Source organism: Bufo bufo, chromosome 1, assembly GCF_905171765.1.
Source record: "Bufo bufo chromosome 1, aBufBuf1.1, whole genome shotgun sequence".
NCBI classification, from domain to species: Eukaryota; Metazoa; Chordata; class Amphibia; order Anura; family Bufonidae; genus Bufo; species Bufo bufo.
The window spans coordinates 347,299,961-347,841,374 of NC_053389.1; the positions used below are offsets into that span (position 1 = coordinate 347,299,961).

At 43.5% G+C, this 541,414-nt stretch overlaps 1 protein-coding gene, 1 long non-coding RNA gene and 2 pseudogenes across 2 annotated transcripts; all 4 read right to left on the reverse strand.

Annotated features, from left to right (window-relative positions):
• Positions 1-2,429: 2,429 nt before the first annotated feature.
• LOC121009545 (ankyrin repeat and KH domain-containing protein 1-like) lies at positions 2,430-309,539 on the reverse strand. Its single transcript, XM_040442755.1, has 33 exons — positions 308,919-309,539; positions 271,151-271,298; positions 270,019-270,172; positions 257,351-257,498; positions 251,710-251,857; positions 251,379-251,612; positions 250,590-250,684; positions 227,592-227,829; positions 225,115-225,306; positions 218,079-218,188; positions 187,798-187,885; positions 180,531-180,658; positions 166,265-166,411; positions 161,459-161,546; positions 152,433-153,134; positions 120,421-120,560; positions 111,156-111,267; positions 106,321-106,466; positions 97,748-97,890; positions 97,422-97,635; positions 81,503-81,678; positions 66,845-67,007; positions 60,848-60,943; positions 52,166-52,282; positions 51,043-51,199; positions 31,144-31,570; positions 28,169-28,309; positions 27,934-28,083; positions 21,727-23,171; positions 20,453-20,626; positions 20,101-20,319; positions 15,853-16,028; positions 2,430-3,582 (listed from the first exon to the last, which is right to left on the reverse strand). Exons 1-33 carry the CDS (start codon positions 309,129-309,131, stop codon positions 3,523-3,525), a joined length of 7,089 nt encoding a protein of 2,362 aa, XP_040298689.1. The 5' UTR covers positions 309,132-309,539; the 3' UTR covers positions 2,430-3,522.
• LOC120987344 lies at positions 247,293-247,375 on the reverse strand (annotated as a pseudogene).
• LOC120987345 lies at positions 248,816-248,898 on the reverse strand (annotated as a pseudogene).
• A 98,242-nt stretch (positions 309,540-407,781) lies between the features above and the next one.
• LOC120987006 lies at positions 407,782-425,808 on the reverse strand. The gene is made up of 4 exons (XR_005775875.1): positions 425,775-425,808; positions 414,073-414,077; positions 409,278-409,284; positions 407,782-407,883 (listed from the first exon to the last, which is right to left on the reverse strand). It is a non-coding gene; the product is annotated as an uncharacterized LOC120987006 (long non-coding RNA).
• Positions 425,809-541,414: the final 115,606 nt, after the last annotated feature.

The window sequence follows — 541,414 nt, forward strand, 5'->3', positions numbered from 1 at the left end:
TAGCCCCAATGCATTCTGAATGGATAAGGATCCGTTCAGAATGCATCATATTGCCTCCGTTCAGCCTCTATTCCGCGTTTTGATGTCCACCTGACGATGCAGAGCCAAACGGATCCCTCCTGACTTACAATGTAAGTCAATGGGGATGGATCCGTTTTCACTGACACAATATGGTGCAATTGAAAACGGATCCGCCTCCCATTGACTTTTAATGTAAGTCAAAACGGATCCGTTTTCATTATCATGAACAAAAAATATATATTTTTTTGTTCATGGTAATGCAAACTGATCTGTTCTGAAAGGATACAAGCGTTTGCATTATAGGTGCGGATCCGTCTGTGCAGATAACAGACGGATCCGCACCTAACGCAGGTGTGAAAGTAGCCTTACATGGAAAAAAAAATAATTTATGAAAATGGAAAATCAGCAAAAAATAAATAAAGTGAAATTTTCAAATGTTATCTCCATTTTCTTTTAATACTTGCAGTGTAGTTTTTAAAATGTAATAATTTGGCAATTTATATTATGTAAACCCCCAAAATTGATTTCAAACCTGAATTGGTCCTTTAAAAAAAAAAAAATAAGTGTTTTGGAAAATTTCTGCAAAATCTAAAAATGTCATCTAAATTTCGAAGCAGTCCGAAATCCTAATAAAATACCATTTAGAAAATGATGCCAACATAAAGTAGACTTATGGGGAGTGTTAATTAATAACAATTTTATGATGTATTTCTGTGTGTGTTAAAAGTAGAGATCTTCAAAAATGCGATTTTTCCAAGTTTTCTGTAAATTTTAGTATTTCTTTTGTATTGACCCAAATTTACCGCTAACAAAGTACAATGTGTTACCAGAAAACAATCTTAAAATCGGTTAGATAAGTAAAACCATTCCAGAGCTATTACCACACAGATTTGCAAACATAGGCCTGGGCAGGAAGCTGAAAACAGGCCTGGGGTAGAAGGGGTTAAATCTATCTTGGAAGTTTTGGGAACCCTATAAACTAGATAAAACTGCCTACCTTAACAATATTAAAGGGGTATATTCCAGTTATCAGGATAGGGGATAACTTTTAGATTGTGGGGGTCCTACTGCTGGGACCCCCACTGATCATGAGAACGGGGGCCCCTGTACCCCTTGCAGCCTCCTGAAATGAGCAGAGTGGTGGGTCGCACATGTGCGTGGCTGCTCCTTTCATTTCTATGGGAGATAGCCAAGATACAGTGCTCTGCTATCCCCAGAATTTCCAAAGAAATGAATGGAGCAGCCTCAATTTTAGCTCGGCTAAATCTGTACATAAAACAGATGTCCAATCACTTCAGAGGACTTTGACATTTATCTGGGGTAGGGCAATACATGAGTTCAGTAAAGTTAAAGTTACCAAAAGTGATGAGTGGGCCCCATTTCCCTGCTGAATTCACATATGTCCTGGATTGGCGTCATAGTTCTTTTCATTTTAGTAATGTCGACTTGGGAGAGGCAGTCCCCCCCCCACCGCACACTGCATTGGAGGCATTGCTGCATCTTCCTACTGAATCCTTGCCCTCTTCCATTCAAGATTTTCCAATCTTATGGTCTACTATACAAGCTTGGAGAATAATTAGGAAATCATGTCAGCTGGATAGATAACATACTACTTTCCAATCCTTAGGCAATCCAGGATTTCTGGAGGGTAAACCCCTTAGGATTTATTACACTGGCTGCTAAGGGTTGTTCATCAGTTTTGGGAAACATTGGATAACTATTCAATGTTTTCTTACCAAGCCGTTGCTGAAAATATGCTGCTTTTATTAGTAATGTTTTTATCTTTTTTTTGCAAACCCTTACTTTTGTTAGAAACTGCCTGCAAGTGGTCACCCTATACTTTGAAAGGGTGTGCTTAAACGTATTCCTCAAACGTGCGAGATCTCATACCTCATCCACTAGTAATATTTACCGTTTCATTAGGCCCTGTGGTCCTGGGACTCCGTATCTACTAGATCAGAGACAATGGACTAGGTATCCCCCTGATTATGAAGGCCAAACCCTCCTTGACGCCACATTGAAAATCCATAAGCATAAGGGCTCATGCACACGACCGTATGCCGTCCGAGACATACGGTTGGTGAGCGGACCATATGTCCCCGAGCGGCATACATCGTGCACACGGGAGCGCACAGCATCATAGGTTACTATGATACTGTGCGCATCGGGCCGCCTGCAAGACTACTGTCCTGCACTCATATGATCATATGAGTGCAGGACAATAGTCCCGCGGGCGGCCCGATACGCACATAGTAACCTATGATGCTCGGGGACATATGGCCCGCTCACCGACTATGTCTCTGAGGGCATACGGTCGTGTGCCTGAGCCCTAACCCAGTTAGTAGTTGCAGACATACTGTAGCATTATTAATATTCCATAGAGCATATATTACTCCTTATACGCAACATAAAATGTCACTGGGGGATTACTTGGGTTGCTCCAAATGTAGTGAGCCGAATACAGATAGGGTGATGTTCATGTTCCCCTCTATTCCTTTGCACATGGCGGGATGTGCTATTTTTAAGCGTGCTCTTAACACAGTTGCTTAGCACTCTTTCCAGTACCTCCTTCTCTCTCAGGTGGCAATAGGTAAGCATCTGGTTCTGGATTTCTTTTCCTGATACTTTTTGAGAATATTTTTATAGTATACAGTATACTGTTCATAATCTTAAATTCTACTAGATTCAGAGCTCTGTTGTGATAACCTATGATGCCTATAATCAGCTTACAGGTTCCACCAGATCCTATGAAGCATTATCCTAGATTATGAATGTTTATACACATATGTAGATTTGTCCAGGCACCATTACAGCAAAACTCAAACTCATACTGATTGTACCAGTTTTATTTATCATAACATCTTGGGATATTTATACTTACATTAATCATTTTCTTTTTCCTTATGTATCTGGCTGCACAATTTTCAATTGTTTCATAATAAATGTTGTAACTTAGATACCTTTATGTTTATCTCCATACGTTGTTGAAACTCAATTACAGTTTGAAAAAGGTAAAACTGACCGAAACGTCACATTTATGTAACCACTCTTTAATAAAACCACCTTTCATTGAATCGTAAAGAGGCCCGAGTGCTGGAATTCTTTCAGTTTCTATACCATAATGAGTATATGTATTCAAATGATATTGGTAGTTCACTGAATTTATTGACATTTACAACAAAAACTATGAAGAAATGCTTTAATAAATATTTGGGATGGATGGTCATTTTGTCACGTGGTACATGACAGAACAAGAAAGTAAATATCACTGTATGTCATAGACCATAGTATATGTAAAAATGGAAGGCTGGATGAAGGATTGTATAAAGTGATTTATAAACCAACAAACAGCAAATCTGAAATTCGCTTTAAATATTAAGTACGTAACTCCTTAACAGAAGTGAAATTTAAGGAAACAAATAACCGTAACTGAGAAAACCTCAAATTCTTCTGGACATCCCAAATGCAATTCTTAAATTGTGCTCAACAGTATCTTCTAAATCAGTTAACATATTTCAGATGTGTAGTTCCATAAGGTGATGTCCATGTTCCTGGTAAGGCCTAGATCACAAGGAAACAAGGAAAAAACATTAAACTGACTGATATATATCCTTTCTGAACAGTCATCTAAAATAAACATTGCTGTGCTATTCTGCCTGGGAAGAAAGTGTGCGTTAAAGCAACGGTTTTAATGGTGATTTTGTTTTAGAGTAAAAGGGTAAAAACCTTGCTAATAGCATCCATTACCAGAGTATAATGGAAGTTAACTAAACCATTTGTTAGAAATGGGCACACACTATGGTATTGTAGCTTAGCCCCTTTTCAAGTAATGGTAGGTTCACATATGTATTTAGATTCTCGGGAGGTCTGTTTTGGCAGAGGAGCAGACTAACGGAGCACCATTCACTATAATGAGGATCTGGCTGTGCGTGGTTATGCCAGATACAGTAACTACAGTAGTCTGTTCTTCTGCCGGAACAGACTACCAGAGTTACCGAACACAGATTTGAACCTACTTTAAATGGGGCTGAGCCGCAATACCAGATTACCCATGGACAACAGCGTTCTCTGTGGGGAGTAAGAGGAAAAAAGCAAGAAACAAAATCCCAGCAAATCGTAATTGTGTAGGCTATGAACTGTATGTCGTAGGATAAGGGATGCAGCATACAATCCTCTGCAGCTGGTCCAACCAACGTACTGCTCAGTCAGCAGGTGGGTAACTTGGAAATATTTGCATTTGGAAGTATATGGGTTTTCCAACTATGTTTGTATTTGTTATCTAACCTCTGCCAGACAAGACTTAGAATTCCAGGGAATGCAATGACAGAATATTGACAGTTCTCTTCCTCCTCTGAAACTGATTGATCCTGTTATGCTGGCGAGGTGACACTTAACTCCCTTTATACTTCTTTCTCCTCTTCTCATGCTCATGAGTGTTTTATGTGTTTATTATGCATGTTTGCACTGTCATATGGGCCTTTTGCACAACTCAGGAGGTACATTTGTTTATATATAGTAAGTCTCTACGGCCTGTGTGTCGCAGACATTGTTGTTTTCTTCTGTTAAATAAATAGCAAATAAATTGTCATTATTTCTTAACCCCTTGCCACAAATTGGTGTAACTGTACATCCATACTGCATGTAACTTACCAATACAGTTAGTTATGTCCGAACTGTTAACTGGCATAGCCAGTTGTAAGCGATCGCTCTAATAAGTTAGTCCTCAGACTACTCAATCAGAGCATAGTATGGTTAAAAATGTCAGTTTCAAGCTCTGATCTCCACCATTCATGAATGTGAAGATAAGAGCCTGTATCCACGTATACTTTTTGTCCAGTCCCCCAGACCCTCCAGTGCCCCCTCTGTGGTCATGCCATCCCTGCCCTCTGCAGAATGTAGATTGGCAGCAGTTGCCTACTCAAACAGCTGATCTGTGGGTGTCTGTTGTCGGACCCTCACTGATCAGATACTGATTACCTATCCTGAGAATAGGCCAAAAGTATCAAAATCAGGAAACCCTTTTAAGGATGATAGCTACAGTTGTGTTCAAAATTATTCAACCCCCACTGAAATTGAGTGTTTTGGCCAGTTTGACATTGATTTTGATCATTTCAGTCATCTTGTTTACAATTAAATCAAAGAGGCACTTGTAAGTCAGACAAATATAACATAACATTTATAATGAAATAACCACAAATCTATTTTCTGTGCTCACATCATTATCAGTTTTATTCAACCCCCAAGTGACATTCAATCTTAGTACTTAGTACAACATCCTTTTCCAGTTATAACAGCTTTTAAACGTGAAGCATAGCTTGACACAAGTGTCTTGCAGCGATCTACGGGTATCTTCGCCCATTCTTCATGGGCAAAAGCCTCCAGTTCAGTCACATTCTTAGGCTTGCGCTCTGCAACTGCTTTCTTTAAGTCCCACCAGAGGTTCTCAATCGGATTTAAGTCTGGTGGCTACGATTGCCACTTCAAAATGTTCCAGCCTTTAATCTGCAACCATGCTCTAGTGGACTTGGAGGTATGCTTGGGATCATTGTCCTGTTGAAAGGTCCAACGTCTCCCAAGCCTCAGGTTTGTGATGGACTGCATCACATTTTCATCCAATATCTCCTGGTACTGAAGAGAATTCATGGTACCTTGCACACGCTGAAGCTTCCCTGTACCTGTAGAAGCAAAACAGCCCCAAAGCATGATGGCCCCCCCGCCATGCTTCACAGTAGGCAAGGTGTTCTTTTCTTCATAGGCCTTGTTCTTCCTCCTCCAAACATAGCGTTGTCCATGGGCCCAAACAGTTCTAATTTTGTTTCATCAGTCCACAGAACACTATCCCAAAACTTTTGTGGTTTGTCCACATGACTTTTGGCATACTGCAGTCGACTCTTCTTATTCTTTGGAGACAGCAAGGGGGTGCGCCTGGGTGTTCTGGCATGGAGGCCTTCATTACGCAGTGTGCGCCTTATTGTCTGAGCTGAAACTTCAGTACCCACATTTGACAAATCTTTTTTCAGTTCCTCAGCAGTCACACAAAGACTTTTCTCCACTTTGCGCTTCAGGTAGCGCACAGCAGTCGAAGTCAGCATCTTCTTTCTGCCACGACCAGGTAGCGTTTCAACAGTGCCCTTTGCCTTGAATTTGCGAATGATGCTTCCTATGGTGTCTCTTGGTATGTTTAACATCTTTGCAATCTTCTTATAGACATTGCCCTTCCTGTGAAGAGAAATCACCTCTTCTCTTGTCTTCCTGGACCATTCTCTTGACTTCACCATGTTTGTAAACACACCAGTAAATGTCTAGAAGGAGCTGAGTATCACAGTCCTTTGAAATCTGCCTAATTGGTGCTTATTATGCTTGATTGCTGCTCCTTGACATCCACAGGTGTTTTCAATACCTGATCGAAAACACTTGAATGAACCTCTTTAAGGGGTTGAATAATTGTGTCAATGAAGAAATCACAAAAAAAACCATTTAATACTGTATTACAAAAACAATTGATGTCATTTTAGTTGCATTTGGTTCTTTAAAAAGTCCTTGTAAGATTTCATTCTGAACACAATTACAAATGTACACTAAATTCCCTAAAACCCTTTACAGCATTGGGGGTTGAATAATTTTGCACACAACTGTATACATATAGTCACCAGGGCTGTGGAGTCAGAGGCAAAGCAAACATTCTGACTCAAACGTAAAAAAATAAATATTTAATTAATAGTGCAGAATTAACTGTTCTTATATAAAAAATAAATAAAAAAAAAACAGCAGTAAACCCTTCCTGAACAAGGAAGACCTGTATACGTCTGTCTAAAATTTTGGCACAATTTTACATCACAGTTTAGGAGTCAAATAGGGCGGTAGCAGCTACATAACTAAATCCTTTCCTACTTTTGGTAGCACTGCGATATGTGCCTTCAGAGCCTGTCTGCCTGCCTTTTAATAGTGCCTGACAAAGGGATTGAAAATGAGGTGATAAAATGCGCTGAAAGTTCCTATAGTAGATCATGTGAAGGCCATCGGGGCCTGGACTTTTACCTACTGGAGTTGAAGACAGTGCCTGCTGAATTTCCGTCATAGTTATTGGCTCTAATAACAGGGAGGAGTCCCCCGGTGAAGGGGTAGGGAGATGTAGAGATTCCAAGAATTCTCAGATGTCTTTTGTTAGTGTATCCCTCTCCCCCAGGGACTCACCCGCATTCAGGTTATAATTGGCCATAGAAATTTGCAAATTGAGAAGCAATCTCATCATATTGGCGCAGCAGGGCATTTGTGGACGATCTGATAGAGGAGATGTGTGAACGGGCAACGGGACCTTTAAGAAGAGTAGACATCATTCTCCCCCCCCTATTCCCATGAGCATATATCCGTTGCTTGGAATACATTAGCCCTTTCGCGAATCTGGAGCCTAATAGGTACTTAAGTTGGCCCCTTAGGTCAGTTAACTCAGTGAGTTGCGAAATTGCAGTGCTTATGCGTTTTTTCTAATGACGAGATCTGGGATAGCAAAGAGTCGACATCTTTTTTACTGCTGTGCCTAACGCAATAAATTCTCCCCTAATGAAGGCTTTATGAGCCTCCCACACTGGGAAATGGCACATCTGGGGTAGTATTGGTGTTGAAATAAGCAGATAGTTTCAATCGTGGAGTCATCCCTCAAGAGGGTTTCATTAAGTCTCCATGACCAGGCTTTCCGACCTGGTATTGGCAAGTATAAGGCTATATGAATAGGTACATGGTCTGAAACTGAGATGGACTCTATGCCAGCGGACCCCACCACTGATAGCGATGCCTGTGAAATAAATAAGTAATCAATACGTTTATAAGAATGGTGTACATGCGAGAAAAAAGAAAAATCTTTAGCTTCAGGATGGAGCGATCTCCTAGTACCCAACAGGTGGAGACTTTCTAAGGAGGCCTTCAGTTTGCTCAAGCCAGCGAAGAAGATAGAGTGTGCGGTAGATGAAGCCAATAAAGGATTAAAAGTGACATTAAAATCTCCACCGAGCACTACCATTCCCTCTGCAAATCGTTGCAACCATTGAATAGTGTTAACTAGCCATTTCACCTGACCTTTGTTAGGGGCATATACATTCCCCAGGGTAATAGGAGTATCATCTAGTCTCCCCTTTACAAATATAAATCTGCCGCTCAGGTCCACTCTGGATTGAAGGCAGATGAAAGCCAGACTTTTATTTTTATAGGGTGATGCTTACGCCCCTGGAGGCCTGAGACCCATTACAACTATGAAAGCAATGGTCAAAAGGGGAGTATTTTATGAGCCTTAAAATGTGTCTCTTGTAAAAAGATTATTGAATGAGAGCTCCTGCATGTCAGAGCAAAAACCTGAAACCTTTTTTGTGGCACATTTACATTAAAGGAGTAAATCACATGCTTTGTCATGTCACAAGGAGAAAAAAGAGAAAGGGCACAAAGGTGGTGTGCCCCCTCGTCGTCCCGGAGGATCCCCGCATACATAGGAAATGGGGGGGGGGGGGGGGAGGAGGGGGGGGGGGGAGTTGGTGTGTATAAAACACCATTATTTAAGCTTGCCCCACACAGGCAGCCAAACCCAATATTCACGGAGAAACATTGAAAGAAGGGATAAGAAAAATGGAACAGGGAAAGAAGGAAAGTGAGGTATGGAAATGGGGAGAAAGTAAGACTATCAGGGCCTGTCATCGGGTGGATCAGGTGATATCCAGTCACAGTAAGCCCTTATTTCTCTCTATGTAGAGTAGCCACTGAAAGTGAGTAATGCTTGCAAGAGTCCCCTAGGTTCAGGAAGCAGAGTGCTTTATCAGGGCCCTCTTCGTCCTCTGTAGCCATTTCCTTTTGCCTCGGTGGACCATGGCGGAGAAGGAAGTGTTGGCAAGTCATCTTCCGTCGGGACTTGCATCCTGCACAGGAGGAATTTCTAGCTTGTGCCATGCAACTTGTAGGCATCACATTCCCTCAGGTGACTGATGTCAGGAAATCAAGGAGATTGGCTGAGTGTGGAATTATCGATCAGCCTCCTTGATTTCTCTTGATTCAGTGTTGATAGGGTTAATGACCACATCCCTTTTCTCAGCTGTTGCTCAGTGGTCATCACTTCTACCCTTTATAGTCTGACCCCCACCCTTCTGACTACGCGGTAGATATCTTTATTTGGTTTCGGCTGAGCTGGTGTGAGGTCATCTCTGGTGTTCCTGCTCCTCTGTCTCTACAGAAGTTAAGTGTCGCGTTTGTTATATTCTCTGTTTGTATCTGGGCCTGAGACAGAGACTTCCATTCATCCATCTGGGGAGGAATGGGTTGTCTCTGGTCCTAACCTTTTTCAGGGCCTAATAGGGATATAAAGGCCTAGGTATCCAGCATATGAATATTCCTACCTTCAGGGTCTATTCATATTGATTGATAGATAGATAGTTAGGGCCCGTATTAGGGATGTCTAGGAGGTGACCTGTTTCTTCCCTAGTTTGCAGGCCCAGTTACTGTTCCCCTTCCCTCCAGTGTCCATGTCCCATTTGAAGCCCCCCCGATGCACCCCTAGAGTAGAAACTACAGGATAGAGTGGCAGTTTTGTTGGTACTATTTTAGGGTACATATGATTTTTGATTGCTCTATATTACACTTTTTGTGAGGCAAGGTAACAAAAAATGGCTGTTTTGGCACAGTTTTTATTTTTTTTGTTATTTACAACGTTTATCTGACAGGTTAGATTATGTGCTATTTTTATAGGGCCGGTTGTTATGGATGCGAAAATACCAAACATGTTTCAGTTTTACATAATAAAGAGTTTTAAAAAAAAAAAAAAGATTTTTTAGTGTCACCACATTCTGAAAGCCGTAGTTTTTTGATAGGTGCTTATTTTTTTCCAGTATGAGAACCGTTTGATTGGTAACATTTTAGGGTGCATATGACTTTTTGATCGGTTGGTATTACATTTTTTGTGATGTAAGGTGACAAAAAATTGCTTTTTTGACAATTCCATTTTTTTTTTTTTACGGTGTTCACCTGAGGGGTTAGGTCAAGTGATATTTTTATAGAGCCGGTCGACACAGACGCAGCGATACCTAATATGTCTACTTTTCTTTTTTTCCCTATTTTGTTTATTTTTTACAAATTTTTACTCTATTTTGGGAAAAGGATGCTTAATTTTTTTATAACACTTTATTTTTTTACATTTTTTGTCACTTTATTTTTTTTCCCACTCAGACAAACTTTTGGGGGTCTGATCCCCTTTACAATACTTCTGTATTGTAAAGCATTGGCTGTAAGTGTATTACTGAATGTAATACACTTACAGCTTCCTGCCTGTGAGATCCAGGGGGCTGGATCTCACAGGCTGTCACGGAAGGCAGCCACGATGCCTAAGGAAGGCAGCCCGATGCCTTCCCTGCCATCAGGTCCCCATTACAGCAGCGTGGGGACCCAATGGCTGCTTCCACCCTGCACGGACATCGCACGTGCCGCGGTTAGCGCTGACCGTGGCACATAAAGGGTTAATGCTCCGGCATCGGTGATTTCATGCAGCAGGGGTCCAGCTATCAGTGACCGCCGGACCCTTGCCGTTGAGCGGGCGCATCTCCTGCACCCGCCCGATCACCGCGCAATACATGTACGATCACAGATAGTGATACGTCATAAAATAGTTATTACTTAACATTCCCCATATGTCTACTTTATGTTGGCATAATTTTGAAAAGGTCATTTTATTTTTTAGGACGTTAGAAGGCTAAGAATTTTAAAAGCAAATCTTAAAACTTTGAAGAAAATCTCCAAAACCCACTTTTTAAAGGATTGGTTCAGTTATGAAGTCATTTTGTGGTGCTTACATAATTGAAACCACCCATAAATGACCCAATTTTAGAAACTACAAGTTACGCAAAACTAATTTTTAAACTTTGTTAACCCTTTAGGTATTCCACAAGAATTAAAGGAACATGGAGATGAAATTTCCAAATTTGACTTTTTTGGCAGATTTTCTATTTTAATAAAAAAATTTCTGTAACACAAGTGTAAACAGCCAACCAAAACCCTATATCTATTACCCCGATTCTGCAATTTACATTAACACCCCACATGTGGCGGTAAACTTATGTAAGGGCACACGGCAAGGCGCAAAAGAAAAGGAGCGCCCTGTGTTTTTTGGAAGGCAAATTTTGCTGGACTGGTTTTTAGACACCATGTCCCATTTGAAGCCCCCCTGATGCACCTTACAGTGGAAACTCCCAAAAAGTGACCCATTTTGGAAACTTCGGGATAAGATGACAGTTTTAGTGGTATTTTGGGGTACATATATTTTTGATCGCGCTATATTGCGCTTTTTGTGAGGCAAGGTAACCAAAATATGGCTGTTCTGGCACAGTTTTTATATATTTTTTTTTCACAATGATCATCTGACAGGTTAGATCATGTGCTATTTTCATAGAACAGGTTGTTACGGACACGAGAATATCAAATATGTTTTTTTGTTAGAGTTTAACAAAGCATTTAAAAAAAAAAAATGTTTTTTGTGTCTTTATTTTCTGAATGCCATTTTATTTTTTTTTCCCTGCTGATAGTCTTGTGCAGGGGCTCGTATTTTGCAGAAAGCATTGAAGTTTGTATTGGTACCACCGGTACTATCATTCAATATTACATTTTATGGGGCACAATTTTTATTGTTTTACAGCATTCACTTCTGGGGCTAGGTCATGTGATATTTTTATAAGCAGGTATTTACGGACGTGGCAATACCTAATAAGTTTTACACAATAAAAGCATTTTTGAAACAAAAAATTATATATTTTGGTGTCTCCATATTATGAGAGCCATTTTTATTTTATTTTTGGCCGACTGTCATGTATGGGTTCATTTTTTACAGGATGAGGTGAAGGTTTGATTGGTACCATGTTGGGGTGCATATGACTGATCGCTTGGTATTACACTTTGTGATGTAAGTTTTTATTTTTTATCGTGTTCACTTGAGGGGTTAGGTCATGTGATATTTTTATACAACTGTTTGTTATGGACGCAGCGATACCGAATATGTCTAACTTTTATTTATTTATTTCACTTTAACAAAATAAAAGCATTTTCGATCGGCTATGTACTATAAGAAGTATCTCTCTATTTTCTCCCGCATATCTGCGCTCTTTGTAACTATATTTTGCAGGGCCGGGAGGTGCCGGCTGAGTATTTGGATGCCCTAATAACGGTTTTACCCAAACCTAAGAAAAAAAAACGTTTCGCCAGCTAATTACCGCCCCATTTCCTTAGTAAATATTGATACTAAGATCTTCACAGCCATATTAGTTTGTCGCCTGAACCAATTGCTCCCTGATCTGGTTCACACTGATCAGGTGGGTTTCATCACTGGGCACGAGGCCCCAGATAACATATGTAAACTTCTTGATGCACCCTAATAGGTGGTATAAACGCCTGGGTCCACAACCAGTATCTGCGGGTCACACCACTGCCTCCTCATCCCCTGTGTTACGTGCTGGCCAATCCCCTGTCCAAGATACCTTGGATGCAAGTCCCGACGGAAGATGACTTGCCAACACTTCCTTCTCCGCCATGGTCCTACCAGTAAGAGTAATTGAAGTATTTTTGCTTCCCTGTCATATCCTCAGAGGAGGAATCTGAGTCTGCAATAGTGCCCTCCTCGGACCCAGAGTCCATAGTATCCTCCACTATCGCCTGAGCCCTCTTATGTCTGGATGAGCTAGGCAGGAATTTTTTAAGCTCCTCCACAGAAGAACGGACTTCATTTTTAACTAAATCTTGGATACTTTGCAACAAAGATGGCGACTCCTCTGCCACTAACTTATCCAGACATGGTTGACAACATGTTTTGGGGTAAGACGGATTCAACTTTCGTTTGCAAATTCCACACTCCTTAGCTCTCGTTTTGTGGAAAGCTTTTGTTGGGGCTTTTTTAACCTGCATATAATAAAAAACAGCCCAATCAGTCTAATCTGACCATAATAATAAACTCCCCAAAGGGAGATGGTGGGGGTTAACCCCTCTTACCCCCAGGAGTACCATGCTGGATTCTGAAAGCTGCTCCTGTCTGTCAGTGCGCTGTTGTACTTCCCCCTCTTCTTGCATGATAATGCTGCTTCAAGGGGGGCCAATGGAGGGCTGCAGGTGCCGCCTGGCATCCGGTCAGTATCTGCCTGCTGCTGCTCCCTCCACGTTGGCTGGCCGGCGTTCCCTTTTTCAAATGGGCCGCGCAGCGCCCGCCATGTTAAGCTCCTCCCCCTCCAGCCGGTGGAACGCACGCGTCACTGCGGTGCGACATGCACGCCCAGCTCAGCCAGCCTCAATGAGAGGAGAAGACGTACCTCCCCCCTCACGCCGCAACTTCGCCGGCAGGCAGGGTCACAAGGCAGCTACAGGCATCCCCCCCATGGCTACCGAAGCAGGGAAAAAACAGCAGACGCCGGGCTTCTCAGCGGCTCCTAGTGGAGAGACTTCACTTCACTTTCTCTTTAACCCTAGAGGTCCTGCAGCCGGAAAATAGACCTGGAAAGAAATCTTCCTGTCCCTGGACAGGAAACAGGAAAGAACTGAGCGGTGGAAGGCAAGGGACCAATTTAAAGATCTTGGAAGTTCCTGTTTCCTGTCCGGAAGGGGGAGGATCTCTCTCACAGGTGCTGTCATGGGGCGTAATGGAAAAAATATTAAACTGTGAGGTAGAAGCCAATTTTCCTCACTTTGGAGTCGGAAAGGAATTTTTTGCCCTAATCAGGCAATCAGAATAACTCCCTGGATCAACAACCCTTCTCCAGAAATCTAAATTCTATAGCCTGTAATATTATTACACTCCAGAAATACATCCAGACCCCTCTGGAACTCTCTTAGTTTTCCATCACCACCTCCTCAGGCAGAGAGTTCAATAGTCTCACTGCTTCTACAGTAAAGAATCCTTTTCTATGTTTGTGTACAAACCTTTTTTCCTCCAGACGCAGAGGATGTCTCCTCGTCACAGTCACTGTCCTGGGGATAGATGATGGGAGAGATCTCTGTACTGACCCCTAATATGTATACATAGTTATTAGATCTCCCCATAGGTTTATTCAGTTTTGAAAAAAGATGACTAATTTTGATGATCTTCCTGCTAGAATTTTATGGATAAAGGAACAAATGCTTGGTACCAGTTACGGCTGTGTCCCTGCACAGTCTGCCACTAGCAACACTGATTGTACAATGCCAGACTTTGCAGGGACACACTCCAACTGGTATCTCCCTTCTGTACCTTTATCCATAAGCTTCTAGCAAGAATAAGAGTGGCAAAACTAACATTCATAAGAATAAATGTTCCAGAATTGCCATTTCATGTGGCACACTATTATTTTTATAAAACAGATATGTGAGGAGAGGTGACAGGTCCTCTTTTAATGCATAGTGCATTCAGGGCTCCAGATGGCGACCAAAATGGTCGCCAATGCGACTTAGAATTGCAAAATGGCGACAAGAATTTGCGCCTAGAGCCTCCGCTGCTCTGCCGCTTTAAGAAGAACGGGATTTCATCCAGCAGGCAGGCGGCAATCCAATAACAGAGCTCCGCACAGTATAGAGCTCTGTTATTAGAGAGGAGGCTGCTGATTTGCCGAGTTAAAACAACCCCTTTCAAAGGAATCTGTCACCAGCAACTTCCCTGTCCAATAGTTTGAATAGACACATAGCTGTGGTTCTCCTTGCACCCAAGCTCTGCTCCTTTCTGTTGCCAGTCCCTCCATCACTGCTTTTCCACTACCTGGACCTGTCAAAGCAGCCAGGGAGAAGATGGCCGAAGAAATGAGTGGCGCTTGGAAGCAACAAGAGCAATGGTAATGCTCTCGTTGCACCAAACGCCTTCCAGGAACAAAAGAAAAAGAGCATTTCAATCAGGTGAATTATAGTTATATCTATGCAAACTGCGTGATAGAGAGGTTGCTGGTGATGGATGATTCCTTTTAAATTCTATCCAAGTAGCCCGATTACTTATATGATAGTAAGAAAAAGTCTGATATTACCACTTTACTACAGTAAATATATTAGTAAAATGTTTAGCCATTTATTTAGGAGTCAAAGCCGGAGTCCAAGTGTGAGAAAATGCAGGATTCAGAGTCAGAACTTTGGCTTAGCAACTCCACAGCCCTGACCGTCACAATGTCAATTTTAAGGACTCAGCTTGCTTGATAATGCAGCAAAGAGAAACTTAAAACTCCCTCAAGTCCGGGTTTTAAGTGTGAATAGTCTCTTGTGAGACCTTTCCATAGATGCTAGGTCCATTCAGAGCCTGACTGATTAGCTCCCCACATTCCATCAGTTTTATTTGATCCTTTTTGACTTACCCATTCATTATCCACATACAAAATGTTAAAGGATTCATCTCAAGAAAAACTATTTCCCACCTATCCACAGGATAACCGAGAATTAACAGATCACTGTGGAGTCTGATCATGGGGACCCTTGTGATCCTGAGAATGAGGAGTCCAAGAGTCCCTGATGTGAATGGAGCGGTGTGCTGATGTAGACAGAGCTCAGTCAGCACCATACACACTGGTTACATAACTGTAGCTGAACGGGCCAGCTAAGGGAATACAAGCTGGTACGCAATAGAACACATCATTGAGCCTTGAAAAAAACCAAATCAATTAAATGGTTTTCAGCATCTAAATAATGTCTTAACATGTAAACAGAGATCATATAACATGTTATACCCTCCCATTTAATATTATTGATTTGGACACTAAACTATTTTTTACTCTTTATACAGGAAAATCTCCTGTCACTTGAACATGATTTATTGCTTTCTATATACTGTTTTATAATAGACATGCTTTTCTACTACAACTTACAAAAAACACTTACTTTGGAAGAGTCAATAACTGTGCTAGAAGTTGGTCGATGAAGTCCATTGGAAGGATGAAGCACACCATATTCATCTCTTTCCAAATACTGGTGTTGTGAAAACACAGTGTTGTCTGGTTGAGGATGATGGTAAACATGAGTATTCATGACTGGCTGAGACCAGCCTGAAAACCCATCTGCATAAAAAAATTAGACATTTCAACAAATCATATTTGATGCACATGAGTAACACTATATCAGGGCATTATCTGACTTTTTAGCAGTTTCCCTCTATAGTCTCTAATTCTTACTTTTCCCTAGGCTAGTGGGTGGAGATTAGCTGTCATGATGTGTGTCCATAGAAAGCACAAACAAAAAAAACAATAGATTGTGTTTCCCACTCTGTAGTGCCCCCACAGAAGAAGCAATATTAATAGGACAGTATGCAGCAGAACTAAGCAATTTAGATGTAAATCCAGGTGTGCAATGACACAGAAAAACATTTACTAGCCACCAGCATGATCTGGGTCTGTCTCTCTATCTGCCCCTCCCTCCTTCTCATTCCCTAGCCACAGACTTCGATGTATTCTAACCATTCAGAAAGCTGCTAACTTGTCTTCACATAAGCATCAGTGAGGCGGGGGAGAAGAAAAAAGGGTTTTCTCTAATGAGATATTTTACAAAGTTTCTTAGTTCTAAATGTATTAAGAAAAAAATGTAGGCATCGTTCAGATTTCCTTTAGAGATCATCAGGACAAATACCGCTGCATGGCACTCAGGCGAATCCAGTTATTTATGATGGAAATTGGCCGGATCACCGCTGGATCACATTATAGTCAATAAGGATCCGGCAAGGTCACATCTAGTGAACACATCTCTGCTGGAAACATTCACTGAGATGTGAATGTAGCCTTAAACAGTTACTTCTTAAAAGAGACATCTACAAAAACTGAGCAGCTAAGCAGATTGATATGTACACTTCTGAAAATTGAAATTACAACACCAAGAAGGACAAGCCATAAGGTGACACAAAGAGTAAGCAGCAAGTGTCGCCAAGATCTGCAGATGATCAAATTTTCAAGCACCTAGCCTCAATATTTGGCATCTTGGATGTTGAAAGTAGTATTTTTTTAGCCACATGAAACCTCAAATATTGGATCAATCATGTGGGATGATTGTTTAATGCCTCCTGTTCGTCAACATGCCAATTATTGCTACGTGTCAAACTAAGAGGGAGACCTTGGTTTATCACTCTGGCAGATCACTACGTGCCTAGGCCAAGATGTCAGCACTGGGCAACATTGTGTGTCCTGGAGGTTGGAGGAACGACGACAAACTGGAATGACAGCAAAAGGTGCACAGAGGCGAAACTCTGCACGGACGGACTGCCCGATTAGAAAAATTGCATGCAGTGATCCATTCTGTACAACAAGGGAAACATGCCAAGTCTAGGGTGGGAAACTGTCTACACAAGCTATCAAAATGCATTTGCATGACATTGGGCTATGAGCCAGACATCCAGCCACAGGTTTTCCACTGACCTCATGCCACCGCTCTCAAAGGCTATGATAGTGCATAGCAAGATGGCGATGGAGGTCTATCCTCTTCAGTTGTGTCCCACCACTTTTGTCTCTGATGCAATGACAACTGGAGATTGGTCCGGAGACCATGTGGCTAACAACATGAAGAGGCCTTCACAAGGTAACATCACACCGGTCTTACTCCGGAATTATGGTATAAACTGGCATAACATACAGCCAGGACCATAAATATTGGGACATCAACACAATTCTAACATTTCTGGCTTTATACACCACCACAATGGATTTGGAATGAAACGAACAAGATGTGATTTAACTGCAGACTCAGTATTTACATCCAAATCAGGTGAACGGTGTAGGAATTACAACAGTTTGCATATGTGCCTCCCACTTGTTAATAGACCAAAAGTGATTGGACAGAATAACAATCATAAATCAAACTTTCACTTTTTCATACTTTGTTGCAAATACTTTACTTCACCAGGGAAAGAATTCCTCGGCCATCCACCACAACTGTTTTCCGTGGTCTTCCCGTTCTTTTGGTGTTGCTGAGCTCACCGGTGTGTTCCTTCTTTTTAAGGAGGTTCCAAACAGTTGTTTTAGCCACGCCTAATCTTTTTGCTATCTGTCTGATGGGTTTGTTTTGTTTTTTCAGCCTAATGATGGCTTCCTTTGCTGATAGTGACAGCTCTTTGGATCTCATCTTGAGAGTTGACAGCAAACAGATTCCAAATGCAAATAGCACACTTGAAATGAACTCTGGACCTTTTATCTGCTCATTGTAATTGGGATAAGGAGGGAATAACACACACCTGGCCATGGAACAGCTGAGAAGCCAATTGTCCCATTACTTTTGGTTCCTTAACAAGTGGGAGGCACATATGTAAACTGTTGTAATTCCTACACCGTTCACCAGATTTGGATGTAAATACCCTCAAATTAAAGCTGACGGTCTGCAGTTAAAGCACATCTTGTTTGTTTCATTTCAAATCCATTGTGGTAGTGTATAGAGCCAAAAATGTTAGAATTGTGTCGATGTCCCAACATTTATAGACCTGACTGTACAGTAGCTGGTCGTCTCCTATTAATGGAACCAGTGGTATGTCCCAGGAGCACTTATTTAACAGAATAAAGTCAGGCCGCATGTTGCTCATGCAGCCTGTGTGGCCTAAATAGACTCATAGGCCTGCAGCAACTCTGGACTTTTTTTTTTTTTTTTTTTTTTACAATTGGGCACATCTGGGACATCATATGTAGGCATCTTAAGCTAATGCCAGCAGCTGATCTTGAGGATTTACATGCCCAGGTGCATTCAGTGCGGCAGAACAATCCTCAGAAACCAATTAATAACCTCATTACTAGAATGCCAAGGTGTCCAAGTGCATATCATTAATATGTCTATTGATCTTGCAATTTCCACAATGTCATGACTTTTCCTTCTTGGTGTCACAATTTCAATGTTGTAGAGAGTAGTTTTGTGGGTAAGGATTAAAACTTGTAATTTAGAAATTGAAACCTCTGCTCTTTCTAAACTTCAGACCACCCTGTGAACAGCTATCAGTGACTGCCATCTATCTATATACATAAACTTACACAGAAAATACAATCTATCACAGACAGATAATTAATGCACCATACAGTCCCTGGAGCAGACTGTACTAAGAAGGGGTAGCTCTTCATGTAAGAAGTCACTGGCAATGAACGTTGAGGAGCAGGAGAACGGAAAGGACGGATTCTGCAGATAACTGAGCGTAACGGAGCCTAAAGACCCCATAGACTATAATGGGGTGCGTTCAGTGTCCGCTCAGAATATGATTTTTGAGCGGAGACGAAAGTTCTGCATGACTTTAGTCTCCGCTCAAAAATCATCATATTCTGAGCGGACACGGAACGGACCCCATTATAGTCTATGGGGTCTTTACTCTCAGTTAGGTCTCAGTTATCTGCAGAATCCGTCCTTTCCGTTCTCTTGGTCCTCAATGGAGCTGGAGAACGGAAAGGAGAAACAGTGATGTGAAAGGAGCCTTATGTATTCATAAAGTATTTGAATGCATTAACTAATGTGGTTGAACTTATGTAGTGCAGTCTGACAACAACCAATATAAGGATTCAATTTACGTGTCAGTCCTTTAACCACTAGATCCCAGTAGAGGATTTTTTTATTAATATCCTGATAGACAACCCTGATGTGAATTTAGTCTTGGATTTTAGTTATTTCATACTGACCATCAGTTGTGTGCCATTTTACAGTGACCCAATATTAGTATATATGTTTTCTATCACTCAGCCAGTTACTTACCCACATACAGACATCTTCCCCCAGTCCAAGCATTCTCATTTTATCTACTAACCTTTTATGTGGTACAGTGTCAAATGCTTTGGAGAAGTCAAGATACATGACATCCATTGACTCACCCTGGTCCAGTCTAAAATTTACCCCCCGATAGAAACTTATCAGTTTGACAAGACCGATTCTTCATAAACCCATGCAGACAGGGAATTATACATTTTTTATTATTATTTTTTTTACATACTATAGACAGAAATCCTTCATTTTAACCACAACAGATTTTTAACTTCTAGGCCTATAGTTTCTGGGCATGCTTTTTCAAAATACTGGCACCATATTTGCTATGCGTCAGTAATCTAGTCAGACACTGTCATTATAGATTGCCAGTCAGTCAGTGTTAACAATGTGAAATTGAAGGATTTAAAATTGCATTACTACCTGGTCCACTGTTGACGCCAAATGACCATATGCCATTTTGTCCACCAGAAGGTGAGTAGGTGTTCCCAAACGCACAGCCACTTTGTCGAATTCGTGCTAGCCTCTCTGTTCCGATAGGAGGTGGCATTTTGCGATCACCTGTAAAGTTCATTGGCTGCATGAGGCCTGATAACTGAGAATCAGTTGATGGTGGTGGTGGTGAAGTCGATCCAGATAGTGCTAATGGACCAAGAAATGTAAACAGTGTGTAACTATGGAATGTATCTAGATGTGGAAAGCAAACCTTACTAATGACATAAATAAAACGCCCCACCAATAACAGTTCACAAAAAACATGCAGATAAATACATACACAGATTTGAAGAATTAGTCCAAGGATGCGGTGAAAAGTGTTGTCTACTAAAACTAGGAGAACAAACATTAGGACCTTGCAAAAACATCGGACTTGGATACAGATTTTTTTCAAAACTGGTCATCGCTGGTACAGATATACCCAGTAAACAGTTGTCAGAATCGTCAAAGGGTGCTGGTAAATAAAAGAAAAGAGAATAAACTCACAAACTACATTTACAGCAAAACCACCACTGAATAACTGGCTATAGAGCCAGGAACAAGCTACTATTCTTATGTGCTATGAAGATTTCAACAGCTGGAATCTGCCAACACCATAGTTGTTGTGTACAGATTTATTATTTATTGTTAAACATACAACCTCTTCCCCAAAATACAAGTTGGCCCATGTAGGACATTGACAGCATGTGACTAGGATATGCCATCAATTCCAGATAGGTGTGGGTCCCAGATGTGAAACCCACTCCTATCTCCAGAACATGACTACTGAAATTAACAGAGCAGCGGGGCACTCTGTTCACTGCTATGGGAGTTCAAAAAATACCCGAGCACTGGCTCAGCCATTTCCAGCAGGCCCCGAGCAGTGAATGGAGATAAAGATGCAATTACATGGGATGCTCTTAATTCACTCTCAAGATATGGGACTTCCAAAAACAGTCGGGTGTGCTTGCTTGGCTATTTTCGTAACTTCCATAGAGATGAAGGGAGAGCATGCCGCACATGCGCAGTGTGCCATCCTACAATTCGGGGATCCCTTTCTCTAGATAGGAGCAGGACCCAGAGGTGGGGCTCGAACCTATGTGACAATGATTTCATATCCTAGCGACAGGCCAACTCCTTTATAAGGATACTGGAATTTACATCTGCTGACTAGCCAATATCTAGGTTGAGTCACCACTTTAACTATAACCATATCATCCATTACAAAATAACATTGCCATAAGTTTCTAATAATGTCATTAGCAGTACTGCCCTCAGACTGGGTAGTCACTGAACTGCCACTCCACTATACTGTGTTCACAATGCAGTCTGTTTTGGCATGTGTTGGGAGTGTCTTTTAGGCATTCATCAGATGCACCCAGCAGTCTGCTGTGATTAGCTTTTTGCCAACCTCAAAAAGTTGACTTTTTTTTTTATGGACAAAATCTGAGAACTACAGTGAGCCACAACCAACTTTCATGTGACGGTCGCAAAACATCCATCTAAGACAAACAAGACTGCTGTCAAACCTTTATGACAATTCTGTGCTTTATGTCAGCTGTTATAAAATCTTACCCACTGATCCAGATAAACTGCCCTCGGTTGGTCTGAAGCCAGGAGGATTAGATACTGTTGAGGAACGGAAATTCTCTACTTCTCCAAGAATGCAGTTATCTGGACCACTTAGAAACTGGTTATTTGTTTCAGCAGATGGAAAACATGCTCCCCAACCTTGACTGCATGACATCTGATTAAGCGGAGTAGAAAAGTGATTGAGAAGTGCAGGTCCAAATGACAGAGGCAACTGTTTACTTGTCAAATTCAAGTGTACTTGAGAATTGTTAATAGGTGGCGTTGAAAGAGGAGACTGTGCATTTCCTTTCTGGAGTGAATCTTGAGTAGTACTGGCCTGTGAATCTGTAAAAAAGCGAGTGTGTTCATCTTGCTGCATTTGTTTCGTAGATATCATTGAGTTTACTGGGTTTCTATACTGCATATTGTGTAATGCATACTGGTTCGCATGAGCCATGTGTGGAAATCTGCAATTACTGTCAGGTTCTGCACCAGCCTCATTCACATAAACAGCAACCTTGGGTTCATTTCGTTCTGATGTACCCCCTGACAGTTCCTCCTCCTTTATACTTTTGTATGCTGATGGACTTGAAGAACAAAATGATTTTTGGTCACTAGTAAATGAGGAATTAGCAGACCAATTCATCCCAGATGAAAAGCGCATTTCTGCTGTCTGATCTAGAGGACGCACTGTTCTCGCTTTTGTGGCCAAGTGGTGTTCTGTTTGCCCATCACTAGGAAGTGTGCTAGAATTTAACGCATTACTTATGGTTGTAAATGACACAGAAGACACTGTAGCACACTTGCTTGTAGTATCAGAACACACAGCCGTCCCACTGCTGCTTTTCACATTGCAAGGGAATAACTGTTTTCCAATGGACGAAGGGCTGTTGGATTCACTTAAATGTTGAGAAACATCATTTAACTTCGAGGTAAAGATTGAACTGCCGAATAAGGATGCATCTGTCTGTGCGGTACTACTTGTTTCTTGCAATGTATGTTTTGGAGAAATATTTTTGCCACTCGATATCACAGAAAACGGCCCCCATGTACAGGTAGGTGGTCTTAAAGAACCTCCAAGCTGGGCCAATGGTAAGTGAGTATGTCTGACTGGCTGCATTGGTTGGGCTGTTAAATGTGCAAATCGTGGATGGCTAGTAGGCATAGGAAGTATTCCTTGCAAAGGAGGATGAATATTTTCCTGGATATTTTTGGTCTGTTTGGAAGACTTGAAAGATGTCAAAACTCTAGTCATTGATGATGTCGCAGTGTTTGTTACAAAAGAAGGGCTTTTGCTGGTAGATACAATGCCTGCTCCAGATGGTGCATTTAGTGTCTTGGGACTACGAATGTGTCCCTTAGGTATTAAGTCTTCTAGTTCTTTGGCAGGATCTTGAATCAAGGCATTTATCAGTTGTACCACATATCTAGTGGATTCTGGTCCACCCCTGAAAGCAAAAAATGAAAGAAAAATTGAACGTAAAGGTGATCAGTGAGGAGGCGGTTTCAAAACAACATCCACAGCAGAAATCGGACGCTGTAAGGGAATGAGTGACTGCTACTGCTATCGCTCATCCTCATTAGTGTTGAGTTAATGGGTTTGGATTGCTGTATACGACTACAATACAGCCTTCTTCCGACTGTAAAATGTATGGGCTCCTTGGAGGTCTCTTGTGAACTTGCGGCAAATATTGTAAGACTTTCTTAGTCTCGCGTCTATGACATGACACTTTGTTTATTCGCAAAAATTAGTGTCAAAATACAAAGCTGAACTCTGCTTCCTGCCTCATTAATGAAGCAGAGTTCAGCTTCAGATTTTAACCCTCATTTATGCGAATAACCGAAATGTCACTTAATAGATATGAGGCGAAGCAAGTCTAGTGATATTTGCCGCAAGTTCGCAAAGACCTCCACAGAGCCCATACATTTTACGGTGGGACGGAGGGTATATGGTTGATGAAGGTTTCAAAAGAATTGGGTTCGGATACAGCAGCCCAAAGACAATTTGCTCAACACTAATCCTTATACAGATTCATTGTTTGTGGGCAGCAAATCACTGTTCAAACAGCATGATCTGCTACTGCCCAGTGTGCTGCAAGGAAGATCATTTCACCCGATGGAGTGTTTCGCTCATTCATCTGGTGATCTGGAGCACCTTTACATGGGCCTATTATCGTTCCCTATATTTGGCCTGAGTTGTAAACCGGCCTTTTGACTTCTGCCGCAGACGTGGCAGGGGGTTCACAGATCTGATGAGGATTTAAGCACAGAATCCGCACCCAATCCTCAATGTGTCAACTTAGCCTTTGACTACTGTTTCCCAACATACATACACAGGAGGAAAACCAGTATGAAAGTCATTGTGACATAATTTGCCTTGACAACTGACATGTTCATGTTGGATTTAACAGAGCCTGCTGTTTATTTTATTTTATAGAGCACTATGACATTATCCTAGTGCTTAAAGGGGTTGTTTACCACCTGGGGCCTTATGAGCAGGACCCCCCCCCCCCCACTGTGGCTAGGCCACCGCCGCTGGATTTCAACTCCCTCTTTCACAAGCAGCAGTCTCTGGTTTTCCTGTGTTTTGACAAGGGTAATCTGGCTGCTGCAGCCATTGACTGGAAGTAGCGATGATGTGTCCCCCATGCGTCATGTCACTGGGTAACAAGAGGGGGGACATGTCACAGCCATGGCTACTCACTGGCTGTGGCGGCCATAGGACCTGCATAAAACAGGATGTTGATGTGGGGACAGGGCCGTCTTTACCAAGGGGCAAAAGGGGCAGCTGCCCCGGGCCCAGTTGCTCCTGGGGGGCCCAAGGCAGCTGCCTCTTGAGCCCTGCTAGCCACTGCCCCGGGTGTCAGGCTGTCAGCTCTACCAGGATTCCAGGCATCATGATCGTACTGTGTTAAAGTTGTGATTTAGGACCTTAATGACATCATCACCATGTGACCAGTAACCTAGCAATTACTGGTCACATGGCTATGAGGTCATCACAGGTCCTGTGGAGTGTTGCAGAAGTTAACTGTGGAGTTTTTTTGTGTGAAGATTACATCAGAAAAAGGTGACAGGGGCTGTTATGTTAATATACTGTAAACTACTGTATAGTGGGGTGCTGTATACTGTGGGGGCCTGTATACTGTGTGGGGGCCTGTATACTGTGTGGGGGCCTGTATACTGTGTGGGGGGCTGTATACTGTGTGGTGGGCTGTATACTGTGTGGTGGGCTGTATACTGTGTGGTGGGCTGTATACTGTGTGGGGGGCTGTATACTGTGTGGGGGGCTGTATACTGTGTGGGGGGCTGTATACTGTGTGGGGGGCTGTATACTGTGTGGGGGGGGGGCCTGTATGCTGTGTGTGGGGGGGGGGGCCTGTATGCTGTGTGGGGGGGGGGGGGCTGTATGCTGTGTGGGGGGGGGCCTGTATGCTGTGTGGGGGGGGGGGGCCTGTATGCTGTGTGGGGGGGGGGCCTGTATGCTGTGTGGGGGGGGGGGGGGGGCCTGTATGCTGTGTGGGGGGGGCTGTATGCTGTGTGGGGGGGCCTGTATAGTGTGGGGGGCTATACTGCTGTACTGTATACTGTGGGGGTCTGTATACTGCTCTACTATATACTGTGGGGGTCTGTATACTGCTCTACTATATACTGTGGGGTACTGTATAGTGTGGGGTGCTAAACTGCATACTGTGTGGTGCTGTATACTATAGGGTGCTATACTGCATACTGTGGGTTGCTGTATACTATAGGGTGCTATACTGCATACTGTGGGGTGCTGGGGTGCACTGGAACACTAGGGTGAGCCGAGCCCCGGCCTCCTTCCTGCAGAGCGGTGCCCACTTCCAGCCTGAGCCCAGCTGCCCAGAGCACTGATCCTGAGCCGCTGGAGTCTTCAGAACTGGAAGTATTTACAGTCATTCACTGGACTCTACCAGGGGTGTGGATTTTTTGTGTGTGTGTTGTGGTGGAGGGCGTGATTGCCTGCTAAGGTGTGGGAAAGCGGGATCCAGGGGCCCAAGTAAATTTTTGCCCAGGGTCCAATCAATATTAAAGACGGCCCTGTGTGGGGAGACTGGAGATCTGTTGTGGCGGGTGAGAGAAGTACTCGATCCCACTGGGGTTTCTCTCTGCAGATCTAGCCACACTGGAGGGTTCTGCCCAGAAGGCCCCCAGAGTTGAACAACCACTTTAAACCTAAAATTCAGCCGCAGAATTCAACCATGCAACAGAATTTATAGAATTATGTCCAGTAGATTCATATATATACACTGCTCAAAAAAATAAAGGGAACACAAAAATAACATCCTAGTTCTGAATTAAATATTCTTCTGAAATACTTTGTTCTTTACATAGTTGAATGTGCTGACAACAAAATCACACAAAAATAAAAAAATGGAAATCAAATTTTTCAACCCATGGAGGTCTGGATTTGGAGTCACACTCAAAATTAAAGTGGAAAAACACACTACAGGCTGATCCAACTTTGATGTAATGTCCTTAAAACAAGTCAAAATGAGGCTCAGTAGTGTGTGTGGCCTCCACGTGCCTGTATCACCTCCCTACAACGCCTGTGCATGCTCCTGATGAGGTGGCGGACGGTCTCCTGAGGGATCTCCTCCCAGACCTGGACTAAAGCATCTGCCAACTCCTGGACAGTCTGTGGTGCAACATGACGTTTGTGGATAGAGCGAGACATGATGTCCCAGATGTGCTCAATTGGATTCAGGTCTGGGGAACGGGCGGGCCAGTCCATAGCATCAATGCCTTCGTCTTGCAGGAACTGCTGACACACTCCAGCCACATGAGGTCTAACATTGTCTTGCATTAGGAGGAACCCAGGGCCAATCGCACCAGCATATGGTCTCACAAGAGGTCTGAGGATCTCATCTCGGTACCTAATGGCAGTCAGGCTACCTCTGGCGAGCACATGGAGGGCTGTGCGGCCCTCCAAAGAAATGCCACCCCACACCATTACTGACCCAATGCCAAACCGGTCATGCTGGAGGATGTTGCAGGCAGCAGAACGTTCTCCACGGCGTCTCAAGACTCTGTCACGTCTGTCACATGTGCTCAGTGTGAACCTGCTTTCATCTGTGAAGAGCACAGGGCGCCAGTGGCGAATTTGCCAATCTTGGTGTTCTCTGGCAAATGCCAAACGTCCTGCACGGTGTTGGGCTGTAAGCACAACCCCCACCTGTGGACGTCGGGCCCTCATATCACCCTCATGGAGTCTGTTTCTGACCGTTTGAGCAGACACATGCACATTTGTGGCCTGCTGGAGGTCATTTTGCAGGGCTCTGGCAGTGCTCCTCCTGTTCCTCCTTGCACAAAGGCGAAGGTAGCGGTCCTGCTGCTGGGTTGTTGCCCTCCTACGGCCTCCTCCACGTCTCCCGATCTACTGGCCTGTCTCTTGGTAGCACCTCCATGCTCTGGACACTACGCTGACAGACACAGCAAACCTTCTTTCCACAGCTCGAATTGATGTGCCATCCTGGATAAGCTGCACTACCTGAGCCACTTGTGTGGGTTGTAGACTCAGTCTCATGCTACCACTAGAGTGAAAGCACCGCCAGCATTCAAAAGTGACCAAAACATCAGCCAGGAAGCATAGGAACTGAGAAGTGGTCTGTGGGCACCACCTGCAGAACCACTCCTTTATTGGGGGTGTCTTGTTAATTGCCTATAATTTCCACCTGTTGTCTATCCAATTTGCACAACAGCATGTGAAATTGATTGTAACTCAGTGTTGCTTCCTAGGTGGACAGTTTGATTTCACAGAAGTGTTATTGACTTGGAGTTACATTGTGTTGTTTAAGTGTTCCCTTTATTTTTTTGAGCAGTGTATATATTTTTTTATAAAGGCTCAGAGCTGTATAGTCATACCACTCTTGTTCTGGCCCCTCCACCAGTCTGCTTCACGATACCTCTTGAAACATAGGAAATGATCACTTGGCAAAATTACTGGATGCAACAATGAGCTCCTCTAGCCAGTGACTGGCTCAATGGTAATTTCCTGTGTGTCAAGGAGGGACAAGAAGCAGCAAACAAGATAACGGGAGAAGTGGAGGATCGGTATGGAGAGTATGATTAAATTTATAAAAATAGTTTTTTTGTTATAATACAGATGAGCAAATGACTGTACGATATTATATATCTCAATGTACATCACCTCACACATACAAACATATGGTAACATACCACTACAAATACCTTATAGTAATCATTCTTTCTCCATTCTTATCTTTTTGTTTATCAACATCAATATGGGCACCAGTAACATCTTGAATTGCAGTGATATTACATCCACCTCTCCCCATTATTCGAGATACTACAGATGCAGGAACCGACAGCTTCTTTGATCTACAAACAGATAACAATACCAATAAGTGAAGATTAAAATGTAAGTCACCATTTAAAAACAAAAAAAACAAACAAAAACACTAACCTCCTAACAACTTCTTTCCATCCTTCTTCTCTCTTTTGGCCTCTTTTTGGGCTACATATATTCAGCTTTGGATTCGGCAATGTAAAAGGAGTGGCTTTAAAACTGGATAAAGGTTGCTTGTTACTCGTATCGTTTTCAATTCTATATTTGTATGCAAGTTACAAAAAAAAAAAGTTAATGGTAAATTATTTTTACAATTAAACCAAAGAAAATGTGTTGCTAATATCTTATCAATTCCAAACAATACAATCTACAATACACAACACCATAAATAAGGCTTTTACCGATTATTACACTATGAACTAACTATACAGACATGTAGAGCGGCACCCGGGGATCTCACTGCAATTACTATTATCCCTGGGCGCCGCTCCGTTCTCCTGCTATGTCCTCCGGTATCTCCGTTCACTAAGTTATGGTAGGCGGAGTCTGCCCTTGTTCTTCTGTAGTGCTGGCCAATCGCATTGCAGAGTTCACAGCCTCGGAGAAAATAACCTCCCAGGCTATGAGCTCTGCGCTGCGATTGGCCAGCGCTAGATCAGAACAAGGGCAGACTCCGCCTACCATAACTTAGTGACTGGAATCTCCGCCTACTATAACTTAGTGAGCGGAGATACCGGAGGGCATAACGGGAGAAAGGAGCGGCGCCCGGGGATAATATTAAGTGCAGTGAGATCGCCGGGCGCCGCTCTACATGTCTGTATAGTTAGTTCATAGTGTAATAATCGGTGAAAGGTCCTCTTTAAAGGGACACTGACAGGGCCAAAAAGCATATTAAGGTATATATATGACCGTACAGGTCTTAAAGTGTATAAGAATCATGTAAGTATCCCCCCTGTCCACCTTATAACTACAGTAATGTGAAGTTTTATCACCTGCTGGAATCGGGTTCAATCTGCCCAAGGGGCGGTGTTTCACCTCAGCTTGCGCCCAGCCAGCCTCGCCACAACTGCCGTTTGAAGCGCCGCCCAGCTCATCAATATGCACTTCGCTGGGCGGCTACTAGTGTCCCCGGCTATCTTCGGCGCATGCGCCCGGCACCCTCACTGGCCGGGATCGCATCGCGCCTGCGCACAGTCTCATTTTCAGAGGCTGCCTCTGAGAATGAGACTGTGCGCAGGCGCGATGCGATCCCGGCCAGTGAGGGTGCCGGGCGCATGCGCCGAAGATAGCCGGGGACACTAGTAGCCGCCCAGCGAAGTGCATATTGATGAGCTGGGCGGCGCTTCAAACGGCAGTTGTGGCGAGGCTGGCTGGGCGCAAGCTGAGGTAAAACACCGCCCCTTGGGCAGATTGGACTCGATTCCAGCAGGTGATAAAACTTCACATTACTGTAGTTATAAGGTGGACAGGGGGGATACTTACATGATTCTTATATACTTTATAAGACCTGTACGGTCATATATATACCTTAATATGCTTTTTGGGCCTGTCAGTGTCCCTTTAAGAACCTTATCTTAATGTAAAATTGGTAATTTAAATTCTGCACCATGACATCAAATGTGTCGCTGTTGACATAACACTGTCAGTGTAATACCAAAGATTACTCTAAGGCCTCATTCAGAAAAACGTGTCCAGATACGCTGTGAATTCGTTCAGTGAAAATGCGCCATTTCGCAGGCAAAGTCATTCAGTTTTGCCCGTGATCGCGTTCAGTTTTTATTGTGCGGGTGCAATGCATTTTGCAATGTGTGCGATAAAAAACTGAATGCATACAAACAACTCTTAGCAACCATTCATAAAAAACGCATCGCATCCGCACTTGCTTGCGGATGCGATTTTCACACCGCTCCATTCACTTCTATGGGTCAAGCGTTGCGTGAAAGTTGCAGAATATAGAACATGCTGTGATTTTCACGCAATGCACAAGTGATGCGTGAAAACAAACACACATGTACACAGCCCCATTGACATGAATGAGTCCGATTCCGTGCGGGCGCAATGCGTTTGCATCACGCATTGCACCCGTGCGGAATGCTCGCTTGTCTGCAAGGGGCCTAAGGGTTAAATACAGCATTATAAAATCAGTATAATGCTGTGCAGATCTGGAGCAAGGTCAGAACAGGACCATTTACTGACACGTTGTAAGTTTATTGAACTCGCTATTGTGTCGCTACCAAAGGGGTATGTATTATGGTGGTTAGAAGTTACTCTCAATCCCCAGGATAGGGAATAACTATTAGGGAGGGGGGGGGGGGGTCCTACCACTGGAACCCCCACCGATCATGAGAAAGGAGGCCTTGGACCCTCTGCAGCCCTCACCATGTACCCCCTGCTGTGGTGTACTCTGCTATCTATGGAACTCCAACAGAAATTAATGGAGTGGCAGGGCACATGCTAAATCGGCCGCTTAGTTCATTACAGGGGGCTGCAGAGGGTACGAAGCCTCCAATCTCAAGACCGGTGGGGGACCTACCGCTAATAGTTATCCCCTATCCTGTGGATCAGGGATAACTTCTAAAAACCAGAATATCCATTTAAAGTGGCTTCACATTATATTTTATTTTTTTTACAAAAAATAGTCAATATGGAACAAATAATTCACATCCATAGTAATAAGGGATTGATAGAGTTTAATGGGCTCCCAACTGTGCCACTGTATGCTTGATTTCACACAGCATCCTAGGGACCTTTCATTTTTTGAACACTATATAATCGGCCTGGAATATTTTATTTTTTGCTATAAGTCATAGAAATGATGCATTATAAAAGCATTACGCAATGCTTCAAGGAAAAAATCTCCAGTATACAGCTATGAAAACCGACCACCATCTGGTAGGGAGTGTTCAGCATCTCTATACCATGGAGCCATAACTGCACAGCCTCCTTGCATATGACTATGCCACTTATAGAAGTCTAGAATAAAGTTCTAGAATAAATCTCATCAAGCCACCTTTCTCATTACCCACCCAAAGTGCATAAGTGTGCGTTGCAAAAAATAAATAAATCACATTTCAAGATTTCAAAAAACTAACCTTGTGGAAATCTTCGATGTTAAGATCTTGGGCTTTTCTTCCCATTTGTGGAGAAGTAAAGAACATGTTTTAGTTCTAGATGTGCTATCATGTTTATTACATTCTTGGTTCTTGTGAACGGGAATTTCACTGTTGCATTCATCACTATCCAAAATTACAAAATCACAAACAACACCACTAGCATCTTCACTATGTCCATTATTCATTTTTTTATCAGAATTCTTAGAGACATCCGAGTCCGGTGCAATAAGCTGCAGGTTTTCTTCGGTTTTGCCTTTTTTATTTTTCTGATTAGTGCTAGGCGTTATGATTATACCACTCCTTTTTCCAAACACATTTGTAAATGTTGTAGATGTTGCAGAGATGCCAATTGTAGTCATTATTGTTGCACTTGGTGGCTCTAGAGGGACATCTTCCTCCTCTACATCTAGAAAAATAATGCGTAGGCAACAATTAAGAAACATTTTAAAAAGATTATGTCATGTTCCCAAAAGGATTAAAGGTATTTTAGACGATTTTGATACTGATGGCTAATAACCAGGATAGGTCGTCAATATCAGATGAGCGGGGGCCCAACTCGCCGCCCCACTGCCAATCAGCTGTATGGAGAGGCTGCAATACTCTATGAGCTCCTTTGCATCTTGCTATGCCATATGACATGTTCATCAGTCACATGGTCTAGGCGCTGTTCAGTTGTAGTAAACTGAATGGGCCTGAGCTTTAAAAGGGATTCTGTCACCTGGATTCTACCTATAGAGCGGCGGACATGCACTGCTAGATCGCTGCTAGCACGTCCACAATATACAGGGTGGGCCATTTATATGGATACACCTTAATAAAATGGGAATGGTTAGTGATATTAACTTCCTGTTTGTGGCACATTAGTATATGTGAGGGGGGAAACTTTTCAAGATGGGTGGTGACCATGGCGGCCATTTTGAATCCAACTTTAGTTTTTTCACTAGGAAGAGGGTCATTTGACACAAACTTATTGGGAATTTCACAAGAAAAACAATGGTGTGCTTGGTTTTAACGTAACTTTATTCTTTCATGAGTTATTTACAAGTTTCTGACCACTTACAAAATGTGTTCAATGTGCTGCCCATTGTGTTGGATTGTCAATGCAACCCTCTTCTCCTCCTCTTCACACACTGATAGCAACACCGCAGGAGAAATGCTAGCACAGGCTTCCAGTATCCGTAGTTTCAGGTGCTGCACATCTCGTATCATCTGAAGGCAATTGTCTATGCTGTGAAGATACGAGATGTGCAGCACCTGAAACTACGGATACTGGATGCCTGTGCTAGCATTTCTCCTGTGGTGTTGCTATCAGTGTGTGAAGAGTGGGAGAAAAGGGTTGCATTGACAATCCAACACAATGGGCAGCACATTGAACACATTTTATAAGTGGTCAGAAACTTGTAAATAACTCATGAAAGAATAAAGTTACGTTAAAACCAAGCACACCATTGTTTTTCTTGTGAAATTCCCAATAAGTTTGATGTGTCAAATGACCCTCTTCCTATTGAAAAAATAAAAGTTGGATTCAAAATGGCCGCCATGGTCACCACCCATCTTGAAAAGTTTCCCCCCCTCACATATACTAATGTGCCACAAACAGGAAGTTAATATCACCAACCATTCCCATTTTATTAAGGTGTATCCATATAAATGGCCCACCCTGTACATTCCCCATAGCTGTGAGTGCTTTTATTGTGTCTTATATATACATACACACACACACAAATAAAAAAAAAAGTAAGGCAGCACCAACCTATAAACAATACTGCGGGTGCAAGCTCAAAAGGGCAAGCTTACCCACAAATCCAGTCCAAAAAAGAGCAGAACTCCAGGATAATGTGGAAAATGGTGGTTTATTCACCCATTGGTGACGCAACGTTTCGGCTCCAACATGAAGCCTTTCTCAAGCGCTTGAGAAAGGCTTCATCTTGGAGCCGAAACTTTGCGTCACCAATGGGTGAATAAACCACCATTTTCCACATTATCCTGGAGTGCTGCTCTATTTGTTGGACTATATAATGTAAATTAGGCAAGAAAGGTGCCCAGGTTAAAGGAGATTCAAGTCAGAGACCAGACTTCTCTTGCTAGTTTGGACATTGAGGCACTATACACCAATATTAAGCACGATTTGGGAATAAAGGCAGTAAGTTCTTTTTTGTACACAAAGGGCACCCAATTTCACGCTCATAATGAGCTGGTACTCACATTATTACGTTTCCTCCTCACACACAATTATTTTCTATTTAATAGCAATTTTTATTTACAGCAAATTGGTACAGCAATGGGTAGTAAATGTGCACCAAATTACGCAATTTTTTTTTAGGGTGGTGGGAAAACGCTATCGTTTATGGAGCACTTTCAACAGTATATTGAGCACGTTTTGTTTTGGGGGCGGTTTATAAATGTTTTGATTTTACTGGATGGCACCATTGCATTATTTCATGAATTTGTGAAGAGTCTCAATAATAATGATATAGGTATGAAATTTACCTCAGATACATCAAAATACCCTTACGTTCCTTGATCTTAGAATCTCCATTGACCCTGGTGGCCTCATCAATACGGAAGTCTACCGTAAACCCACGTCCACAAATAACCAGCTACATTGGCAGAGCCATCATCCTCTACCTCTGAGAAGAATACCCACTGGACAGTATATAAGGGCACGTCGTAACTGCTCAAGTGACTCTGCGTTCCTCAGGGAATGTGATCTGTTTGGAAGATTCCACCAAAGAGGATATCCGAAAAAGACCTTGTATAAAGCCTTCTATAGGGCAAGAAAATACCCACCGTCCTGACTTACTAAGTAAAAATGAAAAAAATGATACCCCTGCTACTATTAGGTACATTGGCACAAATTCTGCAAAAGCATTGGCATATTTTATAAACTGACAATGATTTGAGCGAGGTTTTATTGACCAAACCTAGTATTACCTATCGTAGAGGTAAAAACCTCAAAGACCATCTAGTGCACAGTTTTCACAGTAAGGATCCCCCAAACACAAAGTGGTTGAGATGTAATGTAGTGGGTAATTACCCATGTGGGAGATGTAGCTTCTGTCCCTACATTAAGATCAAAGACTTTACTAATACTGTAGGCAATAAATATTAAAATCAGGCAATTTTTTAATTGTCAAAATCTGGGCATAGTGTACGTGGCCCAGTGCCCTTGTCTAAAATTGTATGTTAGTAAAACATCACAAGAGTTCCGACAGCAGATCTGCCAACACATAAGCAGTATTAATACCAAATCTGACACCACAATATCTAGGCATGTTAAGACTTTTCACAAGGGAGATCCTAGCTGTCTAAAATGTTGAGGCCTGTGTAAAAAGACACTTGGTGCACGTAGAGGAGGGTTGGATAGAGTTCTTCTTCTAGAAGAAACAAGATGGATTTACAGTCTTGATAGCCTCAGCCCAAAAGGCTTCACTTTTTCTTCTTTTTTAGAATAATCATCTGCACGTTCTGTTCAATCAAACATGATCTAGAGTCAGGTCCATAAATATTGGGACATCGACAATTCTACGATTTTTGGCTCTATACACCACCACAATGGATTTGAAATTAAACAAACTAGATGTGCTTTAACTGCAGACGGTCAGCTTTAATTTGAGGGTATTTACATCCAAATCAGGTGAACGGTGTAGGAATTACAACAGTTTGCATATGTGCCTCCCATTTGTTAAGGGACCAAAAGTAAAGGGACAGAATAATAATCATCATAAATCAAACTTTCACTTTTTAATACTTGGTTGCAAATCCTTTGCAGTCAATTACAGCCTGAAGTCTGGAACGCATAGACATCACCAGATGCTGGGTTTCATCCCTGGTGATGCTCTGTCAGGCCTCTACTGCAACTGTCTTCAGCATTTTCCCTTCAGTTTTGTCTTCAGCAAGTGAAATGCATGCTCAATCGGATTCAGGTCAGGTGATTGACTTGGCCATTGCACAACATTCCACTTCTTTCCCTTAAAAAAAACTTTTTTTCAGTATGCTTTGGGTCATTGTCCATCCAATGAGTTCTGAAGCATTTGGCTGAATATGAGCACATAATATTGCCCGAAACACTTCAGAATTCATACTGCTGCTTTTGTCAGCAGTCACATCATCAATAAATACAAGAGAACCAGTTCCATTGGCAGCCATACATGCCCACGCCATGACACAACCACCACCATGCTTCACTGATGAGGTAGTATGCTTAGGATCATGAGCAGTTCCTTTCCTTCTCCATACTCTTCTCTTCCCATCACTCTGGAACAAGTTGATCTTGGTCTCATATGTCCATAGGATGTTGTTTCTGAACTGTGAAGGCTTTTTTAGATGTCATTTGGCAAACTCTAATCTGGCCTTCCTGTTTTTGAGGCTCACCAATGGTTTACATCTTGTGGTGAACCTTCTGTATTCACTCTGACTTTGACACACATATCATTAAAAATAAAAAGCTAGCATTTTGTAATTATAAAAAAACCCAGAGCAATGAAAATAAGGAAATCTACAAGATTAGGCAGAGAGAGGCCAAGCAAGTTATAAGAACTTCTAAAGCGCAGGCAGAAGAAAAACTAGCTCAGTCTATGAAAAAAGGGGATAAGACATTCTTCAGATATATAAATGAAAAAAGGAAATTAAAACAAGGAATAACTAAATTAAAAACAAAGGACGGAAGGTATGTAGAAGAGAATAAAGGGCTAGCCGACTGCCTTAATGAATACTTCTGTTCAGTTTTTACAAAAGAAAAAGGAGAAGGACCTCCACTAGAAAGAATGACACTTAAATCGTTTGATGCATGTATCTTTACAGAGGAAGATGTTCTAAGTTTGCTGTCTAAGGTGAAGACAGATAAGTCACAGGGGCCTGATGAGATACACCCAAAATTATTAAAAGAGCTTAGTGGTGAGCTGGCAAAACCGTTAACAGATTTATTTAACCAATCATTAGTAACAGGAGTCGTCCCGGAAGATTGGAAATTGGCAAATGTCGTGCCCATTCACAAGAAAGGTAGTAGGGAGGAATCGAGCAACTATAGACCAGTGAGTCTGACATCAATAGTAGGCAAATTAATGGAAACCCTATTAAAGGATAGGATTGTGGAACATCTAAAATCCCATGGATTGCAAGATGAAAAACAACATGGGTTTACTTCAGGGAGATCATGTCAAACAAATCTTATAGATTTTTTTGACTGGGTGAATAAAATAATAGACGGTGGAGGTGCAGTAGACATCGCATATCTAGATTTTAGTAAGGCTTTTGACACTGTCCCACATAGAAGACTTATCAATAAACTGCAGTCATTGAGCATGGACTCCCATATTGTTGAGTGGATTAGGCAGTGGCTGAGTGACAGACAACAGAGGGTTGTAGTCAATGGAGAACATTCAAAACAAGGTAATGTTACCAGTGGGGTTCCACAGGGATCTGTACTGGGACCGATTTTGTTTAATATCTTCATAAGTGATATTGCAAAAGGCCTCGCTGGTAAGGTTTGTCTTTTTGCTGATGACACAAAGATATGTAACAGGGTTGATGTTCCTGGAGGGAAACGCCAAATGGAAAAGGATTTAGGAAAACTAGAAGAATGGTCAGAACTCTGGAAACTGAAATTTAATGTGGATAAGTGCAAGATAATGCACCTGGGGCGTAAAAACCCAAGGGCAGAATATAGAATATTTGACACAGTCCTGACCTCAGTATCTGAGGAAAGGGATTTAGGAGTAATTATTTCAGAAGACTTAAAGGTGGGAAGACAATGTAATAGAGCAGCACGAAATGCCAGCAGAATGCTTGGATGTATAGGGAGAGGTATAAGCAGTAGAAAGAGTGAAGTGCTTATGCCGCTGTACAGAACACTGGTGAGACATCACTTGGAGTATTATGCGCAGTACTGGAGGCCATATCTCCAGAAGGATATAGATACTCTAGAGAGAGTTCAGAGAAGAGCTACTAAACCAGGGCTCGACAAATCCCAGGCGCCAGGTCGCCATGGCGACCAGGAATTTAGTCCTGGCGCTTGGGTATTTGTCAGCCCGTTTTCAAAGGTGCCCGGGCGATGGGTGCGGAGCTGCCGTTCTGTCCGGAGGCAGTACCGTGTGAAACAGCTCCGTCACAGCACACAATAGCAGAGACGCTGGCAGCAGGGAGGGGAGGGGCTCGGGAGGAGTGTAATCTGATCCTAGAGTGGAAGCTGCTTCTGCCAGCCCCTCCCCTCCCCGCCCACCAACCAATCAGAGCTGAGGCAAGGCAAGCACTAGCAGCTCTGAGTCACTGACACAAGTACAGGGAATCGAATGAGTCACAGGTTAAGAATCTAAAGATCCTACAGTCAGTGACTCATTCGATTCTTTGAGTTAAAAGAACAGTCAGTCAGACTCTAGAACAGGTTACACTGAGGCTGTCGCTGATGCTTTCGCAGCAGTGATAAGATTAAGGGACAGGAGCAGAGATATGAGAGAAGTGACAGGACACAGTTTAGATTACAGTTTAAATTAACCCTTTAGGATCAAATTGGCTTCTCAAGGAGATCTATATGTTAAAGAAAGGCATCCCCCCTTCTGTCTCATTCAGTAGCTATAGAACTAAGGGGCCTTTCACACTTGCGGCAGGATGGATCCGGCAGGCTGTTCACCCTGTCGGCTCCGTCCTTCCGCTGTTTCGCCGGACCGCAGCTCTGTCCCCATTGACTATAATGGGGGCAGAGCTCCGGCGCAGCACGGCAGTGCATGGTGAAAGGCCGCCGGACTAAAAGTACTGCATGTCCAACTTTAGTCTGGCGGCCTCTCACCGCGAACTGCCGTGCTGCGTCGGAGCTCCGCCCCCATTATAGTCAATAGGGGACGGAGCGGCGGTATATGTAACATGGTATACAGCATTATTGGGGGGGCTCTATGGAGAAGTGGGGGGGGGGGGGCACTATGGGGGCACCTACTAGGGGCTTTATGATGCGGCTCCGCCTGGCTCCTAACTTTTTTAGCTGGCTCCTAGATTCCAAGGAAATTTGTCAAGCCCTGTACTAAACTAGTACATGGATTGCAGGATAAAACTTACCAGGAAAGGTTAAAGGACCTTAATATGTATAGCTTGGAAGAAAGAAGAGACAGAGGGGATATGATAGAAACTTTTAAATACATAAAGGGAATCAACTCGGTAAAGGAAGAGAGCATATTTAAAAGAAGAAAAACTACCACAAGAGGACACAGTTTTAAATTAGAGGGGCAAAGGTTTAAAAGTAATATAAGGAAGTATTACTTTACTGAGAGAGTAGTGGATGCATGGAATAGCCTTCCTGCAGAAGTGGTAGCTGCAAATACAGTGAAGGGGTTTAAGCATGCATGGGATAGGTATAAGGCCATCCTTCATATAAGATAGGGCCGGGGGCTATCCATAGTATTCAGTATATTGGGCAGACTAGATGGGCCAAATGGTTCTTATCTGCCGACACATTCTATGTTTCTATATACCTACCTTCCTGGAGAGTTCTTGATCTGGCCAACTTTTTACCAGGGAAATAATTATTCAGTCATCCACCACAGTCGTTTTCCGTGGTCTTCCGGGTCTTTTGGTGTTGCTGAGCTCACCGATGCGTACCTTCTTTTTAAGAATGTTCCAAACTTTTTTTGGCCACGCCAAATCTTTTTGCTATTTCTCTGATGGGTTTGTTTTGTTTTTTTCAGCCTAATGATGGCTTGCTTCACTGATAGTGACAGCTCTTTGGATCTCATCTTGAGAGAGTTGACAGCAACAGATTCCAAATGCAAATAGCACACTTGAAATTAACTCTGGACCTTTTATCTGCTCATTGTAATTGGGATAATGAGGAAATAACACACACATGGCCATGGAACAGCTGAGAAGCCAATTGTCCCATTAATTTTGGTCCCTTATGGGAGGCACATATGCAAACTGTTGCAATTCCTACACCGTTCACCTGATTTGGATGTAAATACCCTCAAATTAAAGCTGACAGTCTGCAGTTAAAGCACATCTTGTTTGTTTCATTTCAAATCCATTGTGGTGGTGTATAGAGCCAAAAATGTTAGAATTGTGTCGATGTCCCAATATTTATGGACCTGACTGTATATCTATTAACTTGTGAGCAGGTCTAGACGCTGTTATGATTATTTACATTTATCACTATAAATACGCTACATCTATCGAGATCACTTTTTTGTGTGACTAATGTGCCATAGGTATGACACCATTCTTGGTCGAGATATTTATAAAAAATAAATAACTATTCCTATGAGTGGAAATCCTGTACTTCATATCTATATGGGGATTATAGATGACCCCAGAGGTATGGGAACATCCCCCTGAGGTGGGGGCATCACATTTTCACTGTTACAATAGTATTTGCATGTGTTGCGCAAAAGGATAACCTGCGAGTTAAGTAGTGTTGCGGTTATGCTAATGTAATAGCCAAGTTAATACAAATTTCGCATGCAAACATAATTCGGTTGCTGTGGGGTTAAGCTATAAGAAAGGAATTTGTAATGAAAACAAGAGTCTCCGAGACAAAGTAACAGTGTAGGCGAGTTATTGGCTATGGTGCTCGCTTATACCTTCTAGGGCCTGAATAACCGTAACAGCATAGATGGCGAGAATACCTGTCAAGATGCAGCACTGTGAGACAGTCTCAGTGAGGCAGAGAAACGAACTCTGAGACTAAGTGTATGCGCAGTCGCAGTGAGGCAGAACAATGATTTCTGAGTCTAAGTGAACATGTAGGCGCAGTAAGGCAGAGCGATGCGCCTGAAGACTAAGTGGACGCGCAGGCGCACAGAGAAGAGGCACTCCGGGTACTTTAAGGTTCCTGCGCAGCCGTAGTGCCCTGCAGTGGCGCTCTAAGGAGGTAAGTCCTGGCGCAGGTACCGGATGCGCATCTGACTCACCTGAACACTCCCACCTGGATGACGGTGGTGCAGTGTCATCGCTACTTGCAGGTTGTCTATTGGTGACAGGGTTTAATTGATACTTAACCACTCGTATTCTTCGTAACTATTGGCCCATTTAGTCTGTTCCCAATGTGGAGACAGCCCTTATAAAAGGTCCTCAAACAGCGTCTTTATTTAATTCTGTCCGTTACCCCTGATTAGCTGGCAAAACATGTTGGGGGGACAGTTTAGTGTTTTAGACTCTGAAGTCCGTTGTCAGTTCCAGCCACAAGTATTAACAGCAGAGCATGTCCAAGTTTGAACAGTGTTTGCACATAGAATCATCTATAGCGATACAGATAGGACAGTGCTGTATAGGTCTGCTAATACAGTATTCAAGTGTGTGAAGGCACAGGGAGTGCACCCCCGGCTCACATTGTAGATAGGATACACATGCTGAAGTACTGACAGGGCATCAGATAGTTTTAACTCTTTCCTTAGCCTACTTTCTTTTCACTCAGCAATTTTTAGCAGATTCAATGGGACAAGTGAGGTCAATAGCCTAAATAGGCTTTAACTGTTGTGCCCAAGGGGCTGTTACTAACGTTTCTGGAGCCCAGCCACACCCACTAAGAAGGAGACCAGCACCTCCTGCATCCTCTAAATCTCCTCCTTGCTCCTCGCCATCACAAAGTTGGAGCGCTGTGCTAGCGGCGATCTAGCAGCGCATGTCCGCAGTTCTATAGGCAAAATCCAGGTGACAGAATCCCTTTAATACCAAGTGCTGCTGCAATGAGATAGATGGCGCTGAGCTTGGTAAACTGAAAGGAGGCCGCAGCGCTCACCAGAGCTCTGGTCTGCGCATCGGCTTTCTCAAACAGCTGATCAGCGGGGATGTCGGGAGTGAGACCCCTGCTCATCTCACATTGATGACCTATCCTAAGGATAGTCCATCAATATCAAAGTCCTGGAGAATCCCTTTATGTGCAGTACTTCATGACTACTACAGCTGTCTCCAGATCGCTAATTTGTATGTCCATACTAACTTGTTCCTACACAGACTGAAATACATTAAGAGGACTTCTTCCGAATGTATGCTAGAGCCAATAAGCAGGCACGCAGAAGGAGAACTAGGGTGAGCACTGGCACAAAATTATCAAATCGGGAGGCAGCTGGAGAAGTAAGATTTATGTAGCACTTCCCCTACCAGGCCTTGGGAGAGGAGACTACCTTTAGTGAAGTTTGGTACTTCACAAAATTCCTTAACAGAAGATTAAGTTTTTTTTTTCTAATTAAGTACTTTAGTTTCACAAGGACAGAAACCAACAATCCCCAAACAAGGAAAATAAAATACTGTCAACTTGGAACTACACCATTCACACACTGCAATTTCATAGGAATAAATCAGCATCCAACAACCAGACAGCTATCTGTACAAGAATGGTGCTCTGTACTTCCACCTACTAGCAGTCATGTAATCTGGTGACCAGAATAAAATAAGCATGGCACTCATCGAATCAAGACAAGGTGAGGGTCCAGGATAGTGGGACTAACAGAGTTGGCATGATGGCTGTATCGCGTCTCACATGATGCTTTGTTAAAGCACCTCCTGCTGGGAACTCTGGATGCCCCAAAAGGGTAAGTGTTTAGACAGCAGAAACCAAAGTTTAAAGCACTTTCACATTTGTTTCGAGGAAATTAGTGTCCTTCACTGAAGAATAAAGAAGTTCTGATCAGGTGACTGCCATATTGATTATAACTAACAAACATCAAAAAAGTATTAAAATGACATCACATTAAATCCAGAATTAATACATATCATAAAAGTATGTTTCGTTCATCAGTCATTAGTACAATATTCACCAACATCCAGAAGCTCCCAGGAGGACCCAATACTCATGTACAGCCCTGAGAAAAATTACAACTTCTTTGAATTCTATTGTTTTATGGATCAGGACTAAAAACATGTGTCTGTTTAGAAAGGATCGTCAAAACCGGAAAGGGGGAGGGGTCTGCCTTTATGTAAAGTCCTGTCTAAAGCCCACATTCAGGTAAGATATAAGTGGATTCACTGTGGGTAGAAATACATGGAAGAAAAAAAATAAAATGAGGTCGTTATTATGGGGGACTTCAACTACCCAGATATAGACTGGGAAACTGAAACCTGTACATCTCAAAGAAAATAGATTCTTGGCAATAACCAAAGACAATTACCTTTCCCAACTGGTTCAGGACCCGACAAGAGGGACAGCCATAGGCCTCTTTCACACAGGTGTCGCATGTGAGGGCCGGATAGGATGCTGGCACGTTGCGGGAAAATGCGTTTTAATGCGTTTTGCATGCGCGTGAGAAAAATAGTCATGTTTGGTTAGGTATTCTGTAAGATTTTATTATTTTCCCTTATAACATGGTTATAAGGGAAAATAATAGCATTCTTAATACAGAATGCTTAGTAAAATAGGGATGGAAGAGTTAAAAAAAATAAAATTTAAATTAAACTCACCTCATCCACTTGTTCACGCAGCCCCGCTTCTCTTTCTTCTTCTTTGATGACCCGGGAGGAAAAGGACCTTTGATGACGTCACTGTGCTCACCACATGGTACATCACCATGGTGATGGACCATGTGATGAGCGCAGTGATGTCACCAAAGGTCCTTTTCTCCCAGGTCCTCTAAGAAGAGGAGAAGAGAAGCCGAGAAGCCAGGCTGCGCGAACAAGTGGATTAGGCGAGTTAAATTATTATTTTTTTAACCCCTCCATCCCTAATTTACTTCGCATTCTGTATTAGGAATGCTATTATTTTCCCTTATAACCATGTTATGAGGAAAAATAATAAAGATCGGGTGCCCATCCCGATCACCTAGCAACCATGCGTGAAAATCGCACCGCATCCGCAATTGCTTGTGATTTTCACGCAGCACCATCCACTTCTATGGGGCCTGCGTTGCATGAAAAACGCACAATATAGAGCATGCTGCGATTTTCACGCAACGCACAAGTGATGCGTGAAAATCACCGCTCATGTGCACAGCCCCATAGAAATGAATGGGTCCGGATTCAGTGCGGGTGTAATGCGTTCACCTCACACATTACACCCGCGCGGAAAACTCACCTGTGTGAAAGGGGCCATACTGGATTAAGTATTAACCAATAGACCTGACAGAACAACAGATGTGCAGGTTGGGGGACACCTGGAAAATTGTGACCATAAAGTCAGGGCCGGCGTTGGGGGGGGGAATTAAGTCATGTCATAGCCAGACCCTTATTTCTGATATTTAAGGACTCTATACTGACAGGATTGGCACAGAGCAAATGTAGTGCCAATATTCAAAAAGGGTCCAAAAACACAGAACCAGAAACTATAGGCCGGTAAGGTTAACATCTGTCATGGGTAAACTGTTTGAAGTTTTACTAAGAGATGCTATCTTTGAGTACCTCAATAAAAATAAGCAAATAACGCCATATCAGCATGGCTTCGTGAGGGATCGGTCATGTCAGACTAATTTAATCAGTTTCTATGAGGAGGTAAGTTCTAGACTTGACAGCGGCGAATCAATGGATGTCGTATATCTGGACTTCTCCAAAGCATTTGACACTGTACCACATAAAAGGTTAGTATATAAAATGAGAATGCTCGGACTGGGAGAAAACATCTGTATGTGGGTAAGTAACTGGCTCAATGATAGAAAACAGAGGGTGGTTATTAACGGTACACAGTCAGATTGGGCCACTGTCACTAGCGGAGTACCTCAGGGGTCAGTATTAGGCCCTATGCTCTTCAATATATTTATTAATGATCTTGTAGAAGCAGAGACCCACGGCACATGAAGGCGATCAGCCATAAGGCTGATCGCATACATTTCACCTTTCAGATGCAGATCACGGCATCTGATCAGTCCGGAAGTAGAAATCACGTGCTTCTGCTCCGTTAACAGCGTTCCCAGATTGAGATCAGCGAACCTGGTATATCTCAGAAATACACTGAAGCCTCAAACAGGCAGCATTGTATTGGTATAGTGCAAATGAAGTCTTCAATAATGGTTATTTAGCCATCAATGAACACAATGGGAAATCTAATGATTGCCAGTTATTGTCACCCAAGGTGACCTAAAAAAAAGTAAAACAAAAAGTTTTTACAAAAAACTAAATAAAAACTAAAAAAACTAAGTTCAAATCCCCCCTTTTTTAAAAATAAACAAACATTATGGGTATTGCCGCGTGTGAAAATTCCCAAACAATTGAAATGTAACAATATTAATGGCATACAGCAAATGGTGTAATGGGAAAAAAAAAAATAAAAACAGCCAATTTGGCATTTTTTTGTCACTTCAATTACCCCAAATTTTTTTTTTATAAAAAGGTGATCAAAAAGTCACACACACTTCAAATTGGTATCACTTAAAAGAACTGATCGCCTCGCAAAAAAATTAGCCCTCACACAGCCCCGTACACAACTACAAAAAAGTTATAGGGGGTCAGAATATGGTTATAAAATATTTTTTTGAGTCTTAAAGTGCAAGAAAAATTATACAAGTGTGGTATCGTTGTAACCGTACTGAACTGGAGAAAGATAACAGGTTAATTTTACCACATAGTGTACAGTGTAAAAAAATAAAAACCTTTATCAGAATTGCGTTTTCCCCCAATTCTATCACATTTGGAATTTTTTTCCGCTTCCTACTACATGGTATGCATCTGTAAATGGTGCTATTAGAAAGTACAACTTGACCGGCAAAAAATTTAATAACAAAATAAGCCCTCATAAGGCTATGTGAACAGAAAAATAAAGTTAGGACTATGGGAAGGCGGGGAGTGAAAAACGAAAACATAAAAAAGGGAAAATCTCAGGTTAAACACTTCCTTTTCAATATAACAATACAGTGTGCCACCTAGTGGCCTGTATCGGTATATTATCTAATACTCAGCGGGGGACCTCTGTTACTGGATTGGGAGCGTGCGGCTTCCGGACTGCTCAGATGCTGTGGTCCCATTTGACCACAGCATGTAAGGGGGGAAATGTATGCGATCAGCCTTGGGTGTCTGCTGTTTAACCCCTTAGTGACAACGCACTTCTTTTTTTTTTATTGCATTCCATGAGCTATAACTTTTTTGCTTTTTCATCAAAGTACTTGTAGGAGGTCTAATTTTTTTTGCAGGATAAGTTATAGTTTTTAATGCATCATCTTGGGAACATGTAATGATTGATTAAAGCCAGCTGTTTAGCTAAAACCCCTCCAGAAATTTGGTAAATACAGCCTCAGATGAACAAAACATGACAAATTTAATAGACGCGGTCTCCTCCGCTGAGAAGCAGGCGACAGCTGGGAAACAATGCTTCCCCCCCCTGACAATCTCCCTGCTTTATCTGCCTGTCTAATACAGCCTTCAGTTATATAACAGAGGTCAAAGGGGGCACCACTGTATCATACCCTTGGTTAATATAAAAGGATTGCATAAAAAGCCTTAGGTATATGCGCACCATGGGACCACAGTGCAACCCAGCAAGCAACTTTCTGTGACCCCCATGCTATCCAGTACCATCCTCCGCCAGCTTAATTTGACATAAAAATTGTTAAATCACCAATTTGAGATGATACCAGACTATCTAAAGCCATCCAGACATTGCATATGTTAGTCGTCATCATCACCCCACACTTCACAAAACCCACCTGTGTAGTGGGCAATTAACCACCTCAGCCCCCAGTGCTTAAACACCCTGAAAGACCAGGCCACTTTTTACACTTCTGACCTACACTACTTTCACCGTTTATTGTTCGGTCATGCAACTTACCACCCAAATGAATTTTACCTCCTTTTCTTCTCACTAATAGAGCTTTCATTTGGTGGTATTTCATTGCTGCTGACATTTTTACTTTTTTTGTTATTAATCGAAATTTAACGATTTTTTTGCAAAAAAATGACATTTTTCACTTTCAGTTGTAAAATTTTGCAAAAAAAAAAAAGACATCCATATATAAATTTTGCTCTAAATTTATTGTTCTACATGTCTTTGATAAAAAAAAAAATGTTTGGGTAAAAAAAAAATGGTTTGGGTAAAAGTTATAGCGTTTACAAATTATGGTACAAAAATGTGAATTTCCGCTTTTTGAAGCAGCTCTGACTTTCTGAGCACCTGTCATGTTTCCTGAGGTTCTACAATGCCCAGACAGTACAAACACCCCACAAATGACCCCATTTCGGAAAGTACACACCCTAAGGTATTCGCTGATGGGCATAGTGAGTTCATAGAACTTTTTATTTTTTGTCACAAGTTAGCGGAAAATGATGATTTTTTTCCATTTTTTTTTTTTTTCTTACAAAGTCTCATATTCCACTAACTTGTGACAAAAAATAAAAAAAGTTCTATGAACTCACTATGCCCATCAGCGAATACCTTGGGGTCTCTTCTTTCCAAAATGGGGTCACTTGTGGGGTGGTTATACTGCCCTGGCATTCTAGGGGCCCAAATGTGTGGTAAGGAGTTTGAAATCAAATTCTGTAAAAAATGACCTGTGAAATCCGAAAGGTGCTCTTTGGAATATGGGCCCCTTTGCCCACCTAGGCTGCAAAAAAGTGTCACACATCTGGTATCTCCGTACTCAGGAGAAGGTGGGGAATGTGTTTTGGGGTGTCATTTTATATATACCCATGCTGGGTGAGAGAAATATCTTGGTCAAATGCCAACTTTGTATAAAAAAAATGGGAAAAGTTGTCTTTTGCCAAGATATTTCTCTCACCCAGCATGGGTATATGTAAAATGACACCCCAAAACACATTCCCCAACTTCTCCTGAGTACGGAGATACCAGATGTGTGACACTTTTTTGCAGCCTAGGTGGGCAAAGGGGCCCATATTCCAAAGAGCACCTTTAGGATTTCACAGGTCATTTTTTACAGAATTTGATTTCAAACTCCTTACCACACATTTGGGCCCCTAGAATGCCAGGGCAGTATAACTACCCCACAAGTGACACCATTTTGGAAAGAAGACAACCCAAGGTATTCCGTGAGGGGAATGGCAAGTTCCTAGAATTTTTTATTTTTTGTCACAAGTTAGTAGAAAATGATGATTATTTATTTATTTTATTTTTTTCATACAAAGTCTCATATTCCACTAACTTGTGACAAAAAATAAAAACTTCCATGAACTCACTATGCCCATCAGCGAATACCTTGGGGTCTCTTCTTTCCAAAATGGGGTCACTTGTGGGGTAGTTATACTGCCCTGGCATTCTAGGGGCCCAAATGTGTGGTAAGGAGTTTGAAATCAAATTCTGTAAAAAATGACCTGTGAAATCCGAAAGGTGCTCTTTGGAATATGGGCCCCTTTGCCCACCTAGGCTGCAAAAAAGTGTCACACATCTGGTATCTCCGTACTCAGGAGAAGGTGGGGAATGTGTTTTGGGGTGTCATTTTATATATACCCATGCTGGGTGAGATAAATATCTTGGTCAAATGCCAACTTTGTATAAAAAAATGGGAAAAGTTGTCTTTTGCCAAGATATTTCTCTCACCCAGCATGGGTATATGTAAAATGACACCCCAAAACACATTCCCCAACTTCTCCTGAGTACGGAGATACCAGATGTGTGACACTTTTTTGCAGCCTAGATGCGCAAAGGTGCCCAAATTCCTTTTAGGGGGGCATTTTTAGACATTTGGATACCAGACTTCTTCTCACGCTTTGGGGCCCCTAGAATGCCAGGGCAGTATAAATACCCCACATGTGACCCCATTTTGGAAAGAAGACACCCCAAGGTATTCAATGAGGGGCATGGCGAGTTCATAGAATTTTTTTTTTTTTTGGCACAAGTTAGCGGAAATTGATATTTTTAATTTTTTTCTCACAAAGTCTCCCTTTCCGCTAACTTGGGACAAAAATTTCAATCTTTCATGGACTCAATATGCCCCTCACGGAATACCTGGGGGTGTCTTCTTTCCGAAATGGGGTCACATGTGGGGTATTTATACTGCCCTGGCATTCTAGGGGCCCTAAAGCGTGAGAAGAAGTCTGGAATATAAATGTCTAAAAAATTTTACGCATTTGGATTCCGTGAGGGGTATGGGGAGTTCATGTGAGATTTTATTTTTTGACACAAGTTAGTGGAATATGAGACTTTGTAAGAAAAAAAAAAAATAATTCCGCTAACTTGGGCCAAAAAAATGTCTGAATGGAGCCTTACAGGGGGGTGATCAATGACAGGGGGGTGATCAGGGAGTCTATATGGGGTGATCGCCACAGTCATTCATCATGCCCCTGTAAGGCTTCATTCAGACGTCCGGATGCGTTTTGCGGATCCGATCCATCTATCAGTGGATCCGTAAAAATCATGCGGACGTCTGAATGGAGCTTTACAGGGGGGTAATCAATGACAGGGGGGTGATCAGGGAGTCTATATGGGGTGATCACCACAGTCATTGATCATGCCCCTGTAAGGCTTCATTCAGACGTCCGGATGCGTTTTGCGGATCCGATCCATCTATCAGTGGATCCGTAAAAATCATGCGGACGTCTGAATGGAGCTTTACAGGGGGGTAATCAATGACAGGGGGGTAATCAATGACAGTGGGGTGATCAGGGAGTCTATATGGGGTGATCACCACAGTCATTGATCACGCCCCTGTAAGGCTTCATTCAGACGTCCGGATGCGTTTTGCGGATCCGATCCATCTATCAGTGCATCCGTAAAAATCATGCAGACATCTGAATGGAGCTTTACAGGGGGGTGATCAATGACAGGGGTGTAATCAATGACAGGGGGGTGATCAGGGAGTCTATATGGGGTGATCACCACAGTCATTCATCATGCCCCTGTAAGGCTTCATTCAGACGTCCGGATGCGTTTTGCGGATCCGATCCATCTATCAGTGGATCCGTAAAAATCATGCGGACGTCTGAATGGAGCTTTACAGGGGGGTGATCAATGACAGGGGGGGTGATCAATGACAGGGGGGTGATCAATGACAGGGGGGAGATCAGGGAGTCTATATGGGGTGATCAGGGGCCTAATAAGGGGTTAATAAGTGACGGGGGGGGGTGTAGTGTAGTGTAGTGGTGCTTGGTGCTACTTTACTGAGCTACCTGTGTCCTCTGGTGGTCGATCCAAACAAAGGGGACCACCAGAGGACCAGGTAGCTGGTATATTAGACGCTGTTATCAAAACAGCGTCTAATATACCTGTTAGGGGTTAAAAAAAACACATCTCCAGCCTGCCAGCGAACGATCGCCGCTGGCAGGCTGGAGATCAACTCTCTTACCTTCCGTTCCTGTGAGCGCGCGCGCCTGTGTGCGCGCGTTCACAGGAAGTCTCGCGAGATGACGCGTATATGCGTCCAGGCGGAATGAATCAACCACCTCCAGGACGCGTCTGTGCGTACAGCGGTCCGGAGGTGGTTAAAGGGGTTGTTTCCGAAAGTTTTTTTCTTTTAACCAATAATCTATCCTCATGATAGGTCACCAGTATATGATTGGTGGGGGGGTCTCACACCCGAGACCCCTGCCAACCAGCTGTTTGAGAAGGCACCTGCTCTCGCAATAGCTACGTGGCCTTATCTCTGCCCACCAAGCAGCTGCCCCCATTCACTTTCATGGGGCAACAAACAGGATGTCACATGGCCAAGGAAAGCTGGAGAAGGTCTACTACTGAGAGCACCGATGTCATCTTAAAACAACCGATCAGTGATGGTCCCGGGTGTCAGACCCCCACCGAGGAGATACTGATGACCAGATATCAAGAGGATAAGTCATCAGTATATTTATAAAAAATAATAATAATAATAGATATTCGTATATAACGCCAGATTATCTTTATGACACATGACAAACAATCACTCGCAGGCATGGAGAAATAATTAATCATTCAAACTTAGAACATGTTACGGTAGAATACTTTATAGCACCAAGAAAAACAGCAGTCATGGGTCACAAGAATGCCAAGCATCTTCATTCCAGTGCACTAATAGAAAGATTCTAACAAAGGACAGAAACTGGTACAAGGTTGGAAAAATAGGCAAATGTTCCATAAGGTTTAACTAAAAAAGGAGAGGATATACCGTATTTATCGGCGTATAACACGCACTTTTTCCCCCTGAAAATAGGGGGCAAATCATGTATGCGTGTTATACGCCGATATTCATTGCGCTGTATGAGCCGGGAGAGAGGAGGGGCTGGAGTCCGTAACTAGGGGCGGGGCCCGGTGCAGTCACTGTACTCTTACACCGGGCCCCGCCGCTCACCAAAGTATTTATAAACGTGAATCCTTATCCTGTTATTAAGCTGCCCTCTCCCATGTTCCCATGTCCCCCCTGTATCCCCATAGCACTTACTTAAGCTTCAATAGCAGGCAGAGCGGACGGCAGCAGTAACGTCACTCACTGACGTCGAGCGCCTGCTCCGCCCCCTTTATGAATGAAGCAGGCGGAGCAGACGCGCGACGTCAGTGAGTGACGTTACTGCTGCCGTCCGCTCTGCCTGCTATGGAAGCGTGTGAATCGTAAGTGCTGTGGGGATACAGGGGGGACATGGGAACATGGGAGAGGGCAGCTTAATAACAGGATAAGGATTCACGTTTATAAATACTTCGGTGAGCGGCGGGGCCCGGTGTATTGGGGGACACTGTTATGAGGGGGATCTGTGGATGACATATAGCAGTGTCATCCACAGATCCCCCCCATAACAGTTCCATCCACAGATCCCCCCACCCCATAGCAGTACAATTTGAAATGGACACTGTTATGAGGGGGATCTGTGGATGACATATAGCAGTGTCATCCACAGATCCCCCCCATAACAGTTCCATCCACAGATCCCCCCACCCCATAGCAGTACAATTTGAAATTTAATTTTTTTCCTGAAATTTCCCTTAAAATGAAGGGTGCGTGTTATACGCCAGTGCGTGTTATACGCCGATAAATACGGTAGATGAAAAACAGCAGAGGGCTAAATGAATGGTAGAGAAAGATTGCAACTGGAAATGAAGACTGTTGACTGAAAACTAAACCTTACCACTGTGTTCATCTTCAGCATCCAGGTCACATGTCCTGGAAAGTTTACAGTCATCATCTTCAAGTTTCTTTTTCTGCTCTTCCTTCTTTTTCTTTCTTTTTTCTTTTCGTTTCTCTCTTTTAGCTGCAAGAGCTTGTTTGCGACTTTCTTCTCTAGACTATTTAATGGTTTTAAAATAAAGTTTAATGTATATTATATTACATTTTGCACAGCAAAAGATGTATTGAAGTAATTGTAATGTGCATGCCTACAGAACTATTGAATGTGGGTCTCAGGAGATATGGAAGTCTATGGGAATTATTAAATGCAGAACAAGCATTTATCTAGTACCTTTTTGACAACTGAAGTGTGTTTTTGGGTCAATGGTATTTTATTTGAACATTACAGCATGATCTGGGTGTTGCTTTTACCCATCATTTCTAGCATTTTTGTACCCCAGACATCCATTGTTCTCTTTTCTCCGCTTGGGAAAAAAAACCTGCAGTGCCAATATGTGTTGCACTTTCAGGGCTTATGCACACGAATGTGTGCGCCTGTACCATGCATTGGGGACCGCATTTTTTTTTAAAATCAATGCTTTTCATCTTTTTTTTTTACTTTCCTACATAAAAACACAAGGCATTCTCAGTTTGTAGTGCAAAGAATTTTCCTCTGCAGATGCAATACTTGCCAGCAGGCGTAAATTTCCTTCCAATCTGTTCTATCTTCAGTATGGTGGAACATGCAAAACAGCATGCTGAAATATAAATTCTCTGCATATATATATAGTACCCCCTTGTAGAGCAAAAGGCATCAGAGTGAGTGTTGATCTAGCCTTTTTAGATGCAAGGGAATATGACCAATAAAAGACATGTGGAGTGCAAACAAATAGTTTTCTCCACCTGCTTATAATGGAGTGGAAGCAATGGCAGCCATAGTGACCTGGCAGAAGTAGTAATGAAAGCAATCTACGTGTAAGTAATCATAGCTGTAGCGATGAAAACCACCAGTACTGGTGGTACTGGCAATCATATTGGAATGGTCGTACAAACAATGGAGGACACGAGGTGAAATAGATGTAGCAGCAGAATGTAGATCAAACACATTGAGGCAGAAACAATATAAATGACAGTAAACCCTTTACCTTTTCAAGGTCAAGCTCCTTAAGCAGGATACTGGCATTTTTGTTAGCTTCTGCGGCCTGCTGGTCTTTTGCCTTCACTATTGTTTCCATGCACTGATGGCATTTCTTCAACAGATCCTGACACATAGAATGAACAGATTTTACAAGCAGGAAAATGGGAAAAACTGAAACCGGCTTTTAAAATTTCACCCACTAAAGCACAATACTATGAATAACCTGCAGATTCTCTATTGCAGGTTAAAATATTTCCTTTCATATCACTTGAACTATGGTTTTCCCACAGAAGTCAGTGGGGGGAAAAAATAGAACAAGCCCAAAAAATGTGTACAGGGGTTTCTGGACAATTTGCCCCCTTTTGATTTGTACAAATAAAGCCTGAACTGAATTAAAAACGCATGTTATTTATCTAAACCCACATATATTTTTAAAAAATAAACCACTGGCACATTTTAAAAAAGGCCATCCAACACGTTATACTAATTGTAATATTTTGCAAAAAAATAAAAAATTCATAGAAAACTTGTTCAAAATGTGCACTATTCATCCAAGCTACTTACTCACATATCTTTACAAAGTATTCACAACATGAGACCAAAAATCAAAGCAATTCGGATGCTATTACTAGAGATGAGCAAATTTCGACTTATAAAATTTGTTCACACTTTGGTGGTAAAAGGTGAGTTGTGTTATGGATTCTGTTACCGCGGACCATAATGCATTTCTATGACTGAATGCATAACTGAATACCTTTAGAGGCATTCCGTTATTCATTCAGTCATAATAGAAGTCTAAGGGCGGCAAAACTGATCCGTCCCTTTTCCGTTATTCAGGAGAGTCCTCACTTGTATAATGGAAACGTGACGGATCCATTTTGCAGCCCATAGACTTCTATTATGACGGAATACCTCTAAAGGCATTCTGTTATGAATTGCGTTACGGTCCGTGGTAAAGGAATCCATAACGCAATTCACCTTTTACCACCAAACGAAGTATGAACGAATTTCAAAATATGAAATTCGCTCATCTCTAGTTATTACACATTCAAGTCACAGCAGAGGGGAAAATGGCACAAAGTAGGATTAGATTAAAACAAAATATCTTCTCCCATTAGTAACAGAGGTGACAAGAAGAAAGAAATCTTTAAAAATCATCCTGCTGGAATCAATGGAAAGCTGTACAGGAAGAGACAGTACAGTAGCAGGACGCTTATCATCTTTTGGTCATTCATTCGCTTGCAGCTCTCAAACATCCTCTTACAAGGAAGGCTTTTCATCCAGCATCTTGACTTCAAAAGAGTTCTGCTCACCTAATATTACACCTCACCAAATCCAAAAGACCACACACAAAATAAAAATACACTGAACTACATAATACTAAATTAGACAATTTCATGAAACAAATTACCGTGCAAATTCCAGCATAAGTCAATACAAGTTACAAATTCCAGCACAAGTCAGCACCGTGAATGAACTCTCTCACTAGCAGGCTCGGGGTCTGTACTAGCCCCTGAACACAAGCTGCCCCTATAATAATAAATACCTAGCAGTTAATACTTCTAGCTCTAATTCTGCTCCTTTTAATATTAGGCTCGGGCCCATGTAATGGCCATACCTCAATGTATTAACCCCTTAAGGACTCAGCCCTATTTCACCTTAAGGACTTGGCCATTTTTTGCAAATCTGACCAGTGTCACTTTAAGTGCTGATAACTTTAAAACGCTTTGACTTATCCAGGCCATTCTGAGATTGTTTTTTCGTCACATATTGTACTTCATGACACTGCTAAAATTGGGTCAAAAAAGTTAATTTTTTTGCATAAAAAAATACCATATTTACCAAAAATTTTGAAAAATTTGCAAATTTCAAAGTTTCAGTTTCTCTACTTCTGTAATACATAGTAATACCCCCAAAAATTTTGATGACTTTACATTCCCCATATGTCTACTTCATGTTTGTAGCATTTTGGGATTGATATTTTATTTTTTGGGGATGTTATAAGGCTTAGAAGTTTAGAAGCAAATCTTGAAATTTTTCAGAAATTTACAAAAACCAAATTTTTAGGGACCACTACAGGTCTGAAGTCACTTTGCGAGGCTTACATAATAGAAACCGCCCAAAAATGACCCCATTCTATAAACTACACCCCTCAAGGTATTCAAAACTGATTTTACAAGCTTCGTTAACCCTTTAGGTATTGCACAAGAGTTATTGGCAAATGGGGATGAAATTTGAGAATTTCATTTTTTTGCCTAATTTTCCATTTTAACCCATTTTTTCCACTAACAAAGCAAGGGTTAACAGCTAAACAAGACTGTATCTTTATTGCCCTGACTCTGCCGTTTACAGAAACACCCCATATGTGGCCGTAAACTACTGTACGGGCACACAGTAGGGCGTAGAGTGAAACGTGCGCCGTTTGGTTTTTGGAGGGCTGATTTTGCTGGACTGTTTTTTTGACACCATGTCCCATTTGAAGCCCCCTGATGCACCCCTGGAGTAGAAACTCCATAAAAGTGACCCCATCTAAGAAACTACACCCCTCAAGGTATTCAAAACTGATTTTACAAACTTTGTTAACCCTTTAGGTGTTGCACAAGATTTAATGGAAAATAGAGATACAATTTCAAAATTTCACTTTTTTGGCAGATTTTCCATTTTAATATTTTTTTTCCAGTAACAAAGCAAGGGTTAACAGCCAAACAAAACTCATTATTTATGGCCCTTATTCTGTAGTTTACAGAAACACCCCATATGTGGTCGTAAACCGCTTTACGGGCACACGGCAGGGCGCAGAAGGAAAGGAATGCCATACGGTTTTTGGAAGGCAGGTTTTGCTGGACTGGTTTTTTTGACACCATGTCCCATTTGAAGCCCCCCTGATGCACCCCTAGAGTAGAAACTCCAAAAAAGTGACCCCATTTTAGAAAGTACGGAATAAGGTGGCAGCTTTGTTGGTACTAGTTTAGGGTACATATGATTTTTGGTTGCTCTATATTACACTTTTTGTGCGGCAAGGTAACAAGAAATAGCACGTTTGGCACGTTTTTTTTTTTTTTTGTTATTTACAACATTCATCTGACAGGTTAGATCATGTGGTAATTTTATAGAGCAGGTTGTCACGGACGCGGTGATACCTAATATGTATACCTTTTTTTTATTTATGTAAGTTTTATACAATAACTTCATTTTTAAAACCAAAAAAAGTTTTAGTGTCTCCATAGTCTAAGAGCCATAGTTTTTTCAGTTTTTGGGCGATTATCTTGAGTAGGGTCTCATTTTTTGCGGGATGAGATGACGGTTTAATTGGCACTATTTTGGGGTGCATATGACTTTTTGATCGCTTGTTATTACACTTTTTGTGACGTAAGATGACAAAAAATGGCTTTTTTTACACCGTTTTTATTTTTTATGGTGGTCACCTGAGGGGTTAGATCATGTGATATTCTTATAGAGCCGGTCGATACGGACGCGGCGATACCTAATATGTATACTTTATTTTTATTTATGTAAGTTTTACACAATGATTTCATTTTTGAAACAAAAAAAATCATGTTTTAGTGTTTCTTTAGTCTGAGAGCCATAGTTTTTTCAGTTTTTGGGCGATTATCTTGGGTAAGGTATGATTTTTGCGGGATGAGATGACGGTTTGATTGGTACTATTTTGGCGTACATGTGACTTTTTTGATCACTTTTATTACCTTTTTTGGGAAGTAAGGTGGGCAAAATTTCAATTTTCTCATAGTTTTTATTTTTTTATTTTTATGGTGTTCACCGTGCGGGGAAAGTAACATGACCGTTTTATAGATCAGGTCGTTACGGACGCGGCGATACCCAATATGTGTAGTGTATTTTATTTTTATTCAGTGATGAATGTTTTTTTTTTTATCTTAACTTTTTTAACTTTTTTTTTGACCCAGACCCACTTGGTTCTGGAAGATCCAGTGGGTCTGATGTCTGTATAATACAGTACAGTACAATATATATTGTTCTATACTGTATTTTACTTACACTGAACAGATCTATGCTTTCAGCACAGATCTGTTCAGCACCATGGACAGCAGGACGCCTGAGCAGGCGTCCTGTTGCCATGGGAACCCTCCCCGTCTGCTCAGAACTTCGCAGACGGGGAAGGGTAAGCACAGGGCTGAGGGGGGCTCTCTCCCTCTCCATCGGGGGGCTGCAAAGGCACAGCAGCCCCCCGATGGAGAGGGAGGGAGCTCCCTGACCGACGACAGTTAACTTTTTCCATACAGCGGTCCGTACGGACCGCGGTATGGAAAGGGTTAAACGGCTGACATCTGCACAGATGTCAGCCGTTTATACCAGGGTGCCAGCAATGTGCTGGCACCCTGGTATAACCACTAGAAGCCAACGATCATTCATGGGGAGGCGGGCGGGGGATCGCGATCCCGCCTGCCGCACCGCCCGCCTCCCGCACCGCCCCCACCGCATGCGACACCCCCCCCGCACCACCCGCCGGCATAAAATCGTGCAGGGGTGCAGGGGGGGGGTGAAAAATATTGATTATAGGCACTCAAAAGTTTCTGATCCCCGCGGTCAGGGACCGCGGGCATCAGAAACTGCAAAAAGCGCAGCAAACCGCAGGTCTGAATTGACCTGCGGTTTGCTGCGATCGCCGACACGGGGGGGTCACATGACCCCCCCTGGCGTTGTCACAGGATGCCGGCTGAAGGATTTCAGCCGAAATCCCGTTCCGTTTAACCCCTCGGGCGCCGGAATACTGAGTTCAAGTTAGGACGTACCGGTACGCCCTGAGTCCTTAAGGACTCGGGAAATAGGGCGTACCGATACGCCCTGCGTCCTTAAGGGGTTAAATAAAGTATTCTGAAAAGAAAAAACCTCTCCTTTAATAATATACCTATCAGGTGCAGTCCTACAGAGGCATAAGAGTGCTCAAACAAAGAGTATGTATATCAAACAAGGAAAAAGGAACAAAATTCAGCTGGATAAAGAGGTACAGACCCAGCGCTTGGGAGGGTAAACAGCCCCCGACGTACATTTTGCCTTGCTTCCTCTTCCCCCACGACCTCCAAGAGGAAGCAAGGCAAAACGAATGTGTGTGTTGGGGTGTAGGGAGAGAGATCATTCACGGTGCTGACTAGAACTGCAATTTGTTCCATGAAATTATTTTATGTCTAATTTTGTATTATGTACTAAAGTATTTGTATTTTGTGTGTGGTCTTTTGGATTTGGTGAGGTGTACATGGTTGCCACACTTTATTATGTGTGTCTGTTGGGTTGTCACCTAATATTAGTGAATACAGTAGCAGCTTTGCTAATGGCACCCAGCTCCATTCCTTAAAGGGGTTGCGTCACTAATATAATTGCATCCCACTCAACAGATCTAGCTATTGCACTGTATCTCTTTTCCCAAGTAACATTTTATTTTTTTAAACTGCCTTATTCCAAAGTTATTATCCCATCATTGCGTCCTGTGGCAAATCTATTTTGATATTCAGTTGCTGTAGGTTACGTCCTGAATTGCAGCCTTGTAATTTAGAAAATGTTGATATCAGGACACATCTCACTGCCCTAAGGCATAATAATAATAATAATAAAAAAAAAAATCCATGATAGAATGGGAGCTAAAGTAATTGATGAAATTATAACAAACTTAAAGTAAACTTTTGCATACATTTTTGTTAACATTTCCCTAATGCCCTAATAGTTTTTGGAATACAATTTATTAATTTTTTTGTATTTTTAATACACTTTTCCCTCCCTAAAGCGCACGTTTAGCTGTACACTTAAAATCTACTTTTCTGTAAACCGCTGACTTCTCAGCGGAGTAAGGACTACACATTTAATCAATGGGGCTGCAGGGTAGGAAGTACGGGCAGGAGCGCACATTTCTGCTCCTGCCTGTGGCCCCCGAAGGTTTACCAAATTCTGGCATAGCACATGGGTACCCTGTAACCATGTTCTATGCCAGGATTAGCTAAGTGGAGCGGGCTCCTGCTTCTGCCCACTTCGCTAAGCTAAGAGTCCGGCATATCAGCTCTTAGCTTAGCGAAGCAGGAGCCGCTCTGCTCAGCTAATCCTGCCATACTCCATGCGCTGTGGCCCCATTGATAAAATGTGTACTCCATACACTGGTGAGAAGTCAGCGGTGTACTGAATAGTAGATTTTAAGTGCACTGCAAAACGTGTGCTTTAGCGAGGCAAAAGTGTATTAAAAATACAAAATACATAAAGTAGATTACAAAAACTGTTACTAGGGCATTAGGAACAAAAATTTATAGAAAAGTTTAGTTACTCTTTAAACTATGGCAATTGTTTAAAGTCTTTGGCAGTGAAGGAGTTTGATAGCAAAAACGTGATATCTCTCCTACACAAAAGTTGGGGCATTGCAATTCTATTAGATTCTAAAGATGCGGGTGCGTTGCGGGAACATGCGTGACTTTTGTGCACGAGTGCAAAACATTGTGAGAAAATCGGCATGTTTGGTACCCAAACCCGAACTTCTTCACAGAAGTTCGGGTTTGGGTTCGATGTTGTGTAGACTATTATTTTCCCTTATGACATGGTTATAAGGGAAAATAATAGCATTCTGAATACAGAATGCATAGTACAATAGGGCTGGAGGGGTTAAAAAATATATATATTTAACTCGCCTTAATCCACTTGCTCGCGCAGCCCCGGCTTCTCTTCTGTCTTCTTTGAAGAATAGGACCTTTGATGACTTCACTGCTCTCATCGCATGGTCCATCACATGATCCATCACCATGGTGATGGATCATGTGATGGACCATGTGAAGAACACAGTGACGTCATCAAAGGTCTTTTCGCTGTGCACAGCAAAGATGAAGACAGAAGAGAAGCCAGGCTGCGCGAGCAAGTGGATTAAGGGGAGTTAAATTTTTATATATTTTTTTTAAACCCCTCCAACCCTATTGAATGCTATTATTTTCCCTTATAACCATGTTATAAGGGAAAAAAATAATGATCGTGTCTCCATACCGATCGTCTCCTAGCAACCGTGCGTGAAAATCGCACCGCTTCCGCACTTGCTTGCGATTTTCACGCAGCCCCATTCACTTCTATGGGGCCTGCGTTGAGTGAAAAACACTGAACATAGAACATGCTGCGATTTTCATGCAACGCACAAGTGATGCGTGAAAACCAACGCTCAAGTGTAAAATTGGGAAAGGGGGTGATTTATACTTAATATATATATTTTTTTTACTTAGAAAAAAACAAAAAAACTTTAATAACTATTAGCCCCCTTAGGGGCTAGAACCTGGGATCTTTTCATCCCTTGTCCTATACACCCTAATAGAGCTCTATTAGGGTAAATAGGACTTTTCCCAGGGCAGCAGGAAGAGTGTATAGTACACACAGCAACAGGGAGCTGACCACGGCAGCTAGGGCTTCAGTAGCGCCCAGGCTGCCATGGTAACTGATCGGAGCCCCAGGATTACACTGCTGGGGATCAGAAGCTGCCACTGCACCACCAATGAATGAAAAGGAGGGGAAGGGACCCTGTGGCCACTGCCACCAATAATTATAATACTGGGGGGAGGGCACACTGCGCCACCAATGTTTTTAGTACTGGAGGAAGCGCGCACTGCTCCACCAATGAAGATGAGTAACTTTTTAATACAAATACAGGAGGCAGGTGCCGGCGACAATCACATAGCTGGCACCCGACCTCTATGACAGGGCTCTGTGATCCGTGGCAGTTAACCCCTCAGGTGCCGCACCTGAGGTGTTAACTTCTGCATATTGCAGCGCCCTGTAATAGAGGTCAGGTGCCAGCTATGTGATTCTGCCGCCGGCACCCGCCTCCTCTATTTTTATTAATGGGCGAGTTATCATCATTGGTGGCGCAGTGACCATAGCACCACTTTTTTTTAACTGCATTCAATAGTAATTAATAGAAACAATATACACTGCTCAAAAAAAATAAAAAACATTTATCACAATGTAACTCCAAGTTAATCACACTTCTGTGAAATCAACCTGTCCAGTTATAAAGCAACACTGATTGTGAATCAATTTCTCCTGCTGTTGTGCAAATTGAACAGAAAACCGGTACAAATGATACACAATTTGCAAGACAACCCCTATAAAAGGAGTGGTTCAGCAGTTAGTGACCACAGACCATCTCTCTGTTTTCATCCTTTTTGGCTGTTTTGGTCACTTTTGCATTTCATCATTGGTCTCACCCCTAGATGTAGCATTGCAATTCTCAGTAAAGCATGTGTGGCACACTACTGCTATATGTAGTGTGCCTCAGCAATTTGTGGTACAATGCAAGTACTACCAGCAGACACAAATTTCCAAGTAATAGCATTAATAGGGTGCTGGCACACAGTACAGTTGTGGGATGCATTTAGACAATTTCTGCTATGCAAAACACCAGTGTTTTTAGGCTAAACTGGCTAAATTCTATAACCGCATTGTGAATGCGTGTTTGTTGATGCACTAACTGGACACAGTCAACTGGGCTGTGTGTCGGCACCATAAAGTGTTCAACCTTAGGGTTAGTCTACTAAACTGAGGCGCAGACGGCCATAACCACTTTTTGTTTAACAATGCTGCTTAACTAGCAGCTCTATTCCGCATATATGAAAAACAATACAGGTAATGATTAGAAAACAAAGTTCAAACACTAAGTTAACAATCACTGATTCCTAAAGTGTATCACTGAAATACTTACCTTATCAGTTATTGTTGCAATGTATCTCATACACTCAATATCTGATGGAAACTGATTCACTTCCTTTACCAGGAACTGTACAACTTTTAGATGACCCTTTAAAAGATGGGGGAAGGGGGGGAAAGGAAAACTGTAAATAATCATGAAATTCTCAGTGTACTCCTGAGGGCAGACATGGTACACATTTTGACCTTAAACTACAATTAAAAAAAAAAAAAAAAAACATTGTTGGAATCAAATAAATTTTTTGTGTGTGAACGTAATGATCTAAGTGATTCTAATACTAAAGTGAAAGGATACGTTTATTTGGGAAAACTGTACAACTGAAAAAAGGCTATATTATCCTTTGGGCTGCCTCTAGCATGGAAACAAGATGAGATACAGTTGGGCATGTAGGCATATATATTTTGTATGAAACCCTGCTGCACATTTCCCATAGATATTGCAGCTCGGCCTGTAGATCCTGCACAATCATAGGCTGCTGAAGCTGATGTCCCAGCTGACCCGATTTTCAAAATTTTCAATCTGGTGGTGACATTCCTGGGAACCTCTTGCTGTGTGTGGGCGAGCATTATCCTGCTGAAAAATGCCAGCTAGAAGCCCTGCCATGAAAGGCAACACATGACCTGCACATTTCTCAGAGCTCATAATATCTTTCAAACCACTACTAGGGGTCGTATGTAATGGCACCCCAGATACGGTTACAGTCCGTTTAATAATCCAGGTTTCTTGTTCACAACACCACTGCAAATGAAGATGACCGTGACTGGCTAGGAATGACACAAGACCAAAAGTCATTTTGTTAAGTGCCTGGAAATGGTCCTGGCAGAGACAGGGGTATGTATTCAATGTGCCACCTGCTTCTGGATGGTGGACAACGAAACCGTGAGAGCTGCTCAGCATTGTCAACATATCAAATGATTCTTTCTACTGGTGGTCCGTCAGGGCTGTCTGGACCCTGTATGCTGTGTGTACATGCCCTCACACAACCACTTCTCCCAACACTTCGTAACAGCTAGGTCAGAAGGGCGTAGAAAATAGATGGTGGGGAATTCATTGAAATGACCATCCAATGATGTGACCTCTCTCAAAGTATCAAACTGAGCAATTATCTCTGTCCAAGAGGTACACTACCCAAAAGTAGCCTATGAGAGCTACTTCTTTAAGGCAATGGGTGATGGAGATTTAAGTCCTTGCAGCAAGATTCAGTGTGTAATCAGACGTGTATTAATTTATATATTTACATAACTGCATGGTAAGTTTTGAAGTAATCTGACATTGTCTGGTTGTGTTCTTTGAGTGTATATGAGTGTATAATTGAGGGGCTCTTTCTATTTTACGGGTTTATGTATGTATCTAGTAAACCTTTAGTTGAGATGTCTCTATGCATAAGGTTAACCATCGCATACGCCACTCATTGCACACATGACTTGGATGTGACTGGAAGGTGTTACTCAGCTTACCAAGCCCTTAACCCTTAGGATAACAAAGGTTTTTTTATTTTCATTTTTCTTCCCCCTTTTCCTTGAGCCATAACTTTTTTATTTTTCTATTCACAAAGCCCTATGAGGGCTTATTTTTTGCAGGACAACTTGTACTTTCTAATGACACCATTTAATATTGCATACAATATACAATGGGAACAGAAAAAAATTCCAAATGGGGTGGAATTGTAAAAAAAGCAGCAATTCCTCCACCATTTTACGGGTTTTGTCCCTACCGTGTTCCCTTTGCTGCAAAACTGACCTGTGCCCTCCATTCTCTGGGTCAGTAGGATTACAACGATAACACATATGTATAGGTTTTTTATGTCTAAATAGTGTAAACATAAATTTAAACTTTGAAGATATTTTTTTTTTATATTACCATATTCTGAACACCATAACTTTTTTTTATAGTTATATTAAATGAGCTTTTGTGGGATGATCTGTAGTTTTTATTGATACTATTTTGGAGTGTGTGGCTTTTTAGTCACATTTTATTACATTTTTTGGGTTAAGAGAAGTGATGAAAAAAATCAAAAAAATCTGCCATTTTGACCCTTACGGCATTCACCGTATTTGAAAAATATTTTTATATTTTAATAGTACGGGCGTTTTCGGATGCGATGATGCCCATGTTTATATTTTTTGTTATTTATGTATTTATTTATTTTTATTCTAGGGAAAGGGGGGGATTTAAACATCTTTTTATTGTTTCATAGCTTGTGTTTGAGGCTACAAAATGCTATATTTTTTTTTTTATTCTATATCAATATGTTTATCATATATATCCATAGTGGTACAGAATTGCTAATTTCTTATGTTGGCCTGCCACCTGCTGGCCAAAATAAGAATTGCAGCATCAATACCCTGGGTCTCTTCAGAAAGACCCAGCATATTGAAGTCAATTACTGGCATATTCATTGGCCGCTGAAGATACCGGTAAGAAGCCCGGATCGTGACATTTAGGTCTACTTTTTGTTTTAGCTGGGATAACTACTGGTATAAAGTACTAGCCCAATACAGACTATGTGAAAGTATCAAAGCAGCAAGATCAATGTTCTCCTATGTGCCTTTTTCCTCTGATCATGGTTTTTAACATGTCCAGCTAATGTTCTATTGGCCCATTTCATTTTGTAATTGCATACAGTCCACAGAGACTTTATGCTATGATTAAGTACATACCTATCCAAAATGCATAAACGGTTGGGACTTATCATACCTATTGCTTTTTATGGATTTCAATTAATTATTGATTTTTAGAAGATAGGATCTATTTTTCTGCTTTGTACGGTTGTGCATGCCAAGTCAGGCGTTGGATCCTGATACTTCATAATATCAGCAGCCATGCCTACGATACACAGACCAGTGACCCATACACTCCTTATGTCTCCATGTCAAAGTAATCTTAATCTATGAGATCCTGGTGTCTGATTGCACGTTTTTTGGCCATATACACTGCCTGTCACCACCAAAAAAAAAAGATCTTGCATTGATGATGGTAGAGTCTGACTGCTGTGCAAAACCTTCTCCAGCACATCCCAAAGATTCTCAATAGAGTTAAGGTCTGGATTCTGTGGTGGCCAATCCATGTGTGAAAATTATGTCTCATGCTCCCTGAACCACTCTTTCACAATCTGAGCCTGATTAATTCTGGCATTGTCATCTTGAAATATGCCCGTGCCATCAGGGAAGAAAAAAAATCCATTGATGGAATAACCTGGTCATTCAGTATGTTCAGCTGACCTCATTCTTGGAGCACATACTGTTGCTGAACCTAGACCTGACCAACTGCAGCAACCCCAGATCACAGTACTGCCCCATAGGCTTGTACAGTAGGCACTAGGGATGATGGGTGCATCGCTTCATCTGCCTCTCTTATTACCCTGATGCGCCCATCACTCTGGAACAGGGTAAATATGGATTCATCAGACCACATGACCTTCTTCGATTGCTCCAGAGTCCAATCGTTATGCTCCCTAGAAAACTCAAGCCTTTTTTTCTGGTTTGCCTCACTGATTAGTGGTTTTCTTACGGCTACACAGCTGTTCAGGCCCAATCCCTTGAGTTCCCTTCACATTGTGCATGTGGAAATGCTCTTACTTTCACTATTAAACATAGCCCTGAGTTCTACTGTTTTCTTCGATTTGATTTCACCAAACGTTTAAGTGATCGCCCATTCAGGATTTTTCCCCGCCACATTTCTTCTTTGAATATGATGGGTCCCCACTATCCTTCCAGTTTTTAATAATGCGTTGGACAGTTCTTAACCCAATTTTAGTAGTTTCTGCAATCTCCTTAGATGTTTTTTCTGCTTGATGCATGCCAATGATTTGACCCTTCTTAAACAGACTAACATCTTTTCCACGACCACGAGATGTGTATTTCGACATGGTTGTTTAAGAAATGAGAAGCAACTCATTGCACCAGTTGGGGTTAAATAACTTATTGCCAGCTGAAAGATAATCGCCCATGCAGTAATTAATTATCCAATAGGAGGCTCATAACTATTTGCTTAGTTAAATCCAGGTGGCGACTTTTTTTGGACAGGCAGTGTATATAGCAGATTTCCTAACTGCTTACCATTCTTGCTCTGCTAACTGGAGCAGCACCTGATGGAGTCATAAATCTTTTCACCTTGAGGAAGGTACCAACTGTAGAAACTCTTGTGAGCACTTAGTGAGTGAAGAGACACAAAGGGTGGGTTCACATCACGTTTTTGTTTAATGTGCACCAAAAATCTTAAAACGTTAATTGATGCTTCAGACAGATGCCATAAAGTGGCATCTGTTCACCATGAAATTCCATTTACTGGACTTTGCAGGATGGAAAAACATGGTACACTACGCTTTCCCACCCTGCACAAAAAAAACCCCCAAAAAAACACTAACATTTAACACTTTTTTGGGTACATTAAACGTATGTCAAAAAAAGTGATGTGAACCACCCTAAGCTGAACTGCTGCCTCACAACACCTGTAAACTTTAAATGAAATCTGCCTTGTGACCAGCCGATTTCCATGAGTATGGCTTTTAAAACCCTGATGATCTGCTGTTTTGGCAGGGAAGAGCCCAAACACTAGGGCAATCATGGTCCAACTGGGCAAATAGACACTGGTTGCTATCCTCTGATGCCCTTTAACAAATATTTTAATACCTGCAGCGCACACAAAAAAAAAAAGCACATCTGCAATACCCAGTCCCCATAGCTCTGTGTGCTTTTATTGTGTAAAAAAAACTATTTGATACATATGCAAATTTACCTGAGATGAGTCCTGTATGTGAGATGAGTCAGGGACAGGACTCATCTCAGGTTAATTTGCATATGTATCAAATCGGTTTTTTTTTTTGACACAATAAAAGCACACAGAGCTATGGGGACTGGATATTGCGGATGTGCTAGCGGCCATCTAGCAACCCATGTCCTCAGCTCTATACACAAAATCCCAGGGACAGGTTCCCTTTAATACAAAATACTCACAAAAATGTGGATTAAGGGGTTAAAAAAACAAAAACACTCACCTTATCCAATTGATCGCGCAGCTGGCATAGTCTTCTTGCTTTTTCTTTCAGGACCTGCAAAAGGACCTTCGACATAATCGCAATCACTACGTGGTGAGCGCGGTGACGTCAGCACAGGTCCTGCTGAATGAAGATAGAAATCTTTATCTTCATTCAGCAGGACCTGCGCTGACGTCACCACGCTCACCACGTGGTGAGTGCGATTACGTCAAAGGTCCTTTTGCAGGTCCTGAAAGAAGCAACAAGACTATGCCAACTGCGCGATCAATTGGATGAGGGGAGTTTTTTTTTAACCCCTTAATCCACATTTTTGTGAGCATTCTGTATTAAGAATGCTATTATTTTCCCTTATAACCATGTTATAAAGGGAAAATAATAAAATGAATAGGCCATGTAACCCAAACCCGAACTTCAGTGAAGAAGTCCGGGTTCGGGTCAGGGTACCACATTCAGTTTTTTCTCACGCACATGCAAAACGCATTGCACTCACGCGGAAAAAAAACGGAACATCGGAACACAATCGCAGTCAAAACTGACTGCAATTGCGAGCCTACTCGTGCGCGTTTCCCGCAATGCACACGCGACGCATAAAGAGCAAATCATGAACGCACGTGTGAAAGAGGCCTCATTATTCTTACCCAAGGGGGCCTCATTATGTGCACTGTCCAATATGTGGAGTCTCTACAATATGGCTTCAAAAAGGACTGATGAGCTGTATTGATTTTCAAAAATAAATCTTCATTAGTATTTTGGAAAACTTTTGCTAGCTGATACTAGGAAATGAATTTAAAAATGCAGTTTTGCAATGTAATAAATGAGTTTGCATTTTACCCTTCAAATATGTGGAGAACCTACAACCTAAAAAACACACACACACACACAAACAAAAAAACTAAAGTGAAGCTCCAACCCATCCACCTACAAAAAAATAAATGGAAACCTTGCCGTCTGTTACCATCACTTGAAACACATCTCAGCATTAAAAATAATGTTACCTTCCGAAACGCTGACAGTAAAGGAGTTATTTTACGATTGTCAGCAGCGTCAACATCACCGCCAGCATGTACAAGTAGTTGAACTATGTCAAAATGGCCCCCATTAGCTGCTAGCCACATAGGTGTGTTCCCCTTCTTATTTTTCACATCAATATGGGCACCCCTGAAACAAAGAAAGGGAAAATGTTAACAATTGGTACTGCTATCTAGCGCTGTACTTGGCTATCTCCAGAACGCCCATAGAAATGAACGAAGCAGCAGTGCATATTTCTGACCAGCCGATCTGTCTAATTCAGGGGGCTCCATGAGGTATAGGGCACCCGTTCTCGTGATCGTGGGGGTCCCAGCAGTAGGACTCTCACCAATCTATTAGTAGGATGGGGAAAGTTAGCCCCTGTGGTCGGTGGCTAACTTTCTGTAACCAGAATACCTATAAGTAAAGATGGCCACACATTAGCTTAACCACCTCAGCCCCCAGTGCTTAAACACCCTGAAAGACCAGGCCACTTTTTACACTTCTGACCTACACTACTTTCACCGTTTATTGCTCGGTCATGCAACTTACCACCCAAATGAATTTTACCTCCTTTTCTTCTCACTAATAGAGCTTTCATTTGGTGGTATTTCTTTGCTGCTGACATTTTTACTTTTTTTGTTATTAATCGAAATTTAACGATTTTTTTGCAAAAAAATGACATTTTTCACTTTCAGGTGTAAAATTTTGCAAAAAAAACGACATCCATATAGAAATTTTGCTCTAAATTTATAGTTCTACATGTCTTTGATAAAAAAAAAATGTTTGGGTAAAAAAAAAATGGTTTGGGTAAAAGTTATAGCGTTTACAAACTATGGTACAAAAATGTGAATTTCCGCTTTTTGAAGCAGCTCTGACTTTCTGAGCACCTGTCATGTTTCCTGAGGTTCTACAATGCCCAGACAGTACAAACACCCCACAAATGACCCCATTTCTGAAAGTAGACACCCTAAGGTATTCACTGATGGGCATAGTGAGTTCATAGAACTTTTTATTTTTTGTCACAAGTTAGCGGAAAATGATGATTTTTTTTTTTTTTTTTTTCTTACAAAGTCTCATATTCCACTAACTTGTGACAAAAAATAAAAAGTTCTATGAACTCACTATGCCCATCAGCGAATACCTTGGGGTCTCTTCTTTCCAAAATGGGGTCACTTGTGGGGTAGTTATACTGCCCTGGCATTCTAGGGGCCCAAATGTGTGGTAAGGAGTTTGAAATCAAATTCTGTAAAAATTGACCTGTGAAATCCGAAAGGTGCTCTTTGGAATATGGGCCCCTTTGCCCACCTAGGCTGCAAAAAAGTGTCACACATCTGGTATCTCCGTACTCAGGAGAAGGTGGGGAATGTGTTTTGGGGTGTCATTTTATATATACCCATGCTGGGTGAGAGAAATATCTTGGCAAAAGACAACTTTTCCCATTTTTTTATACAAAGTTGGCATTTGACCAAGATATTTATCTCACCCAGCATGAGTATATGTAAAAAGACACCCCAAAACACATTCCTCAACTTCTCCTGAGTACGGAGATACCAGATGTGTGACACTTTTTTGCAGCCTAGGTGGGCAAAGGGGCCCATATTCCAAAGAGCACCTTTCGGATTTCACAGGTCAATTTTTACAGAATTTGATTTCAAACTCCTTACCACACATTTGGGCCCCTAGAATGCCAGGGCAGTATAACTACCCCACAAGTGACCCCATTTTGGAAAGAAGAGACCCCAAGGTATTCGCTGATGGGCATAGTGAGTTCATGGAAGTTTTTATTTTTTGTCACAAGTTAGTGGAATATGAGACTTTGTATGAAAAAAAAAAAAAAAAAAAAAAATCATCATTTTCCACTAACTTGTGACAAAAAATAAAAAATTCTAGGAACTAACCATGCCCCTCACGGAATACCTTGGGGTGTCTTCTTTCCAAAATGGGGTCACTTGTGGGGTAGTTATACTGCCCTGGCATTCTAGGGGCCCAAATGTGTGGTAAGGAGTTTGAAATCAAATTCAGTAAAAAATGACCTGTGAAATCCGAAAGGTGCTCTTTGGAATGTGGGCAAAAAAGTGTCACACATCTGGTATCTCCGTACTCAGGAGAAGGTGGGGAATGTGTTTTGGGGTGTCATTTTACATATACCCATGCTGGGTGAGAGAAATATCTTGGCAAAGACAACTTTTCCCATTTTTTTTATACAAAGTTTGCATTTGACCAAGATATTTATCTCACCCAGCATGGGTATATGTAAAAAGACACCCCAAAACACATTCCTCAACTTCTCCTGAGTACGGAGATACCAGATGTGTGACACTTTTTTGCAGCCTAGGTGGGCAAAGGGGCCCAAATTCCTTTTAGCAGGGCATTTTTAGACATTTGGATACCAGACTTCTTCTCACGCTTTGGGGCCCCTAAAATGCCAGGGCAGTATAAATACCCCACATGTGACCCCATTTTGGAAAGAAGACACCCCAAGGTATTCAATGAGGGGCATGGCGAGTTCATTGAAAAAAAAAAATTTTGGCACAAGTTAGCGGAAATTGATTTTTTTGATTTTGTTCTCACAAAGTCTCCCTTTCCGCTAACTTGGGACAAAAATTTCAATCTTTCATGGACTCAATATGCCCCTCAGCGAATACCTTGGGGTGTCTTCTTTCCAAAATGGTGTTATTTGTGGGGTGTTTGTACTGCCCTGGCATTTGAGGGTCTCCGCAATCATTACATGTATGCCCAGCATTAGGAGTTTCTGCTATTCTCCTTATATTGAGCATACGGGTAATGAGATTTTTTTTTTCCGTTCAGCCTCTGGGCTGAAAGAAAAAAATGAACGGCACAGATTTCTTCATTCGCATCGATCAATGTGGATGAAAAAATCTCGGCCAAAAAAAGAAAAAAAGGAGGGGAAAGGCGTCTGCCAGGACATAGGAGCTCCGCCCAACATCCATACCCACTTCAGCTCGTATGCCCTGGCAAACCAGATTTCTCCATTCACATCAATCGATGTGGATGAATAAATCATTGCCGGGATTTTTTTTTTTATATATACAAAGTGTTTGCCAAAGTATATGAACACCGCCACCTCCTCAGCTCATATGCCTTGGCAAACATATCTTTTACTGCAGAGGAGAAATCTCGTCTTGCAGCGCCGCATACACCGACTTGCGTGTAATCTGACAGCAGCGCAATGCTTCTGTCCGAATGCACATCAGTGCTGCAGCTGGTCGATCGGATGGTCCACCTGGAAGGTAAAAAAAACAAAACAAAAAAGAAAAAACCAGGCCGCAAAGCAATAACTTTATTAACTTTAGAACAGAACATATTAACTTTTTTAAACTTTTTTAACTTTTTTACTTACCGGTAATTTTTTTTTTGTTTTGTTTTTTTTACCTTTATAGAACAAACCTCTCCTTCCCCATGGGACAATGTGCAAAGCGCAAATCGCCCAAAGATGTGGCGAAGTACGTTATGCACTTTATCCCAGGTGAAAGGAGAGGTTTGCAGCAGCTGTGAGAGAAAGGGCCCTAATAGCCCTGTGTGCCTGTCCTGGTGAGATGTGATCCCTATGCTAGGTGTACCTGTGTGTGGTACTTCCGGAAACACTCTCCTAAGCATAGGGCAGGGTGGTCCGGACAGTCAGGACAGAAATAGCGGGTGTCACGCCTTATTCCACTCCTGCTACAGACACGACATTTTTTTCGGGGTGGCGGTTGGGTTGAGGTACCAGCAACGACACTGGGGAAATGTCGCTCGTGTAGACGGCTAACTACACTGGTGGATGGGGCCACGGAACCTCCTGGGTAAAGGAGGTTCTCGATGATCTCTTCCTGGAATTTGAGGAAGGATCGTGTTCTCCCAGCCTTACTGTAGAGAACAAAACTATTGTAGAGCGCCAATTGAATTAAATATACAGACACCTTCTTATACCAGCGTCTGGTTCTGCGGGAAACTAAATAGGGAGCCAACATCTGGTCATTGAAGTCCACCCCTCCCATGAGCGCATTATAGTCGTGGACTGAGAGGGGCTTTTCAATGACACGGGTTGCCCTTTGAATTTGTATTGTCGTGTCTGCGTGAATGGAGGAGAGCATGTAAACGTCACGCTTGTCTCTCCATTTCACCGCGAGCAGTTCTTCGTTACACAAGGCAGCCCTCTCCCCCCTTGCAAGACGGGTGGTTACAAGCCGTTGGGGGAAGCCCACGCGACTAGTTCGCGCGGTGCCACAGGCGCAAATCCGTTCTAGAAACAAATGCCTAAAGAGGGCCACACTTGTGTAAAAATTGTCCACATAAAGATGGTACCCCTTGCCGAATAAGGGTGACACCAAGTCCCAGACTGTCTTCCCACTGCTCCCCAGGTAGTCAGGGCAACCGACCGGCTCCAGGGTCTGATCTTTTCCCTCATAGATCCGAAATTTGTGGGTATAGCCTGTGGCCCTTTCACAGAGCTTATACAATTTGACCCCATACCGGGCACGCTTGCTTGGGATGTACTGTTTGAAGCCAAGGCGCCCGGTAAAATGTATTAGGGACTCGTCTACGCAGATGTTTTGCTCAGGGGTATACAAATCTGCAAATTTCTGGTTGAAATGGTCTATGAGGGGCCGAATTTTGTGGAGCCGGTCAAAAGCTGGGTGGCCTCTGGGACGGGAGGTGGTGTTGTCGCTAAAGTGCAGGAAACGCAGGATGGCCTCAAATCGTGTCCTGGACATAGCAGCAGAGAACATGGGCATGTGATGAATTGGGTGCGTTGACCAATATGACCGCAATTCATGCTTTTTTGTCAGGCCCATGTTGAGGAGAAGGCCCAGAAAAATTTTAAGTTCGGAAACTTGGACTGGTTTCCACCGGAAAGGCTGGGCATAAAAGCTTCCCGGGTTTGCGGTTATAAATTGTCTGGCATATTGGTTGGTCTCTGCCACGACTAAGTCCAAGAGCTCCGCAGTCAAGAACAGCTCAAAAAATCCCAGGGCCGTACTGATCTGAGCCGTCTCAACCCGAACTCCAGACTGGGCGGTGAAAGGGGGAACTACTGGTGCGGCTGAAGTTGGTGACTGCCAATCAGGGTTTGCCAGCACCTCAGGGATTCTAGGGGCTCTACGGGCCTGTCTGTGCGGTGGCTGCGACGGGGTAACTAGTGCACGTGCCACCGTACCAGCTTCAACTGCCCTTCTGGTGCTCGCTACTTCACCATGTTGTACGGCAGTGCTGGTACTAGGTCCAGGAAGGGCTGCGCTGCTGGTGTATGCCTCACCACGTGATCCGGCAGCGACAGCCCCACTCTGCTGCTCTTGAAGCGGATCCTGCATAACCTGTGGTCTAGCGACACGGGGCCGGGTACGCCTGGTGCTGCCAGGGACCTCAACCTCCTCGTCCGAACTTTGGGTCAGAGAGCCACTGCTTTCTACAGGTTCATATTCTGACCCGCTAGATTCATCAGATGAGGGTTCCCACTCCTCATCCGACTGGGTCAGAATCCTGTAGGCCTCTTCAGAAGAATACCCCCTGTTTGACATTTGGACTACTAAATTTAGGGGTATTCCCTGAGACTACCCAAGAAAAAAAGCAAGCCTGTCTTACAAAGGGGAGGCTAGCGAAGTACCGGAGGCCGCTGCGGTTGATAAAAAATATCAAAACTGATTTTTTTATCGCCGCAGAGCGTGTAAAGTGAATGTGCAGTGATCAAAAAAAAAAATTTTTTTGTCACTGCGGTGGGGCGGGCGTGGGTGAACGCACGTGTGGGCGACCGATCAGGCCTGATCGGGCAAACACTGCGTTTTGGGTGGAGGGCGAACTAAAGTGACACTAATACTATTATAGATCTGACCGTGATCAGTTTTGATCACTTACAGATACTATAAAAGTACAAATGCTGATTAGCGATACGCTAAACAGCGAATAAAAGTGACTGCGGTGCGGTGGGGTGGGCGCTAACTGACGCTAACTACCTAACCAAGGGGCCTAAACTATCCCTAAAACCTAACAGCCAATACTAGTGAAAAAAAAAAGTGTCAGTTTACACTGATCACTTTTTGTCTTTCACTAAGTGATTGACAGGGGGCGATCAAGGGGTTAATTTGGATGATGGGGGTGATGGATGGTGATCAGGGGCTAAGGGCAGTGTTTGGTGTGTACTCACAGTGATGTCTGCTTCTCTGCTGGATCCAACCGACGAAAAGGACCAGCAGAGAAGCAGAGAAGCCATATAACAGATCATATTTACTAATATGATCTGTTATCTGGCTTGTGATTCGATTTTTTAAAAATCAGCAACCTGCCAGCGACGATCATTGGCTGGCAGGTTGCTGATGAAATACTCCTCTAACTTTTGCCGGCCCGCGATGCGCATGCGCGGGCCGGCTGTGACCGAAATCTCGCGTCTCGCGAGATGACGCGCCGGCGCGTCCAGGAGGAATGAATCAACCACCTCCAGGACGCGTCTGTGCGTACAGCGGTCCGGAGGTGGTTAAGGGGTTGTCCACTTTCTGGCTACTGTTGATCAATTTGTTTGTAAGATGATTATATGGCACTTACTAATATAGCCTTTGTTGAAATTATGCACCATTCGGTAAATTTCATAATGTATGTCCCCTTATTTACAAAGTCTTTTGTACAGTGTTCATTTTAGGACATGGTCAGATATCATTGTCAAGTATCAGAATAATGCCCGTGTGACACCTGACTTTGATATTTGACTGACATCTGAGTTTGACTCAACGTCTTCATAGGTCAAGTAAAAATGAGTTATATGAAGAAAATCCTTCAGTTTGCTGTCTGAAGCTATAGCTCAGTGGTTTAGACGCTTGCCTTCCATGCAGTGTTCTTGAGTTCAAAATCCCTTTCAGTGTTTAAAAAAAAAAACTAAAAACATTTTATTGAGCCCTATTAAAGAGACAAATTCAAGTGATGTGTGACCCTGATGTCTGACTTTCCACTTCTCACTAATCAGCATCGCATTGACTTTTAGCTTCATTGTACTTTTAATATGCTCCATCACATAAAGAAAATCCTTCAGTTTGCTGTCTGAAGCTATAGCTCAGTGGTTTAGACACTTGCCTTGCATGCAGGGTTCTTGTTTAAAGAAAATTTACATTTTATTGGGCCCTAGAAAAGAGACTTTGGTTTACTGTGTATTTGTCTTTTGAATCACATAGCTAGAGAAAATCACTACCAAACAATAGGTAGGCCTGTAGCTTACTGGTGGGTTGTCTGACATGTATCTACTAATGGACAAGGGGGAAAAAAATATATATATATATATTTTTTTACATAAAACATGACAGTACTACAAGTAGTCTTTTTTTTTTTTTTTTTAAAGAGTACATGGGCAGTACTATAGTAAGGGGGGGGGGGGGCAATAATTTACTGTATCTTCATCTAATTACAGGTGACTGAAGGCTATTTTGTTTTCTGTTGTCTTGAAAGAGCCACTGTACAATACAATAATGTATTTTTATTTTTTAGTAAGGGGTCTAATTATCAGATATGTAAATCCCTTTATTGAAATTATTTGTCGGCATCCAAACATAAGCTGCAAAGATATGACCACTAGGGGTCTCACTAGTCCACTGTGGTTAGGCATGGTCCAGCTCTCCCAGCAAATACAAGCAGGAGGAAGTGTGGGCGTGTTCTGGAGTAGCTGATGAGACTTGCCAGATTCACTGACTCTTCACAGCAAACCAAATTATCTTACTGTAAGTCTGCTCTCCCTCCGCTATCTTACATGGCTTATACATTGATTCACCTCTCTCAAGTGTATATGCAATTCCATATTAGCAAGAATCACTATTTTTCTGGGACCCCTGAAAAAGAGCTGTGTCCTGGATTATACATATCTACTCTATATATGTGTATTATACACACAGTGTGCTATAGCTTCACCACACTGAGATTTGCTCAGAAAGATGATATACATTTTACTGATTTATCCACAGACACAATATATGAACATACAGATAGAAGCTATCACATAGTAATGCTAAGTATAGAAAAACCATGTGGTAATGTCCCTATGAGCTTAAAGGTTACACTAATGGCTTTGCATGTAGACATCACAGATTGAAATCCCCAGAAAGACATATGTTTTCTTTCTATTCTCTTTTATTAAAGACCATATTAATAGCATATACTATAATAAATGTTATTAACCTGTAGGATACCAGCGCTGTACATGTACGTAGCTGGAAACATCAGAGCGCCGTACAGCTACAGCTCTCTAATCGGGCAGCCACATGAGCTACTCCCGCCCAATCAGCTGCAGGGGTCCGGCAGTCACTGATAGTCAGATTCCTGCTGTATGAATCGGTGAAAACCGTGATGCCGGCGCATTAACCATTGCACTGCCGCAGTCAGCGCTGACCGCGGCACGTGCAGTATCCTGCCGGGTGTCCATCGGGTACCCGTGCTGCTGTGACAGGGACATGATGCCTTAATTAGGCATCGTGGCTGCCATCCCTGTGAGTCTGAGATCCAGCACCCTGTGTCCTTTTCCCGATGTTAAAAAAAAAAAAAAAAAAAAAAAAAAAAAAGGGATAAAGAGAAAAGTAGACATATTAGGTTTTGCCGCATCCGTATCGACCGGCTCTATTAAAAATGGTACCAATTAGGCCTTCATCTCATTCCTCAAAAAATGAGACCCTATTTAATACAATCGGCCAAAAATAAAATAAAAAAAATGGCTCAGAAAATGGCAACACAAAAAAAGATTTTATTCTGTTCAAAAAGGCTTTGTGCAAAACTTAGCAAAAATAAAAATGATACACATTGGGTATCGCCACGTCCGTAACAACCTGCTCTATAAAAATATCACATTATATGCCCCCTCAGGTGAATGCTGTAAAATAAAAATTTAAAAAACTATGCCAAAAAACACGATTTTTCTTCACCTTACCGTATAAAACGTCTAATAGCCCCCACATAAGACATTCACTTAAAAAATGAAATCCAATGGCACCCATAAACCAATCCATCAAAATCTGTGCTGCAAATGCCATGTGCCCCCACAGCAGTTTACCACCACATATGGGGTGTTACTGTATTCAGGAGAAAATGGCTAACACATGATGGGGTGCTTTTATTCCTGCTACCCCTGTGAATATGAAAAATTCTGGGATAAAGCAACACTTTATTGGAAGAAATTAAACTTTTCATTATCACAACCAAGTGTTTTAAAAATCGGTAAAACACTACGGGGGTCAAAGTGGTCAGTACCCCACTAAATATATTCTTTAAGGGTTGTAGTTTCCAAAATGGGGTCACTTTTTGAGGGTTTCCACTGTAGGGGTACGTCAGGGTCTCTTCAATTACAAAATGGTGCCTAAAAACATTGTAGCAAAATCTGCCTCCAAAATCCATATGGCGCGCCTTTCCTTCTGACCAATGCCACCTGCCCATAGAGCAGTTTACCGCCACATATATATATTTCTGTAAACTGCAGAATCAGAGTAATATTTTGCTTTTAACCCTTGCTGTGTTGCAAGAAAAAAAAGTGTAGTTTCTAAAATGAAAGAATGTCATTTATGGGTGGTTTCCATCACTTAAGCCCTACTAAATTACTTTATAACTGAATTGTTGCTCAAAAAAATGGGGTTGGAAATTTTGTCAAAATTTGAAAACATTTCTCTAAACCTCTAAGCCTTCTAACGTCCTAATAAAATAAAATGACATTTACAAAATGATGCCAACATAAAGCAGACATATGGGGAATGTTAAGTAAGAAATATTTTATGATGTTTCACTTTCTGTTTTAAAAGCAGAGAAAATGAAATTTAGAAAATTGAGAATTTTTCATAAAAAATTTGGGATTGTTCATAAATAAAAGGTTAAATATATTGACTCAAATTTATGACTCATGAAGTACAATGCAAATGAAAGTATAGATCGGCACTCAAATATGGGAAAAAGCCGGATTTATTAATACAAAAAATAGTAAAATTGGTGGTACATAGACCAAGTATGGGTAAGTCCAGAGTGTGCAATGAGAACTAAAAATCACACCAGGATAGTATGATGGAGGCAAAGGGATTATATATTAAAAAAAATGGATTATATAATAAAAAAAAGTTAAAACAGAGTAAAAATAAAATAGGGATAAGGTGACCCTATGTGGGTGGTCTCGGCTCTGTTACAGCCGTGAGGAGTAGCTCAAAATACTGATATACTGTAAATGACAGTTAATATTCATAAAGATCACAGGGTATAGCTGTTAGTGTGTAGGGCATTCTTGGCTACTTTGTTGCAGTCACTGTTATTAGCCAAAGGCTCGTCCCGGTGGGTTCATTCAGCAGACAGCTGCACAATAGGTGAATAGTGCTGCGATCTAAAACAAATGGTTCTAGCCAGTCGCGGATGGAAAAAAAAAAAACAACAAAATACACAGACCATCGTGTTGTACAAAAATTGGGATATAGATGACAGGCCAGGTTCGATGTACTGGCCTGTTACCTTACTCTATGTCCGTGTGTTCTACTGGGTCGGGCCGGCCTTTCTAGGGACGGCATCCCACGTATATGGCGCTGGATGCACGCCAGTATTCTGGCGTTCGCGGTCTAGTGGGTGCTCCTGGGAGATCCTTCTTTGCTGGAAGCACTTCCAAGGCAATATTGGTTAATTGTCTGTATGCAGATTTCCCCAAGCGCTTCCAGCAAAGAAGGATCTCCCAGGAGCACCCACTCAACCACAAACACCAGAAGCCCGAGCAATACCGCGCGCATCCAGCGCCATACACGTGGGACGCCGTCCAGAGAAAGGCTGGCCCGACCAAGTAGAACACACGGGAACATCCACTCCAGCATCGGCCACATTCTTTGCAAAGAGAAAGAAGACCGGTGAGAAACAAGATACAGAGCAGACATCGAGTAAGGTAACACAGGCCAGTACATCGAACCCGGGAAGGACACCACCCGACCCTGGCCTGTCATCAATATCCCAATTATTGTACAATACGATGGTCTGTGTATATTTTGTTGATTTTTTTCATTCGTGACCAGCTAGAACCATTTGTTTAAGGCCTCATGCACACGACCGTATTTTGTGTCCGTTCCGTTTATTTTGCGGATAGGATGCGGACCCATTCATTTCAATGGGTCCGCAAAAAACGCGGACAGCACACCATGTGCTGTCCGCATCAGTATGTCCGTTTCGTTGCCCCGCAAAAAATTTGTGCATGTCCTATTTTTTTCTAGTTTGCGGACAATGATAGGCATTATTACAATGGGTCCGCAAAAAAAAACGGATCCGCAAAAGGCTCTGGCTAATAACAGTGACTGCAACAAAGTAGCCAGGAATGCTCTACACACTAACAGCTATACCCTGTGATCTTTATGAATATTATTAACTACATTAATTATTTATTTACAGTATATCAGTATTTTGAGCTACTCCTCACGCTGTAACAGAGCCGAGACCACCCACATAGGGTCACCTTATCCCTATTTTATTTGTACTCTGTTTTAACTTTTTTATTATATAATACATTTCTTTATTATATAATCCCTTTACCTCCATCATACTATCCTGTGTGATTTTAAGTTCTCATCACACTCTGGACTGACCCATACTAGGTCTATTTACCACCAATTTTACTATTTTTAATATTAATAAATCCTGTTTTCCTATATTTGAGTGCCAGTCTATACGTTCATTTGCATTTTACTCCTTCTGACTGGGTGAGTCAGGCCAGATCCAGAGCAACTCTCATATTGCAACACTAGGTGAGCCATCCCTTCCACACAGTCCTTATGAAGTACAACGTGTCACAAGAAAACTGTCTCAGAATGGCTTGGAAAATAAAATCGGTCAAAAGTTATTACCACATAAAGTGACAGATTTTCAAAAACCGGCCTGCGATTTAAGATAAAGTGGCTCGGTACTGAAGGGGTTAATAAGGCATTATATTAAGGCTACTTTCATACTCGCGTCATGGGCGGATCCGTTCAGATAATACAACCGTCTGCATCCGTTCAGAACGGATCAGTTTGTATTATCTTTAACATAGCCAAGACGGATCCATCTTGAACACCATTGAAAGTCAATGGAGGACGGATCAGTTTTCTATTGTGCCAGATTGTGTCATAGAAAATGGATCCGTCCCCATTGACTTACACTGTGTGCCAGGACGGATCAGTTCGGCTCAGTTTTATCAGACGGACACCAAAACGCTGCAAGACTTTACTGATGCAAACTGATGCATTCTGAGCGGATCCTTTTCCATTCAGAATGCATTAGAATGCAAACTGATCCGTTCTGGACCGCTTGTGAGAGCCCTAAACGGATCTCACAAACGGAAAGCCAAAACGCCAGGGTGAAAGTAGACCAAGAATAGTGTGTTTTTTCGTTTTTTGTTTGCCAAGACCTATTACTAGTTTATCCACAGACACAAACTATGATCATAAAGAAACTAGTGATATTTATTAGCTTTCTAAAAAACATTATTCTCACTATAATGAGGAAATAGGCCCTGATTTATCATACAGTCACTCCAGAATTCTGGCATCAAAAAGTTGCAAAATACATCTTTTGCCACTTTTGCCAAACTTAACCACTCGCGCAAATATTTGTAACTTTTTACAGCCGTGCAAAATTTTGCTGCTTTTTGCATTTTTACACCACTCACTCCAGTTTTGTAATATGGGTGGAAAAGTGGGTGTGGTTAGCTATGTTAATGAGTTTTACTCCAGATTTATCACAGACTTTTTAAAAAGTCGCAATCTCACTCCAGGAGGACGATTGAGTAGGAAAACTGGAGGAGCTTCTCTAGACAGAAGTGTTAGGTTTAAAGGGGTTATCAGTTATGGGAAAAAAATAAAAATAAAAAAACACCTCATAAAACTCATCAGGACTTACATATACATTAGTTAAGCTTGATTTCTTAATTGAAAAAGCCACACTTACACCTTTTCATGGTTCTGTTATTGCTGTGTTTACATGCTGAAGTACATGCTGAGGCGGTGTATAACAACAATGTCTGTCTGAGCTCTCCCTCATTAATATTTGTGGGCGTGAACAATCTGACCTTCCCCTCACCCTGCTCTGCACATCCTAACTTTGAATAAAAAACTGTCACAATATCATCTCCTAGCTCACACAGGCAGATCTTCCCGTCACAATATCATCTCCTAGCTCACACAGGCAGCTCTTCCTGTCGCATGATCATCTCCTAGCTCACACAGGCAGCTCTTCCTGTCGCATGATCATCTCCTAGCTCACACAGGCAGATCTTCCTGTCACAATATCATCTCCTAGCTCACACAGGCAGATCTTCCCATCACAATATCATCTCCTAGCTCACACAGGCAGCTCTTCCTGTCGCATGATCATCTCCTAGCTCACACAGGCAGATCTTCCTGTCACAATATCATCTCCTAGCTCACACAGGCAGATCTTCCTGTCACAATATCATCTCCTAGCTCACACAGGCAGATCTTCCTGTCACAATATCATCTCCTAGCTCACACAGGCATATCTTCCCATCACAATATCATCTCCTAGCTCACACAGGCAGATCTTCCCGTCACAATATCATCTCCTAGCTCACACAGGCAGATCTTCCCATCACAATATCATCTCCTAGCTCACACAGGCAGATCTTCCTGTCACAATATCATCTCCCAGCTCACACAGGCAGCTCTTCCTGTCACATGATCATCTCCTAGCTCACACAGGCAGCTCTTCCTGTCACATGATCATCTCCTAGCTCACACAGGCAGCTCTTCCTGTCACATGATCATCTCCTAGATCACACAGGCAGATCTTCCTGTCACATGATCATCTCCTAGCTCACACAGGCAGCTCTTCCTGTCACATGATCATCTCCTAGCTCACACAGGCAGATTTTCCTGTCACAATATCATCTCCTAGCTCACACAGGCAGATCTTCCTGTCACATGATCATCTCCTAGCTCACACAGGCAGATCTTCCTGTCACATGATCATCTCCTAGCTCACACAGGCAGATCTTCCTGTCACATTGCAGATACGCAGCTCTACGCATCGCAGCTCAATGTATCTAATATGTGGGTGTCACACTGGCATTATTCTGATACTTGACAATGATATCTGACCATGTCCTAAAATAAACACTGTATTTTTGTACTGTCCACACAAGTCCTGTCCATAAGTTGGCCGCCGATGCAGGGTCATGTGACCAGGTAAATCACCTCCTTGTGAGGTGTTCCTTCAAACACACTGCACCTGCAGTAAACTCTGAACAGAACAAGTGCAGATGGCAGGTGCGACGTATTTGAATGGATGAGACATCACACAAAGGCGATTTGCCTTATCATGTGACCCTCCATCAGCGGCCATCTTATGGACAGGAGCTCTATGTGGGTAGCACAAAAGACTTTGTAAAGGCGGCATATCTTACGAAATATAGAAAAGGAAAGAAAAAGGAAAGAAAAAAAAAACAAAAACACCACAACACAGTCCCCCTAAAAAGTCTGTTATTGCTCCTAGAAATTAAAGAATAAACTGACAACTGGGGGTTACTATACTCTGACACTATCCAATCTAGAAAGAAGTAACAAAAATGGCACAACACAGTTAAAAAAAAAAAAAAAAAAAAAAAAAAAACAAAACATGACCCAGAATTGTTATGTCATAGGGAATAGTACACAGTTTACCATCATTTAATAGCTCACCTATTAATAAGAAGCTCACAGAATTTGTAATGTCCTTTATCTGCAGCAATAGTTAAAGCAGTATCTCTTGATGAAGGCACTGGTGGAGAGTTGACATCAGCTCCTTTGTCTAACAGCACTCTTCCCACCTCTGCATAACCTCCAGAAGCAGCTTCCATCAAAGGAGTCAAGCCAGTCTGTTAAAATAATAAGATGGTGTAAAAGGGACCTGTCAAAGCAATTATGAACCTTAACCCCTTAGTGACCACACACTTTTTTCAAAATTGCATTCCAAGAGCTATAACTTTTTTTGTTTTTCATCAATATACCTTTATAAGGCCTTATTTTTTGCAGAACAAGTTATAGTTTTTAATGCACCATTTTGGGTACATATAATCATTGATTAACACTAGCCATCTGTCTTAACACCTTAGAGGCCACCGATACGTTTTTACAGCGGTCACTAAAAGGGGTTTAGGCTGGGCCGCTGCTTTTTATGGCGGCCCAGTCTAAGCGCTGCATGGGTTCCCGGCTCTCACATGAGAAGCGGCCCTGTTCTAACAGCCTGGACCGGCAGGAGTGCCGATCCGGGCTGTTTAACACTTTACATGCCGTGGGCAATGGCACCTGCCGCATGTAAAGCGGTGACAGAGGGAGCGGACTCCCTCTGTCTCCAAATGGCACCCCACAAACGCGATCACAGGGTGCCGATGTGTTTGAAGGCTACCTGCCTTCCGATGTAGGCCATGGTCCCGGCTGTAGTAATTTTCAGCAGGCTGCGCCTCTCTGGCACAGCCTGCTGGTCAATGTTAAAATAGCATTGCTAATAAAATGGAATGCATTATAGGGATAATGGATTGCATTTTAAAAGCAATCAAAATACTGTCCCGGACTACATAAATATCACATAAATTATCCCCTATAGTGAACGCCGTAAAAAAATAAAAAATTAAACTAAATTATGAATAGCTAATTTATTCTTAGTTGCCACCGAAAAAAACTTAACAAGTGATCAAAAACCGCCATTTACGCCAAAATGATACCAATCAAAAATACAAGTCGTCCCGCAAAAATCAAGCCCTCATGCAACTCCATAGAATAAAAATAAAAAAGTTATAAAGTTATGGGTCTTGGGAAGCGGCAATGTAAAAACATTTTTTTCTTTTAAAAAAGGGGTTTTATTGCAAAAAAGTAGTAAAACCTAAAAAAAAAAACTATGTATTTGGTATCACTGTAATCGTACTGAACCAGAGAATAAAGATATTATGTTATATTTATACCAAAAAATGAATGCTGTACAATTTAGAGCGTAACAATGCAGTGGCAGTATTGCTGTTTTTTCCCATCTCCCTCCCAGGAAGAGTTAATAAAAGTTAATCAGAAAGTTATGTGTATCCCAAAATGGCGCCATTAAAAAATTCAACTTGTCCCGCAAAAAAAGCCCTCATAAAGCTATATAGATGGAAAAATAAAAGTTAAAGCTCTTGGAGCGCGACGATGAAAAAAGGAAGACAAATGCTTGGTCATGAAGGCCCAAAACTACCTAACTAAATAGTGAAAGGAGACATCTTCACTTCATGGAGTTTGCCAATATTCAAACTCAAATATTTGTAGGAGCATAATTACAATTACTGAAAGGGTTTCTCCAGAGTGATAGAATAAGCTATAAATGTTATATCAGTGGCATGAATCCCATGAATAGGGGCCCTAGGTTCCCCAAGTAAAAAAAATAATAAAAATCTATGACTGGAGCAAGGAACCCCATCTAAAGCCCCATTGATGTGAAACATTGACTACCACAGGTGGCAAGTTTAAAATCAGATACCTCAGCAGAATTATTTTTTTCAGACTGGTAAATAATTTTTTCAGACTGATCACATTTGTATGATACACTATATGATCAAAAGTAAGTGAACATTTGAGCATTACACCAACCATATATGAACTTACTGGACATCCTATTCCAAAACCATTGCCCAGATTTTCTATTCATATTAATGGCGTAAAATTAGACCAGCTGTCAAGACCTTACACCACATTTATCACATTGGTTCAGGCTGGATGGTATATCTGGTGAAGGTCTAGACACTTGTCTAACTCTATACCAAACTATTGGTTGGCTTAGTCTGAGAAAATGCACCGACTGTCTAGATGCACTGACATTAATAAATCTGGGCCCATGAGGGTTATTATGAAGTTATCCCTCTTTGTAGAGTTAAACTCCACAAGATTTTGAAGCAAGTCTATGCAAATTTCTGCACATTCAAACAAAAAAAATAAAATTTGTGAGGTCAGGCACTGATGTGGGATAGGAACGTATGGGGCACAATTAGGATTCACAAGGTTTACTAAAGGGGTTAATGTTTAGGCTCTGTGCAGAACACTTGCATGCTTCCATGCCAAAGTCATCAAACCCTATCTGTATGCACCTCACGTTGTGAAAACTGTTGCAGCACTAGCACAATCTTTCCTTAGAAATAAGGAACATCGCCCAAAACCATCCAGCAATTAAGAGTGACTTCTAAGTTATAAGCTTATATTACACTGGCATATAATGATAATGGCAGGGATAATGGCATGGGCTGCTCAGTGGTTAACACTGGTGCCTTGCAGCGCTGGGGTCCTGGGTTGGAACCATACCAAGAACAACAATAGAGTTTGCATGTCCTCCCCGTGTTTGCGTGGGTTTACTCTGGGTATTCAAGTTTCCTTCCACACTCCAAAGACATACTGATAGGGAACAGATTGTTTGCCCCATTGGGGACAGTTGGGTTCTAATGTCTGTAAAGCGCTAGAGAATATAGCAGTGCTATATAAGTGCATAAAATAAATAAAAAATAAATAAATAGATAATCTTGAAGATCGTGGCTAACAAGCGTTCGTATGATTACTCGAACGTGGTGTCTAATCATGATCTGCTGCCGGCAAACAGTGATTCAGCAAGAGGACTAGTGATGGCATTAACGATCACTCATCCCCATACTAAGAAGATCACAGCAGGTAATAGCAGTGGTCACCTTCACTGACAAGCAGGCGATTGCCAGGAAGGAACGCTTCCCTCACAACAATCACTTGTGTGATCTGCCAGCATAATATAAGCTTAGGACAGCACCAATTTTATAATCACTGAGGCAGCACAGTGGCTCAGCAGTTACTACTGTTGCATTGAAGCACTGGGGTCCCAGGTTTGAATCCGATCAAAGACAAGACATACTAATAGAGAATTTAGATTGTGACCCCTCATGGGGGCAACAAGTGATGATAATGTCTATATAAGTGCAGCACGGTGGCTCAATCGTTAGCAATGGTGCCTTGCAGCACTGGGGTCATAGCATCTAGTTTTAAATCTGTCCAAGGACAACATAATCTGCACAGAGTTTGTATGTTCTCTCCATGTTTGAGTGGGCTTCCTCTTGGAGCTCCAGTTTCCTCTTACACTCCAAAGACATGCAGATAGGGAATGGTTTTACTCACTTATATAGCACTTAGACAATCGGCAGAACTTTACAGATTAGCATCATGCTGTTTGCCCAATGAGGCTTGGAGGAATCGGAGGAAACTGGGGTATACAGAGGAATCCTATGCAAACACGGGGAGAACATATAAACACCAGGCAGATGTTGTCCTTGGTTAGATTTGAAACGAGGACCCTAGTGTTGCAAGGCACCAGTGCTAACCACTGAGCCATCATGCTGCCTAGGGAGCCTTGTTCAAATTTTTGTTTGTCCGTGTTTAAGCCGTCAAGGGTCCATGTGTATTTTTTGCCCTTTTTGTGTTCATTGAAACTGATCAGCTAAAGATTAATTTCCAGAGTATCTAATACCAGCGGTCAGTGAAAAACAGAAACAACATTTTCCTTAAGAAACTCTTAGGCTCAGTTCACATCAACGTTCAGCCTTTCTTTTCTTCTGTTCCATTATGGGAGCAGAAGAACGGAAAGGATTGTTTCGGCACATAACTGAGCTGAATGGAGTCTACGGACTATAATGGGGTCCGTTAGGTTTCCAGCATGTAAGACTTGTCTCAGCTTCAAAAATCTTCCTCTGAGTGAAAAGTCTATGGGGTCCATAGGCTCCACCCGGATCAGTTACAGTGGATATAAAAAGCTTACACATCCCTGTTAAAATGTCAGGTTTCTGTGATGTAAAAAAATGAGACAAAGATAAATCATTTCAGAACTTTTTCCACCTTTAATGTGACCTATAAACTGTACAACTCAATTGAAAAAGAAACTGAAATCTTTTAGGTGGAGGGAAGAAAAAATATAAAATAATAATAATATGGTTGCATAAGTGTGCACACCCTTAAACTGATACTTTGTTGAAGCACCTTTTGATTTTATTACAGCACTCAGTCTTTTTGGGTATGAGTCTATCAGCATGGCGCATTTTGACTTGGCAAGATTTTGCAAAATGTAGCCTGGCTTGGATGTTTTTCTTCGTAAGAAAAGGCTTTCGTCTTGCCCCTCTACCCCATAGCCCAGACATATGAAGAATATGGGATATTGCTGTCACATGTACCACACAGCCAGTACTTGCCAGATATTCCTGCAGCTCCTTTAATGTTGCTGTAGGGCTCTTGGTAGCCTCCCAGACCAGTTTTCTTCTAGTCTTTTCACCAAGTCAGTTCTTGGTAATGTCACTGTTGTGCCATATTTTCTCCACTTGATGATGACTGTCTTCACTGTGTTCCATAGTATATCTAATGCCTTGGAAATTCTTTTGTACCCTTCTCCTGACTGATACCTTTTAACAATGAGATCCCTCTGATGCTTTGGAAGCTCTCTATGGACCATGGCTTTTGCTGTGGGATGCGACTAAGAAAATTTCAGGAAAAACCAACTAGAGCAGCTGAACTTTATTTGGGGTTAATCAGAGGCACTTTAAATGGTGGCAGGTGTATGCCGACTCCTATTTAATATGATTTTGAATGTGTGGTACAGTTTATAGGTCACATTTAGGGTCCATTCACACGTCCGTTTTTTCTTTCCTGATCTGTTCCGTTTTTTCAGGAACAGATCTGGACCAGATCTGGACCCATTCATTTTCAATGGGTCCTGAAAAAAATCAGACATTGAGCTGTCCGTTTTTTTCCAGGACCCATTGAAAATGAATGGGTCCAGATCTGTTCCTGAAAAAACGGAACAGATCAGGAAAGAAAAAACGGACGTGTGAATGGACCCTAAAAGGTGGAAAAAGTTCTGAAATGATTTATCTTGGTCTCATTTTTTTACAGCACAGAAACCTGACATTTTAACAGGGGTCTGTAGACTTTTTATATCCACTGTATGTGCCAAATCTGTCCTTACTGTCCTCCTTTAATTTAGCTAAACTTGCTAAATTCTATAACGGTGTTGTGAATGCATGTTTGCTGATGCAGTAGTTGTATCACAAGTGCACTGTCATAGCACCCTCCTGCATATTCTAGCACAGGGATCAGCACCCTTCGGCACTCCAATCGTTGTGAAACTAAAATTCCCAGCATGCTTCATTCATTTCTATGCAAGTTCTTAGAATATAAGGGCAAGTATGCGTGCTGAGAGTTGTAATTTCACAACAGCTGGAGTACTAAGAGGTTGCCTATCCCTGTTCTAGCAGCTCTCACTCTCAAACCAACTTCTAAAGGCTATTTCTCTGGATATAGGGTAGCTAGCACTCTATCTTGTTTTAAACCTTAATCTCAGCTATAAAACAAGATATGGCTTACTTCTCTAGCTGCTACGCAGTCTGAGATATTACACTTTACAGATGCCCTTCCGTCATCAGCCCACCTGATCTCAGCAAGTCTGGAGGAGGAGAGGGGGGCAGTGGGGGACAGGCTGTATGAGGAGATGCAAAAATTCTTCTCTCTCCCCCCATCTAATTGTACATGACACCAGAGTAACATGGACTTCCGTGCGTGTTATCAACCCCTTCAGAGAGCATACTTGCACTCTGATTGTCCTAAACAGGTGATTTTTTCCCCTCAAAAAAGTAGATTCAGCACTTCATAGAGGAAACACGTAAAAAAAAAGCCATACATTACAAAGCAACAAGCAAATCCACAATTAAAACAAACAAAGTGAGGGCCTGCTATTTAAAGGGATTGTTCACTAATTTGTACACCTCTCAGACTGGCAGGATCCGCATTGGTAATCAAAGGGGTCCAAGTTCGTTCACTCCCTTGACACCACTGCGTGTCTCTGGTTCCTTCATGTAAACTTCCTGTTTGGCTGAAGCTGCGCCAAACCGGAAGTTTACATGGAGGCACGCGAGACAAGCATTGGTGGCAAGGGAATGAACAAACCTGGACCCAGGACAAGGAATCAAGGAAGTATGATCACCAACACATGTCCCGCTAGGTCTGGAAATTAGTGCACAACTCCTTTACATTGCACCAAACACAACACAAAAACATCAATAAGGTTTAAGTTTTATACTGTCCCTACCCTGTCTATACCTGATCCTTACAAAAAACATGTGGACTGCTGCTCCAGCAATAACAATTACACGCTGCAGTAACAGCAATAACGTATGAAGAAAAAGTAGAAATCAAATATATTTCAGACCGATAGAAAAGACATTCATCAGTCAAAAAAATACATTTTCGCACACTGTCACTATAAATAATATTTTCAATTACAGTATTTTTTGCCCTTTAAGAAGCATCCCCCCAAAGCTACATAGGAAACTTAAAACTCATCACAGGTGCTTCATTCAAATAAATACAGGTCAGTACTTCACTGTAATGTCCTCCATTATCCAGGAGATTTTTCTCTTAGTGTGAGTAGTGGAAAGCAGCTAGTCTCCCACCCACCAGTCAGACCTGCAAACCTGCAAGCACATAGGAAAAGAGCTAAAAAAAAAACCCCACATATCCAAAGGGGTATTGTGAGAATTTTGACCATAGAGGTGTCTTGCAAAAAAATAACGTACAGCAGAGCGCAAAGTGAAACTGGCAGTTTTCCACAGATATGGCACTTGAGTGCTCAATATGTTGTGCCCATTGTGTGCTAGTGTGAAAAGCAAGTCTTATTCTAATGCTGTGTGTCCTGGTTTTATAATCACCCCACTTGTGGTCATAATCCTTTGCCCGGACATACAACAGGGTTTAGGATTAAAAGAGAACATGCGCATTTGAGGCCCAAAGAGGGGAATTATACTGCTTGTGCTGACAACTGAAGAGGCTCTGGAGTGAAACAATAAATGAAACCCCTGAGAAGTTACCCCACTTTGGAAACTACACCCCTCAAGGTATTTATAAGGGGCGGAGGGAGCATTTTTAACACACAGGTGTAGATGGTGTAATGCAAAACTGGCAATTTTTCTACAGATACAGCATTTTAGTGCCCAATATGTTGTGCCCAGCATGAAAAGTAAGCCCTCTTATTATTATGCTGTATTTCTTACAAATGGCACTGAACGTATAACAAGGCTCACTATTAAAAGAGCACCATGCACATTTTGAGGCCCAATGTGGTGATTTACAACTCTTGTGCTGACAATTGTAGAGGCTCGGAGGAAAAATTATAAATAGAAACTTGAAAAGTTACCCTATTTTGGAAACCTCGCCCCTCTAGTTATTAAGGGGTGAAGTAGATATTGTGACACCATTGGTATTTTGCAGAAATGAATGCGCAGCAGACTGTGCAAAATTAAAATGGTCATTTTTACACAGATTTGATTGCTCAATAATAGCGGTATGTTGTGCCCAGCTGTTGCCATCTAAGACTCACAACACACTTCTTGAATTGATAGGCGGGTTCTTATGGGTACGGAAATGCCATGAATGTGGATGCAAGCTGAAATAAGGGCACACAACTTAAGCAGTGTCATTTGGCTTTAGGCGGGCAGATTTTACAGCATGGTTTTTGGGTGCTACATTTGCAGATAGCTTGATGTAAGCTTACAGTGGAAACCCCCATTAAGTGACCCCATTTTTATAACTACAGATATTACATTTCATTGCCCAGTATGTTGTGCCCAGCTTGTGCCATCTGAGGCACACCATGTCCCTTAAATTGTTAGGTGATTCTACTGGGTGCTTAAATGCCATAAACGTGGATGTAAATAGGGAAAGACCGTCTTGTGGCTTTTGCAATGCAGATTTTGATGGATAGCTTTGTGTGTGCCGTGTAGCTTTCAAACAGCCACAAAGTACCAGTAAAGCCATTTTCTGACAACCATAAGTTTGTTGGTTTTTTTTTATATCGAGGGAGTCGGGTGAGGGCTTATTTTTTGCGGTATGAGTTGCCAGCATCATTGGTACTATTGTGGGGTATACACAACATTTGGATCACTTTTTATTTCGCTTTTTCGCAACATATTGTGCAGGAAAAATGACAACTTTATTCTGCTGGTCAGTACGAATACAAAGATACCGATTTTATATAATTTGCTATTTATACACCGCATTTAAAAAAAAAAAAAAAAAAATTATATATATATATATATATATATATATATATTTTTACATATATACAAATTACATACATACACTATATATATATATATATATATATATATATATGTGTATGTATGTAATTTGTATATATGTAAAAAAAAAAAATATATATATATATATATATATATATATATATATATATATATATATATATATATATATATATATATATATAATTTCTGTGTTGCCTTATTTTAAAAGCCACTTTTTCTGGCAAAGGTCTTATGGGAGGGTTTGTTTTGGTGGAATGAGCCCTCATTTCCATTGGTATCATTTTTGGTATATAAGATTTTTTGAATCGCATATGTTTTTTGGTAGGCAAGGAGACCTAACATAGTAACACAGTTTATAAGGCTGAAAAAAGACATTTGTCCATCCAGTTTGGCCCGTTATCCTGCAAATTAATCCAGAGGAAGTCATGAAAAACTAACAAAAAAAAACACCCAGTGAGATAGAAGCCAATTCCCGACTCTAATCAGGCAATCAGAATAACTCCCTGGATCAATGACTCATCTCTAGTAGCCAATAGTAACATATTAGACAAAGTAAAAGTAAAAAAAATACCTCATATGTCTTTGTTTTTCTATTTTTACAACAGTAAATAGCTTGATGAGGGGAACAGTTAGTTATTTTTTTTACAGCTTAAACTGTTATATTATTTTCAAAAAACACTTTTTATTCCTCACTAGGGGACTTGAAGTTTTAGTGGATGATTGCTGCTTCAATGCATGTATTATGCTGTATTGTACTACACTGAAACAGAGTTCCACATTGACAGCTTCCTATAAGAGCCAGCCTTGGCCTCATAGGGAGCCGTTGATGACAGACCTGGAAGTCTTATAAAAGTTTCAGGTGCCATGGCAAAGTTTGGCACCCCGGGATCGCATCGCAGGGAGACGATGGGATGAGCCCACTCCCTTTGTAAACGCCATATATGAGACTGTAAGCACTTACCGTGGCATCTAAGCGGTTAATCTGCTAGCATCACTGAACACCGCAGGGGCCTAGCTGTCAATAACCGCTTCTGTGCCTGCCCGATCCCAGTGCAGTAATATTATGGCAATCAACCTTAACTCTCTTCCCTACATGTATGGCTCATGTTCTACAGGGGTTAAAACTAGTCTTTCTAGTTCTGACTAATTTATTTTAGGTGGTGTGATGCATATAACTTAAACTTGTGACACACCCACTAATATAGAGTTTTATGCAATTTTTTTTACATTTTGACACAAACTTGCATAAAAGTATCTGTTGCTGTATAAAGTACTTTTTGACAATGAGGGGTCTACTTTCAGAAAATCAGAGCTGTGTGGCCCATTTATTCTCACCAATAGTTGGGGTCCCAAATGTCAGACCTCCACCAATCATATCCCATCACTTTGTGAGATCGGAATAGCCCTTTAATAAAATATATGATCAATGGTTACTTGTTCACCTGACTGCCACGTCATTGGTAGTTCACATTAATGTCTCCTAGAGTTATTCCTAAAGCTTCACTAAAGCTGCCATAATGGGAGTACATTTGAGAGCAACAAGCAACCTTTGGCACTCCAGCTGCTGTGGAACTACAGCTGCCAGCATGCACTCACTTGGCTATTCTTGTAACTCCCATAAAAGGAGGATTCTGGGAGTAGTAGTTTTAGGACAGCTGGAGTGCTAGAGGTTGCTGATCCCTGTTTTAGAGTATATATTAAGACCCCAAGACGTGGACCTCCTGCAGTCCCATGGAAATTAGCTTACATGTCTATTTTAAATCTCTGCATTTGACATTTCATTATCCAACAGCATTTACAGAAATATAATTTGAACAAACCCATATTATATGCCACAAGTCTGGCACTATGCTATTGCAAGCACGCTGCAAAAGGAATGTAGTCCAATCTGAATATAAATGAATCAGTTTCCTGGAGTATTCTATACAGAGCAATCCATAAAATAACTTTTAAACAAGAACCTATAGGTGATGGATGCCTCTGTATATCTATGCTGAGACATCTGTTGGAGGTATACATAAAAAAAACCTCTGTCTTCCATATAGCTTCTATTTTTAAAGGGTAATTAGCATTTTTTTTAAATCATGATTAGGTGGGTACTTTAAAGCGGTTGTCTACCTTCAGCAAATGGCATTGCTCATGTAGACAAAGTTTATACAAGGCATTTACTAATGTATTGTGATTCTCCATATTACTTCCTTTCCTGGCTTGATTCATTTTTGCATCGCATTATACACTGCTCATATCCACGGGTTACAACCATCCTGCAATCCAGCAGTGGTGGTCGTGCTTGCACACTGTAAGAAATAGTGTCAGCCTCTCCAGTGGCCAGGACCACGGAGGAGTCCATAGGCCGGGGCTTTTTCCTACAGTGTGCAAGCACGCCACTACTGCTGGATTGCAGGGTGGTTGTAACCCCTATATATGACAGTGTATAATGTGATGGAATAATGAGTCAAACCAGCAAAGGAGGCAACTTGGACAATCACAATACTTATGCAAGTGGCTTGTATTAAAGAGGACCTTTCACCACTCCTGATATGCCTGTTTTGATAGCTACATGCATTCCCCATTCAACAACAATTCTGGAACATCTATTCTCATGACTAGGATGTGCCATTCCTGTCTTATTTCCACTAGAAGTTTAGGAATGAATTACTAGCAATCTGCAGTGATGGTACAGATGGTTACTACTATTTGGGGAGTTGCCCATGCATAGTTTGACAATATCCAATCAGTGATGCCATTGTCAGATTATGCAGGGACACACCTCCTACTGGTAACACCCTTCTGTACACTTACTGCAGACTGCTAGTAATTCATTAATAAACTGCTGCAGACTGCTAGCAATTTATTTGTAAGCTTCTAGTAGGAATAATAAAGGATTGGTACAACCTAGAATTAAGAACAGATGCTTCAGACTTGCTCTGTTACTTAGACCTGTCAGGAGAGGTGACAGGTCCTCTTTACCTTTATTATACAAGATAAATGCAGTTTGCTGAAGTAAGACAAACCCATTTAATATTCCCATAACTGAGTATAGTGGGGTAACTGGTATAAAACCGAGTCCAATAGGCAGGCTGGAGGTGAAAATAGTAGGTTACTCAATGAAGGCCCTAACTGTAGTGCTCCAGACTTATAAAAAAACAAAACAAAAAAAAATAGCATCCAATTGGTTTCTAAACTGAAAAACTTACGAGCCAATTACAATTTTAGTTGCCAAATTGAAAATGCATATATGCAAAAAAAAATATCCCCTATTTTACCGCCAGTAAATATGTCATTATAGTACCTCCAGTATTAATAACCAGTGATGGCCAGTTCGCAGTGTTCGCCCGCGAACACATGCGGGCTGCCATCTTAACTCGCAAGTCCGGTGAGGCACAGGTAAGCCCTTGCCTGTGCCGCGAGCCTGTCTGAAACAAATGCGGTCACCGGGAGCAGGCAGTTCCGAGAACAGCCCGATGAAGGCCCCCCTATAGTGCCGCCCAGTAGTAATGCACCTGTATAAAAAAAAAAAATCCTGCTATAGTGCTCCAGTATTTAAAATACCCTCAACACCTCCTGTAATGTCCTATATAGTGCCCTCATAAAAAATGCCCTGGTAATGCCATCTATAGTGCCTCAGTATTAAAAGTCCTCAGTGCTACTAGTAATGGCCCTTACTGTCCCCTGTATTAAAAATTCCCCTAGAGCGCCCAATAAAGCTGCCAGTTATGTCCCCTACGGTGCATCCCCAGTATTAACGTCCCCACAGTTCCCCTCCATTAGTAATGTCCCCCACAGTGCCCCTCCAGTAATGAACCGCACAGTGCTCTCCTTCTCTCTCCTTAGTAGTATCCTCCCACATTGCGATCAGTAATATCCTTCGTAGCGCTCATCCCAACTCTTGTGTAATGTCCCCCAAAGTACACCTTCAATATTATGTCCCCTAATGCCCCCACATTGATCTCCGCCCTGTCAGTAATGTCCCCAAGTGGGCATTGAAAAAAAGGCCAAAAACTAATACTCACCTGCGTCCTTGCACCAGAGTTCACGATGCAGGCTACAACCTCTTCTGGTCTACAGCCTGGGACAGTGGGATGCAGGCAGGCAAGTGAAAGCACACTGCTTCGCTGTATCCCAGCACAGGCGGGGGCGATTATGTCATCCCACACGCCTGTGCGGGTATTTAATACCTCATAGGCTTCAGGACTACTAAGCCTGAGACCTATGAGGGTGATCAGCGGGCCAGAAACTATAGGTTCCTGTGACACATCACTGTATTCAAATGCAGAGTGGCAGAGGTTCTTATCGCTATCTGCAAATTCGAAGTCGCATTGGCGACAATTTTCCCCATCCTGAGCACTGTAACTGAATCCAATGCATCCACCACAGGTCCCGTTAGGCGACTGAGAAATAGGTCACAGGTAAGTGAACACTAATGTGCCCCCTCGTAGCCAGTTGTGTTGCAATACGTAAAATTATCAATGACGCTGTTCTGAACAATGGTTGTGGAACCACCACTCTATTTCCATTTTGGGCTATTCCTGATGATGTTGTCCTAGTGGTCCCATGGTTTTCACAATTTAACCCCTATACAGGGATCTGGTCTTCACTACCTCTTGGAAAAGTTCTGGTTTTATTTGGCAACTGAACCATGGGGGTAAGAGATTCCGGTGTGAGGCACCAGAGGATCAGGAAATATTAAGAAGCACAGAGTCGGCTGTGGTCAGACAGGCAGAGTACATGCAAATCTGAGAAACAGTCCCAGGGTGAGATGTGACTATAAAACCACCGACTGGAGAGACTACCCATCACTTTGGAGCTCTTACGGTCACCGTCTATAGACCTATGGGTGACCCATCACATGTGTGCTTGGCAGCGGAAGACATCTGTTTGTCCCATGTTCATATGTTTTACTATATGCAAATGAGCCTCTAGGAGAAATGGGGGCATTGCCATTGCAGAGAGAGCTGAGCCCATTTCTCCTAGAGGCTCACTTGCATATATTAAATCATCAATGTGGGCACATATGAACATGGGACCAACACAGATGCCTTCAGCTGCCTTCGCACATGCAACAGGTTACCCAGTTTTATAGGTACTAATCTGCTAACAGATACCCTTTAACGGCTGTGGCCCCCACTGTGGTAGAATTACTGCAGGCAGTTGGAATTACTCCCAATGAACATGGGACTTGGAGCATATATACGTATATCCTGCAATATTTTTGGGGAACTGAACCCTTTGAAGGTCTGATATTTCACAATGGATTTCAAACAAGTATGATGAAGCTCTAAGGCGGACTTTGTTTCTGCATAATTCACACAATGTGGTTGCCATAAGAAAAAGAGAATATACTTTTGTTGGGGTTACTAGCAGGGACTGGTGGGGAGGTTGTCTTCCACAAGGGGTAAAGCTGAGCTTGACAGGTGCCATCATGCGAGAAGCAGCAAAAGACTGAGGTAGAAGGTGGGCACAGATGTAGACTAGTGTGAGGGTCTTTGCACAGGCTCCCAATGGTGCCTTGCTGGGGATGGAGGAGGTTTGTGTGGCTTGAAGTGCCAAGTCTATGTCCGCTAAATTCTTGCTTGCTTGTTGTACGGTTTGATGGGTCTAGTGGTGTGGTGGTCACCGCATAAAATTATTTCAAGCTCAAGGAGGGCGGACAGTTTTTTTTTTCTTTTCCGCCTTTCTCTGGATCAACTTGCAGGATAACAGGCTGAACTGGATGGACAAATGTCTTTTTTCGGCCTTATATACTATGTTACTATGTGTCTGGATGTAAAGTATTCATAGCAGTTGCAGAAAATAAAATTACCCCAGAGATGGCTCAGGAGTTATCCCGATGGAGGGTCACAAATGGGAAACACAGACTAAACAGAGAAAGCCATAACCCCATTCCCAGGACATTTATAAAATATCTATTACAAAACAAATGTGATTACAGAAGAATTCAGGCCTTATTTACTATACAACTGTTGTCCTGCTGATTTGCAGCACCGTCTGCCATGCTCTAACAGCTCTACAACAAATAGAACATTCTGAACCTCATAGAATGCCTGAACATATATACGCGTTTCTTAAAAGGAAAAAATAAAAAAATAAATCACCAATTGAACACACTCTCCTCAGAACGGTATAGCTACATTTTCTGTACATCTGAGAGGTTACCACTGAACTGAGAAAATAACCAGTTAAAGGGGTTTTGCAGGAATGATTTAATATGGCTGCAAACAACCTTTCGAAGAAAGTGAGCAGGACTGGTTGCCTAGGGGGTGGGGCCTCACTACATTGCTCTACAATAGATGGTAATTAAGCGATCCTGCCTATGATATGCCATCTTGGATGAGCAGCCCGAAAGGAATGCTCACCAATATGTAGTATATGCCAGTGCTAGAGTGTAGGGAGGCCATGCCCACTTCCTCAAGCAGATTCGGAAGTGGATGCAACCCGTCTTGAGTATATTCTAGCACAGATTGCTTATGGCCATATTAAATCAGTCCTGGAAAAGGTCATCTGTCAGCAGATTTCTATCTATTACACCGACTGATCTATGGCATGAATACTTGACAGTTGAAGCTTCATATGTACCTGCATTACTGAGAAAAATGTTTTAATATATGCAAATGAGCCGCAAGGAGCACTTTGACAGGGACAGGAAGTAAAATCATCATCATGCCTGGCCCTATCCATCATAGTAGAGAGGGCGCAGCAGATACAGAGAGAGCCGAGACTCTAGGAAACACCCCCGTTGCTCCTAGCACCTAATTGGATACATTTAAACTTTATTTTTCTCAGCAATGCGGGCATATATGAACATGGGACACAGATGTCTTCAACTGCTAGGCACACATATGCAACAGGTCAGCCAGTTTCCTAGGTACAAATCTGCTGTCAGATGCCCTTTAAGTGAGGCCTTTCTTCATAGTCACATTTCACCTGCAAGTTCTCTAGTCTTATGAACAGTAAAAAAAAAAAAAAAAATGTGGACTGTTCAGAATTAATGCTGAAAAGGTTTGTGAATTGGCTAGTGCTGGAATGTGTAAATTTTGTATTTCTTCCTCATTCGTTCTTAGAACACTTGATTATCCCACAGTCTAAAGAACTTTTACTATTCTAGGAAGCTACTAGTAAGTTAATTTATCAAGAAAGTCTTAGTTTTATGCTGCCATAAATCCTAACCGATGAAGCCTGATATTCATGAGCTCCAAGCTCTCCCCACCCACCGCTGTTGATTGACTCTTTTCTTTCTGCAGTCAGCGGCAAGTGGATGGGGAGAGCCATGAGCTCATGAGTATCAGTACACATTGGCATCTGTACAGAAAGTGACCCAGCATTTTGCCAAGCTAATCTGTCAGTTTTTGCTGCCCTTAGTTAGGACAGCATAAAACTGGTGACAGATTCCCTTTGGTTTAGGAAGATATTTAATGTTTTTAAATAGAAATACTACAAGAATGGGTTAAAGCAAAAAACATTTGTGACTTAATAAAAATACATGTGCCAGAGGACATGAGACATACCTTAGCTCTGTGTTCAACATTAGCTTTCCTGTCCAGGAGGAGACTTACAACTTCGGCTCTACCCTGGAAGCATGCCAAAGTCAGAGCTGTATTGCGATTTGTCTCAATCTGAGCATTTATGTCAGATCCCATATCGAGAAGCAGTTTAACAGCAGGAACATGACCATTCATGGAAGCCAACATTAGAGGGGAGATGCCCAGTTTGCTACCAGTCCTGTAAAGAAACAAATCGCACCATGTGACATTTGCCGAACATTAAAATGAGAATATAAACACGTAGAAAAAGGGCAGCTTTGCAGCACTTCTGTGATTCTTGCCATTATTACCTAGAATTAATTTCTGCCCCTGCATTTAACAGGATCTTGATAATGTTGACATATCCACCAGATGCAGCCAAACTGAGAGGTGTATAGTCCGAAACATTTCGATGCTCTTTATTGGCTCCTCGAGACAAAAGCAGCTCTACAACCTGTGATTTGCAACAGAAAGAACATTTGTCTTGGATGATTGTAACTAAGTCAATGAAACACATTGAAAAAAAAAAAAAGAAGAAAACTTCCAGAGGGTATAGCCTGTGTGATGCTCTGAGAAATCTCTTCGCTTCTAGTGGAGGATGGCAAGACCTCTGGCATGCAATATATACCACTCTTACCTCTCTACCTGCACTTGCTGATATAAAACACAATGTTAGACAGATTAGTCTCCGGGCGGAACAACTAAAATATATTCAGTCTGTTTTAAAATGACCATGGAGAAGCTGTCGCTTCAGTCCTTACTAAATGCAAAAAACATCTGAACTTTCTTCATACTTCTCTTGAAGATAAAGACAACAGAGCATGATGTAACAACCTCCATATTCGAGGGTTGCCTGAAACCTATTCTACATCTGAAACTATAAGGCTGCGTTCACACGGGCGAGATTTCCGCGCGGGTGCAATGCGGTAGGTGAACGTATTGCACCCGCACTGAATACCGACCCATTCATTTCAATGGGGCTGTTCAGATGAGCGATGATTTTCACGCATCACTTGTGCATTGCGCGAAAATCGCAGCATGCTCTATATTCTGCGTTTTTCACGCAACGCAGGCCCCATAGAAGTGAATGGGGTTGCGTGAAAATCGCAAGCATCCGCAAGCAAGTGCGGATGCGGTGCGATTTTCACGCACGGTTGCTAGGAGACGATCGGGATGGAGATCCAATCATTATTATTTATCCTTATAACATGGTTATAAGGGAAAATAATAGCATTCTGAATACAGAATGCATAGTAAAACAGCGCTGGAGGGGTTAAAAAAATAAATAAAAAGTTAACTCACCTTAGTCCACTTGATCGCGGCCCGGCATCTCCTTCTGTCTCCTTTGCTAAACAGGACCTGTGGTGAGCATTAATTACAGGTAAAGGACCTTTGGTGACATCACTCCGGTCATCACATGATCCATCACATGATCTTTTACCATGGTGATGGATCATGTGATGACCGGAGTGACATTACCAAAGGTCCTTTACCTGTAATTAATGCTCACCACAGGTTTTGTTCAGCAAAGGAGTCAGAAGGAGATGCCGGGCTACGCGATCAAGTGGACTAAGGTGAGTTACATTATTATTATATTTTTTTAACCCTCCAGCGCTAGTTTACTATGCATTCTGTATTAAGAATGCTATTATTTTCACTTATAACTATGTTATAAGGGGAAATAATACAATCTACAGAACACCTAACCCAAGCGGTTTGGGTAACAAACATGCGTGATTTTTCTCATGCGAGTGCAAAACGCCTTACAATGTTTTGCACTCGTGCGGAAAAATCGCGGGTGTTCCCGCAAAGCACCCGCACATTTTCCCGCAATGCCCGTGTGAACCCAGCCTTAAAGTTACCAGGGAGATCTTGGAACTTGTCCTTGCTCCGGATCACCCAATGGATCTCCAGATCAAGAGGACTCATAGGGCACTCAGACCTAAACCTTAAAGGGGTTGTCCAGGTTCAGAGCTGAACCCGGACATCCCTCCATTTTCCCCCCGGCAGCCCCCCTGACAGGAGCATTGGAGCAGTTCATGCTCCGATGCTCTCCTTTGCCCTGCGCTAAATCGCGCAGGGCAAAGGCATTTTTTGGAGTTCCGGTGACGTACCGGGGCTCTCCAGTGCGCCTGCGCTGATGACGTCTTCTCTTTCGGTGACGTCATCGGCGCAGGCGCACTGAGGGAGTGCTGAGGAGGTGAGCCTCCTTATCTCAGAGCGCCTGCGCCGAATCAACACAGGCGCGCGATTTTTGAATAATGACAGGGCTGGCCGGAGGAGGAGATCGCGGCTGGCCCTGTCAATCAACAAGAGGAGCGGGCGGTTTTCTGCGGCTGCTACCAGCAAGTAGATGCCCTACTTGCTGGTAGAAAGGTAATTAGCATATCATAAAAGTACGTTTTTTGCTAAATCTACTGAACGAAAATTATTAATAACAATGTATGGCAATATGGCAGGATAGGGATTATAAGTACACAAAAAAAATAATAATGAGTTTAGTGGGGTGACAGAAGCCCTTTAAACTATTACATTTGTGATGTTGTCCCAAAATGACCAACTTCGGGCAGTACCAAAATATGTGGCTCAGTGAGCCCTCTCAGAGTTGACATCTCCAACATTTGTCAAAGTCCTGTAGGCCCCTTAAAAACATCTGTTTAGGTGTTCTGTACCATTGTGTCAGGACCTTGTAGGAATGTTCCTGTAGCTTGACACATCTTGAAAAACAATGAGCATACATGCGCATAATATCTGTATCTGAGAAAACTCTACCTAATTCAGATGCCCATGTATGTATGTACTGTGGGACAACTCTGTTCCTTGGTGTCAAGATAGTTGTGAGATCAACTTTCTTGGGGTATACTCCATATACATCAGTTTTTAAAACCACGTTTTATTTCTTTCTTCCCCTATTCTTTTTGTCAGCAATGTTCCTGTGTTACTTATTTCAGCTTCTTCTAAGAAATAGTTACTCTTAAGTGTGAGATATATAGGGTGGGACTCCCCTATTGTTTTATTTATCCCCCGCTATGAATTTCTCAACTGTAAAGTTCTTGAATTTGTCCCAAACTGGGGCAAGATCTTTTACGTTAGTTCTCGTCAGGAAAGGGACAAGATTAGCCGGCATTTTCAGCAATCGGTTGCTTAGCAAGTCATGGTAAACGTTTAAGATTTTTAGGACGGAGGTCGTTCACTTAAAGAAGGGGTTATCTTTTGGTACGGTGGGGTCGATGTCCCACAATCCGGCCCTCTGTCTATGGGTGAGGTGCATTAATTCCATCTCTGCCCAGAGGGCTGTGTTTGGGTGTGTGTATTTGCAACCATCTTTTGAGGTGGATCGCTCTATAGTAGGACAAAGCGTCAGGGAGGCCAAAACCCCCGTGTTCTTTCCTAAGTATTAATCTATGATGTGCTATCCTGGGTCCCCTTTCCCTCCAAAGGAAGGCAGTAAAAATCATTCTTGTCCGAATAAAAAAGGAAGCAGGGAGAAAGATAGGGAACATTTGCATCACAAAGTAGTTTGGGAATATTAAAAAGGTTAATACGTTTTTGCGCCCCATCCAAGAGGCGTATGGAATTTTGTAGAAGTTTAGCTGGGTCTGGATATCTTTGAGCAGGGGTAGGTAGTTCAGGTGGTACAGTTTTCCTAAGTGAGATGGGATTTTGACCCCCCAAGTATGTAATATGAGAGCATTGCCACTTGAATGGTGTAGAGGCTCTAAGAGCAGTAACCATGCTTTGGGGGGCAGAGATGTTCATCGCCTCAGATTTAGAGTGGTTGATTTTGAAGTTCGACATATTCCCATACAATTCCAGAAGCTCCAGAAGACACGGGAAGGCCTTGACAGGTTCGTTACCATAATGAGCAGATCGTCTGCAAAGGCTGCATTAACAAACATACGTAGGGCCCTTGTCCCCAACTTGTACCCCCCTTATTCCCGGGTGTTCACTAATGGCTTGAAGCAGAGTTTCCATAAGAAGGATATAAAGGGTGGGGGACAAGGGGCATCCCTATCACGGGCCGTTCTTAATATGGAAGGCGGGGGGGGGGGGGATAGTGTCCCATTAATCCTAATCCTAGCACTCGGTTCGGAATATTAAGTCATGATCGCTTGTTGGAACTCCTTTTGTAAGGCTTTTTGCAAAAATTCCCAATTGACCCTGTCAAAGGCCTTCTCCGCATCAATTCCTAGCAGCACCAATGGGAGGCCCAACTTCTTTGCTAAGCGGATTATTGTGACCAGCCTACAAGAATTGTGGTTACCCTCCCGACCTGGAACAAAACCTGACTGATCGGGGTGTATGAGTTTAGGTAGATGGGCACTCAATCTCGTTGCCAACAGCTTTGCCCAAATCTTCATATCTAAATGGAGTGAAATAGCTCCCACAAACCTAGGGGTCCTTCCCCTCCTTCGGCAGGATTGTAGGTATGGCTTCTAGGGATTGTTTGTGTAGACAAGTTCCCGTCCTCAGGGAGTTGCACCATTTAGTGAGCTGGGGCAATAAAATGGGCATACATTTTTAAAAATAGGAAAGCCATCCAGACCCGGGCTTTTTCCTAGGGGCATCGAGAAAATCCCTTTCGCTATTTGTTCCTTGTCTATAGGTTTTAGTAAAGACTCTGATTCACTAGTAGACAACCAGGGAAGATTCAGGCCAGTAAGGAATCTATCCATAATTTCGCTCCCTGCCCTGTTAGGTATCTCACCAGCCTCCTCCATCCCATAGAGGACCTGATATAACTTTTGGAACTCCTCTGCTATTTCTTTTGTCCTGGAGACCAGCCTGTTATTTTTAGTTCTAATGGTAGCAATATGAGTGGAGTGTCTCTTGTTTTATTAATCTAGTCATTAGTTTGGTTCCCTTATCCCCATGCGCATAAAAGCGAAATTTAGAATATTGAAAGGCTTTTGTATTATATATTGAGGTGATTCCTATAGTTCCCCTCGCAGCCTCAACAGGTCTCTTTGTGCCTAAACATCTTTTGAGCGTTTGTGGAGAGATATTGTATGGTTGCAATTTGTGTGAACAGAGAGTGTAAGACCTGTGTCTGTGACTCTGCAACCTAGCGCAATGAGTTCCCCTCTAATTACCGTTTTGTGGGTCTCCCATACTGTTGTCAATGATTTATCTTCAGGTTTAATTTTCATGGAAAAATTGTTGGAGCTTAGTTTGGAGAGACCTTTTGCAGTTAAATCACATCTTCGTTCGTTTCATTTCAAATCCATTGTGGTGGTGTATAGAGCCAAAAATGTTAAAATTGAGTTGATGTCCCAATATTTGTGGACCTGACTGTATACTCACTCCTCTGGATGCTTTCATGTAAGGGCTGTTATACCATAAGTGGAAAAGTGATTTGGGCAGGTTGGGAATGCGACCCTCTTTAAAATGGGTCTCTTGTAGGAAGCAAATATTTGTTCGGATTTTTTTATTTTTTATGCGGAGTGCCTGTGATCTCTTTTGAGGGGTATTTAGACCGCGCAAGTTGAATGATGCGCACTTAATTGAGGACATCATGTCATATAATATATCTGTTGTACATGAAACTAGAATAAAGTATGCTACCAGTGATAGGGAAGAGGGGAACTGACATATATACATTGCAGTTGATATAGGTTATATCTTTCGATATAACCACTATCTCAGCAATATGATAAGGAGGCATGAAGATGCTTAATAGAAGCCATAAGAGACTGATGCATGCCTTCCCCAGAATGCAATACAGGGGGGGGGGGGGGGAATTTAGATTTCTGTAGCCCGACATATAACAACAGACCCTGCAAACATCTGTTATCTGTTTGAGCTGAAGAAGCATATTCATGCCACTGTGTTTAATAGGGAAGCCTTCGATCAAACTCTAGGTAACTATTTTCTTTACATATGGTTGCTGACACGTGTTAATTCTATTAGGGTTTGTATCCCAGTGTCATGTTGCATAAATATAACCAACAGTGGAACAGTAATGGAACTGAGAACTAATTAGGGTTTCTACCACACAGCTCCCCTCCACCATCATGGTCTTGGAGAGGAGGTGCAGTCTCTCTCTAATTAATAGAATATACTGTATAAGTTGTATACCCTAGTGCTCCACCATCAAGCATCTCTGGTTCTGGGGTGTGCTTTCTTCTTCTGAGCGACTTTCTCCTATCCAAGTCCCTCTGGCAGCTCTGGTAAGGATACAGTTGATAACGGCACCAGGCAGCCATGAAGGAATGTCTATTGGTGAAGACTGCAGGAGCTCCTAAATAGCCACTTAAAATGTATTTGCTGGGACCGGAGACTGTTTTTTAGCAATATTCTTCTCTTGTTCAGCGTTGAAGGTACAAGGTCCTGGAACAGGAGGATCTTCACTCCCTCATGGAGAGCATGCTTCATTTCTCTGGCTGACTTGAGCAGAGCTGCAGTATCTATGTACCTGAGCAGACCACGTCTCTCAGCTGTTCTCCCTCTTTGGGCTTAGGTCTCACGGATCTGTGAATGCTCTCTATTGTGATTTCTGCTGCTCGTTCTTGTCCCAGTATTTGCGGAAAAATGGCGCCTGCGGCCTCAGTTAAGGCTGAGGGGTATCCCTGAAAGCGTGCTACACGAAGCCTTATGTTCTTGCGCCTACTCCTATTCTCCTGGTCCATCCTCGATTAAAGCGAGGGTGGTGTTGAGAGAGTCTGTATGGGAGATGCCGTTTTCTCCCAGAGCCCGGCAGCATAAGAGCACGCACTCCCAGAGGCAGCCAAAGTTTTCGTGGAGGTATTTCTACATATCCGAGGGGCCTCGGTCTTGCTTATGTTGATCGGCCCTTTCTCTCGCCTTATCTCTGCCTATTTTCACCATTATATGGCTTGTGGAGCTGTGGAATAAGCTAGTTTGCAGAGTTGTGTGAAGGACTGTCACACACATGTCCATCTCGTTGAGTAGTCAGACTCCGCCCCCTGACTCTCTCCACTTCTATTCAAGCTTGGTTTCTCCAATTGAACATAAACAGCCTCTTTCACACCTATTTTGAAGCAGTCCACCTCTGTGTTTAAGATGCAAACCTCACAGTCATCAAGCGAGCGTTCTTTGTTCTAAAAAATGAACTAGCTTTATTAGGGAAGTGTACATATCTTGGATTTGGAGAATTAATCTTCTCAAAATAGCTATTTTGCCTAAGGTTTAGTATTTCCTTCAAGCTTTCCCAAACTCTCTGCCTCCTTCCTTTTTTTTTTTTTTTTTACAAATATCAAAAGCATTTTCTCTTCATATGTTTGGGAAGATGGGAGATCAAAAATTGCTAACTCCACCCTTACTCTTTCAGGGAGATCCAGGGGAACTGGGCTGTGAGATACTTGGAACTACTATAAAGCTATGCAACTTTCTTTGCTGTCGAACTGGTTTGACACATCCACCCCCAGGATCCTAGGTGCCAGTGGAGGAAGAGATTCTGAATATAGCCCTTTCCTTGCTACACTGGATTAACTGAAACATGCCAGACCTTTCTTGAATAATGTCCTCACGCTAGCCTCCGTCACCTCATAGTTTAAGTTTTGTTCCACTGTTGGTGGTCATTCCTCTCCCTCTTCCCTTCTGTTAAAGGCTTAATTATTTTTGCAGAACGGAAGTACAGGACGAAACCCCACGGAAGCACTCTGTAGTGCTTCCGAGGGGTCCCGTTCTTCCATTCCGAATCTCCGGATTTGCAGACCCATTGAAGTGAATAGGTCCGCATCCGTGATGCGGAATGCCCACGGAACGGTGCCCGTGTATTGCAGATCCGCAAATGCGTTTGTGTGCAGGAGGTCTAAGTCAATTTATTTTTATATGTCAAAAGTGTGAAAATTGTACAGGCCACTAGAGGTGCAAAAGTTCCAAATAACCTTGCAGGTGAAAGAGTTAAAGGCTATAGAGATCTTCTGAACCCTAGTTTTAATTAACAATTTAGGCCTCATGCACACAACTGTATATATTTTGCGATTAAGGGTTCTTTCACACTTGCGTTGTTTTGTTCCGGCATAGAGTTCCGTCGTCGGGGCTCTATGCCGGAAGAATCCTGATCAGGATTATCCCCATGCATTTTGAATGGAGAGAAATCCGTTCAGGATGCATCAGGATGCCTTCAGTTCCGGACCGGAACGTTTTTGGGCCGGAGAAAATACCGCAGCATGCTGCGCTTTTTGCTCCGGCCAAAAATCCTGAACACTTGCCGCAAGGCCGGATCCGGAATTAATGCCCATTGAAAGACATTAATCCGGATCCTGCCTTAAGCTAAACGTCGTTTCGGCGCATTACCGGATCCGACGTTTAGCTTTTACTGAATGGTTACCATGGCTGCCAGGACGCTAAAGCCTGTTTGCCATGGTAAAGTGTAGTGGGGAGCAGTATACTTACCGTCCGTGCAGCTCCCGGGGCGCTTCAGAGTGACGTCAGGGCGTCCCACGCGCATGGAGGATGACGTGATCGCATGGATCACGTCATCCATGCGCATGGGGCGCTCTGACGTCATTCTGGAGCGCCCCGGGAGCCGCACGGACGGTAAGTATACTGCTCCCCCTTACTACTACGGCAACCAGGACTTTAATAGCGTCCTGGCTGCCATAGTAACACTGAACACATTTTGAAGACGGATCCGTCTTCAAATGCTTTCAGTTCACTTGCGGTGTTACGGATCCGGCGGGCACCTCCGGCAAATGGAGTACACGACGGATCCGGACAACGCAAGTGTGAAAGAGGTCTAACAAAACACAGAACCACAAAATATGGATAGCATCTGTGTGGCATACGTTGTTTTATTTTTTTTCCTGCGGACCCGCTGATTTTGTAGAAGATCTACCTTTTTGCAAAACATCCATACAGATGCGGAAAGCACATGGATCATCAACTCTCCCCCAAGGAGAGAGAGACATTTGCTCACCTCTTGACGACCCCCAGAGCATGCCAGGGACAAAGGAGTATCTTTAGTGCGTTCAGACTGTGCCTCAATATCTGCTCCCTTATCTAAAAGAATTTCAACTACTCCAGCATGTCCCGCTGTAGCTGCCAAAATCAGAGGAGTGAAACCTAAAGAAAGCACAATATACATATTACATATGAAATGTCAAAACAAATGTTTACGTCTTTTAAATGCATCTATCAAACAGCTCCACAAGCGCAGGGTGTACCTGCCCTTTTTACTCCTCATTGAACAGCGTAGCTCACTATTCTACCCATATCTAGGTTATTAAATGGGAAAGAGACCTGATCAGGTGGCAGTTGCCTCGTCATAAATGAGACTCGGCATCCAGCAGTCATTGCGCTTATACAGCTATCTAAGCCAGCCCCTAATTTCAGTGTTATTTAATAAAAGAAAAATTGCACAAAAGATGATAGAAGTGGCAGGGCTGCTGGCACCACCTGCTCCCCGTCCCCTTTTTAGGGGAAACTGATAAGGCTGGCGGAGAAATGCATGTGTGCAAAAATTTTGCACCAATGGCATAAAAAAATAAAAAAAGGTCACAAGAACGCAATTTCACTTTTTCATGCCACTTTTCTAGTTTTTAATAAATGGTAAATCTGCCCATAATCTTTTTGCTCCATAAACACCAATAAGGTCGGTTCTATCTACAAAATTCTTAGACAATGGTAACTACATGTATACATATTGTTTCTGCTATACAGCTAATTATTTAATCAAATCCAATACGGACATGCTCATGTGTGGTGGACTTGTCCACATGTATGCTTTTGGTCCTGTGTATATGGCCTGGCACGTACCATGTTCTATGCATCTCAATACAAACCCATGGGAAGCTCTGATACACCATAAAGCCTCTAACCTTTGCGCCAAGTTTACCAGTTAAACTGACTCCTGCCTGTAAGAAATAATCTATCCCATACTCAGATTCCTTACTCTATTAGTTACAGTAATGACTAATGAGCAACTCAGTAGTAGCCTTTCTGATACACTGGCAACATTTTTCAAGATCTGGAGCTTGTGGACAGCCTATGCAGATTCTTAAACTGTCCACAGAGACCATGCTTTTTCACTATTTGGTTGCAGCAGCAATTCCCACAACAAAAATTATTCCCCATATGTCTACTTCATGTTTGGATCATTTTGGGAATTACATTTTATTTTTGGGGATGTTAGAAGGCTTAGAAGTTTAGAAGCAAATCTTGAAATTTTTCATAAATTTTCAAAAACCCACTTTTTAAGGACCAGTTCAGATCTGAAGTCACTTTGTGAGGCTTACATAATAGAAACCACCCAAAAATAACCCCATTCTAGAAACTACACCCCTCAAGGTATTCAAAACTGATTTTACAAACTTTGTTAACCCTTTAGGTGTTCCACAAGAATTAATGGAAAATAGAGATAAAATTTCAAAATTTCACTTTTTTGGCAGATTAATAATTTTTTCCCCAGTTACAAAGCAAGGGTCAACAAAACTCAATATTTATGGCTCTGATGCTGTAGTTTACAGAAACACCCCATATGTGGTCGTAAACTGCTGTACGGGCACACGGCAGGGCGCAGAAGGAAAGAAATGCCATACGGTTTTTGGAAGGCAGATTTTGCTGGACTGGTTTTTCGACACCATGTCCCATTTGAAGTCCCCCTGATGCACCCCTAGAGTAGAAACTCCAAAAAAGTGACCCCATTTTAGAAACTACGTGATAGGGTGGCAGTTTTGTTGGTACTATTTTAGGGTACATATGATTTTTGGTTGCTCTATATTACACTTTTTGTGAGGCAAGGTAACAAGAAATAGCTCTTTTGGCACCGTTTTTTTTGTTATTTACAACATTCATCTGACAGGTTAGATCATGTGGTATTTTTATAGACCAGGTTGTCACGGACGCGGCGATACCTAATATGTATACTTTTTATATTTATGTAAGTTTTACACAATGATTTCATTTTTGAAACAAAAAAAATCATGTTTTAGTGTTTCCATAGTCAGAGCCATAGTTTTTTCAGTTTTTGGGCGATTATCTTGGGTAGGGTATGATTTTTGCTGGATGAGATGACTGTTTGATTGGCACTATTTTGGGCTGCGTATGACTTTTTGATCGCTTGCTATTACACTTTTTGTGATGTAAGGTGACAAAAAATGGTTTATTTAGCACAGTTTTTATTTTTTACGGTATTCACCTGAGGGGTTAGGTCATGTGATATTTTTATAGAGCTGGTCGATACAGATGCGGCGATACCCAAGATGTATACTTTTTTGTTATTTATGTAAGTTTTACACAATAACAGCTTTTTTAAAACCAAAAAAAAAAAAATGTTTTAGTGTCTCCATTTTCTGAGCCATATTTTTTTTTATTTTTAGGGTGATTGTCTCAGGTAGGGGCTCATTTTTTGGGGGATGAGGTGACCGTTAGATTGGTACTATTTTGGTGGGCATACGCCTTTTTGATCGCTTGATGTTGTACTTTTTGTGATGTAGGGTGACAAATGGTTTATTTAGCACAGTTTTAATTTTTTATTGTGTTCATCTGAGGGGTTCGGTCATGTGATATGTTTATAGCGCTTTTACCAATTTTTTTTTTTTTTTACTTTATTTGGGGAAAATGACGTTTTTGTTTATTTTTATTTGAAACTTTAAATTTTTTTCTGGGGGGGTGGGGGGGGGATGGAGACACTATTTTTTCAACTTTTTTTTTTTCACTTTCTTTTTTGTCCCACCTTGGGACTTCAACTTTTGGGGGTCTAATCCTTTACAATGAATTCCAATACTTCTGTATTGGAATGCATTGGCTGTATGAGTAATACAGTGAGTATTACTCATACAGCTTCCAGCCTGTGAGATCCAGGGGGCTGGATCTCACAGGCTCGTCACAGGAAGGCAGCACCGATGCCTCAGGAAAGCATTGCGCTGCCTTCCATGCCATTGGGTCCCCCCTACAGCCCCACGGGGACCTGATGGCACCGCCAGCCGCCGCACCATAAAAAGCCGCAAACCGCAGGTCTGAATTCACCTGCGGTTTGCGGCGATCGGCCACACGGGGGGGGGGGGGGGGGGGGGGGCGGGGGGGGTCACGGGGCATTGACCCAAGGTGCCTGCTCAATGATTTGAGCAGGCACCTTGTTCAGATCACTGCCCGGTGGGCGGCGGTGATCGGAATTACTCATGACGTTGTCCTTGAGTACCAGGAAAACATGCCCTACCGGTACGTCATGTGTCCGGAAGAGGTTAAAGGATAACGGTCATGTTTTCATTCAAAAAAATCTATTTTAGCATATGTTACTGCTGCAGCAGCATTATGCATAAAGCAATCTTTAGGCCCCTTTCAAATGGGCGAGAATTCTGTGCGGGTGCCATGCGTGAGGTGAACGCATTGCACCCGCACTGAATCCGGACCCATTCACTTCAATGGGGCTGTTCAGCGGTGATTTTCACACATCACTTGTGCGTTGCGTGAAAATCGCAGCATGTTCTATATTTACAGTTTTTCACGCAACGCAGGTCCCATAGAATCGAATAGGTCTGCGTGAAAATCGCAAGCATCCGCAAGCAAGTGAGGATGCGGTGCGATTTTCACGCATGGTTGCTAGGAGATGATGTAAGTAAATTGATAAAAGTCAATTTACTATATTATTTTTCCTTATAACATGGTTATAAGGGAAAATAATAGCATGCTTACTAAAATGTGGTGTTAAGGGTTAAAAAAAATATATATATTAACTCTCCTCATCCTGTTCACACAGGACCTGCGCGGACGTCACCACGCGGTGAGCGCAATTACATCCAAGGTACTTTGGCAGGTCCTGAAAGAAGGCGATGCCGGCTGCACGATCAAGTGGATGAGATGAGTAAAAAATGTTTTTTATTTTCTTTTTAACCCCTAAAGCCACATTTTACTAGGCATTCTGTATTAAGAATGCTATTATTTTCGCTTATAACCATGTTATAAGGGAAAATAATAAAATATACAGAACACCTAACCCAAACTCAAACTTCAGTGAAGAAGTCCGGGTACCATAGTCAGTTTTTTATCACACGTGTGCAAAACGCATTGCACCCGCGCAATAAAAACTTATCTGAACGCAATCGCAGTCAAAACTGACTGCAATTGCATACCTACTCGCACGATTTTCCCTGATTGCAGACATAATCCGGACACGGTCCTCTGCAAGGGGCCTTAGTTTCTTCACATACCACCGTTTTCCTTGAGTTTTCCCCTTAGTTACGGCTGTCGTGAATCCTACAATATGAGGATCTTCTCAAGATGGCTCCTCTGCCAGTTCTCCGAGGCCAAAACTGCCTTCCCTTACTTCCCACACACACTTGCTGTGGCCAGCAGCTTCCTGCCAGCCAATCAGATTGGATTACTGAAAGACACGCCTCCTCACTCTGAAGCCTAATGCAGACATGCAGTGTGAAGGAATGCCCCTCTGTCTTCTGTTTACATTAAGTTCGGAGACAGATGAGCCCTAGCAACGGTCTTTTAAGGGAGCAGTGGAAAGGGACAGAGGACATTAATGAAAGCTGTTATTATAAGGTAATTAAAGAACTTTTAGCAATCATTGACAGACTAACTCAGGTATACATGCCTAGCTGTAATAAACTAGAAAATACAAAAAAAATATGACAGTTATCCTTTAGCTCCTTTAATAGCAATAATAATAATATACACACAATTCAGTGTAGTTTTTAGAGTTCAAACAGGATCTAAGCATGTGTGTCACTTGTAATAACTGCAATGATAAACAGGCAATTGGTAGTAAAACTCATGCACAGGTAAATAAACCTTCACACTCACCTTTCTTGTCTCTGTGTTCAATATTGGCACAACGAGTTATCAGCACAGATACAAGCTCCTCATGGCCACCAGCACAGCCAAGTGTTAATGCAGTGTCATGATTGCTTTCAGTCTACAGAAAAGCAAATAGAAAACCTTAACATTTAAATCCAAGTGACAGTAGATTAACCCTTACAGGACAAAGACATTTTGTAACTTCCCGACGTGGTCAAATTTTGCAAATCGTGTCACTTTATGTGGTAATAACTTTAGAATACTTTTAATTATTCAACCAATTCTGAGCCTGTTTTCATGTTAGTGATGAATTTGAGTCTAGATAACTTACCTTTATTTTTTTTAAAAATCAAAAATTTACGGAGAATTAAAAAAAATATAAAAATCACAATTTTCTAAATTTGAATTTCTATTTCTCTAAGACAGATCGTGATACCTCAAAATAGTTCTTAATATTGTATGTATATATATATATATATATATATATATATCTATCTATATCTATATATCCATATCTCTAGCTATATTACAAGAAAATTTAGACAAGCACACTAAGTAGCAGGTTCACATCCATAAAGCTAGCATGCAGAAAGCAAACAAAAAAACGTATGGCAGCACACCATTACACATACAAACAATAGAACTAGGGATTAGGGATTATTCTGGATAACATTGGTACTATACATAAAAAAATAGAAGCTCTTTGCGCACATTTTTGATCAAACGTATGTCAGGCCTATCTACCAGCATAAAGGTGGCTTCTGCATAGTCGCTGTACCTGCGACTAGGAATGTGCCTGTCTAAATTTTCTTGTAGTATATATTGAGGGTAGCTCCCTCCTTTAGATTGAGCACTCCCCATCAATCTGCCCAGGGCTTTTGAGTAGAGTATAAATATAGCTGGTTCCTACACTGCCCTGAACATTGTAGGCTTAGGTTAGGCCCAGGAGAGTCAGTTCTGTTAGTGTTAAGTACCCATCTGCAGAAGCCATATTGACGCTTGGTAGATGAATTCCGAATAATCCCTATTCCCCAGTTATATTGTTTGTATGAGTAAAGTTCTGCTGCCATACATTTTTTTTGTTTGCTTACTTTATATACATACACAGTCATGTCCGTAAATGTTGGCACCCCTGAAATCTTTCAAGAAAATGAAGCATTTCTCACAGAAAAGTATTGCAGTAACATGTTTTGCTATACACGTTTATTCCCTTTGTGTGTATTGGAACAAAACCAAAAAAGGGAGGGAAAAAAAAGCAAAATGGACATAATGTCACACCAAACTCCAAAAATGGGCTGGACAAAATTATTGGCACACTTGACTTAATATTTGGTTGCACACCCTTTGGAAAAAAAAAATAACTGAAATCAGTTGCTTCCTATAACCATCAATAAGCATGACACCTCTCACCCAAAATTTTGGACCACTCTTCCTTAGCAAACAGGTCTCTCTTAGGCCTTATGCACACGATCATTGTTCTTTGCGTCCACATATTGTGCGTCCGCAAAAAAACAAAACAAAAAAAAAAACTATGCAGCATCCGTTTTTTTTTTTTTTAGGATCCTTTTTTTCCCCACAGATCCCTTGTAATAAATGCCTATCCTTGTCCGCAAATGTGAAAAAAGTAGGACATGCACTATTTTTTTTGGCTGAAGGGAAACACTGACAACGGACGCGGAACACAAACTGATTAACTATCAGCATTTTTTTTTGCTGACCCATTGAAATGAAAAGGTCCCCATCCTATCCGCAAAAAAAATAAAAACGGAACGGAGGCAGAGAAAAACATTGTGTGCATGAGGCCTTATTGGAAGGGCGCCTTTTCCCAACAGCAATTTTAAGATCTCTCCACGGGTGTACAATGGGATTTAGATCTGGACTCATTGCTGACCGCTTCAGAAGTCTCCAGCGCTTTGTTGCCATCCATTTCTGGGTGCTTTTTGACATATGGTTGGGGTCATTGTCCTGCTGGAAGACCCAAGATCTCGGACGCAAACCTAGCTTTCTGACACTGGGCTCTTCAGTGCGACCCAAAATCCATTGGTAATCCTCAGATTTCATGATGCCTTGCACACATTCAGAGGCAGCAAAACATCAATGAACCTCCACCATATTTCACTGTAGGTACTGTGTTCTTTTCTTTGTAGGCTTCATTCCGTTTTCGGTCAACAGTAGAATGATGTGCTTTACCAAAAAGCTCTATCTTGGTCTCATCTGTCTACAAGACGTTTTCCCAAAAGGATTTTTGCTTACTCAAGTTCATTTTTGCAAAATGTAGTCTTGCTTTTTTATGTCTCTGTGTCAGCAGTGGGGTTCTCCTGGGTCTCCTGCCATAGCGTTTCATTTTATAAAAATTTCGACGGATAGTTCGCGCCGACACTGATGCTCCCTGAGCCTGCAGGACAGCTTGAATATCTTTGGAACTTGTTTGGGGCTGCTTATCCACCATCCGGACTATCCTGCGTTGACACCCTTCATCAATTTTTCTCTACCGTCCACGCCCAGGGAGATTAGCTACAGTGCCATGGGTTGCAAACTTCTTGACAATGTTGCGCACTGTGGACAAAGGCAAATCTAGATCTCTGGAGATGGACTAGTAACCTTGATATTGTTGATATTTTTTCCACAATTTTGGTTCGGTTTGGTTCTCAAGTCCTCAGACAGTTCTCTTCTCTTTCTGTTGTCCATGCTTAGTGTGGCGCACACAGACACACAATGCAAAGACTAAGTGAACTTCTCTCCTTTTTATCTGCTTTTATGTGTGATTTTCTATTATTGCGCACACCTGTTATTTGTCCCAGGTGAGTTTAAAGGAACATCACATGCTTAAAACCGAGATTTTTGTAAAACTTACCATTAAAATCTCTTTCTCGCTCTTCATTGGGGGACACAGAAACCGTGGGTATAGCTTTGTCCTCTAGGAGACGTTGACACAAGTAAAATCTGTTAGCTCCTCCCCTGGCAGCTATACCCCCTCCAGCCTGGAGAGAGAGCTTCAGTTTGTGTAGAAGCAGTAGAAGCAAGCTAACCAAAAGAAAAAACATGGAACACCAACCATTCCACAACTGTGGCCGGACAACACTACTGGGTGGGTGCTGTGTCCCTCAATGAAGAGCGAGAAAGATTTTACTGGTAAGGTTTACAAAAATCTCGTTTTCCCGCCCATATTCATTGGGAGAAACAGAAACCGTGGGACGTCCGAAAGCAGTCCACAGGGAGGGAAAAACCACAGACCCATGGAGCAAGCGCCCCTGCAGGCCACTAAGAACTGCCACCTGCAAGACCATGCGGCCTAAGGCAGCGTCCGCCAATGCATAAGTATGCACCTGGCAAAATTTTGTGAATGTGCGTAACGAGCACAGTAGCCGCCTTGCACAACTGCGCAGCCGAACCTTGAATCCTCCGAGCCCAAGAGCGCACACCGCTCTGGTGGAGTGAGCCGTGACAGCGAAGGGCGGAACCCTGCCTCGGGTGCAGTATGCTTCAGCAATTGCAGACGTGCAATTGCCACCCTGGAGGCCGCCAATGCCTTGCGAGGACCCTCCGGGATGACAAAAAAGGGGAGTCCATACGCCGGAAGGAACTGGAGGATGGCAAATAAATAGTCAGAGCCCTGACAACGTCCAAATGGTGTAACTCCCTTTCCCTAGGGTGTGAAGGGGAGGGACACAGTGATGGAAGGACAATTTCTTCATTGAAATGGAAATCAGAGACCACCGTCGGGAGAAAGGAATGAACAGGCCGGAGAACCGCTTATCCCTGTGAAGAACCAGGAAGGTTATCTGCAAGAGAGCGCCCCAACCCGGACACCCTTCTGATGGATGTGATAGCCACAAGAAAAAACTACCTTCCAGGACAGGAGTCGGAGTGACATCTCCCACAAGGGTTCAAGGGGAGAATTCCGGAGCGCTGAAAGGACTAAGTTCAGATCCCAAGGCAGTAAAGGAGGAACCGTATGTGCTATTCCCTGAAGGAAGGTTATTATGGGCCCCGGGTGAGTCAGCGGTGCTGGAAAAGGATAGAAAGCGCCGACCCTGACCCATCAAGGAACCAAGGCTAAACCAAAAACCCAGGACCGCAGGATCCACCCCTGCTAAGGGGAAGCGCTGCACGGAAACGGTAAGTGGTCCACCAATGTCCCTCGAGCCGAAGAGGCTGAGAAGCTGGCTGATAAACTACTACTATGGAAGATCGCATCGGAATCAAGGCAGAGACCGAACCACTGATCCCCGCCCTTCGGACCGGACCTCTCCAGGGAGGGAGGGTGCGTCTGAGCGTGACCCTAGGGAGGAAGGTTGGGGGTGTGGAGGTGACCGAGGAGGAATATATCCTGCTCTGGCCCGCTGTGTGTAGTCTTACCTCTCAGAATCTTGCCCAAGGCAGTTGCAGGCTCGCCGGTGGGAGTTATCAACCAAACTACCCAGGGGTGGAATGGGAACTTCTAGAGCAGGGATGCCCAACCTGTGGCCCTCCAGCTGTTGCAAAACTACAACTCCCAGCATGCCCGGACAGCCTACACCTTTCAGCAGGGCATGATGGAGTTGGGAAGGTCCAGAGGTCCACCTGTGGATTGCGCAGGTAGTGCCATATCACCCAATGACCTCGGAGGGTGATTGGGAAGGTCCGGAGGTCCACCATTGGATTGTGCAGGCAGTGCTTATCAACCAAACGGCCCGGAGGGTGATTGGGAAGGTCAGGAGGTCCACCATTGGATTACGCAGGTGGAGAATACCAATCAAGCGATCCCGGAGGGTGGATTGGGAACTGAGAGGTCCTCCTCTGTCCATGCTAGGACACGGGCCCAGTCTGACACAGTCCGCGGTCCTGCGCCGATGAGGCCTGATGGGGGCAGGACCAGAATCTTTTATGGACTTTATTTTTTTTATAAAACTGGGATGCCCAGCCTCAGGTGACAAGAGGCAGGAAGGGGTTAAATCAGCAGCATTAAACCCATTGCCTTGCAGATGGGCATAATCCTGCGCCAGCCTCAAGAGATGGCTGGCCAGGAAGGGTTAACTGCCTTGAAAACCAGGGGAGCGGCTCTGCGGGCTGCTGAGGGAGGGGGGAAGTAAGGCGGGAAGAATTCGCACCCCCCCCCCCTTTCCCATTCATACCCGGGGATGAAAGATTGCGGCCTAGTAGGTGGCGAAGCCGGGGCCTAAGTTATGGACACGGCCGACCGGAATGCACCCCTGCTGTACTGTCAGTCCGGCCGGAGCACAGAGGGGGAAGTGCGCCGCCCGGGATGCATGTGACATTAGAATGCGCCCTCCGGCTGTGGACAACGCCGCGCGGGTCGGAGGAAGAAGGAAGGGGTAGGCCTAAAGTGAAGCCGGGGCCTAAATTTAACGGCGCCCGGACACAGTGCTGGCGGTTCTCTTCTGAAGCCCGGTGTCTGGCCTAGTTATCGTGGGGAGGGAGGGGGAAGCAGAGAGCTCGATGCTTTGCCAAATAAGGAGGGAGGGAGAGGGTTAACATACTCACCTAGTCCCGTATACTCACCTTATCTTCCTCCTCTTCTCCCTCCCTAAGTGGGCCCATAAGGTCACCGTCTCCAGCAGGGTCCCCTCAGCAGCTGGCACCGGAGTGGCAGGAGTCTGGTCTTCTCTTTGGCGGACCTAGGTGACCCCTTGGCTGGCGGGATGCAGGGGAGCGAGGCTGCCCTGGTCCACCTTGTCTTCTTGTGGGGGGAGGAGGCAGCGTAGCAGACCAATGCTGGCGTGCTCCCTCCAGGAGAACAGAGAGGTGAGGCGTCCACTGTTTCCCACTAGTGTTGAGCGAACTTGTGTTTTAAGTTCGGCGTCTAAAGTTCGGGTTATCGAAGTATCCCGTTATGGATTCCGCTACCACGGACCATAACGGAATTTAGAATCCATAACGAGATACCCGAACCGAACTTAAAACAAAGGTTCGCTCAACACTATTTCCCACCTAAAAGAAGAGAGAAAAATAAACAAAAAAAAAATCTTCAGCAGCTTCCCTGCAGAGCAGGGAGGTCTTGCCTCCTATTGACACTAGAAAAAAACTGAAGCTCTCTCCAGGCTGGAGGGGGTATAGCTGCCAGGGGAGGAGCTAATAGCTTTTACTAGTGTCAACGCCTCCTAGAGGACATAGCTATACCCACGGTTTGTGTCCCCCAATGAATATGGGCGAGAAACAATCTTATTTATCCACAATTTTGAAAGGGTGCCAATAATTCTGTCCAGCCCATTTTGGAGTTTGGTGTGACATTATCTCCAATTTGCTTTTTTTCCTCCTTTTTTGGTTTTGTTCCAATACACACAAAGGGAATAAACATGTGTATAGCAAAATATGTGTTACTGCAATACTTTTATGTGAGAAATACTTCATTTACTTAAAATTTCAGGGGTGCCAACATTTACGGCCATGATAATATAAATATAAATTTATATATGAATATATAAAATTTTAAACGCAACATTTAACATTTTTTATTAACATTACCCAAAACTTTTTTTTAACCCATTAAGGACCGGGCACATTTTCATATCTGCATTTTAGTTTTTTTTAACTCCCACATTCCAATAGCCATAACTTTTAAAATTTTCCATTCATATAGCCATATGAGGGCTTATTTTTTGCAGGATAAGGCCTTATGCATACAACCGCAGGAGGTCAGTGCTCCGTATTATTATGACCATTGGGGTCTGCAACCTCCCAGATAAAGTGTGGTGCAAAAGGCACAGAATGGAAGCACTACGGAGCACTTCGGTGGGCTTTCTGTTCGTGCCACCGCACCACAAAAAAAAAAAATGTTGCACGTCTTTTTAGATTTTTTTTTTGCGGTGCAAATGGATTGTGGCTGCTACTTGGAAGGCAATCCCTCCCTCTGCCTGACTCCACAGATGCCGTAATTGCTTTTGACGGCAACATCATTGATCCCATTCATTGCAGCTGGTTGCCTGGTGTATTATACAGCCAGCATCCATGTATGGAACAAGCTCATGGCAGCAACCCTCTCCGTACATCCCCTCAGTCACCATGACTTACAGGTACATATTGTTGGCTGAAGGGGTTTATAAGGGGATTTTCCGAGATTTTTATACTGTTGACCTATCCTCTGGATATGTCATCAGTATCTGATTAGTGGAGACCTGACCCCCGGGACCCCAACAGATCAGCTGTTTGAGAAGGCACAGATGCTTGCAGTACTGCTGTGGCCTTCTCCATATTTCCCAAGGCCAGTGACAACACGTTCTTTGGTCACAAGGTCTAGGTGCAGCTCAGGTCAGAAGTGAATGTGGCCGAGTACAATACCAAGCACAGCCGCTATACAATGTATGGCACTATGCTTGACAATCTGTGAGAAGGCTGATTTTCCATTTTAATCCACACCATACCGTACAGGTGTTTCATAGAATTTAGAAGCATTTGGTTGTGAAAGAGAAACATTTAATTTTTTCCCATAAAATGTTGATTGAGCCGCAAAGTTTGCATTTTCACAAGTGGTCACATGAGAAAAAGGCTCATACAATTTGTTACATCATTTCTACTGAATACGTCAATATCCCATGCATATATATGTATGTGGTCATAAACTTCTCTATAGTTCTGAAGAGAGAGAGCACTATATGCTTTTAGAGGACAGATTTTGTTGGAATGCTTTTCAGGCACCATTTCGCATTTGAGCAGACCCCGAGAGATCCCTATAGTAGAAATACCCAAAAAGTGACTTAAGAATTATATTGAGCACTTTGACCCAATCGGCGTTTCACTGAATTTAGAAACACTTGACTGTGAAAATGAAAACTTACATTTTTTCCAATAAAAGGTTGCTTTAGGTTCAGATTTTATTTTCACAAGGGGTAACACGAGAAAAAGGATCCCATAATGTGTTACCCATTTCTTCCTGAATACGGCAACATCCTATATGTGGTCATAAACTGCTGTTTGGGCACACAGCAGGGTTTAGAGGGGAAAGTGCACAATGTGCATTTAGAGCCTAGTTTGATAATTTATACAGCACTGAGCGACAACGGCAGAGGCTCTAAAGTTAACTAATAAAAAAGAAACCCCATGGAAGTGAACCTATTTTAAAAATCACAAAATTTACCAAGGGATGTAGTAGTAAGCATTTTGATCTAACCGTTGTTTAAAAAAAAAAATCATAGTAGATGTGCAAAGTTAAACATTGCAGTTTTTACACAGATATGTCAATTCAGTACCTACTATGTTGTGCCCAGCATATGCCAGTGTGAAAAGCAAGCCCTCTTCTCATTATGGTGCGTTACCTGGTTTTACAAACACCCTACATGTGACCCTAATCTTTAGCCTGGACATACACCAGGGCTCAGAAGTAAATGAGCACCATAAGCATTTGAGGCCCAATGTGGTAATTTTCGCTTCTTGTGCTGACAACTCTAGAGCCTCTGGAATTAAATAAAAGGATCCCTTGAGAAGTGACCCTTTATTGGAAACTACACCGCATTTATTAAAGGTATTTATTGAGGAATGGAGTGATCATTTTGTGAAAGGAACTTTGCAAAAAGAAAATGGTTTTCCCAAATATGGCATTTCAGTCCCCAATAAGTTACGCCCACCTTGTGCCATCTGACACACCACACCCTTTAAGTTGTTAGGCGGGTTCTACTGGGTACTGAAATGACACAAATGTGGATGTAAACTGCTGTTTGGGTACACTGCAAGGTTCAAAAAGGAAAGACCACCTTTGGCTTCTGCAGCACAGAGCAGAAAATCCTCTGGGTACCAGTACAGCAATTTGTGGGCCACAATGCACGGGCAACATCCGTGTGGATTCGGCAGACGGATCCAAACCTATTAAACTTCAATGAACATGTTCTATTTATTTGCGTTGTGGAGGCATGGAGAGAATCCCCATGGAAGCACACAGTAGTGCTTCCATGGGGATCCGTGCCTTCGTTCCGCACGAACTTCCGGATTGCGGATCTATTCAAGTGAACGGGTCCACATCCGTGATGCCCTGAGCACACGGCCAGTGCACGCATATTGCGGACGTGCTGTTTGCGGGTGCATGAGCCCTTAAGCAAATCCGGTTTCTCCATGTGTAGTGTATGAGCAGACATGGTACCCAGCTGCTCATCACCCAACAGATTAGAAAGAAATTAGAAATGCTAACAGATTGCCAACAGAAATACTTCTACAAATGCAAGGACATAAGTCATATAATGACCAGATATAGTGTTATTTCTCATTTATACCCGCAAGGCAGCTTATTCTGAAAAAATACCCGAAATGAGTCACAATTTAATGCATATTGTTTTTAACTTACATGTGCATCAATATTTACTGGCGCAAAGCCTGGTAGCAAAGGTTCTTCATCTCGACTTCCTGAAGCAGACTGTAGAACTGATGAAGAAATTGTTGTAGCCAAGTCACTACCAGTCACCGAAGGTATTTTGCCAGATACACCTAAATAGAAAAAAGTAACACATAAAGCCATGCAAACATGATAAATAGTACAACATATAGACAAACATTTAAAGAGGAATTCTAACCTCCCCTCACATGTCCGTTTTAGTAACTACTTAACCACCTCAGCCCCTATAGCTTAAACACCCTGAAAGACCAGGCCACTTTTTACACTTCTGACCTACACTACTTTCACCGTTTATTGCTCGGTCATGCAACTTACCACCCAAATGAATTTTACCTCCTTTTCTTCTCACTAATAGAGCTTTCATTTGGTGGTATTTCATTGCTGCTGACATTTTTACTTTTTTTGTTATTAATCGAAATTTAACAATTTTTTTGCAAAAAAATGACATTTTTCACTTTCAGTTGTAAAATTTTGCAAAAAAAACGACATCCATATCTAAATTTTGCTCTAAATTTATTGTTCTACATGTCTTTGATAAAAAAAAAATGTTTGGGTAAAAAAAAAAAAATGGTTTGGGTAAAAGTTAGAGCGTTTACAAACTATGGTACAAAAATGTGAATTTCCGCTTTTTGAAGCAGCTCTGACTTTCTGAGCACCTGTCATGTTTCCTGAGGTTCTACAATGGCCAGACAGTACAAACACCCCACAAATGACCCCATTTCGGAAAGTAGACACCCTAAGGTATTCGCTGATGGGCATAGTGAGTTCATAGAACTTTTTATTTTTTGTCACAAGTTAGCGGAAAATGATGATTTTTTTCTTTTTTTTTCTTACAAAGTCTCATATTCCACTAACTTGTGACAAAAAATAAAAACTTCCATGAACTCACTATGCCCATCAGCGAATACCTTGGGGTGTCTTCTTTCCAAAATGGGGTCACTTGTGGGGTAGTTATACTGCCCTGGCATTCTAGGGGCCCAAATGTGTGGTAAGGAGTTTGAAATCAAATTCTGTAAAAAATAACCAGTGAAATCCGAAAGGTGCTCTTTGGAATATGGGCCCCTTTGCCCACCTAGGCTGCAAAAAAGTGTCACACATCTGGTATCTCCGTATTCAGGAGAAGTTGGGGAATGTGTTTTGGGGTGTCATTTTACATATACCCATGCTGGGTGAGAGAAATATCTTGGCAAAAGACAACTTTTCCCATTTTTTTATACAAAGTTGGCATTTGACCAAGATATTTATCTCGCCCAGCATGGGTATATGTAAAATGACACCCCAAAACACATTCCCCAACTTCTCCTGAATACGGAGATACCAGATGTGTGACACTTTTTTGCAGCCTAGGTGGGCAAAGGGGCCCATATTCCAAAGAGCACCTTTCGGATTTCACTGGTCATTTTTTACAGAATTTGATTTCAAACTCCTTACCACACATTTGGGCCCCTAGAATGCCAGGGCAGTATAACTACCCCACAAGTGACCCCATTTTGGAAAGAAGACACCCCAAGGTATTCGCTGATGGGCATAGTGAGTTCATGGAAGTTTTTATTTTTTGTCACAAGTTAGTGGAATATGAGACTTAGTAAGAAAAAAATAAAAATAAAAAAAATCATCATTTTGTACTAACTTGTGACAAAAAATATAAAATTCTAGGAACTCTCCATGCCCCTCACGGAATACCTTCGGGTGTCTTCTTTCCAAAATGGGGTCACTTGTGGGGTAGTTATACTGGCCTGGCATTTTTCAGGGGCCCTAATGTGTGGTAAGTAGGTAAATGACCTGTGAAATCCTAAAGGTGCTCTTTGGAATGTGGGCCCCTTTGCCCACCTAGGCTACAAAAAAGTGTCACACATGTGGTATCGCCGTATTCAGGAGAAGTTGGGCAATGTGTTTTGGGGTGTCTTTTTACATATACTCATGCTGGGTGAGAGAAATATCTCGGCAAAAGACAACTTTTCTCATTTTTTTATACAAAGTTGGCATTTGACCAAGATATTTATCTCACCCAGCATGGGTATATGTAAAATGACACCCCAAAACACATTGCCCAACTTCTCCTGAGTACGACGATACCAGATGTGTGACACTTTTTTGCAGCCTAGATGCGCAAAGGGGCCCACATTCCTTTTATGAGGGCATTTTTAGACATTTGGATCCCAGACTTCTTCTTACGCTTTAGGGCCCCTAGAATGCCAGGGCAGTATAAATACCCCACATGTGACCCCATTTTGGAAAGAAGACACCCCAAGGTATTCAATGAGGGGCATGGCGAGTTCATCAAATTTTTTTTTTTTTGGCACAAGTTAGCGGAAATTGATTATATTTATTTTTTTCTCACAAAGTCTCCCTTTCCACTAACTTGGGACAAAAATTTCAATCTTTCATGGACTCAATATGCCACTCACGGAATACCTGGGGGTGTCTTCTTTCCGAAATGGGGTCACATGTGGGGTATTTATACTGCCCTGGCATTCTAGGGGCCCTAAAGCGTGAGAAGAAGTCTGGAATGTAAATGTCTAAAAATTTTTACGCATTTGGATTCCGTGAGGGGTATGGTGAGTTCATGTGAGATTTTTTTTTTTTTTTTACACAAGTTAGTGGAATATGAGACTTTGTAAGAAAAAAAAAATAAATTTCCGCTAACTTGGGCCAAAAAAATGTCTGAATGGAGCCTTAGGCCTCTTTCATACGACCGTTGTGTGCACCCGTGGCCGTTGTGCCGTTTTCCGTTTTTTTTCGCGGACCCCATGACTTTCAATGGGTCCGTGGAAAAAACGGAAAATGCACCGTTTTGCAGCCGCATCCGAGATCCGTGTTTCCTGGCCGTGAAAAAAATATGACCTGTCCTATTTTTTTCACGGCCAACGGTTCACGTACCCATTCAAGTCAATGGGTCCGTGAAAGAACACGGATGCACACAAGATTGGCATCCGTGTCCGTGATCCGTGGCCGTAGGTTAGTTTTTATACAGACGGATCCGAAGATCCGTCTGCATAAAAGCTTTTTCATAGCTGAGTTTTCACTTCGTGAAAACTCAGAACCGACAGTATATTCTAACACAGAAGCGTTCCCATGGTGATGGGGACGCTTCTAGTTAGAATACACTACAAACTGTGTACAAGACTGCCCCCTGCTGCCTGGCAGCACCCGATCTCTTACAGGGGGCCGTGATCAGCACAATTAACCCCTTCAGGTGCGGCACCTGAATGGGTTAATTGTACTATCATATCCCCCTGTAAGAGATAAGGGCTGCCAGGCAGCAGGGGGCAGACCCTCCCCCCCTCCCCCCCCCCCCCCCCCCCCCCCCCCCCCCCCCCCCCCCCCCCCCCCCCCCCCCCCCCCCCCCCCCCCCCCCCCCCCCCCCCCCCCCCCCCCCCCCCCCCCCCCCCCCCCCCCCCCCCCCCCCCCCCCCCCCCCCCCCCCCCCCCCCCCCCCCCCCCCCCCCCCCCCCCCCCCCCCCCCCCCCCCCCCCCCCCCCCCCCCCCCCCCCCCCCCCCCCCCCCCCCCCCCCCCCCCCCCCCCCCCCCCCCCCCCCCCCCCCCCCCCCCCCCCCCCCCCCCCCCCCCCCCCCCCCCCCCCCCCCCCCCCCCCCCCCCCCCCCCCCCCCCCCCCCCCCCCCCCCCCCCCCCCCCCCCCCCCCCCCCCCCCCCCCCCCCCCCCCCCCCCCCCCCCCCCCCCCCCCCCCCCCCCCCCCCCCCCCCCCCCCCCCCCCCCCCCCCCCCCCCCCCCCCCCCCCCCCCCCCCCCCCCCCCCCCCCCCCCCCCCCCCCCCCCCCCCCCCCCCCCCCCCCCCCCCCCCCCCCCCCCCCCCCCCCCCCCCCCCCCCCCCCCCCCCCCCCCCCCCCCCCCCCCCCCCCCCCCCCCCCCCCCCCCCCCCCCCCCCCCCCCCCCCCCCCCCCCCCCCCCCCCCCCCCCCCCCCCCCCCCCCCCCCCCCCCCCCCCCCCCCCCCCCCCCCCCCCCCCCCCCCCCCCCCCCCCCCCCCCCCCCCCCCCCCCCCCCCCCCCCCCCCCCCCCCCCCCCCCCCCCCCCCCCCCCCCCCCCCCCCCCCCCCCCCCCCCCCCCCCCCCCCCCCCCCCCCCCCCCCCCCCCCCCCCCCCCCCCCCCCCCCCCCCCCCCCCCCCCCCCCCCCCCCCCCCCCCCCCCCCCCCCCCCCCCCCCCCCCCCCCCCCCCCCCCCCCCCCCCCCCCCCCCCCCCCACCCCAGTTGAATATCATTGGTGGCCAGTGCGGCCCCCCCCCTCTATTGTAATAATAGGTTGGTGGCCAGTGCGGCCCCCCCCCCTCCCTCTATTGTAATTATTCGTTGGTGGCACAGTGTGCGCCCCCCCCCCCCCCTCCCTCTATTGTAATAATTCGTTGGTGGCACAGTGTGCGCCCCCCATCGGCCCCCCCTCCCTCTATAGCATTAACAACATTGTTGCGGCCTCCCATCTCCCCCCCCCCATCATTGGTGGCAGCGGAGTTCCGATCGGAGTCCCAGTTTAATTGCTGGGGCTCCGATCGGTAACCATGGCAACCAGGACGCTACTACAGTCCCGGTTGCCATGATTACTTAGCAATAGTACAATAGTAGAAGATTCATACTTACCTGCTGGTGGCTGCTGCGATGTTCGTGTCCGGCCGGGAGCTCCACCTACTGGTAAGTGACAGGGTCTGTGTGGCGCATTGCTAAATGAACTGTCACTTACCAGTAGGAGGAGCTCCCGGCCGGACACGAACATCGCAGATCCCAGGTAAGTATGAATCTTTTACTATTGTACTATTGCTAGTAACCCGCTGCCACCAATGATCGGGGGGGGGGAGATGGGAGGCCGCACACTGGCCACCAATGTTGTTAATGCTATAGAGGGAGGGGGGGCCGATGGGGGCGCACACTGTGCCACCAACGATTTATTACAATAGAGGGAGGAAGGGGGGGGGGCGCACACTGTGCCACCAACGATTTATTACAATAGAGGGAGGAAGGGGGGGGGCCGCACTGGCCACCAATGATATTCAAACTGGGGAGGGGGGGTCTGCCCCCTGCTGCCTGGCAGCCCTGATCTCTTACTGGGGGATATGATAGTACAATTAACCCCTTCAGGTGCGGCACCTGAGGGGTTAATTGTGCTGATCACGGCCCCCTGTAAGAGATCGGATACTGCTAGGCAGCAGGGGGCAGTCATGTACACAGTTTGTAGTATATTCTAACTAGAAGCGTCCCCATCACATGGGAACGCCCTCTGTGTTAGAATATACTGTCGGGAAAATGAGGGTTTCATGATCTAACTCATATCCGACAGTATATTCTAACATAGAGGCGCTCCCATGGTGATGGGGACGCTTCAAGTTAAAATATACCATCGGATTGGAGAAAACTCCGATCCGATGGTATAAAAGGGACTCCAGACTTTACATTGAAAGTCAATGGGGACGGATCCGTTTGAAATGGCACCATATTGTGTCAACGTCAAACGGATCCGTCCTCATTGACTTGCATTGTAATTCCGGACGGATCCGTTTGGCTCCGCACGGCCAGGCGGACACCCCAAAACGACTTTTTTTTCATGTCCGAGGATCCTCCAAAAATCAAGGAAGACCCACGGACGAAAAAAACGGTCACGGATCACGGAAAAAACAGGACCCCGTTTTGCGGACCGTGAAAATATACTGTCGTGTGCAATAAGCCTTACAGGGGGGTGATCAATGACAGGGGGGTGATCAGGGAGTCTATATGGGGTGATCACCACAGTCATTGATAACGCCCCTGTAAGGCTCCATTCAGACGTCCGTATGCGTTTTGCGGATCCGATCCATCTATCAGTGGATCCGTAAAAATCATGCGGACGTCTGAATGGAGCTTTACAGGGGGGTGATCAATGACAGGGGGGTGATCAGGGAGTCTATATGGGGTGATCACCACAGTCATTGATCACGGCCCTGTAAGGCTCCATTCAGACGTCCGTATGCGCTTTGCCGATCCGATCTATCTATCAGTGGATCCGTAAAAATCATGCGGACGTCTGAATGGAGCTTTACAGGGGGGTGATCAATGACAGGGGGGTAATCAATGACAGGGGGGTGATCAGGGAGTCTATATGGGGTGATCAGGGGCTAATAAGGGGTTAATAAGTGACGGGGGGGGGGGGGGGTGTAGTGTAGTGTGGTGCTACATACTGCTGAGCTATCTGTGTCCTCTGGTGGTCGATCCAAACAAAAGGGACCACCAGAGGACCAGGTAGCATGTATATTAGACGCTGTTATCAAAACAGCGTCTAATATACCTGTTAGGGGTTAAAAAAAATCACATCTCCAGCCTGCCAGCGAACGATCGCCGCTGGCAGGCTGGAGATCCACTCGCTTACCTTCCGATCCTGTGAACGCGCGCGCCTGTGTGCGCACGTTCACAGGAAATCTTGCGTCTCGCGAGAGGACGCGCCGGCGCGTCCAGGCGGAATGAATCGACCACCTCCAGGATGCGTCGCTGCGTTCGGCGGTCCGGAGGTGGTTAAGTCGCCCTTTTAACAATAATTCTGGAACATCTATTCTTATGAGTGTGTTTCTGACTATGTTTATTATTCCTGTTAGAAGTTATGAATGCATTACTAGCACTTAGTAATGAGGGTCCAGATGCGTGTTACTAGTTGGAGGTGTGTCCCTAAACAGTGTGCACTATCCTATAAGTGCTACTAGTGTCTGTGTAGGGACACCCTTCTGAAACTTTAATGAAAAACTGCTGGTAATCTTTTCTTAACTTCTATATGGAATGGAATGACATTAGAAAAGATGCTAAAGAATTGTTATTACACGGGAATGGAAGTAGTTACTAAAACTGACAAGCTGACAGGTCCCCTTAAACTCCTGAACAACATGTACATGTGAGTCATAATGCCGAAAGGGGTGTATAGAGCACACTGAAGAGTTGAGCCAGCACCATGGCAGTTTTGTGCTACTGACAGGTATCGGAGATGAATCAGATCCTGGTCACTTAACCCCTCAGATGCCTTAGCCAATAACGACTGCAGCATCTGAGCTGTCAGACAGAAGGGTGCTCTACCTGTCCATCAATCAAGACCCTTTTATAATAAAAAAAATAATATATAATTATATATAATTATATATATATATATATATATATATATATATATATATATATATAATATATATATAATATATATATAAACACACACACACACATATATACACACACACACACACAGTACAGACCAAAAGTTTGGACATCACCTTCTCATTCAAAGAGTTTTCTTTATTTTCATGACTATGAAGGCATCAAAACTATGAATTAACACATGTGGAATTATATACATAACAAACAAGTGTGAAACAACTGAAAATATGTCATATTCTAGGTTCTTCAAAGTAGCCACCTTTTGCTTGGATTACTGCTTTGCACACTCTTGGCATTCTCTTGATGAGCTTCAAGAGGTAGTCCCCTGAAATGGTTTTCACTTCACAGGTGTGCCCTGTCAGGTTTAATAAGTGGGATTTCTTGCCTTATAAATGGGGTTGGGACCATTAGTTGCGTTGAGGAGAAGTCAGGTGTATACACAGCTGATAGTCCTACTGAATAGACGGTTAGAATTTGTATTATGGCAAGAAAAAAGCAGCTAAGTAAAGAAAAACGAGTGGCCATCATTACTTTAAGAAATGAAGGTCAGTCAGTCAGTCGAAAAATTTGGAAAACTTTGAAAGTAAGGGCTATTTGATAATGAAGGAGAGTGATGGGGTGCTGCGCCAGATGACCTGGCCTCCACAGTCACCGGACCTGAACCCAATCGAGATGGTTTGGGGTGAGCTGGACCACAGAGTGAAGGCAAAAGGACCAACAAGTGCTAAGCATCTCTGGGAACTCCTTCAAGACTGTTGGAAGACCATTTCAGGTGACTACCTCTTGAAGCTCATCAAGAGAATGCCAAGAGTGTGCAAAGCAGTAATCAAAGCAAAAGGTGGCTACTTTGAAGAACCTAGAATATGACATATTTTCAGTTGTTTCACACTTGTTTGTTATGTATATAATTCCACATGTGTTAATTCATAGTTTTGATGCCTTCATAGTCATGAAAATAAAGAAAACTCTTTGAATGAGAAGGTGTGTCCAAACTTTTGGTCTGTACTGTATATATAAAAAGAACGTGATGGCGGCACTGGAAAATGGAAGCTAGCGGGTGCCAAGTCCAGGGATATAGCTGCTTACCCCAAGTTTATAGAGAAGAAAACCGGACAGCTTGAGAAAGGCTCTTTGTATGAGCTGAAACGTTGCCTTCCACATGGATGAATAAACACCATTTGCTTTTTTTACCTGGAGTGCTGTCCGGTTTTCTTCTCTCATATATATATATATATATATATATATATATATATATATATAAGTTTCTGTCCGTCTGTCTGGACGTTCTTTATGCGCGACCAAACAACTGGACCGCTCTTCACTAAATTTGGCACACAGGTACATCAGGTGTCCTGGAAGGTTTTAGACCAGGTCTCAGCTCTCTAGGACGTACCGTTCCTGAGATATTCCCAAAATCCCCCCCCCCCCCCCCCCCCCAAATACAAGCCTGCAAGTCTTTCTCCTCAAATCCCAACTGCTATAAACAGTTTTACTCCAGATTTCCATAACAACCCAGCCATTTTTCCTTTACTGCTTAAAGGGGCGGTCACTGTTAACCCCTTTAGGACACAGCCTTATTTCACCTTAAGGACCAGGCCATTTTTTGCAAATCTGACCAGTGTTATTTTATGTGGTTATAACTTTAAAACGTTTTGACTTATCCAGGCCATTCTGAGATTGTTTTTTCGTCAAATATTGTACTTCATAACACTGGTAAAATTGAGTCAAAAAACGTAATTTTAATTTATAAAAAAAATACCAAATTTACCAAAATTTTAGAAAAATTGGCAAATTTCCAAGTTTCAATTTCTCTACTTCTATAATACATTGTAATACCTACAAAAATAGTTAGTTTACATTCCTCATATGCTAAAGAGAGATATAAATGAACCCGCGCTATGTTTCCGTTTAGAACAACGGAGTGTATCAGAAAAAAAGGGGGGGAGGCCTTTTGTAGAGTAAGAGTATATAAACTGGGCTATTTCACATACACTGTAACAGTATCAGTGTTTCAAGTCCGTTCCAAAAACTATAAATCATTGGACTTAAACAAAAAAACTGGATAAATATAAAAAGAAGTCAGTAGTTACTTACTGATTTGCAGGCTTGAAGTTGGATGTCTTTACTGCTGCTTGGTTAATTCCCCGTTTTTGCCCGGTGAAGTTCTTGCGGCTGATTTCCTTTCAGTGTCAGCGTCTCTCCTGGTCCTGTCTTCAGCTTTCCTCGTGGTACACGCGTAACCCCGGCCGGTAGTTCGCGCGTACACTTGGAAGCAGTGCTTGGTTGTTGTCCTGGAAACCTAACGTGTGACGTCACACATGAAGCTACGGAAGCTTCACTGGTCCACAATACCTCCAACGCGTTTCGGAATAATCGTATTCCTTCCTCAGGAAGGAATTATTCCGAAACGCGTTGGAGGTATTGTGGACCAGTGAAGCTTCCGTAGCTTCATGTGTGACGTCACACGTTAGGTTTCCAGGACAACAACCAAGCACTGCTTCCAAGTGTACGCGCGAACTACCGGCCGGGGTTACGCGCGTACCACGAGGAAAGCTGAAGACAGGACCAGGAGAGACGCTGACACTGAAAGGAAATCAGCCGCAAGAACTTCACCGGGCAAAAACGGGGAATTAACCAAGCAGCAGTAAAGACATCCAACTTCAAGCCTGCAAATCAGTAAGTAACTACTGACTTCTTTTTATATTTATCCAGTTTTTTTGTTTAAGTCCAATGATTTATAGTTTTTGGAACGGACTTGAAACACTGATACTGTTACAGTGTATGTGAAATAGCCCAGTTTATATACTCTTACTCTACAAAAGGCCTCCCCCCCCTTTTTTTCTTATACACTCCGTTGTTCTAAACGGAAACATAGTCAGCGCGGGTTCATTTATATCTCTCTTTAGCTTATTCTATCATTCGGGTTTTTTTTTTGGCAATTATCCCCTCACTAGAACCCTGCAGCGACACACCTCTCTGTATCTGTATTACAGTACTGGTGACTTTCCACCGCCCCCCAAAAAATTAGACGGCAGCGCGAGTATCTATACTAAGACTGTTTCTATACATTCCTCATATGTCTACTTCATGTTTGGATCATTTTGGGAATGCCATTTTATTTTTTGGGGACGTTACAAGGCTTAGAAGTTTAGATGAAAATCTTGAAATTTTCAGAAATGATCAAAAGCCCACCTTTTAGTGACAGTTCAAGTCTGAAGTCACTTTGTGAGGCTTACATAATAGAAACCACCCAAAAGTGACCCCATTCTATAAACTACACCCCTCAAGGTATTCAAAACTGATTTTACAAACATCATTAACCCTTTAGGTGTTCCAAGAGTTGATGGCAAATGGGGATGAAATTTCAATAATTCAATTTTTTGCCCAATTTTCCATTTTGATCCATTCTTTCCACCAACAAAGCAAGGGTTAACAGCCAAACAACTCTATATTTATTGCCCTGACTCTGCTGTTTACAGAAACACCCGATATGTGGTCGTACACCACTGTACGGCCCCACGTCAGGGCGTAGAGGGAAAGGAGCACAGTGTGGGTTTTTTAAGGCAGATTTCACTGGACTGGTTTATTTACACCATGTTCCATTTGAAGCCCCCTGATGCACCCCTAGAGTAGAAACTCCAAAAAAGTTACCCCATTTTGGAAACTACGGGATAAGGTGGCAGTTTTTTTTGGTACTATTTAAGGCTACTTTCACACCTGCGTTAGGTGCGGATCCGTCTGGTATCTGCACAGACGGATCCGCACCTATAATGCAAACGCTTAGATCCGTTCAGAAATTGATAATGCAAACGGATCCGTTTTGACTTTACATTGAAAGTCAATGGGAGACGGATCCGTTTGAAAATTGAGCCATATAGTGTCAAATTCAAACGGATCCGTCCCCATTGACTTACATTGTAAGTCTGGACGGATCCGCTTGCCTCCGCACGGCCAGGCGGACACCCAAACGCTGCAAGCAGCGTTCAGGTGTCCGCTTGCTGAGCGGAGCGGAGGCTGAACGCTGCCAGACTGATGCATTCTGAGCGGATCCGCCTCCACTCAGAATGCATTAGAGCAGTACGGATGCGTTCGGGGCCGCTTGTGAGCCCCTTCAAACAGAGCTCACAAGCGGACACCCGAACGCTAGTGTGAAAGTAGCCTTAGGGTACATATGATTTTTGGTTGCTCTATATTACACTTTTTGTGAAGCAAAGTAACAAAAAATAGAAATTCTGAAATTTCATCTCCATTTGCCATTGACTCTTGTGGAACGCTTAAAGGGTTAACCAAGTTTGTAAAATCAGTTTTGAATACCTTGAGGGGTGTAGTTTCTTAAATGCAGTCACTTTTTGGAGTTTCTACTCTAGGGGTGCATCAGGGGGGCTTCAAATGGGACATGGTGTCAAAAAACAAGTCCAGCAAAAAGTGCCTTCCAAAATCTATATGGCATTCCTTTCCTTCTGCGCCCTGCCATGTGGCCGTACAGCAGTTTACAACCACATATGGGGTGTTTCTGTAAACTAAAGAATCAGGGCAATAAATATTGAGTTTTGTTTGGCTGTTAACCCTTGCTTTGTTACGGGAAAAAATTGATTAAATTGGAAAATTTGCCCAAAAATACCAGTTTTGGCACAGTTTTTATTTTTTATTATTTACAACGTTCATCTGACAGATTAGATCATGTGGTTTTTTTATAGAGCAGGTTGTTACGGACGCAGGGATACCTAATATGTTTACTTTTTTAAATTTAAGTTTCACACAAATATTTTTTGAAACAAAAAAAATCATTTTAGTGTCTCCATAGTCTGAGTCATAGTTTTTTTTTTATTTTTTGGGCGATTGTCCAAATTATGGTCTCATTTTTTTGAAGGATGAGATGACTGTTTTAATGGTATGATTTTGGGGTGCGTATACCTTTTTGTGATGTAAGGTGACAAAATTATGGCTTTTTTGACACCATTTTTATTTTAACGTTGTTCACCTGATGGGTTAGATCAGGTGATATTTTTATAGAGCAGGTTCTTATAGACACGGCAATACCTAATATGTATACCTTTTTTTAATTTATTAAGTTTTTACACAATAATATTTTTGAAACCAAAAAAAACTTGTTTTAGTGTCTCCAAAGTCTGAGCCATAGTTTTTTTTTATTTTTTGGGCCATTGTCTTATGTAGGGGCTCATTTTTTGCGGGATGAGGCGACGGTTTGAATGGTACTATTTTGGCGTACATACGACTTTTTTTTTTAATCACTTTTATTACCTTTTTTAGGAAGTAAGGTGGGCAAAATTTCAATTTCATCATAGTTTTTATTTTATTTTTCTTATGGCGTTCACCGTGCGGGGAATGTAACATGACTGTTTTATAGATCAGGTCGTTACGAACGTGGTGATATATAACATGTGTAGGGAATTTTTTTATTTTTAATCAGTGATAATTGTGTTTTTATTTATTTTTACTTTTTTTCACTTTTAACATAATTTTTTTTTACCCAGACCCACTTGGTTCTTGAAGATCCAGTGGGTCTGATGTCTGTATAATACAGTACTGTACTGTATTTCACTTACACTTTGTCTGAACAGATCTCTGCCTTTAGCACATATCATTTCAGCACCATGGATGTCCTGTTGCTATGGGAACCTTCCCCGTCTGCTACAACTGAGCAGACGGGGAAGGAGAGGGAGGGGGGCTCCCTCCCTCTGTGACCCCATCCTGTCCGGGGGCTGCAAAGGCACAGCAGCCCCCCGATGGGAGAGGGAGGGAGCTCCCTCCCTGTTAACCTCTTCCATATAGCTGTCCCTACGGACCGCGGCATGGAAGGGGTTTAAAACAGCTGACATCTGCACAGCAATGTGCTGACACTCTGATTAAACTGCTCGGTCATCCTTGCCCGCACCACCCGCAAGTGTATTACTGTACTGCAGTGGCGGCACAAAGCGCATGGCGTTACAGCAACCAATTTTATTTAGTGCAGGGACGCTGGGGCCAATTTTATTTAGTGCAGGGACGCTGGGGCCAATTTTATTTAGTGCAGGGACGCTGGGGCCAATTTTATTTAGTGCAGGGACGCTGGGGCCAATTTTATTTAGTGCAGGGACGCTGGGGCCAATTTTATTTAGTGCAGGGACGCTGGGGCCAATTTTATTTAGTGCAGGGACGCTGGGGCCAATTTTATTTAGTGCAGCGACGCTGGGGCCAATTTTATTTAGTGCAGGGACGCTGGGGCCAATTTTATTTAGTGCAGCGACGCTGGGGCCAATTTTATTTAGTGCAGCGACGCTGGGGCCAATTTTATTTAGTGCAGCGACGCTGGGGCCAATTTTATTTAGTGCAGCGACGCTGGGGCCAATTTTATTTAGTGCAGCGACGCTGGGGCCAATTTTATTTAGTGCAGCGACGCTGGGGCCAATTTTATTTAGTGCAGCGACGCTGGGGCCAATTTTATTTAGTGCAGCGACGCTGGGGACAATTTTATTTAGTGCAGCTACGCTGGGGACAATTTTATTTGCTGCACAGAATGGGTTTGTTAACCACCTCCGGACCGCCTAACGCAGGATCGCGTTCCGGAGGTGGCAGCCCTGCGCAGAGTCACGCATATATGCGTCATCTCGCGATGGGCGAGATTTCCTGTGAACGCGCGCACACAGGCGCGCGCGCTCACAGGAACGGAAGGTAAGAGAGTTGATCTCCAGCCTGCCAGCGGCGATCGTTCGCTGGCAGGCTGGAGATGTGTTTTTTTTAACCCCTAACAGGTATATTAGACGCTGTTTTGATAACAGCGTCTAATATACCTGCTACCTGGTCCTCTGGTGGTCCCCTTTGTTTGGATCGACCACCAGAGGACACAGGTAGCTCAGTAAAGTCCCACCAAGCACCACTACACTACACTACACCCCCCCCCCCCGTCACTTATTAACCCCTTATTAGCCCCTGATCACCCCTGATCACCCCATATAGACTCCCTGATCACCCCCCTGTCATTGATCACCCCCCTGTCATTGATTACCCCCCTGTAAAGCTCCATTCAGATGTCCGCATGATTTTTACGGATCCACTGATAGATGGATCGGATCCGCAAAACGCATCCGGACGTCTGAATGAAGCCTTACAGGGGCGTGATCAATGACTGTGGTTATCACCCCATATAGACTCCCTGATCACCCCCCCTGTCATTGATCAACCCCCTGTAAAGCTCCATTCAGATGTCCGCATGATTTTTACGGATGCACTGATAGATGGATCCGATCCGCAAAACGCATCCGGACGTCTGAATGAAGCCTTACAGGGGCGTGATCAATGACTGTGGTGATCACCCCATATAGACTCCCTGATCACCCCCCTGTAAAGCTCCATTCAGATGTCCGCATGATTTTTACGGATGCACTGATAGATGGATCCGATCCGCAAAACGCATCCGGACGTCTGAATGAAGCCTTACAGGGGCGTGATCAATGACTGTGGTGATCACCCCATATAGACTCCCTGATCACCCCCCTGTCATTGATCACCCCCCTGTAAAGCTCCATTCAGATGTCCGCATGATTTTTACGGATGCACTGATAGATGGATCCGATCCGCAAAACGCATCCGGACGTCTGAATGAAGCCTTACAGGGGCATGATCAATGACTGTGGTGATCACCCCATATAGACTCCCTGATCACCCCCCTGTCATTGATCACCCCCCTGTAAAGCTCCATTCAGATGTCCGCATGATTTTTACGGATCCACTGATAGATGGATCGGATCCGCAAAACGCATCCGGACGTCTGAATGAAGCCTTACAGGGGAGTGATCAATGACTGTGGTGATCACCCCATATAGACTCCCTGATCACCCCCCTGTCATTGATTACCCCCCTGTAAAGCTCCATTCAGATGTCCGCATGATTTTTACGGATGCACTGATAGATGGATCGGATCCGCAAAACGCATCCGGACGTCTGAATGAAGCCTTACAGGGGCGTGATCAATGACTGTGGTGATCACCCCATATAGACTCCCTGATCACCCCCCTGTCATTGATCAACCCCCCTGTCATTGATCACCCCCCCTGTCATTGATCACCCCCCTGTCATTGATCACCCCCCTGTCATTGATCACCCCTCTGTAAGGCTCCATTCAGATATTTTTTTGGCCCAAGTTAGCAGAATTTTTTTTTTTTTTCTTACAAAGTCTCATATTCCACTAACTTGTGTCAAAAAATAAAATCTCACATGAACTCACCATACCCCTCACGGAATCCAAATGCGTAAAATTTTTTAGACATTTATATTCCAGACTTCTTCTCACGCTTTAGGGCCCCTAGAATGCCAGGGCAGTATAAATACCCCACATGTGACCCCATTTCGGAAAGAAGACACCCCCAGGTATTCCGTGAGGGGCATATTGAGTCCATGAAAGATTGAAATTTTTGTCCCAAGTTAGCGGAACGGGAGACTTTGTGAGAAAAAAATTAAAAATATCAATTTCCGCTAACTTGTGCCAAAAAAAAAAAATTTCTATGAACTCGCCATGCCCCTCATTGAATACCTTGGGGTGTCTTCTTTCCAAAATGGGGTCACATGTGGGGTATTTATACTGCTCTGGCATTCTAGGGGCCCCAAAGCGTGAGAAGAAGTCTGGTATCCAAATGTCTAAAAATGCCCTCCTAAAAGGAATTTGGGCACCTTTGCGCATCTAGGCTGCAAAAAAGTGTCACACATCTGGTATCGCCGTACTCAGGAGAAGTTGGGGAATGTGTTTTGGGGTGTCATTTTACATATACCCATGCTGGGTGAGAGAAATATCTTGGTCAAATGCCAACTTTGTATAGAAAAATGGGAAAAGTTGTCTTTTGCCAAGATATTTCTCTCACCCAGCATGGGTATATGTAAAATGACACCCCAAAACACATTCCCCAACTTCTCCTGAATACGGCGATACCACATGTGTGACACTTTTTTGCAGCCTAGGTGGGCAAAGGGGCCCATATTCCAAAGAGCACCTTTAGGATTTCACAGGTCATTTACCTACTTACCACACATTAGGGCCCCTGGAAAATGCCAGGGCAGTATAACTACCCCACAAGTGACCCCATTTTGGAAAGAAGACACCCCAAGGTATTCCGTGAGGGGCATGGCGAGTTCCTAGAATTTTTTATTTTTTGTCACAAGTTAGTGGAAAATGATGATTTTTTTTTTTTTTTTTTTTCATACAAAGTCTCATATTCCACTAACTTGTGACAAAAAATAAAAAGTTCCATGAACTCACTATGCCCATCAGCGAATACCTTGGGGTCTCTTCTTTCCAAAATGGGGTCACTTGTGGGGTAGTTATACTGCCCTGGCATTCTAGGGGCCCAAATGTGTGGTAAGGAGTTTGAAATCAAATTCTGTAAAAAATGACCTGTGAAATCCGAAAGGTGCTCTTTTGAATATGGGCCCCTTTGCCCACCTAGGCTGCAAAAAAGTGTCACACATCTGGTATCTCCGTAATCGGGAGAAGTTGGGGAATGTGTTTTGGGGTGTCATTTTACATATACCCATGCTGGGTGAGAGAAATATCTTGGCAAAAGACAACTTTTCCCATTTTTTTATACAAAGTTGGCATTTGACCAAGATATTTATCTCACCCAGCATGGGTATATGTAAAAAGACACCCCAAAACACATTCCTCAACTTCTCCTGAATACAGAGATACCAGATGTGTGACACTTTTTTGCAGCCTAGGTGGGCAAAGGGGCCCACATTCCAAAGAGCACCTTTCGGATTTCACAGGTCATTTACCTACTTACCACACATTTGGGCCCCTAGAATGCCAGGGCAGTATAACTACCCCACAAGTGACCCCATTTTGGAAAGAAGAGACCCCAAGGTATTCGCTGATGGGCATAGTGAGTTCATGGAAGTTTTTATTTTTTGTCACAAGTTTGTGGAATATGAGACTTTGTATGAAAAAAAAAAATAAAAAAAAAAATCATCATTTTCCACTAACTTGTGACAAAAAATAAAAAATTCTAGGAACTCGCCATGCCCCTCACGGAATACCTTGGGGTGTCTTCTTTCCAAAATGGGGTCACTTGTGGGGTAGTTATACTGCCCTGGTATTCTAGGGGCCCAAATGTGTGGTAAGGAGTTTGAAATCAAATTCAGGAAAAAATGAGGAGTGAAATCCGAAAGGTGCTCTTTGGAATATGGGCCCCTTTGCCCACCTAGGCTGCAAAAAAGTGTCACACATCTGGTATCCCCGTACTCAGGAGAAGTTGAGGAATGTGTTTTGGGGTGTCTTTTTACATATACCCATGCTGGGTGAGATAAATATCTTGGTCAAATGACAACTTTGTATAAAAAAATGGGAAAAGTTGTCTTTTGCCAAGATATTTCTCTCACCCAGCATGGGTATATATAAAATGACACCCCAAAACACATTCCCCACCTTCTCCTGAGTACGGAGATACCAGATGTGTGACACTTTTTTGCAGCCTAGGTGGGCAAAGGGGCCCATATTCCAAAGAGCACCTTTCGGATTTCACTGGTCATTTTTTACAGAATTTGATTTCAAACTCCTTACCACACATTTGGGCCCCTAGAATGCCAGGGCAGTATAACTTCCCCACAAGTGACCCCATTTTGGAAAGAAGAGACCCCAAGGTATTCGCTGATGGGCATAGTGAGTTCATAGAACTTTTTATTTTTTGTCACAAGTTAGTGGAATATGAGACTTTGTAAGAAAAAAAAAATCAAAAAAAAAAATCATAATTTTCCGCTAACTTGTGACAAAAAATAAAAAGTTCTATGAACTCACTATGCCCATCAGTGAATACCTTAGTGTGTGTACTTTCAGAAATGGGGTCATTTGTGGGGTGTTTGTACTGTCTGGGCATTATAGAACCTCAGGAAACATGACAGGTGCTCAGAAAGTCAGAGCTGCTTCAAAAAGCGGAAATTCACATTTTTGTACCATAGTTTGTAAACGCTATAACTTTTACCCAAACCATTTTTTTTTTACCCAAACATTTTTTTTTTATCAAAGACATGTAGAACTATAAATTTAGAGCAAAATTTCTATATGGATGTCGTTTTTTTTGCAAAATTTTACAACTGAAAGTGAAAAATGTCATTTTTTTGCAAAAAAAATCGTTAAATTTCGATTAATAACAAAAAAAGTAAAAATGTCAGCAGCAATGAAATACCACCAAATGAAAGCTCTATTAGTGAGAAGAAAAGGAGGTAAAATTCATTTGGGTGGTAAGTTGCATGACCGAGCAATAAATGGTGAAAGTAGTGTAGGTCAGAAGTGTAAAAAGTGGCCTGGTCTTTCAGGGTGTTTAAGCACTGGGGGCTGAGGTGGTTAAAGATAAGACTGAGATTTTGTGTGTAAAACTGTATTAGACTGCAGGACAGCCACATGTTACTGTCTTCGCTCACTTCCCATGGCTCTCCGAGTGATGATTCCCCAGCAGGGGGGAAGGGTTTCACTGACCCTGCAGGCTCCCAGACTGGTGACTCATCCTATCAACATGAACTAGCACGCAAGGACTGAGTTCTCAGTGTGATGTCAAAGAGGCATGGCCGGCCTTCACTCAAACTGCCTAAGCCCACCTAGCCTTAGAAGCAGGAAATCAGGACGTGAACAGCAGAGCTGGCTGCAGGTGAGGATGAAATAGCAAGATGGGAATACCCATTTAAGGAAAGCTTAGTTGCCCATAGCAACCAGGTTCCACATTTCATTTTTCAAGAGCGCCTTTGGAAAATGAAAGGTTAAATCTGATTAGTTGCAATGGGCAACTAAGGCCTCATGCACACGACCGTGCAGTTTTTTGCGGTCTGCAAACCACGGCCCATTGTAGACATGCCTATTCTTATCCGCAAAACGGACAAGAATAGGACATGCTATTTTTTTTTTTTCGGGACCTCAGGACGGAGCAACGGATGCGGACAGCACACAGAGTGCTGTCCGCATCTTTTGCGGCCTGATTGAAGTGAATGGGTCCGCATCAGAGCAGCAAAAATTGCGGCTCGGATGCATACCATAACTACAGTCGTGTGCATGAGGCCTAAGCCAATTTTCCTTTACAACTGTTTGATACATTTCCCCCCATAATTTTTGTTACAGTGGAACTCTATGGTAACAGATGCTACTATATGGCTTCCATCCTATGCATCAGTTTAACGTATAGGTTTACATTTTTTGCATAGGAATGTAGACAAAAAGGTCATGTGAACTCAGGGTTATACTGACCGTCCACCATACTGACAGCCCACCTATAAGACCCAACCTGGGCGCTGGGCCTCATAGGCCTCCGTAACTGTGCCCCAAATTTATACAGTTTATACATTTTGCTGGCTTCTGCAGCTTGTATGTTGCACAATAAATAGCAAACACAGAAATCTGGTCTGTCACATATCAGAGAGCTTGTCTGAGGGCTTATCGTCAAGCCTACTCTAACCACTCCTGAATGATCTTCTAAGCAGATTTATGCTCACATCAAAAATGACAGTTGAGAGGGTGTGCAATTTTTTGAAATAAAAAAAAAAATGTACAAAAAATTAAAAGGCTTATAATAGTATACCTAGGGTAGTTCACCACTAGAGATTTTGAGGACTAGTACAATACACTGCATTATGGCTGTAAGAAATTCTGCCAGGAACCCTAACTGCCGCCTCTAGCCTTCAGCTACCACTGCAACTCAGCCACCCTATGAGCACAACCATTACTTTGTCAATACCCCTTACATGCTTCAGTCACTACAGACAAAGGACTCAGAGGTTAAATGGCCATGATCAGAGAAAATCTCATCCTCGGCCATTGCAGCTTCTGCTGTGGATGGCGCAGCCATAACTGCTGTGCCTAATGACATCTCATGGACAACTGCAGGAACACACCACAAAAATTAACATCAAATTAACATCCAGTCTGATTGCTGCAAGAGTTTAAAGGGTTGATGTAAAAAAATAAAAAAAATTGGCATAATACAGCACAAATATTTCTAACAAAGCTACAACCAATCCTGTACCTCACATTGATCCAGAGCTCCACTAATTCATTGCCCCAATTGCTGACAGATTCTCTGCAGGCTGGCTGTTCAGGGGGCAAGTCCTTTCTGCTGCAGCTCTCTTCATGTAAGGCTACAGTCATGACAGTGATGGAAAAAAATGGCTGTTAAAAAATACACTTTTTCAGGGCCATTTTGCATCCATTTTAAGTCTGTTTTCCTGTTTTAATGGGCATTTCGCATCTGTTTTTAATGGAATTAAAAAATGGTCAATAAAAAAAATGATTTTCATTGGCTTTTTTAATCCCAACTACTGCAGCACTAATAATGTCCCCCACAGTGGCCCCAGAAATTTCTTTGACTGCTGACGGAAAAAAAAACTCGCTACATGCAGCAGGACCTGTGCTCCCAACATGATCATGTGACACCACACACACTGGAAGCACAGGTCCTGCTGCAACTGTCCCCTTGTGTTCAAGTGGTTGAGGCGAGTATTTTTCTCACTGCTGGAAAGTCATAGTAAACCCATTTTCAATGGCTGCACTCTTTCTAAATGGTCGTTAAAAACGGTCCCATTGATTTCATTTCGGTCTCTCTGGCCATGAAAACCGACGAAAATGGAACCTCTTATTTTCTGAAGGATGCTATTCACCGGTCAATACAAAAAATGGCCATGGTAATAGCCAGATAGAAGGCGATTGATTGCAAAATTGGCTGTGTGATAGCTGTAACTTAAATGACTTTTTACGTTTGTGTGAATGCAGTCTAAATGTCACAGCTTCTTATGGTAGATATGGTTGATGAAAGTGAAAGAATGTAAACTTGTGCACCACTTCAGTAGGTGGAGTGCACATAACTATACAAATTAAAGACCAAGAGGCACCATAATTGAGAATATTTCACTTTTTTTTTTTTTGTAGATATGGTTGATGACACAGCACAGCACACCAACATCAAAACCTCATCCCAACTGTGAAGTATGCTGGTAGAGGGCATCATGGTTTGGGGCTGCTTTGCTGAGTCAGGGCCTGGACGGATTGCGATCATCGAAGGAAAAATGAATTCCCAAGTTTAATCAATACATTTTGCAAGAGAACTTAAGGCCATCCATCCACCAACTGAAGCTCAACAGAAGATGGGTGTTGCAACAGGACAACAACCCAAAGCATAGAAGTAAATCAACAACAGAATGGCTTAAACAGAAGAAAATACGCCTTCTGGAGTGGCCCAGTCAGAGTCCTGACCTCAACCCGATTGAGATGCTGTGGCATGACCTCAAGAAAGCGATTCACACCAGACATCCCAAGAATATTGCTGAACTGAAACAGTTCGGTAAAGAGGAATGGTCAAGAATTACTCCTGACCGTTGTGCACGTCTGATCTGCAACTACAGGAAACGTTTGGTTGAAGTTATTGCTGCCAAAGGAGGTTCAACCAGCTATTAAATCCAAGGGTTCACATACTTTTTCCCCCTGCACTGTGAATGTTTACATGGTGTGTTCAATAAAAACATGGTAACATTTCATTCTGTGTGTGTTATTAGTTTAACCACCTGCCATCTGGGCCATTTGCCCCCTTCCTGACCAGGCCAAATTTTGCAAAACTGACATATCTCACTTTATGAGGTAATAACTTTGGAACGCCTTTATTTATCCAAGTCATAAAGAGATTGTTTTCTCGTGACACATTGTACTTCATGATAGTCATAAATTTGAGTCAAAATATTTCACCTTTATTTATGAAAAAATCCCAAATTTACCCAAAAATTTGAAAAATTCGCAATTTTCTAAATTTCAATTTGCTTTGAAAACAGAAAGTGATACCTCATAAAATATTTATTATTTAACATTCCCCATATGTCTACTTTATGTTGGCATCATTTTGGAAATGTCATTTTATTTTTTTAGGATGTTAGAAGGCTTAGAAGTTTAGAAGCAATTCTTCAAATTTTTAAGAAAATTGCCAAAACCCACTTTTTAAGGACCAGTTCAGGTCTGAAGTCACTTTGTGGGGCCTACATAGTGGATACCCCCATAAATGACCCCATTGTAGAAACTACACCCCTCAAGGTATTCAAAACCGATTTTCAAACTTTGTTAACCCTTTAGGCGTTCCACAAGAATTAAAGGTAAATGGAGATCAAATTTTAAAATTTCACTTTTTTGGCAGATTTTCCATTTTAATCAATTTTTTTCTTTAACACATCGATGGTTAACAGCCAAACAAAACTCAATATTACCCAGATTCTGCGGTTTACAGAAACACCCCACATGTGGTCATAAACTGCTGTATGGGCACACGGCAGGGCGCAGAAGAAAAGGAACTCCACATGCTTTTTAGATGCCATGTCCCATTTGAAGCCCCCTGATGCACCCTTACAGTAGAAACTCCCAAGAAGTGACCCCATTTTGGAAACTAGGGGATAAGGTGCCAGTTTTATTAGTACTATTTTTGGGTACATATGATTTTTTGATCATTCATTATAACACTTTATGGGGCAAGGTGACCAAAAAATTGGTTGTTTTAGCACAGTTTCTATTTATTTATTTTTACAGGGTTCACCTGAGGGGTTCAGTCAAGTGACATTTTTATAGAGCAGATTGTTACGTGGCGATACCTAATATGTATACTTTTTCTCATTTATTAAAGTTTTACACAATAATAGCATTTTGGAAACAAAAAAATTATGTTTTAATGTGTCCATGTTCTGAGAGCTATAGTTTTTTTATTTTTTGAGAGATTTTCTTATGTAGGGGCTCATTTTTTGCGGGATGAGGTGACGGTTTTACTGGTACTATTTTGTGGGACATACGCGTTTTTGATCACTTGGTGTTGCACCTTTTGTGATGCAAGGTGACAAAAATTGCTTGTTTTGACAGGTTTTTTTTAGTTTTTTTTTTACGGTGTTCACCCGAAGGGTTAGGTCATGTGATATTTTTATAGAGCTGGTTTTTACGGACGCGGTAATACCTAATATGTATACCTATTTTTATTTTTTTTATTTTTAACTTTTCTTTTTCATTCCTTACTTGGGGACTTTTTTTTTTTTACACATGTGAAACTTTTTTTTATTTTCAACCTTTTATTTTTATTTTACACTTTTCGTCCCCCATAAGCTCATACAAGACCTCTGGGGGACATTTACTTCACTTTTTTTTTTTCACTGTTGATTTCTCCTGTAACTGGGGCTGACATAGTAGCCCCAGTTACAGGACAAATACACCCCTAGAGAGGCTCTAGAGACCTCACACAGCCCCTGCACTCTCCGGTCACGGCGGTCGCATGACCGCCGGGCCGGAACAGGAAGCGCATAGCGCTTCCTTCTCTGCATACACAGCGCTCGGTGAGCGCTGTGTCTGCAGCGATCCGGAAGGCAGGGACACCTGGGCACTGTCCCTGCCTTGTCTTAAGGTTGCCCTGCTGTCACTGACAGCGGGCAACCCGATCAGCAGCTGCACGATTAGCGTGCAGCTGCTATTTCTGAAAGGACGTTTTAAAACGTGCTTTCAGAAATAGAGGTCCACCCATAGGACGTTTATATCCTATGGGCAGACGTAAAGCGGTTAAGCAGACTGTGATTGTCTATTGTTGTGACTTAGATGAAGATCAGATCACATTTTATGACCAATTTGTGCAGAAATCCATATCATTCCAAAGGGTTCACATACTTTTTCTTGCAATTGTATGTAGTTACTTTGATGAGCTTAAACAATAGAAACCACCCATTATTTACACAATTTTAGAAACTTTACCCCTCATATTAATCAAAACTTATTTTAGAAACTGTATTAACCCTTTAGGCGTTCCACAGAAATTAAAGCAAAACGGAGGTGAAATGTTACTTTTTTTTAAATCTTTTCCATTTTAGTCCGAATCTGCAGTTTACAGAGACATGTGGTTGTAAACTGCTGTTTAAGCACATAGCATGGTTTAGAACTGAAGGAGTGCCAAATGGCTTTGAGGGCAGATTTTACTGGAATGGTTTTTGGGTGTCATGTCACATATTAAGAGATCTTGAGGTATCGTTACAGTGAAAACTCCCAAAAAAGCGACTTAACCACCTCCGGACCGCCGAACGCAGCGACGCGTCCTGGAGGTGGTTGATCGATTCCTCCTGGACGCATATACGCGTCCTCTCGCGAGACGAGAGATTTCAGTGACAGCCGGCCCGCGCATGCTTATCGCGGGCCGGCAAAAGTTAGGGGAGTATTTCATCAGCAACCTGCCAGCCAATGATCGTTGCTGGCAGGTTGCTGATTTTTAAAAAAATCGAATGAGAAGCCACCTAACACCTTATATTTATAAATATAAGGTGTTAAATGGCTTGTCTGCTCCTCTGCTGGTCCTTTTCGTCGGTTGGTTCCAACAGAGGAGCAGACAAAGCTGAGTACCCACCAAACACTACACTTAGCCCCAGATCACCCTCCATCACCCGAATTAACCCCTTGATCGCCCCCTGTCAATCTCCTAGTGAAAGGGAAAAAAGTGATCAGTGTAAACTGTCACTTATTTTTTTTCACTGGTATTGACTTACAGTTTTAGGATAGTTTAGGTCCCTTGGTTAGGTAGTTAGCGCCTAGCCCACCGCAGTCACTTATTCGCTGATTAGCGTATCGCTAATCAGCATTTGTACTTTTATAGTATCTGTAAGTGATCAAAACTGATCAGTCAGATCTATAATTGTATTAGTGTCACCTTAGCTCGCCCTCCACCCAAAACGCAGTGTTTGCCCGATCAGGCCTGATCGGTCGCCCACACGTGCTTTCACCCACGCCCGCCCCACCGCAGTGACAAAAAAAAAATTTTTTTTTGATCACTGCACAATCACTTTACAAGCACTGCGGCGATAAAAAAAAAATCAGTTTTGATATTTTTTATCAACCGCAGCGGCCTCCGGTACTTCGCTAGCCTCCCATTTGTAAGACAGGCTTGCTTTTTTTCTTGGGTAGTCTCAGGGAATACCCCTAAATTTAGTAGTCCAAATGGCAAACAGGGGGTATTCTTCTGAAGAGGCCTACAGGATTCTGACCCAGTCGGATGAGGAATGGGAACCCTCATCTGACGAATCTAGCGGGTCAGAATATGAACCTGTAGAAAGCAGTGGCACTCTGACCCAAAGTTCGGACGAGGAGGTTGAGGTCCCTGATAGCACCAGGCGTACCAGGCCCCGTGTCGCTAGACCACATGTTGTGCAGGATCCGTTTCAAGAGCAGCAGAGTGGGGCTGGCGCTGTCGGATTACGTGGTGAGGCATACACCAGCAGCGCAGCCCATCCTGGACCTAGTACCAGCACTGCCAGAACACATGGTGAAGTGGCGAGCACCAGAAGGGCAGTTGAAGCTGGTACGGTGGCACGTGCAGTAGTTACCCCGTCGCAGCCACCGCAAAGACAGGCCCGTAGAGCTCCTAGAGTCCCTGAGGTGCTGGCAAACCCTGATTGGCAGTCACCAACTTCAGCCGCACCATTAGTTCCCCCTTTCACCGCCCAGTCTGGAGTTCGGGTTGAGACAGCTCAGATCGGTTCGGCCCTGGGATTTTTTGAGCTGTTCTTGACTGCGGAGCTCTTGGACTTAGTCGTGGCAGAAACAAATCAGTATGCCACTCAATTTATATCCGCCAACCCGGGAAGCTTTTATGCCCAGCCTTTCCGGTGGAAACCAGTCCAAGTTTCCGAAATTTAAATTTTTCTGGGCCTTCTCCTCAACATGGGCCTGACAAAAAAGCATGAATTGCAGTCATATTGGTCCACGAACCCGATTCATCACATGCCCATGTTCTCTGCTGCTATGTCCAGGACACGTTTTGAGACCATCCTGCGTTTCCTGCACTTTAGCGACAACAGCACCTCTCGTCCCAGAGGCCACCCAGCTTTTGACCGGCTCCACAAAATTCGGCCCCTCAGACCACTTCAACCAGAAATTTGCAGATTTGTATACCCCCGAGCAAAACATCTGCATAGACGAGTCCCTAATACATTTTACCGGGCGCCTTGGCTTCAAACAATACATCCCAAGCAAGCGTGCCCGGTATGGGGTCAAATTGTATAAGCTCTGTGAAAGGGCCACAGGCTATACCAACAAATTTCGGATATATGAGGGAAAAGATCAGACCCTGGAGCCGGTCGGTTGCCCTGACTACCTGGGGAGCAGTGGGAAGACAGTCTGGGACTTGGTGTCACCCTTATTTGGCAAGGGGTACCATCTTTACGTGGACAATTTGTACACAAGTGTGCCCCTCTTCAGGCATTTGTTCCTAGAACAGATTGGCGCCTGTGGCACCGTGCGACCTAGTCGCGTGGGCTTCCCCCAACGGCTCGTTACCACCCGTCTTGCAAGGGGGGAGAGGGCTGCCTTGTGTAACGAAGAACTGCTCGCGGTGAAATGGAGAGACAAGCGTGACGTTTACATGCTCTCCTCCATTCACGCAGACACGACAATCCAAATTGAAAGGGCAACCCGTGTCATTGAAAAGCCCCTCTGTGTCCACGACTATAATGCGCTCATGGGAGGGGTGGACTTCAATGACCAGATGTTGGCTCCCTATTTAGTTTCCCGACGCACCAGACGCTGGTATAAGAAGGTGTCTGTATATTTAATTCAATTGGCTGCCTATAATAGTTTTGTTCTCTACAGTAAGGCTGGGAGAACACGATCCTTCCTCAAATTTTAGGAAGAGATCATCGAGAACCTTCTGTATCCAGGAGGTTCCGTGGCCCCAACCACCAGAGTAGTGAGCCGTCTACACGAGCGACATTTCCCCAGTGTCGTTCCTGGTACCTCAAAACAACCGCCACCCCGAAAAAAATGTTGTGTCTGTAGCAGGAGTGGAATAAGGCGTGACACCCGCTATTTCTGTCCTGACTGCCCTGACCACCCTGCCCTATGCTTAGGGGAGCGTTTCCGGAAGTACCACACACAGGTACACCTAGCATAGGGATCACATCTCACAGGACAGGCACACAGGGCTATTAGGGCCCTTTCTCTCACAGCTGCTGCAAACCTCTCCTTTCACCTGGGATAAAGTGCATAATGTACTTCGCCACATCTTCGGGCGATTTGCGCTTTGCACATTGTCCCATGGGGAAGGAGAGGTTTGTTCTATAAAGGTTAAAAAAAAATAAAAAAATTACCGGTAAGTAAAAAAGTTAACGTTCAGTTGAAAAAGTTAAAGTTTATATGTTCCGTTCAAATTTTATTATAAAGTTAATAAATTTATTGCGTTGCGGCCTGGTTTTTTTTTATTTTTTTTTACCTTCCAGGTGGACCAACCGATCGACTAGCTGCAGCACTGATGTGCATTCTGACAGAAGCATTGCGCTGCTGTCAGATTACACAAAAGTCTGTGTATGCGGCGCTGCAAGACGAGATTTCTCCTCTGCAGTAAAAGATACGTTTGCCGAGGCATATGAGCTGAGGAAGTGGCGGTGTTCATATGCTTTGGCAAACACTTTGTATATAAAAAAAAAAAAAAAAATCCCGGCAATGATTTATTCATTCACATCGATTGATGTGAATGGAGAAATCTGGTTTGCCAGGGCATACGGGCTAAGTGGGTATGGATGTTGGGCAGAGCTCCTATGTCCTGGCAGACGTCTTTCCCCTCTTTTTTTTTTTTTGGCAGAGATTTTTTCATCCACATTGATTGACGCGAATGAAGAAATCTGTGCTTTTCATTTTTTCTTTCAGCCCAGAGGCTGAACGGAAAAAAAAAAATCTCATTACCTGTATGCTCAATATAAGGAGAATAGCAGAAACTCCTAATGCTGGCCATACATGTAATGATTGCGGAGACCCTCAAATGCCAGGGCAGTACAAACACCCCACAAATGACCCCATTTTGGAAAGAAGACACCCCAAGGTATTCACTGAGGGGCATATTGAGTCCATGAAAGATTGAAATTTTTGTCCCAAGTTAGCGGAAAGGGAGACTGAGAAAAAACAAAAAAATATCAATTTCCGCTAACTTGTGCCAAAAAAAATTAAAAAATTCTATGAACTCGCCATGCCCCTCATTGAATACCTTGGGGTGTCTTCTTTCCAAAATGGGGTCACATGTGGGGTATTTATACTACCCTGGCATTTTAGGGGCCCCAAAGCGTGAGAAGAAGTCTGGTATCCAAATGTCTAAAAATGCCCTCCTAAAAGGAATGTGGGCCCCTTTGCGCATCTAGGCTGCAAAAAAGTGTCACACATGTGGTATCTCCGTACTCAGGAGAAGTTGGGCAATGTGTTTTGGGGTGGTCAAATGACAACTTTGTATAAAAAAAAAAAAAAATGGGAAAAGTTGTCTTTTGCCAAGATATTTCTCTCACCCAGCATGGGTATATGTAAAATGACACCTCAAAACACATTGCCTAACTTCTCCTGAGAACGGAGATACCACATGTGTGACACTTTTTTGCAGCCTAGGTGGGCAAAGGGGCCCACATTCCAAAGAGCCCCTTTCGGACTTCACCGACCATTTTTTACACATTTTGATTTCAAACTCCTTACCACACATTTGGGCCCCTAGAATGCCAGGGCAGTATAACTACCCCACAAGTGACCCCATTTTGGAAAGAAGACACCCCAAGGTATTCGCTGATGGGCATAGTGAGTTCATAGAAGTTTTTATTTTTTGTCACAAGTTAGTGGAATATGAGAATTTGTAAGAAAAAAAACACCAAAAAAAAAACCCATCATTTTCCGCTAACTTGTGACAAAAAATAAAAAGTTCTATGAACTCACTATGCCCATCAGCGAATACCTTAGGGTGTCTACTTTCCGAAATGGGGTCATTTGTGGGGTTTTTCTACTGTCTGGTCATTGTAGAACCTTAGGAAACATGACAGGTGCTCAGAAAGTCAGAGCTGCTTCAAAAAGCAGAAATTTACATTTTTGTACCATAGTTTGTAAACGCTATAACTTTTACCCAAACATTTTTTTTTTTATCAAAGACATGTAGAACAATAAATTTAGAGAAAAATGTATATATGGATGTCGTTTTTTTTGCAAAATTTTACACCTGTAAGTGAAAAATGACATTTTTTTGCAAAAAAATCGTTAAATTTCGATTAATAACAAAAAATGTAAAAATGTCAGCAGCAATGAAATACCACCAAATGAAAGCTCTATTAGCGAGAAGAAAAGGAGGTAAAATTCATTTGGGTGGTAAGTTGCATGACCGAGCAATAAACGGTGAAAGTAGTGTAGGTCAGAAGTGTAAAAAGTGGCCTGGTCATTAAGGGTGTTTAAGCTATAGGGGCTGAGGTGGTTAATTGTGCCAACTTGTGCAGCATTCGGTAGAAGAGTGTGCGCAGTAATTACATAGCGCAAAGTGTGCTGCACCAATTAGCTATTACAACTTGGGTGAACTTATTACTAAGTACAACTTGTGGCACAACAATTATGCAGCACAACTTGTGCACACTGATTGCATAGTATAACTTGTGTGCTAAAAAATAAGGTATTTTCTAACTAGCCTACTACTATATATTAAATTTTAATTATTTTAGTTTTGTACAAAAAAAATTGAGGCCGTAAAGGGGTGAAAGGATCCCAAGTAATCTCAAATCAAATAACACAGGCCTAATCAATCTACACAGCACGGCCAATGGTGCCACATAGCACAGCCTACTCATCTCAAGGATAGGCTGAATTGCAGGAGCTGCACAGCAGCTTAGGGGGTCACTCCGGATACAGCTAAAGTACTGGGGTGATGGGTAAGGTTGGAGGGGGTGTCGGCTCACAGAGACTGGATGCAGGAATGGTTGTTATGGTCTACTACCCCACAGCCTGAGCTGTCAGAGCAATCCTTTGGAAGTGGGGAAGATCGGGCGAACAATTTTTTTTTTTCACTGCAAAATGGCTGCAGCAGTTCTTACGCTTACACATTTAGTTGCCTCACACAGAAATGAGGCAGTAATAGTGTAGGCACAGAATAAACCTGGCCATTCTGCTACTATCTCTGCTGTTGGTGCTTCAGCATTGAAGGACCAATAGCAGCCGTTGCGAGTAGGGATGAGCGAATCGATTCGCATAATACTTTGTTTGAATACTGTACAGAGCATATGCTCCGTACAGTATTAAAATGTCTTGGCTCAGATGAGTTGAAGGTATTACTTTGCGAAGTCTTGCAAGACTTCACATAATCACTTCATAAATTAATTTCTACTGTAAAAAAAATAAAAAATTCCCGAACTCTGGTTCGGTTCCAAGGTACCATGTAAATTAACATCATGGTGTGTTAATGTAATGCTTCCTATACCGCAAGGCATGGTGTGGCAAGGGTTAATAGGAATCTGTCACCACGATTCTAGAATATTATCTGCAGCAATACATGATAAATCCTGCATATAAGGCCGCTTTCAGACGATGGAGTGTCAGACTCCGGACTCGCAGCGTAGCTCCCGGCCTGAACTTCCAGAACTGCTGGGGTAGCATAGCATTATAGTAGTTTATGATGCTATGTAACCCTTAGAGGTCTGGAATGTACTGGTTGACATAATGCTGTCAATGTTATACATTACATTCCAGAACTGTAAGGGTTACATAGCGTCATAAATCATTATAATGCAATGTGATCTCGACAGTGCTGGAAATTCAGACCGGGAGCTGCGCTGCGAGTCTGCAGTGTGACACTCACTCGCCTGAAAGCGGCATAAAGACTCTAGATTGCCTTTTTTTTTTTTTCCTACTGCCAGCACTGAAGACTTGGTTGAAATACACAGTCTGCACTGCTGTGCTAATATAATGGAGAGGCAAGGGAATGGGGGCAGTAGGAAGTCCTCATCTGTAGCACTTGCAGCCACAAGGTTATTTAATAAAATGTATCTGTATAAAGCCTCCTGTGGTTTGTTCTTTTTCTCATTTCTCTCACATGCTCAGTTCCATTCTTCAGCTGCCTCCTGAGCTGTGATAAGGGGAGAAAGGACACACCCCTTGAGATGCAACAGAAAGGACACTTCCCATGAGCTGCCAGCTTATTATAAATCTAGTAAAACAATTAATGGGGAGATCTCTGTCCTTGTGAGGTACGGGGCTGGTTCTAGCTTTGCAGGAAAGACTCATGTACTATACGATGATGTTGGTTTTTCGTTATTTAAATTAATGATGGGATATCTCTCCTTAAGGCTACATGCACACGACCGTATGTGTTTTGCGGTCCGCAAAAAAAACAGATGACGTTCCATATGCCATCGTTTTTTTTTGCGGATCCTTTGTAATAATGCCTATCCTTGTCTGCAAACTAGAAAAAAATAGGAAATGCACTATTTTTTTTTGCGGAGCAACTGAACGGACATACTGATGCGGACAGCACACGGAAATGAATGGGTCCGCATCCTATCTGCAAAATAAACGGATCGGACACGGAAACAAAATACGGTCGTGTGCATGAGGCCTTAAGGATAGCAAATTAAATATTGTATGGAGGGATGGAACAACTTTCTTCCATAAAAAGACAAAGGACAGTTTATAAAGAGCACTGAAATCCAGCTGTGACCCTCTGCTCAGACCAGTCGAAAAAAAGGTGAACTTAACAGTGGGCTTACAAGCACACTACCACTCCACGCAAAGAAGAGACTCCGGACCCCATCATTTTTTGGATCATGGGGGTGGGGTCCAAGTAGTTGGATCTCTGCGATCCATTATTAAAAATTTTTATGGGATAACCCCTTTAAAGCTAGTGTTAAAAAATGTTTCTAATACGTTTCAAGCATATTTTTGTAAAGTACAGTGATCAATTACCTCAGAGGGATATGTGGGTATACCACAAATGTGCAGCAAAATGAACACAGTACATGCAGACTTTTCCCCAACATTACCGGATCATAAATGACATGCAGAACACCCCCATAACTATAGCATTTGATACAGGCTGTTTGTTTTAACCAGTTCCTACCTGCCATGATGTCATCAAGAGTATCATTTAGCGTTTGAGCTGGAGGAGCAATCATTAAGTTGTCTGCAACTTGAGATGTCAAAGTGCTATTGACGGGAGGCCAATCCAGTGCTACTTTACTGCAAGATGTGACCGATTCACTAGAATCCATTCCTGAAAGTCCTAAGTTATTAATTAATTTTGGCATCAAGTCCACGGATGACAAACCCCTCTCTTCACCACAAGTCTGTGCAATCACCTTGTGGCTTCCAGTACTAAACCCATCTAATTCTATACACTTGTCATTTGAAAAAATATTTTCATCGACCATTAATGTAGATTCGCTAGATACTGAAGAAGGCTGGAGAACAGAAGTTTCTGTGCTAGGAGCATCTTCGACAATCTCCTTGGTGACCTGTTGCTGAGCTTTCATCTGTAATTGCCTTTCAACTTTTTGAAGTTCTTTTAGGATTTTCTTTTTCTTCTGGACCTGTTCTTCTCTGTTCTTCTTTAATTCTTCGATTCTATCCTTATTTAAAGGTTCACCTTGAATCAGTTCTAAAGATTTTAGCTGTGCTCGTTCAATAGCACTAATTCGTTGCCCAAGTTCACTGAGTTTTCCTTCAGTTTCTTCCACTATACATTCCAGGGGCTGAAATGGATGAAGAGATCTTTGTTCTTTACCTGAAGCGTGGATGTTATTAGGAGTCTTTTTTGATGCACCTGTATAAAAATACAGACTTCTTTACAGACAGCGGAAATAGTAATATTAACATGAAAAATTGCAGCGCTAACATTTATTATTTTGTACAATGCAATTACAGGATAATATATACCAAAAGGTAAACCCTACTCAAATAAGCCATTTTTACCCGACTTGTACAGTTTTGGCATATCCACAGGCTGCTGGTAGGAAATTACCCGTCTGAACATCTGAAATGAATGGTGTGGATCTGCAATACCTAGCTTCTGAAGGTAAAACATTCTATGACATGGCTATTGTTTCAATTAATGTGCAACAGCTCTCTGCTGTGGCTCACAGCCCGGTCCTCTATGACTTTCAGATTACCATTATAAATATTTAACATTAAGACTTAAACTACCAAAATCAATAATGACAAACTTATTTTGTGGAATATTCTTCTCTGTGTGTTATTAATTCATCAAACTTCAACAATGAAAAAAGGGAATTGTTTTAAAGCAATATTCATGGAAAACACTTAATTTGACTTTCATTTTGGCAGTACTATTTCACTGAAATGTAAAGAGGACCATGAAATGCAGCGCATTCTGCAGGCAGCATGTTACACAGCTGGAAAAGCGGAGAAGATTGATATATAGTTTTGAGTGAAAAATTTCAGTACAATTTCTAATACATTTAATAAAATAAAACAGGTGTATTCAATTTTTTACCTCTTTTTTTATATAATCGGAAATCATACAATTTTCTAATATACATGTATTTTACATTCTTAAAAGGGGTTGTCCGGGTTCAGAGTTGAACCTGGACATACCCCCATTTTCACCCAGGAAGCCCCCCCGCCCCCCGACTTGAGCATCGGAACAGTTCATGCTTCGATGCGCTCCTTTGCCCTGCGCTAAATCGTGCAGGGCAAAGGCATTTTCAAGAATTCCGGTGACGTACCGAGCTCTCCATGGGGCTGCCAGGAAGCCCGGTGACGTCACCAGCACTGATGGGCGGACTTTAGCGCTGCCCTAGCCAGTAAAACAGAAGCTTCCGCCCGGCAGTGTGTTATTGAAAACAAAAGAGCCCTTGCCCTGCGCGATCTAGCGCTGTAAAAAAAAAAGAGCCCTTGCCCTGCGCGATCTAGCGCAGGGCAAGGGAGTGCATCGGTGCATGAGATGCTCCGATGCCAACATCAGAGGGGGATGCCTGGGTGAAAATAAGGGCATGTCCGGGGTCAGCTCTGAACCCGGACAACCCCTTTAAGTACCGTTCTTATTTCACAAAGCTGACACATACAGTCAGGTCCATAAATATTGGGACCGACACAATTGTAAAATTTTTGGCTCTATACACCACAATAGATTTGAAATGAAACAAACAAGATGTGCTGTAACTGCAGACTGTCAGCTTTAATTTGTGGGTATTTACATCCAAATCAGGTGAACGGTGTAGGAATTAGAACAGTTTGCATATGTGCCTCCCACTTGTTAAGGGGCCAAAAGTAATGGGACAGCATAATCCTAAATCAAACTTTTACTTTTTAAAAATACTTGGTTGCAAATCCTTTGCAGTCAATTACAGCCTGAAGTCTGGAACGCATAGACATCACCAGACGCTGGGTTTCATCCCTGGTGATGCTTTGCCAGGCCTCTGCTGCAACTGTCTTCAGTTCCTGCTTGTTCTTGGGGCATTTTCCCTTCAGTTTTGTCTTCAGCAAGTGAAATGCATGCTCAATCGGATTCTAGTCAGGTGATTGACTTGGCCATTGCATAACATTCCACTTCTTTCCCTTAAAAAACTCTTCGGTTACTTTTGCAGTATGTTTTGGGTCATTGTCCATCTGCAGTGTGAAGCGCCGTCCAATGAGTTCTGAAGCATTTGACTGAATATGAGCAGATAATATTGCCCGAAACACTTCAGAATTAATCATGCTGCTTTTGTCAGCGGTCACATCATCAATAAATACAAGAGAACCAGTTCCATTGGCAGCCATACATCCCCACGCCATAACACTGCTTCACTAAAGAGGTGGTATGCTTAGGATCATGAGTAGTTCCTTTCCTTTTCCATACTCTTCTCTTCCCATCACTCTGGTACAAGTTGATCTTGGTCTCATCTGTCCATAGGATGTTGTTTCTGAACTGTGAAGGCTTTTTTAGATGTCATTTGGCAAACTCATCTGGCCTTCCTGTTTTTGAAGCTCACCAACGGTTTACATCTTGTGGTGAACCCTCTGTATTCACTCTGGTGAAGTCTTCTCTTGATTGTTGACTTTGACACACATACACCTACCTCCTGGAGAGTGTTCTTGATCTGGCCAAATGTTGTGAAGGGCATTTTCTTCACCAGGGAAAGAATTCTTCGGTCATCCACCACAGTTGTTTTCCGTGCTCTTCCAGGTGTTTTGGTGTTGCTGAGCTCACCGATGCGTTCCTCCTTTTTAAGACTGTTCCAAACAGTTGTTTTGGCCACGCCTAATGTTTTTGCTATCTCTCTGATGGGTTTGTTTTGTTTTTTCAGCCTAATGATGGCTTGCTTCACTGATAGTGACAGCTCTTTGGATCTCATCTTGAGAGTTGACAGCAACAGATTCCAAAAGCAAAAAGCACACTTGAAATGAACTCTGGACCTTTTATCTGCTCATTGTAATTGAGATAATGAGGGAATAACACACACCTGGCCATGGAACAGCTGGGAAGCCAATTGTCCCATTACTTTTGGTCCCGTAACAAGTGGGTGGCACATATGCAAACTGTTGTAATTTCTACACCGTTCACCAGATTTGGATGTAAATACCCTCAAATTAAAGCTGACAGTCTGCAGTTAAAGCACATCTTGTTTGTTTCATTTCAAATCCATTGTGGTGGTGTATAGAGTCAAAAATGTTAGAATTGTGTCGATGTCCCAATATTTATGGACTTAACTGTAGCTCATTTCTTATCTTACTGTTAACTATGTGGCTTAAATAAGTGTTTATTAGACGACCTACACAAAGTGAAAGTACCATTCACACAGCTAGACAAACTAACCCCTTTGTGACAGAAGGGCTCAATATTTTTAATAAATGCCCAATTAAAAAAAAAATTAGCCACAAAATGATAAAGCCCAAAAAAATATATATAATTGCCCCTGAAGAGCCTTTAACGCCTTTCCAACCAACGCTGCACGTGTAAGGGTGTGTCCATAGGAATACAATGTTATTTTTCACACACTCCAAGAGTAAAAAAAAAAATAATAAAAATTCAAATACCCCCTTTCCCCAAAGTAAAAATAAAAATACATTAAAAAAATAACACATAATAAGCGCCATGGCGTGCGAAAAAGCCTGTACTATTAAAATATAAAAATAAATATTTATCCAATACCGCAAAAAAGCTTTTTTGGTCACTTCTACAAAAGTGATCAAAATGTCATACAAACCCTAAAATGTTATCTATGAAAAGTACAGAACGCCCCAAAAAAAAAAAAACACTCGCACAGCTCCGTACACAAAACTACAAAAAAAAGCTCTGAATTAGAGATTCGGTAACTATTAATTTACTGGTAAAAAGGTAATTAAGTTATGGATTCCGTTACCATGGACCATAACGCAATTCTTTGACGGAATGAATAACGGAATGCCTTTAGAGTCATAATAGATGGGCTGCATAATGGATCCGTCCCGTTTCAGTTATGCAGGGGAGTCTTCTCCTGCATAACGGAAAAGGGACGGATCCGTTTTGCAGCCCATAGATTTCTATTATGACGGAATAAATAACGGAATGCCTCTGAAGGCATTCCGTTATAGAATTGCATTATGGTCCGTGGTAATGGAAATCATAACTCAATTCACCTTTTACCAGTAAACGAAGCGTGAACGAATTTCAAAATATGAAATTCGCTCATCTCTAGTCTGAAAAACAAGGTTTGCATTTTTTGCAGTATTAAAACGAAAGAATCTCCGTAATTATACTGATCTGGAGAATAAAAGCAACAGGTCAGTTTTACCGTATAGGGACCACCGTAAAAACAAAACCCACAAAATGTTGCGCAATAGTGTTTTTTCCCCCCCAATTTCACACCGTTTGGATTTTTTTCTTCAAGCTCCCCCCTAAGGCTACTTTCACACTAGCATTCGGGGCTCCGCTTGTGAGTTCCGTTTGAAGGCTCTCACAAGCGGCCCCGAACGGATGCGTCCAGTCCTAATGCATTCTGAGTGGATGCGGATCCGCTCAGAATGCATCAGTTTGGCACCGTTTGTCCTCCGCTCCGCTCAGCAGGCGGACCCCTGAACACAGCTTGCAGCGTTCGGGTGTCCGCCTGGCCGTGCGGAGGCAAACGGATCCGTCCAGACTTACAATGTAAGTCAATGGGGACGGATCTGTTTGAAGTTGACACAATATGGCTCAATTTTCAAACGGATCCGTCCCCCATTGATATTCAATGTAAAGTCAAAACGGATCCGTTTGCATTATCATGAACAAAAAAAAATATATATATATATATATATATATATATATATATATATATTATATATTATATATATATATATATATATATATATATATATATAAATATATATATATATATATATATATATATATATATTTTTTTTTTTGTTCATGATAATGCAAACGGATCCGTTTTGACTTTACATTGAAAGTCAATGGGGGACGGATCTGTTTGAAAATTGAGCCATATTGTGTCAACTTCAAACAGATTCGTCCCCATTGACTTACATTGTAAGTCAGGACGGATCCGCTTGCCTCCGCACGGCCAGGCGGACACCCGAACGCTGCAAGCAGCGTTCAGGGGTCCGCCTGCTGAGCGGAGCGGAGGACAAACGGTGCCAAACTGATGCATTGTGAGCGGATCCGCATCCACTCAGAATGCATTAGGACTGGACGGATCCGTTCGGGGCCGCTTGTGAGAGCCTTCAAACGGAACTCACAAGCGGAGCCCCGAACGCTAGTGTGAAAGTAGCCTAATAGGTGCGGATCCGTCTGTTCACATACCAGACGGATCCGCACCTAACGCAGGTGTGAAAGTAGCCTAAATCATATGCAATATTAAATGGTTGAATTAGAAAATGCAACTTGTTCCGCAAAAAACAAGCCCTCATAGGGCTATGTGAATAGAAAAATAAAAAAGTTATGGCCCCAGAAAGGCAAGAAGTGAAAAATAAAAAGCACAAACGAAGAAAAAAAAAAAACCAGGGCTGAAAGGGTTAAGTCTACCCCAATGGACAGCTATCAGTGAACAGCAGCTCTCTCTGTATACACCCTTAGGCTTCATTCACAGAACACTGTCCGCGAGATACCAGACTGGCATCCTGCTTAGTGCAGGAGCGCACCGAGTCATTGGCTGCAATGACGCCGTACGCTTTGTGCTGCCGCAGCAGTGCAGTAATACACTCGTATGATCTAAACTAGTGTAGTACTGTACTGCTGCGGTGGCACAAAGTGCACGGCATCCTAGCAACCAATGACGCCGTGCTCTCCTGCACTAAGCAGGATGCCAGTCTGGTATCTCACGGACAGTGTTCCACAGATGTGTGAATGAAGCCTTACACAGTGAGTGCTACCAATCACGGATAACACCTAACCATGTATAACGGAAGTCACAAAAAAACTTATTTAATGTATAAATTACAAGGTTTACTGAGTCTTTTCGCACAAAACGTATCAAACTGCTCAGCCTCTCCAGCTCTAACATGTTGCACAGTTTTTTGGTCACAGGTTCTCTTTAAACACAAAATATTGTCCTTCTGTAGCAGCCAACAGAAATAAAGACCTCCTACATAGATAAGCAGTCCATTGTTTATTTATTGCTGCTGTGAGGGGAAGATGGTATCTGGAAGCTAGTGTTCATGATAATAGTTTATGTATGACAGCGCTATTGTTCTCGATAGGCCTAGATAAAGATACCCGCATTCATTCTTGTGATGCCATCATTGAGTGAGGACAGGAAGGCTATTTGTGGTTGCAGTGATGGTCTGAGAATGTTAAGGGCAAAATGTCCGAATTTTTTTATGCTAGTTAAAACCAGATTGCAACAAAAATCCTTTTTCTGAGCAGTTTTAGGCTACTTTCACACTTGCGTTCAGAGCGGATCAGTCTGGTGTCTGCACAGACGGATCCGCTCCTATAATGCAGACGTTGGGATCCGTTCAGAACGGATCCGTCTGCATTATAGTTTAGAAAAAATTCCAAGTCTGAAAGTTGTTCAGACGGATCCGTCCAGACTTTACATTGAAAGTCAATGGGGACGGATCAGTTTGAAAATTGAGCCATATTCTGTCAACTTCAAACGGATCCGTCCCCATTGACTTACATTGTAAGTCTGGACGGATCCGTTTGCCTCTGCACGGCCAGGCGGACACCCGAACGCTGCAAGCAGCGTTCGGGTGTCCGCCTGCTGAGCGGAGCGGAGGCTGAACACTGCCAGACTGATGCATTCTGAGCGGATCCGCATCCACTCAGAATGCATTGGGGCAGTACGGATGCGTTCGGGGCAGCTTGTGAGAGCCTTCAAACGGAGCTCACAAGCGGAGCCCCGAACGCTAGTGTGAAAGTAGCCTATTCTAACTTTTTGAGCTGTTCTTTACATCATTTAGAGATGCTTTACTTCCTGACATGGCTATGGCCCATGGTGTTTGCTGTAGAGCAGCGTTTCCCAACCAGTGTGCCTCCAGCTGTTGCAAAACTACAACTCCCAGCATGCCCGCACAGCCAACAGCTGGAGGCACACTGGTTGGGAAACGCTGCTGTAGAGTACATAGAGTTAGTGTGTGTATGTATTATATATATTGTGTTTCTCCAAAAATAAGACAGGGTCTTATTTTTATTTTTTTCTCCGACAAAAATGGTTAGGGCTTATTATTGGGGTAGGGCTTATTTTGGCTCCATGAACATATTTTATTTAGACACATGCCAATTACAGAACAGTCCCTGGACAGTGTTTATATTAAATATGACTATAACCCCCCTCAACCATAGGAAAGCACCCATATACTGCAGTACATGGGTGCATTCCTATGGATGAGGAGGGTTATAGTGATATTTGCCACACATTTTTCATTCTGGTTGCCTCTAAGCCGTCCTTACCCAAGGAACCTAGGCAGCAATCTACGGTACCAGGGAGAGCAGATATGGCACGGGAGAGATGTAGGGAGCTCCTCCAGGCAGCAGAGAGAAGGAGATCCTCCTGCTGCCTCCTTCATGCAAGTAAGAACGTGTTGCGGGCTGGTGGCAGTACAGGACATACAGAGAAGCCGCCAACCCGCCCAACGTGAAAGTGAAGGGACGCACGGGCTGCAGGCATAATTTAGCGTTTAGTGAAGCCGCCAGCCCGCCCGTCAGGTGCTGCGATGTATGTGTGGGCTGGCTGCTTCGCTGAAGGCTAATTCACTGAAGCCTGCGCTGCCCGCCCGCCTACAGTTTCATGGCAGCTCAGGAGCCATTAATGAGCGCTCCTGAGCTGCTGCAGCCCGCACATTTCCCCCACTTCCCTTTATATCAAATAAAATACGGCTGTATCTAGGGCTTATTTTTGGAGTAGGGCTTATATTTTAAGCTTACTCGAAAAAAAAAACTGCAAACTAGCGCTAGGGCTTATTATAAGGGTAGGGCTTATTTTCGGGGGAAACACGGTGTGTGTATGTGTATGTGTATATATATATATATATATATATATATATATATATATATATATATATATATATATATATATATATAAATTTTTCCCCCATGTAGAAGGAGGGAAAAAAAATTATTACATACAGGTAGAATACATAGAGTTTCTTAGAATTTTAGCAATTTCCTATAATGTATTATATAAATAACTTGTATGTAAATATTCTAAGAAAAGAAAACAACTATTTTTTTCATTTTGCCTAGGGTTTTTTCTGTTTTACACATATTGATAACCTGTCCTTAGGTAGGGGTCCAACACTCAACAATAGTGTTGAGTGAAGTTAGCTTCGGATGAAGCATCCGAAGTCGCCTCATTTAAAACTTCAGTATAATACTGTATGGACATCCGTCTTCGTACAGTATTAGAATGTATGGGCTCCAATGAGCCAAAGTTAGTTAGTTATTCACGAAGTCGCGCGTGACTTCGTTGATTAACTTCAGTAGTTGATTTTTAAAGTGGAAAACCAGTTTAAAACTTGAAACCAAACTCTGCTTCGGCTCTGACTAGTACCTCGGAACCGAAGCAAAGTTTGGTTTCAAGTTTTAAAGTCGTTTTCCACTTTAACAACCAATTACCGAAGTTATTCAGCGAGGAGACATAAACCCAGCATAATTTAAAAATAAATATAAATAAAAATAGGAAAATATTATTTTATATCATAAAAATTATTTTAAAAAATGCTTACCTTTTCCTGAATCTATCTGGTCTGGAGGCTTATCTGGCTCTCGAGGTGGCACGACCGTGGCAATTGTATGCATTGGTACACAAGAAACCTACAGCACATCAAGCATTACACAAGTTCATTTGAATGTTACTTATATTATAACAGATAAAAAAAATTAAAAAAAAGGAAGGATTTTTGGTTATCCACTGATAAGATCCTTTTCTTACAGGGTTCACTGGGGGACACAGAAGGCAGATGGTATAGGCTGCTGCTACTATGAGGCGGATAAGCAATAAGTTAAGGCACAATTACACCTGAAGATAATTGTGAAGATCATCGCTAACAAGCATTCATATGAATGCTCGTTTGTGAGGATCTGGCAGTGTAATACTGCCACTGATAACCCAATAAACGAGTAAACAGTCGTTCAACGGGTAATTGGAATCTATTAGAAGGTTTAAAAATCCTCGTTTGTTGGCAAAAAGTGATTCAGTATGGGGACGAGTGATGGCATTAGAGATCGCTCTTCCCCATACTGAGGAGTAGATTACTGCATGTAATATCAACTGTCTCCTCCACTAGCAAGCAGACAATTGCCAGAAAGGAACACTTCCTTCCCAACAACCTCCTTCATCTATCTGCCTATGTAATACGGCCCTTAGTGCCTTCCGCGCAGGCTATATTCCTCCTGCAGACACGGAGCTAATTATTTTATACACAAACAGAAAGAGGAGCTAGGAGAAGCCAACAAGAGGTAAACCGCAACCCTAAAACGAAAAACATTTGATGGATTACAACAGCGAATAAGAGGAACACAATATGTAACCATATAAGACCAGAAACAAATCTGGATGGGTGCCGTGTCCCCTAGTGAACTCCACAAGAAAAAGTTCTTCACAGGTAGGGGAGAAAAAAAAAAACTCACATCTTTGGGAGGGAACAAAAAAATAGAAAGAAAGCCAGTCATCTAATCCACTTCTACTTGCAAATGGTAAATGCATCCAAGAAAGCAAAACTGTGCACTATACAGAAATGAGTAAGGGGTGGAAAGTATAGCACTCATAGCTGTAGAAGAGAGGCCCTAAGGCTCGTCACTAAAAAAGGCCACCATAGATCTGGAGGGATTCTAATGAGAATTGGAAGGGAGGGTGTTCCCTTTTTCCATTATGTTATGATCTATACACTTGAATGCATTGGACCAGTGGACACTGTTTAAAACAAATCTGAAGAGCTAGAAACTGCATTTAAACATTAAAAAGCATTGTAAGGATGGGAATGATTTCTTTAGGGCTCATTCACACGACTATCAGTTATTGTGGAATGCAAATTAAGGATCCGCAAAACACGGATACTGGCCATGTGCCTTCCACATTTTGCAGAACATCCTCCTCCATGATAGAAATGCCTCCTCTTGTCCGCAAATACGGGCAAGAATAGGACATGTTCTAGCTTTCTTGTGGCGCCACGGAACAGGAGTGACACTAAGTACTGTCCGTATCTTTTGCAACCCCATTGAAATGAATGGGTCCGCATCCGATCTGCAAAATTCCATATCAGATGAGGAAAGAAAATACGGGCCCTTCGAAAGAGAAAACTGGACAAAGGTTCGCCTTCTTTTAAGCACCCAGAAGGAAGCATGGTGGGACAAACCGCTAACTAAGAGACCCGTTGAAAAGAAGGGATAGCCCTCTACAAAAAAAAAAAAAATCACCAAAAAGAAGAAGGAGGAAGATCTCATGCGTGGCTTAAAAAGGAGGCAAAGTTCATATTGAAATGACAATGTTGATGTCTCAAGGGCAAACTAGATGAGAGACTTGAAAAAAAAAGTCTGTACATTATGCCTGAAGGCTACAGATCACTGGAAGATGTACAGTGCTGAGACTTTGCCTTTAGGGTAAATAGCATCTCTGCTGGGAAAGGTGATAGGAGAAAAACATGGACAAGAGAAAATAAAATAAATAAATGTGTCTTGTCACAGCAGGGGACAGACTTCAAGGTCTTTTAGTAAAGAATTACAGGTCTCCTGCACGGTTGGGAGGGCTCATTTTGAAAAACCACAAGATCTTGGGATTGTTGATTCAAAGTATGTATTCTGCTACTTTCACATCTGCGCTTTCCCTTTGCGCTATTGAGATCAGTCATAGGATCTCAATAGCGGGGTAAACGCTTCAGTTTTGTCCCCATTCATTGTCAATGGGGCCAAAATTGAACTCAAGGGAACAGAGTGCACGAGAATGCATTCGGTTCCATTGTGTTCCCATGACGCACACAAAAGCGCTGGAAGTGTCCTCTGACACAAAAGAAAACGGATACGTCCCCAATTGACTTACAATGGTTTTAGAGACTGATCCGTCATGGCCATTTTAGAGATAATACAACCGGATCCGTTCATAACAGATGCAGACGGTCGTGACAGAAGATTTTTTGCTGATCCATGAAGGATCGAGCCTAGGACATATGCTGCATGCAGATTATTAATACTACTAAGCATGGTAAAACTAGAAACCAGGGCTGTGGAGTCGGGGGAAATTTTGGGTACCTGGAGTCGGCAAACAATGCACCGACTCCGACTCCTACTAAATTTAGATTGGAATAAAAAAAAAAAGCAAGTTTAAATGTTCCAATTCACAAAAAGTTATAATTAATGACTTCTCTACTGTAAGAATAAAGACCAATGCATGTAGTGCCTCACGTAACCGCAAAACGAACACGTTAAGTGACTGTGAAGAAGCATGCTTTTCATGTGCTTCACTATATGGCACGCAACGCACAATTAGGAGCTGCAATACTTATACTTTCCATAGTGTTGTGTTCTGCTTTTACAGGGAACGCAGCGTCCATGTGTAACCTAGCCTCTCACTGATAAGGGATTAAATAAATATGTTTTTTGCAGGACTAGAGAGTGAGACACTTGTATAAGTGAAGGGAATGGAGGGCCAATAGTTCAAGACTGAAGCTGTAAACCATTGGAAAAACTGTTGTCATTTAGCTAAGGCTATAAAAACTTGTAAACTCAGATTGTTAGCTTAAACTTTAAACATGACTATGGGATTCTCCTAGGAAAATCATGTTTTAGAATAAATGCCCCTTCCTGGATCCTCCTTTGTTTTCATTGTGTTTGTCTTTTGCTTAAACTGTGCAATACAGTAGACTGTTGGCTTCCCAGCCAGTAGTCCTGTGGTAGGTTGCGTTTCTTTCCCTCAAGTAATGTATAAAATACATTCGCATATTAATACAGAGGAGTCGGAAGTACATAAAACTGAGGAGTCGGAACATTTATCTACCGACTCCACAGCCCTGCTAGAAACCGTGCTAATAATCGCATCTTCTATACCAGTAATGAAGTTAAGGGGAATCTCAGCACGAAATGCAGTGCAATCATCAGCAAAAGCTCAGCAGATTGACAGATTGTTGGGAAAAGATTCAGTAAAAACTTGTAATTTAATCATTGAAACCTCTGCTCTTTTTACGCTGGATGGTCCCAGTGATTGACAGCCAACGTTGACAGCCTTCTTGCTTAGTCATGCAATCCCTGAGTAGGCCCACCCACATGACTCCTGTCCCATAGAAAGCTGAGAAGTTTACCCCTTCCAGCAAAAACAAGTTTGGACCAAATGCCAAAGCCCCATTTTTCAAGTCCAACATGTCACTTTATTTTATTATATAATTCATAAAAAATAATAATAATCAAAGTGCATGAAGGATTAAAAATAGCAAGCCTAGAGGTGTATGTTTTGATGATGCAGCTAGGGATAACAGGTGTGCACAACCTGTATGATCCCTATACCTCTGCTTTTAGTAATGGTCTATTTCAACAGATCAGTTCACTGACTGGATTATCAAGTAACATCAGCTTGACATCTAAAATCTAACCACTGCCCCCCCAAAAAAAAAAATCTGCATTCCTTTTTTTTTTTTTTTTACAACATTCACTTTATGAGATGCTTCCACTTTAATAATTTGGTCATTTTATGACATGTCAAATGCTATTGTTTTTTTTCCAATATATTTTAAAACTTTTTTTTTACATTTATTTTTAGCCCACCTAGGGGACTTTGACATGTTATCTGATCGCTTAACCCACAGACTGAAATGCTTTCCTAGTGCAATCACTACATAAGGATCATAGGAACTGAGTGAGCGGTTAAAAAGTCCATGAAACTCTGCATCCAAGTGTCAGCTATGGTGCCCGCTCAGCTCCTGAGAGAGTGCATTCTTTAACAAGTTGTACATGTATGGTGGATGTCGGAAAGGGGTAAATTCATTTTTGGGGTACTGGTTTTGCTTTCTTTGGCCACACGTCTTTCATTTTATAGCAGATTTTTCCTTCTTACATATTTTACTAGACTTTGTAATTTTGAAAGGCTAAAGTTTATCCCACAGATTTGTTCTGTGCTTTTAACACATTGCCCCATATTAAATTTGGGTCTTCATGAACAAAGCAAAATTAGTTGATTCTCATTAAGTAAAAAGGAGGAGGGTCAACTCTTAAAATTTGCACTTTTGTGAGTGCAAAATATGAATAAAATATTGGCAAATCTCATTCCCATTTATGAAAGAAGAAGGAGCTACCACTAACAATTATGCTCTAGAGAAAAGGTGTGAATTTGACAGCTTTCTCTGTATACTATGTGTAGGTTCCCACTTCCCTTACATTCCCATAATAAAGGTATTAGAACATTAATAAACAGTTCTTTGTCACTTACTATCATTCTGGCATTAAAAACATTAATAAAGCACCATGGCAGTTGCAACATTACCTACATGATCTTGGAGTAACGTGGTATTTAAACAAAGAAAATATAAATCACAAGAAATTAAACTTACAGCAAACTGATCATGAAGTGTGGGGGTAATCTGATTGCCATCAGTAGAGGAGGCGGATGAAAGAAGATTGTTCGGATAATCCAACAAGTAAGAAACAACATTGGTATGGCCACCTTTTGCAGCTTCTATCAGCATTGTGGATCCATCCTGCAAAACATAATACATAAAGTATTATTAAGTGTCCTACTATAGCTTTAGGGTAATTTGTTTCGGGGGGCTACTTGGCTTAGAAACATTGAAAAACACTTACACTTAATATATTGTGGTCGTAATTTCACAAGCCAAAGTAGAAACCAAACAAGAACTATTCTTTATGTTATCTAGACTTTTTAGCAAGATATCAATTTTAATACAAAGCATATGCAGAAAGAGCCCCTATGATCTGTACTTTGACACTTAGGGAACAGGCAGGATAAGATGATTTCAAACAAGAATGTACCTTTTATTTAAGGCTACTTTCACACCTGCGTTATGTGCGGATCCGTCTTGGATCTGCACAGACGGATCTACACCTATAATGCAATCGCTTGTATCCGTTCAGAACGGATTTGTTTGCATTATTCTTTTAAAAAAAAGTCTAAGTGAAAATGGATCCGTCCTGACTTACATTGAAAGTCAATGGGGGACGGATCCATTTTGAATTACACTATATTGCATCAGTGAAAACAGATCCATCCCCATTGACTTACATTGTAAAGTCAGGACGGATACGTTTGGCTCCGCCTCCAGAGCGGAATAGAGGCACAACGGAGCCAAACTGATGCATTCTGAGTGGATCCTTATCCATTCAGAATGCATTGGGGCTGAACTGATCAGTTTTGGGCCGCTTGTGAGAGCCCTGAAATGGATCTCACAAGCGGACCCAGAAACGCCAGTGTGAAAGTTGCCTAATCTGTGCAAAGGAAACAGGTCTGATTGAAAGTCCCAACCAGTCACAAGATACTGCCAATGGTCCCTCAACATACAATATTAATTTGTTCTGGCACAAACCATTGTACATTAAAACCATAACTTTATGAGACACTGGCATCTGGTTCTGAAGCCCTGAAAATGTTAACCAGATATAAGAAAAAAGTACTGATGCAAATTAAGCACAAAATACAAATAAAGCAGTTTTTCTCTCAGGGAACAATTGGAAATGGGTTAAAATCACTTTCTGCAAGGATTGGCTTATCTTCAGGGTTTTTTCTTGGGCTTGTGACTGACAATGTAATAAAAGGGCATGGGGTGAAACTTATGGGGGAAGAGTTACTGATGGTACAGAAGAGGGCATTGGCAGGCAATGTTATGGAGGCACTGGGAGTGAATGTAATGGAGGGCATGGGATGGGAAAGTTATGGGAGAATTGTGGCTGTCACTGTACAATGGAGGGCATTGTCTGGAACTGTTACAGAAGCATTGTGGCAAACACTAATGGAGGGCTTGGCAGAGAGATTATTGAACATCTGACTTCATGATTTAAAAAAACACAAAAAAAAAAACAGATTTTTATTTAAATCAGATTTTTTGATATAAAATGCTTTTTGGAGGAAAATATATTACCATCCAAAGGTTATTCCATCATGAAATAAAGATTAGTTTTTGAATTATGTAGAATAAGGCTTTATATGTTTAATTTTTTTGGTAAATAAATTCCATTAATCCATTCACAATGTCATGCTCTTCCAGAGGTTTTTGTAAGATTATTGGGCAGTTTCTCTGCCTACAAGATATTATCCCAGATGCTTGGCTTACTTTTGCAGTTCTCAAAACTGAATTTGACTCAGCAGAGATCACATGCCTCTTCTTCACAGCAAAAATGTTATGTTATAACATGAACAGTTGAGAAAAAGACCTTAAGCCTAACTTCTACAAACCTATGAATACAGAATCAACCTACGGTAATCAAATATGAAAAGTTATTCAAAAAATTTTCATCTACTTGCATATTATAAGTTATACCAGCAAGAATTAGTCTTTTATCAAGCCATACTGACTAGTGATTTAAATAGATTTGATTTAAATCAAATCCACCCTGACTGACACTATCTTACTACAAAGCAGAATTTATCAGAATCAACAAAATTAGGAAACCAAAGTAATAGTCCCACTTATGCTTGCAAAAAATATACACCAGAAGCATAATTATGCTGGAAAAGAAACACATTTCTGCACAAACTGTCAGAAACCGTGTCAGGGAAGCTCATCTGCATGCTCGCAGTCCTCATCGAGGTCTGGACCTGACTGCAGTTAGTCTTCGTAACTGACATGAGTGGGTAAATCCTCACATTCAATGGTGTCTGGCACATTGGAGAGGCGTTCTGTTCACGGATGAGTCCCGGTTTTCACTGTTCAGGGCAGGTGACAGACAGCGTGTGTGGCGTCGTGTGGGTGAGCTGTTTGTTAACATCAATGCTGCAGATAGAGTGGCCCATGGTGTCGGTGGGGTTATGACATGGGCAGGCATATGTTATGGACAACGAACACAGGTGCATTTTATTGATTGATGCATTTTGAATGCAGAGATACCGTGACAAGATCCTGAGGCCCATTGTTGTGCCATTCATCCACGACCATCACCTCATGTTGCAGCATGATAATGCACTGCCCCATATTGCAAGGATCTGTACACAATTCCTGGAAGCTGAAAACATCCCAGTTCTTGCATGGCCAGCATACTCGCCAGACATGTCACCCATTGAGCATATTTGGGATGCTCTGGATCGGCTGTCTGCCATCTGCCCTGAACAGTGAAAACCGGGACTCAACCGTGAACAGAACGCCTGTCCAATGTGCCAGATACCATCGAATGTGAGCATTTTCCCACTCAGGTCAGTTACGACGACGAACTGCAGTCAGGTCCAGACCCCGATGAGGACGACAAGCATGCAGATGAGCTTCCCTGAGACTGTTTCTGACAGTTTGTGCAGAAATTCTTTGGTTATGCAAACAGATTGTTGCTGCAGCTGTCCGGGTGGCTGGTCTCAGACGATCATGGAAGTGAACATGCTGGATGTGGAGGTCCTGGGCTGGTGTGGTTACAGGTGGGCTGCGGTTGTGAGGCCGGTTGGATGTACTGCCAAATTCTCTGAAACTCCTTTGGAGACGACTTATGGTAGAGAAATGAACATTCATTGCACGGGCAACAGCTATGCCAATTGCACGCTTCCTCAAACTTTGCGACATCTGTGGCATTGTGCTGTGTGATAAAACTGCACATTTCAGAGTGGTCTTTTATTGTGGGCAGTCTAAGGCACACCTATGCAATATTCATGTTGTCTAATCAGCACCTTGATATGCCACACCTGTGAGGTGGGATGGATTATCCCGGCAAAAGAGAAGTGCTCACTAAAACAGATTCAGACAGATTTGTGAACAATATTTGACAGTAATGGGTCTTCTGTATGTAGAAAATGTTTTAGGTCTCAGTGCTGTTTCACACGAGCGGATGCCGTGCGTGGCATCCGCTCCGTGAAAGAGTGCCAAGACCCGATGCAGACTGCAGAGGCACGGAGCATTAACATGACTGATAATGCTCCGTGCCTCTCTGTGACCTCTTTACTACGAAATCACAGTTGTCACTGTGATTTCGTAGTAAAGAGATCACAGAGAGCCACGGAGCATTATCAGTCATGTTAATGCTCCGTGCCTCTGCAGTCTGCATCGGGTCTTGGCACTCTTTCACGGAGCGGATGCCACGCACGGCATCCGCTCGTGTGAAACAGCCCTTAGAGTTCAGCTCACGCTAAATGGGAGCAAAACCGCAAGTGCTTTATATTTTTGCTCAGTGTATATACCTTTATTCCAAACTCATAAAAATACATGTAAGGTAGTATCAACTTGAGCTCAATACAAAAAAATAATACATGCAACATAAGATACGCAAAAGGGACATCTAGTGGTCTAAAATTGTAGGGGAGGCCAGCCTTTAGTTAAAGGGGGTGTCCGGGTTCAGAGCTGAACCCGGACATACCTCCATTTTCACCCCGGCAGCCCCCCCCTGACATGAGCATTGGAGCAGTTCATGCTCCGATGCTCTCCTTTGCCCTGAGCTAAATCGCACAGGGCAAAGGCATTTTTAGGAATTCCGGTGACGTACCGGGGCTCTCCATGGGGCTGCCAGGAAGCCCGGTGATGTAACAGGCACCGATAGGTGGGCTTTAGCGCTGCAGTGTGTTATGATACACAAAAGAGCTGGTGTCCTGCACGATTTAGCGCAGGGCAAGGGAGCGCATCGGAGCAGGAGATGCTCCGATGCTAGCTTCAGGGCGGCTGCCTGGGTAAAAATAAGGGAATGTCCGGGTTCAGCTCTGAACCCGGACAACCCCTTTAATAAAACATAATTAAGGAATACAGAACCTGCTAGAATACAGTGCATAAGTATTACACAGTATAAACCAAGTGCTAACAGTCAATAGTCTTCTGCCAAAAAAAGAACAGAAAACATAGCATGCTTCAAAGATTTGAAAATTCAGTTAAGAGTCCCTGTGCTTTTCGCAAAAAGATTCATGTTGGGAGTGGTCTATCGATGAGAATGCCATTTATGGATGGTACTGTCCAACTGGATAACATGTTACACCAGCGTTCTGGGTCCATTGTAGCTCTGCTTTTTCTATTCGGAACATTACTCAGTGAACACTACTACACCCATTTCTGCTACGAAAACATCTCCCTCCACCTTGCTGTCTACAGTTGCTTCTAATTGCTAATCATATCGCTGATACAAGACTATGGTGCTGACCATATTTCTTTGCCAAAGCAATTAGGTTCCTAGTTCCTGCTAAGGAGTTAGTTTTCTGTTGCATTATCGCCCGGTGCATGTATTCTGGATTCTGCCCCACCTGACCTGTGCCTGTTTGCTGTTGCGACCCTCTGCTGCAAGCCCCAACCTTGAATATGTATCACATATTTTCTGGATCTCAGTGTGTCCCGATGAATCCCTGTTACAGAGATTGCCTGTTCCTTTGATGTCTTGCACCAGTGCTTCTGACACCGTGGGTCAGCTGTCAACCACACTGGAACTATTCCAGGAGGTAGCAGTCTGGTGGCTCCCTGCAGCAAAGTCAGGATCCCTTTAATACTAGGAAGTTGCCACGATAACTCCCTTAGGCTTAGGCTATTTTCACACTTGCAGCAGAGTGATCCAGCAAGCAGTTCGGATCCGGCAAAACTTATGCCAACTGATGGCATTTGTAAGACTGATCAGGATCCTGATCAGTCCTAAAAATGCTTGATCAGTCAGAAAAATGCATTGAAATGCCGGAGAGTCTTTCCGGTGTCATACGGCAATTTATTTTTATTTTAAAAAAAAAATTCGGTCTGCACATGCGCAGACCGGAAGGACGGACCCAGCATTCCGGTATTTTGAATGCCGGATCCGGCACTAATACATTCCTATGGAGAGAAAAAATGGCGGCATTCAGGCAAGTCTTCAGTTTTTTTTGGCCAGAGAAAAAAAACGTAGCATGCTGCGGTTTTATCTTTTGCCTGATCAGTCAAAAAGACTGAACTGAAGACATCCTGATGCATCCTGAATGGAATGCTCTTCATTCAGAATGCATGGGGATTAAACTGATCAGTTCTTCTCCAGTATAGAGCCCCTAGGAGGGAACTCTATGCCGGAAAAGAAAAATGCAAGTGTGAAAGTACCCTTAGGCCAAAGCCAAACTGGTTGGTTGACACAGTGGTGTGTACATGTGTAACCATTTAATTTAATTACCTCTGCTGTTGAGTGCATCAGGAAGAGCACCTAGACCTAGGCTGCCACAACAACCAAAAGGCTCATGCAAACTCATCACAAGGGGGGTGCCACTTTTTTACCAGGGGCAGATCACTCCCGGTAAATGACCACTCAGATGCCATGTTAGCAATTGATAACAGCATCTAAAGGGATTAAATGCCTTTGATTGTGATGGGTGACAACACCAGACACTGGCAGTCGGTGTCTGCTGCGTACAAAAGCAGGCACCCACCCGTTATGGTGCACGCTCAGCTCCTGAGTAGAAATTCTATCTAGGGGATGTTCCATGAAAACTATGCCATATTTTTCAAACTTACACCTTGATCTGAAAACTGTTGTGATTACAAGTAATTACAGATTTCTGGGGAGATTTATCGAACTGTGGTAAAATAGAACTTGGTTCGTTGCCCATAAACAATTATACAAGTGTACGTGACCGTATTAAAACTTTAAGGGGTTCTGGATAGATCATCAGCATTTGATCGGTGGGGGTCCGACCCCCGCAGTTCAGCTGTTTGAGAAGTCAGCGGCGCTCCAGCAGCGCCGCGGCCTTCTCACTGTTTACTGCTGGCCCAGTGACGTCATGACTAGTATCAACTGGCCTGGGCAGGCCTAACCTCCATTCAAGTGAACAGAGCTTAGCTGCGCCCAGGCCAGGTGATACTAGTCGTGACATCACTGGGCCAGCAGTAAACCGTGAGAAGGCTGCAGCGCTTCTAAAACAGCTGATCGGCGGGTGTCCCGGGTGTCGACCCCCGCTGATCAGATGCTGATGATCTATGCAGAGGATAGATCATCAGTTTAAACAAACTGCAGAACCCCTTTAAGTTTTAAAATGGTCACCTACACTTGTGTAATTGTTTATGGGCAACTAAGCCAGTTCTACTTTACCACAGTTTGATAAATCTCCCTATAAATCTGTAATTACATGAAATCACAACAGTTTTCAGATCAAGGTTAAAGTTTGAAAAATATGGCATAGTTTTCATGAAACATCCCCTAGAAAGAATTTCTACTCAGGAGCGTGCACCATAACTGGTGGGTGTCTACTTTTGTACGCAGCAGACACCGACTGCCAATGTCTGTGATCGGTGACAACACTAATCAAAGGCATTTAATCCCTCAGATTCTGTCATCAATTTTTGTTGATTTGGTTTTCTACATATTTGACATGGGCCTATTTTTATGCATTATTCATGAAATGTTAAAGGGTTTCTGTAGTTTGTTTAAACTGATGATCTATCCTCTGGATAGATCAGCATCTGATCGGCGGGGGTCAGACACTCGAGAAGGCAGGGCCTTCTTCCTGTTTACCACAGGCCCAGTGACGTCATGACTAGTATCACCTTGCCTGGGCGCCGCTAAGCTCTGTTCACTTGAATGGAGCTTAGCCCCGCCCAGGCCAGTTGATACAAGTTGTGATGTCACTGGGCCAGCAGTAACCAGTGAGAAGGCCACGGCGCTAAAACATGCAATAGAAGCACAAAAACAGTAGGTCCAGGAGAAGGGGGATAGTATAAAATGTCAGAGAAAGGAGTTAAAAGGGACACATACACAGGTCTCTTACCCCAAGTGTCCCTAAAGCTTCCTTCACTATATAAACTTCCTATATGTCCCTAATAGTCCCTCCGATATACAGGGCGTAAATTTAGGATTAGGGGATACTTCACATGTAGATCAAGGGAGGTTATCTATATGATTAAATGCCCGTGTAGTTTGATTTACATAGGAGAAACCACGATTGAGATCAGAGAAAGGATTAACATAAAAGTACTATTAGGAAGAGAATGATGGATAAACCTGTAGCAAAACATTTTATTGAATGTGGCCACTCAATCAACTACGATTCAGAGTAATTGACTCTGTGGGAAAGCTGAGAAGAGGGGGGGATAGAGATAGGATTCTGAGAAAAAAAGGAATTGAAATGGATCTTTACACTAAGAGCACTCCAGCCGTTTGGTTTGAAAATTGAGTTTAATGTGAGTACCGTAGAATAATAATAATCTTCATTAGTATTGACCTGTAGTATGTTGCTACTTTTATATTGATTTTAATTTTCTCCCTTTTTTTGTTCCTGCAGGGGTTAATGGGAAACAACATTGAGCATCTCACATACATGTCCTAATGTGGCTGGCGATCTGAAATGTATGATTTGACTATTTCTATAGAAGCTCTACATAGACATGCATGAAGGTCGCGATCTATATATTTACAGAATGTATTGCTCTATTATATGCTCCGACATACAGGTTTATTATCTATGACGTCAGTTACCTAGGTAACATGATGCCTGAAATTGCAGAGACAGGCTGGTATAAACAGTGGTGAGCGGAGGAGCCGGTCATGTGACTCAAGCGGAGTCACATGATCAATGGGAGGAGCAGGGAGCAATGCACTCTGAAGGAGGTAGGGAGGTTTTGAAGAGCGGCCGATCGGACTGAATGAGAACTGGTAAGAGAGCTAGTGGGGGTGGCTATGACTACATGAGCAGTAGAGATGACGCACTGTTGCTGGGACATACGCATTTAATAATTGGAGATGCCAAGCAGTGTGTGGACATGGGAGGTGAGATGTTCATTGGTGGATAAGGTACCTTGATAATTGAACATAGGTGTACAAGTTTGTTAATTACCTATAGGTATGACCCCATTGGTAGTTTTCCAAGTGGGAGTGGATGTTTAACAGATGCCTATTGTGATTGGTGATGTGTGAACCAGAAGGGGTGACCTGTATGGTATAAATGTTTGGAGTAAGCACTGTATACTGAGCTTGACAAAGACTACACCGTAGTCAAAACGTTGTTGTATTGGTCCTTTTTGTACTTATATCATGGATTAACAACTAATAAAGAATTAATGGAGAATAATGCTGCCGTCAACTACTAACTGAACGTCTATCCTCAGGATAGGTCATCAGTATCTTATCAGTGGGGGTCTCACACCTGGGACCCCTTCTGATGAGCTGTTTGAGAAGGCCCTGACGCTCCTGTGAGTGCCACGGCCTTCTTCCCACTTACTGAGGACTGTGTTGTACATTGTATAGCAACTTTTCACTTTTGTAGGGCTGAGCAGCGCTTAGGCCATGTGACTGATAAATGTGTCGTCACTCGCCTAGGAAAAGCTGAGAGAAGACCGTGGCAATACTGCGAGTGCCGCTGACATCTTAAATAGCTGATCGGTTGGGTCTTCTGTATTAGACCCCTACCTATCGGATACCGATGACCTATCTTGAGTATTCAGGTATCAGTAATAGTAGAAATCCATGGTGGCGTCCATGTTTCTGGACACTATCAAAAAGAAAGGAAGCATACACCATCTTGTAACTGGTTTGGACTACATCTTAGACCCGTTTATTTTTCACAGACGATACAAAGCTCTTTCATAATGTGCTAACTGAATGAGGAAAAAAAAAAAATGAAGCTACATTCTCATGTGAAGTCATACGAATACGATGCTGCCTGGCGCTGAATGGCCCTTTACACTGCCTGAACATCAGGCAAGATCATCACTAACAAGCATTCCTAGGAAAGCTTGCCAACGATAACCTGCCACTGTAAAGGTGCCGCTGATTACCAGATGAAAGAGCGGAAAGTTATTGGGCAATTCTATTTTTTATGCTGTATCCTAAATCTTCGTTTGTAGACAGCAGATCGTGCCGTCTAGTCACGCTCTGCTGCTGGCAAACAATGATTCTGTATGGGGATTAGTGATGGCATTAGCAACCGCTCCTCCCCATACTGTGGAGGCGATTGCTGCATTTAAATGCAGCAGTCTCCTTCACCGATGAGCAGGAGATTGTCAGTAAGAACACTTTCTTCCCGACAGTCGTCTGCTCAACTGTGCAGTGTAAAGAGGCCTTTTGTGGTCTGAAAAATGGAGCTCATACATGCTAGGATGTCAAAAGAATAGCACTCTAGACTTTGGCTAGCCATAAATTCAAAAATTACAGCAGCATAGATTCCAGACTCAAGCAATGTTCATTGGGCTGAGTCAGCCATTAGATATTTCATCAGGCACTGCATATTCCCATACTGCCTAGAACAAAAAAAATATTGTGAGCTCCATTGGGGACAGCTTGAGATTTAGGTCTGTAAAGTGCTGTGGAATATAGTAGCACTATGTAAGTGAGTAAAAAAAAAAATATATATATATATGTTTTCAGTGACATTTTATAGTGACAATGTCAACCAAATAACCTGCAGATAAAACATTTTACAAGTAGTATTAAAAATCTATATAACTGAAAGCTAAATTTTGTAACCATTTGTATAACTGACATTGAAATGTCTTCATTTGTAAAGCACATCTTGTTGATTTCGACTACTAAGTTATATCAACCTCAAAAATTACATATCCCAAAGGAAATATAGAATGTGCAAATTAAACTACAGTGCATTTGGAAAGTCTTCAGACCCCTTTCACTTTTTACACATTTTTTCATATTGCAGACTTGTGTTAAAATAAAATAAAAAATAAAAAGTTTTCCCCCTTAATAAAAAAAAAATTAACAGAATCTCATGTTTGCAAATTTATCAAAAACAAAAAAAAATTAAATAATAAAAATAGACTTTCACAGTGACAAATATTGGGGACACTCTGCAGACACTTTATATTCAGCTCTGGGGGCCTCCCATTTGTCTTCATCTTTGAGATGTTTCTATACCTTGGTTTCCACCTGCGGTAAATTCAGTTGATTGGATATTATTTGGAAAGACACACCCTTATCTACATAAAGGAGCACAAATCAAGCCATGAGGAAGGAATTATTGCCTGTAGAGCTTAGAGACAGGAATATGTGGAGACAAAGATTTGGAGAAGGCACTAATAATTTCTGCTGCACTGAAAGACCCCAAGAGCACAGTGGCTTCCATAATTCTTTAGGGGGTTCTCCGCTTTTCCTATATTGATAACCAATTCTCAGGATAGGTAATATTATTTACCTGCTCGCCGTGGACATTGCAGCAGCGAGCTGCACTAATTACAACTCCGCCGTTCCCATTCACTTAAATAGGACTGCTCGCTCCTATTCAAGTGAATATCACCGTTTCATCCCACTGAAGTGAATGGGACGGAGGAACTGTAATTATACAGTTTGACTCTGTAATGGCGAGGGCGAGCAGGTAAATAGTTATGGTAACACAGTGCTCATATGAGCGATGCAGTCTCTTCATACAGCTGATCAGTGCTAGCAGTCCGGCCTAGCCAATCTGATATTGATGACCTATCCAAAAGGCTAGGTCATCAAAATAGGAAAAGCAGAGAACCCCTTTAACAATTACGGAAGCCACTGCTCTTCGGGTCTTTCAGCGCAGAAGAAATGTTTTATAGCCTTCTCCAAATCTGTGCATCCACATAATCCTGTCTCTGACCTCTACAGGAAGAAGTTTGGGACAACCAGGACTCTTCCTACAGCTGGCCTCCCCACAAAACAAAGTAATCGAGGAAAAAGAGCCTTAGTAAGAGGTGAACGAGAATTCACTCTGGCTGAGCACCAAACATCCTGTAATCAGGTTGGAGAAACTTCCAGATGGACAACCATCATTGCAGCACTGCATCAATACGGGATTAATAGCAGATTGGCCAGAAAGAAGCATCTGCTCATTAAAAGACATGAAAGTTAACAAAAAAATACCTAAAAACAACTTTCAGACAGTGAGAAACAAAATATTGTCTGATGAAACGAAGATTAAACTTTCTGGCCTTAATTCTAAGTGTCATGTTTGGGGGATACCAAGTACTGCCCCGTTGTATGCCTACTGTGAAGCATGGTGGTGGTAGCATCATGCTGTGGGGGTGTTATCGAGCGGCTGGAACTGGGAGACTGGTCAGAGTTGAGAGAAATCTATATGGAGCTAAGCACAGAGATATTCTTAATGAAAATTTGTCAAGTGTCCTCTGGACCTCAGACTGTGCCAAAGGTTTACCTTCCAACAAGACAGTGACCCTAAAACACAAAGCCAAGACAACACAGGAGTGGCTTTGGGACAATTCTGTGAATGTTCTTGAGTTGTCCAGCCAAAACCCTGACTTGAAACTAATCAAGCATCTTTGTAGAGACCTAAAGATAGCTGTCCACCTACGGTCCCCATCTAACTTGACAGAGCTTCAGAGTATCCGCATAGAAAAACAAAGAAATCAACAAATTAGATGTGCAAAGTAATGGCATCATATCCAACAATCACTGCCAAAAGGTGCTTCAACTAAGTACCGAGTAAAGGGTCTGAATACCTAGGTCACTGCGAGAGTCAAGTTTTTCCTTTTCAATAAATTAAAGATTTAAAACATGGGGAACAGAATGATGGGAAAAACGTGATTTTTTTTTAAGGGTACTTTCACACTTGCGGCAGAGGATTCCAGCAGGCAGTTCCGTCGCTGGAACTGCCTGCTGGATCCAGCAATTCAGACGCAAACTGATGGCATTTGTCAGACGGATCCGGATGCGGATCCGTTTGACAAATGCATTGAAATACCGGATCTGCCTCTCCGGTGTCAAATGGAAAAAAAGGATCCGGTATGATTTTATTTTTTTTTTGCATTTTTAAACGTCAGCGCATGCGCAGACGGGAAAGCCGGAACCATTTTGCCGGAACACTTAATGCCGGATCCGGCACTAATACACTTCAATGTAAATGAATGCCGGATCCGGCATTCCAGCAAGTGATCAGTATTTTTGGCCGGAGAGAAAACTGCAGCATGCTGCTGTATTTTCTCAGTCCAAAAAACATAAGGCCTCTTTCACACGGGCGTCATTTTTTTGGCCCGGATAAGAGGCGGGTGCGTTGCGGGAAAATGCGTAATTTTTCTACGCGAGTGCAAAACATTGTAATGCGTTTTGCACAAGCGTGAGAAAAATCGCGCATGTTTGGTACCCAAACCCGAACTTCTTCACAGAAGTTCAGGCTTGGGATCGGTGTTCTGTAGATTGTATTATTTTCCCTTATATCATGGTTATAAGGGAAAATAATAGCATTCTGAATACTAAAATAGGACTGGAGGGGTTAAAAAAAAAAATTTAACTCACCTTAATCCACTTGTTCGCGCAGCCGGCATCTCTTCTGTCTTCATCTGTGCTATGAGCAATAGGACCTTTGATGACGTCACTACGCTCATCACATGATTCATCACCATCGTGATGGATCATGTGATGAATGCAGTGATGTCATCAAAGGTCCTATTGCTCACAGCACAGATGAAGACAGAAGAGATGCCGGCTGCGTGAACAAGTGGATTAAGGTGAGTTTAATTTTTTTATTTATTTTTTTGAGGCTACTTTCACACTAGCGTTGTTTTAATCCGGCGTTCAATTCCGACACCGGAACTGCCCGCCGGATCCGGAAAAACGTGTGAAAACGGATTACATTTGAATCCTGATCAGGATTTTGATCACAATGAAAAAATGCATTGGAAAAAACGGATCCGCCATTTATGGACTTTAACTTTTTTTTCACATTTTTCGGGTTTAACATGCAAAAGCCGGATCCGTTTTGACTGAACACACAGTGCCAGATCCGGCGTTAATGCAAGTCAATGGAAAAAAGGCCTGATCCGGCGTTCAGTCAAAGTGTTCAGGCTTTTTGGCCGGAGGTAAAAATACTGCATGCTACGTTTTTCTGAAAAGCCTGATCAGTCAAAAAGACTGAACTGGAGACATCCTGATGCATCCTGAAGGACTGACTCTCCATTCAGAATGCATGGGGATAAAACTGATCAGTTCTTTTCCGGATTTGAGCCCCTAGGACGGAACTCAGCGCCGGAAAAGAAAAACGCTAGTGTGAAAGTAGCCTAACCCCTCCAGCGCTGTTTTACTATGCATTCTGTATTCAGAATGCTATTATTTTCCCTTATAACCATGTTATACGGGGAAATAATAATGATCGAGTCCCCATCCCGATTGTCACCTAGCAACCGTGCGTGAAAATCGCACCGCATACGCACTTGCTTGCGGATGCTTGCAATTTTCACGCAACCCCATTCATTTCTATGGGGCCTGCATTATGTGAAAAACGCACAAAGAGGAGCATGCTGCGATATTCACGCAACGCACAAATGATGCGTGAAAATCACCGCTCGTGTGCACAGCCCCATAGAAATGAATGGGTCAGTATTCAGTGCGGGTGCAATGCGTTCAGTGCGGGTGCAATGCGTTCACCTCCCGCATTGCACCCGCGCGGAATACTCGCCCGTGTGAAAGGGGACTGAACTGATGCATCCTGAACAGATTGCTCTCCATTCAGAATGCCTTAGGATAAAACTGATCAGTTTTTTTCCGGTATTGAGCACCTGTGACGGAACTCCATACCAGAAAACAAAAAAACGCTAGTATGAAAGTACCCTAAGTTTAGCAAAAGGCTGCAACGTAACAAAATGATACTTTCCAAATGAACCATTTCCTGAACAAAGATTTTACTGTGCAGTTAACTCATTCCCATGGATACAGAGCACTATGACCACCACCATAGCAGTAACAATTTAAGTTCAAAACAAGTTTCAATTTAGGTAATATATGCAACACGTTTTGCAGTTATTCTGCTATAGAAGGGGAACTTACTTTAAGCCTGTGCGTTGGATCTGCTCCTTTTGCCAACAGCAACTCAACAACAGCAAGATGACCTCCAGCACATGCGAGGGACACAACAGTGTGATCATTATTGGCTGTAGCTTTATTAATATTGGCTCCTAGAAAGTTTCATAAAATAAATAAATAAGCCATACATCACACTTTATCTGTCCCAAAAATTGCATAATGCTATAGACATCACAAATTAAGGCCTCATGCACATGGCCGCGTTCGTATTTCAGTCCGCAAAAAAAAAAAACTGGTCCACTACATATGGATAACTTCCATGTGAATTTCGCATTTTTCTCATTCTCAATTGAAAAAGTAATTCTACGTTCATGACACGGAAAAGAGAATAGCTATATACTTTGCAGAATGACCACACAGATGCGCAAAAAATATAGATGTGTGCTTGGCCGCATAGAAATAAATGAGTCACCGTGCTATCAGATAAAAAAAGATGTGGTTAAAAAATAATGTTGTGTGCATAAGGCCTAAAGTGGATACAGTAATGTAGGCATCAAAAAAACAAATACATTATATTCGTCACGGTCATTTCTTTTTCGACTAAATAGAAATGCTTGACGTCCAGATAAAAAGGGAATGTAATCAAGGATGGAATCCCCTCGAGAAGGGAAAAGTTTTTTTTTCCAAAACAAGGATTGGACTACCTTGAAATAGCAAGGATTATTTCTTCACTGCGTGCAAGATTCAAAAAAGTGAAGACTAAGCTCTACATATTCTGTCGAAATACTTACAATAATTCGCCATTATAGGGCGACATACGAATCAGCTCTATAAAGCCAAACTTTCTAACCCATGCTTTGGATTTTATTAAATCTATTAGAATTGATGCATATACTGGTACATAAAAGGGAACAAAAAACAATCCTGATTCTATCAATTTATTAATAGAGCACAAGACCTAAATCATTTAATCTAAGCTCATATTCTAATGTGTAGTAAATTTAGCCCTGCAAGGACATGTTCAGGACATGACTTTTTTCCATTTCTTCTCCACTTAACTTGACTGCGGCTGACAGGCCACGATGGGAGCTGTCGTTTTGCAACAGCTCGAAAACCACAGTATGGTGATCTAATGTATTGCATAACTTAAAAAGCACAGCAATTCGGTCTTCTTTATGCGTTAGCTGTGCAGTATAATAGATACCAAATTCATAATTTATTTTTAAAATGTTTTCCTACTTTACCACAATAAAATCTTTATTTCCAAAATTTTTATTTTCCAAGCAACTGAGTTGTTATGGGATCTTAACTTTTTGGTACAAGTTGTAGTTTTTATTGATGCTATATTGGGTACTTAGGTTTGAGCCAAAAATTAAATAAATAATTAAAAATTTTAAAAAGCAATTTTTACTTTAGGATGCTCACTATACATGATGAATAAAGGTGTTCATTTTTTGCATGGATTGTTATAGACAGGTTTATATGAAGTAGTTTTTTTTCCCACACAAGCAGTCGAAGCAGGCAGAAGAAGCCAACAAGGAAAAACACGAGACTGGTCGAAACCAACAACCCTTTTGGTGACTTACCAATAAAAAATAACTCCTACAAGAGAAAACAAAAGACAAAGAACTGGGTGGAAGATTTGGCTCCCAATGTACTCTGTGAGAATGATTTTTAGAGGCATGTAACAAAAATAATTAATCATTAAATAAGATCATGCCGCTGGATGCCTATAGTGACATTGCCTGTAGTACCTTGTGGCACAGAGAAGTAACTGAAGATGGAAAAGTATATATCCAGTAAAATTTGTTGAAAATGTGGAGCAAAGCTCATGTAAGAGTTGAAAAGCAGATAGCGGATAACAAACCACAAAAGATGCACCATGGGGAGTAGCATGTGAAATGGGAAGACGTGCTCACCACCACCCCACAATCATGCCTGCATATGCTCCAGTTGAACTAGAGAGGCCGACACTAGATTGAGGTGGGCCTTGCAGATTTGTGTGGCACAATGCTGGTTCTATCCAACTCTGGGTGCCAAATAATGCAAGTGATGCTGCTGAGACTTTGCTGCTGCAAAAAGTCAGAGTGTGAGCCGAGCCTAGCCATTGCTCTGGCTTTAAGTTGGAAATAACACATGGTCAAATGGTATTCCAGGTCTTTGGGCCTGCCTTGCAGCACATTCCAAATAGATGGATGTGAAGTTCAGCTTTTCGTGATGGTGCTCTGGAGGTTAGGTGCTTGAGGGGTTCCGTGGCAATGTGAATGGGTGATGGCTGGAAAAGCAGGCTTAATATTTCTCCTATATTTATGGCTCTTCCTCTGATTCTGCGACTTTTCCCAGCTCACGGCAGGTCTAAAAAATAAATAAAGGGGGAGTGGCGTAGGCAGGTGTAGAAAATGGTCTAAATTTAAGCCAGCAAGGAAGCCAACTTACATTTAGACCTACGGTGGATGTATCAAAGTTACGCAGAGGTCGGCGGAACCACCACTAGCGCAAGGGGTTATTAAGACCAGCGTCTAAAATTCCGGTCTTAACAAATGAACCCCGGTGATTCTAAATGCTAGTGGAAGACAGCTACCTGGGATAGGAGGTTGTCATTGACAGGAAGACAAGACAAAATATCAGTCAGGAGATGAACAATGTTGGCATAACAAGCCCGGAGGGACCAATCGCATGCAATAAGGATTGCTGCAAGGTCCTCCATTTTGTTTCTCCAAAAGATCATAGGCAGCAGAGGGCAAAGAGGGTACGACCTACAGAAAGCTGAAACTGGCCAATGGAGCCACCAGGATGTTAAAAAATTGTCGACTCCTGGAATGTGGACTGAAGACATGGTTGGAACCTGGGCCTCTGCCCATTTCAGGATCCTGGCAGATTCCACATTACTGCAGAACCATGGGTCCCCAGTGGCAATAGCAGATTCACCATACGTATGCACACAGTCATAATATCATGCTGGTGTGGGATGAGGGAGTAGTTGTGCACACCAGTGGCTCCCAGGCTGGTGGGTGACAGAGGAGCTGGCCTGCATAGTCCCAACTTTGTCTTCATGGGGTAGGATGGAACAGTGAGGGAGGAAGCCAAACTTTATCCTCCAACTGGGGAAAAAAGAAAGACAGTCGGCTTCCCCATTGGGGAAAACAGGGGAGAAGATCGGTTTCCATTTTACACCTAAAGGGAAAAAACAAGTAAAAAACAAAAAAAAAAAAAAAAAAAGAAAAATGGGAGAAAAGGCCCTGCATGAAACGGATACGCTCAGTGCCTGCATGAGGTAGTATAGCTGGGTAGAAGCTAACATTTTCTGGCTTCGCATTAGTGTCCTTCTCCTAGTGGCAGAGGCTATACCCATGGTCCCTTGTCCCCCAAATGTCAAGAATGATAAAGAAAAGCATTTGAAGGACAATTTTTTCCCTGTAATCACCAATCTCTGCAGTGAGAGCTGGATTACCCGCTAAGTAACACAGCTTGCATTGGCACCCAAAAGTTATTACCCATGTGGTACACGACTACACTACAACAACCAGTGGATGGAGCTACTGCAGAACACCTGATTGTAATTTCTAATGGCGCTATTTACGGTTGTACACCATGTAGTGGGAAGAGGAAAAAAAAAAATCCAAATAGGGCAGAATTGGGGGGGGGAAGCAATTCTGACAAAGGTTTTTATAAAAAAAAAAAATTTACACTGTACACTATGAAGTAATATTGACCTGTTATCTTCATTCTCCAGGTCAGTACGGTTACAGTGCGTTTTAATACAGAAAAAAATAATTTAAACCCGAGGAAAAAAAATAATATACACTGCTCAAAAAAATAAAGGGAACACTTAAACAACACAATGTAACTCCAAGTCAATCACACTTCTGTGAAATCAAACTGTCCACTTAGGAAGCAACACTGAGTGACAATCGATTTCACATGCTGTTGTGCAAATGGGATAGACAACAGGTGGAAATTATAGGCAATTAGCAAGACACCCCCAATAAAGGAGTGGTTCTGCAGGTGGTAACCACAGACCACTTCGCAGTTCCTATGCTTCCTGGCTGATGTTTTGGTCACTTTTGAATGCTGGCGGTGCTTTCACTCTAGTGGTAGCATGAGACGGAGTCTACAACCCACACAAGCGGCTCAGGTAGTGCAGCTTATCCAGGATGGCACATCAATGTGAGCTGTGGCAAGAAGGTTTGCAGAGTCTGTCAGCGTAGTGTCCAGAGCATGGAGGCACTACCAGGATACAGGCCAGTACATCAGGAGACGTGGAGGAGGTCGTAGGAGGGCAACAACCCAGCAGCAGGACCGCTACCTCCGCCTTTGTGCAAGGAGGAACAGGAGGAGCACTGCCAGAGACCTGCAAAATGACCTCCAGCAGGCCACAAATGTGCATGTGTCTGCTCAAACGGTCAGAAACAGACTCCATGAGGGTGATATGAGGGCCCGACGTCCACAGGTGGGGGTTGTGCTTACAGCCCAACACCGTGCAGGACGTTTGGCATTTGCCAGAGAACACCAAGATTGGCAAATTCGCCACTGGCGCCCTGTGCTCTTCACAGATGAAAGCAGGTTCACACTGAGCACATGTGACAGACGTGACAGAGTCTTGAGACGCCATGGAGAACGTTCTGCTGCCTGCAACATCCTCCAACATGACCGGTTTGGCATTGGGTCAGTAATGGTGTGGTGTGGCATTTCTTTGGAGGGCCGCACAGCCCTCCATGTGCTCGCCAGAGGTAGCCCGACTGCCATTAGGTACCGAGATTAAACCCTCAGACCCCTTGTGAGACCATATGCTGGTGCGGTTGGCCCTGGGTTCCTCCTAATGCAAGACAATGCTAGACCTCATGTGGCTGGAGTGTGTCAGCAGTTCCTGCAAGATGAAGGCATTGATGCTATGGACTGGCCCGCCCGTTTCCCAGACCTGAATCTAATTGAGCACATCTAGGACATCATGTCTCGCTCTATCCACCAACGTCACGTTGCACCACAGACTGTCCAGGAGTTGGCAGATGCTTTAGTCCAGGTCTGGGAGGAGATCCCTCAGGAGACCGTCCGCCACCTCATCAGGAGCATGCACAGGCGTTGTAGGGAGGTCATACAGGCACGTGGAGGCCACACACACTACTGAGCCTCATTTTGACTTGTTTTAAGGACATTACATCAAAGTTGGATCAGCCTGTAGTGTGTTTTTCCACTTTAATTTTGAGTGTGACTCCAAATCCAGACCTCCATGGGTTGAAAAATTTGATTTCCATTATTTTTTTTTTTGTGCGATTTTGTTGTCAGCACATTCAACTATGTAAAGAACAAAGTATTTCAGAAAAATATTTAATTAATTCAGATCTAGGATGTGTTATTTTTGTGTTTCCTTTATTTTTTTTCACCATAGTCTGACCCCTATAATTTTTTTGTAGTTAAGTGTACGGGGCTGTGTGAGGGCTCATTTTTTGTGGGGCGATCTGTACTTTTCAGTGATACCAATTTGATGTGTGTGTGACTTTTTGATCACTTTATAAAAAAATAATTATTGAGAGTTTGAAGCGACAAAATGACAGGTTATCATTATAATGTGTATGGATAGCTTAATGAACACCTGTCACCGCAAAATATATCTTGGAAAAAAAAAAAAAACACGTTCTAGAGCGGGACGAGTTGAGCAGATTAAAATGTATTTAAGGAAAAGATTCAGTAAAAACTGCAATTTATACCTTTGCTTTGTCCACCTCCTGTAAACAGCTATTGGTACAGAGAGGAGATGTTTTCAGTGATTGATAGCATTGTGTGTACAAGTGTGCATAAGAGATAGCTGTCACCGATAACCCCCTCCCTACTTGACCAATTGCTTTTCTCGCCTCCTATGAATACATAAGACAGGTTTTACTGAATCTTTTACCCAACAAATATAAATCAATCAACTCAGCTTCTCCTGCTCTATAAGATGATGCTTCCAGATTGCACTGAATTTTGTGGTGACAGGTCCTCTTTAAACAGGTTCTCGGGAAATGAGTTAAATGGCCGCCAGCACGCACTTGCACAGCTGCCTAGGGGGATTAGGGGGCAGGGCCTCACTACACTGCTCTACAATAGATTGTAATGATGTGATCATGCCTGTGATACACAATTATGGCTGCAGCCTGACAGGAAAACTGATCAATATGTAGTATATTCAAGTGCCAGGGAGCTCTGCAAGTGGAGGCAACCTGTCTCGTTTTGGGACAGGTTGCTGGCAGCCATTTGAAATCTTTCCCAGAGAAACCCTGGGTTCCTCTTATGAATTTAGGGTGCATTCACATGACTGCATCCGATCAACATTTTTGAGGATCACACAATGACACATTCATTTCAATGGTGCAGCGAAAAATACAGACAGCACATGGATGTCATCTGTGTGCTGTCCGCAATCATACGGACAAGCCGCAATTTATAGAATATGTCCTATAAATGTAGATTTTGAGGACAAGGTCGTGGGAACGCACCCTTGGGGCTCATTCAGACGGCTGCAGTGTTTTGTGCATCCGCAAAACACGGATAGCGGCTGTGTGCGGACCGCACACAGCCGCAACCATAATAGAGAATGCCTATTCTTGTCCGCAATTGCTTAACAGCTTAAATTAAAGAGGTCCTTTCACTGATCCTGACATTGTGAACTAAGTATACAGACATGGAGAGCGGCGCCCGGGGATCTCACTGCACTTATTATCCCTGGGCGCTGCTCCGTTCTCCCGCTATGCCCTCCGGTATCTTCGCTCAGTAAGTTATGGTAGGCGGAGATTTCGGTCACTAAGTTATGGTAGGCGGAGTCTGCCCTTGTTCTGCTGTAGCGCTGGCCAATCGCAGCGCAGAGCTCACAGCCTGGGAGGTTATTTTCTCCCAGGCTGTGAGCTCTGCGCTGCGATTGGCCAGTGCTACAGCAGAACAAGGGCAGACTCTGCCTACCATAACTTAGTGACCGAAGATACCGGAGGGCATAGCGGGAGAACGGAGCGGCGCCCGGGGATAATAAGTGCAGTGAGATCCCCGGGCGCCGCTCTCCATGTCTGTACACTTAGTTCAGAATGTCAGGATCAGTGAAAGGTCCTCTTTAATGTTTAATTGAAAGTTGATGTAGAAAATTAAACAGGATTTTATTATTTAAAGAAAAAAATTTAAATAAATTTCATGATTAATTTCCTGTGATCAATTTCTCTAACTTTCTCCTCAACATTCCTATGCAGCATATAGCCGTAATTTGTTGACATGTGAGAAAATAAGGTCTTTGCATGATAGTAGTTAAGAGATTTCAATCAAGAAATACCTTTGCTTAAAAGAAACTGAACAGTGCAGAGGTGTCCAGCTCGTGCTGCTTTCATCAGAGGAGTTCTACCTCCTTCACATTCATGTTCCTGCCAAAAGAAAGAAAATAAGCATTCAATATTGATATACACACACTGACTGACCAGGTTAACCCCTTCTACCCCGGGACAGTTTTCACCTTCCTGTCTAGACCATTTTTTGCAAAACTGACATGTCACTTTATGTGATAACTTCGGAACGCTTTTATTTATCCAAGCTATTCTGAGAATGTTTTATGAAGTACAATGTGTCACGAGAAAAGCCATAAATTTGAGTCAATATATTTCACCTTTATTTATAAAAAAATACAAAATTTGGCAAAAAATTTTGAAAAATTCACACAATTTATAAAATTTCAAATTCTCTGCTTTTAAAACAAAGTGATATCTCAAAATATTTATTACTTAACATTCCCCATATGTCTACTTTATGTTTGCATCCTTTTGTAAAGGTCATTTTATTTTTTGGGGACGTTAGAAGGCTTAGAATTTTAGAAGCAATTCTAAAAATATTTAAGAAAATTTCCAAAACCCACTTTTTAAAGGGCTCGTCACCCCCCAACTTTCAGTTTTTGACTTATTATATTTGTTAATGTAAACAGATTCCATATATGCCCCTCTTACCTCGGGCTGTGCAGTAATTACAGTACAAAATGTACTTTTATTATATGTCAATTTCTTCACTACCAGCAAGTTGGGAGGACTTGCTGGTAGTCGCCGCATCCTCTGTTTGAAAAAAACGCCCCCTCCTCCGCTTGATTGACAGGGCCAGCAAGCGCTCTGATCCTCTCGCTGGCCCTGCCTGCAGCCTCAAATCCCACGCCTGCGCCATACCGGTCGTCATTCGGCGCAGGCGCTCTCTAATTACTGCACAGCCCGAGGTAAGAGGGGCATATATGGAATCTGCTTACATTAACAAATATAATAAGTCAAAAACTAAAAATTCGGGGTTGGGGGGTGACAGAAGCCCTTTAAGGACCAGTTCAGGTCTGAAGTCACTTTGTGGGGCTTACATAGTAGAAACCCCACATAAATGACACCACTGTAGAAACTACACACCTCAAGTTACTCAAAACTGATTTTACAAACTTTGTTACCCCTTTAGGCGTTCCACAAGAATTAAAGGAAAATGGAGATTAAATTTTGAAATTTCACTTTGGCATATTTTCCCTTTTAATCCATTTTTTTCTTTAACACATCAAGTGTTAACAGCCAAACAAACCTCAACATTTATTACCCTGATTCTGAGGTTTACAGAAACACCCCACATGTGATTGTAAACTGCTGTATGGGCACACGGCAGGGCGCAGAAGGAAAGGACTGCCGCATGGTTTTTGGAAAGCAGATTTTGCTAGACTGGTTTTTAGACACCATGTCCCATTTAATGCCCCCCTGAAGCACCCCTACAGAAGCAACTCCCAAAAGTGACCCCATTTTGGAAACTACGGGATAAGGTGACGTTTTATTGGTACTATTTTGGGGTACATATGATTTTTTTATCGCTCCATATTACGTTTGTGAGGCAAGGTAACCCAAAAATGGCTGTTTAGGCACCGTTTTTATTTTTTTACAACGTTCATCTGACAGGTTAGATTATGCACTATTTTTATAGAGCAGGTTGTTAGGGACGCGGTGATATCAAATATGTCTACGTTCTTTGTTTCAGTTTTACATAAAGCATTGTTGAAAAAATGTTTTTGTCTCGATTTTCTGAACGCCATATTTTATTATTTTTCTGCCAATCGTCTTGTGCTGGGGCTCATTTTTTTCAGGAAGAGTTGACCTTTATTGGTACCACTTTTGGGTACATATGATTTTTTGATCATTCATTATTACACTTTACGAGGCAAGGGGACAAAAAAAAAAAATTTGGTTGTTTTGGCACAGTTTTTATTTACTTTTACAGCGTTCACCTGAGAGGTTAAGTCAGTTTTTATAGAGCAGTTTGCTACGGAGATGGCATACTAATAGCCAATATGTATACTTTTTCTTATTCAAGTTTTACACAATAGCAGCATTTTTTTAAAATAAAAATAAAAAGATGTTTTAGTGTCTCTATAGTCTAAGAGCCATAGTTTTTTTGATTTTTTGACCGATTGTCTTAGGTAGGAGCTAATGTTTTGTGGGATGAGATGACCGTTTAATTAGTTCTATTTGGGGGGAGGGAGGGCATACGCCTTTTTGATCGCTTGATGTTGCACTTTAAATGATGTTAGGTGACAAAAAAAAAATTATTTTTTTACTGTGTTCACCTGAGGAGTTAAGTCATGTGATATTTTTATAGAGCTGGTTGTTACGGATGCGGCAATACCCAATATGTATACTTTTTATTTATTTATTTAACACAATAATTGCATTTTTGTAACAAAAAAATTATTATGTTTTAGTGTCTCCATGTTCTGAGAGCTATAGTTTTTTTTATTTTTTGGGCGATTGTCTTATGTAGGGGCTCTTTTTTTGCGGGATGAAGGGACAGTTTTATTGGTACCATTTTGGGGGGCATACGCCTTTTTGATCGCTTGGTGTTTTTGTGATGTAATGTGACAAAAATGTCTTTGTACAGTTTATATATTTTTTTTTACGGTGTTTATCAGATGGGGTGGGTCATGTAATATATTTATAGAGCCGGTCGTTATGGACGTGGCAATACCCAATACGTGTGTGTTTTCCTTTTTTGTATAAAATCAGGGGAAAGGGCCTTTTTATTTTTATTTTTTTTTACTTGAAACTTTTTCTGTCCCACTCTGGGACTTTACTTTTGGGGGTCTGATCTCCTCCGCAATGCATTACAATACATCTGTATTGTAATGCATTGCCTATTAGTGTATTACACAGAATAATACACTAAGGCCTCTTTCACACGGGCGTTGCGGGAAAAGGTGCAGGTGCGTTGCAGAATGCATAGTACAATAGCGCTGGAGGGGTTAATATTTTTTTTTAAAAATAATTAAACTCACCTTAATCCACTTGCTCGCGCAGCCCGGCTTCTCTTCTGTCTTCTTTTTTGCTGTGTGCAGGAAAAGGACCTGTGGTGATGTCACTCCGGTCATCACATGATCCATCACATGATCCATCACCATGGTAAAAGATCATGTGACGGACCATGTGATGACCGGAGAGATGTCACCACAGGTCCTTTTCCTGCATACAGCAAAAAAGAAGACAGAAGAGAAGTCTGGCTGCGCGAGCAAGTGGACTAAGGTGAGTTTAATAAAAAAAAATTAACCCCTCCAGTGCTATTGTACTATGCATTCTGTATTAAGAATGCTATTATTTTCCCTTAAAACCATGTTATAAGGGAAAATAATAATGATCGGGTCTCCATCCCGATCGTCTCCTAGCAACAGTGCGTGAAAATCGCACCGCATCCGCACTTGCTTGCGGATGCTTGCGATTTTCACGCAGCCCCATTCACTTCTATGGGGCCTGCGTTGCGTGATAAACGCACAATATAGAGCATGCTGCGATTTTCACGCAACGCATAAGTCATGCGTGAAAATCACCGCTCATGTGCACAGCCCCATAGAAATGAATGGGTCAGGATTCAGTGCGGGTGCAATGCGTTCACCTCACGCATTGCACCTGCGCGGAATACTCGCCCGTGTGAAAGGGGCTAACCGGTTGCCTAGGAGACCAAGTCTGGGGCTGGATCTCATGGGCATCCGTAGAAGGCAAGTCCTGATGCCGTGCAAGACATCGGCCTGCCTTCTTACTCGTCGGGTCCCCGCCACAGCAGCGCTGGGACCCGATGGGCTCCCTCACCTGCTGCAAATCCCTTCTATGCTGCGATCAGCGCTGATCGCAGCATCGGCGTGTACAGTGATGCCGGCTAATACAGCAGGGGCCCGCCCGATCACCATGACATCATAGTACGTCAAAATGCGGGAACGCACCTGCCACCATGACGTACTATTAAGTCATATGTCGAGAAGGGGTTAATGTAATCCACCCCACACATGATGAAATTAGGCATTCCAGCAGGACTTTTCAGTTTCATAAAGCTTAGGCTACTTGTTAGTGAATTGGAACAACTGTTTAAATCCAAATGATGAAAACCTAAAAGGAAGTGGTGTAAAGGAAAACTGCCAGTTGCCTATAGCAAGCAATTAGATTCCACTTGTGAGTTCCGTTTAAAGGCTCTCACAAGCGGCCCCGAACGGATCCGTCCAGCCCTAATGCATTCTGAGTGGATGCGGATCCGCTCATAATGCATCAGTCTGGCTCCGTTCAGCCTCCGCTCCGCTCAGCAGGAGGACACCTGAACGCAGCTTGCAGCGTTCGGGTGTCCGCCTGGCCGTGCGGAGGCAAACGGATCCGTCCAGACTTACAATGTAAGTCAAAAGGGACGGATCCGTTTGAAGATGACACAGTATGGCTCAATTTTCAAACGGATCCGTCCCCCATTGACTTTCAATGTAAAGTCAAAACGGATCCGTTTGCATTATCATGAACAAAAATAAAAAATAAAAAATATATATATTTTTTTTTTGTTCATGGTTATGCAAACGGATCCGTTCTGAACGGATGCAAGCATTTGCATTATAGGAGCGGATCCGTCTGTGCAGACACCAGACGGATCCGCTCCTAATGCAAGTGTGAAAGTAGCCTAAGCCAGTTTTCCTTAACACTTTTCATAAACCTCCCCACATAGCTTTAGTTCCCCTGATTAAAGTGCTGTTTTTCTTGTGCTAATCCGAAGCTCAATTTTAAAGTTATGATACTATTTGTAATATGCAAATTAGGGGTTTGGTGCAACAAGGATTTGCGTTTCTCCATAAAGTATCATCAGGAGCCCACCCTGTAACCACCTAATAATCCAGCAGCCTAGACCAGTGTATGTTAAAACTCATATGGCAGTCATAGTGCCGAAGTGCTGCCCCTAGTGAGAGAAGGGGAGCGCGCATATGAGTTAACATAACTGGTCTAGGCTGCTTGATGTGGTTACAGGGTGGGCTCCTGATGATACTTGATGGAGAAACGCGTCGAGCCAGAGACACACAGGTGTCTGTAACTTTGTTTAGAGCAGTTCAACAACATTAAGAGCCGGCAGATTAGTTTCTTAGTGTGTGACCTGCAGCCAGCCGCTCAACAGCTGGGGGTACCAGCGTGAGTGTTGTAGCAGCGTCTGTTCGCCTTCTCCCCCTGTGTTTTGAATGGCACGGGGGCGCTGTGCATTGGGGCTGTGTGTATGGGGGACGTGTGTTAGAGTGCTTCGGTTTCACTGTTGCCACTAAATGGTGGCATGGCCTATTACATCAAATAGGGTTAATGTTCATCTTTTAGTTCCCAAAACAGGGGTGGAATTCAGAGAGTATTGTTTTGTGGGGTCACACCCAGTGTGTGGCCCTCTTACTGCTTTCTTCCCCTGTTATGTATTGTGCCATTTCCCCCTTCCGGTTGCATACCTTCGAATAAAATATTCTAAATTAACGATAATTAAATGGCACCCAAAAGCTAGACAGATTCTAAATTATGTTTCACAAGATTTAAAAGGAAAATAAAGTTTTTGTGTTGCCGTTTTCTGAGAGCTAGATTTCTTTTTATTTTTCTGCCGATCATCTTGTGTGGGGACTCTTTTTTGCAGCATGAGTTGACATTTTCATCGGTACCATTTTGAGGTACATAGTACTTTTTGGCCACTTGCTATTATACTTTGTGAGGCAAGGAGACAAAAAAAAAAAAAAAAAAGGCTGTTTTGAATTTTTTTTTATTTCTTTCACAGCACTCACCTGAAGGCGTGGACCATTAGATATTTTTATAGAGCAGATCATTACGAATGCAGCAATACCTAATATGTCTTTTTTTATTTTTGTTTGCAATGTTACATAAAAGAATAAAAAAAAAAAAAATGCTGTTTTTGTGTTACCATTATTTAAATTTTTATGCCGCTCTTTTGTAGGGGATAATTTTTTGCGGGATGAGGTGGCATTTTCAGTGGTACCATGTGGGGTACATTGTACTTTTTGATCGCTTGCTAGTACACTTTTTGCAAGGCAAAGTGACCAAAACATGGCTTTGGGTTTTTTTTTTTTTGTTTTTTTACGGCATTCATGACTAGTCAGTCATTATGGATGCGACATTAGCCAATATGTCTGGGTTTATTTTCAATTTCTTTTTTTTTTTTTTTTTAACAATTTTCGGTGTTTATTACAGGAAAGTGGCATTTTTTTACTTGCCTTTTTTGTCATTCTGAAAAACACTTTTATATTTTTATTTTCCTATCACTGTGGGACATTACATGTGTATTGTAATGCATTGGCGGTCAGTGTATTACCAGTGTAATAAACTGACAGCCATCTTGCCTGGGTCTCACAGGCTTCTGTAGAAGGCAGCCCTGATGCCTGTGGAAGGCATCGGGCTACCTTCTCAGCCATCAGGTGCTAGTCACCGCAGGGTGGGGGCCCTCACCCTCCACAAACCCCAAACATGCCGCAGTCAGCGCAGATTGTGGCATATAAAGCGCTGATCAGATAAGCACGCCATACCTATACGGAAGCGGTCAGGAAGTCACTTTCTGATGCGTCGTACGGGTACGGCAGATGTTAGGAAGTGGTTAAAGCAAGGTTGCACAACCTAAACCATGGTTTGCGGCGCCCATCCTGCTGGGCAGAAACACAGCTGATCGTGCGATCAGCTGTGTTTCTGCCTGGAAACGCACAATTGCAAAGTTAAAGCTGCTGACAGTAGCAGGACAGATCCACGGCTGTCAGACAGCACGAGACCCGAGGAGAAGGCAGAAGCAGTGCATCAGCGCTTCTGCCTTCTCCTCACACAGATGAGTGGTGAGCTGTGCAGTTTAGACCCGGTGATTACATGATCGCCAGGTGTCAGGGGCAGGAGTACAGAGCCTCACCAGCTCTGCCCTGTACAAAGCCCCACTCAGCAGGCTTGTTTTCCTTGTAACTGGGGCTCCAGTTACAGTGGAAATAGTCCTTAAAAAAAAAAAAAAAAGTCTGTGTCCCCAAAGGACTTTTATGGACCTTTTGGGGACAAATTATGTGGCAAATATTATATATATATATATATATATATATATATATATATATATATATATATATATATATTTTAAAAGTTTAAAAAATAAAACATTGAAAACACAAAAAAATATACAAATAAAAAAGGGGGGGGGGAATAAAATAGAAAAAAAGTCATGCTATAAGCAATGCGCCGCACAGACCTGTGAGTTACAAGAAGAAGTAGCATCGGGTGCGCCACAGCACATGTAAGTATAATGCTGCTGAGTAACTGAGCATGGCAGAAGGACTTCAATAGCATCCTGGCTGCCATGGTAACCGATCGGAGCCCCAGCATTACACTGCTGGGACTCCGATCGGAACTGCCGCTGCCACCAATGATGGAGGGCGCACTGCCCAATGATTTTAATACCGGAGGAGGGCGCACTGCCCACCAATGCAAACATTGTAAAAACATTCCCGGCACCCGACCTCTGACAGGGAGCTGTGATCACATTAAGGCCTCGTTCACACCAGGCAATGCGTTCCGGCCTGAATCTGTCCACAATGCACTGCACCACGGTCGGCTAACTATATTGTGAGGCAGGAGGGGGCGTAGTGGTCTGCTGAAGTGATTGGCACCATAACCATGCCCAACAGCTGCAATGCAATCGGCTGCACAGGATCGCAAGGCACATTATGTTGTTTGCCTGCGGTCCAGTCCAAACAAAATCCAAGCAGCATTTTGACCGGACCTCAGGCATAATTGTGCCTTGCGATCCCGTGCATCCGATCGCCTGCGGCTGTGGCTTAGGTGCCATTTACTTCAATGGATCGTCACGCCCCCTCCTGCCCCACAACATAGTGAGCCAGCCACGATGTAGTGCATTCTGGACAGAATTATCTTGTGTGAACAAGGACTAAACTTAAGAGTCATTTCACAACACAAAGACTGGAACGCAAGCAAGCCACCTCCCTGCATAAGTAAGCGTGGCGGTGCATTGAAATATATTTTATTTTATTTTTTTTGGGGGGGGGGGGGTCGTCGTGGCTAGCCGAGCATGTGAGCGGCCGCAGGTCTGGTGAGCTCCCGCACCTCCTCGGCAGTTTATCCTGAAAAACCACCCATTTACTATATTTGGATCCCCAAAGTCTGCCTAAAGGTGTACAGAGTCCTCCGGTGGCTGTGATATTGCAGCAGGAGGAGAAATGACCGGCCGGAGAGGAGCCAAAAGCGCCGACAGGGATATCCAAGATGGCGCCGGATCTGACACGCTGAGCCGCCGAGAGCACGCTGGGGAGGTTCAGAGGGAAGCAGCAGCTAAGCTGGGCAAGTATGCCCGTAATGCAGCCTCAACCCCAGTAAAGAATAGCGGTGGCAACAGGCAACATCCTCCCACTGATAGGCACTGCAGCCAGGCATGTCTCTGACACAAGTGAATCCTTGCTAAGTTATAAAAAGACAGAGCTGAGATGGATGTAGACCCAGAGCCAGAAGAACCTACTCTTAAGGACGTCCTGTGGGCCATCACTCCTTAACCGCTCTCACAATGCAAGTGGGTACTATTAAAGAGGACGTTTCTATAGTGCGCCATGATTTAAAACAGTTGGCGGAACGTACTACTGCTCTAGAAGGTCGTGTGGGGGATCTGGAGGACGCAATACCACCTCTCAGAAGGGAAACGAGTGAACATACCCGTAAGTTAGATGTTATTGCGGCCAAACAGGACGAATTGTAAAATAGTCTACGCAGAAATAATGTGCGTATTGTGGGAGTACCGGAAAAAGTACAAGGGCCGAACCCTACTGATTTCTTAGAAAATTGGATTAAAGAGCAATTCGGGACAGAATCCCTCACTCCGCTTTTCGCAGTGGAAATAGCGCATCGGGTCCCGACCTGGCCCTTACCACCGGGTGCCCCACCCAGACCAGTGCTCATGAAAATACTCCATTATAAAGACTGTGACATTATTCTCAGAAAAGCTTGTGAAATGCCTGCAATGTCTATTAATGGCCAGAAGGTGTCACTCTTTCCCGACTATTCTCTGGATGTCCAGAAAAGAAGGGCGAAATTCATGGACATAAACCGTCGCCTGCGAGTTCTCAAAGTGTCCCACTCTATGCTTTATCCGGCAAAATTGAGAGTAGTTGCCTTAGGAACTACCACATTTTTTGAAGACCCAAGAGAAGCAATGAGATGGCTAGATCGTCATGAGCGACAACTACGTGTGGCGGAACCACAGACAGATGGGGACTGAATTATTCTCTCTTCTGAATGCCGTTGAATACTTGAGTATACTGTACTGAATGCATGAGAATGTGTTCCTGAATGTTTATGCTGCTATGCACTAGAGTTTCCGTTTTGATGGCACTGTTTTCCCTTTCTAACAAAAGATATCAGGGATCCATAGTAGTTATATAATATGACTAGGTTTGAGATTATATTAATATTGCATAGTCCGAGGAGGTGATAGCGGTGGGTCCAAGGACTCTACAGGCCCCAATGATTGCAGATTCTATTTGAATTGTTCTGTGTTACATGGTTTAAAGGTTTTACCTTTGTATTTTACTACCACTCCCCTCACAGGGTAGTCAACTACGGGGCTGGACCCGGTGGTTCTGACGGGTTTTGATTATTGATCCCACGGTCCTGTCATGGGAGTTTTTGCGGGGACCTGTTGGTGCGGCCGGTGTCCATCCTTTAGTTCCAATTGTTTACATGGGATGGGGATAGGGAGGGTTCCAAGGGTCGCGGTTAGGGAAAAGTGGGCTCCTAAGAGGTACGCTTGAATTAGTCACTTGCTGATGTTTAATGACCATGGCTAGCTCTGTAAATCTTCTGAGCTGGAATGTGAGGGGGATTAAGGACGCCAACAAAAGAAAAGCAGTTTTAGACAGTGTACAACAGCACCAGCCTTTAATATGTTGTTTGCAGGAAACTCACTTGCTCTCCTCTGATACTCACTTGCTCACTCCTTTCTGGGCTGGACATAGCTTCGACACCACGTATTCTTCATATGGCAGGGGAGTGAGCATTCTGGTTCATAAAAATATTCAGTTTACCTGCATCACCAAAAGAATTGATGAGGAAGGGAGATATGTATACCTGCACTGCACTTTATTTAATGTCGAATGCGTTCTTATAGGGATCTATATCCCTCCGCCCTATTCACCATCGCTGATAAGGAAAGTGATCTCCTTTATCGCGGACTTGCCACAGGTTCTTACTCTACTTTTTGGTGACTTTAATACTGTTCCCGATCAGAAATTAGACAAGCTCAGTCAGACCTCTAATGTGATAATTGAGGGTATTTCTCCCTTCACGCGCTTAATACAGGAGGCGGCGCTTTTTGATTTCTGGAGAATGAGAAATCCGGATGTGCGACAATATTCTTGTCACTCTAGTTCGTATGGCTCATTATCTAGAATTGATTTGGCGCTAGGAAATGAGACTATGTAGTTTTATACAAGATATTGCTTACCTCCCTAGGAGGCTGTCTGATCATTCTCCGTTACTGACAATCATTACCTTACAGCCGCGCTTGCAGCAGGGAGACAGGTGTTGGAAATTTATCCCGAATTGGATGCATATACTAGTGGATGTAGCAGATGTTAAGCAACAATTGGCAGAATTTTTCACTTTTAATTTACCTACTGCCTTGCAGATGATTGTTTGGGACGCGCTGAAAGCCTTTCTTCTAGGTATTCTCATAGCGAGGGTTAATGGGAGGAAAAAGGAGACTAGGGAAAAGGTGAGGAGGCTGACGCAAGAAGTAGCGGAAACTGAAGCCGAGTTTATATCAAGTCCATCTGTAGATTCTGAGAATAAGTGGAATGAGGCCCAAAAGGCGCTGAATGATCGATTACTGGTGAATGCGCAGAATAGGAGATTCTTTCAAAAACAGCGGTACTATGAGGAGGGAGAAAAGACAGGGAGATTGCTAGCTCTCTTAACTAAGGCCCAACATCAGTCCAGCTTTATACCAGCTCTGCAAAATTCAGAAGGGTCGATATGCACCTCCCCGGAGCAGGTGATAGAGGTCATGTATTCCTTTTACTCCAATTTATACTCCTCCAAAACGACTGCCTCTGAGTCTCAGATGGAAGACTTTCTGGTCCCACTTGACCTCCCTACTCTTACACAGGACCAACAATCTCAATTAGAGGCCCCCATTTCCCTTATGGAATTAGAAATAGCGCTGCGAGACATGTCCAATAATAAAGCCCCTGGGAGGGATGGACTACCAGCTGAAGTATATAAAACCTATTCCTCAGTACTCCTGCCCCAGTAGTTAGAAGTATTTAAAGAGGCTCATACCAGTAAGGCCCTGCCAGCTTCTATGAATGAGGCAATTATTGTAGTTATCCCAAAACCGGGGAAAGACGTCCTAGAGGCAGAATCTTACCGACCCATTTCCCTATTGCAGGTGGACATCTGAACTGTTGGCGAAGGTATTGGCTAACCGTTTGAACCTTGCGATTAAGTCTGTAATCCACTCTGATCAAGCCGGATTCATATCCAACATGTCAACGGCGGTGAATATTAGGAGACTACCTGAATATTCAGGTGGGCCAGATTCGTGCATCGGATGCGGCGGTTGCGTCTCTAGACGCTGCCAAAGCATTCGACAGTGTGGAGTGGCGATACCTCATTACTGTACTGAAAGCCATGGGATTTGGGTCGGTTTATTAATTGGGTCCAGCTACTATATGCACGTCCTACTGCTAGAATACAGGTGAATGGCAAATCTTTCTGACTCTTCTGAACTGCACAGGGGAAACTAGACAGGGGTGCCCTCTTTTACCACTATTGTTCGCAATCGCGGTGGAACCTTTGGCTGAGGATTTCCATAAGGCAGAAACTGTGAAGGGTATCGCTTGTGGGTCAATAATGGAAAAGGTCGCACTCTATGCGGACGACCTTTTGCTATTTCTTGATGACTGGACCTCCTCCCTACCAGCAGCTATGCAAATCATTAATGATTTTGGGCGTCTATCTGGCTTGACTATTAATTGGACAAAGTCAGTGCTAATGCCTTTGGGAAATACTACACAGACAGACCATAGTTTTACTGTGGGCTTGCAGATTGTACCCTCTAAGTATCTGGGCATACAGGTATCGGCAGATCCTAGAGAATTTTATCAGTTTGAATTTATTACCGCTACTGGATAAATTCAGACGGAAAATCCAAGTATGGATTAGACTCCCATTGTCACTTATTGGTCGTACCAACTTATTAAAAATGATCCTTATGCCACAGCTCTTGTACATTTTACACAACTCCCCATCCTGGATCCCCTTAAGAATATTTCATTCTATTAATGCAATATTCCGAGACCTCATCTGGGAAAAAAAAAAAACACCCCGAATTAAACTTGCAGTGCTGTGTAGATCCAAAACCCAGGGGGCGTTGAGTGTCCCTGACCCACGGATGTATTATATAGCGGCCCAATTACAGCATCTTCAAGGATGGGGATAAATAGATGGGTTGGGCACTGCTGGGCGAGTTGTGCAGCAGCTTATCCAGTCTAAAAACGTAATGGCAGCTTTGCAGGGCGGAGTTTTCTATGACAAGGGTAGGCAATACGGTATCCTACACACCATACAGAAAGTATGGTGGAAAGCTAAAGAAATTGTAGGAATCCAAGGGTACACACAACTTACCCCGATCTGGCCTAATTACCTGTACAAGGAGCTAAATACGGTAACCATTGTGAAAGTATGGGACGTCTATGGTCTTAATCGAATGTGTCAACTATATGAGAATAAACTTTCTTAAATCCTTTAATATGTTACAGCAGGAGTTTGGGCTGCCTAAGACGTTATTTTAGGTCTACCTTCAGGTACGGCATGCTATACAAATACAAGACCGTAAGGAGAAAATAGTCCCTGCTGATTCGCATTCGATTATTACTCCTATTACCTCCCAGGGTGGATACAAGAGGGGTGATCTCCTCATTCTATCTGAGCCTAATGGAGGCATTACACAAGGCCCACCCGCTGCAGTTATATTCCAAATGGCAACATGATGTCACTGATCTAACAGTGGAACAATGGGAGGAGGTATTAGAAGACTTTCCGGTGGTAGCGGTAAGTGAGGCCCACAGAGTCTCACAATTGCTATTACTACATAGAGTGTACAGAACTCCAGTCCTCTGACACAAAATGGGGTATAGGACGGATGATACTTGCCCTAGATGTGGCACGCATAAAGCCAATTTAATTCACTTGATGTGGAATTGCCCAAGGCTGCAGAGATATTGGCCAGATGTGGGGAGCTTAATATGTAATGTGTTTGATATAACTATTGATCTAACTCCTACAGTCTGTATTTTGGGGTATACCAAACTGATACCTGCTACCCCTGAGCTTAGAATAGCGATCACAAGAATCTTTTACCAGGCAAGGAAGTTAATTGCGTATCACTGGATTGCCTCTGTCCCCCCTGGCTATCCAGAATTTAGTGGATAAGATTCATATGTTAGTGAGACTGGAGAGTTATGTATACCAAAAACGAGGAAGTACGGTAATAAGAAATTCGAAAAAATATGGTCACTTTGGATATCACATTATAATGTTGTGGTGTAATGTAGTAGACTTGTTGCTTTGAATGGTGATGGAAAGGTATCACATGATGATCTGTGAGTACGACGGAGTGATTGTTTGCGTGGATGCTGGATTTGCATGTGAAAAATGAAGAGCCAACGGGAAGTCGAGTAATGGCCTATCCTGAACATCTTCTGGAACTATGGTTCTTGGGAGTAACATGAAGCCATCATCGATGCCTCTCCTATGGACTTTCTTACAACCGCGGACCCGAGACTCAGGGTGTGGGGGAGGGAGGGTTTATGGTTTCCTCTTTTTTGGGGTGTTTGTATAAAATCTTATTGAAAATCAATAAAAAAGATTTGATAAAAGGGAAAAAAAAAATATTATATATATATATATATATATATATATATATATATATATATATATATAGTGTTTTGATTTAAAATAATTTTTTGTAACAGGACAAGTAGATCATCATGAGGGACAAGTAGATCGAGCCCCCATTCTAGTCCTTCGACAATTCCTTTTTTAAATTTTTTTATTTCCACACCCCTGTAACTCGTGTCAGCTGATTTGCATATTTTATCAGGATGAAAGATATATAATTATCGTCAGCAAATCTCACCATGTAAATCGGGAATGTGCTACCGATAGCACCACACAATTACCGTAAAATCCATTTCTCGTTCAATTCATTGGGGGACACAGCACCGTGGGTATATGCCCAGCTACCACTAGGAGGCGATGCTAGATAACAAAAAGGTTGGCTCCACCCAGGTGGGCTATACCCTATCCATAGCCACTAGGCTAATCAGTTTGTACAAATCACTTTTGTTTCTCTCTTCTAATGGTAAGAACCAACATGTCCTGGACCGGGAAAGTAAACTAGAACAGCAGCCCACTGACAGGAAAAAAAAGTGAAAACAAAGGGTGGGATCTGTGTACCCCAGTGAATTGAACGAGAAAAAGGATTTTAAGGCAAGTACAAAAATCCAATTTTCTCGTTCGTGTCATTGGGGGACACGGCACCATGGGACATCCCAAAGCAGTCAGCGAGAGTGGGAAGGAAAGTGGGACCAGGAGAGGCCGAAGCATGAAATGGTTCCAAAGGAAAAAATATAGGAGACAGTCAGGATTCCAAGGACAAGTGCCTGGGAAAAGAGCCCAAGAAGGAACAAGGGGAAACACCCGGTTCCTCACAAGGTGGGATAGTGAGCAAGGCAGATGTCCTGCGTAAGAACCAAGAGTTGAACAAGTGCGCACTAAAGAGCCAGAGTAAAGATCTGGAAGAACCAGGGATCCTCCTGAAGAAACAGGAGAGTAGGACAGCAATGTCTGTTGGTAACGACCTAGCACTCTGCATATGGAAGGATGCTCCAGGAGGAGAATCCATAAGATGACAGACCCAACAAGAAATTGAAGATAACACTCACCGGTAATCACAGCACCCTTGAGAGACCGCCTCCATCCTTGACAAGAAACAGGAACTTTGGTGGAGAGCTCTTGAGGTACTCGGCCCCCATACCAGTTATTTGCGAGACCATGTCCTAGAACATGTCCTAAAACACATCTAACAACCTACTAAAAATGTATTTATTATTATTATTATTATTATTTTTTAGGGAGGGAATAAATGCCGGGTGCTGTCATGGGCTCATGGAAAAGTAATTACCCGTGAGTGTAATCCTAAATTCCCCTTATGCCCATGACAGCACCCTTGAGAGAAGACTAGAATAGAAAAAAAATAGTCTAGAGGGGGACAACTGCCTGTAGGACTTTCCTACCAAATGAACCAATCTCTATAGAGTCTAGATCTAACTTGTGGTGGCGGAATGAAGTACAAGGAGACTTCCAGGTAGCTGCCCTACAAATCTACTCTAGGGATGTGTCTGTTCTTTCCGCCCAGGAGGTGGACACAGATCTGGTTGAATGAGCACCAAATCCGAAAGGAGCGGATTTCCCTGTTGAGTGATAGACTAAAGAGGTGGCACCAACTATCCATCTAGATAGTGGTGTCTAGATGAAACTATTACCTTTGTTCTTCTTCCCCTGAAACTGAACAAAAAATCTAGAGGACTTCATCCAGACACTAGTGATTTCTAGGTACTGTAAAAGGCATCTCCTCACATCTAGACAATGTAATTTCTTCTATTTCTCATTCTTTGGGAACTGACACAGAAGGTAGAATATCTTGGAAACCATAAAAAAAAAAAATTAAATAAAAAAAAAAAAAAAAAAAGACCACTTTAGGGAGAAAAAGAGGGATCAGGTTTAAGGATAACTCCGTCATCCAAGACATTAGTATAGGGAGGAGGGGTAGAAAAAGCTGAAATCTCACTCACACGTCTAGCAGAGGTGATAGCGATTAGGAAAGCAGTTTTAAATGACAGAAATTTACCTGAAGAGGTTCAAAAGGAGGTTCCATCAAACTAGATAAAACTAGGTTGAGGTACCACATGGGAGCGGAGGATCTAATCACCGGATTGGTTCTGCTAACTGCTTTAAAAAACCTCCTAACCCAAGGATGATTGGCGAGAGAAAAATAAAAAAAAAGGCACTGAGGGCTGAGACCTGCACTTTGAGTGTACCGAGTCTTAGTTTTTTTTATTAAGCCCACTTTGTAGAAAATCCAAAATTTCTGGCATCGGAGAAGGACCCAAGGGATCTATTGAGATCTTAGAGAAGCTCAAAAACGTCTTACATATTCTAAGATAGAGTGCGGAGGTAATTTCCTTCCTATGAGACAGAAGGGTAGAAATCACTTCTTTGGATAAACCTCTTTGTTCTAAGATCTTCCCCTCAGATACCAGGCTGCTAGATGAAGATTTACTACTTCTTGATGCAGGATCACACCCTGAAACAAAAGATCCCGTCTGTCTGGAAGAATCCATGGGTCCGTGAGAGACAATTTTCTGAGCCAAGTGAACCAAGCTCTTCTTGGCCAAAAGGGGGCAACCAGAATAAGTGTGGTCTTGTGCTGTCTCAATTTTTGTAGTACTCTTGGTATTAGCCTTAGAGGTGGAAAGGCATAAAGCAGATGGTCAGGCCATGTGAGGGCGAAGGCATCTATTCCTGTAGGTATATCTTCTGGATTTAGAGAAAAGAACAGTTGGCACTTCCTGTTCTGCCTGGTAGCAAAAAGATCTATGTGAGGACAGCCCCAAAGCTGAATTATCTGGTTGAATACTTCCTGGTTTAGAGTCCATTCACCTTGGTCTAACCGGTTTCTGCTCAGGAAATCCGCTTTTTTGTTTTCTGTACCTTTTAAGTGAACTGCTTTGACAAATGGTATGCAGGGAATAATCAAAAGATACATTTTTTTCGGTTAGTGACATAGGATTTTCTGCTCTTGTACCTCCTTTTCCTTTTATTTTGGGGAGAAGCATCTAGAGCAAGAAAAACCGCTCTCAGTTCCCTCATATTCTGAGAATCTTGACTTTCTAAGGGACTCCACTCTCCCTGCTGAACTTCCGACTGGCAGTATGCTCCCCATCCCGTTGGACTTGCATCCGTGGTAATTGATATCTGTTAATGCAAATTCCAGGGAATGCCCTGTGGCAGGTTTGAGGGTTCTAGCCACCAACTTAGCGATTCCCTGACCTGAGGAGTGAGAGGAAGCGGGGCATCCAAAGGGAACAGCGACCCCTGCCATTCCTTTAAGATGTGCCTTTAAGTTTTCTGGAGCGAAACAAGGCCCAATTGACCACAGGGATCATGGAGGTCATCCTGCCCAACACTGCCATTCCTTGCCTGATGGTTCGGTTTTTTAGTGTTAGTAGAGATTTCACGACTTCTTTTACCTGGGAAATTTTGCGCTGAGAAAGAAAACAGCCCTGAAAAACAGAATCTAAGAGAAGTACTAGAAAAAGACTTTTTGGACGGGGTCAGGTTAGATTTTTCCCAGTTTATCTGCCACCCTAATCCTTTCAAGATGCTTATTATTTCTAGAAGCTGAAGGGACAAAATGGCTTCTGACTCTGCTACAACTAGAATATCATCCAGGTACAGTATAGCTAAAATGTCTCTCTTACATGAGCCATAACTTCAGCCATTAACTTGGTAAAAAGCCAGTGGGCTTGTGAAATTCCAAATGGGAGTGCTCTGTACTGAAAATGATGAATCTGCTTTTCCATGGATATCGCTACTCAGGAATTTCTCTGAATCTGCATGGATTGGAATATGGTAATAGGCATCCTTTATGTCTAAAGTTGCCATGACACAATTTTTGAAGAGATGTTTCACTGTAGATTGAATAGACTCCATTCAGAATTTTTTGTACTTCAGAAACTGGTTTAAATATTGTAGATTTATGATAATTCTGAATGATCAGTCTGGTTTGGGTACCAGGAAAAGGGATGAATAAAACCCTTCCCCCTCTTTCTGCGTCTGTTACCTTAACCAAAACCTCCTTTTTTAACAAAGACAGGATTTCTTGTTTTAGTGCCAAGCTTCTTACAGAGTTCCAGTCTAGATATGTAATTTTTAGACTTCTGGGTGGGGGAGAGACTAACTCCAGACGAAATCAGTCTTTTACAACTCCTAAAATCCACGGACTTGGAGATCTTTTCCCAAGCGTGAACAAAAGAGGAGAGTCTTCCCCACCCCCCACCAGGGCAACACAGTCATTGCTAACTAAATTTAGACCGATTACCAGGCTGGGAGTTGAACAGGAAACTCTTCTTCCTACCCCTATTGTCTTTCTAGAATTTCTGTCTTTTGTCTCTGATGAAATCTTTCCTGTTTTTACGAAAAAACGGTCGGTTTTTATTAGGTTTGGGGATAGGGAAACCTTTTTTGTTATCCGAGGCCTTTTCCAAGAGTTCTTTCAAGACTAGCCCAAAAAAAAAAAAATCACCTTGAAATGGAATTAAGCATAATTTACTTTTTGATCCTGTATCCCCTGCCCAGCTTTTAAGCTAAATCGACCTTCTACCTGAATTGGCTAAGGCGGCAGATCTGGCATTCAACTTCAAGGCATCTGCAGACGCATCAGAAATGAAGTCCACTGCTTTCAAAATCGTAGAGAAATATTTAAAAGAAGAATATTTAAAATATTTAAAAGAAGAATATTTAAAATATTTAAAAGAAGAAGAATATTTAAAAGAAGAAAAATTTCTACAAGAGGACATAGTTTTAAATTAGAGGGGCAAAGGTTTAAAAGTAATATCAGGAAGTATTACTTTACTGAGAGAGTAGTGGATGCATGGAATAGCCTTCCTGCAGAAGTGGTAGCTGCAAATACAGTGAAGGAGTTTAAGCATGCATGGGATAGGCATAAGGCCATCCTTCATATAAGATAGGGCCAGGGGCTATTCATAGTATTCAGTATATTGGACAGACTAGATGGGCCAAATGGTTCTCATCTGCCGACACATTCTATGTTTCTAGTAATTGTTCCCTGGGAGTTTTATTCGCAATGTGGGATTCTAGATCTTGTAACCATAATTTCTTGCCGTAAATGTAGCAGCGATATTAGGTTTAAACGCCTGAGTAGAGGCTTCTCAGGCATGTTTAAAATAAACCTCTGCTCTCCTGTCCATAAGATCTTTTAGGGAACCTAGATCTTCAAAAGGCAGTGCAGCTCTTTTAGACATTTTAGCAATTGGGGCGTCCCAATTTAGGAGGTCTGTCCCAACAAGAGGATTCACCTCCATCAAAGGGGAATTTTCTTTTAGCATTTTTTGGTACAAAGAATTTTTATTAGGCTTCTTCCATTCTTTTTGTTTCAGGTATTTAATGGTTTCATTCACTGGAAAGACCCATGACTTTTTATGGCCCAAGTCACCAAACATTATTTGTTGGACTGTTTTCTGTTCTTTAGACTCATCGACTTTCGTAGTGGCTCTAATCGCTTTAAGCAGAGAGTCAGTGTCCTCATGGGAAAATAGGGGTTTACCCTTGGACTCTTCAGAGCTATATATGATCGCCCTGTTCTTCCTCAGAAGAACCTGAATCTGAAATCCTACTGGAGTGTCCCTGTTTACTTGGAGGTGATGAGGGAAGACATTTTTTGAATTCTTTCATTGAATCCGCAATCTCAGATTTTACAATATCCTTGATATTCTGGATTAGCGATGGGGTTTCTTCCTCTACCATTTTGTGTGCACAATATTGGCATAAGCGCTTGGGCCAAGAGAGCATGAGCTTCTTTCCCTCGGGTTTTAGAGGTGGCTTTCCTAGGGGTCTTTTTGATATTCTAAAATACAACAAAGAATACTTCTAATAGAGCCTGTAAGATAAATAAAGTTGAGGATTGACCCCCTTACCCCACAAGGAATACCGGTCTGGTCTCAAGACTGTCCTGGTCCCCAGTGCGCAGACCACCCTCTTCTTCCAGGATAGGAATCAAGGTTGGATGGTCTACCATAAATTGTTTCCCAGGTGATTTTTTGATGGGGTTTAAATACCCCTGGACTAGTCCCTGCTGATGTTATCAGACGGCATTCGTGCGAGTCGCACTTCGGAACGCTATGCGTTCCAAACACCGGAAGTCTCGTCGTCCACTTCCGGATCCCGCGCAGGACGCAAGCCTATAGCTCCTGTTCCGCCCATGTGTCCCTGTCTCTGTAAAAAACAGAGACAAGCCAGAAGAGGAGTAAAGGCCCCGGACCTCCCGAACACCGCCGGGAGCACCCGGCGTGACGGCCCTACCTCCCGGTAGGGACAGAACTGCCCACGAACAACAACCCGGTTCTGACAGGGACCAGGAAGGTCTGCAAAAAAAAGATTGGTCCAGACTAGAGGTGGCTCCTAGAGGAGACTTGCGCCATACCAGGTAACCCCTATGGCAACTACCGTCAGGGCCCTGCAGCCTGCTGGAGCTCTCCAGAAATCGTCCTATCCGTAGGACAGGAAACAAACTGGTGGTATGGGGCCAAGTGCCTCCTTAAGAGCTCTCCGCGAAAGTTCCTGTTTCCTGTCCAGTATGGAGGCGGTCTCTCAAGGTGTTGTCATGGGCATAAGTGAAGATTAGACTATGAGGGTACCTGGCAGGAGGAAAAATGGCTGGAAAAAAAAGGACAGAACAGTCCTTAACCAAGAAGAAAAACTTTCTGGAAACAAGCTAAAAGACCCTGTGGACAGCCCCTCGGCAAAAGGAAGGCACTTCTATAACGCCTGAAAGCAAAGGAACCCGACCAGAAAGAGGACCCAGCAAGGAAAAAACTAACTTGTCACAGACCATAAACATGGCCTGTCTGTGGGCAACCTACTGTAAAGGTCAGGGTAGAGAGGAACCATGAGAAGGGAGCGAGCCTCCTTCCGCAGCAAGGCATATGGGCAAAGAGAAACACCCTTTGAGAAGGTGGAAACCACATCCTGCTAGGATCGACCCTCTGAAAAACAAAATATCGCTGTGAAATGCAAGACCAAAGATATCCCTGGCCACATGCAGTCTCAGGGAAAAGGGAAACAAGTAGCAGGCCCTGGTAATACAAGAGGAGACACACATCTGAGAAATATTGGAGTAGAAGGGAGAGGACTCCAAACAGCCCAAGGAGAAACAGTTCTCGAAATGAGGGAAAGCTCCATCACGAAAGTGGCCAATACAATCGAAATTGCAAACCGTAGCATTAAACTCCCAGATACCAGGTACTTGACCAGGGGAGACGGGAAGAGCCTATGGGGACCCCAGGAGGGAAAAGAACCAAACCGGGCGCAAAGAAGCAGCTGTCATACAGAGCATGTGCGGTCAGAGATGCCACGAGTAGATTCCCCAGAGGGAACCGGCCAGCTAGATAGTCAAAGAATTATTGGGGCAGGGACTCCAAGTAAAATTACCCAGACAAAGGCTTAAGTAGGGTTCACAGAACTGTACCACATGAGGACAATAATAGCCAGATTATCAAGAGAAAAATTAAATGTATCCACCATACGGAAAAAAACATCAGCCATGATAAACCAATCATCCCAAGTGTAGTGGCTAGCATACTGTATAACACTGCTCCGGAATGGGAAAGTACAGCAGCCTGGATTTTGTAAAAGAAAGGACAGATATCCATATGTCAGAAGAGGATGCAGAATTCGCCAGGGGAAGACTGGAGAGACTACACTGACATGTTGAAACCAGCTACCAGCAGTGCACAATAAAACCCCCAAGGAGGGGGAAGAAACTGACAGGTGCAGAAAACGGCAAGGACCGATACCAGGGCGAGCAGCCTAAAATGCCAACCAAATAGGTGTGTGGCGCTCACTAGTCCGGTCACAGCCAAATCAGCGAGGACGTCCAGCGATGACCCAAAAACTGCAGTAGCGGCTTGTATTCACAATGCTTCATATCCCTGCAGTATAGAGCATTCAGTGGAGATCCAGGAACTCTGTCAGGACTGGACAACGTAACATTAAAACAAAGCAGAAAAGCAGTAAAAACAAAGTGAGTACTCCATCATGAAATGGGGTAACGAGACTGTGAGCAATACAGTAGTACTTTATAGGGTTGAAAATCTAGCATGACAGCCAACAACTTGAGCACGCGAGGGGAGTGTGGTTGTCTGGTGCGCGACAAACAAAGTAAACATCATGCCTAGTACAGGGGCAATGAGAGGACTTGGAGGTACTACACCGGGTGTCAGATCTGAAGAGGCCAGCCATATACTGGACCTAAGAATTGCAACTCTACTTCGCCCAAAAAGGGGGGAGAACATATGGTTGCCAGGTACATACTCCAACCACGATGGCCTGTCGGATACAGCACCTTGAGATAGTACAAGTACACCGCAGAGCACGATGGTAATGAGGTGCCAGATGCATACTAGAACCAGAAAAAGGTGATGAATACAGCATCTGGGGTTGGGACCATCACTCAGCATGAAGAGAGCCCCATGATTGCCTAGCACACATTAGAGCCAGGAAAATACACCCAGTAATGCAGGAGCCGTATGGGCCACAGATTGTACCAATAGGGCACAGCACTTGGAGATACTATAAATACTCCGCCTAAATGGGAGTAAACTGATTGCATGGTGCACACGATAATGAGTGTGGAGAAATGGCTACAGCATCTGAAAATGGCATAGGTACTGCGCTTAATAATGGAGTAGAATAACTGCATGATGCATACTAGAACCAGACATGTGTAAGAGAGAAAAACAGCTCTGTATGTAATGCAGACTAAAAAAAAACAAACAGGTGTAAAGTCTATAGCATCTGGAAATAGTACAGGTACTCCACCTAATAAGGGAGTAATACGTTGTGTAGTGCAGACTAAAAACCAGACAGCTGTAATGGCTACAGCATCTGGAGATGGTACAGGTACTACACTGAAGAAGGAAGCAAGGTGGCTGTATGGCGCACACTAGAGCCAGACAGGTGCCATGGCTACAGCGACTGAACCTGGCATGTATACTTCGCCTGTGGTGCACACTAGAACCAAACAGGTGTATTGGCTACAGCCTCTGGAGATGATACAGGTACATCACCTAATAAAGGAGTAATATGATAAACCAGGGTCCCCCAGTAATATGTTGCGTGGTGAACGCTAGCCCCAGCCTGGTGTACTGGCTACAGCGTCTGAAGTAATACGGTGGCCTGGAACACACTCCGACTAGGAGAGTGCATTGAATATAGCCCCTGGAATAGAGAAATTACTCCAGCTGAAAAGGAGATACCTTGGGACAAGGAAAGTCTGCCGGATACAGCATTTGGCAGTGGTAAGAGTACCCCCCTGTGAAGGGGAAGGCGCACGTGTACCTGGGACACCACATACGGAAGATATAAAAAGTTTACACACCCCTGTTAAAATAACAGGTTTCTGTGCTGTAAAAATAAAAATGAGACAAAGGTAAATCATTTTAGAACTTTTTTCAGCTTTAATGTGACCTACAAACTGTACAACTCAATTAAAAAACAAACCGAAATCTTTTAGGTAGAGGGAAGAAAAAATATTAAAACTAAATAATGTGGTTTCATAAGTGTGCACACCCTTAAACTAATACTTTGTTGAAGCACCTTTTGATTTTATTACAGCACTCAGTCTTTTTGGGTACAAGTCTATCTGCATGGCATATTTTGACTTGGCAAGATTTGCCCACTCTTCATTGCACAAATCTGTCAGATTGCGAGGGCATCTCCTGTGCACAGCCCTCTTCAGATCACCCCACAAACTTTCAATTGGATTCAGGTCTGGGCCATTCCAAAACTTGATCTTCTGGTGAAGCCATTCCTTTGCTGATTTGGATGTATGCTTTGGGTCGTTGTCATGCTGAAAGATGAAGTGCCTCTTCAAGTTCAGCTTTCTAGAAGAAGCCTGAAGATTTTGTGACAATATTGACTGGTATTTGGAACTGTTCATAATTCCCTCTAGCTTAACTAAGGCCCCAGTTCCAGCTGAAGAAAAACAGCCCCAAAGCATGATGCTGCCACCACCATGCTTCACTGTGGGTATGGTGTTCTTTTGGTGATGTGCAGTGTTGTTTTTGCGCCAAACATATCTTTTGGAATTATGGCCAAAAAGTTTAACCTTGGTTTCATCAGACCATAACACCTTTTCCCACATGCTTTTGGGAGACTTCAGATGTGTTTTTACAAAATATAGCCTGGCTTGGATGTTTTTCTTCGTAAGAAAAGGCTTTCATCTTGCCACTCTACCCCATAGCCCAGACATATGAAGAATACAGGATATTGCTGTCACATGTACCACACAGCCAGTACTTGCCAGATATTCCTGCAGCTCCTTTAATGTTGCTGTAGGCCTCTTGGTAGCCTCCCAGACCAGTTTTCTTCTCGTCTTTTCATCAATGTTGGAGGGACGTCCAGTTCTTGGTAATGTCACGGTTGTGCCATATTTTCTCCACTTGATGATGACTGTCTTCACTGTGTTCCATGGTATATCTAATGCCTTGGAAATTCTTTTGTACCCTTCTCCTGACTGATACCTTTTAACAATGAGATCCCTCTGATGCTTTGGAAGCTCTCTGTGGACCATGGCGTTTGCTGTGGGATGAGACTATAAACATTTCTGGAAAGACCAACTAGAGCAGCTGAACTTTATTTGGGGTTAATCAGAGGCACTTTAAATGATGGCAGGTGTATACTGACTCCTCCGAGTTGATACAGGATAACAGTGCTTCCCAGCTCTGGATTCCGCACCTCCTGGATTCCTCTGCAGGGCACCAAAAAACAAAATCACACCATAGTGAAGCACTTCAAAATACAGGTAAAAAAAACTTGTGGTTCATTATACTCACAAACGAGCTAAAATATATAGCATATATAAAATCCTGGTAGTAACACTCCGCTGCCCTGCATTTGAAGTGCTTCACTATGGTGTGATTTTTTGGTGCCCTGCAGAGGAATCCAGGAGGTGCGTTTGGAATCCAGAGCTGGGAAGCACTGTTATCCTGTATCAACTCGGTGGGCTTATAGCACGGTGGAAAAAATTCCTTGTTTAGGCAGCGCGGTTCTTCACTTTAACGCATTGGAAACTGGTGTGAATTGATCCACAACACTACAAGGACCTGCAGCGCAAGTATTCAATAGTATCCAAAAGAACTACGTGACTGACTTTCTTTTATTAGATAGTATGCTGACTCCTATTTAACATAATTTTTATGTCATTGCTTAATTCTGAACACAGCTACATCCCCAGTTATGCAACCCCATTTAAAAAAAATATATATTTTTTATTCCCTCTACCTAATAGATTTCAGTTTGTTTTTCAATTGAGTAGTACAGTTTATAGGTCACATTAAAAGGTGGAAAAAGTTCTGAAATTATTTATCTTTGTCTAATTTTTTTACAGCACAGAAGCCTGGCATTTTAACAGGGGTGTGTAGACTTTTTATATCCACTGTAGGTGTGCTAGCGTCCTAAACACGGTGATGGGTAAAGCACCACATACTGGAGAGGCGGCAAGCTGACTTACCTGTGTGGATAATAACCTGTGCAGCCAGAGGAGTGCCATCTGAAAATCCACTAAAGGGGATACCAACCCTGGAGAGGAGAGGTTCTTCAGTGGACATTTGTCTTTGACCACCCACAGAGATTCTGTATAGTGGAAGACCACCTGATGGTCTGTTCAGAGTCAGAATCAGTGCAGAGGTGTTCCCAAGAAGGCGCAAGATGCGTCAGGGAAGAATACACCACCAGCCTCAGACCTGTCTTAGGCGTGACCCGAGGATGCAGAGGAGGAGTGGGACTTAGTTGTGACAACCCAAGGTAGTTTGCGGGACCTGGTGTCTGAATATGAGCGTGCCCTGTCCGCGGATGTGTCCCTAGGAGGGGCAGAGGCGGCCGCAATTTGGGCAGGCAAGCGGTCCAGCGACTCCACCATGGATTGGGAGAGTCGGACAAGGTTCCCTATGGCTTGGGACAGGTAAGAGGCCCATTAAGGAGAGACCGACACAGAAGGGGTGGTCAGGGAGACATTAAGGGCCTGGGAGCAAGGTACTGCGCACAAACAAGGAAGGCTGACCACATGGCAACTTTTTATCGCAACGGGCGCATGTAAAATACATATTGACAGGAGCGGGAGCTGGGAATGAGAGTCCTCTCTGGAGGAGGATATGGGGGCTGATAGAAAGCCTGAAAAAAGAAAAAAACAGCCAGGCAGAGGCTGTCCTACCAGACCCCAGGTGCCGTGTCCCCGAAGAGGTGCTGAAGCAGCTGCAGAAACGTGCAAGGTGGTTTTCTGGCAAGATGGAGGCTCTTTTTTCTTGAAAAGGAGGTAAAGTGGAAACCTCCCCCCACAGGGTTAAAGCTCGCGCTTGGCTGGGATAGGAGGGGAAGAGAACCCCTCCTATATGCAGAGAAGAGTGGGGAGGGGCCAAGAAAAAGCCCAGAAAGCGAGGGGGGGAGAGCAGCCTAGGCGAGAAAGAAGTCGGGGCCTCTATTAATGAGGTGGCCGGAAAAGGTGCGCCGTTGGCGGAACAGAAAATGCAAATGTGATCGCACACTACATCCAGCACTCTGCCCTCCATGCTGGATGAGACATTGGTTTATATTTGGCGGAACAGAACCGCAGGAGACCTGGGGCCCTCCTAAGGAGTAGTGACGCTCAGGGAGGGTAAAACAAACGGGGCAAAAAGGAGCACCAGGGGCCCGAGGACAGGCCGGGGAAGATGCGGCCTAGTCCCGGCAGAAGCCGGGGACTGAAGTAGAGGGAAAGGCCGGTAGAGGCATGGGTGGCCAGGGAGGTGAAGGATACCCAAGGGAAGGAAGAAAAAGAGGAAAGGAGGTACCTAACCAGGCCCCACAAATAAGATGAATCACATCCCTTGGCTAGAAAAGGGTTTAACCTGGTGGACCTCTTGGGGCAGGGATGCAGGAGAGAATACTTACCGTCTGGTGCCTTCAGGCGCCGCAGGGTCAGCCCTTCGGCAAACACCACTTATGTGGGATTGCCGGCATGCCACTGCAGATGCAGTAATGGGGGACTGGGTGACCGGCGTAAGTACTTCAAGTATGCGCCCGCAGGGGGTGCAACTAAAGTGGTAATCCACGATGGAGCCCCATACTGCAGCAGTCAAAGATCTGCAGAAGAAAGGAAAAAAAGAAAAAAGAAAAATAAAATAATAGCAATACCTGCAAAAACAGAGCAGGTCATGTCTGCCTCCTACGGACACTACACTAAAACTGATTAGCCTAGTGGCTGTGGAGAAAGTATAGCCCACCTGGGCAGAGCCAACCGTTTTGTTATCTAGAGTCGCCTCCTAGTGGTAGCTGGGCATATACCCATGGTGCTGTGTCCCCCCAATGACATTAATGAGAAAAAAAAACTTTTTCATCTGCTACTGGGCAAAAACCATTTGTCCTATACAAAATAGAGTATGCGGATTACAAATCCCAAATCAAAATTTTTGTAACACGTCACAAAATGTTGCTATGCGTAAGTATGCCTAAATGAATTAAGCACTTGGAAAGTATTGAATAATTTTGAACATAACGAGTTTTACTCCAACAATTTCCTGATCTACATCAAAGTTTGCGTACTAAACAGAGTATGAAAATGTAATGGAATAACAATTTGAAAAAGTCAAATTTTTCAATTTAAAAAAGTCTTACTTGAGCAAGGCCCAGTAATGTTAAAAGTGCTTCAGGCATCTTTGCGTTTGTGAACGGTCATATTTTCCCGTTGCAAAAACCAGCAGTAGTCCCCCATCATGTTGGGATTCCAGCAGCCTTGATACTGCTCTCCATGTTCGTCACTTACGCGTCCCAAATTGGGTGGTAAAAAGTCAAGATGGGAATCTAAGAAATGCACTTTCAATGACATTCGGCAGCCAAGTTGTTCATATGCTTTAAGCATGTTGTCTACTAATTCAGCATAGTATGCAGCTTATCTGTTCCCAAGGAAGTTCTGCACAAATGTATCCCAAGTTGCAAGACGCACTCGCTTTGTCAGATTCTTGGGCTGATCATAAGTAGTGTATTTGCCACATATGTAGCAGAAATTGTCTGGATCGTTAACACATTTGCATTTATCCATCTTCAGTTTCAAAACTGATAGCACTATAACATTTCACTTTATCAAAATCTGTCCAGCTTGCCTTATATACTTACTGCTGACATCAGCCTGAGTGCGTTCGGACATGTCCATTGGAATATCTCCAATATAATGCATTATTATAACTGAATAGGCTTTGCATGTATAACTTAACCCCTTCAATCCTTAACCCTTAAGGACCTACATGTACGGCGGAAGTCCGGTCCCCAAAAAATAAGGCTGATCGCATGCATTTTCCCTTTCAGATGCCGTGGCCAAATGTGACCACAGCATCTGCGCAGTCCGGAAGCGAAAGTCGCGCACTTCCGCTCCGGTAACAGCGTTCCCCGGCTGAGATCGGGGAACCTGTTACATTGATCTAATAGGCTGCAGCCTCAAGCAGGCTTCGGTGCCTAATAAATGACTATACCAATACAGGCCACTATTGGTATAGTGCAAATGAAGTGTTCAATGGTGTCTATATCGACATCAATGAACACAATAGGCAATCTAATGATTGCCAGTTATTGGCACCCAAGGGGACTTAAAAAAAAAAAAAAGAGTAACCAAAAAAATCTAAAAAAATACCATAGGCATCACTGCGTGCGAAAATGCCTATACTATTAAAATATAATATTAATGGCATACTGCAAATGGAGTAAAGGGGAAAAAATTAAAATAAACTGCCTTTTTTCCTTTTCTTGTCACTTCAACTGCCCAATATTTTTTTTAATAAAAAGTGCTCAATTAGTCGCACACACTTCAAATTGGTATCACTGAAAAGAACAGATCATCCCGCAAAAAAATAGCCCTCACACGGCCCCGTATATTTAAGTTATATGGGTCAGAACATGGTTAAAAATATCTATATCTATCTATCTCTATATCTATCTATCTATATCTATATATCTATCTATATCTCAGAGGTTCTTTTTTCTCCCCAGTATTAAAAAGCAAGAAAAATTATACAAGTGCGGAATCGTTGTAACCGAACTGATCTGGAGAATGAAGATAACAGGTCAATTTTACCACAGTGTAAAAAAATAAAAATAAAAACCTTTATCAGAATTGCGTTTTTTTCCCAATTCTACCCCATTTGGAATTTTTTTTCCTACTACATGGTATGCAACTGTGAATGGTGCCATTAGAAAGTACAACTTATACTGCAAACAATAAGCCCTCATAAGGCTATGTGAATGGAAAAATAAAAAAAAAGTTATGGGAAGTGAAACACAAAAATGGAAAATCCCAGGGTCCTTAAGGGGTTAAAATCTAGATGTGTCAGGCAAATTCCGAGTTCATATTTGGAATCCGGGCGCTCATTTTAGTATAAATCACATGTTTTTCTCTCAGTAGCAAAATCATTGTTGCGCAGTGTAATCGATAGAAGTGAATGAGGGAGGAATGAATGTGGTAGTGATCATTCCTCCCCAGTCACTTTGCATTAGCCTGTGTAATAGGCTGATGCAAACAAGCACTGATTAACTTTTTTTGCGGCCCCTCGAAATAGTGCGATGTGACAATGCGGCCCCAAAACAAAAAAAAAAAATTGTGCACCCCTGGGTTAAAGAGAACATGCCATAACTCCAGACATGTTTGTTTTGGTAACTACTTGCATTCCCCATGAAATAATTCAGTTTATGCTGTGCCCCTCTATTATTCATGCTAAAAGTTTATAAATGAATTGCTAGCAGCCTGCAATAAGTCCTTCTGAGCGTTACCAGCCCGGGGTTTGTCCTTGCATAGTCTAACACTATCCAATCAGTACTGCCAGTGGCAAACTGTGCAGGGACACTCCTAACTAGTAACACCCAATTGGACCTTTTCTGCAGACAGCTGACAAATTATCTATACATTTCTAATGGGAATAAGAAGAATGGCACAACACAGAGTCATTGGAATATATGCTCCTGAATTATTTCATAGGGAAGGCAAACTGAAATGTTGAGAGGCAACAATTGCTCTTTAAAGGGGTTGTCCAGGAATACATTTTTTGTAACAAACCTACGCTGGCTCCACATCATCTTTTGGTCCGGGGATTGTTTTCTTCCTCTCTGGCATGGTCACCTAATCCTCTTTAGCGAATAAGTGTCTCTTATAACGATGCCCATGCCGGGGAGGAGAAAAACAAACCCGTGACCGGAATATGGAAATGCGAGAGCCAAAGTGAAGGACTGGTGTGGTGTGGAGGAGGCAAGTAGTATTCCTTCAATATGGGAGGCAGGTGCCAGCAAGTGTTACAAATGATGTATTCCCGGACAACCCCTTTAAAAAGGTGTTAGTTATAATAATGGTATGCATTGACAATAACACTCTTACCAGATCAGCTTCAGCTTGAAGCAATGCTTCTGCCACATCTGTGTGTCCATTTTCACAAGCATATGTTAAAGCCGTGTCTCCTGTAGCCGTGGAGGCATGAACATCTGCACCTTTAAGTAAAAACATCATATAGATTTTAAGTGCACTAAATGTCTCGTCCAACATGTGCGCAACTGTTAATAAAAAGTAACCCATCCACTTTTGCCTCAACATTGTCCATTATAATCTTATCCACTTTGTGACCAATGCCCCAAGAAAATATTTTCTTTCCATAACCATATGCTCTTAGACTGTGTTCACATCACAGGGGTCACTGTATAAAATTATATTTTAACATTTTAAACAACTTTTTTTGCTGGACTCTGCAGGATGGAAAAGTAGCATATTTTTTTTTGTGGGACAAAGTTGTCGTTTTTAACAGTGCCATTTTCAGGTACACATAATTCACTGATTAACTTATTAACTCTTTCTAGGAGGAAGATGGGAAAAAACAGCAATACTGTCACTTTGACAATCTAAATTTTGTGGTGTTCATTTTTCAGCATAAATAAAACCATTTTATTTTCTGGGCCACTAACATCACAGTGATACTAAAAACTTAATTTATTTTTACGATTTACTGCTTTTTCACAATAAAAACCCTTAAAAAAAAAAATATATATATATATATATATATATATATATATATATATATATATATATATATATTTGTGTACCTCCACATCCCAAGACCCATAACTTATCACTTTTCTTTCTACGGAGCTGTGTGAGGGTGTGACTTTTGTAGGATGACTTGTAGTTTTCACTGGTGTCATTTTGAGGTACATAAGCAAAAAGCAGCAATTCTGGGTTTGTTTTTATCTTATAGTGTTCACTGTACAGCATGGGTGTCAAACATGCGGCCCGCAATGAATATCTTTGCGGCCTGGCAAAGATGCAGCATCGCAGACTGCTATGTATGAGCCGGGAGAGAGGAGGGGCTGGAGTCCGTAACTAGGGGCGGGGCCCGGTGCAGTCACTGTACTCTTACACCGGGCCCCGCCGCTCACCAAAGTATTTATAAACGTGAATCCTTATCCTGTTATTAAGCTGCCCTCTCCCATGTACCCATGTTCCCCCTGTATCCCCATAGCACTTAAGCTTCAATAGCAGGCAGAGCGGACGGCAGCAGTAACGTCACTCACTGACGTCGAGCGCCTGCTCCGCCCACTTTATGAATGAAGGAGGCGGAGCAGACGCGCGACGTCAGTGAGTGACGTTACTGGTGCCGTCCGCTCTGCCTGCTATGGAAGCATGTTCGTAAGTGCTGTGGGGATACTGGGGAACATGGGAACATGGAGAGCGCAGCGTTAGTTCAACTTAATAACAGGATAAGGATTCACGTTTATAAATACTTCGGTGAGCAGAGGGCCGGTGTATTGGGGGACACTGTTATGAGGGGGATCTGTGGATGACATATAGCAGTGTCATCCACAGATCCCCCCACCTCATAATGCCATCCACAGATCCCCCATAACAGTGCCATCCACAGATCCCCCACCCCATAACAATGCCATCCACAGATCCCCCACCCCATAACAGTGCCATCCACAGATCCCCCACCCCATAACAGTGCCATCCACAGATCCCCCACCCCATAACAGTGCCATCCACAGATCCCCCACCCCATAACAGTGCCATCCACAGATCCCCCACCCCATAACAGTGCCATCCACAGATCCCCCACCCCATAACAGTGCCATCCACAGATCCCCCACCCCATAACAGTGCCATCCACAGATCCCCCACCCCATAACAGTGCCATCCACAGATCCCCCACCCCATAACAGTGCCATCCACAGATCCCCCACCCCATAACAGTGCCATCCACAGATCCCCCACCCCATAACAGTGCCATCCACAGATCCCCCACCCCATAACAGTGCCATCCACAGATCCCCCATAACAGTGCCATCCACAGATCCCCCATAACAGTGCCATCCACAGATCCCCCATAACAGTGCCATCCACAGATCCCCCATAACAGTGCCATCCACAGATCCCCCATAACAGTGCCATCCACAGATCCCCCATAACAGTGCCATCCACAGATCCCCCATAACAGTGCCATCCACAGATCCCCCATAACAGTGCCATCCACAGATCCCCCATAACAGTGCCATCCACAGATCCCCCATAACAGTGCCATCCACAGATCCCCCATAACAGTGCCATCCACAGATCCCCCATAACAGTGCCATCCACAGATCCCCCATAACAGTGCCATCCACAGATCCCCCATAACAGTGCCATCCACAGATCCCCCATAACAGTGCCATCCACAGATCCCCCATAACAGTGCCATCCACAGATCCCCCATAACAGTGCAATCCACAGATCCCCCATAACAGTGCCATCCACAGGTCCCCCATAACAGCGCCATCCACAGGTCCCCCATAACAGCGCCATCCACAGATCCCCCATAACAGCGCCATCCACAGATATCCCACCCCATAGCAATACCATCCACAGATATCCCACCCCATAACAGTTCCATCCACAGATCCCCCACCTCATAACAATGCCATCCACAGATCCCCCATAACAGCACCATCCACAGATCCCCCACCCCATAACAATGCCATCCACAGATCCCCCCACCCCATAACAATGCCATCCACAGATATCCCACCCCATAGCAGTACCATCCACAGATCCCCATAACAGTGCCATCTACAGATCCCCCATAACAGTGCCATCCACAGATCCCCCATAACAGTGCCATCCACAGATCCCCCATAACAGTGCCATCCACAGATCCCCCATAACAGTGTCATCCACAGATCCCCCATAACAGTGTCATCCACAGGTCCCCCATAACAGCGCCATCCACAGGTCCCCCATAACAGCGCCATCCACAGGTCCCCCATAACAGCGCCATCCACAGGTCCCCCATAACAGCGCCATCCACAGGTCCCCCATAACAGCGCCATCCACAGGTCCCCCACATGACCGTGCATCATCCACATATCCCCCATAATAGTGTCATGCACAGACCACCAAAAGCACAACTTTTGGTTAAAAATTTTTTTTGCTTATTTTCCTCCTCAAAAACCTATGCGTCTTATAGTGAAGTTATATATATATATATATATATATATATATATATATATATATATATATATATATATATATATATACATACATATATATATATACATATACATATACATACACGGGATGTTGGGGGGTCAGCAGTCATGAAACAACAATGTTGTTCTATGAAAATGTACGATTTTTTTTATTTTTTTTTGATGCGGCCCACATAAACTTAAATTTTGTTTTTTTGGCCCATGTTAGCCTTTGAGTTTGACATGCTTGCTGTACAGGATAAATTATATAATTGCGTAAGGCTGATGTGGAAATAACATGTGGAGATCTTATTTTTGCTAACTTTTTCCATTTAAAAGCCTTTTTTCAAAAGAAAACAAAAAGTTAAATTTTTTTAAACTTTTATAATTTTTTCATTAACTAGACATTTTTTTAACCGTTTAATATTCCAACAACATTACTATAATAAGGGCTCTTTCACACTTGCGTTGTTCTTTTCCGGCATAGAGTTCCGTCGTCGGGTCTCTATGCCGGAAAAATCCTGATCAGGATTATCCCAATGCATTCTGAATGGAGAGAAATCCGTTCAGGATGCATCAGGATGTCTTCAGTTCAGGACCGAAACGTTTTTTGGCCGGAGAAAATACCGCAGCATGCTGCGCTTTTTGCTCCGGCCAAAAATCCTAAACACTTGCCGCAAGGCCGGATCCGGAATTAATCCCCATTGAAAGGCATTAATCCGGATCCGGCCTTAAGCTAAACGTCGTTTCAGCGCATTACCGGATCAGACGTTTAGCTTTCTCTGAATGGATACCATGGCTGCCAGGACGCTAAAGTCCTGTTTGGCCTGGTAAAGTGTAGTGGGGAGCGGGGGAGCAGTATACTTACCGTCAGTGCGGCTCCTGGGGCGCTTCAGAGTGACGTCGGGGCGCCCCACGCGCATGGATGACGTGATCGCATGGATCACGTCATCCATGCGCATGGGGCGCTCTGACATCATTCTGGAGCGCCCCGGGAGCCGCACGGACTGTAAGTATACTGCTCCCCCGCTCCCCACTACTACTATGGCAGCCAGGACTTTAATAGCGTCCTGGCTGCCATAGTAACACTGAATGCATTTGGAAGATGGATCAGTCTTCAAATGCTTTCAGTTCACTTGCGTGGGCACCTCCGGCAAATGGAGTACACGACGGATCCGGACCACGCAAGTGTGAAAGAGCCCTAAGCTATATTTTGGTTGCTTCTAAAATACTTAGCAATATTCCTGCAGTGCAATTTATTTTAATATCCGTGCTATACTGACTATCAACAGCAGGCTGTGGAAGAAAAGGCGCAGCCTGCTGAGACACACTACTAGAGGCAGACCTGGGGCCTTCATTTGGCTCTGGCCTGCGTGTCTGCACTGACCATCTCATTTGCAGGTTGCCGATGGGAGACAGAGGGAGTTTGTTCCCTCTCTACCAAATTACATGCCAAGGCTGCTAGTTCATGTGGCATGTAAAAAGTTAAAGGGAACCTGCCATCAACTTTATGCTGCCCTCACTGAAGGCAGCATAAAGTAGCGACAGACGCTCTGATTTCAGTGGTGTGTCACTTATGGGCTAAAAATAAGTGGTTGCCGAGAACCAGCATCATAATCATTACAGCTGGATACTGTAAAAAAAGAGCCACTACAGTCTGATCTCCCTGCCACCTGCTGATGATATACAGCGTTCTCCTTGGAGAGGATTGCCAAAAATCAGCAGGTGTTGGGGAGAGCAGGAACTCCTGAATAACAACGACTTTTCTGAGGAATCCATAACTTTTCCAGGCCCAGGCTGCGATGATTATGATGCTGGGTCTTGGCAACCACTTTTAGCACAAGTGACACACCGCTGAAATCAGTGTTTCTTTAACTACTTTATGCCACCCTCAGTGACGTTAGCATAAAGTTGACGACAGGTTCTCTTTAAGTAGCCCAGATTGGTGCTCTCTTTTTGTGGAACAGATTGAGCTATAGAGATCAGCAAATCAATTCTAAACTAATTGATTTATTATAAAGTTTATAAAAATTTGTCTGCAAAATGAATCAAAAGCTCTGACAAATTGCGCAAAGGAACACCCAGCACCATTTTACTGTGAATACCGACTGGTAAATCGACAGGAAAGACGGAGGATCATATGACCCTGGGAGGGGGAGAGACTTGCCCTGATTGGCTAATCAGGCTGTCAGCCTTTTTGTGTCTGACAAAAACCATTTGCAGACACAAGCCAGTTACTATAGTGACACTACAGGGACACTAAGGAGAGAAGATTGATATCATTGGGTAGATTTTAGAGTTTAAATAGGTTCACAACTTTTCAGATATTGTCGATGGCATTCAAGTTTTTGTGGTCTCCTTACAGCTAATCGGCAGGGGTGTTGCCAGTCAAGCCACAGCCAGTCTGATAGGGATAACCTATCCTGAGACTAGATCAGCAATATAGAAGTGGAGAACCCCTTCAATCAGGGAAAGCTTAACATCGCTGTGTCCTTCAACCTATCTTGCTGCCTGTGCAGCATATCAATTATTTGCTGGAATTTAGCCAATAATTGTTTGATATGTGAGGGTCCAGTGCCCCACCAATCATCACAATGAAAAATTCAACGCTGCTAGCTAATTTATTTTCATATTTAACATATGTTCGATTAGGTAGGGGTTTATATGACGTGCATGGGCGATCTTGGTTAACTGCAGGAATGGGAGTTGCACAGGAGGAGAGGGATCTGTGGAAGTAGCTGGAGGTGCCACATTGAAAAGTTTGCTATGGTTCAGTCATTTCTAGTCCCTGATAAAATACCCTTTTATTCTTTAATAACCCATGCTGAACTCTATAGGAAAAAAACATTTTGCCGAAAAGCTTCTTTAATGATACAAAATCCTGTGCAAAAATTTCCTTAGAAATACACAAACTAAGCTTAAAGAGGACCTTTCACCGATTCTTACCCTATGAACTAACTATACAGACATGTGGAGCGGCGCCCGGGGATCTCTCTGCACTTACTATTATCCCCGGGCGCCGCTCCGTTCTCCTGCTATGCCCTCCGGTATCTCCGTTCCCTAAGTTATGGTAGGCGGAGTCTGCCCTAGCGCTGGCCAATCGCATTGCAGAGCTCACAGCCTGGGAGAAAATAACCTCCCAGGCTGTGAGCTCTGCGCTGCGATTGGCCAGCGCTAGGGCAGACTCCGCCTACCATAACTTAGGGACTGGTATCTCCGCCTACTATAACTTAGTGAGCGGAGATACCGGAGGGCATAGCAGGAGAACGGAGCGGCGCCCGGGGATAATAGTAAGTGCAGTGAGATCCCCGGGCGCCGCTCTACATATCTGTATAGTTCGTTCATAGGGTAAGAATCGGTGAAAGGTCCTCTTTAAGGCTCCATTCAGACGTCCGTATGTGTTTTGCGGATCCACAAAACACGGACACCGGCAATGTGCTTTCCGCATTTTGTGGATCCGCACATTGCCAGAACTATATAGAAAATGCCTCTTCTTGTCCGCAATTGCGGACCCGGTAGTGCAGATCCGCAATTTCGGATCTGAGCGGGACAAAGTCTGTCCCCATAGAAATGAATGGGTCCGCAATTCCGTTCCGCAAAATGCAGAACAGAATTGTGGACGTGTGAATGGGGCCTGAAGGAGTTCTTCAGGATTTTAATATTGATGACCTATCCTTAAGTTGTGTTGTAACACTGCAACAGCTGCATGTGGACTAAACCCCAGCCTAATATTGAAGGCAGGTGTTATACATTACTTTCTGAATTGTACTGCCTGGCTACTTAAGTAAAGTTCAATTCCTTCTGGGATTCGCATCCCCACCTATACCTTGGTTGAACTTAATGGATTGTTGTCTCTTTTTCAATCATATTAACTATGTAACAAATATAAATGTCCCAGAACACCCTTTAAATGCTAAGAAACATACCTGCCGATAAAAGATATTTTACTAGTTCAAGATGTCCTTCCTGAGCAGCTTCCATGAGAGGAGTAGAGCAACCAAGTTCAACATCTGCCCCTGATTTCACAAGAAAATCTGTGACTTCTGCAAACCCTCCACAGCATGCAAGAGTAAGAGCCGTTTCTTGGGTTTCTTCAGTCTGAGCATTTATGTTAGCACCTGAAAATATGAATATAAGGTTCAACATGCCTCAAAAAAAAACAAGGCACATATATATTTTTTTTCAAAAAAGCCTTTTCCTAGTGAACACATAGTTAATGGTTAAATCAATATAGAATGTTCATAATTAGCTTTTCAGGTAAACCTGCTATTAGCAAAACATGTGAATATTTGGGAAGTATACCATTCTATATACATAGTCAGGTCCATAAATATTGGGACATCAACACAATTCTAACATGTTTGGCTCTATACACCACCACAATGGATTTGAAATGAAACGAACATGATGTGCTTTAACTGCAGACTGTCAGCTTTAGGCCTCATGCACACGACTGTTGTTGTGTTCCGTTCCGCAAAATGGGTTTCAGTTGTTCCGTGATCCGTTTCCGTTTTTGTTTCCGTGTGTCTTACTTTATTTTTGGAGAATCACCAGACATTAAGTAAAAAAAAGTCTAAGTCAAGTTTGCCATGCAAATGATAGGAAAAAAACGGACGCGGACGACAATCTTGTGTGCCTCCGCGTTTTTTCACTGTCCCATTGACTTGAATGGGTCCGCGAACCGTTTTCCGTGAAAAAAATAGGACAGGTTATATTTTGACGGACTGGAACCGCGGATCACGGACGCGGATGACAAACTGTGCATTAGCCGAGTTTTCAACGGGCCCATTGAAAGTCAATGGGTCCGCAGAAAATCACGAAAAACAGAACGGACACGGAAGAAAACAACGGTCGTGTACATGAGGCCTTAATTTGAGGGTATTTACATCCAAATCAAGTGAACGGTGTAGGAATTACAACAGTTTGCATATGTGCCTCCCACTTGTTAAGGGACCAAAAGTAATGGGACAGAATAATTAAAAGTCAAACTTTTACTTTTTAATACTTGGTTGCAAATACTTGCAGCCAATTACAGCCTGAAGTCTGGAACGCATAGACATCACCAGATGCTGGGTTTCATCCCTGGTGATGCTCTGCCAGGCCTCTACTGCAACTGTCTTCAGTTCCTGCTTGTTTTTGGGGCATTTTCCCTTCAGTTTTGTCTTCAGCAAGTGAAATGCATGCTCAATCGGATTCAGGTCAGGTGATTGACTTGGCCATTGCATAACATTCCACTTCTTTCCCTTAAACTCTTTGGTTGCTTTTGCAGTATGCTTTGGGTCATTGTCCATCTGCACTGTGAAGTGCGGTCCAATGAGTTCTGAAGCATTTGGCTGAATATAAGCAGATAATATTGCCCGAAAAACTTCAGAATTCATCCTGCTCCTTTTGTCAGCGGTCATATCAATAAATATAAGAGAACCAGTTCCATTGGCAGCCATACATGCCCACGCCATGACACTACCACCATGCTTCACTGATGAGGTGGTATGCTTAGGATCATGAGCAGTTCCTTTCCTTCTCCATGCTCTTCTCTTCCCATCACTCTGGTACAAGTTGATCTTGGTCTCATCTGTCCATAGGATGTTGTTCCAGAACTGTGAAGGCTTTTTTAGATGTCGTTTGGCAAACTCTAATCTGGCCTTCCTGTTTTTGAGGCTCACCAATGGTTTACATCTTGTGGTGAACCCTCTGTATTCACTCTGGTGTAGTCTTCTTTTGATTTTTGACTTTGACACACATACACCTACCTCCTGGAGAGTGTTCTTGATCTGGCCAACTGTTCTGAAGGGTGTTTTCTTCACCAGGGAAAGAATTCTTTGGTCACCCACCACAGTTGTTTTCTGTGGTCTTCCGGGTCTTTTGGTGTTGCTGAGCTCACGGGTGTGTTTCTTCTTTAAGAATATTTCAAACCGTTGTTTTGGCCACGCCTAATGTTTTTGCTATCTCTCTGATGGGTTTGTTTTGTTTTTTCAGCCTAATGATTGCTTGCTTCACTGAAAGTGACAGCTCTTTGGATCTCATCTTGAGAGTTAACAGTAATAGATTCCAAATGCAAATAGCACACTTGAAATGAACTCTGGACCTTTTATCTGCTCATTGTAATTGGGATAATGAGGGAATAACACACACCTGGCCATGGAACAGCTCAGAAGCCAATTGTCCCATTACTTTTGGTTCCGTAACAAGTGGGAGGCACATATGCAAACTGTTGTAATTCCTACACCGTTCACCTGGTTTGGATGTAAATACCCTCAAATTAAAGCTGACAGTCTGCAGTTAAAGCACATCTTTCTCGTTTCATTTCAAATCCATTGTGGTGGTGTATAGAGCCAAAAATGTTAGAATTGTGTCGATGTCCCAATATTTATGGACCTGACTGTATATTAAGGTGTAAACTTACCTTGTGCTATAAGAAGTGCTACTATTTCTTCATGTCCTTCTCGAGCTGCTTCCATTAAAGGTGTGTAACCTTCATCGTTTACTTCTTCAAGATTGGCGCCTCTTTCAATAAGCAGAGCTGCAAGTTCCACATGTCCTCCACAAGCGGCTAATGTGAGGGGGGATTCAAAAGAATCTGCTGGCATGTTGACCTGAGCACCACTATCAAGCAGTAAACGAGCTACCCCAACATGTCCATCCTATAAAGACAATAAGTCAATAAAAAATTAACATACTGATCAATTCTGTACAACATGTGGTGCTAGAAAATCAGCATTATAATACAGTGTATTTGCAAAAAGTTTAGAAAATAAAACAACTTGTTTTTATTTTTATCTCTTCACCTTAGGCTACTTTCACACTTGCGGCAGCGGATTCCGGCAGGCAGTTCCGTCGCAATCCAGACGCAAACGGACGCATTTGTGAGACGGATGCGGATCTGTCTGCCAAATGCACTGTAATACCGGATCCGTCTTTCCGGTTGTCATCTGGAAAAACCGATCTGGTATTTATTTTTTCTCATTTTTAAAAGGTCTGCGCATATCGGGAAACTAGATCCGGTTTTCCGGAACACTTAGTACCGGATCTGGAATTAATACCTTTCAATGGAAATTAATGCTGCATCCAGCATTCCAGCAAGCATTTAGGATTCTTTGGCCAGAGAGAAAAATGCAGCATGCTACAGTATTTTCTCTGGCCAAAAACATTCAGAATGCATAAGGATAAAACTGATCAGTTTTTTTCCGGTATTGAGCTCCTAGGACAGCACTCAATACCAGAATAGAAAAACTCTAGTGTGAAAGTACCCTTAAAAGAGCCGTTCACAGACATCCAGTTGCAAGAAAAAGTATGTGAAGACTTTTTAGTCTTGTCGCCATTTACGACTAGACCCGCCGCAGCTCTGCAGTTTAATACAGCGGCGGGGCATGGGAGATGATAGTTCTCTTCCCCGCCGCAGATGTTCTTCTCAGCAGCGTAGTGGAGAAGGAGTCTCTCCCTCCCCCTGTGCTGCTGCCGCCAATAAGAAGAGAGACGGGAGGAGGAGGAGGGAAGGGGCTGTGGCCACTGCCCCACCAATGAAGATAAGTGACCTGTTAATACAAATACAGGAGGCGGGTGCCGGAATCAAATAGCCGGCACCCGACCTCTATGACAGGGAGCTGCGATCAGCGGCAGTTAACCCCTCAGGTGCGGTACCTGAGGTGTTAACTGCAGCAGATCGCAGCTCCCTGTTAGAGGTCGGGTGCCGGCTATTTGATTCCGGCACCCGCCTCCTGTATTTGTATTAACAGGTCACTTATCTACTTATCCATTTTAAAAATTTCTATTTCTCTGCTTTTAAAACAGAAAGGCCTCTTTCACACGGGTGTTGCGGGTGAGGGCCGATGCGTTCAGGGTGCATTGCAAGAAACCCACGCGATTAGGCACGCAATAGCAGTCAGCTTTGACTGCGATTGCGTTCCGATGTTCAGTTTTTTTTCACGCGAGTGCAATGTTTTGCACGCGCATGAGAAAAAACTGAATGTGGTACCCAGACCTGAACCCGGACTTATTCTGAAGTTTGGGTTTCTGTAGATTTTATTATTTTCCATTATAACCTGTGTAGGGCTTACATAGAAGAAACCACCTATAATTGACTACCATTTTAGAAACTACACCCCTCAAGTTCAAAACTGATCTTATTTTATCTAACTTTGTTAACCCTTTAGGTATTCCACAATAATTAAAAGGAAAATGAAATGTTTAAATGTTAAGTTTTTTGGCAGATTTTCCATTTTTTCCTGCAACACAGCAAGGGTTAACAGTCAAACAAAACTGAATACTATTACCCTGATTCTGCAGTTTATAGAAACACTCCACATGTGGGGGTAAACTGATGTAATGGCACAAGGCAGGGCGCAGAATGAAATGAGCGCCGATTTTGCTGGACTGGTTTTTAGACACCATGTTCCATATGAAGCACCCCTGATGCACCCTAGAGAAGGGTGGAAACTCCCAAAAAGTGACCCCATTTTGTAAACTATGGGATAAGGTGACAGTTTTATTGATACTATTTTGGGGTACATATGATTATTGATCTCTCTATATTACACTTTTTAATGAGGCAAGGTAACCAAAAAATGGCTGTTCTGGCACAGTTTTTATTTCATCTGACAGGATAGATCATGTGATACTTTTATAGAGCAACGATTTCGTGGGAGTGATTGCAGGTGGCCGAGTATGGGTTGAAGCAGAGATCCTTGATAGTTAAGTACTTGCATTTTAGTACTGCCATTTAACCCCTTAAGGACCCATGACGTACCGGTACGTCATGTGTTCGGATCACTGCCGCCCGGCCGGCTGTGATCGGAACACGGTGCCTGCTCAAATCATTGAGCAGGCACCTCGGCTAAATGCGCGGGGGGGTCCCGTGACTTCCCCCATGTCTGCGATGGCAACAAACCGCAGGTCAATTCAGACCTGCGGTTTGTCGCGATTTCTGCAGTTTCTGATCCCCGCGGTCCCTGACCGCGGCGATCAGAAACTTTAGTGTGGCAAAAATATATATTTATCACCCCCCTGCACCTCTGAATGATTTTAGCCCGGTGGGAGGTGCAGGGAAGGGTTGCGGGCGGTGCGGGAGGCAGGCGGTGCGGCAGGCGGGATCGCGATCCCCCGCCCGCCTCCCATTGAATAATCATTGGTGTACAGTGGGTATACCAAAGTGCCAGCACATTGTTGACACCCTGGTATAAACGGCTGACATCGGTGATGTGATGTCAGCCGTTTAACCCTTTCCATACAGCGGTCCGTACGGACCGCTGTATGGAAAAGGTTAACAGCTCAGGGAGCTCCCTCCCTCTCCGATCGGGGGGCTGCTGTGCCTTTGCAGCCCCCTGATGGAGAGGGAGAGAGCTCCCAGACAGCCCCCCGCCAGCCCCGTCCTCACCCTTCCCCGTCTGCGAAGTTATGGCAGACGGGGAAGGTTCCCATGGCAACAGGACGCCTGCTCAGGCGTCCTGCTGTCCATGGTGCTGAACAGATCTGTGCTGAAGGCATAGATCTGTTCAGTGTAAGTAAAATACAGTGCAGTACCCTATAGAGTACTGTACTGTATTATACAGACATAAGACCCACTGGATCTTCAAGAAACAAGTGGGTCTGGGTAAAAAAAAAAGTAAAATAAAAGTAAAAAAAAAGTAAAAATCAAAAAACACATTTATCACTGATTAAAAATGAAAAAAAAAAAAATATTCCCTACACGTTTGGTATCGCCGCGTCCGTAACGACCTGATCTATAAAACGGTCATGTTACTTTACCCGAACGGTGAACGCCATAAAAATAAAAAATTAAAAACTATGATGAAATTGAAATTTTGCCCACCTTACTTCCCAAAAAAAGGTAATAAAAGTGATCAAAAAAGTCGCATGTACGCCAAAATTGTAACAAACAGTCATCTCTGAAAAACTGAAAAAACTATGGCTCTTAGACTATGGAAACACTAAAACATCATTTTTTTGTTTCAAAAATTAAATCATTGTGTAGAACTTACATAAATAGAACTTACATAAATAAAAAAAAAGTATACATATTAGGTATCGCCGCGTCCGTATCGACCGGCTCTATAAAAATATCACATGACCTAACCCCTCAGGTGACCACCGTAAAAAAATAAAAACTGTGTAAAAAAAGCAATTTTTTGTCATCTTACGTCTTAAAAAGTGTAATAGCAAGCGATCAAAAAGTCATATGCACCCCAAAATAGTGCAAATCAAACCATCATCTCATCCCGCAAAAAATTAGACCCTACTTGAGATAATCGCCCAAAAACTGAAAAAACTATGGCTCTTAGACTATGGAGACACAAACTTTTTTTTTGTTTTAAAAATGAAATCATTGGGTAAAACTTACATAAATTAAAAGAATTGTATACATATTAGGTATCGCCGTGTCCGTGACAACCTGCTCTATGAAATTACCACATGATCTAACCTGTCAGAGGTTACCTTGCCGCACAAAAAGTGTAATATAGAGCAACCAAAAATCATATGTACCCTAAACTAGTACCAACAAAACTGCCACCCTATCCCGTAGTTTTATAAAATGGGGTCACTTTTCTGGAGTTTCTACTCTAGGGTGCATCAGGGGGGCTTCAAATGGGACATGGTGTCAAAAAAAAAAAAAAAACTGTCCAGCAAAGCCTGCCTTCCAAAAACTGTATGGCATTCCTTTCCTTCTGCACCCTGCCGTGTGCCCGTACAGCGGTTTACGACCACATATGGGGTGTTTCTGTAAACTACAGAATCAGGGCCATAAATATTGAGTTTTGTTTGGCTGTTAACCCTTGCTTTGTAACTGAAAAAAAAAATATATTAAAATGGAAAATCTGCCAAAAAAGTGAAATTTTGAAATTGTATCTCTATTTTCCATTAAATCTTGTGCAACACCTAAAGGGTTAACAAAGTTTGTAAAATCAGTTTTGAATACCTTGAGGGGTGTAGTTTCTTAGATGGGGTCCCTTTTATGGAGTTTCTACTCTAGGGGTGCATCAGGGGGGCTTCAAATGGGACATGGTGTCAAAAAACCATTCCAGCAAAATCTGGCTTCCAAAAACCATACGGCGCACCTTTCCCTCTACGCCCTACTGTGTGCCCGTACAGTAGTTTACGGCCACATATGGGGTGTTTCTGTAAACGGCAGAGTCAGGGCAATAAAGATACAGTCTTGTTTGGCTGTTAACCTTTGCTTTGTTAGTGGAAAAAATGGGTTAAAATGGAAAATTAGGCAAAAAAATGAAATTCTCAAATTTCATCCCCATTTGCCAATAACTCTTGTGCAACACCTAAAGGGTTAATGAAGTTTGTAAAATCTGTTTTGAATACCTTGAGGAGTGTAGTTTATAGAATGGGGTCATTTTTGGGCGGTTTCTATTATGTAAGCCTCGCAAAGTGACTTCAGACCTGTAGTGGTCCCTAAAAATTGTTTTTTTGTAAATTTCTTAAAAATTTTAAGATTTGCTTCTAAACTTCTAAGCCTTGTAACTAGGGGTGCACCGAAATTTCGGCAGCCGAAAATATCGGCCGAAAATGCACCTAATCCACTTCGGCCGATATTGTTACATATCGGCCGAAAATATGGGGTGTGGGATTTGTCACCCACCATCTGCGGGCGGGCGGTTTACTTTGTCACTGCATCTTTATTTTACCTTACAATCGTGAGGCTCCAGTAACTAACAACTCTGCAGGCAGAGCGGAGGCCGGCGTAACGTCACTTACTCACGTGACGCGCCTGCTCCGCCTCCTTCATTCATAAAGTGGGCGGAGCAGGTGCGTCACGTGAGTAAGTGACGTTACGCCGCCCTCCGCTCTGCCTGCAGAGTTGTTACCGGAGCGTCACGATTGTAAGGTAAAATAAAGATGCAGTGAGTGATGCTGTGAGCAGCAGGGCCGGGGCTGTTATGGGTAGGGGGATCGGTCTATGGCACTGCTATGGGGAGGGGGGATCTGTGCACTGCTATGGTGAGGGGGGATCTGTGCACTGTTATGGGGAAAGGGATCTGTGCACTGTTATGCCCATAACAGTGCACATATCCCCCTCTCCATAACAGCGCCACCCACAGATCCCCCTCTCCATAACAGCGCCACCCACAGATCCCCCTCTCCATAACAGCGCCACCCACAGATCCCCCTCTCCATAACAGCGCCACCCACAGATCCCCCTCTCCATAACAGCGCCACCCACAGATCCCCCTCTCCATAACAGCGCCACCCACAGATCCCCCTCTCCATAACAGCGCCACCCACAGATCCCCCTCTCCATAACAGCGCCACCCACAGATCCCCCTCTCCATAACAGCGCCACCCACAGATCCCCCTCTCCATAACAGCGCCACCCACAGATCCCCCTCTCCATAACAGCGCCACCCACAGATCCCCCTCTCCATAACAGCGCCACCCACAGATCCCCCTCTCCATAACAGCGCCACCCACAGATCCCCCTCTCCATAACAGCGCCACCCACAGATCCCCCTCTCCATAGCGCCACCCACAGATCCCCCTCTCCATAGCGCCACCCACAGATCCCCCTCTCCATAACAGCGCCACCCACAGATCCCCCTCTCCATAACAGCGCCACCCACAGATCCCCCTCTCCATAACAGCGCCACCCACAGATCCCCCTCTCCATAACAGCGCCACCCACAGATCCCCCTCTCCATAACAGCGCCACCCACAGATCCCCCTCTCCATAACAGCGCCACCCACAGATGAATTTCATTCATGAAAAAGAATTATTAATAAAATCATTAAAAAAAAAGTATTTTAAAAGTATTTGGGCAAAAAGGCAGTTTCGGTTTCGGTTTTCGGTCAAGGGCATCCTGAATTTTCGGTTTCGGACCAGAATTTTCATTTCGGTGCACCCCTACTTGTAACATCCCCAAAAAATAAAATATCATTCCCAAAATGCTACAAACATGAAGTAGACATATGGGGAATGTAAAGTCATCACAATTTTTGGAGGTATTACTATGTATTACAGAAGTAGAGAAAGTGAAACTTTGAAATTTGCTAATTTTTCAAAATTTTTGGTAAATATGGTATTTTTTTATGCAAAAAAAATTAACTTTTTTGACCCAATTTTAGCAGTGTCATGAAGTACAATATGTGACGAAAAAAAAACAATCTCAGAACGGCCTGGATAAGTCAAAGCGTTTTAAAGTTATCAGCACTTAAAGTGACACTGGTCAGATTTGCAAAAAATGGCCAAGTCCTTAAGGTGAAATAGGGCTGAGTCCTTAAGAGGTTAAAACCATTTTTTTTCTCTGCTGTGTACTGCCATTTAAATCCATATATTTTTTTCTCTGCTTGCTTAAGGGGAGTGGCTTGTGCTTCCAGGTGCTATAAATTAAACCACTGAACTCTCCAGAGCTTGCTGTACATGAGGCTTGCCGTACCATGTGGCTGCTGATTAAGTGGAGTTTAAAGACCCGTAGTTTAAGACCAGGAACAAGAAACTAAGGTTGGATAGAATTTTCTTGTGTGTTGTTGCCTTAATTCTAGCTAGAACTCCAACTATAGCAGAGAGGGTCTAATTCTAACTCATTTACTGTTTTGCTTCTTTACTGTTAATCCCCATTTAAACATGTGCTCCATGGACAATGCCACTAAGTGTGTGTCCTGTGCAATGTATGCGTGCCTTGAAGAGCCTTTCGAGGGTGAATACAATTGCACTAGATGCAATCATGTGACATATTTGGAAGCACAGATCTTGGATCTAAATAAGCATCTTGAAATACTTAGGGGCATTGCAGACCTGGAGAGAGGCTTAGACCTCACTGTGCAGGCACTGACTGGGGTCAGTGAATTGGAGGTTGGAGGAAGAGGGCAAGATAAGGACTATCAGGTGAGCAGTTGGGTTAATGTAGGAAGAAGGGGTAGAGGGAAAAGTGCCAGGGAGGATAGTCCTGAGCTGGCACGCCCCTAGTAAATATGCCCGTTTGGCTGATATTAGGGATGAAAGCCCAGGGCCAGCAACACTGCAGCAGGGCGTTTCTCCTAGCAATCAAGAGGATGACCACTGCAGGAAAGATGGGAAAAGGATTGCAGCAAAGGTCAGGCATATGCTGGTGGTAGGGGACTCTATTATTAGGAGGACAGACAGGGTCATCTGTTGCAGAGACCGTGAATGCCGAACAGTGTGTTGTCTGCCGGGTGCTTGGGATCGTCATACTGAGGATCGGATTGACAGATTGCTGGGTGGGGCTGGAGAAGACTCGGCGGTCATGGTGCACATTGGAACCAATGAAAGTCGGTGGGAGATGGAAGGTCCTTAAAAACGATTTTAGGGAACTTGGTGAGAAGCTCAAGTCCAGGACCTTCAAGGTAGTGTTTTCAGAAATACTACCAGTACCACGAGCGTCACCAGAGACACAACGGGAGCTTAGGGAGTTAAATAAGTGGCTCAGAAACTGGTGCAGGAGGGAAGAGTTTGGGTTCATGGAGAACTGGGCCGACTTCTTAGTCGGTTACAGGCTCTACAGTAAGGACGGGCTGCACCTTAATGGGGAAGGCGCAAATGCCCTGGGGGAAAAAAAGGTTAGATGGCTGGAGGAGCTTTTAAACTAGGATTTGTCAGGCTGGGGGGGGTAACAAGAACCTGCTACATACAAAAATCAACCAAGGTAACCCAAAAATCCCAGATATTTACTGTAGTAATTTCAAATGTATTTTCACGGGGGCGTGGCCAGCAGCCAAGATAGCTAGACGTGCCTAAGCAGAGCTTCGGGGCCAGCACAGCACTGCGGGATAAATCCTGTACTCCATCCACTCCAATCGCAGCAGAGAACTGAAAGTGCCCTGACTCCGATCAAAGGCCAGAGAGCCATAATAGAGACGGCCTGACTCACCCTACAAAGATCCGGTGGAGTGGCGTGCACACCAGCGTGCAGATCCCCCAAATGGAAGCACTCCCAGTGCAGAGGTGCCCCTGACTGAGGTGAGAAGAGCTGGGAGGAAAGCAGATTCGGGCGGAGAGAGAAAGGAGCGCAGAAGATACAGTGCACTCGCTAACTTTCCTGCCAGTCGGCCATATTGCCAAACGCCGGCTAGTATAAGGGAGGAGGGGAGAGCTCTAATACAACGCAGCATTCAGCAGCACAGGAGACCCCAGAACCCTGCAGGGTACAAAGAGACACAGTTACCGGCACTTATCACTGCAGGGACTTCACAATTCTGATATACAGATTTGCACAACCTCTGCAGACCCCCAACAGTATACACTGTTTTAAGTGTACAAAATGAGTACAACTACATCTTAGACATAATAACCCTTCAAATATCAGAATAATGGGGCGACAAAGCTCAAAATGCGGCAGATAGGCGGAAAGCATTTGCCAGGCAACCAGAAAAGCCGCGAATAAAAATGCATACTAGAGCCAGTACAGTGTCAGACTATGCAGCTCATGCTATGGCATCCGAGGAAGAGCCAGATTAACCCAAGAAAAAAAAAAAAGGAACAGCACAGGTCCTGGAAGCCATCACTGCCTGCAAGACTTCTCTAACAGGAAAACTAGTCGAGGTCAAAATTGACTTAGGCCTCCTTTGACAAGACATGCACAACACACTGAAGAGCGTATATCCCGAATAGAGGATCATACGGCCAATGTTCCAAGGTCTATTTCGGAACTCAACACCAACGAAGATCTCTGGAGATAAAAAGCGGACGACTTGGAAAACAGGCGCCGTAGAAACAACATAAGACTAAATCGGCTTGCCAGAAAAAGCAGAGGGTCGATCACCAGATGAATTCATAGAGAACTGGATAAAAACTTTTTCCGGATGCAAACTTCTTCATGGCCTATGCAGTGGAAAAAGCCCACAGGGTACCAGCCAGACTGCCACCTCCTGGAGCCCCACTTCGACCTATGCTCGCAAGGTTTCTAAATTGCAAAGATAAAGGACAAAATATTGGCATTTGCCAGAAGACTACAAGAAATCAAGTATGACAACACCAAGGTCTCCATCTTCCCGGATTTCTCCATGGAACTGCAGAAACAACGTGCCACCTTCATGGATGTCAAGCGGCGGATGAGAGAGGCCAACATAACCTACTCCATGGGATTACCCAGCGTAGCTACGAATAATAGATTCGAATAATAGATTGATCGAGCGGTCTTCTTCACCTCTCCCGTTGTTTTGGCTACGCCTAATGTTTTTGCCATCTCTCTTTTTTCAGCCTAACGATTGCTTGCTTTACTGATCGTGACAGCTCTTTGGATCTCATAGTTTTAATAGGCATGTACAACCCTCCCCCAGGATCCGTGCAGATTTTACATCTAGCAGCCATGTTTTCAGCTGCATATCCACGCGACAAAATACTTTGCATGGGAGACTTAAATATGATGTTAGATCCCTTATTGGATCATTTCACAGATGGTAAGCCCATTTAATACAGCGAACCCCCTCACAACTCAGATTCTTAGAGTTTGGCTCGACCTATGGAGGTCCCAGTATCCTGGATCTAGAATATGCTCATGTCACAGCAGCAGTCATAACTTCCTAACCAGGATAGACATTATATGAGGTAATGAACCAGTACTACTAAACTTTAGGTCTATAACATACATGCCCCGAGGAATTTCAGATCACTCACCAATTTTTGGCACACTGGTTCGCAGTGCCCCCCCTCAGTCATGTATAGATTAAACATACACCCATTCTGGTTGAACCTTATGGGTGCATCAGATGGGATCTCATACTAACTACAGGAATTTCTTAAAACACACAAAAATGAACCTAATACAGGGCTGGTATGGGACACTCAAAGCATTTCTGTGCTAGGCACTGCATTCCAATATATCCAATATTAAAAAAAGACACAAAGATCTGAGCTGTAATTCCGATGCAGCACACTGAACAGCAGTATATTAGTCACCCGACTGAGGCCAACAGAAACGAATGGCTGAAGACAGGACGACAATATTTGGCAATACTTAAAGGGAACCTGTCACTGGGATTTTGTGTATAGAGCTGAGGACATGAGTTGCTAGATGGCCGCTAGCACATCCGCAATACCCAGTCCCCATAGCTCTGTGTGCTTTTATTGTGTAAAAAAAACTATTTGATACAAATGTAAATTTTCCCGGAGAGGAGTCCTGTCCCTGACTCATCTCACATACAGGACTCATCTCAGGTTAATTTGCATATGTATCAAATCGGTTTTTTTACACAATAAAAGCACACAGAGCTATGGGGACTAGGTATTGCGGATGTGCTAGCGGCCATCTAGCAACTCATGTCCTCAGCTCTATACACAAAATCCCAGTGACAGGTTCCCTTTAAGTATTGCCAAATATTGTCGTCCTGATGTTGTCGTCAGATCCCCTCTGCAATACATCTGTATTGTAATGCATTGCCTGTTAGTGTATTACACTGTGTAGTACACTAACAGTTGCCTAGGAGACCGAGCCAGGGGCTGGATCTCCTAGGCTTCCGTAGAAGGCAAGTCCCTCTGTAAGGCATCGAGCTGCCTTTCTCACCCATCAGGTCCCTAGCGCGGGGACCCGATGGGAACGCTCACCCACCACAAACACCTTTTATGCCCCAGTGAGCAGCTTTTAAAGTGATGCTGGCAGATACAGCAGAAGCTGGCTATCAGTGACTGCTGGGCCCCCGCCCTCCGGTGCCTGACCAATCAGCATGACGTAATAGTATGGCAAATTGCAGGAAGTCACTTGCCGCTATGACGTACTATTATGTCATTGGTCAGGAAGGGGTTTAAACGCTCATAGTGTTCTAAACATATAAAACTTGGGAATAATCTGGATTTTTCAAGTCAGGGTTACTAGCAAATTATTTCAGGAGTGAAAGATGAAGATAATTAAATGAGTATGAGATTTAATACACAATTGGGTAGCAAAGTGACACTACAGGAAGTGCAACATACCTTTGGCCTTGAAGGGTATCTATTTTATTGCTTTCAAATGATAACACTTTTGCTCATAAAACATTGATATTTAGAAAGAAGCCCTGAAAAACACCCTAGATAGCTTGTAGGGATGAGCAAATCAACTTTGGATAAAACATCTGAAGTCGATTCGCATAAAACTTAGTTCCAATACTGTACGAAGCAGGGGGTTTGTAAGGTATTAAAAATGTATTGGCTCCGATGAGCTGAAGTTAATACTTTGCGTAGTAACTTCATAAATTAATTTGTACTGTAAAAAAGCTATTTCCCGAACTCTGGTTCATTTCCAAAAGGTACCACTCCTGCTCTGTACAGTATTGGAACGAAGTTTTATGCAAATCGAGTTTGGATGTTTCATCTGAAGTTGATTCGCTCATTCCTAATAGCTTGTTGATAGATAACTAAGTACTTTCTCCCACCTTACCGAGTACATTATTAACAAGGATTCCCAAACTAGCGTTTAAAAGTTGGGCAAGACAGCTATGACGACCCGGAAAGGATCTCTTAATTTTACTAGTGGTTTGGCAGACTTTCCTAAGCTAATTTTAAATAAGGGTTGGAGAGAAACCCACCTTAATCAGTTTATGCATTTATTTTCTCAGTCATCAGCTAATCCAGAAAAAAAAAAAAAAAAGGATTTCCCGAGGTGTGTGTGTGTGGAGTCAAGGTCAGACTTATATCATGGCCTCTGGACCTGTCCTCAAACATAATTTTGGACAAAAGTCTCGAGATTGATGAGACACAAGCAGATTATAAGGAGCTTTGGGTTTAATAGAGGTAATCTTTCACACTTCACAGACAGATCGCAACCTTTCAAGGAGGGTTTCCCATCTCCCTTTGGTTGTTAATACGATCATCTTTATTGCAAAAAAAAGGTTTGCTTACTGAGTAGCTCTCACATCACATTCCTTACATGACGCTATTAATTTCTCAACTACGTGAACTTTTCTATAAGGAAAGACTGGAGGTTGTGAGAGTAGCTAGGCGATTTGTTTCTGAAATGGAAACTACTCCTGACACTTCTATACAGATCTAGAATGGACAGGTTATAAAAACCACAGTGGTATATAAAAGGTAAGATTGAAGGACTTCGTAGGCAGTTTTCAAATCTCGAGCACCATCACCATGCTTTTTCCATTAACATCTTTCTCTTGTATCCCTCAACTAGCAGCATACATTAAATACTGAGGCTCATGGAGGGCTTGTCATCTAGCAGGCACAGGTTGTTTTTTGTGCGTTTATAATTTTTTTCTGTACTTGTGTATTAGTATTCTGTGCTTCTATTATGGTCTTTGTAAAGACTGTTGTGTTTTATGTATTTTTATTTGAAAACTCAATAAAATATTACTTAAAGTATACAAATAGGCAAATCAACTTCATATGAAATTTACCCTACTGTGTGTTGCGATAAAGTGCCTTCATAGTAGCCACAAAATTATTTATTCCTTTGAGTCCTTGTGAGAAAAGCACATTAACCCCTTAGGGACCCGCGCCATACAAATACGGCGCAGATGTCCATGACTTAAAGGGCTTCTGTCAGCCCACTAAACCGTTTTTTTTTTTTTTTTTGTTTACTAATAATCCCTACACTGCGATCTCTGCATACATAAGTTAAATAATCATTTTGGTTCAGTAGAATTTGCTAAAAAGCGATTTTTATAATATGTAAATTACCTTGCTACCAGCAAGTAGGGCGGCTACTTGCTGGTAGCAGCCGCATCCTCCGACCCTAATGACGCCCCCCTCCGCATTGTGATGGACAGGGCCAGGGAACGGAATCGTTCTCTGCTGGCCCTGCCTGTTAGCATTCAAAATCTGGCGCCTGCGCTGCGGCCGTACGCATCTTCAATCTGCGCAGGCGCACTGAGAGGCGGCCGCTCTCTCCTCAATGCGCCTGGTGTAGATGTGACGTCATCGGCGCAGGCGCATTGAGGATGGAGCGGCCGAGCGAGTAGCCGCCTCTCAGTGCGCCTGCGCAAATTGAACATAGGTACGGCCGCGGCGCAGGCGCCAGATTTTGAATGCTAACAGGCAGGGCCAGCAGAGAACGATTCCGTTCCCTGGCCCTGTCAATCACAATGCGGAGGGGGCGTCATTAGGGTCGGAGGATGCGGCTGCTACCAGCAAGTAGCCGCCCTACTTGCTGGTAGCAAGGTAATTTGCATATTTTTTAGCAATATCGCTTTTTAGCAAATTCTACTGAACAGGAATGATTATTTAACTTATGTATGCATAAGGCCTCTTTCACACTTGCGTTGTTAGGATCCGGCATGCACTTCCGTTGCCGGAGGTGCCCGCCGGATCCGGAAAAACGCAAGTGTACTGAAAGCATTTGAAGACGGAACAGTCTTCCAAATGCTTTCAGTGTTACTATGGCACCCAGGACGCTATTAAAGTCCTGGTTGCCATAGTAGGAGCGGGGAGCAGGGGAGCGGTATACTTACAGTCCGTGCGGCTCCCAGGGCGCTCCAGAATGACGTCAGAGCGCCCCATGCGCATGGATGACGTGATCCATGCGATCACGTGATCCATGCGCTTCGGGCGCCCTGACGTCACTCTGGAGCGCCCGGGGAGCCGCACGGACGGTAAGTATGCTGCTCCCGCGCTCCCCGCTACACTTTACCATGGCTGCCAGGACTTTAGCGTCCCGGCAGCCATGGTAACCACTCTGAAAAAGCTAAATGTCGGCTCCGGCAATGCGCCGAAACGACGTTTAGCTTAAGGCCGGATCCGGATCAATGCCTTCCAACGGGCATTAATTCCGGATCCGGCCTTGCGGCAAGTGTTCCGGATTTTTGGCAGGAGCAAAAAGCGCAGCATGCTGCGGTATTTTCTCCGGCCAACAAACGTTCCGTTCCGGAACTGAAGACATCCTGATGCATCCTGAACGGATTTCTCTCCATTCAGAATGCATTAGGATAAAACTGATCAGGATTCTTCCGGCATAGAGCCCCGACGACGGAACTCTATGCCGGAAGACGACAACGCAAGTGTGAAAGAGCCCTAAATCGCAGTGTAGGGATTATTAGTAAACAAAAAAAAAAAAAACGGTTTAGTGGGCTGACAGAAGCTCTTTAAGGACCAGTGCCGTACATTTATGGCGCGGTGATGGGGCGGGTGCAGGAGATGCGCCCTCCCGATCAGCGGCAAGGGTCCAGCAATCACTGATAACCGGACCCCTGCTGCATGCGCCGGTATCGGTGAAATCACTGATGCCGGCGCGTTAACCCTTGATGTGCAGTGGTTAGCGCTGACCACGGCACATGCGATGTCAGTGCAGGGAGGAAGCAGCCATCGGGTCCCCGCACTTCTGTGACGGGGACTCGATGGCAGGGAAGGCAGCCCGATATTACATTCAGTAGTACACTTACAATCAATGATTTACAATAGACCCCCAACAGTTGACAAAAAAATAAAGTGAAAAAAAAAGTAAGTTAAGTAAACCATTTTCACCTTACATCACAAAAAGTGTAATACCAAGCGATCAAAAAGTCAAATGCCCCCTATAAAAGTACCAGTCATCTCACCGAAAAAAAAATTAGCCCCTACATAAGACAGTTGCCCAAAAAATACCAAATAAAACCACGGCATTCAGAATGTGGAGACACTAAAATAATAATTATTTTCCAAAAATACTTTATTATGTAAACCTGAAACAAAAAACAACCCAATAAAAGTAGTCATATTTGGTATTGTCGCATCCGTAGCAACCTGCTCTATAAAAACACCACATGATCTAACCTGTCAGATGAACGTTGTAAATAACAAAAAATAAAAACTGTGCCAAAACTATTTTTTGTTACCTTGCCTCACAAAAAGTGTTATATAGAGCAACCAAAAATCATATGCACCCCAATAGTACCAACAAAACTGCCACCTTATCCCGCAGTTTCCAAAATGGGTCACTTTTTAGGAGCTTCTACTCTAAGGGTGCATCACGGGGGGAGGGGGCTTCAAATGGGACATGGTGTCAAAAAAAAAAAAAAAGTCCAGCAAAATCTGCCTTCCAAAAACCATATGGCATTCCTTTCCTTCTGCACCCTACCGTGTGCCAATACAGCAGTTTACGACCACATATGGGGTGTTTCTGTAAACTAGAGAATCATGGCAAGAAATATTGAGTTTTGTTTGCCTGTTAACCCTTGCTTTGTTACTGGAAAAAATTGATTAAAATGGAAAATCTGCCAAAAAAGTAAAATTCTGAAAATTCATCTACATTTTCCATGAATTCTTGTAGAACAACTAAAAGGGTTAAAGTTTGTAAAATCAGTTTTGAATACTTTGAGGGTGTCGTTTCTAAAATGGCATCATTTTTGGGTGATTTGTATTATGCAAGCCTCACAAAGTGACTTCAGACCTAGACTGGTCCTTAAAGTGGGTTTTGGAAATTTTCAGAAAACTTCCAGATTTGCTTCTAAAACTTCTAAGCCTTCTAACGTCCCCAAAAATTAAAGTGTCATTCACAAAATGATCCAAACATGACGACATATGGGGAAGGTAAAGTAATAACTTTTTTTTAGGTATTACTATCTATTATAAAAGTAGAAAAATAAAAATTTGGAAACTTGCAAATGTTTCAAAATTTTTGGTAAATTTTGTATTTTTTTATAAATAAATAAAATAAAAAAAGTGACTCAATTTTACCACTGTCATGAAATACGGTACAATATGTGACGAGAAAATCTCAGAATGGTCTGGATACGTAAAAGCGTTTTAAAGTTATCACCACATAAAGTGACATGTCAGATATGCATAAAATGGCCTGGTCCTTAAGGGGAAATATGGCAGGGTCCTTAAGGCGTTAAAGTGTCGCTGTTTGTGTATAGCAAGTGAACTATGTTTTTTTTCTTTTTGTCCTGTTTATCTTAGTATAAAAGGATGCTATTCTTAATTTTGAAAATCAAAGTGGTTATGTCGCCACTCTCTCAAGAAAGTCTACTTTAACAAAGTACAATGAAATTTTAATTGTGCAAATCTTGCTTTTAAACTGCATGTTAACTAGCACCCACTAGTGCCATCTTCCTGTCTGTTCTCAACTGCCAAAATGAGGATCAGATGCCATCTCAAAGGAGAGGGGATACAAAAAAGTCTTCAGAAAAGTTTTCATTTCACCCCTAATTTGAACTCCAATCTAATTTTTTGCAATTAAAACAGACAGGATAGGGGTTATGTTATTAAAGGGCTTCTGTCACTCCACTAAACTCTTTTTTTTTGTCTCCTTAAAATCCTTATGCTGCGATTTCTCAATATATAGGGCTATTACTCAGTTTGGTTCAGTAGTTATATATAAAAAAAAAAAAACTGACTTTTATAATATGCAAATTACCACTAGCAGCCGCATCCTCCATTCATAATGACGCCCCCTCCTCATGTTGATTGACAGGACCAGCCAATGCGCCCGTCCTCTGCGTTTTAAATCTCGCGCCAGTCTTCAGTTGGCGCAGGCGCACTGAGTGGAGGACGCTCGCTCGGCCGCTCCATCCTCAGTGCGCCGATGACGTCACATGTACACCCGACGCAGGCGCACTGAGGATGGAGTGGCCCGAGCGAGGGTCCTCCACTCAGTGCGCCTGCGCCAACTGAAGACCGGCGCGAGATTTAAAACGCAGACAGGGCAGTCAGAGGACGAGCCCATTGACTGGTCCTGTCAATCAACATGAGGAGGGGGCGTCATTATGAATGGAGGATGCGGCTGCTAGTGGTAATTTGCATATTATAAAAGTCTTTTTTTTTTTTATATAACTACTGAACCAAACTGAGTAATAGCCCTATATATTGAGAAATCGCAGCATAAGGATTTTAAGGAGACAAAACAAAAATAATGAGTTTAGTGGAGTGACAGAAGCCCTTTAAAGGCCTTTACAAATTGAGCCTCAAATATGGGATCAACTTATAGGTAAAATAGCAATTGCTGATTAACGCTCAAAAACTGAAGGGGGGTATCAAGCACTGCACCGCAGAATCGTGGCTTTCTCAAGTTGCAAAATAAAGCTGTGTGACTATTTGCGCAGTAAATGTGACATTTAGCATTTTTATACCATTCTAGTTTTGAAAAATTGTCATAAATATGAGCATGGTAAGTCTGTTGAGGTAATTTTGACAAGATTTATCATCCATGACTTTTTAAAAAGTCGCACTCTTACTTGAGTAAAGCAGTGGATGTTCAATATATGATGAGACTTTAAAGAGGTGGACCACCCCTTATATTGCCCATATCAGAAAGGTACATAATGCCACTTTCAGGCACTTTATAGACTAACATACCTATTGCTTTTAAACATATTTCTAACAAGGGTGGATTTGATTTAAATCAAACTGATTTAAAGGGCTTCTGTCACCCCACTAAACAGTTTTTTTTTTGTGTGTACTTATAATACCTATACTGCGATTTATCCATACATAATGTGATTAATCATTTTGGTTCAGTAGATTCTTCTAAAAACGTACTTTTATAATATGTAAATTACCTGTCTACCAGCAAGTAGGGCGGCTACTTGCTGGTAGCAGCCGCATCCTCCTATCATAATGACGCCCCCTCCGCATGTTGATTGACAGGGCCAGCGAACGGGATCTTTCTCTGCTGGCCCTGTTTGCATTGAAAATCTGGCGCCTGCGCCATACCTGTCTTCAGTCGGCGCAGGCGCACTGAGAGGAGGACGCTCGCTCGGCCGCTCCATCCTCAATGCGCCTGCGCCGGGTGTAGATGTGACGTCATCGGCGCAGGCGCATTGAGGATGGAGCAGCCGAGCGAGCGTCCGCCTCTCAGTGCGCCTGCGCCGACTGAAGACAGGTACGGAACAAGCGCCAGATTTTGAATGCAAACAGGGCCAGCAGAGAAAGATCCCGTTCGCTGGCCCTGTCAATCAACATGCGGAGGGGGGCGTCATTATGAAAGGAGAATGCGGCTGCTACCAGCAAGTAGCTGCCCTACTTGCTGGTAGACAGGTAATTTACATATTATAAAAGTACGTTTTTAGCAGAATCTACTGAACCAAAATGATTAATCACATTATGTATGGATAAATCGCAGTATAGAGATAAGTACACAAAAAAAAACAAAAAAAAAAAAACAGTTTAGTGGGGTGACAGAAGCCCTTTAAATCACGATTTTAATCACTAGTCAGTTAGTCTTTATGTAGAAAACTGATTTAAATCAAGCCTAATTCTTGCTGGTATAGCTTATAATATGCAAGTAGATGAAGATTTTTAGAACAACTTTTCATATTTGTTTGATTAGGTTGATTCTGTATTCATAGGTTTGTAGAAGTTAGGATTAAGGTCTTTTTCTCAACTCTGTTCATGTTATAAAATTTTTGCTGTGAAGAGGCATGTGATCTCTGCTGAGTCAAATTCAGTTTTGAGAACTGCAAAAGTAAACCAAGCATCTGGGATAATATTTTTTTTTTTTTTTTTTTTCGAAAGCCCAAAGTCGTGCTCTCACCTCGTGCCAAAATCGTGCAGCGTGCCACACAAAAATCGTGCACTAGGTCGCGGTCTATCGCAGGCCCTCTCCGAAGAGAAGAGCCCCCCACAAACCATTCCCAATCCCTCCGGGGCCGTTAAGCTCCTGCAAGGGACTGAGACCAATGGCAACCCTCAGCCGAAGCCAAGGGTACGCCCATCTACGCTCCCGGCTTTCGCCTAGGCTGCCACCCAGGGCGTCAGCCAGGAGCTTCAACAAGGTCTGGACTCTCCCCGAAGGGAGAGCCCAAGGGGTTTGGCAGGGGGGTGAGGAACCAAAATGGCCACACACACCCCCCCTAGACCTCAAGGAGGGGGTACCCGTTAGGGCGCCGCAACCCTTGAAAATCCTAGTGGACACACAACGTGTAAAGTGCACACAGTGACATAAAAAATAAATAAGTGAAATGTTTTGCACTTAAGGCCCAGACATTCGGCCGGAATTATAAAAATTCCTCGTATCTTCAAGGCCGAAGCCGAGCAAATAGAGGTGTGTGCTAAAATTGTGAGAAAGAAAGTGCTTGTGCAAATGTGCCGTCACTCGTGGGCCGGACTTAACCCGTGAGTTTAGGCACCCCAGGGGCACCACCCCCCGGGGCACTCGCACTTTGGGCTTTCAACACAACTCGACCTAGATGGCGTCGATCCAGCAGAGCTCAGAGGTAGTTTCACATGAGAGTACAATACTCCCCCCATGTTCCGCCACCCAGGGTTGCTGTGTGGTTCTCCGTTCCGCTCAACGACCATGGCAAGCCATGGAAGGAGTACAGCCTGGAGCGTAGCTCTACAGGACTGAAGAACAGATACTACACTTGATCTTAGCCAAAAGGCCGAGAAGCGACTGAAGACAGGTACGGAACAAGCGCCAGATTTTGAATGCAAACAGGGCCAGCAGAGAAAGATCCCGTTCGCTGGCCCTGTCAATCAACATGCGGAGGGGGGCGTCATTATGAAAGGAGAATGCGGCTGCTACCAGCAAGTAGCTGCCCTACTTGCTGGTAGACAGGTAATTTACATATTATAAAAGTACGTTTTTAGCAGAATCTACTGAACCAAAATGATTAATCACATTATGTATGGATAAATCGCAGTATAGAGATAAGTACACAAAAAAAAAAAAAAAAAAAAAAACAGTTTAGTGGGGTGACAGAAGCCCTTTAAATCACGATTTTAATCACTAGTCAGTTAGTCTTTATGTAGAAAACTGATTTAAATCAAGCCTAATTCTTGCTGGTATAGCTTATAATATGCAAGTAGATGAAGATTTTTAGAACAACTTTTCATATTTGTTTGATTAGGTTGATTCTGTATTCATAGGTTTGTAGAAGTTAGGATTAAGGTCTTTTTCTCAACTCTGTTCATGTTATAAAATTTTTGCTGTGAAGAGGCATGTGATCTCTGCTGAGTCAAATTCAGTTTTGAGAACTGCAAAAGTAAACCAAGCATCTGGGATAATATTTTTTTTTTTTTTTTTTTTTCGAAAGCCCAAAGTCGTGCTCTCACCTCGTGCCAAAATCGTGCAGCGTGCCACACAAAAATCGTGCACTAGGTCGCGGTCTATCGCAGGCCCTCTCCGAAGAGAAGAGCCCCCCACAAACCATTCCCAATCCCTCCGGGGCCGTTAAGCTCCTGCAAGGGACTGAGACCAATGGCAACCCTCAGCCGAAGCCAAGGGTACGCCCATCTACGCTCCCGGCTTTCGCCTAGGCTGCCACCCAGGGCGTCAGCCAGGAGCTTCAACAAGGTCTGGACTCTCCCCGAAGGGAGAGCCCAAGGGGTTTGGCAGGGGGGTGAGGAACCAAAATGGCCACACACACCCCCCCTAGACCTCAAGGAGGGGGTACCCGTTAGGGCGCCGCAACCCTTGAAAATCCTAGTGGACACACAACGTGTAAAGTGCACACAGTGACATAAAAAATAAATAAGTGAAATGTTTTGCACTTAAGGCCCAGACATTCGGCCGGAATTATAAAAATTCCTCGTATCTTCAAGGCCGAAGCCGAGCAAATAGAGGTGTGTGCTAAAATTGTGAGAAAGAAAGTGCTTGTGCAAATGTGCCGTCACTCGTGGGCCGGACTTAACCCGTGAGTTTAGGCACCCCAGGGGCACCACCCCCCGGGGCACTCGCACTTTGGGCTTTCAACACAACTCGACCTAGATGGCGTCGATCCAGCAGAGCTCAGAGGTAGTTTCACATGAGAGTACAATACTCCCCCCATGTTCCGCCACCCAGGGTTGCTGTGTGGTTCTCCGTTCCGCTCAACGACCATGGCAAGCCATGGAAGGAGTACAGCCTGGAGCGTAGCTCTACAGGACTGAAGAACAGATACTACACTTGATCTTAGCCAAAAGGCCGAGAAGCGACTGAAGACAGGTACGGAACAAGCGCCAGATTTTGAATGCAAACAGGGCCAGCAGAGAAAGATCCCGTTCGCTGGCCCTGTCAATCAACATGCGGAGGGGGGCGTCATTATGAAAGGAGAATGCGGCTGCTACCAGCAAGTAGCTGCCCTATTTGCTGGTAGACAGGTAATTTACATATTATAAAAGTACGTTTTTAGCAGAATCTACTGAACCAAAATGATTAATCACATTATGTATGGATAAATCGCAGTATAGAGATAAGTACACAAAAAAAAAAAAAAAAAAAAAAAAAAAAAAGTTTAGTGGGGTGACAGAAGCCCTTTAAATCACGATTTTAATCACTAGTCAGTTAGTCTTTATGTAGAAAACTGATTTAAATCAAGCCTAATTCTTGCTGGTATAGCTTATAATATGCAAGTAGATGAAGATTTTTAGAACAACTTTTCATATTTGTTTGATTAGGTTGATTCTGTATTCATAGGTTTGTAGAAGTTAGGATTAAGGTCTTTTTCTCAACTCTGTTCATGTTATAAAATTTTTGCTGTGAAGAGGCATGTGATCTCTGCTGAGTCAAATTCAGTTTTGAGAACTGCAAAAGTAAACCAAGCATCTGGGATAATATCTTGTAGGCAGAGAAACTGCCCAATAATCTTACAAAAAACTCTGGAAGAGCATGACATTGTGAATAGACAAAGGGGGAAACTAACTCTCCTTAGGGAGAGAGCACCAGTGTGAGGAGACTTTTAGGCCATACATGCTCCTCTGGAATTCTGGGAGGGAAGAAATGCAAATGAGATCTTAACAAGCTTTGCCTCTAATGCCACCAGATGTAAGGCAGCTATCCTATAAGTCAATATTCAGCTCTTAAAATAAGCCTTGAGACATGACATGGATATTGATAAGCCAGCACCTCATCTGCAGACAGCTGTTTCGGACACAGGCCTCCTACCCAGTTAAGCCAGTACTCTCTGCTCTGCACTGATGAGTGTCAATCACCCCGAAACAGCTGTCTGCAGATGAGGTGCTGGCTTATTTAATATCCAAGTCATGCCTCAAGGCTTAGTTAAAGAGCTGAACATTGACTTATAGGATAGCTGCCTTACATCTGGTGGCATTAGAGGTAGAGCTTGATATGAGCTCATTTGCATCCCTTTCCTACCAGAATTCCAGAGGAGCATGTGTGGCCTATAAGTCTCCTCACGCTGATTAAGGTGCTCTCTCCCTAAGGAGAGATAGTACCCCCCTAACCCTGACAGGCCTCTCACCCAGTCAAGCCATTACTCTCTGTTCTGCACTGATGAGGGGGCAATCACCCCGAAACAGCTGTCTGCAGATGAGGTGCTGGCTTATTTTATATCCAAGTCATGTCTCAAGGCTTATTTTAAGAGCTGAACATTGACTTATAGGATAGCTGCCTTACATCTGGTGGCATTAGAGGCAGAGCTTGTTAAGAGCTCATTTGCATTTCTTCCTTCCCATTGTAAATGGATTAATGGAATTTATTTACTTAAAAAATTAAACATACAGCCTTATTCTACATAATTAAAAAACTAATCTTTATTTCATGATGGAATAACCTTTGGATGGTAATATATTTTCCTCAAAAAGCATTTTATATAAAAAAAAAGATTTTTATCCACCCTGTTTCTAACTATTGTTGAGATTCAATAGGTTATGTGCCTTAGTGATTACCATGCAGGCCTCCATTAAAGCAGTGTGCATTTCGTCAGTTTTATGCTCTTGATCAGCACCAGCTTTCAGCAAAAACCGAACCATCTCTAAATGTCCTACGGAGGAAGGTAAGAGAGTAAAAACAAACATTTTAGTCATGATAGGAGAAATGAAACACATTTCAAAAAAACATGATATGAAGAAATACAGTGTTGATAAAATTCTCTTATAACACCCAACAGATAATGTTAGGACAGATCATCACTATTATGACACTGCACAACCCCCTTTAGATCTGTGTCACATGTTGGGTCTTTAAAGAGGACACCTGCACAGGATCAGGTGGGCCTAATGTCCACAACCAGCGGTAATGCCTATCACAGATACTTAACCATGGCATCTGGGAGCGCAAAAACACGTAAGCGTGCACTTCCAGATGTGTACCGCTCCCCCCTAGCGAGGGTTGGGAGAGCTGGATGGCGTGTGCAGCAGCCTCTGTACTGCACAATGATACAAGGTTGCCACACATAGGTTCCCACTTTCCCAAAATAAAAACAATATCATGGGCATCGCTGTGTGCAAAAATGCCCATACTATTAATATAAAAATATTTATTCTATACGGGAAATTGGGAGAAAAAAAAAAAAAAAAAAAAAAGCCAAAATGGCAGATTTTCCATTTTTGATCACTTCACCTCCCACAAAAAATTGTTTACTTTTAGCATTCATTTATATGTTTATTGTTTATATAAGTTAAGCATAGCAAAAAAAGCTACTGTTTTAACAGAGACCTTATTTCTCAAATACAAACCTTTATAGCATGCCAATGTCAGTGCACTCTCTTTAAATTCATTTGAGTGAGCATTAATGCCTGCACCATTTTCCAGCAAGATCCTTGCAACGTCAACATGGCCAGCACTAGCAGCTTCCATTAATGCAGTGTGTCCATTTTCATTATGTTCCTCTATATTGGCGCCTTCTTCCAACAAAACTTTAACCACATCAACAAATCCTCCAGCACATGCATAGGTTAAAGCAGTATTCCCTACAAATAGAATTGTTATACAAAAAGATGAATATTAATAACTAAGAAAACCAGAACATGCATGTATACATAGAAGCGAAACCGATGAGTTACCCACCAGTTGAAGACTGAGCATTGACATCTGCAGAATGCAGTAGGAGAGCCTTTACAATATCCACAAATCCACCACTAGCTGCTGCCATTAAAGGTGTGATGTCACCTTTATTCCCTCGGTCTTCAACATTCGCATGCATTGCAAGCAATACCTGTTGAATTATCCATAAAAAAAATTATAATCAAATTGTGCTTTAACCCTCACGCTGCCAGGGGTGTTTGCCCATTTTGTACCACTGGTAGCCAGGAGAATTTTTGCACTTTTGACGTGTACGAAAAAATAAAATTATAATCACATTAACCTTCTATACACCCAGCAAATTGTCAAAATGCAACTTTATACACAAGGATGTCGTCATACAACTTTATGTCAAAATGTGTTTTTTCATACCAATTGCATAAACCTTGATATTAGTGGGCAAAAGTCTGACCCAAGCAGAAAGTTATAAACTCCACACAAGACTATTCTGATATTTAAGGACTCTATACAACTCACAGGATTGGCGCTTAGCAAATGTGGTGCAAATATTCAAAATGGGGTAAAACAGAGCCTGGAAACTATAAGCCGGTAAGTTTAACATCTGTTGTGGGTAAACTGTTTGAAGGTTTTCTGAGAGATGCTATCTTAGAGCATCTCAACGGAAATAAGCAAATAACGCCATATCAGCATGGCTTCGTGAGGGATAGGTCATGACAAACTAATTTAATCAGTTTCTATGAGGAGGTAAGTTCTAGACTTGACAGCGGCGAATCAATGGATGTCGTATATCTGGACTTCTCCAAAGCATTTGACACTGTGCCACATAAAAGGTTAGTGTATAAAATGAGAATGCTCGGACTGGGAGAAAATATCTGTATGTGGGTAAGTAACTGGCTCAATGATAGAAAACAGAGGGTGGTTATTAACGGTACACACTCAGATTGGGTCACTGTCACTAGTGGGGTACCTCAGGGGTCAGTATTGGGCCCTATTCTCCAATATATTTATTAATGATCTTGTAGAAGGCTTGCATAGTAAAGTATCAATTTTTGCAGATGACACTAAACTGTGTAAAGTAATTAACACTGAACAAAAATATAAATGCAACACTTTCGGTTTTGCTCCCATTTTGCATGAGCTGAACTCAGACCTAAAACATATTTTCTACATACACAAAAGACCCATTACTTAAATATTGGTCACAAATCTGTCTAAATCTGTTAGTGAGCATTACTCCATTGCCGGGATAATCCATCCCACCACACAGGTGTGGCATATCAAGGTGCTGATTAGACAGGATGAATATTGCCCAGGTGTGCCTTAGGGTCCATTCACACGTCCGTGTGTGTTTTGTGGGTCCACGGATCATCAGCGATGTGCGGTCCGCAGGCACTTCATAGAAAATGCCTATTCTTGTCCGTAATTGCTGATAATAGGACATGTTCTATTTTTTTTTTGGGATCAGAATTGTGTACCCGGAAGTGCGGATCCACACTTTATTAATGCCATTTTGAATGCACAGAGATACCGTGACAAGATCCTGAGGCCCATTGTTGTGCCATTCATCCACGACCATCACCTCATGTTGCAGCATGATAATGCACTGCCCCATATTGCAAGGATCTGTACACAATTCCTGGAAGCTGAAAACATCCCAGATCTTGCATGGCCAGCATACTCGCCGGACATGTCACCCATTGAGCATATTTGGGATGCTCTGGATCGGCTGAATTAGATGGACAATGTTATTTTTCGTCCTAACAAACTATGTTACTGTGGATTTTTGGTAGCTTTTCGTAAAAATTTTTGTGAGGTGGGGAAAAAAAACTGCAATTCTGTCAGTGCTTTTTTGATGTAGAAATTATTATTTATATTCTACAAGGTCATACAATTTGATACCAAATTGATGTAGTTTAGGTAATGTTATACTACTTTTAAAAGATGTTAAAAAAAAATCTATTATGATATAAAATCAGTTATATTTTACATCAACTTGTACTAATTATTTTTATTTTCTTACCACAAATGTATTTATTCTATTTACTGAACATGATTATGGGGGCTGCCATCTTGCCTGAGCTGTTCTTAAAAGGGGTTTTCCAAAACTTTTTACTGATGGCGTAATCCTCTGGATGGGTGATCATCATCAGGTTGGTGGGGCTCTGACACCCAGTACCCCTGACAATTAGCTGTTTGAGAAGGCACAATCACTTGCAGAAGCGTTGTGGCCTTCTCTAGGTTTGCCTAGGCTATGTGACATCTTGTTCATGAGTTACATGGCCTAGATGCCGCTCAGCCCCATTGAAGTGAATAAGCACAGCCGCTATAAAGTGTGCGGTGCTGTGTTTGTTGAGCTGTGAGAAAGCCGCGGCGCTACTGCAAGCACCAATGCCTGCTCAGATAGGTCATCAGTAACAAACAAAAAAAAAAGGGTTCAGTAGACCAGAGACCCTCTAGAGCTGAAAATGGAGCTTAAAAACAGATAGGTAGAGGCCAGAGCATGTGGGGGTACAAAACAAGAAGAACCTGTGTTTAGTTGGCTGTTTCAATGGTAAAAGTTTGCAGCTAAGTAATGCTTAATAGTAAAGAGCTGTAGTGAGACATAATAGCTTTGCTCCTGATGTGGAACTGAAATTTTGCATTTGTTTCTTGTCAGTTCCAACAGAAAAAAAATGGTATATTGTTTCAGTTAATATGCTTAACTAGTGCACGTCTGGTTTCAAACACTCTTAGTCTCAAAAATCCCATGAGTTTTTTTAGTTTTTTTTTACCTTTTGCTTACTGCTGCATAACTATATACACGTCATGACAGTAGGCTTAACTGTAAGCCAACGCATAAAAGCTTAGGGTTACATTGCGATCTGCCCAGCGGCCTGAGGTGCTGCAGATGTCCGTGCTGTCATTAGACAACTGCAGTCACTGTAAGGATCCCTGAGACCAGGCAAAGTGGTATCCCTGCGTGGTATAGCAGAATGCTAAAACAATCCATCACAATGTAAAGTAGAAAAGTAAGTGGGAGAGGATGAACAAATATAATACTGGGGTGGGGGATGCACTGCGCCACCAATGAATATAATTATAATACTGTGGGAAGGGGGGTTTGTGCACTGCACCACCAATGTGTGTGGACAGATGCTGGTGCAACCCTAGTATACACACATCGCCCTTTTCTTCATAAAAAAAATATATATATTTATTCGTTTTAGCAATTACCGGTAGTTATTTGCAGTTAGATATGCCTATTGCTAAAACTGAACAACTGGCCCGGTAAAAAAAAAAAAGGAGGTGGGGTAAACACTCTGGTAATGAAGTGGTTAAAAAGCTAGAACCCTCAAAGTCCCCACTCAGTCAACATATCATACAAAAACATATTTTATGAAATGATAAAGCCTGGTGAGCACTGTGCTCCACTCACTTACTGCATAAAACTGGAGATGCGCTCCATCACTACCTTCATGTAGATCATCAGGTCTCACTGTTACCAGTAAAATGCAGGTAGCGGCCTGGCTTACCAGGAGAGGGGTGTTCCTTCCCGCATCCTTATAGATTTATGCTAATTAATGCCAGAAACTGGCATAAATTATATTTAAATTGTACATCAGCTCAAAGATGGGTAGATCCCATTTTCAGGAGCTTGGACAGCTGAAAGAGGCCTATGCCTCCAGACACTTGGTACTAAGACAAATGCTTGTAAACCTGCCACCTCTACTATGCTACCCTCACTGAGCGTTTCTAAAATGTTCATTGTGTTACCCTAAACAGATAAATTACACTTTTTATTTCATTTGCAGACGAATTCAATAAGTATTATGCATTTTTTTACTTTCCGCCTTTTATGCAAATGAACATAAAAGAGTCCTCTCTTACTTGTGTGACCAGAGAAGTCTCATATTTTCAAGCTCTGACTCATCTCAGGTTAATTTCAATTGCGGACAAGAATAGGCATATTCTATTAGTGCCGGTAATGTGCGGTATGCAAAATGCGAAACGCACATTTCCAGTGTCAGTGTTTTGCGGATCCATGAATCCGCAAAACACGCTACGGACGTGTGAATTGAGCCTTAAACAGGAAGAAAACCTAAGCATTGGAATGGTTACATTCAATATTGAAGTACTTGCCTAGACTATCAATTAACCCTTCTATTCTTACACTATATCATCTTTCATTCCCTCTTTTCTATTTAAACTTGAACTGCACAAAGTCTAGAACTCAATGCAGATTAAAATCTATCTTTTAAATATTCAAATTATCTTGGTCACTACTCAATTAAAAGGGGTGTTCCTGTTGTGACAAGTCCTACTGCTTAAACCTCTTAATCACAAGAATCGGGACCCCCAAAAATGAATGGTGTGGCAGGTTAGGCACACGCACTGCCATTGATCTCTATGGGTATACAGAACACAGCAGGGTCTTCTGTCTCCGGAACTCGCATAGAGCTGAATGGGGAAGCAGCGGCAGTAGTGCCTAGGTATTCCAGGGGGTATGGGGTCCATTCTTGTGATGAGTGGTAGTCCCTGCAGTAGGACCCCCACCAATCTAATAGTTAAGGATCGACCGATTATCGGTTTGGCCGATATTATCGACCGATATTAAGGATTTTGAACGTCATCGGTATCGGCATCAATTTTGCCGATATACCGATAACGTATGGGGAACACAGAACGCGCTGCTGACAGCACGTTCTGTGTTCCCTCCGCAGCACAGGGGAGAAGAAAGCAGTGTCTCCTCCCCCTGTGCTGCTGCTGCCGCCAATGAGGGGATAGAACATAAGAGGAGGGGAGGGGCTGTGGCCGCTGCGCCACCAATGAAGATAAGCCTTTCATTCATTCATATATACAGGAGGCGGGAGCTGGCTGCAGAATCACATAGCCGGCTCCCGACCTCTATGAGCAATAGCTGCGGTCCGCGGTAGTTAACTCCTCAGGTGCCGCGGATCGCAGCTACCGCTGATAGAGGTCGGGAGCCGGCTATGTGATTCTGCAGCCAGCTCCCGCCTCCTGTATATGAATGATCGATAGACTTATCTTCATTGGTGGCGCAGTGCGCCCCCCCCCCCCCCCCCCCCCACCACCCAGTATTAATTATTGGTGGTAGTGGTCACAGGATCCCCTCTCCCCTGCTCCTCCGATCGGAGCCCCAGCTGTGTAAGCCTGGGGCTCCGATCGGTTACCATGGCAGCCAGGACGCTATTGAAGCCCTGGCTGCCATGTTCAGCTCCATGCTGCTGTGTGCACTATGCACAGAGCAGCAGGGACAGTGTGAGATCCTATTCACCCTGATAGAGATCCGAAGGGGGCTAAAAGTTAGTAAAAAAATATTAAGTATAAATGAAAAAGATTTATAAAAAAAAATACACATTAACAATAAACAAAAAAAATACACATTAACAATAAACATATTAATTTTCAGCAGATTTGTGTAGGAATTTTTTTTTTTTCTCAAAAATGAAAATTCCCAGAATATCGGTATAAATTATCGGCTATCGGCCTGAAAGTTCACAAATTATCGGTATCGGCCCTAAAAAATCAATATCGGTCGATCCCTACTAATAGTTATCCTCTAACCTGTGGATAGGAAAAAACTTGTCACAACTGGAATACCCCTTTAACAGCAAGGTAAGTAGAACTCATAATTGGTGGATTTTAGTTACTTTATAATACTCACTTGTACCAGCTCAAAATATCCAGCAGAACAAGCCAAGCAGAGAAGACTTTCACCTTCTTTAGTATGTTCATTTACACTTCTACCTTCATTGAGTAGCTTACGTACTGCATTCACATCTCCATCTGAACAAGCTTCTGCCAAACTTCGACTGAAAAACAACACAAACCTATGTAATAAATGTAGTAAGAACATTTGCATTTTTTTTTTATGTTAAACAGCAATAATGTCTATTGTAAGTAACAAAAGTTACAGCTATAAGCCAATCAGTGGGAACAGATATTTGTACTAACGCTTGATTCTGATCATTGGCCTGTGAATGGTGTATCACTAGTTTGTCAAGTGACAGTGGGAACAGTGGGTGTGCTGCCAAAAATATGCAAAGCAACTGGGAGATAAATGATCGTAATGACTATGGATAGTCTCCCATTCACTTTGCCTCAAGCCACATGAAAAACGCCCTTTAACCCGTACAGGACCCTCGCCATACATGTACGGCACTGGTGGACGTGACTTAAGGACCAGCGCCATACATGTATGGCGGGCTGATTGGGCAGGTGCAGGAGCTGTGCCCGCCAGATCAGCCGCACAAACCCGGCAGTCACTGACAGCCGGGCCTCTACTGCATACGCCGGCATCGGTGAAAACACTGATGCCTGCATATTAACCCATTGTATGCCGCGGTTAAAGCTGAATGCGGCATGCAGAGGGTATGGGTGCCCTCCGTATCTCCATTGGGTCCCCGCGCTGCAGTGACGGTGACCCGATGGCAGAGAAGGCAGCCCGATGCCTTCCATAGGCATCGGGGTTTGCCTTCTACGGAAGCCTGTGAGATTTAGCCCCTTAGGCTGGGTCTCATAGGCAGGCTGTCTGCATAAAAGCTGACAGTCAATGCATTACAATACAGAATCAGACCCCAGAAGTTGAAGTCCCAGAGTGGGCCAAAAAATAAAATAAAATAAAGGATTTAAAAAGAAAAGAAAATGAATGTGTCTTTCATAAAAACTAATAAAGTTTCAAGTAAAAAACTATGGCTCTCAGAATATTGATACACTAAAACATGGATTTTTTTTTGTTTAAAAAATGCTTTTATTGTGTAAAACTTAACTAAATAAAAAAAAAAGTATACATTAGGTATCGCCACATCCGTAACTACCAGATGTATAAAAATATCACATGATTTAACCCCTCAGGTGAAAACAGTAAAAAATTAAAACTGTACCAAAAGCACCATTTTTTGTCACCTTACATCACAAAAAGTGTAGGGCTACTTGCACACTAGCGTTTATTGCAGATCCATCATGGGCATGCAAAAATGCTTCCGTTATAATAATACAACCGCATGCATCCATCATGAACAGATCTGGTTGTATTAGGTCTTATATAGCCATGATAGATCCGTCATGAACACCATTGAAAGTGAATAGGGGGGGGCGGATCAATTTTCAATTGACTTACATTGTGTGTCAGGACAGATCCGTCTTGCCCCGCACCACATCGCAGACAGAAAAACGCTTCTTGCAGCATTATTCTGTCCGCGGTGGAGACGCAACGTAATGCATTTTGGTGCATTCCTGTCAACAAAAAGAAAACAAATAGGCAGCACTCACCAAAAAGTGGATTCTGTGTGTGTATTCTTTATAAAGAATCCACTTTTTGGTGAGTGCCGCCAATTTGTTTCCTTTTTGTTGGACATTTATGTAAGACTTGGAGGCAGAGCACCACCTTGAGTAAAAAGGAAGACCCAATCTTGGAGGATTACGGTTTGAAAAAGGGATAAAGGCAGTGCCACCCCCGCTTTTGTTATAAGATATTTTATTTTGGTGCATTCCGTTTCGTTCAGTTAAGTATTGTCCCTATTGACAATGAATGGGGACAAAACTGAAGCGTTTTCTACCGCTATTGAGATCCTATGACGGATCTCAACAGCGGAATTGAAAACGCAGATGTGTTCTTTCACACGAATGTATTTTTCCCCCCCCCCGTTTCCTTTCTTGCAGTTTTCGTTTGCAGTCTGTATGCGGAGCCATTCATTTCAAAGGTTCTGCAAAAAAAAAAACTTAATGTACTCCATGTGCATTCTGTTTCCCTACTTCTGTTCCGCTAAAGGATAGAACTTGTCCTATTATTGTCTGCAAATAACGTTCCGTCGCTCTATTCAAGTCAATGGGTCCGTAAAAAAGAAAATACGGAATGCATACAGAACACATCCGTATGTCATTCGTATTTTGTGGATCCATACCGACTTTGCCCATGTGTTTACTGTTTACAAACATTACAGTAATGAGTACAAAGTAGGTTTCCGTTTGCGATCCGCAAAAAAAGGATTGCATACATGTATGCGGATTGTATGCGGAAATACGAAGCGGAAACAAAAGAAAGGAACGGATCCGTGAAATACGGACCGCAAAATACACACGGCCGTGTGAAAGAGGCCTAAGCGATCAAAGTCATACGCACTCCAAAATAGTGCCAAACAGTCAGTCATCTCATCCCGCAAAAAATTTGACCCTACCTAAGACAATCATGCAAAAAAAAAAAAAAAAACTTTGGCTCTCAGAATATGGAGACCCTAAAACATGATTTTCTTGTTTCAAAAATGCTTTTATTGTGTAAAACTTAAATAAAATAAAAAAAGCATACATATTCGGAACTGCCACGTCCGTAACAACCAGCTGTATAAAAATAGCAAAATGATCTAACCTGTCAGATGAACATTGTAAATAAAAATTAAAAACGGTGCCACAACAGCTATTTTTTGTTACCTTGCCTCACAAAAAGTGTAATAGAGCAACAAAAAAAAAAATCATATGTACCCTAAAATGGTACCAACAAATCTGCCACCTTATCCCGTAGTTTCTAAAATGGGGTCACTTTTTTGGAGTTTCTACTTTAGGGGTGCATCAGGGGGGCTTCAAATGGGACATGGAAAGTTAAAATTATCTCAGTAAAATCTGCCTTCCAAAATACTCCTTTCCATTTGAGCCTTGCTGTGTGCCCATACAGCAGTTTACAATCACATATGGGGTGTTTCTGTAAACTACAGAATCAGGGCAATAAATATTGAGTTTTGTTTGGCTGTTAACCCTTGCTTTGTTACTGGAAAAAAAATATTAAAATTGAATATCTGCCAAAAGTGAAAATTTAATCTACATTGTCCTTTAATTCTTGTGAACTGGTCCTTAAAAAGTGGGTTTTGGAAATTTTCTGAAAAATTTCAAGATTTGCTTCTAAACTTTCTAACATCCCCAAAAAATAAAATGTCATTCACAAAATGATCCAAACAAAGTAGACATATGGAGAATGTAAAGTAATAATTATTATATGAGGCATCACTATCTGTTTTAAAAGCAGAGAAATTGAAATTTGGAAAGTTATGAATTTTTCCAATTTTAAAAAAAAAAAAATTATTTAGTAATTTTTTTTAAATAAAAGATATTGACTTAAATTTTCCACCATCATGAAGTACAATGTGTCACGAGAAAACAATCTCAGAATGGCTTGAATAAGCAAAAGCTTTCCAAAGTTATCTCAAAGTGACACGTCAGATTTCCAAAAAACGGCCTGGTCCTTAATGTGAAAAATGACAGGGTACTGAAGGGGTTAAGGGACCAGATACTTTCTGTGTCTGCATTTTCGTTTTTGACTCTGCCCTCTTGATGCCATATTTTATTTTTAAATATTTCCGTTTAAGGGCTTTTTTTTTTGCGGGACAAATTGTACTTTCTAATGGCAACATTTACTGTTGCATACAATGTAGTGGGAAGCGTGGGGGAGGGGGGGGGGGGGGGGGGGAGGGGAGTATTCAAAACTAGGTGGAATTAGAAAAAAAAACAACCACGCAATTCCTCCACAGTATTATGGGTTTCGTTTTCACAGTGTTCCCTATGCCGTAAAAGTGACCTGTTACTTTCATTCTCCAGGTCAGAACGATCACAGGGATACCATAATTATATAGGTTTTGTGTATGTGTACTATGTGTTTTAGTACTTTAAAAAAGAAAAAAAACACACTTTGGAAAATATTTTTCTTTCCTTTACAATGCCATATTCTGAAGCCCATAAAGCCTCTTTCACACGGGCGTTGCGGGAAAATGTGCGGGTGCGTTGCGGGGACACCCGCGATTTTTCCGCACGAGTGCAAAACATTGTAATGCGTTTTGCACTCGTGAGAAAAATCGCGCGTGTGTGGTACCCAAACCCGAACTTCTTCACAGAAGTTCGGGCTTGGGATAGGTGTTCTGTAGATTGAATTAATTTCCCTTTTAACATGGTTATAAGTGAAAATAATAGCATTCTGAATACAGAATGTATAGTAAAATAGCGCTGGAGGGGTTAAAAAAAAAATTAAAAATAATTTAACTCACCTTAATCCACTTGCTGGTGCTGCCGGCATCTCGTCTGTCTCCTTCTGTGCTGAACAGGACCTGTGGTGAGCATTCATTCCAGGACCTTTGATGACGTCACTCCGGTCATCACATGATCCATCACCATTGTAAAAGATCATGTGACGTACCATGTGATGACCGGAGTGATGTCATCAAAGGTCCTGTAACTGTACTTAATGCTCACCACAGGTCCTATTCAACAAAGAAGACAGAAGCAGATGCCGGGCTACGCGATCAAGTGGACTAAGGAGAGTTAAATTATTTTTTTATTTTTTTTTTAACCCCTCCAGCACTGTTTTACTATGCATTCTGTATTCAGAATGCTATTATTTTCCCTTATAACCATGTTATAAGGGAAAATAATAATGATCGGGTCTCCATCCCGATAGTCTCCTAGCAACCGTGCATGAAAATCGCACCGCATTTGCTTGCGGATGCTTGCGATTTTCACGCAACCCCATTTACTTCTATGGGGCCTGCGTTGCGTGAAAAACGCACAAAGAGGAGCATGCTGCGATTTTCACGCAACGCACAAGTGATGCGTGAAAATCACAGTTCATGTGAACAGCCCCATAGAAATGAATGGGTCGGGAATCAGTGCGGGTGCAATGCGTTCACCTCACGCAACGCATCCTCGCGGAAAACTCGCTCGTGTGAAAGGGGCCTAACAGTTTAGCAGTATGGGCGACTTTTCTATAAAAAAAAATTTGGGGGGACGGGTGAAGTGACCAAAAAAAAAAACGTTACACCATTCACCATATGGGATAAATGTTTTTAGATTTTAATACTACTGGCAATTTCGGACACGGCGATGCCTATGTTGTTTAGTTTTTATGTTATGGATTTTTTTTATTCTCGGGAAAGGGAAGAGATTTAAAAGAGATTTCAATTTTCATATTATTCATATTTCATATTTATGGATTACTAGCTGAAGGATCCGGCTTCGCTCGGGTATATTTAATCTATTTCATTTAATGTTTATGTGTGTCGTTAAAAGATAGACAGTATCCACTATAACAGTGACATCTACAGTACCCCGCCCACAAAACAGTGACCTCCACAGCCCCCCCCTCAACACTAACCCCCACCCACAGTGCCCAGTCCCTTAAAATTGGACCACCACAGCAGCCCACCCCATTAACTTTGACCTTTACAGCAGCCTTCCCCTTTAACAGTGACTTTTACAGCATACCACCCCCTTGACAGTGACCTCCACAGTGGCCTTTACTGGATCAGGGGCGTTTCATTTTGAACAGCTCAATCTAGGACAGCAGCACTGTACTGTCTGAGTGTAAGCTCTAGGGAGAAAGTCAACCTCCCTCCCACCCCTGCAGCTGACAGAAGTTGATTTTTACCTTCATTTGTCAAGCCTAATGACATCCACATTGTTACACATATACATACCCCACATATAAAAACACACCCCCTCCAATCAGCAATGATAGTCACTGTTCATCTCATCTACCAATCACTATTCGTCGTGTGTTCACTTAATAGATTATTACCTGTATTTACGTGTGGGCCATCCTGTCACCCCTGTGATATACGTATTACCGAAGATCCACAAGAGTTTAGTGGATCCCCCTGGCCGACCAATTGTATCGGGCAGAGGTTCCATCTTTAACACGATCTCTATCTTTCTGGACAAGATATTGCGGATCCATGCGACCACGGCCCCCTCCTCCATCAGCGATACCGGTCACTTCCTGACTAAGTTACAGTCCCTCAAGATGTCTGATGATTTTGCGCTAGTTAGTTTTGATGTTGTATCACTGTATACATCCATTGACCACACCTATGGCCTTAATGTCGTCGATGTAGCCCTTGCCAGCACGGATCTCTCTCCTGGGGTGCGCCGGCTGATCCTCGCCCTCCTGGAGGTGGTCCCGAGGAGGAACTATTTCCTCTTCAGGGACACCTTCTAATAGCAAAAGCGGGGTGTGGCGATGGGGTCCAATGTGGCTCCCACCTACGCAAACATCTTCATGGCGGAGGTCGAGGATCAGCTGGTGTATCACTCCAGATTTTTTGAGAGGGTTCTGTGCTGGTGGCGCTACATCGACAACATATTATTAATTTGGACGGGTACCATATTGGAACTCGATGAATTCCATACGCACCTGAATTCTGGAGTCCGGGACCTGCAGTTCACGGTGACACATTCTGTCAGTGAGCTGCAGTTCCTTGACGTCCGAATTCTGGTGCGGGAGGGAATGATTATAACTGATCTGTTCCAAAAACCCACGGATAAAAATACCTTATTGATGTATGACAGCAGCCATCCTTCCAGTATGGTGAACTCCCTACCATGGAGTCAACTGCTTAGAGTACGACGTATTGTAATGTGCTGTAAGTTTAGGGATAGAGGATATCCTAAAAAATTGATTAAACGCACTAGACAGAAAATTGCGACCACTGAACGTAGCTCCACCTTTATAAGGAGGTCCCATAAACAAGACATTCCGTGCATCCCCTTTGTGTCAATCTATGGGGGAGACAGTGGTAATATTGCAGCCATCCTTAGACAAAAATGGCAAATTTTGCACAAAGGATTACCCAATGTCATTGAATTTACAGCCCCCCCCCCCCCCCAATGATGGCTTATAAGAGAAGCCCGAATTTGCGAGACAAAATCGTAAAAGCAGACATAGGGGGTAAGGATATGGAGAGACAGAAGAGACTGGCACCGTTGAGGAGTGGCAATTTCCCTTGCCTTTCATGCGGCAACTGCAGTGGCATCATGAAAGGCAACGGTTTTGCGCACCCTTACAGCGGTAAGTTGTTCAAAATTAGAGGACACTATACATGTAGATCCACTGATGTGGTCTACATGATACAGTGCCCATGCAGTTTGATTTACGTGGGGGAGACCACGATGGAATTGAGAGAGAGAATTAATAAACATAGAAGTACAATAAGAAAAGGGGCGCTAGACAAACCAGTAGCTAAACATTTCATTGAACATAACCATTCCATAAACCAATTACGATTTCATGCTATTGACAGTGTAGGATACCTGAGACGGGGTGGTGATAGAAAAAGAATCCTGAGAAGAAAGGAACTTAAATGGATTCACACCCTTAGGTCCCTTCAACCGTTTGGCCTTAACATAGAATTTAACGTCACTTCCATTGACTAAGATGGGTAGCTAGTATGTCCTCTAGGTATCTAGACATCTTGTTTTTATTATGTTATATGTAAACTAGTCCCGGGTGATCTATCCCTCACTCTTTAGGGTAAACCGGTTGCCTTCAAATATACTTATGTGCCATTACTTCACTTATGTGTGTTCTATTTCTTTGTATCTACAATGCATGGTACATGCTTCACTTTGTGCCTCTCTATCTATTGAATTTGGATTTATTCATGGATGGATGGATTGTAGACTGTATGACTAGGTCATATATGCGATTTTTTTGCTCATGTTCAATGGAATTGTCCCATGTTTGCTCAATAGTTTGATCTAAACAAGTTTGTTTTATTTCTATAGATGCGTCCCCGTTACCATGGCACTGATGAGGATGCGCTACAATGACGCCGCACGTGAGGGTTCGCGTGATATGTTCATTAGACATACGAGGGTGCACCTTGATGACGTCTGCGGACATGACACGTGGGTACGTGCGTCATGTGGTCTTCGAGACAGCCGATTGGCTGCATGAATGAGCGCCGTCAGTTGCCATGGACACGGCCTGACATCTCACTGGGCAAGTGTAACTACGCGCGACTGCTGCTTACACTCGGGACACCGCCGACATGACCAACATCGCCATTCTATGGTTGCAACTAAACAGCGTCTTTTCATGTCTACAACCAGGTGGAAGGTAATAATCTATTACGTGAACACACGGCTAATAGTGATTGGTAGATGAGATGAACAGTGACTATCATTGGTGATTAGAGGGGGTGTGTTTTTATATGTGGGGTATATATATATGTGTAACAATGTGGATGTCATTAGGCTTGACAAAGGCTGAGTTTCAGCCGAAACGTTGCTGTTTTTACTTGTCTGGGGGTTGCAATAAAAGATTGGAAGATGTAAGATGCTGCCGGTGCCCTTTTTTTCTACATTTACTATATGGCCTGTTGGATCAAGGGTCTACGGTGAGGCTGCTGCATTGTTTTTACACATAGACGAAGGATCGCATAGTGCTTCTTCTATCTATATTTATTACATTGTGGCAGGGGGCGTGTCTGGGCTCCTTCCTGCAAGAGTGACGCCCCTCTGGGCACCTTACTGGCTCATTTGCATACCAAATAAACTGGATTTTCAGATAAAAACATCTATTGCTGGACCAAAGGCACATCTGGAAATAAGGTTCTAAGTGCTATTAGGCCATGTCTTTACTTCAATAGCGATTATTCTGGTGACAGATTTCCTTTAAAGCTCTCCTACAGCAGTGAAGATAAATGGCTGGGTTGTTATGGAAACCTGGAGTGAGTAAAATTGTATGTGGAGACTGGAGGACCTGCGAGCTTCTATTGGCTGATAAAAGGTCATGTGGTAAAGCTTATATTGGCTAATGCAATTTTCGGGAATATCTCAGGAACGGTAAGTCCTAGAGAGCCGAGACCTGGTCTAAAACCTTCCCGGACACCTAATGTACCTGTGTGCCAAATTTCGCGATTGTAAATGAGACGGTGCGGATTCCTTTAGCGGACACTCAGCTTTATACACTGCTCAAAAAAAAAAGGGAACACAAAAAAAACACATCCTAGATCTGAATTAATTAAATATTCTTCTGAAATACTTTGTTCTTTACATATAGTTGAATGTGCTAACAACAAAATCACACAAAAATAAAAAATGGAAATCAAATTTTTCAACTAATGGGAGGTCTGGATTTGGAGTCACACTCAAAATTAAAGTGGAAAAACACACTACAGGCTGATCCAACTTTGATGTAATGTCCTTAAAACAAGTCAAAATGAGGCTCAGTAGTGTGTGTGGCCTCCACGTGCCTGTATGACCTCCCTACAACGCCTGTGCATGCTCCTGATGAGGTGGCGGACGGTCTCCTGAGGGATCTCCTCCCAGACCTGGACTAAAGCATCTGCCAACTCCTGGACAGTCTGTGGTGCAACGTGACGTTGGTGGATAGAGCGAGACATGATGTCCCAGATGTGCTCAATTGGATTCAGGTCTGGGGAACGGGCGGGCCAGTCCATAGCATCAATGCCTTCGTCTTGCAGGAACTGCTGACACACTTCAGCCACATTAGGTCTAGCATTGTCTTGCATTAGGAGGAACCCAGGGCCAACCGCACCAGCATATGGTCTCACAAAGGGTCTGAGGATCTCATCTCGGTAGCTAATGGCAGTCAGACTACCTCTGGCGAGCACATGGAGGGCTGTGCGGCCCTCCAAAGAAATGCCACCCCACACCATTACTGACCCAATGCCAAACCGGTCATGCTGGAGGATGTTGCAGGCAGCAGAACGTTCTCCACGGCGTCTCCAGACTGTCACGTCTGTCACATGTGCTCAGTGTGAACCTGCTTTCATCTGTGAAGAGCACAGGGCGCCAGTAGCAAATTTGCCAATCTTTGTGTTCTCTTATCAAATGCCAAACGTCCTGCACGGTGTTGGGCTGTAAGCACAACCCCCACCTGTGGACGTTGGGCCCTCATATCACCCTCATGGAGTCTGTTTCTGACCGTTTGAGCAGACACATGCACATTTGTGGCCTGCTGGAGGTCATTTTGCAGGGCTCTGGCAGTGCTCCTCCTGTTCCTCCTTGCACAAAGGCGGAGGTAGCGGTCCTGCTGCTGGGTTGTTGCCCTCCTACGGCCTCCTGCACGTCTTCTGATGTACTGGCCTGTCTCCTGGTAGCGCCTTCATGCTCTGGACACTACGCTGACAGACACAGCAAACCTTCTTGCCACAGCTCGCATTGATGTGCCATCCTGGATAAGCTGCACTACCGGAGCCACTTGTGTGGGTTGTAGACTCCGTCTCATGCTACCACTAGAGTGAAAGCACCGCCAGCATTCAAAAGTGACCAAAACATCAGCCAGGAAGCATAGGAACTGAGAAGTGGTCTGTGATCACCACCTGCAGAACCACTTCTTTATTGGGGGTGTCTTGCTAATTGCCTATAATTTCCACCTGTTGTCTATCCCATTTTCACAACAGCATGTGAAATTGATTGTCACTCAGTGTTGCTCCCTAAGTGGACAGTTTGATTTCACAGAAGTGTGATTGACTTGGAGTTACATTGTGTTGTTTTAGTGTTCCCTTTATTTTTTTGAGCAGTGTATATTAGATAGAATACTGAATTTAGTATATTCCAATGCAGTGCTGCCAGCTACAGGCCAGCATTGGAAAATACTAGTAATCAGCCTGTAAGCCTAGTACAGGCTTAGGCCTAATACGTACAGGCCGCCTTCCTGAATCTCAGGCAGGGGAAGCCGGCCAGGGCCAGAAAGCACGCTGCTTCCGGTTTTGGAGCGCCCAGATGAAATGGTCACATTTGACCATGGCATCTGTAGGGTTAAATGTCTGCATTCCCGCCAGGTCTCTGCTGGGTAAAACAGAAGAAACCTGTCTGTTATGGCCGGAAAGCATTAAACAAGAACCGATCAACCTGTATATCATTATTTGTTGTTCATTATTGGCCTGGCATCTACCCATGAATCAAGACATTAAGGTTCCATTCACACGTCTGTGGTGTATTGCAGATCCGCAATACACCCAGCCAGCACCCCCATAGAACTGCCTATTCTTGTCCGCGGACAAGAATAGGACATGTTCAGATTTTTTGCAGAGCCTGGAAGTTTGGGGCCACGCTCCGGAAATGTGGAGAGCATCTTTCCGGACCCATAGAGAATGAATGGGTCCACACCAGTTCCCGATATTGCGGAACGAATGCGGACCCATTTGCGGACGTGTGAATGGACCCTAAAGGAAGGAATTTTAGAACAAATATTGCTGTTAAATTCCTGTGATAATTAAGTGGGGGATATTTTCTAAGCTATGTGCCAAACTTAAAAGGGTTGTGCCACTTCAGCAAATAGCATTTATTATGTTGAGAAAGTTAATACAAGGCACTTACTAATGTATTGTTATTGTCCTTATTTCTCCCTTCGCTGGCTGGATTCACTTTTCCATCACATTACACACTGCTCGTTTCCATGGTTACCGACTACTCTGCAATCCAGCAGCGGGGGTCATGCTCGCACCTATGCACACTCTCGTGGTCCCGGCAATCGGAGAGGCCACCGCTTTTTCCTATAGTGGAAAGCACTGCCACCCCTAATGGATTGCAGGGTGGTTGTAACCATGGAAACAAGCACTATATAATGTAATGAATCCAGCTAGCAGAGGAAGCAATATGGACAACAATACATTAGTAAGTGCCTTGTATTAACTTTCTCCACATAATAAATATTATTTGCAAGAAAGCCTGGTGTACATGCCTTGCACCAGTTTGTGGACCTCACTACACAGTTTTGAAAACTGTCAAGAAGAAAGTGTGGCTGAAACATGGCAAATTTGAAAAAAAAGGTCATAAAAACACTCTGCTCCGTTATAGGAGAGGAAGAATTAAAGGAGGGATTCGGAACTTAACAGAGCCAATAAATTATAATGGGGTGACCCCATTGGGGGTCCATTAGGATTCCACTCAGAGGAAGATTTTTGAAGTGGAGACAAAAATCCTGCATGCAGAAGAACGGAAAGGCTAATGTGAACTCAGCCTAAACAGACAGTCTACTGTCACACTGGCATTTTGGCTTTCCGTTCGCGAGATCCGTTCAGGGCTCTCACAAGCGGTCCAAAACGGATCAGTTTTGCCCTAATGCATTCTGAATGGAAAAGGATCTGCTTACAATGCCAGTTTGCATCTGTTCTGTCTCTATTTCGCTTTGGAGGTGGACACCAAAACGCTGCTTACAGCGTTTTGGTGTTAGTCTCATGAAACTGAGCCAAACTGATCCGTTCTGACACACAATGTAAGTCAATGGGAACAGATCAGTTTTATATGACACAATCTGGCACAACAGAAAACGGATCTGTCCTCCATTGACTTTCAATGGTGTTCATGACGGATCAGTCTTGGCTAGGTTAAAGATAATGGAAACTGATCCGTTCTGAATGGATGCAGACTGTTGCATTATCTGAACGGATCCGTCCGTGACGGATCCGCACAAAACGCGAGTGTGAAAGTAGCCTAAGGGGATATGGAAAGATCTGGCATAAAAAAATAAAGATCAAATAGATTAGAGAAAGTAACATTTGAAAAGGATGTTAAATTATTACACACACACATGCTATTGATACATACTTGTCTACCTGCCCTGTATGAAAACTGTCTGCCCTCATGCGAGTCAGAGCAGCAGCCGCTTCATCTAATGCACAGCTCACAGATGACGTCAATCTTTGAAGTACTTCAGGATCTGCAAAGGCTTTTCCATCAGTGGTGGACAGTTTACCAATTCCTTTATTACATGCAGAAATCAAGGAATATAAAAAAAATATATATATTTAGTAAAATTTAATAATGCACAAGAGTGCATACAAAAAACATACAAAAAGGTATTCTGATAATACAACTACGGTAACAAGTTACTGTAGGTCTAACCAAGAAACATACCAGTGTCAAGCATACACAAAGCGTGATGGATTTTGGTTAGGCACGGTACATAACACTAAGTTCACCAGTTCTGGGTTCATGCCTCCCCTGCTTGAATTCTAATTTCTTCTGTGCATTCTGAAAACCACTGCTTCTTTGCATAAGAAATCCCATAAAAATCTCAAAGTAGAGACAGTGATATTTAAACGGCATCTGTCAGCAGATGATACAGGCTGTGTTGGTTTCATGATCTTATGTGCAGACATAGCTGAGAAAAAAATGAATGGGAATATATGCAAATGAGCCTCTAGGAGCAACAGGGGCGTTACCATTACTCCTAGAAGCTTAGCTCTCTCAGCAAATATTGCTCCCTCTGCACTTTGATTTAAAGGGCCATGCAGTGTAAACGTCATCATGCCTGGCCCTGTCAAAGTGCAGAGGGCACCGCAGTTAACAGAGCACAGCCTCTAGATGTAACAGTAACACCCCCATTTGCATATATTTAAATATAATTTTTCTTAGCAATGCGGGCACACGGGACCAAAACAGATGCCTTCAGCTGCCAAGTGCACATGTAACAGGTCAGCCAGTTTCGTAGGTACAAATCTGCTGACAGATGCCCTCTAACATGGTAGATTAAACTCATTATGTTCACATACAAACATATTACTGTCTACAGCAGACGTAAACTGGATAATACTACTACTACAGGGCTAGACGTTGAAAGATTATTAAAAAAAAAATATTTTAAAAAAAATATATAAAAAAACACAACCTGTGTCCTGTGAGCTTAGATAACTGGTTGGACGAGCAGCATCCCCCGTACTAATCCAGAATACATTACCTGCAGCTTCTAGTACCGCTTCTAAGCGCGCTTGTGTAGCCGGATCAACAGTCCGCAGGTCTGCTACTTCTGCAGCAGTTGATAAAAATAGTTCTGATACAGTCTTCAGCACCGAATTGTCCTCTTGGTCCAAAATAAATGATTCGACCTATTGAAGAAAAACAAACAGTCACCTTAATCTTTTAAGTCATCTTTATTAATTATTCTCAAAACTTCTCCAAAACCTGAAGCTCTCTAGAAATGAAAAGGTCTGGGTAGTTTGACACTAAAAGAACCATAGTGGAGCAGTGTAAATAAAGATAGAGGGGTTGCCTCATCGCAGACATTGGGGGCATATTGCTAGGATATACCACCAATGTCAGGTGTGGGTCCCACCTCTGCGACCTGCACCTAGCTCTAGAACGGGATTCACAATAGAAGAAAATCATGGCACAAGTCAACCGGTCATGGTGTTTTTATTTCAGTGTTCCCAGCAGGTTGAAACTTCAGGTAGGTACACTGGCATAAACAGGGCTTCAGCCGTTTTGCATATAGTGCAGCTTCAACGGGGCCTTCTGAAGGGACACTATACATGAAATGGATGTAGGCCTATTCATGTGCGCCTGTACCTACCTGATGTTTTACCTGCAGGGAAGCCTGAAATAAAAAGACCATGACTTGTTGATCGGGTGAGTGCCATCATTTTTTTTCTATTGTTCCTTGCCACTCAGAACTGCAAGTATAGTCGTGACACCCACAAGTCTCATAAAAGATGTTCCTGCCTTTAGGTAGTGGGGTTATTTCGACTTATGTGGATTAACTGCGCACTCTCCTTCACTTTTGGGCGCCTGTTCTGGGGATAAGTGCGGGTCAAAGAGGTGGGACCCACACCTATCAGACATTGGTGGCATATACTATCAATATGCCACCAAATGTCTAAGATGAGACAACGCCTTTCAGGTTCAATTCCCACTCAAAACTATTATTTTTGAATGTGTTTCAAGGGTACTGGGACTCGTAAGATTATTCTCTTCTTCCTACTACCCTCTGACTACAGTAGATTATCACGTCTTCTCAGTAACTGTAGCCTGCTGTGTGAAATCTGAGAGAGGATGCAGCAGCAGGATCAAATGCAAGCGAGAACAGTTTGTGAGCGGAGAGCCTAAAGGCCCACTTACACAAACATAAAATCCAAAAGCTATTTAGTGGGCATGCAAGATGCATAAATAGGCCAAGTGTTAAAATGTTAAATATTAATGTGAATAATCATTTATGAAACCATAAAAATAACGACACTGAAATGTAACAATCAGTACTAAGAACGTACAATGATTAAATATATTGTATATTACTTGTCCAACAGTGTGCCTGAGCCGCTGCGCTAAGCTGTGAACAGCAGTATAGCGCTTTCGCTGTCACCTTTACATGGGCCAAGAATCCGCCAGGTAATTGCTAATCGGTGTTCATAAGAACTCTCATTAGCAGTTATCTGGCTTGTAAAGGTGCAGCCGATTAACCGATGAAGGAGCGAAACGAACCATTCACACGGACACAAAAATGGTCTTTCACCAGCAGCAGATTGTGCTGTGTAATCACTGCTGCCAACAAGTCAGTATGGGGACGAATGATGGTATACTGTGGAAGTGATCACTGCATGGAAATAAGCTGTCTGAAAAGCAGACGATTGCCGAAAAAACATCACCATTTTTATGTCTAAAGTCCAAAGAAAATACAGCAAGAAAGTGCGGTACTCACCATAAAATTCAATGTCCTTTATTTCATAAAATACAGCACAGGGGGAATGTACAAGAGTTACCAGCTTTGCTACAGTCCTCCCGCCTGTGCAGTATTTTATGACATAAAGGACAATGACATTTTCATGACGAGTGCCACACTCTTACTTTATTTTCATTGGATGCTATACAAGTTTAGAGCACCAGCTATTATCCGATTTTTTGTCAGACAGCATGGTTTCCAGTATTTTTTCTATCGCTTATAGGTCTGCTGAATAAGTGTTACAGAGTGCATTGCTTTTAAAAGAGCAGAATAGTGGGACTTTGAGAAGCTGGATCGTCCATCAGTCAAGATAAGACACTTATGTAGTACATTGGTGGTTTACAGTGGTCGGAGAAGTGAACACACATGTAGGGAGGGTTCTGGACTGTCAATATTCCCTGGGGGGTGTCGTTTCCAAAATGGGGTCATATACTGGGGGTTTCCACTCTAGCGGTGCATCAGGAGGTCTTCAAATACAACATGGTACCTGAAAATTATTCCTGAAAAGTCTGCCCTCCAGAAGTCATTTGGTGCTCCTTTCCTTTTGACCCCTGTAGTGCACCCATATAGCATTTTACATGCACATACGGGGTGTTGCCATAATCAGGAGGAAATGATTAATAAATTAAGAGGTGCATTTTCTCCAGTTACCCCTTGTGAAACTGAAAATTTGTACCAAAAATCTAATTTTTTTGTAATTGCATTGTACTCGTTTTGAGTTACAAATATTATTTTCTATTGGTCTTTATTAAAAGTTTTGAACCCCCATCTCTATGCAGCTTTTCATTTCTCCAGTAGCAGGCTCTGAATTTTCACTCCGCCAGCTCCAGATGTTGTGTGAAGGTTTACAGGAAATATTAAACGAGGGACACACAAGTTTTTGCTACCGTCAGTAGTGGTCTTTTTTGCTTCTTTTCAAAAACACAGCAAGCTGCAGCCCTTGGTGTTTTTTCAGGCATTTTACAAACACCTTCTCTCTATACCATGAAGAAATCGGTAGTAGTAAGACAATGGGTAAAAAAAATTAATTAAGGCACAAAAACTGCAGGTGGCCAAAAAACACCAAAGCAAAATTCAAACAGCAGTTAAGTGCACTGTCGGTGGGCCAAAGCAACGCTCTGTATCCTTGTTTGTCCATTTTAGGCTACTTTCACACTGTCGTTTTGGCTTTCCGTTTATGAAATCCGTTCAGGGCTCTCACAAGTGATCAGTTTTGCCCTAATGCACTCTGAATGGGTAAGCATCCGCTCAGAAAGCATCAGTTTGGCTCCGTTCGCCTCCATTCCACTTTGGAGGCGGACACCAAAACACTGCTTGCAGCGTTTTCGTGCCCGCCTGACAAAACTGAGCCAAACTGATCCGTCCTGACACACAATGTAAGTCAATGAGGATGGATCCATTTTTTACTGACAATAGAAAAACGGATCCATCCCCCATTGACTTTCAATGGTGTTCAAGACGGATCCGTTTTGGCCATGTTAAAGATAATACAAACTGATCAGTTCAGATAATACAACCGCATGCATCCGTTCAGAACGGATGCGTTTGTGCAGATCCATGAAGGATCTGCACCAAACGCGAGTGTGAAAGTAGCCTTACTCTACAAGCCCCTGCCTCTCCTTTTTGATTGACCAGGCCAGGTCAAAAGGGAGCTCAAAAACCCAGAAGTGTGCGATCCCCGGCGTGCAATGGCCCTCTCTAGAGGGAAGATCGAGAGAGACAGATAGTGTGCGGAAGCCTCAGTGCTCCTGAATGCAGTTAGAAATACATACAGTGCCCTGAATAAGTATTCATACCCCTTTAATTTTCCAACAATTTTTCACGTTACACCTACAAATAGAATGTATGTATTTTCTTGGGATTTCATGTGATAGACCAACAAAGGATAACATTAAATAAAATCCAATGTAACCAATTGCCTTTTGAAGTTACTTAATTAGTAAATAGAGTCCATCTGTGTGTCATTTATTCTCAGTATAACTACAGCTGCTCTATGAAGGACTCAGAGGATTGTTAGGCTGGGTTCACACCTGAGCGTATTCGATAAGCGCTTTTTACAGGCGTTTTTATCAGGCGTTTGAGGCGTATTTAGGGGTGTTTTTGTATTTTGGAAACGCGCATAGTACGCGCGTTTGTGTGATTAATCCAATGAAAAACTGCCACAATACGCCCCAAAGAAGCTCCTGTACTTCTTGGGGCGTATAGCGTTTTACAGCGCATTCGTACGCGCTGTAAACCGCTCAGGTGTGAACCTAGCCTAAGATAAGCTTAGAGAACAGGGATCAAACTAAATCATGAAAACCAAGAAACACACCAGACAGGTTAGGGAGAAAGTTGTGAAAAAATATAAAGCAGGGATAGGTCATACAAGAAATATCCCAAGCTCTGAACATCTCACAGAGCACTGTTCAATCCATCATCCAAAAATGGAAAGAGTACAGCAAGACTGCAAACCTACCAATATCAAGGTGGTCCACCTAAACTAACAGCCCAGGCAAGGAGAGCATGAATTAGAGACACAGTCAAGAGGCCCATGGTCACTGGAGGAGCTGCAGAGATCCACAGCTCAGGTGGGAGTATCTGTCCACGGGAAATCTATTAGTCATTTACTCCACAAATCTGGCCTCTATGGAAGAGTGGCAAGAAGAAACACATTTTTCAAAGCAAGCCAAAAGAAGTCCCATTAGCCATGTTGAAGAAGGTGCTCTAAATGCCAAATGTGTGGCGGAACACTCACACTGCACATCACCCTGGACACACCTTCCCCACCGTGAAACATGGTGCTGTGGGGATGCTTTCTTCAACAGGGACAGGGAAAATGGTCAGAATTGATGGGAAGAAAGATGAAGCTAAATACAGAGAAATCCTGGAGGAAAATCTATTAGAGGCTGCAAAAGACCCGAGACTGGGGCGGAGGTTCACCTGCCAGCAGGATAATGACCCTAAACATACAGCCAGGTAAATAGAATGGTTTAGATCAATGCATATTCAGGTGTTAAAATGGCCCAGTCAAAGTCCAGACCTAAATCTCATTGAGAATCTGTGGCAATATAAGTGCAAGCCACACTTTATAGATTTTATTAAAAGGAGGTTGGCCACCATAAGTATAAAAACCATAAAGTGCCCCAGACAATAACTAAAGCCAATAGGTATTTGTATCATGACAGATATACTGTGTATATATAATACTTGTACTGCATTCAGCATAGCTGTGTGAGCGGAGCAGCTGCAAAGTGAAAGTAAAAATCCCAGCATGCATCTTCAGAGGAGTGGTCACCTGACATCTCTGCCTAGTATCCAAAGAATGAGGCAGCACTCCAGGTAAATAGAAAAAAGTGGATCCTTTATTCCCCTCTGTGCAACGTTTCAACCGTCTCAATGCGGTCTTTCTCAAGCATATAACATGGTGTCAAACACGGGTATATATACCCACAATTCATAGCAAAAAATACAAGTGGCAATTATACAATATTGGATGTGATCCCATAAAAATACCAGTATACAATGTTTCAAAATTATCATAATTCCTGTGTCCTGACACTTTACATGGTCCGGTATCATGCACAGTGCAATATAGTATACATATACATACTGATCATAGTAACAACGTGACTGTAAGTTAATTGACCATAATCAACTTCATCAACATAATGATATAACACCTGAGTGCATGAACCTAGTGAATAATACAGTGAAATTAAAAACAACTCACACTGCTGTGCATGGACAAGCGCGCCAAAGTCCGCGTCCTCACTGCTGAACCACGCATGCCCAGAGTCCTCGTCACGTCACAGAGGCAACATCCCCAAGGAGAGGTCAAGCGCCGTCACCATGGGCACGCGTAAACACACGAATTATGATAATTTTTAAACATTGTATACTGTATTTTTATGGGATCACATCCAATATTGTATAATTGCCACTTGTATTTTTTGCTATGAATTGTGGGTATATATACCCGTGTTTGACACCATGTGGTATGCTTAAGAAAGACCGCATTGAGACGGTTGAAACGTTGCACAGAGGGGAATAAAGGATCCACTTTTTTATATTTACCTGGAGTGCTGCCTCATTCTTTGGATACTATACTCATCTATAGCCGTTTGAGCCTGCGGCTGGGAGGATTTGCACCCGTGGTCTCTGGACTTGTGCTGCTGTGACTTTTTTTATATATATATATATATATATATATATATATATATATATATATACACATATACACATATACACATATACACATATACACATATATGCTGTGGATTTTCTCCGTCCAAAAAAAACTTAAGAGGGACTGAACTGATGCATACTGAATGGAATGCTCTCCATTCAAAATGCATTCGGATAAAACTGATCAGTTTGTTTCCGGTATGGAACCCGTAGGACGGAACTCAATACCGGAAAACAAACACTAGTGTGAAAGTACCCTAAACAAGCCATTATAACTACTGCAACAAGAAGAAATGGGAGAACATTTTTTGAGCATTCAATTTAATGAAAACGAATAAACTGAAACAGGCTGTTTTTCAGCTGATCAAAAGTTTAGGACCACACCTAAAAAAAAAAAAAAAAATTGGTTTCGGCATGCTTGATGCAAGCGTTTCCATGAGGTGAGTGGGAACATTTCTCCAAGTGGTGAAGACGGCCGCACGAAGGCCATCTACTGTCTGGAACTGTTGTCCATTTTTGTAAACTTCCCTTGCCATCCATCCCCAAAGGTTCTCAATTGGATTTAGATCAGGGGAACACGCAGGATGGGCCAAAAGAGTGATGTTATTCTCCTGGAAGAAGTCCCTTGTCCTGTGGGCATTGTGTACCACACAGACGAGGGCCCTCAGTCATGAGGAATGCTCTCTGCAACATCTGGACATAGCCAGCGGCCATTTGACGCCCCTGCACTTCCTGAAGCTCCATTGTTCCACTGAAGGAAAAAGCACCCCAGACCATTATGGTGCCCTCTCCACTGTGGCGCGTAGAAAACATCTCAGGTGGGATCTGCTTGTCATGCCAGTAACGTTGGAAACCATAAGGACCATCAAGGTTAATTTTTTTTATAGCAAAGTAATAACGTACAGGGAAGATCCAGTATATTGGACTGTACTTTATCCCTTAGCTATAATTGCCTGCTGTTATTTAGATTAGTAATGGTTCCCCACGTAAACACCCACCTCTTAGGCCACATTCACACCACCACTAGATATTTCTGTTCTGCTCCGTTAGATGAGCAGAACAACGAATATAATGGAAGTGCTGGATCGGGCATGTAAGGCTGGGTTTTTGTCATAATTTCAACATACACAAAAACCGTATATGTTAGACGCCTCAGACAAATGCCATACTGTAGCATCTATCACCATAGAGTTCCATTGTAAAAATAAAGTTTAAGGTTTTTTGCAGTACTCTGCAGGATGGGAAAGTGTAGTGTACCGTACTTTTCCATCTTGTCAAGTCGAGCAAAAAAAATTTAAAAAAAATTATAATATTGTATAGGCGCAATGACACCGTGCACTCCTGCACTCAGAAGAAATCCAGGCCGGTATCACACGTTCGTGTTTCACGGACGTGTGCATAAGGCTTTAATGATAGAGTTATCTTAATTGGTGGCGCAGTGGCCATAGCCCAGCCCCTCCCCCCTCTCATTGGTGGCAGCTGCATGGGGAGGAAGGGGGGGGGGGGGGGGGGGGGGGGAGACTGCTTCCTTCTCCCCTGTGCTGCTGAGGGATTAGTGATCGCGGCAAACCGCAGGTCAATTTAGAGCTGCGGTTTGCTGCGTTTCCGGGTTATTCGGGTCTCTGGTGACCCAGTAACCCGGAACAGAATAGTGGTCGCTGGTGTGATAATTTTCTGTTAGTTTTAGGGTTAAGTACGCGAACACCCGTGCCCACACGCACACTCACACTCCACTATGGCCCGCCGGATGTTCTCAGCCGAGGAGCCATACGCTCAGCTTGCCTCCGAATCAAAGCCCCAGTGAGGACGAGGATGACCCCACTTTCCTTTCATCATCCGCGTCCTCCTCATCTAGCGATGATGAGCCCCCCCAAGGCAGCGGAGACGCTGCCAGGCAGAGCAAGGGGACCGCCATGCCAGGGACCCTGTGGCCCACACTAGTAGAAGCAGCTCTGGGGCTTGTACTAATTTTCCGGCCCACCAGAGCCCCCTACTAGTGAACTTGCATGGTGTACCCCAGAGCATTTTGAGCCTGTGATTCCTGATTTTGTTGGCCAACCAGGAATCCAGATTCCCACAGTGGGCTTCACTGAATATGACTATTTTAGTCTTTTTTTCAGTGACTACTTTGTGAATGATACGTACCTGGTTTGAAGACGACTGGTCCACAAAATAAGACACATGCAACTACAGAATGTGAAAATAGCAAGGAAATCCATCAGCCATAATGGGCCAAGACAAAAAACACACAATACATACACATGGCTTACCAGGTTAGGGTCCTTAAGTGAATCAGCAGACTTGTGGGAGAATTCACACTGCACCAGCAATGAAGATAACGCACCTATTAATTCATATACAGGAGGCGGGAGCTGGCTGCAGAATCACATAGCCGCACCCGACCTCTATGAGCGGTAGCTGTGATCCGTGGCAGTTAACCCCTCAGGTGCGGCACCTGAGGGGTTGACTACCGCATCTACCGCTCAGAGGGCAGGAGCCCGCTATGCGATTCTGCAGCCAGCACCCACCTCCTGCTGAATATGAATGAATAAGTCAGTCAACATCATTGGTGGCGCAGTGGCCACTAGAGTTGTTGCGATACCAAATTTTTGATTCGGTTTCGATACCATGAAAAAGTATTGCGATACTCGATACCATTCGATACCACGCGAAAAAAATAAAAACAAAAAAAGCCACGTGCATTCCTCATTTTTAAAAATGGCGAATCGCGCAGTTTTTATTTTATTTTTTCTGTTCCGGCATTCACCACCTAGATTTTTTTTTTATATTTTAATAGTTTGGACTTTTCTGACGTGGCGATGTAATATGTTTATTTATATATTTTATATGTGAAATTGGGAAAAGGGGGGTGATTTATACTTCATATTTTAGTGTTTTTTTTTTTTTCACTTTTTATTTAATAACTATTTCCCCCCTTAGGGGCTAGAACCTGGGATCTTTCATCCCTTTTCCTATTCACCCTGATAGATCTCTATCAGGGTGAATAGGACTCCACACTGTCCCTGCTGCTCTGTGCTTTGTGCACACAGCATCAGGGATGTTACCATGGCAACCAGGGCTTCTGTAGCGTCCTGGCTGCCATGGTAACCGATCGGAGCCCCAGGCTTACACAGCTGGGGCTCCGATCAGAAGCTGCCACTGCACCACCAATGAGGGGGAGTGGAGAGGTCCCTGTGGCCACTGCCACCAATGATTTTAATACTGGAGGGTTGAGAGGGGCCGGCGCACTGTGCCACCAATGATTTTAATGGGATGGGGGGATTGAGGGGGGGGGGGGGGGGCACACTGCACCACCAATGATTTTACCCCTTTATACAGGAGGCGGGTACTAGCAGATCAGCGGCAGTTAACTGCCGCTGATCGCAGCTCCCTGTCAGGGGCAGGGTGCCGGCAATGCGATTCTGCTGCCGGCACCCGCCTCCTGTATGTGTTAAAGACTGACTACTGTATATGAGTCCAGACTTTCACTATTAGGCCACACAGAGCGGCGCCCAGCGATGTCTCAGCACTCACCATTTAGTCCTGGGCGCCGCTCCGTTCGCCCGCAGTGCCCCATTACTGTCTCCTCTCCTGCTCCACATGCTGCTGATTACTATCGGAGCGATGGGAGGAGACATCAGCTTCACTAGTGGGCGTTCCTTCTCCCTGGCTGTAGCGCTGTCCAATCGCAGCGCAGGGAAAAGGAACGCCCACTAGTGAAGCTGATGTCTCCTCCCATCGCTCCGATAGTAATCCTATCATTGGTGGCGCAGTGCGCCCGCCCCTCCTCCGCCCCTCTCTTCTCATTGCCGCCCCTCCTCCGCCCCTCTCTTCTCATTGCCGCCCCTCCCTTCTCATTGCCGCCCCTCCTCCGCCCCTCTCTTCTCATTGGTGGCAGCGGCAGCAGCACAGGGGGAGGGAGGACAGCTTCCTTCTCCCCGTGCTGCTGAGAGAGAACATGAGCGCGCCGATAGCAGCGCGCTCATGTTCAGAGATACTAGACTGCGCAGAAGCGCAGCCCAGTATCGAAAAAACGGAAATCCCGGTATCGTATCGATACCGGGACAAAAGTATCGATTGGGTATCGAAATTTCGATACCCGCAACAACCCTAGTGGCCACAGCCCCTCCCCTTGTCCTCTCCTCTCATTGGTGGCAGCAGCAGCAGTGGCACAGGGGGAGGGAGACACTGATTCCTTCTCCCCTGTGCTGTTGAGGGAACACTGATTGCGCTGAGAGCAGCGCGATCCTTGTTCCCAATTCGTTATCGGCTAAATAGATGCCAATACCAACTTTCTAAATCCTGACCATCGGCCAATAATATCGGTAAAACCGATAATCGGTCGATCCCTAGTGTATATATGGTGCATTTATGTATGTGTACCACGTATATATGGGTGTGTAGTGTATATATGGTGTATTTATGTGTGTTGCATATGGTGTAAGTATATGTAAACATGCGTCATGACACCATGTATCCGCCATTGAGAAGGGAACCTGTTAAAAATGTTAATCCCACCCCTGGTTACATAGCATCAAAAATAAATATAATGCTATGCGAACACGGTGGTGCTGGGAGGTCAGGACGGGTGTTTTCTCTGACACACTGCGAGTCTGATGCTTGGAATTCGCTTGTGTGAAAGAGGCCTAATAGGCCGATTTAGACAAGCACTAACCAATGTGTTTGTTTATTGGCACTCATCAGCCTGAATATCGGACGGTGAAATAGGGCCCCCAGCCTGTTAAGCGCTGTTCTTCCAGAGGAGGCAGGTAAAGGGAGAGACCAGGAGCTTCACATGCCTAGATGTTCTTGTGTTCAGCCCACTCCATAAACTCCCAAATGGCTTATAATATGCTGGCCAAGACCATGTTATCCATCTGCTTCTTAAAGGTGTATTCCACAGGATAGGGGACAGCTATTAGATCAGTGGGGGTCCTACCGCTGGGCCCCCAATGATCACAAGAATGGAGGCCCCATTACCCCCTGAACGGAGCAGCTGGTCACACATGCGAGTGGCTGCTCCGTTCATTTCTATGGGAATTCCAGAAAAACACCGACAGCGGCAATGTGCGGTCCGCATTTTGCGGACCGAACATTGCCGGCATTAATAGAATATGCCTATTCTTGTCCGCAATTGCGGACAAGAATAGGAAATGTTCTATTTTTTTCGGGAACGGAATTGCGAACCCGGAAGTGCGGCTAAGCAATTCCGTATCCGGGCAGATAGATCCATAGAAATGAATGGGTCCGCAATTCCGTTCCGCAAAAGGCGGAACGAAATTGCGGACGTGTGAATGGATCCTTAATGCTGGGGTCCAATCCGCCGTCCAGTTGTCGACTCCTGGAATGTACACTGCCGACAATACTGGAACATGAGACTCCGCCCACAGGAGGATCCTCGCCACTTCCCGCATCACTGCCCGACTGCGGGTTCCGCCCTGATGATTGACGTAAGCCACAGCCGTGGCATTGTCCGACTGAACACGCACCGGACGAGTTGCAAGGAGAGGAGTCCAGTGGGAGAGGGAGTGGAAAACCTCCCTCAGTTCCAAAACGTTTATCGGTAGACGGGATTCCTCCGTCGACCAGACCCCCTGAACTGTGAGGTTCCGGAGAACGCCTCCCCAACCGATGAGGCTGGCATCGGTGGTGACTATCGTCCAGGAGAATGGAAGGAAGGACTTTCCTGACATTAGGTTCAGGGAGGACTGCCACCAAGGGAGAGACGCCCGAACTTGCCGGGTCAGGCGGACGGGAGCGTCCAGACCCCGAGAGGTCTTGTCCCAGAGGGCAAGGATCATCTGTTGTAGCGGGTGAGTGTGGAATTGGGCATACGGAATCGCCTCGAAGGAGGAGACCATAAGGCCCAGAACCCGCATGCACTCCCGAATGGTGGAACATGGAGATCATAGAAGGAGCGACACTGCCAGTCGAATCTGGGAGGACATGGAATCCGGAAGAAACGCCCGAGAAATCGAGGTGTCCAAGACCATCCCCAGGAAAGAGAGAGTCTCTGGGAAGGGTGCAGAGAGGACTTGGGGAGATTGATCAGCCACCCAAACCGTTCTAGGGATTGAACAGTGATTCGGACGCTGTCCTCGGCCTGTGGAAGAGACGGGGCTTTTATCAAGATGTCGTCCAGGTAGGGCAACAAAGAGATGCCCCTGGTGCGAAGAAGCGCCATGAGAGGCGCCAGAATCTTGGTAAAAACTCGAGGGGCGGTCGCCAACCCAAAAGGCAGGGCGACGAACTGGTAATGACGACCCCAGATGGCAAAACGCAGAAAGCGATGGTGAGACTCTGCAATAGGGACGTGTAAGTAGGCGTCTTGAATGTCCACAGACGCGAGAAATTCTCCTGGAAGAAGAGAAGCAATAACGGAGCGGAGGGACTCCATGCGAAACTTCCGCACCCGTAGAAACTTGTTGAGAAGTTTCCTTCTTTGGAACAACGAACAGGTTTGAGTAAAAACCTGTCCCTTGTTCTTCCGGGGGAACGGGGGAAATGACACCACGGTCCAGAAGAGAGGAGACCGCAAAAATGAGGTCCGAGGCCCTGGCCGGATCCCCCGGAACGCGAGAAGGGAAAAAACGTTCCGGCGGACTGGACGCGAACTCCAACTTGTAACCGGTCGTCACAATTTCCAGAGCCCAGGCGTCTTGAACGTGAGCCCTCCAAACTTGTTGAAAGGAGAGCAGACGGCCCCCCACCACGAGGGGTGGGGGCACCCCTTCATGCGGAGGGCTGCTTGGGAGCAGGAGGACGGGCTGACTGCGCCCGTGGTCGCCAAGAGGGCTGGGGCTTGAAGAAAGGCTTTTTGCGGGACTCCTGGGATCCCCCAGCTGACGAGGACGACGACGTCCTGGCAGTGGAGAAGCGACGAAAGGACTGGACCCGGAAACCTGAAGCCCGAGATCAAAAAGGGCGTTTGGTCCTGGGTTGAGGCAGATGAGTACTCTTGCCCCCCGTTGCGGCAGAAATGAACTCATCCAATTGGACCCCAAAGAGCCTGGACCCTTCAAAGGGAAGGTTAGCGAGGGAACGCTTGGATGAAGCATCAGCATCCCACACCTTAAACCTGACCTCCCTGCGCTGAATGACCGAGAGGGCCGAAATACGGGCAAAGAGGGAGCCGATGTCCATAGAAGCCTCACAGAGATATTTAGAAGCCTGAGACATTTGGAGGATAAAATCCAGAGTGTCTGCAGGGGCGTCCTGCTCTGTCAGATCCTGGTGGTGGCGCTGCAACCAAGCCGTAAGGGCTCTGGCAACACAAGCCGACGAAAAGGCCAGTCGCAGGGAAGCGCCTGCCAGGGAGAAGATGGACTTGGAAAGTGAATCCAGACATCTGTCCACCGCATCCTGCAGAGAGGAACCGTCTAGGACGGGAAGGGCCGTGTTCTTGGCTAACCTGGCCACTGGAGGATCTACCTTAGGGGAATAAGTCCACTTTTCCACTGTGTCAGAGGAAAAAGGGTAAAGCGTATCCATGGTGGAAAGCTTAGGCAGGGGTTCCCGCTCCGTGACTTCGTCCGATCCGGACAATTCCCCTTCGGATTTGTGCTCCCTGAGAGAGGGAGAGTCAACCGGGCATGCCTCAAGGCGGAGGGGAGAAGCGGAGTCATCCGAGGAGGAATGCTGCCGCTCACGCTGCCTCTTAGATGTCAGACGCCCTCTGTGAGAATCACAGAGGAGATTGAGTGGTGGATGCCACTGGAGTAGTAGCTGCCATGCGCTCCATAAAGGACATGGCTGCCTTGGCAACTAAGGCCAGATCCGCTGCCGCACTAGACATGGCGGAAGCCCAGGCGGGTACCGCTGGTTCCGCAGGGGCAGAGGGGGGACCGGGCTGAGCAAGAGAAGGAGGCTGATCCTGTCCAGGAGCAGGGCACGAGTCACAGGAACCAGTGACAGAAAAAGGCAGAAGGCACACCTTACATGACCCCAGTGGAGCCTGAGAGGAGGCCTTGGAAGACTTAGGGGCCCCAGGTTTTGGCATGATGGATTCCAAAGAGTAAAAGATTTCCTACCAGTTGCTGCAAGGACAACTGAAAGTCCTACCACCCAGGCAACAGCAAAAGTCTCCGGCGTAGAGAAGCGAGGAGCTGCTCGGCCGCAATCTAGCAGAGGCTCCGGCGTAGGGAGAGTCAGAGCGGGGCGCGGAGGCTCCGCCCCCTCGAATGCGTCATTGGGGCGCAAAATAAGCGCGCGCAAGTTAAAGTACACCCCTTCGCCCAACACGGCGCAGCGGGGGTTAATAGATTGAGGGAGGAGCCGTCCAGCAGGTGCTGCGGAGAGCGCAGCGGTCATATCAAAGGCTTGGGACCGCCCTAGTCAGAAATTTTCGGCCACCAAGAGGGGCGCCGATAACTGCTGGCAGGTAGGGAAAAACATGGCCGTCTTTGCAGCAGCCTGTAGCGAACGTGGAGTCCCTAGCCCCTCCAAGATGGCCCCCAAAAGGAAAAATGCCCCCAGCAGGATCCTTCTCTAGCTCACCCAGGCGTCCTCAGAAGCGCCACAGACAGATGACATGGAGGAAGGGGAGGGGGGGGGGGGGGGGGGGGGGGGGGTTGAGGTGAAAGCAGGCAATACTTATCTGCTCAGTATGCTCCCTCGATGTCCGGACCAGCAGGGATTCACCTCTTCAGACTTCTGACTCCAACCTAGGAGAACAGTGCTCTGGTGCAGGGTAGGCAGCAGGTGTCCCAGCAGCTGGTGGGATGCCAGAGCTGACAGGTCGAGCCTGGATCCACTTTTCTTCTGTGGGGGAATGGGAGGTAGCCAGGAAAAGTCATAAGACAATGGCAGACCCTCCACGGGGGCCAGGAAAGCGCAATGCTGACCTGTGTCCCCATCTGAAAAACAGAAAAAAAAATAACAAAAACAGGAGAAGAATAAGCGTCAACCTCCTTGATCGGACACTAAGCAAAGACTGAAGTCCTCCTGGAGGTGCCTGGGGGTATAGCCCGAGGAGGAGGAGCTTCTTTTTTGCATAGTGTCCCTCCTAGTAATACCTCTAAGCTATACCCATGGTCTGTGTCCCCCAATGGAATGTACGAGAAAATGAATTACCGGTAAGTCTAATTCCAGCTTTCCACTTCACCACCATGACGGCCCAGAGAGACATAACAGATTATATACATCTTAGGGTGGGGCAACGGCCTGAAGGACATTGCGACCAAAGGCCAGGTCGGAAGACCTGAATAAGTCGAGCCTATAATGTTTAATGAAGGTGTTTACACTAGACCAGCTTGCAGCCTGGCATATTTGATCTAGGGAAGCTCCTGCCCTTTCAGCGAAAGAGGCAGACATAGCTTTTGTGGAGTGAGCCCGAATGACCTCTGGACAACTGATGCCTTCGATCTTGTAGCAGTCTGTAATAGTCTGTTTTACCCATCGGGCAATGGTAGATCTGGAAGCTGCCTTCGCCTTATTTTTACCACAGAAGAGCACTAGTAAGTTGTCCACCTTCCTCAGGTCTCTAGTGACCTCTAGGTATTTTAGTACTGTTCGTTTGACGTCCAGGGTATGGAAACGATCTTCTCCAGAATTTTTAGGATTCACACAAAAGGAGGGAAGAATGATCTCCTGGTTTCTATGGAAGTCTGTTACTACCTTTGGCAAAAACGTCGGGTCTAGCCTCAAGGTAATACGATCCTCCTGTATTGTGAGATATGGTTGTCTTATTGCCAATGCTTGGATCTCGCTCAGTCTTTTTGCTGATGTGATGGCTATAAGAAAGGCCACCTTCTGAGAAAGATTCTTCAGGGAACTTAAGTCCACGGGTTCATAAGGTGGACCTGTGAGTCCCCTAAGGAAAATGTTTAAGTCCCAGGTAGGCACCCTTGATTTGAGAGATGGTCTTAGTCTGGCTGCAGACCTCAGGAATCTTTGGATCCATCTATGGCTGGCTAATTCGGAATCGAAATAGGCACTAAGCGCTGAGACCTGGACTCTAAGGGTAGAAGGACTTAACCCTAACTCTAGTCCCTTTTGAAGGAAATCCAGAATCCTCGGTATATTTGGTTAGGTTTGGTCTGGGGCTTCGTCGCCTGACCAGGTGCAGAATCTTTTCCAGATCTTAAAATAAATGGAGTTAGGTCACCTTCTTTCTGCTGGCCTTTAAGGTAGATAACACCCTCAGAGAGACCTCTCTGTCTTAGAAGGTTGGACTCAGGATCCAGGCCGAGAGGTTGAAGATTTCCGGATGAGGATGGAGAACCGGCCCCTGGATCCGGATATCCTTTCTCCCTGGGAGAATAAATGCTTCCTGTGAGGAGAGTTTGGTTAGAAATCGAGAACCAGCTTCTCTTGGGCCAGTACGGGGTGACCAGGATTACTCTGGCTCTATTCCTGATGATTTTTTGGAGAACCCTTGGGATTAATGGGAACGGAGGGAAGGCATATGCAAGGTCCCAGTCCCAGTGCAGGGAAAAGGCGTCGATCGCTAGGGGCCTGTCCCTTGGGTTTAGGGAGCAAAAGGTTGATACCTTTGCGTTTATCCTTTTAGCGAATAGATCTACCCCTGGGAGGCCCCATCTCTGGACAATCAGATTGAAGATCTCGATGTTTAAGGACCATTCTCCCTGGTCTATGGTAGTCCTGCTGAGGAAGTCCGCCGCACAGTTTAGGCTTCCTTTTAAATGAATTGCAGATATTGATTTTACATTTTTTTCCCCCAGAGGAAGATTTTTCTGGACAGACCTTCTAGTTTCGGAGACAGTGTGCCCCCCTGATGCTTGAGGTAGGACACGGTCGTTATAAAGGTCTATTCAGACAATGTATGTTGGTTTCTTAGTTTTGGAGCGGCTGTTCGTATTGTTTCCCAAACTGCCCTAAGCTCCCTGTAGTTGGAGGACTGAGCTGCAATTTTCGGAGGCCAGTCTCCCTGGTAGAGATCGGAGTAAATTTTCACACCCCACCCCTTTATGCTGGCATCGGTCTGAACATGTACTGCTGGGATCTTGAACCAGACCATGCCCTTTTTTTAATTTTTTGTTTGGAGCCACCACCGGACTGAAGCTTTTATGTGGTCCGGGATCAGGATCTTCCTGTCCAAAGAGGTCAGATTTTTTTCCCATTTTCTTAGAAGCCAGGACTGAAGGGCTCTGTAATGGGCCTGGCACCATGGGACTGCTACGATGCAGGCTGTCATCTGACCTAAAAGGCTCATCGTTTCTCTGAACGAGAAGGAGCGACGTCCCAGGAAGGCCCTGATTGATGACTGCAGGTTCTGGATTCTTTCTGCTGGAAGGAAGGTTGTTTGTTTTACCGAATCCAGCAAAACCCCCAGGAACTTTACCCTGGTATTTGGAACTAGGGATGACTTTTTTAGGTTTATCACCCAACCTAGAGATGTCAGAAGGGAACAGAAGATTTCTCGGTCTGCTATAGACTGATCCACAGTGTTTGAAATTAGTAGAAAGTAGTCTAGATAAGGGACGACCATCAACCCCTGAGGCCTCAGGGAGGCGACCATCTCTACCACCAGCTTCGTGAAAATCCTTGGGGCTGAGGCCAGCCCGAAGGGGAGAGCCACGAACTGGAAGTGGTGAACAGACCCTCTGTGATCCTTTAGTGCAAAACGCAGGAACTTCTGAGACTGGGAGTGAAAGGGAACATGATAGTATGCGTTCTTCAGGTCGATTGTAGAGAGGGACGCATCTTTATGAATTAAAGGGATGGTAGAATTTAAAGATTCCATCTTGAACCTTTTGTAGATCACAAATTTGTTTAGCCTCTTGAGGTTTATGATCATGCGGAAGGAACCCCCCGGCTTCTTTACCAAGAAAAGGCTGGAGTAGTACTTGACAAGATTATGCGCTCAGAGGCTCGGAGAGGTCTGCTGCCACTGAGCAAAATGTTGGAATAGTCTTCCCCCTATCCTGGCGTCACTGTTTCTCACCGCCCTTGTTTTGGGGATTAAGGAGGTACCCTCTACCCCTCCCCCCTTTTGGGTAACTCCAACGTCCGTATTTACCTTTACCACAAAAGGAACTATTCTGGGAATATTGACCACGAAAGGAGGGTTTCTTTTAGGTGTTTTATCCTCAGGGAACCCTTTCTTTTTATCAGTAGCCTTCGAGAATCGTGTCCAATACAGGACCGAACACGTATTCACCCGAGAAGGCTATAGAACACAACTTCATCTTGGAAGAGATGTCTCCCGACCAAGATTTCATCCAAAGTGCCCTCGGGGCTGCATTGGACAAGGCTGCATCCTTGGCTGAAAATCTAATTGTCTCTGCGGAGGCATCCGCTAGGAATCCCGTGGCAGATTTTAGCAAGGGAATAGAATCTAGTATCTGTTCCATGGACGTTTTGCTAGCTAGATTACCTTCTAATTCATTCAGCCAAAGGTACATAGACCTGGCGACTGAAGTAGCGGCTATGTTTGTCTTGACACTAAACATAGCTGCCTCCCAGGACTTTTTTAATAAGCTGTCAGCCTTCCTTTCCATAGTGTCCCTTAACTGACAGGAGTCCTCAAAAGTGAGGTTTTCTTATTGACTTTGGTGACCTGGACGTCAATTCTAGGGACCTCGTCAAAAATTTTAGAGTCTGACCGATCAAATGCAAGGTGGTTCCTGAATTCCTTGGAAATTCCCAGTTTCTTTTCTGGATGGGCCCATTCAACCATCACCATCTCCTTAATGTTTTCATTTATGGGGAATACCCTGGAGCGTTTGACCTTCAATCCCCCAAACATCTCCTCCTGAACTGTATGGGGACGCTGAATGTCCTCCACCCCCATGGTATCCCTGACAGCCTTTAAAAGGTCATTCATCTCACTGGAAGTGAAGAAGAATTTACTAGAGTCCTCGACGATCTCGCCCTCAGATAGGGGGTCGTCGTCCTCTTTTTTAGAGGATGAGGCATCGTCCTCTAAATCCTCGGAGTCAGAGGGAATGTCCGCCATCCTGGGTCTTTTAGGTGGGCGAATCCCCCTGGTATCCTCACGGAGGGAGGCCAGTGAAGACTTAACCTCCTCCTGAATCATGGATCTAAACTCCTGCATAATTGAGGGCTTTTAGTCTCTCACTAATTTGGCAATGCAATCCTTGCAAAGATTCTTTAGTATAGTCATCAGGAAGCCTGACGGAGCACTGTATGCATCTGGCAGTCTTCTTTGGTTTTTTTTAAAGTAAGTTTGGCCTAAAGTGAGAGGAAGCCCATTAAATTTATGTCAATCTAGTATAGGAGCATAAACTTAGATGCAGTATACCAGACACTCCAGGGGGAGGGGAACAGTGGTTACCTACTAAGGCGGCACTCCCCCTCCCCCCCCTTTGCCACCTGTGAAGCAGCCGGCCTGCCCAGGTGGCTACTCACGCAGGGGCGCTCAGGAGCGGTCTGCTCCTTCTGCTGTGGCTCCTTCTCCTGGTTCGACATGTCCTCCGGTCAGAGAGCGATGCAGAGAGCGCAGCGGGAAAAGTGCTTGTGAGCATTTTTTATAGAAGCCCGTCCACTTCCGGGTTTCGTCCAGCGGCCCGGAAGTGACGTCAGACGCGCGCGACAGCGCAGAACATCCTTCCGGTCAGCTACTTCACAGGGAGGTAGGCGACCCAGCGGCAGGCTTCCCACAACAGGGAGCGTGACCCTGGCGTATCCCTGTCAGCTTTAGAACGAAGTCCGCTGGAGAGCAGGGGACGCATCTCTGGGTGAAAGGCCCGCAAGGGAGGCAAGAAACACCACCGATGCGGTCACCCAGGTAATAAACGAGGTCCACTTCAGCTCCCTGAAAGCCAGAGAGGACTTTTCTCTGTCCTGGCCACTATAGGGGCAGGAACACACTGGTGAATGGTGGTGGGAGGGGTCCTTTTAAACCTCTCTCTGTTCCTGCCCCTACAGAGGTCAGGGGTCAATCTCTCTCTAGGCCGTCATGGTGGTGAAGTGGAAAAATGACATTATATTTAATGATCTTTATTTTTAGCACCAAATGTTTAATTTTTACAAGGTGTAAGGCCACTTTCACATGGGTGAGAATTGAGGTCAACGCATTGCACCCGCACTGAATCCAGACCCATTTAATTCTATGGGGCTGTGCACATGAGGTGATTTTCACGCATCACTTGTGCGTTGTGTGAAAATCGCAGCATGCTCTATATTGTGCGTTTCTCACGCAACGCAAGCCCCAGAGAAGTGAATGGGGCTTCATGAAAATCGCAAGCAAGTGCGGATGCGGTGCAATTTTCACACATGGTTTCTAAGTGACGATCGGGATGAGGACCCGATCATTATTATTTTCCCTTTTAACATGGTTATAAGGGAAAATAGCATTGTTAATACAGAATGCTTAGTAAAAATAGTGATGGATGGGTTAAAATTTTTAACTCCCCTTAATCCACTTGTTCGCGCAGCCCAGCTTCTCTTATTTGAGGAAAAGGACCCATGCTGACGTCACCGCGCTCATCACATGGTCTATCACCATGATCAGTGACGTCACCAAAGGTCCTGCGCTAACAAGTGGATTAAGGGGAGTTTCATTTTTATTTTATTTTTTTTAACCCCTCCATCCCTAATTTACTTTTGTATTAAGAACGCTATTTTCCATTACAACCAGGTCATAAAAGGGAAAATATAAAAATCTACAGAACACCTAAGGCTACTTTCACACTTGCGTTCGGTGCGGATCCGTCTGGTATCTGCACAGATGGATCCGCACCTATAATGCAAACGCTTGCATCCGTTCAGAACGGATCCGTCTGCATAACAGCTTTTTCAGATCTGGCCACCAATGAATTTAATACTGGGGAGAGAGGGGGACCACACTGGCCACCAATGAATTTAAAACTGGGGAGGGAGGGGGGGTCTGGCCCCTGCTGCCTGGCAGCACCTGATCTCTTACAGGGGGGCTAGGATACGCACAATTAACCCCTCAGGTGCGGCACTTGAGGGGTTAATTGTGCGGCTCACAGCACCCTGTAAGAGATCGGGTGCTGCCAGGCAGCAGGAGGCAGTTATGTACACAGTTCTTAGTATATTCTAACTTGAAGCGTCCCCATCACTATGGGAACGCCTCTGTTAGAATATACTGTCGGATCTGAGTTTTCACGATCTAACTCAAATCAGATGGTATATTCTAACAGAGGCGTTCCCATGGTGATGGGGACGCTTCAAGTTAAAATATACCATCGGATTGGAGAAAACTCCGATCCGATGGTATATTAATAGAGACTCCTGACTTTACATTGAAAGTCAATGGGGGACGGATGCGTTTGCAATTGCACCATATTGCGTCAACGTCAAACGGATCCGTCCCCATTGACTTGCATTGTAAGTCAGGACGGATCCGTTTGGCTCCGCATGGCCAGGCGGACACCAAAATGCTGCAAGCTGTGTTTTGGTGTCCGCCTCCAGAGCGGAATGGAGGCGGAACGGAGCCAAACTGATGCATTCTGAACGGATCCTTATCCATTCAGAATGCATTGGGGATGAACGGATCAGTTCGGGGCCGCTTGTGAGAGCCCTCAAACGGATCTGAACTTCAGTGAAGAAGTCCGATTTCCGGGTTTTGGTACCACATTCAGTTTTTTCTCACGTGCGTGCAAAATGCATTGCACTTGCGCAAAAGAAAACTGAAGAACGCAACTCAATCGCATACAAAACTCACCCCACTAACAGGCAAAATAAAAAATAAATTGCACGATTTTCCCACGACGCAACCGCATCCTATCCGTCCCTCACACGCGACGCCCGCGTGAAAGAGGCCTAAGGGTACTTTCACACCAGCATTTTTCTTTTCCGGCATAAAGTTCCGTCCTATGGGCTCTATACCGGAAAATAACTGATCAGTTTTATCCCCATGCATTCTGAATGGAGAGCAACCCGTTCAGGATGCATCAGTTCAGTCTTTTTGACTGTTTAGGACGGAGATGATACCGCAGCATCCTACGGTTTTATCTCCGGCCCAAAAAACTAAACACTTGCATGAATGCCGGATCCGGCATTTTAATGCATTTGTAAGACGGATCAGTAAGTCTTAGGGTACTTTCACACTTGCGGCAGGACGGATCCGACAGGCTGTTCACCATGTCGGATCCGTCCTTCCTGCTATTTCGCCGTGCCGCCGCTCCGTCCCCATTGACTATAATGGGGACGGGAGCGGAGCTCCGGTGCACGGCGAAAGCCGCCGGACTAAAAAGTCCTGCATGTCCGACATTTTAGTCAGGCGGCTTTCGCCGTGCTGCGCCGGAGCTCCGCCCCCATTATAGTCAATGGGGACGGAGCGGCGGTCCGGCGAAATAGCAGGAAGGACGGATCCGACATGGTGAACAGCCTGTCGGATCAGTCCTGCCACAAGTGTGAAAGTAGCCTAATTCTATTTTTTCCATAGCATCACGACGGCATACAAGGAGATAGATAGATATCTATCTCTCTCTCTCTCTCTATATATATATCTGTTAAAGGGGGTGGGGGGGGGGGGCGCGCTATGGCCTGGAGGACTTTCCGCCCAAAGGACAGATCAGAGGATCTGGAAAGATCCAGGCGGTAGTGTTTTATAAATGTATGGAAGCTGGACCAAGTGACAGCTCGACATTTCTTACAGGGAGGCGCCAGCTCGCTCTGCCTGAGAGGAAGACATGGCCCTAGTGGAATGGGCCCTAATGTTGACTGGACACGGAAGATTTTGAATTTGGTAACACAGGCAAATGGTTTCCTTGATCCATCTAGCTATAGAAGACCGGGAGGCTTTCTGGCCCTTGTACTTTCCTCCAAAGAGTACTAGTAAGTTGTCCAATTTTCTGAACTTTTCGGTAGCAGAAATATAGTCTAGAACTGCCCGTCTAACGTCCAGAGAGTGGAAGGAGGACTCTCATTAGAGGGGTGTTGACAAAAGGAAGGCAGTGTAATTTCTTGGATCTGATGAAAGATGCATAAAACTTTAGGGAGAAAGCTTGGGTCGAGTCGGAGAATGATCCTATCATCCAGGACACGAAGGTAGGGTTCCCCAACGGATAGAGCCTGCAGCTCGCCTAATCTCCGGGCCGAGGTTATTGCAATTAGGAAGGGGATCTTTAGGGACAATAATTTTATTGGACAAATCTGTAATGGGTTCAAATGGTGGTAGAGTGAGACCCGTAAGGACAATATCTAAATCCCAGGGGGGGAACACAGGAGGAGATTGTTGGACGAAGTCTGGTAGCTGCTCTAATGAATCTGATGACTAGCTATATCTTGGTCAAAAAAAAAAAAAAATACTTAGGGCTGAGATTTGGACCTTCAGGTAGAGGGTCTAAGCCCCAGGTCGAGACCCTGTTGCAGGAAATCCAGGATTCTTTGAATGTTGGGTCAATGTAGGTGTGGAGATTTGTCGCCACTCCAGGAGCAGAAGCGCTTCCAGATTTTAAAGGTAGATTGTGGATGTTCCTTTCTTCCCGGAGGCTTTCAAGGTAGTTATAACTTTATCTGATAAGCCCTGTCGTTTTAGAGTCTGGGTCTCAGGATCCATGCTGCTAGTTTCAGAAGCTGTGGGTTTGGGTGTAGAACCGGACCCTGATGGAGTAGATCCCCTGGCATAGGAAGGGGCCAGGGATCCTGGAGGGAGTATCTCTGGAGAGATGCGAACCAGCTCCTCTTCGGCCATAGGGGAGCAATCACTATTACTGTGGCCTTGTCATGGCGAATTTTCTGGATTATCTTCGGAATTAAAAGGAAGCGGAGGGAAGGCATAGCATAGCTTCCAATGCCAACAGTTGGCGAAGGCGTCCAGGGCATGAGGTTTGTCCCTAGGGTTTAAGGAACAGAATGTCTCCACCTTTGAGTTTACCCTGGTGGCGAATAGATCCACATCGGGCATCCTCCACTTTTCTACCACCAACCTGAATGTCTGAGCTTAGGGACCATTCTGTATGATCCATCCTGTGGCGGCTGAGGAAATCCGCTTCCAGATTCAGCGTTCCCTTCAAATGAATTGCAGAGATGAGGCCACTTTCTGCTCTGCCCATAAAATTTTTGTTGTTGTCAGCGTTTGAAGAGTTGCTGACCGCGTTCCCCCTTGATGGGAGAGGTGAGCGATGCCAGTAGTGTTGTCTGATAGCACTCATATGGTGAAGAGATAGTATTTCCTCCGCTGCTTTCAATGCCTCCCAAACTGCTCTCAGTTCCCTGAAGTTTGACGACTGGGATTTGATAGATTGTGGCCAGGTGCCCTGAAAAAGATGATCTACCTTTGCGCCCCAGCCGGACAGACTTGCGTCCGTTACTATTTGTATTAGGGGAATTTTCTGCCAAGTTTTCGTGGTTCTTCCACCAGTTAAGGGAATGAAGTACTCGAATTTGTAGGATTACTCGATCCAGGGAGGATTGACGCCTGTTCCAGACGCGCAGGATCCAAAACTGAAGAGCTCTGAAGTGAATCTGGCACCAGGGAACTGCCGGAATACAGGATGTTAACAGACCTAGCAGACTCATTGATTCTCTGATTGAGCATGACGTTTTCTTCTGAAAGGATTTGATTTTTTGCTGAAGAGTCGAGATCTTGTCTTGAGGTAGGAATACCGCTTGCCTTCGGGAGTCCAGAATCATGCCTAGAAAACTGACTTTCCTTGAGGGGGTGAGGACGCACTTGTTTTAGTTTATAATCCACCCGAGGTTCTTTAGGATGGAGAGAAAATATTTCCGATCCGAGTTGATCTGATATAGAGACCTTCGCTGATCAGGAGAAAGTCGTCCAAGTAGGGTACCACCATAAGTCTCTTTCTCCTGACGAAGGCAATCATCTCTACCACCACTTTCGTAAAGATCCTCTGGGCGATGAGATCCCGAAGGGGAGGGCTTTGAACTGATAGATACATTTTTCCTGTTACATCCTGGATTGCAAACAGGAGAAAACTCTGATTCAACGTGAATAGAGATATGGTAATAAGCGTCTCGCAGGTCTATTGTACACATGAATATGTCTTTGCTTAGGAGTGGTATCGTAGATGCAAGGGTTTCCATCCTGAATTTCCGGTAAAGAATAAATTTGTTTAAGGGTTTCAGGTTGATTGTTCGAAATGTGCCTTCTTTTTTCCTGACTAGGAATAATGTTGAATAGTATCCCTGGCCCCTTTCTGGAGGTGGAACTGGGGCGATTACATTCAGTAGAAAATTTTGGACTCCCTGCCAAAGGTTGGGTTGAAAATTTGTTTGGGGGTTTTGAAGACCACTCTATTTGATAACCTGTTGCGATTATTTTGGAGACCCAGGGATTCTGGGAAATAGATTCCCATTCTGCCAGGAAACTTGAGTCTTCCCCCCCCCCCCCCCCACTCCGGCATCATTGCTTGTCGGATGGTTTCTGGTGGGAGGAGGATTGACCTTTCCCTCTGCCCCCGTTGGGGTAACTCCAGCGCACCGACTTCCCCTTCCCCCTGTAGCTTCTCTCTTGACCAGAGCAACAGCGAAAGGGAAATCGGCGCCTAAAAAGATGATACTCCAGAAACCCTTTTTTGTCAGCGGCTTTTTCTAAAATTTTATCCAGGACTGGGCCGAAAACATACTCCCCAGAAAAGGGTATAGAGCAAAGTTTTAATTTTGAAGTCTTGTCCCCGGACTAGCACTTCATTTAAAGTGCCCGTCTGGCTGAGTTGTTAAGTGCCGCATCTCTGGCAGAGAATCGGACCGACCCAGCCGAGGCGTCCGCCAGGAAGGCAGTAGCAGATTTTAAGAGGAAGGGAATTGAGGATTTCTTCTCTAGACGTTTTATTCTTTATATGGTCTTCTAATTCTCCCAGCCAAAGAAACATGGAGCGACGGAAGTAGCCGCAATGTTAGTTTTAATATTAAAGGGAATCTGTCCCCTATTTTGACCTTATAAAACCGTTAACATAGCAATGTGCAATAAAGTACCTCAATTCCTGCATGGGTCTTCTTCCTTTTATTCCACTTTTCATTCAGATGAAAAGGCGATTTTTCTGATATGAAAATGAAGTCTCAAGGGGCCCAGAGGGGCGTTATTACTCTGCTCTAGTGCCCAGTAACGCCCCCCTGCAGTGCCCAGCACGCCTAAGAAATAAATGTACTCCCACATACTTGCCGAACGGCGCCGCCCCCTCCACACTACGTCATTTAATTTATTCTTCTTGGCCTCCGAAATGCCGCGCAGGCGCAGTATCGCTGAGTGCCTGCACGATACTCCTGCTCCAGAGGGCAACAGCTTCAATAGTGTCACTGGGCATGCGCCGAGCCCAGTGACGTAATCAGAGCGCTGTTGCCCTCTGGAACAGGAGTATCGTACAGGCGCAGGCACTCAGCGATACTGCGCCTGCGCGGGATTTCTGAGGCACCTTGAGACTTCATTTGCATATCAGAAAATTTGCTTTTTCATCTGAATGAAAAGTGGAATAAAAGAAAGAAGACCCATGCAGGAATGAAGGTACTTTATTGCACATTGCTATGTTAACGGTTTTATATGGTCAAAATAGGTGACAGAATCCCTTTAAACATGGAAGCCTCCCAAGTTTTCCTGAGGAGGCTGTCGGCTTTACGATCCATGGAATCTTTGAGCTGGGAGGCATCCTCAAATGGGAGGGATGTCTTCTTGTTCACCTTAGCAACCTGAACATCTATCTTGGGGATCTCATTGAAGATCTTGGATTCCTCGGGATCAAATAGTAACCTATTTTTAAAGGAAGTAGAGACTCCCAGACGTCTTTCAGGGTCTGCACATTCGTCCAAAACCATGTCCCTAATGCTCTCGTTTAAGGGAAAAACAAGTGATGATTTTTTTAACACTTAACCTCAACATTTCTTCCTGTACGGAATGGGTGATTTGTACTTCCTCCAAACCCATTGTGGATCTGACCACTCTGAGTAGGTCGGACACATCTTCCATAGAAAAATAGAATCTGCGGCCACTGTCCACAGAGTCCGAATAGGAGAGACTTTCCCCCCTCTTCCCATGATTTGGCTGAATGGACGCTCTCGTCCACGCTTCCTCTTGAATTGCGGTAAATCGGAGGGATTGGCGGATAGGTGGGCCAGAGATGAACGAATTTGCTCCTGTATCATAGATTTAAGTTCTTCTGTCAGATAGGGGGCTTCGTCACGTACAATATTTGATATACAATTTTTGCAAAGCTTCTTGGGATAATTGTCCGGAAGTTTGCCATTACAGGAGATACATCAGAGGGATCTCTTGACCTTTTTTTGAGTTTCTTTGGACACCTGAAAGGAGGAGAAGGTAGCTATAAGGGGATGGTGAGAGGGGGGGGGTGTATGGATCCAGAGAGGTGTACACTGGAGCCAGAGGAACCAACAGAAGCCTCATATAGTGGGATCAAATATTCTCTCCCTCCCCCCTTTTTTGTTGCAGGAGAGGGGGACCAACAGACTCCCTGACCAAGCAAATAAACACCCCCTGAGGCGACTCATGGATGGCGGCAGCGGTGGTTCCGACTCCTTAGGAGAGCGCACGTCTGTCCCAGACATCGAGGCAGGATGCTTTCGCCCTCTCAGTTCAGGGGACACAGGTGAGGGGCTCCAGACTTCACAGGAGCATCCACTGAATGTCGAGGCCTCGGCTTTGAGGCGGGCACCGAACACCACCTACGTCACTTCCGGAGCGCCGGATGTGACGTCACACATATGCGCCTCAGGCGCCGGGCGCGCAACCCTGCTGAAGCCTCGGTAGGCCAGGAGGGAGCAGTCGCCCTGGGACCAGGCCCCAGAAACAACCGGAGCGAGTATACCCCACACACCCCTGCCCAGCGTTGGTACTGGGACCACAGGAGGGCAGGAGGCACGCCATGGTAGGATGCCAGCGATTTTGCTTAGGTAGAAACAACAACAAAAACTGTCCTAGCTTCATCTCCCTGCATACAGGGAGACCTTTCTCTGCTCTGTCCTCTGTAGGGACAGGAAACACTGGTGTTGGTGGTGGGAAGGGGGTATTTAACCTTTCTCTGTTCCTGCCCCTACAGAGGTCAGGGGTTAATCTCCTTGTATGCCGTCGTGATGATGCTATCCAAAAATTCCTTCCCGACTCCAATCAGGCAATCAGATAACTCCCTGGATCAACGAACCATCTCTAGTAGCTATAGCCTGTAATATTATTACACTCCAGAAATACATCCAGGCCCCTCTTGAACTTTTAGTGAACTCCCCATCACCACCTCCTCAGGCAGAGAGTTCCATAGTCTCACTGCTCTTACCGTAAAGAATCCTCTTCTGTGCTTGTGTACAAACCTTCTTTCCGCCAGACGCAGAGGGTGTCCCCTCTCCCCCTAGTTTCTTCGGAACACCCCAATATTCACTGTGTGGTCACAAATAGGGATGAGTGAACTTGTGTTTTAAGTTCAGCGTACAAGGTTGGTCCATGGTAGTGAAATCCATAACGATTTCTTAAATAACCCGGACCTTGTTCATCCCTAGTCAAACTGGCAACACTACAGTGCACCGAAGATAAACAGCACCATGTGCATTTGAGGCCTAGTTTGGTCATAATTGTTGGGTTTGAGTGAAGCGAGCGTCAGATGCTTCATCCGAAGTCACTTTGTTTAAAACTTCGGAATAATACTGTATCCGTCTCGGTAGAGTATAAGAATGTATGGGCTCCGATAAGACGAATTAAGTGGAAAACCACCTTAAAACCAAACTCTGCTTCAGTTGTGACTAGTACCTCAGAAACAAAGCAGAGTTTGGTTTTAAAGGTGGTTTTCCATTTTAAAAATAAACTACCGAAGTTATTTAGCGAAGTCACGCGCGACTTCATGAATAACTTACGTTGTAGACCGTACATTTTAAGGCCTCATTTAGATGGCCTTACCTTAGTGTTTTGAAGATCAACAAAACACTGATACCGGCCGTGTGCATTTTACAACTCACAGACCGCACATGGCCGCTACCATAATAGAAAATGCCTATTGGACAAGAAAAGGACATGCTCCATCCTTTCACCATGTGCTGTCCCCATCTTTTGCGGCCCCACTAAAATGAATGGGTCAGCATCCATTCCGCAAAATTTGCTGTCTGAATGGGCCCTAATACTGTACGGAGACGAATCTCTGTACAGTATTATTCTGAAGTTTTGAACGAAGAGACTTAGGATGAAGCATCCAAAGCCCGATTCCCTTAACACTAATTATTGCTCTCGTTGCACCCAAGCCGCGCTCCTTTCTGTGGCCAGCCTCTCCTTCACGGGTTTGGTGACGCAGTCTTGTATCAAAGCTTAATTGTCATATTAGGAAAATAAATACTGGGAAAGATTTGCCAAACTGGTGTAAAGTAGGACTGGCTTAGTTGCCCATAGCAACCAGATTCCACCTTTCATTTTTCACAGTTCCTTTGGAAAATGGAAGGAGGTATCTGATTGGTTGCTATGGGCAACTAAGCCCAGACAAATCTCCCCCACAGTGTTTTAAATCAGGTGACCCAGGACTATGTCTATACAGTTTGATAGGTAGATCGTTGACAGCACCAAATGTTTAACAATATTTAGAGATATGCTATACAGCAGCCCCATGCGCAATAGACACAATGGACAGAAGCTGACTCAATGACCTCTATGGGAAAGTTTTCTAGGCATGCTCTGTGACCTGTGCAGAGGTCTGGGGGAGGGGGGGTTGATTGTCACGGGTGGTGCTTAGTGGTAAGTATACTATAGGAACAAGACGAGGAAACCACAGCACTCAAAAACGTAGTAGGAAATTTTATTTATTCCATCCAAAATTGATTAACAAGTTGCCATTGGCCAACGTTTTGTTCTATCCTAGACCTTGTTCACGGCCTGTACTTTATTCTATGCAATATAAATGATAAGTCTGCCCTAATATCCGCCAGTAATTTTACTTTTACTGCCAGTTACACCCAACTATGTAATATATATGATACGATGGCCCTAATGTTTGACCGCAAGCTTACTAGTTTGACAGTGGGTCACTTCCAGATAGATTCCAAACTCTATATAGGTTCTAGACTTAATATGCATATACCTACTTCACCAATTGTGTGGATGATGTCCTGACAGCCCAGTATGTAGTCTGCACTGCCTAGTTCTATAAGGGGACCTTCATACATGATCGTATCCTAGCTACCTTAATTGCATACCTTTGAAGAACCTTTTGGGACGACAATCTGATATTACACCAAGGACTTACCTGAAACCATCGAATATATGTATCTTTTATTATATGCCACCATTTATAAATGGTTATGGTCATGTATGTATTATTTAGGCCGTGAACAAGGTCTAGGATAGACCGAAACGTTGGTCAATGATAACTTGTTAATGAATTTGGGATGGAATAAATAACATTTCCTACTACATTTGAGCGCCGTGGTTTCCTCGTCTTGCTCTGATAGATGAGCTTTGGCCACCGCCTATTGTGAATGGTGGATCCTATGTTATCTATCTATAGAGGTGATATCAGTCGTAATCATGCCTGTAAAAGTAAGGAGATGACTGCAGTAATTTCTACACCTATTACTAGGCTTAGGCCACTTCCAAATCTTCAGCTTGCTGTTGTGGCAATCGGCCAGACATATATTCCTGGTATATTTGCCGGGTAGCAGACGGATTCCCATTACAGTCGATGGGGTCCGGTGGCCAGGTGACCTCTGGTAGGACAGCCTGCCAGAGACCTCTGCCACAACGGTTTTTGGTCCGGCCAACAGCCGGCATTTGTGCTGGGTCAGGCAGCTGAAATATCTTGACCGAGATGTGAACGCAGCCTGATATTTTTTGAGTTAACAGACAAATCTTACAAGAGTGGAACATTCGTTTACGCTGGGTTCAGACCTGAGCGTACAAAGGAGCGCTCTGTATGCGCGATTATTTCGGGCGTCTCACATACGCGGCTCCGCAAATGCAAACGCCCATTGTCGCGCGTTCCCGGAAGTCTATGTTCGGGAACGCGCGACACTACGCCCCAAAGAAGCTCCTGCACTTCTTGGGGCGTAGGGCGTTTTACAGCGCGTTCGTATGCGCTGTAAAAACGCTCAGGTGAGAACCATTCCCATAGGGAATCATTGGTTCTTGCCTGTTGAGCATTTTACAGCACGTAGGAACGCGCTGTAAAACGCTCAGGTGTGAACCAAGCGTTAAATGCTGGTCTTGAAATTCCCTGCACCGTCGGAGAATGCACCACTCTTAGTACGAGGCACACCCTCCCGCCTATACAGAATCTACTACTGCTCAGAGCTGCTGTGGGTTTATGGCTTCATTTGCCCCAGAAAACTATCGTAAATGAAGATACATTAGTCAGGGTGACTGATCACGCCCCCTTTCCCACCATTGTCATGCCGCTTTAGTGAAAGTGGTGAGGGCAGTGTAACAACGGACAGATGAGCCAAATTTCTAAAAAGTCGCACCTATGACTTTTTAACACCACTTCCCAGGTGCAAAGGAGATGAGCTTGATCCGTGGTCTCTATTCAGAGAGAAAAACCCATTTTAGTTTATTATAATGAGCCCCTAGGTGCAACAAGGGAGCTGCTGTTGTAACGTTACACCGGCAGGGACTCAAGGTGCATTACCTTACTTCGTGAGATTTCCCTACCTGGTAACTTCCGGTCGCACCGGAAATTACGTAAGGGAACGTGCCGGAGTTGTGCCGATCTGCGCATGCGCAAAACGACGGTTTAGGGAAATCTCACAGCGGCGTTCATGCACCGGAGAGCCTCACCAGCCTTAGGGTACGGAAAAACTACAGCCCAGTGCGCAAGCGTGGCTAACTACAGAACATCCATCTGATCTCCGTGCCTGCACAGTATGGGGGTAGGGAGATCTGATGGCCATTTTTTTTCTGATATATATATATATATATATATATATATATATATACACACACACACACACACACACACACACACACACTGCTCAAAAAAATAAAGGGAACACTTAAACAACACACTAACTCCAAATCAATCACACTTCTGTGAAATCAAACTGTCCACTTAGGAAGCAACACTGAGGGACAATCAATTTCACATGCTGTTGTGCAAATGGGATAGACAACAGGTGGAAATTATAGGCAATTAGCAAGACACCCCCAATAAAGGAGTGGTTCTGCAGGTGGTGACAACAGACCACTTCTCAGTTCCTATGCTTCTTGGCTGATGTTTTGGTCACTTTTGAATGCTGGCGGTGCCTTCACTCGAGTGGTAGCATGAGACGGAGTCTACAACCCACACAAGTGGCTCAGGTAGTGCAGCTTATCCAGGATGGCACATCAATGCGAGCTGTGGCAAGAAGGTTTGCCGTGTCTGTCAGCGTAGTGTCCACAGCATGGAGGCGCTACCAGGAGACAGGCCAGTACATCAGGAGACGTGGAGGAGGCCGTAGGAGGGCAACAACCCAGCAGCAGGACCGCTACCTCCGCCTTTGTGCAAGGAGGAACAGGAGGAGCACTGCCAGAGCCCTGCAAAATGACCTCCAGCAGGCCACAAATGTGCATGTGTCTGCTCAAACGGTCAGAAACAGACTCCATGAGGGTGATATGAGGGCCCGACGTCCACAGGTGGGGGTTGTGCTTACAGCCCAACACCGTGCAGGACGTTTGGCATTTGCCAGAGAACACCAAGATTGGCAAATTCGCCACTGGCGCCCTGTGCTCCTTACAGATGAAAGCAGGTTCAAACTGGGCACATGTGACAGACGTGACAGAGTCTTGAGACGCCGTGGAGAACGTTCTGCTGCCTGCAACATCCTCCAGCATGACCGGTTTGGCATTGGGTCAATAATGGTGCGGGGTGGCATTTCTTTGGAGGGCCGCACAGCACTCCATGTGCTCGCCAGAGGTAGCCTGACTGCCATTAGGTACCGAGATGAGATCCTCAGACCCGTTGTGAGACCATATGCTGGTGCGGTTGGCCCTGGGTTCCTCCTAATGCAAGACAATGCTAGACCTCAAGTGGCTGGAGTGTGTCAGCAGTTCCTGCAAGACGAAGGCATTGATGCTATAGACTGGCCCGCCCGTTCCCCAGACCTGAATCCAATTGAGCACATCTGGGACATCATGTCTTGCTCTATCCACCAACGTCACGTTGCACCACAGACTGTCCAGGAGTTGGCAGATGCTTTAGTCCAGGTCTGGGAGGAGATCCCTCAGGAGACCGTCCGCCACCTCATCAGGAGCATGCACAGGCGTTGTAGGGAGGTCATACAGGCACGTGGAGGCCACACACACTACTGAGCCTCATTTTGACTTGTTTTAAGGACATTACATCAAAGTTGGATCAGCCTGTAGTGTGTTTTTCCACTTTAATTTTGAGTGTGACTCCAAATCCAGACCTTCATGGGTTGAAAAATTTGATTTCCATTTTTTTATTTTTGTGTGATTTTGTTGTCAGCACATTCAACTATGTAAAGAACAAAGTATTTCAGAAGAATAATTAATTCAAATCTAGGATGTGTTATTTTTGTGTTCCCTTTATTTTTTTGAGCAGTGTAATATATATATATATATATATATATATATATATATATATATATATATATATTTTTTGGAAAGAAACATTTTTTAGTGGCTCACCAGTCCACCTGATGGATAGGTGCACACCCCTTAGCACCCCCTGTGCTAAAATGGACCTAGAAATAAGTGTAATAAAAGTGAATGAGGGGCACTCAATTCAGCCGCACATGCAATAAGATGATGGATTTATTATCACATATAAAATCAGATAAGGTATAATAGTCTGAGCAATAATGAACATACAATGTATAACAATATCAGCAACAATAAAAATATGATCCAAAAAGTGACACAATGTCTATCCCACTGTTGGTAGTATGATAATGCAAAACGTCGATAATACTCAAACAATCGAAATGAATCGAAAAATAGCCTTGAGAAATCGCCTTGGAAAATAGTAATATTCGACTGTGCAAAGTTCCATACGTAAAGTTTTTTAGATTCCAATCAACATACAATCGCAATATACACTCACCTAAATAATTATTAGGAACACCATACTAATACGGTGTTGGACCCCCTTTTGCCTTCAGAACTGCCTTAATTCTACGTGGCATTGATTCAACAGGGCGCTGATAGCATTCTTTAGAAATGTTGGCCCATATTGATAGGATAGCATCTTGCAGTTGATGGAGATTTGAGGGATGCACATCCAGGGCACGAAGCTCCCGTTCCACCACATCCCAAAGATGCTCTATTGGGTTGAGATCTGGTGACTGTGGGGGTCATTTTAGTACAGTGAACTCATTGTCATGTTCAAGAAACCAATTTGAAATGATTCGAGCTTTGTGACATGGTGCATTATCCTGCTGGAAGTAGCCATCAGAGGATGGATACATGTTCTTATTCTGTTTATGCCAAATTCGGACTCTACCATTTGAATGTCTCAACAGAAATCGAGACTCATCAGACCAGGCAACATTTTTCCAGTCTTCAACAGTCCAATTTTGGTGAGCTCGTGCAAATTGTAGCCTCTTTTTCCTATTTGTAGTGGAGATGAGTGGTACCCGGTGGGGTCTTCTGCTGTTGTAGCCCATCCGCCTCAAGGTTGTGCATGTTGTGGCTTCACAAATGCTTTGCTGCATACCTCGGTTGTAACGAGTGGTTATTTCAGTCAACGTTGCTCTTCTATCAGCTTGAATCAGTCGGCCCATTCTCCTCTGACCTCTAGCATCCACAAGGCATTTTTGCCCATAGGACTGCCGCATACTGGATGTTTTTCCCTTTTCGCACCATTCTTTGTAAACCCTAGAAATGGTTGTGCGTGAAAATCCCAGTAACTGAGCAGATTGTGAAATACTCAGACCGGCCTGTCTGGCACCAATAACCATGCCATGCTCAAAATTGCTTAAATCACCTTTCTTTCCCATTCTGACATTTAGTTTGGAGTTCAGGAGATTGTCTTGACCAGGACCACCCCCCTAAATGCATTGAAGCAACTGCCATGTGATTGGTTGACTAGATAATTGCATTAATGAGAAATAGAACAGGTGTTCCTAATAATTCTTTAGGCGAGTGTATATCGACAGTGCTTGGTAAGGTAAGTCGTCTCTTACCCCTCGTGATCGATTGTATTTTACTCAGTGGGTAGATAGATGTCCTGTCCGATCATTAGGTATAGACTCGAATGGCACATATAGCAAAGCTCTCACCGCGATGTTTGAAGGTACTTGGTTGCAGGACCTGTGGCGTCCCACATGGTCCGCAATATCCCTGGTAGTCGGTCACCTGTTTGTCATGTGATTCCGAATGAGGGCGTGTTTTCAAAGTATCGAATCAAACGTTCCAGCTGAAGATGAGAACTCTTACGCTTTTTTCCAAATGGACTTTATACTCCTTTTTCTTTTCCTTATATCTTTGGGACCCTCACTGTTCAGTGCCAGACGCATTTCGGGGTTAAGGGTACCCCTTCCTCAGTGGCTGAACAGTGAGTGTGAGCAATGACCTTTTTATAGACCACCTCTCAATTGAGTGTTGCATTCTGGGACAATGAGGGTCTCTTTGAAAAGATGGATATAACAAATCCAGGAGTTAAGCACAAAATTTAGAAAATCGTATAAAAAGCGGTAGTTTTAATCGATACATCTACACATGTGCGTCTTCATACTGCGAATATAAATTCTGTCATATTTTCGAAAGACAGTATTAGAAGCGATAAATCGCATTTCTGTTTTGCAAATTTCACATGTTTTTTCGTATTCGGAGTATTGTTCATGTTATGCTTTTTCATTAAGCATAACCCGAATGATACATTTCACATATGTATTATATTTTCAAAGGCACATTTGGATTACCCATATATTTCTCAAGGTGCATCTGCATTCTTCAAAAAACGCATGTGCGTCTTTTATTTACTTCTATGCATTTTCCATATGCTCTTTCCAAACACATTTTTTGACCATATAGTATCAAAAATAAAATCTTATTCAAATTTTCCCCATTCTTTATATATAAAGAATGGGGAAAATTTGAATAAGATTTTATTTTTGATACTATATGGTCAAAAAATGTGTTTGGAAAGAGCATATGGAAAATGCATAGAAGTAAATAAAAGACGCACATGCGTTTTTTGAAGAATGCAGATGCACCTTGAGAAATATATGGGTAATCCAAATGTGCCTTTGAAAATATAATACATATGTGAAATGTATCATTCGGGTTATGCTTAATGAAAAAGCATAACATGAACAATACTCCGAATACGAAAAAACATGTGAAATTTGCAAAACAGAAATGCGATTTATCGCTTCTAATACTGTCTTTCGAAAATATGACAGAATTTATATTCGCAGTATGAAGACGCACATGTGTAGATGTATCGATTAAAACTACCGCTTTTTATACGATTTTCTAAATTTTTTGCTTAACTCCTGGATTTGTTATATCCATCTTTTCAAAGAGACCCTCATTGTCCCAGAATGCAACACTCAATTGAGAGGTGGTCTATAAAAAGGTCATTACTCACTGTTCAGCCACTGAGGAAGGGGTACCCTTAACCCCCGAAATGCGTCTGGCACTGAACAGTGAGGGTCCCAAAGATATAAGGAAAAGAAAAAGGAGTATAAAGTCCATTTGGAAAAAAGCGTAAGAGTTCTCATCTTCAGCTGGAACGTTTGATTCGATACTTTGAAAACACGCCCTCATTCGGAATCACATGACAAACAGGTGACCGACTACCAGGGATATTGCGGACCATGTGGGACGCCACAGGTCCTGCAACCAAGTACCATCAAACATCGCGGCGAGAGCTTCGCTATATGCGAGATTCGAGTCTATACCTAATGATCGGACAGGACATCTATCTACCCACTGAGTAAAATACAATCGATCACGAGGGGTAAGAGACAACTTACCTTACCAAGCACTTTCTATATATATTGCGATCGTATGTTGATTGGAATCTAACAAAAACTTTACGCATGCCAATTGGAACTTTGCACAGTCAAATATTACTATTTTCCAAGGCGATTTCTCAAGGCTATTTTTCGATTCATTTCGATTGTTTGAGGATCATCATACTACCAACAGTGGGATAGACATGTGTCACTTTTTGGATCATATTTTTATTGTTGCTGATATTGTTATACATTGTATGTTGATTATTGCTCAGACTATTATACCTTATCTGATTTTATATGTGATAATAAATCTATCATCTTATTGCATGTGCGGCCGGATTGAGAGTGCCCCTCATTCACTTTTATTACAAATATATATTTAACAGAACAATTGGCCATCAGACCTCCCTACCCCCACACTGCGCAGGCGCAGAGATCTGATGGATGTTCTGTAGTTAGCCGCGCTTGCGCACTGGGCCGTAATTTTTCCCTACCCTAAGGCTAGCGAGGCTCTCCGGCCGCATGCGCAGTGTCCAGCTGACCACCGCTGTGAGATTTCCTTAAACCGTCGTTTTGCGCATGCGCAGATCGGCACAACTCCGGCACGCCTCCTCACGTCATTTCCGGTGCGACCGGAAGTTATGAGGTAGGGAAATCTCACGAAGTAGGGTAATGTAACGTTACACCGGCTGCTCCCACCACTTTGACAGGGCCAAGCAGATGTAATGGTGCTAGCTGGAGATCTCCAGCCCCGGATCAGGCCAAATGCACTGCCCCTAGATACCATTCCATCTACAGAGCAGAGACTCACAGTGCAATAGGGGCTCTCTTGTTGCACCAAGGGACTCATTAGCATAAACTGAAATGGGTTATTTCTCCGAACAGGGGCCGGCGACAGACTCTCACTGGCACCATGTATGTGGACAACCACAAAGCCACTGTCAGCCCCATGCTAAGACACAAAACTTGGGCCTAAGTCCTGGGAGTAATCCAGGTCCCTGCTGGGGCCCCAGCACACACCTACACTTGCCAGGAGCACTGGGACTTCCGAAAACAGGACCGGATCGGCCGTGCTAGAGGAAGCGGAGCCACAAGCAGGAAGCGCCACACTTACTTCAGACACTTCATCCTCGTCGCTGCCAGAGCCCGCTCCGGACGAGAGCACGGCTGCCAGCTTAAAGTCCAGCGTGTCGCCAGGCGGGACGTCGGCGATGAAGTGCACGTTCTTTCCCGGTAGGAAAACTTCAGCCTCTAAGCCAAGGGGCGACAGAGGAGTCACCGAGTCAATCTCATGCTCGTAGCCGCTGGTGACTTCAGCATTCTGCATGGCGCCGGGTGATGGTCCGCCTCGGGTCACTTTACCGGGCTCGCGACAGGCAGCCGGACCTAGAACACGTTGGAAGTTCAGGATAAAAAAAAATCCGAAAACGTCTCCTCATGAACTTCTGCCGCACTACCTTGCTGTCCTGTAAGCCCCGCCCCTGGGCAGCAAAGTGCTCACTGATTGGCCACGAGCTAGCAGCTGGTTGGTGTGGGAGCAGTCACTCTCCGTGACGTCAGTCTCGCTTTCAGGCCGAGTTTACTGCACTCACACTCTTCGGGGTCCCGCCCCTCTAGCTGAAAGACAGGCGGGCCAGAAACGCCGATCACGTGACGCCATACCGCACAGCATTATGGAAACCCTTTCAGGTAACGCTTGCGTGACAGCCCAGAGGCGTGGCCCATCCGTGGGATTTATTAGTCACGCAGGGATGGCTACAGTGAACGGCGATTTCTGACCGGTCGGCTTGGCCTCTAGCTGAATAAACATCTATATGTGGACGAGGCTGAAGTTGTTTTCTTATTTTTGAGTTTCTTGGGCTACTTTCACCCTGGCGTTTTGGCTTTCCGTTTGTGAGATCCGTTCAGGGCTCTCACAAGCGGTCCAAAACGGATCAGTTCAGCCCCAATGCATTCTGAATGGAAAAGGATCCGCTCAGAATTCATAAGTTTGCCTCCGTTCTGTCTTCATTCCGCTTTGGAGGCGGACACCAAAACACGGCCTGCAGCATTTTGGTGTCCGTCTGACGAAACTGAGCCAAACGGATCCGTCCTGGCGCACAATGTAAGTTAATGGGGACGGATTCATTTTCTATGACACAATAGAAAACGGATCCGTCCTTCATTGACTTTCAATGGTGTTCAAGATGGATCAGTTCAGCCCCAATGCATTCTGAATGGAAAAGGATCTGCTCGGAATGCATCAGTTTGCCTCCATTCTGTCTCTATTCCGCTTTGGAGGCGGACAGTGTTTTGGTGTCCGTCTGACGAAACTGAGCCAAACGGATCCGTCCTGACACACAATTTAAGTCAATGGGGACGGATCCGTTTTATCTGGCACAATAGAGAACGGATCCGTCCTTCATTAACTTTCAGTGGTGTTCAAGACGGATCCGTCTTGGCTATGTTACAGATAATACAAACAGATCCGTTCTGAACGGATGCAGACGTTTGTATTATCTGAATGGATCCGTCTGTGCAGATCCATGACGGATCTGCACCAAACGCGAGTGTGAAAGTAGCCTAAGAGTGCAAACCCTTATGAGTCCCCTGGGACTGTACCTCTCTCAACCCCATTGGTCAAACCTAGTGGAGGCTCTGAAACTAGACCAAGAATGGCAACGCCTGTTATAGTTATCCTGAAATCGTGCATCTCCTGCTCTGAGTTATTTCACCCTCATAATCTGGATCATTGCCTCAACCCAATGCATTCTAGAAGGGGGATGTGGATTTCCACTTCCTAGGAATGATCTGGTGAGTTGCCAAGATGAAAAATCCCAGAAGACCCTTCCGGATCCTTGAAAAAGAGCCAGGACAATAGAGAGGAGAGCTATCTCCGGAGTAAGCCTCGTACAGTCCCCATGTAAAGAATGAGTGAGATCGTGTCCCGCCACAATGGGGCGAGAACTGAACATTCCCACTAGATATAGAGTATGGTACCAGGAGCTGCACCGCATCGCCAACATATATTTGAGGCCTGAGGGTATATTTTCTGAAGTCGAGTAGGAGTCCTGTACCAACGGGAGAGAATCTTATTAAAAAAAATAAAGTGTGGTTTAAAGAATATTCATTTAACCCTTTAAAAACACCAGTTACTTATTCAAATCATTGAAAAGTGTCCATTTGCCCACATTAATGCCAGTTCTTCTCAGAACCTGTTCACACCAGTCTGATCTCAACTGTATCTGATGCAGGGCATCACCCTCTGTATGTTGGCACTCCAATTTCAGTGGCCTGAATTCATTTAACCCTTTAAATACACCACTTATTCAAATCATAGAAAAGTTCAAATTTGCCTACTTTGATGCCAGTTCTTGTGCCAAGAATCTGTTCAGGCCAAGCTGAACGTAACTATATCTCATACTGGGCAGTGTGACATCACTAGCCCAAATTTATTTAATTCTTTTAAATCACACCTTTTTGTGCCCACTTTTATGCCCATTTTGTGCCTGTCGTTTGTTTTTAAGCCCTCAGTGGGTACTGCGTCTGCGCGAGACTTCGCTCGGCCGTCAGGGAGGGGGAGGAGAGGGATGAGACGCTGTGGGCGGTTAGGGATTCTGGAGGAAGGCGTTTTGGGCATTGTAAGAGGGGCGTTACTGGGCACACAAAGGGGAACATAACGCCCCTCTGGGCACCTTCAGGGTTTTATAAAAGTCGTTTTTCTGCAAAACTGCTGGACGGATTACAATAAAAAACAGCACAGCCGATTCAAGGTAAGCTGTGGAGCATGACTGGTTTCAAATCTGAATTTGTGTTATACAAGGTGACAGAATCCCAAGGATCAAACGGGCGCTGCTTTAACTGCAATTACGTGACCCCTGGCGTCTCCAACACCCAGCTGACAAAGATTACACCTTTTACTCTGCCCCTCATGACTCATATAGCCGCATTGACCATATTCTTATTCAGCAACCGGCCCTATCCTGGCTTGATTCCACACAAATAGGAAACATCCTATAGTCGGACCACGCTCCCATATACTGTTCCCTGAATCTGCCCTTTCTTACCAGACAGGAGTGGACGTGGCGGTTGAATGAAAACTTCCTTCTTGACGCGGGATGTGCTGCTGACCTCTCAAGCAGTATAACGAACTTCTTGTCGGATCACAAGGAGGATACTACCCCATTACCGATCCAATGGGAGGCCTTGAAATGTGTTCTTCGAGGTGTTCTCAATAAACATGGCTCCCGTCTCAAGAAGGAGAAAGCCCACTCTCTTAAACTTGCTCTACAAAAAGTCACTTCCCTGAAACTTGCCCACAAACGAGCACTTACCCTGCAAACTCTCCATCATCTCCAGAATGCACGCATGGAAGCTAAACGCCTCCTAGAAGCATCCTATAAACGTATGATACAAATATGCAGGAGTAAATTCTACGAATATGGAAACAAAAGTGGCCGTATGTTGGCAAGGGCTCTAAGGGGAAGACTGGCATCCTCCCACATTCCCGCTATCAAAAACTCCCAAGACCGTATGGTTCATACCACCACGGATCTCATGGCCGCTTTCCACTCCTTCTACTCGAAGCTCTACAACCTACCCCAAACATCCCCTCAAGCAGTCAGTAAATCTCCCGACCCTCCTCTCCTACTTCCCAAATTATCCACGCTTGACTCTTCCATTCTGGAGACCCCATTCAGCCCTGGCCCCGATGGGTTTACAGCTAGGTTCTACAAATCCTTCACTTCCACCCTCTCCTCTATCCTGCTCCAGGTCTTCAATGGAGTGTCTCCTGGGCTCCCCTTCCCGGCGCAGACCACCGAGGCTCATATCACTGTTATCCTGAAATCGGGAAAGGACCCGCACCTGTGTGCCAGCTACCGTCCTATCTCTCTTTTGAATGTAGATCTTAAGATTTTTGCCAAATTAATGGCAAATAGATTGAATACTTATCTACCTTCACTGATCTGCAATGACCAGGTCGGGTTTGTGCCTGGGAGGGAGGCCTGGGATAACACTCTTAAAACCTTAGATATCATCCATTATGCCAAATCAAAGAAGATCCCCCTCATGATACTTTCCCTAAATGCAGAAAAGGCCTTCGACCGGATATCTTGGTGCGCCATCCGAGAGGCTCTCTCACACATAGGCCTGGGCCCGATATTCCTGTCAAAGATCCTGACATTATACCAACACCCCACTGCTAGAGTTAAAGTAAATGGAGCCCCCCCCCCCCCCCCCTTTCCAATCCACAATGGGACACGGCAAGGCTGCCCATTATCCCCCTTGCTATACATCCTGCTCATGGAACACCTGCTGGCCTCCATACGAGCCAATCCAGATATCTCGGGAACAAAGATTGGATCACAAGAATATAAATGTGCGGCGTTTGCTGATGATCTCCTTCTCTACAGAACCAACCCACGCATTTTTCTGCCATCTTTGCTTCGGGAGATATCTCACTTTGGTGCTTGGTCCAATTTCAAAATTAACATGTCTAAATCGGAGGCCTTGGATGTTTCTTTGCCAAACAACCTGACCCCCGCCCTTAAGGCTTCTTTTCCCTTTGCTTGGCCACCAAGTGGTATAACATATCTGTGGATAAAGGTGACAGCAGATCTCTCACGACTCCATAAACTGAACTTCATGCCCATTCTCCTACAGTTCCAAAAAGACCTAGATGGATGGCGCAAACGAGACTTCTCCTGGTTTGGTAGGATCAGTATATTAAAGATGACCCTCTTAGCAAAACTACTGTACCTTTTACAAACCATCCCCCTTCGCATCCCGTCCACATTCTGGTCCCAACTTTGCAGATGCTTCACGCAGTTTGTGTGGGCTTCTGGCCGACCGCAGGATAAAATGGGATATTATGACTCGCACCAAGGAAACTGGAGGGGTGGGTCTCCCAGACTGTCTACTATACTACCACTCTGCAGCCTTTGCCCGACTGTTGGACATGACGCGTACTGACACATCCAAATCATGGGTGCAAAATACACAGGACACCTCATCGTGTTCTGTAACAACCCTCCAATGGTTGGTGGGCTCTCCACGCCATACGTTATCGCAATTGTCCTTCTCTGCCTATCATACCCTTGCAACCTTAGCATCCATAGGTCGCCCAACTTCATTGATTGACTCCATAGGCCCTCTAGTACCGGTAACTGACCACCCCAGATTCCCTCCAGGCCGCTCACCCAGACCCTTTCTTCAGGGCACAAGAACCCGCCCGATCAGGTTCTACCATGTCCTTTCCGGTCACACATTGAAACCTCTGTCCCAAATTCTAGAAACTCCATTAATTCGTAATTCCTTCGAGTATCTGCAGCTTCAGCACTTTTATACCTCTTTAAGCAAAACCCACATTCTAGCCCAAAAACTCACTGAGTTTGAGCAGATGTGTGTTTTCCCCTCAGCGGTCTTACACCCCATATCTTCTGTGTACAAGCTGCTGATACACCAGCGATCCTCATGCCTTCCTCCATATTGTCAAGCCTGGCAGCGGGATCTGGGAAACCACTATACCCCAGCCCAGTGGAGCAGATGCTTCCTTCTATCGCACAAATCAACAATTTCGGCCAGAGTACCAGCGTTACTCCACAAATGGTTCCCGACAGTATCGGACCGTTGCTGGAGGTGTCTCACAGAGGAGGGCACGATGATCCACGTGTGGTGGAATTGTAGCGGCTTACGGCCTTTCTGGAACTTTGTTCACAAAACAATCAAGGAAGTCACAGGTGTCCCCATTCAAAATTCTCCAGAAGCCCTCTTGCTGTTTGACTGTGTCCTGTATGTCCCAGCATATAAGAAATCCCTCCTAAAATACATGGTACAGGCAGCGAAGGCGGTGATTCCCAGGCATTGGAAATCCACCTCTCCCCCCTCGCCTGAGGAGTGGTTTGCTGAAATCGCCCTGTATCAGAGACTAGAAGACCTCATTAGTATTACACCCGCTGACACCTTACGATATGTGAAGACATGGTGCCCCTGGGAAGCCTTTCGCTCCTCAGCCTCATTTCGGGATGCGCAGGTCTAACCTCTTCAAAAGAAACTGCAACCCCTTTCCCTTCTCCCTCCTTCCCTCGCCCCTGCCCCCTTGTCTAATGTCTCGTCTGTTTGTCTACTATCATAATCTACATGTCCACTTGGGCATTTCTACCTCATATTGTTCCGTGGTTTATATTGTCTAATGTCGGGTTCTATATACCCATTACAGTTCTATAGACATCATACTTGAAATGTTCATATCACGTGAATTTGCAACTGTTTTATATTGTTATATTGCAAAAACTCAATAAAACCTAAATGAAAAAAGCAGAGAAATTCAAATTTAGAAAATAGCTAATTTTTTCAAATTTTCCATAAATTTAGAATTTTTTTAAATAAATAAATGTAAAACAAATCGACTCCAATTTACCTTTAACATAAAGTACATTGTGTCACGAGAAAACAATCTCAGAATTGTGTGGATAAGGTTTCTTGCACACGACCAATTGTCTTTTGCTGTGTTTTGCGGTCCGTTTTTCACCGATCCGTTGTTCCGGTTTTTGTTTCCGTCGTGTTTTCGTTTCCATTCCTCCGCAAAAAATCTTCGTATAGTTTCCGTATGCGATCTGTTTTTTGCGGATCGCAAACGGAAACAAAAATTTTTTAATCATTACTGTAATGTACTGTAATGTTTGTAAACAGTATACACATGGGCAAAGTGGGCATGGATCCGCAAAAAACGGATGACATACGGATGTGTTCCGTATGAATTCCGTATTTTTTTGCAGACCCATTGACTTGAATTGAGCGACAGAACGTTATTTGCGGACAATAATAGGACAAGTTCTATCTTTTAGCGGAACGGATATACGGAAACAGAATGCATATGGAGTACATTCCGTTTTTTTTGCGGAACCATTGAAATGAATGGTTTTGCATATGGACTGAAAACAGAACCCACAAAAACGGAACGGAAACAGAAAAAAAAAAAACGTTTGTGTGCAAGAGGCATAAGTAAAAGTTTTCCAAAGTGACATATATCAGACTTGTAGATTGTAAGCCCTCACGGGCAGGGCCCTCTCTCCTTCTGTACCAGTCTGTATTTGTTTTGTATTATGTACCTGCATCCCTTATCATATGTACAGCGCTATGGAATGAATGGCGCTTTAATAATAAATAATAATAATAATTTGCAAAAAAAAAAAAGCACAGATAAATACAAATGATGTGAATAAGAAACCAACTTCAGCCTTGTTATACCTGGAGGTACCATATCATCTTGCAGACTTAAATTGTACACCTTTGCTGTGGAAAGGATCAGTGATCGCCTGCGCTTTTATTCCCGATCATTACCTGATGTAAACATGCCCAGTGAGCTACTGACAAACTTAGGGTACTTTCATACTTGCGTTGCTTGAATCCGACAGGCTTTACCAGCAACGGAACAGCCTGCCGGATCCGTCATACCGTATGCAATAAAATGCCGGATCCGTTTGGCGGATCCATATCATCCGGTTTCAAATGGAACAACGGATACGTTTTTTTAAATATTCCAAAGATCAAAAGCATCAATTGAGATACAAATTGTACAGTGGCTATAAAAGAAGACAGAAGGTCACATATCTGTCACGAGGGTGTCGAGGACCACGCCTGACTCCGTTATACCCGGGGTCAGGAAGTCGCAGCGGTTGGCTGCACGCTCTATTTAAGATAGGGCTGTTTTCCTTATGGTAGCTTTCTGGGTTTGCTTAGCAAACCCTTTTGGCTCACTCAGGGATCCGTAGCTCCTTCTCCTTAGCTGTTCCTTGTCCAGCACTCCCAGACCTCCTTATATTTCTCTCTCACACTTCTCTGGTTGCCAGAGATAGAGCTTCCTGCCTGGACATCTATTCTGACCTTCTGGAGCTGTGTTGCTGCGTTCGCTGGTAGTTGGTCCAGTACGCTACCCTCCAGATCCCTGTTGGACCTTTTTGATTTATAGTGGTCGCCCACCTGGGTGTATGTGTTTGTATGTTTTGTCTGTCCTCTCCCTGGTGTTTCCCTCTTAGTGATAGTGGTGTGGACTAGCGATCCCACTGGCCTGTTCACTATCCAGGGCTCATATTAGGGAAAGCCAGGGTTTAGGAACCCGTCTAGGGACGTCAGGGCAGTCAGGTGCCAGCCGCAAGGTGAGTTAGGGGTCACCACCTTTCCCTCTCCCTTGGGCAGGGCTTTCCCTGTTTTCCACTCTGTGCGTGACGTCGGTCATTACATTATCTCTGGCCATTATTTTGTGTAGGTAAAAAAAAATAATTTTTTTTTTTACCTACTTAGAATCCAGTATGGATCAAATTGCTGCTCTGTCCAAACAATTTCATGGCCTGTCTTTGGAGGTGGTAGGATTGAAGGCGTCGGTCCTCCAGCAACAGCAGCAATTACAACTGACTGCAAGCCCAGCGGTTGCTACTGGTAACCAGGTTGTTGCTGAACCCAAGGTCCCTCTCCCTGACAGATTTTCTGGGGGAAGGGACAAGTTTTTGACATTCCGTGAGGCCTGTAAGTTATATTTTAAACTGCGCCCTTACTCCTCTGGTAATGAAGATCAGCGGGTGGGGGTTGTTATTTCCCTGCTGCAGGGGGATCCGCAGTCCTGGGCGTTCTCTTTACCTACTGATTCCCAGGCTCTTCGGTCAGTGGATGAGTTTTTCGGGGCCTTGGGTCTCATATATGATGACCCTGACCGAGTCGCCCTGGCTGAATCAAGATTACGGAGACTCTTACAAGGAGAGCGGCCGGTAGAGGAGTATTGCTCTGAATTCCGTAGGTGGGCTACGGATACCCAATGGAACGACCCGGCTCTCAGGAGTCAGTTCTGCTCTGGGTTATCCGAAAGGGTTAAGGATGCGCTTGCATTATATGAGACCCCCTTTTCCCTTGATGCGGTTATGTCCCTTTCTATCCGAATAGATAGACGCCTTAGGGTCAGGTTGAAAAAACCAGAGCAATTGGTAACCCCTCCCAAGCAGCAGTTAGTCTGTACGGACTTAGACGAGCCTATGCAGCTAGGAGGAACTACTCGTCAGGTCCGTCCTCCTGAGGCTCGCCGTAGGTGTGGGGTTTGTTTTTTTTGTGGGGAGAGGGGTCATTTCATTAATGTCTGTCCTTCTTTCCTCAGAAACAAAAGACCGTCGGAAAAACTACTAACCCCAGGCTGTGTGGAGGATGTCAGCCGGGGGGTATACGTTTCCTCCATACGTACATCGCAATTTGTGTTGCCAGCGGTTATTATTTTTGGTGATAAGACGGAGACTATTTCTTTCTTTCTAGACAGTGGAGCAGGGGTAAATTTGATAGATGCCCATTTTGCCCGCACTTTGGGTTTGTCTCTCTGTACTTTACAGAGACCCATTCCCATATTCGCTATTGATTCTGCTCCCCTGTCTCAGAGAAACCTCACGCACATTGTTCATAATTTACACCTTCGGGTAGGGGACCACCATAACGAGATGCTTTCAGGTTATGTTCTGGAGGGGCTTCCCACTCCGGTAGTGCTGGGTCTTCCCTGGTTGGTAGCGCACAATCCAGTGGTGGATTGGCAGGCCAGGGAGATATTGGAGTGGAGTGAGCAGTGCAGAGAAAATTGCTTAAATAGCAATTGCTTAGTCGCCTCCATAACTACCCTACCTACATTTATTTCGGACTTTGAGGATGTTTTTTCTGAAAAGGGTTATCAGAAGTTACCACCTCATCGTCCTTATGATTGCCCGGTTAACCTTATTCCCGGCGCAAAATTACCCAAGACCAGGTTATATAATCTTTCGGGTCCAGAGAGACAAGCCATGAAAGATTATATCTCCGAGAGCTTGGCTAAGGGACACATCAGACCCTCTTCTTCACCCGTGGCTGCAGGGTTTTTCTTCGTTAAAAAGAAAGATGGGGGCCTGCGTCCTTGCTTAGATTTTTGCGAATTAAATCAGATAACCATCCGAGACCCATACCCTCTTCCTCTCATTCCTGACCTGTTTAATCAGATTGCGGGTGCTAGGTGGTTCTCCAAACTTGATCTTAGGGGTGCCTACAATCTGATTCGTATTAAGGAGGGGGATGAGTGGAAGACAGCGTTTAACACCCCTGAGGGGCATTATGAAAATCTAGTTATGCCTTTCGGTCTGACCAATGCTCCTGCCGTCTTTCAACATTTCGTTAATGACATTTTTAGTCATCTAATCGGCAGGTTTGTGGTAATCTACCTAGATGATATTTTAATTTATTCGTCTGATCTGAAAACACATGAGGTGCATGTCAGACAAGTACTGCAGGTCCTACGGACGAATGAATTATATGCTAAAATTGAAAAATGTGTCTTCGCCGTTCAGGAGATACAATTCCTGGGTTATTTTTTATCTGCGTCAGGTTTCCGTATGGATCCTAGGAAGGTCCAGGCAATTTTAGATTGGGATCTTCCTGAGAACCTCAAAGCACTACAACGGTTCTTGGGCTTCGCGAATTTCTATAGGAAATTCATTAAAAATTATTCACTTATTGTAAAACCGCTTACTGACATGACTAGGAAGGGGACTGGTTTTTCTAAATGGTCTGACGCTGCTAAAGTTGCTTTTTCCTCTCTAAAAGAGAGGTTTACCTCAGCACCTGTACTGGTCCAACCTGATGTCTCTCAGCCTTTTATTGTTGAAGTCGATGCGTCAGAGGTGGGAGTGGGGGCGGTGCTGTCTCAGGGTCCGTCTCCTGGCAAATGGCGTCCTTGTGCTTTCTTTTCTAAAAAACTATCTGCAGCAGAAAAGAACTACGATATTGGCAATAGGGAACTATTAGCTATTAAACTTGCGTTTGAGGAGTGGCGTCATTTCTTAGAGGGGGCAGTCCACCCCGTCACTGTGATTACGGACCACAAAAATCTTCTGTACCTCGAATCAGCTAAGCGTCTCACCCCTAGACAGGCTAGGTGGTCGCTATTTTTTACCAGGTTTAACTTTGTGATTACCTATCGTCCTGGGGCAAAGAACACCAAGGCTGATGCACTATCTCGTTGTTTCCCTGGAGGGGGTAATGTGAGTGATCCGGTACCCATTCTTCAAAGAGGAGTGGTTGTTTCTGCGGTACACTCTGTTTTGGAGGGGAAGGTGTTAGAGGCCCAGGGGGACGCCCCGGTCTCTTGCCCCTCAGAGAAATTGTTTGTACCGTTGAACTTACGTTTCGAATTATTAAAGGAACATCATAATTCGGCACTTGCTGGGCACCCGGGTAGTAAAGCAACCTTGGAACTATTGTCTCGTCGTTTTTTGGTGGCCAAGGTTGCGTCAGGATGTATTGGATTTTGTGTCTTCTTGTTCTACCTGTGCGCGCGCAAAAGTTTCACATACACGTCCTGCAGGGTCTCTATTACCACTCGTCATTCCCAATAGACCGTGGACACATCTGTCAATGGATTTTATCACTGACTTACCTTTGTCTGCGGGTAAAACAGTTATTTTGGTAGTAGTGGATAGGTTTAGCAAAATGGTACACTTCATTGCGTTACCCGCACTACCTAATGCTAAGACTCTTGCTCAGGTATTCGTCAGTGAAATCGTGAAGCTTCACGGGGTCCCCTCCGATGTTGTTTCGGATCGGGGTACCCAGTTTATTTCTAAATTTTGGAAAGCTTTTTGTTCCCGTTTGGGGGTACACTTGTCCTTTTCCTCTGCTTTCCATCCTCAGTCGAATGGACAGACTGAGCGTACCAACCAAAACCTTGAGACATATCTAAGATGTTTTGTGTCTGAAAACCAAGAGTTGTGGTCATCATATTTACCGTTAGCTGAGTTTGCCATAAATAATCGTCGTCAGGAATCCACTGGCAAGTCACCATTTCTTGGTGCATATGGTTTTCATCCCCAATTCTGTACTTTCAAAGAGGGGGGGTCTTCTGGGGTTCCCGAAGAGGAACGGTTTTCGTCATCTCTTTCATCGGTATGGCAGAAGGTGCAAGCTAACTTGAAAAATATGGGAGGTAAATACAAATGCATGGCTGATAAGAGACGGTCGCCAGGTCCGGACCTAGGAGTGAATGACTATGTGTGGTTGTCTACTAGGAATATTAAATTGAAGGTTCCCTCTTGGAAACTGGGTCCTAGGTTTATTGGCCCTTACAAAATTGTAGCCATCATCAACCCCGTGGCTTTTCGCCTGGAGTTACCTCAGACTTTTAAAATTCATAATGTTTTTCATAAGTCGTTACTCAAAAAATATGTTCCACCTCTAGAACCATCACCGCTGCCACCCCCTCCTGTTGTCGTGGATGGTAACCTAGAATTTCAGATATCCAAAATTGTTAATTCTCATCGGGTCCGCCGCTCTCTTCAATATCTGGTGCATTGGAGAGGTTACGGTCCCGAGGAAAGAATGTGGGTTCCTGCGTCTGAGGTAAACGCCGACAGGTTAGTTCGGGTTTTTCATGCCTCTCATCCTGAGAGACCTGGTCCTGAGTGTCCGGAGGCCCCTCGTAGAGAGGGGGGTACTGTCACGAGGGTGTCGAGGACCACGCCTGACTCCGTTATACCCGGGGTCAGGAAGTCGCAGCGGTTGGCTGCACGCTCTATTTAAGATTGGGCTGTTTGCTTAGCAAACCCTTTTGGCTCACTCAGGGATCCGTAGCTCCTTCTCCTCAGCTGTTCCTTGTCCAGCACTCCCAGACCTCCTTATATTTCTCTCTCACACTTCTCTGGTTGCCAGAGATAGAGCTTCCTGCCTGGACATCTATTCTGACCTTCTGGAGCTGTGTTGCTGCGTTCGCTGGTAGTTGGTCCAGTACGCTACCCTCCAGATCCCTGTTGGACCTTTTTGGTTTATTGTGGTCGCCCACCTGGGTGTATGTGTTTGTATGTTTTGTCTGTCCTCTCCCTGGTGTTTCCCTCTTAGTGATAGTGGTGTGGACTAGCGATCCCACCGGCCTGTTCACTATCCAGGGCTCATATTAGGGAAAGCCAGGGTTTAGGCACGTGATCGCCGCACGGGTGAGGAACCCGTCTAGGGACGTCAGGGCAGTCAGGTGCCAGCCGCAAGGTGAGTTAGGGGTCACCACCTTTCCCTCTCCCTTGGGCAGGGCTTTCCCTGTTTTCCTCCCTGTGCGTGACGTCGGTCATTACAATATCCCTCTGATGCTTCTGAAAATAGCGAACATGCTGTCACCACATTTACCGTATTTTTCGCTTTATAAGACGCACCTGATTATAAGACGCACCTAGGTTTTTGAGGAGGAAAATAAGAAAAAAAATATTTTGAACCAAAAGGTGTGCTTTTGGTGAATTTTGAACTAATGGTCTGGGATGATACTGTTATAGGGGATCTGTGGATGACACTGTTATGGGGCTCTGTGGATGACGCACTGTTATGGGGGCTCTGTGGATGACGCACTGTTATGGGGTATCTGTGGATGACACTGTTATGGGGGCTCTGTGGATGACACTGTTATGGGGGATCTGTGGATGACACACTGTTATGGAGAGGGGATCTGTGGATGATGCACTGTTATGGGGGATGTGTGCTATGACACATAGGGCCATGAGGGGGGCCAGCATAAGATGCTATATGTGTGGATGACACACATATAGCATCTTATGCTGGTCCCCCTCATGGCCCTATGTTTCACAGCATTACAGTACTTTATTTTTTGTATGTAAAGTCTTTCTTTAATCCTGAATCAATCGCTCTCCTTTTGATAAACTAGCCTAATCGCCTGCATCAGTACTCACTATGAATGCAGCGTGCGGTCCGGCCGGCGTGTGACGTCACTCAGTCAGTCATGCTCCTCCCACTTCATTAATGAAGCAGGAGCAGGATGAAGTCATGCACCGGAGGGACCGCACGCTACATTCATAGTGAGTACTGATGCAGGCGATTAGGCTAGTTTTTCAATAGGCGAGCGATTGATTCAGGATTAAAGAAAGACTTTACATACAAAGAGACTGCTGTGCCTGGTGTAATACAGTGACTGCATGGGCCCCGCCGTGAGTTGCCTCCAGCCCCTCTCCCTCCCCGCACTGTAACTGATGTATCGACGGCCACGCTGTGCAGCATAGCGGCCGGCGATATATCAGTGTCGGCCCTGTAAAAAAAAAGTCAACCATCGTTTTATAAGACGCACTGCCATTCCCCCCCCCCCCCTCTTTTGGGGAAAAGAAGGGCGTCTTAGAAAACGAAAAATACGGTAATTTGGTTTTCAGGCGCTAATCTTGGTTTCTCGCTGGAGGAGACGTCTTCGAGTGAAACAACACCGTCTCTATTGGGTTCACCCTATTACTTTGGCCCAAATGAGAAGGGGTGCATTTGAGGTTCTTTTTCCTGAACTGCGACATTATCAGACAAGTTTATCAACTATCTACGGATGAGCGTTTCCAGTTTTGACGATCTGCTAAAAAGGGTCTCTCATCGGATCGAAAGACAGCACACCATTTCACTTGCAGAACGGTTAATGCTTGCCATAAGATAATTAAATATTTTTAACAATTTTCGAGTTTGCTAGTAAATTTTATTTGTCCATAGTTTATTATTAAATATTTAACGGAAGTTGTCTGGGTTCATAGCTGGACCGAGACATATCTTCTTAACCCTTCGATATGAAAATTTGTAGTATTTGAAACTGTCATACTCTACCTTGCGCAGCTCTTGATTGCATAGGCCAAGGGCTTTGGAGGCTTTGAAGTAGTATTTTTCACAGTGACATCACCGGCTTTGATGGGCAGGCTTTACCCTTGCACTAGCCATACAGGGTGGCTGTCCTAAATTTCGGCCATCAGAGTCGGTGACTTCACTGTGAACAATGCTAGCCAGAAGCGCCCGTCTGTCGTTCTCCATTGAGATAGGAAAATGGACAAGGCGCAGCACTCGGTCCAATCAACGCTGCTCCTGGACACTCAAAGCATATAGTCCAAACAAACTCCCAGCAGCGCTTGTGGTTCTCTTCAATATTCTTTAATTCTTCAATACATGAATAACATACAATCAGGGCGCGTTTCGGCCCGTCCTAACCTTTCTCAACTGATGAAATATGTTGTTACATTTACAACATTTATAATTCCTGTGACGTAAAGCTAAGTAACCTCAAACATCTATTCTGGAACATAGAGTCATATTAACAAGCCATTGTCAAAGGATACTCAAAAATTACATAGTAAGTTTTATTGTAACGATGGACTCTGTAAAGAAACAGAAAAAATAAATAAATGTATAAAGGGGCAACTAAATCTCCATTTAATTATCAATATGACCAATCTCATACTCTCTATTCAAACCCTGTGGATGTAGGGTCCCCAGGGTATGAATATAGTATGCTTCTCTTTTCAAGAGTAATTTTTTAATATCGCCCACTCTTCTTGATACTTTCACTTGCTTGCTCAATTACTTGGTATCTAAGTTGGGAAATACGATGTTTAAATGTATAAAAATGGTGAGGTATTGGTAATAACAGATTCTCAGTACGGGTAGTAGATTTATGCTTACATATGCTGTCTTTGATGGCTTGCATAGTTTCTCCTATGTACACTAATCCACAAGGGCATTGGTGGTATTACAAGTAAAGTAACTACTAATCTTGTATGGTTTACCCGTGTGCGGTTGGTAGAAGAAACGGTCAAAGTTCCTCAGAGACAACAAGGATTTATTAAGAGTCTACAGGTGGCAGGACCCTTCACAGCGTGGGATACCGGGTTTTAGGAGAGGTTCCGGAGGAGGATACCATTCTTCGAGTTCCGGCAGTGATTTCTCAATAGGAACACAAGACCGACGTCCCCCTTTTCCCAGGAGAGATCGCTGATGGCGTCTTCCAGGAGGCCAAGGCGGGCAGGAACAACAGGGAGCATCATAACACGATCCCAGGTACAGATCTCCCGCTAGTTATTCATTTATCCTCTAGGATCTTAAATCCACTAGGAATGAGCATATTACAGAGAGGATTATCTTTTAGCCCCTTCGAGAACTTTGATAGTTTTCAAATGGAAGTAAACTTACAACAATTTTATCGTAAGATAAAATGGAAAGCTCATTTTGCAAGGAGCCATACTATAAACGAGGTCCCCTCTGAAATAGGTAAAGATAATACGGGAGCTCTTTCCCTGATTGATTTTGGATTGAGAAACAAGAGCACATACACACCACCTAAATACTATCACCCTGCAGAGGCTTTCATACAAGTCACCTCTATGACATTAGACAAGTTATAAATACGATACAAAGAGGTGAATTGAGACTTACCATGAATATGACATCACAATACAGTAGAATATCACTTTACAGTCACTTATGAAAGATAAATCTGTCATAATAAAACCTGCGGATAAGGCTGCTTTCACACTGCCGTTTCTGGGTCCGCTCCGTTCAGCCTCCATTCCGCTCTGGAGGCGGACACCAAAACACTGCCTGCAGCGTTTTGATGTCCGCCTAACGATGCGGAGCCAATTGGATCCATCCTGACTTACAATGTAAGTCAATGGGGACAGATCCGTTTTCACTGACACAATATGGTGCAATTGTAAACGTTTTGACTTAGACTTTTTTTGAAAGAATAATGCAAACGAATCCGTTCTGAACGGATACAAGTGTTTGCATTATCGGTGCCGATCGGTCTGTGCAGATACAATACGGATCTGCACCGAATGCAGGTGTGAATGTAGCCTAAGGGGGGCTCTATTGTTGTAATGAACAAAACTGATTACATGACTGATATTGCACGACAGCTAGCTGATAAAGACACTTACCATTCTGTATGGACTATAAAAAAATTAAATCTCACAAATTGTGAACTGTTATTATAAGATGGGGGTGATTGACCAAAAAATGTCCAACTATCTGGTCAATCAATCACCCATAACTCCAGATTTCTATGTACTGCCAAAGGTGCACAAGACATTGATTAATCCCCCTGGCCGACTGATTGTTGCCTCTATGAATTCTTGCTGGACACTTCTCATTTTCTGGGTGTGATCAAATCTGTTGGCTAGCTACTATAGATTTAGTGAGTCTATGTACTTTGATTGATCGCAGTGATGGTATACAGGCTTGACTAACGGTAAATATTCATCTGTTCAGTGTGAATTTGTTTCTGAACCTGTTACATGTGGTATTGAACGAGAATCATTTCCTAGTGGTGGACACCTACTATATGCAGCGGCAGGGAACGGCGATGGGCTCGAATGTGGCCCCGCTCTATGCAAATGCGTTCATGGCATCTTTTGAAGATGAATATGTACAGTACAGACCAAAAGTTTGGACACACCTTCTCATGCAGAGTTTTCTTTATTTTCATGACTATGAAGGCATCAAAACTATGAATTAACACATGTGGAATTATATACATAACAAACAAGTGTGAAACAACTGAAAATATGTCATATTCTAGGTTCTTCAAAGTAGCCACCTTTTGCTTTGATTACTGCTTTGCACACTCTTGGCATTCTCTTGATGAGCTTCAAGAGGTAGTCGCCTGAAATGGTCTTCCAACAGTCTTGAAGGAGTTCCCAGAGATGCTTAGCACTTGTTGGCCCTTTTGCCTTTACTCCGCGGTCCAGCTCACCCCAAACCATCTCGATTGGGTTCAGGTCCGGTGACTGTGGAGGTCGGGTCATCTGGCGCAGCACCCCATCACTCTCCTTCATGGTCAAATAGCCCTTACTTTCAAAGTTTTCCCAATTTTGCGGCTGACTGACTGACCTTTATTTCTTAAAGTAATGATGGCCACTCGTTTTTCTTTACTTAGCTGCTTTTTTCTTGCCATAATACAAATTCTAACAGTCTATTCATTAGGACTATCAGCTGTGTATCCACCTACCTTCTCCTCAACGCAACTGATGGTCCCAACCCCATTTATAAGGCAATAAATCCCACTTATTAAACCTGACAGGGCACACCTGTGAAGTGAAAACCATTTCAGGTGACTACCTCTTGAAGCTCATCAAGAGAATGCCAAGAGTGTGCAAAGCAGTAATCCAAGCAAAAGGTGGCTACTTTGAAGAACCTAGAATATGACATATTTTCAGTTGTTTCACACTTGTTTGTTATGTATATAATTCCACATGTGTTAATTCATAGTTTTGATGCCTTCAGTGTGAATCTACAATTTTCATAGTCATGAAAATAAAGAAAACTCTTTGAATGAGAAGGTGTGTCCAAACTTTTGGTCTGTACTGTATATAGAAACCAGGATTTTTGGATCTACTCGAGAATTTGGTAAAGATTTATTGACGTCTATGACGCTTGTACAGTCGTTATTGCGACTAGGGATGAGCGACCTCTCCCGCTCACCATGTCTGCGATGCTGCATCCCCTAACCCTGCTGTTCTGTCGAGACTCCACCTGAAGCCTGGCAGGTAACAGCCATATTTTAATGAGGAGCGGCGTTGGATCTCTCCTGCACATCAGCCGTACTGTGCATACAAAAAGGATGGACTAAGTGCAAAAAAAAAAGAGGGGTGTAAAGTGGTTGTCCCAAATGGCCATTTATTACATAACCACAGGTTAGATAAGCCGGGGGCTACATAGTGACTTTGGCCCCTTGCAGACGAGCATTACTCCCGCAGCGAGTCTGCAACACGGCACCCGGCCTGACCTCCCAGCACTGACGGGAATCACATAGCATTATATTGATTTATGATGCTATGTAACCCTTACGGTTCTGGAAAGTATTGGATAACACGGACAGCATTATGTCAGTGTTATCCAATACATTCCAGAACTGTAAGGGTTACATAGCATCATAAATCAATATAATGCTATGTGACCCCCTGCAGCGCTGGGGGTCAGGCCAAGAGCTGCATTGCGGACTCGCTGCGGGAGGAACGCTAGTCTGCAAGGGGCCTTTGGCTGTGACAAACATCACATGGCAAGAGATCACAGTGTAGCAATGCAGCATTGCCACTAGTGAGAGGGGTCATTTTGGGACCTGCACATTGTCATGACAGCCCCAATAATTCTCACAACTGTAGGGTTGCAATGCTACCCCATTCACTGTCACGATTCAAAACCCTGCACTACATTGCGATGATTGGTCGTGCTGACAACAGTGCATTCCTTTCTTTTTATTTAGCACACAGACATAAAGTGCACCAGGCCCTGTGACATAACTGCGTAAACCAGCTATGGAATCAGTTTCATCTGCTAGTGTAAGGAGACATAAAACCCAGCGTTACTTGGCATTCTGTGTGTGGCTGAGCGCGCTGCGGCTGTCCACCATCATTGCCCTCTCTTCTCCACCACTTACCTCTTACATGGGGAGCACAGGGCACCCTCAGCACATGGCACAGTGTACGCAGAAAGCTCACCTCCGTGCGCCGCATGACTGAAAAACTCGTCTTCTTTAGCTGACCCTTGTCTATGGAGGAGTCGGCAGTGAGTTCACTCCCCGTTTTCATAACTGAAAAGCAAGTGTCGTGGCTGAGGATGGGGGAAACCCTCAGGCGTGTGCCGAAGGATGATGGTCGCTGCTTGACCAGGACAAACAGGATTAGGGAGCAGGTCACCTCCTACAGCGTCCCTAACCTGACCCTAACTCCTACCTGCATGGGCCGACCTTGAAGGTAGGAGGACCCATGCGCAGGAACCTCGGATCCCTACTCGCCCTCCGCCGGTCCCTAGGCTAGGAGTCAGAGTAAGACATCCTGTTCCTTCTGGATCCGGAGGAACAGGAGTCTCACTGGCCAAGCTGCAAGCAAGGGGAAACAAATGCAACCTATGGCAATGGGAGGTACTTGTCACAAACATAGCAGAGACCTACCACAGACAACCAAGCCTGGAACTTATGTGGATGTACTGCCCACAGACAGCAGGACTCAGCACACAAACACACAACACACGGGAACCCAGGACCACAGGTGCAATAAAGAAACATAAAACCAAACACATCTTCCAGACACCAAAGGACATATATTTAGCTTATAACCAGAAGGTTGGCCCCCACTGGCAGTTGGTAAGTAACCAGGAGGATGTCTACAGCCAGCATGGCTGAAACACCCTCTCTGGCTACTGCCTACAACTGAGGCTATATAGGGCCAAGAGGCCACACCCAACAATCAGACACACCCCGTGACTCACACACACTGAAAGGGAGTTAACCCTTCCAAAACCACAGAAGGGAATACATAACTTAAAGGGGAAGTGTCCAAACAACAAACACACTGTGGCTGTTGCCGCAGGCAACGACATGGGTGGCAAGCGTGTCCTGGGAGTCAGCCCGAAGGCCGGGACACTGCCACCACATGTACATAATACAACCAAACGTTGCCACGGACTGCCACAGTGATGGGAAAATGTCAGTGCACACCAAACATAAACAAAGTGCACACAGACATACAAAAGTGCTTACAAACGCGCACACAACTCCGAGGGAACCGCACACATAGCTGTTGTCCGCGGCAACCGCACTTGAGGCTAACAACCTTATGCCTCAAGCTGCGGTTGACACTACAACCCAAAACCGCGGGCAACAGTATGCGGCTCCCAAGGAGTCACGGCCAAAACCGTGGCCATGACAGCAAGCTGCTGTGTTCAGCGTGGGAGAAGGGGGGTGTGAGAGGAGCAGCCAATGGTACGGCAGCACGCTGATACTGACAAGTCAGCAGCCTCCTCACTAATAACAGAGCTCTGTACTGCCCTGAGACGGCGAGATCCCAACCAAGCTGCGGAGGTTCGTGGGGTCGGCAGTGCTTACGGTGTCAAGTGGAGTGCTTGGAGCCCTCAGGAAGCACTAGGAGCATCCATCAACGGAGGTACGCAGTTGGGGTGCCAGGAGATGTGTTACAGTGGCAACCTGATAAAACCTTATTGCAGCCGTCATTTAAACCGGATCATATTTAACTACCGCCTGACTAGGGCCAGAAGAATGGTGGAATGTGCATTTGGCTTTCTTGTGGCTAAAGGCGTATTTTCACCAAACCCATTCAACTAAAAATAGAAACAGTTGATGAGGTTCTCAAGGCATGTGTGGTGTTACACAACTACCTCCTAAAAAGAAACACTCCATGTCGAATAGATCCCAAAAGACAGTTACTTGGCCAATATAGAAAATTTTGAACCAAGGACCTATTTTGCAATTTTCAGGATGAGAGACTCCTTTGCAGAATATTTCAGCTCAGCTGCCGGAAGAGTGGACTGGCAGGACCAAATAGTTTAAAATTTTTTTTTAATTGTCTGTAAAAATAATGTTATTTGAATATATTCTATATTTACAGTGTGGGTGCGTAGTTATGTGGGTAGGCGGGGACAGTTGGGAGTGTTTCTAGATTTTGAAAACCAGTTTTGTAAAAAATGTTTCACTTTATTAAAAAAAATCTGAGTCTTTATGCATGTAATAATCTCCCCACGCAAAAGGAGTGACAAATACTTGTGTTGCTCCTCCAGCGTAAACAGAATACAATCAGGTCCATAAATATTGTGACATCAACACAATTCTAACATTTTTTGCTCTATACACCACCACAATGGATTTGAAATGAAACGAACAAGATGTGTTTTAGCTGCAGACTGTCAGCTTTAATTTGAGGGTATTTACATCCAAATCAGGTGAACGGCGTAGGAATTACAACAGTTTGCAGTCACAGCATCAAAAAATACAAAAGAACCAGTTCCATTGGCAGCCATACATGCCCATGCCATGACACTACCACCACCATGCTTCACTGATGAGGTGATATGCTTAGGATCGTGAGCAGTTCCTTTCCTTCTCCATACTCTTCTCTTCCCATCACTCTGTTACAAGTTGATCTTGGTCTCATCTGTCCATAGGATGTTGTTCCAGAACTGGATGATTCCAGGATGATTTATTTAACCAATCACTGGTAACAGGAGTCGTCCCAGAAGATTAGAAATTAGCAAATGTTGTGCCCATTCACAAGAAAGGTAGTAGGGAGGAATCGGGCAACTATAGGCCAGTAAGCCTGACATCAATAGTGGGGAAATTAATGGAAACCATACTTAAGAAGAGGATTGTGGAACATCTAAAATCCCATGGATTGAAAGATGAAAAACAGCATGGGTTTACTTCAGGGAGATCATGTCAAACTAATCTTATTGATTTTTTTGATTTGGTGACTAAAATAATAGATGGCGGAGGTGCAGTAGACATCTCTTATCTAGACTTTAGTAAGGCTTTTGATACTGTCCCACATAGAAGGCTTATCAATAAATTGCAGTCTTTGTGCTTGGACTCCCATATTGTTGAATGGATTAGGCAGTGGCTGAGGGACAGACAACAGAGGGTTATAGTCAATGGAGTATATTCAGACCATGGTCTTGTTACCAGTGGGGTACCTCAGGGATCTGTTCTGGGACCCATACTGTTTAATATCTTTATCAGCGAAATTGCAGAAGGCCTCGATGGTAAGGTGTGTCTTTTTGCTGATAACACAAAGATTTGTAACAGGGTTGATGTTCCTGAAGGGATACACCAAATGGAAAAGGATTTAGGAAAACTAGAGGAATGGTCAACAATCTGGCAACTAAAATTTAATGTTGATAAGTGCAAGATAATGCATCTGGGACGTAAAACCCCAAGAGCAGAATATAAAATCAGTGATACAGTCCTAACCTCAGTATCTGAGCAAAGGGATTTAGGGGTCATTATTCCAGAAGACTTAAAGTGTTCTGCTTCGCGTTATTGAACTGTTGTATAACACTAGTCAGATAGCTTAACAATAATTCAGAAGTCAAGAAACGTGAGACATCAGATCTGTATGTATTCTCTTTTCTGAATAACTTTGTAAAACTACAATATAAACATAAACAAAACATATGTGTCAGTACATTACATATAATACAGCAGCCTCACTCCATCAGTGAGAGTACTCACAGACAATTCCATCATTAGTCCAGGAATAGGTCAAGAGCTCCTCTGCATGCAGCCTGCAACATCCAGGAGCAGTGATGAAATGGAGGAAATACAGTTCCAGGTTAAAGGTTACTGCCTCTGACAATACACTTCCTGTAAAGTTCTGGAGAAGTAGAAACTAACTCTGACCACTAGATGGCAGCAACGTCAAACATAACATTTCAGTATAATCTTTACAGCACATTACATCCATTTATTATGCACAAAATGAGCAGAACACTCCCTGTCTGGCATAATTATTATGTCACTACCTAAATAACTACTGCTATGCAGGAAAAACATATAAACAGGAAATGGAATCCTAGCTAATCGGAAACTAAAACTATAATGTCAGTTATAGGTCTAAGATAGATTTTGGAAGTCCCATTCTTTGCAATCTTGACCTCCACCTTCCTAACCTTGCCATCCCTGCTTGGTAGAGCATTGACAATAAGTCCTACAGGCCACTCGTTCCTGCTCTCTTGGCTGTCTTTCAACAGAACAACATCACCCACTTTTACATTTGGGCGATCCTCAGTCCATTTCCTACGGCGTTGCAGATTGGACAGATACTCCCTCTTCCATCTTTTCCAAAAGGTGTCTGCCAAGCATTGTACTTGCTTCCATTGTTTCGCATGAACTTGTGTTGTACTTATGGTTCCGGATGGAGCAGACAAAGAGTTCACTTTTTGAGTCAACAACATTGCTGGGGTAAGGACCATAGGTGTATCTGGGTCTGAGGACACAGGAACTATAGGCCTGGCATTCATAATAGCTGTAACCTCTGCCATAAAGGTGCTTAAAGTCTCATGGGTCAAGTGAGCGGTTTTAGTTTGTAGCAACATAGCGTCCAAGATTCGCCTGGCAATACCTATAAGTCTCTCCCAGACACCACCCATGTGTGAAGAGTGCGGAGGATTAAAGACCCATGTACATCCTCTGTCTTGGAGAAAGTCTTGCATTTGTGATTCGCTGGCACAAATGTTAAGTTCCTTGCAGGCTCCTACAAAGTTTGTTCCTCTGTCAGAACGGAGCAGTTTTGCTGGGCCACGAATTGAGAAGAATCGCCTTAAGGCATTATTAAAGCTTGATGTTGACATGGTTTCAAGTAGCTCTATGTGAACAGCTCGGGTGGACAAACAAGTGAAAAGGACTGCCCATCGTTTACTGTCTGCGCTGCCTCCTCTAGTGCGGCGAGTTAAAACAGACCACGGACCAAATACATCTAAGCCCACATTGGTGAAAGGTGGTTGAGCAATTACTCTGTCCTCTGGTAGCTCTGCCATCTTTTGACTTTGTAACCTTCCTCGCAGCTTGCGACAGATGACACATTTGTGTATGACAGCTGATACCAAGCGTTTGCCACCAAGAATCCAGAAACCTGCGGATCTAATTGCACCCTCTGTGATGTGTCGCCCTTGGTGAACTACTTGTTCATGATAGTACCTAACAAGCAGTGTCGCAATGTGGTGATCATAAGGTATAATGACAGGCTGTTTCTCTTCCTCTGTAAGTTCTGCAAGAGACAAACGTCCACCTACTCTCCACAACCCATTTTTGTCTAAAAAGGGGCTAAGCTTCCTAAGACGGCTTAGTTTTTGGGAATGTCTTTTGTTTTTTGATGCAGTCAATTTCCTTCTGGAAATGTTTGTTTTGAACAGAAGAGATTATAACAGACTTTGCCTGAGTAAGTTCTTCTAGATTGACCTGTTCATGGAAACTTTCCCACCTTCTGACCTGATTGATGCTGGTTCCCCTCTGGAAGGTTCTAGCGACATGGATGAGTCTGGCTAGGGTCTTAACTAATATCTTCCAGCAAGAAAATCTATCAAAGCAATGTGAGTGAAGTGTGGCTTCAGAAGCTCTGGTGCTGAAGCTTGTAATTTCAAATCTGATTTCAGGGTCAGCTTCAGGCTCTATGAGTGGAAAAACATTAGCAGTGTCTATCTGCTCACAGTGTGGTTGGTACAGAAAGGATGGGCCTGAGAACCATATAGAGTTCTGAAGGCATGCTGCTTGAGTAGGCCTAGTAGCATAATCTGCAGGGTTTTGATCCTCTGTAGAGAGGGCCTGTTTATCATCATCTTTAGTTTTCTGAAATACTGTTATCCCTAGATTGTCTATATCAATGTTGGAATTGACTTCTTCTTTACCATATAGTGTAGAAGAGTCACAGTGTTGTGTTGACCTGCCAAAGCTTTCCTTGACAATGAAGTTGTTGTGACAGGGACTGAGAAGGGATGTGCGTCCATTTGTTAACACAGACGTCTTCAAAGTGCTAATGTTGTCAGGCTGGTGCACTGTCCCCTGGCAAACTTCTCCTACAATGACCCACCCCAGGTCCAGTCTCTGTGCATAGGGGGCGTTATAATGTTGAAGGATTCAATGGTAAAGTCAGTAGCTCTTCTCCCTGTGGTTTCAATTGTCCCCGCACATGTCCTTAGGGTGTATGGAACTGCACTTGCCTTAAGGTTAAAGATATCAAAGAAATCTGACTTTGCAAGGGATCTGTTGCTCTGTTCATCTAGCACTGCATACATTTTCACTGCCCTTTCTCTCTTGCCAGTGGGATACACAGTCACTAGACAGATTTTAGAGCATGATCGTGCACTCTTGCCTTGTCCACATACTTCTGTGCAATTAGACATTACAGAGGAGAGTGGGGTCTCTTGTGGCTCCCTGCCCTGATCTTTCCTGGGTTCTACAGTCTCTAGTGGGGCAGGAGCAGGGCCAGGGTGTAAAGCTGCAATATGTCTCTCACTACCACATTCTGTACATTCTACTGGTATTTTGCAGTCTTTGGCAATGTGATAAGTAGATCCGCAGCACTTGAAACAGATGCTGTTTTGTTTAAGGAAGGACATCCGCTCTGCAATGGGTTTGCTTCTAAAGCCTTTGCATTTCTTTAGTGGATGTGGTTTTTTGTGTATTGGACAATGTCTATCAGGGTTTTCTATGGTGTGTACCTTGTGTGTGCTTTGGTAGTCAGTGACTTCTGAAGGTACAGCTGTTTTGTGTGTGGATACATAGGTCCTACCGTGAGGTCTGTGAGGTCTCTCAGGTCTGTGTGATTGATTGCCGCTGGTGGCGAAGGCAAAACTGGGATCACTTCGGATTTTCGCTTGCTGTCGGACAAACCTAGAAAACACAGAGAAAGGGGAAAAAGGCAACTCCATAATCTTCTTTGAATTTACCTCCCACAGACATCCACTTGTCTTGCAGATTTGAGGGTAGTTTCTCTACTATGGGATTAGTGCCTCTAGCTGTATCTAGATACGAAAGTCCTTGCAAGTAGCCATCCTCTTTGGCATATTCTATCTCTAGTAGAAGATCACTTAGTTCTTGTAGCCGCACGTTGTCTCTGTAGCCCACTTTGGGAAAGACTTCAAGTTTTTTCAACAGTGCTCCTTCTATTACCTCTGGGGATCCATACGTTTCTTCTAGTCTTCTCCAGGTCATGTTGAGTCCTGCTGCAGGGTTGAACAGGTTTGCTCTTCTCATCCTCTTAGCATGCTCTGCTGACTCAGTACCAAGCCATTTTATCATTAAATTAAGCATTTCTGCTGGTGATAAGTTCAGACCTTCAGTGGCATTCAGAAAGGAAGATTTCCATGCCCAAAAGTTTTCAGGACAGTCATCAAATTGGATAAAGCCTGAGCTAACCATTTCTTTGCGGATGAGATATTTGGTGACATCCACTGCACATTGTTGTTCGCGTATGTAATCTATAGGTTGAGGTGATGGGAACACTTGTTTTTTGTTCTTAGGGGTTTCTGGTGCTTCCTTCTTGGTTTGCTGGCAGCCGCTGACCTCATGTGGTTGATTGGGCCTGCTCAGGGGGTATGTTGATCTCGGCCTGAATTCCTTTGCTTCAGGTTTGAGAGACTGTTCCTTTGTATGCGCATCAGTAAGGCTCTGGACGTACTCACTTGTACGATCTGCAGAGAATAGAGGTTTTTCTGGAACCTCTGAGTCTTTATATGATTTTTAACTTCCTGACCGACTTGTTCCCATGTAGGCAGCGGCCTCTGCTTCAGCAACTGCAACTGCAGTCTGTCGCTGCAGGATGAGCAATTTTGATTCTAAAACCGCTTCTTCTTGTGCTATGGCAGCTTCCCTAGCTGCTGTCTCTTGTGCTATGGCAGCTTCCCTAGCTGCTGTCTCTTGTGCTATGGCAACTTCCCTCGCTGCTCTCTCTTGTGTTATGGCAGCTTTCTTTGCTGCTAACTCCTGTATCATCATGGCTTCTTTTTCTGCGTACTGTAGCTGGACGCGGGCAGCTTCTGCCTTGGCACGAGCTCTAACTGCTGAGGAACTTGCTGAGGACATCTTGCTAGCCCGTGAAGTTCTGGAGACATGCGACTTTGCATCGTCTTGCTGGGCACTGGGAATGTTCTCCCTGCCTTGCTGTGTCGGCGGTAGCGTGGCATCAGCCTGGTACTTTGTTCCTGATCTTAGACTCATGCTGCAGTAATGGCGTCTCAGTTTATTCCAGACCGCCACGTGGGTTGTCTTTTTACTGACTATTCCAGACCGCCAAGTGGATTGTCTTTTTACTGGCTATTCCAGACCGCCAAGTGGATTGTCTTTTTACTGTTCTGCTTCGCGTTATTGAACTGTTGTATAACACTAGTCAGACAGCTTAACAATAATTCAGAAGTCAAGAAACGTGAGACATCAGATCTGTATGTATTCTCTTTTCTGAATAACTTTGTAAAACTACAATATAAACATAAACAAAACATATGTGTCAGTACATTACATATAATACAGCAGCCTCACTCCATCAGTAAGAGTACTCACAGACAATTCCATCATTAGTCCAGGAATAGGTCAAGAGCTCCTCTGCATGCAGCCTGCAACATCCAGGAGCAGTGATTAAATGGAGGAAATACAGTTCCAGGTTAAAGGTTACTGCCTCTGACAATACACTTCCTGTAAAGTTCTGGCGAAGTAGAAACTAACTCTGACCACTAGATGGCAGCAACGTCAAACATAACATTTCAGTATAATCTTTACAGCACATTACATCCATTTATTATGCACAAAATGAGCAGAACATAAAGGTAGGCAGACAATGTCATAGAGCAGCAGGAAATGCTAGCAGAATGCTTGGGTGTATAGGGAAAGGCATTACCAGTAGAAAGAGGGAGGTGCTTATGCCGCTCTACAGAGCACTAGTGAGACCTCATTTGGAGTATTGTGCGCAGTACTGGAGACCATATCTCCAGAAGGATATTGATACTTTGGAGAGAGTTCAGAGAAGAGCTACTAAACTAGTACATGGATTGCAGGATAAAACTTACCAGGAAAGATTAAAGGACCTTAACATGTATAGCTTGGAAGAAAGACGAGACAGAGGGGATATGATAGAAACTTTTGAATACATAAAGGGAATCAACAAGGTAAAAGATGAGAGAATATTTAAAAGAAAAAAAAATGCTACAAGAGGACAGAGAGTTTTAAATTAGACGGTCAAAGGTTTAAAAGTAATATCAGGAAGTATTACTTTACTGAGAGAGTAGTGGATGCATGGAATAGCCTTCCTGCAGAAGTGGTAGCTGCAAATACAGTGAAGGAGTTTAAGCATGCATGGGATAGGCATAAGGCCATCCTTCATATAAGATAGACTCAAGGGCTATTCATAGTATTCAGTATATTGGGCAGACTAGAGGGGCCAAATGGTTCTTATCTGCCGACACATTCTTTGTTTCTATGTGAAAGCTTTTTTAGATGTCGTTTGGCAAACTCTAATCTGGCCTTCCTGTTTTTGAGGCTCACCAATGGTTTACATCTTGTGGTGAACCCTCTGTATTCACTCTGGTGAAGTCTTCTCTTGATTGTTGACTTTGACACACATACACCTACCTCCTGGAGAGTGTTCTTGATCTGGCCAACTGTTGCGAAGGGTGTTTTTTCACCAGGGAAAGAATTCTTCGGTCATCCACCACAGTTATTTTCCATGGTTTTTTCCGAGTCTTTTGGTGTTGCTGAGCTCACCAGTGCATTCCTTCTTTTTAAGAATGTTCCAAACAGTTGTTTTGGTCACGCCTAATGTTTTTGCTATCTCTCTGATGTTTTTTTTTTTTTTTTTTTTTTTTTTTCAGCCTAATGATGGCTTGCTTCAGTGATAGTGACAGCTCTTTGGATCTCATCTTGAGAGTTGACAGCAACAGATTCCAAATGCAAATAGCACACTTGAAATGAACTCTGGACCTTTTATCTGCTCATTGTTATTGGGATAATGAGGGAATAACACACACCTGGCCTTGGAACAGCTGAGAAGCCAATTGTCCCATTACTTTTGGTCCCTTAACAAGTGGTAGGCACATATGCAAACTGTTGTAATTCCTACACCGTTCACCTGATTTGGATGTAAATACCCCCAATTTAAGGGTCCATTCACACGTCCGTTGTTTCTTTCCTGATCTGTTCCGTTTTTTGCGGAACAGATCTGGACCAGTTCTGTACCCATTAATTTTCAATGGGTCATGAAAAAAATCGGACAGCTCAATGTCTGATTTTTTTTCAGGACCCATTGAAAATGAATAGGTACAGAACTGGTCCAGATCTGTTCCGCAAAAAAACGGAACAGATCAGGAAAGAAACAACGGACGTGTGAATGGACCCTTAAGCTGACAGTCTGCAGTTAAAGCACATCTTATTCGTTTCATTTCAAATCCGTTGTGGTGGTGTATAGAGCCAAAAATGTTAGAATTGTGTCGATGTCCCAATATTTATGGACCTTACTGTATGTGAGCACTGGTGTGCTCTTGGCTAAATTATCTCCCCATGCTGGAGAAGCAACAAATACTTATGTCACTCCTCCAGAGTAGGCAGAATATGTGAGCCCCCTCTTCTCCCCACTAGTGGGCTCTTGTCTACATACTCTACCCTCGCAGGAGGAGCGACAAATATGTGTGTCGCTCCGCCAGCGTAGGGAGATTATGTGAGCCCCATCTTCTCCCCACTAGTGTTCTCTTGGCTAAATAATCTCTACACGCTGGAGGTGCGACTACACACACATTACAAAAAGAAATGAAGACAAGTAGATAAATGAAATAACTTATTTTCCACATAAAATATTTAATATTTTTTTACATCAGTAAAATATTATAACATAAAAATAAATAAATACATTATAATTGCCTGAAGACAGGCCTGGGGGCACTGGAAGAGTGGGGGGTGGAGCACAATGAGACAGTTGTGACACCTCTCTCTTCTTGTTGTTCAGCCACTGTGGACAAAAAAGTGTGCATTGCGGCAAGTGGAACAGTGGGAGTGTGTAGGGTAGAGGATGGGGCAGGAGATGGAGGTTCCTGAGCCAGTGAAGAGGGAGTAGTAAAAGATGTGGGAGAAAAATAGTGAAGAGGAGAAGGTGAGAAATGGTTAGAAAGTTGCTCGGGGGTTTGGGTATGGAAATGGAGATGGGACTGGGAATGTCGGATGCGGCTGGGAGGGGGATGGGGGATAGGGCTGGGATTGGAAATAGGACTGGGATGGGGGATAGGAAAGGGATTGGGGATAGGTGTGGGGTTGGGGATAGGTGTGGGAAGGGGGAAAGGATGTGGGGCGGTGTTGCACCTGCTACAAGGCGCAGTCCACCATTCTGCAGGCCTCAAACAACTGGTTGGGCATGAACTGTTCAAGCACACAGACCAGGGTTTAAATAGAGTTGCACCGGACTCCTTTATGACGTCATCACCGTCCCATCCTGTAGATGCCAAAAATTATCCTCCAACCTGGCAACCCTATTTGTAAAGCCCATCAAGGACTCATAAACGAGCCTTGTGAGATCCTCATTGTCCGCCTGATGACTCCTACCTGCCCTCTGGCGACTCATGATGGCTTCAAATAGTGGAGCTAATTGGGCCATCGTTGGGTCGCCAGGGGGTTGAGGTAGGAAAACATCTGAGTCCTGACTAGTTGCCTGACCAAGACCAGAGAGGCCGACGGTTTCTGGCTCATCAGGGACAGCCTCTTGACGAACCCTAAAAAAGTTAGGGTTGGATTACAGTGGAGAACATGAATAGACATGAGCCAAGCGACTTCGGATGCTAGATATGAAGTTGCATTGCAAAAAATTTCCTTCTAATACTGTACATAGATCCTTCTCAATAGAATGGATGGTAACCTTGTCTCATTGGTGCCCATACATTGTAATAATGTACAGAGAAGGATCTATGTACGGTATTATAATTTATTTTTTTTAAAACGACTTTGCTCATCTTTACTCAATACAGTAACACTATTTGGATGTCCAAGACAGAGTGCCAAATGTCTGTCTGGGTCATACACATAGATTGGATAGCAAAATTCTGAATCAATACATGTATATACATAAACTCTTACCATCGCAGCTCTAAGGTAATTCTTAGGAACTTCAAGACGGCATGATATATTCCCACCTTGAGGTTGCAACCAAACCACTCGGGGCCCGAAGTTCCTCATCATAATCTTTCTTATAACGGACCACCACCTAACCATAATCGTCATCCCTGAAAAAAAAAAAAGGAAAAAAATAAATTAAAAAAATGGCTTATTCTTTGAATTCTTTGAACTATACTTTTCGTGATTCTAAAATGGTTTACTGTTGAGTTAATGGAGCCACAGCAACAAAGAAAATAAGTTTTGGTGTGAAACTATTAGTAGCAGTGATTCACATCAACTGTACAGAAAACCACTTTTGAGGCATTCAAATACATGTATACAATCGACAAATGAAATACTGTACAGTCGTGGCCAAAAGTTTTGAGAATTACATAAATATTGGAAATTGGAAAAGTTGCTGCTTAAGTTTTTATAATAGCAATTTGCATATACTCCAGAATGTTATGAAAAGTGATCAGATGAATTGCATAGTCCTTCTTTGCCATGAAAATGAACTTAATCCCAAAAAAACCTTTCCACTGCATTTCATTGCTGTCATTAAAGGACCTGCTGAGATCATTTCAGTAATCGTCTTGTTAACTCAGGTGAGAATGTTGACGAGCACAAGGCTGAAGATCATTATGTCAGGCTGATTGGGTTAAAATGGCAGACTTGACATGTTAAAAGGAGGGTGATGCTTGAAATCATTGTTCTTCCATTGTAAACCATGGTGACCTGCAAAGAAATGCGTGCAGCCATCATTGCGTTGCATAAAAATGGCTTCACAGGCAAGGATATTGTGGCTACTAAGATTGCACCTCAATCAACAATTTATAGGATCATCAAGAACTTCAAGGAAAGAGGTTCAATTCTTGTTAAGAAGGCTTCAGGGCATCCAAGAAAGTCCAGCAAGCGCCAGGATCGTCTCCTAAAGAGGATTCAGCTGCGGGATCGGAGTGCCACCAGTGCAGAGCTTGCTCAGCAGGCAGGTGTGAGCGCATCTGCACGCACAGTGAGGTGAAGACTTTTGGAAGATGGCCTGGTGTCAAGAAGGGCAGCAAAGAAGCCACTTCTCTCCAAAAAAAACATCAGGGACAGATTGATCTTCTGCAGAAAGTATGGTGAATGGACTGCTGAGGACTGGGGCAAAGTCATATTCTCCGATGAAGCCTCTTTCCGATTGTTTGGGGCATCTGGAAAAAGGCTTGTCCGGAGAAGAAAAGGTGAGCGCTACCATGAGTCCTGTGTCATGCCAACAGTAAAGCATCTTGAGACCATTCATGTGTGGGGTTGCTTCTCATCCAAGGGAGTGGGCTCACTCAGAATTTTGCCCAAAAACACAGCCATGAATAAAGAATGGTACCAAAACACCCTCCAACAGCAACTTCTTCCAACAATCCAACAACAGTTTGGTGAAGAACAATGCATTTTCCAGCACGATGGAGCACTGTGCCATAAGGCAAAAGTGATAACTAAGTGGCTCGGGGACCAAAACGTTGACATTTTGGGTCCATGGCCTGGAAACTCTCCAGATCTTAATCCCATTGAGAACTTGTGGTCAATCCTCAAGAGGCGGGTGGACAAACAAAAACCCACTAATTCTGACAAACCCCAAGAAGTGATTATGAAAGAATGGATTGCTATCAGTCAGGAATTGGCACAGAAGTTCATTGAGAGCATGCCCAGTCGAATTGCAGAGGTCCTGAAAAAGAAGGGCCAACACTGCAAATACTGACTCTTTGCATAAATGTCATGTAATTGTCGATAAAAGCCTTTGAAACGTATGAAGTGCGTGTAATTATATTTCACTACATCACAGAAACAACTGAAACAAAGATCTAAAAGCAGTTTAGCAGCAAACTTTGTGAAAACTAATATTTCTGTCATTCTCAAAACTTTTGGCCACGACTGTATACTTACGGCACTGATCCCATTGCCTCTCTCAGAGGTCCATCTGGATGAGAAGGTCATTGTCAATATGGAAGCTGACTTCCTCCTCATCCATCCTGAGGGAGACTCGGAAACCGTAAAAAAAATAAATAAAAAAAATTCTAATACTGTTTACAACATTATATAATTACTTGATTTAATTGAATATACTTACATGACCCCGACCGCCGCAAGTTCCCCAACTCTGGCAGAGGCTTGAGGACCTCTCTTTAAGGCAACGGGATAAGATGGCTGTAAAATCAAATCAAAATTTATTAGAGAATATAGAATAAAATACATGTTGGAAAAAAAATGATAAAACACCTACCATTTGCTTCTGGGGTTCCGTATTAGCTCCATCCCCACTTTCAACTTCTATGCTGCTTTCTTCTTGGCCGGGACGCACCTCCCCATCAGATGATGACTGCTTAAAATACATGTTGGAAAAAAAAAAGATAAAACACCTACCATTTGCTGCTGGGGTTCGGTATTAGCTCAACCCCCACTTTCAACTTCTATGCTGCTTTCTTCTTGGCCGGGACGCACCTTCTCATCAGATGATGACTGCGAGAATAAATACAATGATAAAAGGGGTTGTCTCACTTCAGTAATCATGTAGAGAAAGTTAATGTACTAATGTATTGTGATTATCCATATTGCTTCCTTTGCTGGCTGGATTAATTTTTCCATCGCATTATACACTGCTCATTTCCATGGTTACAGACCACCCTGCAACTATCCTATGTGTGCTCCCATGGTCCCGGTCACCAGAGAGGCTGACGCTTTTTCCTATAGTGTGCAAGCACGACCACCACTGATGGATTGCAGAGTGGTCTGTAACCATGGAAACGAGCAGTGTATAATGTGATGGAAAAATGAATCCAGCCAGCAAAGGAGGCAATATGGATAATAACAATACATTAGTAAGTGCCTTGTATTAACTTTGTCTAGATGATAAATGCCACTTGCTGAAGTGAGAAAAATCCTTTAATTATAACAATAACAAAATGGGCGAGGAGGAGGCCTCCCTGCTTTACTTGAAGAGAATATGTCTATAAAAAAGAACAAATCTTAATATTTGAACATTACACAAGACAAGCAGACCTACTGAAATTTGACTTACTTTCATGTGTTTAATTAAATCAGTTTTTTTTTTGGTTGGCTTGTATTTTGATTTCTAAAAAATAAGAACAATGAAAATTAATACGAGGACTGGTAGTTATATTGTTGTACATATAAGCAGTATATAGTGGTTATCTTCTTGTACATAGGAGGAGTCGTTATAATATTTTTGGACATGGGAGAAGTCATTATATTGTGTCCATAAGAGGAGTAGTAGTTATTTTTGTACATAGGAGCTGTACCATAGTCGTTATATTGTTTTACATAGGAGGAGGAGTACTTATTTTCTTGTATGTTGGAACTGTAGCATAGTCATTATATTCTTGAAAGGGACACTGTCACCTGGATTTCACTTACTGAGCTATTAACATCACCACATCAGTCTCCACGATTTACATTAAAATATACTAGTATTACTGCCCTGTGTCTTGTAATTTGTCTATAAAATTGCTTTTATTAATATGCTAATTACCTCAATAAGGAGCCCAAGGGGCTGTCCTTCCGGCCGTTGGAGCCCAGCCGCACCCATTACTTCGGAGCCCAGCACCGCCCACTGCTAATTTATTCACTCCTCTTTGCCGACGTAATGTTTGTGCAGCGCCCGTTATCTCGCTCATGCACCCTGGATACACATGTCAGCGCCCGCGCGGTGTCCTGGCATCAGCCTCACAGAACTCATTGCGCATGCGCCAGCTTTGCTCAACCCAGAAAGGAAGAGTGGAGTGGCGCGACTTGCAGGGCGGGCAGAGGACTGAGGAGCAGTAGTGGGTCAAGTGAAGCTAGTGGATGCGCAATGAGTTTTGTGAGGCCGATGCCAGGACACCGCATGGGTGCTGACACGTGCATCCAGGGCGCATGCGCGGAATTACGGGCTCTGCACAAATATTACGTCGGGGAAGAGGAGTGAATAAATTAGCAATGGGGTGTGCTGGGCTCCGAAGTAATGTTCGTGGATGGGCTCCAACGGCCGGAGGGACAGCCCCTTGGGCTCCTTAGTGAGGTAATTAGCATATTAATAAAAGCGATTTTATAGACAAATTACAAGACACAGGGCAGTAATACTAGTATATTTTAATGTAAATCGTGGAGACTGATGTGGTGATGTTAATAGCTCAGTAGGTGAAATCCAGGTCACAGTGTCCCTTGAACATAGAAGGAGTGGTGTTATATTCTTTAGTGATGAGCTTGAGGTGCCATATTCGTTTTCGCGATATTTCGCGAATATTCGTTAGAATATTCGTATTCTATCCTCAGAAATCGAATATTCGTACGTTAGCTAATAATATGCGCATAATATGCGCATAGTTATATACGCGTAATATGCGCATATTATGCGAATTCGCAAATTTCTAAATGTCTTTAGTGTTCAGTGGTGTACTGTTCACTGTTCAAATTATACAATAAATGTTTTGAATATTCTCTATATTGCAATATAAAATCAGACTAGACTAGAACACAATGTTATTGCAATATAGCCTAGGCAATATTATTCATTTTCAATAGAAAGATTTCGAAACTACTAATGCCTTATATCCGCTTTGTTTTTTACGAATATTATAGATATTGTAATATATCATAGATTTCGAGTGATACGAATATTCTAAAACCTGATATATCATTAATTTTATCGAATATTCGTTAACATACAAATAGCTGAAACGGCACTGACATTTTCGTATCATTTTGCGCATGCGCGTGATTTGTTCAAAACCGGAAGTAAGCGCCGTTTTCAACCAGAATTCAACTTGCGTCAGTTTTGTGCGGTTGAAAACTTTATGCGCTCAGTTTTTACGATGGTGGCCAGCAAGTTCACTAAAGCTGAGGAGGAGCTGATCGTCATAGTAAGTATAATCTAATTGAACATTTGTTCGCATACACGCTTGTTTCGCATATCTTAGTAATATTCCTATGTAGGTTTATTGAATTGAATTTTTCGGATGTATTTGTTTAAACTATTTTCGCATGGCATTAAAATTCGGATAGTACATACTTTGATTACATATAAATGATAGTTTGAAACAAGTATTGTTGACATTCCAAAGTAATATATTTTTCAGATAATCATTAACATCTACTCATACTATATATAATGTGATTTTATCTATATTACTAAAATAAATAGTTAAGCATTTTTGATCTCATAAATGGTTTTAATGGTCTGCCATCAAAGCAGTATCTCACTGGCATCTGCTATATATTTATATGCTATTCATACATACATGTGGCCGACGTGTCATTATGTATGGATAGCAATGCATACAAATATATATATCAGATGCACATTGTACATCTAATTTCCTGCCTCAGACAATATACCCACACTGCATACCACCAAACCCCCCCTCAAACCCCCCCCCCCCCCCCTGACCTCCCCCAACACACAAACACACACACACAGTCTATTCAAACAGCGGTCCTCCAGTTGTTCTAAAACTACAACTCCCGTCCCATTATGTCCTTCTATAGGATGATAGCTGTAGGTTGTCATGGAATGATGTGAGTTTTATTTTTGCCACAGCCGGAGGGCCGCAGTTTGCAGGGGGGCCGCAGTGTGCGGACGGCTAGTCTAAATATTCAAATAAGTGTCCTGTTGGTCAGGAGAAGTAATTTTTTACATTATACAGTATATTTGCTGGTTCATTTAGCGTTACCCAGGGTGCACCACGTGGAGGCGGACCAGCTTTACACCCCAAACTATGCCGTCACTAGACAGGTACATCTCTCCTCAGATGGACAATATCTAATAGCTTATACCCCACACACATACAATTTCACCACAATTAGATTTTATACGGTTACGTTAAGTTAAATTGTAGTATTTGACTCGCAAATAATAATAATTTTTGGTTTGGTATTTGAGATAATGATGACATGTTGGTGGTCAGTTACTGCGGCATCAAGGCAGCGCACGGCGAGCGGTTCCGTGTAATTAAACTACAACATGCAGAGCTTTTAGTTAGACTGCCTCTGGCCGTGTGCTGACTTGCTGCTGCTGGAACGTTTCCCTCGACACCAGTGGTGTAGCTGCAGGCCCGGCAGCTGTTCCATCCGTTTTGTTAACTGTCTATACTGTCACTGTGTTACATAATTTCATTGTGTAATACTACCGAGGGGGCCATGACGAAATCTTTTAGTCCTCCTTTGTGGGATGGGCCTCTTCTGGGTCAGGGCCGCAAAGCAGACGCTTCTCCTGCTTCCCGGATAGTTACACCCCTGGCCGCCATTATTATAGTAAATGTTGACGTATCGTCATTCTTGTCGCTGTGGCGTATTTACAGGGCATGCTTGGGGGCCCTGACCCAGAAGGGGCAGATCCAGGAGGAGGAGGTCTAAAAGATTTTTTCAGGGCCCCCTCAACAGTATTACACAATAAAATTATATACAGTGACAGTATAGACAGTGTATAAAATGGATGGAACAGCTGCCGGGACTGGTGTGAGAGAGCAATCTTTACTAGCCACAGTTATGTGGGTGGCTTGAAAGTAATGCCTTTTTGAAAATTTGTGGGTGGTAGGTAGGTTGTCCCCATTAAAAAAATTTTGCTGTGGGGCCAAGTCATTTCTAACTACGCCACTGTCTGGGGGCATAAGTGAACTAGCGGCAGGAAGGATCTGACCGCTTGTTCAACTTCCTAGAATAGCCTGACGTACTCCACTTGTGCTAATGTTAAAGTTCCTTAATCTTAGTTTTATTAAATAATTTTTATAAAATGCTTCTTTTCTTAATCACGCAGCGCCTGTTAGAGCAAGGTTATGATGAACTACGCTCTAACAAATCAAAACACGCCATAGTAAGGGAGCTGAGGAAGGAGATGAGGAGGGTTCATGAGGGCAAACATGAAGCCTTGGCCATTTGCAAAAAGTGGTCGGACCTGAAGCGGAGACATATGGCCAGAATCCGCAAGATCCGTGACGAGCACTGTCCAGGTACAAACATTATTGAGTGTTGATGAAATAAACAAAAGTAACGTAATGGTGAGGTACATTTATTATTTGTGATTTTTATTTTTACATAAGTATTAATTTGTAATTATAGGGGCTCGCCTTCCGTCTGTAAAACACAGGCCTGCCAGCAGGGATTCCTGGGAGCTGTCGGCGTCTGAGGGGGAGCAGGAGCAGCAGGCAGGACCCTCAGGGACATCAAATGACCCACCACCACCACAGGAGGGGGAGTCAATGGTGGAGGAAGAGGCTGGACCAGCAGCCCTACCTGAGTTGCCCCCCCACATTTTTGAGGATGAGGAGCAGGAAGAGGAGGATGATGACGGGGTAGTCACCACCCCACACAAGGAGGGTAAATATGTGTGTAGTGGAGGGGTAGCACGATCCACAAGGTCTCCGCTGGGAGCCTGGAAACAGGAGCAAGCTCTTAAAAGAGCTTATACTCAGGGGAGTATTGTGATATAGCAATCCCCAAGAGTGTAGTTATTCCATCCCCCAAACAGGAGCCAAGACTTCATTAAGGAATAAAACAGGAACTCTTTATTGAGGGCTACCCCCCCTATGCAGCTCCCCATCTGGTGGACACGCCCCTAGTGGACAAGAAGCAAGACTGCTACACAGGACAGATATGCAGCAACTTAGGATACACAGACACAACACATCCCCACAATGCATCATGGTTTCATCCTCTCTGGCCTGGAGGGGAGAGGAGTAATCCAATTATCTTTCAGGACAAAGGGACATCGGCAATACACATGTGAGAACAACAGAACAGGAATCCCCACCCAAAAACACAATGTCACACCCTCCCAGCAACACAGACATTTAACATATTCCAAGATAGCTGAAGTCTGAGTGCATATCATTAGGTGAATGCCGCTCAGAATACACAAATACAATACAAATAGCTATCTGGGTGCCCTCACATAACAACATACAATTGCATCAATGCTGGCGGTTTTCATGCAGCCAGCCTAGGAACTTTACAGCCCACACGAACCATATTACACAAAACATCTATACGCTTGATTCTTTTAAGTGGCATACACATATGCAATAACGTCGTACATACAGGAATGACAATATACAGTGGCTGAGTTTGCCACCATGTGCTTTTGTTGTTTAAACTTATTCACACACACATGTATTAGTTTAGTTATATTGGATAACATAAAGTGCCAAACTTACAGTTCATTACAAGCAGGGTAAAAAGACAGTACTATCGAAACACACTACTGTCTGTCACCATTCTGGTTCCTTTCTTAGATTGTTCTGCGTTGGGATGGCCTGTCCACAATTTATCTTAAAATCCTTTTTAACAGCACCGTTATGAGAACATAGGATGGAGTACGGATGAGACATGTCCCACCCAATGTCTATGTTAACTATTTTAACCCCGTTCAAAAATCAATATTAAAGACAAAACTCCAGAAACAAAACAGGTGTGCTTATTCCCGACGTACAGATTAACGTAAATTTGTTTATCTTTTTCACACTTTTCAATCTTGTCGTTGCAATATTATTCAAAAATCTATTGATTATAAAAAGTATAATAATAATAAGAACCCTATCATTTATACCAATAAATATAAATTAATTATACAAATCAAATATCATATGTAAATTATGACCTCAATGACATAGACTATTCATGGACTAATGTTAGGTTAAAAAAAAATTTTTTTTTATTTTATATAGACGTTTAAAATGAAAAATATATTTTTCATATTTTTTTTCACCTACAATAGTCAATAGTGAACAACTTTATACAATATTCACTAAATTGCATTTAATGAGATGTCAAACAAATAAATACATATTTAAAATGTACTATATATATTATATATATATATATATATATATATATATATTTAATTATATATTTTTTTCTTTTTAACAGTAATTAAATCCCTCAAGGAGAAGGTTCAAGTCCTTCAGAGGGACCATGTTTCTCTGTTGAGGAAGTGCCGGGAGCAGCACTGCCGCAAATTACGCCAGTTAAGGGTGCAGTACTCCCACCAAATGGCTGTCGTGGAGGAGCAGCACAACAAGGCGGTTGGGGAGATACTCAACATTATTAATGTTCTGAAGGCCTTGCCTTAAGGCCAATTTTACTTTTTTTTTGTTGTTATTTAAATATTATAAAAAATATTATTTTATTTGTTGATCTATATATTGTGTGTTTGTTTTTATTTTATTAATTGAAGTTTTGCAATTCATTTCAAAACATTTGTTTACAGTGAGGCCCCTATACTATACACAAACTCATCAGTACACTGACAAACATCAACCGGAATGTACATATAAAATTGGCATTTTTTGTCCCACCCAGAAGTTCAACGCATATTTATAATAGCAGTAGTCCTTGATAATCGTTGAGTATGTTGCCTACACATAATTATTAAGCAATTGGATAATATGAGCATTTATGGTTGTTGTAGGCCTTATAATCCACCGTTAATCTCTTATTTCGAACTAATTGTGTATACCCCACAAAAAAAAAAAAAAAAAAGTAGATATAAGTAAAATGGTAAAGGCATGTTGTAAAAACTAAACAGCACGTATCCGTAATAGTGCACTTATTACAAAAAAATTTAAATGTCCTGGCATTGCTTCCGCCAAACAGACCAAAAAATGTGCTTACATGACTCAGAGTATAAGAATTCTCCAACAGTTGAGGAACATTATATAGTACGTATTTTTAAATTAAATTTTTTTAAAGCTGTGTCTATATATATTTAGCATGTGCAAATCATCATTACATTATTGTCAATATTTAAAAAAATAGATAAAAGTAAATATCCCTATATACATGTGTCATTCAGGCTTCATTATCAAAACCGGATTGTCACACGGATGAGTCTAACGCCAGTCAGACCCAACCATGTAGATAGGTCAACACGGAAGTCGGCCACCCCTCCCAGGACAACAGACACCACCATGTTAGAACCTTAATCCGTAGGGAAAAAATAAACTTAAATAAAATCAAATAAAATTGTTTCATTAGGTTCATCAATAAGTCGAGTACTATTTTTATTGCACAAGACCTTTTGACAAGGGAAAGCCACATGCGGTCCACAACTTGCTACATCGTGAACCACAACATTGGCCCCCCAAACCCAATTTTTTAAAATAAACCAAAGAAAATAAAATAAAGTTAAATAATTTAATTTTGTAAATGAAGCCAAACAACACTTTTTATTTTATTGTGTTATTGATATACTTTTTTCTTATTTTAAATATTGACAATACATAAGTGACACAGCACATGCATGAATATTAACAATCCAAAACAAGTTTTGAGAATTCTACACTCTAGACTTGTTATAGTGCAAAGTAGAAAAATTGATCCATGCTGGTTGCCTACGCACGATTAAGAACCTTCATGTTTTACAGTTAACACTGTAGTAAAATGCAGACTCCAAAGTTATGATTCATAACTCTGCAGAATAATTGAATTAAATAACGCTTAAGTAGACTGTTATTTAAAAAAAATATATAAGGTCTTAAAGGTCTCAAATAACTTGTTTGTACATGGATTTAAATTAGGTTTAATGCTCCCTGAACAAATAGTTCACATTTGATACAATATGCATGATGCTATTGTCTTATTCTAGACTGTTCATGGCATCACGGAAGAAAACATTAATTAATGTATTACTAACATGGTCAGTTGATCTGTTGATTTAGTCTTTTCAACTGATTCATTAAAAACATAATGTTGCTCAATGATGAACATAGACTGGGACAACTCTAGCAAAGGCAGAATATAGCACTGGACCAACAGGCTTGTACAGTAGACACTAGTCATAATGGGTGAATGACTTCATCTTCATCTTTTTTGGTTGAGCCTATCACTCGGGAACCTGTTAAATCTTGAATCATTCAAAATCAAAAAATTTTGACATAGCTCCAGATTACGATTTTTAAGCTCCTTAGCATGAACATTTTTTAGATATCAAAATAAAAACTATATTATATATGTTTTTTCATGAGGGTATTGTCAAAAAATGTTCAATAGCAGCAGCAGTAGATCCATTGTTTTAATCCACCTAGATGACTAGGATATATCAGGAGTCGTGACAGGTTGCATCATCCACCATAGGTTTTTTGAAAATGGTATTGAATGAGCCCCACACAAGCAGAACATGAAGCAGCAGCAGTAGATTGAGTGTTATAATGCCCCTAGATGACTAGGATAGATCAGGAGTCAGGACAGGTTGCATCATCCACCATAGGTTTTTTGAAAATGGTATTGAATGAGGCCCACATATAGCTAGGCCCAAATCAGCAGAACATGAAGCTGCAGCAGTAGATTGAGTGTTATAATGCCCCTAGATGACTAGGATAGATCAGGAGTCAGGACAGGTTGCATCATCCACCATAGGTTTTTTGAAAATGGTATTGAATGAGCCCCACACAAGCAGAACATGAAGCAGCAGCAGTAGATTGAGTGTTATAATGCCCCTAGATGACTAGGATAGATCAGGAGTCAGGACAGGTTGCATCATCCACCATAGGTTTTTTGAAAATGGTATTGAATGAGTCCCACATATAGCTAGGCCCAAATCAGCAGAACATGAAGCAGCAGTAGTCGATTGAGTGTTATAATGCCCCTAGATGACTAGGATAGATCAGTAGTCAGGACAGGTTGCATCATCCACCATAGGTTTTTTGAAAATGGTATTGAATGAGGCCCACATATAGCTAGGCCCAAATCAGCAGAACATGAAGCTGCAGCAGTAGATTGAGTGTTATAATGCCCCTAGATGACTAGGATAGATCAGGAGTCAGGACAGGTTGCATCATCCACCATAGGTTTTTTGAAAATGGTATTGAATGAGGCCCACATATAGCTAGGCCCAAATCAGCAGAACATGAAGCTGCAGCAGTAGATTGAGTGTTATAATGCCCCTAGATGACTAGGATAGATCAGGAGTCAGGACAGGTTGCATCATCCACCATAGGTTTTTTGAAAATGGTATTGAATGAGGCCCACATATAGCTAGGCCCAAATCAGCAGAACATGAAGCAGCAGTAGTCGATTGAGTGTTATAATGCCCCTAGATGACTAGGATAGATCAGTAGTCAGGACAGGTTGCATCATCCACCATAGGTTTTTTGAAAATGGTATTGAATGAGGCCCACATATAGCTAGGCCCAAATCAGCAGAACATGAAGCTGCAGCAGTAGATTGAGTGTTATAATGCCCCTAGATGACTAGGATAGATCAGGAGTCAGGACAGGTTGCATCATCCACCATAGGTTTTTTGAAAATGGTATTGAATGAGGCCCACATATAGCTAGGCCCAAATAACTAATATGATAATAATTAAACAAATATTGATAAAATTATGGATTTTACATTAAAAACAATTAAAAAACAACGTATTGGAGGGAGAGCAAAGGAGAGGGATGAACAAGGGACCCTTCAGCGCCCTGAACCGACAGCGGGGGCCAAGAAGTCACTGCCGATCCAGGACTCATTCATTTTTATGAATGTTAGTCTGTCCACAGAGTCAGTGGACAGACGGGTCCTCTTGTCGGTGACCACCCCACCTGCCGCGCTGAAAGTCCGCTCAGACAGTACGCTGGAGGGGGGGCAAGAAAGTATCTCCAGCGCATACTGAGCGAGCTCGCGGCAGGTGTCCAGCCTGGCAACCCAGTACTCCATGGGGTCGTCGGTGCTCATGCTGTCGGAAGCACCAACGGACCCCATGTAGTCTGCCACCATGCGGGCCAGCCGCTGGTGGTTACTCATGCTGCTGCTGCTGGTACTGGGTCGCGCAGACTGGTAGAACAGCCTCATCTCACCCTCAAGGTCACCTGCTCGGCTGGTGCTGGTGGTTCCAGACACCTGCTGGGTGAGATGGGCGGGGAGAACTGGAGCGTGAGGCATAGGGTTTGCCTCCTCCAGCCGGTGGACCAGACAGGCCCGCAACTTTTCAATACGGGCCTGCCTCCGGCTGGCTGGTAGAAACTCCTCCAGTTTCCCCTTGCAGCGAGGGTCTAATAGGGTGGCCAACCAAAACTCATCCCTCTCCTTTATTTTGATGATCCGGGGGTCCCTCCTGAGGCATCGCAGCATGTGGGCAGCCATGGGGAAGAGCACAGCCCGCTGTGACTCTTCAGAGCTGCCAGAGACCATGACCTCTTGGTCCTCCTGCTGCCGATGCTGCTGCTCCCGGTCGGAGGTGCCCCACCCCCGGACTATAGGTGCCCCCAGCACCGGCTCTCCCTCCTGACCAAGCCCAGACTCATGGATGTCCACTAATTCATCCTCCTCCTCGTCCTGGGCCTGGTCCAGGTGGAGCATGGTTGACTCTTCATGCTCCACCAAGGCACTCTCCCCAGCTTCAAGCAGGCGATCTAGTGTCCTGTCCAGCAGGAACACTAATGGGAGCACATCGTTGAGGCCGACATGCTCCCTGCTAACCATCTTTGTCGCCTGCTCGAATGGGGCCAACACGTGGCAGACTTGCTGAATCTGCCCCCACTCCGCATTAGTGATGTAGGGGAGTGAGTGTGTTGGCCCTGCAGTGCCTAGCTCCAGCAGGTATTCCCTCACCGCCCGTCGCTGCTCCCACAACCTCTCCAGCATGTTGAGGGTGGAGTTCCACCGCGTCACACTGTCCATAATCAGCCTGTGGGTGGGCAGGCTGTTGTCCCGCTGCAGTTTGGACAGGGACGCGGTGGCGGTTGGGGATCGGCGGAAGTGGCCGGCAATCCTACGTACCCTTTGCACAATGTCACTCAACCCTGGGTAAGTGCGGAGGAATTTCTGCACCACAAGGTTGAGGACATGTGCCATGCAGGGCACGTGTGTAAGACTGCCAGCCTGAAGGGCGGCGAGTAGGTTGCTGCCGTTGTCACAGACAACCATACCTGCCTGGAGCCTTCGGGGTGTCAGCCACTTCTGGACCTGAGCCTGTAGTGCGGACAGAACATGAGGTCCAGTGTGTCTCCGTTCCCCCAAGCTAACAAGCTGGAGCACGGCCTGGCAGCGGACGTGCCCCACACTTGCGTAGCTACGGGGACGCTTGCTTGGGGGCTCAACAGCCGTGGAGACAGTGGCTTGCGGGAGAGGAGTAGTTCTCCCATGGACACCCCGGGGCGGCACCACAAACTCAGATGCCGCCGTTCCCTCCCCGGCGCCTCGGAGGGAAACCCAATGGGCTGTGAAACTTAGGTAGCGACCCTGCCCATGCCTGCTGGTCCAAGCATCCATTGTGAGATGCACCCTGTCGCTGACAGCATGATCCAGCGACAGGCATACATTCTGCACAAGGTGCTGGTGCAGGGCAGGGACACCAGTCCTGGCAAAGTAATGGCGGCTGGGGACACGCCATTTGGGTTGGGCCTGCTCCAACATCTGCCTAAATGGGTTGCTGTCAACCAGATTGTACGGAAGCAGATGTTGGGCAATAACCCTTGCCAGGAGCCCATTGAGTGAACGCACACGTCGATCCCCTGGGGCGTAGGGCACGGTACGTTCAAAAGCATCAGCAATTGTTGGCTGGCGCCGGACGGCAGAGGAGATAGAGGAGGGTGCACTGGTTGCAGAGGGATGGCTGCCGGTACCAATACCTCTACTAGAGGAAGCTGGTGGGTGGGAAACAGTAGTGGCAATATAGAGGGGGAGCTGCTGTACAGTGGCAGGAGCTGCTGTCCCCTGAACACTGGCGTTGCTGCTACTACCACTCTTACTGTGTTCCCACTCCCGCCAGTGGTTCAATCTCATGTGCTGGTTCAGGGCTGTGGTACCCAGCCGAGAAACTAACCTCCCTCTCCTCACCCTGGCATGGCAGAGGTTACAAACAGCAACAGTAACATCATCTGTTGCCAGGGTGAAGAAAGCCCAAACAGGAGACTTCCGCACCAACCTCCTGTCCGATGGCATGGTGCTGGCTTGCGCCTGTTGGGCCTCAGTGTGCACAGGCGGAGCATGCTGCTGCTGTTGCTGCCTGATCCTCTCGACAGTAGAGCCCCTGCCAATGGGCTCCCTGGAGACCTGCCGCACCGTTTCCCTCTGGTGCCTACCTACTTCAGTGCTGCTGGTACTTGACAAAATAGGTGGCACCCATTCGGCATCACCCTCCTCCTCATTTTCAACGTCAGACCCGGTGCCAAACTGTGGTGGACTGAGGGGAACAGCTAACATGGAGCCCCTGACTGTTCTCCGCTGTCCCCTTGCTGGCGCCTGGGTCTGACTAGATGCGGGAGTTGTGTGGCTCAAACCACCCGCACCTGTTGGAAGGGATTCCAAAGGCGTATTTATTGACGTTGCCCCCTCCTCCTCGTTATCACCCATCCCTTCCAAAAAGTACTGCCCATCTTGAGGGCTGAACTGTAAATCACCCTCCTGAATAGCCTCCCCCAGAATGTCCAGCTCTGTGTCCTCGTCTTCAAACATGAGCGGGGACAATTCTGTGGGAGTGGGGGTTGCTAGTACAGGAGGCGTAGATCTGCCGCTACTGCTGCTGCTATGAACTGGGGCTGAGGACTCCGTGTCATTCGAGTCAGCCACCAGAGCCATCACTGTCTCGGCGTCCTGGGAAAGTATGGCCCTTGGACGGCTGCTAAAATTAAAAAAATCACGGATCAGGCGGACACCACTGCCACTGGCACCTGCCTGTACATGACTGGAGGAGCGGCCCCGCGCTGTCGGCGGTCCAGCAACGGAACTGACTCCTCTATTTGCCCGACCGCGGCTGCCTGCACGGCCCGGTGCACTCATAATTTACGTACAAGTGATTGGGCCAAAGGTTTATTGTGGTAGGGACGTGTGTCAAAAAACAAAATAGATTTAACTTGTAATGTAAACCAAAAAAAATAATAAAAATAAATTAAAGTAATAAACGGAAAATAAATAAAACGCCTAACTTCAAAACGAGACTAATTTAGAGTAAGTATAATTTTTTTTTGATTTATTTATGAAAAAATAAGAAACACAGAAAACACGCACACAATCAGACGCAAAGACAAGACAGATGTAACAAATCTAAACACAAAACTAAACTTTTTTTGTTTTTTTTTCTTTTTTCTAACTATAAAACAGAAAAACGCGGACAATCAGACGCAAAGACAAGACAGATGTAACAAATCTAAACACAAAACTAAACTTTTTTTGTTTTTTTTTCTTTTTTCTAACTATAAAACAGAAAAACGCGGACAATCAGACGCAAAGACAAGACAGATGTAACAAATCGAAACACAAAACTAAACTTTTTTTTTTTTTTTTTTTTCTAACTATAAAACAGAAAAACGCGGACAATCAGACGCAAAGACAAGACAGATGTAACAAATCGAAAAACAAAACTAAACTTTTATTTTTTCTAACTATAAAACAGAAAAACGCGGACAATCAGACGCAAAGACAAGACAGATGTAACAAAACTGAAGTTTTAAATTAACTATAACACAGAAACACGCAATCAAACAGAAGTTTAAACAAGGACGGACAGACAGAAAATTACACTAAATCCCTAACTGACCTAACCTAAAATCTGTTCTAAATAGCCCTAAACACTAACCTAAACTATTAATCTATATCTAGAGGTCTTTTCAAGTCCCTAACTACCTATACCTAATGCCCTACACAGATCCCTGCACTAAAACCTATCAGCTAACTGTATCTTGTATCTTTTAACTAACTAATCTAACCTATCTAATAATTCAGACCCTAAAAGATATTCCCTAATCACTACCTAACACTAACTAGCTAAATGATAGAATAATTCAAAATTTCTGGATCAATAGAATAGCACAGCACAAAACAAGCAGCTCCTATCTCTCCAATAACTAAACCCACAAAATGGATACCGGGGAGTGCCTCGATTTATATAGTGAGAGGTAGACTACTTTCCTATTGGTTGCTAGGGATGTTGCTAAGCTGTGACAATGCCTTCCCATTGGCTATAAGCAAAAATAGGGAGGGGTGAACAATAACCTCACATGGAAAACAAGGAAAAAAAAATGCGAATAGGCAGTCACGAATAATTCGCAATAATATACAATTCGCAGAAGCAGAATCCATAGTCGAATGGCCTTATAGGAATAGATTTATGCGAATTTTTGAAATGTCCGCTTTTTTTCGCATTACAGGAACCGTTGTAAAATAGGCTACATTAAATGGTATTTCAAGGGTCAATCAGTAAGTACACGATAGGATGTCTGGTAATATTTAGGTGCCCATTATTCTCTCAATAAAGGCTATATGTGAAATACTCAATAACACTAGTTTAGGCGGGCGGGAAAAACATAACACGAAAAGTATTTTTTTGCGAATGTTATGGCAGCGGATTTTCGCATACAATATAATATATTGAAAGTGTTACAATTAAATGAGTAAGGATCCTGAACGGTTTTGGACATGTCAAGTAACTTCTGGGCTAGATTGCTTGTCATGGAACATAATTTAGGATTGGTGAAAAACCGTATTTACAATATGCGAGTAGATCGGATCGCATACAAGCTGTAAGGAAAAAACAGCTAACAGTGGTTGGGATATTATATGCGAAAATTCGCTAACATTAAATGCGTAAAACAATTCGGTTCGTGTAATGGTAACTAACCATTACGCGAACAGAATTTTTTTGCGCATTTAATGTTAGCGAAATTTCGCATGTAATATAAGAAAGTTAAAATTAAATGAGTAACTGAACGCTTTTGACATGATTGTCAAGTGAATTCTCAGCACGGTTGCTAGTCATGGAACATAACCTAGCCTTTGCGAAAAAAAAAAAGTCTTTAGAACATGCGATCCGCACACAAGCTTTAAGCATTAGCAATAAGCATAGTAATACTTGACTGATGGAATGACTCGAAATTTTTCGAAAATAGTGCTATATAAGAAAATCTAGAATATAGCACTATATTCGAAAACTACGGAATTCCGCATTTTTCAAATATAGTGGCATATTCTGGATTTTCGTATATAGCACTATTTTCGTAAATTTACGAGTTATTTCATGAGTCAAGTATATGCTTATTGCTATGCTGCTAATGCATTGATTGCATATATATTATATGCGAAAATATTAAATGCGTAAAAAAAATTCTGTTCGTGTAATGGTTAGATGGCTCTTTCCAAGTTGTGAAGAGCCATCTAACCATTACACGAACAGAATTTTTTTACGCAATTAATATTTTCGCATATAATATATATGCATTAGCATAGCAATAAGCAGCATATACTTGTCCTTGACTGATGAAATGACTCGAAATTTTTCGAAAATATTACTATATACGAAAATCAAGAATATAGCACTATATTCGAAAAATACGGCATTCCGTATTTTTCGAATATAGTGCTATATTCTTGATTTTCGTATATAGCATTTTTTTATAAAAATTTCGAGTCATTTCATCAGTCAAGTATTACTATGCTTATTGCTAATGCTTAAAGCTTGTGTGCGGATCGCATGTTGTAAAGACGTTTTTTTTCGCAAAGGCTAGCAACCGTGCCGAGAATTCACTTGACATGTCAGAAGCGTTCAGTTACTCATATGGTTTTGACTTTCTTATATTTTATGCGAAAATTCGCTAACATTAAATGCGCAAAAAAAATTCTGTTCGTGTAATGGTTAGCTGGCTCATCCAAACTACTGTTAGTTAGCTGCTTTTGCTTACAGCTTGTGTGGAATTTATAAATATGTGAGTTGTTCTAAATGCATTGGGACTAATCAATTATATTTCTATTGTGTTATTAGCTTAAAAGGAAACGAAATTTCGTTTTAACGAATATAGAGGCAAATATTCTAATTGTTCGCGAATTCTCGAAGTTACGATATTCGCAATAAAAATTCGCAAAACGGATATTCGCGCTCAACACTAATATTCTTGTAGGTAGGAGCTGTAGTTGTTATATTCTTGTTACAGCTACTACAACTCCCAGCATTTCTTATGTACTTATAGTACCAGCAGTTCTTATGTATAAGTACATAGCAGCTGTTGGTAATATAAGTACATAGGAGATGCTAGGAGTAGTCACAGCTACTAAACTCCTAACAGCTCCTATGTACTTATATTACCAAAAGTTGCTATGTACTTATACATGGGAACTGCTGGTAGTATACGTACATAGTAATTGTAGTAGCTGTGACTACTACTCCTAGCAAATCCTAACATCTTCTATGTACTTATACTGTACTACCAGCAGCTGCTATGTACTTATACATAGGAACTGCCGGATCCGGCAAGTGCGGTAGTGTTCCGGAATTTTGACTGGACAAAATACCACAGTAAACTGCAGTATTTTGTCCGGTCAAAAAACATAACAGCAATGGAACAGAAGACATCCTAATGCATACTGAACGGATCTATTTCCATTCAGAATGCATTAGGACCAAACGGATGCATTTTTTCCCGGTATTGAGACCCTATGACGGATCTCAATATCGGAAAAGAACAACGCAAGTGTGAAAGTAGCCTTAGAAATGTTTTTGCGTGCATGTAAATTTATCATTTGTTGGCAGCAAGTCCCCTCATATAAATGGGTTGTTCTGCTTACAATATAAAAAATATGGGGCTTAACCATGGTACTAACCACTCTATGGTGATGGCTTCTCTGTAAGGTGGATTAAAGGTGGATTTACATGCACCGAGCAGCAGCAGATTGTCGGGAAGGAAGCATTTTCGCTGCCGGTGGGGGCACGGCCCCTCCGATCGGTGGATGAATTTTTTGTAGCCCTGGGGCAGATATATGATGACCCAGATCATATTGCTCTGGCTGAATCTAAACTGCGTGTTTTATGGCAGGGTAAACAGTCCGCAGAGATATATTGTTCTGAATTTCAGAGATGGGCAGCGGATACTGGTTGGAATGATGCTGCACTCCGAAGTCAATTAGGCCATGGTCTTTCGGAAAGATTGAAAGATGCATTTGCTTTTCATGAGAGACCAGCGTCGTTAGAGTCTGCCATGTCTCTAGCTGTTCGTATTGACAGGCGTCTTAGAGAGAGAGAGGAGACTACTCTTTCCTGTCATATTCAGCCCAAGGACAGTGGGACTGTCTCAATCAGTGCGCAGGGCTCTCAGTCTGTCTCAATCCCCTCTGAGGAGGAGGCCATGCAGCTGGGTTTGCTTGCCTCTGATAGTAGAGGATTCAGCTCTCAGAGGAGGGTTTGTTTCTGTTGTGGGGGTATAAATCATTTAGCTAATGTTTGCCCCTCTAGGAGATTCATGGAGTTTTCTGAGGGTAATAAAAAAAAAAAGAAAAACCCTCTAAAAACTTTCCATTTGCTACTTTTGGCAAGGTTGATGCGGAAATTGAAGGTTTGCAATTTGCTTGTAGTTCCCGTTTTCTCCTACCTGCCAGGGTGGCGCTAGACAGCAACATTGTTTGTGAGATTTTTGTAGATAGTGGAGCAGCTGTCAACTTTTATTGATAATCAATTTGCAACAACGCATGGTTTCCAGGTGTGCACTTTGGAAAAGGATATACCTGTTTTTGTTATCGATTCCACTCCACTTTCTCAAAGATCGTTAAAGGGCATAGATCACAATATCCGTTTGACTGTGGGTGACGCTCATGTTGAGGATATGTCATGTTTCGTCTTAAGCGGATTACCTACTCCTCTAGTGTTGGGGCTACCCTGGCTCACTAAACATAACCCCACCATTGATTGGCAAGCAAGGCAAATTAATGGTTGGAGTGAGTTTTGCAGAGAGAATTGCCTCACGGCGTCTCTTTCAGAGGTTTCGACTAAGACTGTGCCATCTTTTCTCTCTGAATTTTCTGATGTGTTTTCCGATAGTGGTGTCCAGGAGTTGCCCCCTCACAGGGAGTACGACTGCCCTATTAATCTCATCCCAGGCGCCAAGCTGCCAAAATCACGATTATACAATCTCTCCCAACCTGAAAAAGTCGCTATGCGTACTTATATCTCTGAGAGCCTGAGAAAGGGACACATCCGACCCTCGAAGTCACCTGTTGCCGCTGTTTTTTTTTGTTAAGAAAAAAGATGCTTCTTTAAGACCTTGTCTGGATTTCAGGGAGCTGAACCGTATCACGATTCATGACCCATATCCGCTTCCTCTTATCCCGGACCTGTTTAACCAGATTGTTGGGGCTAAAGCTTTTTCTAAGTTGGATTTAAGAGGGGCATACAACCTAGTCAGGGTCAGGGAAGGGGACGAATGGAAGACGGCCTTCAATACCCCTGAGGGTCATTTCGAGAATTTGGTTATGCCCTTTGGTTTGATGAATGCTTTGGCCGTCTTCCAACATTTTGTGAACAGCATTTTTTATAATTTAATGGGGAAATTTGTACTGGTGTATCTAGATGACATTTAGATTTTTTCTCCTGATTTCAAGACTCATCGGGACCACCTATGTCAGGTCTTGCTGATTCTGCGGGAGAATAAATTGTACGCTAAACTGGAAAAATGTGTGTTTGCGGTTCCGGAGATTGAATTTCTTGGTTTTCTTCTCTCCGCTTCTGGTTTTCGGATGGACCCTGAGAAGGTCCGTGCTGTGCTTGATTGGGAGCTTCCTGAGAATCAGAAGGCGCTGATGCGGTTATTGGGTTTTGCCAATTATTACAGAAAGTTCATTTTGAATTATTCCTCTGTTAAGCCGCTCACTGATATGACTAAAAAGGGGGTGGATTTTTCCTCGTGGTCAGTAGATGCGCTTAAAGCCTTTTCTAGTATTAAACAGAGTTTTTCTTCCGCTCCCATTTTGGTACAACCTGATGTATCTCTACCTTTTATTGTTGAGGATGATGCTTCTGAGGTGGGTGTGGGTGCGGTCTTATCTCAGGGTCCCTCTCCTGCCAAATGGCGACCGTGTGCCTTTTTCTCAAGGAAACTCTCCTCTGCAGAGAGAAATTACGATGTGGGAGATAGGGAGTTGTTGGCCATCAAATTAGCTTTTGAGGAATGGCGCCATTGGTTAGAGGGAGCCAGACACCCTATTACTGTGTTTACCGACCATAAGAATCTGGCCTACTTGGAATTGGCCAAGCGTCTGAACCCGAGACAGGCCAGATGGTCTTTGTTCTTCTCTAGGTTTAATTTTGTTGTTACGTTCCGCCCTGGGGTTAAAAATGTGAAGGCGGATGCCCTGTCACGTTGTTTTCCGGGAGGGGGGAACTTTGAAGACCCGGGTCCCATTTTGGCTGAAGGGGTGGTTGTCTCTGCTCTTTATCCTGATTTGGAGGCAGAGGTTCAGGCAGCCCAGGAAGAGGCTCCTGATCTTTGTCCTCCTGGGAGGTTGTTTGTGCCTCTCGCTTTACGACACAAGGTTTTTTTAAGGAGCACCACGATACTGTCCTTGCTGGGCACCCGGGGAGTAGAGCCACAGTGGATCTCATTGCTCTGAGATTCTGTTGGCCGGCTCTTCGCAAGACGGTTGAGGGTTTTGTGGCAGCCTGCAAGACCTGCGCTCGTGCCAAGGTCCCTTATTCACGGCCATCGGGTTCTCTCCTCGCGTTACCCATTCCTTCCCGTCCTTGGACGCATCTGTCCATGGACTTCATTACGGACCTGCCATCATTCCTCGAGGAAGACTGTGATTCTGGTGGTAGTGGACCGTTTTAGCAAAATGGCGCATTTCATTCCCTTTCCTGGGTTACCCAATGCTAAGACGCTGGCGCAAGCGTTTGTTGATCACATTGTTAAATTGCATGGCATTCCTTCCGACATCGTTACTGATAGGGGCACTCAGTTTGTTTCCAGATTCTGGAAGGCCTTCTGTTCTCTCTTGGGGGTTCGGTTGTCGTTCTCTTCTGCTTTTCACCCGCAGTCGAATGGTCAGACCGAACGCATCAATCAGAATCTGGAGACATATCTGTGCTGTTTTGTGGCAGAGAATCAGCAGGATTGGTATTCTTTTTTGTCCCTTGCTGAGTTTGCTTTAAATAACAGTGGCCAGGAGTCCTCTGATAAGTCACCATTTTTTGGTGCATATGGGTTTCATCCGCAGTTTGGGACATTCTCTGGAAAGGGGTCTTCTGGTTTACCTGATGAGGAGAGATTTTCCTCGTCTTTGTTATTTATTTGGCAAAAGATTCAGGGTAATCTGAAGAGGATGAGTGAGAGATATAAGCGTGTGGCGGATAAGAGACGTGTGCCTGGTCCGGACCTGAATGTGGGTGATCTGGTGTGGTTGTCTACAAAGAATATCAAACTGAAGGTTCTCTCCTGGAAGTTGGGTCCTAAGTTTATTGGGCCTTACAAGATCTTGTCCGTCATCAATCCTGTTGCCTTCCGTCTTGATCTTCCTCAGACTTGGAAGATCCATAATGTTTTTCACAGGTCCCTATTAAAACCTTATGTCCAAACCAACTGTACCCTCCTCTTTGCCTCCTCCTCCGATTTTTGTTGATGGCAATCTTGAATTTCAAGTCTCTAGGATTGTGGATTCTCGCATTATCCGCGGTTCTCTTCAGTACCTCGTTCATTGGGAGGGTTATGGTCCTGAGGAGAGGATGTGGGTCCCAGTGGCGGACATTAAGGCCACTCGTCTCATCAGGGATTTCCATAGGTCTCATCCTGAGAAGGTGGGCTCTGAGTGTCCGGAGTCCACCCGTAGAGGGAGGGGTACTGTCACCGCCAGTTCTCTGAGAAGGTCTGGCAGACATTCTTCTCTACCTCTTGTATGACGTTCTTTGTTTTGGTTTCACTTTGTCATCTCCTTTCCTTCTGGCAGGTGTCACTTATTTAGACTAATCGTCTTCCTTTATATTCCCTCCCATACCGCCTCACTTTACGGTTTATACTACTTCCTGGATGAAGTGTTCACTGCTGGAGGCTGCTGCTGCTGTTTGCTCAGATAAGTCTTTTCCTTTATTGTGTTTCCTTGCTGGCTTGATTCTAGGTGACCCTGACTCCGTCCGTATTAAGTGCAGGGAGATGTCATTAGTCTGGGAGTTCACATACTTTTTCCACCTGCACTGTGAATGTTTATATGGTGTGTTCAATAAAAACATGGTAACATTAAATTCTTTGTGTGTTATTAGTTTAAGCAGACTGTGATTGTCTATTGTTGTGACTTAGATGAAGATCAGATCACATTTTATGACCAATTTGTGCAGAACTCCATATCATTCCAAAGGGTTCACATACTTTTTCTTGCAACTGTACAGTGCCTTGCAAAAGTATTCACCCCCTTGACTTATTTTGTATTTTGGAACATTACAGCCTTAAATTCAATGTTTTGTTAATCTGAGTTTTATGTGATGGATCAGAACACAATAGTCTAAGTTGGTGAAGTGAAATGAAAAAAATATATAAATAAAACTATTGTTTAGAAATAGAAAACAGAAAATTGCATTGTGCGTATGTATTCACCCCCTTTTTTAGGAAGCCCATAAAATGCTCTGGTGCAAACAAATACCATTGTAAATATTGAATTAACTATGGGAGTATAACGGTCACTAATAATAACCAAAAAGAAATGGGTACCCAATTATTATTACAAAAAATCAACAGAACTGGTGGGTAACCTCAAATAAGACTTAACTTTTAATACATCATTAAAAATACCCAAAAGGAGGCGAAAAGGTCGCTCCCCGCAGTACAGGACACTTATAACAAATCACTCAATGGTGAAAAAGTACAAAATTGCTATATATGGTGCCAACAAACCTAAACGGGAGAAAAAGAGTGGGAGGGGAAGGGAGACTGGTCTCTTTCTCCTATTGATCCCTCCCTATATGTTAACACCTCCTAAGCTGTCCCTAGGTGTCCCTACGCTGCACCATGTGACTGCCCAGTTTCATCAGAGAAGGGACCTGGCACTAAACTACTCTGGATTCAGAAAGTCTGGCAGTCTGGCAGCAAATAATTCTTTATATACTGAGGGGGAAAAATTTAATATATACATTGAGAGAGGGGGTAAAAAGGAAATATATACATTGAGAGAGGGGGCAAAAAATTCTATATATAAATTGAGAGAGGGGGCAAAAAATGTAATATTTAAATTGAGAGAGGGGGCAAAAATGTAATATAGCCAATGAGAGAGGGGGCAAAATGAAATATATCTATTCAGAGAGAGGGCAAAATGAAATATATCCATTGAGAGAGGGAGCAAAAAATGAAATATATACAGTGAGAGAGGAGGCAAAATGAAATATATACAGTGAGAGAGGGGAAAAATGAAATATATCCATTGAGAGAGGGGGCAAAATGAAATATATCCATTGAGAGAGGGAGCAAAAAATGAAATATATCCATTGAGAGAGGGAGCAAAAAATGAAATATATACAGTGAGAGAGGAGGCAAAATGGAATATATATTTTGAGAGAGGGGGCAAAATGGAATATATATTTTGAGAGAGGGGGCAAAATGGAATATATATTTTGAGAGAGGGGGAAAATGGAATATATACAATGAGAGAGGGGCAAAATGGAATATATACGGTGAGAGAGGGGCAAAATGGAATATATACTGTGAGAGAGGGGCAAAAAGGAATATATACGGTGAGAGAGGGGCAAAATGGAATATATATTTTATATGGTAACAATAAAAAATTAAACACCTACCTCTTCTATTTAATATTGTACTACAATTCATTCAAACCTATAGTCAGGATGGAGGGGGGCCCAAATAAAAGTTTGCCCTGGGGCCCATAGAACTCTAGTTTTGCCACTAACTATCAATATTAATATCGCACATTTCTGAATACTCATACTGAATCCGGTGCAGCCTGGAAAGAACAACGAGACCAGAGACTAAAGTTGTGGCCACTGGACATATAGCGCCCGAACACACTACTAATCAAGTTCCTGGCTGGTTTGTTAAGGCCCAGTGAGTTATATCAGGAATTCCGATTATAATATAAAGAATAGTCTGCTCGATTATAGAACTGGCTGTAGCACTAAATGGACTCTTCTCCCTGCGGCCTACAAAAAACATGGAAGCCGGGGACTAGAGTAGCATCTCAAGGTCATGACGCATCCCCACTAACAGCTTAAAACAGCTTAACATGCTCCTTACTGAGCCCCCTGAGATAGGGGAGTACTTGCATGCTTCCCACCAGATTCATATACCTTAAATACTATATTGAGTACGTACATCAAAGAATCTCCTCAGTTTTCCTTCAAATGTACCCCGCTTAAAGAGACAGTAACTGAAAATTGCATTATTTCATCATTGTGCACTTTTTGGCGTACATCCTATATTAAACAATGAAGTTCTGGTATATGCTCTAATGCCATATAATGGGGCACAGTGATTGACCCTTTGAGGGCTCTATGCTGATTTAGAAGTTACGAAAGGAACTTTAATTAAATGACTTAATGGCTCCATAGTTAATCTCATTTAATGCGGCACAGCTGTTAATTCAGAACTATGGTTAAAACAAAAACTCATTCAGAAGACAGAAAGAAGGGATCATGCAAGAGAAACAGACGGCGAGGAAGATAATACCAACTCAGAAATTGAGGATATTAAAGAGCGTCTAAAGGAGCTTCCCTCCAAATCTTGTATGAAATAACTTTTCAGGGAACTCACCCAAACAGTGAGGGAAGAACTCCAAGAAGTCAAAACTGACATTAAACAAATCTTCCAAAAGATCAATGTAGCGGAAAATGCTACTACCTCTATTGACAAATATGCAGACCACTTAGCTCAGTGCCTCGCAAGGCAAAAAAGAGAAGTTTATATGCTTAGACTCCACACTGATGACTTAGAAAACCGATCTGGTCGCAATAATTTGCGAATCAAAGGTATGCTGGAGTCTGTGGAGGATAATGACATCCCCATTGTGCTCTCTAAGATTTTCAACGAGCTGCTAGGAAACTAAGAAAGTCAAGACATTGGTATTGAAAGAGCATACAGAGTCTACAGACCAAAGTCAAAAGACAAGGATCAACCCTGAGAGAACCCTTTTGAGCTACAGGATTAAAGAGGAAACATTAAGGAAGGCCAGAATGGCCCAAAGGATTGAACAAGATGGTAAAGAAATCTTTGTCTACCAAGATATTTCAAGATACACTCTCAGTCTGAGTATACATCCTCTGACAAGATTGCTCAGAGAACGAAATATAAAGTACAATTGGCTGTTCCCATTTGTGTCAAATCTCATTTTTATAGATTTTTTACAAAGTAGAGAAATGTACAGAACAGATATATGAGCTAAACACATCAAGTAACATTATTTGCGAATAAAAGTCGCTAGAGACCCGCTGCAGCTTCACTACCTTCATATGGGATATTTAGTCTGTTAACTTAATTATACACCAATATTGACCTTCTCAAGTTGCCCAGAGATTCTTATGGCTAGTGTAGAGCTATCATGGTTTAAATAAAAGTATGGCTAAACCAGTATAAACATACCTTGACAAAAAGCCAAAGAAACTTAAAGAGGTGGAAAGTGCTGGGACGAAGTACATAAAATCGTGTTTACACGTGTTAAGAGACTCCACTTGAGTGGGTTTAACCTTTATCCCTATTTATCTATATATGGAAGTATTTCTGGGCCTTGTGCAAAGGACTTCCAAGGAGCCCAGGTAAGCTTATACACTGCCTGTCCCCAAAAAAAAGTCGCCACCTGGATTTAACTAAGCAAATAGTTATGAGCCTCCTATTGGATAATTACTGCATGGGTGATTATCTTTCAGCTGGCAATAAGTTATTTAACCCCAACTGGTGCAATGAGTTGCTTCTCATTTCTTAACCGCCTCAGCTCCCCTAGCTTAAACCCCCCTTAATGACCAGACCACTTTTTACAATTCTGCACTACACTACTTTCACGGTTTATTAATCGGTCATACAACTTACCACCCAAATGAATTTTACCTCCTTTTCTTCTCACTAATAGAGCTTTCATTTGGTGGTATTTTATTGCTGCTGACATTTTTACTTTTTTTGTTATTAATCGAAATTTACCGAAATGTTTGCCAAAAAATGACATTTTTCACTTTCAGTTGTAATTTTTTCTTAAAAAAAATACATTTCTATATAAATTTTTCTGTTAATTTATTGTTCTACATGTCTTTGATAAAAAAAAATGTTTGGGTAAAAAAAAAAAAATGGTTTGGGTAAAAGTTATAGCGTTTACAAACTATGGTACAAAAATGTGAATTTCCGCATTTTGAAGCAGCTCTGACTTTCTGAGCACCTGTCATGTTTCCTGAGGTTCTACAATGCCCAGACAGTAGAAAACCCCCACAAATTACCCCATTTCAGAAAGTAGACACCCTAAGGTATTCGCTGATGGGCATAGTGAGTTCCTAGAATATTTTTTTTTTGGCACAAGTTAGCGGAAAATGATGATTTAAAAGTCTCATATTCCACTAACTTGTGACAAAAAATAAAAACTTACATGAACTCACTATGCCCATCACGAAATACCTTGGGGTGTCTTCTTTCCAAAATGGGGTCACTTGTGGGGTAGTTATTCTGCCCTGGCATTTTAGGGGCCCTAATGCGTGAGAAGTAATTTGAAATTCAAATGTGTAAAAAATGTCCTGTGAAATCCTAAAGGTGCTCTTTAGAATGTGGGCCCCTTTGCCCACCTAGGCTGCAAAAAAGTGTCACACATGTGGTATCGCCATACTCAGGAGAAGTAGGGCAATGTGTTACAGAGAAATATCTCTGTAAAAGTAAACTTTTCCCATTTTTTTATACAAAGTTGTCATTTTAGAGAGATATTTCTCTCACCCAGCATGGGTATAGGTAAAAAGACACCCCAAAACACATTGCCCTACTTCTCCTGTGTACGGCGATACCACATGTTTGACACTTTTTTGCAGCCTAGGTGCGCAAAGGGGCCCAAATTCCTTTTAGGAGGGCATTTTTAGACATTTAAATTCCAGACTTCTTCTCACGCTTTAGGGCCCCTAAAATGCCAGGGCACTATAAATACCCCACATGTGACACCATTTTGGAAAGAAGACACCCCAAGGTATTCCGTGAGGGGCATGGCGAGTTCATAGAAGTTTTATTTTTTTGCCACAAGTTAGCGTAAATAGATTTTATTTATTTTTTTTCTCACAAAGTCTCCCTTTCCGCTAACTTGTGACAAAAAGTTCAATCTTTCATGGACTCAATATGCCCCTCAGCGAATACCTTGGGGTGTCTTCTTTCCGAAATGGGGTCACTTGTGGGGTATTTATACTGCCCTGTCATTTTAGGGGCCTTAAAGCGTGAGAAGAAGTCTGGAATATAAATGTCTAAAAATTTTTACGCATTTGGATTCCGTGAGGGGTATGGTGAGTTCTTGTGAGATTTTATTTTTTGTCACACGTTAGTGGAATATGAGACTTTGTAAGAAAAAAAACAACAACAACAAAAAAAAAAAATCTATTTCCGCTTGTGACAAAAAAATAAAAAATCTTCTATGAACTCGCCATGCCCCTCAAAAGTGTTCTTTTTATAGCGCCGCAGCGATTTTACGGTGTTTTTGCAGTGATCAGAAAAAAATAATTTCTGTCACTGCGGTGGGGCGGACTGAACGCAAGTGTGCACACAAGATCAGGCCTGATCGGGCGAACACTGCGTTTTTTGTAGAGCCTATAGGACATGTCCTATTCTTGTCCGCAATTGCGGACAAGAAAAGGCATTTTCTAAATAGTTCTGGCAATGTGCGGATCCGCAAAATGCGGAAAGCACATTGCCGGTGTCCGTGTTTTGCGGATCCGCGGTGTCCGTGTTTTGCGGATCTGCGGATCCGCAAAACACATACGGACGTCTGAATGGAGCCTTACAGGGGGGTGATCAATGACAGGGGGGTGATCAGGGAGTCTATATGGGGTGATCACCCCCCTGTAAGGCTCCATTCAGACGTCCGTATGTGTTTTGCGGATCCGTGGAGAAATCAAATCGTTTGGTGAAATCAAATCGAAGAAAACAACAGTAGAACTCAGGGCTATGTTTAATAGTGAAAGTAAGAGCATTTTCACACGCACAATGCAAAGGAACTCAAGGGATTGGGACTGAACAGCTGTGTAGCCGTAAGAAAACCACTAATCAGTGAGGCAAACCAGAAAAAAAGGCTTCAATTTGCTAGGGAGCATAAAAATTGGACTCTGGAGCAATGGAAGAAGGTCATGTTGTCTGATGAGTTCAGATTTACCCTGTTCCAGAGTGATGGGCGCATCAGGGTAAGAAGAGAGGCAGATGAAGTGATGCACCCATCATGCCTAGTGCCTACTGTACAAGCCTGTGGGGGCAGTGCTATGATCTGGGGTTGCTGCAGTTGGTCAGGTCTAGGTTCAGCAATAGTATGTGGTCCAAGAATTAGGTCAGCTGACTACCTGAACATACTGAATGACGAGGTTATTCCATCAATGGATTTTTTCTTACCTGATGGCACGGGCATATTCCAAGATGACAATGCCAGGATTTATCGGGCTCAAATTGTGAAAGAGTGGTTCAGGGAGCATGAGACAACATTTTCACACATGGATTGGCCACTACAGAGTCCAGACCTTAACCCCATTGAAAATCTTTGGGATGTGCTAGAGAAGGCTTTGGGCAGCAGTCAGACTCTACCATCATCAATGCAAGATCTTGGTGAAAAATTAATGCTACACTGGATGGAAATAAATCTTGTGACATTGCAGAAGCTTATCGAAACAATGCCACAGCAAATGCGTGCCGTAATCAAAGCTAAAGGCTTTTTTTGGTAGCGACTTTTTTGCTGTTGATCCAATGAGATATTGGGGGCGCAGTCGGTTGTTTCCAATATAATGGGATCATGGCCTTAGCCAATAGCACCAGTTGTATCCAGAGTAGCTTATTATAGTTTTTCATCAAGGGTGATATGAGGTTAAGAAAAATTATCTCCGGGGTCAGGGGAGGAGCATTTGGGTAAATTTTGGAGAGGACTTCTTCTATTCCAGTCCAAAAAAGTTTGAGTTTGGGACATTCTCACCACAGGTGGATATATGAACCAGCATTTTTGGCACATCTCCAACAGCTGGCTGGAATTATAGGATTCATGCGATTCAGCGCCACTGGAGTCTTGTACCATCTACTGACTAGATGGCATGCAGTTTCTTGTAAAAGTAGTAAAGAAATCCCAGCGGGCGTAAATCTTCAATTGATGTATCCTTTATTTCATCATAGCAGAAACGCAAAAATGTAACAATTAACGCGTTTCGGCCCGTCCAGCCTTCGTCAGCTCAAATTAATACAATGTTTCACCATCTTAAATAGCAAAGGAATCAATCACCTGTGGTGACGTCAGACGCCCACAAATGTGGGCGGTTACCCAAATCATTATAATCCAGTTCTCTTATACAAAACAATTATAATAAAATAAAGACATAAATTTTGATGTAATGCTGATTCAACTTGCAGCGACTCGTCTCTGATTTGCTGTCTGTAAGGAAACGTAAAATTGTTAAAGATGAAAAGTCTGTTCTTTTCTCTATTGACACAATAGAGGTTATCGTTGATGTAATGAACTGTATAGGGCTACGATATTCCCCTCCACACTTTATATAGGTGGCAGTAGCAAGGTACCAATTTTAGTAACCCAAAACAGTCGTGACGTTGTGTCCTATAGACTGTAATTCTGTAATTAGTCTAATATACAGATTTCATTATTGTCTTTTTTAAAGTATCCGCAGATTTGCAACAGTATCCACAAGTTAGGAACAATGTCACTTTGATCTAAACCTTTGCATCAATGTTCGTATATATAGATATATCGCTGTATTACTCACGATTGGATGTCATCTCTTTATGAATAGTGAGAGTGGCGTTCCATAAGTATAGATGTAATCGTGTGCGGTACTTCCTTATCCCCTTATCCTTGCATTGCGGATGTATACTGAATGTGGCAGATGGCGGAGTATATGATCATGGCGTCCCACGTGTATGTAGTCATGTAGACTCCTGCTCTTTACCGTCTTGCTCCTGTTCCAGATACTACATAGTTAGTGCCCAGGTGTCGGCTAATTTGATACTGAACACGAATAGTTCTAATAGCCGTAGACAGGAATTTTGGATAGGGGAGATAAATATTCGTAAGCTTCCTCCGGATCAAAGCTTTATATCAATGTCATCTGTTTGGGGGTCCTATTATACCAGACGTGTTTCGGAGACACCTGTCTCCTTCCTCAGTGGTAGCCAAAATTCCTGTCTACGGCAATTAGAACTATTCGTGTTCAGTATCAAATTAGCCGACACCTGGGTACTAACTACGTAGTATCCAGAACAGGAGCGAGACGGTATCAAATCTAATGAACATTTATTAATAATCTTAATAATCTTTTCTCTGCAATAGGCCGTATCTTCTGAAAAGAAAGTTGGGTGCAAATGAACTCGCAGCCCCCTTGGAATTCTATTCAGCTTATGATACTCAGCCAATGTTGCTGCATGTAGCTCATATGAAGTCACTCTCCTCAATTCCCGCTCCCAGTGTCTTTTTTTGTATTCACTGGTTGGAATGGTGAGGAATTCACTGGTTTGCGTCACCTGTGACAATATCCTTGTTTCATCGGATTCATTGAAACTCAATGTAGTTTCTTGTAAAAGGACGCAACTAGATGGTCCCAAGCAAAATCTATATATCTGCTTGATATCAGCCTCTGTGAGATCGAAAGCTAATTCTTTCTCCCATGCTGAGATGTATGGTTATACATAGTCTCCTGAGGCGTCTGAACGCATGCCTTCATTAACTTTCGATATTACCCTCCGAAGCCAGGGGCGGGAAGCTGCTAATTTCTCGAACCATGTCAACTCTCTGGTAATATCTCCCATTTTGATCAGCTTTTTAAAGTTTAAATATAAATGGTTATATTGTGGTTCCCGTGACAGTTGACTGGAGAGTGACCAAATCTGGGAATGAACCCTCTTGTGATATGTCACCTATCAGATGGCACCTCAATTGCTTTTGCAACGAGAGCCAGTGTGAGGAGTATGGATCCTGAAGGCCCAGCAAGTCCTCCAGGCTTATTAGCGGGGAGGGAGTGGGCCAGAATGTTTGATTCTTAGATAGTTTTTTTTTACAAAGGTGCAGGGAAGCTTTTGATAGTAGATTATGGTGTGGAATGGGTTGTGTCTGGGTTGCAGTTAATATTAGTGCTTGAGTGAGAGAGAAATTATTTGCTTCTTCTCAATGGGGACATAGAGTTTTGGGCTAGGTCTTTTATGCCAATCAAGAATGCTCGTGAGTTGGATGGACTCATACGTTGACAAAATATCTGGTAATCCAATCCCTCCCTCCCTTTTTCGTTTGATCAGGGTGCTATAAGCCATTCTGTGATGGGATGAGCCCCAGACATATTTCAGGAATATTTTGCGAAGTTTAAAAAAGAAGGAGGGAGGAAGATAGATAGGCAGAGTCTGCATCAGGTATGATATTTTGGGGGTTATCATTTTAAGAGTTAAGTTGGAACAACCCATCCATGAGATAAACAGGATCTTCCAAGAGTTGAGAGTAGTTTCAATCGTTTGCAATAAGGGCACATAATTTTGTGAGTACCAACTATCAGGTGATGGGGCTATACAGTATGTAGACCCAAGTACTTGATGGATGAGGAGGACCATGGAAAGGATGTGACCTTTTTGACTGCTGAGATTGTGAAGGGTAGGCAAGTGATGGTCAACGCCTCAGATTTCGATGGATTTATTTTAAAATTAGACAGATGTTGGAATTGGTCAAAGAGACAGGACAAAGCTGGAAAAGAGGATTCTGGGTTAGAAGTGATAACTAGTAAGTCATCAGCATAGGCTGCAGTGAAATGCTCAGTATCTCCTGCTTTGAACCCCCTTATTTCTGGATCTTGTCTAATTGATTGGAGAAAAAACTGGAACTGCTTATTCCTTTTTTGGCGCTGCTAGGCTGGATATATCACGCAGGTAGTAGAGTAAAAAAGTAGTATTATATTTGACAAATAAAATACTACTTTTTTACTCTACTACAAACCGGATTCCAAAAAAGTTGGGACACAAAACAGATTGTGAATAAAAACTGAATGCAATGATGTGGAGATGGCAAATGTCAATATTTTATTTGTAATAGAACGTAGATGACAGATCAAACGTTTAATCCGAGTAAATGTATCATTTTAAAGGAAAAATACGTTGATTAAAAATTGTCACAGCCAGACAGCTGAGAAGCGCTCACAGGAGCTTCTCAGATCCTCCTCCTTGAATTTCTTTGTTTTGGTTTAGTTTCTCATCTCGTTAGTCTATCTCAGCTGTCATGCAGTTAGACTGATCGCTACCCTTTAAGTTCCTCCCCATAATGCAGTAGTGTGCGGCTGATACAACTTCCTGGAGTGTGTGTGCATGCTGTTCCCAGTTCCCAGTTCCCTGTTCCCAGTCGTCAGTCGTCATTCGTTTGCAAGATAAGTGCTGTTTATGTATTTATGATTTTGTCTTTTCTGGATCCAGGTGACCCTGACTCCCTCCGTGTCAGTGTAGGGAGCCGGTGGTCGTGTCCCTTCACTATTGTAGGGTCTTCAGGTAATAGATAGCCGAGGAACGTGGATATGCGGCCATCCACCTTTGGAGTGTTCGCATAGGCTGAGCAGTGAGGGAGAGCGGCAGGTCTATTGCAGGGGTCTCCCTTTGTTCCTTAGTTGTGGATCCAGAGAGACATTGTTTATATGGTATTGTCTTGTTTCCTGTACACCATCCGTGACATTATCAGCCGCCAAAACCGTCTCAAGCATGGATCCGGTTTCACTTTTGGCTGAACGCTTTCAGGGTCTTTCTTTGGAGGTAGCTGATCTCCGTAAGACTTTTTCTCAGTTTCAAGTGACCGGTTCAGCTTGCGTTCATGGAGTTTGTGCTGAGTCTAAGATCTCGCTCCCGGATACGTTCTCCGGGGGTAGTGAGAATTTTGTGCGTTTTAGAGAGGCTTGCAAACTCCATTTTCGCCTTCTTCCCCATTCTTCTGGTGATGAAGAACGGAGGGTGGGGATCATTATATCGCTGCTCAGGGGTAACGCTCAGTCCTGGGCCTTTTCGCTGCCGGAGCGGGCACGGCCCCTTCGTTCAGTGGATGAATTCTTTTTAGCCCTGGGTCAGATATATGATGATCCGGATCGTATTGCTCTGGCTGAGTCTAGACTACGTCTGTTATGCCAGGGTAAACAATCCGCAGAGATATACTGTTCAGAATTTCGGAGATGGGCAGCAGATACGGGTTGGAATGATGCTGCACTCCGAAGTCAATTTTGCTATGGTCTTTCAGAGGGATTGAAAGATGCATTTGCCTTTCATGAAAGACCTACCTCCTTGGATTCTGCTATGTCTCAGGCTGTTCGTATTGACAGGCGTCTTAGAGAGAGAGGAGAGATCTCTCCTTCCTGTCATACTTAGTCCCGGGACAGTGCAGCGGTCTCATTCTGTGCACAGGGGTCTCAGTCGCTGTCAGCCCCTTCTGAGCAGGAGTCCATGCAGCTGGGGTTGATTGCCTCTGACAATAGAAGATTCAGCCCACAGGGGAGGGTTTGTTTTTGTTGTGGAGGTATAAATCATCTGGCAAATGTTTGTCCCTCTAGGAGATTCAGGCAGTTTTCTGGGAGTAATAAAGAGACAAAAAGGAAAAAATCTTTTAAAAATGTTCCGTCTGTTACTATTGGCAGGGTTGAGGCGGAAATTGAAGGTTTTCCGTTTGCTTGTAGTTCCCGTTTTGTCCTGCCTGCTAGGGTGGCGCTAGAGAGCAAGAGCATTTTTTGTGAGATTTTTGTGGATAGTGGAGCAGCTGTCAACCTCATTGATAATCAATTTGCAATAACTCATGGTTTCCAGGTATGCACTTTGGGAAAGGATATTCCTGTTTTTGCTATTGATTCAGCTCCACTTTCTCAGAAATCATTAAAGGGTATAGTTCACAATATCCGTTTAATTGTGAGTGATGCTCATGTTGAGGATGTGTCATGTTTCGTCCTTAGCAGTTTGCCTACTCCTCTAGTGTTGGGGCTACCCTGGCTCACTAAACATAACCCCACCATTGATTGGCAAGCGAGGCAAATAAATGGTTGGAGTAACTTTTGCAGAGAGAATTGCCTCATAACATCTGTTTCTGAGGTTTCTACTAAGACTGTACCACCTTTCCTCTCTGAATTTTTGGATGTCTTCTCTGAGAGTGGAGTTCAGGGTTTGCCTCCGCACAGGGAGTATGATTGCCCTAATAATCTCATCCCAGGCGCCAAGCTGCCTAAATCTCGTTTATACAATCTCTCCCAACCTGAGAGGGTCGCTATGCGGGCTTATATCTCTGAGAGTCTGAGAAAAGGACACATACGACCCTCGAAGTCACCTGTTGCCGCTGGTTTTTTCTTTGTTAAGAAAAAAGATGGTTCTTTAAGACCTTGTCTGGATTTCAGGGAGCTGAACAGTATCACTATTCGTGATCCTTATCCGCTTCCTCTGATCCCGGACCTGTTTAACCAGGTTGTTGGGGCTAAAGTCTTTTCCAAATTAGACCTAAGAGGGGCATACAACCTGGTTAGGGTCAGAGAAGGAGACGAATGGAAGACGGCTTTCAATACCCCTGAGGGCCATTTTGAGAATTTGGTTATGCCTTTTGGTTTGATGAATGCCCCAGCCGTTTTTCAGCATTTCGTCAACAGCATTTTTTATCATTTAATGGGAAAATTTGTATTAGTGTATTTGGATGACATTTTGATTTTTTCTCCTGATTTCAAGACTCATAAGGAACACTTACGTCAGGTCTTGCTCATCCTGCGGGAGAATAAATTATACGCGAAACTGGAAAAATGTGTGTTTGCGGTTCCAGAAATCCAATTTCTGGGGTTTCTTGTCTCCGCTTCTGGTTTTCGCATGGACCCCGAGAAGGTCCGCGCTGTGCTTGAGTGGGAGCTTCCTGAGAATCAGAAGGCGCTGATGCGTTTTTTGGGCTTTGCCAATTATTACAGAAAATTTATTTTGAATTATTCCTCTGTTGTTAAACCACTCACTGATATGACCAGAAAGGGGGTAGATTTTTCTTCCTGGTCGGTAGAGGCGCGTAAGGCCTTTTCTAATATCAAGGAGAGTTTTGCTTCCGCTCCCATCCTAGTACAACCTGATATTTCGTTACCCTTCATAGTTGAGGTTGATGCTTCTGAGGTAGGGGTGGGTGCGGTCTTGTCTCAGGGTTCCTCTCCTGCCAAATGGCAACCGTGTGCCTTTTTCTCAAAGAAACTCTCCTCCGCAGAGAGAAATTATGATGTAGGAGATAGGGAATTGTTGGCCATTAAGTTGGCTTTTGAGGAATGGCGCCATTGGCTAGAGGGAGCCAGACACCCTATTACTGTGTTTACTGACCATAAAAATCTGGCCTACTTGGAGTCAGCCCAGCGTCTGAACCCGAGACAGGCCAGATGGTCTTTGTTCTTTTCAAGGTTTAATTTTGTTGTTACGTTCCGCCCTGGGGTTAAGAATGTGAAGGCAGATGCCCTGTCACGTTGTTTTCCGGGAGGTGGAAATTTTGAAGACCCGGGTCCCATTTTGGCTGAAGGTGTGGTGGTCTCTGCTCTTTTTCCTGAATTGGAGGCAGAGGTGCAGGCAGCCCAGTCAGAAGCTCCTGATCTTTGTCCTCCTGGGAGGTTGTTTGTGCCTCTCGCTTTGAGACACAAGATTTTTAAAGAACACCACGACACGGTCCTTGCTGGGCACCCGGGGGCAAGAGCCACACTGGATCTCATCGCTCGGAGATTCTGGTGGCCTGCGCTTCGTAAGTCGGTTGAGGGTTTTGTGGCAGCTTGCGAGACTTGCGCTCGTGCCAAGGTCCCTCATTCACGGCCATCAGGTCCTCTCCTTCCTTTGCCCATTCCTTCCCGTCCTTGGACACATCTGTCCATGGACTTCATAACGGACTTGCCTCGTTCCTCGGGGAAGTCTGTGATTCTGGTGGTGGTGGACCGTTTTAGCAAAATGGTGCATTTTATCCCTTTTCCTGGTTTGCCCAATGCTAAGACGCTGGCGCAGGCATTTATTGACCACATTGTCAAATTGCATGGGATTCCTTCAGACATAGTCTCTGATAGGGGCACGCAGTTTGTTTCCAGATTCTGGAAGGCTTTCTGTTCTCGCTTGGGGGTTCGGTTGTCATTCTCTTCTGCTTTCCATCCGCAGTCGAATGGCCAGACAGAGCGCGTCAATCAGAATCTGGAGACATATCTGCGCTGTTTTGTGGCGGAGAATCAGGAGGATTGGTGTTCTTTTTTGTCCCTTGCTGAGTTTGCTTTAAATAACCGTCGTCAGGAGTCCTCTGATAAGTCACCATTTTTTGGTGCATATGGGTTCCATCCGCAGTTTGGGACTTTCTCGGGAGAGGGCTCTTCTGGTTTGCCTGATGAGGACAGATTCTCCTCGTCTTTGTCATCTATTTGGCAAAAGATTCAGGATAATCTAAAGAGCATGAGTGAGAGATATAAGCGTGTGGCGGATAAGAGACGTGTGCCTGGTCCGGACCTGAATGTTGGTGATCTGGTGTGGTTGTCTACCAAGAATATCAAATTAAAGGTTCCCTCCTGGAAGTTGGGTCCTAGGTTTATTGGGCCTTACAAGATCCTGTCTGTCATCAATCCTGTTGCCTACCGTCTTGATCTTCCTCAGACTTGGAAGATCCATAATGTTTTTCATAAGTCCTTATTGAAACCTTATGTTCAACCTATTGTACCCTCGGCTTTGCCTCCTCCTCCGATTATGGTTGATGGAAATCTTGAATTTCAGGTCTCTAGGATTGTGGATTCTCCTCTTGTCCGCGGTTCCCTCCAGTACCTCGTTCATTGGGAGGTTTATGGTCCTGAGGAGAGGATGTGGGTCCCAGTGATGGACATTAAGGCCTCTCGTCTCATCAGGGCTTTCCATAGGTCCCATCCTGAGAAGGTGGGCCCTGAGTGTCCGGAGTCCACTCCTAGAGGGAGGGGTACTGTCACAGCCAGACAGCTGAGAAGCGCTCACAGGAGCTTCTCAGATCCTCCTCCTTGAATTTCTTTGTTTTGGTTTAGTTTCTCATCTCGTTAGTCTATCTCAGCTGTCATGCAGTTAGACTGATCGCTACCCTTTAAGTTCCTCCCCATAATGCAGTAGTGTGCGGCTGATACAACTTCCTGGAGTGTGTGTGCATGCTGTTCCCAGTTCCCAGTTCCCTGTTCCCAGTCGTCAGTCGTCATTCGTCTGCAAGATAAGTGCTGTTTATGTATTTATGATTTTGTCTTTTCTGGATCCAGGTGACCCTGACTCCCTCCGTGTCAGTGTAGGGAGCTGGTGGTCGTGTCCCTTCACTATTGTAGGGTCTTCAGGTAATAGATAGCCGAGGAACGTGGATATGCGGCCATCCACCTTTGGGGTGTTCGCATAGGCTGAGCAGTGAGGGAGAGCGGCAGGTCTATTGCAGGGGTCTCCCTTTGTTCCTTAGTTGTGGATCCAGAGAGACATTGTTTATATGGTATTGTCTTGTTTCCTGTACACCATCCGTGACAAAAATTTCACGGTGACCAGACAAATTTTCTCCTTCCTGCAATCACTTTGTACAAATAACCAATCTATCGAATTTACCCAGTTCGAGCAATTTGTTACCTACTCAATGTGTAAACAAGGCTTATTATCTCAAATTTATGGAATACTTAACGCACCCCAAGAGGGGGCTAAGCTGCCTTACATGAGGGCCTGGGAGGAGGATTTGAACGAGAGTCACTCCACATCCAGATGGCACCAGCGTTCACAAACACTCACTAAAGGGTCTTGGCAAACAACACTAGCAGAAACCTCCATAAAATTTTTACACAGAACCTACCTGGTACCGTCTAGACTACACCATATCTACCCTGAAGTTTCTCCTAGGTGTTTTAGGGGATGCGAAGATATTGGCACAATGCTCCACATCTGGTGGACTTGTCCAGTAGTTAGGAGATTTTGGAGCAAGATTAGCAATCTTTTATCCTCCACTCTAGGATGTACCTATCCAACATCTCTACAGCTATGCCTACTAGGTGATAAACCTACTTGGCTTCGATACTCCAACTTTAAGCTATCTCAGTTTATATTATTAGCGGCTAGAATACGTATAGCTTTTAAATGGAGGTCACCTGAACTAAGTTACCAAGCGGTATTAGATAGGGTCAACAGGATCTTATTAAAACGAAAGATTATCGGCCATTCGGATGGATACTTTCACCACCTTTGAAATTTTTTGGGAACCTTGGCTTTCATCCCCACACTCCTCAGATTTATGTTACTGTATTAATTTATGATTGGTAGAGACATATTGAGATGCATATCACTAACTCACTGTCTGGTTTTATATCCTGTCTTTATTGCACCGACTGTGCTAAATTGTATATAGCAATAGGAATGTCAACATGTACTGTTATTTCATTTGAAGTATATTCAAGTTTAATACCTGAATTGTTCTATATTGAAATGTTATACATTTTTACTATGCTTTCATTAATAAATACCCCATTGAAACATAAAAATTTCACGGTGTCAACAAATCCCCAAAAAGTTGGGACAAGTAGCAATAAGAGGCTGGAAAAAGTAAATTTCAGCATAACGAAGAGCTGGAAGACCAATTAACACTAATTAGGTCAATTGGCAACATGATTGGGTATAAAAAGAGCTTCTCAGAGTGGCAGTGTCTCTCAGAAGCCAAGATGGGTAGAGGATCACCAATTCCCACAATGTTGCGCAGAAAGATAGTGGAGCAATATCAGAAAGGTGTTACCCAGCGAAAAATTGCAAAGACTTTGCATCTATCATCATCAACTGTGCATAACATCATCCGAAGATTCAGAGAATCTGGAACAATCTCTGTGCGTAAGGGTCAAGGGCGTAAAACCATACTGGATGCCCGTGATCTCCGGGCCCTTAAACGACACTGCACCACAAACAGGAATGCTACTGTAAAGGAAATCACAGAATGGGCTCAGGAATACTTCCAGAAACCATTGTCAGTGAACACAATCCACCGTGCCATCCGCCGTTGCCAGCTGAAACTCTACAGTGCAAAGAAGAAGCCATTTCTAAGCAAGATCCACAAGCTCAGGCGTTTTCACTGGGCCAGGGATCATTTAAAATGGAGTGTGGCAAAATGGAAGACTGTTCTGTGGTCAGACGAGTCACGATTCAAAGTTCTTTTTGGAAATCTGGGACGCCATGTCATCCGGACCAAAGAGGACAAGGACAACCCAAGTTGTTATCAACGCTCAGTTCAGAAGCCTGAATCACTGATGGTATGGGGTTGCATGAGTGCGTGTGGCATGGGCAGCTTGCATGTCTGGAAAGGCACCATCAATGCAGAAAAATATATTCAGGTTCTAGAACAACATATGCTCCCATCCAGACGTCATCTCTATCAGGGAAGACCCTGCATTTTTCAACAAGATAATGCCAGACCACATTCTGCATCAATCACAACATCATGGCTGCGTAGGAGAAGGATCCGGGTACTGAAATGGCCAGTCTGCAGTCCAGATCTTTCACCTATAGAGAACATTTGGCGCATCATAAAGAGGAAGGTGCAACAAAGAAGGCCCAAGACGATTGAACAGTTAGAGGCCTGTATTAGACAAGAATGGGAGAGCATTCCTATTTCTAAACTTGAGAAACTGGTCTCCTCGGTCCCCAGATGTCTGTTGAGTGTTGTAAGAAGAAGGGGAGATGCCACACAGTGGTGAAAATGGCCTTGTCCCAACTTTTTGGGGATTTGTTGACACCATAAAATTCTGATTCAACATATTTTTCCCTTAAAATGGCACATTTCTTGTTCCGTGATTTATGTTCTATTCTGAATAAAATATTAGAAGTTGGCACCTCCACATCATTGCATTCAGTTTTTATTCACGATTTGTATAGTGTCCCAACTTTTTTGGAATCCGGTTTGTACCTGCGTGATATATCCAGCCTAGCAGCGCCAAAAAAGGAATAAGCAGTTCCAGTTTTTTCTTTTTTATCTATTTTACATTGCTCCCGCATTTAATCTATAAATGCGTCCTGGAACCAAGGCTGCAGCAAGGCACTCCCCGGATGCTGGTCGATGCTGGTCGGGTTTATTTACCAGCAGGGCTCTTCAAGGTGTTGTGACTCCTCACAAAACACTCTTGTAAGCGCATTACTTCTGTAATACTTTAATTACTTTATACTGTACTACACATCTGGCGCTGCCTCCGCTCTCCCCCCCCCCCTCTCTGTCTGATTGGGTGAGAGTTTCCATCCTGAGCACAAAATGGAGAGGGGAGAGGGGGCAACCCTGCCTTGTTCCGTTAGTTAATTGGAAGGGGGGGGGACAAGGTGCTGTTAACCCTTAACATTGCTAAGGGGCGAGAATACAGTGCTGAGACGAGACTAAGGAAGGTTTCTAGTAGGCCAAATTTGCGCAATACGGCTTGCATATGGACCCAGTGGACCCGGTCGAATGCTTTTTCAGGATCGGTAGATATAAAAAGACAAGGGTGACTTTTTTCGCCTGGCCAGCTGGATCAAATGCAAGACTCTGAGGGTGTTTTCCTTACCCTCCCTGGTCTTCACAAAGCCTACCTGTTTGGTGTTAACCAATAAGGGGAAAAACCAATTGAGGCGATTGTCTAGGACTTTGGCAAATATTTTAACTTCCACGTTGAGCAGGGAAATCAGACGGTAGCTACCACATAGTTCCAGGTCTTTCCCTTCTTTGGGCAAGATCGTGATATGAGCTTCTAGAGTTTGTGGGGGGAAGGTGTTCCCAATAATCAAAGAATTGAAAGTCGAGAGCATGTGGGAAAGAAGGATATCTTGGAATGATTTATAATACATGGCCGTTAATCCATCTGGACCCGGGCTTTTACCCTTGGGGGATTCCTTTAAGGCTAATTGTAATTTAGAAAGGGTTATAGGTGTAGCTAGTTGGGCTCCTTGAGATTCATCTAGGGCAGGCAGGGGTAAGGTATGTAGGAAGTTGTTTATATCTTGTTGTCTGAGGTAAGATTCTTCCTTAGATTCTCAGATTATATAAGGTTTCATAGAATAGTTTAAAGTGTTCTGCAATATTTTTTGTGTTAGTGGTCTGTTGTCTGTTGGAGGCCCTAATGGATTTAATAAAGTTCTGTTCCCTAGCTCTTTTGGCCATAAGAGCCATAAGTCTAGAACCCTTATTACCATCCATGCTCATCTTATGCTTAGCATAAAGATATGCTTTAGAAGCTTTTAAGTTGAGGAGCTGCATCAATTTCTCCCTCTGGAGGGATGGCTAATGTTATTTTATGTTGTCTTTCTAGGGCTTCTATTCTTTTAAAGGGTTTCTACCATCAGAATTTCTGTTATGTAGCTGACTGACATTAGCGATGTGCTAATGTCAGCAGTACATAACAGTGTTCCTTATACATTTGTCCCTACGGCCGTTCTCATATAAAACTCACTTTTACAATATGCTAATGAGCCTCTAGGTGCTATGTGGGCGTTGATTCAGCACCTAGAGGCTCGAAAAACTAACCATATATCCCGCCCAGGTCCTCCGTTTAGCCCGCCCCACTCCTCCTGATTGATTTCCACCTTCGCTGCATCGCTGACAAAATCCTGCGCCTGCGCCGTCCCCTTCTGTATTCGGCGCAGGCGCAGTGAGTGAAGGATGTGCTCCTGGTGCTGGCTTCCTCACTGCGTCTGCGCCGACTACGTCACAGTGCTCCCCGGAAGAGAAGACGCCCGACATCACAGAGAAGAAGCAGGAGTGGTTACATTCGTCACTGGATCCTCCTAATAGGTAAGTATTTTCAGTTGATGAGACATACTAATTCCCACTGATACCACCAACGATCAATGGGGTCAATAAATAAAATACACGTTATATTTTTTTTAATTATAAACACTATATCACCAACGAATTTAATTACTCATGGCACCATATGACAATTAAAGTTTTTATATACAGTACAGACCAAAAGTTTGGACACACCTTCTCATTCAAAGAGTTTTCTTTATTTTCATGACTATGAAAATTGTAGATTCACACTGAAGGCATCAAAACTATGAATTAACACATATGGAATTATATACATAACAAACAAGTGTGAAACAACTGAAAATATGTAATATTCTAGGTTCTTCAAAGTAGCCACCTTTTGCTTTGATTACTGCTTTGCACACTCTTGGCATTCTCTTGATGAGCTTCAAGATGTAGTCCCCTGAAATGGTTTTCACTTCACAGGTGTGCCCTGTCAGGTTTAATAAGTGGGATTTCTTGCCTTATAAATGGGGTTGGGACCATCAGTGGCGTTGAGGAGAAGTCAGGTGGATACACAGCTGATAGTCCTACTGAATAGACTGTTAGAATTTGTATTATGGCAAGAAAAAAGCAGCTAAGTAAAGAAAAACGAGTGGCCATCATTACTTTAAGAAATGAAGGTCAGTCAGTCAGCCGAAAAATTGGGAAAACTTTGAAAGTAAGGGCTATTTGACCATGAAGGAGAGTGATGGGGTGCTGCGCCAGATGACCTGGCCTCCACAGTCACCGGACCTGAACCCAATCGAGATGGTTTGGGGTGAGCTGGACTGCAGAGTGAAGGCAAAAGGGCCAACAAGTGCTAAGCATCTCTGGGAACTCCTTCAAGACTGTTGGAAGAACATTTCAGGCGACTACCTCTTGAAGCTCATCAAGAGAACGCCAAGAGTGTGCAAAGCAGTAATCAAAGCAAAAGGTGCCTACTTTGACGAATTTAATTACTCATGGCACCATATGACAATTAAAGTTTTTATATACAGTACAGACCAAAAGTTTGGACACACCTTCTCATTCAAAGAGTTTTCTTTATTTTCATGACTATGAAAATTGTAGATTCACACTGAAGGCATCAAAACTATGAATTAACACATATGGAATTATATACATAACAAACAAGTGTGAAACAACTGAAAATATGTAATATTCTAGGTTCTTCAAAGTAGCCACCTTTTGCTTTGATTACTGCTTTGCACACTCTTGGCATTCTCTTGATGAGCTTCAAGATGTAGTCCCCTGAAATGGTTTTCACTTCACAGGTGTGCCCTGTCAGGTTTAATAAGTGGGATTTCTTGCCTTATAAATGGGGTTGGGACCATCAGTGGCGTTGAGGAGAAGTCAGGTGGATACACAGCTGATAGTCCTACTGAATAGACTGTTAGAATTTGTATTATGGCAAGAAAAAAGCAGCTAAGTAAAGAAAAACGAGTGGCCATCATTACTTTAAGAAATGAAGGTCAGTCAGTCAGCCGAAAAATTGGGAAAACTTTGAAAGTAAGGGCTATTTGATAATGAAGGAGAGTGATGGGGTGCTGCGCCAGATGACCTGGCCTCCACAGTCACCGGACCTGAACCCAATCGAGATGGTTTGGGGTGAGCTGGACTGCAGAGTGAAGGCAAAAGGGCCAACAAGTGCTAAGCATCTCTGGGAACTCCTTCAAGACTGTTGGAAGAACATTTCAGGCGACTACCTCTTGAAGCTCATCAAGAGAACGCCAAGAGTGTGCAAAGCAGTAATCAAAGCAAAAGGTGGCTACTTTGAAGAACCTAGAATATGACATATTTTCAGTTGTTTCACACTTGTTTGTTATGTATATAATTCCACATGTGTTAATTCATAGTTTTGATGCCTTCATAGTCATGAAAATAAAGAAAACTCTTTGAATGAGAAGGTGTGTCCAAACTTTTGGTCTGTACTGTATGTATTGTAAGGGGTTACACTCTCAGGTTGGGCGGGCGATGACATATTCTCTTGCAGACCACAGGGTTAAAGTCCAAATGCTGCTTTATTTATCACACTCCAGCAATACAGGCAACCCCAGTTATAATTCACTGGGTAAGGTGAAGGTCCAGCACCACAAAACATAAACCAAACTAAAATAAACACCTGCCCGTCTGGGCCCTGGCTAATACAGTGAAGTTCCTAACTCACCTATTGAACACAGGTCACACAGAGAACTCGGCTTCTCTAGCCAGCAGGGCAGCCAGCTCCCCAGACTTTCTCCAGGCATTACTCTCTTCAGGCTGACAGCCCGGACTGTGCTTTATTTCCCCTTGATGATCCCAGCTGGCTTCAGCTGGGATCCCTCAGGCTAGGGGAAAACCTGTCTCGAAATGGGGTGGACTGGGGAGGTCCCTCTACCAATCCTACCTTCTCCCAGTCCAATAAAATCCAGCCCATAAACTTAACAAAACTGTCTCAGCAACCTACACATTGCTGAGACCATTTTAACCTTCTGGATTTTATTTACCTCACCCAGTTGAGGAAGCTGGGTGGGATATACACCTCTTCCAGGACTTTACCATACACTTTTCTGTTCACCTTACCACAGTATATATATATATATATATATTCTTTTTTATATATTTACATATACACTCACCTAAAGAATTATTAGGAACACCTGTTCTATTTCTCATTAATGCAATTATCTAGTCAACCAATCACATGGCAGTTGCTTCAATGCATTTAGGGGTGTGGTCCTGGTCAAGACAATCTCCTGAACTCCAAACTGAATGTCAGAATGGGAAAGAAAGGTGATTTAAGCAATTTTGAGCATGGCATGGTTGTTGGTGCCAGACGGGCCGGTCTGAGTATTTCACAATCTGCTCAGTTACTGGGATTTTCACGCACAACCATTTCTAGGGTTTACAAAGAATGGTGTGAAAAGGGAAAAACATCCAGTATGTGGCAGTCCTGTGGGCAAAAATGCCTTGTGGATGCTAGAGGTCAGAGGAGAATGGGCCGACTGATTCAAGCTGATAGAAGAGCAACGTTGACTGAAATAACCACTCGTTACAACCGAGGTATGCAGCAAAGCCACAACACGCACAACCTTGAGACAGATGGGCTGCAACAGCAGAAGACCCCACCGGGTACCACTCATCTCCACTACAAATAGGAAAAAGAGGCTACAATTTGCACGAGCTCAAATGTTGCCTGGTCTGATGAGTCTCGATTTCTGTTGAGACATTCAAATGGTAGAGTCCGAATTTGGTGTAAACAGAATGAGAACATGTATCCATCCTCTGATGGCTACTTCCAGCAGGATGATGCACCATGTCACAAAGCTCGAATCATTTCAAATTGGTTTCTTGAACATGACAATGAGTTCACTGTACTAAAATGGCTCCACAGTCACCAGCTCTCAACCCAATAGAGCATCTTTGGGATGTGGTGGAATGGGAGCTTAGTGCCCTGGATGTGCATCCCTCAAATCTCCATCAACTGCAAGATGCTATCCTATCAATATGGGCCAACATTTCTAAAGAATGCTAGCAGCACCTTGTTGAATCAATGCCACGTAGAATTAAGGCAGTTCTGAAGGCAAAAGGGGGTCCAACACCGTATTAGTATGGTGCTCCTAATAATTCTTTAGGTGAGTGTATATCCCCTTAAGGACGCAGGGCGTATCGGTACGCCCTATTTCCCGAGTCCTTAAGGACTCAGGGCGTACCGGTACGTCCTAGCTTGAACTCAGTATTCCGGCGCCCGAGGGGTTAAACGGAACGGGATTTCGGCTGAAATCCTTCAGCCGGCATCCTGTGACAACGCCAGGGGGGGTCATGTGACCCCCCCGTGTCGGCGATCGCAGCAAACCGCAGGTCAATTCAGACCTGCGGTTTGCTGCGCTTTTTGCAGTTTCTGATGCCCGCGGTCCCTGACCGCGGGGATCAGAAACTTTTGAGTGCCTATAATCAATATTTTTCACCCCCCCCTGCACCCCTGCACGATTTTATGCCGGCGGGTGGTGCGGGGGGGGGTGTCGCATGCGGTGGGGGCGGTGCGGGAGGCGGGCGGTGCGGCAGGCGGGATCGCGATCCCCCGCCCGCCTCCCCATGAATGATCGTTGGCTTCTAGTGGTTATACCAGGGTGCCAGCACATTGCTGGCACCCTGGTATAAACGGCTGACATCTGTGAAGATGTCAGCCGTTTAACCCTTTCCATACCGCGGTCCGTACGGACCGCTGTATGGAAAAAGTTAACTGTCGTCGGTCAGGGAGCTCCCTCCCTCTCCATCGGGGGGCTGCTGTGCCTTTGCAGCCCCCCGATGGAGAGGGAGAGAGCCCCCAGAGAGCCCCCCTCAGCCCTGTGCTTACCCTTCCCCGTCTGCGAAGTTCTGAGCAGACGGGGAAGGTTCCCATGGCAACAGGACGCCTGCTCAGGCGTCCTGCTGTCCATGGTGCTGAACAGATCTATGCTGAAAGCATAGATCTGTTCAGTGTAAGTAAAATACAGTATAGAACAATATATATTGTACTGTACTGTATTATACAGACATCAGACCCACTGGATCTTCCAGAACCAAGTGGGTCTGGGTCAAAAAAAAAGTTAAAAAAAGTGAAAAAAGTTAAGATAAAAAAAAAAACATTCATCACTGAATAAAAATAAAAAAAAATAAAATACACTACACATATTAGGTATCGCCGCGTCCGTAACGACCTGATCTATAAAACGGTCATGTTACTTTCCCCGCACGGTGAACACCATAAAAATAAAAAAATAAAAACTATGAGAAAATTGAAATTTTGCCCACCTTACTTCCCAAAAAAGGTAATAAAAGTGATCAAAAAAGTCACATGTACGCCAAAATAGTACCAATCAAACCGTCATCTCATCCCGCAAAAATCATACCTTACCCAAGATAATCGCCCAAAAACTGAAAAAACTATGGCTCTCAGACTAAAGAAACACTAAAACATGATTTTATTTGTTTCAAAAATGAAATCATTGTGTAAAACTTACATAAATAAAAATAAAGTATACATATTAGGTATCGCCGCGTCCTTATCGACCGGCTCTATAAGAATATCACATGATCTAACCCCTCAGGTGACCACCGTAAAAAATAAAAAATAAAAACGGTGTAAAAAAAGCAATTTTTTGTCATCTTACGTCACAAAAAGTGTAATAACAAGCGATCAAAAAGTCATATGCACCCCAAAATAGTGCCAATTAAACCGTCATCTCATCCCGCAAAAAATGAGACCCTACTCAAGATAATCGCCCAAAAACTGAAAAAACTATGGCTCTTAGACTATGGAGACACTAAAACTTTTTTTGGTTTTAAAAATGAAGTTATTGTATAAAACTTACATAAATAAAAAAAAGGTATACATATTAGGTATCACCGCGTCCGTGACAACCTGCTCTATAAAATTACCACATGATCTAACCTGTCAGATGAATGTTGTAAATAACAAAAAAAAAAAAACGTGCCAAAAAAGCTATTTCTTGTTACCTTGCCGCACAAAAAGTGTAATATAGAGCAACCAAAAATCATATGTACCCTAAACTAGTACCAACAAAGCTGCCACCTTATTCCGTACTTTCTAAAATGGGGTCACTTTTTTGGAGTTTCTACTCTAGGGGTGCATCAGGGGGGCTTCAAATGGGACATGGTGTCAAAAAAACCAGTCCAGCAAAACCTGCCTTCCAAAAACCGTATGGCATTCCTTTCCTTCTGCGCCCTGCCGTGTGCCCGTACAGCGGTTTACGACCACATATGGGGTGTTTCTGTAAACTACAGAATCAGGTCCATAAATAATGAGTTTTGTTTGGCTGTTAACCCTTGCTTTGTTACTGGAAAAAAAATATTAAAATGGAAAATCTGCCAAAAAAGTGAAATTTTGAAATTGTATCTCTATTTTCCATTAAATCTTGTGCAACACCTAAAGGGTTAACAAAGTTTGTAAAATCTGTTTTGAATACCTTGAGGGGTGTAGTTTCTTAGATGGGGTCACTTTTATGGAGTTTCTACTCTAGGGGTGCATCAGGGGGGCTTCAAATGGGACATGGTGTCAAAAAAACAGTCCAGCAAAATCTGGCTTCCAAAAACCATACGGCGCACCTTTCACTCTACGCCCCGCTGTGTGGCCGTACAGTAGTTTACGGCCACATATGGGGTGTTTCTGTAAACGGCAGAGTCAGGGCAATAAAGATACAGTCTTGTTTGGCTGTTAACCCTTGCTTTGTTAGTGGAAAAAATGGGTTAAAATGGAAAATTAGGCAAAAAAATGAAATTCTCAAATTTCATCCCCATTTGCCAATAACTCTTGTGCAACACCTAAAGGGTTAACAAAGTTTGTAAAATCAGTTTTGAATACCTTGAGGGGTGTAGTTTCTTAGATGGGGTCACTTTTATGGAGTTTCTACTCTAGGGGTGCATCAGGGGGCTTCAAATGGGACATGGTGTCAAAAAAACAGTCCAGCAAAATCAGCCCTCCAAAAACCAAACGGCGCACCTTTCACTCTACGCCCTACTGTGTGCCCGTACAGTAGTTTACGGCCACATATGGGGTGTTTCTGTAAACGGCAGAGTCAGGGCAATAAAGATACAGTCTTGTTTAGCTGTTAACCCTTGCTTTGTTAGTGGAAAAAATGGGTTAAAATGGAAAATTAGGCAAAAAAATGAAATTCTCAAATTTCATCCCCATTTGCCAATAACTCTTGTGCAATACCTAAAGGGTTAACAAAGCTTGTAAAATCAGTTTTGAATACCTTGAGGGGTGTAGTTTATAGAATGGGGTCATTTTTGGGCGGTTTCTATTATGTAAGCCTCGCAAAGTGACTTCAGACCTGTAGTGGTCCCTAAAAATTTGGTTTTTGTAAATTTCTGAAAAATTTCAAGATTTGCTTCTAAACTTCTAAGCCTTATAACATCCCCAAAAAATAAAATATCAATCCCAAAATGCTACAAACATGAAGTAGACATATGGGGAATGTAAAGTCATCAAAATTTTTGGGGGTATTACTATGTATTACAGAAGTAGAGAAACTGAAACTTTGAAATTTGCAAATTTTTCAAAATTTTTGGTAAATATGGTATTTTTTTATGCAAAAAAATTAACTTTTTTGACCCAATTTTAGCAGTGTCATGAAGTACAATATGTGACGAAAAAACAATCTCAGAACGGCCTGGATAAGTCAAAGCGTTTTAAAGTTATCAGCACTTAAAGTGACACTGGTCAGATTTGCAAAAAATGGCCAAGTCCTTAAGGTGAAATAGGGCTGAGTCCTTAAGGGGTTAAACACATACTTTAGTTTATATTATTATTTATAAAAATATTTTAATATTTATAAAAAAAGTTGTAAAATAATATATATATATATATATATATTATGTGAATTTATAAAGAAAAAATATATAAAATAATTATATATATCAGTGTTTCCCAACCAGCGTGCCTCCAGCTTTGCAAAACTACAACTCCCAGCATGCCCAGACAGCCTTTGGCTGTGCAGGCATGCTGGGAGATGTAGTTTTGCAACAGGTGGAGGCACGCTGGTTGGGAAACACTGAGATATATATATATATATATATATATATATTGTAAGAGTTAGGTAGCGGGGTGGTCGATGAGCATGCTCTCTTGAGCACAGATTGGTGGTACATAAAATAAACATAAACACATAAACAAACCAAATTCTATGCCTGTCCGGCTCTAACTATACAATAAGGAACTCCTGACTAACCTGGTGCCAGCCTAACACTGGACACCAAACATAACCCTATTGTTTGTACCACCTGCTATACTCACAGAGACACCAAGCACTTCTGTCCCCAGGCAGAGAGAGAGAGAGAGAGACGTGTCTCTATTCTCAGCCTTAAATCAGGCTAGCACACCTGAGTAGTGATTACCTGAAAGCCCAAAACCCGGACTGTCCGGATGGAGTGGGGCCCCACACTTCTCTCCCCACTCCAGCTACGCAGGCCCTAAAAACCCGTTTTCTTTTTTGTTTTGTTTTTTCAAACCTGCAGAGAGATCTGCGTAGACCTCTGCTGAAACTTTCCCTGGTTGCTTTTTAAATGACAGAAGTGAGGAACCTTGGGCACACATTTGGATGTCACTCTTATGGTGGCCCTGTCTATGACACTGGTATAGGGAACAATTCGATGTCACTGATATGGTGGCCCTGTCTATAACGCTGGTAAGAGGAACATTTGGATGTCACTCTTATGGTGGTGTTGTGGATATCACTGGTAGGGGGAACAATTGGATGTCTCTGTTATGGTGGAACTGTCTATGACGCTGGTAGGGGGAACATTAGGATTTCACTCTTATTGTGGCCCTGTCTATGAAGCTGGTATAGGGAACATTTGGATGTCACTGATATAGTGCTGCTGTGGATATCACTGGTAGGGGGAACATTTGGATGTCAGTGATATGGTGGATTATGTGGATATCACTGGTAGGGGGAACAATTGGATGTCACTGATATGGTGGCCCTGTCTATGACGCTGATAGAGGGAACATTTGGATTTCTCTCTTATGGTGGCCCTCTCTATGATGCTGGTATGGTGTACATTTTGATGTCACTGATATGGTGGCCCTGTCTATGACGCTGGTAGGGGGAACATTTGTATGTCACTGATATGGTGGTGCTGTGGATATCACTGGTAGGGGGAACATTTGGATGTCACTGATATGGTGGCCCTGTCTCTGACGCTGGTAGGGAGAACATTTGGATGTCACTCTTATGTTGGCCCTGTCTATGACGCTGGTAGGGGGAACATTTGGATTTCACTGATATGGTGTCCCTGTCTATGACGCTGGTATGGGGAACATTTGGATGTCACTCATATGGTGGCCCTGTCAATGACGCTGGTAATGGGAACACAATTGGATGTCACTGATATGGTGGCCCTGTCTATGACACTGGTAAGGGGAACATTTGGATGTCACTCTTATGGTGGCCCTGTCTATGACGCTGGTATGGGGAACATCTGGATGTCACTGATATGGTGGCCCTGTCTATGACGCTGGTATGGGAAACATTTGGATGTCACTGATATGGTGGTGCTGTTGATATCACTGGTAGGGAGAACATATGGATGTCACTGATATGGTGGCCCTGTTTATGACACTGGTAGGGGGAACATTTGGATGTCACTAATATGGTGGTGCTGTTGATATCACTGGTAGGGAGAACATATGGATGTCACTGATATGGTGGCCCTGTCTCTGACGCTGGTATGGGGATGTTGAGGAAGGGTTGAGACGTGTGCATATATATCCATGCATGCATGCAAACACGTCCATGCATGTATGGTATACACTCACCTAAATAATTATTAGGAACACCTGTTCTATTTCTCATTAATGCAATTATCTAGTCAACCAATCACATGGCAGTTGCTTCAATGCATTTAGGGGTGTGGTCTTGGTCAAGAAAAATCTCCTGAACTCCAAACTGAATGTCAGAATGGGAAAGAAAGGTGATTTAAGCAATTTTGAGCGTGGCATGGTTGTTGGTGCCAGACGGGCCGGTCTGAGTATTTCACAATCTGCTCAGTTACTGGGATTTTCACGCACAACCATTTCTAGGGTTTACAAAGAATGGTGTGAAAAGGGAAAAACATCCAGTATGCGGCAGTCCTGTGGGCAAAAATGCCTTGTGGATGCTAGAGGTCAGAGGAGAATGGGCCGACTGATTCAAGCTGATAGAAGAGCAACGTTGACTGAAATAACCACTCGTTACAACCGAGGTATGCAGCAAAGCATTTGTGAAGCCACAACACGCACAACCTTGAGGCGGATGGGCTACAACAGCAGAAGACCCCACCGGGTACCACTCATCTCCACTAGGAAAAAGAGGCTACAATTTGCACGAGCTCACCAAAATTGGACTGGAAAAATGTTGCCTGGTCTGATGAGTCTCGATTTCTGTTGTCTCTACTAAAATGGCCCCCACAGTCACCAGATCTCAACCCAATAGAGCATCTTTGGGATGTGGTGGAACGGGAGCTTCGTGCCCTGGATGTGCATCCCTCAAATCTCCATCAACTGCAAGATGCTATCCTATCAATATGGGCCAACATTTCTAAAGAATGCTAGCAGCACCTTGTTGAATCACTGCCACGTAGAATTAAGGCAGTTCTGAAGGCAAAAGGGGTCCAACACTGTATTAGTATGGTGTTCCTAATAATTCTTTAGGTGAGTGTATATGCATACATTGACTACCATATCATGGGATGATGTGCGCAGATGTGCCCAGCATCTGCGCACGTCTGCCCTTGGTGGCCCACACGGGCTCATGGTGGCCCCTGTGGGAAATATGTGTCCCCTTTTATATATCTATGCTCCCTTATGTATATCTGTGCCCCCGTATAGATATGTGCCCCCTTATAGGTCCCTTGTTTTATATATATATATATATATATATATATATATATACAGGGAGTGCAGAATTATTAGGCAAATGAGTATTTTGACCACATCATCCTCTTTATGCATGTTGTCTTACTCCAAGCTGTATAGGCTCGAAAGCCTACTACCAATTAAGCATATTAGGTGATGTGCATCTCTGTAATGAGAAGGGGTGTGGTCTAATGACATCAACACCCTATATCAGGTGTGCATAATTATTAGGCAACTTCCTTTCCTTTGGCAAAATGGGTCAAAAGAAGGACTTGACAGGCTCAGAAAAGTCTAAAATAGTGAGATATCTTACAGAGGGATGCAGCACACTTAAAATTGCAAAGCTTCTGAAGCGTGATCATCGAACAATCAAGCGTTTTATTCAAAATAGTCAACAGGGTCGCAAGAAGCGTGTGGAAAAACCAAGGCGCAAAATAACTGCCCATGAACTGAGAAAAGTCAAGCGTGCAGCTGCCAAGGTGCCACTTGCCACCAGTTTGGCCATATTTCAGAGCTGCAACATCACTGGAGTGCCCAAAAGCACAAGGTGTGCAATACTCAGAGACATGGCCAAGGTAAGAAAGGCTGAAAGACGACCACCACTGAACAAGACACACAAGCTGAAACGTCAAGACTGGGCCAAGAAATATCTCAAGACTGATTTTTCTAAGGTTTTATGGACTGATGAAATGAGAGTGAGTCTTGATGGGCCAGATGGATGGGCCCGTGGCTGGATTGGTAAAGGGCAGAGAGCTCCAGTCCGACTCAAACGCCAACAAGGTGGAGGTGGAGTACTGGTTTGGGCTGGTATCATCAAAGATGAGCTTGTGGGGCCTTTTCGGGTTGAGGATGGAGTCAAGCTCAACTCCCAGTCCTACTGCCAGTTTCTGGAAGACACCTTCTTCAAGCAGTGGTACAGGAAGAAGTCTGCATCCTTCAAGAAAAACATGATTTTCATGCAGGACAATGCTCCATCACACGCGTCCAAGTACTCCACAGCGTGGCTGGCAAGAAAGGGTATAAAAGAAGAAAATCTAATGACATGGCCTCCTTGTTCACCTGATCTGAACCCCATTGAGAACCTGTGGTCCATCATCAAATGTGAGATTTACAAGGAGGGAAAACAGTACACCTCTCTGAACAGTGTCTGGGAGGCTGTGGTTGCTGCTGCACGCAATGTTGATGGTGAACAGATCAAAACACTGACAGAATCCATGGATGGCAGGCTTTTGAGTGTCCTTGCAAAGAAAGGTGGCTATATTGGTCACTGATTTGTTTTTGTTTTGTTTTTGAATGTCAGAAATGTATATTTGTGAATGTTGAGATGTTATATTGGTTTCACTGGTAAAAATAAATAATATAAATGGGTATATATTTGATTTTTGTTAAGTTGCCTGATAATTATGCACAGTAATAGTCACCTGCACACACAGATATCCCCCTAAAATAGCTAAAACTAAAAACAAACTAAAAACTACTTCCAAAAATATTCAGCTTTGATATTAATGAGTTTTTTGGGTTCATTGAGAGCATGGTTGTTGTTCAATAATAAAATTAATCCTCAAAAATACAACTTGCCTAATAATTCTGCACTCCCTGTATATATATATAAATAACAAAAGAATGAGGCAGCACTCCAGATGTCAGGCGAAAAAAATAGTGGATCCTTTATTCCCCTCTGCAACGTTTCAACCACTATTTTTTTCACCTGACGTTTGGAGTGCTGCCTCATTCTTTTGTTATTTATACCTACAGTTAGCCGTTTGAGCCTGCGGCTTTGAGGATTTTTTTGAGGATTTTTTTGCACCCTTTCTTTTTGTCTTGTGCTGTTGGATATCTCTTTGGGTTTATATATATATATATATATATATATATATAGATGTTATATAGTATGTATATATATATATACAGTACAGACCAAAGAGTTTTCTTTATTTTCATGACTATGAAGGCATCAAAAATATGAATTAACACATGTGGAATTATATACATAACAAACAAGTGTGAAACAACTGAAAATATGTCATATTCAAGGTTCTTCAAAGTAGCCACCTTTTGCTTTGATTACTGCTTTGCACACTCTTGGCATTCTCTTGATGAGCTTCAAGAGGTAGTCACCTGAAATGGTCTTCCAACAGTCTTGAAGGAGTTCCCAGAGATGCTTAGCACTTGTTGGCCCTTTTGCCTTCACTCTGCGGTCCAGCTCACCCCAAACCATCTCGATTGGGTTCAGGTCCGGTGACTGTGGAGGCTGGGTCATCTGGCGCAGCACCCCATCACTCTCCTTCATGGTCAAATAGCCCTTACTTTCAAAGTTTTCCCAATTTTTCGGCTGACTGACTGACCTTCATTTCTTAAAGTAATGATGGCCACTCATTTTTCTTTACTTAGCTGCTTTTTTCTTGCCACAATACAAATTCTAACAGTCTATTCAGTAGGACTATCAGCTGTGTATCCACCTGACTTCTCCTCAATGCAATTGATGGTCCCAACCCCATTTATAAGGCAAGAAATCCCACTTATTAAACCTGACAGGGCACACCTGTGAAGTGAAAACCATTTCAGGGGACTACCTCTTGAAGCTCATCAAGAGAATGCCAAGAGTGTGCAAAGCAGTAATCAAGGCAAAAGGTGGCTACTTTGAAGAACCTAGAATATGACATATTTTCAGTTGTTTCACACTTGTTTATTATGTATATAATTCCAGATGTGTTAATTCATAGTTTTGAAGCCTTCAGTGTCAATCTACAATTTTCATAGTCATGAAAATAAAGAAAACTCTTTGAATGAGAAGGTGTGTCCAAACTTTTGGTCTGTACTGTATGTCCCCTATATACCCCAGTGTCAGTGTATACATGTGTATGGATGTGCCCCAAGCATCTATATACATGTATATTATATATTATGCCCCCTGCTTCACCTGATGCCAGATGTATCAGTGTGAATGTGCCCCAAGCATTCGCACTGATGCCATCTGGCTAATTGCATCAGAATGACCGGATAAAAGTCCGGTCATCCTGTATGCTTCAAAGAACTCTGATTCAATAGAATCGGAGTCCTTTGTAGTGAGTATCTCCAGCTCTGCTGGAGATATTCATGCATAATAGGAAGAGGGGAGAAACCTCCCCTCCTTCTATTATGCGCATTCCTGAAGGAGAGCGCAGCCGGCGCTCAGAGAGAGAAGAGTGGAGCCCCCCCCCCCCGGCTTTAGGATATGATTAACCCCTACTTACCCATATCCCCTATCCCACCAACGATACCCTATAACCCCTATATCTACCCCTATATTGCCCATATCCCCTATCCCACCAACGATTCCCTATACCTCCTCCCATATCCCCTACACAACCCCCCTCTATCCCACCAACGTACCCCTACTCTCATTGTCCCTATACCAACCCTGCAAGCATCCATATTAACCCTTGCAGTGCTGTCCCATACCCTAACCCTATAGGAGCATCCTTGCTCCCTATACTGTTCCCCTGCAATGTCTGTGGCCTGCATTCACCCCTGCAGTGCCACCGTTAACCCTTTGTCGTTCTCTTAGGGATAGAATTAGTCAGGTGGGGTGGGCTGCTAATACATGTGTGAGTGTATTGTATAGTTAGTTTGTGGGTGGAATTTGGGAACCGTGTAGTGTAGTTTAGTGCTGTATGTTTAGTGCTGTATTTATAGTACTGTGTTAGTGTATTGCGTGCGTAGTGTATTGTTGGTATTAATAAATACAGTGTTTTATTTATAACTATCTGTGTAATGTGTGGTTATTAGCGATAGTTAGTTTAGTAAGGCGCATGCAGCTAGCGTAGTGATTAGCGTAAGGCAAAGTGAAAGTATTGTATTTATTATTATAAAGGTATAAATAGGCGGAGTCTTCAATAGACGGCTCCTCCTATTTATGCATAAATATTGGTGATTAATATTCCCCCTTTACAGGGGAACATTTGGATGTCACTCTTATGTTGTCCCTGTCTATGACGCTGGTAGGGGAACATTTGGATTTCACTGATATGGTGGTACTTTCTATGATTCTGGTTTGGGGAACATTTGGATGTTACTCTTATGGTGACCCTGTCTATGACGCTGGTAGGGGGAACATTTGGATGTCACTGATATGTTGGTGCTGTGGATATCACCGGTAGGGGGAACATTTGGATGTCAGTCATATGGTGGTGCTGTGGATATCACTGGTAGTGGGAACAATTGGATGTCACTGATATGGTCGCCCTGTCTATGACGCTGGTAGGGGCAACATTTGGCTTTCTCTCTTATGGTGGCCCTGTCTATGACGCTGGTATGGGGAACATTTGGATGTCACTCTTATGGTGGCCCTGTCTATGACGCTGGTATGGGGAACATTTGGTTGTCACTGATATAGTGGTGCTGTGGATATCACCAGTAGGGGGAACATTTGGATGTCAGTGATATGGTGGTGCTGTGGATATCACCGGTAGGGGGAACATTTGGATGTCAGTGATATGGTGGTGCTGTGGATATCACTGGTTGGGGGAACAATTGGATGTCACTGATATGGTGGCCCTGTCTATGACGCTGGTAGGGGGAACATTTAAATCCTTCTTGAAACAGCAGGCAGTTCCTTATTGGTGGAAACAGCAGGCAGTTCCGACGAATGAACTGTCTGCCGGATCACACTGCCGCAAGTATGAAACTAGCCTGATCAGGCAAAAGATACAAACACAGTATGCTACTGTATTTTCTCTGTGTAAATAAAATTTGCCTTACTGACGGATCCGGCCTTTTTTTTCTATATTAATGTATTAGTGCAGGATCTGGAATTCAAAAAACAATAATGCCGGATCCGTTATTCCTGTCTGGGAATGCGCAGACCAATAAAAAGGTGAAAAAAATAAATGCTGTATCCTTTTTAAAGGATGACAATGGAAAGACGAATCCAGCATTTTAATACTTTTGTAAGACTGATCATGATCTTGATCACTCTTACAAATGCCATCAGTTAGCATAAGTTTTGACGGATCCGGCAGGCAGTTCCGGTGACGGAACAGCTTGCCGTATTACTCTGCCAAAATTGTGAAAGTACCCTATCTCTAAAATAATAGCTATCTCATTAATTTGACTGTAACAATGTAATTTTTCACACAGGTAAATTAAGAACAAAACTATGCCGGCCTGCATTGTGACTAAGTGTCATAACAAATCTGTCCGTAAAGGACAAAGTCCAAACATCATAATGCATTATTTTCCAAATGATATTGAGCGAGTTGTTTTGTGTTTGTCTCAAACTGGACAAAATTTTGAGGACATTAATGCTGGCGCTCGAAAAATAACAGAAGGAAAAAAATTTAACAAATATGTCATTTGTTCCGAACACTTTGCACCGGATTGTTATCGAGTGACTCATTATGAAAGAGTATTGAACCGTGATGCTATTCCTACAATATTTCCGGCTGCGGTTGCCGGAGAGGCAATTATTTAGGAAAGTTTGAAAAAAACAACGGGTCACTCAAGAAAAAGAGTTTGTGAAGTTGATTTGCCGACATCAAGCGTTCAAGAAAATCTTTTCAACATGAGATCGTCAAACGGGTATGTGCAGTGTAGCTACCCAAACTGAATTTAGGCCTCTTTCACACTTGCGTTGTTGGGATCCGGCATGCACTTCCGTTGCCGGAGGTGCCTGCCGGATCCATAACAACGCAAGTGTACTGAAAGCATTTGAAGACGGAACCGTCTTCCAAATGCTTTCAGTGTTACTATGGCACCCAGGACGCTATTAAAGTCCTGGTTGCCATAGTAGGAGCGGGGAGCGGGGGAGCAGTATACTTACAGTCCGTGCGGCTCCCCGGGCGCTCCAGAATGACGTCAGAGCGCCCCATGCGCATGGATGACGTGATCCATGTGATCACGTGATCCATGCGCTTGGGGCGCCCTGACGTCACTCTGGAGCGCCCGGGGAGCCGCACGGACGGTAAGTACACTGCTCCCCCGCTCCCCGCTACACTTACCATGGCTGTCAGGACTTTAGCGTCCCGGCAGCCATGGTAACTATTCAGAAAAAGCTAAACGTCGGGTCCGGCAATGCGCCGAAACGACGTTTAGCTTAAGGCCGGATCCGGATCAATGCCTTTCAATGGGCATTGATCCCGGATCCGGCCTTGCGGCAAGTCTTCAGGATTTTTGGCCGGAGCAAAAAGCGCAGCATGCTGCGGTATTTTCTCCGGCCAAAAAACGTTCCGTACCGGAACTGAAGACATCCTGATGCATCCTGAACGGATTACTCTCCATTCAGAATGCATTAGGATAATCCTGATCAGTATTCTTCCGGCATAGAGTCCCGACGACGGAAATCTATGCCGGAAGACAAGAACGCAGGTGTGAAAGAGCCCATAATTTGACAAATTGCAGTTTGCATCTTGTCTCCACTTCCCAATCAATAAGTGAAGTTGAAATGTCAAAACAAAATGAAGCTTGCTTAGTGAACCCAATAATGTCTACACCTTTACATCAGGGTGTAGGAGAGGGTTTTTCCTCCCCCCCCCAAAAAAAAACAACAACTTAGGTTTGTTGTCTGTTCCGGAGAATTCGGAAGAAATATGTCCTTTGTCACCTTTTCCACAAGGCAACTTAAAAAATTTTGCTTCCCAGAAGACTCGATATCAAATGATTTAGACGAAAGTTTAGATAACCAATCTGCCTATGTCCCTGAAAAATCCAGTTTTGATGAGTCCGATCATTATCTGTGTGCTTCGTTACTGGAAGAAGAAACTCCTTCTTCAGATCAATGCATTCAATTGTTGACACCAGAAAACGTAGTAAATAAAATAAAAATGTTGGTGTTTGAGAGCTGCCTCGAACAACTGTTCACAAAAGTAAAGTGTCAAAGTTTCAAAGAATGTCGATTTATGGTGAAATCATGGACAAATAATTACAATGGTTCGTATTGCAAATTTAAAGGCACTTGTACTGCCGGCAACTCTTTTGTCCTATTTGAAACTCAACCAAAGATAGGACGTTACTCTGCAGGTAACATATTGACAGCCTCATCCATCCTATTTTCTGGACAAAACTTTCAAAAAATCACTGAGTTTTTAAACATTTTGGGTTTGGCAAGCATTTCACAAACAACGTACTACAGATACCAAACTAAATTTTTGTTTCCTGCAATTCATACAGCTTGGGAAAAAGAAAAACAATTTTTTATCACATCTAAAAGTGGTAAAACACTATGTCTTTCCGGAGATGGTCAATGCAACAGTCCTGGCCACAGTGCTAAGTACTGTATTTATACTGTTATGGACCTTGTATCTAAAAAAATTGTGGATTTTGAGGTTGTACAGCAGACTCAATGTTCATCCTCTGTGGCCATGGAGAAGTTTGGTTTTGATTGTGTTCTGAAACAAATTACAGAAAATGGTTTGAAGGTTAAAATTTTTGCTTCAGATCGACATGTGGGAATCCGATATAAAATTAAAAATGATTATCCATCACTAATCCACTAATTCGACGTATGGCACTACGCTAAATCATTAAAGAAGAAACTACAGACTGCTGCGAAACAAAAATTCTGCAAAGAAATTACACTGTGGATAGAAAAACTAATATTACATTTTTGGTGGTGTATACAAACTTGCGAAAACTCACATGAACTACTGTCCGTTCATATATGCTTATAGATGTGCCCCAAGCATCTATGGGCATATATGGCCGGAATCCCGCTCACATGCGCCTGCTGGGTGGGTGGAGGAGACCGACAGTTGGACAATTATGTCCAGCGTCGGCCTCTACAAAGGACAGAGGATCAAAAAGATCCTCTGCCCTTTGTCACCATCTCCGGCAGCGCTGGAGATGGTATGCCTAACAGGGACATGGGAACAGAGTTCCCATGCCCCTCTGTGCCGCTCACCTCCGGCGCTGTAATTACAGCGCCAGAGATGTGCGATATCTCCACAGGCGGGAGGATCAAAGGATCCCCTGCCTGGGAGAGCGGGCTGGCGCAGGGCGGCAAAACGGGCGCGAGCGCTGCAGGGTTTAAATACCCCAGCAGCACTGCGCTCTGGCAGATCCCCCCCCCCCCCTGAAGATGAGCGGATCCTGTGCTCAGAACGGGACCCCTCCAGACAGGAGAGCGCAGGCAGCGATGTGCTGCGCTCTGAAGAAATGACCAGCCAGAGAGAGAGCGCAGGCACACTGAGCCCTGCACCCGGAACAAGAGAAGAGAGTTGGAGAGCCCAGAGCAGTTGAGCCCAGAGCAGTTGAGCCCAGAGGAGGAAAGCAGAAGGACGGAGCAGCTGCTGGCTAAGTATCGATTTCCCCTGTCCTGCTTCCTCCTTAACCCCTGAGGCCCTGTACCCCTGTTATGCCACATTAACCCCTGCTGAGACCCTGGCAGACCTCCAGCAGTAACCCCTACACTGCCTGTCCCATGTTGTCCCAACATCCCCAGCAGTCCCCTGTTAACCCCTTCAGTGCCCTGTTCCCTTACTCTCCCCTGATTAACCCTTTCCCTGCCAGGCATTACCCCTGGTATCTCTCCCCTGGTCCCCGGACACTTTGTACCCCTGATGTCCGTGCCCTGTTCCCCTGTCCTGCCTGCATTAACCCCTTTACCCTGGTGGCCCTGATTAACCCCTGGTGGTTACCCTGGTTCCCTGCCTTGGGTGTCTCTGTAGAGCATGCCTCTGCTCTGCAAACAATATTGTGTAATTAACCCTCTTGTTACCCTGTAGGGACAGTGAGTACAGACGGGTGGGGTTGTTACTGATATTTGTGTGTATGCGAATGTATTATTGTATTGTATAGATAGTGTGTGGGGTGGAATTTGGGATTGAGCTGTGTAGTGTAGTTAGGTTTGTATTGTGTTTATTGTAGTACCATTTCTATACTGCGGTGTGTACTTCTGTATGTATATATATTCATATCCATTGATCTATGAATATATATAGATATAGCATATTGTTAGACTTGTATAAATTGTATTGTGTAATAAATATTCCTTATTGTTCATAATACAGTGTATGGTGTTTTTACTAGTCGCCGCCGTAGTATAGTGATAGTAAGTCGCACGTAGTGTAGTTCAGTGTAGTGTATATGCAATCAGAGGTAATCAGTAGTGTTTTATGTTTACCAAGGTATAAATGGGCGGAGTCATCAATAGACGGTTCCTCCCATTTATGAATATTAATTATCGATATTTGCATAAATATTGGTGACTAATATTCCCCCCTTAACATTGGCGAGCCAGGCCCACTGCTAGGAATTTGTTTTCTGTGTTTGATTTTGGTGGGAAAAAAATCGTTTACGCTGTGAACTAGTCAGACAGGAGGGACGCGGTCAGTGGATTCTGAGCGTCCATTGCCTGATAGTTCGTACAGGTAAAGCGGTTTGTTCAATCAGAACCAAACACAGAGCAATCTCTACAGCAGAGAATTTAAATCTTTCTGATTTGTGTATTAACGATTTTCTGATTGCCTTGCACGCCCACTGAACACTGGAGAGAAGCCGTCGCATACGTCACTGAAGAGAGGACCATCGCCGTTGGAGCTGAACAGAGAAGTCCGGCTGAGCGGGAGAAGACGTTCCTGATACTACAGGACCTCCTCCACGCAGCATACAAGGGACAACAAAGGACAACACCAAGGAAGATGGCCTCTCATCAAAACGTGAGTATGAACTTCTCCACACTACACCAGTTAGCTAAACACAGCACATTTAACCCCATCCTCCCCACCACTTACAAGTCAGCAGAAATGCTGTGGTCCGATTTGTTAGCACAGGCTTGTAGTTACGACAAGATATGTGTTAATAAACGGACGGTGTTGAATAAGTCCACCAAACGGCTTCGGATGCTCGCCAAACTCGTTCATACGTTTGAGGCTAGCACCTGTAAGCCAAAGGAAGTGGCGCTGGTGTCTCGGTCAACGGAGACAATTCCTCCGGACATTCACTGCCAGTGCTGTACCAGTAATTCGGACCAGGTTTCGGCATTGCGGGCACAGCTGGCGGAGAATGTGCAGTCTACTGTTGACCGAGATGCGCAGGTGGCTAGGATAGAGTCACAGTTAGTAGAGCTGCAGAGGCAGAAGGAGGAAATTGAGGCTAAGTTGACTCAGTCTTATACTGAGGTCAAGGCCTTCAAGGAGCGGACTGCCTCTACTGACGTGACGGTAGCCAAATTGAAGGCTCAGGTTGCTGTAAGGTCCCAGCTAATGTCTGGCATGCAACAGGTTATTACCAAGTTGGTGCCGGCCCTTTCTTTTTCCGTAAAGCCAGGGCCACAAGGGGGGAGAGTAGTCTGTGACTGGTCTGATCATCAGGTCAAGCCGGTCCAGACTAACAGAGATTTTTCCCTGACTTTGGGAAAAAGAACTGTGGTGAAGAGTGCGTCCCTGAGGATGGAACAATTCAGGAGAAGGGAGCACGGCTGCAGTGTAGATGGACCTGGGCCATGCAGAGCAAGCATCAGATGTTTTGCATGTGGTGGCCTAGGTCATATAGCGAGACACTGCGAAACAGATAGGAACATAACACACAGGACAGGAAACCAAGTCACGTGTTTCAGGTGTGGGAACAAAGGACACATTGCAAGGAATTGCCCTTGTGCAGGTAATTGCAATGTGTCCAACAGTATCAGCCAGGTAACAAATTGTGCAGTGGGGTCTAGTCAGCCTGGCCATAACGGGGTTACCTCTCGGCAGCATCACCAGCTGCTGAGGGGTCAGAATGGCCAAGCTAGGCTAGGCAACATTTGACACCCCTGTACTATTTGTTACACCGTTTGTTCCCTGTGTATGTCCATGTTGTGTGTTTTTGTTATCTGTTTGTAAGTTTTTCTTGATGTTGATGGTGGTAGTCCTTGTCTACGAGTGTGTTCCACCACGCTGATTTATGTAGTGGTGTAAGTCCCATCTGCTGTCTGTTTCATTCTGTGTCCCCTTGCAGTGGAACAGTGTTATACTGTGGATCGAGAACGTATAGGCTTGCGAGCAGATAATTTCACACGGGAAATCCTACACAAAGGATGATGTGATTTTATTCTGGGCAGCCAGGGTCTCGGATCGATACAGATAGCGCTGTTGTGCTCAAGGTTTTCGGTAGGGCTGTGTTGCGCTGGGGACTGGGGCGGACAGACAACATTGGTGTAATGTTGTGCTGCGCACTTAATTCTAGTCCGGTCAGGTAGCACAGCTCTGATAGGGATTGGACGCAGAGTGTTTGGCAGCAGAATGTGGACTGTGTTCTTGTGTTGTGGGGTCCTGGGGAGCCAGGGCATGCCTATGCCATTGGTTCTGCGGGCCTCCACAAGATGGGATCACAGGGGGAAATCGGCCGGGGTACACATGAGTGGACAGAAATGCGGTGCCATCAATAACAAGATGGTGCTTTGTCCACAGAACTCCAGTTATCCTAACCTAGTAGGGCGGCCATCCTTATCTGTTGGTGCAGAGGGATGTGCAGCAGAGGACGCTATCCTCTGAAGGTAGGGTGTTCAGACACCAGTGTTGGGATAACGAGGGGTCCTGTGAGATAAAGGGCAGCCCAATACCTTTCTCTACCCATGGGTCAAAGGTATTGGTGCTGGGAATTTTCACATTTAATTGCACTGTTAGGGGAGAAATTCCCCTGGGAGCGCCTGGTATTTTCTTCTGCCATAGGTGTGATTTTATATGGAGCGGAAGAAAAACCCAGGAGACGCCACAGAAGAGACCAGCTATTCCCCCTGACACTGTTGTGAAGCTCCAGAGGATCCCACTGGATTTTGGCAACTAAGCGACCTCTGCCTAGAGGTGTTCTAGAGAAGACTGTGCCACAATCCAGCGGGAGCATTATTTAAGGCTCTGGAGGAAGACTTGGGAGACGTTCGGGTGGAAGAACTTATCACTTGTTTCACCCAGTGAAACTTCTTCTGGTTCTGGTCATCGTCGGAGGGTCAAGGGACTTATTGACCAAATACACCAGAACCAGACAGAACTTTACAGAACTATCCGGAGGAGGAGGCTCAGGACATAACTCCAACTTTGTCCTGTAGCCAAATATTTGATGGACACTTTGTTTCCTATGAGGGTTTGGGACGTATAACATATACTACCCTGAAACCCCATAGCACATTGTATTGTGTATATATATTGATTATGTTTGTTGGTTGATTGTGTACCTATAGACACTCTAGGTACAAATGTGTGACAGCCTATATAATTGGGCTGTACACATTTGCATCCTATAGTCATTTCCCATGGACACGGGGGTCTGCGACCTACCTGTGTCTTTGGAGGTGTAGAGATATGCCAGGTTGCATGAGTCTCTATGGGTACACACACATTTAATGGAATTTGGTGGTGTTGGGAGGGATGTGACATGTATTTTGTGTGAATGGGGATAAGGTTAGGTCACGATAGGGACAGGCATCATTCATTTGCTACCTTGAACCCTGGAACGGTGAAGTTCTTAAGGGAAGGGCTGGATGTGTAGTGTGGCGGAGGTGTTCTCCGCAGTAGAATTTAGGTACTGTGACATCGCCGCTTCTGACCTGCCTTGTAAAGACCTATTAATCTGTCCACGGGAGAACCGCACCCATCAAGATGGAAACAGATGTTGGACGAAAGTGGTGATTGAAGAAAGTTGGGACTGAGGTTGTGAGGGTGAACCCGCTCCAGATTCCTTGGAGGCGGGCCATACCTGAAGATCGGCAGAACTACCGAGACTGTGGGGGTGTGGTCACTCCAAAGTGGGGGTGGCCGACACCAAGAGACTGTTAAAGAAAGGCCAGTTAAAGACTGCAAAGAGTGAACCCGCTCCAGATTTGGGGGGGGGGGGGACGACACCTGAAGATCGGCAATTACCGAGAGACTGTGGGAGTGTGGTCACTCCAAAGTGGGGGTGGCCGACACGAAAAGACTGTTAAAGAGACTGTGGGTGTGTGGTATTCTAAAGATGTCAAGAAGAAGACGGTGTATCCTGTGGACGGAGGAGTAGGTTACGGTGAAGGGCAGGTCGGAGGAAGAGGGATGTCTAAGTACCTAAAGATCTGTGTGCACTACAGTTCTTCCTGAACTTCCACCAAAGATGGGGTTGAAGGAGGGCAAATATATCTCAACCCGTTCCCCCATTATATTGTCGTATTATATAGTCCGACAACAGGGGGATTGTTGAGGAACGGTTGAGACATATGCATATATATCCATGCATGCCTGCAAACACGTGCAAGCATGTATGGTATATATGTGCATACATTAGCCATAGCATCATGGGACGATGTGCGCAGATGTGCCCAGCATCTGCGCACGTCTGCCCATGGTGATCCCCAGGGGCTCATGGTGGCCCCTGTGGGAAATATGTGCCCCCTTATATTGTAGGGGCTTGTGCCCTCTTATAATGTAGGGGCTTGTGCCCTCTTATATTGTAGGGGCTTGTGCCCTCTTATATTGTAGGGGCTTGTGCCCCCTTATCTGTGCCCCCTTATATATGAATGTGGCCCCTTAGATAATCCCCCTTAATATATGCCCCCTTATCATATATATATGTGCCCCTATACAGTTATATAGGAAGGCTTATTCCTGCCCCTATGTGAATAATGTCCGTTCATATATGCTTATAGATGTGCCCCAAGCATCTATGGGCATATATGGCCGGAATCCCGCTCACATGCGCCTGCTGGGTGGGTGGAGGAGACCGACAGTTGGACAATTATGTCCAGCGTCGGCCTCTACAAAGGACAGAGGATCAAAAAGATCCTCTGCCCTTTGTCACCATCTCCGGCAGCGCTGGAGATGGTATGCCTAACAGGGACATGGGAACAGAGTTCCCATGCCCCTCTGTGCCGCTCACCTCCGGCGCTGTAATTACAGTGCCAGAGATGTGCGATATCTCCACAGGCGGGAGGATCAAAGGATCCCCTGCCTGGGAGAGCGGGCTGGCGCAGGGCGGCAAAACGGGCGCGAGCGCTGCAGGGTTTAAATACCCCAGCAGCACTGCGCTCTGGCAGATCCCCCCCCCTGAAGATGAGCGGATCCTGTGCTCAGAACGGGACCCCTCCAGACAGGAGAGCGCAGGCAGCGATGTGCTGCGCTCTGAAGAAATGACCAGCCAGAGAGAGAGCGCAGGCACACTGAGCCCTGCACCCGGAACAAGAGAAGAGAGTTGGAGAGCCCAGAGCAGTTGAGCCCAGAGCAGTTGAGCCCAGAGGAGGAAAGCAGAAGGACGGAGCAGCTGCTGGCTAAGTATCGATTTCCCCTGTCCTGCTTCCTCCCTAACCCCTGATGCCCTGTACCCCTGTTATGCCACATTAACCCCTGCTGAGACCCTGGCAGACCTCCAGCAGTAACCCCTACACTGCCTGTCCCATGTTGTCCCAACATCCCCAGCAGTCCCCTGTTAACCCCTTCAGTGCCCTGTTCCCTTACTCTCCCCTGATTAACCCTTTCCCTGCCAGGCATTACCCCTGGTATCTCTCCCCTGGTCCCCGGACACTTTGTACCCCTGATGTCTGTGCCCTGTTCCCCTGTCCTGCCTGCATTAACCCCTTTACCCTGGTGGCCCTGATTAACCCCTGGTGGTTACCCTGGTTCCCTGCCTTGGGTGTCTCTGTAGAGCATGCCTCTGCTCTGCAAACAATATTGTGTAATTAACCCTCTTGTTACCCTGTAGGGACAGTGAGTACAGACGGGTGGGGTTGTTACTGATATTTGTGTGTATGCGAATGTATTATTGTATTGTATAGATAGTGTGTGGGGTGGAATTTGGGATTGAGCTGTGTAGTGTAGTTAGGTTTGTATTGTGTTTATTGTGGTACCATTTCTATACTGCGGTGTGTACTTCTGTATGTATATATATTCATATCCATTGATCTATGAATATATATAGATATAGCATATTGTTAGACTTGTATAAATTGTATTGTGTAATAAATATTCCTTATTGTTCATAATACAGTGTATGGTGTTTTTACTAGTCGCCGCCGTAGTATAGTGATAGTAAGTCGCACGTAGTGTAGTTCAGTGTAGTGTATATGCAATCAGAGGTAATCAGTAGTGTTTTATGTTTACAAAGGTATAAATGGGCGGAGTCATCAATAGACGGTTCCTCCCATTTATGAATATTAATTATCGATATTTGCATAAATATTGGTGACTAATATTCCCCCCTTAACAACTACTGAAAGAGAAATGGCTTTCTCTACTACATCACATAAAAAACAAACACACATAGGATGGTGAATTGTACTCTGCATGCACACACCAACCAATCGAAGACATGGATCAAGAAGTACTTTGGTTAAAAATTGGAACTCCACCTTACACCAAGCTAGAAGAAATAGTCAACAGCAAGTAGATGTTAAATGGTTTGCCTCATCTGGCACATAACTGCCACACCGGAGAGCTTGAAAATTTCCATAGCCTCGCTCTAAAATACCGCAGTAAGCGGATTCACTTCGGAATTGATGGAATGGAAGCGCGGACAAAACTGGCCGAACAGTATACTAGAGGGACGGCCATACTGGACTTAGTATTAACCAATAGGCCTGACAGAACAACAGACGGGCAGGTTGGAGGACACCTGGGAAATAGTGACCATAAAGTAATAACCTTCCATATACCGTTCAAAAGAGCGTTTCTACAGGGAGGAACAAAAATACCAAACTTCAAAAAAGCAAAATTTAGCCAACTAAGAGAGGCCATAGGCCTAACTAACTGGGACAAAGTCCTCAAAAAAAAAATACAGCCACAAAATGGGATATCTTTAAAAACATCCTAAAATCTCATTGTGAGAGGTACATACCGTGTGGGAATAAAAGGTTAAGGAACAAAAAGAAACCAATGTGGATAAATAGAACTGTAAAGAAAGCAATAAATGACAAAAAGAAAGCATATAAATCACTAAAACAGGAGGGTAACACAGAAGCACTGAAAAACTATAAGGAAGAAAATAGAACATGTAAAAAACAAATAAAAGCGGCCAAACTAGAGACCGAGAGATTTATTGCCAAAGAGAGTAAAACTAACCCTAAAATGTTCTTCAATTATATAAATGTTAAAAAGTATAAATCTGAAGGTGTCAGCCCTTTAAAGAGTAATGAGGGGGGAGTCGCAGAGAGCGACGAGAAGAAAGCAAAGCTGTTAAATATTTTTTTCTCCAATGTATTCACTGAGGAAAATAAACTGTCAGATGACATGCAGAATGTAAAAATAAATTCCCCATTAAAAGTGTCCTGTCTGACCCAGGAAGAAGTACATTAGCGACTTAAAAAGATTAAAATAGACAAATCGCCAGGACCGGATAGCATACACCCCCGTATCCTAAGGGAAACATGTAATGTCATAGCCAGACCCTTATTTCTGATATTTGCGGACTCTATACTGACAGGGAATGTCCCACAGGATTGGCGCATGGCAAATGTGGTGCCAATATTCAAAAAGGGTCCAAAAACAGAGCCTGGAAACTATAGGCCGGTAAGTTTAACATCTGTTGTGGGTAAACTGTTTGAAGGTTTTCTGAGAGATGCTATCTTAGAGCATCTCAAGGGAAATAAGCAAATAACGCCATATCAGCATGGCTTCGTGAGGGATCAGTCATGCCAAACTAATTTAATCAGTTTCTATGAGAAGGTAAGTTCTAGACTTGACAGCGGCGAATCAATGGATGTAGTATATCTGGACTTCTCCAAAGCATTTGACACTGTACCACATAAAAGGTTAGTATATAAAATGAGAATGCTCGGACTGGGAGAAAACATCTGTATCTGGGTAAGTAACTGGCTCAATGATAGAAAACAGAGGGTGGTTATTAATGGTACATACTCAGATTGGGTCACTGTCACTAGTGGGGTACCTCAGGGGTCAGTATTGGGCCCTATTTTCTTCAATATAATTATTAATGATCTTGTAGAAGGCTTGCATAGTAAAGTATCAATTTTCGCAGATGACACTAAACTGTGTAAAGTAATTTACACTGAATATGACAGTATACTACTACAGAGGGATCTGGATAGATTGGAGGCTTTGGCAGATAAGTGGCAGATGAGGTTTAACACTGACAAATGTAAAGTTATGCTCATGGGAAGGAATAATGCAAGTCACCCGTACACACTAAATGGTAAAACACTCGGTAACACTGACATGGAAAAGGATCTAGGAATTTTAATAAACAGCAAACTAAGCTGCAAAAACCAATGTCAGGCAGCTGCTGCCAAGGTCAATAAGATAATGGGTTGCATCAGAAGGGGCATAGATGCCCGTGATAAGAACATAGTCCTACCTCTTTACAAATCGCTAGTCAGACCACACATGGAGTACTGTGTACAGTTCTGGGCTCCTGTAAACAAGGCAGACATAGCAGAGCTGGAGATGGTCCAGAGGAGGGCAACTAAAGTAATAACTGGAATGGGGCAACTACAGTACCCTGAAAGATTATCAAAATTAGGGTTATTCACTTTAGAAAAAAGACGACTGAGGGGAGATCTAATTAATATGTATAAATATATCAGGGGTCAGTACAGAGATCTATCCCATCATCTATTTATCCCCAGGACTGTGACTATGATGAGGGGACATCCTCTGCGTCTGGAGGAAAGAAGGTTTGTACACAAACATAGAAAAGGATTCTTTACGGTAAGAGCAGTGAGACTATGGAACTCTCTGCCTGAGGAGGTGGTGATGGTGAGTACAATAAAGGAATTCAAGAGGGGCCTGGATGTATTTCTGGAGCATAGTAATAATATTACAGGCTATAGCTACTACAGAGGGGTCGTTGATCCAGGGAGTTATTCTGATTGCCTGATTGGAGTCGGGAAGGAATTTTTTATTCCCCTAAAGTGGGGAAAATTGACTTCTACCTCACAGTTTTTTTTTTGCCTTCCTCTGGATCAACTTGCAGGATAACAGGCCGAACTGTATGGACAAATGTCTTTTTTCGGCCTTATGTACTATATTACTATGTTACTGACCCACAATAATAACATTGGTCGTGAAAGAGCAGTTGTCCAAGTGGCCCAAAAAAAATACTGAGCCACAGGGAACTGTTCGCATTACTTTAAAAATTGCTAAAGTAAAGGGGAGGTGGATTGTTCGTAACGTGTACGAGAAAGCAAACGTAGACTACCTTGAAAATATACAAATTCATGTTATTAGGACTTGTGAAAGAAGAAATAAAGAGTGATTGGTTGTCTCGAGCACCAACTTTACCGCCAAATATTTTGAATGCAGAGCGCCCATGTAAAGAAGACATAAAAAAAACAACAGTTAACTCTGTTTCGATGCAGGGCAATGGCAGACAAGAAACAAATTTGTGATTTCAACAAAAATTGTCTATTTCAAATTAAATTAATATAATTTGATTGTACTCAAATCTATATTTAAAATCACTCTTTATGTATATTTTACATATATTGTTCAAAAAAGGCAGTTTTGTCATTAAAGGGTTTCTGTCATTGAAAGAATTTGTTATGTAAATGACTAACATTAGCGATTTGCTAATGTCAGCAGTACATAACACTGTGCTTTCTGCCTGCCGCAGTTCTCTTAAAATATTAATATTTAAAATATGCTATTTAAGCCTCTTTGTGCTATGAGGGCATTGATTCAGCACCTAGAGGCTTGTTCTACTTGCATTTTTCAACGCCCATGTCCATAGCTTGACATCCTTGTTCTCCGTCATCATTATCCCACGCATGCGTCGTCCCGATCAGTATTCGGTGCAGGCGCATTGAGTGAAGGACGCTCGTCTAATGCCAGCTTCCTCAATGCACCTGCAACGATTACCTCACAGGCATCTCCACCAGGCCTGCCTGGCAGCAACCTAGTGTCTTTCAATCACTGTGCCTGCACCGAATACTAAACAGGACGGTGCAAGCACTTGATTAGGATGACGATGCCGAGAAGAAGGACGTCAATCAAGTGTAAGTTGGCTTTCCTAATAGGAGAGTAGACCGAGGTTCTAGGTGCGGCTGCAACGCTATCCTAGCACCTAGAGGCTTTATTAGCATATGATAAAAGTATTTTTCTTTTTTAAGAGAACCGCAGCATTGAAGGGAGTATTATACCATACTGTTACGTACTGCTGTCATTAGCACATCACTAATGTTAATCAGCTAAATAACGATTATTCCACTGACAGATACCCTTTCACTTGTATATTATTTATTAATTATTCTATTGTTGTTACATTTAACATTATGTTTAATAATATAAAAGTTAATTTCAAAATGTTTAAAATAAATTTGTAATTGAAATAACCGATCATAAACTTTAGTTTTTTTATATTGTAATATAAATACTATATACAGACAGTGACCGCGACAAACTTTCTAATCTTATTTTTGTATGTTTCATTTTTTAGCTATCTAAAAAAATATTTAAATAAAATTTCCACAAACAGCAATCTCTCATATTATTGTAGCTAGGTGGAAGCATATTACTATTATAATCGAAAAGCCGTGATGTGCGGGAGAAGCATGAATCTGCCTGTCAGGATATGGCTACCAAACAGCATTTTTGACACCCGACACCTAAGTTTTACAAGGCCACATTTTTAAATCTACATTTATCGTTTATATTAAATAAAACAGTATACTATATGTTTATATAAATTGAACTGCGCGTTCAGTGATCCGTTAACATACAGTACGAGTTGAATAAACTACTATACACTTTTAGCAATTTGTTTTTGAGCGTTAATCGCAGACTAAAGATGGTGTATAATGGCAAAATGAAGATTGTATTCATTCTATAGCAACATAACCATTATTATTTACTGTATTTCAGTTAACCATTCCTCAGTTTTCTACCTGTAGTTAGCACCTAATGCACACATAGCGTTAGTAGTTCCAAATGGAGTTTCATGATTTGATCAAACATTGCAATTGTAATGGCGATGCTGTTTATGTAGTAGTCCAAACTAATTGTACATAAACTGGATATTGCAAAAAAAGTTTATATTAATTATCATTTTGTTTACAATTAAGAACTATTGTTGTAAGAGCAATTACACCGTTGCACCAATTGTTTAAATTTAAAATATAAATAGATCTGTTTTTCCTTCAAGAACAGCACATCTGAACAAGTTAACCTCACAGATGTCTTCAGCTTGACTTGTAAATCTAATACAGTTTCATTTTTTCTAATTAGATAATACATGTCATTAAAATAATATAGAACACTTTAAAAATAAAACTTGAACTTTATTGTCCTATATAATAATTTTTTGGGTAACTTATTAAATAGCAGTACTTTATTTATTTTTTATAGGAATCGTTTTTTCTAAATATTTATATTTTAAAATAAATAAATATATATATATTTTATATATATATAACTTAACAACAATAAGAAATCCAAATTTTAGAAATGTAGCTAAATTGGTTTAGATTTACTCAAAATTTATAAATTCAGCTGCATGTTCTCTCCGAGGTTTATATCCAAGATACAGTAAATCAGGATCTGGAAATTAATTTTGTACACTGTTGACTGCACATGAAGGAATAGGTCGTCGATTTCCAGCACCAAGGTATCCATGAATCCAGCCGGTAAAATATCTGTAGGCAGTTTTTCTTCGAAATCTAAAAGGTATAAACAAAATTACAATTATAACAATAAAATTAAAGAAAAAATAAAATTAACAATTTGAAAACAAAAAATGTACCTGTTCAAATCCTTTCCAGGTGGTTCTTCTTGACCGATTCCCTAAGATCTTAAATTTATAGTAACAGTCTCTACTCTTTTACAATATACATAAAAGAATTCATGCTCAGTTATGCAATTAAGACCTTCCAAGAATGGATCTGCATTTGCAATTTCTTTGCAACACACTCACTCTATATTGGTTGTCATTGGAATGCAGTTCCTACACTCATACCAATACGCACTACCTATTTTGTTTTACTCTTCGGTTTCTTGAAAAACGATGTAATTTAAATTCTCAGATCTTAATGGATTATCCTGAAAAGGTACTGGAATTGCTGTAATTTTTTTTTAAATGTATATAAATTATTTTTGGGGATCGATAGTGGCTATGTTCTCTCTCCGACTGCCGTTCCCTATGCACGCTGAGTGACAGGACAAAATGTGATGAGTTTTTCACTACCAGACTAAGGAAATAAAATTCAAAATTGTAAAACAGCAGAGTGTACCACAGTATCAGAGAACACAGATACTCTATGTTTAACAGCAAGAACAACCTTGATATAACATGATTAGTGGCATATATTCAAGAAGATTTAATTTATCTTTCTAATGTAAACTCATACTATTAACGTATCAACACATATGTCTTCCACTGCAGTTGCGAACTGTGAACTTTATGGGTTTTAGGCAACAAAAATATTTGGTTTTAAAGGGAACCTGTCACCAGGATTTTGTGCATAGAGCTGGGGACATGGGCTGCTAGATGGCCGCAAGCACATCTGCAATACCCAGTCCCCACAGCTCTCTGCTCTTTTATTGTGTTAAAAAACCTTTTTGATCAATATGCAAATGACCTGATATGAGTCCTGTGTCTGGAGATGAGCCCATGTCCCCAGCTCTATGCACAAAATCCTGGTGACAGGTTTCCTTTAAGCAGGGTGACTATAGATGTTATAATTTCAGCTGTTTACAACTATAATATTAAAATCATTCTGCTTGCCACCATAATTAGGAAAAAAATAACTTTTATACTGTATAATGCAAACGAACCTCTGTGTGCATAGTTTGGTTTACAAATATTTCTTCTGGCGCTATAAACTATGTTTTCCCACCTCTGACACAGACTGGCAATAGTTGATTGACAGTGCAAAGCATCGTTTGTCTACTCCAGACATGTAAAACTCGAGACTGAGCATTACGGTTCATTATTTGGATGTATACTTTTTAAAGTAAGCCGGCAGACGTTGAGCATTCCTCCATGTATGGCCCGATGCATAAAACTAAACAGCGTCAATCAACTTTAGCCCATCGAGTACATTGGTTAAATAACACAATTCAAAGTTGCATTACCAACACCACCACACCTGCATCTAGAGTCTCAATTGCATTTTATAAAATACATTTTTTTAAATTTACTGCGGGAACCTGGTTGGTGGAACTTAGCAAGCATTTTATTTCCCCGTACGGTGTATTACCAATCCAACAATGTTTATCCACAATGAGCAAATGTAACGGATCAGGCATTGGAATCGCTCCATTAATGCAGAAATATGCCCTTTATGTATAGTATAACAGCTGATTTTGAATTTGAGTTTTAATGTTATTGTCAAACAGTTATATACACTGTCTCCTTCTTCTTCTACAATGCACTGTATGATTTCATAGTTGCTTGAAATCCTAATTTCAGAATTTTGCCCACTGCTGATGGTGATAAACACTTCTTCAGGATTATCGTCAACTGGAGATTCCTTAAAACGAAAAAATAAAATTATAATTTACAACATTGTCATGTTAATTCAATTTAACATGTCATCTATTTAGAGATTTTTATCACTCATACAAGTTCATATCGGGGATTATGTACTCAGTTCTAAATAGTTCTTGTGTTATAGACTCATATAAGAGCACAGCATTATCCATGAAGATAAAGCTTAATCACGATTGTAGAATGCCTTTTTTTGACAATTTATTTAAAATATCAACAATGTGACATAAAAATATAATCTTTAATATTTTCTTAATATGTCATAGCGAGACAACTAGCGTTGGCTATCATGATAAGGGCATCATTGTACTTCTTCAATTGACAAATAAATAATGAAACTATCAATACAGCTTTAGTTAAACAATTGTGGGAAGCATATAAATGAGCCCTTTGTTTATATTTTCACTAGTCTGACTCTTAAATATGCCTTAATGATATATACTTTATTTTTTTGTACAATAAGACGCACCTTCAAATAAGAAACAACAAGGATTTTTTTGAATAAAATATAGATATAAAAAATTTGGAAACTAAATGTTTGGTGTGTAGTTTTTTTAAATAGAGCTGGTCTATGGATGACAATATTATGGAGCATCTGTTGATGATAATATTATGGACAGAATCTGTAGATTACGCTTAATTAGGTGGTTGACACTTAATTAGGTGGTCTGTGGATGACACTTTTATCGTGATTTGGGGTTTGTAATATTTTAGTGTTGATCTATGGATGGAATTGTTATTGGTGACATATGTGGAAGGGACTGTAATGAGTGATGTGTGGATGCCACTGTTATTGGGGGCATCTGTTGAAGGCACTGTAATGGGTGGGATCTGTGGTTTAAAGTCTTCAGTTTGTGATCTATAGATGACACATATATCATCTTATGCTATAGTGGCATCCACAGATCGCCCACTTAATAGTGTTACTGTGTAAATAGTGACCCCAGTAAAGTAGGAGGCTGGCAACTGTTTAAGAAATCGCAATGAGGCACAGTGCATTGACTCTACTCTATTACACCGTGACACGCTCAGAAGAGTATTCTTATGTACAGTGTGTACAATCCATATGTAAAGTTTGGCCAATAAATATGCAAAGTGTAGTTAAATTAACGCAATACACTAATCACTAAGAAAATCCAGTACTAGCAGGCACTGCAGGCTGGCCGATCAATCTCTTTATCACGCGCATGCTCCTACCACTTTATTAATGAAGCAGAAGGAGCATGCGCCGTGACAAATTGATTGACCGTCCATGCTGCAGTGCGTGCAAGTCCCAGATTTGCATAGTGAGTATTGTATTTCGCTAACTTGATTACAATTTACATATGGATTATACATAATTTAGATATTGTTTATACACAATTTACATATGATTACTGGTGTTAGTGGAGCTCCGGCATTTAATTTAAAAGATTACAATATGTTATCATAAAGTGTAAACTCACCAGTGTACTATTTGATATTTGTACCGCAATCTCACCAACCATTTGTTCAATGTTATTATCATTACTTCCTTTTGTATCCTAGCAAAAGGAAAAAAAAGTATAAATTTATAGTGTTCCATGATATGTAAAAACAGTTATATTCGATTCATAGTTTCAGATTAAAAAATTTTTTTATAATACTTACCATGGCAAAATTTTTCGATAATGTTACTTCCAAAAACTTTAAAATGCAAATAAATATTTCACAATACGAATATCTATGTTAGCTAAAATAATAGTTTTTTTTATTTTTTATAAATTATCATTAAAAGAATGATTAAAATTAAAGATTTTGCATTACTGACTATTTGAAATACACCATATGCTATTGGTGGCAAAAGGCATGAAGTAGACTCAAGAATGAAAGAAAATTTTGAGAACTATAAGCTTTTCATTCTGTTTTTTAATTTTTTTTATGTCAGAGCCAAATTTAATAAAACATTTTAGTAGCACATAATGGTTAGTTGATCTCATTAGCTTTTGCAACAGATCTCCTCAGTCTTGACATACCGTAAACTGAGACATCTAAATCGCCCTAGCAGTGTGATCCACAGTGTCTGCCTAATAGTGTCATTAAAATGTTCCGAATACCAGTGTCCTCTCCACAACCACAATAATAGTGACATAAAATTTTTCCCACTAACAGTTATATCTACAGCGCCAACTTATCAGTGACATCCAAATGTTCCCCCAACCAGCGTCATAGACAGGGCCACCATAACAGAGACATCAAATTGTTCCCCCTACCAGTGATATCCACAGCACCACCATATCAGTGACATCCAAAGTTCCCCCTACCAGCGTCATAGACAGGGTCACCAAATCAGTGACATTCAATTGTTCCCCATACCAGCGTAATAGACAGGGACACCGTAACAGAGACATCCAAATTTCCCCCTACCAGTGATATCCACAGCACCACCATAGTAGTGACATCCAAAAGTTCCCCCTACCAGCGTCATAGACAGGTCCACCATAACAGAGACATCAAATTGTTCCCCCTACCAGTGATATCCACAACACCACCATATCAGTGACATACAAATGTTCCCCCTACCAGCTTCATAGACAGGGCCACCATATCAGTGACATCCAATTGTTCCCCATACCAGCGTCATAGACAGGGCCACCATAACAGAGACATCCAAATGTTCCCCCTACCAGTGATATCCACAGCACTACCATAAGAGTGACATCCAAATGTTCCCCCTACCAGTGTCATAGACAGGGCCACCATATCAGTGACATCCAATTGTTTCTCATACCAGCGTCATAGACAGGGACACCATAACAGAGACATTCAAATGTTCCCCCTACCAGTGATATCCACAGCACCACTATAAGAGTGACATACAAAAGTTCCCCCTACCAGCATCATAGACAGGTCCACCATAACAGAGACATCAAATTGTTCCCCCTACCAGTGATATCCACAGCACCACCATATCAGTGACATCCAAATGTTACCCCTACCAGCGTCATCTACAGGACCACCATCAGAGTGACATCCAAATGTTCCGCCTACCAGAGTGATAGACAGGGCCACCATTTCAGTGACATCCAATTGTTACCCATACCAGCATCATAGACAAGGCCACCATAAGAGCGACATCCAAAAGTTCGCCCTACCAGCATCATAGACAGGGATACCATAACAGAGACATCCAAATGTTCCCCCTACCAGTGATTTCCACAGCACCACCATATCAGTGACATCCAAATGTTTCTACTACCAGCGTCATCGACAGGGCCACCATATCAGTGAAATCCAAATATCCCCCCTACCAGTGATATCCACAGCACCACCATAAGAGTGACATCCAAATGTTCCCCCTACCAGCGTCATAGACAGGACCACCATAAGAGTGACATCCAAATGTTCCCCCTACCAGTGTCATAGACAGGGACCCATATCAATGACATCCAATTGTTCCCCCTACCACTGATATCCACAGCACCACCATATCAGTGACATCCAAAAGTTCCCCCTACCAGCGTCAATATACATTTACAGGATATTTAGATATTTATAATTTCTAAATTGTTATTAAATAAAAACATATTTAAATTTTTTTTCTCTAAATTAATGTTTGTAAATATATATATATATACACTCACCTAAAGAATTATTAGGAACACCATACTAATACGGTGTTGAACCTCCTTTTGCCTTCAGAACTGCCTTAATTCTACGTGGCATTGATTCAACAAGGTGCTGATAGCATTCTATAGAAATGTTGGCCCATATTGATAGGATAGCATCTTGCAGTTGATGGAGATTTGAGGGATGCACATCCAGGGCACGAAGCTCCCATTCCACCACATCCCATAGATGCTCTATTGGGTTGAGATCTGGTGACTGTGGGGGCCATTTTAGTACAGTGAACTCATTGTCATGTTCAAGAAACCAATTTAAAATGATTCGAGCTTTGTGACATGGTGCATTATCCTGCTGGAAGTAGCCATCAGAGGATGGATACATGTTCTCATTCTGTTTACGCCAAATTCGGACTCTACCATTTGAATGTCTCAACAGAAATCGAGACTCATCAGACCAGGCAACATTTTTCCAGTCTTCAACAGTCCAATTTTGGTGAGCTCGTGCAAATTGTAGTCTCTTTTTCCTATTTGTAGTGGAGATGAGTGGTACCCAGTGGGGTCTTCTGCTGTTGTAGCCCATCCGCCTCAAGGTTGTGCGTGTTGTGGCTTCACAAATGCTTTGCTGCATACCTCGGTTGTAACGAGTGGTTATTTCAGTCAACGTTGCTCTTCTATCAGCTTGAATCAGTCGGCCCATTCTCCTCTGACCTCTAGCATCCAAAAGGCATTTTTGCCCACAGGACTGCCGCATACTGGATGTTTTTCCCTTTTCACACCATTCTTTGTAAACCCTAGAAATGGTTGTGCGTGAAAATCCCAGTAACTGAGCAGATTGTGAAATACTCAGACCGGCCCGTCTGGCACCAACAACCATGCCACGCTCAAAATTGCTTAAATCACCTTTCTTTCCCATTCTGACATTCAGTTTGGAGTTCAGGAGATTGTCTTGACCAGGACCACACCCCTAAATGCATTGAAGCAACTGCCATGTGATTGGTTGACTAGATAATTGCATTAATGAGAAATAGAACAGGTGTTCCTAATAATTCTTTAGGTGAGTGTATATATACACATATATAAACACACGCATATAAAAATAATTCGCCCCAGAACCTTCATTAATGTAATTAGACACAAAGAAAATAAAAATAAAAATGCATATACAATATAGAGCTTACTAATAATACATACAAGCATAAGATCAATAAAATCAATAAAATATGATTATAGTAAAGCACTAGTAGGAGATGTATATATATATATATATATATATATATATACACACATAAAGGTATAAATATATAATATAAATAAAATAAAATAATTTTTTTTATAATATAAATGAATAGATTAAATGACATAGAGAAAAAACAATACCAATGCTTTATCAAATACTACACGGTTAGATAATGGGCCTCTAGATATTTACCCAAGACCATGCAATACTTCACTCCATTAGCAATCTATAAGTTGATATGTACTTTACGGAAGCTTCTAAAATACTTTTTACAAACATTTAGAATATATTAAAAAGTAAAATAGATCTGTACCTTCAGGAGTGTGTGCTTAAAAGGATGATAAGACCAGTCTAGAGTCCTTTAAGTGTGCTCTTTTGGTGGGGTATTTATTGGTATCCTTCTTGTTTGCACGTGTTTTTCAGCTGGAGGATGTGGGGAACGTGGGGACCCTCCTACTTCCTGTTTGGATAGGTTTAAGTGAATCATATTTTTGTCTATTATTTTTCTATAATATCTGCCCTATATATATATAGATAGATGGATATCTTGTTGCAGTGTAACTACCTTTTGCATTTATAACATAAACCTATTTATAGGGGATGATGAATGTTCGCGATGCGTTGCACTGTGGAACGCACCGCCATTTTACTTCCGGTCTCTGTGCGCCTCTCGGAAGTATAGCTTGGATTGCCGGCCAGGGGATGTATAAACGAGAGTTCGATGCGCTCCACTCTGGAGAGCATCCTCACATGTGATTGGCCGCATATTGTAGAGGAAGTGAATGCGTTCCACCCTGGAGCGCATTCACTCACATGGTTGACGGTGGGGGTTTGTCCATAATGATGATGCACTGGGCAGAACAAAGCGCAACTGCTGGATAGCTGGGACAGCCATAAGTGATATTCATATTTATGTTTGTGATGGGTCGAGCCCACAAGGGCTTTTTTGGACAAGGTTTAGTCTAATATGAGAAGTTGGACAAGGTTTAGTCTAATATGAGAAGTGGATGCCATATAGTCAATCAGAGAATAAATAATTAAATAAATAAATATATAAATAAATAAATCGATAATAAAATGGAACTAAGGAGTCTTTCTGAGTGCTATAAACGGCTACATGTAAAATGAATATAAGAAATGTATAACTTATGACCAGTAGGAAAAATAATTAATAATAATAATAATAATAATAATATTATTATTATTATTATTATTAATAATAATATATAATGATCTTGAGAGTTATATAGGGCCCTATATAGAATAAATAGAAATAAAATATATTATATTCTAAAATATTGTATTATAAAATATAAAGGGGTAAGGAGAACGATAATCAGTAATTTATATATTCAAGTTATTCATTGAAACCAAACAGTGTTGAGGCGGAAGATCCAATACATCTCCTTGCGACATAGAGATTGATACGATTTCATGTCATTTTCTAGCAATGTAACCGTTAGGCCTGACGGATCTCCCTCATGAAACATCGCAAAGTGCCTAGATACACTATGAGTTGTTATCTTCCTAACAATATTCAACCGATGTTCATTCATCCTCTCACGTGCAGATTGGATGGTGCGTCCTACATAGAGGAGGTTACAAGGGCAGCGTAGGAGGTAGATGACGTTGGTTATCCCACAGTCTAACCTATGTTTGATGTTAAAAACTTCATTACTGGAGGGGATAATTACTTCTTTCTTACCATTTGTTATCATACTGCAACATTTGCACCTCATGTTACATATAAAATTCTCCGAAGGTTTTTTTGAAAGTTTTCCAATTGTCTTTATGCAGTTAAAGGGACCCTTTTCTATTTTAGGACAAGAGGGGGCTAACAGATTCTTTAAAGTTTTTGCCCTTCTAAATATCAGGATAGGTGTTGGGGGGATTAGTTTTCCCAATATGGGATCCTTAAGTAAAATAGACCAATTTTTCGTTAGGGTCTTCCGAATGAGGGAGTGTTGGGAATTATACTGAGTTACCAAACTTAAACCTCGAAAAGTATCATTATTTTTTGTGGGGGATTTGGATTTGGGTTTCATACTCTCCTTCTGTGAAATTCGGGATATTCTCTTACTGGATTCTATTAGAAGTTTCTTTGGATAACCCTTTTCTTTGAACCTTTCCTTAAGCTCCCTAACCTGATTCCTCATAGTTCGATCATCTGTGCAATTCCTCCTGATCCTTTTCATTTGACTAATAGGGGATGTTACGTTTCCATTTAGGATGGTGGCAACTCCTACAGTCAAGAAAACTGTTAGCATCCACGTTCTTGAAGTGGGTTTTGGTGATAATCTTATTGTTTCTGATACTAAGGTGTAAATCAAGAAACACAACTTCTGCTGAATTATATTCCATGGTGAATGAGAGGTTCCAGTTATTTGAGTTAATAAGCTCATTGAATTGTACTAAATCCTTACTTTCTCCTTGCCACACGAAAATGATATCGTCGATGAATCGACGATAGAACTTAATTTGAGGGTGTGTTAGTAAACCAAATTCCTGTTCGAAAACCCCCATAAAGAGGTTCGCGTAGGATGGGGCAAACTTTTTGCCCATTGCTGTTCCCTGTATTTGAATATAAAATGTCTCATTGAATGTGAAATAGTTATGTTGGAGTATAAATTTAATTGCTTTCAGGAGAAATTCTTTTTGGTGGTCTGGCATGCGGGGATCCTGGAGTAGTGTCTGGGAAAGGGCAGAAATCCCTAGAGCATGTTGAATATTGCTATACAAAGTGGAAACATCAAGGGTTACCCAGATATAGTTCTCCTCCCAATGGAAAGATTCTAAGGAATCTATAAGATGTGATGTATCTCTAATATATGAAGGAAGTAGGGATACATATTTCTGTAAATAACTGTCTACATATGCAGAGAGGTTGGCGGTCAAACAGCCCACCCCTGAGATAATCGGTCTTCTGGGTGGGTTCTTATGAATTTTGGGCAAAAAATAAAACCTGGATATTGATGGATGTGAGATTTTTAAAAACAGATCTCAATTTTTTGTCAATGATTCCTATGGAGTACCCTGAGTCTTTTAAGTCAAAAAGGGATTTCTTGAATGGCTTAGTTGGGTCTTCGTTTAGTGGTCTATAATAATCAGAGTCTGATAAAATTCTTTGGGATTCTGTCAGATAGTATTCAGAATTCATAATTACTATCCCTCCCCCTGTATCTGCATTCTTTATGACGATTTCTTTATTGGCCATAAGACTTTTTAATGCTTTCTGTTCATTCGGATTTAAGTTGTTCTTAGGCTGGGGGACAGAAAGATCTCTTTTACTGTCTATTTGTTGTTCAGTGAGAGCAGTCTTCAAATCTTCTAGCACTATATTGTAAAAGCATTCTATATGTGCTCCCCCACTCTCTATGGGATAGAATGTGGACTTCCCCTTAAGATTGCAATAAATAGGGGTACACAACTGGGTGTCAATAGAGGGTTCAGGTTGTTCTTCCAATATAGGCTGTACGGGGGTTTTACCTGCAAAATGTCTCTTTAGGGTGAGTTTTCTCATGAATTGATTTAAATTAAATAATTCAAAAAGATCTATTTTATCTGTAGGGCAGAACGAAAGACCTCTACTTAGTAGTGCTATCTCGTTATGTTGTAAAGTATACTTTGATAGATTGAATATACCTTTAGATCTTTCTAATTTACTTGGGGATTGTTGAGGAACGGTTGAGACGTATGCATATATATCCATGCATGCCTGCAAACACGTGCGGGCATGTATGGTATATATGTGCATACATTAGACATAGCATCATGGGACGATGTGCGCAGATGTGCCCAGCATCTGCGCACGTCTGCCCATGGTGATCCCCAGGGGCTCATGGTGGCCCCTGTGGGAAATATGTGCCCCCTTATGAGGTAGGGGCTTGTGCCCCCTTATGATGTAGGGGCTTGTGCCCCCTTATGATGTAAAGGCTATTGTAGGGGCTTGTGCTCTCTGATATTCCCCAGGGGCTCATTCATGCCCCTGTGGGAATTTATATATGTATGTGCCCCCTATATCATATAATGCCCCCTGTATTCTATAATGCCCCCTTATCATATATATCCCCATACCATATAAACCCCCCCTCCCTACATGGACACAGATGCATCAATGTAAATGTGCCCCAAGCAAGCATTTACATTGATGTAATCTGGGTGAAGGCGCCAGGATGACCGGACAAGGTCCGGTCATTCTGGTGAACTCAAAAGGATTCAAATTCAATAGAATTTTAATCCTTTTGTTCTAATTATCTGCAGTCCTGCTGGAGATAATTAAGCATAATAGAGAGAGAGGAGATACCTCCGCTCACTCTATTATGTGCATTCTGGCATCGCAATTACCATTGCGATGTCCAGGAATGCTTAGAGCTACAGGCGGGAGATCAAAGGATCTCCTGCCTGTCATCAAGTGCACGCGGCCCTGCGGCGCGCGTGCAGGGGCGCGCGGGCAGGCGCGGTGACGTCATGTCACCGCGCCGGCCCACGTGTCCTGCACTGTGGTGTGTGGGTGCGCGCGCGCACCCCCTGGTGGCGCGGGAGTGCGGGCCGCCGGGGGATAAATATCCGGTGGCCCCGGCACTCCGGAGTCCTCATCTGGGCCCCCACCCTGGAAGAGGAGCGCGTCCTGCGCTCCGGGAGTCAGGGCCTCCCACGTGGCAGCTGACCGGACCCCCCCCCCCCCTTCATCTAGGAGAGCGCGATCGGCGCTCAAGGCCGCAGTGAGGATCGGGACCCCCCTGGACGACATAAGTATCACCCTCTATTAACCCCTATCCCACCAACGATATCCTAACCCTGTTACCCCTGGCAACCTCATTACACCCCTGGTCCTCCCTATAACCCCTGGAACCCTCCTGTGTAACCCTTCCCAAACCCCTATCCCACCAACTATACCCTCTCCCATATATCACATCCCCTGGTTCCCTGTGTGCCTGCTCTCCCCTGGTTGTACCCCTGATCCTGTGGAACCCTTAAGTCCCCTGTTCCCCTTGTTAACCCTGTCAGCCTGTTCCCCTGTTGTACCCCTGATCCTGTGGCCCTATTTGTACCCCTGATAACCCCCACTCCCTGCTGTGTCCCTGATCCCTGCTGTACCCCTGGAAAACCTCAGCACTCACTTGCAAGTAACCCTTGCAGTGCTGAATCTATAGTGTCTGTGGCCTGCACTCCCTTGCAGTGCCACCGTTAACCCCGTAGGGACAGTGAGTACAGACGGGTGGATTATTGTTAATTACTTGTATGTGTGAATTGTCTAGTTAGTTTATGGGTGGAATATGGGAATGTGTAGTGTAGTTTAGGACTGTATATCTAGTGCTGTATTGTTAGTGTTTTTCGTAGTGTATTGTTAATAAATACCGTTATATTTGTAACTATCTGTGTAACGTGTAGTTATTGGCGATAGTTAGTTAGTAAGGCGCATGCAGTTAGCATAAGTGACTAGGGTAAAGCATAGCGAAAGTATTATTGTTATATAAAGGTATAAATGGGCGGAGTCATCAATAGTTGGCTCCTCCTATTTATGAATATTAATTATTGATATTTGCATAAATATTGGTGAGGAATATTTCCCCTTTACATTGGCGAGCCAGGCCCACTGCGTGGATTTTGCGTGTATTTTTGGTCCTAAGGCTGAGGGTCGATGATACTGTGAATTAGCGGGCAGGAGAGACGCGGTCAGCAGAGTGTCTGAGCGTCTAGTACCCGATAATTCGTACAGGAGAAGCGATACTTCCCTTGGAGTACCAGAAATAAAACAAAATCTTTTGCAGAGAATCTATAATCTATCTGTGTACTAATATTTTTGTATTTGCTTTACACGGTCACCGTCGAAAGTACAGCACCAACAAGCATCGCTCAAGTGATTGCAAGGGAGAAGCGGACACGTCACTGAAGGAGATCCATCTTCGTGGGAGCGGCATACGGCCCCAAGGAGAAAATGGACGCTCATCAAACGGTGAGTATTGACTTCCCCACACTGCAACACTTGAGCAGACACAGCACATTTAACCCCATCCTCCCCACTACATACAAGTCAGCAGAAATGCTGTGGTCCGATTTGTTGGCACAGGCTTGTAGTTACGACAAGTTATGTGTTAACAAACGGACGGTTTTGAACAAGGCCACCAAACGGCTTCGGATGCTCGCCAAACTCGTTCATACGTTTGAGGCTAGCATCTGTAAGCCAAAGGAAGTGGCGCTGGTGTCTCAGTCAACGGAGACAATTCCTCCGCCCATTCACTGCCAATGCTGTGCTAGTAATTCGGACCAGGTTTCGGCATTGCAGGCACAGCTGGCAGAGAATGTGCAGTCTACTGTTGACCGAGATGCGCAGGTGGCTAGGATAGAGTCACAGTTTGTAGAGCTGCAGAGGCAGAAGGAGGAAATTGAGGCTAAGTTGACTCAGTCTTATACTGAGGTCAAGGCCTTCAAGGAGCGGACTGCCTCTACTGACGTGACGGTAGCCAAATTGAAGGCTGAGGTTGCTGTAAGGTCCCAGCTAATGTCTGGCATGCAACAGGTTATCACCAAGTTGGTGCCGGCCCTTTCTTTTTCCGTAAAGCCAGGGTCGGAATCTCCCAAAACGTTGCCCTGTGCAGGGCCACAAGGGGGGAGAGTAGTCTGTGACCGGTCTGATCATCAGGTCAAGCCGGTCCAGACTAACAGAGATTTTCCCCTGACTTTGGGAAAAAGAACTGTCGTGAAGAGTGCGTCCCTGAGGATGGAACAATTCAGGAGAAGGGAGCACGGCTGCAGTGTAGATGGACCTGGGCCATGCAGAGCAAACTACAGATGTTTTGCATGTGGAGGCCTAGGTCACATAGCGACACACTGCAAAACAGATAGGAACATAACACACAGGACAGGAAACCAAGTCACGTGTTTCAGGTGTGGGAACAAAGGACACATTGCAAGGAATTGCCCTTGTGCAAGTAATTGCAATGTGTCCAACAGTATCAGCCAGGTAACAAATTGGGCAGTGGGGTCTAGTCAGCTTGGCCATAACGGGGTTACCTCTCCGCAGCATCACCAGCTGCTGAGGGGTCAGAATGGCCAAGCTAGGCTAGGCAACATTTGACACCCCTGTACTATTTGTTACACCGTTTGTTCCCTGTGTATGTCCATGTTGTGTGTTTTTGTTATCTGTTGGTAAGTTTTTCTTGGTGTTGGTGGTGGTAGTCCTTGTCTGCGGATGTGTTCTACCATGCTGATTTATGTAGTGGTGTAAGTCCCATCTGCTGTCTGTTTCATTCTGTGTCCCCTTGCAGTGGAACAGTGTTATACTGTGGATCGAGAACGTATAGGCTTACGAGCAGATAATTTCACACGGGAAATCCTACACAAAGGATGATGTGATTTTATTCTGGGCAGCCAGGGTCTCAGATCGATACAGATAACGCTGTTGTGCTCAAGGTTTTCGGTAGGGCTGTGTTGCGCTGGGGACTGGGGCGGACAGACAACATTGGTGTAATGTTGTGCTGCGCACTTAATTCTAGTCCGGTCAGGTAGCACAGCTCTGATAGGGATTGGACGCAGAGTGTTTGGCAGCAGAGTGTGGACTGTGTTCTTGTGTTGTGGGGTCCTGGGGAGCCAGGGCATGACTATGCCATTGGTTCTGCGGGCCTCCACAAGACGGGATCACAGGGGGAAGTCAGCCTGGGTACACATGAGTGGACAGGGCTGCGGTGCCATCAATAACAAGATGGTGCTTTGTCCACAGAACTCCAGTTATCCTAACCTAGTAGGGCGGCCATCCTTATCTGTTGGTGCAGAGGGATGTGCAGCAGAGGACGCTATCCTCTGAAGGTAGGGTGTTCAGACACCAGTGTTGGGATAACGAGGGGTCCTGTGAGATAAAGGGCAGCCCAATACCTTTCTCTACCCATGGGTCAAAGGTATTGGTGCTGGGAATTTTCACATTTAATTGCACTGTTAGGGGAGAAATTCCCCTGGGAGCGCCTGGTATTTTCTTCTGCCATAGGTGTGATTTTATATGGAGTGGAAGAAAAACCCAGGAGACGCCACAGAAGAGACCAGCTATTCCCCCTGACACTGTTGTGAAGCTCCAGAGGATCCCACTGGATTTTGGCAACTAAGCAACCTCTGCCTAGAGGTGTTCTAGAGAAGACTGTGCCACAATCCAGCGGGAGCATTATTTAAGGCTCTGGAGGAAGACTTGGGAGACGTTCGGGTGGAAGAACTTATCACTTGTTTCACCCAGTGAAACTTCTTCTGGTTCTGGTCATCGTAATCGGAGGGTCAAGGGACTTACTGACCAAATACACCAGAACCAGACAGAACTTTACAGAACTATCCGGAGGAGGAGGCTCAGGACATAACTCCAACTTTGTCCTGTAGCCAAATATTTTATGGACACTTTGTTTCCTATGAGGGTTCGGGACGTATAACATGTACTACCCTGAAACCCCATAGCACATTGTATTGTATATATATTGATTATGTTTGTTGGTTGATTGTGTACCCATAGACACTCTAGGTACAAATGTGTGACAGCCTATACCCAGGGAAACTCGCCCAACGCATTGCGGTGAGTTATAATTTGGCTGTACACATTTGCATCCTATAGTCATTTCCCATTGACACAGGGGTCTGCGACCTACCTGTGTCTTTGGAGGTGTAGAGATATGCCAGGTTGCATGAGTCTCTATGGGTGCACACATTTAATGGAATTTGGTGGTGTTGGGAGGGATGTGACATGTATTTTGTGTGAATGGGGATAAGGTTAGGTCACGATAGGGACAGGCATCATTCATTTGCCACCTTGAACCCTGGAACGGTGAAGTTCTTAAGGGAAGGGCTGGATGTGTAGTGTGGCGGAGGTGTTCTCCGCAGTAGAATTTAGGTACTGTGACATTGCCGCTTCTGACCTGCCTTGTAAAGACCTATTAATCTGTCCATGGGAGAACCGCACCCATCAAGATGGAAACAGATGTTGGACGAAAGTGGTGATTGAAGAAAGTTGGGACTGAGGTTGTGAGGGTGAACCCGCTCCAGATTCCTTGGAGGCGGGCCATACCTGAAGATCGGCAGAACTACCGAGACTGTGGGGGTGTGGTCACTCCAAAGTGGGGGGTGGCCGACACTAAAAGTCTGTTAAAGAAAGGCCAGTTAAAGACTGCAAAGAGTGAACCCGCTCCAGATTTGGGGGGGGGGGGGGGGACACCTGAAGATCGGCAATTACCGAGAGACTGTGGGGGTGTGGTCACTCCAAAGTGGGGGTGACCGACACGAAAAGACTGTTTAAGAGACTGTGGGTGTGTGGTATCCTAAAGATGTCAAGAAGAAGACGGTGTATCCTGTGGACGGAGGAGTAGGTTACGGTGAAGGGCAGGTCGGAGGAAGAGGGATGTCTAAGTACCTAAAGATCAGTGTGCACTACAGTTCTTCCTGAACTTCCACCAAAGATGGGGTTGAAGGGGGGCAAATATATCTCAACCCGTTCCCCCATTATATTGTCGTATTATATTCCGACAACAGGGGGATTGTTGAGGAACGGTTGAGACGTATGCATATATATCCATGCATGCCTGCAAACACGTGCGGGCATGTATGGTATATATGTGCATACATTAGACATAGCATCATGGGACGATGTGCGCAGATGTGCCCAGCATCTGCGCACGTCTGCCCATGGTGATCCCCAGGGGCTCATGGTGGCCCCTGTGGGAAATATGTGCCCCCTTATGAGGTAGGGGCTTGTGCCCCCTTATGATGTAGGGGCTTGTGCCCCCTTATGATGTAAAGGCTATTGTAGGGGCTTGTGCTCTCTGATATTCCCCAGGGGCTCATTCATGCCCCTGTGGGAATTTATATATGTATGTGCCCCCTATATCATATAATGCCCCCTGTATTCTATAATGCCCCCTTATCATATATATCCCCATACCATATAAACCCCCCCTCCCTACATGGACACAGATGCATCAATGTAAATGTGCCCCAAGCAAGCATTTACATTGATGTAATCTGGGTGAAGGCGCCAGGATGACCGGACAAGGTCCGGTCATTCTGGTGAACTCAAAAGGATTCAAATTCAATAGAATTTTAATCCTTTTGTTCTAATTATCTGCAGTCCTGCTGGAGATAATTAAGCATAATAGAGAGAGAGGAGATACCTCCGCTCACTCTATTATGTGCATTCTGGCATCGCAATTACCATTGCGATGTCCAGGAATGCTTAGAGCTACAGGCGGGAGATCAAAGGATCTCCCGCCTGTCATCAAGTGCACGCGGCCCCGAGGCGCGCGTGCAGGGGCGCGCGGGCAGGCGCGGTGACGTCATGTCACCGCGCCGGCCCACGTGTCCTGCACTGTGGTGTGTGGGTGCGCGCGCGCGCCCCCTGGTGGCGCGGGAGTGCGGGCCGCCGGGGGATAAATATCCGGTGGCCCCGGCACTCCGGAGTCCTCATCTGGGCCCCCACCCTGGAAGAGGAGCGCGTCCTGCGCTCCGGGAGTCAGGGCCTCCCACGTGGCAGCTGACCGGACCCCCCCCTTCATCTAGGAGAGCGCGATCGGCGCTCAAGGCCGCAGTGAGGATCGGGACCCCCCTGGACGACATAAGTATCACCCTCTATTAACCCCTATCCCACCAACGATATCCTAACCCTGTTACCCCTGGCAACCTCATTACACCCCTGGTCCTCCCTATAACCCCTGGAACCCTCCTGTGTAACCCTTCCCAAACCCCTATCCCACCAACTATACCCTCTCCCATATATCACATCCCCTGGTTCCCTGTGTGCCTGCTCTCCCCTGGTTGTACCCCTGATCCTGTGGAACCCTTAAGTCCCCTGTTCCCCTTGTTAACCCTGTCAGCCTGTTCCCCTGTTGTACCCCTGATCCTGTGGCCCTATTTGTACCCCTGATAACCCCCACTCCCTGCTGTGTCCCTGATCCCTGCTGTACCCCTGGAAAACCTCAGCACTCACTTGCAAGTAACCCTGGCAGTGCTGAATCTATAGTGTCTGTGGCCTGCACTCCCTTGCAGTGCCACCGTTAACCCCGTAGGGACAGTGAGTACAGACGGGTGGATTATTGTTAATTACTTGTATGTGTGAATTGTCTAGTTAGTTTATGGGTGGAATATGGGAATGTGTAGTGTAGTTTAGGACTGTATATCTAGTGCTGTATTGTTAGTGTTTTGCGTAGTGTATTGTTAATAAATACCGTTATATTTGTAACTATCTGTGTAACGTGTAGTTATTGGCGATAGTTAGTTAGTAAGGCGCATGCAGTTAGCATAAGTGACTAGGGTAAAGCATAGCGAAAGTATTATTGTTATATAAAGGTATAAATGGGCGGAGTCATCAATAGTTGGCTCCTCCTATTTATGAATATTAATTATTGATATTTGCATAAATATTGGTGAGGAATATTCCCCCTTTACAGGGATGATGACTGAATGATGAGGGATTGCTCTCCATGTTCTGAGATCTTGACCTCTTTTTTAAAGGTGTTTCTGCATTTTCCTCCTCTACAGCCTCTTGGCCGGAAATGGGTCTTTTTCGGGCGGATACCAGGGGTGAATAGAACTGTGTGATCTTCATTGAACGAAGACTCTTGTGGGTGTTTACTGTATTTTGACTCGTAGGTGTTAATAATGGACTTAGGAGCTGGGCTGTTTCCCATGTTTTTCGTAGGGGGACTATAGGACTCTGGACTCTTTGTGCTGTTGGTGAGATCCGGTCTAAAAAAGGACTTTCCACAAGGATGGGATGTAATGCCAAAAAATTATCTAAACTACTAATAGATACTGAGTGTGTTGAGATATCAATGGATGTGGACGAATGGGGTGACTGAGAAGTAAGCTGAGAGATAGAATGTGTTTCCTTCATCTGTGGTTCTACAACTGAAGGTCTATCGGATAGTGAGGACGGATATTGCTCACAAGATTCAAAATTCCCCACTGGGGTACCATAGATGGATCTATTTAGGTCACCTGGTACTGAATTTAGTACTGGTGTTGGTTGTTTAGGTGCTTCATTGAAGGTCTTGGGAGATGGTCCCGGGTAATGTATAGCAGGGGGGGTCTTAAGGGTATTAGTTCCAAAAGTGGGTGGTTGTTTTTTTATCACAATCCCTGCATCTGTGGTGACCCTGGATGGACCCGCTGAGGTGAGAGGGAGAATGGAAGATCTATGGATCAGTGGTTTAGCTATTGGTTTTTTTCTTGTAATGGGTGGTTCTGGAGATTTGAGGGGTTTGGGTAAAGGACGGTTAATAGTACTGTTGTAAAAAGTTCTGCCCCTGTTGAGTTGTTCAGAATCCTTCTTAAACCTGGGCAATGTTGTGTCCAGTCCTCTACTGGTAAATGTTTGAAGTGGACCCATTCTCGGGGGAGGGTCCCTATGTTTTCTATCTCAAACCCTTATTTCTTGCCTATTGTAATCCATCAAAACCCTACGCAATTTCAAACATTTGCCTACAACTTCATTGTACTCAAATGTTCTGAACAGTCTCAGTTTAAGAAGGATTGAAGGACCTGACTGATTGTTTCTCCTAAAGAGGGATGCATATCTCTGTAGTTTAGTAGCCAGGTTTAGGCAGACCTGTTTGCCTTTATGTTTAAATGCTTTCATATATTCCCTAGAGTAATTATCACTGATTGATAACCAGTGATTCTTAAAAGCAGTATCTTCAGGAAATGTGGGTTTGAGGGGAAGGCGCAGACCTCGTGGTATAATATCCAAGGATAGATAAATGGAAAGAAAAAAACAGTCTATTTCATTGTGTACGTAGTCCTTGATCAGAGTGGTAATGTTCATATAGATTCTATGGATAGGGTCCTTGGTCCCATCAGAAATCACTGTATGCCAGGAACCTGTTGATGTTTCTTTGGGGTACATTTTACCCAAACTCGTTAATAACTGATTCAATTCACGTTTCAATCTACTGTACATTGAATGGCATAGATGACCCCTGTGGATTTACAGTTTATGTACTCTTTTATTTGATATTTTTTGTTATCCACCGGATTCTCAAAATCCTTCCTTGGTATCATCTTCTGACAAAACATGCAATCACCACAGGTATAGGATCCCTTCGTGGCTAACCATGTATTCAAAAGATCTTTTAAATGCCATATACAATGATGTGTACTAGTTTTTCTTTTACATTTTGGCCCCTTCTGTAGGGAATAGCCAGATTGGGGGGGATCATTTCTTTTAGTTCCTCATCTGACAGCAATATGTGCCAATGTCGTCTAAGGATATTCCTGATTTTATCATGTTGAATGTCAAAAGTACCTATGAATCGTACTAGATCATTTTCATTTTTTGGCCTCATGCACACGACCGTTGTGTGCATCCGTGGCCGTTGTGCCGTTTTCCATTTTTTTTTGCTGATCCATTGACTTTCAATGGGTCCGTGGAAAAATCGGAAAATGCATCGTTTTGCAGCCGCATCCGTGATCCGTGTTTCCTGTCCGTCCAAAAAATATGACCTGTCCTATTTTTTTGACGGACAACGGTTCACAGACCCATTCAAGTCAATGGGTCTGTGAAAAAACATGGATGCACACAAGATTGGCATCCGCGTCCGTGGTCCGTGGCCGTAGGCTACTTTCACACAGATGGATCCGCAGATCCGTCTGCATAAAAGCTTTTTCAGAACTGAGTTTTCACTTCGTGAAAACTCATTTCCGACAGTATATTCTAACACAGAGAAGCAATGCACCACACAGACCTTTCACTTACCAGTAGGAGGAGCGCCCGGCCGGTCACAGACATCGTAGCTCGCAGGTAAGTATAATGCTTCTAAAAATTGCTAAGTAACCATGGCAACCAGGACTGCAGTAGCGTCCTGGTTGCCATGGTTACCGATCGGAGCCCCAGCGATTAAACTGGGACTCCGATCGGTACTCTCCGCTGCCACCAATGATAGGGGGGAGATTTTAATTAGGAAGGGGAGGGGGGCCCACTGGCCACCAATGAATCTACAGTACTACAGGGGAGGGAGGGGGGCCGGCCGCACTGGCCACTGATGTGTTAACTACAGGGGAGGGAGGGGGGCAGGCCACACTGGCCACCGATGTGTTAACTACAGGGGAGGGAGGGGGGGCTGCCCGCACTGGCCACCAATGTGTTAACTACAGGGGAGGGAGGGGGGGCCCGGCCGCACTGGCCACCAATGTGTTAACTACAGGGGAGGGAGGGGGGGCCGGGCGCACTGGCCACCAATGTGTTAACTACAGGGGAGGGAGGGGGGCCGGCCGCACTGGCCACCAATAAGTTAAATACGGGGGGGGGAATCATGTACACAGCAGGGGGCAGTCATGTACACAGTTCTTTTAGTATATTCTAACCTGAAGCGTCCCCATCACTATGGGAATGCTTCTGTGTTAGAATATACTGTCTGATCTGAGTTTCACGATCTAACTCAAATCCGATGGGATATTCTAACATAGAGGCGTTCCCATGGTGATGGGTACGCTTCAAGTTAAAATATACCATCGGATTGGAGAAAACTCAGATCCGATGGTATAAAAGGGACTCCTGACTTTACATTAAAAGTCAATGGGGGACGGATCCGTTTGCAATTGCACCATATTGTGTCAACGTCAAACGGATTCGTCCCCATTGACTTGCATTGTAATTCAGGACGGATCCGTTTGGCTCTGCATGGCCAGGCGGACACCAAAACGACTTTTTTTTCATGTCCGTGGATCCTCCAAAAATCAGGGAAGACCCATGGACGAAAAAACAGTCACGGATCACGGACCTACGGACCCCGTTTTTGCGGACCTTAAAAAAAACGGTCGTGTGCATGAGGCCTTAGTCTTATGCTTCTCATTTTGGAGTAAATTGGCCCTGTTCGTATTTTTTGCTCTATTACAGTTGCAAGAAAAAGTATGTGAACCCTTTGGAATTATATGGATTTCTGCACAAATTTGTCATAAAATGTGATCTGATCTTCATCTAAGTCACAACAATAGACAATCACAGTCTGCTTAAACTAATAACACACAAATAATTAAATGTTATCATGTTTTTATTGAACACACCATGTAAACATTCACAGTGCAGGTGGAAAAAGTATGTGAACCCTTGGATTTAATAACTGGCTGAACCTCCTTTGGCAGCAATAACTTAAACCAAACGTTTCCTGTAGTTGCAAATCAGACGTGCACAACGGTCAGGAGTAATTCTTGACCATTCCTCTTTACAGAACTGTTTCAGTTCAGCAATATTCTTGGGATGTCTGGTGTGAATCGCTTTCTTGAGGTCATGCCACAGCATCTCAATCGGGTTGAGGTCAGGACTCTGACTGGGCCACTCCAGAAGGCGTATTTTCTTCTGTTTAAGCCATTCTGTTGTTGATTTACTTCTATGCTTTGGGTCGTTGTCCTGTTGCAACACCCATCTTCTGTTGAGCTTCAGCTGGTGGACAGATGGCCTTAAAGAGGACCTTTCACTATATTAAAAAATCTAAACTAACTATACAGACATGAAAAGCGGCGCCCAGGGATCCCCCTGTACTTACTATTATCCCTGGGCGCCGCTCCGTTCGCCCGGTATAGGCTCCGGTATCTTCACATGTTAGGCTCTACCCAGTGGAACCTGCCGGCGTCTCTTTCTCCCATGCTGTAGCGCTGGCCAATCGCAGCGCTCAGCTCATAGCCTGAGATTTTTTTTTTTTTCTCAGGCTATGAGCTGAGCGCTGCGATTGGCCAGCACTACAGCATGGGAGAAAGAGACGCCGGCAGGTTCCACTGGGTGGAGCCTAACATGTGAAGATACCGGAGCCTATACCGGGCGAACGGAGCGGCGCCCAGGGATAATAGTAAGTACAGGGGGATCCCTGGGCGCCGCTCTCCATGTCTGTATAGTTAGTTTAGATTTTTTAATCTAGTGAAAGGTCCTCTTTAAGTTCTCCTGCAAAATGTCTTGATAAACTTGGGAATTCATTTTTCCTTCAATGATAGCAATCCGTCCAGTCCCTGACGCAGCAAAGCAGCCGCAAACCATGATGCCCCCACCACCATACTTCACAGTTGGGATGAGGTTTTGATGTTGGTGTGCTGTGCCTCTTTTCCACCTGCACTGTGAATGTTTACATGGTGTGTTCAATAAAAACATGGTAACATTTAATTCTTTGTGTGTTATTAGTTTAAGCAGACTGTGATTGTCAATTGTTGTGACTTAGATGAAGATCAGATCCCATTTTATGACCAATTTGTGCAGAAATCCATATCATTCCAAACGGTTCACATACTTTTTTTTGCAACTGTATATGCTTTGTGCAGCACCTTTTTTGGGTAGCCTCTCGCCCTGAACCTGCTGTATAGCAGTTCACATTCTCGTTCAAAGCCTTCATTTGTGGAACACTTACGTTTTGCTCGTAAGTATTGTCCTATTGGGATGCCTTTCTTTAGTGTAGATGGGTGGTGGCTCTCCCAGTGGAGAAGGCTGTTTGTGGATGTAGGTTTTCTGTATACTTCAGTTTTTACACTGCGATCACATTCCAGGCTGATTGTCAAGTCAAGAAAGTTCAACGTACAGTACTTTTATTTATTTCAGCTGTAAATTTGAGGCCCAATGTATTATTGTTGAGTTTTCCCACAAAATCATAAAAGTGTTTTTTAGTGCTCTCCCACAAAATGAATATATCATCGATAAATCAACCCCAGTATGAAATGTGTTTTGTGAATTCATAGTGTTCTTCTGTGAATACGCAAATCGCCCCCATTGCTATCCCGGTGATCTGTAAATAAAATTTACCATAAAAAATAAAATAGTTATGTGTTAATAAAAACTCAAGAAGTGACAAAACAAAATCGTTGTGCTCAAAATAATGTGTGCCTTTAGTGCTTAAAGGGAACCTGTCACCGGCATTTTGTGTATAGAGCTGAGGACATGGGTTGCTAGATGGCCGCTAGCACATCCGCAATACCCAGTCCCCATAGCTCTGTATGCTTTTATTGTGTAAAATAAATGATTTGATACATTTGCTGAGATGATTTGGGAAGGCTCACCCTCCAACGAACACAGAATGGGTGCTCCCCCTAAAAAGATGACCCCAATCTTTTAGAGGAAAAATAAATTGATAAATAAGAGGGGCACCAGGTTATTAAAACAGTTTATTTGAAACAGTGTATTTCATATATGCTATATAAAATCAGGTGAGGTGCCTCATTATAATTGCATTAAACAAGCAAATTTTAGCATAAAATACATGACAATGAATAAAATAAAATAAAATGCAAATGAATGCAACCGATCTGGAGGGTAATTATGGTGCACGATATTATGTTGCAAAAGTCAATGGTTAATTGCTACTTTGAGATAACTAAATCGTAGCTAATGCGTACAGTCTATTGCGCAAGATTTATAGCACAAGACCTCATGCGCAATGTCTTTGCAGATATTTAAGTTCTGAATATAACCAGCAGTTTATATGTCCATATACTGTCCTTCTATAGTGATTATCTTCACAGCTTATACCAGGTTGGTCTGCTGCTGAACTGTATTGTGTTTAGGCAAGTTACTCACTGTTTTGAAGCGGTGGCGTGACCGAGCACTCGTGCTTAGCGTGGCGTCCCACGTGTTACAGTATCAGTGGTCTGAGCTCCGGTCCGCTCTTACGGGTGAGTGAGTGAATTTTCAAGGCAGGAAACAGTCAGTTTAGACGCCGGGGTCGCAAGGTAGTTAGACCCTGTTTGATATTCGGCGTTACTTTGTGTCTCCTTACTCCAGACACAGGTAGACTAGACACACATAGACACTTCTATCGTAAATTTAAGCACTATATCCCTTACACAACCGCAAATTGATTTATTGAATAATGGACTTAAATTTGCGTCAACGATCCAACTAAATAAATTTGACACTTACATAGGAGTGGAGAAATTCATCCGAAAATTATGTTTGAAAAAATATCACATGAAAAACCCTGTACAGAAACAGCCATATCTGCCAAACAGGTATATACCCATACGAATTTGAAAAGTAGATCTAGAAAGTACCCTAGACAAGAAATAAGTCATGAAATGGCCACTTTCAGACAATCAGTAGAATGTGACATAAGGAAAATAAAAACGTTGAAAAATGCAAGCAATAATAACTTATCTCGACAGGAAATAGACGCGGTTAAACAATTACAAAAGGATAACAATATAGTGATACGCCCCGCAGACAAAGGCGGTGCAATCGTTATTTTAGAAGCAGACAAGTACAATGATGAATGTAAAAGACAACTATCTGATACCAATACATATAAAAAACTCTAATCAGATCCCACACAAGATTTTTATTTAGAATTAACCAATTTGTGTAACAAAAAGGTTTGGAACAAGAAATTTTAACAGGGGAGGAGCATAAATATATTTTAAATACTCAACAAAGATTGCCGGTTTTTTACTGCATCACAAAATTACATAAAAGTCAAACTGATCCACCGGGACGACCCATTATCTCGGGTATAAACTCACTTACAGCGAACCTGTCACAATATATAGACAGATTACTACAACCTATAGTGAAAAAAACTAGATCATACACCAAAGATACAACCGAGATAATAAAAATGATAGAAAAAATACAATGGGATCCAACCTGGATTATAGGTACATTAGATGTACAGTCCCTATACACGATAATCCACCACGATCAGGGGATTCAAGCCATGAAAGAACAACTAGTACAAGATGGACAACTACCCACTCAACAAATAGAATATATAATGGAGGCAGTTCGATTCATATTGGACCACAATTATTTTTATTTTTATTTTTATTGAGTTCTATGTGCAAATACAAGGCACAGCCATGGGCACCAGGTTTGCCCCCAGTTATGGCAATTTATTTATGGCTCAATGGGAACAGGACACCATTGTCCCAAAACTGGGGACAGACCTGGTCCTCTGGAACCGTTATATTGACGACGTGCTGTTTATATGGAGAAATGATCAAATATCACTTGATCTTTTTTTAGAGGATATTAATGATAACTTACTGAATTTGCGCTTTTCAGCCACAACAAGCACGTCCTCGGTTGAGTTTTTGGATCTGCAAATTAATATAGAGAAAGAAAAAATATTATGTAGTACCTATCAAAAGCCCACATCCAAAAACAGCTATATACTACCGCTGCCACTTACCGCAATGGCTTGAAAATATACCATCAGGGCAATTTAGACAAATCAAAAGGAATTTTTCAAAACAAGAAAAGTTTGAAGAAGAAGCCACTAATTTAAGAGATCAATTTTTACAGAAGAAATATCCATTGGAGATATTAGAATCCTCCCTAGAAACAGTACGTAAACTAGATCGGAATACCTTTTTTTCAGACAAATTGGAAATACCAAAACCTGACACAAGTGACAACGTAAGATTAATATTGCCATTTAATTCCCAATACAAAAAGATTAGATACATAATTAATAAACATTGGCACCACATTGTCAAAGCTAGGACAATAGGACACATCTTACCAAATAAACCCCAAATCACTTTTACTAAGGCTCCTAATTTGGGTCTATTGGTGGCACCCACTATTATCAACAAATCCCCCAAAAAACGAACAATTCAAAAATGGATGGAATAGCAGGTTTTTATAGATGCGGTTCCTGTATGGGATGTAAATCTACCATAATCCCCAAAAAAAACATTGAGGTTAAATCCACCAGTAATACCCATATACATAGAATTAGAGAGTTCCTGACATGTAATACAGAGAGTGTCATATATATCATACTATGCCCATGTAGGAAACAATACGTGGGCAGAACCAAAAGAACCTTGAAAAAACGTATTGCTGAGCACATTTCGAATATTAAAAAGGGATACGATAAACATACTCTGTCACTCCATTTTAAGATGTCACATAATCAGGACCCACAAGGGATGACATTTGCAGCCTTGGAAAAAGTGAATATACACTGGAGAGGAGGAGATCATATAAGCAAAATGTCTAGGACGGAATCTAGAAAGATTTTTGAATTTAATTCCATTCTCCCCCAAGGATTAAATGCAGAAATGGAGGTTTTGGGCTTTTTGTAAGATGTTGGTGGATTGATGAATTGCTTTTGCCTCCCACTTCTTACAAACCAACACCATGAATATAATTTATAGATATATACTTACTGGGAGTAGACGAACCGTGGTTGGATGTGCTGCGGTCCTTCCACGGACGTAACACATTCTACATTTATATTAAAAAATCAAGAGTTAACAAGAGGTTAAACATATAGTTGATCTGCAACTCTATAATTTCTATATTCTTATATCTATATGTAATTTTATATGTAATTTTATACGCATTTGTATATGTATATTTTTTATATTGTTATTTATATATATTTTTATATATTTTTATATTCTTGTGCTGCTATAGTGATATATTCCTGTATACTCCTGGTTATATTTGTACTTTATTTGCACTTTCATCTGCATTTGAACATATAAATAGACAAAACGCATAAAAACCGCATGAAATGAGGATGCAAATAAAAACCGCATTAGTGAATAGAATGGTTGGCGATCCAGCATACACATGCGATATACGATTTAGAAATAAGTCTGCATGAATATGCTGTCCAAAATCACAAAATTACATACATTTACATAGAATTTGTTAAAGAAAAGCTACAAACGAAAGAAAAGCTATCTTCAGCCAATATATAAGTAGGTGTTTAGTAGTTGCTATTACTATATATATATATATTTTTTTAACCCATTTAACAAATTTTAAATATCCATATATCCACACCATGATGATTAGAGGATAAATGGTTACGTAAGCCATATCCAGATCTTTTGGCTTTCCTTGTGATGACGAAACTATCCCTAATGAGATGATGGACTCAGCCCTATATAAACCCCCATATAACAGACGAGACTTGACCACTGAGGAAGGAGTCACTGTTAACTCCGAAACGCGTCTGGTGTACACAAGTCTCGAGGAAAGGAAGAAACCGCAGCTTACAATCTGCGCAGCATCTTTGAATCTTTGGAAGCGCTTCTGAACAGCTGATAGGAAGAAACGCAAGTCCTTCCGTGTCTGGAGTAAGGAGACACAAAGTAACGCCGAATGTCAAACAGGGTCTAACTACCTTGCGACCCCGGCGTCTAAACGGACTGTTTCCTGCCTTGAAAATTCACTCACTCACCCGTAAGAGCGGACCAGAGCTCAGACCACTGATGCTGTAACACGTGGGACGCCACGCTAAGCACGAGTGCTCGGTCACTCCTCCATCTCAGGTTAATTTGCATATGTATCAAATCGGTTTTTATACACAATAAAAGCACACAGAGCTATGGGGACTGGGTATTGCGGATGTGCTCTATACACAAAATCCCGGTGACAGGTTCCCTTTAAATAGTGTTTTACTGCCTGTAAACCCAAATCATGTCTTATGCTGGTATACAGGGCCTCTGTATAATTCATTTTTGTACTTTATTTGGTTTGCAGAGAGCTGTTGCATTGTTTGTTTTGTTCTATGTTGTGTTTTCAGCCATAGCAAGGTGCACCTGCGGATTGGGATGTGCTGACTGACCCCCTTTTTTTCTTTGCAGTTTATACAGGGCCTCTACATCCAAACTGGCAATCATAGTGGTCTTATTGATCTGTATTTTCTGGAGTTTCGTTAGTGTATCTTTCGTATCTTTAAAGTAGGAAGTGAGGCTGGGGACAAATGGGGAAATCATCTGGTCGACATAGTTGCTGATACCCTCACACAGACTTTGATTTCCTGACACTATAGGTCTTCCTTGGTATAGGATGGCGTTTCTTATGAACCTTTGGAATGGCGTAGAATGTTGCTATAGTGGGTTTAGGGTTATACATAACTCCAAATTCTTCTTTTGTAATAAGATTTTTGTCTTTTGCCACTTCCAAGATGTTTTTTTAGTTCTTTTTAGAATTGTTCTGTGGGATTTTCCTTTAAAAGTCGGTATGTTTTTATGCCCCTGAGTAGTGTCATTACCATTTCTTGATAGTAACCCTTATCAAGGAGGACAATATTTCCGCCCCCTTTTCTGAGGGCTTGATTTCCAGGTTTTATTCCTTCATGAGATGATCTAAGGCTATCTTTTCCTGTTTAGTTAGGTTAGATCCTAAGGCTGCTTTTGTAGTTTTCATTTTCTGGAGATCTCTAGTTACTAGATCCACAAAAGATAGAATTTTAGCATATTTAGTAAATGGAGGGGTAAATCTAGATTGTGGTGTCATCGTGCTATGGGGTGCACTTGGTAGAAGGAATTCAGCAATGTGCTCCCTCTGTATTTCTCTCCGAATCTGTATCGCTACTTTTTCTTTTGCAGCTTGTTTATATGGGTCTCTTGCAATATTAAGGTGTTCTTTGTGTGAAGCGAGTTTCCTGGCAAACAGATTTACGTCCTTAACCCAGGTGAAACAATCGTAGTGTGGTACTGGTGTGAAGGATAAGCCTTTATGCAAAAGGTTCTTATACTCTGGTGTTAAAGTCAAGTTAGTCAGATTGATAATTTGTAGCCCTTTATCTTGTTGGTCAGCAACTATGTCTCCTATCGATGTTCCCACTTGTCCCTGTCCCTTGGTGGTATCCCGGGCACTAAAAAATGAGGCATCATTGTTTGGGTCGTTGTACCAGTTGGTCCTCCATTGGGGGCGAGGGATGATGATGGACAGGAGGACAGTGACTGTAAAATTGGCTGCCCATCATCTCCATGTGGCATCCCCCCTTCCTGATTGGGAGGTGGGACGTTTTGAAATTTTTTGCTTTCGTTCGGATTATATCCGTTTTTTCTCTGTATTGGATTAAATCTGTTTTTAGCTTTACGTTTGGTGCCCAGCTTTTGTTTGGAGGTATTGCCCTCTGATTCTGACACTTCTGACTCTGAGATGTCAGTATACTCTGACCGATTTTTATTATAGTTGTTCAGATATTTGGTTTGAGTATTTTTCTCATATATTTTCCCTGTTTCAAAGTCTCAATTAGTAAATTCTGCTTGAGAGCGAAATGTTTGTATGTCTCTAATTTCTTTCTCCAGTTGTATTGAGACCTTACTTAAGACTCGTTATTCATGCTCTAATAAATACACCTGCATGCGAAGGGAATTTTCTGTTAGTGAAGTCTCCCACCCCATGTGGTGATTGCATGTTTTGTCAGAAGATGATACCTAGGAAGAATTTTGAGAATCTGGTGGATAACAAAAAATATAAAAAAAAGAGTATATAAACTGTAAATCCACAGGGGTCATCTATGCCATTCGATGTAGTTGCCCTAAACTATATACAGGTAAAACTATACAAGAACTTAGAAGAGGAAAATCCAAACATTTCAGCTGTATTAACACCGATTCTGACACAACTCTTTCAGAGCCTCAAATATTGGGGGATTCAGAAAATGATATTAGGACCCAGAATGGGTAATTTGGATAGAAAATTACAACAGAATGAAGCAAGATGATTCATCGGTAGATCCTACCGTCTAAAAAGTTTAGTTCCATATGGACTAAATGAAGGTTTCACGTATGCATCTTTTCTCTGACAATTGTGGCCCAAATAGACTGATTAAATTTCATATAAGATAAATTAATAAACTACATTACTTTATCCATCAAACAATAATTATAAGACAACAGTAGGGACTGTAAACAGAACCTAATAAAAGCTATAAATAATATAGAATACAGAAAAGAGACTTACCTTGAGACCCCTTTAGTGATGTCACCTCCCTGTAGAGACTGATCATCCTCTCTGTCGCTGGTTCCTCTGCCTGCGCCAAGTCAATTATGGTCTATTTAGTAGGAATTTGCTAATCGTGCATTATAAGTCTAAAATGTGATCCTACCTGAGTTACACGTATAAAAATTCCAAGTCTAGTGACATGGGGAGAGAAAAAGTATCTCAATACTGATACACTCCAAGTTGTAGCGCAAATGTAATGAAATACTGGCAAATAGCCAGAACTAAAATTCAGGAACATGCGCGTCTATATATAATAACTTCTAGGGTATAAGTATAGAGGTACTGGCACCTTACCATTTTGAGGCTAAGTTTTGGAGTATGAGCAGTGACAATATTCCATCAGCCAAATAGTATAAGTTCAGATTTATGCGCAGCAATAAGTTTCCAGCACAATTAAAAACAAGTCCCACAACATGCGTAGTTCAAGATAATAGTGTCCTCATATAGTCTAAGTTCGAGCGCAAGCGCAGTAGGCAACTCCATCCCCGCGTCAATAGAAGTTCAATGACATGCGCAGTATAGGCACCTGGACCTGTGTCTAAGTTCTAGCACATGGGCAAAAGACACCAAGTGCAGATTGGAGCGCAAGGAAAAGTGTATGGACATGCGTACAAGGTACGGGCATCTTACCGGTTTGAGGCTAAGTCCTGGAGTATGCGCAGTGACAATATGCCACCAGAAAAGTAGTATAAGTTTCGACACATGCACAGAAAGAGGTTCCTAGCATAATGAAAGACAACAGTGTTCTCATATTCTAAGTCAGAGCGCTAGCGTAATAGGCAATTCCATCCCAGCATTAACATAAGCCCAATGGCATGCGCAGTAGAGACAGATGAGATGATCTGTGTCTAAGATTTAGCGCATGGGCAGAGGACACCAGGCGATGATTGGAGCACAAGGAAAAAGGAATGGGCAAGAAGCATAGCAGGTATTCTGATCAGTCTCTGATGGGCTAGTAGAATCAACATTGAAACAAAGTAGTTACTAACTAGCTATCAGGGCAGTGACATCACAATAAGGAAGTTTTAAAGGGATTCTGTCACCTCTTTTTACCCTATAGAGATACGGACATGCGCGGCTGGATCGCCGCTAGCATGTCCGCAATATACCTGTCCCATATCTGAGTGGTTTTATTGAGTGAAAAATATGATTTTATATATATATGTAAATCAGCCTGGTAAGGAGCCCAAGGGGCTGTAATAACCGTTCTGGAGCCCAGCCACGCCCCCCTGTGAAGGAGCCCAGCACCGCCTGTATCCATGAATCTCCTCCTTTCTCAAGAAGTCAGATCGCCGTAATCTTGCGGTGCGCGAGCTCGCGCATGGGCAGTTCCTTTCCTGAGACTGATGTCAGCACAGGGAAGGAATACTATGCCTGCATTGCGCATGCGCGAGCTCGCAGGCCTGAATTCGCAGACTTGGATTTGAGGTCCCCAGAAATTAAAAACCCCAAGAAGTGATGCCATTTTGGAAACAGCACCCCCGTACGAACATTTTAAGTGGTAGAAAGGGTTCTTTGCAGCAAACAGGTGTCTCACAGAAGGCAGAAACACTTGTTGTCCTAACAGTTGTCTCAGAGATATAAGGTGGTAAAACTACAGGCTACATCATGGATGAAATTAAATTAATACTCCATGGATGTGTAGTAGATTCTGAAACACTCCTGCATGCACAGGCCAGGTTTATCAGGGCAGGATTCACAGTGGTAAATGGTGTCTTTCCTTATCCCCCTTTTGGAACACACACTGCATCTTTTTTGGGTCCTTCCCTTCCTTGCTGTCTGAGGGACCTGGAAAACGTTGCCCTGGTACGACACGGGCACCATGACTTCCAGAAGTACTGGGACCCTCTCCCGCCTGGGTTTGAAAAATTAGGGCCCTTATCACCATCTCTTGTAACGGAAGGAATTTTCCTTTGCTGCCTACAGATTGAAATAGCACATACGCATTGCACATTGCCATCTGTACAATGTGTACGGCCAGCTTTTTGTACCACACTTTCGTTTTTTGTGTGGCACTGTAGGGCTTCAGAAGTTGATCTGAAAGATCCACCCTCTCATGTGCCTGTTGTAGTCCAGGGTACAAACTGGTTTGGGGACAGTGGTAGTGGTACCACATACAGGGGCAGGGGAGCTGGCGTTAGTGTGAATGGTGGTAAGTACAAGGACGTCTCTCTTGTCCTTGTACTTAACCGCCAGCATGTTCTCATGGAGGAGAGCCCTACTTTCACCCATTCTCAGTAGTTACCCTACCAGGGATCTAGGGAGGCCTCTCTGATTTTTGCGTACTGTGCCGCAAGCCACAGTAACTCTGGCAGTTAGGGGCGTGAATAGGGGTATGCTGGTATAATAGTTATCCACATAGAGGAGGTAACCCTTATCCAGCAGCGGGTGCAGTAAGTCCCACACAATCTTCCCACTAACTTCTAGGACAGGGGGGCATTCTGGGGTTTTATCCGGGAATCTTTATCTTCGTAAACGCAGAACTTGTGGGTGTACCCGGAGCTACTCGCACAAAGTTTGTATAACTTTATGCTATACCTTGGACATTTGCTAGGCAGGTATTGGCAGAATCTAATCCTCCCTTTGAAGAGAAATAGGGACTCATCAACACATAAATTTTTATCAGGAGTGTACACCTCAGCAAACTTGGTGTTAAAGTGGTCAATGACAGGCCTAACTTTGAACAGACGGTCAAATGTTGGGACATTTGGGGGTGGGCAATGTGAATTGTCATTGTAGCGTAGGAATTTCTGAATTTACTCAAATCGCTTCCGGGTTATGATGTGACTGTAAATTGGAGTCTGGTAGAAAATGTCCGAACGCCAATATTGTCTAACGTTTGGCTTCTTTACTATGCCCATATGCAGCACGAGTCCCCAAAACGTCATCATCTCTGCTGCACTTACTGGGGTCCAACCTAGGGGTCTAGTGTATGGCGATGTAGGGTTCTGAGCAATGAATCGTTGGGCATATAAATTGGTTTGGGCCAGCATAAAATTTACAAAATCTTCAGAGAAGATTTTGGAAAAATCTACTTCAGTGAAGCCCGCACAGTCTATCAGTATTCCGGAGCTTCCCCATAAATCCGGAATTTTGGACTGATAATCGTCAGGGGGTGGGGTCCATAAGGGTACACTCTGGGGGGCTACCTCTGCTGCTACCCTGGGGCGCCTTCTAGAGGGTCCCTCATCAGCGGATGATGATGATGAGGGGGTAGAGGAGTACAGGAAAGTGGCATCCCCTTCTCCCTCACTAGCAAATTCAGTATCAGAGGCAAGTATGGCATATGCCTCTTCAGTTGAGTATACTTGTTGGGATGGGACATTTTTATTTTATTGGGGTGTGAAGTATGAAATGTGTAAACCTTTATTTAGAGTGAGGGGTGTGTATGTTTTCACACGTTAAGGGGCTTGTAATAAATTTGAAAAGGAGAAAATAAATTGGAAAAAAAAAGTCTTCTGCACAAAAAAAGTCCTGTGCACAAAAAAGTATTTTCTGCACAAAAAAAACCTTAATGGACACTACTGATCGGTTCTCAGTGGTTGTAAAATGCACGTACACAGATGGTGCGTTCGTGCAAAATTCTAAACTGACACTAACTGATATATATATATATATATACAGTACAGACCAAAAGTTTGGACACACCTTCTCATTCAAAGAGTTTTCTTTATTTTCATGACTATGAAGGCATCAAAACTATGAATTAACACATGTGGAATTATATACATAACAAACAAGTGTGAAACAACTGAAAATATGTCATATTCTAGGTTCTTCAAAGTAGCCACCTTTTGCTTTGATTACTGCTTTGCCTACTCTTGGCATTCTCTTGATGAGCTTCAAGAGGTAGTCACCTGAAATGGTCTTCCAACAGTCTTGAAGGAGTTCCCAGAGATGCTTAGCACTTGTTGGCCCTTTTGCCTTCACTCTGCGGTCCAGCTCACCCCAAACCATCTCGATTGGGTTCAGGTCCGGTGACTGTGGAGGCCATGTCATCTGGCGCAGCACCCCATCACTCTCCTTCATGGTCAAATAGCCCTTACTTTCAAAGTTTTCCCAATTTTTCTGACTGACCTTCATTTCTTAAAGTAATGATGGCCACTCGTTTTTCTTTACTTAGCTGCTTTTTTCTTGCCATAATACAAATTCTAACAGTCTATTCAGTAGGATTATCAGCTGTGTATCCACCTGACTTCTCCTCAACGCAACTGATGGTCCCAACCCCATTTATAAGGCAAGAAATCCCACTTATTAAACCTGACAGGGCACACCTGTGAAGTGAAAACCATTTCAGGGGACTACCTCTTGAAGCTCATCAAGAGAATGCCAAGAGTGTGCAAAGCAGTAATCAAAGCAAAAGGTGGCTACTTTGAAGAACCTAGAATATGACATATTTTCAGTTGTTTCACACTTGTTATGTATATAATTCCACATGTGTTAATTCATAGTTTTGATGCCTTCAGTGTGAATCTACAATTTTCATAGTCATGAAAATAAAGAAAACTCTTTGAATGAGAAGGTGTGTCCAAACTTTTGGTCTGTACTGTATATACTACTAACTGCAGGAATTTTTTAACAAAAAAAAAAGTTACAAAAAAATAATCCAAAATGTGCAGATGCAAATGAGCACACTACTGATCGGTGCTCTGCAGCACGTAAGCACGCACACAGATAATGCGTGCATGCAAATATTGTAGTATAAAAATTCACTACAGTGCTCTGCAAAATGTACGCAGATGGTGCGTTCGTGCAAAAATCTAAACTGACATTAACTGAAAATTTTATATATATATATATATATATATATGTAAATAACTACCACTAAGGCTGGGTTCACACGGGCGTCATGTTTTGGCTCAGGATGTGTCCTGGGTGCATTGCGGCAAACCCGCACGAGTAGGTACGCAATTTCAGTCAGTTTTGACTGCGATTGCGTTACGTTGTTCAGTTTTTATTGCGCGAGTGCAATGCATTTTGCACGCACGTGATAAAAAACTGAATGTGTTACCCAGACCCGAACTTCTTCACTGAAGTTCAGGTTTGGGTTCGGTGTTGTGAGATGTAATTATTTTCCCTTATAACATGGTTATAAGGGAAAATAATAGCATTCTTTAATACAGAATGCTTAGTAGGTCAATTGAGGGTTAAAAAAAAAAAGAAAAAATTAACTCACCTCCTCCAATTGATCGCGTAGCTGCCGGTCTCCTGTTCTTTCTTCAGGACCTGTCAAAGGACCTGTGGTGACGTCACTGAGCTCATCACATAGTCCAATCACATGGTCCATCACATGGTCCATTTCCCTTATAACCATGTTATAAGGGAAAATAATACAGTGAATAGACTTTCATCTTAGCAACCATGCGTGAAAATCGCACCGCATCCACACTTGCTTGCAGATGCTTGCGATTTTCACGCAGCCCCATTTACTTCTATGGGGTCTGCGTTGCGTGAAAAACCCACAGTATAGAGCATGCTGCGATTTTCACGCAACGCACAAGTGATGCGTGAAAATCACCGCTCATGTGCACAGCCCCATAGAAATGAATGGGTCCAGATTCAGTGCGGGTGCAATGCGTTCACCTCGAAAAACAACAACTCAAAAATATGCAGATGCAAATGAGCACACTACTGATCGGTGCTCTGCTGCACGCACACACACTGATTAAGCATGCGTTCAAGAACTGTAGTATAAAAGAAAAACTGTGTTAAAAATGTGAACACTGGCTAAAAATGAACTTATATCTATATATATAGAAATTTAGAACTCTATATATATTTATATGAAACCCTAACTACAATTTCTTCTTTTTTAACCAAAAAAAGGAAAAATTTGCAAAAAAATCAAGCGCAAAGATTAATCCCCAGGTGCTGATCAGGAAGGTGTGCACTGAACAGCACTTGGCAGGCACAGCTCGCACGCAGAAAAAGTGGTGCAGAGCTGGAAATAATAAAAAGACCAAAAGAAGCGCACGGACCAAATGGCGTCCGAAAAAAAACGACGGAAGGACGGTGGGAGGGAGGTGGGGTGGTAAGAGACAGGTACGGAGGGTGGTTTAGGGATCTGGAACAGCTGCAAATGAAAAAAAAAAATCAGTGCAGCTATTCCAGATGTTCTTCTTCTTTCAGGAAAGGGTTAAATCGCTGGGGCGCCAGAAGTCCCAGCAAGCCAACAGCAGCACAGAAAGGCACAGAACCTCTCTGCATGCAGTCACCGGCTAGAATGGCTGCATGCAGGGAAGTTCAGCCCTTTCCTTTCCAGCTGTAGAGCTGCCATTGACCGAGCATTGTTCCAGCATCGCTGGCAGGGGACACCAAACACTGGTGTTCACCTGAGGGTTTAGGTCATGTGATATTTTTATACAGCAGGTTCTTACGGACGTGGCAATACCTAATATGTATACTTTTTATTTATTTATTTAAGTTTAAACAATAATATCATTTATGAAACAAAAAAAATAATGTTTTAGTGTCTCCATAGTCGGAGAGCCATAGTTTGTTTTTATTTTGTTTTGGCAATTGTCTTAGGTAGGATATCATTTTAGCGGGATAACGGTTTGATTGGCACTATTTTGGGGTGCATATGACTTTTTGATTGCTTGCTATTACACTTTTTGTGATGTAAGGTGACAAAAAATGGCTTTATTGACACAGTTTTTTTTTTTAATGGTGTTCACCTGAGGGGTTAGGTCATGTGATATTTTTAAAGAGCAGGTCCTTACGGACGTGGCAATAACCAATATGTATACTTTTTTTTATTTACACAATAATATCATTTTTTATATTTTTAAAATCTAATCTTTATTCAAGCAATAAATATACAAACATATCACATGAGCTAACCCTCAGATGAACACCGTAAAAAAAAAAAAAAAATAGCAACACCAAGCGATCAAAAAGGCATATACCCCACAAAATAGTATCAATCAAACCCTCATCTCGCAAAAAATCAGTCCTTACCTAAGACAATTGGTCAAAAAATAAAAAAGCTATGGCTGTCAGACTATGGATTATTTCAAAAATGATATTATTGTGTAAAACTTAAATAAATATGAAAAAGTAGACATATTAGGTATTGCAATGTCCGTAACTATCTGCTCTATAAAAAAAGTCACATGACCTAATCCCTCAGGTAAACGCTGTAAAAATAAATAAATAAAAACTGCGCCAAAACAACTAATTTTTTAAACACCTTGCACCATAAAGTGTAAAAATGGTACCAATAAAAACGTCTACTCTTCCTGCAAAAAACGCGCCCCTGCATAAGACGATCGGCAGAAAATTTTTAAAAAATAGGACGTTCGGAAAATGGAGATACAAAAACCAATTTATTTTTTTCAAAAATGCTTTATTATGTAAAACTGAAACAAACATCATAGAAAGTAGACATATTTGATATCATTGAGTCCGAAAAACCTGCTCTATAAAAATAGCGCATGATCTAACCTGTCAGATGAATGTTGTTAAAATTAAAAAAAGTAGGAATTTTTCAATTTTTTTTGTAAATTTTGGATTTATGACTGTCATAAAGTACAATGTGTCACGAGAAAACAATCTCAGAATGGCTTGGATAAGTAAAAGTGTTCCAAAGTTATTACCACATAAAGTGACACATGTCAGATTTGCAAAAAATGGCCTGGGCAGAAGAGCGAAAACTGGCTCGGGGTAGAAGGGGTTAATATTTAATAATTATGATTTATTTTTTTTAGATTTGGTTGCTGCTGGTGGTCTTACTGCTCCTTACCATCCTTCACCGGCAGAATGGTTTGAAGAGGATGGTCCAGAGGATGTTCTTCTTTCCTCTTAGGTTGGTGTTCACATACTGGAAGGTGTTTGGCTGGCGGATCTTCTGTCTTCTTCCGGCCTGATGCCGAACTCTTCTGAGGTTCTTGCTCTTCACATCCAGTTTCAGTTTGACCATCCTCTCTTCTTTTATATGCTCCTTGGCGAACTGCTTTTTAGTCGTCTCATCCTGCTGCTCCTGGGATGTATCTGCCTCTTCTCGCTCTCTCTTGGCCTTCTTCACCTTCAGGTCTTCGAACAGGTGGCTTGCCGTCATCAATGCCGGCTCTGGATCTTCTTCCTCCAGTGGAAAAGGTGGATATTTCCTCTAAGCTTCACGGTTTGTCGGCATGAGGCGCTAAGAACAGATTCAGTCACTCATCTATGAGACTTTCCTATAAAACCTTCACATCTTTAGACAGAACATGGAGGAATCTGTTATAAGGACAATATGACAGGCAGTAGGATCACTCACCTCCATCTTGAAATTGAAGATGGGAGGAATCTCATGGAGTAGAAGAGAAGTTGTTGGTTCCTCTCCTCCACGGTGCGGAGATAAGCTGCAGAGAGAACACAACCAGTTAATGAGTTTACTTCAGATGAGTCTAAACCTAGAGATCAGATCAAGTTTTCATAGCCGTGTCTTATTACCAAAACAACTCACTTGAGAAGGGTCCCTGGCCATAGATGCACTGGTGGAGGCAGTAGATGTCCTAAAGAGAAGAGAATACAGTAAGTGACCACTTACCACTCCTCATGGGTGATAAGACAAGGAGTCAGTATACAATGAAGCCACTGACCTCCAGAGAAGTCCTGCCTGCTCCTATCCTGTACTTGTCCAGAATTGGAGAAATCATAGCGCGATCTGATAACCCATAAAAGAGACTTAGTCACAGATCTGGTAAAGACAGTAAATGTCCTCCCAGGTGTAAGACCCTCGTGATCACACACTGATGGCCTGTCCTAGGGGTAATAATATGGAGGTCCTGAAGAACCATTTATAACTTCTTCATATATCTTTATAGCAGTCAGTCAAAGATCAGCTTTCCTCATACAGAGCTCCAAATCCTCTGCAAAACCATAGAATAAATTTATAAATGATATCTGCCTGCAGCCCACCACTAGGGGGAGCAGAGGAGCATACTGTACAGACAGTAATCAGTCCTGAGCTCCCTCTACTGGTGCCTGTAGGCAGGAGTAATGTTACCATGTATGTCAATGCGGAGGATTTGGAGCTTTGTATCAGTAAAATAAAGCTCTGATCACTATAAAAATATATCAAGAAATGAACTGGCATCAAAAAATGACCTGATGATAAAATGTGGACATTCCCACTGCATATAAGAGTATAATAATCACATATGATCATGCAGTATATACACTGCTCAAAAAAATAAAGGGAACACAAAAATAACACATCCTAGATCTGAATTAATTAAATATTCTTCTGAAATACTTTGTTCTTTACATAGTTGAATGTGCTGACAACAAAATCACACAAAAATTAAAAATGGAAATCAAATTTTTAACCCATGGAGATCTGGATTTGGAGTCACCCTCAAAATTAAAGTGGAAAAACACACTACAGGCTGATCCAACTTTGATGTAATGTCCTTAAAACAAGTCAAAATGAGGCTCAGTAGTGTGTGTGGCCTCCACGTGCCTGTATGACCTCCCTACAACGCCTGTGCATGCTCCTGATGAGGTGGCGGACGGTCTCCTGAGGGATCTCCTCCCAGACCTGGACTAAAGCATCTGCCAACTCCTGGACAGTCTGTGGTGCAACGTGACGTTGGTGGATAGAGCGAAACATGATGTCCCAGATGTGCTCAATTGGATTCAGGTCTGGGGAACGGGCGGGCCAGTCCATAGCATCAATGCCTTCGTCTTGCAGGAACTGCTGACACACTCCAGCCACATGAGGTCTAGCATTGTCTTGCATTAGGAGGAACCCAGGGCCAACCGCACCAGCATATGGTCTCACAAGGGGTCTGAGGATCTCATCTCGGTACCTAATGGCAGTCAGGCTACCTCTGGCGAGCACATGGAGGGCTGTGCGGCCCTCCAAAGAAATGCCACCCCACACCATTACTGACCCAATGCCAAACCGGTGATGCTGGAGGATGTTGCAGGCAGCAGAAGGTTCTCCACGGCGTCTCCAGACTCTGTCACGTCCGTCACATGTGCTCAGTGTGAACCTGCTTTCATCTGTGAAGAGCACAGGGCGCCAGTGGCGAATTTGCCAATCTTGGTGTTCTCTGGCAAATGCCAAACGTCCTGCACGGTGTTGGGCTGTAAGCTCAACCCCCACCTGTGGACGTCGGGCCCTCATATCACCCTAATGGAGTCTGTTTCTGACCGTTTGAGCAGACACATGCACATTTGTAGCCTGCTGGAGGTCATTTTGCAGGGCTCTGGCAGTGCTCCTTCTGTTCCTCCTTGCACAAAGGCGGAGGTAGCGGTCCTGCTGCTGGGTTGTTGCCCTCCTACGGCCTCCTCCACATCTCCTGATGTACTGGCCTGTCTCCTGGTAGCACCTCCATGCTCTGGACACTACGCTGACAGACACAGCAAACCTTCTTGCCACAGCTCACATTGATGTGCCATCCTGGATAAGCTGCACTACCTGAGCCACTTGTGTGGGTTGTAGACTCCGTCTCATGCTACCACTAGAGTGAAAGCACCGCCAGCATTCGAAAGTGACCAAAACATCAGCCAGGAAGCATAGGAACTGAGAAGTCACATGTCCCTTATTAGCCAATAGAAGCTCGCAGGTCATATTCCAGGTTTCCATAACAACTGATCACAGGTTTTAGCAGTTCGCAGGTCCTTAAATATTCAGTCATATGACGTATGATAGCACAACTACACTGCTACATGCATGGGGGCAGGGGGCACTATTAAATGGACGGGCGCTGTGGAGTTCACTGTAAAAGAGGCAGGCACTGCGGAGGTCACTGTTAAAGGGATGGGCACCATGGAAGTCATTGTTAAAGGGGTGGGTTCTGTAGAGGTCACTGTTAAAGGGGCGGCCACTATGAAGGTCACTGTTAAAGGAGTGGTCAATGTTAAAGGGGCGGGCACTGAGGAGGTCACTGTTAAAGGGGCGGGCACTGTGGAAGTCACTGTTAAAGGGGCAGGCACTGTGAAGGTCACTTTAAAGGGGCGGCCACTATGGAGGTCACTGTTAAAGGGGTGATCAATGTTAAAGGGGCGGGCACTGTGAAGGTGACTGTTAAAGGGGCGGGCACTGTTAAAGGGGCAAGCACTGTGGAGGTCACTGCTAAAGGGGCAGGCACTGTGGAGGTCACTGTTAAAGATGCTGTCACTGTTAAAGGGGCAGCCACTGTGCAGGTCAATGTTAAAGGGGCGGCCACTGTGGAGGTCACTGTTAAAGGGGCGGTCACTGTGGAGATCACTGTTAAAGGGCGGGCACTTTGGAGATCACTGTTAAAGGGGCGGGCACTGTAAAGGTCACTGTTATGCGGGAAACTGTTGATATTTTTTTTTACGACAAACGGAAACATTAAATGAAATAGATTAAATATACCCGTGCGAAGCCGGGTCCTTCAGCTAGTATATATATATAGTGCAGTCTTTATTGAGGGGAGATTCATGGTGTAAAGGGAAACTGACAAACATATACAGGGATTTCTAAAAGCATTTTTGGCGCGCAGGCCAGTGGGTGGGAGGGGACAACACTGGGCGTGATTTTGCATAATCTTTTATGTTGATAGTCTGCTGGAGGAATTTACTTTGTGTCAGTGAGTGTTTGTAAGTAGAACCTATTAGGTTTGTTCTCATTTACACTCTGATTCGGCGGTATGCCCACACAATAAAGATCAAAAGCGATCGTGTGTCTCGGTTATTGTACAGGAGGCACGGCGGTCCACTGTGCGCAGGGATTCAGTAATGAATGCAGGACTTGTGTCATAATATTTATGTTTATATAAGGTGGTTACAATGTTACATGGGGTCATTATACAAAGTATCAAAGTTCAAGAGTTCAATAGCCGTTTTTAGTTCCTAGCGACTGTGCTAGGTTTTTCTCCCCCAAGCTAGGACTGATGGCTATCAGATGGAGCTGGTGCCCAGCAGTTGTTACGCCGAGTGAAGAACGGGCTCCATGTACAGAAGGAGAGCTGAGTGCGGTGTCCATGCTATAATGGGAATCTGCGGTCTATTCATAAATCAGTCAGTATTAGTGGCTCTGTAGGACGGACCTGCAGAACGACATGGCTCCTAGAGGAGGTTAATTAGGGTTTAAAAATATATCTATAGTACTATATAGGGTTCATCTAAGTATTGTATATATTTGGGGCGTATCTCAGGTACCCTATGATTATAAAATTACTATTAGAGAAGATAGGGAATGCAAGCAGGAGGACATAATAAATAAATAAATAATATAGATAAATAAATAATAAATAAAAGGCCTATATATATTGGTTCATTTTGGCCTATCTCATTTGGGTCTATTTTGGGTATTTTTAGGCTACTAGAACGATCAAGTATTTTGGGACCATTCTAAGCGGAGGATATGCAGCCTACGATTTGGTGTTCTGTTTCCTAATCCCGCACTGAAGGGTTTAAGCACTTTACATTCAATGGAATACTTCCCACAGCGTTTACAGCAACGACAAACATTGGTGTCACGCTACACTGCGAGGAATAATAATACCGCATATCTTGGATCCGGAGCTACGAACAGCGACTCAGCAAGTTATATTAGTACTGACACTAAGAAGATGCTTGAACTATTTAAAACACTTGAGCATAACCTCAAAAGCGAACTATTACACTCACTGGAAATAATACATGGCATGGCTGTGATTGGCCAGTGCAGCATGTGACCCAGCCTCTATATAAGCTGGAGTAGCGCTGCACATCACTCTGCTCTGATTAGTGTAGGATGCTGCTGCTGTGAGGGAGAGAATAGGAAAGAATCTTTAATAAGAAGTGCTTGTTAACTCAGCGATCTACATAGATTGTGTTTTGTGGGTGCAGTGCACAATCTTTTTACCCTGCCCTGAGCCCAGTGACACAGAAAAATAACTTTTATTCGAATGTTAGATAGGTGGGCTTTGACGGCCATTTTATGCAAGTTCAGTGCACCAGCACAGCATATGTGCATTTGTGACAGTCAAATACAACCTTGAAATACTGCAATTATATTCTGGGTTTAAAAAAATCACCCATTTTTTGCAAAACCCTACATCTGGGGCCTTTGCAGCATTTGTCAGTGTAAAATAAAAGTTTGAAATACTGCAATAATTTTCTGGGTTTAGAAAAACACACATTTTTGGCAATACCCTACATCTGGAGCCTATGCTGCATTTGTTAGTGTGAAATACAAGTTTGAAATACTGCAATAATATTCTGGGTTTTAAAAAAAACACCCATTTTTGGCAATATCCTACATCTGGTGCCTTTGCAGCGTTTGTCAGTGTGAAATACAAGCTTGAAATACTGCAATAATTTTCTGGGTTTAAAAAAACACCCATTATTGGCAATACCCTAAGTCTGGGGCCTATGCTGCATTTGTTAGTGTGAAATATAAGCTAGAAATACTGCAATAATATTCCGAGTTAAAAAAAAACACCAAATTTTGGCAATATCCTACATCTGGTGCCTTTGCAGCATTTGTCAGTGTGAAATAGAAGCTTGAAATACTGCAATAATTTTCTGGGTTTAAAAAAACACCCACTTTTACCAATACCCTACATCTGGGGCCTATGTAGGGTCAATGGATTTCATTACGGATCTACCAGTATCAGCGGGGAAGACTGTTATTCTTGTAGTTGTTGACAGATTCAGCAAAATGGTGCACTTTATTGCTCTTGCCGCATTGCCTAATGCTAACACACTGGCTCAGGTTTTTATTGACCACATCGTGAAGCTTCACGGGGTCCCTTCCGATATTGTTTCGGATCGTGGTACCCAGTGTACCCTGAGTTAACAATTCTCTTCAAACTTTCTTGCACACTCTGCCACACTGAAGAAAGTGAAGACGCAAATCGTTCCTCCTCGGGAATCCCAGACGGCCCCCCCTCACTAAACGTACAAAACTGAGGATGGAAACCATACGCACCAAAAAATGGTGACTTATCGGTGGATTCTTGACGACGATTATTAATGGCAAACTCGGCTAATGGTAAATAAGATGACCATTCCTCCTGATTTTCGGAAACAAAGCATCTCAAATATGTCTCTAGGTTTTGATTGGTACGTTCAGTCTGACCTTTGGACTGTGGATGGAAAGATGAAGAAAACGACAGATGAACCCCTAAACGAGAACAAAAAGCTTTTCAAAATTTAGAAACGAATTGGGTACCACGATCCGAAACAATATCGGAAGGGACCCCGTGAAGCTTCACGATGTGGTCAATAAAAACCTGAGCCAGTGTGTTAGCATTAGGCAATGCGGCAAGAGCAATAAAGTGCACCATTTTGCTGAATCTGTCAACAACTACAAGAATAACAGTCTTCCCCGCTGATACTGGTAGATCCGTAATGAAATCCATTGACAGGTGCGTCCAAGGCCTGTTGGGGATGGCCAGAGGTAAAAGACACCCTGCCGGACGAGTATGATCTACCTTAGAACGAGCACAGGTAGCACATGCAGACACAAAATTCAACACCTCCTGGCGCCATTTAGGCCACCAGAACCGACGATACACTAACTCAGAGGTTGCCCTACTACCTGGGTGTCCTGCCAGTGTGGAGTTATGGTGTTCTTTTAGTATCTCCAGTCGTAAATTTTCTGGCACAAACAGTTTACCCGAGGGGCAGGAGGCCGGGGCGTCCCCCTGAGCTTCCAACACCCTCCCCTCCAAACCTGAGTGTAATGCAGAGACCACCACCCCCTTTTGCAAAATGGGCTCTGGTACCTCAACATCACCCCCTCCAGGAAAACTTCGAGACAATGCATCCGCCTTAGTATTTAGGCGATAGGTTATTACAAAATTAAACCTAGTAAAAAATAACGACCACCGAGCCTGTCTAGGGGTGAGACGTTTAGCAGACTCCAGATATAATAAGTTTTTGTGATCAGTAATCACCGTGACGGGATGAACCGCCCCCTCCAAAAAATGACGCCACTCCTCAAAAGCCAACTTAATAGCCAAAAGTTCCCTGTTGCCAATATCATAGTTCCTTTCTGCAGTAGACAATTTCTTCGAAAAGAAAGCACACAGATGCCATTCACCAGGGGACGGGCCCTGAGATAGTACCGCTCCCACCCCCACCTCTGATGCGTCAACCTCTACAATAAAAGGAAGCGAGACATCTGGCTGTACGAGAATAGGGGCCGAGGTGAATCTCTCCTTCAGAGATGCAAAGGCAGTTTTGGCTGCATGTGACCATTTGGAAAAATCTGATCCCTTTCGGGTCATGTCCGTCAGTGGTTTGACCACCAAGGAATAGTTCTTTATAAACTTTCTATAAAAATTGGCAAACCCCAGGAAGCGTTGCAATGCCTTCAGGTTCTCAGGCAGATCCCAGTCTCGCCCGGACTTTCTCTGGATCCATGCGGAAACCTGAATCTGACAACACATACCCCAGAAATGGCAGTTCTTTTACGGCGAACACACATTTTTCTAACTTAGCAAACAATTTGTTGGCCCTTAATATCTGCAGCACTTGTCTCACATGGATCTTATGTGTATCCAGATCCGGGGAATAGACCAGGATCTCATCAAGATATATCACAACAAATCTCCCGATAAGGTGACTAAAAATATTGTTGACAAAATGTTGGAATACCGCAGGCGCATTAGTAAGACCAAATGGCATGACCAGATTTTCATAATGCCCTTCCGGAGTATTAAAAGCCGTCTTCCACTCATCCCCCTCTTTGATGCGAACCAGGTTATAGGCTCCTCTGAGATCCATTTTGAAAAACCATTTAACACCAGCAACCTGATTAAAGAGGTCGGGAATGAGAGGAAGAGGATAGGGATCTCGGATAGTTATCCGGTTTAATTCCCGGAAATCCAGGCAAGGACGTAGGCCCCCATCTTTTTTTTTAACGAAAAAGAACCCTGCAGCCACAGGTGAAGAAGAGGGTCTGATGTGTCCCTTAGCCAAACTCTCCGAAATATAATCTTTCATAGCCTTCCTCTCCGGGCCGGAAAGATTGTATAACCGGGTTTTAGGTAATTTTGCCCCAGGTAATAGATTAATCGGGCAATCATATGGACGATGAGGTGGTAACCCCTGACAACCCTTCTCAGAAAACACATCCATAAAATCTGACAGAAAGGCAGGTAAAGATGTTACAGAGAGTGTAGAGCACCTACTACTCAAGCAGTTGTCCTTACAATGTTCACTCCACTCCACAATCTCCCCGGCCTGCCAATCCACAACTGGATTGTGAGTCACCAGCCAGGGAAGCCCCAATACCATAGGAGCCGGAAGACCGTCCAGGACATAACAAGAGATATGCTCTTTATGGAGGTCCCCTACCTGCAGATGGATATTATGGATGATCTGAGTTAACTCTCTCTGAGTAAGAGGGGAGGAATCGATGGCAAACACAGGAATAGTTCTGTATACCGGTTCCGGAGTTAAACCCAGAGCCTGAGCAAACCGTGAATCCACCAAGTTGACCCCCGCCCCACTGTCCAAAAAGACGGAACAGATCTCAGTCTTATTGCCCGCCTCAACGGTAGCGGACAACAAAAACTGAGACATGCGTATGGAGGAAACGAATACGCCCAGACTGTTCTCCTCCGCACAATCTGGGGACTCTAGTTTTCCGGCGGCTCCTTAGTTTGTGGTCTCTTGGGTTCTGAGGGACAAACCTTTACAAAATGACCCATCCCCCCACAACGAAAACAAACCTCTGACCTACGGCGGAACTTAGGAGGATTCACCCGTCTAGTGGCGCCCCCTATTTGCATTGGTTCGACTGGACTATAACAGACCGATCCCTGCCCTATAGAGGCCTCCGTAAAATTTAATAGTCTCTCCCTGAGTCGTCTGTCGATTCTTATGGACAGAGACATAGCAGCCTCAAGAGACCCAGGGACCTCGTATACCGCCAGCGCGTCTTTTAATTTTTCAGACAACCCCTGGCAGAACTGACTCCTAAGGGCCGAGTCGTTCCATAACGTATCAGTAGCCCACCTACGGAATTCGGAACAATATAGTTCAGCAGACCGGTTCTCTTGCCGAAGTCTACGTAGCTTAGACTCAGCCAGTGAGACCCTGTCCGGGTCATCATATACGAGACCCAGGGCTTCAAAATACTCCTCCACTGATCGTAAGGCCGGAGAGTCTGATGGTAGGGAGAAAGCCCAAGCCTGCGGATCTCCTTGCAGGAGAGAAATTACAATGCCCACCCGTTGTTCCTCACCGCCGGAGGATCTAGGGCGTAACCTGAAGAACAATTTGCAAGCTTCTCTGAAGGTTACAAATTGGTCTCTCCCTCCAGAGAACCTATCAGGTAAAGCCACTTTTGGCTCAGGAGTACCTTGGTTTCCCGTAGCAACGGTGGAACCCAAGGATTGCTGCTGCAGCACTGTTGCTTTTAATCCTGCCACTTCAAGGGATAACCCCTGTAATTGTTTCGCCAAAACCGAAACCGGATCCATAGTGAAACAGACAAAATACAAAGCAAAACAGCAAGCAGAAAAAAAAAAGGAAATGTCTTTTTTTTTTTTCTTTTTTAAAAGGCCAGATATACTGTCACGACCGCTATCCCAGCAGCAGTCGTGTCGCACCAGACGGAGGGGAAGGGGGACCCTTATCTACAGATGGGAAATAGAATGGCCACCCCTGACTAACCCTAAGCTGGCACCTGTCTGCCCTGATACCCTAGACGTGGTGTGAACCCGTGCGGCGAGCAGGATGCCTAAACCCTCAGTCGCCCTAACAAGACTGGACTGGGGAAAGGCCGATGGGAGCGCTAGTCACCATCACTCACGTCTAGGAAAACAACAGGGGAAGACAGCAACAAGCAAACAACAGCAGAGATAGACTTATCCAGTCACGAGCAGAGAAGGCGATCCCAAACACGACAGTCCACGCCGGACAAGAGCTCCACAGCAACACCATCAAACGATCTCCTTCCAAGGTCAGAGTAGCACTGGAAGTAAGGACTATATCTGGCAATGACTGCAAGTGAAAGTGAAACTAATATAGTAGCTGGGAGTGGCAGACAGGACTCACCTGAGGAGGATGCCTACAAACTCCCAGTCAGGACAAAAAGGTTCACAAGGCAAAACCCAGATGACATACCCTGAACCACGGAGCAAACTCACAAGCTATCGCGAGTAGCAAGTCGCTGCGACCTTCTCCTCCCAGACCTGTCTGGATCAGTCACAGTCGTGACACTATGCTGCATTTGTTAGTGTGAAATACAAGCTTGAAATACTGCAATAATAGTCTGTTATTAAAAAAAAACACATATTTTTGGCAATAACCTACATCTGCAGCCTTTGCTGCATCTGTCAGTGTGAAATACAAGCTTGAAATACTGCAATAATATTCTGGTTTTAAAAAAAAAACTATTTTTGGCAATACCCTACATCTGGGGCCTTTGCTGCATCTGTCAGTGTAAAATACAAGCTTGAAATACTGCAATAATATTCTGTTATTAAAAATCACACATTTTGGGCAAAATACTAAATTAGCGGCCTTTGCTGCATCTGACAGTGTGAAATACAAGCTTAAAATACTGCAATAATATTCTGTTATTAAAAAAATACCCATTTTGGGCAAAATACTAAATTAGTGTCCTTTGCTGCATTTCTCAGTGTGAAATACAAGCTTGAAATACTGCAATAATATTCTGTTATAAAAAAAAACACCCATTTTGGGCCAACTACTAAATTTGCGGCCTTTGCTGCATCTGTCAGTGTGAAATACAAGCTTGAAATACTGCAATAATATTCTGTTATAAAAAAAAACACCTATTTTTGGCAATACCCTACATCTGCGGCCTTTGCAGCATCTGTCAGTGTGAGATACAAGCTTGAAATACTGCAATAATATTCTGGGTTTAAAAAAAAACCAATTTTTGGCAATACCCTATATCTGCGGCCTTTGCTGCATCTGTCAGTGTGAAGTACAAGCTTGAAATACTGCAATAATATTCTGCTATTAAAAAATAATAATTAGCGGCATTTGCTGCATTTGTCAGTGTGAAATACAAGCGTTAGATACTGCTGTTATATTCTGTTATTAAAAGAACACCCGTTTTGGGCAAGAACCTAAATTTGCGGAGAATGAGGAGAGCGTCAAATAAGGGACGTGGCCCCGGTCGTTGTGCTGCTGATGGAGCTTCTGTTGCAGGGAGAGGACGTGGTTGATCTGTGCCAGCTACACGCACAAATGAAACACCTTCCTCAGGTGCGAGTAGGCGACAGAACCTTCAGCGTTATTTGGTCGGGCCTAATGCGGCTCTACAAATGGTGAGGCAAGAACAAGTACAGGCGATAGTAGATTGGGTTGCTGACAGTGCCTCCAGTTCCTTCACATTGTCTCCCACCCAGTGTCCTGCAGAAAGATCAGAGTTGGCACCTGCAGCCGATGTCCATCAGTCTTTCACCTCACCCCCTTGCAAATCAGCCAAGCAGTCTGAGCCCCAAGTCATGCAGCAGTCTCTTCTGCTTTTTGATGACTCTGCTAGCAGGGTTTCCCAGGGCCATCCACATAGCCCTGCCCCAGAAGTGGAAGAGATTGAGTGCACCGATGCCCAACCACTTATGTTTCAAGATGAGTACATAGGAGGACCACCGCAGCACGTCTCGGATGATGATGAAACACAGGTGCCAACTGCTGTGGCTTTCTGCAGTGTGCAGACTGATAAGGAGGGCAGGGGTAAAGACTGGGTGGAAGATGATGTGGAGGACGATGAGGTCCTCGACCCCACATGGAATCAAGATCAAGCGAGTGACCTGTGTAGTTTGGAGGAAGAGGCACCAGCACAGCAGAAGAGGGAGCAGGGTGCAAAAGCGGAGCGGCCGTCCCCTAGACAGTACGCCTGCTACTGCCCAACACAGCAAGGGATCAAGCACACCAAAGCCAGCTCCAAGGAGTTCCCTGGCGTGGCAGTTCTTCAGACAATGTGCTGACGACAAGACACGAGTGGTTTGCATGCTGTGCAATCAGAGCCTGAAGCGAGGCATAAACGTGCATGACCAGGCATCTAAGTGCAATGCACGAGCTGCAGTGGAGTAGTCACCTCAAAAACCAAGAAAGGTCTCTGGCTTCTCCTGCTTCCTCTTCTGCTGCAGTCTCGGCCTCTTCATCCACCTCTGGAGTGACAGTGGCACCTGCCACCCCGCAAACAAAGGATCTGCTAGCAACACCACCACCTGGGTCACCAAGCATCTCCACAATGTTGGAAGCATTCAGCTCTCTATCTCCCAAACACTGAAGCGGAAGAGGAAGTACACCCCTACCCACCCGCGATCCCCGGCCCTGAATGCCAGCATTTCTAAATTACTGGCCTTTGAAATGCTATCATTCCGTTTGGTGGAGACGGAGAGTTTCAAAAGCCTTATAGCGGTGGCTGTCCCACAGTACGTCGTGCCCAGCCGCCACTACTTTTCCAGGTGAGCCATCCCTTCCCTGCTCAACCAAGTGAGGGGACAAAATCAGGTGTGCACTGCGCAACGCCATCTGTGGCAAGGTCCACCTAACTACGGATACGTGGACCAGTAGGCACGGTCAGTGACGTTATATCTCCCTAACAGCACACTGGGTAAATGCAGTGGCGGCTGAGCCTGAGGCGGATAGCAGTTTGTCCTTCCACCACCGAGGATTGCTGGGCGCTTCTCTTTGCCAACCTGTTGCTTCCTCTTCCTACTCTGCTTCCTCATCCTCTACTACCTCCTCATCCGGTCAGCGTAAACACCTTCACCACCAACTTCAGCACAGTCAGGGGTAAACGACAGCAGGCAGTTTTAAAACGTATCTGTTTGGGGGAAAAACCCCACACCGTGCAGGAGCTGTGGACGGGCATGGAACAACAGACCGATGAGTGGTTGGTGCCAGTGAGCCTCAAGCCCGGCCTGGTGGTGTGCGATAATGGGTGAAATTTCCTAGCAGCTGTGGGACTAGCCGGTTTGACGCACATCCCTTGCCTGGCGCATGTGCTAAATTTGGTGGTACAGAGGTTCCTTAAAATCTACCCCGATATGTCAGAGCAGCTGCAGAAAGTGCGGGCCGTCTGTGCGCGCTTTCAGCGTTCTCACCCTGCTGCTGCTCACCTGTCAGCGCTGCAGCATAACTTCGGCCTTCCCACTCACCGCCTCATATGCAACGTGCCCACAAGGTGGAACTCCACCTTGCACATGCTGGCCAGGTCTCGCATGACTGGGCCTCCATGCGAGACCTGTGTGCCTTGTTGCGCTGTTTCGAGTACTCCACCAACATGGCCAGTGCCGATGACGCCGTTCTCAGCGTTACTATCGCACTTCTAACGCTTCGGGCAATGATGGAAGAGGATGTGGCACAGGAGGAGGAGGAAGAGGGATCATTTCATGGGGTTTCAGGCCAATCATTCACAAGTGGCTCCGAGGGTAGGTTCCTGCACCCACAAACGCCTGGTACACAATTGTCCAGCCAGGGCACAGTTCTGGAGGATGACGAGGTAGAGGATGAGGAGATGGAGGAGGAGGAACTGTGTGCACAGCAGGGTGGCACCCAAACCAGCTCATGGCCATCACTGGTGCGTGGCTGGGGGGATACAGAGGACACAGACGATACACCTCCCACAGAGGACAGCTTTTCGTTGCCTCTGGGCAGCCTGGCACACATGAGCGATTACATGCTGCAGTGTCTCCACAATGACCGCCAAGTTGCCCACATTCTAACTTGTGCTGATTACTGGGTGGCCACGCTGCTGGATCCCTGTTACAAGAACAACGTACCGTCCTTAATTCTGTCACTGGAGCGTGATTGTTAGATGCGCGAGTACAAGCACACGCTGGTAGATGCGCTGCTGGTGGCATTCCCACCTGACAGCGGGGGGCACAGTGGAAGCACAAGGCGAAGCCAGAGGAGGAGGAAGAGGTCGCCAACACAGCTGGGGCACCGCCAGCTGGGGCACCACATGGCCAAATTGTGGAAAAGCTTTGTCAGCACGCCACAACAACCAGCACCACCAGCTGATATGGAACGTCTTAGCAGGAGGCAGCATTTCACCAACATGGTGGAGCAGTTTGTGTGCACACGCCTACACGTACTGAATGATGGGTCTGCCCCTTCAACTTCTGGGTCTCCAAATTGGGCACATGGCCTGAGCTTTCCCTTTACGCCTTGGAGGTGCTGGCCTGCCCTGCAGCCAGTGTATTGTCTGAACGTGTGTTTAGCACGGCAGGGGATGTTATCACATACAAGCGCAGCCGCCTGGCCACAGTCAATGTGGACAACCTCACGTTCATTAAAATGAACCAGGCATGGATCCCACAGGACTTGTCCTTACCTTGTGCAGAATAGACATGTATACCAGCCTTACCCAGCCATTGTTATACTCCAGCGCAATTGCTCATTGTTGTCTTTATGATATTTCCCACTCTTTTGGGGTGTACCCTAATAAAAAAATAAAAAATAAATTAAACCAAAAACCAGTGTTGGCTACCTCGTCCTTCTCCACCACCGCTTCCACCTACACCGCTACATCCATCGCTTCCTCAACCTCCTACTCTATATGGACCTCCACCTCATACATCAAGATTATTTTTTGTTAATTTTTACGTATATTATTTTAAGTAATTTCACTAATTTGTCTGATACATTGTTGGGTTAAATATCCCAAATTTTTGGCCTTGATATACCCCTTCTCTACCTAGTGGTTAATAAATTTCACTAATTTGTCTCTTATATTGTCGGGTGAAATTCACCAATCTTTGGCTGTGATATACCCCTGCTCTATCTACTGGACAGGCTAATCCATTTCACTAATTTTTCTGTTACATAGTTGGGTGACATTCACCAATTTTTGCCTGCGATATACCCCTGCTCTACCTAGTGGACAGGTTAATAAATTTCACTAATTTGTCTGTTACATTGTCGGGTGACATTCACCAATTTTTGGCTGTGATATACCCCTGCTCTACCTAGTAGACAAGGAAATACATTTCACTAATTCATCTGTTACATTTTTGGGTGACATTTTACCATTTTTGCTGTGAATAAACCCCTGCTCTGCATAGTTGACAGGGACATAAATTTCTAAAAATTGTCAGTTACATTGTCAGGTGACATTTTACCAATTTTGCCATATACAAACCCCTGCTCTGCATAGGTGACAGGGATATTTGTAAAATTGTTTGTTCAATTGGTGGGTGACATGAACCCAGTTTTGCCGTGAATAAACCCCTGCTCTGCATAGTTGACAGGTACCGAAATTTTTAAAAATCGTCTGTTCCATTGGTGGGTGACATTAACCCATTTTTGGCGATGAAAAACCCCTGCTCTACATAGGTGACAGGGAAATAAATTTCAAAAATTCATCTTTAATTGATGCTTCAACTTTAACAACTTTTCCCACATTTGACCTCCCTTGGATGTGGTATCTCTTTCTCACGCTCCCTCTCCGGCGTGGAACCCTGATTCGCCGTTAACCGTGATCAACATGGTAGGCGCAGAAAAGAACATTGAAAGTTGATAGAGAAGATATCCAAATGGATCGTGGACGTCACGGGGACGTGCGATCAGGCAGAAGTTATCTAGAGTCAACAAAGCGGCAGCAGGGCCTCGTCTGACGTTTCCAAATCCAAAATACGTCAGTGACATTCCCTATAGTTTTTTATTAATCATTCCAATAACAGGAAATCTTAAGAGTCCTGTATTGTTATTTATCGTCACTACCTCCCCGGGTCGGGAGTGGGTAATTGCCGTATAACCCCTCCTTTACTTGGAAGCTTCGGCTTCAATAATTTGTCCCACATTTCCGCTCGATCACATTTAATTTCATACATTGACCTCCCTTGGATGTGTAATCCCTTTCTCACGCTCCCTCTCCGGCGTGGAACACTGATTCGCCGTTAACCGTGATCAACATGGTAGGCGCAGAAAAGAACATCGAAAGTTGATAGAGCAGGTATCCAATTGGATTATGGACATCACGGGGACGTGCGACATGGTGGAGCAGTATGTGGGCACATGCCTACATGAACTGACTGATGGGTCTACCCCTTCAACTTCTGGGTCTCCAAATTGGGCACATGGCCTGAGCTTGCCCTTTACGCCTTGGAGGTGCTGGCCTGCCCTGCAGCCAGTGTATTGTCTTAACATTTGTTTAGCACAGCTGGAGGGGGTTATCACAGGTTATATTTCCCAATGTTTTGGGGTGTACCCTAATTTAAACAAAAAAAATAAAATTAAAACCAAAAACCCATGTTGGCTACCCCCTCCTCCTCCACCGCCGCTTCCACCTACACTGCCACATCCACCACCTACTCAACCTCCTACTCCATATGGACCTCGTCCTCCAAGATCAAGATTATTATTTTTTATTTTTTACGTATTTTATGTTATTTTAAGTCATTTGCCATGCTCTTAACCACATTTTGCTGCCATTTGCAGCCCTCTAGCCCTTTCCATGACTTTTGTAGAGCCATTTTAGTGCTCCAAAGTTCGGGTTCCCATTGACTTCAATGGGGTTCGGGTTCAGGGTCAAGTTCGGGTCAAGTTCGGGTCCCAAACTCGAATGTTTTTGTGAAGTTCGGCCGAACCCGTGGAACCCGAACATCCAGGTGTCCGCTCAACTCTAGAAATAATGTTTTCAAAAATATATCTTCAAGAAAATATAGCCCCTAATGGCTTAAGAATAGGGATTGCCCCCACTTTTCCAGATGATCCTGTTTTCACTTATGAGTGGAACGATTATCTGGATCAATGTGTGGCGGGCATGATTAGAATTATTATAAACAAGAGAAAAAACCTTGCCGATTTTTATACCAATGAAATAAAAAAAATAATATGGAACACCTTCGCCGTTTCTCAATCCACCCCGATTTTGCTGTCAATCTATCAAAATGAACAAAACATTATAGCAAATAAATACAATACATTACAAAGAGATAGAACAAACAAAGATCAGGGCAAATATTGACTACCAAAAAATAGGGGACCAAATAACTATAACGCCTCAAAAAACATAAATGAGAATACCACAGAGAATTCGAAAAAAACAAAACCAAAAACTATCTTATTATGGGAACAACAAAGCACGGTCATTTACCAATCATCTCTATACAAAAAGCAATAACCAGAACCTAAAAACGATCAATGAACCCATAAGAAATGCAGCAAATATCATTAACCATGTGACTAGTAGTAATCCAACCCCCAACAGTGAGGAATAGGTTATTAATCAGGAAAAAATAATATCAGTCAGCCCAAAAAAAAGAACAAAACCCAAAGGATAACTTTCCTAATGTAAATATAGAGAAGGATGAAGAGCTCGATATAGCGACCCCCTCGGACCTCTCTAATACAGGGAAACATAATGACGTACAGAAGGATTTCCTTCCTATACCTTCCAAGAACCACACAACCGGTATACACTTTGATAATACAGATAGCTCCCCTACTGAGGAGTACTTTGAATACAAAAATAGGAATCCCATGAAGGAATGTCATATAGATGGTCCTACCGCCTCTTCCCTTATTAATCTTACCCCAACTGTTGCTAACAACAATATTTGGTGCCTTTCCCCCAATCTTCATGGAACTGCTGTTAACAACAATATATTGAACCTCTCCCCCACTCTTCATGGAACCAAACCCCCTCACGCACGTGAGGCGGATTATCTTGTAGATACCTATTTAGCTAGCAATATTACCATCCACCAAATATCCCTATAGGATATTACCGACACTAATAACCACATCACAGAGCCATAAATATTGAGTTTTGTTTGGCTGTTAACCCTTGCTTTCTAACTGGAAAAAATTATTAAAATGGAAAATCTTCCAAAAAAGTGAAATTTTGAAATTGTATCTCTATTTTCCATTAATTCTTGTGGAACACCTAAAGGGTTAACAAAGTTTATAAAATCAGTTTTAAATACCTTGAGGGGTGTATTTTCTAAACCGGGTCACTTTTTTGGAGTTTCTACTCTGGGGTGCATCAGGGGGGCTTCAAATGGGACATGGTGTCAAAAAACCAGTCCAGCAAAATCTGCCTTCCAAAAACCGTATGGGATTCCTTTCCTTCTGCGCCCTGCAGTGTGCCCGTACAGCGGTTTACGACCACATATGGGGTGTTTCTGTAAACTACAGAATCAGAGCCATAAATATTGAGTTTTGTTTGGCTGTTAACCCTTGCTTTGTAACTGGAAAAAAATTATTACAATGGAAAATCTGACAAAAAAGTGAAATTTTGAAATTGTATCTCTATTTTCCATTACTTCTTGTGGAACACCTAAAGGGTTAACAAAGTTTGTAAAATCAGTTTTAAATACCTTGAGGGTTGTAGTTTCTAGAATGGGGTCATTTTTGGGTGGTTTCTATTATGTAGACATATGGGGAATGTAAAGTAATAACTATTTTTGTAGGTATTACTATGTATTATAAAAGTAGAGAAATTGATACTTGGAAATTTGCAAATTTTTCAAAAGTTTTGGCAAATTTGGTATTTTTATTTTTTTTTACTCCATTTTACCAGTGTCATGAAGTACAATATGTGACGAAAAAAACAATCTCAGAATGGCCTGGATGAGTCAAAGCATTTTAAAGTTATCACCACATAAAGTGACACTGGTCAGATTTGCAAAAAATGGCCTGGTCCTTAAGGTGAAAATGAGCCCGATCCCTGAGGGGTTCACCCTTGCTTTGTTAGTGCAAAAAAAATTATTAAAATGGAAAATCTTTCGAAAAAGTGACATTTTTAAATTGTATCTCTATTTTCCATTAATTCTTGTGGAACACCTAAAGGGTTAACAAAGTTTATAAAATCAGTTTTAAATACCTTGAGGGGTGTATTTTCTAAACCGGGTCACTTTTTTGGAGTTTCTACTCTGGGGTGCATCAGGGGGGCTTCAAATGGGACATGGTGTCAAAAAACCAGTCCAGCAAAATCTGCCTTCCAAAAACCGTATGGGTTTCCTTTCCTTCTGCGCCCTGCAGTGTGCCCGTACAGCGGTTTACGACCACATATGGGGTGTTTCTGTAAACTACAGAATCAGAGCCATAAATGTTAAGTTTTGTTTGGCTGTTAACCCTTGCTTTGTAACTGGAAAAAAATTATTACAATGGAAAATCTGCCAAAAAAGTGAAATTTTGAAATTGTATCTCTATTTTCCATTACTTCTTGTGGAACACCTAAAGGGTTAACAAAGTTTTTAAAATCAGTTTTAAATACCTTGAGGGGTGTAGTTTCTAGAATGGGGTCATTTTTGGGTGGTTTCTATTATGTAGACATATGGGGAATGTAAAGTAATAACTATTTTTGTAGGTATTACTATGTATTATAAAAGTAGAGAAATTGAAACTTGGAAATTTGCTAATTTTTCAAAAGTTTTGGCAAATTTGGCATTTATTTATTTTTTTACTCCATTTTACCAGTGTCATGAAGTACAATATGTGACGAAAAAAACAATCTCAGAATGGCCTGGATGAGTCAAAGCATTTTAAAGTTATCACCACATAAAGTGACACTGGTCAGATTTGCAAAAAATGACCTGGTCCTTAAGGTGAAAATGAGCCCGGTCCCTAAGGGGTTCACCTTTGCTTTGTTAGTGCAAAAAAAATGATTCAAATGGAAAATTGAAGTGAAAAGTGAATTTCTGAAATTTCATCTTCATTTTCCATTAATTCTTTTGGAACAACCTAAAGGGTTAACAAAGTTTGTAAAATCAGTTTTGAATACCTTGAGGGGTGTTGTTTCTAAAATTGGGTAATTTTTGGGTGGTATCTATTATGTAAGCCTCACAAAGTGACTTCAGACCAGAACTGGTCCATTTGCTTCTAAACTTCTAAGCCTTCTAACGTTTCCAAAAAATAAAATGGCATTCACAAAATGATCCAAACAAGAAGTAGACATATGGGGAATGTAAAGTAATAACTACTTTTGGAGGTATTACTATTCTGGTGTCTCACAGGGTGAAGTAATTGAGGGTATATATGTGTCTCCCAGGTTCTTAGCATATGCTGAAGAAAGTTATTTAGGAAAGGGTTAAAAAACCTAAGCCTGGGTCCTGATGAGCTGCACCTGGGGAGTTGCTAGATAACTGGGCTGACAACACACTTGCTCAGAACTTCCTGGGAGTGAGAGAAGCCACATCTCACTGAGGGACCCTGAAGGTCCAGAGCCTGCAAACTGCAAGTATCACAGGTTGCTGTTCAGACAGCGTGCTTATTTTGGGTGGACTGAGGATAGCTCATCCACGTCCTAGAGAGGGACCTATTGTTTAGTTAGAGCCTGGACAAGGCTAGGTGTTTTGTTTATGTTTTTGTGTTTTAATGCAACCTGTGAAATAAAAGCTGGCAGGATGCCAGTTGAAATGCACTTCTGTCTCCTGAGGTCTCCTTCTGCGAAATAATCTGACTAATCCCCCTACCTTTTCACCTCTGGAAAGGTGAGCCAAATAACGGACTGTCACACTATTATGAAAGTAGAGAAATTGAAATTTGGAAATTTTTTAACAATTTGGTATTTTTTTTATAAATAAAAATATATATTTTTTACTCAATTTTACCACTGTCATAAAGTACAATATGTGACGAGAAAACAATCTCAGAATGGCCTGGATAAGTAAAAGAGTTTTAAAGTTATCACCACATAAAGTGGTGACACATGTCAGATTTGCAAAAAAATGGCTTGGTCCTTAAGGGGTTAAGATATCCCGAAATTAAATAATAACTACAAAACTACCTCTATTGAAATATGAATGGTCCCAAAATACTTGATCGTTCTAGCAGCCTAAAAATACCCAAAATAGACCCAAATGAGATGGGCCAAAATGAACCAATAGATATAGGCCATTTATTATTTATCTATATTATGTCCTCCTGCCTATCTTCTCTAATAGTACTTTTATAATAATAGAGTACCTGAGATATGCCCCAAATATATACAATACTTAGATGAACCCTATATAGTACTATAGATATATTTTTACACCCTAAGGGTACTTTCACACTAGCGTTTTTCTTTTCCCCCACTGACTTCCGTTTGAAGAGGCTCAATACCGGAAAAGAACTGATCAGTTTCATCCGCATGCATTCTGAATGGAGAGAAATCCGTTCAGGATGTCTTCAGTTCAGTCACTGAACGGCATTTTGGACGGAGGAAATACTGCAGCATGCTGCTGTATTCTCTCCATCCAAAACTCCGGATCAGTTGCTGGAATGCCGGATCCGGCATTGCCGAAATTTACATCGAAATGTATTAGTGCATTATTAGTTAAAAATACCGGAATGCTGGACCCGTCCTTCCGGTCTGCGCCTGCGCAGACTGGTAAAAATCTTAAAAAAATAGAAACGGGTCAGTTCTTGCAATGCATTTATGAGACGGAGCCACATCCGGGTCCGTCTACAAATGCTGTCCATTTGCATGCGGATTGCCTGATCCAGCAGGCAGTTCCGGCGACGGAACTGCTTGCCGGATCACTCTGCCGCAAGTGTGAAAGTAGCCTAATGCACCTCCTCTAGCAGCCATGTCGTTTTTCAGGTCCGCCCTACAGAGCCACTAATTGTATACATCCTAGTGTTAAAGTAGCCTTAGAGAACTGGGCCATATTCATTGAGGCTTGGGTCCTGGATCCTTTGAGACCCTAGCAACGCCCCTGGGCTAAGGAGATAGCTTATGTAATCCACCTTGCAATTGAAGCTTTTGTAGCCGCCTTGCCTTTGTTGATACCCTGGAACAGAATAAACAAGAAGGACTTCCTCCATTTCTTAGTACAAGAAAGGTACTGAATCATAGCCCTTTTAACGTCTAAACAATGAAGCAGGGTGGATAAAAATCAATGATTTAAAAAAAAAAAAATAATAATCAGATTTTTTTATTTAAATCGTTTTTTTTTTATTTAAATCTGATTTTTCTTTATATAAAATGCTTTTTGAGGAAAATATATTACCATCCAAAGGTTATTCCATCCTGAAATAAAGATTAGTTTTTTAATTATGTAGAATAAGGCTGTATATGTTTTTTTTTGGTACATAAATTCCATTAATCTATTCACAATGTCATGCTCTTCCAGAGGTTTTTGTAAGATTATTGGGCAGTTTCTCTGCCTACAAGATATTATCACAGATGCTTGGTTTACTTTTGCAGTTCTCAAAATTGAATTTGACTCAGCAGAGATCACATGCCTCTTCTTCACAGCAAAAATGTTATAACATGAACAGAGTTGAGAAAAATACCTTAATCCTAACTTCTACAAACCTATGAATACAGAATCAACCTAATCAAACAAATATGAAAAGTTGTTATTCTAAAAATCTACTTGCATATTATAAGCTATACCAGCAAGAATTAGTCTTTATGTAGAAAACTATGATTTAAATCAAGCCTTACTGACTAGCCTTACTTAACTAGTGATCAGTCAATCTGTGATTGACGCTTGAGCCTGCAGCTCCAGCACACTCACACTGGAATACCGCCACATCTAGCGAAAATCTTGCCAAAAATGGTCATAACCTGGAGAGATAGAATCGGTGACACTCCTCCTCGGTATACAGAAAACTCAGAAAGCACAGATGGAACTGCAGAAATATTGTAAAAAGTCAAGCTCCAGCTCTTCATACAAAGCTGCAAAGATGGCGACCGCAGCAGAGGAAGGATCAGCCGAGAGTGTGGATATTGACCTGGAGAGCTTAACAGAAGGTGAGCAAGACACTTCACTGGCTCCCATAACCAAAGGTTATTTGAAAAAAACTATCCTACAAGCGCTTAAACCTGTTCTAACTGAACTAGCTGCCATTAAAGCAGACGTCCATCAGATAGGACACAGAGCCTGGAATTTACCCAGGAGGAGATGATTTCATTCTTGGGGGCGCTGGCATCACAATGGCGGGACAAGTCGAGAGTATCAACAAGCGATTAACACTCATAGAGGATCAAGAGAACAACAGTAGGCGGAAACACATCTGCATAAGGCTCCATTCCCAATTGTGCGGAACGAGTGTGGACCCATTCATTCTCTATGGGGATGGAATGGATGCAGAGAGCACACTATTGCGTACAAGAATGGGCATTTCTATGGGGGTGCCAGCCGGGTGCAATTTGCAGATCCGCAATGCACTACGGACCTCTGAATGGAGCCTAAAAGGGTTGCCAGAATCCTGGGCAACAGAGGCATTGCCAAGCATAGCTATGGAACTGTTTTCGGAGCGACTGGGAACAAACAGAGCAGCGTCTATCACTATTGAGAGAATTCACAGGGCCCTCTGCCCGAAACCGAGGTCAAATGAAATACCAAGAGATATCATATGTGGCCTACTCTCATATGTGGACACAGCCAGCATCCAGTATCAAATACCAAGAAGCAGAGCTTCAGTTCTACCAAGACATTGCTCCAACCACACTTTCCAACCGTCGGCAAATGAAGCAATTACTAGATGCCTTGAGAGAAAACAACATACAATACTCGTGGCTGTACCCGGTCGGGCTGGTGATTCACAAGAATGGCAGATGAATAGTGGTGCGTACACCCTCTGATTTGGAGAAAGTCTGGAACCAATTGGATATACCGCCTGTAGAAGTTCCATCATGGCTCCCTGTACAAGACCTGGAGCCATTACCACCTTTGCCATGAGTAGAGCAATGGAGGAAGACTTCTAGAGTGCGCTCGCCCAGGAAGAAAGCAACTGCGGCGAACAACACTTGAGGACTGTTTTGCCAGAGAACAATGTCCCTGAGGTCTTTCTTTCCTTTCTCAAAATAGGATGGATATGCGCTCGCTTGCATGTGGTAGGCATATAGTTACCTACGAGCCACAATACTGCTACATAGCGCCTGGATGCTTGATATCTCACCTTAATAAAATGTCTTCTTGCTGTTTAGCATGTCTTTTGTTCTCTGTTTATATTTTAGTTTGGCAAGTTTACTAGTTTATTAAGGACAGTATGGTGGCGGTGGCTTTAGTGTATTACATGTCAGTATTCTCATTGACTCCACCCTGTTTGGTGCTCTCCCATTCGATATTCCATGTTGCTAGAGTGTGTGTGTGGAGGGGGGGGGGAGAGAGTAACTGACCGGTACAGAACTGTTGAAATTAGAGCGTGTTAGCAGGCTGGACACGCAATACTATAGTGCAAAGTGTTTCATACCATTCACAGTTGGTTTCTTACTGTTCTTGGAATGCATTAACCTCTCCCCCATCCCTTTCCCTTACCTACCTACCTACCTACAACTTTTTGCCCTGGAGTCACGTTTTTCTAACTCGGTATCTCTTTGGCTGATAGCAAGCAGTGAGTGCTGTGGGGATTCGCTCTGGTAGACAGGGTGTGCGGACGCAGTACAGAGGCAAATTACCAGTTCTTAAATCAAACTTCCGTGTTTATTCACACATAAAGCAAAAACAAAACGTCACTTTGCAGTCTTGGTGTTAGTTCACACACAATGGAAAGTCCACATAGCAAAAATCACCTTGTTGGCAGTTCTGCCTCCAGCAATCCATAGCAGGCTTTTAGGGGGCCCAATTCCCTTACAGATGGGTCTCAGCTCTCCAGCACGGCACAAGCCTCAGATCCAAGCACACACCTCCTGAGCTCCACAGTCAGACTGAGGTAATCCTCTTCACATGGCAGTGCTGGCTGTTTTTTAGGCCTGGCAAAACCAGCCTGGAACATGGGGAGTAGTCACCCACTCACTCAGCACTTTGACTACTCCCAGTAAGAGACGTCCCGGATCAGCTATACAGCCATACTAAGTATAAAGGTGTCAAACAGCAACTGCTGCTAACACATAAATAACGGCTCTAACTCCACCGAGGCCAGGAACCTCGGTGACACGTACCTATCATCCACGATGATTCCTTGTACCTTCTTACAGTGCCAATACTGCAGCCTATAACCTAGAAAATGTCATATTGTGTGACTGTGTCTTTTAATGTTAAAGTGCTGAACTCTCCGCAAAAAAGACACCATTAGTGATTACTTTTGCGCAAATTAAGAGCTCAGGTTGTGTTTTTTGCAGGAAACGCACTTCAAACAAAATACAGTCCCCAAAATGTCTCCCCATGTTTACAACCAATGGTTTCAGGGTGAGAGCATTAACTCATCGTCTAAAGGGGTGTCTCTAGCGATTCACAAAGATCTGCCTTTCCAGGTGACAGACCAATATGCAGGGAGAGCGCTTTTTGTAAAAGGTACAGTAGCCTCAACACTGCTTACATTTACTAACTTATATGCACCAAATGTCCGCCAAGTCACAGTTTGCTGTAGGCCCAATTATATTGGGAGGTGATCTGAATCTGGTACTTAATCCTTTTTAGACTCCTCAACGGCCAGATCCCATGTGGCACAAAGAGCTCTGAGCAAACTGCAGACAAAGCTCCAGGAGCTTGACCTGGTGGATATCTGGAGAACCCACCACCCATCCACTAAGGACTGGACTACACCTTTTATTCTGCACCTCAGAACAGCTATCAAAGACTGGACTACCTCCTACTCTCTGTAACCTTGCTAGAGGTCTCAAAGAAATCAGATATAGGGTCTTTTACTGTATCTGATCAAGCTCCTTGCTGGACCTTGATAACATTGAACGCTTTAACCCCTAAGATCATGGAATTGGAGACTTAACAAGTCACTTTTAGACAAGATGCAGGGTAAACAAGAAATCACTTCAGACTTAGATTCCTTTTTCACGAATAACAAGTCCCCTGAGGTTAGTTTCTCTACTGTCTGGGAGGCCCACAAAGCCTATATTAGACGGGCTTTCATAGAACTGAGCTCTAGATTTAAGAAATTAACCCAGAAAGATACTGATGACACGCTTAAAAAGATAGCAGCCATTAAACACATCCATAAAAGATCTAGGGCAACAGAAGCACAGGTAGAGTTAAAGGGGTTATCTCATCATGGACAATAGGGGCATATCGCTAGGATATGCCCCCATTGTCTTATAGGTGCGGGTCCCACAGCTGGGACCCGCACCTATATCGAGAACGGAGCCCCGCAAGTGAAGGAGGGCGCACAGCGCATGCAAAGCCGCCCGCTATTCATTTTCTATGGGGACAGCGAAAATAGCAGAGCGCTGGCTCGGCCATTTCCGTCGGCTCCATAGAAATGAATGGGAGTGGGGGCTGCGCATGCGCGGTACGCTCCCATTCACTTCTATGGGGAACCGGCTTGGTGGTGGCGGCCAGACCGGAGTCCTCCAGCCACCACCTTGCAGGGCTCCGTTCTCTATATAGCTGTGGGTCCCAGCGGTGGGACCCGCACCTATAAGATAATGGGGGCATATCCTAGCGATATGCCCCCATTGTCTATGATGAGACAACCCCTTTAAGACACCTTAGAGAACATCTTAAAGACCAACTTAGGCTACTTTCACACTAGCGTTCGGGGCTCCGCTTGTGAGTTCCGTTTGAAGGCTCTCACAAGCGGCCCCGAACGGATCCGTCCAGTCCTAATGCATTCTGAGTGGAGGCGGATCCGCTCAGAATGCATCAGTCTGGCAGCGTTTGTCCTCCGCTCCGCTCAGCAGACGGACACCTGAACGCTGCTTGCAGCGTTCGGGTGTCCGCCTGGCCGTGCGGAGGCGAACGGATCCGTCCAGACTTACAATGTAAGTCAATGGGGACGGATCCGTTTGAAGTTGACACAGTATGGCTCAATTTTCAAACGGATCCGTCCCCCATTGACTTTCAATGTAAAGTCTGAACGGATCCGTTTGCATTATCATGAACAAAAAAAAATAATAATTTTTTTTTTTTTTTTTTTGTTCATGGTAATGCAAACGGATCCGTTCTGAACGGATCCAAGCGTTTGCATTAGGCCTTATTCACACGTCCGTTGTTTCTTTCCTGATCTGTTCCGTTTTTTGCGGAACAGATCTGGACCCATTCATTTTCAATGGGTCCTGAAAAAAAACGGACAGCTCAATGTCTGATTTTTTTTCAGGACCCATTGAAAATGAATGGGTCCAGATCTGGTCCAGATCTGTTCAGCAAAAAACGGAACAGATCAGGAAAGAAACAACGAACGTGTGAATGGAGCCTTATAGGTGCGGATCCGTCTGTGCAGATACCAGACGGATCCGCACCAAACGCAGGTGTGAAAGTAGCCTTAACCTTCGATCTTCCAAACGTAATCTTTACTTTCAGCAGCTGATATATGCACATGGTAATGAAGGAGGCCACCTGATATGATTAAGAAAAAGAAATCACTATCTCATATTTAATTACTATGTATAAATATATCAGGGGTCAGTACAGAGATCTCTCCCATCATCTATTTATCCCCAGGACTGCCACTGTGACGAGGGCACATCCTCTGCGTCTGGAGGAAAGGTTTGTACACAAACATAGAAGAGGATTCTTTACGGTAAGAGCAGTGAGACTTTTGGAACTCTCTGCCTGAAGAGGTAGTGATGGTGAGTTCACTAAAAGAGTTCAAGCGGGGCCTGGCTGTATTTCTGGAGTGTAATAATATTACAGGCTATAGCTACTAAAGATGGGTTGTTGATACAGGGAGTTATTCTGGCTGCCCGATTGGAGTCGGGAAGGATTTTTTTTCCCCTTAAGTGGGAAAAATTGACTTCAACCTCACAGGGATTTTTTTCCCTTCCTCTGGATCAACTTGCAGGATAACAGACCGAACTGGATGGACAAATGTCTTTTTTTGGCCTTATATACTATGTTACTATGTTATATATCAGCGGTTAAAACGGCCAAAGGTCAGGTTGTGAAAGCAACACCGGACATCGCTAACTTTCACACTTGCGTTTTTCTTTTCCGGCATAGAGTTCCGTCACAGGGGCTCTATACCGGAAAAGAACTGATCAGGTATGTCCCCATGCATTCTGAATGGAGAGTAATCCGTTCAGTTTGCATCAGGATGTCTTCAGTTCAGTCGTTTTGACTGATCAGGCAAAAGAGAAAACCGTAGCATGCTACGGTTTTATCTCCGGCTAAAAAAACTGAAGACTTGCCTGAATGCCGGATCAGGCATTTTTTCCCATAGGAATGTATTAGTGCCGGATCCGGCATTCAGAATACCGGAATGCCGGATCCGTCCTTCCGGTATGCGCATGCGCAGACTGAAAAAAAGGTGAAAAAATAAATGCCGGCTCCGTTTTTGCCGGATGACACCGGAAAGACGGATCCGGCATTTCAATGCATTTTTTCGACTGATCAGGATCCTGATCAGTCTTACTAATGCCATCAGTTAGCATACATTTTGCCTGATCCGGCAGGCAGTTCCGGCGACGGAACTGCTTGCCGGATCTCTCTGCCGCAAGTGTGAAAGTAGCCTAAGGCTATTCAAACCTTCTATGCAGGATTATATACGGCAACTTACAGCAGTCAGAATTCCAAACATCCATTCCTACTAAAGATTTAAGGCTATAGAATCCTTTCTGGGAACCTTGAATCTACCTACATTAGAACATCAAGCGGCACAAGAACTAGTGAAGCCAGTATCACTGGAGGAAATCAAAGCCATTGTCAACAGTTTTTCCCCTTAAGAAGAGTCCAGGCCCTGATGGTCCTTAGTATTATAAAATGCCCTCAGTATTATAAAACCTTCTCTGACCTACTCTTTCCACATTTAGCAACATTGTGTAATGATCTGTTAAATTGGGCTCATATACACAGACAAACACAGGAGGCACATGTGACCCTCATTCCAAAAGAAGGAAAAGATCCCCAACTTTGTGGTAGTTATAGGTCGATCTCACTCTTGAACCTTGATCTGAAAATCTGGGTAAAACTCTTTAGAATGAAAGCATACATTCCGTCCCACAGAACCAAGACCTCACTGACCTTATTAGGAGTTGATGCTGAGAAGGCGTTTGACCGGGTGGATTGGTCTTTTATGAAGCAGACCTTATTGAGGTTCCAATTCCCACCACAGTTTGTGAATGCGGTCTTCACTCTGTATGCCCAACCTCACGCCAGACTCAAAATAAATGGAACATTGTCCCCTTCCTTTAAGGTCAAAAATGGTACCCGGCAGGGATGGCCACTTTCTCCTACCTTATTTATCTTAGTAGCGGAAACTCTTTTGCAAGCTACCATATAAGACAAGCGCAAGATATTAAGGATTATAGATGCGGGAGTTTTTAATTTAAGTCTTTAGCGTTCGCTGATGAATTGCTATTTGTGATTACTTATCCACATTCTTGTCTTCCAGCGGTTTCTAGACTCTCGAATTTCAAAATGAACGCTAACAAATCTGAAGTGATGAATATTACTCTAACACAATCAGGGGTTCAAGATATTAAAGCAAGCACACCTTTTGCGTGGTGCTCGGGTTCCATTAAATATCTGGGGATAAGAGTTCCAAGTCAGCTTTCTAAGCTTTATGATCTTAATTTTGCCCCATTGTTATCTGAGGTAACAGAGCTCCTGTAGTCCTATGATCTAACCTTGATCTCCTGGATGGACAGAATCAACCTGATAAAATGCTACATTCTCCCTAAAGTATTATATTGTATGCAGATGATACCTATTAGATTACACGCAACGTTCTTTAAAACTGAAACAAACATTCTCACGCTATGTATGGAAAGGCAGGAGACCTAGGTTATCATACACACTATTGACCAGGGCTAGATCGGAGGGGAGAATGGGACTAACAGAACCCTACGCATATTATAGGGCAATACAACTACAAAGATGGCTGACCCTGGCAAACCATGATCAGAATGCAGAAATCAAGACCATAGCACAAACATCCCTAGGAGAGAATTTCCCCGGGGATCTCTGGCTTCCCTCTATAAAATGGTTTAGGAAATCAGACTTCAACCCAATGATGCAAGGGATTTGTGAGGTGTGGCATGCATTGGGACCAGAGCTGTCAACTGTCACTTCTCCATTAATGCCAGTGGGTCTACTTCTGATACATACTGGGAAACATGTGCAGCCTTATGAGACAATGTGGAACATTCTAAATAGGTTCCCTCAGGCTCAATTATTCCCTAAAAGCATTATGCCTGAGCAATCAGACACCCAGGGGGTAGTCCAGCTTTTCCCTCTCAACTTTCTTCATTATGCCCATCTTAAGAAGATTTGCTCTGTGGCAGCGCAGTCACACAGCTGGTCTACAGAGCGCACTGAATTCGAGAGGGCTCTGCTAGTTACAACAAGATCAGCAAGGACTATGTCCTTCTTAGTACGCTCCTTTGTCTCACCCCACATTGAGGAAAAACCATTGTATCTCCAAGCTTGGGTGTCACGAACCAGCAGGTGTACCACGTGTCCTACCTCCTCTAAGGGCATTGTCTAAGTGAACCCATCAATCTTCACAGTACCCCTGATGGTGGGGATAGACTTCCCCGAGGGGAACACCGGGTAGCTACCTCTTGAGGAGGGTTGGCACAGAAGGCAGCTGGTCCATGTGCACCAGGAGGTACCTGAGCAAGGTACCAGAGGTACAGACGTAATCAGCAGGCAGCGTCGTAACCAGGAGCAACAGTGCATGATCGAAGGATGAGGGAGAGGGAACTCAAACAAGCAATAGGTCAGGGCAGGCAGCACAGGTCAGGCAATCCGGGTCGGCAACAGGAGAGTGAAGGCAAGCAGGCAGGGATCAAACAGGTAGTGGAGTCCAAAAACACAAACACGAGTCAGGTACACAGGAACACAAGCAGAGATAACACCAACCTAGCAGGACACAAGGACCTTGACACTGAGGCATCAGGGAAGGGGGCTGAGCCACTATATATATGTGCAGGAGGGCTAGGATTGGTCATCGAGGTCACATGATCTAACCCATAAAGCACAGGAAGTGACGCGCGACGGCCCTTAAGGAAGTGCTCCAGGAACAAGCAGCAAGTATACTGTGGCCAGGGCTGAAAGGAAACTTGAGCAGATCCCAGAACAACAGTACCTACACGGACAGAGCCCAGGACTGCAGCGGTGAATGGGAAATCACTGGCAGCAGATCACCTCTGAACATGGAGCCTGGGACCGTGGCCGTAAGCAGGGGAACAGCGGCGCACAGCAGTCACTGTTACATTGGGAAAGGGAACTTAGCTTATCTCTATCACCAGCAGATATCAGGTCTATTTTGACACATTCTCAGGGATTCTCCACCTGTTTCCACATTTTAGCTTTAGATAATACATGTTGCTGGTGTTCAGCTCACGAGGGTACCTACAGTATCTGCATATCTGGTGGACCTGCCCCCTCATACAATCCTTTTGGTCTCAGATAGAACAAAATATAAAGAAGGTATGTGGGCCACAATTCACCCTGCCCCCGGATATGGTGTTCCTGGCAAAACCAGGGATGGACTATAGGCCGTCAAAGACAAATTTAACCTCACATCTCAATGCAATAGCAAAAAGCTGTATACCACTACACTGGAGACAAGTACTCCAGCCGACTCACTCCCAGTGGATTGACAAGGTTAACTAGATATGCAGGTTTGAAGAAATGATGAGTTGGTCGCATAGGTCTTACCCTAAGTTTTTTTTAACTTGGGCCTTGAGGAAATTGTACGATGGTAACGGGATGGCCTCTCCCTCTACCACCTAGAGAGAAGTAAGACTCTAGCTTCGCTGTTTCTTGGTCTGTCAGATGTGGAAAGACACGTAGTTCTTAATAGCAGCATATAAGATCAACCTTGCTTCAGCGCATCTTTATGCTATCTGAAGTGTATTAGATCAACATTTCCCATCCCTACCCCCTGACATCCTGGCCATAAAATGCATAAAGGGCCGACACATGAACCTTGAAGGTACTACTAGCTAAACCCAAATTTAATCCCCTTTGCAGGAATTCCAAAATCTGATTTAGGGGAGCCACCGCGGGAATATTATCAAATTCTATTCCAGAAAATTCCAATAATTTTTGCCAAACTCTACAGTAAATGGTTATGGTGATACGTTTTTTATTTTTCAAAAGGGTAGACACCAGCTTATCAGAAAAAAAACCTTCCTGGCTAGTAAACAGCTTTCAAATTTCACGCAGTCAGATGGAGGGGTGGAAAAATGGACCTTGACTCAGAAGGTCCTGGGATTCCGGGAGAATCCAGGGGTCTGAAATTGACATTATTCGAAGCCATGTAAACCAGGTTCTTCTTAGCCAAAACGGAGCAATTACTATCACCCTTGCCTGGACTTCCCTTATTTTTCTCAAGACCCTTGAAATTAATGAAAAGGGTGGAAAAGCATAGCATAGAGGAAAATACCACTTGTGAAGGAGGGGGTCTATCCCACACAGGGATCCCCTGGGATCTAGAGAAAAAAACCTTGGGGTCTTTTTGTTGTCGGCTGTAGCAAATAAATCAACTACTGGCCGGCCCCATAAGACTGAAATCTTCTCGAAGATCTCTTTTTTCAGACTCCATTCCCTTTGGGAAAGGGGATGGCGACTGAGAAAATCTGCTTGACAGTTTTCAATCCCTCTGATATGTACCGCAGAGATTGACAAACAATTTTCTTCTGCAATGTGCAGAATTTTCTGAGCCTCCAACTTCAGGTTCCAGCATCTCATACCCCCCTCTCTGTTTAAGTAGAACACCACGTCTTGTCTTTCATAAATCTCACATTTCTACCTTTTAGCATCGTGAGAGCAGAAGTCATGGCAGCCCGCACTGGTGCTAACTGCTTGAGATTGGAAGAACCCTCTCTTTCTATGCCTTCCCAACAACGCTGCAGATAAGACTTCTGAATGTGAGCCCCCCAACCCCAGGAACTCGCATCTGTCGATAGACATATTGGCTCTCTCTGTTTCCATGGAACCTCCCTGATTAAGTTTTCCCTTTCCAACCACCAGGATAGACTTTGAAGAGACTGGTCTGAGACCTTAAACACTGCTTCTAAGTGAACTTTCCCCCTGTCCCAAAAGGAGAGAATCTCCCATTGAAGGGATCGGGAGTGGAATTGAGACCGACTCACAGCAGAAATGCAAGCTGGGAAGGAGCCCAGGATAGACATTCCCTGTCTCACAGAAATTATATAATTTTTGAATAGGTTCAAAATGAACTGATGGATGTTTAGAATTTTTTCTTCTGGCAGAAAACATCTCTGAACTGTGAGACCTAAAAACATCTGGACCTGAGACGGGGAAGGACGTGACTTTTCCAGGTTTAGGATCCAACCTAATTTCTCTATTATCTGCAATACTAAGAAAACAGTTCCTGCAGGAAATTTCTGATTTTGCCACTATCAAGAAAACATCCAAATAAGGGACAAAAAGAATATCCTGTTCTCTTATATGGGCACCCATCTCAGGCACTATGTTTGTGAAAACACGGGGGGCCATGGACAGGCCAAACAGAAGGGACCTGAAAGTGGAGGTGTAACATCTTTCTTTTCACCTGTACTTCCACTCTCAAAAACTTTTGATGTTCCTGCCAAATCGGGACATGATAATAGGCGTCCTTTAGGTCTAACACTGCCATGAAGCAGAAGGGAAAAAGCAGATTTACTACTGACTTTATTGTTTCCATTTTGTATCTTTTCACATAGAGAAACAAGTTTAGCTTTTTTAAGTTCACGATTGTCCTGTAGGATCCATTTGGCTTTTTTTTAAACCAGAAATAAGCAGAACCCAAGTGCTGCTGGAGATAAGAGACCAAGCAGGGAGAAAATCTCTAAATTTTCCCCCCACTTGACTCCTGACGTCATTGTGGATCTGATTTCTTCTTATCCTCACTGGACTGGTTAAAGAAGAAACCTTTCCTTTTTCTCTGGAGTTTAAATCTGTCTTCCTTCTCTCTTCTGTCTGCTTCTCTATTTATTCTAAAGGGGCGAAAGGAACGACTCGATTTACCACAGAAAGAAGAGGAAGAATGGAAACCCGGACACTTTTTCTTATTATCTGCTGCTTTCTCTAAAAATTCATCCAAGGCAGGGCCAAAAAAGAATTCTCCCTTACATGGAACTCCACATAACTTCTGCTTAGAAGGAAGGTTACCTCGCCAGTTCTTCTGTGAGCTGAGTTAGATAAAGCCGAAGATCTGGCCGCCAGCCTTACAGAATCCGCCGAAGCATTGGCCAAAAAAATCTGCTGCTTTCCTTATTGTGGGGAGGGCTGCTAAAATCTCCTCTCTAGGAACTTTATTATGGACTTGACTCTCCAATTCTGATAACCAGACAATAAGTGATCTAGCTGCACATGTGGAGGCAATCCCGGGTCTAAAGGAAGAAGTGGAAGCTTCCCACGCTCCTTTTAGAAAGGCCTCTGCCTTTTTATCTAAGAGGTCTTAGATAAAATCCCTGGATCTTCAAAGGGAAGGGCAATTTTTCTGGAGATCTTAGAGATTGCAACAGAAATCTCCTCCTTCAAAGGGATACTTGAAATACTCTCCTATTCGGTTTCTTCCACTTCCCTTTAATCATGCCTAAGACATTTCTATGTATTGGAAAGGTTCTAAGACGTCTGGACTTCAAAAATCACGTCCTGAACAGATTTAGGCTCTTTAGGCTCCTCAATCCCCATAGTAGATCTTATTGCTTTTAGTAATTTGTCTATATCTTCTGCCGGAAAGCAGGGTTTTCCTCGTACCTTATTTTCATCCGAAGAGGAAAAGGAAGAAACATCAGAGTATATATTAGATACATCCTCTAAATCAGAGTCTGAAGAGGACTGGCCCAATGAGGAGGTAAGGGGACCTCGTTTTCGGCCTTTAGCACTCGTCAATTTTTTTACTGATTTAACTAAGGCTTGAAGAAACTTGTAAAAGGAAGAGGATTCTTCAGCCACAGTTTTATCAATACACACTTGGCACAGTTTCTTCTCCCAGTCATGAGGTAATGCTGTTTTACATGAGGCATAATCCACATTTTTCTTTTTTGATAAAACCTTCCTAGGTTTTCCCTATAACATTAAGAAAAACCTAGGAAGCATAAGCCCCTCAAATATTTGCCAGCCCACAACAAATCCTCTCACTCAAGTACCAGGGTAGGGGTAGATCCCACCTCATCTGCCATTTTGTCCTCCTCCATTCTGCACTAGTGGACCGCATACAATCCACTCATCTGGCTTTATATATGTATGCCAGACTTGTTGAGGGGAAAAATGCTGCTTCCTGGCGTGCGCACCCTTCCGGCACATGATGTCATCAATGCGCACTCAGCGCTGCATTCCATGTTATGATGTCCTGCATCCGGCCGTCTTCCTACCGCCATTCAGGCCCAGAAGCTCAACTCCTCCCTATCAGGATTCCTTTGCCCGGCTCTCGGATGAGGCCGAGCACAACCCCCAACACTCAAGTAACTCCCTCCGGAGGCTTGCGGGGTCTCTGCAGAGGATACCCTGGCACATCCGTGATGCCACCCGCCATCGCCCTGAGGACTGCAGGTATGCCCAAGGGCACGGGGCCTAGATAAGGGGAGCAACTTAAAGAAAAGAGTCCTTCACTCGCATGCTGGCTTCACCTCAGAGACAGGAAACCACACTTAAGTGGAGGAGAGACTCCGCCTTTTTTATTGTGCAGGTTTCCTGTCTCTGGGGGAGGATCCTCTCTCTCACAGTGCTGTTGTGGGTTAAAGGGAAAAAAAGACATCTGTCCATATTGTTAAGTCTATTATCATGCAAGTTAATCCAGGGGAAGGCCAAAAAAAAAACCTGTGAGGTAGAAGTCAATTTTCTTCACTTTAGGGCAAAAAATTCCTTTCCGACTCCAATCAGGCAATCAGAATAACTATTGCTAATTGTTAACAGAGATGGCTCACCTACTGATCAACATATGGAATGGGTGCTGCTGCTGAAAAGATCCACCCAATCTTCTAAGTAGCAAGTATAAAATAGAAAAAAGTAGTAGGGCACACCTACACTTGGTTACACATGGAGAATTAGTTTAAACAATGTGTATTTACTTCATAAACATTTAATATATTGGTATAAAAACTATCTTTAAAGTACAAAATATTTAATAAAATTCACATAAAAAACAAACATATATATCACGTAGAAAGGTAAAAGTCTCTATATGTCCTTAATCTACATAGGTAATGATCTCAATAAAGTGACTTAGTGTAACGTCTATCCAGTAGCCTCACAACCTGACTGGTATTAAGGTGAGACGTGCATTTGTTTTATCCTGATAGACTTTTGGAGTACTCAGCTCAGTTACACTTGCTCAGTTGAAACAGTTGCTTTTGCGATCGTCTGTAAAATTTTGTATAGTATCTCAGGTATCGCTGTTTGTATGTGAATTCAGCAGTAGTTTACTCACTGTTCCGCTGGTTTTGCCGGCTTTGCTGCGTATATCGTGGCGTCCCACGTGTAGCTCGGTCGTTGCAGGCAGGGGTCTGGCTTCCAAAGATGTTATCAGCGGTATGTGTCTTGTATATGGCTTGGGGATCCTCGGTAACTAACTGCGGATGTGCCGTAATATTGAATCCCTGGTAGTAATCTTGTGCATATAATCAGTGCATATATTCAATTTAGCGCAAGACCAGGTTTCACTGAATATGCAGATTTTCTGCGTTTCCTTTGTTAATCGCGTCACCGATCCCTCTCCCTGTTGGTTACTTGAAGCGCTTCAATCTTTAGTCTTATAGCTTATTTCATGAGAATTATTGATCATATCATATCACCATAAGCGTTTCGGAGTTAACAAAGACTCCTTCCTCAGTGGACTCCGAAACGCGTATGGTGATATGATATGATCAATATTTCTCATGAAATAAGTTATAAGACTGAAGATTGAAGTGCTTCAAGTAACCAACAGGGAGAGGGATCGGTGACGCGATTTACAAAGAAAACGCAGAAAATCCACATATTCAGTGAAACCTGGTCTTGCGCTAAATTGAATATATGCACTGATTATATGCACAAGATTACTACCAGGGATTCAATGTTACGGCACATCCGCAGTTAGTTACCGAGGATCCCCAAGTCCTATACAAGACACATACCGCTGATAACATCTTTGGAAGCCAGACCCCTGCCTGCAACGACCGAGCTACACGTGGGACGCCACGATATACGCAGCAAAGCCGGCAAAACCAGCGGAACAGTGAGTAAACTACTGCTGAATTCACATACAAACAGCGATACCTGAGATACTATACAAAATATTACAGACGATCGCAAAAGCAACTGTTTCAACTGAGCAAGTGTAACTGAGCTGAGTACTCCAAAAGACTATCAGGATAAAACAAATGCACGTCTCACCTTAATCAGAATAACTACCCTGGATCAACAACCCATCTCTAGTCCCCCTCTCTAGATGCGTTACAGTGAGGAGGGAGGGACACTCTCTCTCCTTCTCCACTGTGCGGACGCTTATGAGAACACGGCGCACATTGCCCTTTGCACATGCCATTTTCTCTTTTAGTGACTGATACGAAGCTGCGCAATAGTGCAGCTTAGTATTGCAAGAATGCCAAACATGGTGTTGTATCAAACCAGATATCAAAGTATTGAAAAGATATTGAGACTTCGATATCCAGTGCAACCCTAACTGGTAGGTACAGTGGTGATAATGGAAGATTTTACCTTCTCAGATATTGACTGGGGTCATGGTTCTGCTTCAACTGCTATACTTACAGAAACGCATGTTTGACGGCATTAACAAACAGCGCATTTAAAAACACACCACACATTGCATGTGTTATGTGTTTTCATATTCCAAAGCTTCAAAAATCATCCCTTATCGAAGGAAGTTGGCGTTTAAACACAAACACTGTCATGGGAAAAAGAAAAAGAAAAAAACATTGGATTGTTGGGGGACCAGGCATCCAAAAATTATGCCGTGACAGGGTCAGAATGCCTGCCAATACGTAATGCAAAAGTGCTACTTGTCAGAAGAAAGTGTGACTTGTTGGGACCAAGCCTTCAAAAATTATGCCTTAAAAGGTTTTTCTGAGATTTAAATACTGATGACTTAACCTCTGGATAGGTCATCAGTACCTCATCTGTGAGGGTCCAACACCTGGGACCCCTGCCGATCCAGTTTTGGACACTGGTGGAGGACAAATTGGTCCTTTGGGTGTCACCATGCCCCTTGTGGCACTGAAAACACTCACTGGAGGCTGGTCAAGAAAGAAGACAGAGAGCATATTGGCCCACCTTTCTAGTCTGCCTGCCCAGAAGTCCATGGAGTCATGGAACAGGGTATGCATCGGAGACAGTCCAAAGCCTAGGTAAGCCTGAACCTGGGTGTTGAGCCCAGAGGTCTGCACCTGCAGATTTGTCTCAGCCTGGCACTGCAGATAAAAAAACCTTTCCATCATGTTGAGGAGACTGAACTGGCTGCTGCTGTGGCTTCTACTGCTTGTGGTGGCAGGAGGTGGCTGACTCTGCAGGGAGCGGAGAGCGGAGCGTTTCTGGAGGAGCACCAGAAACGCTGGTGGCAGGCTTCTGCGTGCCGAAAACTACAGCAAGCTACATACACAGTGTTTCCTGGTAATAATGAAATTTGGCCTCCCATTCAGAGAAAAACATTCCCCATTTTGCTTTGATAGAACGGGTGGAAAGCATGGGTGTCCTGTAATTATCATGGCCAGTGAGTCCGAGGAGCCAGTTCTATCCTGTTCTCTTATATGGGCACCCATCTCACAGCTGCTGGAGAATGGGGTACATTAAATGGAGTGAGTGGCCTGCACTTTCACCACACCTGAATTCCTTTGAAAACCAATGGGATCAGCTGAGTCGCTGTGTAGATTCTAGTAACTCTGTACCCAGAACCTCAATGACCTGAGGGCCGCCCTTCAAGAAGAGTGGGATGCCATGCCTCAGGAGACAATAAGTCGACTTGTGAACAGAATGAGACGTCGTTGTCAAGCTGTAATTGATGCTCAAAGCCACATGAAAAGTTATTAAGACTGACATTTTTGTGGGGGTATACCAACCACTATTATTGGCTTTTGTTTCAATAAGGGTACTTTCACACTAGTGTTATCCTTTTCCGATATTTAGTTCCGTCCTAGGGGCTGAATACCGGGAAAAAACGCTTCCGTTTTATTCTAATGCATTCTGAATGGAGAGCATTCCGTTCGGTATGCATCAGGATGTCTTCAGTTCAGTCACTCTTACGGTATTTGGCCGAAGAAAATACCGCAGCATGCTGCAGTATTTTCTCCGGCCAAAATTCCGGAACACTTGCCGGAATGCCTTATCCGTCATTATTTACCATTGAAATGCATTAATGCCGGATCCTGCATCAAGTGTTCCGGTAAAACGGATCTGGTTTCCCTGTCTGTGCATGCGCAGACCTTTAAAAATGTGGGGGGGGGAAATACCGGATCCGTTTTTCCGGATGACACCAGAGAGACGGATCCGGTATTGCAATGCATTTGTGAGACAGATCCGCATCCGTCTACAAATGTTATCCGTTTGCGCACGGAACTGCCTGCTGGATCCTCACAATGCAAATTGAGATGAGGAAATCACCATTGCATGCTTCTACTTAAATGCCCTATTTTCATGATATAATATCACTGTAGTGTGAACTTTTTAAGTTTTCCATGTAGTGTGTATAGGGCAGTATAATACATACTGATATAGAAATATTTGTAGTTGAAATCCGCTCTCATCAGACTTTATGCAAGGAAAGGAAAATCCCTCAACCGCAGTCAGACAAAGGTGTTACCATCTTGAATTCTTGCTGAGCACTCCCCTTCCCCCCCGCCCAGTCTTTACACTTTTATTGTTTACTCACAAAAGGTGTAACAATAGAAAAGGGGCTGGCCCATCAACCGACCACTTCCTGCATGTAACAAGGATGCAGGAAGTGATGACATACAGGAAGTGATGACATAGGAAGACAAGACACCATCATTTAGAATAACATAGCCAGCTAACAAACACATGTATCTTATAACCACTAGAGTTAACTTTATCCAGCCTTGCTCAGTGATCAATGCCAGATAAAATTACTATGATCCTCATGCATGTTTATTTACAGGACAATGTCATTATCTCCAGCGGCTGATCAGGCGCACTAGAGACAACAAACGCACGTTCCTTTTATATATTGTTCTCTTAACAAATGCATCCACGCCAAGCCAATAAATCCTCGTCTTGCTCGGGGGCCCTAGCCGGCGTCCATACATCAGCCAACAAAACACTGCTCTGTTGAACACATCAGTCTCCCCCGGCCCACAGCCCAGTGCTTAGCACATGGACCATCCGCCGACGGAGACCTCTGCGCCCAGCAGCTGTGACAGGACATACACAGGAAGATATCCACTCCAATGGTTTACCCTGACACTGAGAGACATGATGACAATACACAATATATTAGAAACACATCCTAATAAAATTTCCACAACAATATCTCATCACCTCCTTACACCATCCATATACAGGGCAGTATATTATTTAGCTTATCATCTCCTTTCATACTTCCTCCAATCGAGGACCTCTATAATATGGAGTCCATATACAGGTCTGCGGACTGAGGCCTACCTACATCGACTCAGGGGTCCCAAACTATATGGGAGTCCACTGCGCAGTGAAACTGCAGGGGGGAAGGAGGGAGCTGGAAGTACATCAGAGCATCTGACGTGCTGATGTCAGCAGTGCTTCCTGCGCATGGCAATGTTGCAGAGGGTCCACACAAAGCTAGCAGAGGGCGGGCGGGTGCACCGCTAGCCAGGACACGTCACTGGGCCTGACTTTTAACCAGCTCCTGACCGCCTAATGCAGAGATGCGTCCTGCGGGCGGCCGGGTTATTCCTCCTTGACGCATCTATGCGTCATCTCGCGAGACGTGAGATGACGCGCATATTCGGCCCGCACATGCGCAGTGCGGGTCGGCAAAAGGCGCAGAAGGAGTTGGTCACCAGCCTGCCAGGCAATGATCAGCGCTGGCAGGTTGGTGACTTTTAAAATAACGAACCACCAGCCATATAACACATTATATTTATAAATATAATGTGTTAAATGGCTTCTGTGCTCTCTGCTGGGTCCTTTTCGTCCGTTGGTCCCAGCAGAGAACTACATATTTAGCCCCAGATCACCCCCCATCACCCCAATTAACCCCTTGATCACCCCTGTCAATCACTAGTGAAAGGGAAAAAAGTGATCAGTGTAAACTGCCACTTTTTTTTCCCACCAGTATTGACTGTTAGGTTTAGGTTAGTTTAGGCCCCATTTGGTAGGTAGGTAGCTTCAGTTAGCGCCCAGCCCACCGCACCGCAGTCACTGATTAGCGTATCGCTAATCAGCATTGGTACTTTATAGTATCTGTAAGTGATCATAACTGATCACAGTCAGATCTATAATAGTATTAGTGTCACCTTAGCTCGCCCTCCACCCAAAACGCAGTGTTTGCCCGATCAGGCCTGATCAGTCGCCCACACGTGCGTTCACCCATGCCCGCCCCGCCGCAGTGACCATTTTTTTTTTTTTTTTATCACTGCACAATCACTACACAAGCACTGCGGCGATAAAAAAAAAATCTGTTTTGATATTTTTTATCAATCGCAGCGGCTTCCTGTACTTCGCTAGCCTCCCATTTGTAAGACAGGCTTGCTTGTTTTCTTGGGCAGTCTCAGGGAATACCCCCTAAATTTAGTTGACCAAATGGCAAGTAAGGGGTATTCTTCTGAAGAGGCCTACAGGCTTCTGACCCAGTCGGATGAGGAATGGGAATACGAACCTGTAGAAAGCAGTGGCAGTCTGACCCAAAGTTCGGACGATGAGGTTGAGGTCCCTGATACCACCAGGCGTACCCGGCCCCGTATTGCTAGACCACAGGTTGCGCAGGATCCGTTTCAAGGGCAGCAGAGTGGGGCTGGCGCTGTCGGATTACGTGGTGAGGCATACACCAGCAGCGCAGCCCATCCTAGACCTAGTACCAGCACTGCCTTAGAACATGGTGAAGTGGCGAGCACCAGAAGGGCAGTAGAAGCTGGTACGGTGGCACGTGCAGTAGTTCCCCCGTCGCAGCCACCGCACAGACAGGCCCGTAGTGGCCCTAGAGTCCCTGAGGTGCTGGCAAACTCTGATTGGCAGCCCCCATCTTCAGTCGCACCAGTAGTTCCCCCTTTCACCGCCCAGTCTGGAGTTCGAGTTGAGACAGCTCAGATCGGATCGGCACTGGGGTTTTTTGAGCTGTTCTTGACTGCGGAGCTCTTTGACTTAGTCGTGGCAGAAACAAACCGGTATGCCACTCAATTTATAGCCGCCAACCCAGGAAGCTTTTATGCCCAGTCTTTCCGGTGGAAACCCGTCCAAGTTTCCGAATTTAAGACTTTTCTGGGCCTTCTCCTTAACATGGGCCTGACAAAAAAGCATGAATTGCGGTCATATTGGTCCACAAACCCAATTCATCACATGCCCATGTTCTCTGCTGCCATGTCCAGGACACGATTTGAGACCATGCTGCGTTTCCTGCACTTTAGTGATAACAGCACCTCTCGTTCCAGAGGCCACCCAGCTTTTGACCGGCTCCACAAAATTCGGCCCCTCATAGACTACTTTAACACCAAATTTGCAGATTTGTATACCCCTGAACAAAACATCTGCATAGACGAGTCCCTGATACATTTTACCGGGCGCCTTGGCTTCAAACAATACATCTCAAGCAAGCGTGCCCGGTATGGGGTCAAATTGTATAAGCTCTGGGAAAGGGCCACAGGCTATACGCACAAATTTCGTGTCTATGAGGGTAAAGATCAGACACTGGAGCCGGTTGGTTGCCCTGACTACCAGTGGGAAGACAGTCTGGGACTTGGTGTCACCCTTATTTGGCAAGGGGTACCACCTTTATGTGGACAATTTCTACACAAGTGTGCCCCTCTTCAGGCATTTGTTTGTAGAACAGATTGGCTGCTGTGGCACTGCGCGACCTAGTTGCCGGGGCTTCCCCCAACGGCTCGTTACCACCCGTCTTGCAATTGGGGAGAGGGCTGCCTTGTGTAACGAAGAACTGCTCGCGGTAAAATGGAGAGACAAGCGTGACGTTTATATGCTCTCCTCCATTCACGCAGACCTGACAATCCAAATTGAACGGGCAACCAGTGTCATTGAAAAGCCCCTCTTGGTCCACGACTATAATTTGCTTATGGGAGGGGTGGACTTCAATGATGTTGGCTCCTTATTTACTCTCCCACAGGACCAGACGCTAGTATAAGAAGGTGTCTGTATACCTAATTCAATTGGCTATGTTACAATAGTTTTGTTCTCTACAGTAAGGCTGGGAGAACAAGATCCTTCCTCAAATTTCAGGAAGAGATCATCGAGAACCTCCTGTATCCAGGAGGTTCCGTGGCCCCAACCACCAGTGTAGTGAGCCGTCTACACGAGTGACATTTCCCCAATGTCGTTGCTGGTACCGCAACCCAACCGTCACCCCGAAAAAAATGTCGTGTCTGTAGCAGGAGTGGAATAAGGCATGACACCCGCTATTTCTGTCCTGACTGCCCTGACCACCCTGCCCTATGCTTAGGGGAGTGTTTCAGGAAGTACCACACACAGGTACACTTCGTATAGGGATTGCGTGACACAGGACAGGAACACAGGGGTCTTAGGGCCCTTTCACACAGAGCTGCTGCAAACCTCTCCTTTCACCTGGGACAAAGTGCATAATGTACTTCGCCACATCTCTGGGCGATTTGCGCTTTGCACATTGTCCCATGGGGAAGGAGAGGTTTGACCTCTAAAGGTAAAAAAATAAATAAAAAATATCACAGGAAAAAAGTTAATGTTCCAAAAGTTCAATAAAGTTTATAAAAGTTAATGTTCTGTTCAAATGTTATATAAAGTTAATGTTAATAAATTTATTGCGTTGCGGCCTGTTTTTTTTTTTTATATTTTTTTTTTTATATATTATTTTTTTTTTATATTTTTTTTTTTACCTTCTAGGTGGACCAAGCAATGAACCAGCTGCAGCACTGATGTGCATTCTGACAGAAGCATTGCGCTGCTGTCAGATTACACAAAGTCGGTGTATGCGGCGCTGCAGAACGAGATTTCTCCTCTGCAGTAAAAAAGATACGTTTGCCGAGGCTTATGAGCTGAGGGGCAGTGTTCATATGCTTTGGCAAATATTTTTTATAAAAAAAATAAAAATTCTGGCAATGATTTATTCATCCACATTGATTGATGTGAATGGAGAAATCGGGTTTGCCAGGGCATACAAGCTGAGTGGGTTTGGATGTTGGGCGGAGCTCCTATGTCCTGGCAGACACCTTTCCCCTCCTTTTTTTCTTTTGCACATTTTTTGGCAGAGGTTTTTTCATCCACATTCATCGATGCGAATGAAGAAATCTGTGCCGTTCATTTTTTTCTTTCAGCCCACTGGCTGAACGATAAAAAAATATCTCAATATAAAAAAATATCTCAATATAAAAAATATCCTCAATATAAGGAGAATAGCAGAAACTCCTAATGCTGGCCATACATGTAATGATTGTGGAGACCCTCAAATGCCAGGGCAGTACAAACACCCCACAAATGACCCCATTTTGGAAAGAAGACACCCCAAGGTATTTGCTGAGGGGCATATTGAGTCCATGAAAGATTGAACTTTTTGTCCCAAGTTAGCGGAAAGGGAGACTTTGTGAGAAAAAAATTAAAAAAATTCCGCTATCTTGTGCCAAAAAAAAAAATCTTCTATGAACTCACCATGCCCCTCACGAAATACCTTGGGGTGTCTTTTTTCCAAAATGGGGTCACATGTGGGGTATTTATACTGCCCTGGAATTTTAGGGGCCCTAAAGCGTGAGAAGAAGTCTGGAATCCAAATGTCTAAAAATGCCCTCCTAAAAGGTACTCATTGGAATTTGGGCCCCTTTGTGCACGTAGGCTGCAAAAAAGTGTCATACATGTGGTATCGCCATATTCAGGAGAAGTAGGGCAATGTGTTTCGGGGTGTATTTTTACATATACCCATGCTGGGTGAGAGAAATATCTCTGTAAAATGACAACTTTGTATAAAAAAATAGGAAAAGTTGTCTTTTACAGAGATATTTATCTCACCCAGCATGGGTATATGTAAAAATACACCCCAAAACACATTGCCCTACTTCTCCTGAGTACAGCGATACCACATGTGTGACACTTTTTTGCAGCCTAGGTGCGCAAAGGGGCCCAAATTCCAATGAGTACCTTTACGATTTCACAGGGCATTTTTTAAGCATTTGGATTCCAAACTACTTCTCACGCTTTAGGTCCCCTAAAATGCCAGGGCAGTATAAATACCCAACAAGTGACCCCATTTTGGAAAGAAGACACCCCAATGTATTTCGTGAGGGGCATGGCGAGTTCATGTAAAATTTTATTTTTTGTCACAAGTTAGTGGAATATGAGACTTTGTAAGAAAAAAAAAAGAAAAAATCTTTTTCCGCTAACTTGTGACAAAAAATAAAAACTTCCATGAACTCACTATGCCCATCAGCGAATACCTTAGGGTGTCTACTTTCTGAAATGGGGTCATTTGTGGGGTGTTTCTACTGTCTGGGCATTGTAGAACCTCAGGAAACATGACAGGTGCTCAGAAAGTCAAATTGCGTAAATAATTTTCTTTTGCACCATAGTTTGTAAACGCTATAACTTTTACCCAAACCAATAAATATACACTTATTGCATTTTTTTTTAATCAAAGACATGTAGAACAATACATTTAGAGAAAAAATTATATAGAAATGTAGTTTTATTTGAAAAATTTTACAACAGAAAGTGAAAAAGGTCAATTTTGATTAATATCAAAAAAAAATTCAAATGTCAGCAGCAATAAAATACCACCAAATGAAAGCTCTATTAGTGAGAAGAAAAGGAGGTAAAATTCATTTGGATGGTAAGTTGTATGACCGAGCAATAAACTGTGAAAGTAGTGTAGTGCAGAATTGTAAAAAGTGGTCTGGTCATTAAGGGGGTTTAAGCTAGGGGAGCTGAGGTGGTTAAAGAGCAGACTGGCGGGGAACGTGGCCAACTGCCGACATGACCGGACGCATCTAAGGTCTGCTCCAGCTCCGGATTATCATCCTGCGCCATCCTGGTACATATTAACCTATCACCATAGCTTGGTCAGTGTACCACAGAAGGAGGAAATCAAGGAGGCAAGACATTAGACCGGGTAAAGCGCAGGCAGCAGCGGACCGCCTGAAAGAATATGCCAGGCAGGAGGTTCAACATGGCGCCGCTGCGGCCGCCTCAACTCGTGCTCCTCACACTCGAGGTCAATCAGCACAGCAAACTCTGATGGAGGATGCCACAGAACCGGAGTTCACCTTTAAACAGCCCATGAACAACTGATGGCGGCTATTTCAGCATGCCAGTCATCGCTGACTGGCAAAATAGAAAAGGTCATGGTCGACCTGGGACTTCTGCCCCATGATGTCCAGCAACTGAGAGAAAGAGTTTGCCATAATGAAGAGCGGGTCTCAGCCTTGGAAGACCTCACAAGAACCAGAGTACAGGCCATAGAGGACTCAGTGGATCTATGGAGGCAGAAATGTGATGATCTGGAGAACAGAGCCAGAAGAAATAATGTCCGGATCTTAGATATGCCGGAAAGAGCAGAGGGATCAGACTCAGCCAAATTCCTGGAACAGTGGTTTAAGTCCACGTTCCCAGATGCAAGCTTCTCAATGGCTTATGCAGTGGAGAGAGCCCAACGTGTCCCAGCGCGGCCACTACCACCAGGGGCACCCCTAGACCCCTCTTGGCCCATATGCTTAACTGGAAAGACAGAGACCTTATCTTAAGCCAAGCGAGAAACAAGCCAACCATCACATTAGGCAACGCAAACATATCGCTGTTCACAGATTTCTCAGCAGAATTACAGAAGAAACGCGCTACCTTTATAGCTGTCAAGCGATGCTTGAGGGAACTTAATCTGCAATATTCCATGGTGTACCCGGCACGCCTGCGAGTGGAAGATGGCTGGAAATCACTATTCTTCACTAACCCTTGTGAAGGCGAGGAATGGATATCAATGCGGCCAAGAAGATCACCTCCTAATTGAGAGATACTGGGACCTCAGAAGGGTTTTGCATCGCCTTTCCTCAGCAAAGGACTTACAGAGCAAGAAGTATGCTGACCCTCACACTATGTACAAAGGACTTCTGGTATAGTAATATGCTTGAAACCTTACATAATACAAAGCTAACTGACATTGCTCACAGCATTAGTTCATATTTTAGTTACTAAGCACTAGCATTAAATACGGTAGTCTGATCAGACACCTGCATAGGTATAACATCATACTGCACTATGCAGGTCCCAGATCACATGGCTACTGAAAAAGTTTTTAAGCTTCAGACACAGTACTCATGGTATTGGTTATCTTTGTTATGTTATCTGTTTACTTCTCTATTTTGTAAGGCATGGTACCACTATAATGGGCATAGAAGACACCTACAATTGATATGGGATTTTGTATTGAATTATATGAGCACCTTAAGCGGCATGTCACGGGGTTCCGAAGGTGCACTCGGTCCCCCATTGCCCACAGAACTGTTGCTTAGCTTTTGGAATGAGGTTCTGTGTTTGACCTCATTCCCAGGGCGGCTTTACTACCTGGGTGGCTCCCTGCTCCTAGTCTGCCTTGAGCGCCGAGCTGATCACTCGGTGCTCGACTGGTTGGTCTGTCGGTCATGTGATGCTGGCCACGTCACATGACCCTCACTCCCCACTATAAATACAGGCAGCCTGCTGGCTACAGGTTGCCTGTTAATTTCTAGGTTCCTGGCTATTTGTTGGACTACTGAATATTTACCTGATCCTGTTCCCTGACGATTCTCTGCCTGCTCCTCCTGTACTCCGCATACATCCTGGTATTGTGACCTCGGCTCCCACCTGACTACTCTCTTAGGACTCCTCTTGTACTTCGCTAGTCTCCTGGTATTTGACCCCGGCTTCTCCTGACCATTCTTTGCTTAATCCGTTGTACTGCGTAGCTCTCTTGGTTCTGACCCGGTCCGTTCATGTTCCGTATTTTGTCTTGTCTGTCTTCCCTGCACATATCCTAAGTTAGGGATTGCCGTCCAGTTGTCCCCTGTCATCAGGACTCGTGAGGCAAGTAGGCAGGGCCAGGGGTGAGGGTGGAGCGCAGTGGTCACTACCCTTCCCCCTGTGTGTGTGTGGACGTGACCGTTACAGATTAACAGGCCCAATAACCACTGTATCATGAATCCTCTTACTACCCTGACTGACCATGTCTCTAACTTGACACAGAGGGTGCAGGAGCTAGGAGAGAAACTCCGTTCTTGTGAGTTAGGGCAAGGTTCTTCCACTCCTCTGTCCTCCAGTCCATATTTTGAACCCCAGATTAAGCTCCCAGAACCCTTTTCTGGAGACCGGAAGAGGTTTCTCTCCTTTAAGGAGAATTGCAAACTCTACTTCCGTTTGCGCCCCGTGTCCTCCGGTCCCGATAGCCAAGGCGTGGGGATTATCATTTCTCTACTACAGGGTGATCCCCAGGACTGGGCATTTTCGTTACCTCCTGGGGCCAGTTGTCTAACTTCTGTGGAGGGGTTTTTTCAGGCCCTGGGTACCCTCTATGACGAACCAGACAGGGCCCTGGTAGCCGAGACAGCTCTTAGGGCACTGGTTCAGGGCCATCTCCCTGCGGAGGAGTATTGCACCCAATTCAGACGGTGGTGTGTCCCCTCAGGATGGAATGAACCAGCCCTGAAGAGTCAGTTTAGGTCTGGTCTATCTGATAATTTAAAAGATCTATTGGTCAATTACCAAATTCCTGAGACCTTAGAGGAGATGATGACCCTAGTTGTCCGACTTGACAGACGAGTTAGAGAGAGACGACAAGAACGACAGTTCTGTTCTCAGATGGTGGTCCAGCCAGAGGCCTTTTCCAGGGACAACACTGAGGTCTCCACCGAGGAACCCATGCAGGTTGGCATGACCCGGGGTAATCTTCGTCGCAGACGCGGAGAGTGCTTCTACTGTGGAGATCCTGGCCATTGGATCAACAAGTGTCCTAAGAGGGACCTCTCTGACAAGTCTTCTAAAGCAAGACAACCTAAAGACCAGGTACACCCTGATTTTTCTAAAGGTAAGCTTTTGGTACCCATAACAATTTCTCTGGGGGTTAATAAGTGGCCGGGTAAGGCCTTTATTGACTCCGGTTCAGCGGCCAGCTTTATTGACTTTGAGTTTGCTTGTAAATTGGGTATTCCAATGTTTGCTTTACCTACACCTATCCATGTCATGGCTATTGATGCTACTCCCCTGATTGGTGGTACGGTGAGGTCATGTACCTCTGAAATTTCTCTGTCCGTGGGTGTGTGCCAATCTGAGAGATGTTCTCTTCTAGTCCTGGAGAACCTACCGGTTGAGGTGGTACTAGGGTTGCCTTGGCTCCGTTTACATAACCCCACAATTGATTGGTCCAAAGGAGAGTTGGTGAAATGGGGACCTAAGTGTGACTCATGCTTGTCCGTGGTCCAGGCTGGGGTTTCAGTAAGGTCTAATACATTACCCTCTGTTATTAAGGAATATTCTGATGTGTTCTCGTCCCTTACTCCAGAGGTTCTACCCCCCCATAGACCTTATGATTGCGCCATAGAGCTAATTGAGGGTGCCGAATTTCCTAAAGGTCGAATTTATAATCTTTCAGGGCCCGAACGCAAGGCTATGGAAGATTATATTAAGGAGAGCCTTGCTAAAGGGCATATTAGACCTTCAGTCTCTCCTATGGGAGCAGGGTTTTTCTTTGTTAAAAAGAAGGATGGTGGTCTTAGGCCTTGTATTGATTACCGGAGATTAAATAAAATCACTGTCCAAAATAGATACTTTCTCCCATTGATTCCGGATTTATTTAACCAGGTTTTGGGGGCAACCTGGTTTTCCAAGATTGACCTGAAAAGGGGCATACAATCTAATCCGAATCAAGGAGGGAGATGAATGGAAGACAGCGTTCAATACTCCGATAGATGTAATCTTCTTTTAATCAGAAACAACGCGTTTCGGGGATCAAAGACTCCCCTTCATCAGGTTTCACAAACATATATGTTTGTGAAACCTGATGAAGGGGAGTCTTTGATCCCCGAAACGCGTTGTTTCTGATTAAAAGAAGATTACATCTATAAGACCGCTTTCCACTAGTGATTTTGCGCCGACGCAGAACCTCTTTTCTTCGCCACGAATTTCTTTTGGGGGACTGGACATCCCATCCAAGAGACTACAAAACCTGCGGCTGCAGTCCTGGTCTAAAAGGTCTTATTTCCATTAAAATTTACAGTAGAGTTGTGCCTGCCGGAGCACAACTCCATAAGGTGAGTTTGGATATTTCTCACTCTGATACCCTTATCCGGTTGAACATATTACACTATTGTGCGCTCTCTCTCTCTTTTTCTGTTTCCCTGTTCTCGAGGGGAAATTAGATACGTCCGTGACCTACAATACTCCGATAGGACACTTTGAATATCAGGTGATGCCTTTTGGACTCAGCAATGCCCCAGCTGTGTTCCAAAACTTAATGAACGATATTCTTAGGGAGTTCTTAGGTAAATTTATTATTGTCTATCTTGACGACATTTTGATATTCTCTCCTGATTTCGAATCTCATATGTCCCATGTCAAACAAGTATTAGAGGTGTTGAGGGAGAACCAGCTATCCGCTAAGCAAGAGAAATGTGTCTTTGGTGTACAGGAGATACTGTTTCTAGGGCATGTTTTGACTCCTCACGCCTTTAAGATGGATCCTGGTAAGGTTTTAGCAATTAAGGAATGGGTAAGGCCTTCATCCTTAAAGGCTTTACAACGGTTTTTGGGTTTCGCTAATTACTACCGTAAATTTATCATGAATTTTTCTGTAATTGCTAAGCCATTGACCGACCTTACTAAGAAAGGGGCGGATTTGGAGAATTGGTCTACCAAGGCCATTTCTTCATTTGAAACATTAAAAAAGGCGTTTAGTAGCGCTCCCATTCTGATCCAGCCTGATCAGGAGAGACCCTTTATTGTGGAGGTGGATGCGTCCGAGGACGGCGCAGGAGCAGTCCTTTCACAAGGTCCTGCTAGCCTCACTAACCTGAGACCGTGTGCCTTCTTCTCTAGAAAATTCTCTCCCACCGAGAGAAACTACGACATAGGGAATAGGGAGCTGTTGGCCATTAAATGGGCATTTGAAGAGTGGAGACATTTTTTGGAGGGGGCAAGGCATCGAGTAACTGTTGTCACTGACCATAAAAACCTAATGTTTCTCGAGTCCGCTAAGAGGTTGAATCCCCGACAAGCCCGATGGGCTCTGTTTTTTACCCGTTTTGATTTCTCCATTACGTTCAGGCCGGGAAGTAAAAATGTGAAGGCAGACGCATTATCTCGGAGCTTCCATGCTTTTCAACCCACTGAGACGCCGCCTGAATCCATCCTACCAGCAAACATCTTCTTAGCGGCTATAACCCAGGATATCTCGGCTCGCATTAAGGCTGAACAACATCTGGCACCGGCATCCACCCCAACAGATAAGTTGTTTGTTCCCGTACAATTTTGTCTCCAGCTGTTGGGTGAGTGTCACGATTCTGCCTTTTGTGGACATCCGGGTATTGAGGGCACTAAGGATCTGGTTTCTAGATCTTATTGGTGGCCCACTCTGACCAGGGATGTCAAGTCCTACGTGTCAGCCTGTGAGGTTTGTGCCAGGTCTAAGACACCTAGGACTCGCCCTGCTGGTAACCTACGACCCCTACCCATTCCCAGTAGACCCTGGTCCCATATCTCGATGGACTTTATAACTGACCTACCGCTGGCGGAGGGTAAGACTGTGGTTTGGGTAGTGGTCGATAGGTTTAGCAATATGGTTCATTTCATTCCCCTGTCTAAACTTCCGAATGCTAAAACCCTGGCGTCTATTTTTGTGAGAGAGATTGTTCGTTTACATGGCATCCCGGAAAATATTGTTTCGGACAGGGGTGTGCAGTTTGTGTCCAAATTCTGGAGGGCCTTCTGTCAAAGATGTAAAATTTCGTTGTCTTTTTCTTCCGCCTACCATCCTGAGAGTAATGGGCAGACTGAATGCCTTAATCAGTCTGTGGAACAATTCCTGAGGTTGTATGTTGCTGATGACCAGCAATTATGGGTCAAATTCCTTCCGTTGGCTGAATTTGCTCCGAATAACCGTGTCAATTCTTCTGCTGGGGTCTCCCCTTTCTTTTGTAACCATGGTTTTCATCCCCGTTTTTATTCTGGGTTGTCCGTCTCCTCCTCTAACCCTGAAGCTGATAAACTCTCCTCCGAACTGTGCACAGTTTGGGCCCGGGTTCAATCGAACCTAGAAAAGGCTCAAAGTTCTCAAAAACTCAAGGCCGATAGGAGATGTTCAAGGGGGGTGAACTTTCAGGTTGGGGATAAAGTATGGTTGTCCTCCAAGAATCTATCTCTCAAGGTAGCTTCTAGAAAATTTGCTCCTCGTTTTATTGGTCCATATAAGATCACGGAGGTGATTAGCCCGGTATCATTTAGGTTGGAGCTGCCCGAGTCATTCCACATTCATAATGTGTTCCATAAATCTCTACTTAAAAAATATTTTGAACCGGTAGTACCATCGAAAGACTCGCCTCCGCCGGTTCTTGTTAATGATGCTGTCGAGTATGTTGTGTCTAAAATAGTGGATGTCAGGAAGGTGCGTAACTCCTTGCAGTATCTGATTCACTGGAAGGGGTATGGACCTGAAGAGAGATCTTGGGTACCTGCCAGGGAGGTTCATGCTCTTAGACTGGTTCATAAATTTCATTTAGAACTCCCTGAAAAGCCATCGCCTGAAGTCTTGGGTCCGGTGGCCCCTCGTCAAAGGGGGGGTACTGTCACGGGGTTCCGAAGGTGCACTCGGTCCCCTATTGCCCACAGAACTGTTGCTTAGCTTTTGGAATGAGGTTCTGTGTTTGACCTCATTCCCAGGGCGGCTTTACTAGCTGGGTGGCTCCCTGCTCCTAGTCTGCCTTGAGCGCCGAGCTGATCACTCGGTGCTCGACTGGTTGGTCTGTCGGTCATGTGATGCTGGCCACGTCACATGACCCTCACTCCCCACTATAAATACAGGCAGCCTGCTGGCTACAGGTTGCCTGTTAATTTCTAGGTTGCTGGCTATTTGTTGGACTACTGAATATTTACCTGAACCTGTTCCCTGACGATCCTCTGCCTGCTCCTCCTGTACTGCGCATACATCCTGGTATTGTGACCTCGGCTCCCACCTGACTACTCTCTTAGGACTCCTCTTGTACTTCGCTACTCTCCTGGTATTTGACCCCGGCTTCTCCTGACCATTCTTTGCTTAATCCGTTGTACTGCGTAGCTCTCTTGGTTCTGACCCGGTCCGTTCATGTTCCGTATTTTGTCTTGTCTGTCTTCCCTGCACATATCCTAAGTTAGGGATTGCCGTCCAGTTGTCCCCTGTCATCAGGACTCATGAGGCAAGTAGGCAGGGCCAGGGGTGAGGGTGGAGCGCAGTGGTCACTACCCTTCCCCCTGTGTGTGTGTGGACGTGACCGTTACACGGCATGTCTCCTGTAATTGATATAAAGCAGCGATCATGTCAGCCCTAACTATAATGTCCTGGAATGTGAGAGGTCTGGGAGGTCCCAGAAAAAGAATGGCGGTATTTGCACATGTTCGCAAGTATAACCCTCACATTCTAGGATTACAGGAGACACATCTGACAGCAGATACTGGATGGAGGATGGGAAAACCCTGGGTACAATGGAAAGAAAATGCATATGGAAACTCATATTCCAAAGGGGTGTCATTGTTAATACACTGAGCTATTAGATGGGAGGCACACCAAACAGTGATAGACTCTGAAGGGCGATATGTCTTTGTCTTTGCACATGTCAATGGTATTCCATATACACTGCGTGCAGAATTATTAGGCAAATGAGTATTTTGACCACATCATCCTCTTTATGCATGTTGTCTTACTCCAAGCTGTATAGGCTCGAAAGCCTACTACCAATTAAGCATATTAGGTGATGTGCATCTCTGTAATGAGAAGGGGTGTGGTCTAATGACATCAACACCCTATATTAGGTGTGCATAATTATTAGGCAACTTCCTTTCTTTTGGCAAAATGGGTCAAAAGAAGGACTTGACAGACTCAGAAAAGTCAAAAATAGTGAGATATCTTGCAGAGGGATGCAGCACTCTTAAAATTGCAAAGCTTCTGAAGCGTGATCATCGAACAATCAAGCGTTTCATTCAAAATAGTCAACAGGGTCGCAAGAAGCGTGTGGAAAAACCAAGGCGCAAAATAACTGCCCATGAACTGAGAAAAGTCAAGCGTGCAGCTGCCAAGATGCCACTTGCCACCAGTTTGGCCATATTTAAGAGCTGCAACATCACTGGAGTGCCCAAAAGCACAAGGTGTGCAATACTCAGAGACATGGCCAAGGTAAGAAAGGCTGAAAGACGAAATGAGAGTGAGTCTTGATGGGCCAGATGGATGGGCCCGTGGCTGGATTGGTAAAGGGCAGAGAGCTCCAGTCCGACTCAGACGCCAGCAAGGTGGAGGTGGAGTACTGGTTTGGGCTGGTATCATCAAGGATGAGCTTGTGGGGCCTTTTCGGGTTGAGGATGGAGTCAAGCTAAACTCCCAGTCCTACTGCCAGTTTCTGGAAGACACCTTCTTCAAGCAGTGGTACAGGAAGAAGTCTGCATCCTTCAAGAAAAACATGATTTTCATGCAGGACAATGCGCCATCACACGCGTCCAAGTACTCCACAGCGTGGCTGGCAAGAAAGGGTATAAAAGAAGAAAATCTAATGACATGGCCTCCTTGTTCACCTGATCTGAACCCCATTGAGAACCTGTGGTCCATCATCAAATGTGAGATTTACAAGGAGGGAAAACAGTACACCTCTCTGAACAGTGTCTGGGAGGCTGTGGTTGCTGCTGCACGCAATGTTGATGGTGAACAGATCAAAACACTGACAGAATCCATGGATGGCAGGCTTTTGAGTGTCCTTGAAAAGAAAGGTGGCTATATTGGTCACTGATTTGTTTTTGTTTTGTTTTTGAATGTCAGAAATGTATATTTGTTAATGTTGAGATGTTATATTGGTTTCACTGGTAAAAATAAATAATTGAAATGGGTATATATTTGTTTTTTGTTAAGTTGCCTAATAATTATGCACAGTAATAGTCACCTGCACACACAGATATCCCCCTAAAATAGCTAAAACTAAAAACAAACTAAAAACTACTTCCAAAAATATTCAGCTTTGATATTAATGAGTTTTTTGGGTTCATTGAGAACATGGTTGTTGTTCAATAATAAAATTAATCCTCAAAAATACAACTTGCCTAATAATTCTGCACTCCCTGTAATGTGATGAACATATATAACCCACCGCCCGCTAACATGTCTGTTTTACAAGAGGTGGCTGGATTTGCAGCACAATACCCTAATGAAAGGATATGTATGGGGGATTATAACATGGTGATGAATGATCAATTAGACAGATTCAAAGACCCGTCCTGCCGGTCCAGTCTGCGGTCGTCCAGCACCATCTTAGCAAGATTTGCTGCTGAAATGGGGTGGATAGATATGTGGAGGGAGAAAAACCCTGAACGAGAAGAGTATTCCTGCTTTACTCCGTCAAGGGGTACACTATCAAGGATAGACTACATATTTGGTACTGAAAACACATATTTAGATTTGATGGATATACAGTATGAGCCGCAAGGACTGTCGGACCATGCGCCGGTGACAATGAAACTGACGTTATCTGATACAGTGACACGCAGTAATAAGATACGTATACATCCCTTTTGGTTGACTTTAAAGGGAGTCTGTCATCACAGTTTCACCTTTTTAACCCTTCCCATAGCTTTCTAGCAGCTTTACAGTTGATAAAAAACATTACCTTTATAAGCAATCCTGGACTTATAAAACTGGCAAAAATCATCATAGTAGGATATGCAAATGAGGGCTCGCAAGTGCCCAGGGGCGGCGTCAACCTCGTAGGTGCCCAGGCAGCTCTGCCTTATCGTCGCTTCCCCCCGCCCAGTCTTTCCCTCTGCCCTCCCATCATTTCACTCTGCCTGCCCATCTTCTTACTTCTTCTCTCGCCGAGATCCCGAGCCTGCGCGCTGAGTCCGTCGGCCGGCGCATGCGCACTGCGATGTCCATTCCTGGTACGGTATCACAGTAATTAATGCGCATGCGCCGGCTAACGCATTAATTCAGAGCTGAACCCGGACAAACCCATAATTTCACCTCGTCGGCCCCCCTGCTTTGAGCATCGGAGCAGTTCATGCTACTAAAACCCGATAAGAACCCGCTGGAATGTGGATCTTACAGGCCCATCTCCCTGTTAAACATAGATTACAAAATACTTACCAAAATACTGGCCAATAGATTGAATAAAGTGATAACCTCTATAGTACACAAGGATCAGACAGGCTTCATCCCAGGCAGGTCCACATCCAGCAATATCAGAAGAGCACAAGTCATAGCACAAATAGGACGGGAAGAAAATAAACATTGGGCTCTATCATCCCTAGATACAACTAAGGCGTTTGATTCTGTGGAATGGCCTTTTCTAATAGAAAAACTAAAAAGCTTTGGATTTGGTCATGTATTTATTAATTGGATTCATATACAGAAGAGACAGAGAAGGCAAGAAAGGAGGAGGAGTGGCCCTGTATTTGAAAGATAGCATTAAATCTAACCTAATACAAGTTGGTGAGGCCAACATAGAGTCAGTTTGGGTTACGTTGCAGTTTGCTAACCATGCAGTAACTCGTGTAGGTGTGATATATAGACCACCTGGTCAAGTTAAAGAACTAGATGATCTACTAGTTGAAGAAATAGCTAAAATGACAATGAAAGGAGAAGTTATCATTATGGGAGATTTCAATCTTCCAGATATAAACTGGAAAACCAAAATAGCAAGTTCTACCAGGAGTACAGATATTCTAAATTCCCTACTGGGGTTATCTCTACAACAAGTGGTTGAGGAGCCAACCCGGAGGGAGGCCATTTTGGATTTGGTATTCACAAATGGGGATTCGGTATATGATGTCATTGTAGGCGAAACCTTGGGATCTAGTGATCACCAGTCAGTGTGGTTTAATATAAGAACTGTGAAAGAGTCCCACCACACAAAAACAAAAGTTTTAGATTTTAGAAAAACAGACTTTTCAAAAATGAAATTAGTCATAAATGAGTCCTTATCAGACTGGAACGGATAACATGGAGTCCAGGAGAAATGGGACTACTTAAAAGGTGCATTATTGAAGGCAACAGAAAATTGCATTAGACTTATCAGTAAAAGCAAAAAAAGGAAGAGACCACTGTGGTACTCAGCAGAAGTGGCCCAAATCATTAAAAATAAAAAGCTAGCATTTTGTAATTATAAAAAAAAACAGAGCAATGAAGATAAGGAAATCTACAAGATTAGGCAGAGAGAGGCCAAGCAAGTTATAAGAACTTCTAAAGCGCAGGCAGAAGAAAAACTAGCTCAGTCTATGAAAAAAGGGGATAAGACATTCTTCAGATATATAAATGAAAAAAGGAAATTAAAACAAGGAATAACTAAATTAAAAACAAAGGACGGAAGGTATGTAGAAGAGAATAAAGGGCTAGCCGACTGCCTTAATGAATACTTCTGTTCAGTTTTTACAAAAGAAAAAGGAGAAGGACCTCCACTAGAAAGGATGACTAATAAATCGTTTAATGCATGTATCTTTACAGAGGAAGATGTTCTAAGTTTGCTGTCTAAGGTGAAGACAAATAAGTCACAGGGGCCTGATGAGATACACCCAAAATTATTAAAAGAGCTTAGTGGTGAGCTGGCAAAACCGTTAACAGATTTATTTAACCAATCATTAGTAACAGGAGTCGTCCCGGAAGATTGGAAATTGGCAAATGTTGTGCCCATTCACAAGAAAGGTAGTAGGGAGGAATCGAGCAACTATAGACCAGAGAGTCTGACATCAATAGTAGGCAAATTAATGGAAACCCTATTAAAGGATAGGATTGTGGAACATCTAAAATCCCATGGATTGCAAGATGAAAAACAACATGGGTTTACTTCAGGGAGATCATGTCAAACAAATCTTATAGATTTTTTTGACTGGGTGACTAAAATAATAGACGGTGGAGGTGCAGTAGACATCAGCATATCTAGATTTTAGTAAGGCTTTTGACACTGTCCCACATAGAAGACTTATCAATAAACTGCAGTCATTGAGCATGGACTCCCATATTGTTGAGTGGATTAGGCAGTGGCTGAGTGACAGACAACAGAGGGTTGTAGTCAATGGAGAACATTCAAAACAAGGTCATGTTACCAGTGGGGTTCCACAGGGATCTGTACTGGGACCAATTTTGTTTAATATCTTCATAAGTGATATTGCAAAAGGCCTCGATGGTAAGGATTGTCTTTTTGCTGATGTCACAAAGATATGTAACAGGGTTGATGTTCCTGGAGGGAAACGCCAAATGGAAAAGGATTTAGGAAAACTAGAAGAATGGTCAGAACTCTGGCAACTGAAATTTAATGTGGATAAGTGCAAGATAATGCACCTGGGGCGTAAAAACCCAAGGGCAGAATATAGAATATTTGACACAGTCCTGACCTCAGTATCTGAGGAAAGGGATTTAGGAGTAATTATTTCAGAAGACTTAAAGGTGGGAAGACAATGTAATAGAGCAGCACGAAATGCCAGCAGAATGCTTGGATGTATAGGGAGAGGTATAAGCAGTAGAAAGAGTGAAGTGCTTATGCCGCTGTACAGAACACTGGTGAGACCTCACTTGGAGTATTGTGCGCAGTACTGGAGGCCATATCTCCAGAAGGATATAGATACTCTAGAGAGAGTTCAGAGAAGAGCTACTAAACTAGTACATGGATTGCAGGATAAAACTTACCAGGAAAGGTTAAAGGACCTTAATATGTATAGCTTGGAAGAAAGAAGAGACAGAGGGGATATGATAGAAACTTTTAAATACATAAAGGGAATCAACTCGGTAAAGGAGGAGAGCATATTTAAAAGAAGAAAAACTACCACAAGAGGACACAGTTTTAAATTAGAGGGGCAAAGGTTTAAAAGTAATATAAGGAAGTATTACTTTACTGAGAGAGCAGTGGATGCATGGGATAGGCATAAGGCTATCCTTCATATAAGATAGGGCCAGGGACTATTCATAGGATTCAGATATATTGGGCAGACTAGATGGGCCAAATGGTTCTTATCTGCCGACACATTCTATGTTTCTATATACTTTACCAAAAACCTAAAGCTAATATATTGGTCAATGGATCTTTGTCACCTATGTTTCCAACTGAATAGGGGAACAAGGCAGGATTGTCCCTTGTCACCCCTCCTGTTCGCGGTAGCAATGAAACATCTAGCTATTAGAATATGTCAAGATTCTATATTCAAAGGAATAGCTATGGGAGGAAGAGAAGACAGGATAGGATTATATGCAGGGGACCTAATATTGTATAATGATGATGTAGAGAAATCCCTGCCAAGATCAATAGAACTCATTGGAGGATTATGGCCACTTTTCCGGCCTTCGAATAAATTTGACAAAATCTGCCCTTATGCCGCTTTGGTCACCTGGATGGCCCTCAATATACAACAACCTATTGGTAGGAGAGCAATTTAAGTATCGGGGCATAGTCATCACCAGGGATCCACTTTTGTCCTACACTAAAAACATTGCTCCCATAAAACCCTTATTTGTTGACAAATTTAAGGCCTGGAAAACTCTCCCTCTATCAGTCATGGGGAGACTAAACCTAATCAAAATGATTTTACTACCTAAAGGTCTATATCTCTTAGAGCACGCATGTACACATATCCCTTGCAGTTTCTTTGACCTATTACATGCTCTGATGACGGCCTTTGTATGGGGAAAGGAGAGATGGAAACTAGCATTGTGTACGTTACAGAGAACATGGTAACAAGGCGGTGCAGCTTTGCCTGACTTATTTATACTTTTTAGCTGGACAGTTAAGATTTTTGAAAACCTGGGTGACACAGACTATGTTGCCAAAGGCTGAATACTACCTACAACATTACTATGTGGCCGATATTGGAAGATATTGTTCCCCAGACAGGCTCTACAAATACATAGACTTGCACACCAGATATGGAATGCTACGAAATTCCAACAATATAGGGATTTGGCGTATGTCATACCATTGTGGAACAACCCGCTGTTTCCGCACCTACAAACACTGGAGGGGGTATCAATATAGAAAAAAAAATGGGATACTTACCTTAAAGGACATATATGACAAGGAGACATTATGCTCATTTATTCAGCTGCAGGATAAATATGGAATTATACGTACTCATTTCTTTAGATATTTGCAGGTACGACATGCTCTTCAAGCACAATTTCAGAGCACCAAGCGAGCTATTTCCACATAACCATTAATAGGTATACTCAATACACAAGGTCCAAAAGGCATCATATCTGCCCTGTACACATATCTCCTGGGCAACCGAATGGCTTTGAACCCACTGGCTGTGGAAGCTAAAATGGAGAGCATTCCCCAACTTACCTCAGAAGAGTGGGGGGAGGCATTGGAAGCACCCATAAAAGTCTCACCATCGCTTAACAATAGATTAACATAACTATTTATGCTACATAGGAGTTATCTGACCCCTACCAGACTATAAAAAATGGGCAGACTGCCTCAAAACAGATGTCATAGATGTGCATGAGCAAAAGCTGATTTTTGGCACATGATATGGGATTGCAGCTACATTAAATAATATTGGCAGGAAATTATAAATGTCTTATCTACCATGGTCCCAAATCCATTGTTGGTATGCCCCAAAATATGTTTACTAGGGATTTTGGAGGATGAGATATGGACGCACCACACTAGTACACGTATTTTTCTGAGGGAAGCCTTATTCCTTGCTAGGAAAGAAATAGCGCTCAGATGGATGGCAGATAGACCACCTACGGTGAGTCAGTGGAAATCTTTGGTAAACCAGGTCATTCCTTTAGAGAATATAATATTCCAAAATAGGAAATGCCCTTAAAAATTCCAGAAAGTATGGGGAAGTTGGTGCTCATCACCATTGACGTTATCTAACTTTCACATGTATACAAATGGACCACCCACATGATATCTGACACAATATAAAAAGGAGAATACTTCAATGAATAAAAATGTTAACTTTATTGAATAGAGGTTATAAGGTTATTCCTGCTAGTTGGAACATTGCGGATTAGGCGGTTTAACGGCACACAGTTCTGTCACTGCAAGTCCATAGGAATGGCTTAAAAGCGAGGACAGTCTTCTGGAAATTGCCAGCAATCGGCACAAGCCAATGTACATTTTTAAAAAGCCACTAGGCTATTGTTGCTGACCACCTTGCCCAGTTGGAGGGGTGACAGCCAGCGGGATGTTTGCTGCCTGATGTACTTTAGCAACAGCTTGCCTATGTGGCTATTCTCACCCATGATGATCAGCTCCAACACCACATGGTGTGATGGAAACGGTCTGAACTGTAGTAAACTTTGGTCAAGTTGTGTATGCCTCACAAATAGTACCTGATTTTTCTTATTTTCATATGCTGTTGCTAAAGAATACTAACCTTGAGATAAGATGTTGCACACGCTTTTTAACTACTAAGATGCTGTTAGTATGGTCAGGAACTGATTAACTAATCAAATTACTAGTTTTGATTTCCACCCCCTTGGTGGTGTACTTTATTTGTCCTATGGTCCATAAAACTGTATGTTATGATAATAAAGATGGGAAAATTGCTTGGGAATTGTCCTGTGTGTGTATTTCTCCTCCAAGCTCGTATATTCTTTAATCTAATCAGGAGCCGTGCTGGGACAGGCAGAAGAGTGTAAATTGTGCGAACAAAGGCAACACTTGACACATGTGATCGGAAGATAGGGGAGTTACAGCGATGCTATACCCTGCTATTGTTGGGGATGGGAGGTTGTCCATATAGTAGGAGGTGGCTGAGGCAGATAAGTGCCTGTTGTGGGAGCCAGGCAACAACAATCATGGAGGGGTCAAAAGGATCTGGTCTTTTTGCTGTGATGCCGCAAAAAACATTAACCCAGTGGACCATGCAAGACATGTGCTGTCCCTGCCTGTAATAAACTGTTCCAGGTGTCCACCGTGCCATACAACTTGCCACAAAGAGACATTCGCAAGAAGCGGCCCCCGTTCTCCGCAACATGAGAGTAGGCAGGGATGGCTTTTTGGGAGAAATAATGCTGGCTAGATATTTTCCAGTGAAGCAAGCAAGCCTTCAGCTCCGTAAAGGCATCAGACTCTACACAATGGTATGGCAGCGACTGCAGGCTAGGTGGGAATCAAGCTTGTGCACTTTTAGACACCGTACCACACGTGGATGTGATCTGGCTTCCGCTAAGGGAGACCGGCAGAAAGAGGAACACTGCCCGCCCCTATCAACACTCAAACTGTCTGGAGATGCTATAGTATTTCAGATGTTTTCACTCAGAGATTTAAACAGTACCCTCTGGATTGTAAAACATGCGTTGTACACTTATATTGCTATTTTTGCAACCGACACTTGAACTGACTGGAGATGCCCTGTCAGATTTTGGACTTCTATTTGAGGTGTTTTCACTCAGAGATTTAAAACAGTACCCTCTGGATTGTAAAACATGCATTGTACACTTGTATTGCTATTTTCGCAACCCACACCAACACTCGAAGAGTCTGCAGATGCCATGTCCCAGATTTCGAGCTACTAATTCAGGTGTTTTCACTACTGTTTAGCACAGACAGATATGATGCACTAAATAAGAAATATACAATGTGGATAAATAGAACTGTAAAGAAAGCAATACATGACAAAAAGAAAGCATTTAAATCACTAAAACAGGATGGTAGCGAGGAAGCACTGAAAAACTATAAAGAAAAAAAAATAGAATATGTAAAAAACAAATAAAAGCTGCCAAACTAGAGACCGAGAGATTAATTGATAAAGAGAGCAAAACAAACCCTAAAATGTTCTTCAATTATATAAATAGTAAAAATTGAAAATCTGAAGGTGTGGGCCCTCTACAGAGCAATGAGGGGGAAGTTGCAGAGAGCGACGAGGAGAAAGCAAAGCTATTAAATAGTTTTTTCTCCACTGTATTCACTGAGGAAAATTAACTGTCAGATGCAATGCAGAATGTAAAAGTAAATTCCCCATTAAAAGTACCCTGTCTGACCCAGGAAGAAGTACAACAGCGACTTAAAAGGATTAAAATAGACAAATCGCCAGGACCAGATGGCACCCCCGTATCCTAAGAGAATTAAGTGATGTCATAGCCAGACCCTTATTTCTGATATTTTCAGACTCTATACTGACAGGGAGTGTTCCACAGGACTGGCGCATAGCAAATGTGGTGCCAATATTCAAAAAAGGTGCAAAAACAGACCCAGGAAACTATAAGCCGGTAAGTTTAACATCTGTTGTGGGTAAACTGTTTGAAGGTTTTCTAAGAGATGCTATCTTGGAGGATCTCAATGAAAACAAGCAAATAACATCATATCAGCATTGCTTCATCAGGGATCAGTCATGTCAAACTAATTTAATCAGTTTCTATGAGGAGGTAAGTTCTAGATTGAAAGTGGTGAATCAAAGGATGTCGTATATCTGGCATTTGACACTGTACGACACAAAAGGTTAGTATATAAAATTAGAATGCTCGGACTGGGAGAAAACATCTCTATGTGGCTAAGTAACTGGCTCAATGATAGAAAACAGAGAGTGGTTATTAATGGAACACACTCGGATTGGGTCACTGTCACTAGCGGAGTACCTCAGGGGTCAGTATTGGGCCCTATTCTCTTCAATATATTTATTAATGATCTTGTAGAAGGCTTGCACTGTCAAATATCAATTTTTGCTTATGACACTAAACTGTGTAAAGTAATTAACACTGAAGAGGACAATATAAAGCTTCATATGGATCTGGATAGATTGGAGGCTTGGGCTGAGAAGTGGCAGATGAGGTTTAACACTGACAAACGTAAGGTTATGCACATGGGAAGAAATAATGCAAATAACCCATACATACTAAATGGTAAAACACTCGGTAACACTGACATGGTAAAGGACCTAGGAATTTTAGTGAACAGCAAACTAGGCTGTAGAAACCAGTGTCAGGCAGCTGCTGCCAAGGCCAATAAGATAATGGGTTGCATCCAAAGGGGAATAGATGCCCGTGATGAGAACATAGTCCTACCACTTTACAAATCACTAGTCAGACCACACATGGAGTACTGTGTACAGTTCTGGGCTCCTGTGAACAAGACAGACATAGCAGAGCTGGAGAGGGTTCAGAGGGGGGCAACTAAAGTAATAACTGGAATGGGGCAACTACAATACCCTGAAAGATTATCAACATTAGGGTTATTCAAAAAGACTGAGGGGAGGTCTAATTACTATGTATAAATATATCAGGGGACAGTACATAGATCTCTCCCATCATCTATTTATTCCCCGGACTGTGACTGTGACTGTGACGAGGGGACACCCTCTGCGTCTGGAGAAAAGAAGGTTTGTACACAAACATAGAAGAGGATTCTTTACGGTAAGAGCAGTGAGACTATGGAACTCTCTGACTGAGGAGGTGGTGATGGTGAGTACAATAAAAGAATTCAAGAGGGGCTTGAATTTCTGGAGTGTAATAATATTACACACTATAGCTACTAGAGAGGGGTCGTTGATCCAGGGAGTTATTCTGATTGCCTGATTGGAGTCGGGAAGGAATTCTTCCCCCCTTAAGTGGGGAAAATTGGCTTCACAGGGTTTTTTTCTTTTTGCCTTGCAGGATAACAGGCCGAACTGGATGGACAAACGTCTTTTTTCAGCCTTATATACTATGTTACACTAGGTGCTCTGCAGTCAGCACTGCAGCATAATGCTAATTCTACTGAAAATAAACTGTCAATAAGGGAAGCTGTGACTAATCTACCTGTCTTATCTCCAGCAGTGAGATCTCCAGCTTCGGTGTAACTGCTCCAGGGGAGACATGCTGCTAAGCCATGCTCCCTGGTAATGCGTCAGCGCCATTAGCAACTAGTTGCAATGCTCTTTCCCCCTACAGCGGGCGTGTGCTGGAGGATTCTAGCAGTGGGCTAATTGTTCATCTGATCTCTCCTGTGTGCTGACTAATGGAGCACCGAGTCATAACCCTATCAGGTTCTTATCCAGGGACTTGGCATTCTATTTAAACCCCTGCTGGCAATACACCTTTGCCAGTTGTAGGTTTTTCTTGCTGTGCTCCAGTTGTTTTTTTGATTTGTACTTTTTGATTTGACTTCGCCTTGACTTGGACCTCTCTTTCTGCTCCGTGATTTGGTACTTTATTGACCTCCCAGCTTTGACCTTTTCCTGCACGACCTTTCTCTGTGTGTTTGTCTGTTTCTGGGTTCCAATTGTGTGAATAGGTCTCTTAAGTTTTTACCGCAGGTGCTTGGTTTGACTCCCTGCACTTACCAGCATAGGGACGGTTGACCAGTTGTAGACTACCGCTTAGGGCTTGCTCTGCAAGTAGGCAGGGACAGCAGCTTGGGTGCAAGTTAGGGCTCACCGTGTAAGTGTGTTTTCTTTGCCTACTGTGCTGACACTGTCTTTCTGTTCAAAAAGGGAAAAAAACGTTTTGGAAGGTAGCTGCTTTTGAGGTTCTGTAGCAGCTAGAAGTCACTGCCTGACATACCGAGCCTCACTCCCTGGCTTAAAGCTTTTCCTGCCTTTCCCTATTCTACACAATTCTTATTTCTAACCTTTCCCTAAACTGTCCCTCACACTAGAACAGAAGCTTGATTGTGACTGTACACTGTCCTTCATTCATAGCCCAACACAGCATGACATTCTGCAGGTCTGCAAGGGTACATCCCTGCCAGGTGTCCCACAGATTGTCAACCTGTGAGCCAGACAGCCTAGATGTGCCAATCAGGGCAAGCCCCCCTAACTTCCTGTCAGATCACGTGAGCTTTCTTCATCCTCCCCCGTGCTTTTTCCTGTTGACATGGGCAGTAAAATGGCACTGTGTGCCATTTTACTGGATTTGTATAAGGCAAACCTGAAAATCTTGGGCTGTTTTTGCACCTTGGAATAGAAGATTTAGTAGCAGCTTTTCCTCTGTTGACTCCCTGGAAGAGAATAAACAAAAAGGACTTCCTCCATTCTTTAGTGCATGAAAGATATTGAAGCATAGCCCTTCTGACATCTAGACAATGGAGAGTTTTCTCTTCCCTATCCTTCGGGTCTTGATCTGTGAAACATAGAGGCCACCTTAGGAAGAAACGCAGGATCTGGTTTTATTAAAACTCTTCCTCCAAAATTGTAGTATATGGGGGATTTGCTGAGAGATTTAGTTAGATCTATCACCGGCCGGCCCCATAGAATAGTAATTTCCTCGAAGACTCTCTGGCTCAAACTCCATTCTGCTTGGGACAAGGGATGGCGGAGAAAGTCTGCCTCTGAATTGACTACCCACCTGATGTGAACTGCCGATATCGACAGGCAGTTTCTTTCTGCAATAGTTTAGATCTCCTGAGCCTCCATCATCAGACTCCAGCACCTTGTACCCCCCTGTCTGTTTATGTAAGACACAACTGTCTTGTTGTCCGTCATTATCCTCACATTTGAATTTTTTAGCCTGGGGAGAGCCATGGATAAGGCTTCCCGAACTGCAGCTAATTCCTTGAGGTTGGAAGTGACCTCTTTTTCTATTCCTTCCTAACTGCCCTGAAGGAAACATCCCTGAACACGAGCTCCCCAACCCCATGGGCTCGCATCTGTTGTTAGGCATACCAGATCTTCCAGTTTCCACAAGAGCCCCTGAATTAAGTTCTCCCTCTTTAACTACCAGGCAAGATTCTGGAGTGTCTGATCCGAGATCTTTAACTTTGCCTCCAGGGGAATTTTTCCTTTTTCCCAAAATAAGAGAATCTTCTATTGCAGGGCTCTGGTATGAAATTGAGCCCATTTCACCGCCGGAATGCAGGCTGAAAGGGTCCCCAAAATAGACATGCCCCGTCTCTGAGAAATTATCTGATGATGATGTAGGTCTGAAACCAAACGAAGTACGTTTAGGATTTTTTCTTCTGTTAAAAAGTACTTCTGGACCTTGGAGTCCAAAACAAGACCTAAGAACACCTGAGTCTGAGATGGGAAAGGATGAGAATTTTCCTTGTTCAGTATCCAGCCCAGTTTTTCTAAAATCTGTAAGACTATTGACACCGAATTTCTGCATGAATCCTCTTATGTTGTAACTATCAAGAAATCGTCTAGATAAGGGGCAAAAAGAACATCCTCTTTTCTCTTATGTGAGTGCTCATCTGGGCCACTATTTTTGTAAAGCCCCGAGGAGCCATGGACAGACCGAACGGAAGGGCCTGAAACTGTAGGTGCAGTAACTTTATCAGAAACAAGGGGGAGTAGAAACCTTTTTGTTCTTCTCCTAACAGCACCGGAATTAGAACGCCCTTGCTTAACAACTTCAAGACTTCTTACTCCATGGCTGATGCTCCTAGTTTTGATGAGTGTACCTTTGTAATTACAAACTTGTCTGGAGGACAAGAACAAAAGTCCAGCCTTAATCCCGACTGGATGATGTCCAAGTACTGTTGGAAATAAGGGTCCAAGCAGGGAGAAAATATCTCAACCTTCCCCCTACCTGACTTCTGGCGTCATTGAGGGTCTGATTTTTTCCTATTTCCACCGGATTGGATGAAGAAGAAACCCTTTCCCTTTCTCTGCCGTCTGAATCTATCCTCCCTTTCTCTTTTATCTCTACCCTCATTCTTTCTAAAGGAACGAAAGGAGCAACCTGGTTTAGCACTAAAGGAAGATAGGAAACCGGGAAACTTCTTATTATTATCTGCTGCTTTTTCAAGCAATTTATCCAAAGCCGGCCCAACCAAGAATTCCCCCTCACACGGAACTCCACATAACCTCTGCTTAGAGCGAAGATCTCCCTTCCAATTTTTCAATCATAAGACTCTGCGAGCTGAGTTGGACAAAGCTGAAGTCCTAGCCGCTAATCGGACAGAATCCGCTGAAGCGTTGGCCAGAAAATCTGCAGCTTTTTTATGGTTGGAAGAGAAACCAGGATCTCTTCCCTGGGTACTTTATTACAGACCTGGTTTTCTAGATCTGAAAGCCAGACTATCAAAGAACCAACCCCCCCATGTAGCTGCAATCCCAGGTCTGAAAGAAAAAGTAGTGGCCTCCCATGTTCTTTTAAGAAAGGCTTCAGGCTTCTTATCTAAGGCATCTTTTAAAACTTCTGTATCTTCAAAGGGCAGGGCTACCTTCCTAGATAATTTAGAGATTGCGACATCTATTTTCAGACCTTTATTCCCTGTCACGCAATCTTCTTCTTCAAAGGGATACTTCCTCTTCAGACTTCTATTTGGACTCTTCCATTCTCCTTTAATCAAACTTGACATTCTTATGTATTGGAAAGGTTCTATGCCTTCTGGACTCCAGCCCTCCAAACATAATGTCCTGCACTGATCTGGGCTCCTTAGCTTTCTCAATCCTCATAGTAGATCTTTTCGCTTTTAATAGTCTATCAATATCTTCTGTAGGGAAACACGGTCTTCCTTCTTCTTTCTCTTCATCAGAAGAGGAACAAGAGGAAATATCAGAATACAGGGAGTGCAGAATTATTAGGCAAATGAGTATTTTGACCACATCATCCTCTTTATGCATGTTGTCTTACTCCAAGCTGTATAGGCTCGAAAGCCTACTACCAATTAAGCATATTAGGTGATGTGCATCTCTGTAATGAGAAGGGGTGTGGTCTAATGACATCAACACCCTATATCAGGTGTGCATAATTATTAGGCAACTTCCTTTCCTTTGGCAAAATGGGTCAAAAGAAGGACTTGACAGGCTCAGAAAAGTCAAAAATAGTGAGATATCTTGCAGAGGGATGCAGCACTCTTAAAATTGCAAAGCTTCTGAAGCGTGATCATCGAACAATCAAGCGTTTCATTCAAAATAGTCAATAGGGTCGCAAGAAGCGTGTGGAAAAACCAAGGCACAAAATAACTGCCCATGAACTGAGAAAAGTCAAGCGTGCAGCTGCCAAGATGCCACTTGCCACCAGTTTGGCCATATTTCAGAGCTGCAACATCACTGGAGTGCCCAAAAGCACAAGGTGTGCAATACTCAGAGACATGGCCAAGGTAAGAAAGGCTGAAAGACGACCACCACTGAACAAGACACACAAGCTGAAACGTCAAGACTGGGCCAAGAAATATCTCAAGACTGATTTTTCTAAGGTTTTATGGACTGATGAAATGAGAGTGAGTCTTGATGGGCCAGATGGATGGGCCCGTGGCTGGATTGGTAAAGGGCAGAGAGCTCCAGTCCGACTCAGACGCCAGCAAGGTGGAGGTGGAGTACTGGTTTGGGCTGGTATCATCAAAGATGAGCTTGTGGGGCATTTTTCGGGTTGAGGATGGAGTCAAGCTCAACTCCCAGTCCTACTGCCAGTTTCTAAAAGACACCTTCTTCAAGCAGTGGTACAGGAAGAAGTCTGCATCCTTCAAGAAAAACATGATTTTCATGCAGGACAATGCTCCATCACACGCGTCCAAGTACTCCACAGCGTGGCAAGAAAGGGTATAAAAGAAGAAAATCTAATGACATGGCCTCCTTGTTCACCTGATCTGAACCCCATTGAGAACCTGTGGTCCATCATCAAATGTGAGATTTACAAGGAGGGAAAACAGTACACCTCTCTGAACAGTGTCTGGGAGGCTGTGGTTGCTGCTGCACGCAATGTTGATGGTGAACAGATCAAAACACTGACAGAATCCATGGATGGCAGGCTTTTGAGTGTCCTTGCAAAGAAAGGTGGCTATATTGGTCACTGATTTGTTTTTGAATGTCAGAAATGTACATTTGTGAATGTTGAGATGTTATATTGGTTTCACTGGTAAAAATAAATAATTGAAATGGGTATATATTTGCTTTTTGTTAAGTTGCCTAATAATTATGCACAGTAATAGTCACCTGCACACACAGATATCCCCCTAAAATAGCTAAAACTAAAAACAAACTAAAAATTACTTCCAAAAATATTCAGCTTTGATATTAATGAGTTTTTTGGGTTCATTGAGAACATGGTTGTTGTTCAATAATAAAATTAATCCTCAAAAATACAACTTGCCTAATAATTCTGCACTCCCTGTACCTGTTAGATTCTTCATCCAAATCAGAAACAGACGAAGACTGACCTAATGGGGAATTCAGGCGACTATGTTTTTGGCTTTTAACGCTAGTCGACTTTTTACTGGTTAAGGAATTTACCTCTGATTTGACTAAGGCTTGCAAACACTTGTAAAAGGAAGGTGATTCTTCAGCCACAGTTCTGTCAATAGACGGCTGACACAGCTTCTTCTCCCAATCACGAGCAAATGCAGCTTTATGCAGACACATTTCAAATTTTTCCATTTAGATAACACCTTTTTAGGCTTCCCCTATAATACTAACAGACAGAAAAAACAATATAAGTATATGACCCCAGTTTAACCAGTCACACTCACCCCTTCACTCAGGTACCAGGGTAGGGGTAGACCTAACATCATCTGCCACCTTGTCCTACTCCATGGTTAGTGGACCTCTTATGGCAGGAATGAGCGTTCCAATCAGAAGCAAATTAAGTTCTACTTCATTATGGCCACCACACAGTGGACTTTTATGCAGGGTGATCCTCCGGCGTGCGACGTCATCACAGCGCGCTCAGCGCTGCGTTCCACTAGACGTCCCGCTCCCCTGCTGGCTTCCTGCTGTCGCTCAGGCTCGCAGCGTCTCTGCCAGAATAACTCCGGCGCGTCAGCAATGCTGCCCGCCCTCGGCCTGGGGACTGCAGGTATGGGGCCTGGAAAAGGTGGAGCAAAAAAATCTGACTTCTTTCAGATGCAGACTTTCTAAGGCCTCATGCACACGACAGTGTTTTTTCACGGTCAGTGATTTGGCTTCAGTGGTCCGTGTCCGATTTTGCTTCAGTTGTGTTTCCTTGTGTCTTCCTTTTTTTTTGTCTGACAGGGGGGAAAAAAGGAAGGTTAATGAAAAGTGTAATTTTATTGCTCCAAGGTCTTGTAGAAAAAAACGGACATGGACGCGGATGACATACCAGTTGTGCATCCGTTTTTTTTGACTGACCCATTGACTTGAATGGGTCCGTCCTCCGTTTTCCACTGACAAGAATAGGACAGGTTATATTTTTTTGACGGACTGGAATCACGGATCACGGACACGGAGAAAAAACTGAGGACTATCATTTTTTTTTTCACAGCTCCATAGAAATGAATGGGACCTCCGCTAAACTGTGAAAAATGACGGAACGGACGCGGATGCACACAACGGTCGTGTGCATGAGGCCTAAGAGACAGGAAACCACACTGAGGTGGAAGAGAGTCTCCGGCTTTTTATTTGTGCAGTTTTCCTGTTTCTGGGGGCGGATCCTATCTCTACGTGCTGTCCTGGGTGTATGGGGAAACAAACCCATCAAAATCTGAGCTGTAAAAGCCAAAAGGGGTCTTTACCTTCTAAACCCTGTAGTGTATCCAAACAGCAGTTTGTCTCCACATTTATAGAATTTCCATACCCAGTAGAACCTGCCTAACAATTTAAAGGGTGTGTGTCAGATGACACATGCTGTGCATAGCTTATTGGGTATTGAAATGCCATAACTGTGAAAAACTTGCAATTTTTATTTTCCATGGTAAGCTGTACATTAATTTCTGCAAAATACCTGTGACGTCAAAATGCTCACTCCAAACCTTGATAAATACCTTGAGGCTACTTTCACACTGCCGTTTCTGGGTCCGCCTGTGAGATCAGTTTCAGGGCTCTCACAAGCGGCCCCAAACGGATCAGTTTAACCCAAATGCATTCTGAATGGATGCGGATCCATTCAGAATGCATCAGTTTGGCTCCGTTCCGCCTCCATGCCGCTCTGGAGGCAGACACCAAAACGCTGCTTGCAGCGTTTTGGTGTCCGCCTGGCGGTGCGGAGCCAAACAGATCCGTCCTGACTTACAATGTAAGTCAATGGGGACGGATTTGTTTACATTGACACAATATTGGTGTAATTGTAAACGGATCTATCCCCCATTGACTTACACTTAGACTTTTTTTGACTAAGTTATGCAGACTGATCCGTACTGAACGGATACCATAGTTTGCATTTATAGGTGCGGATCCGTCTGTGCAGATACCAGACGGATCCGCACCTAACGCAGGTGTGAAAGTAGCCTAATTTGTGCAATTTACAAAATGTAATAGACATGTGAATGTTGGTTACCGTATGTTTTCACTTGATAAGACACACTTGATTATAAGACGCACTTGATTATAAGACCTCAGATTAGACTCCCATCAGAGAGAAAATAAATTAACTTACCACTCCTGCTCTGCTGCCAGTTTGCAGATCCGGTGCTCTCCTGCACTCACCACTCCCTGGTCTTCTCTTGGCCTGTGCCAGTGGCGGTTCCATGGGGGGGCAACGGGGCAATTGCCCCCCCCCCCCCCCCCCCCGAGCTGGTGGCGGCGGCGGCGGCGAACAGGGAGATGAACGCTTCCATTGTGGAAGCGTTCATCTCCATAGTCATCTGTATCGCCGTCCTCAGTACAGCGATACAGATGGCTGTGCTGAGGCAGGTGAGGGAGAGGCGTGTCCCTTTCCCTTCCTCTGATAGGCTGCAGGCACTAGGCCGGCAGCCTATCAGAGGCCAGCACAGGCGGCGCAATGACGTCATCGCGCCGCCTGAGCCGTACAGCGCGGGACACAGGCCGGAAGAGGCCTGCATCGCATCGCTGCCATGGAGGTAAGTATGTGTTTTTTTTTTATATATACAATACTTTTACTGGCACATGGGGGGCTGTTATTACTGGCACATGGGGGGGGGGGCTGTTATTACTGGCACATGGGGAGCTATTACTGGAACATGAGGGGCTGTTATTAATACTGGCACATGAGGGTCTGTTATTAATACTGGCACATGGGGGGGCTGTTATTAATACTGGCACATGGGGGGCTGTTATTAATACTGGCACATGGGGGTGCTGTTATTAATACTGGCACATGAGGGTCTGTTATTAATACTGGCACATGGGGGGGCTGTTATTAATACTGGCACATGGGGGGCTGTTATTAATACTGGCACATGGGGGGCTGTTATTAATACTGGCACATGGGGGGCTGTTATTAATACTGGCACATGAGGGGCTGTTATTAATACTGGCACATGGGGGGGCTGTTATTAATACTGGCACATGGGGGGGCTGTTAATACTGGCACATGATTGGGGGCACTATAGGGGCATCTACTGAGGCCACAAAGAAGGAGTATTTTATATGGGGCGCTCTGTACAGTATAATTTTATACTGGGACACATTATGGTGGGTACTATGGGGAAGGAGGGAGAGGAGTACTATGGGGTCATCTATGGGGGGCACTAAGAAGGGGTATTTTATACTTAAAAATTATGGGGGACACTGAGGGCATCTACTGGAGCATTTTATACTGGTACATTATGGGGGGCACTAGGAGGAAGGAGGGTGTGGAGCACTATGGGGGCATTTACTGGGGGCACTATATAGGGGTATTTTATACTGGCACATTATGGGGGCACGATGGGGACATTAGCTCACCTGGGGGCATTACAAGGGGGTATTTTTTGCACTGTCACATTATTAGGAGAATTATTTCTACTGGGGGGGCATTATGGTGGGCTTTATTACTCCCCCATGGTATGACCCCCTAGTAGCAGCACCATCCTCTCCATGCTCTGCTATTCATCTGCCCCTTCTCCAAATCCTTATTATGAAATCTTTCTCATTAGGATAAAACACATCAGCTCCACGAGCCCCCCAGCCAAAGTGTTGAAGTGGCGTCCGAGATCCCCAAGGGCCAAGTCAAGTAATTGTAAGTTTTTATGTGAAATATGTTTGTTATACACATGTAGCCTACACTGTGTAGTCTGTTCTATAAGCACCATTGTTTTGTGGCGGCGGACAGAAAATAATCTGAAAGTGCCCCTCCCGAGACCAGGCTCTGGATCCGCCACTGGCCTGTGCTGCACTGTGACCTGATTATGTACAATGCTGTACGCAGTCAGAACACATGCAGAGCGGTACACGCACCTCTTGAATACCAATGAAAGTTTACATAATTAAAATGCTTGCTAGTATTCACTTTATAAGACACAGTGCCATTTTTACCCCGAAAGTAGTAATTAATAACTATTTTATCTTAAAACCAAATAAATTAAAATTTAGAAAATTGCTGTACATTTTGAATTTTTTACAAATAAAATGAAAACAAATCAACCCAAATTTTCCACTAACATGAAGGATGATGTGTCCCAAAAAAAACCTCTCAGAACGGCTTGGATAAGTAAAAGTATTACAATTTATTACAAAATGAAGTGACACATCAGATTTGGAAAATTAGGTCATGTCAGGAAGATGAAGACTGGCTATGTACCCATTCCACAGCATGCTAACATATCTTTACAGACACTGTGTAATGGTGCAGAACCCCAAACAACCCGACAGAGTTTAAACAATGGTGGATTTATTAAATGACGGCAGTACAGTCCAGACCAGAAATCATATGCAGGTAATCAATCCAAATAATAACTTGTGCAGGAAAACTCACAAGGGACAGCCAGACCAGGCCAAAGTTCATATGCACAGAAATAGTGAGTGTAACTTAGTAACTAGGGACGAGACATTTCCAGGGTCGGATCCAAAGTCCAACACGAGACAAACTGTTCCGCATAGAAGTTTCCCACAAGCAGTCTCTAGAGATGGATTGAGGAAGAGGTCATGCACAGGTAGTCTGGAAGGATGTGAACAGCAACATACACCCGGGTTGTCAAAACAACAGTGGGCACTGACCAGCCAGGGAGATCACCTCTTAAACACCTGCTAGCCAATCACAGAGTGCCATGTGTCTATTCCTCATAGGCCATATGATTATCCTAATCCCTGATACTTGTGTGGCCTTGGCTGGTCATTGATCACTTAACCCATGCCTGCCCTCTAATCTATTAGAGTTTATGTACAGGTATATTCCCTGTCAGCGGCCGTCGTAGCGAATAAGATCCGCGTACGTTCGGCCGGGTAACCCTTTGCGAACCTCCTCTCAAGCGTGCACGCGGACGCTCAAGCGGCCCAGCATGGATACGCAATCGCGTTGGCACGGATGCCGGAACCGCATCTGCCCGCAAAGGAGTCGGAACCGAAGATTCCACAGGCACATGCATGACCTGTCCCGCTACTTCAATGGGGTCCCCCGCAGGCCGAGCCCCAGTGGACCGCAAAACAGGAGAGTGTCTTACACACTGGCAATGGTCTTAGCAGGTTTTACCAATTTGTTGTAGGACAGTTTTATTACCGACAATGATCCTAGCAGCCAAGAATTTGCATTGCAAAAATGTGGAAAAACTGGTATTCATTAAAATCACTTATAACTACTGTTTCTACTGAAGTTTAGTCCTACAACATTAGAGTGAGTGGGAGGCACAATGTGGCTCTCTGCTAAATTCTATACACGTGCAGTTCGCGTCAGATAGGATCATTGTATCTTAAAAGACAAAGAAAGACCAGTACTCATGTACTTGCTGGTGGATCTTCAGTAATTTATTACTTACAGTATAATAGCCCCTCTGTGACACATTGTCTCTACCTGAAATGTGTCATGAAGTGACTTTTACCCTCTATGCAGTCATTTACTATAGAGTCACCAGTAAGTACAAAAGACTCTCTTTATTTAGTCTATTGCAATTGGGACTGTAACCCTAGGACAGGGACATAGCTAAAGGCTCATGGTCCCTGGTGGCGGATCTGCAAAACACATATACTGGGCATGTGCATTCAGCCTTTGGGGGAACGGAACAGCTGACCACTAATAGAACAGTCCTATCCTTGCCCGTAATGTGGACAATAATAGGACATTTCTATTTTTTTGCGGAGCGGACATGCGGACATGGAATGCACACGGAGTCATTTTGTTTGTTATGAGCAGCGGCTGCCCCATGTGACCAACTCCCTCTGAGGGCGATGTCTAAGCACACCCCTCGTTCTTCACACGATACAGTACCTCTGATGGTGAGGAGAGACTTTCCAGAGTGGAGTACAAGGAGCTACTCAGAGCGGAATTGGAACCATAGTGTGAACCCACTGGACTGACCTCCAGATGACACAATACACCCAGTGGATGCTGGGAGGCCAGAGGTTGATCAGATGGAAGCGTAGTCAGAAGTCAGAGCAGGGAAATAAAACGTAGATCAGGGTTAGGGGAGGCAGCTATCAGGCAAGTCCGTAAAACATAATCCGAGGTCCGGTACATAGAATGACAACAATCAACAGAACACCTTAGCTCAAACAGGAAACTAGACAAGCTAGGAACCTAAGAGTTACTCAGGTGCCTTCCTGGGGGAGAAAGCTCCCATACTTCCTGCAACCCAGGCATAGGCTGGGGAGATAGAGGACGTGTACAGGCTGCCTTACACGGGAGGAAAGACATGCCCATGCAAGCCCTAACAAACAGTAGAGGACTCAAGCAGGAAGCAAGCTCTGGCAAGAGTTAAGCTACCTGCTGCCCGCGCTTGTCAGCACGGCGCATGGCAGCAGGAGGGAAAGAGGTGCCGACACCCATGCCCTTGGGTAGGGTCTGCACGTTGGTATGGACCGCTGGGCTAACATGTTTTTTTTTTTTGTTAACCAATTGAAGTGAATGGTTCCACATACAGGCCACAAAAAAACGAAATAGAACAGACCAAAAATATGTTCGTGTGCATGAGCCCTTATTATGGCGTAGGCGTCTGCCTCACTTTTCATACATTGTCTTAAGCGACCTGGAGCCAATGCACACTGCTCAGCTCTGATTATCATACAAGTGAATCATCATGCTAATGTTACAGTTTGTAATACACATCAAGCCGCCGGCCCCGCTTGTGTGATTATCAGGTAAATGCAGATCATGGTCACAATTGCACTTGGACAATCCCATTAGTGCTTTGTGTTTTCTGCATAATAATGACCATCAGTCAGCCATAATAATATGGTGGTACGCAGAAAAAAACTGCTAGCTGCAATGTATGTAGTTAAAATGTAACTGTCATTTAACAAACTCTTGGCAAATCATAGTGACCTGTCAGAAGTTTGGATTGGTGGGGGGTCAGGGTGTCAAGACCCCTATCAGTCGCTAAACAAGGAGGCAGAAGTCTTTGCGCTCTATGTGACTCCTGGGAAGTCTAGGATCCAGTCGTCAGTGAAAAATTATGCTCATGTGAACAAGCCCATTCAATGAATTGGTTAGCATTAAAGGGGTTCTCCGGGCTTTTATATTAATGACCTATCATCAAAATCAGATCGGCGGGGGTCCAACACCTGGCACCCCCGCCGATCAGCTGAATGAAGAGACGGAGCATGCAGTGTGCCCGTGCCGTTTCCCCTCCTACTCTGTATCACGAACCAGCGGGTGTGAAATCACTATGCCACGTGTACTACCTCCTCTAAGGGCGTTGTCTAAGTGAACCCCTCATTCTTCGCAGTACCCCTGATGGTGGGGATAGACTATCCCCGAGGGGATTGGTACACAAGGCAGCTGGTCCAGACGGACCAGGAGGTACAGATGTCAGTCAGCAGGCTAAATCGTAACCAGGAGCAACAATACAAGACCGAAGGATGAGGCATAGGCGAAGTCAAACACGAAATAGGTCAGGGCAGGCGGCACAGGTCAGGCAATCCGGACTGGCAACAGGAGAGTCAAGACAAGCAGGCAGGGATAAAACAGGTAGCGGAGTCCAGAAACACAAGCACGAGTCAGGTACACAGGAACACAAGCAAAGATATCAAATACCTTTGCAGGACGCTAGGACCTTGACACTCATCTGGAAAGGGGGCTGATCTACTTATACACGTGCGGGAGGGCTAGGATTGGTCAGTGAGGTCACATGATCTAACCCATAAAGTACAGGAAGTGACGCGTGCTGGCCCTTAAAGGGGTTGTCCGGGATAATTTTGAATTTTTTTGGTGTACTCACTATTAACAGCTGAATCAAGGTCCCCCCATATGTTTTTAGGTATTTTTGCCATTTCTACATGGCCTCGACGGTCCCCCATGCACTGTTTACATCTATGTTTACTTCAGCCTAACTTCCTGCCGCACTGCAGTTCCCAGCGCAGCGCGGCATCACCTGGTTTCCCGCCTCCTGCCGCACATTGCCACCTCCTCCGTGCAGTAATTGCTTATTCCTACAGCTTTCCGCCCCATTTGGCCGTATTACTGGAGGTGTTTACTATGCTAAGTAACATAGTGCTTTGCCTCCTTCATTCATAATAAAGCACCCTGCCCGGTGACGTCACCGGACCAGAGGGGTGTGGCTTAGCGCGGTTGGTTGCCGCCAATCCACCATCCAGGCACTTTGAATAATTCATGTGGCTGAGGGTGACGTCACCGGGCTCCCTGCGAAGCGGAAGAAGAGGCTTCGCTTGGCAGAAAGGGAACTGGTCCGTCACTGAGTCTTTGAAACACAGCACTTCCGGCTGAGAGTTGGAGATTTGAAAACTGTGCATTAGAAATGTCAGGTAAAGGTAGGACAGGCACAAATGTAACATACTCCTATCTTCCCAATCCCGGACAACCACTTTAAAGGGTTTCTGCCACCAGAAATACTGTTATGTAGCTGACTGACATTAGCGATGACAGAAGTGAATGCCGCAGGTGCGGTATTTCGTCAACGATGCGGTGGATCGTGCCATCAATCAAGAGGAGCTGGGCGGGATAAAGGGTGAGTAGACGGAGCCTCTAAGCAGCAAGCATGCTGTGGCCAGGGCTGAAAGGAAACTGTGGAGTGGATCCCAGAACAAACAGCACCCACAAAGAAAGAGCTCAGGACTGCAGCGATGAATGGGAAAGCACTGGCAGCAGATCACCGCTAAACACGACGCCCAGGACCGTGGCGGTAAGCAGGGGACAGCGGCGCACAGCAGCCGCTGTTACACTCTGCTGCTGCTGCTGCTTTGCCAGGAAGAGAGAAGGGAGACGGCATGTGCACACTGTATGCGCCATCTCCTTATACAGCTGATCGGTGGGGGTACCAGGTGTCGAACCCCCACCGATCTGATATTGATGACCTATTCTGAGGATAGGTTATCAATATTAAAAGCCCAGAGTGTAACAGTACAGCCTGGATCACAGCGGCTCCCTGTGACGATACGCTGACCTGCACTCCAGCGTGGAACGCACCGGCCGTCTGCGATGATACGCTGGCTTGCGTTCCAGCGTGGAACGCAGCGACCGCCTGTGTTGTTACGCTGGCTTGCGCTCCAGCGTGGAACGCAGTGGCTGCTGGGCCGTCCTGTGACTCCGCCCACTTACCTCCAGGCCTTAAATAGAAGACAGGTGCTAAGCAGGGTGTTCCACTAATGGAGTGCACACCCTGCTAGCTCCACTGCATCTGAGGACTCTGTCCACATATCCAGACCTGGATCCCTAACAACAGCGTGAAGGACTGTCTACCTTCTTGCCACTGGCTTCCCCACTGCTGGCTTCCTAGCCAGGACCAACTAACCGCAAGTATATGCCTGTTACCTGCTCTGATTAATGTCCTGGAACTCTGAGTGGGGTGGTTCCTGACTGGTGTGAGACGATACTCCCAAACCAACTCTGAACCTACTGCATACTATATACTAAACTGTGGACATGCTCTGAACCTACTGCATACTATATACTAAACTGTGGGCATGCTATACTAACTCTGAACCTGCTGCATACTATATACTAAACTGTGGACATGCTATACTAACTCTGAACCTACTGCATACTATATACTAAACTGTGGACATGTTCTGAACCTACTGCATACTATATACTAAACTGTGGACATGCTCTGAACCTATGGCATACAATATACTAAACTGAGGACATGCTATATACTAACCCTGAACCTATTGCATACTAGATACTAACTCTGAACTGTGCACAAGCTTATACTAACTTGTGACTCCTGTAATACTGGGAGACCTTCCTCTCCAGCAGTAATACTAAATAGATGGATAGCGGTAAATGATTTTGTTACCCCAAACTCTCCGCCCAAGACTGAGAGAGACGCCTGGGGTACATACTGAGTAACCGCGAATCCCACAGCCAAGAACAAGGGCAGTGGGATAATAGTGCATGTCCATTGCTTCCGCAGTTGAGATCCTAACTGATCAACTAGGTGCGTTACACAGAGAACCCCTTTAACCCCTTAAGGACACAGCCCTATTTCACCTTAAGGACTTGGCCATTTTTTGAAAATCTGACCAGTGTCACTTTAAGTGCTGATAACTTTAAAACGCTTTGACTTATTCAGGCCATTCTGAGATTGTTTTTTCATCACATATTGTACTTCATGACACTGGTAAAATGAAGTCCAAAAATTATTTTTTTTTGCATAAAAAAATACCTAATTTACAAAACATTTGGAAAAATTAGCAAATTTCAAAGTTTCAGTTTCTCTACTTCTGTAATACATAGTAATACCCCCAAAAATTGTGATAACTTTACATTCCCCATATGTCTACTTTTATGTTTAAATTATTTTGGGATATTTTATTTTTTGGGGATGTTACAAGGCTTAGAAGTTTAGAAGCAAATCTTGAAATTTTTCAGAAATTTACAAAAACCCACTTTTTAGGGACCAGTTCAGGTCTGAAGTCACTTTGCGAGGCTTACATAATAGAAACCCCCCATTCTATAAACTACACCCCTCAAGGTATTCAAAACTGATTTTACAAACTTCGTTAACCCTTTAGGTGTTGCACAAGAGTTATCGGCAAATGGGCATGAAATTTGAGAATTTAATTTTTTTGCCTAATTTTCCATTTTAACCCATTTTTCCCACTAACAAAGCAAGGGTTAACAGCCAAACAAGACTGTATCTTTATTGCCCCGACTCTGCCGTTTACAGAAACACCCAATATGTGGCCGTAAACTACTGTACGGCCACACAGTGGGGCGTAGAGTGAAAGGTGCGCCGTTTGGTTTTTGGAAGGCAGATTTTGCTGGACTGGTTTATTTACACCATGTCCCATTTGAAGCCCCCCTGATGCACCCCTAGGGTAGAAACTCCATAAAAGTGACCCCATCTAAGACTCTACACCCCTCAAGGTATTCAAAACTGATTTTACAAACTTTGTTAACCCTTTAGGCGTTGCACAAGATTTAATGGAAAATAGAGATACAATTTTTTGGCAAATTTTCCATTTTAATATTTTTTTCCAGTTACAAAGCAAGGGTTAACAGCCAAACAAAACTCATTATTTATGGCCCTGATTCTGTAGTTTACAGAAACACCCCATATGTGGTCGTAAACTGCTGTATGGGCAGACGGCATTGCGCAGAAGGAAAGGAATGCCATATGGTTTTTGTGGGCCAGATGTTGCTGGACTGTTTTTTTGACCCCATGTCCCATTTGAAGCACCCCTAGAGTAGAAACTCCAAAAAAGTGACCCCATTTTGGAAACTATGGGATAAGGTGGCAGTTTTGTTGGTACTAGTTTAGGGTACATATGATTTTTGGGTGCTCTATATTACACTTTTTGTGAGGCAAGGTAACAAGAAATTTTTTGGCACCTTTTTTTTTGGGTTATTTACAACATTCATCTGACAGGTTAGATCAGGGATCAGCAACCTCCGGCACTCCAGCTGTTGTAAAACTTACATAAATAAAAAAAATTGGATACATATTAGGTATCGCTGTGTCCGTGACAACCTGCTCTAAAAAATTAACACATGATCTAACCCAGGGGTAGGCAACCTCCGGCACTCCAGGTGTTGTGAAACTACAATTCCCAGCATGCTCCATTCATTTCTATAAGAGTTCTGAGAAGAGCAGAGCAAGTATGCATGCTGGGAGTTGTAGTTTCACAACACCTGGAGTGCCGGAGGTTGCCTACCCCTGGGTTAGATCATGTGTTAATTTTTTAGAGCAGGTTGTCATGGACACAGCGATACCTAATATGTATCCAATTTTTTTTATTTATGTAAGTTTTACACAATGATTTCATTAAAAAAAAAAAAAAAAAGTTTTAGTGTCTCCATAGTCTAAGAGCCATAGTTTTTTCAGTTTTTGGGCAATTATCTTAAGTAGGGTCTCATTTTTTGCGGGATGAGATGACGGTTCGATTGGCACTATTTTGCCGTGCATATGACTTTTTGATCGCTTGCTATCACACTTTTTGTGACGTAAGATGACAAAAAATTGCTTTTTTTACACCGTTTTTATTTTTATTTTTTTTACGGTGGTCATCTGAGGGGTTAGATCATGTGATATTTTTATAGAGCCGGTCGATACGGACGCGGCGATACCTAATATGTATACCTTTTTTTTATTTATGTAAGTTTTACACAATGACTTCATTTTTGAAACAAAAAAAATCATGTTTTAGTGTTTCCATAGTCTAAGAGCCATAGTTTTTTTCAGTTTTTGGGCGATTATCTTGGGTAGGGTATGATTTTTGCGGGATGAGATGACGGTTTGATTGTTACAATTTTGGCGTACATGCAACTTTTTTGATCACTTTTATTACCTTTTTTGGGAAGTAAGGTGGGCAAAATTTCAATTTAATCATAGTTTTTTTTTTTTTTTTTTATGGCGTTCACCGTTCGGGTAAAGTAACATGACCATTTTATAGATCAGGTCATTATGGACGCGGCGATACCAAACATGTGTAGGGAATTTTATTTTCTTCATTTTTTATCAGTGATAAATGTGTTTTTTTGATTTTTACTTTTTTTTCACTTTTTTTTTTACCCAGACCCACTTGGTTCTTGAAGATCCAGTGGGTCTGATGTCTGTATAATACAGTACAATATATAGTGTACTGTACTGTATTTTACTTACACTTTGTCTGAACAGATCTATGCCTTTAGCACAGATCTGTTCAGCACCATGGACAGAAGGATGCCTGAGAAGGCGTCCTGTTGCCATGGGAACCTTCCCCGTCTGCTCAGTAGTGGCCAGAACTGCGCAGACGGGGAAGGGTAAGGAGGGGGGCTGTCTGGGGGCTCTCTCCCTCTCCATCGGGGGGCTGCAAAGGCACAGGACCGCGTACGGACCGCGGTATGGATAGGGTTAAACGGCTGACATCGCATCATAGATGTCAGCCGTTTATACCAGGGTGTCAGCAATGTGCTGACACCCTGGCATACCCACTAGCCACCAACGATTATTCAAGGACCGCACCGCCCCCCGCACCGGGGGGGGGGGGGGTGAAACATATATATTTTAGGAATACTAATGTTTCTGATCCCCGCGCATTTAGCCGAGGTGCCTGCTCAATGATTTGAGCAGGCACCTTGTTCCGATCACAGCCGGCCGGGCGGCAGTGATCGGAACAACACATGACGTACCGGTACGTCATGTGTCCTTAAGGACTCGGGAAACATGCCGTACCGATACGTCATGTGTCCTTAAGGGGTTAAGTCCAGATGCGGTCTGTTTCAGATGGAAAACTTGCTAGTTGGAAGGAGGCCAAAATGTGTGTTGTTTGTGCAATATTTGATTTGGAGCCCCACTTTAAATTTTACCCAGGGCCAAATTTTTTTCTAAAACCAGCCCTGACTACTTCATGAGCAACCAGTGCTATGTCACCTTCCACTCTAAATCTCACTGTTAGATACCAGTAAGGCTGGAGTCACATCACCGTTATTTTTCTCTTCTTCTGATCTGTCAGAATAAGAGAAAAATAAAGGAAAAAAACGAATCCTGAGCATCAGTTATGCACATTTGGCACCCGTTTTAGCCATCTCCATCAGAAATCTGTTATTTTAGACAGAAAAAAAGTAATACATGTAGGACTTTTTTCCATCTAAAATAATGGATCTCTCTCTGACTATTCTGTTTGCAGGTAATCAGATGTATAGCCCCAATGGAAAGTCCTGCAGAGTCCTAAAAACAGTGTGAACTCTGTCTAATATACATTAAAAGTACTGCATAACTTACATACTTTATATATCGCGAACGTGGCCTACTATGTGCACATCACTTTCTTCTCTCACATCTAAAGTCTACTTTGGGGGGGGGCGGAGCTTGCCAATGGCGGAGTGAGCAGCACACTGCCTGAGCTCCTGAGCACCGCCGGCATTTACAGCCCCATATAGCATCCAGAAGCCCGCAGATTTTTCATGGGTCGCAAGAGGGGCACAGCTAGCACCCCTGCACCCGCATCACGAGAATCGGGGGACATCACAAAGTTCCTGTGCCCGTCCAGCCAGCCTGAAAGCCTGAGATCCGGCGCCACAACCTCCAAGATGGCGGAGCAGGCGCGGGAAACGAGCGCCTCTACTCCTCTGACTAGAGGGAAAACTGCGGCCCTCACCTCCAGGAACCAGGGGGAACATATCACCGGAGGACCTCCGGTTTCATATGCAGCAGTGGCAGCAGCGGTGAGTCCTACCTTGGGGTCCGTCCCTTCATCGCCAGCCTCCAGGGGTTCAGAGGCCTATTCAGGCCCACAGCTCTCCCACCACAGCTCCTCTGCCTTGTCGGCTGCCTCCAGTAGATCGCCCACTGCCCTCTCCCATGAGGATGACTGGGACTGGAAGCTCCATTTAAAATCCCTTCCCACTACTGCTGAGGTAGATGCTTTGCTCAGCAGGATGGAAGCTTCCCACAAACAAGATATTGCGGCCTTGCATCAGGATATCAGGCATGTGGGGCAGAGGGTAGAGGAGGTGGAGAACAAACAGGAGCAGATCTTTAATACTCTGGATTGTCACCGTGCAGTCATTAATGAGCACGCTGCTCAAATGCAGGACATTCTAACCCACATGGACGATATTGAAAACCGCAATAGGAGAAACAACCTCCGAATAAGGGGGGTCCCTGAATCTGTAGAAGATCTGCCATCCTGGGCGCAACGCCATTTTGCCTCACTTTTGGAAATTAATCCAGACAGGATCATTGAGATAGATCGGATCCATCGGGCGCTGGGCCCAAAATCAACGGACCTGAAACGTCCCAGGGACATTATTTGCCGTATTCACTTTTACAAGGAGAAGGAGTCCATCCTCAAAGCTGCTCGAGCTGCGGCTGGCCCTGAATCGGGCCCGAATACCATCCAGATCCTCCCGGACCTAGCACGCCGCACCTTACAACTTAGGAAGGCCTTGAAACCGCTTCTATACACACTCAGGGACAATGAGATCCTGTATAGATGGGGGTATCCCTTCCAGCTCTCGGCCAAGAGAAACGGGAAGTCTGCTACGTTCAAATCTCTTGAAGACCTCCCCAGATTTCTGGCTACACTAGATCTCCCCGCGGTGGAGCTGCCTGACTGGCCCAGACCCCTCATGGTGCCGCCCGTTAGTGATCGTGAAGAATGGCAAGAGGCGATCCCGAAACCGCAGAGGCATCCCAGACGCCATTCCAGACCACCTGTTTGAGCCTAATTGGCTTTCGTGGGACTTCACATTTTATCCCAATGCACTGGTTCAGTGTATAGTATTCATGTTCTAATGTTTTATGCTATATGTTATATATCTTTGATATTCCTTTTTATATGCCGGGGGTCAGTGGGGCTGCTGCCTTGCCCTTGACCTCTCCTCCCCTCGTTAGGGGTATCGACACCTGGTGTCGAACGTGACTATAGTCACTTACTAGTCTACCTCGGAGCCATAGTTTTTGGCTCTCTCTTATAGGAGGTTTTTTTTTTTTTTTCTTTTCTTTTTCTTTGTTGTTTTATCTGCGTGTTGCTTGTTAGTCCTTGTCTCTTTCCTTTTGTTTGGATCCACGTGTTCCCTCCCCCACTTAATCCAGTTTCCTCTTAGAGGTCGGTAAGATGTCCCCTCTCTCCTTTTGTACGTATAATGCCAGGGGCCTAAATAAACCAGAAAAACGTAGCCAGATTCTATATCGCTTTCACCGGAAGCGGGTCATGCTTATTATGTTCCAGGAGACCCACTTTAAGCTTGCCTCGGTTCCCAGGTGTGACCGTGGGTATTACACGACTTGGTTCCATAGTCCCAACCCCGTCAAAAAAACAGGAGGTGTATCTATTGCATTCCACAAATCTTTTCGGCCTACGATTTTGGCTACAGATATTGATAGTAGGGGGCGCTATGTATTCCTCAAGCTGTCTGATGGTCCACGTGTATACACGGTTGCTAATGTCTATTTTCCCAACCAGGGGCAGATTCCATATGGCTCCAAGATTCTCAGGAAACTGGCTCGCTTTGCAGATGGATCCTCTATCATCCTGGGCGGTGATCTGAATATGGTGATGGACCCGGATCTGGATTCTTCGTCTGGTAGGTCAGCTATCTCTCCGGCATCCCAGCGTTCCTTTAGGGAAATCCTGTCCTCTCTCCGCCTTGTAGATCTCTGGAGGGTGCTGCATCCGGGAGTCAGAGATTTCAGTTTTCATTCTTTAGCCCATAATAGCTATGCCAGACTAGACCATTTATTTATTTCACAATCTTTGCTTGAGGAGGATCCACTTAGCTCAATGGATGGCTTCCTTTGGTCTGACCACACTCCAGTGTATGGCCTACTGAGATTTCAGCAGACGCCTTCCCGTCCCTTCACGTGGAGATTGAATGACAATCTTCTTAATGACCTGGTGTGCATGTCAGACATTAAGAAGGCCATCTCTGAGTTTACAGTTAACCACCAAACAGACCCCTCTCCCCCGCCGATTAAATGGGAAGCCCTTAAGTGTGTGCTCAGGGGGATTTTCATATCTCATGGCGCTAGACTCAAAAAGGAAAAGTCCGCTAAACTCTCCTCCCTACTTTCACAACTCGACGGGAAAGAGACCTCAAATAAATTGACCCCCTCTGATCAGTTGAAAGCTGATATCTCGCTGCTCCGCCAACAAGTAATTCAAATTCTAGACCAAAGATCACTATGTTTGCGTGATAAGGTAAAATTTGGATTTTTTGAATATGGCGATAAAAGTGGGAAGTGGCTTGCCAGAGCTCTACATCCTAGGTTGCCCCAGACCCAGATATCCTCACTTAACACATCCGACAAGGGAATTGTTTATGCTCCATCCGAAATCTCATCAGAATTCCGCACCTATTATAGCTCTCTTTATGACTTGAACACAGGGAGGGACTCAGCGTCTGCTTCCTTTACACAGGATACTAAAGATTATCTAGACCAATTCGGCCCTGAAAAGATTCCTAGCGTAGATTCTTTGGCGCTGGAAGATGACTTTTCATCCCCAGAAATTGCGGGAGTTATAAGAGAACTCAAAAATGGGAAAAGCCCAGGCCCAGATGGCCTTACCCCACGCTTTTATAAGCTTCTTATAGATGAGCTATCCCCCTTATTACTCGAATCTTTTAATTCCATAGCAGTGGGAACCCCCTTCCCTCCCCAAACTTTACAGGCCCATATAACGGTTATACCTAAACCTGATAAAGATCCCTCTTATTGCTCCAATTATAGGCCTATTTCTCTTTTAAACGTGGACCTAAAGGTGTACGCTAAATTACTAGCCTTACGATTACACCCCCTTATCCCGAAGTATATCCATCAGGAACAGGTGGGCTTTGTCCCGGGCAGGGAAGCTCGAGATAGTACCTTGAAGACCTTGGGCATCATAGCTAGAGCTAGGAATACTAGGTCTCCTCTGTGTTTACTTTCAGTGGATGCAGAGAAGGCCTTTGACAGGGTCAATTGGGGCTTCTTAACCTTAACCCTGGAGCATTTAGGACTCGGTTCTAAAATGATTAAACGTATTATGGCTCTCTACTCTTCTCCCTCAGCTCAGGTAAGGGCTAATGGCCTTTTATCCACACCTTTTGCTATCAAGAATGGTACACGCCAGGGTTGCCCCTTATCCCCCTTCCTATATATTCTGACCATGGAATCCTTAGCTAATGCGCTGCGCAATAATCAAGATATAAAGGGGGTGAGAGTTGGAACTAAGGAGCATAAACTTTCCCTTTTTGCCGATGATTTGCTTCTCTATCTGTCGGACCCCAGAATAGGCCTTCCTTCGGTCCTGCGGGAATTTGAGAGATTTGGGAGGCTTAGTAACTTCAAAGTTAATATCCAGAAATCTGAAATCTTGAATATTTCGTTACCACGCAGGGAAATTTCTCATGTTAAAGAAAGCTTCTCGTTTAAAGTAGCCTCGGACTCGATTCGCCACTTAGGCATTAACCTCCCAGCAAACCCCAATCTCCTCTTTCAACTGAACTACAAACCCTTATTTAGGAAGGTAGAGGCTTCTCTCCAGAAGTGGTCCCCCCTGCAGATTTCTTGGTTTGGTAGAATAAATGCCCTAAAGATGGATATCTTACCCAAATTCCTCTACCTGTTCCAGACTGCCCCGTGTATTATACCAAATAGTTTTTTTGCCCAATTGCGGTCATTAGCTTCTAGGTTTATCTGGAATGGCACTAAGGCCAGGGTGAGTTACAGAGTTTTATCCAGAGCGAAGAGTGTGGGGGGAGCTGGCCTTCCTGACTTCCAGGCATATTTTAGAGCTTCCATCTCTAATTGTGTTCTAGACCTTATACACAAACGATCTCTGAAACTTTGGGTAGACATAGAACACACCCTCGAGCCCCATATGGTACCTGGGATATTTTGGCTCCCTATAGCAACACTAAATAGCCTTCTACATACTCTTTGTTCTCCCCTACTTCAGATCCTGATCAAACTATGGAGTAGATTTGCCTCCAAAATCAAGTTAATCTCCGCACCGGGTCCTTTGACGCATATTGTGGCTCATCCTGGCCTCCCCTCACAGATCAAGAATCTCCCCTTCTTTCGCACAATTCCCCCGCCCCGGATCCTAATTAGGGACATCTTTAACAGCTCAGGGCTCCTACCTCTCGTGGATCTATCACACATATTCCAAAACTCCCCGAGCCGCTGGTTCCACTACTTTCAACTTCGTAGCT

Coding starts and splice junctions, on each gene's coding strand:
- LOC121009545 (XM_040442755.1), bottom strand. CDS start 309,131: ATGCAGAATGCTGAAGTCACCAGCGGCTACGAGCATGAGATTGACTCG. Junction 81,679..97,421: donor ATGTTGAACACAGAGCTAAG/GTATGTCTCATG, acceptor TTATTTTAACAG/ACTGGCTTGACTCCTTTGAT. Junction 28,084..28,168: donor TGGAAAGAAGTTGTTAGGAG/GTTAGTGTTTTT, acceptor ATCTGTTTGTAG/ATCAAAGAAGCTGTCGGTTC.